This window comes from Homo sapiens, chromosome 20, assembly GCF_000001405.40.
Source record: "Homo sapiens chromosome 20, GRCh38.p14 Primary Assembly".
NCBI classification, from domain to species: domain Eukaryota; kingdom Metazoa; phylum Chordata; class Mammalia; order Primates; family Hominidae; genus Homo; species Homo sapiens.
The window spans coordinates 16,173,267-16,720,117 of record NC_000020.11 but is presented as its reverse complement, the minus strand read 5'-3'; the positions used below and the strand labels follow the sequence as shown (position 1 = coordinate 16,720,117).

Here is a 546,851-nt window from a genome sequence, read left to right as displayed (position 1 = left end):
CCTGGAAAGCCTGGATGAAATGAAAGACTTCATTAGTGTCTTCACCTTCCCTAGGCTGAAAAGCATCCTTTCCCTCTTCAGAAGATCTCAAATGCATTATATGTAAGTAATTTAACAATGGTATAAAAAGTTTCGAAAATCAGGCAGCAAATCACACTTTCAGTTAAATATTTCTATTGGGGATATTTCCTTGAAGCCTATTTCATAGGTTTATTTTACATAATTATAATTCTAGTGAATACATAATTTCACATCTTGCCTTTTCACCTTCTATTACATCTAGAAATCTGGAGATTTCTTTGCACAAAAAGCTTTTTGTTTCATACCATTTTCTCTCACTCTTAGCTCCTCAGGGGTGCTCACGAAGAGATTAATGACATAAAAAAGCATACTTAGTATTTAAAGAAGCAAAAACCCACAAGAAGCAAGAAAGATGTCTTTAAGTAGTTTCAAGATTGCTTGTGGAGGAGGAATCTGGCTTGCTCTGAATGGGCCCACACCTCTGAGCTAAGAACAAGAGGTGGATGCCAGAGGGAGACAGAATTTCAGCTTTTAGAGAAGATAAAAAATTATCCAGGCTTCCCAAGGATAGTGAATCTCTGTTACTGGAGGTGTTCAGGTGAACTGGGAAGGACCACCTACCAGAGACACCTCTGCAGGTATCTAAGCATAGATGTAGGGCAGGAAGAAATGGCATCTCAGAGACCTGGCATTCAGCTTGTTGGGCTGATCTAGTTTTACATTGCTGTGAACAAATCATCTTAAAAATCAGTGATTCAAAATTATAATAATCATTTTATATTATCTTTCATTGTTCTGGGAGTTTTGGTTTTTTTCTTCTTCTTCTTTTTTTTTTTTTGATACAGGGCCTCCCTCTGTCACCCAGGCTAGAGCGCAGTAGCGTAATCATGGCTCACTGCAGCCTTGACCTCCTGGGATCAAAGGAAACTCCAACCTTAGCTTCCTGAGTAGCTGGGACCACAGGCACACACCATCACACCTGGCTAATTTTCTTAATTTTTTGTAGAGACGGAGTCTCATCATGTTGCCCAGGCTGGTCTCAAACACCTGGGCTCAAGCATTCTCCCCATCGGCCTCCTACAGTGCTGGGATTACAGGCATAAGCCACCACACCTGACCATAGTTCTGAAGGTTGACTGGGCTCAGCTAGGTGGTTGGTGCTCAGGATCTCTCATGTCAGACAGTGGCTGGGGTTAGGATCATCTTGACTTCCTCACTCCTATGTTTGGTATCTGAGCCATCAATATTTAAACAGATTGGAGCAGTTGAATTTCATGGGCATCTTTACTTCTGTGTGGTCTTTCTAGTATGGTGACTTTATGGTAGCAGGCTTCTTACAGGGTTAGAAACATACCTGTTCCTAGACACAGAGCTAGGCAGAAGTTGTATTGTCTTTTATGACCCAGTCTTGAAAGTCATGTAGTATCTCCTCTGCTGTCTTCTATTAATTGAGATAGTCACAAAGACCTTCCTAGGTTGAAAGGGAGGGGACGTAGATTCTAGTCTTGATGAGGGAAGTAGAACATTTCTGGAAGTTTGCGTGGGACCAGAGATATTCTTATAGCCACTTTTAGAAAATATCATCTGTTTCATGGGCTTTCTAGAGGAATGGCTTTTTCACACTTCTTCATGGGTGGGGGTCACCATGACTTTCCTCAAGGTGCCTCGAGCCTTTTGTTCCATGGATGCCTCTGATATACAGGCCATAACAGAGTCTGCAGTTTTTATGTGAAGAGAGACATTAATACATCTTATTTTCCCCACAGTCTTGCGATCAACCCAGAACTGAAGGGAAGGGGAATAAACTGGACAAGCCTGATAGTTACAGTCACAAATAGTGGAGGAAGCCAAGCACAGAGGTAGACTGCACATCCCTCTCCACTGGGGATCCCGTGAAGAAGAAAACGCCATCAGAATCCATGGACTTCTTAATCTTTAGATCGAGAAAGTATGGATTCTACATTTCTATCCATCTACATCAGTGGGGAGCTGTGTTCAACTACTAGCAACAGAGACTCATTTGCAGTGGCTGAAACTCACAAAGGATTATTATGTAAAAGACACCTGAAGATCAGCAGTTCAAGGCTGTTCCACAAAGTCTTCATGGACTGAGAGAACTTCTACTTTTCCGTTTTATTTTCTTGGTCTATTTTTCTGCTTTCATTCAAAAGGTGACTTCACAGTCCCAAATGGCTGCTGAAGTTCCAGGCAGGAAGGAAGGAGAATGGCTTTGCCCACTGTCTTTTTTTTTTTTCTTTTTTTTAGAAACAGGGTCTTGCTCTGTCACCGAGGCTGCAATAATAGCTCACTGCAGCCTTGAACTCCTGGGCTCAGGTGTTCCTCCTCAGCCTCCCAAGTAGCTAGGACTACAGGCGTATGCCACCATGTCCAGCTAATTTTTGTATTTCTTTTTCTGTTTTGTAGAGACGAGGTCTCCTTCTGTTGCCCAGGCTAGTCTCAAACTCCTGGCCTGAAGCAATCCTCTTGCCTCAGCCTCCCAAAATGTTGGGATTACAGGTGTGAGCCACTGTGCCTAGCCCCCACTCTTTTAGGTAGGCTTCAAAACTATACTTCCATCTGTATTACTTTGGCTAGAACTCAGTTACATGGGCTCACCAAGTTTAAAAAACAAAAAGGCCAGGAAATGTAGTTTCTTGGCAGGAGATGTTGCCCAAGATTTTGCTATCTGAAGGCGAAGAGTAAAAATTAATATTTGGAAGCAAGAAGCCCTCTCTGTCAAATTTACTACTTAAGAGATTTTTAAAATATTTACCCACCAAGTTACATGGATCATAAAGACCTTTCTAGTGATATATAATTTCAACATTTGTCCTTTTTAATTGCCTACAAGAAATGTGAAATTTACTTCAATATTTTGAAATCAGAGGTGGGAAGCAGATTTTGTAGAATCCATTTCTCCACCCTAAACAGTTGACAGCACACAAACCATGTTTTCAACCTCCCCTAATTTCAAAGCACAATTCACTCTCTTGACATAATCACTAAAGTTACAGCTAATGTAAGAGGTAAGAGGATGATTAGAAACTTCAAGAGGTTCTGAAACATTCAATGTAACTTGTATTTCTGATGTTAAGTGACAAAGCCAGCAATTTAGGCCATTGTCAATATTAAGATATTTGCTCAGTGTCATATACATAGCAATGTGCATGACAAAAAAATGTTTTGAAATATTTCAGTTTTCTTCATCTTACACTCAAACAGCTCAGCAAAGTTCCATTTCTTTCTTGAGGCTTTTCCCAGTGCCAATGTTCTGCCATCTCTCATTTCTTTGTACTCGGGGACTGATTCCACTGTTTGCATTTTACCCTTAGTACCAACATTTCAGAAACATTAAGCAAACGTTTAACAGTACTCCCAAACACTTCAGTACTTCATTGTGGCCTGCTAGTGTCGTGTGTAGAGTTACTATCTTTCCAAGTTGAGTGTGAGCTCTTTGAGGTCAGAGTCCTTGCTTCATATTTTTTTATATCATTCCATTTTAGGCATTAATTATTTCCAGGCAGATAGAGTCCTACAGGTTGCCCTGGCAGCAAGCAGCAGAACAAGAGGCACATATATCAACCAGCTCATTGGATGTTTCCACTAAGGAAAAAAATTCCTCAGTTATTTGAATCTCAAAAGCAAACTGTATCACATCTTTCGGAATGGCTAAAATGAGGAAGACAATTGTTGATGGAAGTGCAAATTTTTACAACCACTGTGTAAAACTATTTACATTTATCTATGAAAGCTGAACATACGGCTGGGTGTGGTGGCTCACGCCTGTAATCCCAGCACTTTGGGAGACCAAGATGGGTGGATCATTTGCGGTCAGGAGTTTGAGACCAGCCTGGCCAAAATGGTGAAATGTTGTCTCTACTAAAAATACAAAAATTAGCTGGGCATGGTGGTGGTTGCCTGTAATCCCAGGTACTCGGGAAGCTGACGCAGGAGAATCACTTGAACCCAGGAGGCAGAGGTTGCAGTGAGCCGAGATCACGCCATTGCTCTCCACTGGGTGACAAGAGCAAAATTCCACCTCAAAAAAAAAAAAAAAAAGAAAGCTGAACATAGGTATATTTTATGTCTCAGAAACTCCACTTTAAGTTAAATACTCATCAGAAATGCACAGGCACATGGAAAAACAACAAAAATAAGCACTAGAATGTTCTGAGCAATATTCATAATAGCCCCAAACTGGAAATTACTCATAGGTCCATCAACAGTATAATGGATAAACATTAAATGTAGGTCGTTCATACAGTAGAGTATAAGACAATAACAAAAATGAACAGACTATTTCTACACACAAACAGCCTGGATGAATCTCACAAGCATAATGTTGAGTGAAAGAAGCCAAAATTGGCCTTACTGTATGGTTTCATTTATATACATTTCAAAAACTGGTGAAACTAATCTATCTTATTAGAAATCAGGGTAGTGGTTATCCTTGCTGGGAAAGAAAAGGAGCAGTATTCAATGAGGGCTTCTGGGCCGACGGGAATGTGGAGTTCTTAATCTGGGTTCTGGTTGCAGGGATATGATGTGTTCGCTCTGTGGAAAAGACGCTGATCTGTATATTTATCATTTGTGCATTTTATCTGAGTATGTTATACTTAATAAAAAGTTCGCTAGAAAACAAACACAAAAAATGGCAAGCTGTGGGACGAAGTAGGCAACCCTCATGCTCAGGTCTCTGCATGCTACTACTGCACGCTGTAAAATCCCCAAACACCCTTTCGCTCTAATATGGTTCTAAGCGTCTATTAAAATCCCACTGAAAAAAGACTAGAGAAAAATTCTTTCATTTTAGGCCACTGGAGGAAATTCCAGTCACTAGGGAGGGGGCTCTGGGGCGAACCACCCCGCTGTGCTGGAGCTGACCATCCCCCATGTGTGTGGCAGGGCAGAGCATCCTTTACAGAAGAATGAGAGACTGGAAGGCTGCTGCTATAACCACATTTTCTAGATTTCTTCCTCATCTTCTCTTGCATGAGGCCCTTTTCTCTCTTTCTTCCCTTGTCAGCGGCCTTCTGGGCTGGCACCATTTGCTTTCAGGGCTGACAGTTGGCTGGGAAAAGTGCCTGTATTTCTCTTCTCTCATTGGCATCTGTCTTAACCCTCCTTATCGCAGCTGCTGCTGTGAGCTCATGCATCCTCTGTGTGCTGTTTTCCACCCCCAAATTGCCGAACCTGCCCTGTTTGCTGTTTCTGGTGGTGCAGAGCATTTCAAAATTAAAAATTTAAGACATTCTCCCTCTCTGCCTGCTTTCTTGATGGCATACTTGTCAATCTCGAAGTGCTACACTACACAGCTCAGAAAAAACATAATCAAGGAGAGAAAATAAAAAAGAGACAATATGGATGCGCAGACTGATGGAAGGTGAAAATGGACGTGTGGCCAGCTGCTCCCATCCGATCAGCTCGTTATGGAGCATGCTCTGCTCATGCAGGAGTACAGGTTACAAGAAGCACAAAGGACACCAGGCGGACTGTCCACAGCTCCCCACCTACAGGGGTTCCAAGATGAGGGCAAATGCATAAGTAATCAACAATGAGAAGCCTCAAATTAATAATAACACAGTGATGAAATGGAATTTACGCAAGGGACACTGAAGGGCCGTGGGGCCCTCTGGGACAGTGTCAGTTTCATAAACAAAGCCTTATGGAATGCAGACAGGTTAAAATTGGAAACACTTTCCTTGCAGCCCAAGTCTGAGGCTGGTTTGAGAGATTAATGCAGCATGCAGAAGGCTGGCTCAATAATCACGAAGTACAGAGAGCACAAAAGTTAGCTCTATGCACTTTATTTGGGGGTTTTTACCGTGGAAGATTATTTCTGAGAAAAGGGGACTAACTGAAGGTAATTGAATAAAGCTAAGAAAATTTTCGACCAGAGAAGTAAAATCTAGTCCATAGTGGAAGAGTTATTAAGACACAAATTATGGAAGTCCTATCACTCATTATACCTGAGGAACATAGCCTTCCATGCTCCCTTCACCCTAAAGTGCAGTTTAGGCCCAAGCTCTGCCTGCTTTGAGTCCGATGTGTTTGCTGGGACTTCAGAAGTGGGAAACTGAGAAAAGGGAAGAACATCGGTTTGTTCCTTCCACCCTCCATTCCCACCCCTGATATAAAACACCAAAGAGTCATAAAACCACCTAATCCAACCATTAAAAGATAAGCCCAGTGTGATGGGGCCTGTCCCATCCGTTTCTAATTCCTATGATTTTCTGGTCCACAAACCAAATTCAGTACATTAGAGAAAAATAGCCCAAGTTCTGTTGAAACTGCAGGAAGTAAAATACTCATGGTGCTCATGAATGTGTCCCACTGCCTAGCTTAAGAATCACTGTCTATAACACCACTAAAAGCTAAAAATGAATATAAAGCTTAATAGTAAAAATCATTGGAACAAATACTGTTATGGTGTGACCGTGCACCAGTGGATGCGCTAAGCATTTTACAGGTACTTCCGACTACAACCCTGTGATGGAGATATTACAACTAGGCCTGTTTCCAAAAATAAGGAAAGTGTGAAAAGGAAGATCATCCATTCATTCACTCAACACGTATCACTGAACTGCCGTTGCATGTCTGGACATAGAAAGTCTACTCAATTCCAGATGAGCACTGAACAGCACTAGGTCCAAAGCTGATCTTCTAGCTCACCAGGGCTGCCTTAACAAAATACCACAGACTGGGTGGCTCAAGCAACAAAAATTTATTTTCTCACAGCTTTGAAGTCTGGATGGACAGGATCCAGCTGTTGGCAGGTTTGGTTTCTTCTGAAGCCTCCTCCTGGGCTTGCAGACAGCTGCCATCTCACTGTGTCCTCAAGGGGCCTTTCCTCCATGTGCACCCTTGGTCTCTCCAGGAGTGTCTTACTCTCCTGTTCTTATATGGACAGCAGCCTGGTTGCATCAGGGCCTATGCTAATGGCCTCATTTTAACTTAATTACATCTTTAAAGGCCCCATCTCCAAACACAGTCACATTCTAAAGCACTGGGGGTTAGGGCTTCCACATGTGAATTTGACACAATTTAGTCCATAACAGCTGGGAAGACAATTTGATTCCTCTACCAATATCATGGATTTGAACTTCATCCCTCTAAGTCGGGGCTGGAAGGCTTTTTTTCCCAAGCAATGTTCACAAAAAGGGGAAGCTCTCAAGGTCTAAACCCTGACTACCATTGCGTGCAGGGGAGGAACTCCACTGAGGCAATCTGCTCCTGTTGTTTGTCATCCAACAACCCACCAGCTATAATACAATGATGGCTTTTATGGACCAACGGAAGCAACTGTGTCCAGTCACCCAGAGTGCATGTTAAAAAAAATTAAAAAGGAAATATCTGCTTATATTCTGTTTTTCTTCCTTTTTTACCCCTCTTAATGGTTTCTTCTGAATGGTTCAAAAGTAAATAAACTGGATTTCGGCAACCCTGCCACACAAAGCTGAATTCATGCCTCCAGTGAGCCCTTCCGTGCTTGTCACGTTCATCCTTGCTCTGAGGCACTTCAAATGCTGTTGATTTATTCTTCCATGAATTTGAATGAGGACCACGTTGCAGAAGCCTGTTGTTCCTGCTCTTCAGATAGGATTTCACAGTCTATCTGCCCGCTTATTAAGAGCACCTACTCCTTCCAGTTTTCAGAATTTATTCTGATTATATTTTCTCTGAGTCTTCTTAATCTTGAAATAAAGTGCTTTAGGACCCAGAAGTGTTTTGTAGCCACTAAAACACTCATTTAGTTCAATCTCTCAAAACTGTTTGGAAGAACCATTTTTAAACGTTTAAAAAGGAATATTTGTGAGCAATCACAATGCCTTGCCTGTACTGTGCTTTGAAAATATGTTCCCAGTTTAAAATTTCTGGATCCTTTTGGAAGACAGAAAAATAAACAGTTCAGATGCAGCCAGTCTTAAGATGAAGATTATTGTATGTTTATATATAACCATGTTTTTCTCTTTTTCTGAAACTCTTTGTAATATTCAAGATTTGGAAATGCAGGTACTATATTGCGTCATAGCTTCTTGTCTTGAAAGCCTGCAGATAACTGGGTGCAGAGTTTAACTTCCTCCTGCTTTAAATTAAGGAGGCTGACTCTGATGGAGAATGAAAAGCAGTAGTCTGCTTATTTGTGAGAAACCCCTCTTTGCACAGAAGAGGAAGATTCCCAGCTTTCTGCATTCTCTCCTGAGTTCAGTGTCGGCTCCCTCTGTGACTCCAGAGATCATTTCACATCCCATTGCCTCGTGTTCCTTCTCATTAAGACGGCAGTAACTTCACCAGTTTCCTCCATCACAGGAGCATTATGTGGAATAATTAAGGGTTAATTAATTAATTGGAGAAAAACCACATTAGAGAGATCTTAGAGATTTTTCTACTGAATTTTCTAGGCTTCAGGCAAGGCCACCTCTAAATCAGTTTTAATCAGAAGCATAGGGCCTCAATTTTTCATTACCAGTCACACTTTGAGGTTTAAAATGAACATGAATCTCTAATATAATTTTTTCTAAATCAGATTTTTTCCCCTGCAAGACTGATTTCTAGTATCATATCACTGAGTTAATCAATATAATATCTTATAGTAAATGTAGTAGTTCTATTGTGAATCCATAAAATGACAAGGACTTTTTTCTTTGCTATTTAATATTCTTTATCATTGTTGTTATTATTGCTTATTTATGGTAAATGGAAGAAATTCCGTAGTCCAATATGGATTTGCTTCTTTTCATCTTTTTTCTTCAGAGATAATCTCAGCCAAAACCCAGGACCGTATAACGACAGACGCTCAATGGAAAGTCAATGATTAAAAACAGTCTGCGATCAGCTGCTGATGTGATTATCCAAGTGCTGGTTTTCAAGGGTGCTCATGATGGAGCTGTTTTCCTCTCTGTTTCCCTCCTGGAGCTCACTCTGTTCATGAAAGGTGGGCTAGAGCAGGATATGGAGCCCAATAGGGCTGCGTTAATGGTCTGGCCTCCCCGCTTCTGGGAAAGGTGGCACCAGGTCTAAGTTTGACCTTAGAGTGTCCCCCATTCAAGTGCCTTGAGCCCTCTAGATCACTGTTGCCCCAGAGGTGGCTGAACTTTCACTTCCTCACTGCCTTCTTCTATTCCAAGCAGCACAGGATCTCTGATTTGCCTTCTAGAGGAGGTGAGGCATCCACCACCTTACAGCGCCCCTGCATCCCCTCTTCACAGCCAAAGCAAATTAAATCACTTTGCTTAAAGTAGAAAACCACTAACTCTAGCTCTAAGTGCAGCCTCCACTGTTTTCCAGTGTTCCAAAAATATACTGTTACAGTCCTCAAAGAAACATAGTCCTCTGCTATTCATGAAAAATCAGCTCAATTGTAGTCCATTCATTCAGCTAGTGTCTAGTGATTATTGATATGTAACACTCTACTAACTACTAGGAACAAGAAGACTGCAGTCTGCCTCAGTGAGGTCAAACTTTTAGTGGGGGGAAGTCAGGAGAACAACATGGCAAGGCAAGGATGTGAAGCCCCAATCCCTCTGTGTCAGCGCTTCATAGTAAACCTGAACATTTGGTCAAAGACTGAGTGGACAGGTAGGAGAAGTTTTGGGAGAAGACAAAAGTTCTCTGGAGATTAAATACTCAAAGTCCAAATCTGGGAATACTTAGAGCTCATATTCTTGGGCTAGAAATTCCTGTATTTTTGTTGGATTTAAACAAATTTTGTTGGTAAATTCTTCAGGATAAAGCTGCTTTCTTTTATCCATCTCATATCAAATTTCTTTCTACTAATAATGGAGTGATAAGAGGAGGCTCAGAGATAATCCAACATCTTGGTAATCCAAGAGAAACCTCAGAGATAAACCAACTTCCTCACTCTAAAGGTAAAAAACACTAACTCCCAACCTAAATTATTTGCTCAAAGTCACATTGCTACAAAATGGACTGTGGTTAGAACTCAGTTTCTTATCTAATCTCATGTTGCTTCATAATAAGAAATTACTATGTAATTTATGTTATTTTCCCATTATGTATTTTCTTTAATACTTTCAACTCTGTGTAGAAATCTGTCCAGGTGGATAGATAAACCACATTGATAGAATTAACTAGGTAGGGCATGGTAGCTCACATCTATAATCCCAGCACTTTGTGAGGCTGAGGCAGGCAAATCACTTGAGGTCAGGAGTTTGAGACAAGCCTGGCCAACATGGTGAAACCCCGTCTGTACTAAAAATACAGCAATTAGCTGGGCATGGTGGTGCACACTTGTAATCCCGCTACTTGGGAGCCTGAGGTGGGAGGATCACTTAAATCCAGGAGGCGGAGGTTGCAGTAGGCCAAGATGGTGCCACTGCATTCCAGCCTGAGAGACAAAGTGAGATTCCATCTTAAAAAAAAAAAATTAACGAAAATGTGGCTTGGTAGTTGCAAAATGGCCACAAATTCTTTCCCTCCCTCACTGTTTGAACATATTCTTCACCTTCTGACTTGCTTTGACCAAGGGGACATTAATGAGATGAAGCTAGCTGAGGCCTCAGTGTGCTTAGGATCTGGGGCATACTTTCTGGCTGCCGTTGGAGCCCAGTCCCCACATGGAGTCCAGGCTAGCGACAGACAGGTGGGCCAGTTGGAGCAGTTGCCCCTGCCACTTCAGCCATTAGCCTTGGCCAACTCACCAACTGACTGCAGATGCATGAGTGGGCCCAGCTGAGATCAGCCAACCCCAGTCCAGACAGGGAACTGCCCAGCCCACTCTTAGGCTAAATCAATGGCCATTCTTTTAAGTCTTTGATAGTTGGAGTAGTTCATTGCAAAGCAAAAGTTAGCTAATCCAATGAACATAAGAATGAATGATGAGCATAGAACAAGTGAGTTCAAGAGAAGAGAGTGCTCTGTTGCTAGCCACAGGAAATGGCTTGTGGCTTCTTTGAAACCTAAACTTTACATACCACAGAGCAGAACTTTAATGCTGAATTTGCTGTTTTTTTTGAATAAAGGCAGAAATTATATTTTATCTGTTCATCCCTAGGAGAATCTTCCTCATGTGATGGACACAAGTTCTCATTTACACTTATTCATAATTTAATTCCAAATATTGGCCAATAGTTCTTCACTAATTAACAAAAAATTGCAAATAAAAGCCCACACACACATGCACATTATGCTACCAAATGCAGAATTGTGCCTCCTCTTACAGGACCATCTATCCAGGAGGATGCATATTGTGATCTCTTAGAGCCAGAGCTCTGTTTACCATGGATTCCTGCCAAGATAACCCTTGGCATCCTTCAAAGATTTCTCTTTTAACAAGAGCAACTCTATAATACAATAGGCTTTCAAGGAGCTGAAATATAACCTTGATAGAATATAAAGATAACTCCTAGTAATGAATAGATTCAGCACTATTTCCTGTACTTTGGGGCAAGAAAACTTGAAAGAAAACACTTTGCAAGTCTGTTCTGAAGAGATAGACTCCTGAGAATATTCTGTAACTTCTCCTTCTCACTGCAAAATCTCAGACATTGCAAGAGAGATATTTATTTGGAAACAAATATGTAATTAGATTAGAAAAGAAGAAAAGGTGTTTTTGGTAGCTGTTAGTCCATTTTGTGTTGCTAGAAAGGAAGATCTGAGGCGGGTAATTTATAAAGAAAAGAGGTTTATTTAGCTTAGCAGAAGCATGGTGCCAGCACCTGCTTCTGGTGAGGGCCACAGGCTGCTCCCACTCATGGCAGAAGGCAAAGGGGAGTGATGTGCGCTGGTTCCACTCAAAGCAATAGAGGAAACAAGTGAGAAAAAGGATTAACAACCTGCTCTTGTGGAAATTGATAGAGTGAGGAGTCACCCAGAGGGACAGAAGGCATAATCTATTCATAAGGGAGCCACCCCCATGACCCAAACACTTCCAACATTGGAGATCAAATTTTAATATGAGGTTTGGAGGGGACAAGCATCCAAACTGTAGGAGTACGCTTGCTACTACGGTGGGATTGTAGCATAGAAAGCAAAAGCCCATATAAGAGAGGACTGCTGTAAAATGTAGGGTGTCTTCGGGGGTGCTTCCAGCCCAGAACTAGCAAAACTGGGAGTACGGGAGGATCTGGGTATGTAAGCACCTGAATCACTGGTTGGGAAACTACCACCAAGACAAGCCAAAGAGGTGACTCCTCCTCCCCTTCCACCTCTGTGCAGGGCTAGAGGGAGCTCAACAGGACTGACTTAGTCCAAGCAGAGGAACTGAATCTGGCACCTGGAGGAGAGAGGCAGGAACATACTCAGGGGGTGGTAACCAAAATGGGTAGTGGAAATTACTCATGTCCAGAAGACAGCACACCCTGCCATCGCAGATCAAATGTTGCATACACTTGATAATTTTCTTTAATTCCCTTTAATCTGGAACAGCTCCTTAGCCTTTCTTTGTTCTTCATAATCTTGCCATTTTGAAGAGTACTGGCTGCTTGTCACTTGATTTGTGTTTTCCTTTGATGAGAGTCATTAAGTATTTATGGGAGGCCTGCCACAAAAGTGAGATTGTGTCCAAGTGAAATGGTTTTAATCACAATGTTTTAATATAATATTTATGCATGTATTAGTTAGTAGTCCGTTTTCTTTTTTTTGTTTGTTTTTTTTTTTTTTGTTTTTTTGAGACGGAGTCTTGCTCTGTTGCCCAGGCTGGAGTGCAGTGGTGTAATCTCGACTCACTGCAAGCTCCGCCTCCTGGGTTCACGACATTCTCCTGCCTCAGCCTCCTGAGTAGCTGGGACTACAGGTGCCTGCCACCACGCCTGGCTAATTTTTTTGTATTTTTTAGTAGAGATGGGATTTCACCGTGGTCTCGATCTCCTGACCTCGTGATCTGCCTGCCTTGGCTCCCAAAGTGCTGGGATTACAGGCGTGAGCCACCGCACCCAGCCAGTAGTCCATTTTCACACTGCTGATAAAGACATACCTGAGACTGGGCAATTTACAAAAGAAAGAGTTTAAACGGACTTACAGTTCCACATGACTGGGGAAACCTCACAATCATGGTGGAAGGCAAGGAGGAGCAAGTCCCATCTTACATGGATAGCAGCAGGTGAAGAGAGAATGAGCTTGTGTAGGGAAACTCCACCTTATAATGCCATCATATCTTGTGAGATTTATTCACTATCACAAGAACAGCATGGGAAAGACCTGCCCCCATGATTCAATTACCTCCCACTGAGTCCCTTCCACAACACACGGGAATTCAAGAAGAGATTTGAGTGGGGACACAGAGCCAAACCATATTATTCCATGCTGCCCCTCCCAAATCTCATGTCCTCACATTTTAAAACAAATCATGCCTTCCCAACAGTCCCGCAAAGTCTTAACTCATTTCAGCTTTAACTCAACAGTCCACAGTCAAAAGTCTGATCTGAGACAAGGCAAGTCCCTTCCACCTATGAGCCTGTATAATCAAAAGCAAGTTAGTTACTTCCTAGATACAAGGGAGGTACAGACATTGGAATGCCAAATGTGAGAAATTGGCCAAAACAAAGGGGCTACAGGCCCCATGCAAGTCTGAAATCCAGCAGGGCAGTCAAATCTTAAAGCTCCAAAATGATCTCTTTTGACTCTATGTCTCACATTCAGGTCACACTGATGCAAGAGGTGGGTTCCAATGGTCTCGGGCAGCTCCACCCCTGTGGCTTTGAAGGGTACAGCCTCCCTCCCGGCTGCTTTCATGGGCTGGCATTGAGTGTCTGTAGCTTTTCCAGGTGCATAGTGCAAGCTGTCAGTGGATCTACCATTCTAGGGTCTGGAGGACAGTGGCCCTCTTCTCATAGCTCCACTAGGTGGTTCCCCAGTAGGGACTCTGTGCGGGGAGCTCTGACCCCAAATTTGCCTTCCATGCTGCCCTAGCAGAGGTTCTCCATGAGAACCCCACCCCTGCAGCAAACTTCTGCCTGGACATCCAGGAGTTTTCAGACATCATCTGAAATCTAGGCAGAGGTTCCCAAACCCCACTCTTGACTTCTGTGCACCCACAGGCTCAACACCATGTGGAAGCTGCCAAGGTTTGGGGCTTGCATCCTCTGAAGCCATGGCCCACGCTCTATGTTGGCCCCTTTCAGCCATAGCTGGAGCAGCTGGGATGCAGGGCACCAAGTCCCTAGGCTGCACACTGCACAAGGACCCTGGGCCTGGTCCATGAAATCACTTTTTCCTCCTAAGCCTCCAGGCCTGTGATGTGAGGGGCTGCTGTGCATGTCTCTGACATGCCCTGGAGACATTTTCCCCATTGTCTTGGGGATTAACATTCAGTTCCTTGTTACTTATGCAAATTTCTATAGCCAGCGTGAATTTCTCCTCAGAAAATTGAATTTTCTTTTCTATGGCATTGTCAGGCTGAAAATTTTTCAAACTTTTATGCTCTGTTGCCCTTTTTAAACTGAATGCTTTTAAAAGCACCCAAATCACCTCTTCAATGCTTTGCAGCTTAGAAATTTCTTCTGCCAGATACCCTAAATCATCTCTCTCAAGTTCAAAGTTCCACAAATCTCTAGGGCAGGGGCAAAATCCCGCCAGTCTCCTTGCCAAAATATAACAAGAGTCACCTTTGCTCCAGTTCCCAACAAGTTCCTCATCTCCATCTGAGACCACCTCAGCCTGGATCTTATTGTCCATATCACTATCAGCATTTTGGGCAAAGCCATTCAACAAGTCTCTAGGAAGTTCCAAACTTTACCACATTTTTTCTATCTTCTTCGAAGCCCTTTCAGACTGTTCCAACCTCAGCCTGTTACCCAGTTCCAAAGTCACTCCCACATTTTCAGGTATCTTTTCAGCAACACCCCACTCTACTGGTACCAATTTACTGTATTAGTCCATCTTCATGCTGCTGATAAAGACGTACCTGAGACTGGGCAATTTACAAAAGAAAGAGATTTAATTGGACTTACAGTTACACATGGCTGAGGAAGCCTCCCAATCATGGCAGAAGGCAAGGAAGAGCAAGTCCCGTCTTAGGTGGATGGCAGCAGGCAAAAAGAGAATGAGCTTGTGCAGGGAAACTCCATCTTATAAAGCCACCAGATCTTGTGAGACTTATTCACTATCACAAGAACAGCATGGGAAAGACCTGCCCCCATGATTCAATTACCTCCCACTGGGTCCCTCCCACAACACATGGGAATTCAAGATGAGATTTGAGTGGGGACACAGAGCCAAACAATATCAATCCTGTTTTTTGAATTCAAGAAGTATAATAGCCAAATCATACGAAATTAGCCACAAAGCAGGCCTCAAGAGACAACACACACTTATATGAGGAGGTCAGTCTATTGACTGTGTGCTCAACTACTTGCATAGTCTGTATAGAAAGCAAGTCAATCTCAATCCAAGTCATATCACACTGACTTCCCTATTTATTTTTTGACCATAGCAACATCACTGAGCAGCATTAATTTCTCTAAAGAATGAAGGGGGAAAGTCTACTTGAAAAATTACTCTCCATTTTATTCTGCTCAGAAATAAAACTTTAAAGACCTTCATTGTCAAACATAATCATTTCTCTTTGTTTTGTTTTGTTTGTTTGTTTGAGACAGAGTCTCTCTCTGTCACCAGGCTGGAGTGCAGCGAGCTGAGATCGTGACACTGCAGAGCCTCCCAGGTTCAAGCGATTCTCCTGCCTCAGCCTCCTGAGTAGCTGGGATTACAGGCACCCGCCACCATGCCCAGCTAATTTTTGCATTTTTATTAGAGACAGGGTTTCACCAGTCTGGTCTCAAACTCCTGACCTCAAGTGATCCACCCACCTTGGCCTCCCAGAGTGCTGGGATTACAGGCATGAGCCACAGTGCCCAGCCTCACTTCTCTTTGAAAACATCATAGTCTTCATTCTGAGTTGAAATGATAAAACCAACTGCCCATTCCTCATCACTTAACATGTAAACAATGGTGCAGTAAACATGTCATCCTTATAAGTGTCTGTTTCTGACATCTATTTAGCCTGTTCCAGTGAGACTAACCTTTCTGTTCCTTGAGTGGGCCTCTTCTGTCATCTCAAGACATCTGAACTTGCTAATATTTCTGCTTCAAACCTATTTTTTTGGGGGGCTTGAAAGAACCATGATGGTTCTTTCTTGCCATTTGGGTCTCAGTTCAAATGTCACCACCTCCGAGAGCCTTTCTCTGACCATGCTGTCTAAAGTTACGTGCACCCCAACCCAGTCACAACCTCCTGCTTTGTTTTCTACCTGTTTTAATTTTCTTCTGAATTTCTTCTGTTGATATATCCATTTATAATTTCATCACATAGCTCCAAAACAACATAGGTCCATGGGAACAAGCATCGTGTCTACCTTGCTGCCTGCCAAATCTTGAGTGCCTAGAAGGATTTCTGGCATGGAGGGGATGCTCTATAAATATGTGTTATATGAGTGGAAGAAGGATTTCGGATTTCAACTAACCATCACTGAAAGAGGTAATTTATCCAGTATTGGAATGAATGTCATTGTTTTGACCAGCCACCCAGTTCACTTACCAGATTAACCTCTCAATGTTTTGGCTATTTTCAGAGATAATTATAGCAATTAAGGGAAGATAGATTGAAGTGGAGGTAGAAGTGGAGGCAGAAGTAAAAGAGAATAAAGTCATAAAACAAGAGGGCCTCATACAAACATACATTCCGTGACCTGAGAATGTGGTTAACTTAACCCACTCTAGCTAAGGACCAAAGTAAATAAACTATAAATGGTGAACTTTAAGGACTACACAATCTACTGTTCACAATGCCACCCTGTCCTGGTCCTCATAGCCTATTGTCCATTTCTTCTTAGTCTCTGACACTGTCTTCCTTCTTCTCGTGTCCCCAAATGCAGACATTCTCCAATATAGATGAAATAGTTTGACTTTTTTCTAAATATGCTTTGTCTCTCAGACATAGCATATGTCTTTCATAGCTTTACCCATCACTCCTCTGGTGGCCTTGAGCAACCTCAATGTCCTCGTCTGCATAATGGGACCAGTAATAGTCCTATTGCGTACAGCTTGTCAGGATGAGAGATAACATTTTAAAACTGAAGATTAGGCCGGGCACAGTGGCTCACACCTGTAATCCCAGCACATTAGGAGGCCGAGGCGGGTGGATCATAAGGTCAGGAGTTCGCAACCAGCCTGGCCAACATAGTGAAACCCCGTCCCTACTAAAAATACAAAAATTAGCTGGGCATGGTGACACCTGCCTGTAGTCCCAGTTACTTGGGAAGCTGAGGCAGGAGAATCACTTGAACCCGGGAGGCAGAGGTTGTGGTGAACTGAGATCGTGCCACTGCACTCCAGCCTGGGCAACAGAGTAAGACTCCATCTCAAAAAAAAAAAAACAAAAAACTGAAGATTAAAATTGAATTAAAAGGAATATCAGTTTTAAGGAAGAGTTGGGACCAAACAAAGTGCTTGGTTGCAGATGCAAAATTGGATGATAAAAGTATAAATAGTAAATCATAGTAGATATTTGGACATCCATGTTCACAGCAGCATTATTCATGACAGTCAAAAGGTAGAAGTAACCCAAGTGTCCGCTGACAGAGGAATGAACAAACAGAATGGGCCATGTGCATACAATAGAATGTTATCCAGTCTTATAAAGAAAGAAATTCTAACACATGCTACAACACAGATGGACCTTAAAGATACTATACTAAGTGAATAAGCCAGTCACAAAAAGGATAAACACTATATAATTCTGCTTAGATGAGGTACCTAGAGTAGTCAAATTCATAGACACAGTAGACAGAATGGTGGTTACTAAGTATGTGGGGGAGGGGAATGGAACGTTCTTGTGTAATGGGTAATGGGAGTTTCAATTTGAGATGATAAAAGCAGTTTTGGGGATGGGTGGTGTTGATGGTTGTACAATAGTGTGAATGTACTTAATGACACTGAATTGTACACTCGGTAATGGTTAAAATGGTAAATTTTGTTATGTGTTTTACCATAATTTTTAAAAAATCAAAATGATGAGTTTGTTTCTTGGGGGAAGGGAAATAGGGGACTCTGATTAGGATGGGATGCATCAGAAAGGTGCTAGGGTTCTTAGTGAGGTTCTGTCCCTTGATCTGGCTGTTTGCACAGGTATTGCCTTATAAAACTTCATGATTTTCTGGTATCTATGTTTTATTTTATAGTAAAAGGGCTTTTTAAAATAAAAGAATCAAGCCAGGTGCAGTGGCTCACACCTGTAATCCCAACACTTTGGGAGGCCAAGGTAGGCAGATCACCTGAGGTCAGGAGACCAGCCGGGCCAACATGGTGAAACCCCATCTCTACTAAAAATACAAAAAATTAGCTGGGTGTAGTGATGCATGCCTATAGTCCCAGCTAACTTGGGAGGCTGAGGCAGGAGAATTTCTTGAACCTGGGAGGCGGAGGTTGCAGTGAGCCGAGATTGTGCCACTGCACTCCAGCCTGGGTGACACAGCGAGACTCCGTCTCAGAAAAATAAATTAATTAATTAAATTAAAAATTAAAAAAATTAAAGAATCACATATGAAACACTCAGAATTGTGCTTGGCACGTAGAAACCCCTAAACTATTGCTATTATTACATATTCTTCCTGCCTCTCTTATCCATCTGCACTGCCACCATGTGGCATGATGGTCTACCCACAGGTAGCACCAGGACCCAACTGCTGGATGTGATGATAACACTTAATCCAGAGAGGCTACAAGACCAACCTGAAGGCCAAGAGTCCAATGGAAGAGGCAAAACCACTAGGCCTGCCCTAAGTGCAGAAAGATGTGGTCACAACCAGGGTGCCTTCTTGAAGAGGCCAGGCCTATCTTGAACAGGGAGTGCCTGGGTTCATCTCCACGCTACATTTCATTCTGTTTTAGCCCTTCATGCTCAGCTTGGTTCTATGTGCATGAAAATTGATGACCAATATGATGTGAAGCTAATAATTAATCGTTCAGATTATAATTACTGGAGGCATCAAAGCAAAAGAAAGCAGCCTGGGAGGATGAATGAGGTTTGGAGAGGCAAATGGAAGACTGAAAGCACATGGCTTTCCAGGAGCCAAGAGAGAGAAGTCTGGGCTGGCACCTTGTGTCTGGGTGAAAAGACAGGCTGAAGCCAGAGAGAACCATTAGGAAAGCAGTGGGAAATCAGGTTCGACAGGTCACCAGGAGCCAGGTGAGGGACGGCCTTGGAGTCAGACAGAGAGAGATGCACATTTGAGATGTGTAGGAAACCGGGGCCAGGAATGTCATTGAGCAGAGGAAATTAAAGGACTTATTCTATCAGTAACCTGCAAGGGAGATGGAAGGGGTTGGGGGCCTGGAGGCTGCTGCAGCAAATACCCTGACATTAGGGAATTCTGGACATTGTGAGACACAGGGAGATTTGATTTGAAAGGAAAATCAACAGAACTTGATACCTAACTAGATATGGGGAAGGAGAGGCAAAAACCACCTTTAAATGGAAATAAGGAAGACGGCGTGGTGTCTTTCATAAGGACAGCTTCTCAGATTATTTTCTAGGTTCTAGATGGTCTCAACCTTGGCTGCACCATTGAATCACCTGGGGATCTTGTTAAAACACAGATTGATTCCGTGAATCTGGGGTGAAATTCCGTATTTTTAACAAGTACTCAGGGATGCTGATGCTGCTGGCCTACAGATCGACCATACTTTGAGTATCAAGGTTTCAAAATTTCCAACTTGACTGTGCATGAGACTCTCCTGGAGAGTCTTTAAAAATCCAAATACCCAGGCCAGGCCACTGAAATCAGAATCTATAGGGTAGTGGATACAGGCATGAGGTTTTCTAAAACTCTCCAGGAGATTCACGTGCACAGCCTAGGTTCACATCAGCTTTAGACTCTCTCACTTTCAGAGGTTAAAGAACATATTTTAGTCTTCAAAGGTTTCTCGAATAGGGAAATGACTTTCCTAAGATTCTTTTTGGAGTAGTTCAATATTTAGCCTTTTTAAACCTGTGTGCACCCAATAATCAACTGCAAAAATCAAATTGTCCCTTAAGATGCAAGGTACTGAAGCAAAATAACTGGCAGTAGATCTTTAGTGCTACTGCAGTGAGAATGTTTTTTTAACTGCATATTGGGAGACATCTTGCAACGCCTGCAAATACTGGCGATTTATGAGCACGAGTGCGCAGTGCCGAAGTTGCTGAATTGCCTCAGCTCATCAAAGAAGCTTCTCTGAGAGTTATTTTGAAGACCTCCTGCTTTGTCTTCAGTTCCTGCTTCTGTAAATCCATCTCTGAATGGTCAGGGCTTCTGCTTCCCACAACCCAGCAGGGTGGACTCGGCACCCCTCTCCTTATTAATTTTCACCATGCTGGAAAAACACGCAGAAAAATCGTACACTGAGTAGCAATTAAAGTACTTTATAATAGACTGCAAATTGTGGTTATAAAAGAGTGTTCCTCCCATGGCTTTTTCCCAGTGCCCTGGAATTTATAGCAAGTGGCCTTCATCCTATTGGTTATTAGAATGACACAACGCCTGTGCTGGGCAGAGAAATTTAAGAGGCAGGGCAAGACCCTCACCAAATGCATAGGCCCCTTTTAATCTGATTCTTCTGGGCAGCCAGGCTGAGCTATAAATAGAGCAACAGCATTTCCTCATGTATGCATGGAGAGGCAGTGTGGTATCATGCAAAAGGCCCTAGTCCAGGAGCCAAGAGACCCCAGTTTGCGCCCGAGTCTTGAGTTTTAGGGCTGGAGTTTCCTCATTTGTAAATCTGGAATTACACCGTCTCTCTTGTGAGATTGTTAGGGTCAAGAACATGCTGTAAGTGTTTAACAATAGCTCTCTGGGGAAAAACAACACAAAACAAAACCTGATTTGTACTGTTTGTCCATTTCCATGGTGTAAATACTCCCACCATGGCCTGTTTCAAACCACTCACCCGATATTATTGAACACAGAGTTGAGAAGAGGTGCACAGTAGCACATCACTATGTAGTATTTCAGACACAATAGACATAAATAACTTCAAGCACATGCAGAATAAAAAATGTAAAATGTAGTAAAATATAAACATAGATAAAAATACAAATATGTAAAATACAAAATGTAGTAAAACAATTAGGAAGTGGTGAGTTTTGAGTATTTATCACTTTTTTTTTTTTTTCTGAGACAGAATCTCACTCTGTTCCCCAGACTGGAGTGCAGTGGTGCAATCTCAGCTCACTGCAACCTCTACCTCCTGGGTTTAAGCGATTCTTCTGCCTCAGCCTCCTGAGTAGCTAGGATTATAGGCATGCACCACCATGCCCAGCTAATTTTTTTATTTTTAGTAGAGGCAGGGTTTCACCATGTTGGCCAAGCTGGTCTCGAACTCCTGACCTCGTGATCCACCCACCTCAGCCTCCCAAAGTTCTGGGATTACAGACGTGAGCCACTGTGCCAGCCTTACTTTTGTTTTTAATATAACTTACTTGATTGTAAGTTTAGGTAGTTTTTTTCCTAATGGCTGCTTTAAAAACCAGCTCACAAGATTCCTAAAAAAGGCTGAGTGTGGTAGCTCATGCCTATAATCCTAGCATTTTGGGAAGCTGAGGAAGAAGAATCGCTTGAACCCAGGAGTTTAAGGACAGCCTGGGCAACACAGTGAGACCCTGTCTCTATTTTTAAAAATTTTTTTTAAATTTAAAAAGTGGCTCTCACAAGCCAGTAGAAACTGGTTTGACTATACTCTGGTTGCAGTGGTGTTACCAAAATGCCAGGGGTTCGGTCTAGGTCTGCTTGCTTGCCACACAGAAAGCCAGTCTCTGAGATCACGAGTATTGTCAGGGAGGAAGGCTTTTTATTCCTGTGCTGCAGCTGAGGAGATGGGAGATAACTCTCAAATCCATCTCCCTAACTGACTAAAACTGGGGATTTATGTAGCAGAGAAGGAATGCAGAAATGTCTGGGAAAACAGGAATTAAGGAAAAGGAGTTTCAGTTCCTTGATACCATCTGGGAGGCATGAGGGTTGGTTTCCAGAGGAAGAAGCTCAGACAAGACAAGTAATTGTAAGTTTCAGGTTTAAGACGAGGAGGATCAATTTCTATGCTTATCCAAAAACAACAACAACAACAGCAACAACAAAAACTGTCTATGAGAAAACGGGGTCAGTTTCAATAGTTCAAAGAAGTAACTTGTAAAATTATTAGCACTTTCATTAGTCATTTGTATTAGTTTGCTCGTGCTGCCATAACAAACTACCAGACTGGATGACTTAACGGAAATGTATTTTTGATAGTTCTGAGAAATGCTTGGATCTGGAAGTCCAAGATCAAGATGCTGGCAGATCGATTGCACCTAAGGTCTCTCTCCTTGGCTTGCAGATGGCCACCTTCTTGCTGTATCCTCACATGGCCTTTTCTCTATGTGTGCATCCTTGGTGTCTCTTCCTCCAAATACATATCAGGAGTTGGGGCTTCAACATATGAATTTGTTGCCAGGGGAGGGGTACACAATTTAGTCCATAATAGCACTTAGTAAATATTGGCTGAATATAAATCTAAATAGTGAAGCTTCAACAATGAGCTGAGAAGAAGCCGTCTTCTCTCTATGGGAATTATTACGTTAGATCCTGTAGGTAAAAGAATGACTTAGGCTATGCCCCAGAAAACCTGGATGGAGGGTCTGCCCTCACTATGCTGAGACTCATATACAGAGGGTTCAGTAATGTAGAAAGGACTATACAAATGGAAAATGTTATTGTTGTTATTGATATAGCTGCATTATTTCCTTTTCTACCATGACTGGTTTTTGTGGTTGTTATTTTGGTCCCAATTAAGATCTCTCCCCTAACTCAAGCATGCCTTTACGGATGTTGTGTATGGAATAGTTCATCACTGGTTGTGATTATTTATGTTTTGTGTATTTTTAAAGTTTTGTATGCCTAGAGGCTGGGGAGCACAGAGGATTAAGAGTTCAATCTCTAAAGCTGGAGTGCTTAGATTTTAATCTCGCCTCCACAATTATATTGTCCTTGGTAGAAATCAATCAGGTATTCTCACATCACATTATGGTTGTTGCAGAAATTAAAGCCCACCAGGAACACAACCATGGTCCAAATGTTTAGTTGTATTTAGATGGCTGCACTGAAGGGCAGACCAAGCCAGGGGAGCCGTGGGATGTCAGGACAAGCAGGAGTTAGAGAAGGATTCTTGTGGGACTGTGCTTCTTGTGAGTGCTTCTAGGAGGTCTTAAGGAGTGGGACAGGGACAGGTTTTGAACTGGGTACTGTAAAGAGAAATAATTCAGTGATTGGGTATCTAGGTAATTTTTATTAAAGCAAGGTGAGGGCTGTAACTGATCAAGAAGCAGCAGTCACTTGCGTCCATTGTAAGAGGAAGGTGTTTTGTGGCTCTAGAAAGTATCCTTGTCTTTATCTTCTGTAATTATGGTCACACAGTGAACTTATCTGATCATCATTTATATTTTGTGAGTCTTGTTTATTTCAACTGGATCATTACAGCCTAGCTGCTTTCAGGGCTGCTTTCTTATCGTCATCTTGAAATATCATTTATTCTCATCACTACAGAACATTATCATAGTTATTAAATAAGTGGCTATTTAATATATGAGTAAAGAAGTACATATATTACCATACCAAAAATATTTTATGCTAGGTGTTGTCTAGCTTGAAATAGAAAACATTTTATGATATACACTTACCTATATAATATCTTAACAAGTGTATTTCAGTGCATTTTAAAACATAATTGTGAAAAAAGATCCATAGGCTTCATTCAACTGTTCAAAGTGTCCATAGAATCATAGAATCCAAAAATTTCAGACTATCTGAGAGTCTAACCTTCTCATTTTATAGATGAGAAAACTGAGGTTTAGGGAAGAAAAATGACTTGCATAAGATTATATTACAAGTTAGTGGCAAAGCAGAAGTCAGGATCCAGTTCTCTTTCCTAGAAGGCAGCAAAGAAGGAAAATAATAAAAAGCAAAGAAGGAAAATAATAAAAAGGATATGCACTTTGGAAATTGACAGATGAGTATTTATTGGATAATAATACTGTCTTAGCTTGGGCCCTTTCAAAAATCAAACATGTGACAAATATTCCTTTTAACATTTTACTGTGGGTTCCAATCCCAGGGCCGTAAGAGTGAGGAGGAAAAAAAAGTGAGAGAGGCATAGAAGGAGAGCAAATACAAGGGGGTGAATTAATGAGCAGACCACAAAAGGACACAGCCAGTCATTCAATCACAGAGGATGCACAGCAGCAGCAAAGAGTTAAGGTCACAATCCCAAGTCCATGGTGTGGAACACACTATCTTCACACGCCCAGGGTAGGGCAACCTTGATGAGTTGGCAAGAACACATTCGTGGATTAACAAAAGATAAGTTAATGGTTATGGCAGCATGATTCTCCAGGGAGAGAAATTTGAAACTGAGGAAATGTGAAAAGGTACATAAATTGGACCTAATGTGAATATCTATCTCATGCCATTGTTGTGAGGAGTAGAAATAAAGCACCAAACCCAAAAGAAAATCCCATTACTGGCAGCTATCTCTACAGTCTTTCCAATAGTCTTTCCACTGTACCACAGAGTACGCTGGCCTTTTCTCCAGAAACTGAGACTATTTTACCATCTTTTACTCAGAAGTGATTCTCAGACTTGCCTGCACACCTGGGTAATTTTTTAAAATACTGATATCTGGGTCCCACCCCAGTGATTCTGGCTCATTTAGTTTGGGGTATACCCTGGACATCCACTGATCTCAAAGGAAGGTTGGCATGATGATTACAAATGCTTAAATGCCAAACTGAAAACCTGTGGTCTCTTTAATTGGTCTTGATTTTATTCTCGGTTCAACTCCTTGGACCCATTTTGCTTGCAAATTCCACTATGACTGTACCTTGTGCATGGCCTGGGCCAAAGGTGCCCTGATTTTCTTCTCATTCCCTTATCCAAATCTATATTTATGTTCATAGACAGTAAGAATGGGTCAAGAAGACTCAAGGAAGATGCTTCTGCTTCTACCAACTTCATGGCAGGCAATACACTCAAGGTATTTCCATCCGTATGTGTGAATGACACCCTTGCGAACTGTGGCCCTCTTCTAGGCATTGCCCTAGAAATAAATCTAAACCCTAGGAATAAATCTAAACTAAAAATAAAATTATAGGAACGATTGCTAATTGAAGATCACTCAGGAGTGAAAATGAAAAATATCTAAAATTATCAATAAAATATAGAATTAAATGAACCTAGAGTCACAGGATCTCAGCCGCTGGGGAGAGGGGTGAATCACTTGGATGGATCCCTCTCCACCTTGCATGAGTTCTCTTTTACAACATCCACGCAGATATATGACCAGAAGCATTTGATTTGCATAAATTAGTTTAACCCTCAGCTTTTCAAAAACATATCTATTGGGTAAAGTGTGGGCAACCTGAGGGCATCATGAAGTTTGCCAGGTGACAGTGATGTGAACTACAGCAAAGCTGCCTGTTGTAATGACAAACAGTCAAGGAGGCATGGCTATTCTACACACAGATACAGAAGGAGATTGTTATTCAGGAGGTGTGTAAAGAGCTACCTTATTGCTATTCCAAAGGCACTTTCTCATTTGAAGAAGTTGAGAAAATCAATATGCTGTAGTGACTGAAGCATTCAAAGGCTCAAGACACAATAGGGAGTGAGTCCTCCGCCCCAAAGCCACAGATCAAAATCAAAGCCCTGGCCCTGCTTGTAAGAGCGGAGGCTTGGAAAATCCACACAGCAAGAGCTTGGCCATGTTCCCCAGAGACACAGAAGGTTGTGGTTATTTCAAGGAATGAAAGAGAGCATCAGAAAGTTTAAAAATAGGCATTTGAACTTTAGAATAGCTATCTTAAGTCAGTGGAAGCTTTTGAGAAGTCCATAATTTGACAGTGTATTTGGATGTGCGTGCACAGCCATGCATCTGTGAACTCCTGCTATTAAGGCCTACTCTATCCAAGATCAGCAATACATAATTTTTCTTTACTCTTAACAGAAATATCATTCAAACTAGACATGGAAATATAAGAAAAGAGATGTGCTGACATCACACGGTTCCTTAAAAAAATTCACTTGCTTAGTTTGCTATTTGAACATAAGAAAGTATATCCAGAATTTGTTACCCTTCATTTTTGTCATAAAATTATTTATGGAGTACCTGCAATTCTCAAGTGACTATGTTAAGGGCTGTGATTGAAACACATCTTCGCAACTTTAATATTCCATTCAATTCAAACCAGGAATACAGCTTTGTGCTGGGCACCTGGGTGACCAACTGTCCCAGTTTGCCTGGAACTGTCCTGGCATTGGTATTGAACATCTGTATCCCATGAAATTCCTCAGTCTTAGGCAAACTGGGACAGTTGGTGACCCTACTGGACACTGAAGAAGTTACCAAAGAGGAAAATTTCCAGAATTTATGGAGCGCTGGGGAAATTTAATTGGAGAAAAGGAAATTCATATATTAAACTGTCAGATACTGACAGTTTATATTCAAGAAAGGGTATGATTCATGTAAGCCTAGTCCATGTTTAACATGGAGTAATATTAAAAATAAGTGCTATGCAAGTGCTTATGGAAATAAGTGCTTCAAAGGAAAGAAATGTAAGTTTGTGTTAATGTTTGTGGGATTTTTCAAGTGTTGAGTCAAATATTTATTGTGAGACAAGCATGGTGCTGAGCAGGGTGTATAATGTCAAACAGGGCGTAACTAGCCTAGACTTTTAGTTTCTAGCCCCACACCACTAATTGTCCCACAGTCATGAGCAAATCACTTAATGTCTTTGCATCTTTGCTTTTATATCTATAAAATGGGCATTACAGTATCAACTGCCTTGTATACCCTCTAGGGATGTTGGGAGAATCAAATGAGATGAGAAGTATATAGAAAAGCATTTTGAAAACTACAGAATGCAGTACAAATATAAGGGCATAGGTGACATTGTTATTATTGCTGATGGACAAAAAATAAATCCACAATGTGACTTCAGTGATCTAGAACTGTATTGGCCAATAATGACTATTTAAATCTAAATTAATTGAAGTTGAATAAAAATTTTAAAAGTTAGTTTCTCACTTACCCTAACCTAAATATAGTCATTCAAGAGCTCAATGACTATATGTGGCTAGTAGGTTCTGCGGTGGACAATGCAAAGAATATTTCCATTACCACAGAAAGTTTCACTGGGCAGTGCTGGTCTAGATATAAGTGATTGACATTTTATATCTTGAATATGGTGACAATATGTCTTTGAAGTGGGAGTATTTCTAGATAAAAGCAGAAAAGTCATTAGGACTCTAAGCTGTCTAACCTTAACTCAAATTGTGGTGGTCATTACTGGTGCTCACCACATATGCTAATTCTCTTTCTCTCCTGGGCACCTGTTAACATTGCACTTCTTAAAGCTCTTCTGGTTGATTGGGAACACATGGCCAATTCTGGACAATGAGCTCTGAGCACAAGTGATGTATATCACCTGCATGTTGAGCACTTAATCATTGCTGGGAATCCCTCCAAAGCTTCATTCTTCTGTCATTACTGGAAGCATCCCAGATACAGGCTGTTGGTCAGCCTGAGTTCTGCAGGGAGAACTACACAGAAGCACAGTTTAGTTCCCAACTGACCCTTGATGGACATGTAGAAGGAGCAAGAATTAACTTTTGTTGGTGGAAGCTATAGAAATTTAGGGGCTATCAGTTATTTTGGCATAGGCTAGCCAATCCTTACTCATACATTAATCTTGAGGTAAGAACAAAAAAAGACATAATTAGCTAGGTCTCTAATCCTAGTTATTCTCTAGCTGTGGCCATTCATCAGACACACACACCCATACAGACCCACATGTACATGTAATAAAAACAGAACAGAACAAAAAGGATATAGCACAGCCCCACCTCCCAACGAATGCAATCAAGCTGCTCTGCCTCACTTCCTTGCCAAAAGGAGATTCAAAGCCATGTGTAATTCATTTATCACCACCCAATTTTAGAATACAGTACAACATTCTCATTTTCTTCTGGGAGGCCCTGAATAGTACAATTTCATGAGGACTAGAGTTGTTGTAACCGGAACCTGGATATTCCAGAAAGAGGTTCATACACTTCTTTCCAAAATGTACCTCTGGTCGTGGTCTCTCCAACTGTGAAATGGAGGAAGCAAGGAGAGCGCGAGCCATCTCATACATTGATGGAAGGTTTTTCCTTCCTGAAAGGAAGCACAGGATGTGGTGAGTTAATGACAGAAGGTACTTCATTTTTGAAGAATGAAAGGAGATATGTTGGTACAAATTACCCATGTTCTGCTGCCTAATCACAAAGCAAAGATTCTATTTTAAAAACCCAGGCAGCAATTTCACTTTTGAAACACGTTGAATATTATACTAAAGGGGTGCCATTGGGAAAACTTTGGGAAGAAACTGCAGAAATCTTCTCTTTGTGTATGAATACATGGAAGAGTCCCCATGGATGAGTATACAATACTGTGCCTGATGCTTTTACTACTATTCATCCACAATGCTTCACCCAGTGTCCACCCACTGCTCCCTCCTCACTTCCTCCTGCCACCCAATCCTGTAAAACAGAGCCTGTTTGTATTATTATTTGCTATTATAACAATGAAGTATTCACATGGAAAAATGAAAGAAATAAATACATGTGAAGTGCCTACTTTGAGTGCTACATGCTAGGCCTCTTCCCTTCACATTAGCTTTTGAATCTTCCTAAAAACCCCAAGAAGTAGCTCCCGTTATCTCCATTTTTCACACAAGGAAACCAAGGTTTAGAGATGTGGCATAACATGTGTGTAACAGAGTCACCATTCACATGTTCCCATCTACCTCCAGGCCAGGGGCTTCCTATGACAAGCACCTGTTACCCTCTGATTGGGGCTTTTTCTGGTTTCAAAAACAAGCCCAGCCCACACACACAGCAGAATAGAAAAGCTGGAAAGTTAAAGCACCTGGGTGGGTGCTCAGCACCCCCATGGATGGGTGTCACTGAATGAATACCCCAGCTTTCTCTCCTACAATATGGGATAACACTGAGCCAGGGCCTCCCAGAGTTCCCCAACAGGAGTGAGCCCCAGTTGCCACAGGAGTGAATGGCTCATTAACACATCTCTATAGGCTTCCTTCCCTTCCTGTCTCACTTCCACACACCCCCATACCAGTGCTTCTTTTTTTTTTTTTTTTTTTTGGACAGAGTCTCACTCTGTCACCCAGGCTGGAGTGCAATGGTGCAATCTCGGCTCACTGCAACCTCCACCTCCCAGGTTCAAGCGATTCTCCTGCCTCAGCCTCCCAAGTAGCTGGGATTATAGGTGCGTGCAACCAGTCCCGGCTAATTTTTGTATTTTTAGTAGAGACGGGGTTTCACCATGTTGGTCAGGCTGGTCTCAAACTCCTGACCTTGTAATCCGCCCACCTCAGCCTCCCAAAGTGCTGGGATTGCAGGCATGAGCCACCACATCCAGCCACCAGTGTTTCTTAGAATCACTTCCCAAGTAAATGACTTGCCTTCAAAACTTTTTCTCCGAGTCTACTTTAGAAAGAGCCCAACATAAGACAATGTCCCAGTTTATGCAATTAACAAGTGCTAGAGCCAATATTCAAACTAGTCTGACTCTATACTTTCTATATCAATGATGAGAGAGAATGTTTCAAACAGTCTCTCATCTCCACTCAGGGCCATTGTGGTGGACACTGAACAGGTCACAGAAATAAAAGAAAATTAGGGTAGGAAGTCATTGTCTTCACTAAAGACCTCATGTGCTCCAACAGCTTTGAATTGATTCTTCTAATCTGCCTCAGAAAGACATCATGGCCTCTGATCATAGGAGAAAGTGGGTACCACGGCAGACAGATATACTTCCTGAAAATCCAAGAAGAGTTTGGAGAAAAGCTTTCTGGAACTCCAAAACGTGACTCATCTTGAGAGCTCAGAATGCAGCTCAGGTGGCCACATTTATAAAAAGCTAGGGTAGTTAAGGAGAAGAAATTCTACTCAGCTGTTACCACTTAAATCACAGTTATACCATGGCCAGCAATGCCATCAACAGTGGCATCTCCATTTGTCCACTCTGGTCATGGGCCATGAACCCAATTACCCATGCTTGGAAACTCCCAGCAAGAATGAAGTTCCGTTATAAATCAATCACAGCAAGCCATTTCAGGAAGAAAGCTTTACCCAAACTATTGAAGACTGATTACCTTTCCCATGGCTTTTACTGTTGATGCCTCACCCAATTTAATCTGATGTATCAGCTCTCATTTGGATGTTCCGATCTACATGTGGAGAATGTCACTGCTGTGACTGCCTGCACAAACAACACAACATCAGTAAATGAAAGTCGAAATCCCCAGAGAAGGGAGCATTGCCCAGCACAGCCTGGGAGCATGGTAGGCACTTAATAAATACACATAAAGAAAACTGAGTCATAGATTTCCTTTGAATTGATAAGATGTTTGAATGAAGTCCAAGTGATCTAATTTTGAAAGAAGAGAGTTGAAGGGAGATGCTGGTAAAAAATAGCCAGAATTTCAGTTTACAGAAAAATAAGACAACCAAAGTGTCTGCTGCCTCAATATCCTTGAGACTTCTGGGCTTTTACAGTTACCCTTTTTCTATGTATTATTAATAAAAGATGGCTTGTGAAACTTGAAGAGGCTCCTTTAGGCCATAGATAGGACAATCTGAGCACTATTAAAGATAACTAGCCAAGCATGGTGGCATGCACTTATAATCCCAGCTTCTCAGGAGGCTGAGGCAGGAGGATTGAGCCTGGGAGTTTAAGGCTGCCGAGAGCCCTGATTGTGCCACTGCACTACAGCCTGTGTGATAGAGACCTTGTCTCAAAAAAAAAAAAAAAGTAATAACTGCAAAAGGTTGAAATGTAACAAGTGGGCCAGGCACAGTGGCTCACATCTATAATGCCAACATTTTGGGAGGCCAAGGTGGACAGATCACCTGAGGCCAGCAGTTCAAGACCAGCCTAGCCAACATGGCAAAACCCCATCTCTACTAAAAATACAAAAATTAGCTGGGCGTGGTGGCACATGCCTGTAATCCCAGCTACTGGGGAGGCTGAGGCAAGAGAATCGGTTGAATCTGGGAGGCGGAGGTTGTAGTGACCCAAGATCGCACCACTGCACTCCAGCCTGGGAGACAGAGCGAGACTCTGTCTCAAAACATAAAAAGAAATGTAACAAGTGCATTTAAATATATGCATTCATAATAATTGAAAAAGAATTAACTAATACATGAGTTTATAATAATTCCTGGGACTCCATTGGAGGATGGAAGTGAACTAATGCATCATTTTGAAAACTGGTAAATGAAAGGGAATGAGTCAATTTAAAAAGATATGAAAAAATCCTGTGCCCCGTGCCCCATTCTATGCACTAACAGAGATCCAGATCCTGACCAGTTCCCTTTAAAAGGTGCTGGAGAGCCGTTCTTTTTACTGGAGTGCTCCCCTCTTCCGTGTGCTTTTTCTTCTCCACTCTTGCTACTCCACCCAGCTCCTCCTGGCGCCCACAGCAGCCATCTTCCTGCCACACAACTTCAGTCCAGGCTGGATACTTCAGTGCAAGCCTGCTTCTTCCTGTCCTCTAAGCACCACTGTCACAAGCCAGTTCCATTTGGAAGACTTTAACTGGACTCTTGGGGAAATGGTGGCAGAAGGAAGCACAGAAAACAAAATTAAGTAACAGACGTCTCCACGTGTAAGTTATTAGACATCTTCATATGGAAGTTATTTGACACCCTCACTCCTTGGGGAAGTCCTCTCACCTTCTGCAGATTCTTGCTGCCACCATCCACATAGCTTGGGTCTCCCTTTCTCTTACCTTCAAATACCCACCAAACACCTCTCCCAACCCCAGCACCCACTACCAAACTCTTCAAACTTTCTGAAGCTTTTGACTTTTTAAGGCAAACAGTTAACCCTTCCTGGATTAAATCTCTTCCTACCCATATTATCCCCTGGAGAACTTGGTTTATACAATAGAATATGACTGTTTAAGTTGCTTTTCTCAAGCAAAAGAGACGTTCCTCTCTAATTGGGATTCTGGTTTCTCGTTGGACCATCTGACTCAAACTCCAGTCAGATTTTTTTTCTAGTCTTTCCATTAAATTAAAAAATGTCTAAAAATTTTAAAGGTTTAAGTTCAAATGCTCATTGATGCTATTAATCAAAGATGTATTATGTATATATTTCGAACAAACTCTATTAATCAGCCTGCCAATTATTTTTGATATTGTGTGGTCTATTTCCCCACAGGCACTAGCCAGCCATCAGTTACTTTCCATCCAAAGTGCAGGTCTTTCAGCCTTGTTCACTATAGTATTAGTCTATGACCTTCGAAAACATACTGTTGCTTTGTTTGGGGAAAAAATCTAATTACAGTAGTTAAATGAACTGGAATTAATTAAGTTGTGGATACTTGACATTTATAGCTAATTGGTCATATCCATCATAAAAAGAGAAATTGGGCCTTTTATCTCTCTGTTTTATCAACCATGCTGAAAATCAATAGTGTTTCCAGGAGGTGGGGTGCCAAGGCTCCCAGCAGCCTGTTTGACCCAGAGGAAAACACAGGTCTTCATTACATTATGGCTAGAAATTTCTTAGCTGGGGAAAGTCCTCAGGAAAAGAATCATGGGTTTCTGCATTTCCAGATAGAGACTTTAGAGACAGCCTATTTGGGGGTCTCTGAACAGAAAACTCGCTAAACCAAGTAAAGGGGGCTTTCCACAGTGCTTACTGGTGGGTCTCCATTCATTCCTGAACAGCCCCTCACTTCCACTTCAGCATGCTGTGTCCAAGATAGGCAGCTTCAGCCACAGCCAGGAGACAAGGTTCTAAGAGTCCCCGAGATTTGCTGAAAGCATACAAGGCCCATAATTCTTCAGCCTTCCTGATCTCCTCCCTGTGCGTGGAGGGAATAATCTAAGAGGGAGTGAGTTCATAGTGTCATCATGTATGTATTAGTTTGACAGAAACGGAAAGAAATATGAAAAGAAGAGGAACTTCTGTTTTATTTTTGTGACCCTATAAATAAGCTCTAAACTGCCTTCCAGGAAGACTGGGCACTTCATATTTCCACCAGCCATGCATGAGACTATACTTTTCCCCAGAGTGATATTGATGTTATAGCTCTTCCTTACAATTTTCCATCTGATAGGTGTAATGTCTTGTTGTTAGCTGAATTTGCATCTCCCTGAGGATTTGGTGTATTTGGTATCTTTTCACATGTTTGTTGACCATTTGGCAGCATCCATTAGAGTTTAAATTATATATTTTTGGTGTAGCAGTTGCTTTCCTGGAAATGTTTCCTATGGAAATAACATCATGATATGTGCAGACATATTTATAGTAGCATTTTTCATAGCTACAACTTGGACACAAAGTCAATATTTATTAAGAGAAATGGCTGGCTAAATTATGGTACACCTATACTGTATTAGACAGGGTTCTCCAGAGAAACAGAACCAATAGGATAGAGAAAGAGAGAGAGAGAGAGAGATAGACTATAATGAATTGGCTCAAGTAATTATGGAGGCTAAGAAGTCCCATGATCTGCTGTCTGCAAGCTGAAGACCCAGGAAAGACAGTCCTGCAGCTCCAATCTGAGTCTGAAGGCCCGAGAACCAGGAGAAGCGAGAAGATAAGTTCCAGTCCAAATATAAAGGCCTAGGATCAGCAGAGCTGAGGGTGTAAGTCCCAGTCAAAGGGCAAGAGAAGATCCATGTCCCAGCTTGAAGACAGGCAGAGAGAGCAAATTCTCTCTTACTTCTCCTTCTTGTCCTATTCAGGCCTCCAACAGGTTGGATGAAGCCTACTCACACTGGAGAGAGCCATCTGCTTTACTGAGATTACTGATTCAAATGCTAATCTCATCCAGAAACACCCTCACAGACAAACCCAGAAAAATGTTAGACCATATATCTAGATCCTTGTGACCCGGTCAAGTTTACACATAAAATTAACTGTCATATATATATCGTGACAGGTTATACAGACATAAAAAAGAACAAAGATTTCATTGTGGTGTTATTGAATGAGTTAGGTAAACAGCAGAAAATAGGTACACATGATCTCATTTTTGGAATGCAGAACCATCCTCGAGCCCAGCAAAGAGGATCCCTTGCCCTGGACCTTGTGCTTTAGAAGGCTCTGTTCTGGCCCTTTTCCAGGGATATCCCTCCTCAGAAAGTGGAGGTGTGCAGAGCTCAGGAGACATGATCATCCAGAGACCCCGTGCCTTCATTCAGGCTTTGGGACCCTGTAATTTCTTCTCCAAACAGCTCTGAACCCATTTCCAACGTCTGCACAGACCTCTTTCCTTGAGCCTTCCTCTCAAGGGTAACCATGCTAAGTTACACACCCCTAGGCCCAAAGAGAGGCCACAGGGTGACTTTTTGCGCATAATATGGATGGGGCTTGAACTTGTAGGCTGAAGTGTCCATGTGTACATGCACAAAGATGGAGTCAGGGCTAAGAAGAGAAGGGGGTAGACCATAAGCTGATGGCCTCCATTTGTATTCTTGCCCCAGTCCTGCACCTATGAAGGGCAGGCCACCCGCAGACATGATGCATTAGGCCACGACAAAGACACTCTAAGCAAACATTGCTAGGAAGGTATTTAATGTAGCTGCCTGGGTGGTGTCAGGTTCTGTATGAATGTATGGTTCTTTTTCCATTCAGTTTTCAGGCAGAGGGGACTGTTCCGAGAAGGGGCTCTTTAGAACATTGCACATGGAGAAGATGCAGCCCATCAAGCAGAACAGTTGTCCCTCCAAAGAGACAGAGTAGCCAGCCTCTGCAGTTAGTCCTTCCTGGAGCTACAGGCACAACCCCAATATGGAAAATAAGCAACACAAATGGCTTCCAGGACACACAAACTGTGAGACCAGAGCATCATGGAAAAGGCTCAAGAAATCCAGCTCAGCCCCAGAGCACATCTCTGACCGCCCCCGGTTAAAGACTGTAGATGTGTGTCAAGACCCAATGTAGGACTTTCTGTTTATTGATACGAAAGTTTGCCTAATGCAAGGCACAGATTTCTCACCCCAGACAACAAATCCATGTGTTGAGGAACCATTGCATGTGTGTTTATACATAGATAGATGAATGAGGTGGTTCCTGAATGAATATAAGACTCAAGATTTTGGCCAAGACTGGGAAAATCCAAAGAACACCTCTTCCAGACTCAATTGTAATGAGATCTTTCTGCGTCTGGATTTATTCTGTGTCACATGAAAACCTGTTAAACTTCCATGGAAAAAGATGTCTTGAATATTTTATGCCTTATTCAAATGCTTCAGATATTTATTTCAGCTTACAGATGTTGAAACTATCTTAAATTGTCAAATGTTTTGTTGGAATGAATCTTTTACTTCAATAATTTTTTAAGGTTTTTTTTTTTTAAAGCCTGACTCAAAGCAAAAGTAAAACAGATAAAAGCTGAGTTGATTTATCTGAATTGGAGCTGGAGATTCCTATCTTCACTCACTGGCTCCCGCTCTCCCATCGCCCCTGGGAAGAAATATCTGGGAAAGGGGAAAAAGAGATATTGCCACTAAGTCTCTTTACTTCCTTGAGCCAAACTTAAACATCACTGACCAAATTCCCTCTTTTTATTTTAGATAGAGAAACTGAGTACTTAAGAGGTTAACCCTTAGAAGGAGTAAAGGTTTATTATTATTCAGAGTATATAAAACACTTCCCACCTGCCTTGTGTTGAAAGACAAGGGTCCCTTACGGCATTAACAAAAGGAAGGCAAGAATGGGACGTCTGATCCACAAGATGACCTGCGCCTTTGTCACCTTCATGCAGGTTAACTTAGAAGACAAAGGAGTTTTGGCTAAGCTGGTGGAAGCTACCAAGACCAATTACAACAACAAATATGATGAGATCCATCATCACGGGGGAAGCAATGTCCCAGGCCCAAAATCCATGGCTCACATTGCCAAGCTGGAAATGGCAAAGGGTACAGATTTGCCACTAAGCTGAATTAAATGTACACTGTTGAGTTTTCTGTACATAAAAGTAATTTAAAAATTCCCCTTCCAAAACAGTGTATATAAGGGTATAAATATAATAATAGCAATAATGATCAGCACTTTATGGGCACTTACTCTCTACTAGGTACTGTGCTAAGCATCTTACCTCCACCTCTATTACCTCACAAAGCCCTTTTAACAACCTTGTGAGATGGATACCAATATGTTCTTTGTTTTCAGATGAGGAAGCCGAGTCTTCAAGATCTAGCAGGGGAAGAACATGCACTTAGATCTATAAACCCTGATACCAAGATCTTAACCTCTATTGTCTAGAGCAGAGTTTCTCAACTGTGGCATCACTGACTTTTGGAACCAGATTATTATTGTTACGGGGGACTGTTCTGTGCATTGTAGGGGGTTTAGCAGCATGCCTGGCCTCTATCCATTAGATTTCAGTAACATCCTCTCAGTTATGATGATCAAAAATGTCTCCAGACCAGGCACAGTAGCTCACATCTGTAATCCCAGCAACTTGGGAGTTTGACACGGGAGGATTGCTTGAGCCCAGAAGTTTGAGATTAGCCTGGTCAGTATAGTGAGACCCCATCTCTATGAAAAAATTTGTAATTAGCCCAGTGATGGCATCATGGGTAGTCCCAACTCCTCTGGAGGCTGAGACTGGAGGATCGCTTAAGTCCCAGAGTTTGAGGCTGCAGTGAGTTATGATTGCACAACTGCACTCCAGCCTGGGCTACAGAGTGAGGTCCTGTCTCTTAAAAAAACATTATTTTAATTGAAAAAAAAGTCTTCAGACATTGCCAAATGTCAACTGGAGGACAAAATTGTCCCCATTTAGAAACACTGATCAACAGACAGATGAAGTACTCATAAAATTATTTTATGGTGTGCTATCTCCACGTAGCTGCCCAAATGGACGCGTATCATGGACCAGCTAATGGAGGGCCTCATACAAGAGTCACTTTGGGAAATCATTGATGAAAGACATTTGTCTTGTGCACTCAACCAACTGGGTGATTTACTGACTATTGTCCCTTTTCACATGATCACTGTGGAGCCCCACAGGCACGTATCTAAATGTCCCATCCATAATCATTTCTTCTGACAACATTATACCCAATATGAGGAAGTTGCAGGTTATGGGAGCCTGGAGATGATTCTATGTGGGGGTCCGTTGTAGAAACAAGGAATACAAAACTTCTATGGATAAAAAATTCGGTGCGGGGCCTTGGAAGTGCTTATGTAAGTGAGGGGCCCCTAAACTTACATTTCATCTGCTATTTCATCTGTGCACACAGGCAAGGTCTTAGATTTCCACCTGTTTTACTCACACGTAGGAAGCTTGACTCTGTTTGGTGTCATCACTTAGCATTCTTCCCCACTCGGGTAACATAACCATTTTCTCTTTTATCATGGCCTTGTGATAAAAGGGCAATTGAGGCTTCCTTGTCACACCAAGGTTTATGTGATATTGCCCAAAAATGTGGTATCCAAATCATGGAAGGGCATTTTCTTGCTTAGTAGCTGTTTAATACAGCTCATGGAAAGTAAAAAGGAGTAAATATTTGAGAAATTGAATTCCATTTCCCTGATAAAAGTCATACTACAGGTTTGAAGGAGCCAACTTCCTGACTATTAAGAATTATGTTTTACTTCCCTGCTCATCAAGTGTCCTACAGAAATTTCCTCATCAGTGATCTTTCTTTCACTTTATTAAGTACAGAAAATGATTGGGGTGAAAATCAACTTGATAAACCCCTGCAATAATTTCATTTGAGTTTTAAAAAATTTCTTGGCTGGGTGCAGTGGTTCAAGCATGTAATCCCAACACTTTGGGAGGCCAAGGCAGAAGGATGGCTTGAGCTCAGGAGTTGGAAACCTGCCTGGGCAACATAGAGAGATATTAGCTGGGCATGGTGTTGCATGCCTATAGTCCCAGCTACTCGAGAGGTTGAGTCCAGAGAATTGCTTGAGCCCAGGAGTTCAAGGTTGCAGTGAGCTATGAGATAATGACACCGCACTCCAGCCTGTGTGACAGAGTGAGACCTTGTCTCAAATAAATAAATATAAAAACTAAATAAAATTTCTAAAAGCAGGAAAGAGTAAAAATCTGGTAAAAAGTGTTGGTGAAGACTGGATTAGAGTAATGAGGAAATGCAGCCTGTCTCATAATGCAATCCATACTTCATTTGGTGATCTCAGAAGAGGTAGCACATTTTTATTGCACCCCTCTCTACCCAGCAGATCCTGCTATCCTTCCCAATTAAGAAAGACAAACCATAGTCTTCTTTTCCTCCCCTGCTTCATGTCAGACTCCATCTTCCTTTCATGTTTGCTTTGGAAAAAAATATAAAAAGTCAAGCTATAAAATCACAGCAATCCAATCTCTTCTTCTTCCCCTGTATCCTCTGAGAATGACCCATAGTTGGGTCATTCTAAATAAATGTTGCTTTCTAAAAGTTCTAATAGAGCACCTCTTAAGAGATCTCTGGGTATTCCTCCATGTCCTTAGAGAATAGATCCCTTCACAATTCAGGGCATCCTTCCCCTGCTTGCTGGGAGTCTTGGTAGATAACACAATGCACAGCTGCTTCTTTCTCCAGAGGATTTCCTTGGTCAAAGGTGCATGAGTCTGCTCCGTTGACATAAAGTACCGAGGGCTGTGGGGCTTAAACAACAGAAATTTATTTCCTCACAGTTCTGGAGTCTGAGAGTCCAAGATCAAGGTGTCAGCAGAGTTGGTTTCATTCAGAGGCCTCTCTCTGTGGCTTGCAGGTAACAGCCTTCTCTGCATCTTCACATGGTCTTCTTTCTGTGTGCCTATTTTTTGTTTTTGTTTGTTTGTTTGTTTTTTGTTTTGGAGACAGGGTCTCACTCTATCACCCAGGCCGGAGTGCAGTGGTGTGATCTCAGCTTACTGCAACCTCCACTTCCTGGGTTCAAGTGATTCTCGTGCCTCAGCCTCCAAGTAGCTGGGATTACAGGCACATGCCACCACACCCAGCTCATTTTTTTGTATTTTTACTAGAGACAAGGTTTCACCATGTTGGCCAGGCTGATCTTGAACTCGTGACCTCAAATGATCTGCCCATCTTGGCTTCCCAAATTGTTAGGATTACAGGCGTGAGCCACCATGCTGGGCCTCTGTGTGCCTATTCTAAATTTTCTTTTCATGTGAGAACACTCATCATATTGGACTAGGGCCCACCCTAATGTCATCATTTCCACTTAACTTTAATATAATAGTTAAGTTAAAATGAGGACAGGATTTTAAGATCCTGTCTCCATATACAGTCAAATTCTAAGGACTAGGGGTAAGGATTTCCACATAAGTAGTTTTGGGAGACTCAGTTCAGCACCTAACAAGGAGTAGTGTCTTGTTCATTTTTGTAAAAGAATGTCAGTTGTTCAGGGATTAAATGACCTTCTGAACAATCCACCAAACCATCCACCAGCACTTCTAATTTATAACCTGTACTGTTGATCTAAGTCATTCTTAGAAGAGTTGTTCTGGTGCAGACCTTCTTGTAGTTTCAGAGTTGGCATTAGAGAACAAACAATGCTTGTCTTTTTTTCTTTAAAGATATAAATTATAGACATACGCTAACCTTATATATATCTTCTGGGTATCCAGGTTAGTTACCTCTTTAAAGACCTCGTCTCTAAATACAGTTGCATTCTAAAGTACTGGGGGTTGGGACTTCAGCTCATGAAGAGGGGTGGGCACAGTTCAGCTCATAACAAAAGAGCTATGGCTGACAGGGGGTTCAGAAGGCTGGCCCTCTTGCCTGAGGATAAGGCCGCAGCTGGTCTACACCTGAAACCACACCCTTGGTTTGCTTTTATTCCCCTGCCCTCTCCTGACCCTTTCATTTCCTTTTTCCTGAGAGCTGTTCCCCCAACAAATCTCTTTCACAAGAATCTCCATCTCAGGCTCTGCTTCTAGGCGACCTTCGGAGCATTTTCTTTTAGCATGGATCAAAATCTTAGAATCCAGGAGACCCAGTTTCTAGCCATGGGTCCCGCTTGCTGTGTAAACTTGGATAACCTGAGCATCGTCACCCACAAAATGACAGTGGTGGATTCGGTGACCTCTGCAGTTCCTGCCAGCTCCTATGGGCACTTCATTTCTGAAACCAGCCAGTTCAGTGCTGCTATATTTCTGTCACAACTGATGCATCCACTGCAAAGCCTATTTTTACCGAATTGGAGCCCTTATTGACAACAACCCCCATTCCTGTATGTTTTTTCTCCTATTTTAAATGGTTAAACAAGACAGAAAATGATAAGCAGCTGCAGAAAAACTGCCCCCATGCTGCCAGCCGCAGCAGCTTTCCCACGCCTCCCTCTTCATCTTGACCAAACTTTAAGTCAGACCATTATACACACTCCAATCTGCAACTGGAAAAAGAATCCCTCAGAAACTATTAAATTACTAAGAATAACACAGGACCATTTGTTAATCCATCCAGTAAATCCAGTTTTTTTCCCTTATCCTGCATTTGAGTAAATCACTGAGGCTAACATGGCCACTAGAAGAAGTTTTGTATTTCATCAAAACTAAAAAGTTATCAATAATAAGACATTCTGCTGTTTATGTACAACTCAAGGAAAAAAAAAATTTGCATTCAGACATGATGCAAACATATCAGTTGGAATTTTTATCCCAATGAAAAATATTTTTTTATCCCTATTGATTAAATTTTGTCCCTATTAAATGAACTAGATTCATATCAACATTTTTACGTCATCTGTCACTCTCATACATTAGAAAAGCAAAATATACAGGAAAAATTATTTAAGGGGTTATAAAGACTTCCTCACATTTAGAGTTTAATCCTGAATCACGGTGAACTCCATGGTACCAGTGACTGTGAGATATTGTCTTTTCTGGCAAGAGCACACATAATATCATGCTTCTTAAAATGTGTGCACTGCTGCTGTCTATGGAATTTTCTTCCAAGCCACTGACACCATTATATAAGCCATTTCTTTTACTTTTTATTATGCAGAATGTTTAGCAAATACAAAAGCAACAGAATACGAATAATGAACCACACTCCGGATCATCAGCTACAGCCATTCCTACCCACATACACCATCATTCACTTTCTCCCCTCTTGTATAATTTTGAACCAAGCATCTGACATACCATTTGTCTGAAACGTCTGTCACATCATTCATCCATGTCTTTCAGTGCATATCTTTAAAAGATAGGATTATTTTAAATATAACCAGAATATCTTTCCAAACCTAAAAAAAGTGATTGATAATTCCTTAACGTAATAAAATATCCAAGCAATGTTCAAAGTCCCAGTTATCTTATAAATATTTTTTAAATTTTTTAAAATGAAAATTCAAACAAGGCCCACACATGATGGTTTATTGATATGTCTTTTACTTTTCTTTTAATCTGAAGTTTCCCCTTCATTCTCTCTCTTTCTTTCCTTACAATTTATTTGTTGAAGAAACAGGGTTGTTTGCCCATGTGGAATTTGTCACTGTCTGGATTTTGTTGATTTCAACCCTGTGGTGTAATTTACAATGTTCCTTTCTCCCTTATATTTTATGTAAATTATTTTTGTGTGTGTGTGTGTATGTGAATAATTTGAACTGAGAGGTTTGATCTTAGTTGGGTTTGAGTTTTTTGGCAGGAACACGTCATAGGTAATGTTGGATTCTTCTACCAGGAGGCATGTCATGTCTGGGTGTCTCTTCATGTGATGTTAGCAGCCATTGATGTTTAATGCCCAGATTCATTAGTTCATTAGTAGTTGTGAAAAGATGATATTCCAATCCTATAATTCTCCCTCACTTAATAACTGGAAACTTTCTATAAAGATAAACCTTCTCTCATCTACCAATTCTGCAAGTTTTAATACGTGCGTCAGAGAGCGATGCCTATTTCACCACTGCCACCTGGCCATAGGTGATTGACATACAGTCATTAGCATGCATTTAGGAGCTGTGTGGTAAGAAAATAATTGTGTCTTTAAGAGGTAGAATTACACTTGTCACTGAGAAGTCTCACATGGAGAGTGGAGTGGGAGTTAAGAAATGATGATGCACATCATCTAATTCATGTTCTCTTCAAGAGGGGTGTGTTTGTGGGGTTGGGGTATGTGCCAAATATGTATAGTTGAATTCACATAAGTTAAATGCAAATATGATGTGTAACATTATAATTTTTCTTATAGTGATTATTTCTATGTACTATATATTTCTCTCCTCTGAGATTATAAGTGCCTTTTCATAATCTTAATCAACCCTAAACTTCTCAAAGCCAAAATTCTGCAAAGCAAATTACCTTTAATTCTCCTCTTTCTCACCTTCCTTTCTGTCTAGCAGCCATTAGTATTCTCCCAACCAAAGCCACAATAAGATGCCTAATAAAAACGTGTCCTGGCTATAGTAGCTGAGAACTCTTGTCTGCTGTATTCTAAACTGTGTCTCTAGGGTCCTGTGTTCCTCATAAAAGCCAAGCAAAGCAATTATTATGAACCTTTTTTTTTTTACATACAAGAAAACTGAGTTTAAGAGATACAATATCTTACTATTGGAAAAAGAGCAAAAAGTGAGCTTAAGGGTTGGTTTTTCCCTTTATTTCCCAAACATCCTGTCTACTATCAGCATTTAGTGTAAAAATTTTAAATGAAGTTTAACATATAAACACACAGGTACATAAATCATATGTGCACAGCTCAATGAATTTTCACAAAATGAACACACCCATGTTCCCAGAGACAGGATCCAGAAAATGAACACTAGAAACCAAGAAGCTCCCTCATGTTCCTCCCCATGACCACCTCACCTAACAGTAACCACTACCTAAGCTTCTAATGGAATGCATTCATTTTATATACTTTTGAATATATAAAAGGAATCATACCAAATGTACTTATTTTGTGCTGGCTTCTTTCATATAGTATTATATCATGAGATTTATCCAGCCAGGAACAACATTTCCCACACCCCCTTGCAGTTAGGTGGAGCCATGTGACTAATTTTGGCCAATGGAATGTGAGGGCAGGTGACATGTGTCTCCACCCAGCCTAGGTGGTTAAGAATCTGGGGTGTCTTCTGCATGATATCTCCACCACTTCTGTGAAGACCCTTGGGGACATGTGTTGAGAGTGGCAGAGTTCAAGCTGGAAGAAACCTGAATCTCCAAGACACTGCTTAGACAAGGAGGGCAACCTAACTGGAAGCATCGACATTTCACTTGTGTGAGCCAAAAATAAACGTATGATGGGCTGAGCCATGAAAATGTGGGGATTATTTGTTACAGCAGCCTATCCTGATTGATACAGTTGATTTCTTGGGTCCCTTTACTTTTCAGGACTTTCCCTTTGTCTCTTTTTTCCTCCTTAAAGAAATGATTTCTTCAGCATAGGAGAAGTAAACTGAACCCGCTGAATTGAGGAAATGTCAGGAGAATAGGAGGGAAAGAACAAGAGCTACAAAATAGAGGAGTAAAAATGTGAATAGATGAAAGATCAGAAATGCAAGATTGGATTATGATGAAAAAATGTTCTCTTCTCACTTCCTCTGTAATTAAAGAATAAAAATCTTCTCTTCTAGGCCTCTATTTCTAGATTACTTGGAGATCATATCTTTGTCTATCTGTGATGCTATAGCAAAATACCACAGACTGGGTAATTTATAAATAATATAAATTTATTTCTCATAGTTCTGAAGACTGGGAAGTCCAAGATCAAGGTGCTGGCAGGTTTGGTGTCTGGCGAGGGATGCTCTCTCTGCTTCCAAGATGGGGCCTTGTTATCAAGTCCTCTGGATGGGATGAATGCTGTGTCCTCACATGGCAGAAGAGACAGAAGGGCAAAAGCTCCTACCTATGTTTCTTCAGGCCTTTTATAAGGGCACTAATCCTATTCATGAGGGATCCATGAGCCCTCCTGACTTAATCACCTTCTAAATGTCCCACCTTAACACTATCACACCGGCGATTAAGTTACAACATATAAATTTTGGAGGACACATTCAGACCATAGCAGATGATGTTGGTACAGGGATTATTCTGGATTCCCTGGAGGTAGACCTCCTATTTACTTCTGAAAAATATGTGTAGGGATCCATATTCTTTTAGTGGCAGGGAAGGCAATTAATAAAGGATATTTGGGCTTTTAATCTAGAGCAGAGATTAGAAAACTTTGCCTATAAAGGGCCAGGTAATAAATATTTTAGTTTGTATAAGCTATATACAGTTACTGTAAAATATTCATCTTTGGTTTTTGTTTTAATTTTTTATAAACCTTTAAAAATGGGGAGTGTCTGAGTCTACTCTGGCTTGGGAGGCTGCTAGAAAAAAATAAAATTTTTTTTAATGTAAAAATCAGTCTTAGCCATATAAAAGCGATACAAAAGGCCGGATTTGGCCTGTGGGCCATAGTGTGCCAAGACTGTTCTAGAACATTATTCACTTTAATCTGGATCTTTATTTCTCTGGAATTGGCAGGATTATGGAAAGAATTTGCCACCCAATCCATAACTTGGAGCAAAACTAAATGGAGGTCATTCATTGGATGCTGTTAGAAACTTAACGTGGCTCTCTTTCAGCTTCTCAGGACAACCACTCCTGAGTGAGATTTCTGGTGAAGAGCCTACACAGGCAGATAAACAGTTGCTGTGGCTCATAACAGCCCTTGCCTCATAATAGGTTGATATGGGCCACCAAACCCATGAAGTATAACTCCCCAAAGCCCTGTTGCAACAGAATGTGTCCGGGGTGATATCAACAGGAAGATGGCTCATTCAGATTACCAGGTGTTCCACCCTAGTACCACTTTAAGATGGTAATGTTTTCAATCAATTCTAAGCCCAGGAGCCGGAAGACAGCCTTCTCATTCACAGAATCCTCCGAGTATGCAACCACTGAGTTCCCACACCCCTCATTAGTGCACTTCATTCTACTTCTTGCATTAGGGCCAGTTTGAGGCCTTTGGGCAGATGTTATAAGCCACTGTGGATACTTTACCCAGACATCTCTGTTTAGCTCTTGCATAGTGCTTCAACTCCCAGCTGCTCCAAATGTGGTACTGGGACCAGCAGCATCCACATCCCATGGAAACTTGATAAAAATGCAGACCTGGGGCCCCACCTCAGATTTATAAATCAGAATTTGCATTGTTAACAATATCCGCTGGTGAGTAGGTATACATTAAAGCTTTAAAAGCACTGCTCTGACATTCACGTTATAGATAGTTTAGCTACAGTGTCCTTAACCCTGGCTATACATTTGAACCAATTGAGAATCTTAAAGCATGCAGATGCCTGGGTCCCCCAACTCCTCACAGTTTCTATACCAACTGTTCTTGGTGCAGGCAAATTAGAATTACCTGATTGTATTAATACATTAAAATCACCTGGGTCCCACCACAGACTAATTAAATCAGAATCTCTAGGGTGGGTGTTTGGTTTAGAAAATCTGCCTCAACCCCAGACCTGGCCACGTGGCCGGGTTCCATAAACCTGCTGTGTATTTTAGCATGTGCTCCTTTTAGGGAGGCTTTGTGATTAAGCCAATTTCCAGCTATATATTGCTGCATAACAAGCTATCCCTCCAGAGCTCAGTGGCTTAAAACAACAGCAAACATTTATTTAGCTCATGACTGCAATTTTGGCAGGGCTCAGCAAGGACAGTTCATCTCTGCTCCACTCAGCATCAGCTGGGACAGTCCACCTGGGGACTGCAGAATTCATTTCCAAGGAGGCACACTTACATGGCTGGCAAATTTTTTTTAATTATTACTATTTGGGAGCTCAGCCGGCGTGGTGGTCTGGAAGCCTTGGCTCCTCTCCATGTGGTCATCTCTATGGGCTACTTGAGCTTCCATGGCAGCTGCGCTCCTAGAGTGAGCGTTCCGCAAAAGAACCAGGTGAAGCTCTATCACCTTCTGTGACCTAACCTCAGAAGTCATATTGCATCACTTCTGCCATAATCACAAGATTCAAGGGGAGGAAACAAGTGGGAGGACTATAAAATCACATTATACAAAACAGCATGTGGGATGAAACACAGTGTTGTAGCTATCTTTGAAAAATATAACCTCCCATAGGCCACCTAGAGCATGTTTGAGTGATGATAAAATGATCAGTGGCAGAGCCGCCCCATCAGCATAATCACTAAGACACAAATTGTTCAATATCCAGAGAGAAGTGAAGTCTGACTCCAATATCTAGAGGTTTCCTCTAAAACATAGTGTATCAATGGAGAATCTGAGGTATAGTAAGGCCAACAAATCAGGCCTTTGAAATGCTAGTTTGCTTTTCACAGTTCCAAGAGGACAGAGCAGACACATCACAGGAGACCACTCAAGAAAACACCAAAGTTGGTTATAGGCAGAGAATTTTCCTGCGGGCAGGAGACTTTATTATAGTTTCTACAGAAAAGAACAACTGAGACAGGGTACGCAGGTTTAAGATCTGCTAGTTTTAAGATTTCAGCAGGCTCTGGGGCATACGGGCTGTCCTGATTGTGTGGTACCAGGCCCTGGGATTACTAGGGCAGGTAGATAGTGGCCTGGAGTGTGAGATCCTAATAAAGGAGGTGGCTGAGGTATAGGCTCTGGATTGTCAATTTGTATTTGAAAAACATGTTCATAAGCAAGTTATTTGCCCCCGGGAGGAGCAATCCCTCCAGGGGCCAGCAAGACCTCAGAGCATTGGTATCTAGAAAGTAACATACATGGCTAATATAAAGCTTCAGTAGGATCCATGTCCTCCTTGAAGTTTTTTTGTTTTTGTTTTTTGAATCTCATAGTAACAATTGTCATGCAGTCATCTGGTTAGTAACCCCTGCCATTTCATGGCCTAATAGGCTGACACTCTTCTTTATCTTAAACAATTAGGGAATCTATTGGCTGCTCACCGCAAAGCTACATTTTTTTATACCCAAACAGAAGATTTAGGTCTGGCAACGGAGAGGATTAAATGCTATAGCAAGGTCTCCAGAAGTACACCAAAAAAACCCATATATATATATATATATATATATATATATATATATATATATACACATACATTATTCCATTATAAAAACTTAACTGGGGGCCGAGCGCAGTGGCTCATGCCTGTAATCCTAGCACTTTGGGAGGCCGAGGTGGGTGGATCACCTGAGGTCAGGAGTTCGAGACCAGCCTGACCAATATGGTGAAACCCCATCTCTACTAAAAATACAAAAATTAGCCAGGCATGGAAGTGGGCACCTGTAATCCCAGCTACTCGGGAGGTTGAGGCAGGAGAATCGCTTGAACCCAGGAGGTGGAGGTTGCAGTGAGCTGAGATTGCACCGTTGTACTCCAGCCTGGGCAACAAGAGTGAAACTCCTCCATCTCAAAAAAAAAAAAAAAAAAAAAAAAAAGAGAATTAACGGGAAGGGGAGGCAATCTTCTGCTTATAGAATCTACTGGATACCTCTTTTAAGAAAGTTCACTGAGCATGACCAGAGACTGAAGTGTGATAGGATTATTAGAGTCTCTCTATTCTAGAATTTGCCCGGGATTTAGATTCTGACCACTAAACTTACTTGTGCTGTCAACAGGAAAGCCTCCTCCTGGCCTATCTGTGTGGCTTGGACTCCCTCACAGCATGGCAGCTGAGTTGGGAGTATGAGAAGCCAATGTGCAAGCATTCTAAGAAGCAGGAGGCAGAAGCCGCTAGCCCTCCACAGACTAGGCTTGGAACTGGCACAGCAACAGCTCCGTCACATTCTATTGGTTAAGCAATCCTCGGGCCACCCCAGATTCTAGGCAGGGGAAATAAATTCTACCTCTCTGTAGGGAGTGAAAAAGAATCTGCAGTCATCTTTAATCTACCACACAGAGTGAAGCCAAATAGGAGAGGAACAAAATCTCTCTTTTGGATCCTGAAAGTTCCAGAAACATGGGGAATATGGACTTGGCCTGTATCAGGAATGAAGCCACGGTTTGATGCTAACGTTATCTTTTTCTATTCTGCTTAGAAAAGTAACATTTTACTGTTTATCCTTAACTCATAATTTTACCAGGATGTGCTAAAGTGTGTCTTTTCTCGTTAATCACGTTTGGAGCTCTGAGCACTTTTATCTGCAAACCAAGTCTTTTGTCAAACAAGCACAGTTTTCAATTATGAGTGTGATTAACTCCCTTCCATCTGTTCCATTTCTCCATCTGGAATGCCCATTAGTCCCACTTAGGTCTCTGAGATCTGGCCTCCAAATCTTTTTTTCTCCTCATGATTTCTATTTCTGTGTTGTTCTTTCTGCTTTGAGAAAGAGCTTTTCATTTTGTACTTCATCTCTGCAACCACTAATTCAATTTGCAGTAGCGACCATTGCTTTCTGTCTATTTGTCTATTCATTCTAGGTGGGGACCACATCTAACTTTTTTTTAATTCCTAAGTTCAGACTGGCCTTTGCCTATAATGTGTTGGGTGTGTGTGTGTGTGTGTGTGTGTGTGTGTGTGTGTGTGTCTATGTGTGTATGGCTGGGCGGATATAGCATAGGTACACAGGTATTTCTACTTATCCATGGTATTTATGAAAGCTTAGATAAGTAAGCACCTTCCCCTTTTCCCAAGATTAGGATATACCCTTCAAAACTAATTACAGCCTCCCAACATACTTTTTAATATAATTAGCATCAATGATTAATGCTTTAAAATATAATATTTTAAAGATGTATACATCTGGTAAGGACAAAACAAGTATCTTCCCATATCAAGGATAGTCTATGTACTCCCCCCCAAAAGGAATAATTATAATATTTTAATAGAAATGCAAAGATGCAAAACGATAAAATTACTATATGCATGCTACTCAGAGATTAAGCCTGTATGGCTTTCCTTGCTTTTTTTTTTTTTTTTTTTTTTTTGAGACAGAGTCTCACTATGTTGCACAGGCTGGAGGGCAGTGGTGGCATCTCAGCTCACTGCAACCTCTGCCTCCCAGGTTCAAGTGATTCTCTCATGTCAGCCTCCTGAGTAGCTGGGATTACAGGCACATGCCACCATGCCCAGCTAATTTTTGTATTTGTAATAGAGACAGGGTTTCACCACATTAGCTAGGCTAGTCTTGAACTCCTGACCTCAAGTGATCCGTCTGCCTTGGCCTCCCAGAGTTCTGGGATTACAGGTGTGAGCCACCATGCCCAGCCAGGTTTCCTTACTTCTAAGTCTCTGCCTGTAATTACATGTCTGAACAATTGATCTGCTATATTGTCTGAACAATTGATCTGCTATATTTGTTGAGTTTCTGAGAGTAAAAAGAGAACATGGGGTCACATGTTCAAACTGTCTCTACAAAATGCAAAGTTCTTATTGCAGGATAGTAACCAACACTCTAAATTTTATTTAAAGTTACCTTTGTGGCCGGCTCGAGTGCAGTGGTGTTTACAACTAATTGATCACAACCAGTTACAGATTTCTTTGTTCCTTCTCCACTCCCACTGCTTCACTTGACTAGTCTTTAAAAAAGAAAAGAAAGACCGGGCGCGGTGTCTCACGCCTGTAATCCCAGCACTTTGGGAGGCCAAGGCGGGCGGATCATCTGAGGTCGGGAGTTCAAGACCAGCCTGACCAACATGGAGAAACCCCGTCGCTACTAAAAATACAAAATTAGCCAGGCATGGTAGCACATGCCTGTAATCCAAGCTACTTAGGAGGCTGAGGCAGGAGAATTGCTAGACCCGGGAGGCAGAGGTTGCAGTGAGCCGAGATCACACCACAGCACTCCAGCCTGGGCAACAAGAGCGAAACTCCGTCTCAAAAAAAAAAAAAGAAAGAAAAGAAAAGAAAAAAATAAAGTTTCCTCTCTGGTGGGGGAGTGAGAAGTAGTCAATACTTTCTCTCTGTCCTCCACCTTCTACTCTTCTACTTTTGTCCCCGCCTGCCCCACCTGCAGCCTGCTGGCCACTGAGAGGGGCATGAGGAGCAAGAATCTGGGGAGCTGACCACCTTGCATTCCTGCCCTAAGTCCACATCCTTGCTCTCTGGACTTGCAGGATTTTCAAAGCTGACTTGGTTTCTGGAGGGGCACTTCCTTAGGTTTCTTACTGATTCTTCCCTTGGAATATCAGGCTGCAGCTCCCTGTACTTGGACCATGCTCTTCTACCAGCAGCCTCCCTCATGAAACCCTCCTCAGCTTCTGCATCCTAAGATACACCTTGAAGCACGTCCAGGTCTAGTCACTGAGCTCCAGCCAGGAAATAATTTCAATGGGATCTATTATAACATGAACCCAGGCCAGACGCTCCTGTGGAATAACCTCTACCCACAGGAAGCATGCCCTCTACCGTCTTATGCTTCTCTGTTTCCTGATGCAGCCACTGGAGTCATCTTCCACCAAACAGGAAGCTCCACTTCCACTTTCAGCCTTGAATCTTCTCAGCATGGGACACATGGCCTCTTTGTCAAAGCTGTGGAGGTTAAGACCTTCAGTGAACCAGTAAATGGTACAGTCATTCTACCAGCTTTGACATAGTGAGAGGAAACTGACCAGAGGTAGCCTTTCCCAATGACTGACACTTGTAGTGTTATTCAACATATCAAAGAGCTATTCACTTTAATCTATCTAAACTAAATCTTCCATATTAATTAATATTCATAACTGTCTATTTGGGGTGGAGTAGAGGCCACAGTGCCTTAATCTCTGTGGGGCCTTAGTCACCTTAGTTGGTGACTGATGGACCGGCACAGTAGGTGAGCATCAGTAGGTATGGACATTCCCTCCCTCCCTAGTATCTGCCAAGGCCATCACTGTGGATTGGATCTTGTGCAAGGGCTTCGTATAAGGGAGGTCCAGGACTTCTGGCTGGCAACTTGGCCAACCAGCATTAGGCAAGCAGAGCTGTAACACACACTCCCTTGTGTTGAGAGAAAGTCCCATCAAGCTATACATACCCGTGGTTCTTATTCTCTGTATGAGGAGATTCTCTGTTATTGATACCCCCATGGGTCTTGTCATTCACATCCTGGCTAGAATTGGATATATTCAAATTAGCCAACCCTAATCTATATTGACCTTAGATATGATTAGTGCATATGCTGGCTCTGCTGCCCACCTTCCCTAATTCGCCACAGGTTTTGTGGATTTGTAAACCAGGAACCCCTAACAAGTTGGTGATGATAATATGTAAGGAGAGGGCAGCCTTTATGTATTGACAGAGACTTGTGACAAGAACTGGAACTTTAAAGTCACCATTCACATGTTTATTACCCTCAAACTCCACCAAACAAATGTATTGAGAAGATCCCACTCAGTACACTTCTCACTAGGCTGGAGATGAGGGTAAGCAACACTTTTCCTTTCTCCAAGGTGTTGATGAAATGTAGGGGAAAAGAATGTGTATCCCTTTCATACCTAAGAGGTGGGTGTTGGTTGGATCAGCAACCAGTTCTTTTTCATGGATGACCTACAACCTCAACATGAAATGTGGGAGAACTCAGCATTTGTAGTTTTGTTTTAAGCCTATGGAGGTATTGCTGGAAATGCAAGACAGAGATTCTCATTTTAATATCCTTTTGAATGTTGCTATTCTGTTTAAAGAGGAAGACATTAAAGTTTGCAAAAAAAGATCCATTCATGAAGCATTTGCAAAATCAATGAAATATAAATAAGCAATAGATATGATTTAAGAAGAACATACTTGCCTTGATGACTTGAAGACCCAAAAGATACTGTTGTTAATATTTTAATAAGCCAGCATCCCTGGGAGTAATTTTGAAAAGAAAGAAAAGAGAAAATTGGCTCTTTTCTCTGTCTTTGCTGCTGAGATTATTAAAATACTAGAAAATAAAGTTAATCATTAATAACTTGTTTTATTTTTCAGTGAAATAAAGTAATCTTCACAATTATCTTTTCACTTCAACCCTACATATATTATAGATTTGAATATCTAGCTGGTACTTGATAAACAGCTTTTAAGTATGATAGTTTCAAATTGACCTTGGATGTTGACTCACCCTTAATTATTGATTAGAGATATGCCATCTGTCTCTGTTGCATCTTTATCACCAAGAGTAGCAATGATCAGTAATCCTATCTCATGCTGTAATTGCATGCAAATTTGTTTTCTGTATTTCCTAATTTTGTAAATGGTATTTGATTTGGTGATCCTGGGCAGCTAATACATTGAAATCTCTGTACACAAGAAAGGTAGATTAACTTAACACCATAATGTGTTTTACTTATTTTGAGGCCTATTATTAGTTAGTATTTAGCAAAGTTAGCAGGAAAAATTTAGAATGGATTTTTAGTCTATCAACCAACTCTTAGATTGGCTTAAAAAAATAGGAAGATTAAAAGCCTACAGCTCTGGGAAGAGTATGGTGAAACAGGCAGCCTAATAAAATGTCTGATAAAATCATAAGTTGCCATGAACTTGGTAGACAGGCAAAACAATTTTAGAACATTTATTAAAATGTAAACTTCTTTTTTTTTTTGAGATGGAGTCTTGCTCTGTCCCCCAGACAGGAGTGCAGTGGCGCCATCTTGGCTCACTGCAACCTCCACCTCCTGGGTTCAAGTGATTCTCCCTAGTGGCTGGGATTACAAGCACCCACCACCATGCCCGGCTAATTTTTTGTGTTTTTAGTGGAGATGGGGTTTCGCAATGTTGTTCAGGCTGGTGTTGAACCCCATACCTCAAGTGATCTACCCACCTCAGCCTCCCAAAGTGCTGGAATTACAGGCATGAGCCACCGCGCCACCCCAAAATTTGAAATTCTTATACTCTTTGACTCAGTTTAATAGGAATAAAATCTCCACAACATGAATATGTTATCAGTCACTTAATTATCTCCTTCCTTTTTTGTATAAGTACATCAAAAAAAAGTTTCCTGCAGGCCGGGCGAGGTGGCTCAGGCCTGTAATCCCAGCACTTTGGGAGGCCGAGGCAGGCGGATCACGAGAGGTCAGGAGGTCGAGACCATCCTGGCTAACACGGTGAAACCCCATCTCTACTAAAAATACAAAAAACAATTAGCCGGGCGTGGTGGCGGGTGCCTGTAGTCCCAGCTACTCGGGAGGCTGAGGCAGGAGAATGGCGTGAACCCGGGAGGCGGAGCTTGCAGTGAGTCGAGATCGCGCCACTGCACTCCAGCCTGCGCTCAAAAATAAAAAAGTTAAAAAAAAGTTTCCTGCAAGAGAATTGGGCAAGGATGTGAGTGGTGGGGCTGAGAAAGTTCATGAAACATCCTTTGTGTTTCATACAATTCCAAAAGAAGTAGCTTTGATCCTAGAGATGTCGATTTTATGTTGTTCAACCTACGCATTTCCCTGGAATATTACGAGTGCATTTATTCAAAATATATAATAAGAAATAATAAAAAGCATTTATTCAAAAAATAGTTCTTATTTACCACCAGGGAAGTTTTCTTAGGTTAGCGCCTCTCCCCAGTCTACAACTGTATAATTTACATTTACCTTGATATCTCTTTACAAAGATTCTGAGAAAATTAGTAACATGGAATTTGAAGAAAGAAGTGAAAAACCCCCCAAAAAAACTGTTGGACAGATGATAACTTTTAAAAATATTTGTATCTCTATATGTAACATTCTGTCAAAACAAAATCCGTGGAGGTGCAAGTTCTTGATTTTCTTCCACTTTGCTTGCAATTCTGTCAAACTGCCACCAGCTGGCCAGCTCCAGCTACGTTAAATAGGAAATGTGTCTGATTTGTGGTGTTTTGTTTTGTTTTGTTTTCATCCACAAGAGCTAGTGCACTCCCCCCATGCCTACTAGTCTTTATTTTAAAAATAAAAAATTTCTAAAAATATACTTCTTTTTTAAGAACACTTATTCTGTAATACTCCGATAGGTATTTGTGTGGGAATAAAGTCCAAAAACTAACAACAACAACAACAATAAAATCAGTTTCTGCTTTTAAGAACAAGCCTCAGAAGACACGGACAGGTAGAATTCAGACAAGAGGGAATCTGACAACAAAGGCTGTGGGAAACGTATGCCTATACAGAAGGCAATGCAAAGCAGAATAAGAACGAGGTACCATTCCATTTGATATCTGCTGAATGGACATCACCAACAAAAAGACACAGCTGGCCGGGCACAGTGGTTCACACCTGTAATCCCAGCACTTTGGGAGGCTGAGGCGGGTGGATCACCTGAGGTCAGGAGTTTGAGACCAGCCTGGCCAACATGATGAAACCCTGTCTCTACTTAAGATACCAAAAATTAGCTGGGCGTGGTTTCAGGCGCCTGTAATACCAGCTACTTGGGAGGCTGAGGAAGGGGAACCACTTGAACCTGGGAAGCGGAGGTTGCAGTGAGCTGAGATTGCACCACTGCACTCCAGCCTGGGCAACAAGACTGAAACTCAGTCTCAAAAAAAAAAAAAAAAAAAGACGTTTCCTGTCAAATGTGTGGGAAAACAGATATAGTCACATAGTACATTAACATAAACTAGTAATCATTTGGGGAAAAATACGGCAGTCTATTTTACAAAAGGTGCTCAAATGTTTATAGCTTTGCTCCAATAATTCTACAAAATAGGAAGATAACTAGGAAAACACTGGGATATTAAAAATGATAGCCAAACATATATGGAAATTATCCAAATTAAAGGAGGCTAAGGAAACATAACAGCTAAAGGCAATATTTGACCTTAGACTGAATCCTGTACTGGAGGAAAAAAACTACTGCTATAAAGGAAATTACTGGGTCAACTGTTGGAATTCGGGTATTCACTGTAGATCAGATAAAGCAATATATTAATATGTTTGCAGGTTGATAACTATAGTGTGGTAACAGGAGTGAATATCCTTATTCTTACAAAATAAATAAAGTATTTAGGAGTAAAGGACCATGATATATATAATTCACCTCAAATTGTTCAGGCCGGGCGCAGTGGCTCACATCTGTAATCCCAGCACTTTGGGAGGCCAAGGTGAGCAGATTGCTGGAGCTCAGGAGTTTGAGACCATCCTGGGCTACATAGTGAAACCCTGTCTCTACTAAAATACAAAAATTAGCCAGGTGTGGTGGCGTGCACCTGTAATCCCAGCTACTTGGGGGGCTGAGGCACAAGAATCGCTTGAACCCAGGAGATGGAAGCTGCCGTGAGCCAAGATCGTGCCACTAAGACTCTGTCTCAAAAAATAAATGTCAATAAACAAGTAAGGTAAAATATTAATAGGAGGTCAATCTGGGAAAAGGGTTTATGGATACTCCTTTTAATATTTTTACTTCTTTAACATTTTTAAGTTTGATATTTTTCCAAAATTGTTTTAAAAGAATCCCTCTCAGGGAAAAAAATAGTCAAAGACGGTATGTAAATGAAAATAAGTATATTTATATTTACTTGTAATATTACGCAAAATATTAAAAAGTATTCCTAGCATCAGCCAGGCCAGTAAACGGGTTCCTGCTCTGACCTTCTTCCACAGCCCACGCCAGCTCCCAAGCCTCCAGGTTCTAGCTTCTCGGGGACTTCCCACACACACCTCCTGATGCCACCTCCTCTTCTTCTGGATCTGGCTCCCAAACCCACAGCCCAGAATCTCCCTGATCCAGGATCCCACTGTCCCAACAGCACACCCCAGGAGACCAAGGCAAGCTCAGAAATTGCCCCACCCTCCCAGGTGGCTTCTTGAGCTTTCTACTTCATGGGGTCATGGAGTGCACAGACCAAATGTTTTCTCCCCTCAGGCTTCCCATTCCTTCACTCCCCTCTTTATCCATGTTATATCCATGGCCCTTCATTGCAACAGTGTTCATTCCTATACATGAAACTCCCCCGCCCCTTGTCTTTGTCCACTTAGCAAAATCGCTTTATGATAAAGTCCAGTCCCTATGCCTGAAAGAAAGGCCCTTGGTGGTGTGGCCCCACCTTCCTCTCTCTGGGTGCACCAGCTGGTGTTGTTGCTTTCAGCTTCTTAAACAGCTGTGCCCATCCCTCCATGGGGAAGGCTGTTCCATCTGCTTCGTGCTCTTTCCCTCTGCAATCCCTATTAACCCGTTCTTCCTTTCCTTCAGATTTTAGCTCAATTTCCACTTTTGCAAGAAAGCACCTCTGGCTTCCCTAGGCAGATCAAATCCCTTCATTCTGAGCCCTCTTAGCACTACATAACTATAGTGTGGTAACAAGAGTGAATATCCTTATTCTTACAAAATAAATAAAGTATTTAGGAGTAAAGGGCCATGATGTGTATAATTTACCTCAAATTGTTCAGGCCAGGCGCAGTGGCTCACGCCTGTAATCCCAGCACTTTGGGAGGCCAAGGCCTCTCTCTCTCTTCCTAACCAGAAAACGTTTTAGATAGACTTTACATTCATGAGCTCTAAGAAGGCAGAAGCTTGTCTCCTCTACTCACTGTTGCATCATCCACATTCACTGAGTGGAGCCCACAATGGGAGGCATGTGGCACATGCTACGGGTGCAGGGCCACCTCCCCACGGGAGGAGAGGACTGGGATTCTTATTTGGTTTGTTGGCCAAGACAACAAATCCAACCACCTGCTCCTGGTAGTGAAAGAGTTCAGAACATACCACCCCAAAATATGCCACTTTGGCGTATTAATTATTCTGAGCTAAAGGAACTTGAGAAACAGCAGATGCAGAAAGGGCTTTCTGATCTCACTCCCTCTTTTGATGTAAAAGCAAGTCATAAAGTTTCCCATAAGAAAGGTGCCTTCTCTGTACCAGGAAGAAAAGAGCATTCTTATCACCAGAGATTGGGAGTCAATGGCAAATGGATCTGTACAAATGAACCTACTAAAATAACCCTTATTGTCCATTAACCCCATATATTTTGTAGACACTTTTCCACAATTTACTGCCTAAACCCATTTGTCCTGTCACTTGTCCACAAATTTATCCTTTGCTTTAAAAAAAAAAATCCTATAATATAAGCTCTGGGTCCTGACTGTTTCTTTCTTTTTTTTTTTAAATTATTATTATACTTTAAGTTTTAGGGTACATGTGCACAACGTGCAGGTTTGTTACATATGTAAACATGTGCCATGTTGGTGTGCTCTGACTGTTTCTTTGGGCATTTATTTTTCTTATGAGTATTCCCTTGTGCATGTAAAAATATTAAATAAAATTTGTATGCCTTTTTACTATTAATCTGTCTTATGTTAGTTTAATTCTCAGACCAAACACCAGAACCTAGGAAGGCAGAGGGAGTTTTCCTCCCCTATAGCAGGACAAGGCTGCTGACAGCCTATCTGCCCACCCTTGGTTGGAACTAACTCAGGAGCTGAGAGCGTGCTGTACCTGAAGACTCCAGACATCAGCTTCCAGCTAACTTATGGGGCAAACAAGGTGAAACTGAGGAGTGGAGGCTAGTCCTCAGGCATTCTCTCTGGTGAAGGGGAAGACACTCTGATTTAAGGGAACATGTGTGCTCAGAGCTTGGCTGAAATCTGAACCCCAGCTGCAGCTGGCTGTACATATTTAGTGGGCTCCGTATAGAGTGTCTTAGTCATTAGCAGGTAGGGTTGGAGGGTCAAGGCCCTATTATTAATATCAGTTGGCAGGGACCAACATGATGGGGGTGACCCTGAGGCAGTAACCTTTTCTAACATCATGTGTCATTGACACCTTTGTGTGTAAATCTTTATTAGGTCATCACTGAGTTTAGAAGGGATGTGGGGCAGATGGAGAAAGCCTACACGTTTGTGGGTAAAGTGAAGGGACAGTGATTTTGGACAGGAAAGCCAAAAGCAAAACTAACAAAATACATTATAAGTAAGAACATATAAACCAACTCTTGGCAACTGAGAAAAGAGGATGTGACATGTTCATCCATTGATTCAACCAGGTAGAAAGGAGAGTGTGAGAGAAGGCTTGCTACAGTTTGATTTGTTTTAGCTGTGTGTCTTATTCATTCTTTGGCCTCATTTTCTTCTGGCTTAGCAGGTCCAAAAAGAATTGTGTTTATTTTACACTGAGAAGTTTGATCCCTTGGGTTTCTCTTTCCTTTGAGCAGCAGAAGAACCAAAAAGGAATGAATTCTGAACACCCTGAGAAAACAGATTTGTGGAAATACATAGGAGATGTGTTCAAGAAGAGTTTATTCAAGTGAAAGCAGAGTCTTTATAGCTCTGCCAAGGCCATTGAATCCTGTGGTGTTTCCTCATGGCTCAGCATCCACTCTCCCAGCCAAGGGGGGGCCCATCCTCTCCTCCAGGCTGCTCAGGAAGCCTGGTGCGGTCAGGTCTTGCTATTCATAGGCTCATTATTCAGCACCCTGGCTTCTGCCTCCACTCTGCTCCCTCCTGTCTACCACTGTTTGGCCATTTCACTGCTTGCTCTCATTGCTGCCAGAAAGCAGGCAGCAGGGAAAATTAATGAAACAGTCATTGTTGCAACTGCCAAACGGAAGTCATGAATGATTGGGCTGAAAGGGAAGTGGACATTCGTGCCCCAAGTGAAGGTTCAGGATATGCTGAGAATTCTGAGGGCTCATCCTATCTTTATCTAGCATAGAAAATTGAAATTTGAATGTTGACTATGCCTAGATCAGAAGGAAGGTGGAACTCAGAAGAAGATAGGTAAAAAAATAAGTTTACACTAAGCGATTGCTTTGAGAATTTGACTTTCGGGACTGAAGGAAGAAGGGAAGATGGAGAAATAGTGGGTCTGTGTACTGAGCAGACCACCCTCTTCTAGAAAAAACTGCCCACAGACCCCTAATGCTAAAGTTGCCAAAAGATTTCTGTCATATGGCACTGACTCACCAGCACCACATTTGATGAGTCCAGGAGAAGCCACTCAATTCAACAGCCCTTTAGTCAGTGCATGGGCTTTTCATCAGCCTAGCAAAAACTGGGCCTGGGGATTCTTGGGAATTTGAATTAAGAAAACTGGAAGAGAGCTGGGCCACATGCCTGCAATCCCAGCACTTTGGGAGCCCTAGGTGGGTGGATCACTTGAGGTCAGGAGTTCAAGAGCAACCTGTCCAACATGGTGAAACCTCATCTCTATTAAAATTACAAAAATTAGCCAGGTGTGTTGGTGCATACCTGTAATCCCAGCTACTCAGTAGGCTGTGGTGGGAGGATTGCTTTAGCCCAAGAGTCAGAGATTGCAGTGAGCTGAGATCACACCACTGCCTGCCCAGCCTGGGCAACAGAGGGAGACTCTTCTCTCTTTTTAAAAATTTTTAAATAAAAATTTAAAAACTGGGCCACATTCCAGCAGAAAGTACAATGAGTAGACAATCTGATGAAAATAATGGATGAAAAAAGTCAGCTTCTTAGCATATAATGAAGTATTAATGGCAATGTAAAGATCTGAAATCCCTGTTGTTGGTATCTCTGTGGCCTGTCTTAAGAATCTGCAATTTTTTTTGTTGTTGTTTGTTTTTTTGTTTTTTTTTGAGACAGTCTCACTCTTGCCCAGGCTGGAATGCTGTGGTGTGATCTCAGCTCACTGCAGTCTCCGCCTCCTGGATTCAAGTGACTCTCCTGCCTCAGCCTCCCAGGCACCTGGGATTACAGGCGTGTGCCACCATGCCTAGATAATTTTTGTATTTTTTATAGAGATGGGGCTTCACCATGTTGGTCAGGCTGGTCTCAAACTCCTGACCTCAAGTGATCTGCCCATCTAGGGCTCCCAAAGTGCTGGGATTACAGGTGTAAGCCACCACACCCAACCAATAATCTGCATTTTTAACTGAGTGCATGGGCTCTTGCCTGTAGTCCTGGCTACTTGGGAGGCTGAGGTGGGAGTATTGCTTGGAGCCAGGAGTTCAAGATCAGCCTAAGCAAAAAAGCAAGATCCTATCTCAAAAAATAAATTAATTAATTTAATTAAAAAGGTTTTAAAATGTCTGTATTTGTGCTTGTGCAATTTTCCAGTGATTATCACAAAAACAGCAGAAGACCTAATGCATCCCTGGGATTGAGGTAGGAGATCAGCTGGACTTGTTTTCTGAGCCTCAGTCTCCCTGCTGCTGATCAAGACGGGATGTGGCAAAGAAAATGTGCTAGAACCAAGATGGCAATGAAAGCGATCTCCAGTTACCCTCACTGCTTATTTGCATTTGCCTAAGATGCTCCCATCAGAGCCTTGACAGTTTACAAATGCTGTGGCAATGATCCAGGAGTTACCTTGTGTGATTCCAGGAACCCTCCACCCCTTGTTCATGAATAACCTTAACCTGTCCCTTATTTAGCATGTAAATAAGAGTCGGTATAAGCAGAGCTAGCCAGCAATCCACAGATGCTCTTCTGTGCTACTCTGCCTATGGGATAGCCCTGTTTTGTCTACAGAGCAGCCATTTTATGTACACTGTTGCTCTAATAAACATGCTTTCTTTCACTGTTGTCTCATTCTTGAATTCTTTCCTGAGCAAAGCCACAAACCCTCACAGGCTGAGCCCCAATTTTGTAGGTTGCCTGGATCAGAATGACATCTGCAGGAATTGAATAGTAGGGATATCTGCTTTGGGAGGGAAGAGGAAGATAGAGCAAGCTATTGTCTCTTCACACTTTAAGTCAGTGAAGGCTGGGCATGGTGGCTCATGCCTGTAATCTCAGCACTTCGGGAGGCTGATGTGCACAGATAGCTTCAGCCCAGGAGTTTGAGACCAGCCTGGGCAACATCACAGTTAAACCCCTTCTCTACAAAAAATACAAAAAAATTAGCCAGGGATGGTAGTGCGCACCTGTAGTCCCAACTACTTGGGAGGCTGAGGTGAGAGGCTCACTTGAGCTCAGGAGATTGAGGTTGCAGCAAGCTGTGATTATGTCACTGCACTCCGGCCTGGGTGACAGAGTGAGACTCTGTCTCAAAAAAAAAAAAAAGTAAATGCAATTTGATTACCCAAATTCAGTCTCACATCCCCCTTTTGCACATTCTATAGAAAATAAAATGACATAGTCAAGGAGCACTCAGCAAAGTTAGGACACAGATGAATTTTGTCTTCTCTATTCAATAGTTTTTATTTTTTTCTACCTTCATTTAATGTTTTATTGAAGAATAGTATACATCATAATAAATATCAATGCAAATAAACTAGGAAATCTAGAAGAAATGGATAAATTCCCGGACACATATGCCCCCCCAAGACTGAACCAGGAAGAAGCTGAATCCCTGAATAGACCAAGAACAAGTTTTGAAATTGAGGCAGTGAGAAATAGCCTACCAACCAAAAAAAGCCCAGGGCCAGATGGATTTACAGCTGAATCCTACTACAGGTACAAAGAGGAGCTGACACCCTTTCTTCTGAAATTATTCCAAACAATTGAAAAGCAGGGACTCCTCCCTGACTCATTCTATGAGTCCAGCATCATCCTGATACAAAAAACTGGCAGAGATACAACAAAAAAAGAAAACTTCAGGCCAATATCCCTGATAAACATCAATGCAAAAATTCTCAATAAAATACTGGCAAACCAAATACAGCAGCACATCAAAAAACTTATCCACCATGATCAAGTCAGCTTCATCCAGGGGATGCAAGGTTGGTTCAACATACGCATATAAATAAACAAATGTAATTCATGACATAAACAGAACTGATGACAAAAACCACATGATTATCTCAATAGAGGCAGAAAAGACCTTCGATAAAATTCAGCATCCCTTCATGTTAAAAACTCTCAATAAACTAGGTATTGAAGGAACATATGTTAAAATAATAAGAACCATTTATGACAAACCGACAGCCAATATCATACTGAATGGGCAAAAGCTGGAAGCATTCCGCTTGAAAACCTGCACAAGACAGGGGTGCCCTCTCTCACTACTCCTATTCAACATAGTACTAGAATTTCTGGCCAGGGAAAGCAGGCAAGAGGAAGAAATAAAGTGTATTCAAATAGGAAGTGAGGAAGTCAAATTGTCTTTGTTTGCAGATGACATGATCCTATATCTAGAAAACCCCATCACTTCAGGCCCAAAACTCCTTAAGCTGATAAGCAACTTCAGCAAAGTCTCAGTATACAAAATCAATGTGCAAAAGTCACAAGCATTCCTATACACCAATAACAGACTGGCAGAGAGCCAAATCATGAATGAACTCCCATTCACAATTGTTACAAAGAGAATAAAATAATTAGGAATACAGCTAACGAGGGAAGTGAAGGACTTCTTCAAGGGAGAACTACAAACCACTGCTCAAGAAAATTAGAGAGGACACAAACAAATGGAAAAACATTCCATGCTCCTGGGTAGGAAGAATCAATATTGTGAAAATGGCCATACTGCCCAAAGTAATTTATAGATTCAATGCTTTTCCCATTAAATTATCATTGAGATTCTTCACAGAATTAGAAGAAACTATTTTAAAATTCATATGGAACAATAAAAGAACTTTTATAGCCAAGACAATCTTGAGCAAAAAGAACAAAGCTGGAGGTATCACACTACCTGACTTCAAACTATACGACAAGGCTACAGTAACCAAAACAGCAGGGTGCTGGTACAAAAACAGACACTTAGACTGATAGAACAGAATAGAAAACTCAGAAATAAGACCACACATCTCCAACCATCTTATCTTCAACAAACCTGACAAAAACAAGCAATGGGAAAAGGATTCCCTACTTAATAAATGGTGCTGGGAGAACTGGCTAGCCATATGCAGAAAACTGAAACTGGACCTCTTCCTTACACCTTATACAAAAATTAACTTAAGATGGATTAAAGACTTCAATGTAAAATGCAAAACTATAAAAACCCTAGAAGAAAATCTAGGCAATACCATTCAGAACATAGGAATACTATGCAGCCATAAAAAGGAATGAGATCATGTCTTTTGCAGAGACCTGGATGGAGCTGGAAGCTATTATTCTCAGCAAACTGATGCAGGAATAGAAAACCAACACTGCAAGTTTTCACTTATAAGTGGGAACTTAACAATGAGAACACATGAACACAAGGAGGGGACCAATACACACTGGGGCCTGTCGGAAGGTGGGGTAGGGGGAGGGAGAGCATTAGGAAAAATAGCTAATGCATGCTGGGCTTAATTCCCAGGTGATGGGTTGATAGATGCAACAAACCACCGTGACACGTTTATCTATGTAACAAACCTGTGCATCCTGTGCATGTACCTCAGAGCTTAAATAAAAATAAATAGACCAGGTGTGATGACTCACGCCTGTAATCCCAGCACTTTGGGAGGCCGAGGCAGGCAGATCACAATGTCAAGAGATCGAGACCATCCTGGCCAACATGGTGAAACCTCGTCTCTACTAAAAATACAAAAATTAGCTGGGCATGGTGGCGTGTGCCTGTAGTCCCAGCTACTCAGGAGATTGAGGCAGGAGGATCACTTGAACCCAGGAAGCAGAGGTTGCAGTGAACCGAGATTGCATTACTGCATGCCAGCCTGGCAACAGAGCGAGACTCCATCTCAAAAAAAAAAAAAAAAAAAGTAAATAAATAAAAAAAGAATAATATACATACAGAATAAATCTTAAGTGTATAGCTGGGGGGACTTTTCACAAACAGAACTCATGATTGTAACAACGTAAACAGCAACAAGATAAATAAATAGAACATCACCAGCTCACCAGCAGCCTGCAGGGCCCACTTCCAGCCACTAATCCCTCCCAAACCAAGATTACCACTCTTCTGACTTTTAGCAATGTAGGTTAGCTTTGCCTGCTCTTGTACTTCATTATCAACAGAATCCTGAAGTACAAACTTTTGGGTGCCTGGAGTCTTTCACATAATATTCTGCTTGTGAGATGCATCCATGCTTTTGCCTTTAATAATAGATTTCTGCTGTTGAGTAGTATTCTATGATGTGAACAGACCACAATTGTCCATTCTACTGTTGAAGAACATTTGGGTTATTTCAGTTTTGTGCTGTCCCAAATAATGCTGCTATGGTCTCCATGCACATAACTTTTGCTGAACACATGTACACATTTCTGTTAGGTATGTAGGAACCAGTGAAATTGCCAGAAAACAGGATACGCAAATGCGTAGTTTTCATGTATGTTTTCAAAGAGTTTTCCAAAGTGGTTGACCATTAGCTTTTTCTTAAATGCTCCCTTATTCCTGCTTCAGCTTCTATATTTTTATCCAGTCCTCACCGCTTCCCACTACCAACTCCATGCTCTGAACTTGAAGCTTGCCTACTGAATCTGTCTGCCCAGGGTTTGGCTGAATGTGCACACACGCCCCCATCCCAACCTTGCACAGCATCAAATATCCTAGACCTTTCCCTTTAAAAGGAAATCATTTTCTGGGCTCCTGCCTCTATTCCTCCAGTCACCAAGATGGTGGGCTAACTGCCTCTGGGACCAATTCTGTCTTTAAACAGGGGCACTTAAAGACCCAAAGGCACGTTGTGTCTGCTTTTGCCATGGTTCCCATGCTTGGAAATCTGGCCATTCTCTTTTATGACTGACGTGATCCAGTGCTGACTGAGTTCCATGAAAACCAGTTTATCCAGCATCCCGTTCCCTCTGAGACTCCCTCCACAAGAGCTGGGTGGCACTGCCCCTGCCCAAGATGAGCACGTCAACACTTGTGCTGCCATATCCCATCTGTTGCTCCTCCTCTTCTGGTGCCCATACCCTGGAGATTCAGTGCCCACCAAGCAGTGTCAGTCGGGTTAGGTGGCTTCTTTGGGAGAGGCAGCATCTTGAGCTCTAAGCAATGGAAACTTCGACAAGTGGGCTTTCTGGCCCTCACCAACAGTTCCGTGGTGCCACACATTTCCTTGACATAGTTAGCTGCCTACACAAAAAGGAGAGACCACCAGGGGAACTATTTCAGGAAAGCAGGTCTTTAATCATCCCTCAACTTCCAACTCTTAGCCGCTGCCATCTGTGCTTCAGTGACACTCAGCAGGACATTTTGAGTTCCTGTGTTTTGCTAATTCACTAAAACTTGGGACTAGTTCCAGGGTATTTCTGAGACATGATTGCAATGGTTTTTGTTCACTGAATTTTGGAAAAGAGTTACCCCCAAAACAACAACCAGAATCAAAAATAAAAACGGAATCCCCGCCAAACACACACACACAAAAGAGTGGAGTAACTTGAGTGCCTAGTTTATTACATGGCAGTAAGTACTAAACAAACATATGATTTGTATTAGTGTTTATCTTACAGATGTATCAGTTTTGTTTCTATGTACAATTCAATTCACCAAATATTTGTTGACCATTTATTATGTGTGAAGTATTGCAAATAAGTTGCAGTCCCAGCCCTCAGGGAATTCATGGAATTTAGTCTTTAGAGGAATGACTATCCTTGTGGAATTAGGTGCCATTAAGGACTTTACCAGCAGTTCAATGCTTTTAGCTTCAGCTTGCCCAGAAACAAACCTTGAGGGCAAGTTGTTTAGGAGGTGTTGTAGATGTTGCTGGTGCCTTCCTGTGTCCCCTCCATTTTACACCCCATCTGGGTAGACCACAGCCAGTGACTGACTGACTAATGTGAGGAGTTGGGGATGGGGCAAATGTCAGTCCCTTCAAACTTGAGGTATGACAACTCTGTGATGTCAGTCATGTTCCCCAGTGCCCCATGGGATCAGGCAGAAGCCAGACTTCTCCTAAAACCAGGTCCTTGCTCAGTTCCTTCCCCTGACCTTCTTTACAGGTTTCTCCTGAAGCACTTCCTCCATATCTCACTTGTGTGAGAATCCCCATTCCCAGATCAGCTTACAGGGAACCTGACCTCAGGTAGGAAGGAAGCCCAGGAAGCCTCCACAGGAGAGAAGTGAAATGGTGCAGCGAAGGATGCTAGAACAGGCTACAATATCAGCAGGTCACCATGTGGGCAACTGAGACTCAATCCCTTTGAGGTGAGGTTGCCACATTTTGCAAACAAAAATCCAGGATGCCCCATTAAACTTGAATTTTTTAATTAACAATGCATTTTTTTTTAGTATGAGAATGACCCATGCATATTTAGTATATATTTAACTAAAAAATTATTCGTTGTTTGTCTGAAATTCACATTTCACTGGACACCCTTTATCTAGCAACCTTTCTCTTCCAGGAGAGGAAACAGTCTAGAGCACACTTCAAAGTTGTCCCACTCAAGGGGGAGGAAGCTGAGGTATGTATCCTCCAGCTGTTATCCATCACTGACTGAGTGATGCTCCTGATGGCATTTACTCTTTGGTATTTCTGACTTGGTTCAGTCATAGGCTGAGAGAAAGCCATCAGGTGGAGTAGCGATGTTGTAGGAGGATACCCTCAGCTGGCATTGGAATGGTAAGTGTGACGGGATATAGGCAGGATATACCAATGGTGTCTGCTCCACACAGCCCCTGAAACAGGAGCTTTTCTGAAATCTTGTGGGCAAGGTTAGATGAAAAGTTAGCTTTGTCTCCACTCATTTCTCTGAATGAGTCCAGATTATGACCACAGGCTGTGAGGGAGAGAATTAAGTTGAAAGGAAACTAACTGTTCCATTAAATTGTGACAGACTGAAATATATGTGTTTGCATGCATAGGTGACAGAGAAAAAGGAAAGGCACTAGAAAATGAAGATTTCCTGATCTGTCATCCTCACTAAAAGTAATGGTGCAATTATAGGAAGTGTCTGGATAGTTCTGAAATTCTTTCTGAAACTGGGAACAAATTCTCTTTCCATTTTCAGTTAGACTAATGAAGCCAAAAAATAGTGTCTTCATCATCAAAGCCAATTAGATTTTTCCAAATTCTCTTTACACCAATAACTGTCAATACTATGGGTATGTATTTTTATCATCACTTCATTGAGTTTTCGTATGCCATCTGCTCAAACACATGGGGAATGTATATTTTCTCTTGTTTTTACCATTCTTTGGGAATTGTTTAATCTCCAATCAAAGCCAGAGAAAATGAACTCGACATAATTTCAGTGTTATTTCTTCATTCATTGGGTACATGTGTGTACTCTTCTGGTCTGAAGGGCTGTGGCCTCACTTGGGAACAGTGCAATCCATTTAGACAGTGTTAAGAAATCATTTTTTCCTTTCTGGGTTCTCTTGGCTCAAATTCCAGTTTTAAATTATGGGAAATAAATGTAATTTGGTCTCGTGACATGTGATATAGTCAATTGCTCTGGGGAAAGGACAGAAAATATTAATGAAATGGAATGTCTTTAGACTAGTGGCAGAGGTCAGAAGTTGAGTTTCACTGCTTCCAAATAACATTAAGGGCCAGGGGCAGTGGCTCACACCTGTAATCCCAACACTTTGGGAGGCCAAGGAGGGCAGGTCACCTGAGGTCAGGAGTTTGAGACCAGCTTGGCCAATATGGTGAAACCCTATCTCTACTAAAAATACAAAAAATTAGCTGGGCGTGGTGGTGGGTGCCTGCAATCCCAACTACTCAGGAGGCTGAGGCAGGAGAATCATTTGAACCCAAGGGTTAGAGGCTGCAGTGAGCTGAGATCAGCCACTGTATTCCAGCCTGGGAATAGAGCGAGACCCTGTCTCTAAATAAATAAATAAAATTAGGACATTTTGTGTTTTTCACTTTTCCTGTCTTCAAAAGCTGAGTATTTTACTTGTTTAATTTTTAAAGGCAAGGGAATGGACCATAGCCCAACCAATGAAACCTGGTCTATCCAAACTGGTTCATGAGCCAGCTAGATTTCTGCCCTATTCATTGTACTATTTCTGTCTCAAGAGGTAGTAGCTAGGGCCACCATGTACAGTTGTACAGATTGTCTACAAATACACCCAATCAAATAGTTCAGTTGAGGCTGAAATCCAGTCACATTCCACTTACTAATCCATGTATACTGGGGCAGGGCTATTTGTTTCAGAAGAAGGGACGCTTTTTCTTAATAAGCACAAAGTTAGCTGAATAGACGAATGTGAATCTTAGTCACGGCCTTCAAATTCATGGAGTCTACTGATTTTGAAACCAAGTTATTTACACATTCCTTGTAGGTTTTTCATTATTATCAATTTTACTACTATGCTTCACCAAGACATGGCGGTTTATATAAATGTCCAGGAACAGGAACACTGTGCATAGTTGCAGAGTTCTTCCCTTCAGTGCTTCCAGAAAAATGCAAAGCAGTTTCTTTGTCCCACAGAGCAGGAAAAATGTCTGCCACCTCTCTGAGGTGGATAGAAAGTCCTACTTCCTAAAGACAAATTAGGATGAGGAATTTTCCAGGTCACTTAAGGGCTGTCCACCATCACAGACTGCTTGACCGTCAGAGCTGGCATAACAATCTCTGCAGCATAGCTCTTTTGGGGATAATTTTGTGGAGACAGGCTAGGAGTGATTGGGGAAAAGCAATTCTTACCACCTCGATGGTGAGTAACATAAATACAGGATGCCTGAAAGGCTGGCACAAGTTTAAGCTTTTATTATTTCAGAAGTATAAATCTACAAACTTACAACAAAGAGCACCAGAAAGGTTAATTATGAAAATGTTGAAATAGTAATGTTTTTATTAAATTCAACATTACCATCATCTTATGCTATGTATCACTCTCATCAATTATCAAATGTCGTAAACTTTCAGCAGCTGCTGCTAGTGATCATCCAAAAATTGAGGCTTCCATACATACATCACAGTTTTGATGTCACTGTCCCCACCAAAAACAGTCTAAGAGCAACAGAACCTGCTACCAATCCACAGTCTGGAAAGCATCACCCAGAAACTGTTGCACATTTTAAAAATTAATTTGGCAGAGCACTGTGGCTCACACCTGTAATCCCAGCACTTTGGGAGACCGAGGCACGCAGATCACCGAGATCAGGAGTTCGAGACCAGCCTGGCCAATATGGTGAAACAACATCTCTACTAAAAATACAAAAATTAGCCAGGCATGGTGGCGGACGCCTGTAATCCCAGCTACTTTGGAGGCTGAGGCAGGAGAATCACTTGAACCTGGGAAGCAGAGGTTGCAGTGAGCCGAGATCATGCCATTGCACTCCAGCCTGGGTGACAGAGTAAGACTCTGTCTCAAAAAAAAATTTAATTTAAAATGTATTATTTAAAATTCATGACAGGGCACTGTGGCTCACACTTGTAATCCCAGGACTTTGAGAGGCTGAGGCAGAAGGATTGCTTGAGGCCAGGAGTTTGAGACCAGAATGGGCAACATAGTGAGACCCTGTCTCCACAAAATAAATAAATGAATAATAAAAGAAAATTTGTTACAGTAAATATGTGTCAAACAAATTTAAACAATCAAACTTTCAAAACCTGGTTTTTGTAAGTTTGCAACTTCTAAAGTTATTAAAGCTTGAAACTGCACAAAGACTTTTAAAACACCCTGTGTGGTTCTACAAGGATAACACAGAACTTTCACACATGATCTCATTTAATGAGCACAGCATGCTATGCAATTAGGATTATTGTCCCCACTATGCAATCCACCAAGCTGGGTCTCTGAATCTGTCTGTCCAGCACAGTAGCCACTGGCTCTGTGTGGCTGTTGAAAACCAGAAATGTGGGGAGTTCAAATTGAGATGTGCTGTAAGTGCAAACATCATACTAGATTTTAAGACTTGGTCCAAAAAGAATGTAAAATATGCCATTAATAATTATTTAATATTGATTATACATTGAAATAGAAAGAAGGCAGGGCATGGTGGCTCATATCTGTAATCCCAGAACTTTGGGAGGCTAAGGTGGCAGGATTGCTTGAGCCCAGGAGTTCAAGAACAGTGTGGGCAACGTAGGGAGCCCCCAGTCTGTACAAGTAATTTTAAAAATTAGCCAGGCACAACGGTGCATGCCTGTAGTCCTAGCTACTTTGGAGGCTGAGGTGGGAAGATTGCTTGAGCCTAGGAGGTCAAGGCTGCAGTGAGCCATGATCACACCACTGTACTCCTGCCTGAGCAACAGAGCCAGACCCTGTCTCCAAAAAAAAAAAATAATAAAAATAAATAACAAGCATTTGAAACAGGTTAAATAATTTTTTTAAATTAATTTCACCTGTTTATACTTTTTAATGCAGCTACTAGAAAATTTAAAATTACACCTGGGGCTCGCATTACAGTTCTGTTGGATAGCACTGCCCTAGAGCAATGCCTCCATGTTGGCCGCCCAACAATATAAATGTCCTGTCTCACAGTGAGGAGTTAACTGGATGAATGTGACATCCTTTGAGGATATCTGAATTTTCTAGGAGGCTTTTAGAGTCTACAAAGTTTAACCTAAACAAATGTGAGTGGAGTTTTTTTGTTTTTTATATTTTTTTGAGACAGAGTCTTGCTCTGTTGCTCAGCCTGGAGTACAATAGAGTGATCTCGGCTCACTGCAACCTCTGCTTCTTGGGTTCAAGTGATTCTTCTGCCTCTGACTCTCAAGTAGCTGGGATTACAGCCACACACCAACATGTCCAGCTAATTTTTGTATTTTTAGTAGAGACGAGGTTTTACCATGTTGGCCAGGCTGGTCTTGAACTCCTGACCTCAGGTGATCCACCTGCCTTGGTCTCCCAAAGTGCTGGGATTATAGGCGTGAGCCATCATGCCTGGCCAATAAATATATTTCTAATGATGGAAACTTGGGGACCATTTCGGGTGTGTGGTAACTTACTCCACTGGGAGACAAAGTCAGCCCTGAGGGAGTAAGAAGGCATCAACAAGATTGCCCTCTATCTAAGCTCTCAGGAACAGGAGATTCCAGAAGCTTTTATCCCTCTGATGACCTAGAACACCCACAAATCTCCATCTAAGGCAGGAAAGAAGAGCTGGATTGGTTCGTAAACTCATTTCCTCAGCTCAATGATTTCTTGAATGCACATTAGAAAAGCTAACAAGTATCAAGAGGCCAACATAGGGTTCCATCTGAGTAGAACACTGTTCCCCTAAGAACAGTGTATAAATATGCTTTGCACCATGCACATCTTCTTTAGCAACTATCTTAAGGATCTGATCAAGATGAGGTCAGGCGTGGTGGCTCACTCCTATAATCCTAGCACTTCGGGAAGCCGAAGTGGGTGGATCACCTGAGGTCAGGAGTTCGAGGCAGGGGAATCGCTTGAACCCGGGAGGTGGAGGCTACAGTTAGCCGAGATCGTGCCACTGCATTCCAACCTGGGCGACAGAGCGAGACTCTGTCTCAAAAAAAATTAAAAATTAAAAAAAAAATAAAGTCAAGGTGAGTCATGCCCCATACCAGGAAGACTGTTTCATCAAGGGCCATTGATAAAACAATCTACCACACCAGGCAACCATTTTTAAAGTCCTAACTATATACCAGACACTGGACTAAGCATTTCACATATGTTATATCACTTAATGTGTTGAAAAACCGGGTGCATTAGGTGCCTTTATTCGCACTTTACAGATATGAAACCGAGGTTCAGTGAGTTTGAGGAACAGGCTCAGGATCCCAGAGCCAGGATTCATGCATGCACCTGGCTCCCTCTAAAGTTTGTATTCTGAAACCACTAATTATACCTATCACAAAATACCAGAGGAAGGGAAGAAACAGAGGGAAAAGTGGGGATATTCTACTATCTGAAGTGCCTTAAATTACCCTCAGGAAGAACCTCTGGCCAATATCTCAGAGATCCAAAGAAACAAAGCAAAGGGCTAAAGGAGTTAGGCAGCCCGGGTGGAAGCAATTTGATATTCCTTGCCTTTCCAAGGGTAGGCCTTTGTGTGAGAAGCCAAGGAACTCGAGTTAGACAGAGTCTGGGGTGACCCATCGTTACATGCATGATGCCAGCCCTGCAGTTGGTGAAAGCTGATAAAGAGCATGAACCCCACTGAGAGTCTGGTCATATTTAATTTCCGCTTTTGCCCAATTCCATGTTTAGTTTTAAGCCCTGCATTTGAAGATGCAAAGATATTAGACAAATTACATATTCCATCCAGCAGATAAAGTCAATGAAAGTGATTCGTCACAAGCTCCAGCAGAATGGGGATGCCGTTATCTTTGTTAGCAAATATGGGTATGGCTTGGAAAGTGAGCATCTCCATCAAGAGGCAGAAACCCTCTCCTTAGATAAAAATCTCATTAATAATTCTTTTCTCAAACAGGAGGAGAAGAAGAGATTTGTTGAGATGGAAACAGCAGAAACAGATAGCAGCAGTCCCCGGCTGCAGCCTGGGTGATTTGAAGGAAGGCACTAAAGGTTACATGAATGAGGATCATTAATATTCACGGCGGCATCTGGTGCTATGTTGCCAGGAGACAGTAATGAGAAAAGAGCATCTTCCAGGTCTAATGGCACTGCGGCTGCCACATCAATCCTGTCGTCCCCAGAAATGAGATCTCTATCATTTGCAAACAGGGAAGCGTTGGTGGCTTGGCTGTCATTCCAGAAGGTCACTAAAAGATATGTAGATGAGCTGCCCATATTTCTCGGGCTGACACTCACCAGGTTCCCTGAATAGTTTTGCCTTTTCAGGGACATGGTCTGACAAGCCAACTTATAAAAGGGTTACTTCTGTAACAGGGTATTTGCTCTTGATCCTTAGAATGTTTTGCTAAGTTCTGGCTTCTTGGATTGGAGCTCCCTCCAAATAGCTGCTGCAAACACTTCTTTGGAGGAAGGTAGCCTTGTCAATCTTGTGCTCTCATAACTTGTGTGAAGGTTGTAGCTTCTTCAACTGTAAACTGAAGAGTAGCAACCAAGAAAAGTAATCATAACCCCATAGCCCTGTGCCTCAGTTTGGGTTCTCCTACCAGCAGACCCTGAGACAGATTCCACTTAAAGTGTTTGCTTCTTCCCACTGGCAAATAGGATTATTAAAATGGGAGAGGTGTCCCAAGATCTTCCTTGTCTCTGCTCCCTCCATCACAGAGCTAGACATTTTCCTTCCACATGTTTAGAGGCTGGATAGGTGTAAAGCTCTTTATACGTTTGTATCATAATTTCCCACTTTCTTTGTTATTCTCACAACTTGATGAATTAAATGAGCCCAGGAGTTCAAGTTCAGCCTGGGAAGTGTAGTTAGACTCCATTTCTAAGAAATAAAATATTCAAAAATTATGCCTTCCTTACTTGTTGTGTGTCAGGGATGAAGATGCAATGGTGAAGAAAATTAGACAAAACCCTCACCCTAGTGGAATTACCAGTGGGTTAATATGGGAGACTGACACCAAATACATAGACAAATTTATTCATTCATTCATTGAACCAAATAGTTACTGCCACCTAGGCACTGAGGTCACAATACAGCATGGAATTAGACAAAAAAAAAAAAATGTTGCTTTCTTGGAGTTTACTACTTAGTAGGGGAAGAAACCTACAGTAGGTAGAAATAAATGCAATGAACTAAAATAAAAAGAAATAGAAGGGTTGGCGGACAGTTGTGCTGTTTTATCAGATGGTCAGGGAAGCCTCTCAGGGGAGGTTGCATTGAGCAGAGACTTGAAAGTGTCACTCAAACAGTGGTGTGCTGAGCCAGCTCACACTGGACCTCAAGAACCAGTGGAAAACATCTCTTCCCAACTCCACATTCAGGGGCATCATATTGGTATCTCAAAATCAGGTAGGAGGAATTACACACTAGAAACCAGCAAATGCTGTGAAAGAGGCTTTTGTTTGTTTGTTTGTTTGTTTAGAGTCAGTCATTAACCATTTACCAATATCGAACTTTCTGCAACTATCTAGGGAAAGATTCTTCATGGCAGAAGGAACATCCAGACAAAGGCTCTGGGCTGAAAGAGTGCTTTGTTTGTTTTTGTTTGTTGAGAAAGAAGAAGAACATATCTACAACAGTGATTCTCAAAGTGTGAACCATAGGATAGCAGCATCAGCATCACTTGAGAAATTTTTGGAAGTGCAAATTCTTAGGCGCCACCCTAGACCTACTGAATCAGAAACTCTGGGTATAGGGTCCAGAAATCTGTTTTCAAAAGCCCTGCAGGTGAGCCTGAGGCACAGGAGAGTCTGAGAAGTACTGGTCTAGACCTAGCACAGTTATCAAGTAGGAGAGTGTGAAAGGAAGGTTGGAGAAGTTACTGGGACTGGATCACGAAGGGCCCTACAAGCTTTGGTAAGAACTGATGATAGTTACATTTATTTGTCAGCTTGGCTGAGCGACAGCACACAGATATTCCATCAAACATTATGCTCAATGTTTCTGTGAGGGTATTTCTGAGTGAGCTTGACATTTAAATGGTGGACTTGGAGAAAAGCAGATTAGCCTCCATATTGTGGATGGACTTCATTGAATCCATTGAAAGTCTGAAAAGAACAAAATATTGATCTCACCAGAGCAAGAGGAAATTCAGCCAGCAGACAACCTTTGACTTCAACTGCAACATCAGTTCTTCCCTGGGTTTCCAGCCTAATAGCCCACCTTACAGATTTTAGACTTGCCAGCCTCCATAATCAAGTGAGCCAATTCCTCAAAGTAGATCTCTCTCACTCTTTCTTTGTCTCTCTCTCTCTGTACACACAGACACACACACACACACACACGCACATGCTTTTCATTCCATGGTTCTGTTTCTGCAGAGAACTAATACAGGACTCAAGCTTTTACTAAATGAAGTAAAAAAACAAATGTGGGGGAAGAGGAGTTGAAGCAGAGGCATGCCCTTACAGCTTATGTTTTCCAAGGTTTCCTCTACAGCTGGGGTCCTTTGGCCTATGGGCCAAATCCAGCCTTCAGTCCACTTCTGTGTACCAGGAACTAAGAATACATTTTACACTTTTAAAACGTTATAAATGCACCGGGACAAACACAAAGAAAAATATGCCACAGAGATGGCATGTGTTGTCCCAACTCTGAAATAGTTACTATCTGGTCTTTTACAGAAAAATATGCTGACCCCTGCTCTGCAACACCATGTACCTCCTGATATAATGTGCCGAGAAGGACACAATGTCACCTCTGTGCCTTTCTTGCCAACAATATATGACCTGAACTTAATCTTGAAGAAACATCAGACAAACCTAAATTGAGGGAAATTTTGTAAAATAACTGACATAGCCTCTTCAAAACTCTCAGAGCCACAAAATCATGAAGACTGAGGAATGGTCCCAGATTAAGTTAGGCTCAAGGAGACAAGACAACTATATTAACTTGTGATCCTGGATTGGAACCTTGTCCAGGAACAGAATGTTAGTGCAACAGTTGGTGACGCTTGATTAAAGCCTGTAGGTTAATTAACAGTATTGTATCAGTATTAACTTCATGGAATTAACACATCATCTGCGATGGATTAGGAGGTTAATATTTGGAGAAGCTGGGTAAAGGGTAAGCAGGAAACCTTTGTACTGATTTTTCAAATTTTTTGTAAATTATACATTATTTTTAATTGAGAATTTTAAAAAGAAAAAAAATTAAAAAAATCTAGCAAAAAAAAAAGGCTACAAGCTACTCTTTGGAAACTACAACATGTGGACACATTATACTGGCTTGGATTTGGATGGAAACAGCAGAGCGGATGAGTAACGGATTTGATTGGGATAAAATCTGAAGCTAAAGCTGACATAACTTGTTGATGGCATTAGAATTCTTTCATGTATAAGTTCTCCAACTTAAATAGAGTTAAACAAAAAGGAATTTATTAACTCACATAATAGGCATGGCTAGATTCAGTTCAAACAACATCTTCATGGGTCCTCATCCTCTTTCCACATGGCCCATTACTGCTTTCCTTTATAGTGACATAATTATCGGATTGGCCACTGTATCTTCAGGCTTATACCCTTCCTATGGCTAGCAATACCCTAGGAAAGAGGACTTCTCTTTTCCAAGTGGTCAAAGAGGCATCACAGAATAAAGTCATTAGGTTTGCTTGGGTCCTGTCCCCATTGCTGGACCAATTTCTTTGGGGATCTATTGAATATGTGGATTTTCCAATACTGGATCATCTGACCACTGCTACATCCAGGGGTGGTTGGGGTCATCTTCACATGAAATTTGACCAAGAGTTGGGGGAGTGGTTTCCTAAAAAACAGAAGCTTCACCTGGAGGGAGATGGAGGATGGCCAGATAAAGTTAAACAAAGTTTATCAAAGTTTTATGTAGCAAACAACAAAAGAACAAAAAACAAAGTTTCATATAGTAATGTCAGTAGAAGTATTTCAGTATTTACCGACATGTTCAGTTGACTTGCTTAGAATCATAATAGTAAATAAATGTCTAAGCAGGTGCTCTAACCACTGTCTCAGAATTCTTTCTGGTTTCCTACTATCTAGGAGGTTTCTCGTTGGATGGGTCTATCTCCAGTTTTTGTTTTGTTTTGTTTGAGACAGAATCTCACTCCTCTGTCACCCACGCTGCAGTGCAGTGGCGTGATCCCGGCTCACTGCAGCCTCCACCTTTTGGGCTGAAGCCATCCTCTCACCTCAGCTTCCAGAGTAGCTGGGACTACAGGTGTGCACCACCACACCCAGCTTATTTTTGTATTTTTTCTAGAAACAGGGTTTTGCCATGTTGCCGAGGCTGGTATAAATTCCTAGGCTCAAGTGATGGGTTCACCTCAGCCTCCCAAAGTGCTTGGATGACAGGTGTGAGCCATGGCGCCTGGCCAATATCAAGTTATTTTATTTTATTTTATTTTTTATCTGTTTGAGATGGAGTCTTGCTCTGTCACCCAGGCTGGAGTGCAGTGGTGTGATCTCAGCTCACTGCAACCTCCACCTCACGGGTTCAAGCGATTCTCCTGCCTCAGTCTCCCGAGTAGCTGGGATTACAGGCAAGTGCCACCATGTCCCCCCTAATTTTCGTATTATTTAGGAGAGACGGGTTTTTGCCATGTTGGCCAGGCTGGTCCCGAACTCCTGACCTCAGGCGATCTGCCCGCCTCGGCCTCTCAAAGTGCTGGGATTACAAGCATGAGCCACCACGCCAGGTCCAATATCCAGTTTTATAAAGAAATTTTTTAGTCACCATATAGTTGAGAAATTAGGATGTACTTGCATTTTCTTGCCAAATTCTCTCCAAACTAATAACAACAACAAACACCAAACTTAACTGAAATTTAAGTCTTGAGGTCTTAACATTTTAACCCTTCCTTTCTCCACAAAGCCTTTCCCCCCACTTGTGGAAAGTGAGAATGTGGTTTATTCTCCCCACCCTTCATCTGTTATCCTGACATTCAATTACCACTAAAGGGAAAAGGGGGAGCCAAATTGATGTCCTCCAGGAGGCCAGAACTCTGTGCAGCTTCCTGTGGCCCAGTGCATTCATCAATCTCCAAGTCTGCACAGCCCAAGGGGAAGGCTGGGGAATTGAGAGTCTGAAGCTGGCTGAAGGACTACAGGGGAGCTGGCAGGAGGGAATCAGGAAACCTCCCCATGAGCAGCTCATCGGGTTTGATATGTGTCAGCTCACAGAGCCCTGACTTGAGATGCAGTGATAACTAGACAGTAGGTGAAGGGAGGGGAGATAGCTGGGTTCCTGGGTTGGCCAGCTGATAGCCCAGACAGGGCCTCCAAAGTCATCCCTTGGCATGGACAACATGCGCTTGTGGTCTGGGCCTCGTCGTCGCACATCCAGTATTAAAATTGTTCATTTTCCAGTTCTGATCAGAGGGACTAATACACAGACCCACCCCGTCGAAGACTAATCTGTACATTAGAATGATGCCAGGTTATAAATCTGCAGCAGAGGAAATGTCTTTTCAGTATTCAAAGTACTCAAATTCTTCATCCAAGACACCTCTTTCCTAGGACAAAGGTAGTTAGAAAGCCAAAGTAATCAGTAAAGTGTTGCTTTCAGTCATTGCAGAGAGGCAGAACACCAGTGCAAAGGAACACAGGAGGCCTTGTGTGATCATCTATTCTGCATGTGGCAGAATCTAGCAGAGTTACTCTGCCACAAAAAGGTCTCTTTCCATGAACAAAATTGTAGTGAGATAAAGTAAGCACCCCTCTCTCTTTCATACAGGGGAAGCCTGGAAGAATTTCTACTCTCATTTTTAATTTGCATTATTCTTGGCCACAAACAGCCCCTACTCATGGACTCCTTACAGTCTCCAAGAATGTGATTCATCTTCTATTATGAAGTCAACACTTTATTGATGAGAGTCTAGGTGACAGCCTTGATCTCTTACAGTAATTTAAGGAGCATCTCACCCTCATCATCCATACCATCATTCTTAATTTTCAACAACCTTTACTGGACATGTCTCCAAATTCTGCAGCAAACCTGGTTTGGGTCCCAAGAGTTCCTGGATGCTGGGTTCCAGACAGACCACATTGGTTCCTAATCTAATCCCTTCCTGTATTTACCCTCCTCTGTGTATTACCTTACTGTGCAATCACGCAGACAGGGCAGGCGACAGTCTCTCCAGCCCAAAAGGGTAGAAAGGAGGGGAATCTCCTAGTCAGTGGTTTTCTTAATGTTAGTCGATAAAATGTGTGATCTGTGTAATCTTGGTTAATAAAGTGGGAGAGAAGTCTGGGTGGAGTCTTTTGTCAGTGTCTTACTGACAAAAGGAAATAACCTCAGAGTAAATAGCTTTATTTCTTTCTGTTGGACAGATACCCAAGTGCAAACAACACATGGAACTAGGGAGCCATTTGAGAGCCATAAAGGAGTTAATCTTAAGATTTGTGGAGGTCTGAGCAGCTGAAAAAGGGTGGAATGTGATCCTTGATGACCTTGTGGAATCACTGAATTAATCACCCTGATGCTATTCTCCAGCAACTTCTAAGAAATAGCAATCTTCTTACTGTTTAAGCCACTCTGAGTTGAGATTTCTGTTCCTTCCAACTGGTATCTTGCCCTATAATCATTTATTCCATCTATCTATCTATCTATCTATCTATCTATCTATCTATCTATCTATCTAGCTACCTACCTACCTATCTATCTATCTATGTCATGGTGGACAAATCACTTAACTTTTCTACACCCGTATTTCTTTATCATTAAAGCTGACAAGTTGAAGGGGAAGGCTTTCTGCCTTCCCTTTTGACTTTAACATTCAGAGTTTCTGATTTCTCTTCCATGGCATACAATGTAGAAATCCCTGACACACCTCTGGTTTTTGTGTTCTGTACTCTCAGTTCAAGGTCATTAGTTTTCCCCTCTGCTTCTTAATTCTGAGGTTTGAATCAAATGTTCTATATGTCAGGATTACCCATTACATAACTCATTCCTTTTTGGATCCTCATGTGTTCTCTTAGAATGTAAAGGGGATCAGAATATGCCACCCCAAAATATGTAACTTTGGCATGAGTATTATTTTAAACTGAAGGCAATTGAGAAACAACAAATGCAGGAAAATTTCTCTGCCTTCCCTTATCTGCCCCAAAGCAGAGCATAAATTTTCCTTTGAGGAAGGTGCTCTTCTGTACCAAATTTTCCTTTGAGGAAGGTGCTCTTCTGTACCAGGAAAAGGACACTGACTTTTATTACCAGAAATGGAAAGTCACACAAAGATTAGTGTGCATAAACAGACCTTACTGAAATAATCCTTATTGTCCTGGGCACCGTGGCTCACACCTGTAGTCTCAACACTTTGAGAGGCTGAGATGGGCAGACTTCTTGAGCCCAGGAGTTCGAGACCAGCCTGGGCAACATAGTGAGACTCCATCTCTATTAAAATAAATAAATAGCCCTGATCTTCCATTAGTTTTCTCCATATGTTTCCTAGTCACCTTCCCACAATTTATCACCCGTAAAAACCCTCAATTCTCATTTTTTGTGTAGTTGTTTTTCCACAATTTATCACTCCTTGTTAAAATGTTATGTAAGCCCCCAAGTCTAACCTCTTGTTCGTGTTTTCATTTCTTTTCTGAGAAGCTCCCATGCACGTAAAATCTTAGCATCAATAAAAGTTGTACTTCTTCTCCTATTAATGTATCTTTGTCCATTCAATTTACAGTCCTCAGGCACCAAACCTAAGAGTATAGAGGAAAGCCTTTTTCCTCCCTAAAAAACTCAAAAGATACTCAGTTTTCTCATAAATTAAAACAGGGGCTAATAATGCTAAGATGCCTTCCAGTTCAAACATCTTAAAGATTTTTAAAAATCCGTAAGATTACTTCTCAGTAATGACTTCTATTCAACACTTTTATGATGCAATATAACTATTTATATTTATAAACATTCAAACGAAGGATGAAGTTTCAATATTTATTCCATGATCTCTCCCACTTCAGCCAGACTTGTAGCATTAAAGGATGGGTGAATTAATGAGCAGGTTACAGACATGGGCAAATGGGGCTTAAAACTACTGGCAAACTCTGGGAGATTTTGTGGGACACACATTAGAGACTTCTCCTTTCAGGGCCAAGGAAGCTGGGGTATCCACTGGCTGTGGGCTACTCCTGGGGCACCAACTCCTCCACACATTCCCCTCTGCCATGCAAGTAGGCCAGGCCTGTTCCTAACACCACAGAGAGGCCTCAGGAAGAGAGTCCAAGAGACTCGTCATAGAAAGTAGGAAGACATTGAGACAGAGCAGGGACCCCTGGTAGGGGCCTGCAAGATCCCCCTAAGCATAGAAATAAAGGAAAATCTCAAGTTCCTTCAAGGGAAAAGAACATAGGTAGCCCTGAGAAGTAAATGAGTAACCTGATAAGCAAGAAGGAAATAGTAGCTTAAAACAATAACCAGGGAGGTTAGAGTCATGAGATGTTTTGTTCCCTATAGAAGCTAAAGATAACATCTTAACGTATGTTCCCAAGGTGTTTTTCAGAAACCCAGACCCCCATCAGATGGATCTGCTGGCCTGCAGACCCTGAGGGGAACTGAGGACTGAACTGGAACCACTGCTCTTTGTTCTAGATTTCTTCCTGAGGGGCCTGGAGGAGGTCACGCCACAGGCCAGAGCTTACATTCTTTTCCGCTGACCTCGCATGTCTAGACAAAGCTTTGCCTCCTTAACCAATTGAAAATCAAAAAATCTTTGAATCTACCTATGACCTATAAGCTCCCACTTCAAGATACCCCACCTTTTTCGGTCAAACTGAAGTACAACCTCCATGTATTGATTTATGACTTTGCCTGTAACTTCTGCTTTCCTGAAATTTCCCTCTGCCTTTAAATACCCTTACTTCCAAGTCACAGGGGAGGTCAGATCTTAAATGGGAGCTGCCTAATTCTCCTTGCTTGGCGCCTTGCCAATAAATGCTCTCCTTTCTCCCATTGCAAACCTCAGTGTGGATGTTTGGATTTAACTGCGCTGGGTTAGCGAACCCCAGTTTTGTTCAATAACACTGCTTGCAGGCCCAGACTAGCGAGCACTGAGGGATGGAGGTGGAGCATCAGAAATGTCCCGACCAACCTGGGCATCCCTACATGAAAGAGAGAGAAAAAAAAGTGCAAATAGCACATAATCTGCCATCAGCATGTCACGACGACTGCGTATCCTGCAAGGCCTTTGTTCCTGCAGGGCCAGCACGGGACTCTGGGCAGTGCTGCTGGTCACTCTCCCCAGGTGCATGAAGCCGGCAGAGCCTGGAGCCATGACTCCAGTCACAGTGAGGAGACTGGCAGCCTCCAGGACTTCATAATGTCCACTGGGCAATAGGCACTGAGCAATGGGTCACTTAGAATAGAGTGCGGGGAGAAAAGCTTCCAAATGAATGCCTTTCTCAGGGTCACTCTGAGATGGCAGACACATACCTGGACATCACTAACAATCACAGCTCTCATTCAAGCCATGCCTATGATGCTGCAGTTGTTGCCAATGTCCCTACAGCTTCACTGAGCTCTGAGCTTAGTCTGAGAGATGACTTTGGCCTCCTCCAGGGAGATGCTCAGTGAGAAGAGTTGGGAAAGAGGATGTCACACGCTCCCAACGTAGCTTTGTGATTTCCCAGCAGCAGTATGAACTTCCAGGGCATGAAACATCTCTGTTAAATTAGAAGTTCTAACATGATATAAGCCAAATATAAATGTTTTAGGTCATCCTCGGTTGCTTATCGTTCATTTCAGCATTGATTAATGAGTCAGAATGATTCGTTTCCATTAATGTATGTGAATAATTCAGAGATGTTGTCCCGAAGTAGAACTTTCCAGTCGTTGCCTTCCTCTGTCCTGCTTCCTTTTTTCCTGATTCAGTAGCAGTTTAATCGCAGATGTCAGAGCCACCCTATGTTAAACAGAAAGGGATTTACTACAGGAAAGTAGGGTCTTGCAAAACCACTGGAGCACAGCAGCCGGGCTCTGGACAGAGTTCCCGGGGGTGACTCCCAGAACACCACCCCGCGTCTTGGCCACCATCAGGAAGCCACATACCCTTCTCCTGGCTCCCAGGCCACACAGCCTCTGTAACGATCTGGGGCCGGGAAGCCATGTCACAGCCTGAGCTGCAGGAACTCATCAGATAAATGGATTTCTCATACGCTGCCTTTGGAGAGCGGGAGACCTCTGCTCCACAGCTACAGACAAAGCACAATTGGCCACAACCAGGAGCAGAACAGTCTCTCATTCACTGCCACCTTCCACATCCCACAGCTGTCTGCTGGGAAGAAATGTGGCTCCTGAGCTGCACGGAGTCTGCTAAATGTGAGCTTTTGCTTCGCTACCTGCTGCAATAAGACTACCGGGAGGAAGAATGGAGTGGAGTGGGCCCAGCAGGAATGTCTGTTCCACCTTTCTTCATTTGGAAACTTCTTTCACACTAAAGTAGAAATGACTGATAGCAGGAAAAGTACTGCTCTTTCCAGGTAGAGCTCTATCCTGAACATTCTAAAAGGCAGAACTTTTTTCTTAAATGAAAATGTAGCAAACTTCAGAATGATATTTATTAAATTATACCACATTAGAAAAACTGTGTGTTTCTGTGTGTGCATGTGTGTGCATATGCTTGAATACGCGTGTGCAAAAACACTTATGCTGGCCGGGCGCAGTGGCTCACGCCTGTAATCCCAGCACTTTGGGAGGCTGAGGCGGGCGGATCATGAGGTCAGGAGATCGAGACCATCCTGGCTAACACGGTGAAACCCCGTCTCTACTAAAAATACAAAAAATTAGCCGGGCGCGGTGGCGGGAGCCTGTAGTCCCAGCTACTCAGGAGGCTGAGGCAGGAGAATGGCGTGAACCCGGGAGACGGAGCTTGCAGTGAGCCGAGATAGCGCCACTGCAGTCCCGCCTGGGTGAAAGAGCGAGACTCCGTCTCAAAACAAACAAACAAACAAAAAAACACATATGCTTATACAAGTTTTATGTGTGTATCCACAGACATGAATACAAACATAACATAGAAAAGGTCCGGAAGGACACACACTCTATGCATTAACAATGATTAACCCTTGGTGGAGGAATAAGGGATAATGTGAGGGAGAAATTTTCCATTGTCGTAGCTTTATAATGTTCGAAAGTCTTATAAAGAACCTATATTACGGCCAGGCACGGTGGCTCCTGCCTGTAATCCCAGCACTTTGGGAGGCATAGGCGGGCGGATCATCTGAGGTTGGGAGTTCGAGATCATCCTGGCTAACACGGTGAAACCCCATCTCTACTAAAAATACAGAAAACAATTAGCCGGGCATGGTGGCGGGTGCCTGTAGTCCCAGCTACTCGGGAGGCTGAGGCAGGAGAATGGTGTGAACCCGGGAGGCGGAGCTTGCAGTGAGCCGAGATCGCCCCACTGCACTCCAGCCTGGGCGACAGAGTGAGACTCCATCCCAAAAAAAAGAAAGAAAAGAACCTATATTAGTTTGTGTGATATTATAATATTAAAAAGCCTGGAAATCATACTCTCTAAGAAGAGTCGTGGCAGGTCTTCCAGGGGTGGTTACACGGATATCTACACGTGTAAAAATTTATCACATTGTACATTTAAGATTTGAGTAGTTTACTGTATCTTAAACTGTTAAGTAGTTTAAATTTATTCTTCAATAAAGCAAAATTTTAAACTAGCAAACACGTAAAGAAAACAGAGAAGACTGGGCGCAGTGGCTCATTCCTGTAATTCCAGCATTTTGGAAAACTGAGGTAGGTGGACAGCTTGAGCACAGGAGTTCAAGACCAGCCTGGGCAATATGGTGAAACCCCATCTCTACAAAAAATAAAAAAATTAGTCAGGTGCAGTGGCATGTGCCTGTTGTCCCAGCTACTTGGGAGGCTGAGGTGGGAAGATGAATTAAGCCTCAGAGGTGGAGGCTCAATTGAAAAGAAAACAGAAAATATATGACAATCTCAGGCACTTGGAAGGCATGAGAGAACATATGGCTGCCACACCTAAATAATATCAAATTATACACCCTTAGGCAAGTTACCCAACTTCTCTGAAACTCAGTTTTACTCATCTGTAAAGTGAGTATAATAATAGTAGCTATGTCAGTGTTATGGTGACAATTAAATGAGTTAATTTACACAAAATTTTTGAAATCATGGTCATTGTTGTTTTTATCCATTGGAGTAAGTATATTAGTTTCTTAGGGCTATTATAACAAATTACCACAAACTGGGTGGTTTAAAACAACAGAAATTTATTCTCACACAGTGCAACAGGCCAGAAGTCCAAAATCAAGGTGCTGCCAAAGTTGGTTCCTTCTGGAGACTCAGAGAGAGAGTCTAGTCATGCCCCTCTCCCAGGTTCTGTGGTTATGGGCAACACTTGGCATCCTTTGGCTTGTAGATATAGCACTACAGGGCAGGGCGCGGTGGCTCACAACTATAATTCCAGCACTTTGGGAGGCCAAGGCGTGAGGATCACTTGAGGTCAGGAGTTCGAGACCAGCCTGGCCAACATGGTGAAACCCCATCTACAAAAAACACAAACATGAGCCAGGCATGGTGGCATGTGCCTGTAGGCCCAGCTACTCAGGAGGTTGAGGCAGAAGAATCACTTGAACCCAGGAGGTGAAGGTTGCAGTGAGCCAAGATCATGCCACTGCACTTCAGGCTGAGCAACAGACCAAGACTCTGTCTCAAAAAAAAAAAAAAAAAAGATAAGTGACTCCAATCTCTGCTTCCATCTCCACATGGATTTTTTCCTTGTGTGTTTTTCATCTTGTATGTTCTCTCTTCTTATAAGGATACAAGTTATTTGATTTAGGGCCCACCTAATCCAGTATGACCTCAACTTAACTAATTGCTTCAGCAAAGACCCTATTTCCAAATAAGGTCACATTCTGAGGATCCAGGTAGACATAAATTTTGGCGCACTATTCAACCTCTGCAGTAAGGCATTATTGTTCAGCTCTAGAGCCCATAAACACATAAAGGGCAAGGGCGAGGAACTGGAAGTGGTGTCATTCTTCCAAGAGGTAACCAGGAATCGGAACAGCTGACTACCTAGTGCTTGTAGATTTCCCTTTATTGTTTTTGATGAAAAATAAAGCGCCAAGTGAGGATAAACCACAGAATTCCTATGGCTATGATCTAGCCTGTTATCTTGTCAGCAATATCATTTTACATAAACAAACTGCAAAATTTTTACTACAATCGACGATAAACAAATACTATGAATCTCCCAAGTGTAAACTATTTGTTTCTCTCGATTGTAATAGGCAAAACTGGCCTCTGTGATAGTTGAGGTTGCTTTTTAAATGTGCCACTAGAGGGAGAAAAGGTTGTATGTTTGTTTTTGAAGTGCATATTGCAGGATAATGAGGTTTTTCTTTGTGCAATTACTACAAGTATGAGTTCCATGTTTGTGATTGCAGGGTAATTTCATCTTAATGTTGATGATGCAGACCACACTGCAGAGCAGAGTGAAGTGGTATAAATCACAAGCTGTGTTCCTATTAAAAGCATATTGTTTGGATGGAGATGGGAATCTATAACAATTCAAAAGCTGTCTTTAATCACTGAAGTTCAAATGTTGTCTTTAAAATTGGACTTTTGCAAAGTAAGGATGGGCATTGCATTATATATGAAATGGCTTTAAGACAAATCTATGGTGCAGTGATTTGAAAAGATAGAAGATGTGACCAGGCGTGGTGGCTCACGCCTGTAATCCCAGCACTTTGAGAGGCCGAGGTGGGCGGGTCACCTGAGGTCAGGAGTTCGAGACCAGCCTTACCAACATAGAGAAACCCCACCTCTACTAAAAATACAAAATTAGCCAGGCATGGTGGCACATGCCTGTAATCCCAGCTACTCGGGAGGCTGACAGGAGAATTGCTTGAACCTGGGAGGCGGAGGTTGTGGTGAGCTGAGATCACACCATTACACTCCAGCGTGGGCTCAAAACTCCATCTCAAAAAAAAAAAAAAAAAAGATAGAAGATGCAAACTAAAAGACTTTAAGATTTATTGTTTGGAATCCAAGAAGTGTCCTCTCAACTTTGTCTTTCTGCAAATTTTGGCATCATGTAGCTAAGCAGGATGGGCCAGAGCTGAGAAAAATAACAGCAATAATAATTAGCAGTTAGGTGCTACTTATTCTCTATCAGTGCTTTACATATATTAACTAATTTAATCTTCATAACAACCTTTTAAGATAGATGTCCTATTATTATCCTCATTTTACAGATGAGAAAACTGAGGTCCATGTTCATAAAGGTAGTGAGCACCAAAGCTGGCTGCAGTGTCTGAATTCCTTAACAACAACATTATACAGTCTTTCAAGATGAACTTATGTGACCGAAAGTCTCTTCCAGATGTTTTAACAATATTCCACATCATGATACACCTGTTGAAATGACTATAAACAAAAACTGAAAGTGCCAAGTGCTGACAAGGTTGTGGAGCAACTAGAACTCTCATATACTGTTGGTAGGAATGCACGATGATGCAGCCCCTTGGAACAATTTTGTCACTTCTTATAAAGTTAAATATACAGTTACTGTATGATGCAGAATTCCCACTTCTATGTACTTGCCCAAGAAAACAAAAGCTTATATTCACACAAAAACCATATGTGAATTTCTGTAGCTGCTTTATTCATAATCACCAAAAACTGGAAACAACCCAAATTTCTCCCAGTTGGTGAATGGGAAAACTATGGTGCATCCATGTAAAGGAATATCATTCAGCAACAAAGAATGGACTTTTCATGCAAAAACATGGATGAATTTCATATAAATTGTGCTAAATGAAAGAAGATAGACTCAAAAAGTTATATTTATACGACATTCTGGAAAAGACAAAATTTTAAGAACAGAAAATGATCAGTGGTTGTCAAGATCTGGGGGTAGGGGAAGAATTGACTGTAATGGAACAGCATGATTTTTCTAAACTGTTGGAACCATTCCATATCTTGATTGTGGTGGAGATTATGCCACTTTATGTGTTTGTCTAAACTCATAGAACCATACAATAGAATGGGTGAATTTTGCTGCATGTAAATTAAAAACTATAGAACGATATAAATAATGAGGGCAGGATTCCAATGCAGTCTCTTGGACTAAAGCATATCACCTTTTCTAAGATGTCCTAGATGTGTAAATTTGAGGACACTCCTCAACAATTCTTTGCACTACTTTCCCCATCTGCAAAATGGAGATAGCAATGTCTACATCACAGTTTTGCTAAAAGATAATGGAAAAGAGTCAGCGGCCAGTCAAAAAACCAAAGGCACCTAAGGTATTTGAACAAAGAGAATATAATTGCATAGATACTGGAGAAAAGCAAAAAGGAAATGCTAAGGTAGTAACTGCAGGAAGTAGCTTCCACCCTAATGGCTAGGCGAACAAAGGGAAGAAATTTGAGTTCTGATAGAATCTAAAACCTAGGACAAGCCCCATGGAGATAGAACGATGAAGAGGATGTATCACCTAGCTGCTGCTGGTCCTTCTATGGGGATATGGGGGTGGTCCTGGGAGACAGAAGCTGAAAAGGAGAGCCAGATGGTGCCACCAGGGAAAGTGCTACTGCTGGAGCCATGCTGATCAGGACAGCAGCAAAACAAGAGTGATAAAGTCTCTCCCCATCCCTCTGCCCCACTTCCAGTCTTCCAATCTCCCTTGGAATCTCCTAGTGGTATAATGTACCAGGAAGGCACCTGACAAGGGAACCATGAAGGGTGTGGGGCTCAGCGTCAGAAGTCACAGTGTAGATGGGTTTGAGCAGAGAACTTATATAGCCATCAGAGGCATATACTCAGCTCTCATTCATTTGCTAAATAAACATTTGTTGAGGGTCAGGTACTCAGCTAGGCAAGGCTCTTGTCCTTAAAGAGCTGAAGCTAAATAAGAAAAGTATAAAGCAAGCTACGTAGAGGTCTTGGTGAGTGTATTAAGTTGGATATTGGGATCAGATTCAGGACTGTTTTAAGAAGTCGTCTCCTCCAGGTATCAGATAGAGCAATGAAGCTAGCACAGCATTGCTTGCTATGACACTGAGATGCTGGCTGTCTTCTCAGGTATGGAAAATATTCCGTGTGCTCTCCTGACATCCCTGGATCACTCTATGAGATGGGCAGGATTAGCTCATTTGAGTTGCCTGGAAGGCGTCCTACACAGAGTTGTTAGCCCAACAAATCTTGTTAGCCAAATTTATTTGAAAAAGTCAGTGACTCGTGTGGTCACGTCACTCCTGGGTCCTCCCTAGTTCCTGAAAAAATGTCCAAAAAGCGCAGGTCTCACTTCAGAGCAAAGATGAAAGTCTAGTTACCTCTTGCCTATTACTTGTACAGATAGTCACATAGCAATCTTTATACATGTATTGATTTGACTTCATTATGCAGCTCCAGTGATTGCTCTTGCAGGTTTTTTACTAACTTTATAGCCAATATGTCTTCTGGCTTAGTAATCTTTCTTCTTTTTTTGGAATGGAGTCTCACTCTGTCGCCCAGGCTGAAGTGTAGTGGCATGATCTCTGCTCACTGCAACCTCTGCCCACTGCAACCTCTGCCACCCGAGTTCAAGCAATTCTCCTACCTCAGCCTCCAGAGTAGCTGGGATTACAGGCGCCCGCCACTGCACCTGGCTAATTTTTGTATTTTTAGTACAGACAGAGTTTCACCATCTTGGCCAGGCTGGTCTTGAACTCCTGACCTCATGATCCACCCGCCTTGGCCTCCCAAAATGTTGGGATTACAGGCTTGAGCCACTGCGCCCAGCCAGTAGTCTTTCTTACATTCACACAGGACCTTGCTCCCCATCCTCACTGGAAATGAATTGTCATCCAATTGAAGTAGATGCTCTTAGTGCCCTACCCAAATGGCCTTTACTGGCCAGTGCACCCCCAAGCTTGCTGTCCTCCAGTGGCCCCTCCAAGAAATTACCTTTGATCAAATAGGAGTCCTTCACACACAAAGTTCCCACCCACCATGGGGCAGACCTTGGTCAGAAACCAATTAGCATGGATGTAAAAATGGTCAGCCCCATTGCCTCAAACTGGCCCTCATTCAAGTGCAATTCATGCTCTGGAGCTTCCTGTGTGATAAAGCTGAAGCTAGTCTCCAGCTGAGACCTCATCCTCGCCTAGCTTTTTCCCCTGCATGTCCTCCTTCCCTCACTCCATTACAGGAGTCTTCTGGGCACTTTCTCCCACTGAGTAACTTACACAAGAATTTCTTATCAGGCTCTGCTTTCAGGGAACCTACCCTAAAAGATCAGTTATTCCTAAGAGTATAGGTGCCCCCCTAAACAGTTAGTTGCAGTCATCACCTACTGCTGGTGAGGTTGCTTCCATAATGAGAATAGCAAGGATGTTCGCCACACCAAGAATGAGATCATCAGCTGTCCTCGGGGTTTGCAGTCCTCGGGGAGCTGGGCTCTGTACAGGAAACTGAGGTGTAGGCCACAGTGTATGGCATCCTGGAAGGCAAAACAAGCCTGATTCTGTGCAAAGTGCTTCCATCCTTGGTGGCCCGGGAATTGATACCAACTGAACCCACCTTGCCAAATCACACTGGTCACGTCCTTGTGTCAAAGCCAGAAATATAATGTCGAGGATACTCAGCCAATGTCTGCCCTTACTCCAAGTTCAGTTTTGGTTTTTCTTCTTGATGATTCTGAGTTGTGTAACATTCTGTAGGGGGAAAAACATGGATTTTGGAGCTGATTCTGATACTCACAAGTGGCAGCTTACAAATCACTTAACTTCTCTACACCTCCATGTGCTCATCTGCAAAATAGGGCAATGATACCTAAGTTGCATGGCCCTTATGAAAATTACAGTTACTTAATCTTTGTGAAACAACCTACATGGGGCCCAGTTCTTTTTAAATGGCAGCAACTACTTCTATTGCAAGCATTGTCTTCACTCCATTGTGTCTCCACCTATTTGCATTATCTTGTGAATAAGCACAAATGTAGACAATGCCATTGACCTCCAGTACAAAGACACTTTGCTATCAGCCTGGCCAACTTAGTGAAACCCCATCTCTACTAAAACTGCAAAAAAAAAATTAGCCAGCATGGTGGTAGGCGCCAGCTATTCTGGAGGCTGAGGCGGGAGAATCGCTTGAAGCCGGTAGGCGGAAGTCGCTGTGAGCCAAGCCAACATCACACCACTGCACTCCACCCCTCCAGCCTGGGTGACAGAGTAAGACTGTCTCAAAAAAACAAAAAACCCAGACACTTTGCTGATACGGTCTGCCACTTGCAGCTTTCTCTACCTTATGCTGTCTCTTTTTCCTTCTCCCACATTTCTTTACCCCTTTTCTATCTCTCTTTTGCCTCCTGTTTTTAACCCCCTTATTTTTAACCCCCTTTCTCCAAGCTCTATTCCAATATTAACAGGAAGACAGGCTAGTCCAACTTTTGCGCCCAGGTGAAAGCATCACATCTTTATGTATTTGACCTAGGAAAGATGCTGCCCACGCCCTGTCCAGACCTCCTTAACACTCCCCTTTTCTAGGCACGCATTACAAGCACCTAGGGGCCTCTAAGGGCTTTCTCTGGAGTGCTCAGCCAACCCACAGGACTGTCAGTCAGTGCTAGGGATGCTCCAGGAGCAGCCTTAAGCCAAAGAGAAATGAGAGTTGGAGGATAAATGCCTCAGTTTCCCCTCTTGGACATATCAACTCTGAGGACACAGTCTCCCAGATGACCCCAGCAGGACTGAGTGCCAGTTGCCTCTGGGGAAGCAACATTAACACACCTTGGATTGATTTTCTTCCTTCTTATCTTACTTGCCCACTCCCCTGATGGTACTTTCAAATCCTTGTCTCAGGTTTTGTTTCCTTGGGGTCCAATTCAACATAAGACACCACCCCAACCCACCTAAACCTTCAGCCTCACTGTCATGACGGGAGACAGGAACCAGACACCTCATAGCAGAAAGACAAGTAAGCGAGTAAAAGTCTGTGACAGAACCTGCCACCAGTTTTCTTTGTTTCAAATAGAAAACATTATTATAGTCATAACTCACTGGATAGCATGAAATCTTTCTAGCTCTTTGTTCCACATACATCTGTTACCCAGCATTATCTCTTTATTACTTAACTGTAACAGTTTTCCCATTTCTTGAAAGACAGCAACAATTCTATGAACAATGGACACAAAATTGGCTGATAGGGGAAAGATATTGGAGGTACCAGGAGCTTGCCAACAAAGAATTATTAAAATATCTCCCTGGTACAGTTAAGAGAGAAAACCAACAACTTGTCCCATTTCGGCTGATGTGAGGTAGGAAGGTGGAGGAAGAAGAAAGCAATTCCTCATAGACATTCTCATTTTTCTACTCCCCAACTCTGTAGCAATTAGATGTCAACCATGAGCACCTATTCTTCATTTATTCCCTTACGTATTTATCTCCAGCGAACATTCTTGCCCAAAATTGGAAAGCTGAGAGAGGTAGATATTTTTTCTCTCAGGAAACTAACGCTAATGGTCAAATTTAAGTGACAGACAAACATTCCTCATGATAAAAATAAGGCCCAAAGCTCCAACACTGGGTTCATATATTTTTTTCAATTCGCCTAAATCCTTTATATTAGCAGAAGCTTAAAGGTACAGTGAGCAAGGACTTCTACTAGACATGTTCCTTGAGATTTGTAAGATTTCTACTTTTAAAAAATACAGGAAGCCCTCAAAAAGTTAAGTAAAATCATAATTCCGCTAGTTTAAAATTTCTATAAAATAAATTATCTCCTTTCTCCCACCACTCAATTCACCCCTTCGATATGGTTTGGATCTGTGTCCCTGCCCAAATCTCATGTCCAGGTTTAATCCCCAGTGTTGGAGGTGGGGCCTGGTGGGAGGTGATTGGATCACGGGGATGGAGTTCTCATGAATGATGTAGCACCATCCCTCCTTGGTCCTGTATAGTGAGGTGAGTGAGTTCTCATGAGATCTGGTTGTTTAAAAGTGTGTGGCAGCCAGGCGCGGTGGCTCACACCTGTAATCCCAGGATTTGGGGAGGCCGAGGCGGGCAGATCATGAGGTCAGGAGTTTGAGACCACCCTGGCTAACACGGTAAAACCCTGTCTCTACTAAAAATACAAAAAATTAGCCTGGCATGGTGGCACGTGTCTGTAGTCCCAGCTACTTGGGAGGCTAAGGCAGGAGACTCGCTTGAACTCAGGCGGCGGAGGCTTCAGTGAGCCAAGATCGTGCCACTGCACTCCAGCATGGGCAACAGAGCGAGACTCTGTCTCAAAAAAATAAAAAAAAAGAAAAGTGTGTGGCTCCTCCCCCTCTCTCTTGCTCCTTCTCCAGCCATGTGAAGTGTTCGCCTCCCCTTTGCCTTCCATCACGTTTGTAAGCTTCCTGAGGTCTCCCCAGAAGACGAGCAGATGCCAGCATCATGCTTCCTGTACAGCCTGAGGAACATTGAGCCAATTAAACCTCTTTTCTTTATAAATTACCTAGTCTCAGGTTTTTTTTAATAGCAAAGTGAGAATAAACTAATACACCCTCCCACTGCAAGGGGAGTCATAATTCCACTGTAATACTGTAATAGACAGAACTCCAGCTTCTTTCTATGCCTATGAGGCATAATTACATTCATGTATTTACATTTGCCCACCTGCTATTTTTCTAATGAAAATAACATACATATTTTTTAGCAATTTGTATTTCTACCTAATATAGCATAAACAGTCTTCTAAGAAATCAGGTATAAGCCCATTGCATATTTTTTAACAGTTTTGGCGTATTCCATTGTTTAGAACTTCATCTCCCAAGTAGTGTTCAATGAAAACTGTCCTCTGATGTGTGCTATCTCTCATTTTACATGTGTGTGTATGAATTATTATAAATTATAGTTTAATCTTTGGCAGATTTACAGTGCATATTGTCAACTGAAGAATGATGAGGTTCATAAATTTGGAAAGGTGAGATTTATCTCTCATAAAGGGTTGCAGCCTGCAGGGTGGCCATTCTGATAGGCCGGGAAGTGTGGTCTCCACCCAGAAGCCAGAAACAGACACTTCCATGGTGGGAAAAATGAGATAGTGATTTATGCTCAGCAGGGTGGCCAACACACTGAAATTCAATAAGCTGGAGGAGGAGTCATTAATATTTATGAAGGGAGAAATATGCATATGTGCAATTGAGCTTCATGCCTCTCAGTGGATCCCATGCCCAGGCTGAGCATGGTGGCTCACACCTGTAATCCTAGCACTTTGGGAGGCCAAGGTGGGCAGATCATTTGAGCCCACAAGTTCAAGACCAGTCTGGGCCTACAAAAAATACAAAAAGTAGCCAGATGTGGTGACCTGCGCCTGTAGTCCCAGCTACTCAAGAGGCTGATGTGGTAGGATGGCTTGAACCTGAAAGGTGGAGGCTACAGTAAGCTGAGATTGCACCACTGTACTCGATCCTGGGCAATAGAGTGAGACCCCCATCTCAAAAAAAGGGGGGAGGGGCAGGCAGCATTAGCACAATCTGAAACATGAAGTTTTTGATACTCTCACCACAAAAGGTGAAGTAGAGGACATGAAAATCCTCCCTGCACATACTCAGCAGAATGGCCAAAACCACTCCATGATTGGTGGTCTCTTTTCTGGAAGGAATGCAGGTCAGTCCCTACATGGAAACCACAAAAGGAAAAGGCAGCAGTCAGGCAGTTGGTTGAAATCAGCAATGGAGTCTTTTGGAAGGGCTGGTTTCTGGTTAGCCCTTAGGAAGAATGCCTAATGACAGGGAGCGGAGGGGTATAATGAGTCGTCGCCTGACCTTCCATCCCATCAGGGCTGGGAATTCAACTTCCAAGGTTTCTCCGGAGTCTTCTTGGCCAAGATGGCATTCATTCAGTCAGTTGGGGGCCTTTAGAATTTTATTTCTCAATATTAATTTATTAAAGATTTTGCATGTTTTACAATCCAAAAAAAAAGTTTATTCTAAACAGCAATTCCAAATATCTTTGACTGCAGAATACTATGTTAAGGGAAAGTCCACTACTGTATTAGAAAACACTCCCTTGAAATCGCCTAGATTTTTCTTTTTTTCTTTTTTTCTTTTTCTTTTTTTTTTTTTTTTTTTGAGATGGAATCTCATTCTGTCGCCCAGGCTGGAATGCAGTGGTGCAATCTCGGCTCACTGCAACCTCCGCCTCCCGGGTTCAAGTGATTCTCCTGCCTCAGTCTCCTGAGGAGCTGGGATTACAGGTGCGCACCACCATGCCCGGCTAATTTTTGTATTTTTAGTAGAGACAGAGTTTCACTATGTTGGTCAGGTCGAACTCCTGACCTCATGTTCTGCCCACCTCGGCCTCTGAAAGTGCTGGGATTACAGATGTGAGCCATTTTATATAAAATGACTGAGAAGTCTCCTTCAAGCCATCTAGAGTCGGGGAAAGAAGACAGTGACAAAAGCTGAAGGCTGAACCATCCCAGGGCTGAATACAAAAGATTAAAATATGGCTAAGTATCCAGAAAGAGCAACTCACAAACAAGGAGCTATTTGTGGCCTAAGGGATGTTGTGAGGAGTCTTAACAAGCATGCTGGTGTGCCCTTAGAGTCAGGGCAGAGCAGTGGGCATGAAAATGGGCTATTGGCCCTTTCTGTTAGGGCTTCCTCTTTCAAAGACGGGAATAATCATCAGAAGCCAAAATACAACAAACAGAAAAAAGAAAGACAGGGAGGGAGGGAAGGAAGAAAAGAAGGGAGGAGCAAGGAAGGAGATAGCTGCCAAAGCCAGCATATCCCTCAGATCATGCTGCATGGAAGAGAGACTGAGAATGCACACCAGTTGATATCCTAGTTCCTTCTGGCACTAAGTCCAGCCCTGAGCATCAGAGCTTGAAGTAGGGGCCTCACACTCTGATGAGGTTCAAAAATCACTGACATGAGCATAATTCATAGGGAATTAATTCCCTATTAAGAGAATTATTAATTGTATTAAGGGAACACAAATGTATTTAACATGTATACAGGTGAGCCTTTTTTATTTAACATGTATACAGGGGACCCAATCATCCAGTGAGATTCGGAGGCATATATATCATCTTGGAAAAACAGATTATGGAAGGGAGGAGAAGAGGAACTCTGTTGAAGATTTACTAGTGAGAAGGCATGGACCCCAAGGAAGATTTGTAAATAGTTTTCTTTGACAGAGAATGGGTCTGCTCAGGTGTGGTTACATTCTTGGTCTTGCAGGGAGGGTGAGAAAAAGCAATTGTTCTTCCTGGTGGGTCTGGATCTTAGGTAGGGGAGGACCTTGAGGCTTCTTCTGCTTTTTCTTCAGCTCAGCATGTCCATGCATTTTATTTTGGGGTATCAGTTTCTGAGCCCCAACAGTGACTTTAAAATCCTTTATAAGAAAGAGGGCATGTTCCCTCTAATAGGACTCTGGAAAGGAAGATTTGATTACCCTAAAAGTCCACACAAAGATGATTATTTGTTCATGTTTTTAGAAGACTGACACTGCTTCAGGGCATAGCCTAACAATGATGCTTTAGGTATATATATAAAAAATAAAATAAAATAAAATAAAATAAAAAACTTTGGGGATTTATGGCCACTAGAGAAAGGCTTAATAGCACGAGTTAATAAGGGCCTGTAACTATGTTTCTGCCTGATTTTTTGTAATTAATAATAGCTAATTTCATTTATGATGATATCATAATACTACTACTTGTACTACCACTAATAATAGACATGTATTTAGCACTTGTTGTGACTAAGCTCTGAGGAAAGAATTCTCCAACAAATCTAATCCCTAAAATAGGTGTGTCCTGAGATTAACAGATAAGAAAACAGACAAAGGATGTTTACTGACTTGCCTGAGGTCACACAAATGAGATAGCCAGGCCTTGAACTCAGGCATTCAGATTCTGGGCTCTTGACAACTCTCATCCCTCCCACTTCCAGCCCCACCTCATCTACACTGCCTGCAAGAATGTTCGTCCCTAGCAGCTGAGGGTGACACTGAGTGGGTTTTCCTTGGCCCAGAACTGCTTTCTCTACCTTTGTTCCTGTCTAGATTTTCTTGTTTTCCTATTGGTCATTGTTGCTTCACTCGTGTTCCTATACATGTGACATTTGAAAAATTCTAATGAAACCACCATTGCAGGATTATAACTGAGACAGTGAAAGAGACTTGACCTAACCTACACCATCTTGCTTCTAACCTCCAAGCTGTCCTTGTTAATTCCTGGGTGTAGGCCAAACTAACTTTGGACAGAACTTAGTTTATAGTCTTTAGTTTGAAACAAGGATGATAACAGCCCTTTCCCAAAACAAACCCCCTTCTTGCCTTGGGACTAGACTGCCTTTATAGGACTAACAATTAGCCAAAAGTTAAGAAATTATGATTTAGGAGTCATGCAGCTAGCGGCTAAAAGATTCTGACCCTCCCCAAATTGCTCCTAGGGATAAAATCACTATTATAGGCCCGGCACGGTCCTGTAATCCCAGCACTTTGGGAGGCCGAGGCGGGCGGATCACGAGGTCAGGAGATCGAGACCATCCTGGCTAACACGGTGAAACCCCGTCTCTACTAAAAAAAAGTACAAAAACTTAGCCGGGCGTGGTGGCAGGCGCCTGTAGTCCCAGCTACGCAGGAGGCCGAGGCAGGAGAATGGGTGAACTCGGGAGGCGGAGCTTGCAGTCAGCCGAGATCGTGCCACTGCACTCCAGCCTGGGAGACAGAGCAAGACTCCATCTCAAAAAAAAAAAAAAAAAAACACTGTTATAAAACCTAAGATCAGTGCTTGAGATATTTTGCATACCCTGCACTTGATGGCACCACTCAGATGGATAAAGTGGCTCATCCGATCTTGTGGCCCCCACCCAGGAACTGACTCAGCGCGAGAAGACAACTTCTACTCCCTGTGATTTCATCTCTGACCCAACCAATCATCACTCCTCACTCACTGCCCCTCCCCCAGCACCCGCCAAATTATTCTTAAAAACTCTGATCCCTGAATGCTTAGGGAGACCGATTTGAGTAATGACAAAATTCTGGTCTTCCGCACAGCCGGCTGTGCAGGAATTACTCTTTCTCTATTGCAATTCCCTTTTCTTGATAAGTCAGCTCTTCCTACGCAGGAAGCAAAGTGAACTCACTGGGCAGTTATAAGGATGCTTTGGGAAAGTGGAAGTGTGTGTGGTCACCAAAAGGTTGTGTGGAATAAAGGTTTCTCTCACCTCTTAGGCTGGTCTTTCTGAGTCTATGAGAAGATGACAAAGAGCCTGTTCTATGTATTAGTTATGTTTTCCTCCTAGCCTGATTCTGCCCCTAATTTTTGTAGTTGATAGGGTGGAAGGGGGAGGATGGGAGGAGGGGAGAATGAGAAAGGCATACTTCCATGCTAGCAGTAGGAATCTTCTAGGGGCTGGACAGAATGGAGCAACATGCTCCAGCCTGCCTTAAGTCTCTTTAGGCTGCCCACACATGTGTTCACCTAGGTTCTCTTTAACATCAGGCACTCACAGAAAAAAAAAGTCCCCCATTTGTGAATCATGTGGACAAAGAGAACAAAATGGCACCATCTTGTTCTCCTGAGGCCCCTGCAGGAAGTGGCTCAGCTGTGTCCATCTCAGGATGGAGGAGGAAATCCCAGACTTCTTCTGTTCAAGGCTGGGCCCACAGGCCTCCACCCTCCCTAGACCAGGGAGAGCTGTAATTTCAGCTCAGTGATCCCAGGACACAGCCAACTTTCCATCCCTGCCCTTGCTTTCAGACCTAGCCTCTTCCAGCGTTGAGTAAATAAAGGGGGGCTTCTTTCTCACTGGTGTGTCTCCCTTTCAGACCCAGAGAGAAGGACTTGGACTATGATTACTCAGCTCCTTCATCTTCCTCAGGGAACAAGGTTGATAAGACAGAAATTTATTTTGGTTGGATCATAATGACCAATAAAAGATACCTTTTCATTCATGTTGCATTTTGAGTCAATATATACTCAAGATCAGAAAACTGACCATCAGTCAGTGCAGCCTTTAATTTTTTGTTGGTTTGTTTCTAAAATGTGTAATCACCTGATGAGTTCTTCCTGCCCAGTGCACAGACAAAACTGATTCACTGAGACCGTGGCATTGCACTCACATCAAGATCCCTGAGGGCTCAGACGTTAGGGGTTTTATGGACAAGCTGGTGAGCAGGGGTCTAGAGATTGGTTGGGGATGAAATCACAGGAGTGTGAAAAACAGTCCTCATGCACTAAGTCCACCTCTGGGTGGGGCCACAGGACCAGTTGAGTCATGAGTCACGAGTCTTGGTGTGGGGGGTCAGTCTGAAAACCATCTCAAAAAGAAAACAATCTTAGATTTTACATTAGTGATTTTTATTTGTTTGTTTTTTATAGAGACAGGGTCTCACTCTGTCACCCAGGCTGGAGTGCAGTGGCTCACTGTAGCCTCGAGCTCCTGGGCTCCAGCAGTCCTCCCGCCTCAGCCTCTTGAGTAGCTGGGACCGCAGGTACACACCACTGTGCCCAGGTTTCAAAAAACGTTTTGGAGAGATGGGTTTCTACTATGTTGCCCAGTCTGGTCTCAAACCCCTGGGCTCAAGCCATCCTCCCACCTCACCCTCCCAATGTGTTGGTATGATAGGTGTTAGCCACTGTTCCTAGCCAAATAGTGATGTTATCTAAGGAAGAAATTGGGAAAGTCACAAATCTTGAGACCTTTGGCCACATGACTCTCTAGTAGCAAGGGATTATAGAAACAACACCCAGGCCAAAACCTGCTAAACCTTTCTTCATCTGCTTTGCCTAACTCACCACAAGATTAGGGAATAACATACTCAATTTTAAGAAATAACCTCTGGGAGAGGCAGTTTTTGTTTGGAAAAAATACCTTGAGGCTTCTGAGAATGAGAGGCCTCATGATAGAATTGGTTAACGTAGATAAACAGAGAGCTGGATAATAGTTCTGAACATAAAGGGAGAGGAATTTGGAGAATCTTAATAGCCTGAGGAGGCGAAAGATAAGTAGGGTCTTCAAGATGGAACAGGTAGCCTGAGGGAGGATGGCAGAGGAGTTTACAAAGAAAGTCAGCTGGTGAGAAAGTCCCTGTCCAGCGTCATTTCTGAACTGGGGTTGTCTAACGTTTACCTTAAAGTTATCCGACAAGTTTGATTCATTTATGTAACAAATGTGTGTTGTGTGCCTTTTATGGGCCAAGGAGTTCAAGGATAAATGAGACCAAGTCCTCACTTCAATAAGCTTACTTTGCTAAGGCTGTTAGTAAATAGTCATCCCATGGTGCCAATCTACCTTTAGTAAAAGTCACACAATTGTTTTGTGTAGTTCCCCTAGAAGTCAACCCAGAGGCAGAATTCTAGTGCAAGAAATATATTTAGAAGTTGATTCCAAAAAATACCCTTAAAGAGAAAAGAGAATAAGAGAAGGGATGGAGACCAATAAAAGGTAAGTTGCCAACCAAGTTACTATTTGAGTTACTATTTGGGCAACTGGGGCTCAGGGCCAAGGAGCCACCAACTCTTTTTAATCATTGGTTCAAGGCTATTCCTGGGGGAAGAGGGAAGTGATAATTTTTCAGTTATTTCTAGCCTGTCAAGCATATGGACAGAGCAAGCTCCCAAACGTACAGAAGCCCTCAAAAAATAGATGCTTTAACTCGGTGTGGAAATGCATGCTTGTAGTCTTAGATGCTTGGGAGGCTGAGGTGGGAGGATCACTCAAGCCCAGGAGGTTAAGGCTGTAGTGAGCTATGATTGCACCACACTCCTGGCTGGGTTTCAGAACAAAACCCTATCTGTAAATAAATAAATAAATATAAGGTGCTTGTGCTGGAAGTTGGCAACTCACAGCCTTATGATAATTTTAAGATCTTCCAGAATCCGCCCCTGCCTGTATCCTCAACTTCAGCTGCCCCCAGTCTCCTTCCTCTACCTCCCAGCCCCTGTTGCACCATAGATTCTCACTTGCCAGAGTCTTGCCATTTCTGAAATGGGTCATGCTGTGTACAACCCCAAGCCATTGTTCCTGCTATGCTCTCTGCCTGAAATGCCCTTCCCACATATCTAATTTAGCCTTTGTCAATATGCAGTTCAAAAGTCACTTCCTTGATGAATATTTTCTAGTTCCCCCAAGTAAAATCCACCATTCCAGCCTTTGTCCCTTCTGCAGAAATATTTCTTAGCACCTATAAGAATGTATTGTTCTCACTCATTTCATAGTATTGTTCACCCCTATCAAATAGAAACTCTTTGAGTACAATGGCCCTGATCTACCCCTGACTATCTAATGGATAGTATAAGGTATAGCACAAAATAGATACTAGTAAATATTTAATGAGCAAGTGAAGGTGAATGTGTGAGAAAGTTAATGAATGAGCAATTTATGAAGATGAGTAAAAGGGAATAAATAAGAAAAGTAGGTTGGGCCGAAAGTGTAAAGCATTTCTCAGCCTTCCTTCCACTTGGATGTGGCTATGTAGTTACCTCCTAACCAACAGGATGTAAGTGAAAATGCTTATATTTTCACTTATATATTCTGCAACTTCCAGGAAACATCCTTCAAAGGCCGGTGCTTGCCCTTCTTTGCCCTTTCTCCTTCCTGCTGGCTGGAGTGTGAATGGATGTGATTGTAGCAGTAATAGGTCCATTGCTTGATGTGCACAGCCAGGTCAATATGCTGAGACACCGGGTTGCAGCAGAGAAAGAGGTATAATCACAAAACTGCTGAACGAGGAGACAAGAGGAAGCCTCACATCTGTCTCCCCAAGATGTATGGGGACAGAGGTTTTCAGGGGTTTGGAGTGGGCTGAAATGTGGAGATCATTGATTGGTCAAAGAGTGCAGGGTGAAGTCATAGGACAGGGAGATGAAGAAACTGTATTCTCATACTGATTTCTTTCTTTTTTTTTTTTTTTGAGACGGAGTCGCGCTCTGTCGCCCAGGCTGGAGGGCAGTGGCGCCATCTCGGCGTTCATTGCAAGCTCCGCCTCCAGGGTTCACGCCATTCTCCTGCCTCAGCCTCCCGAGTAGCTGGGACTACAGGCGCCCACCACCACGCCCGGCGAATTTTTTGTATTTTTAGTATGGACAGGGTTTCACCGTGTTAGCCAGGATGGTCTCGATCTCCTGACCTCGTGATCCGCCCGCCTCGGCCTCCCCAAGTGCTGGGATTACAGGCGTGAGCCACTACGCCCGGCCTCTCATGCTGATTTCTTTCCTCTGTGTGAGTTTTCAGACTAGTTGGTGTCAGCCGTTTCACTGGAATTCTGGATCTCAAAAACACCTTAAGCAATTCTTAAACAAAAGACTTATGATTCTAACATCAAAAATCCTATCTATGGGAACAATGGAGATGCAAATGGCCAGTATCTAGTGCTGTGAGACTGTCAGTTACAATGAAGTGGGTTAAAGTCCAGCCTGATTAATGCTTAATTATAACTATTTTATTAATATATATACTGACGATTTGCACCCCTCCCCCCCAGTTTTTTTTTTGAGACGGAGTTTTACTCTGTCTCCTAGGCTGCAGTGCAATGGTGTGATCTTGGCTGACTGCAACCTTCACCTCCTGCAACTGTTCAAGCAATTCTCCCGTCTCAGCCTCCCAAGTAGCTGGGATTACAGGCACCCACCATGACACCCAGCTAATTTTTGTATTTTTAGTAGAGATGGGGTTTCACCATGTTGGTCAGGCTGGTCTCGAACTCCTGACCTCAGGTGATCCACCCACCTCGGCCTCCCAAAGTGCTGGGATTACAGGCGTGAGCCACCGCACCCAGCTGCATCCCCATTTTTCCTATAGGTAGGACTTCTGATGTTGGAATCATAAGACTTTCTTTTGTTTTGCTTTTTTTTTTTTTTTTTTTTTGAGATGGAGTCGCAGTCTGTTGCCCAAGCTGGAGTGCAGCGGTACAATCTCGGCTCAATGCAACCTCTACCTCCCAGGTTCAAGTAATTCTTCTGTCTCAGCCTCCTGAGTAGCTGGAACTACAGGTGCCCACCACCATGCCTGGCTAACTTTTGTATTTTTTTGGTAGAGATGGGGTTTCACCATGTTGGCCAGGCTGGTCTTGAACTCCTGACCTCAAGTGATCCATGCACCTTGGCCTCCCAAAGTGTTGGGATTACAGGCATGAGCCAACACACCTGGCCTAAGGCTTTTGTTTAAGATACACAGTTCCCAGCTGCCCCCTTTTCAGTCAAATAGGAGCTGCCTCCCCAGAAGATTTTGTGCTCTTTCCCATAAGGAGCAGCCTTGCCAATGACTGACCAATATAGATGTACAAAAAACAGGTCTCCTTGTCTCCAGGTGGGACTAACTTTGTGGTACAACTCAGGCACCAGAGCTCCCTGTGGAATCAGTCTGAAGCAGGACTACAGCTGAGGCTATATCCTAGCTCAGCTTCTTCCCCAACTCCACCCTGCTTCCCTCACACCCTATTCAGAGAGTACATCTGCAGCAAGTCAAATGCACCAAAATTCCTGTACCAGGCTCAGCTTCTAGGGGGCAGCCTCTCATATAAATTTGAGTTTTCATTCCCTGGATTAGAGGGAGAAACAAAGTGTGCTGAAACAGTTAAAAAGGGCCACCAGTCAGTGCTAGCCAAAAGAGGCATGCTTCAAAAGTAGTCACAGTCAATCTTTAGAGATCAATACAGACTGTCAGATTGATGCATATTATGAGGGACACAGAATGCATTCCTGCCTTGGCCTGAGAGAGTTATTGTTCTTAGCAAGCACATGAGTCTTTGTACCATGCACCATGGACTTACTTCTCTCCTAATTATTGCTTATACTGACTTGGTTGTCCTTCTTTTGTTGTCAGCTAAGCGAACAGCTCATCCGCAGTCAATACTGTGAAAGCATTAAGTCCCCTGACTACTGCCAGAAAGGGCCAGTGTATGGGAGTGGCTTCCTAAACATTTTCCCTAATAAAAGAGCTTAGTCTCTGGGCACAGGATAGTTGGCCCATTATTCTAGACTAATTAGGTTCTGCTCCATTTACATACTCTGCTGGAAATTACAGAATCTCTGTGAGAATTCACATGACATCCATGAACTTCTAAGAGGACCTACTGAGAGGAATGTCCTTGGCTAAGAGCCTCCAGCTGCTGCAACTTCAGATCCACTGTAATGTTCACACTCAGGTGGCTGCCAGCAAATGATTAAACTCCATGAGGGTCCAAGAACCAGGCCATTTCTATCAGGACTTTCCTAATGGACAATTCTTGCTGTGAGGCTCCTCACTGTCCTGGCTGTGACTTTCTCAGAGCTGTACTGCAGTCTATAGACTCATCCTACCCAAACCTCTTTCCTTCTCTTTTTCCTTTCACAGGAGTCAGGCCTGCATCTACTCTGAAGCGTCTCCCTGCCTACTCACATTTCCTTCCCCTTTACCCTGTACAGAATTTCCTCCATTAAATCTTTTGCATTTCTCCTTCTATCTTGGCATTTGCTTCTCATAGGACCCTAGCTGACATAGTGGATCTGAATCCTGAGGTCTGATTTGTGGAGCTGTGGGAACTTGTGAGATCAATTGCAAATGAAACATTACAATGGAATCCAAGGTAGCAACACTTAGAATTATAGCACACATTTGTTACTTGGCATGGAAAAATGTTTATGATAGAGTAAATTGAGGAATTACAAAACAGTATAGTATGTATTCCAAACTTGTAAACAAGAAAGTATATATAGAAAGAGAAAAATTTTAGAAGGCTATGCATCAAAATATTGAGATTGGTTTGCTCTAGATTATAGCAGTCTTGCTTATCTTTTTTGCATGTTTACATTTTCAAAATTTTTCGTAATAAAAAATTGTTTCACTTTAAACACAGCTGAAAAGAGAATCTTTTGGCGTAAAGGAGGAGTATTTTAGGGGCTAGAGCACTTTGGGAAGATAAGGCTGCTGTAAGTTTTTCTAGAGCCTCAGGACTGCTCCATTAAGGGTCACCATATAGGTACCAGGGGCCAACGGAGGAAAAGAACTTGCAGAGGTAAGAACATAAAGACCTCAGGGAAGGCCTAAGAGAAAGTGAGTGATGAGGGGGTAGAAGGGTCCCCTCCTTTTTCAGTGCATGGATCAGTTCAATTACTATCCCCACTACCATTCTCTATCTGACTCTGATGTCATTTTGTGACCCCTTAGACCTGATTGTGTGCATGTAATATAGCTCACTCATTCATCCAACCAACATTTATTGAGCCTTACTCTTGGCTAGGCATTCTGCTAAGTTCTAAGGATTCTGGCATGTGGCAGATACTGACAGTTGCCTCCCAATACCCATTCTCCCCTTTTTCTTGTTAAAAAAAATCCTGATTTTATTTAGGCAAGCAGCACGTCTGGTTAGAAATCATGTCTTAGCGCTCACTGCAGATAGAAGAGGCCATGTGTTGCAAGCAGGAAACACTGAAGGGGGTTGGCTCAATCAGCAGACACCTTTGCCTTTCACCCTTCCCCATCTTTGGAAAGTAGATGGAACCATGAAATGAACATAAGAAACGAAGACCATACACTAAATATATGGGAGCAAAAATCAAGAAAGAATCAGTCACTAGTGGCATTATTAAACCACTAAAATGGACCTCCATATTTCTTGTTATGTGAGAAAAACAAATCTAATTTGCCGAAGCCACGGTTTTGGTGATATCTGTAACTTGAAGCTCAACAGAGTCCTAAATGGAACAAATAGAGAATGAGTCACAAGCTCTACCCTGGCCTATGTATGGGCAGACAGCCAACAAGTAAAACGTAATTACACTCTACACCCCTCTTTTTCCTACTGTTCAACTTAGAAAGAAGGCAGCCTACTGCAGTTCTGCTCCAAATTCCTCAGGCCTGCGTTTCCGCAGACTCAGGCATTTGGAAATCGCAAGCAAGATGAGTGCAATTGTTCTCAGAAGATGACTGGGACCAGCTGTTCTCAAACGGTTTGGGCTCTGGGCCCCTTTACATCCTTCAGAACTATCAAGAACTATAAAGAGCTTTTGTTTATGTGAGCTGTACAGTCCATATTTATCACAGTAGATATTAAAACTGAGGGGCTTCAACAATTTAATTTAATAATAGTAACAGATTCATTGTTATATTTTATAAAAATAACTATTTTCTGAAACCAAAAAAATCAGAAATAATCAAGAGTGACACTGTTTTACCTTATTTATTTTTAGAGAGAGGGTCTTGCTCTGTGTCCCCTAGGTTGAAGTATAGTGGCACGATCATAGCTCACTGAAGCCTCAGATGATCCTCCCACCTCAGCCTCCCAAGTAGCTGGGGCTACAGGTGCATGCTACCACGACTGGCTAATTTTAATATTTTTATTTTTGTGGAGATGGAGGTCTCGCTGTGTTGCCCAGGCTGGTCTCAAACTCATGGTCTCAGGTAAGCCTCCCTCCTCAGCCTCCCAAAGTGCTGAGATTATAGGTGTGAGCCCCCACACTCAGCCTGTTTTATATTTTTTGCAAACCTCCTTAATGTCGGGCTTGAAAGAAGACAACTGATGGTATTCTGTCATCTGCTTCTGCATTTAAAGCAGTCCAATCCTTTGCATTACATGTAGCCTCTGGAAAACTCTACCATACATAATAATACTAACATGTTAGCATCATTACGAACATTATTTCAACCTTGTGGACCCCCAAAGGGGTCTTGGAGTTCCCCAGGGGTATCCCTACTGTACTTTAGAGTTGCTGCTGTGACCAGTGCTACTCAAAGCAAGATCTCCAAACTCTTTGTCACGGGTCTGTGTTAGATAAGTTCAGAAATTGAGTAAATGTTTAGAAACTCTTACAGCAATTTGACAGTAATTTTATGTCTGTTGAATCTAACAATAACGTTAATCAATCAGGGCTTTGTTTCATGTCTTTTCTATTTTTTTATAATTTATGTTTATTATATTTTACAAAAGAATCAGTCTGCAATGGATTGAAAATGAAGGAAGAAAGAGCTTTCATCACGGTTTCTGAAGTGATGATCTATCTTGGGGATGTTCAACGTGTGGTTCTCAGCAAGTAATGTCTACGTCATCTCGGAACTGGTTAGAAATGCAAATTCTCGGGCCTCCCTCCAGATCAAAAGAATCAGAAACCCTGGAGTGAGGCCCAGCTATCCGGGTTTTAACAAGCCCCCCAGGGACTTGAATGCTCAGGAAAGTTTGAGAACCACTGGTCTAGATCTGTGTTTTTCTAACTTAAAGGTACATCACTTGGGGAGCTTCTTAAACTGAAGATTCTGATTCAGAAGATCTGGGATGGGGGTGGAGACTTTACATTTCTAATAAGCTGCCAGGGGATGTGGGCATTGACCCCATTTTAAGTAGCAATCACATGGGTAAAAGAAATCTGTTGTTGAGACAGTTGTCAGCTAAAAAGAAACAAAACCAACACTGCAGTAAAACAAACAAACAAAAGGTGTTTTCATCAGGGTCTTAAGAATTGCAATTCAGGACACACAGATCTAGCAAGCGGCTCCATCAGGCAAGGTTGGGCAGGGGCTTATAAAGGTTTACTGTAAGTTTACATACCTGGAAGGTTTTCATATAGTGCATGATTGATGATGGCTGGTTAACAGCTTAGGATGTCTTTCAGTCTTGTTTGGCCTAGCTGTCTTTCCAGGAAGCTGGTGATCAGGCCCAGTATAAACAGTACAAGTCAAATGCAGTTGGTGTTACAATTTGGCCCAGTTCAACAAGTCAGATTTCATCTGGGTGTGCACATGACTGGGATCCAACTCCTTATGCCCCGCAGATCCCATTTAGATACCTCTTACATAACCATCTCCATCTTGGATTTTATTTTCTCCACACAGTGGAGAAACAATTTCTATAGAGACAGACCAGCAAATTGGCTGCTGTATCCCGTAGAAGGCCAAGAGGCTGTTAGTGGCATTCTTTAAAGGATGTTGTCGTAATTTCTTTTTTAATTGAGGTCAAGGCAATAGAGCTTTGAGGCAGGTGCAATTTAGGGAAGGCTGCTTTCCTTCTGGCCATGGAAATGAAGTCCTAAGAAGAGAGTTCCACTCCAGGTTTCTGCCAGCCTGGGATTTCCAGCATGGCTTCCCTCTCTGCAGCACCTTGCTAGCAACTTAATTATCTGGTGCTTGAAGACTGAAGGTGACATGCTCTGGGGAAAGCAGGACAACGGTGAGTGTTGAGTGACTTTACTGAAAATATAGACAAGTAATGAAATTTTGAAGAACTGCTGCTGTGGCAGGAGCTGAAGGAAACCAGAGGCAACAGCTGCAGCTTCTCCCAGTTCCTCAGGGAAACATGCTGGGGTGGGGAGTGGGAGGGAGAGGGCTGGAGTGCATGGCACAAATGCAACCAGTCCCACTGGACTGTCAGTTGAACTTGATAAAGGCAAAACGGAAGCTGAACATCTGCAAATCTGTTTAGATTGTGATACTTTGGACCAGAGGAACAGTTATCCCCAGGAACCACCATGCAGCATCAGGCCAGTGAAGGATAAATTTGGGTAAGGACAAACCCATTCCAGCTCCTGCCTTCACCCCAGGTCTTTGTGGGCCATTGGGCAAAGCCTTTTCAAATAAAAACTTGAGAAAAATGCCTATGAATACATCTTTCACAGTTGAAAGAGAGATAATATGAGCAGCAGTCAAATTTGCCAGGCTCTGGAATCAGACTGTCTGGGTTTGAACTCAAACCCCATGATAATGAGCCGTGTGTCTTTGGCCAAGTTGCTTTTCCTCTCTGTGCTTCATCAATCAGTTGTATTTGTTCTATCCCTCTCACCAGGCTTTGAGCTAAGGATGGTGACTGCATTTCATTCATTTTTCCTTTCTGGTGGCATCTGATTGAGAAGGGCAAGGTACTTAACTCTGTCCATTTTAAGATTTGAGTTGAGAGCCACAGGCAATATGTGACATTGGGATTCTAAAGAGGGAAAGAGGAGTAGTTTGTGGTGCTTGTGGTGGTTGTGCAAGGAAGATTTTGGACAAGAGAGTCTACTGAGGCTGGGACTGCATCACCAGGAACTTTGTAAGAGGTGCTGCAGGCACAGACAGATTCAGGGGCTCAAATGATGCCTCAGTCTCCTCCCTCCATCACTAAGCCCGGCTTGTCCAGCATCAGCTCTATCTCCAGGCCAGCTCTCCTCACCGTGGTAGATGGAGCCTCCGCATGTGGAGTGGCCCGGCTGTGATCCGGCTTAACTTGAGCTTTTATGGCCACCCTTTATTACTTTGCTTCCATGAGAACACACATACCGAGTTCCACACAACTGCTTTATAAATGAGCTTTTGGAAGATAAGTATGCAGAAGCCAGATATGCCCTGTTTCCATCTGGACCAATACCCATGTATTAATCTTCCCACTTCTGGTAACATAAAAACAGCTGGCCAAAGTGTCCTCCAAGCAAAATCCATAAGAGACTCAACCTTGGCCCCAAATGGTAGTTGAGATGTTTTTATACTTTGACTACTTTGTCCTTCCTTGTGACTCCTCTGCCCTCCTCTCACTTCATCCATTCTGTAGTTCCAACCCCAACACCACCATCTTCCCTTCCTGCTCACTCCCACCAAGTCAGACAACACCCATGCTAGAAAGAAGTAGTAACGATTGCACCTGTCACTAAATGATCAGCACCTCTGCTGCCCTAACAGCTTCCCTATGACAGTCATAGCCAGGTAGACAATGGAAGCCTGAATTCACAGAAGTCAGCCGCAGGCAAGTCACTGGGGCTGACTGAGACAGAACCACACCTGAAGGATGACTTCTGGGAAGGCAGCAGCTGGGGCGGGACTGGGAGCAGAAATCAAGATTGTGATGACTTTCACAGTTTTATCTGTAAAGGTCCTTTAAGTGCAAGCCAGAGAAATACATCCCAGACCACGGAAGGGAGAAATATAATTTATTAGAGGGATTTAAGTGTCCACAAAATAGAAAAAAAATCTGACCTGTTTCAGAAAGGACAGGAATTCACATAGTCTTGAGATTCCATACAGAAGAAACCATTTTTGGTCCTTGCTTACAAGGACCAAAACTTCATTGAAGTTTCCAGAGGTTTGGTTGACCCACTCCTGAGAGCCTAGCAATACTCCATGCAAGGGTGCGAGGCTGGTTTCCCAAAGGAAAAATAAGAGGCCATTACCAAGCAGCAGGGAAAAAAATGGTTCTCCATTGCATAGGTCATATTGCAGTATTTGTGGGTTTTCTCCTTCAGACTTTGGGTTTGCCATTCTGTTCTGTTTCCCTTTTCCTCCATGAGAACTAAAGTTACTGGGTAATTCATTCAATAACAACATTTCACAGGCATTTGACTGGGTGCCCCTCTGCTGGTCACTATACACACAAAGGCACAAATAAGACATTATCATGGCCACCAAGGATCAGAAGGGGAAGATGAAACTCCTCCCTGTGCTGCGGGAGAGGCGTGTACAGAGACACTGGAGTTCAGAGGAGGCATGGCCAGGTCCACCCAGGAATAGGGGCTTGAGAAAAGCATCCAGGAAGAGGTGAGCCTGAGTTGTCTCTAGAAAGATAAGGTAGGCAGGGGTTAGGCAGGGAACCCAGGCCTGGGGCGAGTGGCTTGCAGGGTGACATTCTAGGCAGGTGGAATACTTGGAGGAAGGGCAAAGGCACAGCGGCACCAAACATCCTGGATTTTTTTGTTTTGTTTTGTTTTGTTTTTTGAGATGGAGTCTCACTCTGTCTCCCAGGCTGGAGTGCAGTGGCGTGATCTTGGCACTCTGCAACCTCCGCCTCTCGGTTCAAGTGATTCTCCTGTCTCAGCCTCCCAAGTAGCTGGGACTACAGGCGCACGCCACCATGTCCAGCTAATTTTTGTATTTTTAGTAGAGACAAAGTTTCACCTTATTGGTCAGGCTGGTCTCGAACTCCTGACCTCAGGTGATCCACCCACCTCAGCCTCCCAAAGTATTGGGATTACAGGTGTGAGCCACTGTGCCCAGCACATCCTGGATTTTTAAAAGAAGAAGAATATGTTCTTGAATGCTGAGGGCAAAGTGGGTGGTGGTGGGAGAGAAAGCTAGAGAGGAAATCACAGACCAGGCCAGATCATGTAAGGCCTTTGTGGTCAGTGTTAGGACTTTGCAACTAATCTGTAGGCAAGAATTTGAGGCAGAGAAGTGACATGATCTGATTTGCATTTTAGGAAGATCCTGCTGACCCAGAATAAAACATGGCTAGAAAAGTGGAACACTAGAAATGGGGAAAGACTAGAAGATTACTGCAAAACTTGGAGTTACAGATGTCAGGAGCCAGCATCAAGGCAATTGGAATGAGAGTGAGGAAGAGGCAACCTGCAGGTGAGATGTCAAGCAGGAAGCATCTACAGGACTTGGAGCTGATTTGTTAGGATGGTGAGGGCTGGGGAAGCATCTAGGATGGCTCCAGGTTTACGGCTTGGGTGAAGAGGTGGATGGTGACACTGTTTCCCAAAACTAGTGTCTTCAGAAAAGAAAAGGAGTAGGTTAGGAAGAGAAAAAAGAGAAGTACAGGGTCAGATATTGTGTCTTGGGACATCTGTGGGGCAACCACAAGGAGCTCCTCAGTAAGACATTGGATCTCAGCATCCCAGAGCTGGGAGACTTCAGCATATGGGAGGTGGGTGTAGGAGAGTGAGAAGAGAGAAGAGACGATGGCCTCCGGCCTGAGTGCATGGGAGCAGAGAACAAGGAGCCAGTAGACAAGTCTGGGGAGAAACTTTCAGGGAGGAGGAATAAGAGAGTATTGTCTGAGAAGCCAGCAAAGGACAAAGTTTTAAGAAAATGAGTGCTCAACAATATCAGATGTCTCAAAGAACTCACGCATAATAACGCTCAAGAAAAGTCTGCTGGATTTGACATTTAGAAAGTCGTTATAGACCTAAGCTAAAGATCTTTTAGTGGAGTGGTGGGGTCAGAGGTCAGACTGAGTCCAGGGGTGAGTGGTGGGTCAAGCTGTGGGAGCTGTGAACACAGGAAGCTGCCTCCTAACACACTTCCCTTTCCAAAAGCACCATGAGTCCTGGAATGCCCGTGACCCATGCTGCTAGCGCCAAGATGATCTGGGGCTCTAACAAGAACGGACTATGGAGTTGCGCATCATTCATTCAATTATCTATTATTTATCAAGCATCTATAGGGTGTCTTCTATACGCCACGTACTGTACCAGGTACCTGGGCCCAAAAGATGAGTAAGACCCAGGCACTGCCCTACAGATATTCATGTTTTAATGAGGAAATACACGGATCAAACATTGCCAGGTAATCAGCCTGTGTTATAACTAAGTAGGGAAAGATGAAGGAGGTCAAGGAAGGTTTCATGGAGGAGTGACATTTGTCATTACAGACAATGGCCAGCCAAGGAACTCCTTGAAGCAGGGGAGAGGCATGATCAAATTTTTGTTGTAGTTTTATGCAGAAAAGGGATGCATTTTCACAAATTTAATACTTTCACATAACTGGCACCCAGATCAAGAACCAGGACACGACCAGCCCACAGAAGGCCCTCATGACTTTTTCTAGCCACTCATGAATTTTGCACCCTCCCTTTTTTTTTTTAACATAAATAAGTGTATATAGTACTCATTTGTGTCTGCTGTCTTTTGCTCAATGTGACATTTGTGGGATTCTTTCCACAATGCTGCGTAGAGTGGCAGATGGCCACTTTCAGATTTGTTTTTTAAGGAAATGTGGTAAAGATTTGAGTCTTGTGTGTAGATTATGAAAATCAGTCCTTTGCTTTGCTTTGCTGTCCTGGTACATGTGATTAACCAACAACCTTGGCTCCTTGCCCTTCCCCAAATAGAAGTGAGTGGGGCTGGCTCTCCCCATTTCCTCACCTCCCTTTTCAGGATTCACTATTCATTTCTCAAATTGCTCACAGTGTTCTTTGAAATGCAAGTTCTCTTGTATGTCTGCGTGTACAAGATGTGTGTATGCACATGTGCTGCCAGGGTAAAAGGAGAAAGGAATCCTGTAGGGTTTGCCCCACAGTCTCTAGTGCCCCATTTGGGGCAGTAGCAGGTGTGGCTGACAGGCTGTCCCAGAAAGAGACAGGCTAGCTGCAGGGTGTACAGCTGTGACTAACAGAGGGGGAAGGGGAGCAGTGGAGGGGCCCAGTAATGAAGGAACCACCCTCAGAGGAGACCTAAGTCATTACTGTCATTCTAACTGCCACCCTCCCGAATGCACAGGAAGCTTGCAAATCTCAGAGCAATCCATTCCCACTTCTGCTGGAAGAAAAATGAGAAATCCTATACCAGGAGGAATACATAATTCCTGCCTGCCTTCTTAAAAATACATCAAGACCCTACAGAAAATATGCTTTCAAACCTAGCCCCTCCGATACCCAGCAGTCAGGCGGCTTCTGCTGCCTGACAGCGCCTCATAAAATTCCCGCAGGAAGAGGTTATATGACCAATAAAACCTGCCCCCAACGTCTCTCTTGGCTGAACTTTGTCCTCAGAGCCCTTTCTACTTTCCCCGGCCTCTTTCGAGGTTAATAAACTCACATTTTCAAGGGCAGCTCTAGATGTAAAAGAGAGCAGGTTCTTTCCCTCTCTATCTGGTATGAATATTTGTTCTTTCTCAAATTGACACTGGAAATGTTTTGAGACCTAGCCTGCCATTTGGAAAGACCCCAATGTAAATCCCGTAGGACTGAGAGCCTTGTAGGGAGTGGTGAGCTGGGGAGACTCAGAAGACAACGTCTCGTTGCCTTTAAAACATTGACTTTCTCTCTACTTGCATTCATGCTAGCGCTTTGTTATATTCTTTCTCTCCTCTTCCTGTCTCTCTTTCTCTGTCTGTCCATGTGTGAGTTTCCTTGTCTGTGAGAGTGTGATTATTTAATATGTTGGTGAAGTGACCTCTGGCTTAGTAATAATATCCTCCAGTAGCCTCAGAACGTTACTAGGAGCCAAGGCCCTGAGAAGTTGAAGGTTGTGTCCAAGAACTTCTAGCTGCTTAGGGACAGAATTAGGACTAGACAGTGTGAAAAGCCATTGTCTCTCCCCTCCTAAATTGATCTTTCTGTTTTCTGGAGCTGAGTCGCTTACTGTCTCTTCTGGTCTCCACGGATATCTTTTCTGATCACATCAAGACTTTTCTCAAGAAAAACAGGGTATAATAACCACATGAGGTTATTAATGGCAGTTGATGCATAATGTGGACTCCTTGTTCCAAGAATATTTGCATTTCATCAGGGGCAGAGGCATGCACACACCTTGAACAGCCATTCATTCACTTGCCATGTTCCAACTTCTTCTAGCCACATGGTAGGCTGAATTTCTCCATCCCAGTGAAATCAGGGTGACCATGTGACCCACTTTGGCCAATATAATGGAAATGGAAATGACATGAGTCACTTCTGGTGGAAGCTTTGAGAACCAGTATATGGAACCTCCCTCAGTCTGGATCTCTGAGTAGCCAAAAAGAGCACAATCCCTATACTGATCTATGCTAGGCCTGTAGGGAAGTAAGAAATAAATTTTGTTGAATTAAGCCTCTGATATTTGGGGGATGTTTGTTATTGCAGCATAAACTAGCATACTCTTTCTGATAAACATGTCATGGATTTCAGGCATTGAAAATTGTATGCCCAGCAGCACTGGACCTGGACCATTGAGAGGCCATGCGCCACGTTGTTGTGCTCCAGCATTCTTCTATAACCACAGACACCAAGCCACAGTCTTGAGTACGTGATGTGTACCCAGCATCTCTTGGTTGTACTTACTGGAGAACTTGTTGACTTGAAGGCCAAAGGAAAGTGAGCCCAGGCCACCAAACACATCTTTCCCTCTTCTCCAGGGCCAGACACCTCCAAGAGTAAGTGTGCCCAGGCAGGGCCTATTGGTCAGGTCCAGAAGATGATATGGTCTGGGCTATAAGGCCAGGTTGTGTAGGTTACTGAATTGTGATTGGCATGCCTTTGTCCCAATTTGCTTTTCCCCATGGGTTTAAATTACTTGAACAACCTATTTGCTTTCCTCTAAAATTAAAATGTAACTTTTTTGCAGTCAGCGTTACAGTGAGTTGCTAAATCCATCCTTGTCATCCATTGTAAATTCAGCTCAACTTCTCGATTTTATTGAGAGCCCACTATGTGCCATTAGAGATAGTTCCTGCCTTTGCATTTGCAGTCTAGCAGAGACTGCAAGATGGGCATGTTAACAAGTAAGCAGAACAAAATGTGAGTCCTGTATGTAGCCCATTCATTGAAGAAACATTTATCAAGAGCCATCATTTCCTAGGTAATAGACATTGCAGAAAGTGTAGAGGCTGACCTAGAGTGGGATGGAAACATTTGGAAGCAATTGCCTCTTTTCTGGAGGATGGATGTGTTCCAGTTACAATCACTTCATAACAAATCTTTGTTGCTTAAAACAGCCATTGTGTTAAACTCACAGATTCTGTGGGTTGGGGATTCAGGCAGTGTGCAGTGAGAATGGCTTATCTCTGGTTCTCAACATCACAAAAGTCACTAAGGCTGAGGCTGATGTCATGGCTGGGGACTGGAGTCATCTGGAGGCTCCTTCACTGACATGTCAAGCACCTGGGCTGGGATGACTCAAAAACTGAGTTCACCTGGGACTGACAACCTACACATAGCCTTTCAATGTGGCCTGAGCTTCTCATAACATAGAAGCTGAGTCTCAAAAGAGAACATCCCAGAAAGGACATCAAGACAGTTAGTGTTCCAGTAGAAGCACGTGCACGTTGCATGGCCTTTTGTGACCTAACCTCGGAAGTCTGGCAGTGTCATCCCTCTGTATTCCATTTGTTGTAATAGTCACTAAGGCCAGGCCAGATTTCAAGGGTGGCACACAGATGCCACCTCTTAATGGGGATGTGTCCAAGAATTTGTAGACATATTTGAAACCACCACAGTTTGGGAGAAAGCAGAGCTTGCTAGTTGTCTAACTACGTTCCATTTTTACCTTCCTAGTAACAGAATCCCTATGTTATCAGTTAACTCAGATTTTTTAAAATCTACTTTTCCTGGCCTCCATAAAAGATGTGTGTCCAATGAGAAGAAAGGAGAAGTCATTGGATGAGCCTTTGGGAAAGTTATTTTATAAACTTTAAAGAATCTTCATAGGATAGTATACTCTTCTAGAAAGTGTCTCTTTCCCCTTCTCCTCTTCTTTATTCTCCCTGCCTGGAATGCAGATGATAGAGTTGGAGCTCCAGTAGCCATCTTGAGACCATGAGGCAATCCTGAGAAGGAAAGCTACACATTAAGGATGAGGGAGCAGAAAAATTAAAGAATACCAGGTCCTGGGAGACATTGTGGAGCCAACATGCCTACCCTGCCTTTTGAATGTCAAGTTATAAGACAGTAAAATACATGTCTATTATATTTGGTGGTGTCTGTCACCAAAATCAATCCCTAACTGACACAAGCGATCAGAAAGAGTTAGATCAGAAAGGAGGAAATGTAATTTTTTTTGGTAAAGTAATAATTGCACAAGCATTTGCTAAAATGAGAAGGAGGTTGCCAGATAAAGTAAGGAAAGACCTTTCATGCAGAGGGAACAGTATGGTTAAAATATCAAGGAAACCACTTGATCACTTTCTCCTGAAAAAATAACATATATTAGAGTGGCTTGGTGAGGTTACTTCAAATTATATTTGATGATTCCAGAGGAAGAAATAGTAGAACTTCAGGTATGCTGAGAAAGGTAAGATGGCACACCGATATTTCACAATAAGTTGCAAATAAATGCCTTTTATTTTGTATCCTAGCTAATAAACAGTTACACGGAAACTCCAAATAACTGTGTAAATGGTCAAGAACTCTTTGTAGACTTCCAAGCTGATTTTGGAGACGTCTATACCTCAGTCAATAATGAGACATTTAATTCTTTGGCTATGTCAATTATGTTATTCTTTAGTTTTAGAATGACTCATTGGGATATGGTCACCCTCAGTGCCAGAAAATGAAACCCATATACGTTGTAAGGGATCAGTTTGCAGCTGATTATTATTGATATAATGAGAAACAATTTTTAAAATATTCTTGGGCCAATGTTCCGTTGTATGTTCAAATTCCCTGAAATGACTAACTTTCAGAGCCTCCAAGAAGGCTGGCCAATTTCTTTAAAAAAAAAAAAAAGTAGATCATTTTAATTTCTACTAAAAAAAAAAAAACTACAAAAAAGGTGAGCTGAATTCTTTATGCTTTTTTTGTTTTGTTTTGTAGAGAGAGTCTCATTGTGTTGCCCAGGCTGGTCTAGAACTTCTGGCCTCAAGTGATCCTCCAGTCTCAGCATCCCTAGGAGCTGTGACTACAGGCATTGCCACTACAGTCTGCTAATTTTTTTTTTTTTGTATAAAGGAAGTCTCTCTATTTTCCCCAATCTATTCTCAAACTCCTGGCCTCAAGCGATCCTCCTGCCCTGGCCTCCCAATGTGCTGGGATTACAGGCATAAGCTACCATGCCCAGCTTGTATACTTAATTTTTGAACAAGCCTCCAGCTCCCACCTTCAGCTGCTCTTCTGAGAGAGAATGAAGAGTGGTGGTAAACAGCATAGGCTCCTGAGAGCTGGCCCTCTGACTAGCTGTGTGATCTTGGGCTAGAAACTTAGTGTCTCTGTGCCTTAATTTCTTCAATATAAAACGGTAATAATTTATGCCTACTTCAGAGAGTTGTGAGGTTTAATAGAGCTCAGCTTTGAAAAGTACTTAAAACAGTGTTTGAAATATGGAATTCAATAAATGTCAGTTATTGCAAATGCTAATTTTCAAAATATGTCTGTACCTCTTAGAACATTATAGCTCCTTTGGGGTCACATGTCTTGCCAGTTTCACTCAGTGCTAGTGTAATGTCATACGCATAATTGACACTCAGTAAATACTTACAGGCTGAGTTGGTTGATTTTAACACCCCCTCTCAAAGAATTAGCTCACATTAAATTAGAAAGAAACAGGGCTGAGGGAAATTATTGTGTTTTTTGTTTTTGTTTATAGATTTTACAGCACATAGTTATAATTTAGAAGTCCATTCTGATTTATTCATCACTCATTTTAATAGTCAGGGAATCAGGTAAATAAACAAACCCACTTTTCCCTCAAATTATTTGATGATGAAATAATATTTGTCTAGATAAGGCTTTATTTGCAGCTAATGTTCCGATGCCATTCTCTACTCATTACCACCCTCTCTCTCCATCCATCAAGCTGTCATTGCACTCCTACTGTGTGCTATGCAGCAGCTATGGTGCTGCATAACTACACACATTTCCCATGCCATGGTAGTGCTGACAATCTAGTGAAAGACAAATCATCACAAATAATCACACACAAAGAGGCAAAATTGTCATTATAGCAAGTGCCCTAAAGAAAAACAGTGAGAGTGATGTTTTTCTGAAGAACTGAGGCATATATATGTATATATAATACATATGTGTATATGCATGTGTCTGTTCACACACTTGTGTGACTACATACATATATGGATATATGCAAATGCCGTACTTGTGCTTTTGTATTTGTGGCATCATGAATTTTACTGGTCAACAGTTAACAATCTAGACCAAACTGCTACTTTTATGTAACATTGGAATAAAAGTAGCCAATCACTTTTTCTTTTTTGAGACAGGGTCTGGCTGCTCAGGCTGGAGTGCAGTGGTGCAATCTGGGTTTACCATAACCTCTACCTCCGGGGCTCAAGCTGTCCTCCCGCGTCAGCCTCCTAAGTAGCTAGGACTACAGGTGGATACCACCATGCCAGGCTAATTTTTGTATCTTTATTATTATTATTATTATTTTGTAGGGTTTTGTCATTTTGCCCAAGCTGGTCTCGAACTCCTGAGCTCAAGCAATCCACCTGCCTTAGTCTCCCAAGGTGCTGGAATCACTGGCATGAGCCACCATGCCTGGCCAATCACTTTTTCATTATGCATATTCCATCTCTCCTCCTTTCCAACTATTAATAATAGTAACATTTGTTGAGCACTAACTAATACCGTGTTAAAGACTTGGAGGCAGCCAACAGCATTGTGAGGCAGGAGCTGCTATTATCCCCATTTCCAGATGAGAAACTGAGGCTAGGGGAGTTCAATACCTTATTAAAAGTCAGCCATGGCAGGTTGTATCTCTGTCTCTGCATCAAACAGAGTATGGAAATAGATGTTATGGAAGCCAGCAATGTACAGGAACTGGATGGAGATGCAGGGAGCAAGGATGTGGCAATGGATCAATCTGCAACACAAGAGCTGGGCTTGGGAGAAACAGTAGAGCTGGAAACTTACTGCACCAACTAGCTTGACTGCTCCTATCACTTCAATGGCCTCTTTTGTTCACATGGCATCTCATCTCAACCCTGTCTCAAGGTTCCAGGCATGATTTGCCAACTGTATTCTGGACACTGATGGTGTCCAGCACTTCAAGCTCAGTAGTACCAAATTTATCATCCTCCACCTGCACTCCATCTTCTATTTCACTCCTGTTCTCTCATCGCCATTTTTGGCCTTATTTTAAGTTCATCTTCAGCTTCTCCCACCCCCAACATGAAGTTGCACACAAGGTGAGTTGTTTGCATCTCCAAAACATCCTACTGAACCCCAAGGTTCTTCACTCTTATGGCTCTTGTCTAATGACTTGGCTCCAAGGGTTCTCTGTCAGATGTGTCTTTCTCCACTGACGTTCCCACCCCCCATTCCTCAAAATCTGGGTCCCTGCATGACAATCCAGATGTCTACCTCATGCCTCTGAGCATAGGTGTTGAGAACCATTACTGTGCTTAAAATGTGAGAGGCTCTGGCCAAGCTGAAGACCCCAAGGGATTTCTGGGACAGAAAAGTAGGTCAAGTTTCTCCTTTAGGAATAGACGCTGGTGTCAGTAGATGCACTGCTCTTTGAAAATTGAACTTGGCAATTCCTCAAAAGCATTTGGATCATCCCCAATGCCATGCTAGCAGGCCCTCCAAAGAATCAGGCTTCCTGACTGTCCTGAAATAATCTGTGAGGGAAGCCAGCTGCTCAGAGAATCTGGGGCCAACTTTTCAGGAGCCTGCGCCAAGTTATACTTCTGTGTAATGCATGTTTCAGGGTGTGTGGATGTGGAGACTGCATGTGCCTGGGTGTGTGGGCAGGTGGCATCTGGTTTTCCCAGGGCAGAAGGTAGGAGAATGATGTCCAGCCAGAGAGAGGGATGAGACTAGTAAAAACTGCTAGTAATTGGGACCCTTTTGGAAAGACTGAATTTAAAAGAAAACAAACTTCCATGTTTGCGCCAAATATTAATGACCACCAATATTTGTAAAGAACTTAATGGTTTAAAAGCATTTCACATAGGGTATCTATCTCATTTAGTTCTTATAAAAATGCCAGAGGAAACTCTGATTGTTCCACCACACAACTCTCTTTCAAAGTATTCGTCACAATGACAATTATGCATTTCGAGATTTAAAAAAATAGCTGTCTTCCCTATTAAACTATAAGAATCATGAGGACAAAATCCGTGCCCAGCACCTACAGTAATGCTCTGACATGTAATAGGTGCTCAATTAATATTCAGTAAATGAGCTGGGCACAGTAGTGCTCACCTGTAGTCCAAGCTATTTGAGAGGATGAAGCAGGAGGATAGAATGAGCACAGGAGTCCGAATTCAGCCTGAGTAACAGAGCAAGACCTGTCTCTGAAAGAAACATTTTTTAAAAATTCAGTGAATGAAGAAATTCAGTAAGCAAATACATAATTGTATAAATGAGCAGAAGATGTTATATAATAGAGTTGTATCAAAACATTATCTAAGGTAACACACACCCCAGACAAATACGCATCTGGCTCTTTTAAATAAAGGGAGATTGTTTTATTATTTATTTATTTATTTACTTTATACCTAATGTACCAACAGATATTTTTCAAGTTTTTGCTTTGAACTAATTATAGATTCAGAGGAAGTTGCAAAGAAATGTGCAGGGAAGCTCTATGTATCCTTCACTCCTCCTCTGCCAATGTTAAAATCTTGCATAACTATAGTACAATTCCAACAGATTTTTTAAAATACTGTGTTTTTCTAAAAACAAACAAAACCAACCACCTAGGCCGGGTGCAGTGCCTCATGCCTGCAATCCCATAACTTTGGGAGGCCAATGTGGGCGGATCACTCAAGGTCAGGAGTTCGAGACCAGCCTGGTCAACATGGTGAAACCCCGTCTCTACAAAAAATACAAAAATTAGCCGGGCATGGTGGCGCATGCCTTGAACCCTGGAAGTGGAGGCTGCAGTCAGCCAAGATCGCACCACTGCTCTCCAGCCTGGGTGACAGAGTGAGACCCTGTCTCAAAAATACAAAACAAATAAACCCTAAAGAATAGAATGAATCATACTTGATACAGTAGACCATCTCTCTTCACTGTGAGGCTGAGGGGCTTATCCTGGGAAAGCCCTGCCATGATATGGAAACTCCCTCTTCATTAAAGTGAATATGGAGGGCAATCAATAGGGGGCCCCTGCACCCCCCTCCAGGTGCACATACACCTGGGTACCAGACACACAGGTACCTGCTCTCCATCTCTGCATTTTTGGAGCCCTCCAGAGTTTCCTTGCCCTTCCTTAAGACTTGAGAGCAGAGCCTCAGAGTTTGGTTTACCATTTTTCTGCAATTACTGAGTCTGAGACATTTGACGTTCACTGTCAGTGGTCATTAGCAATATTACTTAGGGAATAAACCTAAAACTTCTTTCACCTTTGTAAGTGGTGCTTACTGGAATGGAAATTGAATCCTGGAGGCTGTGTGTCACGCAGGGGATCCCCCTACCCTGACAATGTATATTCTTGCCACATCAAACAAACCCTGGAACATGTTTGACAAATCAGAAGCCCAGTGTGTGTTTTTCTTCTGCAGTGTACTTGAGATGTTTTCAGCAAGATAGGCCGACCATCCATCCCATCTGCCACTCCTTAATGTGGTAGGAACAAAGCACTCTGCTTACCTACTTACCTGCAGCCAAACTGGGAGTCCTTTTTTTTTTTTTTTTTTTTGAGACAGAGTCTCACTCTATCACCCAGGCTGGAATGCAGTGGTGTGATCTCGGCTCACTGCAACCTCCGCCTTCCGGGTTCAAGCAATTCCCCTGCCTCAGCCTCCCAAGTAGCTGGGACTACAGGCGTGCACCACCGTGCCCAGCTAATTTTTTGTATTTTAGTAGAGATGGGGTTTCACCATGTTGGCCAGGCTGGTCTCGATTTCCTGACCTTGTGATCTGCCTGCCTCGGCCTCCCAAAGTGCTAGGATTACAGGCGTGAGCCGCTGTGCCCGGCCTGGGGACTCCTTTAGTAGACAGGCGTGAAGTTGAAGATTGAGTTGAAAGCATCTTCATTCTTTGAACCCCCAATGTAGTATCCTATTACTTTAGCACCTGTGCCAGATGTTGACATCGTTCATTCCTACATCCATCCCCATCTCCACAAACAAACTGGAAGATGAAAACAAGGACTACACCTGGAATAGTTCTCTCAGTAAGTGTGGATTCAGTGCAGAATAAATGAAATCAATATTGAATGGCAATTCTTGATTTGTTTTGAATAAAATTTGAAATGATGAACTGCCCATCTTCACCAGCCAGGTAATCTGGCCCAAATAAATCTTAGGCTCAAATTTCTCTCACATGTCGTTCTCTCCTGGTGTTATCTTGGCACTGTTTTGGGAGCAGAACAGACATGATTTGATTTCTAATATGCTTTCTCCTCATATCTGCTTGTGGGTCAGGGTGCAGGGTCAGGAGCAGATGGCAGAGGCATGAGAGAGCTTTGCGCATTGCAGTGCGGAAGCATGTGGGCCTTTCTGAGTAACTGAAAACCCTAGGAAACTATACATATAGGGTAGTGGCTAGGCCATATATCCAGGGTCCATTCAAGCTTGGTTGCTTCCCAGAAAGGACTTTTAACATTTTCTGTTTTGCTTTGCCTTAAAGTATTTGACTTGGTTGTCTGCATGATGATCAAACAAATTAGACAATATACACAGTGAGGCCAATCTCACATTTTAAAAGGAAATGGGAAGTTTTTCTGATTGACAGTTTTTAAATGATAAAAAATATACTTTTTTTTTTGAGACAGAGTCTCACTGTTTCACCCAGGCAACGTCTGCCTCCTAGGTTCAAGCAATTCTCCTGCCTCAGCCTCCCGAGTAACTGGGATTACAGGTGCCTGCCGGCACGTCCAGCTAATTTGACATTTTTCATTTAGTTTATTTTATTTGTATCTATTGGGATATTCTGGGATACTTCTGGATCTTTACCCCCGAGAGCCTTCTAGGATCACAAAACCACAAAAGAAGACAGATTGAAGAATTCAGCTCTGTCTAAATTTGTGATTAGCCCAAAGACTTCTCAGGCAGATGTAACAAGATGCCAACAAATTTAAATTAGAAATTCTTCAGGCTGAAGAAAACAAATTTGACAAGTGATGTTATAAAGCAATACTAAATTATACCATTTGGAAGTTTTTTGTTCCACAAATAATGTCACTCACCTACCATGTTGAACTTTATAAACAAATGCTTGTCTTCTAAGCAAAGAGCCTCAGGCTGCCAGGGACCACAGTATCTCAATAAGCATGGTGATATGTCCCTTGGGTGTGTCTTCTATTAATATCATTTCATTTCTATGTTTTTGGAAGTCTATTGTCCTGATCCTTCCTGTACCATTTCTTTCCAACTTTTTAAGTAAATATAGATTGACCTTATTCTAGGTTCTATGGGGTTAGGAGAACATAAATATATTAAAAAATAAAATACACAGTTCCATCTTCCGAAGTGCTTATTTATTTAATTTGGAATATGTGGTACAAACATTCACCACTAGAAAGTTAATTTTTCTGTAAAGGTCAGTTTGTTAATTATGAAATGTATAAGTACTTTCAATATTTATCAAGTCTGATAAATATGGCACTCCACATAGATTTTTGTTGGACATTAACCGTGGAAATGCCTCATGTAAATGAAAGACACTGGTAATTATTTGGACTTGAGAAATTTCATATGCAACAAGAGACACAACAGATCGCTTTCTTTGAGCCAAGATTAGAACAAAGGTTTCCTTTATTATCTTGTTGAAGATGACCAAGGTCGGCCATGGATAATGGATCCAGTCTTTTTTTTTTTTTTTTGAGGGAAAGCCTTGCTGTGTCGCCTAGGCTGGAGTGCAATGGAACAATCTCTGCTCACCAAAACCTCCACCTCCCAGGTCCTAGCAATTCTTCCACCTCAGCATCCCGAGTAGCTGGGACTACAGGCGTGCGCCACCATGCCTGGCTAATTTTTTTTTTGAACTGGTGAAGTTTTATTAAATCCACAGAAGTAAAAACCATGTTATGAGGAACTGGGAGATGGGGCCACCAGGAGGTGGGAGTCAGGCCACCAAGGGAGTGGGGGTGGGGTGAGAAGACAGGGAACAGAGCCAGGCTGGGCTGCCCATGGGGACTCCAGCCTCAGGGGCCATCACCAGGGCCACCAGACAGCTCCTGGGAACTCAGGAAACCTGGCTAATTTTTGTAGTTTTAGTAGAGACAGGGTTTCACCATGTTGGCCAGGCTGTTCTCAAACTCCTGACCTCAGGTGATCCGCCCATCTTGGCTTCCCAAAGCGCCGAGATTACAGACATGAGTCACCACACCCAGCCTGGATCCAGTCTTTCTAGGTACACTGCAGCTAAGTTGATCTGCAGTAGCCTGATGATGGTTTTCTGCTGCTGGGTATCCCCAACCAGGGGATAATCCTTCCCAAAGTCACATATGAAACAGCCCCTTTTCTTATTTCCCTTCTGGCTTATTATGTCCTCACTTTCTTTGAGGTGACTAGTACAAGTATCAAATCTCAAAAGGTAATTCGAAGGGCTTTTCAGTATGTGCCCAAATCCAATGCTCTGAAATTTTTCTTGGTGCTGTTAAATATCACTGTACATTTTAGCCAAACATGGCTGGACTTCTCTTTTTCTTTTCCATAGTAGTCAATGTGTTCATGCTGTGTGCAACAGAAGGAGAAAAACGCTTATTTCCATATTTATTTTGTGTGTTACTTCGCCCCCAAGTGATTGATCATTTAAAGTGAGGTATTTAACATGCTTCTTTAAAAGCATTGAATTAGTTTGCTTTCTTCCTCTCCAATGCTGACTTTCAGCATAAGAAGGCATACAGTGATGTTAAAAACAACATCAAACAAACAGAATTTGTATTTTTTGAGCAGGTTTATTGAAATATAATCAATATACTGTACGATTTAGCAATTCATCACACACAATTCAATAGTTTTTATAAATTCACAGAATTGTACCACCTTCACTTACTGTGTAATTTTAGAACCTTTTTATCATCCCCTAAAAATCTCTCTTGCCATTAGCAGTCACTCATGTTTCCTCTTCTCTCAAGCCCCTGGCAACATCTGATCTACATTCTATCTGTATAGGTTTGACTATTCAGCACATACAAATAAAATCATATAATATGTGATCCTTTGTGACTGGCTACTTTCCCTTAGCAAAATGTTTTCAAGGTTCAATCATCATATTAGTCCTTCATTTTTTTTTTATTTTTTTTTATTTACTTTTTTTAAAGAGACAGAGTCTCACTCTGTCATCAAGGCTGGAGTGTAGTGGTGCAATCACAGCTCACTGCAGCCTTGAACTCCTGGACTCCAGCAATCCTCCCATCTCAACCTCCCAAAGCACTGGGATTACAGACCTGAGCCACCGCACCTGGCTTCATTTCTTTTTATTGCTGAGTATTATTCCTTTGCAAGGTTATATTATATTTTGTTTATCCTTTCATCAGTTACAGACATTTGGGTTGTTTCTACTTTTTGGCTATTATTCAATAATACTGCTATGGATGTGAGTTTGAGTAGACATATACTTTCATATCTCTTGAATTTAAACCTAGCAGTAGAATTGCCAGGTCATACGTTAATTCTCTGTTTAACATTTCAGGGAGGTGCCAAACTGTTTTCCAAAATAGCTGGACAGTTTTACATTCTCACCAGCAATTAATGTGGGTTTCAATTTTTCCACATACTTGTTAATACTTGTTATTGTGAATTTTTTTGATTGTAGCCATCCTAGTAGGTGTATACTGGTATCTCATTGTGGTTTTAATTTGCATTTCCCTAATGACCAGTAAGGTTGAGTATATTTTCATGTACATGTCGGATGTTTGTATATCTTCTTAGAGAAATGACTATTTCGACCCTTTTCCTATATTTAAATTGGGTTATGTCTTTTTATTTCTGAACTTGTTGTCTGATTCCCTTAACAAGCATACAATTTGCAAATATTTGAAAATATTTTCTCCCATTTTGTGGGTTGTCTTTTCACTTTCATGATGGTATCTTTTAAAGCAGAGAAGTTTTAAATTTTGTTAAAATACAATTTTTGTTTTCTTTTGTCACTTGCGCTTTTGGTGTCATAACTTAAAAACCAAAAAACAAACAACAACAACAAAATACTATTACCTAACCTAAGGCAACAATGATTTACTTGTTTGTTTTCTTCTAACAAATTTCTAATTTTGAGCTCTAACATGTACATACATGATTCATTCTGAGTTGATGTTTGCATGTGGTATAAGGAGGGAGTCCAGCTTCATTCTTTTGCACGTGGACAATCCGCTTTCCTGAAACCATTTGTTGAAAAGACTCTTCTTTTTCCCATTAAGCTGTCTTGGCACCCTTGTTAAAAACCAATTAACCATAAATATACGGGTTTATTTTCTGGACTCTCAATTCTATGCCATGGATTGATATGGCTATCCTTATGCTGGTACCACACTGAATTATTGTAGCTTTGTAGTAAGTTTTGAAATTGTGAAGTGTGAATCCCCTATTTTTTGTTCTTTTTCAAGATTTTTTGGCTATTCTGGGTCCTTTGAATTTTCATATGAATCCTAGGATCAGTGTGGCCATTTCTACAAATAAACCAGCTAGAATTTTGATCAGGATTGTGTTGAATCTGTAGATCAGTTTGGGGAATATTGCCATCTTATCTTTCTACTGTATCAGCTATATTTCCATTAATTATTTTTGTTTCTATCCATGAGTGAGATGTCTTTCCATTTATTTGTGCCTTCTTCAATTTCTCTCAACAATATTTTGTATCTGAGTATAACTTTTATACTATGTTACGTTATTCCTAAGTATTTCATTATTTTTGATGCTGGTGTAAATGGGATTGTTTCCTCTTTCTTCCTCTCCTCTCCTCTCCTCTTCTCTTTTTTCTTTTCCTTTTCTTTTTCTTTTGTTTTTTCTTTCAAGAGACAGGGTTTCACTCTGTTGCCCAGGCTGGAGTTCAGTAGCAAGATCTAAGCTCACTGCAACTTCTGCTTCTCGGGCTCAAGCACTTCTCCAGCCTCAGCCTCCCAAGTAGCTGAGACTACAGTTGTGAACCATCAATGCCTGGCCAATTCTTTTATTTTTAGTAGAGATAGGGTTTCACCATGTTGCCCAGCCTGGTCTCAAACTCCTGAGCTCAAAGTGGTCAGCCCCCCTTGGCCTTCCAAAGTGCTGGGATTGCAGGTGTGAGCCACTGCACCCTGCCTAGAGTTGTTTTCTTAAATTCATTTTTGGATTGTTCCTTGCTGGTGCATAGAAATACAATTGATTTTTTTTTCATTAATCTTGTATCCTGCAATCTTGCTGAATTCTTTTATTAGTACTATTTTTTTTAGTGGATTCTTTAGGATTTTCTATATATAAGATTATGCCTTCTTCAAATAGTGATAGCTTAATTCTTCTTTTCCATCTGGCTGCACTGTATTTCTTTGTCTTGCCATATCGCTCTGTCTAGAACCTCCAGTACAATATTGAATAAAAGTGGTGAGAACAGATTTGTCTTATTTCTGATCTTAAGAGGAGAACATTCAGTCTCTCACTATTAAGTGTAATGAAAGCATTTATTGTTATTATGTAGAATTGCTTGCTATCTATGCTGGAATGTTCTGGGTTGAGGGATATAGATATAAATGTATATATTATGATATAAGACAGATAGATAAATGATCAGCTAAGATATTGATTGTTGATCCCTGGAACTTTCTTTGCTTTGTTTTGCTTTGTTTTATTTTTTGTTTGGACCTCGGGTAAGGAAACATGAGTTAACCATGTTCATCAGTTCTATTATCATTATCACCATCATGCTGATATCAGCAGTCCACTGCAAGGCCCCTCATTTGCTTTATTTTTGTTTTTCCCTTTGTATTCCTAATTCTCATATCTATTCTCCTCTCCCTGTCCTAGACACCCATTCTAATGTGCTGATGTACATCCCTAATATGCATGTACCTTTAAAAACACTTGGTGCTGTTCTATATCTTTGTGAACTGTTAATGCACATAAATGATATTAAAGGTGATATGCTATATATATTAGTCTGTTTCCTGATTTTTTAAATCATTTTGCTTTATCATATCTCTCATGCTGCTGAATATACATTTAAATGGTTGCTTTTAATGCTTCATCGTATTCTATTGTGCATGCACCAATTTTCTTTATCTTGCTGCATTGTGATAGACAGTAAGTTGTCCTTCTTCACACCTTGGGGGCACAAACAATGCTGTGATGAAGATTCTCATTCATATTTTCTTGCAGACCTATCCAAGAATTTCTCTAGGATATTCAAGAGAGGAATTTCTGCCTCTTTTGGCTTAAACATATTTAATTTCATAAAACAACATCAGTTCGTTTTTCAGAATGTCTAAGTTTACATTCCAACAGTAGTGCATGGAAGTTCTTTGTCTATCCACATCTTTTTCAACTTGTTTTTATTTTTTAATGTTTTAAACTTTGCTGTTATTAGGGGTGCAATGTGTGTTTTGTTTTAATTTTTATTTATCTAATTTCTAATGAAGTTGAGGACTTTTTTCATAAATTTCTGTCTTTGCTATCTGTGAAATGCTTATCCATATTCTTCACCTATTTTTCCATTGGAGTTCTTATGTTCCTTGTTGATTTGCAGGAGTTATTGGTATATTTAAAATATTAACCCTTGTCAGTTTTAGATATTTCAAATATTTTCTGCTAGATGAGAATCAGTCTGTTTTTATGATATTATTATTAATAAATATGTTTTTGTTCTGTGGAGCTAATAGAATAAAAGTATGACAATGGTCTCAGCTCGTTGCAGCTTGACAATATATAGGAAAAATTTTAGAAGTACCAAAGACTGGAGTATGTATCCTCTCAGATCCAAAAGAGATTCTGATGTTGGTGGCTGACATCTCACAAAATTCTTGGTTCTGTATTCAGTGACCACTCCTCATTGATTTTCTTTCCATACTCCTTCTCTTCCTTTATTTTGAAGCAACTTCATAAATGGAGAGTGATCATATTTAAAAACACTAATGGGACACTCATTAGAATAACCTTTAAAAAATGTTGGATGGGATGTGAAGAAATTGGAACCCTTGTGCGTTGTTGAAAGGGATGTAAAATGGTGTAGGCACTATGGAAAACAGTATGTAGTTCCTCCAAAAATTAAACATAGAAATACCATATGATCCAGCAGTCCCACTTCTAGGTATATACCCAAAAAAGCCCTAGCGTTGGTGGTATAGTGGTGAACGTAGTTGCCTTCCAAAAGAATTGAAAATAGGGACTTGAACAGATGTTTGTATGCCCATGTTCATAGCAACATTATTCACAACAGTCAAACAATAGAAACAATATAAATATCCACCAACCAATAAATGAATAAACAGAATGTGGTATATATACAAATGGAATATTATTCAGACTTAAAAAAGAATAAAGTTCTGATACACTACAGCATGGATGAACTTTTTAGACATTATGCTAAGTGAAATAAGCAAAAAGACAAATACTGTATGATTCCTCTTGTGTAAGGTATAGAGAGTAGTCAAATTCATAGAGGTAGAAAGCGGAATGGTCATTGGCAAGGACGACATAGCCAGGGAGGTGAAAATGGGGAGTCGTTGTTTAATGGGTACTGATTTTCAGCTTGGGAAGATAAAAAATGTTCTGGAGTGGATGGTGGTGATGCTGTACAATAATGTGAATGTAGTTAATGCCATTGCACTTACACTTCAAAATGGCAAAGATTTGTAAATTTTATATTTTTTATTTTTTTAAAAAGCATCAACAGGTAAATTGATGTCTATATACATTTGCTGCATTCACCTATGAAAATGATTTATTTTCATTCTGGGCCATGGGATCTTCTTCTATCCCTTGTGTGGAGGCTGAGTTAAAGCCTGATGCTTAGAAAGTCCCTGGGATGGAAATCCCTTTGCATTGTAGAGCTAGCAATCTAACACCTGAAAATCAGGTAATAGGTCTGGTGACAGGCTGTTGTTGAGTGAAGTGGGATTGCGAGCCAGAACATTAATGAGATAGCTTCCTGCATTAGCAGGGAGTAAAAGTGTGTGAGAGAGGATACTGACAGCCCTCCTGAACACTCACTGTGGCCTGGCCACGTGAGTTCACTGATTCAGGCATAGTTTAGTAACAGATAAGAAAGGCACTAGGGAACCCCTAATCCCTTCAACATCAAGTCTATCTATAACCCATTCAAGCAAGCTGCTGCCCCCACTGCATCCACATGTCCAAGTGTCTGCTTTCCCTTGACACATGAGCTAATGGAGGTCTTGGTTGCTCATAGGCATCTACCAGCAAATTCGCCAATGTGCCTGGGTCTGTGCTGTCAGACAGCTCTCCACAGTTAAATGAATGATTGCAGCAACATCTTTTTCAAAAGTCGACATACCCGGGGATAATACAGACCCAGAAAAGTCATTTCCTCTGGAAAGAGTTCAAGGAGATTGGAGGCTGACTGTGGTGATGAACTGATCTATAATTGTGACAGGCTAATATTGTCCCTGGGTGCTGCAACAGGCTTCAAGCATGAAAGAGCTCAGGAAACAATCTCTTTAAAAAAGATGAAGCACAGATAATGGTTTTATTTTGTCTGAACCAAATAGGAAATCACATGCTAAACCCTTTCAATCACTTTGCAATGTCATTACCCCACTCCATCAACACTGCTCATAACCTCTGACAGCTACAAGAAGACCTCCATGATGGCATTTATTTCAGGGAAATGGATGTATCAGCTATTTGTGTGACCTCGGAGAGGAAACATTTGCAAGCTGGGAAGTGTCCACAGAAGCCGTTCTTCTTGGTGGCTGTGGAGGAGTGAAGTCGACACTTTGTTGCTGGAATCGGATCCTTTTTGAAAATAGATGTATGGAAGAAAATGCCACCCCACTCTCTCCTTACCACCTCTTCTCTATTCAAGTTTTCCCTAGCATCATGATAAACATCTCTCTCGAAAATAAGCAAACAAAGAAATGGGGCTGCGTACTCCATTCTGGAACTTTCACTGGCCTCTGACATTTTTGGGGTAGCCTTCGACATCCTCAGCCCGGACTATCCCCTGCCTCGCGCCACCTGCTGTTGAGAAACCATGAGACGGTTCTGCCTGCACACCTCCCAGCAGGCAGATGACATACAGGGCACACTCTCCTTTTGGTTTTTTCATTCCACTCTTGACTATTTTTATTTTTATTTATTTTATTTATTTTTCTAAATGTAAAATCATATACACCCCCACATCCAAAATGAGGAATATAGGCCGGGCGCAGTGGCTCATGCCTGTAATCCCAGCACTTGGGAGGCCGAGGCAGGCGGATTGCCTGAGGTCAGGAGTTCGAGACTTGGACATCTCTAAAATACAAAAATTAGCTGAGCGTGGTGGCACATGCCTGTAATCCCAGACACTCAGGAGGCTGAGGCACGGATAATCACTTGAACCTGGGAGGCAGAGGTTGCAGTGAGCCAAGATCGTGCCACTGCACTCCAGCCTGGGTGGCAGAATGAGACTCTGTCTCATAATAATAATAATAATAATGAAGAATATAAAATTGTGAAACTTTTCACTTTCCCAGTTCTCTCTATGAAGCGAAACGGTGTTTCTAAGATATTCCAGAACTAGAGTTTGGGAATTCACACTTTTTTTTTTTGAGACAAAGTCTTGCTGTGTCACCCTGGAGTGCAGTGACAGGATCATAGCTCACTGAAGTGTGTATCTTCTGGGCTTAAGCTATCCTCCTGCCTTAGTGTCCCAAGTAGCTGGGACTACAGGTGTGTGCCACCATGCCTGGATAATTTTTAAATTTTGTTTAGAGGTAGTTCTCTCTATGTTACCCAGGCTGGTCTCAAACTCCTGGCCTTAAGTGATCCTCCCATATCAGCCCCTTAAATTGCAGGGATTACAGGCATGAGCCAACACACCCAGCCAATTAGCACACTCAAAAAGACACATTAAATGCTTCTCCTGTTCTCAAGAAGGGATGGGAATGGAAAATGCATATGGATAACATTATAGAAAAAATTTAATGAAGTCCTAGGAGCCATAGACATAAATCAAATAAGTGGAAGCTCTCAATTTATAGGGATCATATACATCTACATATTATGTGCATGAATATATGTGAATATATGCATAATTTGTTTATGTGTACATATACACATATATATGTACACACTTACATATAGGTAGATATTGATATATTATTTAAGCCTGAAAAATCCTCTGAGGTTGGTAGTACTATTTATATTTTACATATGAAGCACCTGAAGTTTTATGAGCTCAAACTATTTGCCCAAAGTCACCTAAAACTGAGATTCCAACGCAGCTGGCCTGCCCAATGGACATGAGTTGTTTTCGCCTGCCCAGTGTCCATCCCCTTTCATCTAGTGATGACATCTCAATTGGTCTTTTGGGAACCACCCTTCCCCCACATTGTGCAGCCTTCTGGGGACTGTCAGTCAAAGTGCCAGGCCCCGTTCTGTCCAAAGGGCAAGTAGGTGACCAAAGTCAGGCTAGGTAGACTCTCTCTCTTTCCTGGAATCTGAATGTTGAAGGGAACGGGATAATGATGATTGGAGTTGATCTATTTCAGTGGTTTTTGGCTAGAGAAACTGTCCATTCTGTTCCTGCCTTCCCACTCCCCATGTTGCATTGGGCCATGTCCGTCCTGAGGCCCACTCCTTCAAGATGTCCCTCCATGCTGCAAGTTTCCCACATACCCATCCCATCCCACATATCTATCCCTCTTCTTAGGTGGGAGTGGTGGTTGCAGGCGTGCTCTACCCAGATCCCACTCCAGGACAAAGATACTCATTCTCCAGCTGCCAACAGCATTGGCTGCTGATGGCTCACTGCTGAGTCTCTCTCAGCACTTGCCCTCAGCCACACAGAGCTTCCTCGCCCAAGTTTGGACCCTCTTCTAGGGAAAGTCTGCTGGGGGACAACGGTCCAGCCTTGCCTCAATCTGGACAACCCTGAAGGGCCATCCCAGCTCCAGAGCTCCTCCTAGGATCAGTTGAGACCTCTGCTGCAATTACATCACATTCAACTTCTCCCTTTCCCAGCCTCCTTTACTCCCCTACAGGTATTGCTGCGGTGAGCACTCCCAATGCACCTGCTGCATGCAGATCTCCATAGCAGACTCAGCAAACAGGACTAAGACACTGGACCTGACTAGATGTCTAATGCTTGCAGCCAGAGACCTTTAATTGATTCGGCCAGGTCTGTGTACCTCTGTATTAATTTACTAGGCTGCCATAACAAAGTACCACAGACTGGGTGGTTTAAACAACAGAAATTTATTTGCCCACAATACTGGAGGTGAGATTCCTGAAGATTAGGCATTAGGTGGCAGCAGGATCTACAAACCTCTCTCCTTGGCTTGTAGATAGCTGTCTTCTGCCTGTGTCTTCACATGGTCTTCCCTTTTTACACACCTGTGTCCTAATTTCTTCTTCCTGTGACACCAGTATACTGGGTGAAGACCCACTGTTGTAACCTCATTTTAACTTCATTACATCTTTAAAGATTATCTCTAAATACAGTCACATTCTGAGGTTAGGACTTCAACATATGAATGAGGGTTCGGGGGTGGAGAGCACAATCTGGCCCATAACAATGTCCAAAGGTTGAATTCCTTTCCCAACAACTCCCTGAGGTTTAGCATTACATGGTTCAGTATCTAGGCTGCGACCAGGTGAGTCTGAATGCTTGAATCTCTCAGTGCTTAGCTATCTTCATTGGCAAACTGGATACACTGCAATATGTAACTCTAAAGTGTAATGAATAATATAAGTGACACACAAGATATATCAAATAGAAAGTGGAATTAAGATGTACTCATTTTAAGTGGAAAGGAACTGCTGCCTTCTTTTTAAGATGCAGCCAAGATATCAAGTCACTGAGGGAAGATGGATGATTCAGTGGGGCCAGGATAACCAGAAGTCATGTTAAAATAAATCAGGTTGGAGCCTCTTCATAATTATTATTACCACAAAAAGAAAACCACATGAGAATTTATTTTATAATGTTGAGATGGGAAGTGCCTTCCTAAAAATGTCACAAAACCCACAAGCAATTTTTTAAAAGGGATAAATTCAACTACACAAAGAAATCACCATGGAAATCCTGAGTGACGTGCAGCTGATTAAGACTGGAGACAAAGTGGCCGCCAGTGAAGCCATGCTGCTGAAGGTGCTGACATACTTCCCTTCACCTTCTCCTTTGGCTGATCACCCAGCAGGCGCTTGCCAACGGCAACACCTACCACCCAAAGTGCTTGATATTACAGAGGAAACTGCACTCTCGCTTCCTGGAGGGTGTCTGCCATGTTGCCACCATGTGCATGCCGACTGGGTATCCACCTGTGATGTCAGTTCCTTGTCTATCATCAGTGGGTACAAGAAGGTCCTGGCTTTGTCTATGGAGACTGAGTTCACCTTCCCCCGCCATGAGAAGGTCAAGGTCTTCTTTGTTGATCCGGCTGCATTGGTGGTTGCTTCCCCAGCCGAGGTTGAAGCAAAGGAAGGGCTGGAGGAGTTGAATAAGGATGTGGGATTTGGTCTTTTTGACTGATCACTAAAGACCAACCAACTCAGTCAGCTTTATTTATGAAACAAGAAAATAAAGGTTTATTTATTTATTTATTTATTTATCTATTTTTGAGATAGACTCTTGCTCTGTCTCACAGGCTGGGGTGCAGTGGCGCCATCTTAGCTTATTGGAGTCTCTGCCTCCTGGGTTCAAGCGATTTTTGTGCCTCAGCCTCCAGAGTAGCTGGGATTAAAGGCTTGTGTCACCATGCGAGGCTAATTTTTATATTTTAGTAGAGATGGGGTTTCATCATGTTGGCCAGGCTGGTTTCAAACTTCTGATCTCAAGTGATCTGCTTGCCTCAGCCTCCCAAAGTGGTAGGATTGCAGGCGTGAGCCACTGTGCCCAGCAGTTTACTTCTTTGAACAACAGAAATCTGGAAACAAGAACACAAAAAACAGCCAAAACTGTGGGAAAAATTATAACAAATGCCACAGAAAATGCTACTTTTCCAGATTTATAAATTATTTCTACAGAGTTACAAGAAAGTAATCCAGTGAACAAATGGGCAAGTGATGAAAACAGTTCAGAGATAAGGAAATACAAATGGTTCCTAGACATTTGACAACTTCACTAAAAAGTAAGAGGGAGTCCTATTAAGTCAGTCCCATTAACACCATTTGGGATACCACATTTTAACCCTCATATTGGTAAAGATAAAAAAAGTGTGACTACAATTCAGGACTACTGAGGGCGTGGGGAAACAGGCACTTTCTTATAACGTTGGTAAGGATGTGAACTGGTACCTTGTCAATAAATGGCACTTGGTAATAACATCCATGAAAATTAAAAGGCACATACCCTGTAACCCAGAAATTCTATGGACTCCCCACACAGTGTGAAATGTTGCACTCAAGGCCAGGTGCATTGGCTCACACCTGTAATCCTAGCACTTTGGGAGGCCAAGGCAGGCAGATCACTTACATCAGGAGTTCGAGACCAGCCTGGCCAACATGGTGAAACCCCGTTGCTACCAAAAATACAAAAAATTAGCTGGGCATGGTGGCCCACATCTGTGGCCTGCACCTGTGGTCTCAGCTCCTCAGGAGGCCAAGGCAGGAGAATTGCTTGAACCTAGGAGGCGGAGGTTGCAGTCAGCTGAGATCACGCCACTGCACTCCAGCCTGGATGACAGAGCGAGACTCCGTCTCAAAAAAACAAAAAAGAAAGAAAAGAAAAAGAAAAAAAGAAATGTTGCACTCAAAGAAAACCTACTTCAGCACTTTAGGTAAGAACAAAAGATAGGCAACAATTCTGGGCAGAAACTAACTGTTATACCCCAATATTCATTCTCCCTTTCTTCCTTCTTAATAGAGTCCCAAATTTGTAATAGGTTCCCTGAATTATGACTACATTTTCTATCCTCCCTTGTGTGTTTTGTAAAATGAGATATAACTGAAAGTTGGGAGGTGTCTTTCTCATGAGGGAACATGTTGGTTTTCCCCTGGCTGAAATGTAGAAGTGAAGCCCGGAGCTTAAGCAGCCATTTTCCAATGCGAGAAGACAGCCATACACCAAGAACAGAACAACAATGAGACAGAAAGAGCTTCAGTTTTGGAGACTATAGCTGCCTACAGCAGTCCTGAGTTACCCCAACTCTGCTCATTTTGTACACAAAATAAACTTCTATCTTCTTTTTTTTTCCTTTTTTTTTTTTTCTTGAGATGGAGTCTCACACTGTCGCCCAGGCTGGAGTGCAGTGGCGGCGCGATCCTGGCTCTCTGCAACCTCCACCTCTCGGGTTCAAGCATTGCCCTGCCTCAGCTTCCTGAGTAGCTGGGATTACAAGTCCGCGCCACCATCCCTGGCTAATTTTTGTATTTTTAATAGAGATAGGGTTTCATCATGTTGGCCAGGCTGGTCTCAAACTCCTAACATCAAGTGATCTTGCCTCCCAAAGTGCTGGGATTATAGGCATGAGCCACTGTGCCCAGTCTGAACTTCTATCTTCTTTAAGCCACTAAATCTTTACTTTAGATACTTGAAAGTTTTTGATAAATCATGTTATGTACACAACATTGAATATTACACAACTCTTAAAAAGAATGAGTCAAATCTATTGAGGTATACATGTAGAATACCCAGATATAGTGAAATGAAATGCTTTACAAAATACTGATTTTATGTGAAACAAGTTTCTAAAAGGTTGTTATTGCTTGTTACCATCTGTGCAAAGAATAAAAATATCAAGATGATATGTCTGTAAGTAGATAAAATCTCTCTTTCTGGAATGGCACAAGACACTGGTAACAGGAGTTGCCTCTGAGCAAGAGAACTGAAGAGCTAGGGAAGGGAATGGGAGAGAGACTGCTAGCTCTAGGACTTTTTTGTACCTTTTTGTCCTTTTGCATGTATTATTTAAAGTAAATAATAAAGTTTAAAAAATTAAAATATGCAGCTGAGATGTCCAGTATGTTCACCTGTTTGGGAATGATACAGACAGAAATAGCTGGTGGGGTGGGTGCAGGGAAGGAGGGACATAAGTAATTTTAGGAAGTAGCACATGTATTACAGTCTAATTGGAGATAGCATCCTATTGGCACCAGCAGATGAGAGAGGCTGATGCAAATGAATAAGGCATTAGCAATGAAATCCAGAAAGTAGCAACAGGCCAAGAGGAATTTGTATGACAAATCTGAGAAGACCAGGTTCTGACTATGTATGCTTCTGACTATGTATGCTTCTGACTGAGACAGAAAAATCGGCAGTGGTTACTTCTAGAGAATTGCAGTGTGTGGTCATGTGCATAGTGAGGACTGAGTAGGAAAGTGGTCGAATTTTCTAGCAAGTCACTGAGTGGTAATTTGTTTACTGAAATGAAGCATTTTTTTTCTTCTCCAGCCTAGCAGTGTTTTATATGTGTGTGTGTGTGTGTGTGTGTGTGTGTGTGTGTGTGTGTGTGTGTACATACACGTATTTTTATGGGGACACCCCAATGGATTTCCATGATAGATGTATTTTTGAACGTAGAAGCTGGAGGGATGTTTCATTTTCTTGGTACAGAAAACACACCTAAACAAGGGTGATTAGGGGAAGGTTGTTGAGGGTTTTAGAGGTGCCAAAAAGAAGTGAGGAGCCATAACTTTCAGGCATACCTTGTAGGACAGCAGCAGGTGTGAATCAGAAGTTTTGCCTTTAAGTGTGTTAGGGAAATTGGCATAGATACTGCTTAAGATATAAACAACTAATCAATTTGACTGAATAAGTAAAAGTAACTCTAGTTAGGAATGTTAATATGAACTGCCTAATTAGTATGAGCCAAGTTGCTCTTATATAAATAGATGTTTAAGACTGATCTTAAGTCTTCTCTGAAGATGGCAATAAAATCTATGAACATGTTATGCAGCTTCAAAAATCTGTGCACACCTGGTAAAATGACTTTAAAAAATTGGCAATCCCAACTGCTGGTGAGAATATGGAGAAGGAAGATTCTTGTACATTGCTGGTGTAAATGCAAAATGGTATACCCACTCCAGGGAATGTTTTTGCTTTTTTTTTTTTTTCTGAGTTAAACATGTACTTGGAATAGACCAAGAAATTTGATTTCCTTGGTTTTTGCCCAGAAGAAATGAAAACTTAGGTTCAAACAAAACCCTATATGTGAATGTTTGTAGTGGCTTTTTTCATAATTGTCAAAAGTTGGAAACACCCAAATGTCCTTTAACTTGTGAATGGACATACAGACCGCGGTAAATTAAATACTACTCAGTAATAAAAGGAACTATTGAAACATGGATGAATCTCAAATGTATTATACTAAGTGAAAGAAGTCAGACACAAAATATATGATTCCATTTATATGACATCCTATAAAAGACAAACTGTAGGAACAGAAAGCAGATTAGTGGTTGGCAGGGGCTAGGAGAGATTTACTACAAAGGGGTGCAGGGACATTTCTGGGGTGATGATACTGTTCTATATTTTGACTATATTGGTAGCTACACAAATGTATGTATTTGTTAAAACTCATAAAACTGTACACTAAGAACTCTGAATATAACTATATGAAACTGATATCCCAATACACCTGACTTTAAAATAAAAAGCCTGTACTTCCAGGGAGCTTTCTAGGAAGGTAGAAACATTCTGAATCTGTGGTGGTTACATGGGTATATACATATGAAATAATTCATCCAGTTGAACATTTAATATTTGTACACTTTATATGCACCATTGAATGTATTTCACATCTTATTTTAAAAAATAAATGATAAAAAAAGTCTGGTTGTACCTTATACTAGCAACAACAGAGAGAGAGAGAGAGAGAGAGAGAGAGAGAGAGAGAGTGTGTGTGTGTGTGTGTGTGTGTGTGTGTGTATGAGGGAGAGAAAATAGGATGCTGAGGAAAAGGATCAAATGACTGTCTACAACCCTGTTGGGATGGATATGAGACCTTGGGTATGGTGCTTGATAATGGCAGAAAGAAAGGCTATGGCCACCAAAGACAAATGTCACCAAAGTTGAGGTAGAAGGCAGGACTCAACTCCAGTGTGGGGCTGGGACACTGGACCAAATTGAGGACCAGCTTTCCATAAGGCACACCCATCAGTGTGCCATGGCAACATCCAGAAGTTATCACCCCTTTCCATGGCAACAACCCAACAACCCAGAAGTTACCACACTTTCCTAGACATTTCTGCATAAACCACCCCTTAATTTGCATATAATTAAAAGTGGATATAAATATGAGTGCAGAACTGCCTCTGAGCTGCTACTCTGGGCACAGTGCCTCTGGGGTATCCCTGCTCCGCAAGCAGTGCCTCTGCTACTGCCGTACACTGCCACTTCAGTAATAGTTGCATTCTAACACCACCAGCTCACCCTTGAATTCTTTCCTGGGTGAAGCCAAGAACCCTCCTGGGCTAAGTCCCAATTTTGAGGCTTCCCTGTGCTGCATCAATGTCACAGTCTTGCTTAAGGCTGACCATTTGTATCAACATGTATGTTTTTCCCCTATCACTTCATTCAATTCTGCTTCTGACAGCTGCTCTTCCATTTCTAGTGATTTCTCCAACACATCTCTGCTGAGAAGGAGGGGCTGAAGGAAAAGGCCTGAGCTATAAGGACACAGATATCAGGGTTCAGACCTCGGCTCTAATACTTACAAGTTATATGACATTCGGCAAACTTCTCCATATATTTTCATCTGGTGTATTTCTTCTCTATGAGTCATTCATGTACAGAGAAGTCTTAGTGCCTTGGGGATCTTCAGGAACATTACACACCTCTCAGCAACAACTTTGGAACACCCAGTTTCGTACTAATGCTCCTTTTTGAGCATTTGAATGATTTCTGCAGCATAATTTTTGTAGCAATAATAGTGAACCATAAAAACTCAATGGCCTCATTATCAAGTCATCTGCACAGGGCCAATTGATTTGGATGATATCAATTCTCTTAATCCTTCCCTGGAGTGCAGTGGGGCAGAGTCCTGCTTGCTTATTTTACACAGAAGAAAAACTGCTGCAGCTCCTAGGCACCCCAGCTTTGTTCCTGGAAATACGAGGAAATGCAAAGGTGTGGCATCCCTACTGGCAATCTACTGTATTCCCATGTGGGCATGGTGAAATCTCCTTCACATAGATTGCAGGAGCACCTCCCTGACTGCTGAGGTCCTGTGGAAAGGGAACTTGAACACCATCCGGAATATAGGAATTTTTTTATGGGGGGAATGGTGAATAGACAGACAGAGTTCATTTCCAGATTTTTATTCACTCTAAGCTTTTTCAGATTCAGTGTCTCTGGGGTGCGCATTGTTGAGCATCTTTACACTTCAGCCTGCTGCCATCAAACCCTGGACTTTATCCCAGAGCTACAAATGAGATCTCAGCCCTGGAGTTGTCTGTCATGAGCCTCGGGGCCTGCTTTGCTGTGACTGGACACTCTACCATCTGTCTGTCAGCTTTGAAGCGCTTCCCTCTTTTGTCCCAGGAATGCAATTAAGCAAGTTACTTGGAGCTGTGCCTTCAATAATCTTACTGGAGGTTTACACAGTCATAGGGTGAGTTAACAGGGTAAGGGTTTAATCAGTGAGTTGGATGAGGAAAGTATTTTGTTTCTTGGCTTAGTTTTGCATGGTAGCATTTGTCTCCTTATGTAAACAGAGTGCAAGTTACTATCCTGCCATCTTCTATACCGTATTGAATTACCAATGTAATTGTAATCAGCACTTCTGGAAAGTGCTGATGGCCTATTTTGTACTTGTTTGTGTTAATCAATGTTAATTACAAAGCAAGCACAGGGGTTAACGAATTATAATGGGCTTAATTAAGCTTGACAGTAACAAATGGCATAACCTTTATGTTATGGCCTGGTTAAAGTAACAAAAAAAAAAAAGGGACAAAATAGACCAGAAAATCATCACATAGGAATCCATATTCATATACTGATTACCTACAGGAACAGAATAGTGTAAGGAATTTATTGGTTTTGCTAATTGTCAAGTTAAATTTTTACCACACTGGCACTACTAGGAGTACAGAGAACTATTAGGCCTGACTTTTACCCTCAAAGAATTTGTAATTTTGTTGGAAAAGAGACACAGAAAACCAAGTTTTAAAATGGTCCAATGAGTCACAAGTGAGTGATGCCTACCATGTTACAAAGCATTTGGAAGAGACAGGGATCACCGTGGGTTGGTGCAGTGGAGGAAGACTAGGGAAGGTAGAACTCAAAGAAAGAACTCGATGGAGGAGAGGAGGGAAGTAGGCATTCTTACTGGATGCATGGGTGGAGCAAAGGTTTGGAGGTAGGAATGCAAATACTGTGTTCAGTGAGCATGCATGCTTCTGTGAATCTGCTTCATTGATTTAAGTGTCACAGAGGGGTAAGGAAAGTGTTGTCCACAGTCACACTACCTGGTCTGAGCCTTGATCTCCCCGTGTATGGAGTAAGAAATGACCACAAAGACACTTCCGGCGCCCAACTACAGCTGCAAAAGCCCTTGAGCAGGGCCTTTTCTCATTAGATGAGATAGGATGTATTTGGATGCAAGCAATAACACACACACCCTAAACAGAATGGCTTCCATAACAATCATCTGTTTACTGCTCCTAAGTCTACTGGTCAGCTTGGTTGTTCCGCTGGTCTGGACGGGCTCAGTTGTTCTGGGCTGTTCTCACTCATACATCTGATGACTTGGTGGAGGTTGGCTGGTGTGAGGTGGCCCCACTCACATGTCTGGTGGCTGCCTGGCTATTGGTTGCAGTGCTGGATTTGACTGGGACACACCAACATTCAGTAGGTTAGCCTGGGCTTGCTTACATGACAGCAGCAAGTTTCCTAGAGCCAGGGTTAGGAAGCATGCAAGGCCTCTGAGGCCAAGGCTTAGAAACAACATGAAGCCAATTCTGCTGCATTCTGTGTGCCAAGGGAAGTTCCAGGGCCAGCCATATTGAAGAGGTGGAGAAAGAGATTCTACTTCCCATTGAGGGGAGCTGCAAAATGACATCGCAAGGTATGAGTCCAGGGAAGAGAAGCATTTACAACTATTTTTAAACTTTACACTGTGCTTCAGGTAAAGAGGCTTTCTCACTATTCCAGAAGCAGGACTCGCTTTTCCAACACTAAACATTTGTTCAAGGAATTTCCTCTGCTTTAGAAGTCACCTCCTCACCATTTTCTGGGTTCAAATCTGTCCCTCCTGCAAGACCGATCTCCAAAACTAATTCATCCATGAAACTTTTCCCAATCACTTTAAATAAACATGGTTTCTCACTCTTTCGAAGTTAAAATGAGGCCACAGACTCTACAGTCTATCAGTTCTGAACTATTTATGACCACATAGTTTTATATATATGGTTGCATACAGTTATATGCAATTGAAAACAATCATTTTTATCTTAGTATATAAAATGACTATGATTTAGGGTGATAGCGTCTATTAAATTGAATCTAATGTGATTTCTTTATTCACTTTTGCTATAAAAGAAAGCAGGCATTCATGGTTACCTGCCTAAAGCTTTACTAAAATTACTTAGTACGATTTTTGCAATTATCTTTACTGTGATTTTGGAGCTCAGATTTTCTCTCTAGCCCCAAAGTATACTTTTTCAAATTATTCCTGCTTTTAATGTTTAGTATTTTAGAAGATTCTAAATATACTTTAAATTTTGTGACTTAGAAAATGAAAATCGTAGGCCAGACGCAGTGGCTCACACCTGTAACCCCAGCACTTTGGGAGGCCAAAGCAGGTGAATCACTTCAGGCCAGGAGTTTGAGACCAGCCTGGCCAACATGGTGAAATCCTGTCTCTATTAAAAATACAAAAATTAGCCAGGTGTGGTGGCAGGCACCTGTAATCTCAGCAGCTTGGGAGGCTGAGGCAGGAGAATCACTTGAACCCGGGAGGTGGAGGTTGCAGTGAGCCAAAATAGCGCCACTGGACTCCAGCGTGGGGGACAGAACAAGACTCTGTATCAAAAAAAAAAAAAAAAAAAAAAAAATTGGTGCTGGGTTTGGACTTGGTATCTGTGATTCCTGTCTCTGGTACTACTATTTATTATACATTTATTTGAAAACCAGGAAAACACTTGTTTTTCTCATTGGCTCACCACATAGCTCTTAAATTCAACTTAAGTCCCTTGGTGTAAGGCACTCCTGTAGGAGACACTAAGTGTATCATGTGATATAATGCTTCTGGTGAGTGCTTCTAGCACATAGGGAAATCGATGGGTTTATGAGGTGTCAGTTATATCCTTCGTCCCAATTTAAGCGTGCCAGTCTGATGTTCATCAAGATTTTTTAAAAGTCATGTTTGTAAGAAAGTAAATCAATTTTATTCCTCAGAGGCTAGGATGAAGAAAAAGCACAGCTCATGAGAAATACAGTATTTTTCTTCTGATAACAGTATTCCCTGATGATTCAAATATTTTGCGGTGGAGTGAACATTCTATTACAGTGCTATTTTGCGTGGAAATGAAGAAGCTAAGACTCAGAGAGCTTAAGTCACTCAAAAGTTTTCGTCCATTAAAAAAGTTTTCAAAATAGAGATTAAAAAAAGATTTGAAAAAACGTTTTAAAAAAGAGATTGCTAAACATCAGAAAAAAATTTCAATAATAAATGAAGACCAAAATAAACTACATCAAAACAAACTAAACAACCACATCCCCCACCCCACAGTCCCGCCATGCACATATGCATCTTGAGACCATTTGGGTTTTAACCCAGATTTCAGAATTTTCTCTTCTCCTTCCCATCACAATTCAACCTTCTTAGAAAATAAAAATGTCGGCCGGGCTTGGTGGCTCACGCCTGTAATCCCAGCACCTTGGGAGGCAGAGGTGGGTGGATCACGAGGTCAGGAGTTCGAGATCAGCCTGTCCAACATGGTGAAACCCCCCATCTCTACTAAAAATACAAAAATTAGCCGGGCTTGGTGGTGGGCACCTGTAATCCCAGCTACTCAGGAGGCTGAGGCAGGAGAATCGCTTGAAACCGGAAGGTGGAGGTTGCAGTGAGCCGAGATCGCGCCACTGCACTCCAGCCTGGGCAACAAGAGCAAAACTCTGTCTCAAAAAAAAAAAAAAAAAAAAAAAAAAAAAAAAATATATATATATATATATATATATATATATATACACACATATATATGTATATATACACAATAAAAATAAAAATGTCTTTTATCCATCCAATTGAATTTTAAAATCATAGATTCTTAAACCTTTTTTATGCCGTGGACCCTTTTGGTTGTTTGGTGAGAGTAACATTTTCAGAATAACATTTTAAAATGCATAAAATAAAATAAATGGGATTACCAGGAAAATCAATTATACTGAACTATAACTATTAAAATGTTAGAAATAAATGTGATCTTAAGGTAGGTTTGTTATTTAGTGGCTCTCTTGAGTACCCACCCCTCCTTTGCGGGGCCCTCCCACATTGCCTGGGCGTGACCATGTGACTGCCTTTGGTCAATGGAAGTCCAGCAAAGGCTTGTGCATAGTGCGGTGCTCTCCTGGCGAGGTGTCTCGCCGCCGCAAGAAATCTGGAACCTGGTCTAAACTTTTTGAGGATGAAAAAGCAAAATGCACCAACTTTTCCTCACCCCAGGTGAGCCTAGAGCCCAGCCACAAAGCCCGGGTGACACCAGCAACCCAAAGAATTGAGAGAAATAATAACCGGTTTTTGTTTTAAGCCTCCACATTTTTGGCCATTATTTTTATGCATCAGTACATAACTGATTTGGATCCCTGAATTCTTACTGACCTTTTGGGCCCTGGATTTACTGCTTTTTTTTTTTTTTGAGATTGGGTCTCACTCTGTCACTCAGGTTGGAGTACAGTGGTGCGATCTTGGCTCACTGCAACCTCCTCCTTCCATGCTCAAGCGATTGTCCCACCTGAGCCTCCTGAGTAGCTGGGACTACAAGCACACGCCACCATGCGTGGCTTTTATTTTTGTTTGTTTTATTTTGTCGTAGAGACAGGGTTTTACCGTGTTGCCCAGGCTGGTCTCAAACTCCTGAGTTCTGGCAATCCATCCTCCTCGGCCTCCCAAAGTGCTGGGATTACAGGCATTAGCCACCGTGCCCGGCCTAGAGCTTCTGTAACTGTTTTTCACTATCAGTTATTTTAAGCTCTCACAGTTTGCGTAGAGGTCATCTATCCCCTGGCTCCTTGCAGGGAGGGTGGCAGCCGACAGCATCTTCACTCCCCGAACGTGCTGGAAATGCCATGTCTCAGGCTTCCCCTCTGACTTGCCCATTAGAAGCTGCAGTTTCACAAGACCGCCAGGTGATTCCTTTAAACATTCAAGTTTGCAAAACACTTTAAAGCAGGCACACTAAAGTCTGAGATGAGCAAACCCCTTATCTTATAATAATCTTCCCTTTCAGAAACTTCCTTCACGCCCCAATAGAAATATTTTCTGCTAAGAAAGTGCCCGTTCCGTATCGTCTGTGATGATCAAGCCTTACTGCTTCCTATTGAAAAGCTCCAGGCATGCTGTTTGTTGTCTAAAGCGTCTGCCGGGCTGCGATGGTCCGTTTTGTGTCAGACAGCAAAGTCGTGGATGGAAAGGGGGCTTATAAACACGTGTAGGTTGTTGGAATTACATTAACGAATGAATGAGCAAAACCTTCTAAACCACCGACCAATGAAACCCCGATACAGAAAATCGCTGTCATGAGTAAGTTAGCACTCCTGAAGAGTTTGAATACTGAACTGGCCAGAGTCTGCGCGCCGACGCCCCCCAGGTGGCCGGAGTGACCCGGAGCAGGCGTGGCTGTCTCTCAGACCCGCGCGTTGGGCCCGAACAGTTTGTCCCCACGCAGCTCCCATATAAGGCGGGCCCCTCCCCTGCCCCAGCCAGCTAGGTCGCCGCGCTGGCTCCCTGGCGGCTTCTCAAACCAACCCGCCGCTACTGCGCATGCTTGGCAAGCTCGCCCGCTCCTTAATATCCTGCTCCGGCTGTTCCTGCCACCCGTTGGTCAAATTCGCACCCAGCTCTGCTCCAGACAGAGGGAAAACCCAGTGATTTCCGGGCTCTAGAAACAAAGGGAGGCTATGATTCCCTGCTGGCCCTAGGGGTCCAGGGAAGGTTATGGAAAGATAATTCTTTGTGTAAGCGGGTTGCGTACTTGCAGACATCATCCCACTTGATGCATTCACCACTCTATGCCGTTGTTCCTGATTTGCAGATGAGACAAGAAGCCTCAGAGGCGCCCAGTAATTCAGAATTACAGGCTGACAAGGCTAGTGTTGGAGCTAGGACTTAAAAACAGGAGTTCCGCCTCCATTCCTTGCGTCTCCCATTATAGCTTGGCTTCCTGGAATGGCTGCTCCTGTGGCTCGCAGGTGGGCTTCTGGGTGTGCGCAAACGATTTCATGCATGCTCGATTCACTGAATGAATGAATGCATTTACCTTCTACACAGGAAGGGAGGTGGAGCTCACTTCTACCAGAGGCCCTAAGCCTTAAGATACCAGTTGTCGGCCTGGCGCGGTGGCTCACGCCTGTAATCCCAGCATTCTGGGAGGCCAAGGCGGGCGGATCATTTGAGGTCAGGAGTTCGAGACCAACCTGGCCAACATGGTGAAACCCCGTCTCTACTAAAAATACAAAAATCAGCCGGGCGTGGTGGCACGCCCAGCTATTCGGGAGGCTGAGGCAGGAGAATCTCTTGAACCCGGGAGGCGGACGTTGCAGTGAGCCGAGATCGCAGCATTACACTCCAGCCTGGGTGACCGAGCGAGACCCTGTCTCAAAAAAAAAAAAAAAAAAAAAAAAATACCAGTTGTGTTCGCCTTTAACTCCCTTATGATTAAAACTAAAAATTACTAAAGTGTACAAAAGTGCAAAACAAGTCTAAATAAGGTTTGATTCTAGCCAATATAATGACATTCCCGCACACATTTAAAACATCCAACACCCTATTAATTTTCGTTTATCGGTATCCCGAGTTAAGGGGTCCAAAACATACGGTCGGACCTCCTTAGGGTAGCAGAGAAGGCCCTAGCGGAGTTTGCCACCAACAAGCTGTGATCATCTCTGCGCCTCAGTTTGTTCGTGTGTAAAATGGATACGTTAACTCATGTTTGGCTGGGTGAAGCCAGGTTCTTGTTAAGGGCTGAAAAACTGGCTTTGGTCACCTGACCCCAGGACTGTGATCCTTGCCGCTGGCTTTAAATTGCTGCGATCCTCTTCTCTCCAGTTGTTCAGGCCATGAGGGTGGGTTCTAGTTTTCCTGAAACCATCCGCTCCGGGTCGCCCCCATAACCTCTGCGCCAAGGTCCACAACGTGGCCTTTCCAGACTTGCAGATCCCGGAGGCTGCTTCCAGGCCCCGCGGCCCCGCCCCTCTGCACCGCCCGGCCGCCGCCAAACCGTGGCGCATGGATCACGCGGGCCGGAGCCGTTCTGGGCATGCTCAGTGGCCTGGCAGGTGGGGCTGCCGCGGAACTCCAGGTCCGGCCGGGAGCAGAGGGGCGGGGGCGAGAGGGAAGTGGGCGGGAGCCGCGATCTGAGTAGCCAGCGTCGCCGGCGACCGCGGAGTTCTGGGCTAGTGGGACCCCGCGCGGGCTGGTTCGGGATGAGCGATGGCATCGGTCAAGGTGGCCGTGAGGGTCCGGCCCATGAATCGCAGGTGAGTGGGGCCGCCCGCGCCCCGCCCCCTCGTCGCGCCCCCACCCAGAGGAAGCCTGTTTCCAGCTCCCCCAAAGCCAGCCTGGACTTAAAAGTGTCACCGGCTGGTCCCTGGCCCACCGGGCCCAGGCTGTGGCCTCTGGGGGCCTGGAGGACTTCGTGCACTGCTGTCCCGTTCACATTGCCCTGGAGAGGACCCTGGTGGTAAAGGAGAAGATTCTATTAACTCTCTCCATCGTATTAACTTGAGATGTTCTTGTTCCCCCTTTAAAAAAGCATCAAGGGAACGTTACCATGAAGATGTAAAATAGTTGGGGGGAAGGTGAGAGTGCTGAGGGGGGGCACCACGAACTGTCAGGTGAACCCCTCATTTCTACCAACTCAGAAGTTCTCTTAACAATTAACCATGCTACTTTTTAATCTTTCAGTTAGAGATGATTTTGATTCCCTGAATGTCTAATCGATAACTTAGCAGTTCCTAACTTCATGTTAGAGAGTGGATGGGAAAACTTTGACAAAGTCCTGACTCCTAGAAAAAAGTCAGGGACGCTTTACACGTGTTTGAAATACTCTGATATTAAGAGAGAGGAAGAGTGTTACACACAAAATTTAATCTTGTTATATATTTCTACGAAGTAATGCTTTTTCAGAATCCTTCTCTTCATTCACTGAAAAATAGCCTGTGCTCCCTTTTCAATGACCTCTTTTTAATCCGTTTAGAAAGTTTCTTTGGAAAAGTTACTTTTTAAATTGGTTTGACTTCAAAGAATGAGGTAGAAATGGGATGTGTCCTCCAAGGTGACAGGCAAGGTTCACACAGAGCCATTTGATTTTATTGACTTCTCTACCAAGTTGGTGGATATTTGACTTACCATAGGGCCTTTTTGCTTTTGTCATATCAACTTGTGGAGGTTAATGTTTGGTAGTTCTGATGCCTGATTGGGGCAGCCGAAGGCCATAAAATCAAAAGATTTCCAGAACCTTATTTGACTCATCTAAATCTGTTTCTTCTCTTGGCAAGTAGGGAATCATTATTTTGGTTTGTAATCATTAAAACCCAGTGTTTTCAGAATCTGCTTTTTGTGACTTTTGAGTTATTTCTAAAGCTGTTTAGAGTAAGAGTTTGACTTTTTTGCTCTAAGGGAATATTTTTGTTTCTGTGTACATTCCATCATAGAAGATAAACTTTAGAACGATTTTTCTTTATTATGGATTTTCATGTGTATAGAAGTTCTTTTTCTTTTTTGGAAAAAGGTGAACACATGCTAGAAAATTGTATTGTGTAACTTTAGAAAGTATTTGTTAGGCTGGGCGCGGTGGCTCATGCCTGGGAGCCACTTTGGGAGGCCGAGGCGGGCGGATCACAAGGTCAAGAGATGGAGACCATCCTGGCTAACACGGTGAAACCCCTTCTCTACTAAAACTACAAAAAATTAGCCGGGCGTGGTGGTGGACGCCTGTAGTCCCAGCTACTCGTGAGGTTGAGGCAGGAGAATGGTGTGAACCCAGGAGGCAGAGCTGGCAGTGAGCCGACACCGTGCCTCTGCACTCCAGCATCAGTGACAGAGCGAGACTCCCTCTCAAAAAAAAAAAAAAAAGTATTTGTTAAGCACCTACCAAACACATAGCATTCCTCAGGGTGCTGTCTGGGATACAAGGGGAATGAGACCTGGTGAGCCATGGTGAGAGAGGGATTATGTACTGGCATGAATCTTGTGAAGTATTGGGCCTGCTGGGACAGGAACTGTGAGTTCAGTGCCTTGCCAGTGTAGGCCTGGAGCCCAGGTACATGGAGGGATGGCAGGAAATAAGTCCAGAGGCCATGGGCTTTGGGGAGGCAGATTCGCGTGATGTTATTTATATTCTCAGTAGAGAACTCTGGTGGTGTCAAGATTGAGGTAAGAGGCAGGTGATTAGCAGTTTGAGCCAGAGATGAAATTGGAAGGCAGGATAGTTACAGGAAGACCACTCACTGGCAGAATTGGCAGGATTTGGCAGCTCACTGGATGGGAAGAAGGGGGAAGAATGCGAGTGTAGAGTCATTAACTGAGGTTTGATGCTGAAGGAGGTGAACAGGTTTGAGGAAGGTGGACAATGAAGTTGGTATGTTCTCTCTTGGATGTGGAGAGTTACATGAGATGTATTAAGTGTCAAGTACAAGCACAGAGCAAGTGTTTCACGCATGTTGACCTTGTTCATTATCTGAAGTGTGGGAAGGACATCCATCCCTCTGCTAGAGATGTTCAGCAGAAAGCTGAAAATGTGGGTTTAGGTCTCAGGTGATTTGAGGATCGACATTTGGAAATCTTTTGCACATAAACCACAATTTAAGGATGTTACGTGAGAAGAAAAGGGAGCCAGGGATTGGACATTGGGATATGCCCCTCTTTAGGATTTCAGGGAGAAGATTGGCTTGCAGTCCGTAAAGGAGAACCAGCACAGCAAATGGTCATGGCAGGAAAGGGAGAAGAGCATCCTGAAGGAGGTGGTGGGGGTTAGTGTCAAATATTGCCAGGATGATGAGAATAAGATGGTGTCCTTGGTCTTGAAGACAAGGCTAGTTGATAACCTTCCCAACAGTACTTTTAAGGAGAGTCAATGATTCAGAAGTTGGCAGTGAGTAGAAAGAGATATATAAATTGGCAACTGAATATACTTGACCTAATTTATAAGGAAAGACATGCATACTATAATAGTGATAAAATGCCATTTTTTTACCAGTGAGATTGATAAATATTAACTGAGCACCAATTGCTGGTACAGGAGTGATGAAACAGACGCCTCTGCATTGATCACGGAAGCATAAGGGATCAAAACATCTGAAACTTTCATATTGGGAAATTTGACAGTAGCTGTCAAGATTAGAAATCTGTATACTTAAGCAGAAAATGCTTCCCTTAAAAAATTGGAAATCTATAAACTTTTTGATTTGACCATTTCATTTCTACTTTTTCTAATTTCTAATTTTTATTATATGGATTATATTGCTGCCTACAAAGATATATGTGTAAAGATGATGATTTTTGCATCATCATTGATAACAAAAAATCATAAGTGACCTTAATATACAAAATTGGGAAATTTGTTAAGTTATAGCGTAAATCATTTGGTGGATTATTATGCAAGTCTTAAAAAGAGGGTGTTGATCTTAAAAGAGTTCCAAGGTAGAGGATTGAGAAAAGCAAGATATCCACAGTGGAGTAAAGTTGTGTGTTTGTGTGTGCTAACAAATGTACACACACACACACACACACACACAGATTCATCTATATGTAATGGTTTGTAAGAAACCTAACACTGATACCTCTAAAGAGGAGGACTGATGATGAATCCATTAGGCAAAGATGAAAGGCTTTTTTTTTACTGTTTGTTTTTACTTTCCTCATGCGTAGTTTTATAATTAATACTTAGAATTAATTATTAACCCAGCAGTGCTTATTTAGGTAATTTTAAAAAGTCACCTACAAAATTCATTGGCACTGGAGAAGTTTCAGTTGGTTGTGAGGAGGATTGAAGGAAGTTGTTAATGTTTTTAATGTTTATTTTTAGAGTAGTGGAGCCTCAGGCAAAGGGAAAGCAACCTACAGAAAAACAAGTCCCAGAGTTATTGGAAAGTAAGGACTGCTGGTGGTGGAGTATTGAGTTTGACTGAGTTTCTAAACTAGGGGCCTTTGCAGTAATCAGTCAGCCTTGTAAGGAATATGAGTGCTTGATTCAGGCCAAGATGTGATGAGTTTATTTTTATTGCCTTATGGCTTTCAATTATGTGGCAGTAATACTCATTTCAAATGCGGAAGTGATTCTGTTACGTAGGCAAAATGGTAGCCACCTTTATTGAGACTTGACTCTGTGCCAGACTCTCTGGTCCTAGCTCCAGGTACAAAATCCAGTTTAATCTTTGCAGCCATCTTGGCAGGTAGAGACATTATTGTTATGCCATTTTACAGATTGGGAGACAGAGTTTCTTAGTGTGTTTGGACTGCTCTAACAAAATACTGTAAACTGGGTGGCTTATAAACAACAAGCATTTACTTCTCGTAGTTCTGAAGCTTGGGATATCCAAGATCAAGGTGCCAGCAGATAGGCTGTCTGGCTGTCTTCTGAGAGCCAGGTCCTCATACATGGTAGGTTCTTGCTGTGTACTCACGTGGCAGGAGCAAACAGACTCCCTTGGGCCTGTTTTATAAGGGTACTAATCCCATTCACAAGGACCTCATGACCTAATCACCTCCCAAAGGCCCTACCTCTTAATACTATCTCAGTGAGGGGTTAGGTTTCAATATTTGAATTTTAGGGGGAGACAAACATTCAGATCATAGCACATAGTTAACTTGCTCAAAGTCAAAGTCAGTTTCTTAAGACAGTCACAGCTATGCCTTTTTTTTTTTTTTTTTTTTTTTTTTTTTTTTTGAGACAGGGTCTTACCCTGTTGTCTAGGCTAGAGTGCAGTGGCGCAGAGTCGTGGCTCACTGAAGCCTCAACCTCCTGGTGGGCTCAGGTGATCTCCCTGCCTCAGGCTCCTGAGTAGCTGGGACTATTGGTGCACACCACCACACTTGGCTAATTTTTAAAATTATTTGTAGAGACGGGGTCTCCCTGTGTCGCCCAGGCTGGTCTCAAACTCCTGGGCTCAAGTGATCCTCCCACCTTGGCCTCCCAGAATGCTGGGATTACAGGTGTGATCCACGAAAGAGCTGCAGTTGGGTGTGAAAAACACTGTTGTGGGTTCAAGTGAGATAACGCATGTGGATAAAGCTCTCCACACAGAGCCTGGCATTCAGCAGGGGCTCCCTGAAGAGTGCTTGTTGTCATTACTATTATTTTTACAGTTTAATAATTGTAACTTTATTCAAAAACAAGTATTTAAAAAATGCCAAAAAATATTTACTGAGTGCTGGTGATGTGCCAGCTTTATAGCTATGTTGTATAATGTGCTTGCTTATCTGATAGGGCAAATCCACCCCATTCTTTCTCTTTTCTGACTGTTCCTAGCCTTTCTTCCTGATTAGCCTCTCAGGTAGAATCTAGTATCAAGTCTATCAAGTTCAGGAGAGAAAAAGAAGAAAAAAAACCACCAGTGGCATTTTGCCTGGATTTGATATCTTTAGGGTGTACTGACGTCTTCCTCTTTTAAAAAGAAGATAGGTCAAAGGGAAAGTAGTTCATGGTTAGCCTCTTAGGTCTGTGATGATGAGGACAGACATGTCTTGTATTAAGGACGGGAAGTATCTGTCAAGGCACTGCCAGGTACCAGGTACTACACTTATTTCTTTTTTTTGAGACGAAGTCTCGCTCTGTTGCCCAGGCTGGAGTGCAGTGGCGCGATCTCGGTTCACTGCAAGCTCCGCCTCCCGGGTTCATGCCATTCTCCTGCCTCAGCCTCCCGAGTAGCTGGGACTACAGGCGCCCGCCACCACGCCCGGCTAATTTTGTTTGTATTTTTAGTAGAGACAGGGTTTCACTGTGTTAGCCAGGATGGTCTTGATCTCCCGACCTCATGATCCGCCCGCCTCAGCCTCCCCAAGTGCTGGTATTACAGGCGTGAGCTGCCAGCCCTATGCTTATTTCTTTACCTTGGCAATTGCATTTCCTCCTCTCACCAATTGACTGACCTATAAAAGCCAGGGGAGACTGAGACCCCTCAGATAATAATGCTGGGTTGAGCCAGCTGCTTCGGTTCCCTTCAGAGCCCTTTATGTAGTGACGTTGCCTCTGGGCTTACAGATGACAGAAGCCCATGGCCTCAGGGAAATGCCGATCAGAGAATACACAACACACAAAAATAACAATAGAATCTGTGTACGGTTGAGATGGAACCTCTAGGGGATTCTAGAGGCTAGAGGAAGAGATCTCCAGTGCTTCTGCCATCTCTTTAGATAAGAGGGTGGAACTTGAGTTGAGCCCTGAAGGGATATTGCCAGCGACCATATAGATAATTTCTGTTAGGTGCTTGGCTGATACTCTTTGGAAGTTGGCATTGTCAGCCCATTCTACAGATGAGGAACAAGGGCTCAGAGACTGTAATAAGGAGGTCTCTTATTCAGAAATAAGAAATAAGACCGCCCAAGGTCACATAGCTAGATACTATGATGCTGGATTTGAATCCAAGTCTCCCCTACTCTAACTTCCTAAAGTCCTTTCATTATACAGAAGACTTAGTTGAGAGGTGGGCAGGGGGTGGTTGGAAGGTAGGAACATGTTTATTTCACTAATGATTTTAGACAAATTGAAGATTTTGTAAGAATTAGTTGCAAGGCAGGTAGACAGGGTGTTGTGAGGACTTTTCTTTGTGAAGCCTGGGCATTTGGGTTTTTGATCTCTAGATCCCTATGCTGGCCAGTATAACTGTCGGCCACCTATGTGACTATTTAAGTTAACATAAAATAAAATAAAAAAAGGATTTTAGTTAATTGCATTAGGCACATTTCAAATGCTCAACAGACACATATTCAATAATGTAGATATAAATATATCCACCATCCTGGAAAATTCTCTTGTGCAGCAAGTCTGAATAAAGGCTTGAATTCCAGCTCTTTTACTTTCTACCTCCATACCTTGGCACTTTATTGAACATGTCTGTGCCTCAGTTTCTTCATCTGTAAAATGGAGATCTCCATAGGACCCACCTCGTGGGGCTGGAATGGTAATTTAATGAGGTAGCATTTCGTACAGTGCTGGGCCCAAAAGTAAGCGTTCTGTAAATATCAGGTATATTATTAGGCATTGTGAGCTACTGATGGTTCTAAAACAGGGCTGTCTTTCGCCAATTAGTGTTTTCTGAAGTTTCATCTAATAGTAGTGTAGGGAAATAATAATACTAGCACCAGTAATGGTGAACTTTTATTTACCATTTGCCAAGGGCTGTGCAAAGTGCCTTTTATGCATTATTATCTCCCTGACTTTCCTGCCACCACTCCGTGACGCAAGACTGAGGTTCAAGATGTCTGTCTGAGTGCTGACAACCAGTGCAGGAAGACAGTAAAGAGAACTGAAATATGACCCATGGCGATTGGATTCTGGGCATGGTTATAATTGGAAAAGGCAGAGGCAAGGGACAAAACTTATAAACAAAGCCCTGAAGAAGCAATCACTGTATTTTCTGATTATGAAAATAATGTATGCTTATGAAACGTATGTGTTATGCAGAAAAATATACCGAAGAAATCAAATCGCAAATTGCTCATAATCCCACGATCTGGAGCTAACTACTCATAAACTTTTGGTGCGTTTGCACCTAGTCTTTTTCCTGTTTGTGTAGGAACGTCGTCATGTACACACTTCTATATCCTGCTTTTTGCAGTTGCAAGAGACATTCTAAAGACCAGTCAGCAGGACATAGAGAAGTGGGGAGTCAAAGATGACTCTGAGTGGCTTGGGGCCTTATTAAGTGGAAGAATGACCTTTCCCAAAGGCAGTGATGCTGGCCCTACGCGGGTTGGGGTGGGTAGAAGGGCGTGTTGGTCTGTTGATTTGTTTCGGGGTGCTGGTGGGAACTCCGGGCAGTAGAAACTCAGGTGAGTTATCAGCTCTGCGGATGCGCATTTGCAGATGGGTCACTGGAAGGTGATAGTTGCTGTGGTGGAAGTGAATTCTGTCTCTCAGGAAGGGTAAAGCAGAAAGAGAAAGGGTAACAGCAGTGCTGCATGAGCCGGGTTCAGGCTGGAGCTCTTCAGTGGGCTAGCCGAGTGACTGGGCAAGTTGATTTTCCTCTTTAAGGCTCAGGTTCTGTTTTGTAAAACAGTGATTCTCCAAGTGTGGTCCAGGGACAACTGGGTATCAGTGAGACTCTTTTATAGGGGGTTCACAACGTCAGAACTGTTTTCACAGTACTACTAAGATGTTATATTCCATTTTTTCATTCTCTCATGAAGGTACAGTCAAATTTTCCAGAAACTACATGGTGTGTGATGATGTCACGGCTCTATGGGCTGTGCATTTTGTTTAAAATTTTCACAGTTTTAATTTCTAACATGGTAACTATCAGTAGATATAATTGATGTTAATAAAAGCTCTTGAGCCTCCTCAGTAATTTTTTAAGCCTATAAAAGCGTCCTGAGGCCACAACATTTGAGAACCACTTCCATAAAATAATGCTGTATAAGTAGTTGAGATCAGATGAAATAAATAAATATATAATAACTGTCCACTAAATCATAGTTACTATTATCTTTTATACTCACTATGGTTACTGACAGCCAGATTTCAGGAGGTAGGAGTGGAGGATCAAGTTGGAGAGAGAAGGGGCATGGAGAGAGGAAGGGAGGAAGGCAGGAGAGTAGAATGTCACGCCTGACCAGGGGGCTCAAGGCTTGGGAGGAGGGAAGGTCGCCAGTGTGAGAGGCTGCACAGTCAGGTGGTCGGGCTCAAGTCTGTGGAGGGGTGGGAGGCAGTGCCATGGTTGTGGGAGGCTTGTGCAGTGTGATTGGGCTGTGAGGGCATTGGAGGTAGCCTGTTGCTGCCCTTCCAGTTAATGGAGAGATGAAAGGAAGGAGGGAGCCTCATTTCCGTTCATCTAAGCAGAGGTTGACTCCTGTAATCTTTTTTTTCTTTCAGTTTTTTTTTTTTTATTATACTTTAAGTTTTAGGGTACATGTGCACAACGTGCAGGTTAGTTACATATGGTATACATGTGCCATGTTGGTGTGCTGCACCCATTAACTCGTCATTTAACATTAGGTATATCTCCTAATGCTATCCCTCCCCTCTCCCCCCACCTCACAACAGGCCCCGGTGTGTGATGTTCCCCTTCCTGTGTCCAAGTGTTCTCATTGTTCAATTCCCACCTATGAGTGAGAACATGCGGTGTTTGGTTTTTTGTCCTTGCGATGCACACGTATGTTTATTGCGGCACTATTCACAATAGCAAAGACTTGGAACCAAGCCAAATGTCCAACAGTGATAGACTGGATTAAGAAAATGTGGCACATATACACCATGGAATACTATGCAGCCATAAAAAAGGTTGAGTTCCTGTCCTTTGTAGGGACATGGGTGAAGCTGGAAACCATCATTCTCAGCAAATTACCGCAAGGACTCCTGTAATCTTTTGAAACTTTTTTACTCCATGTTTGAGGCATGGCCTGGTCTGCATCCCTGGATCCCAGCCCTTACCTGGACATGACAAACCCAGGCTCAGCAGAAGACAGATTTTTTTGTTTGTCTCTTTTTGTTTTGAAGAAGAGAAAAAGAAAACAGGGAGTTTGGGGTTGGTGAAAGAAGGCTGGAGGAGCAAGGGAGGGAAGGGGCTGCTGGCTGGAAAGAGAAAGGAGGGGAGAGTTGCTGCTGTTGCTGACACCTTGAGTTGGGAGCGCATGGAAGTTTTTTCTTTCTTTTAGGTGAACTTTATAAGTAATATGATGCAAATGTCTGGTATTTTTCCTTATACAATATTTTAAAATATCTTTGTGTGCAAAATACACTTATACAAGGTGTATTAGTAGTTTAAAAGGTGCTCTTGAGTGACTTGGGTCACATAATTTGGTTTTAAACTTCTGTTGCTTTATTTTAAACATGGAAACTGTGTGAGCATGAGAGTGGAGTGGGAGAGAGTGGAGTGGCAGAGATCGAGTGTGTATGTGTTTCTTTTTGCCTGTCAGAGAGAGAGAAGTTATTTAGAAATGTCCAGTTGTGTGATATATAGCAGTTTGGTCTAAAGTTGATTGATGTGATACTTCCTTGTTTCTTGACTGTTTTTCTAAGTTATTTTGATAGCTTTGGCTGTTTTTGCAGATTCTGGAATTGGGATGCCATCTTACTGAAGCTTGTTTTGTGAAAGAGAATATGTTAATTATACTTAGACCTGTAGCCTGGGAAAAGAAGTAATAGTGTTTTAGCTCCTTCCTGAGGACTGAGAGATTTATTTTGGTGGCTTTGACTGCCTTTCCTCACGTTCAGGTTATAAAAAGACAGGGGAAAAAATCCTTCCAGGGAGGTTGGTCAGCACTGGCTTGGACTTAGCCCGCACATTCATCCAAGCACAAAGGAGGTAACCACCAGTGGGGCCAGGAAGCTTGCCTTCGGTCACTCCTATTATCCCTGGGCGGAGCATTTGTGTTTTTTGCTCTGTCCATTTCCAAATGTATTCATTTTTCATTGTTGCTGTCCATGAGATAGGAAATAGCTGTTTCTGTGATCAGTCATTTATTTATAGACACTTTAAGTACATTTCAGTGGGATATGTAGAATTTAAAGTAAATTGAGAAAGTTAATGCTTTCAATGTAATTGTTGATCAGTAATTTGGTCACTCATTACTATTTCTGGCCACTCATTCACTTGCTAGGAATTCTGCTAAATCCTGCGCTGTACTATCTAATTCACTTCTTCACAACAGTTCTACAGGGGTGAACATCATTAGATCCGTCTTATAGATGGGAAACTGAGTCTCAAAGAAGGATCAGGTTCTGTCTCATATGCCCGTCTTCAGAGAAGGCTTTATTACCTCACTCTGGTTTTCTGGCTTGCTAACATTCCCCATTTTATGAATGTATACGTGTGTGTATGTGTGAATATATTTTTGTTTGCTTATTATCTCTTAAACTCTCTGAGAGCCAGTCACCGTGTAGATCTTGTTCATGGCTGTTTCCCCGGGGCCTGGAACTGTGCCGGGAAGACCTGAGCACTCAGAAAGTATTTGTTACATTTATAAGTATCTCCACTCACCCTCCACACATGCCTCTTACTTTCTGTGGTTGCTCGTGAGGGATTGGGATCCGTAGTCACGGCGTTTGTTGCATGTCTCACATTGTTCTCCGTGAGGAGGAAAAGAGCATCTTGACAATCCTCCTATTGGGTATTAGGAAGACGTGAGGGGTGACGGAGGGCTGAGCAAGAGCCTGGGTAAACAAGGACAGCTTCAGCTCTTTCCCGTGTATTAAGTTTACTTAATATTACACTCCCAATGAAGATTAAGATTACTTCATATTACACACCAATGCACATTATGTTTATCCCTTAAGGTTAGAGAGTTGGAGGTACAGCACTATGGTACAACACTTTACTGTGTTTAAATGATACACAGTTTATAGGGCAGAATACTCTTGTTTCTTTCTTCAGAAAAGATATTTTAAAAAATTTTTATTTTGAAATAATTGTAGATTTATAGTAAAGTTGCAAAATAGTAGAGAGTTCCCATATATAAACTCTTCACCGAACTTCCCGTAATATTATGCCTTATGTAACCACAGCACAATGATCAAAACGAAGAAATTAACTAAATTTTATCTAGATTTCACCAGTTTTCCCACTAATGTCTTCCTTCTGGTTCAGCATCCAATCCGGGATCCCACATTGCATCTAAATGTAGCATGTCTCCTGAGTCTTCTCTGGTACGTGACAGTTTGTAAGTCTTTCCTTGTTTTTCATAACCTTAATTTTTGAAGAGTACTGGTCAGTTATTTTTTAGAATGGTTCTCAGTGTGGCTTTCTCTGATGTTTTATCACAAATACGTTGAAGTTAAGCAATTTTTGACAATAATACCACAAAAGTGATTTTGTGTCCTTCATATGTTACTGGGGTATGTGATGTCAATATGTCTTACTACTGGTGATGTTGACCTTGATTACGTGGTTAAGGTGGTATCTGCAGGGTTTCTCCACTGTAATGTTTTATTTTTTTTTTCCTGTTTGTAATTAATAAATATCTTGGGGGAGATACTTAAAATTTTTGACTTCAGTTTGCAAAAGAATTTTCCCCTCATGGCAACACACCTCAGATTTTCTAATAAAAGTTATTGTGAATATAAGAACTATTTAAAACTTTTTTTTTCCCACTGACTTAGTGAGAAAGGATTTGTCATATTATTTGAAATGAAGGGCGCTTATGTTTTGGAAGGCTGATGATGATTGTATAGAACTATGTGCTTCAAACAAGATCCACAGTAAGACATTCATCTGCTCAATGCATGCTGATATTTTCTACTCTCTACTACTTTTTTTTGAGACAGAGTCTTGCTCTGTGGCCCAGGCTGGAGTGCAGCAGCTCCATCTCTGCCCACTGTAACCTCCACCTCCCGGGTTCAAGCAATTCTTATGCCTCAGCCTCTTGAGTAGCTGGCATTACAGATACCCGCCACCACGCCCAGCTAATTTTTTTTTGCAGTTTTAGTAGAGACGGGGTTTCACCATGTTGGCTAGGCTGGTCTTGAACTCCTGACCTCAGGTGACCCACCCACCTCAGCCTCCCAAAGCGCAGGGATTACAGGCATGAGCCACTGCGCCCGGCCTCTCTATTATATTTTTTTAAAAAAAGATGATTGTTACTCACTAAAATGATTTTATGATTCATAGTTTGAAAAAAACACTGATGAAGTGAATTTATTATCCAGAGAAGAAGTTGGTAAAATCTGATTTTGTTACTCGAGACAACACTGAGACATCATGCCGTCAGAGTGACTGCCAATTCCGTTTCCTCTTGTTAGCTGGTTAGAGCTTTTTTTCTTTTTTTTTGAGATAATATCTCACTTTGTCACCCAGGCTTGAGTGCAGTGGCACGAAAATGGCTCACTGCAGCGTTGACCTCCCAGGCCCAAGCGATCCTCCCACCTCAGCCTCAGCCCCCCAAGTAGCTGAGTGATTTTTGTATTTCTTTTAGACAAGGGGTTTCACCATGTTGCCTAGGTTGGTCTTGAACTCCTGAGCTCAGGTGATCCGCCTGCCTTGGCCTCCCAAAGTGTTGGAATTACAGGCTTGAGCCATTGCTCAGATCAAGATTTTAAACTTTTAAGAGTGTAGGATTCTGAACCCTCCATGGGATGCCTGCTCTCAGGAACTTGGTGTCCTTTGCCCCAGGGGCCTGTGGTCTCACCTCACTGCACCTGCTGATTCTTATTGACAAAGTCTAAGCCATCACAGGGATTCTGCCTGGGACACAGTTAAGTCACTGTGTGAACTTCCTCAGAGCAGGACTTAAAAGTTCCCCAGGGAACTGTCAAGAAAAAATGATTCTAGGTGATGGAGACTAGCTCAAATTCAATCAATTTGCCAGATAAGGCTTTACGAAAATATCTGGTCTGTTCTCATCCTTTTCCCTAAAGTTGGTGTTTTCATTTGACGAGGTAGATGGGCCCTTGTGAGAAGGTATCAGTGGTCCTTGGCTGGTGCTCACATGTGATGATTCAATTAAGGTGCTTTTCTTTCTTTTTTTAAAAATATTTTTAACTTTTTATTTTGAAGTATTTATAAGAATTTGCAAAAATAATACAGAGTTCCCATGTACCTTTTACCCAACTTCTTTGAATGTTCTTTTCTTCTATAACTATCTTATAATTATCAAAACCGGAAAGTAATATTGATACAACATTATTTGAATGTTGTATCATTATTTGAATACAAATCTGAATAGACTTTATTCAGATTTCTCAGATTGCCCCAGCAATGTCTTTTATCTGGTCCAGGATCCAGTCCAAGATAACAAAATTCATTTTATTATCATGTAAAGCATTTTTTTTTTGAGACAAGGTCTTTTTTGCTCTGTCACCCAGGCTGGAGTATAGTGGCATGATCACAGCTCACTGTAGCCTCAGCCTGCTGGGCTCAAGTGAACCTCCTGCCTCAGCCTCCTGAGGAGCCGGGACTACAATCATGCACCACCACACCCAGCTATTAGTAATTTAAATTTTTTTTTTTGTAGAGATGGGGTCTCCTTATGTTGCCCAGGCTGGTCTTGAATCCTTGGGCTCAAGTGATCCTTCTGTGTTGGCCTTCCCAGCATGTGGGGATTACAGGCATAAACAGTCTTTGTTGTTGTTGTTGCTGTTTTGTTTTTGTTAAACCCAGCTGTGTGAAACATTCTTAGTTAAGACTTTTTTTGGTATTAGGGGCAACTTTGCCTATGCTGATAACCATATTTAGGGTAAGAGTAGACGGCATTTCCTCCAGAATACCTCTGTCCATTCAAAAGATTGAGGAATTATGCCTCCTGGCATCCTTTGATGGACTATGGATAGGCAATTTGGGCTGTTAACACCTTGATTGGATTAATTGTTTACTTTCACTTATCAAATGAGACGTGGGGCATTTTGATTCTTGGTGGGATGGAAAGGGTTGGAGTTTAGAGTGAGTTGGAGGAAGACAGGTCTCAGTGGTGTGGCAAGTATTGGTTTTAGGCAGAATTAGTTAAATATATAGTACAAGGGTTGCAAACTCAATGCCTATAGGGACCAGGCAGACCTGGAATAATTCCACATTAGAAACCGTGAGCAGAGAGGAGAAAATAAATAAAAATAAATATATTTTCATCTTCACAATCAGGGAGATAATAGGCTGTGGAGGGCACTTGCTAGCTTCCATAACAAATTTACCCCCACTTGGTTTTTTTTTTTTTTTTTTTTTTTTGAGTCTTGCTCTGTTGCCTAGGTTGGAGTGCAGTGACATGATCTGGGCTCACTGCAGCCTCTGCCTCTCAGGTTCAGGCGATTCTTGTGCTTCAGACTCCAGAGTAGCTGGGATTACAGGCGCCTACCACCGCACCCAGCTAAATTTTGTATTTTTAATGGAAACAGGGTTTTGCCATGTTGGCCAGGCTGGTCTGGAACTCCTGGCCTCAAGTGAATCCTCCCGCCTTGGCCTCCCAAAGTGTTGGGATTACAGGCGTGAGCCATCGCACCCACCCTACCCCCACATTTTCGTGGCTCTCACTAAAGATACCAAAGAAGTTTATCTTTTGCCATGTAAACAGATGATGATCTGCAGTTCCTGGTCAGCAGGTGGTTTTTCTTCTATATCCTGGAGCCTCTTTTATACCTCTGGGGCCTCACAGTCTTCTCTGCTTAGCCAGCGGAAGAGGGGAGAGGGTGGAGGAGGCACACCTTCTTCTTGGCTGCTTTGGTGTGGGAGAGACACATCAATAATGCTCACCCTTCATTGGTGAGAATAGTCACATGGCCACGCCGGATGCAGGGAAGGCTGGGAACCTGTTGTTACTGGCTAGGAGCCACGTTCCAGTAACAATTCTATACCCAACAGGGGAAGTTGTCTCTTTCTGCCACACTCTGTGTCTAGAGAGATGATGTTTCTCCATTCTGATCAGTGATGCCATTCAGGACCTCGGCACCTGCCACTCGTCTGCTGGAGGTGTTCTTTCTCCAGATGTCCGCATCTCCCACTCCTTCTCTCTTGAGTTTTTGTTCAAATGTCGCTTCTTCAATGTGGGCTTTCTCAGTTATTCCATTGAAAATAGTGCCCCCTATTGCTGGTGTTTCCTGTCCCCCCTCTATTTTTCCTCGTTTACAGCACTTATCAAAATTTGGCCTCTTAGGTATTTTCCTTACTTACTGGTTTATAGTCTGAGTCCCTCTGTGAGCACTGGGACCATTTCTGTCTTGTTCTTGGATTATGCTCCTTGTGCTTGGCGTGTACCAAGTGTTCAGGTGTTGAATGAAAAATGGGAACCCGTACTGTTAAAATCCCTAAATTTTCAAATATTGGCAAGGATTTTAGCGGAAACAAACAACCAAACAAGGAAACCATGCAGGCCAAACAGATACTCTCTCTGGGTATGATGCTGTCTGCTGGCTGCCAGCCTGGGCTTCGAGTGGAGGACCAGGTGCCAGGGGCTGAGGCTGGAAGACATGGGTTTGCATTCTGAGTCTGCCACTTGCTCATTTTGTGAGCTTGGATGTATTATTGTACTTCTCTGAGCCTCAGATTCTTCTTCTGAAACATGACTTTAATAGTCCTCCCTTCTTGCCCTCTTCCTCTGGTGTTACTGTGATGACTATATGGGGTAGATTATACATAAAAAATGCACAGTGGGCTAGGTGCAGTGACTCATGCCTGTAATCCCAGCACTTTGGGAGGCTGAGGCAGGTGGATCACTTGAGATTAGGAGTTTGAGACCAGCCTGGCCAACATGGTGAAACCCCATCTCTACTAAAATTACAAAAATTAGCCGGGCGTAGTAGCAGGCGCCTGTAATCTCAGCTAGTTGGAGACTGAGGCAGGAGAGTCGCATGAACCTGGGAGGCGGAGGTTGCAGTGAGCCGAGATTGCGCCACTGCACTCCAGCCTGGGTGACAGAGAGAGACTCCATCTCAAAAAACATATATATAGTATTAGTATGTGTGTGTGTGTGTATATATATATAGTATTAATATATATAGTATTAATGATTAATATTAATGATTAATATTAATACTATATATAGTATTAATGAGATATTTTACATTTTTCATGGTAAATACATCTTTAAAATCTGGCATGATTTTGTACTTACAGCACAGCTCAATTTGGATTAGTCACATATCAGGTGTTCAGTAGCCACATGTGGCTAGTAGCTGCCATATTGGACAGCACAGGTCTAGTGAGTGAACAAAAGATCATAAGGTAGTGGTAAGTGGGAACATTCTATAAAGAAAATAAAGCACAGTAAAGGGGTAGCTAACCACAGATAACAGTGGTCAGGGAAGGACTGGCTGTGTAGGTGATTGGTGAAGGAAGTAAGGTAATGAACCGTGGGAATATCTGGGAAGAATATTCTAGGCAGAAGTAACAGCCAGTGCAGAGGCTGTGTGTCAGGAGCATGCCTGGAACATGCAATGGGTGCAGGGAGGTCTGTGGGCCCAGAATAGGGAAGTGTGGCTCATATAGGGCCTATTAAGCCACCTAAAGTCTTAGGTTTTAAGTGTGGTAGGGCCATTGGAGGAGTGAGAACATGTGTTGGCCTGACATATGTTGTCAAAAGGTCACTTGTGCTGCTAATGGAGAACAGAATCCCAGGGGGCAAGAATAGACACACAGTGATTTGCGCAAGAGGCATGGATGTATACAGTCATGATTATTCACTCAGCAAGCATTTACTGACCACATATAGAGTGCAAAGCATCGTGTTTTGCATCGAGGCCACAGTGGGCATAGTCCTTGCTCTCTGGAGTCTCCGGGTAGCCAGTTAGTGACCAGTTGGTTCATGGCAGAGCGGTGTGAGAATGTGGAGAGCCATTCTGTTGAGGAGACAGGTGTGATACCACCTGGTTGTGCTGTTTCTTTGTTTTTGTTTTTGGTGAGGCTGATCACCAGCTAGAGTGTCATGTAAAGAAGTTGCACCCAAGTGACCTGTAAGTTTCTTCTAGTGCTGAGATGAACAGCCTTTATTCTGTTGGTACTGGACCACCTCTGAAGATGAGCTGGGGAGGTGGGGGCTGATGTTATCAGTGTCTAATGAGTGGCCCAGTGTTGGAAGGGGGAGGATGGTAAAGGAGGGAATTTAGGAATACTCCAAGGCAAGCTTTTCCCCAAGGGAACCTTGTTTCCAGGGTAACATAGCCTATGTTTTCTACCAACAAATAGTTTTCAGATTTTCTGCCCTTTCTAATGACTAATAAATGAATTAATGAGTCAGTAGAAATAATCCATTCCTCCTTCTCTAGAGCCTAAGTGCTCATGAAACTGATTTGATTGTCTTTGATTTGATCTTGGCTTGAATTCCTTTCTGTTTTGATTTTGAAGAATGAGAAAATTTTGTGGTTGTTTTTGTTTTTGCCATCTTCCCCCTTTTCCCTTTTCCCTTCTCTGACTTTTGAGAGGTAGCTATCACTAATCAGTACTGAATAAAGGTGATGTATTTTTCTATACCATCTTCTTAAGCCCTTGAAGCATATTTGTATTTATTGATTTGCTTTGTTTTTATTTGTTTATTCATCTGGTCAGCAGACATTAAGTGCTTTCTGCATGTGAGAAACTGCTTTTTCCTTTTATGAGCTTTTCCTTGGAGGATGGCCTTTGGTCTATGGCTTGATTAAGTCAGTAAGGTTTCTTTGGGGATGTCATTAGCCTCATAATCCCGAACTTTTGCATCATGCCCAGTACAGTGCAGAGTGTGGCAGAGGCATGCATGTGGAAGGGTAGGTTCTCAGGTTACATCTTGCCATTGCCACTAACCACCTGCATTGTTTTATACGTGGCACTCTGTCTTCTGATTTCGTCTCATATCCTCTTCTGTACAGTGAGGAGGATCATATGTTCCTTATTCATAGGGTTATTTTGAGGACTTAAGGAATTAATGGCTGTGAAGTGCTTGCACAGAGTAAGCACAATGAATGCAACATTACAATTTTGTCTTGTACCTAGGGTTTTACATGAATATTGTGGTGATGTTGGTATGGGATCCTTGGGGTGTCATTTTGCCAGCTGGAAACCTTTGTGGCCAGTGGCACCTTTGCCCAAGTTTTGCTCAGGCTCATTCTGTCCACTCAGCCTGGCAGGCTGTGCTCAGCTTGTGCTACCAGCCTGGATCCCATGCCTGCCAAGGGCAAGCCAGGCATGGAGCGGCAAAGGGTGTGTGAGCGAGTGTGGGGTCCAGCTACTGCTCACAGCCAGGCGTGCTGACTGCAGTGGGGTGGGCAACTCCAGGTGCTGGCATGGGCGCCAGCTCCCTGCAAGGCTGCAGCTGGACCAGATGTACTGCAAACAGCTTCCGTGGCTGGCACTGGGGAATGTGGTAGCACCTGGAAGTTCGGAGACACCAGAAACCACAGAGCCCCAAAGAGGGTGTGACAGCCCTGGCTCAGGGAGCTCCTAGGCCTGGGCTCCCTAGAGGGCCACAGCTCTTCTCTCCCCTCTTCTCTCCTTTTTGTTGCCTGCAACGTGGTGAGCAAGGGACATGTTTTGGCCCTGTTCATGCTACAGCTGTTTTAGCCCCACCATTTGATGGGTCCCAAGTTCCTGTCCTGTGTCCAGAAAGAATAAGGTACATGGGAAAGTGGAGGGTGAGCAAGGCAAAGAGGAGCTTTATTGAGCGACAGACAGCTCAAAGGAGACCCGCACTGGGTAGCAGGCAGGGTGTCCCGATGAGCGTTCAGCGCTCAGCAGAGAGGAGACCCTGGAGTGGGTAGCTCCACTCTGCAGGCAGGTCATCTGTTGAATGTTCAGCTCTCAGCAGAGAGGAGACCCTGGAGTGGGTAAATCCTCTCGGCAGCTGGCAGGTCATTGTCTTTTCGAGTCTGGCTGAATCCTGGGCTTTTATGGGCCTCATAGGGGAGGAAATATGTGCAGATTGGTCCATAGGTGGCTATGGGTGGGCCCGGCAAAAAACCACAAGTTCCCACTCCACTCTGCAGGATTGGCAGCCTGGTCCGCAGGCTTCATGTCCTCCTCAGTTTGAAGCTGGGGCTTCACCCAGGACCCACCTCCTTCTTTCTACCCAGGAGCCTGCCTGTCTCCTGCTGCTGTTCATGGTGCCCAGGCTGTTCATGCCAAGGGGTGCCTGCAGGCCGGCGCTGAGCTGCCCTCAGCCCCACCTCAGCCTCCCTCCCATGCTCATCAGTGCTAAAAGTCTGGAGGGGGCTGAAGTGGCTGTGGACTGGCATGTCAGTGCTTCCCTAAGTGTGCGCACACCTGGCTGGGCTGCGACAGTGCAGGACTCCTTCCTGCTTTGGGCTCCTGTCTGCTCCTGTCTGCTCCTGTCTGCTCCTGGCTCCTGCTGGCTCTGTGGAGCATGCAGCCCAGCTGCACCTCCCCCGCTGTAGCCAGCGTCTTGGTAGCGGTTGCTGCAGGTGGACCACTGTTGCTATGAATGTGGAGAAGAATCTTACATAACTAAATAATGAATAGACAAAGTCTACTAGTCACTGAGTTCTAAGTTCTGCTGTGTAGATAGTAAAGTACAGTAGGTGTCTGGAGAAAGGAACATCAATGTGAGCTTATGTTTACAAGCAAGGTGTTTTGGGGGAAGTTGAGCTATTGAGGTCCAAATAGGCTTAGCTGGTGAACAGTAGATACTCTCTTAGGCTCAATGTCTGTCTCTCCATTGGGCTCAATAAAAGCCACAGAGCTTTTCTTGGCTAGAGATGAGTAAGGGTACGATCCCCACCCTCAAGTAGCTCATGATCTTGTGGGAACAACAGAAACAAAGAAAGCCTCACAAGTTCTCTAGTTAATAATGTTGCATTCAAGGCGTGACAGCGTGGGGGTCAGGAGGCATTGAGTAGAGCTCCTTGGGAGGGCTGGAGAAACACCCTAGAGGACATCAGCACTGAGGGCAGGGCTCCCTGGCAGGATGAGTCAGCCAACAGACAAGGCTGGCAGTAGCATTTTAAGCAGAAAGCGTACAGAGACCCCAGGCTCTGGAGTATGACTGTGAGCTACAAAGTCTCACGAAATGGCTGAAACTTCAGATGGGTGGTGAGAGTGGAGACTGGAGAGGTGGGAGGCCACATTAGAAATTAAAATAGAGGCCGGGTACGGTGGCTCATGCCTGTAATCCCAGCACTTTGGGAGGCCGAGGTGGGTGGATCACTTGAGGTCAGGAGTTCGAGACCAGCCTGACCAACACGATGAAACCCTGTCTCTACTGAAAATACAAAAATTAGCTGGGTGTAGTGGCAGGCACCTGTAATCCCAGCTACTCAGGAGGCTGAGGCAGGAGAATTGCTTGAACCCAGAAGGTTGCAGGGAGCCAAGATCACACCACTGCACTCTGTCTTAAAAAAAAATAATAAATTAAAATAGAAAGTTAAAACATAGGAATATATAAGCACATATTTCCTTAGCTATCAGAAATGTGAGTGTGAAAAAGACAAATAATATGCTGGTGTCATAATGAAAATAATTTTAACCTTGCAGAGCCCCCCAAGACCTTTAAAAACCTCTGGGCTGCGTGTCAGGATACAGTGGTCTCCAAGCTAGGCACAGTTCTTGCCTTTGTTGTACTGGATGCTGTGGTGCTGTGGAAGCCCATGGTGGGGGGTTGGGTCTAACAGACTTGTGGCATCAGGAAGGGTACTTGGAGAGACAGACCTGAAGTGGAGACTAGCCTGGGACAACAGGTGTAGTGGTGGATGGAGCAGCATGTGGGAGGCCCAGAGGCCTCACCTGAAAACCTCAACGAAGCTCATAATGGCTGCGTGTTAATATTGCATATGCTGGGATGATACCAGCAGTTTGAGTTCTCTGGCTTCAGCGTGATATGATTTTATCCACTTGTTTATTTTCAGAGGCACATGTAGCTGTTCTCAATTCCCTTCTCTGTATGACTTATAGGAAGCTAAAGGCTTCCTTGTGTTAGGGAGCTTCCTATTTCAAGTGCTGAGCTGGGTTTGTCAAGCTTTGAAAATGCAGACAGAGCCATGAAACCTAAGGGGGACTCAGAGGAAGTGTCCATGTGCAGGAGAGACAAGGCTGAATTAAAAGGCATGATTAATCACAAAAGAGTGGAAGAGTGATGCTTGAGAGTTGAGGACGTGAGTAAAACAGAAGTAGAACTGCTCATTTGATGTCATCACGTTATCTCAAGATGAGCCCTCTTGGCCTCAGACAGTGGGTAGCATTACATTATATGTTAGCTCCGCGCCCCCACGCCCACCCTCCTTCTTTGAAATGATGTCTAAATTAGAGGTGTAACTGTCCCACCAGGTGCAACTTGAGCCTTCCTTTGCCCTCCTGTAGCTGTCGTGGGAGGGGGGCCTGCTTTCTTGGGCACAGACTGTTTGGTCAGCTGAGCCACAGAAATGAGGCCAGGCCTGTGTTGCTCTCTGTCTATGCTTGATTGCAAGGAACACTGATGATATCAGAGGGCTTTCTTACCTCAAGCCCTTCTGGCTTAAGGACAAGGTTATTTCTTTCATTTCTGTCTGCAAACTGTGGTAGTGTATTCGATTTCAAGGATTCTGGGATGAATTCTTCAATGATAAGAACCTGCTATTATTGTCCCTGCTTTACAGCTCCAGGGATTGGCAGCCTCATTCTTCAAAAGTTGCACACCTTTAGGGCCTTGGGAGGTACAGGCACCAGCAAGGAGTCAGAAGGAATGAAAGCTGGAGAGATGCGGCCCACACTGGAAAGACAGGAGGAAAGGAGAGAGAAAGCGCCTCGGCCAGGCACAGTGGCTCATGCCTGTAATCCCAGCACTTTGGGAGGCTGAGGCGGGAGATCACCTGAGGTCAGGAGACTGAGACCAGCTTGACCAACATGGTGAAACCCCATCTCTACTAAAAATACAAAACTAGCCGGGCATGGTGGCGAGTGCCTGTAATCTCCGCTACTTAGGAGGCTGAGGCAGGAGAATTGCTTGAACCAGGAGGCGGAGGTTGCAGTGAGCTGAGATCGTGCCATTGCACTCCAGCCTAGGCAACAAGAGCAAAACTGCATCTCAAAAAAAAAAAAAAAAGAAGAGAAAGCCCCTCACTGGTGGTTTCTTCACTAAATCCTAAATAAGAAATTAGAAAACCTGGACAGTCAAACCTAATGTGCTCCTAGCTGGGTTAAATCATGTTTTGTTCAAAGTAAGCTTGATTATTTTCATCACATCAGCCAGCATTTTCATTCCTGTGTTTTGAGAGAAGTGGGAAATCCAGGCTCTCATGTAAAATATTATTTTAAATATGTTGGCAACTAATTAAAAATGTTTTAGAACACCCGTTCTAGCCCTGGGATGCTATTTTAAAACTTCTAGTTTAGAATGCATGTTTCGGCCAGGCGTGGTGGCTCATGCCTGTAATCCCAGGACTTTGGGAGGTCATGGTGGATCACTTGAACCCAGGAGTTTGAGTCCAGCCTGAGCAATGTGGTGAAAACCCGTCTCTACAAAAAATAGAAAAAATTAGCTGGACATGGTGGCATGTACCTGTAGTCTTAGCTACTTGGGAGGCTGAGGTGGGAGGATCATCTGAGCTTAGGGAGGTTGAGGCTACAGTGAGCTCTGATCGCACCACTGCACTCCAGCCTGGGTGACTGAGTGAACCCTGTGTCAAAAAAAAAAAAAAAAAAAAAAAGAATGTTTCATGTGTTTTAACAAGCTCTCTAGGGGGAAAAAAAACGAAAATGATATTTCTAGTTCTAGATCTAGATCCCTGAGGAATCGCCACACTGACTTCCACAATGGTTGAACTAGTTTACAGTCCCACCAACAGTGTAATAGTGTTCCTATTTCTCCACATCCTCTCCAGCACCTGTTGTTTCCTGACTTTTTAATGACTGCCATTCTAACTGGTGTGAGATGGTATCTCATAGTGGTTTTGATTTGCATTTCTCTGATGGCCAGTGATGATGAGCATTTTTTCATGTGTTTTTTGGCTGCATAAATGTCTTCTTTTGAGAAGTGTCTGTTCATGTCCTTCGCCCACTTTTTGATGGGGTTGTTTGTTTTTTTCTTGTAAATTTGTTTGAGTTCATTGTAGATTCTGGATATTAGCCCTTTGTCAGATGAGTAGGTTGCGAAAATTTTCTCCCATTTTGTAGGTTGCCTGTTTACTCTGATGGTAGTTTCTTTTGCTGTGCAGAAGCTCTTTAGTTTAATTAGATCCCATTTGTCAATTTTGTCTTTTGTTGCCATTGCTTTTGGTGTTTTGGACATGAAGTCCTTGCCCATGCCTATGTCCTGAATGGTAATGCCTAGGTTTTCTTCTAGGGTTTTTATGGTTTTAGGTCTAACGTTTAAATCTTTAATCCATCTTGAATTGATTTTTGTATAAGGTGTAAGGAAGGGATCCAGTTTCAGCTTCCTACATATGGCTAGCCAGTTTTCCCAGCACCATTTATTAAATAGGGAATCCTTTCCCCATTGCTTGTTTTTCTCAGGTTTGTCAAAGATCAGATAGTTGTAGGTATGCGGCGTTATTTCTGAGGGCTCTGTTCTGTTCCATTGATCTATATCTCTGTTTTGGTACCAGTACCATGCTGTTTTGGTTACTGTAGCCTTGTAGTATAGTTTGAAGTCATACCATTTGACCCAGCCATCCCATTACTGGGTATATACCCAAAGGACTATAAATCATGCTGCTATAAAGACACATGCACACGTATGTTTATTGCGGCATTATTCACAATAGCAAAGACTTGGAACCAACCCAAATGTCCAACAATGATAGACTGGATTAAGAAAATGTGGCACATATACACCATGGGATACTATGCAGCCATAAAAAATGATGAGTTCATGTCCTTTGTAGGGACATGGATGAAATTGGAAATCATCATTCTCAGTAAACTATCGCAAGATCGAAAAACCAAACACCGCATATTCTCACTCATAGGTGGGAATTGAACAATGAGATCACATGGACACAGGAGGGGGAATATCACACTCTGGGGACTGTGGTGGGGTAGGGGGAGGGGGGAGGGATGGCATTGGGAGATATACCTAATGCTAGATGACGAGTTAGTGGGTGCAGTGCACCAGCATGGCACATGTATACATATGTAACTAACCTGCACAATGTGCACATGTACCCTAAAACTTAAAGTATAATTAAAAAAAAAACTAACGAAAAAAAAACATAAAAAAAAAAAACCGAAAATGAGTATTTTAAAATTCTTTTCCTTTATTTACTTTATTTAAAACTCCTTATTTACTTTAGACCATTTCCCTTTGCTGCTTTTCTACAGCATTAGTGTTTTCAGTATTTTGGGGAGGCATCTTCCAGTGGTCTTCGTCTCGTTGTGCCACAAGCAGCCTTGCATCTCACTTACTGCATAAACAAGCTGGTCCTGTTCTGGTCACTAAGATCAGGAAAGTGGGTCTGTCTCCTGGGGTATGGAAATAGCCAGGAATCTGGATCTTCTACAGCAGTGGTCCTGAGACTTCTTGGCACCAGGGACCGGTTTTGTGAAGACAGTTTTTCCATGGACAGGGCACAGTGGTGAGGATGGTTTTGCAATGTGCCCACTCTCAGGCTGTCAGGAGTTAGGCATTAGGCATTAGTTAGATTCTAATAAGGAGGTTGCAACCTAGATCCCTTGCACGCGCCATTTACGATAGGGTTTGCTCTCCTATGAGAATGTAATGCTGCTGATATGACAGGAGGCGGAGCTCAGGCAGTAATGCTCGCTTGCCTGCCGCTGACCTCCTCCTGTGTGGCCCGGTTCCTTACTGCCCATAGACCAGTACTGCTTCATGACCTGGGGCTTTGGGATGCCTGTTCTACAAGATACAGCTCTGAAAGGAGCTTCTGCAGCCTGGGCTGGTAGTGCTGAATGGTGACGTGTGTCTGTGTCAGCTTTATCGTTCTATGTGCACTCTGAATCCATCCTCCGAACCTTGTAGCTCCCTCTGACGTGGTAGAGCAGGCAAGACTCATCCTCATTTTATGGATGAGTAGACAGAGGCTGAGCGGTTGTCAAAGCCTTGGTCAGTTCTTTAATAGAAGACCTGAAACTGGCTGTTGGGATCAGATCTGTGTCATAGTTTGTTTTCTCCTTTAGGCTTTGGTAGTGACATCTCATTATGGGATAAGCCACTAATTGTGCCTCTGAAACATTTAATGGGGGAGCTAGAGAAACAAGAATTAGGACGCTGATTCTCACCCTTCTCAGCTGACACTCGCTTCCCTCTGCCAGAGAGTCAGATTTAATTGGTTTGGGGTGCAGCCTGGGCATCAGGGTTTTTAAAGCCCCAGGAGATTCCTGTGAGCAGCAGAGCTGGAGAACTCCAGGGTTGGGGGTCCCTGCTGGGATTTGGTTTACCGGACATGCACCAGATGCAGCATGCCGTGGACCATGGTCAGCGTGCTTGCCTTCAGTTGATGCCCTGATGTTTCCTGGATGACAGCAAAATGAAAATAATGCATGTGTTTAGAGTGTTGCTATTTCTTCCTGTTTTGTTTCTTTGTGTTGCGTGAGTTGCAGCGCTCCTCAGAAAGTGCAGGTGGGGAATAGCATTCTCTGTGTCTGAGCAGCATGCTCAGAGTGAGACCAGAGGCAGGTGGGGAGCAGTTCTTTATCAAGCTGAGGTCGTGGAGGCACTGGAGAAGGTGATATGACACAGTTTCAAAGAATATTCTGGAAAGGAACTTTCTGGTGACATACTCCTTTTCCCCCAGAATAAAAAATGTGATTGCGCTTCTTTTTTGGACTAACTTTGTTTCACTTACCAAAGTCAGGTCTCTCCTTGGTGTGGGCACCCATGCCTGATTGACAGCACTAGCCATTTGCTGTCACCCATGTGGGGTGATTGTGGGCCATCTAAGGGCATGAGCCATGATATTAATGTTTCTGTATCCCTCACAGCCTTGTAAAGGGGAGGCATGTGTTTGTCCTGCCTCTGGCCATGGTGGCTCTGTCATTTATCGTGAGTGGGCATGGCCAGCTTGCCTTAGGAGAGGTGATGGATGCGGACGCTGAGCATGGGACAGGAAGGACACAGCATGCTTATGTGTCTTTAGGTGGGACAGTCTGTATGTCGTCAGAATAACTGGACATAATTCACAAGAATTTAAAAATAAGTGAAAGCTGGGTGCGGTGGCTCACACCTGTAATCCCAGGACTTTGGGAGACCGAGGCCGGCAGATCCCCTGAGGTCAGGAGTTCGAGACCAGCCTGGGCAAAATGGCAAAACCCTGTCTCTACTAAAAATACAAAAATTAGCCAGGCCTGGTGGTGGGCATCTGTAATCCCAGCTACTCAGGAGGCTGAGTCAGGAGAATCGCTTGAACCTGGCAGGCAGAAGTTGCAGTGAGTCAAGATTGCACCACTGCACTCCAGCCTGGGCAACAGAGTGAGACTCCATCTGAAGTAAATAAATAAATAAATAATTAAATAAAAATAAGTGAAAGAATTTTTGTGTTTCTGTTAGCCTTATCTTTATGAATTGTGCCTCTGCATTGAGTTGATGTAGATAAAGCATTTCATGAACAAAGCTTTTGAAGATTTTTACAAAGTCAGCTGTGTGGTGCTTCTGTATTTTCATGATATCTGGGCAGAAGACTTGGCAACATTTATTTTCTAGATTCCACTTGCACCTATTTTGGGAAAGGGTCAGAAAGGTTATGTTAAAGTGAATCTCCACACCAGAATGTAAGCTCCCAGAGATCATTTTGTTGGTTTTGTCCACTGGTTTATCTCCAGGTGCTGCAAATAGTAGCTGGCACATAGTAGAGACACGGTAAACATTAACTGAATAAATGGAGGGATCTTGATTTCATGATGAAGATGAACACATAGATTGAGTATCGACTCCATAGCTGGCCTTATATTGTCTGTTTTCTTCTATCACATCTTTCAGCAAAAAATTGTACATCAGTGCAGCTCAATAACCACAGTGTTGCTGTGTAATTAGTACACCATGGCTTAGCAAAGTTATGTAATGTACCCAAAGTCGCAAAGCTACTAAGACTCAGGATTTCAATCCAGGTCCCCCAAACCTAGTGCCCCCTCTCCCAATTATTAAACCACTGTGCTTGGCAATATACATGTTAGGCACTATGCTTGGTGAAAAAGTGACAAGAAACCAAAATTCCATCTTGTTCCACTATGATTTGAAGTCTTTTTGAAGAAAAAGTCTTGCAATTTAGTTTGAATTATACCAGTATCCCTTCCCTAGCTGGTATATGGCATTTAGCTGGTGGTGTTACAAAAGGAATCAACTCCATTTTATAGGCCAAAATTGTATTTTTTTTTTTTGTAAGCTGCCACTGAGAACATTTTTCTAGAATAGAGATAAAACTGGGAAGAGGGTTATAGTGATGTGGATGAAGAGCAGAGAAAACACACTTCTTTGTGTTTCATAGTGCTGCAGCACTAAACTAGGATGTCTTTGGGCATTGAATAGTCGATTTAATGTCTGAATCCAGGAAAACAAAAATAAGTATGAATGTTCTTATGTTCTGCAATACCTCTTTTACATTTCCACGTTTTTCTTTTGAGACAGAGTCTCACTCTGTCACCCAGGCTGGAGTGCAGTGGTGCGATCTCGGCTCACTACAACCTCTGCCTCCCGGGTTTAAGCAATTCTCCTGCCTCAGCCTCCTGAGTAGTTGAGATTATAGGCGCTTGCCACCACACCTGGCTAATTTTTGTATTTTCAGTAGAGTTGGGGTTTCACTATGTTGGCCAGGCTGGTCTCAAGCTCCTGACCTCAAGTGATCCACCCACCTCAGCCTCCCAAAGTGCTGGGATTACAGGCGGGAGCCACCTCTCCTGGCCTTTTTTTTTTTTTAAATAGAGATGAGGTGTCGCCATGTTGGCCAGGCTGGTCTTAAACTCCTGGACTCAAGTGATCTGCCTGTCTCAGCTTCCCAAAGTACTGGGATTACAGGTGTGTGCCACTGCACCCGGCCTAAATTTCCATTTTTAAAAATGAGTATGTTGTTTGTGTCTTTTGAGGAAGCATATCAAAGAAGTTTGGCCACGTGCACAGCCGTATCTTTTTTCCATGACTCAAAAGAAGATACTCAGAAGGAGATGGAAGGCCCCCAACGCTTTGCTCCTGGAGTCAGAGTCAGCAGCTGTGACTGCAGGGAGAAACAAGCTTCATTTCTGTCTTTGGAGTTAACATTTGCCAAGTTAATTGATATTTTTGGGGAAAATCTATCTGCATTTAAAAATTAAAAGTTTAAGCTTTGAAGTATGAGTTTAACTTTAGTGCTCGAGTTTAAGAATAGTATCTTGTTTTAGCTGTTTCATTTGATCTTTCATGTGCTTATACATTCATTCATTCATTCATTCATTCATCAAGTGTTTGCTGTATATGAGGACAGTGCTAGGTGTTGTGAAATATATGAAGAGCAGGACATCATCTTTGGCCTCAGGAAGCATGTACACTGGTGGGGAAGACAAATGTATAGTAGCCCATCAGTAAGCAGGTCAAATGTGGTAACTGCTGTGGTGTGTTATGGAATGTCACCCAGAAGATACTGGCTAGGAGAGGTCTGAGAAGGCTTCCTGGAAGAGGAAGTTTTTTTTTTTTTTTTTTTTTTTTGAGATGGCTTTTCACTCTTGTCACCCAGGCTGGAGTGCAATGGTGTGATCTTGGCTCACTGCAACCTCTGCCTTCCAGGTTCAAGCGACTCTCCTGTCTCAGCCTCCCAAGGAGCTGGGATTATAGACACCTGCCACACCTGGCTAATTTTTGTATTTTTAGTAGAGACGGGGTTTCACCGTGGTGGCCAGGCTGGTCTCGAATTCTTGACCTCCAATCATTCACCTGCCTTGGCCTCCCAAAGTGCTGGGATTACAGGCGTGAGCCACAGTGCCCGGCTGAGGAAGCATTTTTATGGGCTTTGAAGGATAAGTCACTTGGATTAGATAGGTACATTCCAGGCAGAAGGACCAGCATGAGCAAGGCCCAGGACTCACAGAGGCGGGTCTTTGTGAGACCTGCAAGAAGGAACAGTTTGGAATGGGACAGGGGAGCCTGGGTGCCTCTGGGTCGTGTGGTGGGAAATGAGGCTAAGTGCGCGTCTCGATTCTCCTGTCCAGTGCCTGATGCATTTGATGACTTCCACCCTGTTTGGAGAGCAATCGTGTGGATTCTCTAAATATACTGGCTGGCTCATTGTGTTCCCCTGGGATCCCAAGCTTACATACCCTCTCCAGGAAGATGTAGCTGAAATCAGATTAGGAGTGCCAGCTTTGCTCTCAGCAGTTCTTTGTGGCTTTGAAGTATTGATCGCTTACTGAGTTCCTGAGTTCCTTTTACAATGCTGACTCTGTAGTGGGAGCTTTGAGTAAGTCACTTAACCTTTCTGGACCTGCATTTCTTTACATGTGAGGTGATGTCATGGGCTAAGTCTCCTTCTTCCAAGTCCATCTCTTGTCAAGTGCTGCATTCCTTGAGCCTCAGCTTGACTCTCAGGCCGCTTACCATCTTGCTTGACCCTAAATCTCCTTTCTGCGGAGTATCCAAAATTCCCCATGAAAGTGTCATTATTATCTTTGGTCTTGAGCAAAATTTAGTCCTTTATGGTTTGGGACATGAATTTTGTAATGTATGAAATTTTTCAGTTGTCCACCAGATTTTCTCAACTAGAACCAGGGTTCCAAGATAGAATTAAGTCCTAATACCTTGAGTAAGGCATCTGTTATGTGTAATGAGTTGACTTCTGTCCTATGCTTCTGGAATAATTCTAGTTATATACTTTCTTTAGGAAAAGTGGGAAAATAGTCACTCAAATAACTTTGGTGTTCTAGGACTCAGAAGAGGAGCACCTCGGTTGGAAGTCAGTGGTGATAACCCTAAAGGCATAGTCTGTTCTGGATTTTTGTTCTGGAATTGGGGATAGGTGGGTTGGGCTCCATTCAGAAGAAGGGATGAAACCACCTTCTAGTGAAACAGCATCTCACAGGGACCTGAAACAGCATCTCACAATGTGAAAACTGTGAAAGCTTTCACATTCTTATAGAATCCCAGTTCCTCAGAGGACAACACAGATAAACTAGCGCAGTGGTCCCAAACCCAGTTGACCATCAGAACCTCCTAGGTGGTTAAAATACAGTGTCCTGGAGATTCTTACTTGGTAGGTCCGGGTTTGGGCTCCTCAGAGAGTAGTGTTTGTCAGCAGGCCTGGGGAACTTTCTGATCCACCCCAGTCATCTGGATGCATCTCCATTCCTGTACCCTGGCCCAGCATCCTTTGTGTAGCCTTCTGAGTGGTCTCCTTGCTAGACTGCCATCCCTCTAGAGTCTATGCACACCAACCAGAGGGGCCTTTTAAAAATATAAATACGACTTTGCCACTCCCCTGTACACAAAACCTGGTGGCTGTGGCTTCCTATTACATTTAAGTTTCGAAGTCTTAGCCATTTAGCCAAAGCCTGCAAGAACTGGCATGATTTGGCCTCCACCTCAAGGCTTTTCTGACCTCTTCTTCTACTTTGTTTCCGTTTCTCTCTTCTGCAGTCACAGTGACCTTCTTGCCCTTCCCCCAAAGTCTCTGGCTGGTTCTTGCCTCAGGGCCTTTACACCTGCTGTTTTTTTATCTGGGCCATTTGCCTGGCCCCGTTCAGGTGTTTGTTCATATCTCACCCCCTTAGAGAGGTCTTTTCTGGCTGCTTGCCTTCCTTTGCCTCTGCCTGTTAGTCCTTTTCCATGACATACCTTTATTTCTTTATAGCATTTACCACAATCTAAAATGATAGAGTATTATTTTGTTTTTCTTCTAAGCCTCTCTGTGAAATGCAGGCTGGGACTGTATTGTTTACCATTTTATTCCTGCACTGAGGCTATTATCTGGTATGTGAAAGCATTAATTCTCACTAAATATTTATGGAATGAATGAATGAATATATAAATCTCCCCATACAACATCCCAGATAAGGATTTCTCTAGCTTCTAACTAAACCTCTTCAGTAATGGTTCTGCACATCTTAAGGTAACTCATTTTGTACTGAGGCACTTCTGATTGTTAGGCTATTCTCCTTTCAGCTGAAAAAAATAAAGTATCTGCCTTCTGTCTAGCTCGGTAGCCCCAGCTCAGGCCTCTCTGCCTCTGCTGGGGAGTTGGTGTAGTGGTGAATGCTGCCACTTGGGTGTGGTGCATCCTATAAAGCATCATTTTAAAGGGGAGGTTGGTACAGTAGGCACCGTGCTTGCCACCCAGATCCTCTGTCTTTGAGGGCTTGTTGCTGCAGCATGGTTGGCCCAGCCTTCAGCTGCCAGCTCTTTCCACCGCAGCCCACAGTCCCTGATTGCTCAAAGCAGGGGTATAAAAGCCTGGCCATCTGTGCCCAACCTGTGGCAACTCTGAAGGGCCACGCTAGCCCCAGGACTGCCTGTGGAGTTGGCCAAGGCTGTCCATGGGTCGGTGCTGCAGCTCCACTTCTCCCTCTGCCTGGGCCTGCCTCAGTCTCCTTCTTTTCCCAGGAGTTGATCCCAAAGACATAACTTAATGAACACCCTGCTTGCTATACTCCCACAGATGTCTGCTTCTCTGGGATCCCAACCTGTAAACCGTAAGAGTTGGTGCTTTGCCTAATTTTTTAGGTTTATTACTGTTTCCCTAGGCCAGGGAAGACAATGAAAGGCTCAGCTTAATGGCCTCCTGTTGTGGCAGACAGAGGTCAAGTGAGGATTTCACTTAGCATGGGAGACTCATAAGGCTGTGATAGCATCGTTGTCCTTGGCTCATCCGTACTTCCGTACTGGCAGCCCATGGGGGACGGAGTGGAGGCTGTGCCAGTTTCTCACAAGCTGCCGCTCGAGGTTGGCATTTGGATGTAGGTCATGGTGCCACTGACCTCTAGCTGACTGCTGTGTGGTGAGCTGTGTTCTCAGAAGCCAAAATGAAGTCAGGGTGATTGCCTGAAAAACCCATTCCAGAATTTTTTACTATCTGTGTTCCCTGGGTGTTTCTCAAAAACTTGAGATGGAGGCTTTCATGATTTCATGGAGAACAGCGAGGAGTGGTTGGAGTCACAGGCTGTGCACAGATTTCTTTTTCTAATAGGAAAGGATAAGGAACAGCAGGAAGACATGGTTTCGGGGAGGAGACTAGCCCTCCCTGAGTTTGTCTTCAGGCCCTGAGACAGGTGAGGTGACACAAACTTATGGAGCTTCTGCCACTTTGCTGGGTACTGAGGGTGCAGGTGTTACTGAAGACTTGGGTTGCTTGCTTTCTGGGCTTGGGGTAGGGAGGCGAATACATCTGCATCTAACTGTGGAAGCCCTTGATGAGTGCAAACCATTGGGTAAGAAACAGTGTGTCAGACTTAGCAAGCAAAAATATTGCAATATTTGGGACACAGTCATAATATAAAATTAACTATTATGGGAAATTCAGTTTAATCGGGCTTCCTATATTTTATTTGGAACCTAATACAAGAGGAAAAGAGAAGTGCTCTTGGGTGGAACAGAGAAACTAATTCATGGAGCCAGGGTATTAGAATGCTTTGTGAGAAAGGGGTACTGGGACTAGTTTTGAATGTGGGTATCATTTTGCCTGGTGGAAATGCAGAGGGATGGCGACGGGGAGAGGCAGATCTAGGCAGTGCATGAGGATACTCAGTACCATGGGAAGGTGTGAAAGTGCAAGGGCACGAGGAGCTGTCTGTTTCATGGCCATGTCATCAGGAGAAGAGGGTCAGTAGCTTTTGCTTTCATGCCACGTAAGGATGTAGACTTGTTCTAGAGCATGAAGAGCCACCCAGAATTTCAAAGCAGGGACTTTTTGTCTTTTAATTAACTAAATTTATTTTAACTGTAGAAGGAATATCAAATCTTGCTAAAATGAATTCCAACAGTGAAATGTTTATTTTCTCATCCCCTGAAGCCCTGCTCCCACTCACTCTCCAGAGGTCACCACTGTGAATGGCTTGCTATTTATCCTTTCAGAAATGTTCAGAAATGTTTTGTGCATCTAGAATCATAGACGCGCATATTATTTTGGCTTTATTAATCTATTTATTGAGCTGCAAACTTGATTGTCATCTGCACACTGTTTTGCTGCTTGCTCTTCCACTTACAGGCTTCCTTGGACTTCTTTCCATATTAGTATACATGGAGCTCATGTATTATTTTTAAAAGTATAGTTTTTATTTTCATTTTTGCTATCAAGTGTCTTGCCACTAAAATGAAGGCAGTTAAATATTGGTTCATAGTATGTAACTTTTAAGGTGCACTTGGGATGCCGGTTTATTTCAGAACTCATGGTAAATAAGTCACTCTTTAGAATCTTCCAGGCTAATGTCTCAGTTTGGAGATCCCAACATCACCCAGTCTAGCTGTTTATTATGGATTGACCAGATGTCATCAGCTGAGGGAATGGAATCAATTTGAATTGCTGAATAACTTAAAAACATCTTCAAGATATTTGAATTAACATAGGTATGTTAGGCTGTTCTTCCATTGCAATAAAGAAATACCTGAGACTGGGTAATTTATAAGAAAAGAGGTTTAATTGGCTCATGGTTCTGCAGGCTGTACAGGAAGCATAGCAGCATCTGCTTCTGGGGAGGCCTCAGGAAGCTTTTACTCATGGTGGAAGGCAAAGCCGGAGCAGGCACATCACATGGAAAGAATGAGAGCAAGGGTCGGGGGAGGTGTCATACACTTTTGAACAGCCAGATCTCACGAGAAGTTACTCACTGCTTAGAAATTTTCTCTGCCAGATCCCTAGGTCATCACGCTCAAGTTTAAACTCCCACAGATCTCTAGGGCATGGACACAATGCAGCCAAGTTCTTTGCTAAGGCATAACAAGGATGACCTTTGCTTCAGTTCCTAGTAACTTCCTGATTTCCACCTGAGACCTCAGCAGCCTGGCTCTCACTGTTTGTATCACTATCAGCATTTTGGTCACAACTATTTAACCAGTCTCTAGGAAATTCCGAACTTTTCCTCATCTTCTGTCTTCTGAGCTCTCCAGACTCTTCCAACCTCTGCTTGTTACCCAGTTGCAAAGCTGTGTGCATCTTTTCAGGTATCTCTATAGCAATGCCCTACTGCTTGGTACCAATTTTTCGTGTTGGGCCATTCTTGGATTACTCTAAAGAAATACCTAAGATTGGGTAATTTATAAGACAAGAGGTTAAATTGGCTCATCATTTGCACTGATGGCTATACAGGAAGCATAGTGGCATCTGCTTCTCAGGAGGCCTCAGGAAGCTATTACTCATGGCTGAAGGTAAAGTGGGAGCAGGCACATCACATAGTGAGAATGGAGCAAGAGTGCGGCGAGCGGAGGTGTCATGTACTTTTAAACAGCCAGATCTCACAAGAACTCATTCAGGGCAAGGACAACACCAACAGGATGGTGCTGAACCATTCATGAGAAATCCACTCCTGTGATCCAATCACCTCCCACCAGGCCACACCACCAGCATTGGAGATTACAATTCATCATGAGATTTGTGTGGGGACAAATGTAGAAACTATGTCAATAGGATTTTTTTAAAAATAAATGTTCTTCTAACTCATGTATCTGAATGCTGACATAATTTATCTCTTTTCCTGGTAGAGTATTTTAAATCTTTTCCTTTCCTTTCGTCCTCCTCCCCCCATATTGATCTATAACTAAGTATATGTACTCCAGCTGGTTCATTTGTAGCATCTTATCATCTAGTTTCCAGACCTTTCAAATAAATTACTTATCTATATGAAGGACCCATAATTGGCTTTTCGGTTGAGAAATCCAATTCACCAAAGTGGCCAGGGAGAGGCATAGTTCATTTTTCCCTATTATCAAATTAATGTCAAATAATATCTTAGGATTATTTATTTTCTACAATATAAGAAGAATGTCAGGATTTATTTGCTGTGTTTCTTAAATGTCAGAGGAAATTGACCTGAGAGGCTGGGTAATCTCAGTGCCTGGCGTTGTAGTTTTCAGCTGAAGAATTACAAGACAAAGCACTCAGTGCTGATTGTGGGTGGTGCCCTTGTGCTTGGTGGACTCAGTGTGGATGTGAAGGAAGCTGGGCTTCTCTGAGGTTCTCTGGACTAATTGGAGAGATGACATCAGCAGGAATAAAGCTATGCAGGTGAGATGAACTAGGTAGGTGTATGAGGGGGTGTTGTTTCTAATGGTTTATCAGGAGGAGGTGAGTCAAACTGGACCCAAGACAAGCCTTACTTGAAAATGTGGGTAGGGCTGGGCATGGTGGCTCATGCCTGTAACCCTAACACTTTGGGAGGCCAAGGTGTGTGGATTACTTGAGGCCAGGAGTTCGAGACCAGCCTGGCCAACATGGAGAAACCCCGTCTCTACTAAAAATACAAAAATTAGCTAGGCATCGTGGTGCACATCTGTAATCCCAGCTACTCAGGAAGCTGAGGCACGAGAATTGCTTGAGCCCAGGAGACAGAGGTTGCAGTGAGCCAAGATTGTGTCACTGCACTTTAGCCCAGTGACGGAGCCAGACCCTGTCTCAAAAAAAAAAAAAAAAAACGAAAAAAAGAAAAAAAGAAAAAGAACATGTGGGTGGGAAGTGGGAAGATACTTTAGTATGTGGGAAGGCAAGAACCAGGAATGTAGGGGGCACATAGGGAGACCCACGTGGGAAGAGGATGAGTGTGGTAAAGAGTACACTGGGGTAAGAGCCATTTGTTTAATATTTCAGGAAGTTCATCACATTTAACAGCCATTTTAGGAGCACCACAAAGTTGCAGGCAATGTGCCAGAGGCTGGGGAGGGCTATAAACCCAGACAGGCAGAGTCCTTGCTCTTAAAAAGTTAAGAGTCTGGTGGATGAGACAAGCAGGAGTGCCATCTAACTAGGGGATAGGATAGAGGGCTTGGTGAAGGCCCTACAGAGGATGTGAAGTCTGAGCTGAATTTAGAGGAATGGTTGGGAGTTGACCGTGGGAAGAGGATGGGGCAGGATATAGTGCTGGAATAGAAATGTCAACTAGGGTCAGATCATGAAGGACTTTGTATAGTAGCACTGAGAGTTGGACTTTATCCTGTAGCCTTTGGGAAGTCACTGAAGGAGTTTAAAGCAGGGGAGCCTCGTGGTGAGATGTGTTTTATGGAAGGCTCTCTCTGGCAGCAGACGATGGAGTGTGTGTGAGAGAGGATGAGGCTGGAGGCAAAGAGACTAGAGGTGGGGGTAGCCTGACCTGGGACAGGGCCTACAAAGTGGGGAGATCTGGTCTAGTTCAACAGGTGGTAGATTGGAAGGGACTAGGTAACTGAATGTTGGGTAGGGGGGTTGGGGGTAAGGTTGTTTGATGGAGTGTCACATGGACTCTGAAGTCACCTATGACAGTTAAAGCCCCTAGGGGTGAAGAGAAGGCCAAGAGCAGAAGCCAGAGTCTGCAGTGGATGAAGGAGGCTGAGTAGGGTTGGTCCACAGGGTGTGGATGGGAAGGAAGTACTGGAGTCTGCCTTCCTCCTTTCTTTCATCTTTGAAATATTTGGAAGTTTGACAGTTCTCCAGGAATCTGCAAAGGAAGACATGTAACAAAGAATTAGTTGCAACACTTAATAGCTCCAACCATCATAGATATCACGCTGGTTTTGGTTTTACTTCTCCTAAACATTTTTTTGACAAACTTTATATTTGTGTACATATTTATGGGGTATGTGTATTAGAATATGTAATAAAGTATTTGGGATATCCATCACTGGAGTATCATTTCTATGTGTTGGGTACATTTCAAGTCCTCTTTTCTAGCTATTCTGAAAACCACAATACATTGTTGTTAACTGTAGTCAGCTTGCTTTGCTTACAAGCATTAGAACTTATTTCTATCTAACTTTATGTTTGTACCCATTAACCTACTTCTCTTCACTCCCCCCACCCCCGTACACCCATTCCAGCCTCTGATATCTATCATTCTACTCTCTATCTCCATATGATCCATTTTTTAATCTCCCACATATGAGTGAGAGCTTGTGATACTTACCTTTCTGTGCCTGGCTTATTTTACTAAACATAATGACCCCTAGTTCTGTCCACGTTGCTGCAAATGACATAACTTCATTGTTTTTTATGGCTCAGTAGTATTCCATAGTGTGTGTATATACTACATTTTCTTGATCCGTTCATTCATTGTTGGACACTTACGTTGATAATATCTTTGCTATTGTGAATAGTGCTTCAATAAACATGGGAGTGCAGGTTTCCCTTTGATATATTGATTTCTTTTCCTTTGGATAAATACCCAGTAGTCAGATTTCTGGATTGTATGGTGGTTCTATTTTTAATTTTTAAAGAAATCTCCATTCTGTTTTCCATAGCACTAATTTAGATTCCCACCAACAGTGTATAAGAGTTCTCTTTTCTTAGCATGCTTGCCAGCATCTGTTATTTCTTGTCTTTTTAATAACAGCCATTCTAACTGGGGTAAAATGATATCTCTTTGTGGTTTTGATTTGCATTTCCCTGATAATTAGTGATACTGAGCATTTTTTTCATATATCTGTTGGTCATTTCTGTGTCTGCTTTTGAGAAATGTCTCTTCATGTCCTTTGCCCATTTTTAATAGGATTAGTTATTGAAATAATAAAGACTATATATGACAAACCCACTGCTAACATTGTAGCGAATGGGGAAAAGGTGAATTTTTTTTCTCTTAGAACTGGAAGAAGACAAGGATACCCACTTTTACCACTCATATTGAAGATAATACTGTAAGCCCTAGTCAGAGCAATGAGGCAAGAGAAAGAAATACAAGGCGTCCAGATTGGAAAAGAGGAAGTCAAATTGTCCTTCTTTGCAGATGACATGATCTTATATTTAGAAAAACCAAAGACTTCACCTAAAAACTCTTAGAACTGATGAATGAATTTAATAAAGTTGCAGGATAAATCAACATACAAAAGTCAATAGCATTTGTATATACCAATAATGAAATAGCTGAGAAAGAAATGAAGAAGGCAATCCTATTTACTGTAGCTATCAAAGAAAAATACTTGGGAATAAATTTAACCAAGAAGGTGAAAGATCTCTTCAAGGAAAACTGCAAAATACTGATGAAAGAAATTGAGGAGGACACAAACAGGTGGAAAGACATCTCATGCTCATGGATCAGAAGAATTAATATTGTTAAAATGACCATACTGCTCAAAGCAATCTACAATTTCAGTGCAATCCCTATCAAAATACCAACATTGTTTTTCAGAGAAATAAAAAAAAAATTCTAAAATTTGTATGGAACCAAAAAAGAGCCTAAATAGCCACAGCAACCCTAAGCAAAAACAAAGCTGAAGGCATCATACTACCTGACTTCAAAATACATTAAAAGTCTGTAGTAACCAAAACAGCATGGTATTGGTATTATATAAAAATAGACACATGGACCAATGGAGCAGAACAGAGAACCCAGAAATAAATCCACATATTTTCAACTGATCTTTGACAAAGCCACCAAGAACGTACATTGGGGCTCTCTTCATGATGCTGGGAAAACTGGATAAGAATATGCAGAGGAAAGAAACATGACCTCCATCTCTCACTGTATACAAAAGTCAACTCCAGATGGATTGAACACTTTAATGTAAGACCTGAAATTACAAAACTACTAGAAGAGAACATAGGGAAAGCTCTTCAGGACATTGTTCTGGACAAAGACTTTATGGATGAGACTTCAGAAGCACAGACAACAAAACCAAAAACAGACAGAAGGGGCTATGTTAAACTGAAAAACATTTACACAGCAAAAGAAACAGTGAAGAGACAACCTGTTGAATAGGAGAACATTTTTGTAAGCTACTCATTTGATAGGGGACTCATATCCAGAATATACAAGGAACTCAACAGTAAAAAATATATTGGCTTTTCTATAAGTGTTTTCAGGAACTAGGAAGAGATTTGCTCTTTATGGCTGAAATTCTAGCCAGTATCTGTGTTATAAATACTAAGAGTAATTTTAGATTAATTTTTTTTTTTTATTTGAGACAGAGCTTTGCTCTTTCACCTAGGCTGGAGTGAAGTGGCGCGATCTCAGCTCACTGCAACCTCTGTCCCCCGGGCTCAAGTGATTCTCCTGCCTCAGCCTCCCGAGTAGGAATTATAGGAGCCTGCCACCATGCTCGGCTAATTTTTGTATTTTTAGTAGAGATGGGGTTTCGCCATGTTGGCCAGGTTGGTCTTGAACTCCTGACCTGTGATCCACCCACCTCAGCCTCCCAAAGTGCTGGGATTACAGGCGGGAGCCATTGTGCCCAGCCACATCTTTATTTTTTATTTTTTATTTTTTTTTAAACTGTTTCAGTTTGTATGCTTAAAGAAGGAAGCAAGTTAGGAAATTATTTGTGAAATTTCTTTTCTGAAATAGATGGCCTCGATCTTAATGTTGATGACCTGTAATTATCTTTTGATATGATTTTAAATTATTGGCTGTAGCCTTAGATTGACATTGAGAAACACAGTCTGGGAAGAGAAAGGGCTGGAAACTCACTCATGGTTTGGCAGGGTGAGAATGAGGGAACCTGAGTGTCATGACATTCACATGACATCTCTCATCAGATTATGTCAGCAGTTATTGCTCTTGGTCAGAAGCCACTTACAACTTAAGAGCATAGAATGGAGACAGTATTAGCTGACTTATGGTATATCCATTCATATTCTGTCATGTGATTTTAAAAATAAAATTTAAAAGTCAAAGAACAAAGGTTAGTGAGTTTTCCAGTGTAAGAAGTAGTTTATTTCATAAGGGTAAACCTAAGACCCATCTATTACTATGTCATATTAAGTACAGCATCAGAGCAGTGCTTTTTAAATTTTAACGTTCATCAGAATCATTTACAGTTGTTAAAATGCAGGTTCCTATTCTGTAGGTTTTAGGTGGGGACTGAGAACCTTCATTTCTGTCAAGCTTCCCTGGAGCCACTGATGTTGCTGGTCTCTGGAGCATATTTTGAGTATTAAGAGTCAGAGCAGGGATTCCTATCTTTTGGGGTGATGGAACTCTTTGAGAAACTGAGGAATGTGGTAGACCCTCAGAATAGTGAAACTGCCTCCTGCTCCTGATCCCCCTTCCCAGCCAGTCATCCCAGTACATAGGATTTCAGGGAGGTGGTGAAACCTTCAAAACCTACCTGCATCTTCAGTTTTCATTTTAGAAGTAGCTAATAAAAAGACAGTCATATTGCATAACAGCCTTTCAGTCAGTATCTCACTTAGTGCTTTTATAGAATGGATGTTAATTTAGAACTAGGAACGCACTGCCCTGGTTACCTGCAGGTTAGAATACATGATCATGTGGAGGGCCCTTTAAATTTAGCTGCTCCAAAGGTGTAAGGTTCTGAGATGGGGAGTTATGGAGTCTCTGGCTTCCAGCAGGAGTGGTGGGCATTGTATGAGCCACATTACTTTGTTTTCTAGGCAAGAATTGACAAGTCAATGTGAGCATTACCACGATCACTTCTAATATTTCTATGTAGCTGGATAATTTTGTGTTCCTGAGAGGTATTTGTTGATAATAGTGGTTTTAAGATGAAAGCTCTAGATGCATTAGGTTAGTGATTGATTGAGAAAAAAGGACCCACTGTGGGAATGGGAGGAATCTGGGTTTGGTGTTCTGTGATATAAATAAACCCAGGTGGTTTGTTCTCTTGTTGAGCAGGACATGCTTTGGTAATTGAATGCTGTAGGAAAGGTTTAATTTTATGAAGTATTTGTTTTGTAGCCACATGAACATGGGGTGTCCCTGAAGCAGTTCTTACTTTTGGGTCCACAATGGAATTGCCCAACTCCTGGTGGGTTGGAGTGGAAGCATTTTTCAGGCTTGGAAATGTTAAACTTGGCCCTGGGAATCTGCTGTAGTTCCCAAATGGTGTTTACTGCAAATGCTTTTTGGGTTTGTTCACAACTGATATTTATTTTGTCTCTGTTCGTCTGAGCTGGCCAAGATGTTACCCCTTAGCTGGTTTCCCCATACCTGGATTATTTTAAAGTAAATCCCAGGTAACATATCATTTGATTTGTAAATATTTCAATATGTATCTCTAAAAGGTTTTTTAAGTCATAATACTATTATCATACCTACAATATTAGCAATAATTCCTTAATATCATCAAATATCTAGTCAGTGTTAACATTTCCCTACGTAAGTTATAATTTTTTTTTTTTTTTTTTTGAGACGGAGTTTTGCTCTTGTCGTCCAGTCTGGAGTGCAATGGCACAATCTCGGCTTACTGTAACCTCCGCCTCCTGGATTCAACCGATTCTCTTGCCTCAGCCTCCCAAGTAACTGGGATTACAGGTGCCCGCCACCACACCCGGCTATTTTTTGTCTTTTTAGTAGAGGCGGGGTTTTGCCATGTTGGCCAGGCTGGTCTCGAACCCTGACTTCAGATGATCCACTTGCCTCGGCCTCCCAAATGGTTATAATTTTCAAAGTGCTTTTTCTGTTTGAATTGGGATCCAGTTGGTTGATATGTCTTTAATGTCTTTTCTAGCTTTAGATTTCCCTTTCATCGTTATATTCTTTGCAATTTGTCATAATTTGGAATATGCTGAGTCATTTACCCTGCTGCCTTTCCCACAGGCTGGATTTTACCGATTCCCCCACCTGAGAACATTGGCGTGTTCCCACTTACACTTGTCATTCCTGCTGGTTCCCTATAGGGCAGCTCTAGGTCAGAGTCAGGCCATCCCTGGGAGGGAAGGACAGGAACCCTGGGGCAGTCGCGTTGGTACTTCAGGTAGAATACACCTCGTACCTGGTTTTCTCACAGTGGCTGGCCTGGTAACCATCGGTGGTCCCTCCCTAGAGCCATTAATTCACCAGGGGTGACGAAATGATATTTTGTTATTACTTCTTTATTTTTTTAGCTGGAATATCTCTAAAGGAGAAACTTTCTTTCACAGTTGTTTGGTTACTTGAAGTATAGATAGTTTTGGAAATGCAAGATAAATGCTTGATTCTTTCTTTTAACAGTTTTCAAAATAATGAGACAGATCCTTTGATCTTTCAGAGGGGACCACTGAGTTTTTATTTTTAAGTTATGAGTTTATGTGCTTAAATATATTCTATCTATTTCAGTTGGTTTTTAGTTTCTTTGCTGTCCAGATTTCTCAACTTTGGGCAGCAGGAACTTATGCAGGTTGGTTCCTGAGTCCTTTTGACAGGGTCCTTGTATTAGTTTTCTTTTAGTGTATAACAAATTACCCCAAAACTTAGGGGCTTAAAACAATATGTATTGACCAGGCATGGTGGCTCGTGTGTGTAATCCCAGCAATTTGGGAGGTCGAGGCGGGTGGATTGCTTGAGCTCAGGAGTTTGAGACCAGCCTGAGCAACACAGCAAAACTCCATCTCTACAAAAAATACAAAAATAGGCAGGTGCAGTGGTGCGTGCCTGTAGTCAAAGCTACTTGGGAGGCTATGGCAGGATAATCGCTTGAGCCTAGGAGGTGGAGGTTGCAGTGAGCTGAGATCATGCCATTGCACTCCAGCCTGGGTGGCAGGAGCGAAACCCTGTCTCAAAAAAAACCAAACAACAACAACAAAACACAGCATGTATTATCTCAGAGTTTCTGTGGGTCAGGAATCTGGGTGGGGTTGAGCAGGGTCCTCTGACTCCGGCTCTCCCCTAGCGCTGCAGTCAGGGTGCCAGACGGCTTCCCAGTCATCTCTCATCATCATGTCCCGGTGCGGGCTTGGGGAGCGTGCCCTGCCAGGCTGTCTGGCGTGCTGCTAGCGGGCCCCTGTTTCCTGCTGGCTGGGTCTGTCCACAGGGGTCCTCACTCTGTCGTCCCTGACTTTTCACACTGCCAGGGCTCAAACAGAGAGGGCAGAAGAGAGAGCCAGCAAGACAGAAGTCACAGTCTTGAAAGCCCGCCTGGGAAGTGACAGACCATCACTTGGGTGTGTTTGTGTTGTAGTCATTAGAAGTGACTCACCAGGTCCAGCCCATAGTCAAGGGCAAGGATCGCACACGACAGGGTGTGAGTGCCGGGCAATCACTGGGAGCCGTGTTAGAAGGTGCCCGCCACAGCCCTAGTGACCTGTGTTAGTGTTCCTGCTTTATAGTGTGAAGAGATGGTTCAGTATTTGGATTGAATCACTTCTCCAAGGAACCCTGACTTATTTTAGTGGAAAATGTTATTTATAGGCTATAATTTGAGTGTAAGATTCTAGGCCTTTTCAATGGACAAAGCAAGGGAGTTGTTTGTTTTTTAAATTTTGGATGAAAGATGAAGTTTCTGCTACTCCTTCCAATTAGATTCAGGACTACAGTTTTTTCTGGGACAGAATTTCACTCTTGTTGCCCAGGTTGGAGTGAGTGCAGTGGCGTGATCTTGGCTCACTGCAACCTCTGCCTCTTGGATTCAAGTGATTCTCCTGCCTCAGCCTCCCGAGTAGCTGGGATTACAGGCATGCGCCACCATGGCCGGCTAATTTTCTATTTTTAGTAGAGATGGGGTTTCTCCGTGTTGATCAGGCTGGTCTTGAACTCCCGACCTCAGGTGATCTGCCCGCCTCTGCCTCCTGAAGTGCAGGGATTACAGGCGTGAGCCACCGTGCTCGGCCAGGACTACAGTTTTTACTTAACCTCATCAAACTTATGTTTGTATCTCATTCAGCCACTTCAAAAACCTTGGTTCTCTAGGGCACCAACATCATTACTCTTGTAATGTCCCACAGTACACAGACAGAAATCTCAGAATAATGGCACTTACATTACCACCAAAAATATGATTACTAAAAATGCTTTAAGATTTCTTTGTAGTTCTTTTTCTTTTTAGGATATATCTCATTATAGTATACAGTCAAATTCCTCTATAGAGTCGTAATTGAAATAGTTTCTCACTTTGTGGTACACAGCTAGATTCATTCGCTTCAACTTACTTCTAAATTATAGCTTGTTTTTTGAAACTCTTGTTTTATTTTTGCATAAATCATTTTTATCGTTCTAAAGATGACCTCCAGATCAAAGTATATTTGCAGAAATCTAGCTTCTATCCTTGTCCACTTCCCTTGTCTGCCCCAAATCCTTATCCTCAATTTCCCTTTTTTTCCTAGGTAGCCTTTTGAAAAATACATAGGTTTTAAAAAAGTGTTTAAATATAATTTGTATTTTTCTACATAGATTTTCTCCATCTTTTGTCTCCACTGAACAGTATATCCCAGTATATCCCAGTGGCCACGCCATAACAGATATAGGGATCTTCCTCATTCCTTGTTCAGTGGCGTCACACTCCATTGGGTAAATGTATGGTCATTTATTCTAGGGAACTGTACTCTTTAGGAGTCCTCCTGTTCTGCTGTTTTCTGAGAAATGCAGTTTCTGAACAGATGTAGAAAGAAGGTAGGAGGAGGGAACAGTGCCCTGGCTGCTTCTGGAAGCAGCACCTGCTTGTAACCACTCCAGTTTTCTCTTTGGTTTTCATCTTGGGTAGGGGGCTAAGGTCTCTTTCTCTTTGTAACAAGGTGAGGGGGGCTACTTTTTTTTGGTGAGTCTTAGCTCTTTGTGGTGTCTGTTATTTCATTTACTCTTCTTTTGGCTTACAATTGGAAATTCTTTCAGGGTTTAACAACACACTGTGTATCAGCCATAATTGTTGATGGTGGCATCATTTTGCGTATCTTCATGTTATATTAGTAAGGATTTGGGAGGAGCCGTGTCTGGGATTGCTCCTCAGATGCCATTTGAAAATAAACTCCTAACGTAAAAAGTAAATAAAACAAATGGGTTTAGTTTTGTTTTGTTTTTAATAATCTTTTCTCTTCTAACCACTACTGAATTATTTGTATTGCAGGGAAAAGGACTTGGAGGCCAAGTTCATTATTCAGATGGAGAAAAGCAAAACGACAATCACAAACTTAAAGGCAAGTCATGACCTGGCCTTGCTTAAGTTCCAAGAGCCCCATGATTGCTTTACTGTGGGGATGACTAATGAGTAAATAAAGCCTGTCTGCTGTTTCCACACCCTCCTTTCCAGTGCAGTTAGCCACGTCAGCTTGCACCTGGCTTGGGCTCAGTCTTGAAGCAGAAGAGTTGATCCCGTTTCCTTTCCCATTCCTGGCTTTATTTGATCTGGAAGCCAAATCCAAGCTGTTGCTCTGGTCCAGGAGCTCCTGAGTCTATCCCAGATTCGGGCATTTTCATCCTGTGTCCTCGTAGTAGGGACTTAGCCTGGCAATTGACTGTGTTCTGTGAACATTAAATAAGCTTTGCCCCTATATTTTTTTCCATTTTTAATGAAGAGGATCATGTTTGGTAATCCTTGAAGAAGAACTGATACTATTATTCAAAACTCAGGGAGGAAAGATTAAAAAAAACCACCAAATTTCTTTTCTGGAAAAAAAGTTAAAAAAAATTTTCAAGATGGCAAGTTTCTCCTTTGGCACTGAAAAATATCCTGTTTGTTTATTTGGTTAGGAAATTTTTAAAGGGCACTGAATGCTTTTCGCTGAGGAGGGTAACGGGGGTATAAAATTAATATTGAAGAAATCAGAGCTGGGCTTGGTGGTGCACACCTGTGGTCCTAGCTACTCGAGAGGCTGAGATGGGAGGATCACTTGAGCCCAGGAGATCAAGGCTACAGTGAGCCCTGTTTGTGCCACTGCACTCCAGCCTGGGCAACAGAGCAAGACCCCATCTCAAACAAACAAACAAAAAAACAACAACAAAAAAGAAAGAAATGAAGTACTTTATGGGTTCAATGCCTTTCTCCTTTGATATTTGTCATTAACTTTTAGGTCTGGGTTTCTGAGACATGATGCTCCATGGCCAAGTCAGATCTATCTCCTGTTCACATCTGTGGAGATTTCTATTAATTTATGGCTCAAAGGATTGGGTACTTTGAGATCCAATTTCAAAGTAGTGCGAGTTGATCTCCAATGGTAGAAGCTGGGAAATGCTCCCATCTTCCAACTGGGCAGCCTCTGGATCATTTCATTTCCTCCATTAAGGCGCTGGTGTCCTTTGCCTGAGGCATTCTCCACTGGATGCCTTTCTTCCTCTGCTTAGCACAACCCTTGTGCCTTCCAGCTCTATCTGGCCTGCACTGTGCTTCTTTCCCTTCCTTTGGCCTCTCGCATATTCTCATGTTTCTACCCAGTTGTCACTTGTCCATTCCCTGCTGGTAATTACCTTGTCTTTCCTTCATGTGTCTTTCTACGCTCACAGTGCTTTGGTAAAAGACCGCTGACTCTGGATGAGTCTCCTTTCTTTGTGCGTTATGGAATCTATTTTCCTCGATTACTCTGTTGCTTTTTGAGTTTTTTAAACATTTTATCATCTGATGTTTGAGTAACCAGAACAGATGCCTAGACTTTTAGTGTTTTCATAAGAATCATAACAATTTTTTTATAATATGTGAATCATGTGGAAAACGTGGTGCTCATTGAAGTTATTCAGCATATGTCCAATAAGCAGGCTTTGGGAGCATATGAAGATGTTAAAACATGGTTCTGAGGTGCACTTTAAGCATATAGCAAGGGGGACAAGATATATGCAAACATCCGCAATAAACTCACAATATGATGTGTCCTGGAAGAGTCTAGGCTGTCAGAGGTAGGAGAAATTACTTCTCCATGGAGTGTCCAAGGGAAGTGTCATGAAAGAGGAGACATCTGACCTAGAATTTTCAGTGAGGCCACCAAATCATACAGCTTTAGAAGGTGCCAATCTTATCATGATCTATGTGAATACCACCCTTGTAGTTGTGCAAAGCCCAACTCTGGTGGATTTAGGTGGAGGGAACAGTAAAAAATCACTGAAGGTGGAAATACAGAGTCTGGCTGGAGTGTTGGGTTCTTAGGAGTTAATAGTGATAAAAAGAAAAGGTCAGAATAGTATTCTTGGGTCATATCACAGAGAACTTGGATTGCTGCAAGGAGTTTAGTTTATATTTAAATTTTATTTATTTATTTTTTTAGAGAAGCCAGCAGGAATGAAATGGTTTTTAGTCAGGGTATAAACATGGAAATTTGGGTCAAATGGCAGTGCTCTTTACATTATCATTATTATTCTAATCATTTCTTTCTAGATACCAGAAGGAGGCACTGGGGACTCAGGAAGAGAACGGACCAAGACCTTCACCTATGACTTTTCTTTTTATTCTGCTGATACAAAAAGCCCAGATTACGTTTCACAAGAAATGGTATATGATATTTTCAAAATATTTATGTTGATTTATTTTCACATTGAGAAAAACATGCCTACCCTAAAATACTTTAAAATATCTTGCCAATTTCTTTCTGAATGTAATTTTTGTATAAAATTAGCCTTTGCTAACTTACCTTTCTGAGTGTTATGTAGGAGTATCTATTTAAGCCTGAGAAGAATTCAGTTCTCAAAAGATTGATTTTTTTTTCACCTTTGAGCATAATGATGATAATTTTTAATTTGTTTCAAAACTTGGATATGGTTCCTGTTTAGAAGGAGCTCTACATAGAAAGCATTTCTGGGGAGACATGTGTATGCTGCGAAGCACAGTAAAGAAGCCACTTAACCTTGAGTCCTATTCAGTGCGGAGATTTAGGAGGAAACTTCAAACCCAAGTCATGTGTTCCCAGGTTGTGTGGATCATTACAGGTTTTAGAGTGGATTCTAGAAAGAAAGAACGTTCATTCAGAATCTTTCTAGAGTCTAGAATGATGCTGGAATTTGTCCAAGAAATCTTGCCTGTAGGCTTTTAAGGGCTAAAATGTAGATGTGAAGTGGACAGATAATAACAGACACAAAGGTGCCCCCAAAAGCCTATCAAGACACTGATGTTGACATTTCAGGTGAGCAGAGGGACAAGTATATTTCTCGGGGTGGGGAAAAGCTGCTTATTTGAGCAGAGTGAGGTTAGAAATGGGGAGCACCAGTATAGAAGGAAAAACGCAGGCTTCATTGCTGGGCCTCTTCCTGGCTCGTTGACAGCTTCTTTAGATAACATTGCTTTAAGTCTCCATATGTTAAAACGGGGATAAGAATTCCTGTCCTGCCTGGCCTGGGTTGTAATCCATGCAATGGCATCTCGAAAAGTAGGGTATGAAAAAGTGCTTGTTTCTTTCTTTCTTTCTTTTTTAAATTATGCTTTAATTCTGGGATACATGTGCAGAATGTGCAGATTTGTTACATAGGTATACACGTGCCATGGCGGTTTGCTGCACCCATCAACCCGACATCTACATTAGGTATTTCTCCTAATGCTATCCCTCCCGTAGCTCCCTACCCCCTGACAGGCTTTGGTATGTGATGTTCCCCTCCCTGTGTCCATTTGTTCTCATTGTTCAGCTCCCATTTATGAGTGAGAACATCTGGTGTTTGGTTTTCTGTTCCTGTGTTGGTTTGCTGAGAATGATGGTTTCCAGCTTCATCCGAGTCCCTGCAAAGGACATCAACTCATCCTTTTTTATGGCTGCATAGTATTCCATGGTTTATATGTGCCACATTTTCTTTATCCAGTCTATCATTGATGGGCATTCGGGTTGGTTCCAAGTCTTTGCTATTGTGAATAGTGCTGCAATAAACATACGTGTGCATGTGTCTTTATAGTAGAATGATTTATAATCCTTTGGGTATATAACCAGTAATGGGATTGCTGGGTCAAATGGCATTTCTGGTTCTAGATCCTTGAGGAATCGCCACACTGTCTTCCACAATGGTTGAAATAATTTACACTCCCACTAACAGTGTAAAAGCGTTCCTATTTCTCCACATCCTCTCTATCATCTGTTGTTTCCTGACTTTTTAATGATCGCCATTCTAACTGGCGTGAGATGGTATCTCATTGTGGTTTTGATTTGCATTTCTCTAATGACCAGTGATGATGAGCTTTTTTTTCGTATGTTTGTTGGCTGCATAAATGTCTTCTTTTGAGAAGTGTCTGTTCATATCCTTTGCCCACTTTTTGATGGGGTTGTTTGTTTTTTTCTTGTAAATTTGTTTAAGTTCCTTGTAGATTCTGGATATTAGCCCTTTGTCAGATGGATAGATTGCAAAAATTTTCTCCTATTCTGTAAGTTGCCTGTTCACTCTGATGATAGTTTATATTGCTGGGCAGAAGCTCTTTAGTTTAATTAGATCCCATTTGTCACCTTTTGCTTTTGTTGCCATTGCTTTTGGTGTTTTAGTCGTGAAATCTTTGCCCATGCCTATGTCCTGAATGGCATTGCCTAGGTTTTCTTCTATGGTTTTTATGGTCCTAGGTCTTAGGTTTAAGTCTTTAATCCATCTTGAATTAATTTTGTATAAGGTGTAAGGAAGGGGTCCAGTTTCAGTTTTCTGCATATGGCTAGCCAGTTTTCCCAACACCATTTATTAAATAGGGAATCCTTTCCCCATTGCTTGTTTTTGTCAGGTTGTCAAAGATCAGATGGGTGATGTCATTTCTGCGGCCTCTGTTCTGTTCCATTTGTCTATATATCTGTTTTGATATCAGTACCATGCTGTTTTGGTTACTGTAGCCTTGTAGTATAGTTTGAAGTCAGGTAGTGTGATGCCTCCAGCTTTGTTCTTTTTGCTTAGGATTGTCTTGGCTATACAGTCTGTTTTTTTGGTTCCATATGAAATTTAAAGTAGTTTTTTTCTAATTCTATGAAGAAAGTCAATGGTAGCTTGATGGGGATAGCATTGAATCTATAAGTAACTTTGGGCAGTATGGCCATTTTCACGATATTGATTCTTCTATCCATGAGCATGGAATGTTTTTCCATTTGTTTGTGTCCTCTCTTATTTCTTTGAGCAGTGGTTTGTACTTCTCCTTGAAGGGGTCCTTCACATCCCTTGTAAGTTGTATTCCTAGGTATTTTATTCTCTTTGTAGCAATTGTGAATGGGAGTTCACTCATGATTTGGCTCTCTGTTTGTCTGTTATTGGTGTATAGGAATGCTTGAGATTCTTGCACATTGATTTTGTATCCTGAGACTTTGCTGAAGTTGCTTATCAGCTTAAGGAGATTTTGGGCTGAGATGATGGGGTTTTCTAAATATACAATCATGTCATGTGAAACAGAGACAATTTGACTTTCTCTCTTCTTATTCGAATACCCATTGTTTCTTTCTCTTGCCTTGATTGCCCTGGCCAGAATTTCCAACACTGTGTTGAATAGGAGTTGTGAGAGAGGGCATCCTTGTCTTGTGCTGGTTTTCAAAGGGAATGCTTCCGACTTTTGCCCATTCAGTATGATATTGGCTGTGGGTTTGTCATAAATAGCTGTTATTATTTTGAGATACCTTCCATCAATACCTAGTTTATTGAGAGTTTTTAGCATGAAGGGTGTTGAGTTTTTTCGAAGGCCTTTTCTGCGTCTGTTGAGATAATCATGTGGTTTTTGTCATTCGTTCTGTTTATGTGATGGATTGTTCAGTTTCCATGTGATTGTGCGGTTTTGAGTGAATTTCTCAATCCTGACTTCTAATTTGATTGCAGTGTGGTTTGAGAGACTGTTTGTTAGGATATCCATTCTTTTGCATTTGCTGAGGAGTGTTTTACTTCCAATTATGTGGTCAATTTTAGAGTAAGTGTGATGTAGTGCAGAGAAGAATGTGTGTTCTGTTATTTGGGGTGGAGAGTTCTATAGCTATCTATTAGGTCCGTTTGGTCCAGAGCTGAGTTCAAGTCCTGAATATCCTTGTTAATTTTCTGTCACGTTGATCTGTCTAATATTGACAGTGGGGTGTTAAAGTCTCCCACTATTATTGTGTGGGAGTCTAAGTCTCTTTGTAGGTCTCTGAGAACTTGCTTTATGAATCTGGGTGCTCCTGTATTGGGTGCATATATATTTAGGATAGTTAGCTCTTCTTGTTGCATTAATCCCTTTAACATTATGTAATGCCCTTCTTTGTAATTTTTGATCTTTGTTGGCTTAAAGTCTGTTTTATCAGAGACTAGGATTGCAACCCCTGCTATTTTTTGCTTTCCATTTGCTTGGTGAATATTCTTCTCTCCCTTTATTTTGAGCCTTTGTTGTCTTTGCATGTGAGATGGGTCTCCTGAATACAGCACACCAATGGGTCTTGACTCTATCTAATTTGCCAGTCTGTGTCTTTTAATTGGGGCATTTAGCCCGTTTATACTTAAGGTTAATATTGTTATGTCTGTATTCGATCCTGTCATCATGATGCTAAGCTGGTTATTTTGCCCATTAGTTGATGCAGTTTCTTCATGGTGTCGATGGTCTTTACAATTTGGTATGTTTTTGCAGTGGCTGGTACCAGTTGTTCCTTTCCATATTTTGTGCTTCCTTCAGGAGCTCGTGTAAGGCAGGCCTGGTGGTGGCAAAATCTCTCAGCATTTGCTTGTCTGTAAAGGATTTTATTTCTTCTTTGCTTATGAAGCTTAGTTTGGCTGGATATGAAATTCTGGGTTGAAAATTCTTTTCTTTAAGAATGTTTAATATTGGCCCCCAATCTCTTCTGGCACGTAGGGTTTCTGCTGAGAGATTCACTGTTAGTCTGATGGGCTTCCCTTTGTGGGTGACCTGACATTTCTCTCTGGCTGCCCTTAACATTTTTTCCTTCATTTCCACCTTGGTGAATCTGACGATTATGTGTCTTGGGTTTTGCTCTACTCGAGGAGTATTTTTGTGGTGTTCTCTGTATTTCCTGAATTTGAATGTTGGCCTGTCTTGCTAGGTTGGGGAAGTTCTCCTGGATAATAGCCTGAAGAGTGTTTTCCAACTTGGTTCCATTCTCCCCGTCAGTTTGAGGTACACCAATCAAACATAGGTTTGGTCTTTTCACATAGTCCCATATTTCTTGGAGGCTCTGTTCATTCCTTTTCATTCTTTTTTCTCCAATCTTGTCTTCATGCTTTATTTCATTAAGTTGTTCTTCAATCTCTGATATCCTTTCTTCTGCTTGGTCTACTCAGCTATTAATACCTGTGTGTGCTTCACGAAGTTCTTGTGCTGTGTCTTTCAGCTCGATCAGGTCATTTATGTTTTTCTCAAAACTGGTTATTCTAGTTAGCAATTCGTCTAACCCTTTTTCAAGGTTCTTAGCTTCCTTGCATTGGGTTAGAACATACTCCTTTAGCTCAGAGGAGTTTGTTTTTACCCACCTTCTGAAGCCTACTTCTGCCAATTCATCAAACTCATTCTCTGTCCAGTTTTGTTCCCTTGCTGGTGAGGAGTTGTAATTCTTTGGAGGAGAGGAGTCGTTCTGGTTTTTGGAATTTTCAGCCTTTTTGCACTGGTTTTTCCTCATCTTCGTGGATTTATCTATCTTTGGTCTTTGATGTTGGTGACCTTTGTGTGGATGTCGTTTTTGTTGATGTTGATGCTGTTTCTTTCTGTTTGTTTGTTTTCCTTCTAACAGTCAGGCCCCTCTGCTGCAGGTCTGCTGGAGTTTGCTGGAGGCCCACTCCAGACCCTGTTTGCCTGGGTATCACCAGCGGAGGCTGCAGAACAGGAAATATGCTGCCTGTTCCTTCCTCTGGAAGCTTTGTCACAGAGGGGCACCCACCAGATGCCACCCGGAGCTCTCCCGTATGAGGTGTCTGTCAACCCCTGCTGGGAGGTGTCTCTCAGTCAGGAGGCACAGGGGTCAGGGACCCACTTGAGGAGGCAGCCTGTCCCTTAGCAGAGCGTGAGTGCTGTGCTGGGAGATCTGCTGCTCTCTTCAGACCTGGGAGGCAGGAACGTTTAAGTCTGCCGAAGCTGTGCCCACAGCCACCCCTTCTCCCAGGTGCTCTGTCCCAGGAAAATGGGAATTTTATCAATAAGCCCCTGACTGGGGCTACTGCCTTTCTTTCAGAGATGCCAGGCCCAGAGGGGAGGAATTTAGAGAGGCAGTCTGGCTACAGCGGCTTTGCCAAGCTGTGGTGGGCTCTGCTCAGCTTGAAATTCCTGGCGGCTTTGTTTACACTGTGAGGGTAAAACCACCCACTCGAGTCTCAGTAATGGTGGATGCCCCTCCCCCCACTAAGCTCAAGCATCCCAGGTCCACTTCAGACTGCTTTGCTGGCAGCGAGAATTTCAAGCCAGTGGATCTTAGCTTTCTGTGCTCTGTGGGGGTGGGATTTGCTGAGCTAGACCACTTGGCTCCCTGGCTTCAGCTTCCTTTCCAGGGGAATGAACGGTTCTGTCTCATTGGTGTTCCAGGTGCCACCAGGGTATGAAAAAAAAAAAAAAACTCCTGCAGCTAGCTCGATGTCTGCCTGAACAGCCACCCAGTTTTGTGCTTGAAACCCAGGACCCTGGTGGTGTAGGTACCCGAAGGAATCTCCTGGTCTGCGAGTTGCGAAGACTGTGGGAAAAGCGTAATATTTGGGCCTGAATGCACCATCCCTCACGGCACAGTCCCTCATGGCTTCCCTTGGCTAGGGGAGGGAGTTCCCTGACCCCTTGCACTTCCCGGGGTGAGGCGGTGCTCAACCCTGCATCTGCTCACCCTCTGTGGGCTACACCCACTGTCTAACCAGTCCCAGTGAGATGAGCCAGCCGGGTACTTCAATTGAAAATCCAGAAATCACTTGCCTTCTGCATTGATCTTGCTGGGAGCTGCAGACCAGAGCTGTTCCTATTTGGCCATCTTGCCAGCCACCAAAAGTACTTGTTTCTTGCAGTTTGAAATGTGTCCATGCACCAGAATCATCAGTACCGCCTGGGAACTTGTTAGAAATGTGAAATCTCAGGTCTTATTCCAAGACCTACTGAATTAGATCTGAATTTTTTTTTAGCAAGATCCCCAGTTCTCTGTGTGCACCTTAACATTTGAGAAATGTAGTCCATTTGTAAATGGTTTGTGGAGGAAGTTGGCTTTCTGAGACAATGTAAATGTTAAAGTTGGAGGACTGGAGCGACTATATCCAGAAGATACTGAATCAAACATCTGGGAAAAATAGGAGCTGGGTGCAGTGTTGCGCACTTGTAGTCCCAGCTACTTGGGGAGCTGAGGTGGGAGGATTACTTGAGGCCAGGACAAGTCCAGCCTGGGCAATATAGCGAGTCCCTGTCTCTTAAAAAATTAGGGAAAGATAGGAAGGAATGGCAGTGATGGGAATGGGAGCCTCACAGAGAGAGGTGGTGCCTGGTCTGAAAGAAGGCCTGGGAGAGGAAAGATAAACTGATGTTGGTTGAACTTCCATTGTTGTCAGAAACTCTGCTTGGTGTTCATATGTGCTATGTTGTTTAATCCTCACAGGAATCAAATGTGTTAAATTTTAACTCTATTTTTCTTTGTTGAAGAGATTCAGTAAGCTTAAGGAACTTGCTCAGGTTTGTAGACCTAATTGACTTTTAATAGTAGCAGAATTGGACCATGGGGCTGTACGGGTGCTGGAGATGCCACTGGAAGGTCTTAAGGATGTGGACGAGAAGGAGTGGTGTGTTCACGATGACAGATGGATCAGGCACAGGAAGTGGCTGGCAGGTCGCATCCCTGCTATAAATAGGGGAAGATGCTAGTGTAGCATGGTGTGTGTGTGTGTGATTTGAATGTAAAGGCATATTGAGAAAATATATCATGTCTACTACTATAGTTCAATTTTCCCTTAACCTTGAACAAATACCAAGTAAGATGACCGTTAATATTTTTTCTCCCAAATTAATTTTAGAATTAGAAAAAAAATCAATGAGCAACTTAAATCTACAGTCATGTAAATTAAAGATCATTAAACAAGGTCTGATTTTCTTAATGGTTCTTCAGAACTCCAAAGGGAGGCTTTGATCTCACACAACCTGTTCCTTAATTCAACCCAGGAGAAACTTGAAACCTAACATCTCCCAGTTGACATGCCCGATGAGCGAGTTTTTATTTTAACAGTGCCCTCTTGTGGGCAGTTCCCCTCAAGTGAGGCCCCAGTGATGCCTTGGATTACCCAGGAAATCAGCTTTCAAATCTGTGCTCTGACAGGCAGCAAGGTGGATTTCAGGTAACCAGGCCAGCCAGGTTCTGATGCCAGCGGGGAAGAGCAGTTGTCAGTCTCATAAAGCAGGCCCCGCTTCCCACCTTGGTTGTGGGGGCGATGCTCGGTGCATCCTCTGTGGGAGCTGTGATGGGGGTATCTCGATTTCCTTGCCAAGACCTCTGGAGAGATGCAGGCAGTGCCGGCTGCTTTTCCAGGTCATAGCGCCAAGTTTGGGTGGGTTATTTGAGACTCACTGAGAATGAGTCTGAGTCTGAGCCAGCCCTGGGTCTCTGCGCCTCCAGACCTGGATTTTCTAGACCCGTTTGCAGTCATGTCTCCTGGCCCCAAACCCCCTGAGCCCCTGAACCGGAAAACCGCCTGGGTTAACTTTCTGGGCAATGAAGTAATAGCAAAGTGGTAGGCATAGATTTTAACCCTAGGGAATAATTTTATTCTGAAAACCTTTGGGTTTGGTTTAAATGTGATATTTTCCATGACTTTGGTTTAGCCCCAGGCCAAACTATGAGAAACAGTCCTTCTTTATTCTTTGAAAAGTTTTTAGAAGACTTTTTTCCTTACTAGTGAATTCATAAAAAATGGTATTTGCCTTTTGTGTTTTGTTTAATCTGAGAGAATTGGGGAAATATTTAATTTTTACTCATATTCCATATACAGTGGTGAAAATGAGCCTCCAACTGGTGGTCTGGAGTCCTGAGTGCCCCTGGGGTTCCTGACTTTTGCTTCTTAAGAGAAGTTCAGGGAGGGGCCCTTCCAGGTAGGATTGGGGCCTGGTTGTTGCTTTCGAGGGTGTGGGAAGAGGACACATCACAGTGATAACTAAGTCCTGCATGCAGTCCCAGCTCTGGCACTCCCTGGTGTGTTCCCAGTTACCTGACTTCTCCCCATTCAGCTTCCTCATCAATGGGTCTTGTAACACTACTCTCCCTGTAGCGTTTTGATGAGAATTATACATGAACACACGAAAGTGCTTAGAAAGACCGGAGTAAGTGTGAGTTGCCATTATGGTTGAGACTTGAGTAAGTCATCAGAATTTGAGAGCAAGATTGAAAACTGTCAGCTCTTAAAGCTAAAATGGTTAAGAATTAACTCAGAATGAGTGAGACTGGCAATTTGTGGAAATGACCCAATGGAAATAACAGTTTGTTGAAATCTTTTACTGATGAGGCTGAGGAAACAAAGTCTGTAGAAGTCAGTGGGAAGATGGATCTGAAGACAGCTGAGTTCCAGTTGGCTGTATTTTCATCTTGTCCTTGGATGACAGGCTGTGTTATCAGCAGGGATGGTTGAGGTGCAGCTGAGATGGAGATGGCCAGGTTTACTGGCCCTGTCTAGGGTGTGGGTGTTGTGGCCAGAGGGGAGTTGTCTCCATATGTCTGCACTGATGTGGGCCATGTGCACATCCTAATGGGAATCTGGCTTCCATGCAGGGTCCCTGTACTGCCTGTGCTGACTGGCAGATGTGAGTGCTCTAGGTTACTCCTCAAATGTTGCCACGCTTTGAAATCACATAGGGAGTTTAGAAGAATATGGATTCCTAGGTTCACACCCCCTTAGATTCATATTTCACTGGGCTGGGTTACTGGCCTGGCCATTGGACTTTTCAAAGCCTCCCAAGTGATTGTAATGGGCTGCAAAGTTTGAGACCTGCTGCTCTTGATTTGGCAGTAGCTGGAGATGACTATTTGGTTGATCCGTCTGGGTCCCATGAGTTGGCTGATGTGGTGTCACTCATAGACCGAATGCTCCTGTAGGGATGCTGAGGCCCCACCTTGGACGTTGGTGACACCACAGAGGAGCCCTTCATCTGGAGCTGACAGAGCTTCCTTGTTTGGCATCTCCTCAGCTGCTGTTGTGCCTACTTTTTGAAGCAGGGAGATGCTTTATGTGCCCTTAGTGTGCTGGGCTGAGAGGACAGGAGACTACATGAAAGCTTTTGTTGTCTGTTTCCAGCTGGCTATAACTAAGACTTTGAACCTTGATTTCCTTCATTTACCATCAGTTGTCTGGGTGAAGCATTTGTACTTCACCTCCTTTCACTACCCAAACTGTAATTATATGGAACATCGGACGTGGATTCAGGCCATGTGTGTGACCCCCACCCCAGCCCCACACAGCTTGTCTCCCTGCCCTCTCCATCCTGGGCAAATGTCCAAATAGGAAAAAGCATCTGGACACTGACATGGGGGAGCCCAGCACCCCATCCTCATCTACAGCCACCCGTCACTCAGCTGCATGAGCACCTGCAGAGGTTGATTTTGATGACTAGCTGGACCCTTAAAATGATGGCATTGATTTGGCTTGGCTTGGGCAGTAATTTCTGTGACCTTCAGGTTTTGAGTATTTTGTTTCTGGAAACTCTGATAGAATGAATAGCTTTATATATTTATATAATTCTGAATGGCTAATCATCATGCTTTAAAATAGTCTTTGCTTCTAAACATGATTTTCACTTTGCCTTGTTTACATTTTTATACTTCATGATATTTTTTGGTAAACTTAAGTAGGAAAGAGGATGGGGCTGCTTTTTGTTTGCTTAAAAAGTTTATTTTTGATTAAAAACTGTGGTGTCTACATATGTTGTTGTGAATGGTTCTGCAGTGATTTATTTATATGGTCTAATCCTTAAGAGCTGAAAGTATCATTCAAGAACATTGTCAACACTGAAGGGGCTATTATTAAAATCTATGATAATTGTATCTTTTGTGTGTTCTTTTTGGCTTTCAGGTTTTCAAAACCCTCGGCACAGATGTCGTGAAGTCTGCATTTGAAGGTTATAATGCTTGTGTCTTTGCATATGGGCAAACTGGATCTGGAAAGTCATACACTATGATGGGAAATTCTGTACGTTGTTTATACTGTGTGGGAAGGAAATTTCTCATTATCTTTCTCTGGACTGGTAGAATGATCTCTTTTATCTATTTGGTCTGTACTAACTTTTCATGTTCTGATTATTCTTTAGTAATAAGATAAAACTCAGTAATAAGTTGGACTAAATTTCCTTTGAGAGATTTTAAATTAGAAATAGTTTTAAGTATATAAGCATGAATAATGGATGCAAGTCCCTGCTCATTTTCTGTTTTTAAAGGCCTTATAATCTTATCAAAAAAGTGTGTTGGGCCCGTAAGTAATTTATTCTTCTTTTCTGCCAACACAACAGTTTGAATAAAATTACTGAAGTCTGTTCTTTTTAAAATTATTCAAAACATTTTTCCCCAAGAAAAATGTAAAAAAAATTCTAACTCTTTGATAGAAAGGTACTACATAAATCCTGAAAATACATTAAAAAGTTAGAATTATATAGTTTATATAATTTACATATTTATAAACACACCGTATGCAGTTTTATAAGCTATGTAAGTTAACTGATATTAATGTTATACTTGCCCCAAAATACAGAGGAGTAAAAACTAGGAATTATTGCAAGAACTTTCTTGTTCTGTGTTTTCTCCAGATTTAGATCATTCTTCTGTTTTCTTTTTTTTTTTTTTTTTTTTTTTTTTTTTGAGATGGAATCTCACTCCGTCGCCCAGGCTAGAGGGCAGTGGTGCGATCTCAGCTCGCTGCAAGCTCTGCCTCCTGGTTTCAAGTGATTCTCCTGCCTCAGCCTCCCAAGTAGATTACAGGTGTGCACCACCACGCCCTGCTAATTTTTGTATTTTTAGTAGAGACGGGGTTTCACCATGTTGGCGAGGCTGGTCTCGAACTTCTGACCTTAGATGACCCGCCTGCCTCGGCCTCCCAAAGTGCTGGGATTACAGGCGTGAGCCACTGTGCCTGGCCTGTTTTTTTTTTTTTTTTTTTTTTTTCTTATTTCTTAGTGAGAGCTCTGTTCATTGCCTGCCAAACCTGTGGCATTTTTGAGATGTAGAGACACTAGTGGAAGATGATTGAGGGCTTCCTGCTGGCACACATGTGGTGTCTGTAATGCTGAAGGTTTGGAGGTTCATGGAAGTCGTGTGTTAGAAGACAGATCTTTCCAGAATAAATTATTTCAGGACATGTAACCTCACTGCTTACATCCAGGCTCTTCCTTTACACAAGAAGTCAGTAAGTGCTGTTCGGGAAGTCTTCTCCGAAAAGGGAAGAACAAATGAGAGGAACAAACAGCTAATTTCGAGAGTTTCACATTTCCTTTTATCATTACTTCTCACTTCCTCCTTTCCTACTGTGCCTTTGGAAAAAAAAAACAAAACTTCCAAAAGTGAAATTTGTATGTTGATTCCCTAGTAACTATTTTATGTAAGTCAAACATTTATAAAGCACTCACAAATTACAAGTGTTTTTCTCCAATCTTATAGTTGAGTGCTGCTTGGGTATCCTTTCTTCATTTTAAAGTAAGAACCAAAAATACGACGTAAGACTCATTTTTCCTTGTTAAGAATTAGTACTGATTTAATGGTACAAAGAAAAAACAATCTCTGAACACAGTCATGCTTTCTTTTATTTTTTTGGGTGTGGGGGTTGAGTGAAGGTAGGGAGGGAACATGTGAATAAAGCATTGATGCTCTGCCTTGGTTTCCTAGCAAGATCATTTTGCCTGATTTTTACTATATTCTGAGGTTCATCAGCTTTTTAAGGTTGACTGAAACATGAACATTATTGAACGTTATACCCACATTGTATAAATAATATGGTGTATTAAAATTTTCCATCGAGGAAGGCCAGGGTAGGGGTTACTCTGTCAAAGGAGGGACATAGCATGTGGTTTTTTTTTTTTTTTTTTTTTTTTAAACGTAGTTTTGCTCTTGTTGCCTAGGCTGGAATGCAATGGCGCAATCTTGGCTCACTGCAACCTCTGCCTCCCAGGTTCAAGCGATTCTCCTGCCTCAGCCTACCCAGTAGCTGGGATTACAGGCATGTGCCACCACACTCAGCTAACTTTTTGGGTTTTTAGTAGAGACACAGTTTCACCATGTTGGCCAGGCTGGTCTCAAACTCCTGACCTCAGGTGATCCACCCGCCTCGGCCTCCCAAAGTGCTGGGATTACAAGTGTGAACCACCGCACCCGGCCAGCATGGATTTTAATGTGGTCTTGTTACCTAAGTTTTTAAGGCAATTATTAACTACCGTGGGGATTGCTAAGTTTTTCTTGGTGTTTTTTTGCCTGGTGTGTATTTCACCTACCTTGTTCATTTGAGCATGTATTTTTAACATTTATTGTACAGTTATAAACTGTCTTATTTAAATGTTAGAAATTAAGTTTCCTTGTTTGTAAGCCATGATTTAACTAACAACTGATAACCGTATATTATCAGAGTCCCAGCCTGTATAAATCAGAAGGCTCAATCATCTCATTTCAGAGAGTAGAAAGCAGCCCTGGAGGGGGTATATGGCGTGGGCTGTGGTAGGCCAGGGGTTGGCATACAGGTCACTTGAGTCTAACTTCATGCCAGCAAATTGCAAATTCAGTCATCAGTTGCTTTTATTTTGAGTGACAGCTGTGACATTGGTCTTTCCCATGCAGGGAGATTCTGGCTTAATACCTCGGATCTGTGAAGGACTCTTCAGTCGGATAAATGAAACCACCAGATGGGATGAAGCTTCTTTTCGAACTGAAGTCAGGTAGGGCCTGTGGCCTGGGTAACTGTGTGTGAGCTTGATTAGAGTCAATGCTGGTTGGCCTGCATTTAGGTGCTGGAAATGGATAAGGTCTTTAGATTCCTAAAGAAAAAGTCTTCCCTTTTCCCCTCCTGTGATTATGGTTTGGGGATAAAGCTTAAAACACATAAGTTTTTAGTGATTTTCTTGGGTACAGTTTGGATAAAGATTTGGGAGCTGGCAGAAATAACAGCTTGGGCAGAAACTAATGTGGGATGTTCATCTCAAATGGAGTGAGCTTCTGACTTTTAAGTGTATACCAATTACTTGCTTCATTCTTTTAGCTTAGTAAGGTTTATATTATTCTTTGTGTTGGTTGGATCATTATAAATCTAATCTACAAGTAAATCTGAGTGGTTGAGGTGCTTTTTCCTCCTTGAAATTAAACCTGTGAGGGGAGCCAGTCTCTTCGGTAGTTTCAAGGGCAGACATGGCAATATAGGATTTTTACACCTACTTGACTGCTTTGTGGTCTTGGACAAGTTATTTGAATCACACTAAACCTCCCTTGCCTAACCTATAAAATGAGGATAGTAGTGGTACCTATCTCTGGGTATTGTGGAGATTCAATGAAATAATCCATGTCTAGTACTTAGCATGGTACAGGAAGTCCTCACTTAATGTACCTTCCTTTTTTTTTTTGGAGATGGAGTCTTACTCTGTCACCCAGGCTGGGGTGCAGTGGCACACTCTTGGCTCATTGCAACCTCCACCTCCCAGGTTCAAGTGATTCTCCTGCATCAGCCTCCTGAGTAGCTGGGATTACAGGTGTCCGCTACCACACCCAGCTAATTTTTATATTTTTAGTAGATGTGGGGTTTCACCGTGTTGGTCAGGCTGGTCTTGAACTCCTGACCTCAAGTGATCCATCTGCCTCGGCCTCCCAAAGTGTATTACAGACGTGAGCCACCACCCCTGGCCTAATGTCGCTTCTTGATACAGTCTTGGAAATCGTGACTTTAAGTGAAACAACATATAATGAAACCAGTTCTTTTTCTCGTCAACATTATAGCAATATGATGTTGAAGGAAGCATTGTTATTTGAGGACCCACTGTATGTCCTTTCCCTTAAAGTTGCACTTTCCAAGAACCTGTCAATGACCTTAAGTGAGGACTCATTGTACCTGATACACAGTCACCACTCATAAATGGTAACTGCTGCTGTGGCCATTTATGTCAGCAGGTTGCTGCTGTTATGTGTTGTTACTGATATTAATGTCTGAAATCATTTTTCTGAATTCAATTTTATTTTAAATTTTTAGCTACTTAGAAATTTATAACGAACGTGTGAGAGATCTACTTCGGCGGAAGTCATCTAAAACCTTCAATTTGAGAGTCCGTGAGCATCCCAAAGAAGGCCCTTATGTTGAGGGTAAGAGTAGATATTTCACAGCCATATTCTTTTTGTGATCTATGTAAAAATAACACTTTCAATGAAAAAATATAGCATAATGGTGAGCTTTTAAAAATTTATTTAATTTTGGAATTTTATTATAGTAAGAATGTCATGAGCTGTCACTACATGATGTTCCGTTAGTGAATTTATACTTCACTGGCCATCCGTTGATTTTATGAGGCTTACCAATAGATTTCCTCTGTCTTTAAGAAATCTCTGGAATTTTCTTTTCCAAATGTAAGGCAAGGTAAGCAAACCTGCAATCTGTCTCTCTAAATGGCATTGCATTTTTGCAGTGTATCTTTACTGACCCTAATGGTGATATATGACAATAAAGATATTCTGAACCTCTTGCGTCTTCGGAAGTGTGTTTGGAGGATTTCCTCTGTGGGTTTCAGCATCTGTGTTGTGATACGCTCGTTGTGGCACAGTCAGTTGTGAGGAATGCCACAAGCAATGATGAGTACAGGATTGGCCTTTGCTAATTATTTAAGAATCGGCTGGATTTAAAACTGTCCTCATAATGAAGCTGATCTTACCACCTCTGTATAAGGCAACTTAGAATGGCTGGACTGCAGGAATCGCACATAGAGATGTGCTTTCATGTTCTTCATTTGTGTCTTTGTGGATGCAGGACAGAACTGGTCACAGGTTTAAAGTTCTTCCTGGTTTTGGTTGTCTTCTTTTCCTGGGAGATACCAGATATAACAACAGGACCCCATCTGTATTCCTTTTTTTATCTTTTGGGACGGAGTCTTGCTCTGTCGCCCAGGCTGGAGTGCAGTGGTGTGATCTCAGCTCATGGCAACCTCTGTCTCCTGGGTTCAAGCAATTCTCTGCCTCAGCCTCCCCAGTAGCAGGGATTACAGGCGCCTGCCACCACACCTGGCTAATTTTTATATTTTTAGTAGAGACAGGGTTTCACCATCTTGGCCAGGCTGGTCTTGAACTCCTGACCTCATGATCCACCTGCCTCGGCTTCCCAATGTGCTGGGATTACAGGTGTGAGCCACCACGCCCGGCCCATCTGTATTTTAATAAATTTCCACTTAAGCTTTTGCCTTGTATGCCCAAAGCAAAGCAGGGTGTGCCAGTATGTAGTTGTTCTGTGGTGTGTGGTATAGCTATTACTGTTAAGAGTTTTTAGCCTAACTCATGCCTTCATGTTTTCTGACAAGTGTCTTATCACATGTTAAAACATATAAAACTGGTGTATGAAGAGATAGAATAGCAAAACAGAGCAAACATCCAGAATCTGACCTAGATACTTAGGGGAATTTAGTTTATAATCAATGTGCTATTCAAACCTTAGGGAAATTATTAGAGGGATTATTAAGCTGTGTAGGAGGAAAAAAAAGTAAATTGGCACCACAACTCAGTTTTACACCAGGATAAATGGTAACTAGATTGAAGATTTAAGTGCAAAAATATTAAATAATAAAATGACTATAAAAATCCGTGGGTTAATTTTTTTCCCGGAAACCTGGAGGAAAGAAGGCTTTTAAAAACCTGACTTAAAACTCAGAAACTATAAAATAAACAATGTTAAATTTGAAATGGTTAAACAAAGAATAGCAAAATAAAACATCATACTTGACAGAAACACTGTAAGCAAAGTAAAAAGCTTAATTACAAAATAGGAAAAATATTTTGAATTCAAGTTTTAGACAAAGGACTAATTTTCCTACTATATAAAGAGCTCCTATAAATCAGTAAGGACAGATTCAACAACCAGTAGAAAAATGAACAAAGAATATGTATGACTAGGCTGTTTGTAGAAACGGAAATACAGATGATTTTTAAATGCAGGAAGGAATGCTTAGCATTTCACTCATAGTAAAAGAAAAACAAAATAAGAATACTTGGAGGTAACATTTGTCACCCATCTTTGGCAGATGTAAATAATCCTGATAAGACTGTATTGTGGAGGGTTTTGGGAGACAAGCACTCTTATACCTTGCTACTGCTGGGTGTAAATTGCCCTCTATGGAGAACAATTTTGCAATAGTTATCAAAATTTCAACTGTCTAGAAATTCCACCTCTAAGAATTTATTCTGTATAAACATTCACAGGCATTTGAAAAGACTTATGTGCAAGGTGATTTGTAGCAGCATTACTCATAATTGGAAACAAAATATGAACAACTGCTGTAGTCTCCATGGTTAAATTGGTCGTGGTACATGCATATGATCCAATCCCCTGCAGCCTTAAAAATGAATGAGGAAACACCTTAACTGATACAGAATGTTCTTTAATGTATTAATCCATTTAAAAGCAGGGTACAAACTAATGCTTATTGTATGCTACCATTTGTATGTAAGGGGAAAAAGATAATTATATATAAATATGATTGCTTGTGTATGTATAGGTTATTTCTAGAAGGGTATGTAACATTTGGTTCCCTGACAGAAGGGGAAGTGGGGAGCTATAGCATAGGGACGGGGGACCTTTTACACAGTGTAACTGTGTAGCCTTTGACTTTAGAACCATATGAATGTTCCAAAAAAGTTAATAAAATAATTTGTTAAAATGATTTAAAAAACACTTTTGGGTTTTGCATGAAGGCAGTGCTTTTGCATTTTTCTTGTATGTGCTATGACTAATGTGAATGAGGTTGATGATAATATAATAGCTAACCTTTTTTTAAATACCGTATGTCAGAGGCCTCTAACCCCCGGGCTGCAGACTGGTACTGGTCCATGGCCTGTTAGGAAGTGGGTCGCACAGTAGGAGGTGAACAGCCAGGGAGCAAGCGTTACTATCTGAGCTCTGCCTCCTGTCAGATCAGTGGTGGCATTAGATTCTCATAGGAGCATGAGCCCTATTCTGAACTGCACGTGTGAGGGATCTAGGTTGTGTGCTCCTAATGAGAATATAACCAATGCCTTATCATCTGAGGTGTGGAACAATTTCATCCCGAATCTGTTCCCCCTACCCCTATCTGTGGAAAAATGGCCTTCCATGAAACCGATCTCTGGTGCTGAAAAAGTTGGGGACCGTGGCCCTATGTGGTAGGTACACATGATCACGTGAGGTAACTGAGGCACAGTGAGGTGAAGCAGTTTGTCCATAACTATGTAAGTCCACGGCTAGTAAGCAGCAGAGCTGGGATTCGGCCCCAGCCACCCAGCTCCCAGGTCTGCATTACATACCACCACCCTAGAGAGACAAGTGAGGTCTTCAGACAGGTCAGCAGATTTTGGAGTTGTGTATTATTTCATAGAGGGTAATTTTGTATTCCATTTCCTATATATTAGGGGGATTTCTTCACCCCTTCCATTTTCTTTTTCAGATTTATCCAAACATTTAGTACAGAATTATGGTGACGTAGAAGAACTTATGGATGCGGGCAATATCAACCGGACCACCGCAGCGACTGGGATGAACGACGTCAGTAGCAGGTCTCATGCCATCTTCACCATCAAGTTCACTCAGGTAAGGGCTGCTGCGGGACCAGCTGGCTCCATCCCTGAGGTCTTTACTTGCTGATTAGCACCAGCTGAGGACTGATCATTGTTGAACCAGGAGCAGCAGCAGGTAAAGGTGACTGACTGTCATTTTCTTGTTAATTAGAGTTGAACATGTGCTGTGCGCTGAGTTTCTCTGTGGTTACAATCACAGTAATTTGAAATATCCTGATGTGTACCCTTAAGAAATACTTAGAAGGCTTCCACCCTGTTCTAGACATAAAACAACTTGCTCTGTGCTTAATTAAGCAAAAGTTTTCATTGTTGCAAACTCTGTGGGATATAATGGATTGCGAGTCAGACCAGCTGGAAGCCAAGGTGAGTAACTCAGTGCAGTTCATTACCGCTCCATGGCACTCATCTTGCCGTGTTGATGATGATTATTAGAATGATATTAAAGGGCAGCGAATATTTATAAGTACTAATGTAAGAATTCATTATGATCAAGAGGTGGAGAGCATCTTGAACATCTGTGGAAATTATTGAGGGTAAATATTTGAACACTGAGGCCAGTAGAATAGATGAATGCAAAAATGTAGGGTCCTGTCAGGGTCTAAGTATATGCTAGGAGCTTGGGGATGTCCTTATCTGGGTTAACAGTTGGACACATCAGATACAAAGAGGCAGCATTTTATTAATGAGGGAGATCAAAGAGCACAAAAATGAGTTTTCTAAGGCCAGTCAGAACAACTTGCATTAAATTCTCCACATCTTAATCTTCTGTTAGACCTTTCCTTTAGATTTACTCAAGTTGATTGGTTTTTCTCCTGCTTTCTGGTTAGTGCTTGATTAGCATATTACCATCTCTAATTTTTTTTTTTTTTTTGAGACATGATTTCACTCTGTTGCCCAGGCTGGAGTGCAGTGGTGTGATCACGGCTCACTGCAGTCTCAACCTCTGGGCTCAAGTGATCTCCCACCTCAGCCTTCCAGGGAGCTGGGACTGCAGTGCACAACACCACGCCCAGCTAATTTTTTTTTTTTTAAGTTTTTTCTAGAGATGGTGTCTCACTATGATGCCCAGGCTGGTCTTGAACTCCTGGGCTCAAGCGATCCTCCCACCTTGGCCTCCCAAAGTGCTGGGATCACAGGCATAAGCTGCTGGGTCTGGCCACCATCTCTCATTTCTAAGAGGTTTAAATTTCTATAAAAATATAGTAATCTGGCGGGGGGCGCATTTTGGTTCAAAATGTAACACATAGATCAGAAGTATTTGTGAATATAAAATTTTGGTAGAATTCAGAAGCGAGGAATATAGTATTTAAGATTTTACATTAAAAGAAATAATTTGTGCAACAAGATGTTTTAACATCCGATAATGGTTGAATGCTCTTTTCCGTACTTGTCTATATTGATCATATTTTGGAAAGCTTTTGTTCTTGGAAGGCTGGGATTCTAGATGAGAATAAAAATTATTATTTGCTTACTTACATTTCTCTGCTGAGTGCCACTCAGTGCCTAGTTTTCTGTTCTGCCACAGCCTGATTCAGCAGGGCTTGGTTGAGAATGAAATGCTTCTTTAGAAAGTTTAAGAATCATATACAGTAACTTCTTTTGCATTGGATTAAATTTGAGAAGTTTCTGTAATCAGTAGGAAGGCCAGTAAAACAATAAAATTGAAAAATATCTACCCTGAGAGATCTCAGTGAGGAGCAGAAAATAGTTAGAATTCATATCATCAACAACATCAGGGCCCTTTGCACCTCTTCAATTTTACTTTTTTATTTTACCACAGGCTAAATTTGATTCTGAAATGCCATGTGAAACCGTCAGTAAGATCCACTTGGTTGATCTTGCCGGAAGTGAGCGTGCAGATGCCACCGGAGCCACCGGGGTTAGGCTAAAGGAAGGGGGAAATATTAACAAGTCCCTCGTGACTCTGGGGAACGTCATTTCTGCCTTAGGTATGCTTACGCCTGGCTCCTGCCTCCTCTGTTTCCTCCTCTTTTTCCTCATGTGTAATATTTGGGTTGCAAACTGAGGTAATTTCTTCAAGGTTTTATGAAGCAAAAGTAGAGGAAAAAAAATTTTACTAATTGTCCTTTCTCCCCTTTGTTTCTTCCTTTTCATAGCTGATTTATCTCAGGATGCTGCAAATACTCTTGCAAAGAAGAAGCAAGTTTTCGTGCCTTACAGGGATTCTGTGTTGACTTGGTTGTTAAAAGATAGCCTTGGAGGAAACTCTAAAACTATCATGATTGCCAGTAAGAGTTTTAAGTTACTTTTCTGAGCATACAATATTTTCTGTGAATTAACTGTAAATATTTAAGTTTAAAGTGTCTTATTAGGAAATAGCACCTTTTACATCTTAAAAAAGTAATGGTTTTTCTATCTTGAGGAAAATCACCTCCTATGATCCTGCTATGATCCAGTCTATAGTATCATCATTAACTGTTATACCACCTTGCCATATTTTGGAAGCTGTGATAACATGCACGAAGACTTTTCAGCTTTTCTTTGCTTAAAGTGCAAGGTAGAAATTTACCTCATAGGAGAAAAATCATAGGAACACAAGGTCAAAATAACCCAACTTTGTTTTTTTATTTAAGGCAGTAAATGCGGAATTTAAAAGTAAGAATTGGGAGGGGAAAAAAAAACCCAATGCATAAAACAAATAATGGTAACAGCAGTATACTTTATGTCAGTATTTCAGCCAATAATTGAAAGAAGCAGAATAGAGAAAAAAACGTAGAAAGGGGAGATAATTGTTTGGGAGAAGTCAGGACTTGTTTCCCTTCTGACTCTACTTTCCCCTCCCTCTTCCTCTCTTTCCTCTTCCCTTCCCCTCTCTTCATGCCCTTCCCATGCTTCATGCCATGTGCTAACTATGGAGCCACGGGATTTACCCTGGTTTGTACACCCACATGCATTTGTATAGTCACCTAATCCTTAAAGTTGAGTGGTAGTGGTGGAGGTGGGTAAGATTAACCAAGCTTTAAGAAGAGAATGGATAGATTTGTGACCCTTTTCAAAACTTATCATATTCTGTTTTTTTTTCCAGACAGTAGACTTTGCCAGAACTTTTAAAAGTATTTGAATTCCTACTTAATGTTGAGATGACAAATAGTCTTTAAACCTTCTTCTTACGTTTTCAGCAGGGAAAACTACCTAACTATAGGGGAATGTCTCATATCTCATTTTAGACTTGGTTAGGTGGTTGATTCTAGATTTGAGAAGAGCAAAATGACACTTAATTTTGTATTGTGAACACTCTTTCCTAGAAATGTTAGATAATTTTTCATATTCATTACTGTGGCAATGAATATTTAGTCTCTCCAATGACCTGGGGTTAATCTGACTTTTAAATTACAAACCAACTTTGTGTTAAATGGAACATGGAGTGCTGGATAAATTATTTTTTGAATACATTCTTCACAGCCATTTCACCTGCTGATGTCAATTATGGAGAAACCCTAAGTACTCTTCGCTATGCAAATAGAGCCAAAAACATCATCAACAAGCCTACCATTAATGAGGATGCCAACGTCAAACTTATCCGTGAGCTGCGAGCTGAAATAGCCAGACTGAAAACGCTGCTTGCTCAAGGGAATCAGGTTGGGTTTTTCTGAGATTTATGGATAATTTTCTTTGAGTAATGGCATCTATTTCTAGATCTTAATGAGACAATTTTCTCACTCATGCTATTGATTTGAGTAAATAAGTGCTAAGTAAAGCTTTGAATGAGTTAGCCAGTCCCTCGTTTACATCAACCTCTTGTCAGCCTTTGCATTCATTACGGGCTGCATGTGTAAGATTTTATCCACTAAACCTGAAATGATTAACTCTCTAATAGTTATCAATTATGAATGGAAATGTACTATGCAATAGGATTAATGGCATAATCTCTTTAAGTGGAAAGAAATTGATATGCTTAGAATAGTATTTAAAATTTCACCCATGCATTTTATGACTTTAAAATGTGTTTTAACAGAATAAAAGACTTGTTTGAACACCTTTCTGAATGCCTGTGTCATATCACCTATTAGAGAGGTGGTTCTGGTGGCCCCGCGACACATGTATATTACACCTGTGATCTGGCTGAAATGCTGTCCCTGGGCCCTCGCTTGATTGTTGAAATAGTCTCATTTTAGGATCTGTTGGGATTCTAGTGAAGATTCCTTGTCTTTGTGATTTTCTCAGTAAGCTTCCTGATAGTCTGCATGGTGTATGTACAGAGTTACATTCCGTGATGATTGGTGGAAGTAAAGTTCTGGTAGGCTTTGATATTGCTGTGAAGAAAGGCAACCCTTGAAAGAAAATGAAGGATAGCTTTTTTAAATGTTGAAGTTAGACTGGAGTTACCCTCCTTTCTTAACTCATGAATGGATGTCTTAAGTATATCGTGAAAAGAAATGCTTTTCTTTATGTGCAGAGTGGTCCCGTTGGAGCAGTGCTTTCCACGTGGGATTATGTGGCACTTGAAGCTCTTGGCATCCCATAAATGTTTTGAAAATACTGATGGGATGAAAACCTCACTGAATTTCCTGTGTCCTGAAATGTACCTGGCAGTTCTTTCCCACAAGATGGTGGACAGCAGTTGAATAGGAATTGTTCATTGTGCTTAAAAATATCTCCACATGCATTTTGCTCTATGGTGGAAGTTGTCAGAATGAAGAGTCCAGCTCCACGTGATGAGGCCCTTATAACATGAACCACAATAGTCATTTTTATTTATACACCTTGTTATTGGAATCTTTTTCTTTTCTTTTCTTTTTGAGATAGAGTCTCACTGTGTTGCCCAGGCTGGAGTGCAGTGATGCAATCTGGGCTCACTGCAACCTCCACCTCCAGGGTTCAAGTAATTCTCATGCCTCAGCCTCCTGAGTAGCTGGGAGGTGCCTGCCACCATGCCTGGCTAATTTTTTTGTATTTTTGGTAGAGACGGGGTTTCACGACGTGACCAGTCTGGTCTGGAACTCCTGACCTCAAGTGATCTGCCCGCCTTGGCCTCCCAAAGTGTTGGGATTACAGGTGTGAGCCACCGCGCCCAGCCTGGCATCTTTCTCAGTGTTTTTAAAACATTGTTTATATAAAGTAAGCCTTTAATGATGATTTGATTGGATCACTCAAATTACTATATGTGAAGGAAGTATTTGGAAAATTCTATGTGCAGTTTCTTGTGCTTAACCTTTTATTAGGTTAAAAGAATGAAGGGTAAAAATATTATCTTTTTAAAATTAACTGAGGACATCATTGGAAGGAATCTTATATAGATTAAAAACCTTTAATTTATTGAAACTTTACATTTTCTCTCTGAAAAATGCCTTCAGAGGTATTGTTATGCCATATAGTTGCCTTATATTTTGTAGTCTTTTTTCCTTTTCCTTTTATGACTTATTACCACTGCTGTGTTTAAGGGAGTATTTTTGTTGCTGTAATTTTGGGGGTGAGGATATAAAAGACAGTTAAGTCTATTTCAGAACGCATTGCAGATAAAATTTTTGATATACAATATATTACAATAAAAATGTGAATCCAATTTAAAATAATTTATCGTGCTATGAAGCTGTAAATTGTTTTGAGACAATATAGGCTTATCCTAAATTAATTAAATTTATGAAGCTTAATAAAAACAGCAGGTGTTCTTAAATGTCCATTAAACATCTCTGTATACATTTTTCTGGGAGTATTGCTCTATTCCTAGAATATTCTATACCAGGTACTGCTGTGGTTCATTGAGAATGTTATTCAAATCTGAGTTCCATTTCTAGGGTTATTTTTTTTAAGCACAGCTAAATAAAAATCAACTTCTACTTTTAATAATTTTCTGTCTTTCCCATTGCAAAAAGTCATGTGCATCAGAGTTTTTAAAGCACCTTTTTAGTAAAGCAAAAGGTTTTGACATGTATTTGATTCTTCTACTATGTAGATCTAGATATGTAGATATATGTAGTAGTTTATATATTTGAATTTTTTATTGACGTATTATCCCCCAAAATTGCAAGTTATATGTGTATAGTTCAGTGAGTTTTCATAAGCTAAATTCACCCATCTAACCTGCTTCTTAAGAGACAGTACAGTACCAGTATCCTTGAAGCCCCCCTTAATCCTTCTTTTCAGGAACTACTCCCCTTTCTCTCCAGGGTAGCCACTCTCCTGACCTCTACAGGCTTTGTTAGTTTTTATTTTTGCCTGTTTTTGTTCTTTATATAAATGAAATAATGAAAAATATTCACTCTTTTGATCTCACTTCTTTCAGTCAACATTATGTTTGTGAGAGTCACCCATGCTGTTGCATGTAGTAGTGGATCCATTTATCCTCACTGCAAAGTTGTCTTCCATCATGCAAAGATATTCCAGCTCATTTGTCCATTGTACTTTAGATGGGCATTTGAGGGGTTTCCTATTTCGGGCTGTTACTGCTTTGTAGACTTTCCTCTAGATGTTTTTAGTGAACATATGGATACATTTCTGTTAGATTTATGTCTACAAGTGGAATTGGTGAGTCAGAGGAGTACATATGTTCAGTTTTAGTAGATATTGCCAAGCAATTTTCTAAAAGTAGTTGTGCCAGTTAATAGACCACCATCAGTGTATAGAAGTGCCGGTTAAATTCTTGGTATTGAACCAAGAATTCAATTCTTGGTATTGAACCAAGAATTCAATTCTTGGTATTGAACCAAGAATTCAATTCTTGGTATTGAACCAAGAATTCAATTCTTGGTGTATAAAAGTAGTTGTGCCAGTTAATAGACCACCATCAGTGTATAAAAGTGCTGGTTCAATTCTTGGTATTGCAACACTTGATAATGTACAGTTTTCATTGTAACCATCCTAATGGATATATACCAGAATCATAGAATAATTTTACTTTGTGCTTCTCAGGCGATTGATGAAGCTGAGTATTTGAATATCTTCTTTTTTAAAGGTTTTATTCTCTTTTATTATATTTAAATGTATTTTCAGCTATTTCTGCATTTAATTTGGCAGAGAGAAAATGTCTCTTGACTTCCTCATCTCTCTTGAATGTATCTGGAGACAACAAGTAAATCAAACAGTATAGAAATGAAAAACACAACCAAAGGTGGGAAGCAAAGAAGATGATGGGAAAGGGAAGATGAAAGTAGAATGAATTACTCACTCTTGTAGCTGAGGTTAAAGATAAATTTTAAATAATAAAAGTATCATGTGTAAACTTTTAAAGAAGACACATCTCAGATAGGGTCACAAAGTAAAACTCAATTATATGGTGTTTGTAAGAATGGACAAACCAGTGAATTCAAGAGGAAAGAAAGCGGTGCAGAAACAGCATTGTGTGAGCTTTAAAAAAGAGCACTTTATCACGACAAAGGGTGCAACTAACAATTAAAATCAGACATGATATCAACTTTCGTAATTGAAAAAAACAACAAAACTGTTCGAAATAGCAGGAGACAAAGCCACACACATTTGTCACAGAAAATTTTAACTCTTCTTTCTCATTCTGTGAAAGCTCACATAGACAAAAGTAAGAACATAGCATATTTATATAACATAATGAAAATTTGCTCTAACCAATACAGACCAGGGAAAAGATTGCTGATCATGCAACAAAAGACTACCTTTTATGTTAGGAAAGGAGGTTCATTGAAAACATAAGACAACATCATAACACAGCAGGAAAGGGGGCAAAGGACGTGAACACAATCCATAGAAATAGAGTTTCAAATGCTTTCTGTACATGTGAAAGTATATTCAATGTCATTGAAATACAATAAATGCAGATTTTAAGAATAGTGAAATGGGTATACGTATACATGTTCGTGGGTACATCAAGCAGTGGACCTTAGATTTATGTATTTGGCTGCATGTAGATGATACCTCAAAGTTCTTTAAAAACAGGATGTCCTTTTCACCTGTTGGGCAAAGAACAAAATTGATTATACAGTATATTGATGAGGGTGTGAGGCAAGGGGTGCTTGTATAAGTTGTTAGTAGAACTGCTATTACTACCCTTTTGTAATAGTGTTTTTGAGGTAGTGTTACTTTTGATTTAACAACGTATGAACTTAATCTGATTATTATTTGATTTGAAACACTTTTCTTCTAAAGATACACCTTGCAAATAGTAATTTAATTGAAAATGGTACTTTTACCAATGATTTCTTTTAAAAGGATTTAGGAAGGTCGTTCTTTACACGTGCTTAAAAATAATGTTCCAGAAGGGGTGCTGGTCATGAGTCTTTGTGCTTCTATTCAGTCCGTGATTGTCTCCTGACTTGATGATGTGGCAGAACTGTTTCAGCTTTGATTATCAATAAAAGTCTCAACAATGGATTCTGTAAAATTACCCACGTTATAAAGGGCTTTCTATTTGTTTTGAAAATTGTCAACCACATATAAACAATGCAGTAATACTAACATCTGCCACTTTCATGTCTTCAATGAAAAATATTTATTAAGTACCATCTCTGTGCAAGACAACATGTTAGATGCAATGATGCATTGTAGTAACATGCTAACAAAGCTCCCTTTTCTTTACTGAGGATGGATTTGACCTTGGGTTAACTTTCTGGCTTCATTCTATGCAAACCAGATAAAAGTGGGATGACACCTGTCTAACTAGGCAACATCCCTAATGACGAAAATGACCCCTAACTGGTGAATTACATCTGGATTAGGATGAACTACATATGTACTATTAATATCAGCTGAGAAACCATAGCTCTGGGTTTCCTGGAGGACAGTGACTCTTGTAACAGGGTGTGTCCCTTGTGGGGCCCCTGGAGGATGTGCCTTTGGCATTTTTGAAAGAGATGCTGGGTTCTGTGGGTGTGGGCTTCTAACCAGGGTGGGTCCCACAGACGCCTATGTGAATCTCGACCCCTCACGTATGAATGGTTACTCAGGAAGGCCAAAGACAATAGCTCGGGGACATCTCTGAGGACTACTGCATAGACTGTCACGAGGACCTTGCCTACCAAGACGAACGCTTATGCTCCTTTCTGGCCAGCTCTGCTTTCGTTCAGTATACAGATACCAGGTGTGGCCCATGGTAGTCTTCATAGTTTGAATGTTTAACAGTGCCGAAGAAGATCACCTTGTGGGTGTTTTTGTTTGATGAGAAATTGAAAAGTAAATAGTCATTAAAAAAATGCTACAGTCTCTGGGGAAGACAACTTGGCAATTATAAAAAATAAAAACCATACGTATAGATGACTCACAAATTCTTCTTCTAGGAATTTATTCTATTCATAGAGCCATGCATACTGTAGGCAGTGGGCATAAGGATAGTCCTCCTGAAAGATTAAGAATACCACATTTATGTTAATAGGAGAGCACTAACATGAATCATAGAAATCTATACAATGGAATATTGTATAATTAAATTGGAATTGTTAAAAAGAGTGAAGCAGTTTTTTATTTTTACTGAATTTTCTCTAAGATATATTGGTGTGTTAAAAAGGCAATGTCCAGAATAGTGTTTTTATGCCACTTATATTTAAAAACACGACAAAAAACACGCTTGCATATGACCAGAGTAACTGTAAGTTTACACAACCAAATTGGGAAAAAGTGATTGCCTGCGGGTAGGATAGGAGGGATATTCTCTTTCTTTTTTCTTCCAAGGGATATCTTAGGCCATGAGAAAAGGAGGCAGAATAGGAAGCACAGTGTCCCTGCCACTCAGGTCAGGGACTCACATGTTAAGAGTGCAGTTTAAGCCCCAGCCTGATTCCGTTTCCCTCTCTTGTCTCTGTCTGCTTGTCCTGCTCAGTTTTAAACTGATTTTGGTATTTATCATTCTCACATCAATCTTTACACTTCTTCGACAGGGATAAGGAAATGTAATCAGAGATTGTCGTGTAGCCATGCCATATGGGGTATACCATCAGCAGTGAAAATAAATGCGTTTCATTTTCATGTATCAGTAAGAGCAAATCTCAGAAGCCTGCGGTTAAGCAAGACTTAGGCATGGTCCCTTTTGAATGTTGGACTCTGTACATATTAAAAGAGGCGAATCCTTAAGATCTAGGGATTTAGACTGTGTTTGATTTTGGTAAAATGTCAATATGTTACATCTTTTGCTTTGCTGATTTGTATTGCAAATGTAGGTTTACTGGGATGCCATGGTTTTGAATATTATGAGAGATGTATCCCGTGGAGTAAAGACTTGGTGATATTCAACACTTTTTGGCAGGGTGTAGGACATTGCTTTTTACCTTTAATAGTTTCTGTGAAATTTTGGATAATTTACTATATTCAGGGAAAAACCTAGATTATTGCTGTTTATTAATTGCTGATTTCTTTTATGGTTTATATTGTAGATTGCCCTCTTAGACTCCCCCACAGCTTTAAGTATGGAGGAAAAACTTCAGCAGAATGAAGCAAGAGTAAGTGATACTTTGACTTATATTTTTAAATCATAACTTTTACTATTATTTTAAGTGCATGCTTTTTTAGGACTTGCCGTTTGAGATGCCTTCTTTTTCTTTATTGCACTTAGCCTCCTCCCTCGTTGGTGATCATTTTTGAAGAAGCACGATAGCTGACATTTTATGTATTGCAGCACATTCTCTGTGGTTTAATAAACGGGATTTGTCTGGCACATGATGGTTAGTTAAATGGATATGCAGATCCTGCAAAGCAGTGAGGCTGCTCAGGTCATCAGAGCTGACTGGAGTCCCTGTTTGAGGGAGTCTGTGTTCAACATTCATGAAACAGTAGTGGTCCCCATGGCCTCAACAATGACCACCCTTTAGCTTTTTGTTGTTCCCAGTGGGAAGAGTGGCACTTGAGGAATCTCTGATTACTCTAGTTAGGTGCTTAGTTTCTGTGAAGCTAGATGAGATTTGAGATGGGAGAGACTGGCAGTGAGTAACCAAAGAGAGAAGAGATCTGGAGCTGTTATGGGCTAAAGCCAATGTGTGTGCCCATGCCTTTGAAAAACCAGTTTTATGGCTGACCTGGTTCTATACTTTTTTTTTTTTAAACTTCTGTGAAAAGAGAAACAGACATTAGAACAACTTTTGGAGTCAATTTTGTTCATGGTGCTGAATGGCTAAGACAGATTGAAAAAGAATTGGATTCTGTTTGTAAAAGCTTTTTCAAGAATACACATTATGGAAGATAAAAATTGGGGTGTAGTTAGGAACTTGTTGACACATCTAGGATAATTATGCTGATGAATATCCTGATAATAGCCTCAGTAAAACATTAATTTCTTAATCCCTATTTTTTAAATGAAATTTTATTTATTAGTGCTTCAAATTCTAATTTTGAGTGCTATAATTTAAACTATATCTGGATATAGTCTTAAATTGTTTCTTAACAATAGTTTTCATGAATACCAAATAAGTTATTGGAAACTAATAAACGTATTAATTTGGATGTATTATACATGCTGTGACAGAAATGACTGCCTATCTTGTTCTTAACATTTTCTAAATTATCATCTAGTTTTTTGCTGACCCATTTTAATTGTTTGCAATTTGCTTGGATATAAATCTCATCACCTGATCCCACTGTTAGAAGTAGTAGCACATGTTTGCATTCTTAAATTAATGTTTTAAATGGATATTATTTCGTTTAAATGCAACAGTAAAATAAATCCAAGGCATGCTTACTTTTTCTAAGCTAGAATTGCTTGAATTCAAACAGGATTGATTTGCTCACATTTCTTCGATGAGAAACTATCTGTTGGTGAAATGCAGAATCATTTATTGTTGGATGCTTTGTGTTCTCACATAAATTGCCAATGACAATCTGTTAACTGATGAGTATAAATTAGTAATTCAGTACACCAGTCTTTTCCCCATCTGTAGGGAGAGAAGGCATAAGAATATTCCTTCTCTGAAAGCTTTTTCAAAACAAAAAGCCAGGAGAGTCACATGACTTTTGTTGCTATCAGGAGTCTGTAGGGTTGGTATCACTCAAGTGATGAAATGAAGGACTGGAGTGTAGAACTGGTTTAAGATAAATCAGGACAGTCTTACCACACCAGTGAAAACGAGCAGGCCAGGTGCAGTGGCTCACACCTGTAATCTCAGCATCTTGGGAGGTTGAGGCAGGAGGATCGCCTGAGCCCAGGAGCTCAAGACCAGCCTGGGTGACATGATGAGACCTCCTCTTTACAAAAAATACAAAAATTAGCTGGGCGTGGTGGTGTGCACCTGTAGTCCCAGCTACCCAGGAGTCTAAGGTGGAAGGATCACTCAAACTCTGGGAGGTAGAGGCTATGGTGAGCCGTGATTACGCCACCGCACTCCAACCCAGGCAACAGTGTGAGACCCCATCTCTAAAAAACAAAACCAAAGACAACAACAACAAGAAAACAAGCAAAGCACAGAGTTAGGGAGCCTCTTCCTCCTATTTCATTTGTTTTTCATCAAGAAGGTGATAGATTTTGGCACTAATAAGTAGTAAAAGAAGCAACATTATTATTTTCTTTAAGTTAACCTAGAATTCCCACAGTCTTATTTGAGGTAAATTGAGGACCCCTGAATGATTGACTATAGGTGAATGAGATATATTTTGGTTTTCCTCTTGGATAAACCATCACTGCAGATATTTGTCAATAACTGATGCTTTCTTTCATTAAGTTTGCTGCCTTGAATACCCTTTCCAGTTACTATGCTTAATGGCATATAGAAAATCAGTTTATCTTAGCAGTGAGAGTACAGGCAGATGTATTCTGTGCATTTATTTTGGCCTGATTAAATAGGGAAACTTACTGGGGAGACCAGGTAACTTTAATGGGAGGGTGTCTGCTGCTGGGAGTGAGGAGGTGGCAGGAATGATAAAGGTGCTGAAAGGAAAAGGCTTGGAAAGGATGAGTTCTCCCCTTTCTGAAGCTACTCTCCTATAGACCTTGGCTCTTCCTTTCCACAGAACGCATTTTTCATTCATATTTTTTCTACCTCTCAAATATCACTTTTTGTTTCCTGTTGAATCCTAGGATCATTTAAAAAGTTTTAGGGAACTAACAAAACATTACCATTAACTTTGAGAAGCAATTTCCAACTGTGCTGTGTTCAGCGGTTGAGCGTGTTTACTCCCCTAAGTTAGAGCCAACTGGAAAGAAGTGATTTTTGTCAAAAGATTTTTGCTTTTACTAAGAGTCGTTTAAAGAACCACCTTTTTTTCTTTTTTTATCAACAACAAAAAAAGATAGAATGAGGTTTATAAGCCCTGTTAATTAGCTACAAAAGCAAATTATCTCCTAAAGTAAAACTACAGCATCCAAGGTGATTTAATCACATCTAATTAGAAATAAAAATAAATCACTATTTTTTAGGACCTGATGTATAATAATGAAAAATTAATCCATTTAATGGGACGTTGTCATCTTCAAACTTGTAATTTTGGTTAATAATCCAAGGGAGCTGCTTTAAGTACACCATGAAAAAGGCAGTTGTGAAATTCTAGGCAAATTGACAAATTTCTGTCTGTTCTTTCCTTTGCCCTAATGTAGGTTGTAGGAATAAATCAGCTTGTTTGATTTATCTTTGGTGATGGTTCTTTCAGGGGTAAAAGTCGCGATCTCATTTAAAAAATTATAGTACATCTTTCCATGAGATATTAGAGTTCGGAAACTAGAAGAAAATTATAAACTTTCTTTATGAAGCAGTCACGTATGTATATTTTTCTTTTCAGGTTCAAGAATTGACCAAGGAATGGACAAATAAGTGGAATGAAACCCAAAATATTTTGAAAGTAAGGACTAGAAAAATGTGTTTAGTCTTACTATGGTGGATTAAACTGGTAAAACTTTTTTTTTTTTTTTTAATCTCCAAACATGGCAGTTGTATACTTTGTTAAGGTAAGATCACTGGAACCAATTAGTGACTTTCATGGGATGGGAGTTCTGGTTTGATTTTGAAGAGTGAGAAAGAAGGCTATTAGATATTATAGCTGTGTGTTTTAATATGTACAGGTTATATTGATATTTAAGATGTTTGCCTTTACTTTTAGGGGTTTTTCCATTTTTGACTCAGCACATATTAGAACTCTATTTAATATTCAAGGATATTCACTTTGTTTTTCTGCTTTTGTTAAAGCCAATATCAAAGCAACATATTAAATGAAAAAAATATTTCCCGTGGCAATATTATAGAATATGCTTGCAAAGCACGGCTAGATTTCAGAAATTTCAAAGCTAGTAATTTCCTATCAAAATATTTTTCTGCATGTCTCAAGGACTAGACTGGGATGGCCTGTGTTTCTGGCAAGACTTGCTGTGAAAAGATGTCAGCAGTAGCCTCCATTTATCATAATGCTTCAAAATACAAGTTTCTTTTTGTTCTCATTTTTTGCTGAGTTGGCAGACAACCTCTGTCATCTGTTGAGAGTCAGCCATACCAGGTTTGAGACACAAATTTGAGTTTTGTGCTTTGATGGTATCTGGCTGACTTTGTGCACAAGAGAAAAGAATTCAGAGGCTATTCAATGTGAGGTTTGTTTTTGACATCTGTTGAGGTAAAACTTTCCCAAAGAACAAAAATCTCCATCTGATATTGATGAGACCAGATAGATGAGTCTTGGCAGAATGTCTTGGCAGAATCCTAAGGTGGATCACCTTCATGTGAGAATGGCACACCTAATTACTGTTTCACAGGGTAAACTTCTGCAGCCTTGGATTTGCAGGTGAGTTCTGCATCTGACAACTGTTTCAGAATGCAGGCTCAGCATTATATTATGTAATGTTCTCCTTGCACCATTTAGGCAACTTGGCTTGACCAGGTGTTAGAAAGATTGTATCTCATGAGATCAGAGGTTGTGCTTAAGTTTAGATGGTGGTAGGTTGTGATGGTCCTAGAGATGGCCTTTCCAGCTTCTTATGTACTGCAACAAGTGAGGGTTTCTGCATTCAGACTTTTCTCTTCTCCTGATTACAATGATAATGTCATATTATTTTGAGGTACTTCTGCAGTATTTTCTTTGTTGAGAGATTTTTGTGCAGGAAACTGAGCAAATACTTCGTTCATATTTCAGAATAGTCAGATGTGGAATAAGTTCACCAAATATGTGACTTTGTTGTTGTTTAAGTTGCATTCCCTGTAAGAGGTGTTGGTGCCTCAGCCCCTGAAGCCCAAGTCATTTGACTTTTCATGCACCATGTAATGTTGCTCTGGAAATTTGTCAAAGAGGGAGGACTAAAATCTACTTTACTTAAGGAAAAAAAAAGAAATCAAACCGTTAGCTATTTGAAAAGTCCTTAGTATACATAGTGCCCATTAGCACAGGAGGCAATGCTGCAAGAGGTGAAAAGATGGAAGCTCCGTCTCTTCTGCTGCTGCGGCAGCGTCCCTCCATGTCAATGTAGTAGGGCTTTTATAATGTTTCTGTAAAGGGTATCCACACCGAGAACTATGACAGCCTGAACTTTTTCTTATGCTTTTTCTCAGAAGGTGATTTTGGGTCCTGAAGTTAAATTCTCCTCCAATTCCAATGCTTTTTTAAAAAATAAGTCTAACTATTTTCTTTTTTATGACTTTTCATAGGAGAAGGGAAAAATGTGATGCATGCTAGGTGTTAAACTTTATGAGAAAGGAGAATGCTATTTCAATGTTTTTCCCTTTCTCGATCTTATAAGCCTGTTTTAGACTTTTCTGCTAGTATTTGTGCTTTAAACCTGTAGTCATTTTCTGCTCGTGTTTGATATTTTAAGGGCTGCCTTAAACTCTTATTGGAAGACAGTGCCTGAAGACTAAGGTGAAGAGGAGAGCTACTCAAATGTTTTTATGAAGACATTCTTTAGAAATTGATTGTTAGTTGATGGGTTTGTATCTGTATCCTTTCCCGTATTTCTGCTGTTAGCGTTTTACATCAGTCAGTCATTGTTCCAGTAATGCGCATAAAACCCACCCCAACTCAGTGGCAGTTTCCTGAGCTGTGTGCTCATATTCCCTGTTTGAGTTATGAGCCATGAGGTTGGTTTATTGGCATATATCCTGAGGAGTGGCTGTACAAACCCCCTCTCATGGTGGGCAGGAGGCTGAAGTCAGTGGGTGGGGAGAAGGTCCATTGAAGTCAGAATTGCTCTTGAAAGTTCCTTAAATTTCCCTGGAAATCACCAGATCCTAAGCTCTTGGATACTCAAAAGCAGGGAGTGACTTTGTTCCCTTCTTTCTCTACCTAGTCGGTGGCTTCCCTTGCCCTGCGTGAGTGGAATCCACGGTCCTGTTGAATGAAGGTGGAGGGGAAGTGAAAGACTGTGGGGTGGGTGTGAGCTCTGACAGCAGGCACTGACTGCAGCAGAGCTGGTGGCAACATGGTCATCGTGGCTGGAGCCTTGGGCTTTGATCTGCAGAACTCAGAACTTGGATGTTAGTCTTCAGTTCTCTTTCTGACTCACTGGGTCATGGCACTCATCCATAACTGCCACGTACCCTACTTCCCAGCTTGGAAATCACAGCGGATGGCAACCTCTTCCTTATATCCAAGTTAACAGAGGAAGACATCATTAAGTTCTGAGTTATTTTGAAAGTAGTTGACAGTAGAACATGTGTTTATCTTAATGAGGCAGGTCTTAGACAGTTAGGTAATGAGAGAGAGTTTTATTATCCTCTGTACTGTACTCTATGTCTCCACTCTCTTGCCCCTTAGTCTGCCTTCCTCATTTTTATTACTTTTCATTTTCTAAAGTCCAGACTTCTTTGCCTGGCCCCTACAGGCACTAATCTCCTTGTCGGTATCATCTGTCCTAGCACAGTTCTTTCTGTGCCCACCACCCCTGGAGTCCCCGCCCTGCCAGAGGCCCTGCTGCTGGTTGGTGTGTGCACCGGGGCTTTGGGTTTCCTGGTGTCTTGTGGTCTTTGCCTGTGTTACTCCTTCATTCAGGATGTGTCCCCTTTCCGTTCCTCTAGCAAAATCCATCTTGAAGCCCGCCTCCCCCGATCACTCCTCTTCTCCCCTACTTCCCAGTTAGGATGAATTTTCTTTTCCTTTGTGCTTCTGCAGTATTTGGTTTTGCTTCTGCCACAGGATTCTTTGTCCTCTGAGTTAGGTGGTATTGGTTTCTTCCTCTTTCTGCCAACTCTTACACACAGAAAAACAGGAGCAGGATCTGGCCAAGGACTGTCTCATTATCATTCCGCGAGCCAGCTCCTAGCACTCTGCTTCTCACAGAGCAGGCATGCGGTGAGAATGTATGGGATTAGGTTAGTATCAAGAAACAAAAATAAAAACCTTTGTATTAATCTGCTAGGGCTGCCAAAACAAAATACCACAGACTGGATGGCTTAAAAAACAGACTTTTATTTGCTCACAATTCTGGAGGCTGGAAGTCCAAGATCAAGGTGCTGGCAGATTAACTTCTCCTGAGGCCCCCATCCTTGGCTTGCAGATGGTCCTCTCTTGTCTGTGTCTTCATATGGCCTTGTTTTTTGTGCCTGCAACTTGGTCTCCCTGTGTGTATCCTAGGTTCCTCTTCTTTTTTGTGTGTTTTTCTAAATTTTATTTTTGAGATGGAGTTGTGCTTTTGTTGCCCAGGCTGGAGTGCAATGGTGTGATTTCGGCTCACTGCAACCTCTACCTCCCAGTTTCAAGCGATTCTCATACCTCAGCCTCCTGAGTAGCTGGGATTACAGGTGTCCACCACCATGCCTGGCTATTTTTTGTCTTTTTAGTAGAGATGGGGTTTCACCATGTTGTCCAGGCTGTTCTCGAACTCCTGATCTCAGGTGATCCACCTGCCTCAGCCTCCAAAGTGTTGCAGGCGTGAGCCACCATGCCCTCTTCTTATAAGGACACCAGTCAGATTGGATTAGGACCCATCCTAATAACCTCATTTTAATCCCCTTAATTAATTAATTTTAACTTAATGAAAGGCTCTGTCTCCAAATACGGTCACATTCTGAGGTACTAGGGGTTAAGGCTTCAACATGAATTTTAGGGTGTCGTAATCCAGCCTATAACAACAGCCCTGAGCCATACAAATCTGATGACCTAGTGGGCAGAGTGACAGGGAGTGTTGTGCAGGCGGCGGTCCTGTCCCAGTGATGCTCTTCGCTATGTTTTTCTTCTTACTTTCTCATTCCCACTAGAAAGGCTCTTGTATGATTGTGCATTTTTATTCTCGGAGGGAATATGGCTGAAGTACAGCTCAGTCCTTCATTTGGATCCGTTAGATCCTTGCTGTTTAGAGCATAGCATGGATAGCAGCATCAACATCACCGGGGAGCTGGTTAGAAACGCAGGCCCTCAAGCCCAGCTCCAGACCTCCTGGATCAGAATCCGTATTTTATAAGATCCCCAGGGGACGGGTCTGTACCTTCAAGTTTGAGTGCTGAATTTTTTTTTTTTTTTTGAGACAGGATTTTACTCTGTCACCCAGGCTGGAGTGCAGTGGTGCGATCTTGGCTCACTGCAGTCTCAACTTCCTGGGCTAAAGTGATCCTCCCACCTCAGCCTCCCAGGTAGCTGGGATTACAGGCATGTGCCACCATGCCTGACTAAGTTTTGTATTTTTTATAAAGATGGGGTTTTACCACATTGGCCAGGCTGGTCTTGAATTCCTGGGCTCAAGCAATTCTCCTGCCTTGGCCTCCCAAAGTGCTGGGGTGACAGTGTTGATTTAGACACACTGAGGAAATGCAGAGTAGTCTTAGGCTTCCTTGTCCTCATATCTGTTCTTCTCCTTCTCCTGTTCTGCCCTGTCTCGTGGGCTGACCCCTGTGGGCCGCCCTTTTCTGGGCTCCTGGATCCCTGTGGAGATTGGAGAGAGAAACCAGGCCCTCCCCCTTCAGCCTCGCCTAGCATCCCCAGCAGCAGGTACCTCTTCTCCAAGGCCCCAGCTCCTGCAGCAAGGACCAGCCCATTGTGGTAGCAGTTCTGCCAGGTGACATAGCCTTGCCCTCGGGAAATACTCCCTCATGCCTTTGCCCCTCCTGCCTAGGGTGATGCTGGTCTCTGCTGTTGCCAGTTTGTGGGTGGCCTTACTGTTCCTAATGGCTTTCCAGCTGTTCCTTCAGCTAAGTAACCAATTCTTTGTATTAAAGTCCCTTGGATTTAAATACTGAAACAGTTTCTGTTTCGTGGTTAGGCTTTGTCTGATACATTTGATACCCAAGTGTGTTCCACATGCAGGCTCTGGACTGCACTGCCAGCACTTCAGAATCTGCTCCATTCACATAGGAAGCTCTCTTCTTGGGTTTTTCTGGTCTCTTTGTTAGAATGCTGCCTCAGTGTGATTTTCATCCTGGCTAAATTTATCTCAAACTGCAGTGATTCTCTTGGAACTGGGAAGTTAGTGTTGTGATAAATCCAGCCTTGACATCAATGGATTCTTGAGACCCTTCATATCGGTTTCCCTTTTGCGTGGCTACAATATTGTGCTGACTGCCTGGTGTTTGAAGTGGTTTACAAAGTGACTACTCAATCCCCCTGCCCTGTGTACCTGTAGGCTTGGCTTTTACAAGTCCCCTATGTTTTATTGCTAATGATTTTTTTGAAGTGATCCTTTAAGAGGAGGAATCCCCAGTTTTTTCTCCATTCCTGTGTTCTCCTTCCCCACCCCAGTCTTTATGCCCTTTTGGGTTTATCTGTCCTGCATACGTTTTGGTTTCTCTGTTCCAGCGTTTTATGAACAATTAAAGAAAAATGCTCAAGGTATGTCATCTGGCTTCCAAATAACTCCTTGAGCTCTGTGCTTCAAAATAACGCACAGACAGTTTGGACTGCAGCGCCAAGCTGGCAGCCCTTTGACAGATGGTGCGGCAGAAGGGAGAGCTGCCTCTGTGAGTGTCTGTCCAGAGCAGAGCTGCAAAGTGGTCCTCGCAGCCCTGAGGGTGCTGTTTGAATCCTTCCAGCATTGGTTATTCTTCTCATTTTTTAATCAATAAGGTCCCTTTTGTTTTTGCTGAAAACGTATCCTTTGATGGCTCCAATGTCCGGCTGGCTTTGGTGTTTTCATTGCCTGCACAGGGCTTTTGACTGTGGTGTGGCAGCGGGTGGGAGAGGAGAAGCAGGCGCTCACATGCAGATGCCTAGCTGGAGAGGCTTTTCCTTGGAAAGTGAGCAATTTGTATAAGTTGGATTGAAGTTGTTTTATTTAGACTTTAATTATGTGGAATTATTTGGTGTCTTACACACTTAACAATTAATGTTTGTCGAAAACTGAATTTGGAGGATGGAGCATATTTGAATCCATGTGATGATGGGATCCTAATGTAAATGACTGAAGTTTAAATTGAGCTGGCGTCTTGATATTCCTTCTCTGGGGGAGTAGGAGAGGCAGGATACTACAGGGCCATGGCAGGGGTGGATAGCACAATGATGAAAGATAACTTGTAACCCTTTCAAAATGTTTTGACTAACAAGAAATATAGTAAAATGAAATTGGGATTCTTTTCCGGCTTAAGATGTTCTGAGTTTAAATTTCATGGGGAGGCATGCTTTCAACCAGCTTATATCTGTTTTATAATAGAATCAATCCACTGAACTTTTTGTCTCCAGAACATTATGGCAACCTATAAAAGATTTTTTTCTCTGGCTGCCTGCAGTTTTCCATTTTGTGGAGAAGATGTGTATTGGGAGTGTAATGGATTCGGAAGCAGCTCTCGTAACTGGGGCTGTTGCTCAGCAGGCTTGTAGGCGGGTCAGGTTTGTGGAACAAGTTTCCTGCGGTCCTCTGGATTCCTGTTGTCCAGGGCACTGAATCCTCTGGTTTCTGGAAAACCTACAGACAAAGCATGGGAGAGACAACATTTTTTGTGGCCTCTCTCGTTTAAATGCAGTTAATCTTTTTTTTTTTGAGATGGAGTCTCGATCTGTCACCCAGGCTGGAGTGCAGTGGCGCGATCTTGGCTCACTGCAAGCTCCGCCTCCGGATTCATGCCATTCTCCTGCCTCAGCCTCCCAAGTAGCTGGGAATACAGGCACCCACCACCACGCCCAGCTAATTTTTTGTATTTTTAGTAGAGATGGGGTTTCACCGTGTTAGCCAAGATGATCTCAATCTCCTGACCCTGTGATCCACCCACCTCAGCCTCCCAAACTGCTGAGATTATAGGTGTGAGCCATGGTGCCTGGCCTAAATGCAGTTAATCTTGACCTCTTCTTGGTACAAACGTTGAACCTAGGAGTAGATCTGGGGGATAATTTTATTTATGGTCATCGATTTCTCCTAGATTTTAGATGAAGGAGGAGACATTTCTTTCAGCCATGGGTTACCAGCTTCCTTACCAGCAACTCTTTGGGCATTTGATGCTTCTGACCTCAGATAATCACACATATTGTTTATAGTTAGTTATCGCCATTCTAAAGATAGAAAGTACTGACTCGAGAGCTCATTTGGCTATGTGACGATAATATATTGAGTTTCCAAGTGTTCATCCAGGCAGAAATTGGCTGCAGTGGTAATTTGAGAAGTCAGTGCTCTTTCCCCTTTGGTTTTCATTGTAAAAATCGAGTCCGTATAGTTCAGCTCCTGTGGATTAGTGCAGTCCATGTGTAGGTCATGCCTGTAGGATCTCAGTAAATTTCCTGTAAGATTTATTTTTGTAATTTTAAAAAACTATTTTCAAACTTTTGAAAACTTTTGGGCGAAGAAGAGATGAGAGGTGGTGGGCATCCTTTGACATGCTAACGTTCCAATTAACTAGGATTGCTACCTATGTTCAGAAGGAAATTCCTAGCATTACTATGAGTTTGAAAATATTCTCCCCATAATAGAATTTCTTTCCCAGCTTCCCTCCCTTTATCCCTCCCTTCCTTTCTCCCTCCTTCATTAAGCACATGTTTATTGAGAGCATCTTATGTGGTAGACCTAGTTCTGGACACAAGGTATACCCAGTGAGCAAAACAAAGAATCCCTGCTCTCATGGAGATTACATTCTAGAAGTGCTAGAAGACTTTTCCCCACAATTGGGTATTCTTCTGTAAAGCTCCCATAGTCTCATCTAGTCTCGTCCTCTGATTTCTAACAAAACGGGCCTAAAATACTTTTGTTGATAAAGCAATATCAGAGTTCTGCTCCCAGAATCTCTGATATTTGAAGCTTGAGATTATATAAAATAAATAAGATTTTTTTCAGTTCTATTATTAGTTAAATTTACTTACAAAGATAACTTATGCTAAGTGAATTTATATACACATATATATGTATATATATGTGTGTATATATATGTGTATATATATGTGTGTATGTGTGGAGACATGCTTATATACACGTGCATGTCTGCACACATACACTTAAAGCACTTTGAAAAGCCCTTGCAATATAGAAAGTATTTTGTAAATTGACATCCATTAGGATATAAAGTCCATGAGGACACAGTTTCTGTCTCTTTTGTTTATTGCTCAGTAGGTCTGAACACTGAATGGTTGGTTTTAAAGGCCCAGTGTGGCTGTACATTACTGCAGAAGTTGTTTGGAGGAATGAGTTCATACATGGAATGACAGCTGTTCCTGGAGATGGGAGGGGATGATATTTGATCCTTCATGTGTTGTAACTATCCATATGTTTGTCATTCTCTCAGTTAAATTATAAATTCCTTTAGGTCAGGGAAAACATTTTGCTCATCTTCGAATCTCTTAAAAATTCTAGTGTCTTGTGCAGTAGCTCTTTATAAATAGGAAGTGTTCCATGAATAATTATTGAACTCAGCTTGTTCTCCCATTTTTGAGAAGTTTCAGGTCAAGTTTGAGGTTTTTTTCTATAGAACAAACTGCCTTAAAACCTAGTGGCTTAAACAGACTGTGATTATTTCTCTTAATTTTGTGGACCAGCCTGGTTTGGTGGATTTCTCCTGCCTTCACTCATGCCCTGGAGTTGAATGGTCCAAGATGGACTCACATGGCTGGTGGTTGGCTTGATGTCAGCTGGGGATGATTTGGTCTTGTGTCCCTCATCCCCATCAGTTTAGGCCTTTACATGGTGGTCTCTGGATCCTAAGAATGGCAAGAAAGGATAACCCCAGTGTCCAAGCATTTTTCAGGCTTTCAGTTGCATCTCATTTGCTAATGCCTCATTGGCTAAAGGTAGTCATGGGTACAACCACAGTGTAGGAGTGGGGAATACCCAAAGGAATGAGTACAGGCAGATCAATAATTCTTGTCATTTTTTGCAAAAAAATCTGCCACGAGCATCCTTTTTTCTCTATTTTACTTGCCCCTTTGCCTTCTGCTAGCCCCAGTGGTTTGCAACTGTGTATGTATGAGTGTATGTTCCTGTCTTCCTATAGAAGAGAGTATTGAAAGGAAGAAGGATTTGGGATCAGGGGTTGCAATGAAGATGACTTGAGAGAGGATTTTGAGATATCATTTGTCTCTCTGCTTTAATTTGCAGACTAGCGTGGATGATTTTGAGTCGGTTTGAACAAAAGCCACCACCAGTACCATCACACGCAAAGCCTTTTATCTTTTTCTAATGCATTTACATATACTATCTCATTGGCTCTTCCTTGTTCTTAAAACAAGAGAAAAAATACGTTACTGTACTTTATATAGTATGCAGTTGTTAATTTGTCAACCTCTCATTAAAGTTAGACTCTGGCTGCTAATTTCTGTCAAACTGTGTTCTTCCTTTTCTAAAGTTCTGCTCTTGCAACTGTATTTTAAGATGAAAGGCAAAGTAATAAAGAAAGTTCATTGTTCTCTGCAACTGGGACTTGATAATTAACAGGGGGAGATGACTGTCAGTGCTATTGCACTTGGCAGGGTCAGAGGCTGAGCTGAGCTATTCCCATAACCAGCTCTGATGTTGTTACTGATGCCAAACCTACCATATTTTCCATTGCAGTTCTCATCTTGAAGGGGCTGCTCATAAATAAAGGTATTCCAAGTATATGCTGGTTCTTACTTTTGAATAACATTTCTGGAGCAAAAAGGCTCAGAAATAATTCATGTGCACCATGTTAAATGTTGGTGCCATGCCATAAATTATCTTGAATGCATAAGGGATTTTCCTTCTGATCTTTTGCGGCGAGGCATGTGCGCTGATGGGCTCTGACTGCGTATTTATTGCTACGGTCAGAGAGGAAAAGATTGGTCATATGGAAGTGTGCTTTATGTACACTTGTACTCAGCGGATGCTGCATTGTAGGAACTTGGTTTAGTTGGCTAAGAAGCTTAAAAAAACACAATTTCATGACATAGATAAGTTGATTGTTTATGTCACCCAGGAACACATTTAACTCACCTTGGAGGATTTCTACGTCTTGTGAGCTTGGAGAGGAGGGGGTGGTTGGTGGAGCAATAGTGAGCCAGGGAGCAAGGAGATGGTTTTCTCCTTGCCTAGACTAGTGACTTTTGCCTGTGTGTTACTCTGGATCAATAATTTATGATTTTTCTGACGTTGGTCACCACTCACTTTCTGTTTCTCAGAACCTCACTGCAAGATGCCAACAATAGTAGTTCCTGTTATATAAGGGGAGAAAGGAAACACACAGAGGCTGAGGGCAGTGTCCAGCACATGGTCAGCACTGTGAGCATTACAGCATGTGTTCCATTTTCTCTTATTAATTTTGTTTACTCTGAATCTATCCTTTTTGATGTAAAACTGGGTTACCAGTAATACCTATCTTCTCAGCTGGGCAGAAAAGAAATGAAATTATGTATATGGAAACTTTTTAAGGTATGTAGTTTTATACAGATACAAGCTGGTGTTACTTAGACGTATTTTATCAGGTAGCTACAATTTTCTGTTTGTTTATTTACATTGAATAACAGAAAACCCAATTCCAAACTGGATTATATGGTACAGGGGTTTATTAGCTCACAGAAGAGTGATGGTGGGATGGAGTTTAGGCATGGTTTGATCAGGGCTCTGGCTCACCAGGATTCTCCTTGGTTCTACTTTTTGGTGTACTGACTTACTCCTCAGGCTGTCTACCCTCAGAATGCAAAGGGAGAGCAGCAATTACAGATTCATATCTCCCTAACGCATTACCCAAATTCAAGGAGTGTGCATTCCTGAGTTCCCAACAACTTTTTGAGCTCTCCATTGAATGGTGCATTTCTGAACCAGTCTCTGGGGCCAAGGAGACACTGTATGCTGACTGGCTTAGGTCTAGGTTATCTAAACCAATCAGTGTGATAAGGGATAGGTTACCCTGATTGATTGAGATGAATCAAGGGCCACCTCTGGAGCCCTTTGGAGTGAGGTCAAGCTCATTCACCACAGCTTCTGTGAGCTGGGGTTGGGGGAGCAGGTGAATCAGGGTGACACCATTCACATTTCCTACCATAAATATAGAACTTGGACACTTACTATAGTGTCATATATATTCAAGGCAAACAGGAGATGCACATGAGTTGAGGCATTCTTTTACTTCTTAAGAGAAAATATTTATGACTCAGGAATCCTGTATTGAGGTGAAAAATTACATAAAAGCAGCTGAATATCTGTACTGTGGTGTGAACATTCCATTACAGGAGAGCCCTCTGTTTTCTGGTGTTAGAACTGAAGAATGGCACACAACAAATTCTGTGTATTTAAAGTCATTTTCCTTTTCTCCTTTAGATTGATTACATGATTTAAAATGAGCTCCAAATGCGGGTGTGTTCTCTTCAGTCTTTCATAGGTAGTTTTGAATTTGGCTCAATTTCTCATTGACCTCTTTAGCTTGCTGTTTTCCATCCCAGCCTACCTAGCAACAGTTACTAGGAGCGGCAGGTTGGACTTGCCCTCCGTTTGTATCACAACAGCCAGTTTTCAGAGATTACTTTTTCCTTAGCATCCTGGTTGATTTTGCCTTTGCATTATTTAAGGATGACAGCAGTTTCTCTTAACTCCAGGCAGCAGAGCTCCAAGCAGAAGTGGTGGTATTAAGAAGTTTGTATCTGTAAGGATCAGATTATGCTAATCAGCATAATTAGCAAATGGGCATCTACTGACAAAAGAATAAGGGCCTAAGTTGCATGTGGATGTCTATTACCAGGATATTCTGATATTTCCAAGGAGGAAGATGACTATACACTTCTCACATCTTATCTCGTACTTTACATGTCACCTTTGTTATTCTGGATCCAGCATTGTCATCTTTCTGACCATGGTCACAGGTCACTTTCTGTTCCCCAGAACCTCACTGTAAGATGCAGACAGTAATCGTACCTATCATACAAAGTGAGAAACGAGGACAGGCAAAGTGCTGACAGTGGTGTCTAGCACACAGTCAGCATTACAGTAATGTCATCCATTTTTTCCTTATTAATTTTGTTTACTCTGAACCTGTCCTCTTTGATGTGAAACTTTTCCAGCTAAAACCAGCCTTCCTAAGTTGTCTTTGTCAAATGGATGAGAGGAGTTGGTTCCAAATAGCTCTGAATTCTCCCTGAAAGAATTTAGCCACACAGACATCACAAAAGATGGTCATTTTCCTCTAGGTCCAGTACATTATACATTTAAGCCTTTTTTGTTCTCGTAATTAGAGTGAAAGTGTGCTGGCATTCCCAGCAGATTTGATGGAAGTCAAGCAACAGAATTTGACGTGACACTTCTTTAGGTTGCTAAGTCCTATTTCTCATCCAAAACCACATATAGCAGTTATTCTCCACCTCAGAAGTTGACTTTTGGACAGGTGTGGTAGCTCACGCCTTTAATCCCAGCACTTTGGGAGGCTGAGGTAGGAGGATTGCTTGAGGCCAGGAGTTTGAGACCAGCCTGGGCAACATAGAGAGACCCTGTCTCTACAGAAAAAAAATTAACCAGACAGGTGGCATACGCCTGTAGTCCCAGCTACTTGGGAGGCTGAGGCAGGAGGACTGCTTGAGCCTGGAAGGTTGAGACTGCAGCGAGCTGTGATTGCTCACTGTACTCCAGCCAGGGCGACAGAGTGAGAACCTGTCTTGAAACCACTTCCATACAGAAGTGGTTTCCACTCAGAATCACTGGGGATCTTTTTAAAAAGACAGTTTTCTCAGCCTACCGCAGACACGTGAAAGGAGAATGAATAGGAGTGATACCCCCAAATCTCTATTTTTGACGAAAGTGTCCTGAGCCTCAGAAGAGTTGGAAAGCACAGCCCTAAAGCATGTGGAAGATCATCCCTTCAAACACATCTCTCCATGTTTATTGCATGGTTGTAGGTTCATAGAATCAAATGGTTCATATAACTTGGAATGTTTTGCAGCCCCCAAGTTGTACACTCATACAAGCATTTGGAGACACTGGGTGATGCCATTTGAAAAGAAATTTTAACTGAATAGATTCATTTTGTTAAATGCAGTTATTTGTTCACAGAATTAAAAAAAAACTATTTGAATTGGTTTTTGATTGAGATTTAACATACACAAAGTGTGAAGAGATGGTATATGCAGCTCATGAATTTTTACTTCTGTGTACCCCCATCTAACCCACACCCAGATTAAGATGTGTAGACATTGCCAGCTTCCTAGCTCTTTCCTCCTCTCTGCGGTTGTTCTGTGCATTGTGTCACCTCTTCACTGCTTATCTCATTTGAATGAAATACACAAAAGCCTTGTCCTTTTTTGAGTTCCTACTCATTCTGAGTTTTCACTTAATTTATTCTTTTGACATATCTTGAGTATTTTATCATTATTTAAGTCTTGTTTACTGAGGTGACCTGGATTTTGCCCTTGGACCTATCACTTACTAGTTGTGTGACTTTGACTAAGTTATATTCTCTCTCTTGGTCTCAGTTTTTTCAATCACAAGTGGGTAGGCTGATCTAGGTGAACTCTTGAGGATTTCTTCTGTCTAAGAAAGACTCGGATTCTTCCTTAGGAGGCTGTATAGAGGGCCCATGTCTTGGGTGCGAGGACCCTGCTGTGTTTCTCTGTTATGAAAGGTCTTCAATGAGGGCTTTCTTTTTGTCCCTTGTTTCTGGGTTTTTGTTTTGGAATACTCTTCCTTTTTGAATATGCCCTTGGAGCCCAGCCTCTATCTGGGCATTATATATTACATCTATACAGAATATTATGCAAATCATGAGTACTGCTTGGCAGATTTTCAGGAACTAAGCACACCCATACCTCCAGCAACCAGGTGAAGAAAAACACATTATTAGCCCCGAAGGAGTCCCTGCCATGTCCCCTTCTGGCAGTACTCCTCCTCCCTCCAAGGGAGACGTCTAGCCTGAGGTCTGAAAGCTTAGTGTTGTTTAGTCTGCTTTGAACTTTATCCACATGGAATGTACAGAGCACAGTCACATGTGGCTTGGTGTCAATGATGTGTTCTAAGAAACGTGTCATTAGGCAACTTTCTCATTGTGCAAACATCATAGAGTGACTTACACAGACCTAGATGGTATGGCCTGCTATACACCTAGGCTATATGGTATGGCCTATTGCTCCTAGGCTACAAACCTGTAGAGCATGTTACTCTATTGAACACTGTAGGCAGTTGGCACACAATGGTAAGTATTTATGTATCTAAACATAGGAAAGGTACAGTAAAAATACGGGGTTACTATAATCTTATGGTACCACCATTGCATGTGTGGTCCATTGCTGACTGAAACGTTATGTAGTGCACAACTGTATATTTTTTTGTTTGGCCTTATTTATTCAATATTAATTTTTTTTTAAAGTTCTGAGGTACATGTGCAGGACATGCAGGTTTGTTACATAGGTAAACATCTGCTGTGGTGATTGGCTGCACCTATCAACCCATCACCTAGGTATTAAGCCCCGCATTCGGTAGCTATTTTTCCTGATGCTCTCCCTCCCCCTGCCCCATCCGCCGCCTCCAGTCCCCAGCGTGTGTTGTTCCACTCCCTGTGTCTTCTTTATATTCACATTGTTCAACTCCCACTTGTAAGTGAGAACATGCAGTATTTGGTTTTCTGTTCCTGCATTAGTTTGTTGAGAATAATGGCTTCCAGCTCCATCCATGTCCCTGCAAAGGACCTGATGTTGCTCCTTTTTATGGCTGCATAGTATTCCATGGTGTATGTGTACCATATTTGTTCCATATTATGTTTATGAGATCTACTTATGTCTTTGTACATAGTTGTATAACACAATGTGGCTATACCATAGTTTATTCATTGTACTCGTTTTCTGTTTTGGGCTGTTAGAAATCGTGCTGCCATGAATCTTCTTAGACATGTCTTTGGTGAATGTATGCACATGTTTCTGTTAGGTGTATACTTGGAAGTAGAATTGCTGGGTTATTGAGTAGGTGTACAATAGTCCCCCCTTATCCACAGGGGATACATTTCAAGACCCCTAGTGAATGCCTGAATCCTTGGATAGTACTGAGCCCTATGTATACTATGCATAAACATATGATAATGCTTCATTTATAAATTAGGCACAGTAAGAGATTAACAACAATAGCTGATAGTTAAACAATTATAACAATATACCTGCATCATTACTCTTGTGCTTTGGGGCCATGAACAATTAAAATAAGGGTGACTTGAATACAAATGGTACACCTGTTGATCTGGTAACTGTCTACTAATAGTCTGGGGGGAAATACAGCATGGATATGCTGGAAGAAGGGTGATTTGTGTCCTGGGCGAGAAGGTGAGAGAGTTCATCATGCGACTGAGAACAGTATGAATTTTAAACTTTTGAATTGTTTCTGCCTAGAATTTTCCATTTAATATTTTTGGACCACAGTTAATGGTGGGTAACTGAAACCTTGGAAAGTAAAGCCGTGGATAAAGGGGGACTATTACATGTTTAGCTTTAGTAGATACTGAAAATAGTTTTCCAACGTGGTCATACCATTTGCATTCCCACCTGCCCTGCAGCCCGGTTGGTCTACATCCTCATGACATTCACTGTTTTTTGTCCTTTTCATGTTATGCACTCTAGTGGGTATCTAGTTGTATCACGTTATGGTTCTATTTTGAATTTCCTGAAGGTATGGAAAAAATTTTCTGTTAGTTTTAATTTGCATCATTTTCAAATGATTTGCCCTCTGACCCTTGTCATCAGGTGAATTGTCCCAGTATTTAATATCCTCAGCCTCTGGGCACTCCTCCAGCTCTCTCCTGTTCACTCCACTTCAGTTTTGCATAAACTTGCCATCCCAGTCATCTTGGAGAGCTGTCACTCACACAGTCACCACTTGTCGCAGATGCCCATCGGTACCTTCTGAGGTCCTCGGGGTATTCCATTGCCGTGGTCTGGAGCCATCCCAGCTGTGGTGAGTCTTTTGGGTTCTGCTTGCTTCATTTCCTTTCTCTCTTCCTTGTTGAGTTTGACTACTCATTCTGCTGCTCTGCTTCCTCCCCCTTTTATCTCTTTGTAGCTGTTACCTCTAAGCCATAGCTGTTTCTCTTCAGCCAGGTCAAAGTTCTTCCTGCCAAGTAAGAGAGTAATAACCATAATTATAGTAGAAAACGCCAGGCATATTTTGAATTATTTAGAGTTCTTTCTTCATCTTAGAAAACTTTTCAGCAAACATTCCCTGTAACCTAAACAAAGACCTAAAACTTACTCTGTTGGCAAATCCTCACTTACCCAGAATGTTTATGACTATCTTGGTTTAGCAATAAACCCCCTTAAATAACATGATTTCTGAACGTCTTTATTAAGAGACTTTAGATGATACTTGCTGGTTTAGGAAGTGCAGAGTCATAGTGGATGTGATTTAGTACATCTTTGATTCAGGTCAGGAGTCATCATCTAAACATCTTAAAGAGGTCTTTTACTCTATGCCGATTTCAATGCAAACCTTGTTTGTTGTTTGAGTCTTAAGGTGTCTTAACACTGTTCTCCTCAGAGTACTGTGGCACTGTGTGGCTTAAATAACTAAAGCAAGGTTTAGAGAGATCTTAGAGATCATCATCTTCATAGAACATAGAATGTTAGAACAAGGAGCCCAGGAAGGAATCCAGGCTAAACTCCTCACTGTCTTCCCCACCTTTTTTTTTTTTTAAGGAGAGAAAAAAAAAAAACCCACAAGGAAATTGAAGGCAAGAGAAATTAAATAACTTGGTCTCAGAATTTTTTAGGTAGACCCAGGGCTAGATTCTGTTTTCTCATTTCTAATCCAGTGCTCTTTAATTATGCCTTATTTACCTTTAAAAACGGTATCCAGGCCCGGCGCAGTGGCTCACGCCTGTAATCCCAGCACTTTGGGAGGCTGAGGCGGGCGGATTATGAGGTCAGGAGATCGAGACCATCCTAGCCAACATGGTGAAACCCCATCTCTACTAAAAATACATGGTGTGGTGGCACGCGCCTGTAGTCCCAGCTACTCGGGAGGCTGAGGCAGGAGGATCACTTGAACCTGGGAGGCGGAGGTTGCAGTCAGCCGAGATTGAGCCACTGCATTCCAGCCTGGCGACAGAGCGAGACTCTGTCTCAAAAAAAGTAAATAAATAAAAAAGATATTCAAACACCTTTGTTGTCATAACCGGAATGATACTTCACTTTGGTGAGGGGAATATGGCTATCCTGCATCTTTTAGAATCTAATTTTAAGATGTAAAATTTGGAGACAAGATTTAGCCCATGATATACCTAAATCAGAAACCATTCTATAATGGGCTCATTTGCATTTAAATTGTTCTCCTTTAGAGATTTTGCGAGTTGATTTTGAATAAAGGGCTTGTATTTATTATTATATTAAGCCAGATTGCTTTTTGTTAAATTTAACAAGATGTCTTTTAATGTCTGCAAAATCCTCTGACATTCCAGTCTGCTGTTAGTAAGTAAAGATATGTTTGCATTTAAAACAAAACTATTGGAGAACAAAATGATTTCTTCACTTTAACAAAACAAATGTGTCTTTTCAATGGGTTAATCTTATGAGATATTTTAAATATTGGAGTATAATACAATTGACAATTGGCAATCCCAATTATGGGAAAAGCTGTTTACCTTAAGAGCTATATATATATTCCTGTTTTATAATATGCATTTAAATACAATAGTAATGGGAATAAATGTTGTTCTACAGACTGCGTTTTAGTTTCTTAACACTAGATGTCACTGTAGATAGGAAAACACGCTCTGCCTGTTTGTATTTGTTGCAGGGCCCTTGGTAGTGGAGTTGTCTGAAGACGTGACAGATACCACTGTCAATACCATGGAATTGGGCCTGGTTGCTGATAATTACTGGATGCAGAATCTGTGTGAGAGATAAATTGTGCAGAATTTAGTATAAGTAATCATTCAGCTGGAATGTCTTCTTGTAGCTAGTTTGAGAATTGCTGCAGAAAGATGAAAATGCATCTTCACATTTCTGGAGTTCTTTTAAATAATTTTTCTAATCTTGCTTCAAGAGCAGAGTACCAGGGTAATATCTTACAGCTAAAAGGTTTTTGAAAATTGGGTCTTAGGTAGTCATTTTGATTAGCTTGCTATTAGAAAGCTTTTTGTGTCATTTACTTGTATTTGCCACTTAAAAGACTTTTCTTGTAATATCATTTCTTCTTTTACCTCTCATTTTCCTCATCTTCAACTGTGGAAGTTCTTAAGAGAATTAAAATGTACAATTCCTTGTACAATTATTTCTGTCATCCTTCGTTGTACATTTGGTAACGTCCACTCTAGCCAAGTAACCTCTGCGTTGGTTCCCGGCTGATCTGTGGAGCCAAGAATCTTCATAGATATTCAGATCGAATTTCTCCCAGCTCCTTCCTTGTTTACACAGAAACAGAAAGAATGTACTGTCACAGTTAGTGGTTGAGAAGTGGTGGAGAATATCAGTTAAGGACATGAACTCTGGAACCAAATTCTATGTAATCCAGTGCTGGCTCTGCTGGTTGCTGGCTGTATGACCTTGGGTGACTTAACCTCCCTGCACTTCAGCTTCCTGATGGGTAAAATGGGGATAATAGTACCTAACTCATCGGGTTGTTATGAGAATAAAATGAGTTCTTTGTGAAAGCTTTGAAAGCAGTGCCTGGCACACTAAATACTCTTATGTCAGTGCTTGTTAAATAACTTTAGGTTCAGGCACTCTATGGGAACTTTTACAAATGCTAAATTCTTTGAAGAATATTCAGTTCGAGATGAAGAAAAATATTTCTGAAACTTAAGAGTAATGTTTTTCTCTTGTGAAAGAACTGGAGACAAACTATGATGGTCATTATTGTCACTTCATTCATTCATTTAACTTTTATCGAACACTTGCTTGGTGAGAGGTGTTGTGTGAAAATGAATAAGACTCTTTTTGTCTGGTAGAGAAACCAAACATAAACAGATAATGAAATAAATTGTTGCAGGTGCTAATTAATAAGAGTTAACTGGATCAGGGAGTGCATTTGGCTGCAAGAGCAACCTGAGAAAACATATCCTAAGGCAGTTAGAAGTTGTCTCTGTTTTTCCCTCACCAAAAACTACAGAACTAGGCTGACTGCTGGTGGCCTGGGTTTAGTGGTACATAGTTGCCAGAGCTGAGGTCTATGTAATTCTCTTGGTCTCTCCCTTATGGTTTTGAGACATTTTTGTGACCACATCATCACATCTAAAATTTGTCAGGAAAAATGGGGAAGGGCAAAGGAGTATATGTTAGTTGAGTTTACTCCTCTTTTAAGCCCCGCTCAGCAACTTCTATTTATATTTCATAGCAGACCTATGCCACATGATGCTTCTTGCTTGCAAGGAAGGCTAGGAAGTTGTTTCTTCAGCTGAGTATATTGCTGTCCTCAATAAAACTAACTTTCTGTTCATAAGGAAGGAAGGGAAAGCAGGAGGCTATCCTGAGCATAAGCGCTTGCTATGTGCCAAGCACTGCCCTAAGCACTTCACATGTTTATGTACATTGGAATTGCATAAAAATCCTGCAATGTACAAATTCGTTATTCTATGTTAGGAAACAGAGGCTGGAGCGGGTAAGAAACTTGACACAGCTAGTAAGTGCCAAGGCCTGCTGAAGGCCAGTGTTAGGATTGGTGGGGTCACAAAGGGGGGCGTGGTCAACAGGTTAGATATTTTGGAAGGTGACAGCAAGGATGTCAGGAGGGGTTCAGAGAGAGTTGACCCGGAGGGTAGCCATGGAAACACATAGATGTTAAGAGTCCTGCATTGGGCAAGAAGGACTTTCTGATGGCCTGAGTTCAGAAAACTCTATTACCTGAGGAGGTGGAGCTTTTGGGAACACTGAGTGAGCTTGGAGCAGCAGGGAGGGAGGAAGGAGATGCCAAGGCTGGAAAAAGAGCGTGGATTAGATCATGTCAGAGCTTAATTTCCCCATTAAAGTTCTTACTGCTTCATTATTGCTTCGGGAAAAATACTCAGAGCTCATTTACATTCTGGACATTTATTCTGAAGACATTTTTCCAGTTTAGTTTCATTATCTGAGCCATCAGTATTTCTTTTGAAGTGTCTAAGTACTGTATTGAAATTTCTTATTCGTTTCTCTCATTTCACATTGAATTAATGACACAGAATGAATTCAAAATGGATGGAGTCTTAGAGCTGATCTTATCCTACCTTGTCATATCATAGTTGGGAGAATCCGAGGTCTGCACACACTGCATTCCTTACTTAGTGATCTTTGGGATTACATAGGGAGTTAGGGTCCAAGTTGAGGTGGGAATATAGTTTTCTGGCTCCTGGTCCAGCGTCCTTCCTATACTAGCATTTCTCAAAGTGTCTACTCTAGTCCCTGCGATCTCTTCCATGGGGTACTAACATTCATTTAATAACTTGCAATTTTATGTTTAATATGTATCCTCCCCAGATTCTAGTTCCAGTCCCTTAGTTCAGTGCCTGTCACACAGCAGACCCTTGGGAAATGTTTGTTGAGGGACTGTTTTAGTATTAATATGGTTCTGTAAAGGGAGAGAAAAAGAAATCCTTTCTCAAATAAGTCTGGGAAACATCACATTAAGCAAAATTTAGCAGGCCTGTTTATAAAAAGTTGGGAGAGCCTTTAAGATGCTCTTGTGCTCTGTGGCTCTAAGTTTGATGAGTAGAGGGGCCTGCTTGCTCCAAAGTTCCTTGTGTTCTGAGGACTTCCGTTGGGTTTTAAGCTAAATGCTCTTTTGCGGTTTTGGTGTCCAGGACTTAAGAAGACTTGTAGCCTGAATGGATTCCTTATAACAGAATTGCTTTTTATTCTTTGTAGGTTACCATTTGGTCTTTTCCTATTAAAATGGTGAACAATTTTTCTGCTAAAAAAACCTGTCTTAGAAGATAGTGGCATTCTGAAAAATGATTGATGTGCTTAGTTTCTCAGAACCTAGATATGGTTTTTATCCTCTGAGTATTGATATTCCTCATGGCTAGTTTCTAAGGTTGGTCTATCAAAGTCTGTTTAACTCAAAACAAACGGTATGCTCTTAGGTAATGACTTTCTCAATACTTAGAGAAGGGATTGGCATGGTAGTGGCACATAGAATAGGTTGACAAGGGCAGAATGCAAAGTCAGTAGGCAGGCGGTCAGTCAGCCGAGAGGTTTGTTCTCTGAACACAGTGTAGTGAGAGCGCGTGGCATGACGTTATCATGGGAAAGTTGGTAATGCTGTGATATCAATGATAATGACACCATTCAGGAAGTGTTTCCACAGGGTGTGTGGGAGTCTCTCTGTTCCTGAAATGGGCTTGGTCCTTTTACTTTTTTTTTTTTTTTTTTTTTTTAATTTCAGATGCTTTGGAAGGCTTTACCTTTATACCAGTACAGTTACATGACGTTAGGGTTATGTTGTCCTCCCTGCTCCTACCCAGTGTAGCTTGGCAGTTTAGAGGGTTTGGGAGTCGAAGCCTGGCTTGGCTGCTTGTGACTCAATCTTGATAAACCTGTTTCCTCCTCCTTAAAATGGGGATAATAATCATTTCCACCTCACTGGAATAATCTATGTAAAGAGATAATCTATATAAAGTACTTAGCACTGTGCCTACAAGAGGGATTGGCAGACTTTCTGTGAAGAACCAGATAGTAAATATTTTAGGCCCTGCGGGCTGTATGATCCTTCACAATGACTCATCTCTGTGGAGGTGGAACGAAAGCATATGCAGATAAGACCTCAAATGGGACATGGCTGTGTCCAAGAAACCTTTATTTACAAAAGCAGCAGAGTGCTACCCTCGGACCATTAGTTTGCTAACCCCTGGCTTAGCAGATCAAATGTGCTCAATAGACGACAGTAGCTATGGTTGTAATTTTTGTTGTTCATACCTAGTTTCATGTTAACATTAGGCCAGCCATGGAGTTCTTGAATTTTGGACTCATATTTGTTTAAATGTTTGCAGCTATATGTAAGAAACAAGGTAAGTCATGTCATTATCTTTGGTGTTTGTGTAATCACAGAATTTCAGAAGATATGATTAACAAAAAACCTTAATGGAAAAAAGAATAAATATGGAAAGTTCTGAAGAACCATAGGTAGTAAATTAGCCATACTTTCTGTCTCACAGTGAATTCAGTACGTGTAGTAATCACTTTAGGTAGTTTGGCCTCAGTGTGTGGGTCAAAAGAACCCTCAGCTTGCTTTTGCATCATTCTGTGATGGATTTTTAAAATCATATTTTTATTAAGGCTTTTATGACTAAATATACTTGTTAAGGCATATCCTTATTTTAAAATGAGCCCTCTCTGTAAGAGAAATGTCTATGCTGTTTGCGGTTAAATATGTGAAGTGAGTTTCTGTTTGAGGTCTGCAAGGAAGATTCAAGATTATATCATTGTGAGGCAGATTCAAATTGTGATGATACAAAATTATACCATTTACCACGTATTACCATCATGTCATTGGGGCATACCTGTGTCAGCACTTATAATATGCTGGTCAAGGGGCAGAACCCCTTATATTGCTAGAAGGGACCACTTTCCATCAGAGAGAAAGCTATTGGTCCTGGAGGCTTAGTCTTCACAGAGTGACAGTGTATTTTAGGACTCATATTTTATGCTTCCCAAATCAAGGAATTTTTTCAGTGTTGCCCTTTCATGTCAATTATTAGTAGTGCTTTTCAATGAAAAATTGGCTTTTGTTGGGTCAATTTTTTAAATTTTGTAAACTCATGGAGACGGAAAGTTTCCAGAGGGCATCATAGTGGAGTTTGAGAGGCACCAAGATTTCATGATGGTTAGCTCTCTCTGTTCAAAACCTCGTTCAGTAGAGATAACTTGAGAATGTGTTTTTGCCCAATGTCTCTTCCCTGTCTTTTTTCCACTTCCCATTTGATTCTTCTTTTCCTGTCTCCTATGTTTTCTGTCTCACTGGTGGATCTGAGAATTGAGGGAGGAACAAGGGAAGACGAGGTGAGAACGGAGTGAAGGTGCTATGTTCACATACCCTGGGGTAGAAATGGAAACCATCTCAGTGTTTAACTTTTGCTTAAAAAAAAAATCAATCTTATTTTTAGAACAGTTTTAGGTTCAAACAAAAGTGAGCTGAGGCCATGTGCATTGGTTCATGCCTGTAATCCCAACACTTTGAGAGGCTGAGTTGGGCCGATTGCTCGAGCCCAGGAGTTCAAGACCAGCCTGGGCAACATGGTGAAACCCTGTCTCTACCAAAAAAAAAAAAAAAGAAAAAAAGAATTTGCTGGGCATGGTGGTGCATGCCTGTAGTTCCAGCTGCTCAGGAGGCTGAGGTAGGAGGATTGCTTGAGCCTGGGGGGTTGGAGGCTGCAGTGAGCTGTGATCAACCACTGCACTCCAACCTGGGTGATGGAGTGAGACCCTGTCTCAAAACAAAACAAAACAAAAAGAACAAAATGGAACTTTAAGTGTGGAGAGTTCCCATATACTTCCTGGCCCATATGTACACAACCTCCCCCATTGTTGCCATCCCTCACCACAGTGACACATTTATTACAATCAGTGAACCCACACTGACACATCATTGTCACTCAAAATTTAGAATTTACCTTAGGGTTCACTCTTGGTGTTGTACAGTCTATGAATTTTGACAAATGTATAAAGATGTAGTCCATCATTATAACATCATAAAGAATAGTTTCACTGCCCTAAAAACACCTTGCGCTCTGACTGTTCAACCCTCTCTACCTGCTAATTCCTGGCAATCACTGATCCTTTTACTTTTTCCATAGTTTTGCCTTTTCTAAAATGTCATATAGGTGGAATCATACCATATGAGCCTTTTTAGATTGGCTTCTTTTACTTATTTAATATACATTAAATATTCCTCCATATCTTTTCATGGCTTAATAACTCATTTCTTTTTAGAGCTGATTAATATTCCATTGTTTGGATGTGCCACCCTTTTTTGTTTGTTTGTTTTGTTTTTAATCCGTTCACCTGCTTTTGGGTTGCTTCCACGATTTGGCAATTATGAGTAAAGCTCCTGTACGCATCCGTGTTTAGGTTTCTGTGTAGACATACGTTTTCAGCTCATTTGCATAAATACCAAGCAGTATGATTACTGGTTTGTATGGAAAGGGTATATTTAATTTTATAAGAAATTGCCGAACTGTCTTGCAAAGTGACTGTGCCACTTTGCATTCCCACCAGCAGTGAGCAAGAGTTCCTGTTGCTCCACATTTTTGTCAGCATTTGTGTTGTCATGTTTTGAATTTTGACCTTTCTAATACTAGTATAGTGCTCTAATTTTTAGTATTTATTTTTTTCTGCTTACTTTGCATTTAATTTACTCTTTTTTTTTTTTTTAGTTAAGGTGGAAGTTTAGGTGATTGATTTTTGATCTATTCTAACACGCATTGAATGCTATACATTTCCTTGATGTGTTTACTGCATTATGCAAATTTTGATAAGTGTTGTTTTCATTTTCATTTAGTTTAAAATATTTCTTCAATTCTCTTGAGATTTCTTCTTTGATCCACATGTTATGTAGAAGTGTGTTGTTTAATCTACAAACATTTTAGGATTTTCCATTTATCTTTCTGTTGTTGATTTCTAGTTTAATTCTATCGTGGTCTGAAAGGAGACCATTTTTTTTTTTTTTTTTTTTTTTTTTAAGACACAGGGTCCTGCTCTGTCACCCAGGCTGGAGTGCAGTGGCACCATCATAAGCTCACGGCAGCCTCCAACTCCTGGGCTCAAGCAGTCCTCCTGCCTCAGCTTCCCAAGTAGCTGGTACTACATACATGCACCACCACACCCAGTTAATTTTTTATTTTTTGTGGAGATAGGGTCACACTATGTTGCCCAGGCTGCTCTCAAGTTTCTAGCCTCAGGCGATTCTCACACCTCAGCCTCCCAGAGTGCTGGGATTATAGGTATGAACCACTGTGCCCATGTTCCTTTACATTTGTTAAGATGTTTTATGGCCCAGAATATGGTCTGTCTTGGTGAATGTTCCATGTGACAGTGAAAAGAATGTGTAATTTGCTGTTGTTGGATGAAGTAGTCTATAGGTGTTAATCAGATTCCCTTAATTGACAGTACTGTTGAATTTAAGTATGTCTTTACTGGTTTTCTGCCTACTGGATGTGTGCATTTCTCATAGAGGAGTGTTGGAAATCTTCAACTCTCTAATAGTAGATTTGTTTATTTGTTCTTTCAGCTCTGTCAGTTTTTACCTCACGTATATTTACTCTCTATTGTTATGCCATACACATTAATGTTTGTAGTTTTGGAGTATTGATCCCTTTATTGTTATATAATTTTCCTTTTTTTTTTTTTTTTTTTTTTTTGAGACGGAGTCTTGCTCTGTCACCCAAGCTGGAGTGCAGTGGCTTGATCTCAGCTCACTGCAATCTCCTCCCCCAGGGTTCCAGCAATTCTCCTACCTCAGCCTCCCAAGTAGCTGGGATTACAGGCACCCACCACCATGCCCGGCTAATTTTTTTGTGTATTTGTGATAGAGACGGAGTTTCGCCATGTTGGCCAGGCTGGTCTCGAACTCTTGACCTCAGGTGATCCATCTGCATCAGCCTCCCAAAGTGCTGGGATTACAGACAAGAGCCACTGCGCCCGGCCTATAATTTTCCCTTTTATCTGTGACAACTTTCTAAGTTCTGACATTTACTCTGTCTGAAATCAGTACAGCTACTCCTACTTTCTTTTGATTAGAGTAGCATGGTATTTCTTTTTCCAGGTCTTTACTTTCAGTCATAATTTGTTTTTACATTTAAACTGGGCTTTTTTTATATAGACAGTTGGGTCTTATTTTTTGATCCACTCTGAAAATGTATGTCTTTTCATTGGTTTATTTAGACCATTGATGTGTAAAGTGATTACTAATATAGTTGGATTAATATTTATCGTATTTGTTACTGTTTTCTACTTGTTATCTTGTTCTTTGTTTCTGTTTTTGTCTTCCACACTTTTTCTGCCTTTTATGGTTTTAATTGAGCATTTTATATGATTCCATTTTCTCTCCTTTCCTAGCATATCAACTGTTAACTATTAGATCAATTAAGAATAAAGAAAATAAACTTTAAAATTTTATCTTCACTTATTCCTTTTCCAGTGTTGTCTCTTTATTTTCATTTTCTGAAGGACAGTTCCACAGGGTACAGGATTTTAGGTTGGCCGGGTTTTTTTTTTCCCCCCTATTAAAACTTTAAATGTTTCACTCTATGCTCTTCTTGATTGCATGGTTTCTAAGGAATAGTTGTTGTAATTCTTGTCTTTGTCCCTTTATAGATAAGGTGTCTTCCCCTTTGACTTATTTCAAGATTTTTTCATCTTTCTGCTTACATGATCTGTATGTTCTTGCATGTTGTCTACTTTTTCCATTAATGCCCTTAGTGTATTAATCATAGTTTAAAAAATTTCCCTGGTTGATAATTCCAACCTTCCTGACATAATTATGGAACCCTGGTTCTGATGTTTTTCAGTCTCTTCAAAACTGTGTTTTGCTTTTTAGTTTGCCTTGTAAGTGTTTGGGCAAAGGTGGTCATGATGTACTGGGTAAGAGGAGCTGTGGTAAACAGGCCTTTAGTGAGGTGGTGGTGAGGCGTGGGGGGACAGGAAGTGTTCTATAGTCCTATGATTAGGTCTCAGTCTTTTGGTGAGCTTGTGCCCCTGTTGAACTTCACAGTGCTTCTCAGTGTCCTCTCCCTGCCCTGGCCATCACCCTAGTGTGGGACAGGATGGCTGCAGGGAGCTGAAGTTGGGTTATTTTCTTTACCCCAGGTAGGTTGGGCTCTGATGTAATCCAAGCAGGTTAGGCTCTGGTAAAATCTTTTGTCCCAAGGGCAAACCTTGTTAGCAAGAACAGAATGCCCTGCCATATTTCACAGTGATTTCTTTTCCTCTCTGCCTCCCAAAAGCATGAGAACGTGGACTTCTGGTGGTAAAACTCACAAAAGCATGCCCCCTCCTCCCCTTGTGACTGTGTCCTCCTGTAGTGTTTGTTTAACTTACTGAGTTAGAAAAGCCACTCCTGGAGTTTTTAGCTCTCAGACTTGTCCACATGGAGCTTCTGGCAATTTGTCAATTACTGTTTAGGTTTTCCTACCCTGGTACTGGTTCTTGCAGAACTTTCTGCTGGTGGGTTTCTGCTCCAGTAAGTTTTGATTCTCTGTGTCCACCTGTATTAGAGTGTTTTCATGTGCTAATAAAGATATACTCAAGACTGGGTAATTTATAAAGTAAAGATGTTTAATGGACTCACAGTTCCACGTGGCTGGGGAGGCCTCACAATCGTGGCAGAAGGCAAAGGAGGAGCAAAGTCACGTCTTACATGGCAGCAGGCAAGAGAGCATGTGTAGGGGAACTCCCCTTTATAAAACCATCAGATCTCGTGAGACTTATTCACCGTCAAGAGAACAGCATGGGAAAAACCCACCCTTGTGATTCAGTTACCTCCCACTGGGTCCCTCCCACGACACGTGGGGATTATGGGAGCTACAATTCAGGATGAGATTTGGGTGGGGACACAGCCAAACCATATCACCACTTGTCCATCTCTCCATTTTTGGGGTAGCCATTTGCCTTGTAACCTCACTTCTCTGATGAATCTGAGTAAAGTTGATGCTTTTTCAGTTTGTTCGGCTTTTACTTGTTAGGATGGAGTGGTGACTTCTAAGCTGTGGAACATGCTGAACTGGAAACTAGAATTCAGATCTCAGTTCTCTTTTTCTTTGAAATGAATCCCAGCCATGGGTTCTCATTCAAGTCCTCATCTGTGGTTAGTAATATTTTGCCCATTATAATAATTTATATTTCAATACAAATGAGCTAAACAAACTTCTTTTAAAACAGCTCATTGTGAACTTATTTTCCTGTCCTGCACTTCTAAAATCTGTGGTGGTTAGACATCACCCTTTGTATTTGGATCACTATTGCATTATTTGTTTAACAAGTAACTTTTTTGTGCCTACCACATGCCAGGCAGGGTCTGAGACACGGGATATGGAACAAGACAGGCAAGGGCTTGGTTCTGTCTTCTCTTAGAAATTTCTTGTGTTCAGGAAGAAAAGAGAAGAAAGAGAAATAAAGAAGGAATTATTTGTCTATTCACTAAGAATTCCACATATAATTTTTTTTTTTTTAAGTGAGAGGAGAGATAGAACTACTTTCTTCAGCCTTGGCTATTTAGAACTTAATATGTGATGTGACTGAATGCATGATTAAATGAATGTTAAGCATATATGTAAACATGTGTTTTGGATTCCTGTTGGAAGACCTACAAGTGATTTTTTCTTTTACATTTAGTTGGTGAATTATATAAGATAATTCATGTAGAGATTTTGCAAATATGTGTGTATTTATGTAGGAATGTGCGTGGATATAGCCACATGCTTTAAAATAACATGCTAAAATGAATTGAAATAAGGATTAGCACAGGGGGCCATTGAAATCGCTGCACATGGTACTTCAGAGGTGTGTGAGATGCTTCATTGTCGGAGGACAGAGGCTGCATGATGGACTGGTATTGACCATCTCCAAGGACTTGAGAGGGTATGTACCTAAACTGCATTAGCAAAGAGTCTTTTTTATTAAAAAGCTCTTGACTTTCCATTTATTATGATTAAATACCAGTGCAGCCCCCTGTACTCACTGTGGAATTGGTTTGTTTTTATCTTGAGGCAGAGAATACACCAGAATAAATGACTACTAGAAATCCTTTCTGTCCCAATGTTAAGCCTCTCTTTCTTCTAGGATCTGGAAATGCTTTTTCAGGTATATATTAATCCACTTGAGGCCTCCTTTGCAAGAGAGTAAGAGTCCTTATCTCTTTGGTATTTATATTTAAATAGATGAGAACCTGCATGAAGCATCTGACAGTTAGTTTTAACAGTTAGATTTATCAAAGGTCATTCTAAGAATTCATGGTAGTTAGAAACTTACCCCTGGCTTCTCTATATGTGGTCCAAAGTTCACCCCATCTGATCTCCTGTATCTGATAAATATTCAGCTTGGACAGGTTCTCAGAGAGCAAGGAATTAATCTCTAACCCTTGGCCAATGACATTTTAGTTTGAAAACCAACACTTTTAGGCGGTTGGGATGCAAGTATGAAAGAGTAAACAAAGAAATTCAGAGTTCAAGACATTTGAAGAAGAACTTAACAATGGGCGCTTGGGTACCCCAGAAAAATGACTGAGTCTGGAACTTGGAGTATATGCCTGTTATAAGCTGCAGCCGTGCTTAGGAACTAGAGGGCAGGGGCCTTCACACTTCATATTTGCTATAGGAATTTTGCAAAACTGTGTACCGCCTTGACTGTTTATAAGTTGGTATCTGTGTTTTGTCACAAGTTTGATGTTTGTTTTCATGAGATGGAATTTTTGGTGGATTGTAAATATTGATATTTTAAAATAAAATTTATGTCACTTTTTAAAATGCATCTGGTGGAATCTAAAACCCTAGAGATTTGATACCCACCATCACCAATGTTAAAAATACATTAAGGGTCTGTTTTTTAAACTGTCAGAAATTTTATATCATTCTGTTTTCTCCTTGAATTTTTATATCCAATTTGTCATATAAAATTTTTGCTTGTTTAATGTGTTTGGAAGTTTTTCTTTGATCATTCTATTATATTCCCTTGCAATTAAATCATGCAAATAAATTTAAATGTAATTAAATATTTCCTGTAACGGTGAGGCTCTAATTATTTTTAAAAATGCCTCCAGTGTGGGTTATCATTATAATTATTAGTGGCACACATTTTTTCAGAGCAACATAAGTATTGTACCTTTTGATAACTAATTATTAGACGTTAAAAATGTTATTAGAAATGTCATTTAACAAAATGTACTGGGCTTTCCCTTCATTTCAATCACGTACCTCTGGATGACTATCCAAAGGGCATTGATGGGGCCACAGATTTACCCCTGGTAAACTTTTTCAGGCAGAAGAGTTGAGGAGATTGAAAGGAGAATTGCTTTAGCAGTGGTTCTCAAATCTTTGAAATGTTTTTATGCAATAAGCTAATGTGATCTGTCATTAAAAAATATTTTTAATACTCTATATGCTGGCAACTTGAGATTTGGTCCTCCTTTAATTTTGTTGAGAGCCAAGAATTGGAAACCACCTGACTTCTGAAAAGGCCCTGTTATCCAGTCATTAGAATAATTTACTTTCTCAATTTCTGGGAAGTTTACCAAAAAGGCTTTACCTGGACCTATCAGAAGACTATCACTCATACTTGTTGCTTTTACACTTTAGGGCACCTTGTTAAATTCCATATACTCTGGAAAGGTTGGGAAGGCATTTTTATATTATGGACTTTAAGTGCATTTTTATCGTGTGTGTGTGTTTGTGTGTAGAAAACTGTGGCGCTCTGGAATTAATTATTGCCTTTCCAGTTAGAAAAATCAGGCTTTTTGTTAAAAAACATCGGACTTCACTCTTCGGTTCAAACAAATATGCTAATATTTATTTTTATGCCATTTCTGTTTTCTAATGCTAGGATACTTTGAGAGGGACCACTAGGTATAGTGCCTTACTGTGACTTTGCCATCTTGAAATAAGGAAACTGCCTTCAACATGTTTTGTGGTTCTGAAGCAGCATCATTGTCCAGGGAAATACCTGAGGTTCATTGTCTCACATCAAGGAAATCAAGGACGTGGACACACAAGGAGTGAGGTTAAGAGTGGAGGTTAAATAGGCAAAAGAAAGAGAAAAGCTCTCTTTCCTGCAGACAGAGAGGGGCTCCTGAGCAGGTCTTTTAGGTTCACAGCGAGATGCGGTTGGTTTTATAGATGAGCTTGAGGAGGTGGTGTCTGATTTACATAGGGAGCACAAGATTGGTTGGACCAGGTGTGCCATTTGCATAGTGCACGAAGATCTGGTTAGGACTAGATGTGCCATTTGCATAGCGTGGGAAGAAACTGGCCACTCCAGCCTAATCTTTTGTTATGCAGATGGGTTCTCTGCCTGGCCAGCACCATGTTGCTTGTTCCTTTACTGAACATGTGGTTGACAAAGAAAATGGAAGGTGGAGCCTCCATGTCGAATGTGCTTGGCTCCCAGGTAGCCTTTTGCTATTGGCACAGCTGCTGGCATTTGCCCATGCAAGCTTCCAGCTTGTTTATCTATGTTTGCAGCTCGATTTTTTTAGGCTCGTTTTTGTTAGAAGAGCAATGATTTTGGGGCTGCTTTTTAATAAAAAGGGAAACCTTGCCAAGGACTCTCTTACCCTCTCTAACTGTCTAAATAATTTTTTTTTGAGCTCCTGTATCAGTTCCTCCTGTTCGCTTTGCTCTCAAAGGACTCTGATGTATCTAAATTTAGAGCATCCCAACACAGGCTGAAACACCCAGATTCTATCACTAGATTTATTCTTAACAGAAATATGTATAAGACAGGGAAAGGGAAGAAGTCCTATCATAGGTCTTGATTAAGAAGGCTTAACTTCCAGTATATTTGAATTTTCTCTGTTTGGCACATCAAGTGTACTGTAGAAAATTTAGCATGGGTAGCAGTTAAGTCTTTCTGTTGTGAAATGAAAGAAGAATGGTGAAAAAGGAGTTGTGAGAGAACCGGGTGAGGATTGCAGGGGCCCTCTCAGGTAGACACATTTTAGAAAAGTGTACATATGGAAGTTGAAGATCTGAACTTTTTTTTTTTGAGATGGAGTTTTGCTCTTGCCGCCCAGGCTGGAGTGCAATGGCACAATCTTGGCTCACTGCAACCTCCGCCCACTGGGTTCAAGCAATTCTTCTGCCTCAGCCTCCTGAGTAGCTGGGACTACAGGCGTGTGCCACCATGCCCAGCTAATTTTTAGTAGAGACAGGGTTTCACCATGTTGGCCAGGCTGGTCTCGAACTCCTGACCTCATGTGATCCACCTGCCTCAGCCTTCCAAAGTGCTGGGATTACAGATGTGAGCTACCATGCCCGGCTGTAGATCTGGAAATTTATACCCTTAAAACTAGCCATGCTGAATATTCACTGTTCTAGCCCTTAGAAAACTACCGCTTTGAAGACTGCTGCTTTTGGCCACTGATTCTCAAATAACTGCCTTCGTTAGTTACTTGAGAATCACTAGAAACATTAACAATTCATGTCTCTTCTCTAATTCTTTTGGGCATATAATGCACATTTTTGTGAGTTTTCTTTCTTTTATCTAACAGTTACTTGTTAATAACCTAGGTCACTAAAATTTGGTATTTCCAAGTGTTAAATTGGGAATTACTGGAAAATATTGGCTGCCAGTCAGTATTCCATTAAGAAATCTGTCTGTGATTTTTAGAAAGAGCTCTTCTATCTGGTTGTATATCCTCAGTGTGGTCTTGAGTTGTTTGTGTTTTTCAATCACTGATACTGTTTTTTAATGTATAAATTATAAATTACTTTTAATTTGGCTCCATTATGATCAGCGTTGTTTGTTATGTGTACTTAATTTTTTTCATGTATAGTGATAGACAAAATGGGCCTGTTTATTTTAAGTAGAGTTGACATTTTGCTTTTTTCTACATGTTGATTTATTTTTCCAGGGGAAAGTGGAATCAATTGGTTTCATGAGCTTCTGGGTTCTTTATTCTAACTGGGTTAAAGAAGAAACAAGGTTGAAATATTACTACTCAAAGGATATGGAAAAGATATATTATCGTGAAAGTATATTCTATATCTTTCTTACTACTCATTTTATATATTTATATTTTTCTTTCTTACATTAGATGTATCAAAGGTTTTGCCTTTTTTTATTCCTGTGTTTGTGCCTTCAAATCTTATATTTATCTTGTTTCAAAATATTAACGTCTGCATGTCTTATTTCCTTATTCTTTTTTATATTTTAAAAAGTTTATTTTAGGCTTTTTATATAACAATGAAATTTCTTAAGGCTATACATTTTCCTTTGAATATGAATTTGGCAGCATCTTACACATTTTATTTCTATTTAGATTCTCTAGAAGTTTATAATTATTGCTTTTTTAAATTTTTTTTAACTGTCCCAATAGGTATGTAGGAGGATATTTGTTTTCAGAATTTCCTTGAGTTTTTGATGTGTGGGGATTTTCATCCGAGGTTATTGATTTATTATTACACTCTTCTTTCATGGTCTGTTTTTTTCAGTGTTTCTATTTGTATCTAGACTATATTTGTATTAATAAACATAATACTTTTTTTTTCTGGTTTTCGTTGCTTCCTATCAGTGCCTTTGACCATTGGTTCCTCCATTCTTCATCTTCATTTTGATTTATCTATTGGATGAATGGAGGTGTCATCCCTGAAATGACCTTGGTTTTTGTTTTCAAATGACAGCTTTATTGCCTGTAAGGCTCATTGCGAATATTTTTTTTTTTTGGAGACGGAGTCTCCTGCTGTCATCCAGGCTTGAGTGCAGTGGTGCGATCTCCGCTCACTGCAACCCGGGTTCAAGCAATTCTCCTACCTCAGCCTCTTGAGTAGCTGGGATTACAGGCACCTGCTACTACACCTGGCTAATTTTGTATTTTTAGTAGAGATGGGGTTTCACCAGACTGATCTCAAACTCCTAACCTCAAGTGATCCACCTGCCTTGGCCTCCCAAAGTGCTGGGATTACAGGCCTGAGCCACTGTGCCCAGCCAGGGTGCTCATGGTGTTTTTGTTAAAGCTTAGATATGCTCTATTTTTCATCCAAATTCTCAAGCCGAGGAGAAACTTTAGGCCAACCTGATTTTTGTTACTTTGAAGCCAACCTGCATTTAAATTTTATTTAAAGTTCTTTGCAGCATTTTCTATTTATCTTAAAAGCATGTTACTATAATATGTGCAGGTATTGGTCACTTGAGTCAAGACTCTGTCTGGGTTCCTGGTGAAAACAATTTGAAATTTCTGTTGTTGAAAAAAGATACTACCTTTTTACCCACAGTAATACTCCTTATTTTCTCTATTTTTGTGTCCTCTTATTCTCTTAAACTAGGTATTTGTGAGTAGAGACATGAGACATACATGCATTTGACAGTTTCATGTATCTAGAAACTAGATGAGTACTAAAACAGAGCAAGTCCTTTGAGCACAGGTCAGAAGTAAAGGAAAGGCTGGGAAGTATTGGAATGTTTTAGGGACTTTCACTCATATGAGATTCTTTGGTGCATAACAACTTTTAAGATTCGATTTAAGTTTCCTAACCCACAGGAGATTAGCAAAAATCCAATTAGAAGAGATAGGAGCTCTGAGGAGCAGGCCCAAGATAGCTTACATTAGTGACAACCTGCTGATTTTTAAAGTAGAATAATTTAAACAAATCCAAGCACTTTGATAACTCCTTGGTGGAGGATGAAAGCAGCCTCCACATGGCCTTCAGAGGCCCCACCAAAGACCTGGACTGAGTTCTGTTACACTTGAGTCATCTGAGGTCCAAATGATGACTCAGAGACCCAGGGAGAGGAGACAGTGTGCTGTACTCCACAGCCCGGGGAAGTGTGCTGCTACTTTTGGAAAATTGCCCTTGAATATAATTACATTTGAGAAAACAGTTTGGGACTCTGTAAAGGAAGGCCTAGGCTTTTGGGAAAATTCTTTTGTGGAGAACAACTGGCAGCCATCCCCAGCCACAGTGTTGATTAAGTATATTAATGTATAGTTTCTGTATTTTATGCAAGTATTATCTCCCTATAATTGCAAACTTCTTGAGGTCAGGGACTACATTTCATGCCTCTCTATATTAGTCAATGAATATTTCTGGTTGGTTGTCTTGATGATGAGAGTGTAATTCTCAAAAGTCAGAATGTAAGTATACCTGTAATTAAATTTGAAATTAAATTAGTTTGGCAAGAAATTGTGACTCCATGCAGTTGTTAAAAAAAATTATAACATAAGCATTAAAGCTGGGAAATGGAGAACTGGTGTTTGTTCAATGCAAGTTCTAAAAGACTTGGGATTTGATTAATTTTCATTTTTAAAAGTGAGCAGACTGGATATTAGTTGTATTATGTTTCATCCTGATGTGAATGAAAATGCCTTTTAGAATAAGAAAACGGATACCTTCCATTTATATAGTCCCTTTCTTCCAAAGAGTCCAAAGCACTTTCCAGTAATCATCTCATTAATTTCTTTGGCTTTCTTGCAGAGTGGCTAATGGGGAGTGGTGTGTGTGCGTGTATGTGTGTGTGTGTGTGTTTATATGTGTGTGTGTATATACCTGTACATGGATTCCCTCTTTCCATCCCTTCCTTTCTCTTTCCCTCTGTTCCCACTCTCTCCCTCCTTTCTTCCCTTTGCTTTTCATGTGATAGTAGTCCTATGTTGACTAGAAATTGGCATTTTGTTAAGCCTCATGTTTCAAAGAATTGCATGCCATTTTTGGAATATTAAACCACATTTATTCATAAAGACAGAGTTTTCCGAAAAAAAATGCAGCTTATACTACCCATACACATGAGATCATTAATCAAAAATTGATATCAGAAATGCTGTCAGAACATGAATTTCAGCAACAGCTTCCTGTTTGGACTTTTATAATAGAATTTGATTTCTTAATGCTTGCTTTTATTTTCATGCCCACCGTTGGGCTGAGCAATTGCCTAGGTGACAAAGGCAAGTAATCAAGAGGAAAAGTGAGAACTGTGAGAAGGTGAAATTATTTCTAATTTAACATTTTCTCTTTATATAGAGCAAGCATATTAATTTTGTATTACTTTCATTTCTTTGCTAGAACTTGCTCATTTGGGCAGTTGTTTATGTGGCATCTGTCATTTTCTTTCATTGATATTCATCTTCAGCAGCCATCAGTGCCTTTGTGGGTTGCTCTTACAGCAGCTGCATTTTGGCAGTAAAGTGGCTCACAGCAAAACTATACCGTTTTGATCTGGGTTGTGGCAGAATCTTTAATGGATTTCTTGATTGATTAAAGTAAAAGGGCTTCATGAGGCCAAAAGAAAATTATCTCTCTCTGTCACCTCCTAAAACACGGATTCTGAATTTTCCTCTCACTCATGCTTTACTTATGTAATGCAAGTTGTAGTTTTGTTAGATTTTTTTTTTTTTCTTCTCAAAAAGGAAAAAGGGATTTTGCCTCCATCTTTCTGTGATCTTGGACCAGTGTGCCGGCGTGGCTAAATTGTGAAGCTGTGCTTGATTTTTTTTGCCCTGTTTCAAGTCCTTGTGGATGTCAAGGGGGAGCTCCTTATCTAGGGCAGGCCTTACTATGATTTTTTATAAACACACTGAGCTGGAAACTGTAAGATTCCATGAGGCAAAGGCCTTTCAACGGATTGTTTAGTATCCTCTTCATTCTCCGCACAAGACAAGGCTAGGCAGCATATTACATACTCAGCTGTTGATGATGGCTTACAAGCCACTGCCAGGCTTTTCATGGGTAAGGCAGGTGAAGACCTGAAACAGCTGGATGTATTCAGGACCCGCCTCACACCCCTGGTCCCCACCTTGTAATATCTCCTGGGGCAGAAATGAAAGGCTGAGTTGACATCAAAACATAAGTTTAAATTTTATTTGAGCAAAGTCAAGCATTGAACGTTCGTTATTAAACAGCAATGAGTATGGTTTTCGGGGAGAGATATTGCTAATAGAAGTTTTGCAACTTTACATGTTTTTTGTCCTTTTCAGAATATGTATAATTTGTCATTTGGCAGTGGACCACACAGATCTTATTTGGAAATAATAGGTTACTGACACAGTTTGCTATTTTGTTGTTGTTGTTGTTCTTAAAAAAAAATGAAACACTTGCATTACCTGTCTCTAAAGTAAACTATGACCAAAGGTCTCCCAGAACATGTACCAAAATGAAGTGTTGTTTGTTTATCAAAATAAAGCAAGAGTAAGAAGAGTTGCTGAGATTCTAACCCAGAACTCATTTTGTCTTACCAGAGCTAGCTTGTAAGTAAAAGCCATTGGAGAAAAGGAGGAGGGAAAGGTTATCATCATTGTTTTTGTCTTGATTTGATATGTGATTGGGATCTTCAGGCATCATAGATCTGTTTCCATCCTGAGGCTTTAGAAATAGTCAGTTCTATGCCCTGAAGCCTATAAGCTGTGTGGGGAGGTCCTACCACACTGGATGAGCCTTGACTGCTGTGCAGCATTCATAGGTCACTAAACATGGCAAGCGAGTTCAGCTTCCATTTTCATGTTCTTCTCCAAGCCAGATGTGGCAAAAACACAGGCACAGAATCCATGGTTCGGGGGAGGGAGAGTGGGGGAGTACCACTGAGTAGTAGAGCATAGCGTTGTAATGTCATGGTCTCTGAGGTCAGACTACTTAAGGTCCAATCTGGGTACACTATTTACCACTTATGTAATTTGGGTAAATTACTTATATTTTAGCCTTTATGATGTTAGCGATCTCTTTTAGTGCCTATTTGTTTCCCTCTTTGGGGCTCAGAGGGTCCCACCTTCCATCAGGTATCTTGTTGGTTAAGAGAGCACACAAGGTATGTATGTTTTGGAATAAAGGGTTTGTGTGCACGTGTGTGTGTGTGTGTATCTTAATTGGAATAAGAAAAACAGCAGGACTATTTTTAGCAAGGATATGGAGGGCCTTTTCTGGTGGTATTTTTCTTTCAAAGAAAAAAGCAATCTATTGCAAAGACATTAATGTCATGTGAATTTCAGAATTTAAGTATTTGAGAACTATGTATTCCAAACTGAGTCTCCTTTAGGAAATGGGAATCTGCCAAGGGTTTATGTGAGTAAAATATGGTGATTTGGATTCAGGATACTGAGAAATCTTTTCCCAGATTAGGCCAGATCATCAGAATTATATGTCTGTATTGTATTGTATTGTATTGTATTGTATTGTATTGTATTGTATTGTATTGTATTGTATTGGCTCCAGTAGAAGAATTCCTTTTATTGAACTAATTTTTGGAAAAATACCGTATTGAAGGACATTGTAAGAAACGCCCTAGAAAGCAAGTTGCCATGTATAATCTCAGGTGTTGTCAAGGACAGGTTGGTGTGGCTCTGTGAGAACCCGTGAAGGACGGTCCTCTCAGGGTCTTTGAGTGTCTTTGATTACTGTATGGAGGAAAGGGCTGGAAAGGGTTTGTTTTAAACTTAATAGACCTTGAGTCAGGTAGCCAGGCACATTCTCTCTGCATTGGCTGGTACATTTAGGGTCAGTGGTTTGTTCCACCCCAAATAAATACATATGTAGGATTTCCTGGCAGGCAGTTTGTAGCCTGTTCTCACTCCTTAATGTAACCTACTGTCCTTTTGTCTCTTTCTTTCTCTCCTTATTCTAAATTTTTCTGGTTTTTGTCTTTATTATATGCAAAATCGTGTTGGACCTAGAATGGAAGTAATAAAGAGTATACATTGTCACTTTAGTGCCCATGAACTATTTATTGGTCTTGACAACAGTTGATAATTCTTGCCTGAGTCAATGATTTCATAGGAAGTTGCAGGATAAGGATATTCTAAGTTTGTCATCCCTTCCTCCTTTATTTGTCAGTATTTGTTTGAAAGGTCAACCTTCACCTGATTACCAGAGTCCATGTCAGTCCTCTGAAAGGGCAGGATAATGTTTAATTTTTTTCTTTTTATAACTTTTTTTTTTTTTAAGATAAGCAGAGGGTTTGGCCAGGTGCAGTGGCTCATACCTGTCATCCTAGCACTTTGGGAGGCTGAGGCAAGAGGATCACTTGAGCCTAGAAGTTTAAGACCAGCCTGAGCAACATAGCAAGACCCTGTCTCTCTTGTTTTTGTTATAAATATATTTTAAAAAAACAAGTTGGTTTTATAGTCATTTCAAATGAAGACAAATGATTTATGTCCCTCATCTTTGGCTTTTTCTCCTTTGATTATCGTTGTAGAATCATGAATTTCCTGGATTCGGTGTGTTTCAGTTAACGACAGACATTCTGCTTTTTGGATGCACAAACTCACAACTTTGTTGAGGGGCTGTTTTCAGCCCGTGTCCCTATACAAACTTGTAAATCTCTGAAAGCTTTCTTGCTTTCTGCCAGAATAAGATGTCCCATGCACATATTGAGTCTTTTCTCTCTGAGAGTTGAGACCAGCTATTTCTTGAGAGAGTTCTGATTCCTACTTCTGAGAACTAGGGTGCTCATTGCTGCTGGGGTACTATTGCTTCTAAGATATTTATTTCATAAATACAGTGTTTGTATTTATTCGATTTCATAATTTTATGTGTTTTCCTTTACGCTGAAAGCCTTGATTCCTAAGTCCATTAACAAAAGAGTTTATTCTGTTTACTTACTTGATTTGAAAGGACTCTGATGACAAATCTTCCTTAATAACAGCATTTGAGTAAAAAGATCTACAAAGATATTTTAAACTTTATTAAGTAATTTTATTATTAGTTACAATGTTACTGATGCTGTTTCAAAACAGCTTTCAAATAAATCAAATAAGTAATAAATGTAATTAAGACTACCATGGTTATCTACGGGGACAACAATAAAAGTAAGGTTTATCTGTATATACCTTTCCATGTTGACTTAGACTGTAGAATTGCATAAAAGTAATATATATTATATACGCACCTTAACATATATCCATATATACATTTTTATTTATATATAAAACTTAATATATAAATATATATAATTTAAAATTTTAAATCCTAAAATTTAAAACTGGTATGCTATAGTAGGAGCCATTTTAATTATTACTGATATTTGTTTTTTCTTATGGAAAATATGAATAATATGAATATGCTTTTTGTAAGCAAATATGAATATATATTTTAATCCTCCACACTTGCTACAAAAAAGAAACTATACATTGTTCTACATCATGACTGTATTCACGTAGCAGTATGTCCCCAATCTTCTTAGAGATTTTCCTTTTTTTCACAAGTGCACGGTACATTATTATGTAGATACATTGTAGATCGCCCCAAGATTTCTCTGTTTTAGGCATTTTTGTTTTCAATTATTTGAAAGATAAGCAGTGTCGTAAGGGATGAGAATAATGCGTGTGTGCATGTGTGTGTGCACGTCATCTGTACTTCTTCCTGCAAGTTCACAGGCTAGAATTCTGGATGTGAGATTGCCAAATCAAGGATAAAGTAATCTTAGTTTAGAAAGATATTGCCAAATTCCATTTCATAAGAGTTGTACCATTTTGCTTTTCCACAGCCTTTCAACGGTGTTATCAAACTAAAAATTTTGCTGGTCTGATAGATCAGAAATGGATCATGGTGGTTTTGATTTGTATTCCTCTTCTGGAATGTTAATGAATGAAAATAAGACAGCTTTTTATTTAAGGGCCGATTAATTACATTTCCTTTTCCGTGAAATATGTTCCTATAAATCTCCCATTTTTCCATTTGTGTTTTTGATCATTGCGTTTTCCCATAATTTTCATGGCTCTTCATGTAGTGATCTTTTGTCAGTAATATATATTGTAAATATTTTTTTCCAGTGTTTTATTTGTCTATCCATTTTATCTTCTTTGGTGTTTGTATGTGTGTGGATGTGAATCATGTAGAAGTTTGTATTTATAGATGTATGTGTATGTATATTTATTAAAACATATAGTATGTTCAGATTAGTTTTTATAGTGAAATTTATAGTATTTTATTTTATGGCTTCTGGAGTTTGAATTATAATTAGAAATTTTTTCTCTAGTACAATTAATTTTTTCATTCATTTTATATAGTTTATATTTTATCTTATTGATTGATTGATTGAGACAGGATCTCACTGCTGCTCAGGCTGGAGCGCAGTGGTATGATCATAGCTCACTGCAGCCTTGAGCTCCTAGGCTCAAGTTATCCTCCCACCTTAGCCTCCCAAGTAGCTGGGGCTACAGGTGCATACCACTAAACCTGAGTAATTTTTTTTTTTTTTTGGTAAAGATAGGGTCTCACTATGTTGCCCAGGCTAGTTTCATATTTTATATTGGAACTTGGTCTATTTAGAGTTAATCCCATGTGAAATATGTAAAGTATGGCATCAGTTTTATCTTTTTCTAAATGGCTATCTGGTTGCCACACATGTGTATTTACAGATTGATCTTTACTTACTGTTTTGAAATTCTTCACTTCTTCTATTTTTTTTTCTTCGTTTTTCATCCTTCCTGAGTTCTGTGCATTTTCTTTTTTTCTTTCTTTTTTTTTTTTGAGACGGAGTCTCACTCTGTTGCCCAGGCTGGAGTGCAGTGGCGCGATCTCGGCTCACTGCAAGCTTCGCCTCCCAGGTTCATGCCATTCTCCTGCCTCAGCCTCCTGAGTAGCTGGGACTACAGGCACCCACCACCACGCCCAGCTAATTTTTTGTATTTTTAGTAGAGACGGGGTTCCACTGTGTTAGCCAGGATGGTCTCGATCTCCTGACCTCGTGATCCACCCACCTCTGCGTCCTAAAGTGCTGGGATTACAGGCGTGAGCCACTGCTCCCGGCCTCCTGAGTTCTATGCATTTTCTTCTGCATCCCTGTTTCCGGTCATGTCTTTGAAGTTTTAGGATGTTTCACTGCAGCTTTCTAGCTTTGTGGATATACTTTTCTGGTGCATTTTCTTCTGCTTCTGAGAAACAATAGTTTTTTTTTTTTTTCTTATAGGGGTTATGGCAGTTTTACTTACTTTTTTGCTCATATTCAAATTATTTGTATTTTTCTGAATTTTCTGTTAGCATGAGGGTCCTGTGAGGTTGGAAGACTTAGGGCAGCCTTCTCAGTTTCTCAATATCCTGTAGCTTCTTTTGCTGCTGAATTTGCAATTTCTCTGGACTCTTTGTTCACTTTCCATGACGTTTCTGTCTGCTTTTCTCACTGCTCCCTTCTCCACCCTGTTCATTCTCAGATCCTCTCAGAGCAGTTCCTACTGAGCCTGAGCCCCTCTCCTCCTGTTGGTGAATATTTGCTGGTGGTTTCTGGGTCTGCTACTTACAGACCCACCCATTCTTACCTGGTGCCCCCCTCCCATGCCATCAGTTCTGATGTTGTGGGTGTCCCTTCACTTACTCATGTTATTTGAGTAAACATAAAGAGGTTCTAGTTACTCTTCCAGCTGCTTTTCATGCTTTTTAGGACAAGAAGGAAGAGTCAGGTGTGAGCAGTGCCCATACCTTTTCTAGAGTCTGGATAGATTCTACATATTCCTTTTAAAATAGGTAAACATGAGCTTAGCTTTAAAATACTGAATATTAAAGTAAATAAAACCAAGGCCTGAATAAAAAAAAAGTTTGGTCCCCAGTATTTCTACAAATACCAGGAATCTTTAGCGTGTATTGGATATATAATCTTCGACAGCACTGGATAGGGTGACATGAATACGAAGTTGGTTTAATGTTGCTTTAGTGTTGCTTTCTCTCCTGACTTCTGTTTTCCAAGTCTACAAGGTAGAGCTTAAATGAACTTGACTACATTCTTCTGCAGAGTAATTTTGTTGTTGTTGTTGTGGTGGTGGTGGTTTTTTTTTTTTTAACATGGTAGTAATTATTTCAACTTAATGCAAATGGCATAGTGATCCAAAGAAAGAAGTCTTCAAATTACTTAGGAGTGCTGTTTTGGGCCATTTATGATTTATCAGGAATCACCATTAGTGAAAATTTAAATACTAAGAGAAGTGTAGTTCTGTATGCTTCGTAAACTTTCCAAGTGGCTAGAGGAGCTCCATTTTTTTTTCTGTCTCTCATTATTCTATGAAATGTGTTTTTATGTCTCCCAAGTCTAGCAGCATCGTACATTTGCTGCTATAAATGTCTCCCATCAGAAGGCCAAATAAGGAAGTTACAATTATAGAAATGTTTTCCCTAAAGACATTAGCCACATGCGACGCTGAACGACTTGCTCTATTTCAGTCTTTCTCATTTGTATTTTCCAGACGTACATTCTATATGAGCTTGGAAGGCAGCTTGCAGAGTCTGTGCTGACAAGCTTATTTTTCCATATAATGTGGAAGAAACACTGATACTGAGATTTTGACTGACCCAGACCTGTCTGTAAACGCGCAGGTATGACAGAAGATGCGCGGCACTCTCTTCATACACTCACATCACCTGTCACTTAAAACAAATTGTGACAGTCTTGGGTGAAAAATAGTAAACTATAACCTGCTCACATCATTTTACTGTTTATCTGTGTTCAAAGAGTGGCACATTCAAGTCTCTTTGGTTTTGAACTCCTGTCATCAAAATCCAGATCTCAAATATGACTCTGTTTGTTTCCTCTTGCTGTTGAGCATCTCTTCTTGCTTAAAGCTCAGCTCATCCTGACACTGCATGTTGAGTGTACCATACACCAGGTACTGTGAGGTGCTGTGGTTCCAAACCCCAGTGAGATGCTGCCCCTTTTCTCATGAAACTCACAGCCCAGAGAGGGAGACAGCACGTCGTGACAATACAGTCAGACAGGGAGAATAGTAACAAGGCACGTGGGACGTGGAGGACTGGAGCGGAGGAACAGCCTGTGGGGCAGGTGGGGAGGTGTGTGCATGTCTGTCTGTGAATGTGCTCAGGGTTCTCAGGTCCTTGGCTCTTCTGTACTCCTTTGTCTGCTTCATGCTGGGAAAGCTTTTGCGGTAGAACTTTGCCAACCCTCAGGCTGACCTGGCATTTTGGTACTTTAAGCTGAAGGCAACTGATAGCTCTTTGAGCTCTGAGTGAAGATGTTACATGGTAGAGTTGGGGCTTATTTGTAAAGTTCATTTCTTTTGAGATGAGTCCAGCCCCAAGTTGCATAAACACCAATACTGAGGCGTGTGTATAGGTATTTGTGTCTTTTCTAGCTTGCTATATATTTTCTTTGTGATCTAAATTAGCAAAGATCTATAAAATAGATCTATAAAATTGGATTTTTGACCAAATGCTCATAAACTTTACCAATCTATGGAAATATTGAAATAGGCTGGATCACATTTATAATTTTTGAAAAGCGTATGTTTGCCATTCTTGTACCATGGCCCAGCCTGTCCATAGTATATTAATTTATATAATATGCTTTCTGAAAGCAAGCATTTTTATGATCTGTCTTTTCTTTTTCCTCTTAATTCTTTCGATTTTCTTCTAGTATTTCTGCTGTTCATTCTTATAGTTATCCTCATTAAAAACTATATTTCTGGTTCACTTTCATGTGCCCTGGTGCACCCATGTGTCATGAGGTGCTCAGTGAATGTTTGTTGAAGCAAGTCATGTCAAGGTGGCTCTGTCTTAGCAACTATTTTTCCAGTAATTTTCTCACCCACCTTCCATCCATTTAACTGTTGTTTATTTGATAAGGGGTTCTATATCCTGTTATTCATAATTGTATTTAATTTACCTATTTTGACATTGCATTCAGTTTTATAACCTTATTTCCAACAACTATTGAGATCAGCCTTTATTTTGAACTGGTTTTAATGCTTGCTTCCACTCGGTTTAGACCATCTCCCACCTCTATTCTTTGGTTCTTTGTTTAGGTTGTCTGTTATTTATCATCTCAGAGTCATTGTTTTCAGAGCAAGTTTGTGGACCTTCTTTTGGTGATTTTGCTACTTTTGCACATGAAGAACTATGTGAGTGAAGAACTATTTTGCTCTTGATCTTTTCCCCTCAAACTGCTGTGAAAGTCACTTTCTTATGTTCTGGAGCTCAGTATTGCCAAGGGACATTCTTTCATTGGCGTAACATTTTTTTTCTTTTGTAAACATTCTCTGTTTTTGTGTTGATACTATAGGATTTACAATTTTATTTTTAAAATTTAAAATTTTCAGCAGGTCTTTCCGTCCTTTTGCCTTCCTATTCAGAGACCCCCTTTTTTGGTCAGGTGCTGGCCTCTTTTCAGCTCATTTCCATTGACTCTTTCAGTGTAGCTTGTCCCTCATTTATTCTTTCGCTTTCCTCTGCAGTTCCCATTACGTTTCATTGACAATTTCCATTTTTTCTTTCTCTGTGTCTGTTATCTTCTCCTACATTATTTTCATCTATTTATTCTTGACACTTTCATTCTATGACTGCATTTCATGTTTGCTTTCTGATTTTACCCATTTGATTATTTGAAGTGTAGATTGTATTCTTTCTCCTTCTAATATAGAATCTAATTCTGAGTTTCCACTCACATGTCAATTGTTTCCTCCCTCTCTCTCTCTCTCTCTCTCTCTCTGTCATATTTCTATCTGTTTTTCTTAAGGTCATGTTTTCTTGGACTAGCTTCTTATTGTAAGCAGAATAGAGCAAAACACTTCATTTCTGCTATCTTGAATATGCTGTTCCCTTTATTTTGCTTTCGAAAATCTTTTTGCTAGGAGAGCTCTGTTGTTGTTGGCTCTTGTCGTGGGCTATTGTTGCTTACTTAAATTGTTTGCCAGTGGTTGTTGCTTGCTGTTTATGGTCATTGATGTTGGTTGATGTTTGTTGGTATTATTATTGTTGCTTGTTGTTTGTTTTGCTTTTGATGGTTGTTTGCTTTTGCTTTTGCCTGGCTGAGGAGTGGCCTGTCCAGGCCCAGGAGGATTTTCTTTGTTCTCTGACACTGCCTACCTTCTTACTGTTAGAAATCTGTGTGAGGTCATGAGCTGAAGGACTGGGCTAGGTGGTCTACACTTTGCCAGATTCTTCATTTGTCTAGTTTGGCTTGTCTTTCTCATAAGGAAAGGCTTATTCCCATAATATCTTATGGGATTATTTAAAGGAGGATTTATCCATAATACGTGGAAGCATCTGCATTTTTTATCTTAGCATAAACACAGCATGAAAAACTCTCTTCTTTGTAGGACACTGTGCACAGCTTTCTTTCCGCCCCTTCCCGTTACCTCCACCATGTGCCAAGACACAGTGTGCAATGGCCTGTTCCTCCACCCTGTGGAGATGGCTGTGATGATGACTGAGTGAGAACTGGTGGAGAAAGAGCAATATCAATGGGGATGGTTGGGTTGGGATGATGACCTAGCCCAGGATACTTCAGAAAAGAATTTCTGCCAACAATTGGCAGTGGAGGTAGGAAGAAGCACAGATAGAAATCTTCCTGTCTTAAGCTTGCTGGTTTTGTGTTTTACTTCACACACCTGTCCATGTTTTGTTTTGTTATTAAAGAGACAGAGTCTTGTTATGTTTGCTGTGTTGCCCAGGCTAGACTCAAGCTTCTGGGCCCAAGTGATCCTCTCACCTCAGCCTCCTGAGTAGCTGTGACAACAGGTGCCTACCACCATGCCTGGCTTGTCAATGGTTTTATCGATAAAACTCCTCAGGGTATGGCCCATATAACCAATATTTCTAGTTTGTTAGAAATATTGAATTTAGTTTACATTTCATCTAAAACAGAAATAGATGAGGATGAAACAGCTGCTTATGGCTTTAGCAGTTGCCATCTTAAGCCAGAGTTTTTATTAGAGCTTGGGGTAGACATTTTTTTTCAATTAATTTTTTTTTAATAGAGACAGGATCTTACTTTGTTGCTCAGGCTGCTCTCAAATTCCTGGCCTCAAATTATCCTCCTGCCTCAGGCCTCCAAAATGTTGGGATTACAGGTGTGAGCCACTGCACCCAGCCGCAATAGGCATTTTTATTGGACTTTTCCAGTATAAGTTTCTGTCACACCTTTTCTTTTCCTAGTGACGTTGCAGGTCATCCTCTAGGACCCCTTTACCCCACGCCCCACGATCTGCAGAGTTGAAGGCAGGTGGCAGATCTGTGATCTTAGTTCAAGAAAGTGATTAAAAAAAAGGAACTTTTTTTTTTTTAACATCAGAATGAGTCTGATTTATTACTTAGCTGCAATTGTCTAGTTCCTTGGCTAACTTAAGAGTAGAGTTTTTAGGCCATAGTAGATCTTTTTAGAACAAGAGGAACTTAAAGTGCAGATGTTCTACGTGGCCCACATCTAAGGTGAATCAGATAAGCCCCTGAAGAGATGTATTAAACTCTTTTCTCATTTCCTATTTGCAAGTGTGGCCTGTCATTTAAACAATTTACAAAATGCTCACTTAGTTTCCAAGGGAGCAGTCATTTTATATTTGAGTGCCTGCCCTGTGCTCAGCACTGGGAAGAAAAAGTTAGAAAAGACAGGGTCCTTGTTCTGAAAATGTGGGAGTAGAGTTGGTGAATATGGGTGAATTTATTCTAGTGCAGGATAGATTATTGTGAGTCCAAGTATTTTTTCAAATTTGCCTGCAAGTTTTGTGTAGGAGCATTTATTGTTTACTCTGCAAAGTCTTCAGAAATTCACAATTCGACCTAGCGTGCCTACTGATGTTTAAGCCTAAATTAACACAATACCTAGGATTTAAATAGTATATTCTCTTATGATTAGATCAGCATTTTCCCTGTTTAGAATTTAACATTAGAATCCAGGGACTTTTTAGGTTACCAAAGTCTGGAAGCTGTAGTTTCATATATATATTTTTGAATTAAAGATCTAGTCTGTTTTAAGGAATTGTTTTAATTTTGTTGATTTCCGTTACCTAACATTTCTGTATTTTAATTGGGTTAATAAAGCACAAATTTACTACATTATCAAGGCATGTAAGGATGCAGACTTAAAATGTCACTGTAGGCAAGAGTTAATGGAATCAAGATGGTGCAGGGGAACATGCCACCAGTTCAGCTGCAGCCTCAAGGTACGCAGTGACATTTAAAAAATGTCTACTGAAGCCAGACAGCCGGTTCATTAGATTAATTAAAGTAAAAACTAACCCCGATCTGGTGTTTTGATAATGACCACAGGTCTGCCAAAGTTGGAATAAGCTAATGCTTGGCATTGTTCTCATTAAGACCACAGTGGAACTGCCTTTATAGTTTATTCTAAACTTTTGAATTCACCTTTTAGCAATGAAGTGAACTTTTAGCTTTCTTGATTGTTTTCTCATGGTTTAAGTGGTACACAAGGGTAAATTTTGTTTTTATTAAAGGTGACAACTTCCTTTTTTCTGGCTCTTACACTTTTTATGGGACATTGAAGAAATAAAGGCAGCAACAGCAGGCTTCTGCACTCTCATAGGCTGTCCATTCTGGAGGAATTCAACAGGAAGAGGAGGTTGTCTACACTGTCTATGACCAAATACAGGGTTTTATTTTTTCATATTTTAATCCATCACACACTAACTTTTCTGTAAAGCACAATAAAAAGGAACTACTAACATAATAAAGTAGAAAAAAAGAGAGACACAAAAAATGGAAGCCCCAGTATTTTATTAGATGCAATGTTTATAAAATTACTCTGTCAAATTGCACTGAAGTTTCTCAATGGTTGCCTTTAATTTTGGCACTTACTCTGGAATGGCAGCAAGCACTTTGCACACTGTCCTGAGTCACACTGCTCTGGACTTAGTGTCACCGTGTAAGCACCTCGTTGGTTCTGTAAAAATGGCCCTGACATGCCTTTCCCTGCTAAAAGTGCTGACCTGGACAAAAACCTGATTCGGACATTTAAGTCCACATTTTCAGAAAAAGGTCATCAAGGCTGCTCCTGATTATGCCATTTGAGAGCACTTAGAATTCTAGGCCATTTGTGATTTTTTTTTTTTTGTTACTCAAATTGCTCACTTAAAAATAAAATTAGTTTCATAAAGTCCCTGCTTAGAATGACTTTAGATTAAAACACACACACACACACACACACACACGTATATACATGTCTGAATACAAATGAATAAATAAGAATGAATAAATATAGATGTATATATATTTCTGAGGCCAAAGATTTCCTGCTCCCAGGGTCCAGGAGTACAGAATGTTAGTTATCATGTGTGCATTTATTATAGATTTCTTTGGGGAAAAATGGCAATAAAAACAAATAAATATATGTGCTCATGTATTCTTTTTTTTTCTTTTCCTTCTTTCCTTTAGAGACAGAGTCTCGCTGTCACCCAGGCTGGTGTGCAGTGGTGCAATCATAGCTCACTGCAGCCTGGAACTCTTAGGCTGATGATCTTCCTGCCACAGCCTGCTGAGTAGCTAGGACTATAGGTGCATGCCACCATGCCTGGCCTGCTAATATATTCGTATTTCCCTTTTTCCGTTCACAATCTATAGTAAATGCATGTGTGATAACTAACACTATGCTGAGACGCTGGAAACAGAGGAGGCTTTTGCCCTCAGTTGAGTTCAGTAAAGAACTTAGTTTATTTAGAATAGAAGCTTCAAGGAAGGTTTTTTTGTTGTTTCTGACATGTAAATGAGAATCAATCATGAATGTCTGTGCTTTCTCTCAGCTAGCACTGAAAGGTTCAAGGTATGTGCAGCGTTTTTCATCTCAGCATTGTTGGCAATAACTAATGAATGCAAAGGTTCTGAGAGCAATTTAAATGCCCACGAACAGTGGACAGGTTACATACATTAAAGTAGATACAAAAAAATGGAATTTTATGTAACTGTGTAAAACTATGAACATTTTTTAGCATGTCTTTCAGTGAACATGTATGCATAATGCAGAGGTCAGCAAACTGCTGCTCCGAAAGGCTAGGTAGTAATCAGTTCCTTCTTCTTGGCCCGCGCCACCTGTGTCGCAAGTACTCCACGGTACTACACCATGATAGCAAAAAGCAGCAGGCAATTTGTAAATGAATGAACATGGAACATGTATTCCAATAAAGCTTTATGGGCATTGAAATTGGAATTTTATACACTTTACACATCATGAAGTAATATTCTTCTTTTGATTTTTTTTTTTGGACCATCTGAAAATATAAAAATCACTCTTAGCATTCCAGCCATACAAAAACAGGCAGACAGCCTTATTTGGCCTTCAGCCATAGTTGGCTGACTTCTACCATAGGGCCTAGGGGTGGAACTGCTGGGTCATGTGATGTGGATATTATTTCACTGTAGAAGACACTGCCAAATAGTTTTCCAAAGTGATTGTATCCAGTTTACAACATGTAAATAGTTTTTTAACTAATGAAAGATGTGAGATTTTATAGTTGAAGTTTGTAATGGCTTAGGAAAGAGTTTGTTTCCTTTTGACTCCTGACTGTAGTTGTGAGAAGTTAGATGTTTAGATAGCTGGCTTGCACTGCACATATTAGCAAACCTAATTGATGTGTGTGATTGGAAAGTGTTGCATGTGTACGTTACATTGTATTTGGTTTACTGCTTTTCTATTAATGGACCAGATCAGCAAACACAATTTATTTTGTATCTTGAACTTCACATTTCCTTGACAAGTTCTATAACCTTAGCCACATATGCTTTACTTATAAAAGTCTTTCTAATGTAATTTCTCTTTATAAAATGGATTATATTCCTTATTTTAATAAACTATTGGGGCCATATGCAGTCAACATTCAAAATTATATTTGGGCTTTGGAGCAGTCCTCTCCTGCATAATCTGAGTGAATGAGCCCTTTTGATTTACTGGGTAATTTATCTAGCTAAAGATATGTTAATAATGTCAAAGTGCAGTGTATCAATTACAGGAATACTTGTGTAAAGTATTGTTGCCCATAGTAGTATTTATACAACCAAGATACACATTTATATCCAGGCCAAATTGATTAGAGGTTTGGGGACCCCTTTGGAGCTGGCGTTCATGTAAAGTGTTCTGTTACGATATAAATGGTGTGAACTCTCAAAGGGACGGGATGAGACAGGACTTGAGTGGCAGATGGTTTTACAAAATATTAACTCTTTGGGTTCATAGAGGACAATTTATTCAGTCACCTGTCCTGTGTCTGGGTTGTGGTTTCCCTCCTTTTCACCAAGTTTACTGCACAGCCAGGGAAGAAACTCCCTTCTGTACCAGTGTTTTCTTTGACATATTGTCATTACTCATGGCATAAGCAGTAGTTTGAACAGTTTGATTTATTAGACAAATTTGGGTTTAGTGATTGGAGTGAATATTTGATTAATACAAGGTGGAAGGGGGTTATATTCTCTCTTCTCCATAAAAAGCAGGTTTTATTTCTGGTTGAGCATCTCTAATCTGGAAATCTGAAATCCAACATGCTCTAGTGAACATTTCCATTGATCATCACATTGGCACTCAAAACATTTGGGATGTTGTAGCATTTTGGATTTTGGATTTTCAGATTGGGGTTACTTAACCCATATCCTAGGAGAAGCAAGGAGCCTACTCATTAGGGGATGGTCTTTACCTACTCACCAGCGTGCCTTGCCATGGGCAGTGTACGTCTTTCAGAAGGGAATTGTGAGAAGCTGGAAGTTTGTTCCTTTTCCTTCTTTTCTTCCTCCCTCTCATTCTTCATCACCTTCTTGCTTTTTCCTAAATTCCCTTCTGATAATGATACTGGCTCCTCAACTGGCTAAGAAATAAACAAAGGCTGTGCACCAAGCTTAGGGATTAACCTCTAACATCTCACCTGTTAGAGAAGACCTCATTTTGCCGCTGCTGGTGGTTCTCCTCCCACCCTACTCCAATTTTATGTGAAAGAATGGTGCAGAGTAGCTTGCAAAAGAGATAAACCAGAGGATTTTGGCTTTAATATTTTATTTTCTGTGTAATTAAAAAAGCTAGGAATCCAGATATATTTATCATCACAGAATCATGCCAAGACACCATTACAAGTTCCGTCATAGAATTTTTTTTCAAGGTGTGATTTATCAAATTTATTTATTTTTAAAATTGATGTGGAAAATTGTATATATTCATCATGTATATATATATAATATGTATGTATATATATACACTGAGCATCGCATTAGATAGGCACCTATTTTATATATATATATATATATACACACACACACACATTGTGAAATGGTTAAATCTAGCCAATTAACAAATGCATTATCTCACATGGTTATCATTTTGTGGTGAGAACACCTAGCATCCACTCTCTCAGCATTTTTCAAGAATACAATATATCATCATTAAGTATAGTCACCATGCTGTACAGTAGATCCCTTGAACTTGTTCCTTCTGTATCACTGTAAATATGCATTCTTTCACCAACATTTCCCCAACCCTCTCCTACAACCACTCCAGCTTCTGGTAACCACATGTCAATTTGTCTGAGTTCACTTTAGATGTTGGCACAGTGATGAAATTACCCAGTGATGTATTTCTCAGAATGCATCCCCGTTGTTAAGTGATGCAGGACTGTATATCTGTAGATTTTTTAATGTAATATAGATAGATCTTTCCATATAATACAGATATAGACTTAGATCTAAAGACAGAGACAGATATAGATAAAATATAAGAGGGTGCCTGCTTTACTCACTGATATATCCCTAATGTAGACTAGCACCTGACAAGTAGCAGATGGTCGTTAGGTGTTGGTTGAATGAATCACAGAAGAAGGTAGCTGGCAAATGAAGGAGTTAGGTCACAGTACTTGCCCTTTTGAGCATTCTCAAAGTGCACCCAGCAGGATAGAGGTGTCATTTGGAGGATACAGAAAATCATAGCCCAACCCTGGATGTAAAATTCCTGAGAGCTTAAAAAAATGCCTGGATCCTGCTCCTGAGATGCTCATTCAGAGGATCTGGTGTGGGCACAAGCCTGATATTTTTTTGATATTTTGACATTTCAAAAAATACCAATTTTTTGAAAGCTTCTTGGTCTAGCGGGAGAAACAAGCAGTGCATGAATGTAAAGTCACTGATCTGTGTTTGACGGAGATCCATGCGATTAGGCCTGATAACTGGTCAGTGCAGAGGAAGGGGCCACAGTAGTCCTGAGTAGGCTCTAACTGACTCCTGGGGAAGGGGAAACATTTGTAACTGGGAATCAGAGGGTTGTCCTAGTAGGACATTATTACTAGAGCACAGGCCGGAGGGTGAAGATGAGCATGACGTATTTCCGTGGGTGAGAAACAAGAACGGGCCAGCTTTACAAGACCAAAGTGTAAGGCCAATGTCAGACTGATGCTTTCTGGGCCACAACATCCCACTTAAAGTAATCCTTTCCGTTAGCTGTTTTACCTCGTGTTAATGTTTGTATTATACAGAAAATGCCCTTTTAGAATCTTCTGATGAACCATCCTGAATATTTTGGTCTTCCATGTAGGTGAAATATACTAAAGTACTTGTGATCAGAAGATGCTGCTCTACTTAAAAAGTCTAGTTAAATATTAATGTGAGGAAATTTGCTCTTGCATATTTTCACACGTAATTTCTTTAATTGGTATTATGCATTTTGCATAATTTAAATCCTGACATCTCGATGATTTGCTCAGCCAGCGGAGAGGACTGTTTCATCCAAAAGATCCACACAGCATCTTCTCTGAACTGTGTGCCAACACTTAGCTGTTTGGCATTTAAATAAAGATCGATGTTTCTGCAATGGGAAGTGTAGTGGAAATTGAACTGCCCCAAGAGTTTCTGTTCATTAAAAGGGCAGTATTAATTGTATTTACTGTTTAGGGGCTGACTGCCAGTAATGTCAGGACATTTAGGTTTGTTGGTGCCATGGTGTGGTGGTAGCCAGACCCTTCTTCTCCTAATTCTGCCCTGGTGAGTCCTGTGGCTCTTCCTCATTGGTTCTAAATGTGTACCTGTGTGTGTGTGTGTGTGTGTGTGTGTGTGTGTGTGTGTGTGTGTGTGTGTGCGCGCGCTTGTGTGTTTTAACCATAGGTATTGTAATATGGATTGTTTTAAAGTCATGGAAAAAGCAAGGCTTTTATATTTTTAGTTCATTTTCAGTGACATCATAGGTGCCTGTCTGATGTGATGCTAGATACAGATTTTGGGGACAGTTATTAAATTATTTATGATGATAGTTTATTAGAACTAAATATTAAAATTCCTGTATTCACTTCTGGCTTATTCTGGCCATATTAACTATTGTTTTGAGTTTTAAGGGCTGCTTTTGACTGGCAAGGAGCATTAAAAACGGGACTGATAAGAGACGGTCTTGGCCTTGGGTATTGTTTTTAATAGTTTGGCTCTCACTGACCCCATCCTGACCTCTCCTTCTCTGGGATTGACATCTTGGCTTGGACCTATTCTTTGCTTTCTGCAGGGACAGACAGCAAATAAACTAATGTATGAGAAATTTTGATCACTTTAAGTGCTGTAAAGACAGTAAGCCAGGTGGAGTGATAGAGTGTGTCTGGGAGTAGGGGTGGAGTTACTTGCATAGGAAATAAGCTTTGTCTGAGCAGGGACCTTGTTCATCTCTGATGTGGTTTGACTGTGTCTCCACCCAAATCTCATCTTGAATTCCCACATGTTGTGGGAGGGACTTGGTGGGAGGTAATTGAATCACGGGGGCAGGTCTTTCCTGTGCTGTTCTCATGATAGCGAATAAGTCTCAAGAGATCTGATGGTATTGTGAGGTGGAGTTTCCCTGCACAAGCTCTCCCTTTGTCTGCTGCCATCCATGTAAGATGTGACTTGCTCCTCCTTGCCTTCCTCCATGATTGTGACGGCTCCCCAGCCACGTGGAACCATAAGTCCATTCAAACCTCTTTCTTCCCAGTCTTGGGCATGTCTTTGTCAGCAGTGCAAAAATGGACTAATACAATCTCACTCATTGGTGTCTTTGGTCCCGAATAGAACAGACTGACAAGAAAGGGCAAGCTATGGAGATTTAGGGGAGAATTTTCCAGGCAGACTAAACAGCACACGGAGAAGCCCTGCAGTGGGAATGAGGAGGCCGCTGTGATTGTCAGGTAGAAAGTGAAGGGGAGATGAGGTTGGAGAGGTGGGCAGGGGCAAGATTAAGTGAGATATGGTGACCATTTTATTCCAAACGTGTGGGAAACCATTGTAGTGTTTTATGCATGGTCTCTTGATATTTTGAAAAGGTGGCTCTGGCTGCCATATGGAGAGTAGATGGTAGGGTGGCAAGAGAAGCAAAAAGACCGATTGGGGGATATCAGAGATTCAGGCAGGCTGTGAAGGTTACTGGGACCAGGGCAGTAGCAGTGGAGATGGAAAGTTGTGGATGATTCTGACCATATCATGCGGGTAGAGCTCTGTGAAGTCTGAAGCACAGAGAGGATTCAAAGGTGATTTCTAGGCTGACCCACTTGATTCTTTTTCCCAAGCTGTGGATTGTGAACTCTGCCTTCCCACCTGAACCTCCTCCTTCCTGGAGCTTAGTTCTGACAGAGGCTGATCCCCAGTGGATTTCCATTTGTTAACGTTCACAGACCGCTCCTTCCCTTCTCTTTTTTGTTTTTGTTTTGTTTTATTTTTGTTTGTTTTTAAATCTGATTGTGATTCATAGAACATAATTAATAGAGCCCTTACCTGAAGGATTACATATTACTAATCAACTTTGCAGGGATGTAGAACATGTTACTGGCCTACCAGTATTGTTTTTATTCACGTCGTCACTCTCTGGGAACAGAGCAAAAATAAAAAAGTCATTTCCTGGAGGAGAATGAAGGAGATTCTTAACATCTTTTCATCATAGCTTGCTTGGGTTTTATGGACCAAAGGAGGAGAAAGGCAGGATGGTGGTTGAGGCAGTTGACAGAGCTTCACTGACTTCCTAGTAATCTTGGTGACTGTTTCTCCTTTGTTAGATGGACATGATTCTTCCTATGTGGAAAATAGAATACAATAGGCCCCCGCTTGTCTGCAGAGGAGATACTCTAAGCCCTCCAGTGGTTGCCTGAAATTGCAAACAATATGAACCCTATATACACTGTTTTTCCCTATATGTATATACCTATGCTAAATTTTAATTTATAAATTAGACACAGTAAGAGATGAACAATAACTAATAATAGAGCAATGATAACATTATACTGTAATAAAAGTTGTATTAATAGTCTCTCTCAAAATAGCTTACTGCACTGTAGTCACCTATTTTTGGACCACAGTTGACATTGGGTAACTGAAACCGGGGAAAGCAAAACTTCAGATACAGGGGGGCCTACTGTATGAGAAACAGTAGCTTCTGGATGAACGCCAGCTTGTTGCTTACTTTCAGGGTTTCAGAGCTAATTGGTTTTTGTTGATAATGACTTTTTCTTTTTTTTTGAGACGGAGTCTTGCTTTGTCACCCAGGCTGGAATGCAGTGGCACAATCTTGGCTCACTGCAACGTCCTCCTCCCAGGTTCAAGCGATTCTCCTGCCTCAGCCTCTCAAGTAGCTAGGACTACAGGTGCACGCCACCACACCTGTTTTTTTTTTTTTATTATTTTTTTTTATTTTTAGTAGAGATGGGGTTTCACCCTGTTTTCCAGGCTAGCCTTGAACTCCTGACCTCAAGTGATCCGCCCATCTCAGCCTCCCAAAGTACTGGGATTACAGGCATGAGCCACCACGCCCAGCTGATAACGACTTTTAGCATTTGTACATTATTAAAAACATGTAAGTTACTAGACACCACTTGCTCGTCAAATTCATGAGTGATTCTTCACACATGAATAATACCTCCTTACTGAGTTCCCTGGAAAGTATTACAAGGAAACATAAGTATATTTTTTGCCTAGCAATAAAAATCTTTTGGCATCTATCAGATTTTCTTGCAGTTCTCCAATTTCCGTATTTCTCATTAAGAGGAGTAAAACACTTGAGGAGAATGTCTTTACTTAATGTCCATCAACCGAAACTGTTAGTCACATAGAATCCACATACCTGTCCCGTGACTCTCAAGGGGTGTCACTTCCATTCTAATCCCATCCCCCTTTTTACTCTGTTCTTATTCACCCTATACATCCTGCCAGATTCATCTGATGAAGTAGCAACCAATTTCTGTTTTCAAAATTGTCAATGCCTTCCCAGTCTCTGAATCAAATAGTGACCCATCTGCTTCGCTTGCCAGACCATTTTTCCAGGTTTACCAGCTAAACTGGATGTCCAGTGGTTCCTTGTGTATGCAGTTGGTCCTCCATATGTGCAGGTTCTGCATCCATGGATTTTACCAACCATAGATTGAAAATATTAGAAAAAAATTGAGAAAATGCTGTACTATTGCTGATATGTATGATATGTTAGACCTATGATGGTTCTGCCTGTACTGAACATGTGCAGACTTTTTTCTTGTCATTATTCCCTGAACAATACAGTATAATAACTATTTACATCACACTTACATTGTATTTGGTATGATAAGTAATCTAAAGATGATTTAAAGTATGCAGAAGCATATGCATAGGTTATATGCAAGTACTACGCCATTTTACGTGAGAGACTTGAGCATTCTTGGATTTGGTATCCTCAGGAGTCCGGGAACCAGTCCTCCATGGATATCAAGGGATGACTGTTTGCCCATGTTTTTAGCCTTTGTATCTTTGCTCAAGAAATCCCCTAAAACCTGGAGTACCGCTGTTTTCATCCTTCCTTTTTGTAGCCTTTTAATGCTATTCTTGTCTTCAATGTTAAAAAACCAGTTGGTGATTCCATCACAGATTTCAAATAAATGAAGAAATAATAGAAAGCATAGCAAACATACAAGCCTGCAGCAGCAATACTGCTGTAAGTCACTAAGAGAAGCATGTGAGAAAAGATCATGAGTGGCTGCTGGGGAAAAGGAAAGATTGTGAAGGGGATATTCCTAAACCTGCACCTGAGAAGCTGAATCAGTGATGATTCCAGAATACCCCCCACTGTACCTTCAAATTGGAGGAACAGAATTGATTTTCCTATTGTTACTGAAGAGTAGTAGTGATGGCCAGTGGTGGTAACTGGAATGAAGTGAGAGCTGAGCTGACTCTCTCTTGTAAGTGAAGGCCTGGGGAAACATTAAGAAGCTCGAGGGCATCCTGCCCCTTCCCTCCCCCTGGGAAGAGGACCCCTTCCCAATCATTAGGGAGCCCAGGAAGAGAGGGCTGGGCCTCAAACAAAGCCTGTGGTGCCTCAGGTGAGACCTCCTAGCCCTCTGTCATTCCATCTGGCTAGAGAAAAGTGGGTGGACTGCAGACTACTCAGTCAACTAGAAACGTCACAGATATGGCCAGGCAAGCATCAAGGAGTTTCCCATCCTATGTTAGGGCACATGGAATATTTGCACAGATACGCCTAAGCATATACGAGATGAAAAAAATGTAGAACAATTATATAAACATAACTATAGCTATGGGTGGCTGCATAGATGGGCAGATGGGCTGGTAGAGAACAAGAAAGAAGAGGAATATAGCACGCAAAAGATAAAAGATCCCAATATAGATGAAATCACACTTCATGGGAGAGAAGGGAATTCCTTACAATTGTTTCATTCGGTAGAACAAATGAATGAGAAACATGAATTCAATAAACAAAGCAAGATGGTAATAAAAAGCAAAGTGAGATGAAAAAAGAAAGATTGTAGAATAAAGAAAGCCTTTGAGGCCCAAAACAACATCATTGCAGGACTAATACATAATTTTAGAAAATATCAAGGAAAAGAATAGACCCCACTGAAAATCAAATTACTAAGAGAATAAAGGCTTGTTAGGCCCATTGAACACAAATGGAATGATCAAGATAGTAAAGCAATCAGAAACTGAAAGAAATAGAAGACAAAGACCAGTGTAATATAAGGACAATTGGTGTTCTTGAAGTAGACGGTCAACAAATGAAATAGAAAATGGAAAATAAAACAAGACAAGCTTTGTGAAATGAAAAATAAGTAGATGAAAGAACTGAGTCTGCAGATCAGAAGAATGTATTGTGTTCCAGGAAAATATAGAGTAGAGGATGTTCAACACTGAGATCTATCCTAATTAAGCCATTGAATTTCAAGATAAAGAAGAAACTCTTTAAACATCCAGACATAAAACCAAATTATCTGCTGTGGACTAAAAGTCAGACTAGCTTAATTTTCTTAGAGTAGCATTCAGCTTTGAAAAGAGTGGAGCCATGTCTTTAACCTTCTGAGGAAAGTAAGTACCATACTGCCCAACATGCACCATGTGGCCCAAAATCGACACAGCTATGATGTCATTCAGATGCCAAGGCAAGAAGCAACGTTCTCAAACCGGTACAGATTCAGGTAATGGTGCTTAAAACTGAAACACTTATGAAAAATGTATATGCACTGTGATTATGTTTCATAACCTCTTGACTTACAAGGATATTTTAGGAAATACCTCTTATATTAATAATAAAGAAACATGGTTGAAATAGTTTCATTCTGTTAAATTTAAATAAAATCACATACAACTTTTTTAAGTTAAAAAGTAGTTTTACTAGAGGATAATTTTATTTTTTTTCAACGTCTTTCTGGCTATCTGACTTCCTCCCCCATCCTCACAGCCACACTGGGCATGTGCTCTAAGCCCTGATTGTCCCCAACCCCCAGCCCCCAGACATCTGCTGTGTTTGTAGTCAGGGTTGCAGAAATTATGTGCACTTTATGATGTGAGTCAACTCTACAAAATTCTACTCGCTAGTGAAATATATAATTCTCTGTAACATAAATTTTCACAAAAAGATCCTGACATTTCATTCTTGTCTGTTCAGAAAAAAAAAGTGCCACTTAGAAATCACTCCCTATAGAACCAAATAATCAGCACTTACTGAGTGACTACTGTGTGCCTGGTGCAGCTATATTCACCTAACATACTCTGTGAAGACACGCAATTCTTATTCCTAAAGAGATCTTAATTTACGTGGGGCAGACACACTGTCAAACTTTTCCCAGTTTTTTCCAAGTACAATCTAGATCCCAGGTAGACTTTCTAAGAGGGGGAAAAAATAGATTTTTGTTGTTGGTAAGTTTTTGTATCATTTTCGGTTATCTATTCAAGAAAGTTGTTGACTTTTGTAAGGCAGAGTGCTGGGCACTAAGGATGTGGTTGTGATTAAAAGAGCTAGACTCCCTGCTTACTCTCATAAACCATTACGGTGGTTACACGGGCCTTGCGCATTGAGCCGAGTCCTCCTGTGGTCTTCTTCCCACGAGATCTGGGCAGCCCTGCCTGCAATCACCAGAGCCACCGGAAGGGGCAGAAGTGAGTCTGTGAGAGTCCCAGCAAAGGGCATGTGTTTTAAATTCAGATGGATTTCACCTGAATAGATGCCTGGAGGTTGAAGAAAAACATATGGAGCATATCATTTGTAAATGTTGTGAACAGGATGCTTAAAATAAACTGATGCTACGTTTTGACAATTTTAGTCAGTTTGTGGGGTTTTTTTTTAATCCAAATAAGCATGGTTGCCAAAATCTTTGTTTCAATGTAAAATATATGCAAGTATACATATTTTACATTGATTTCTTTGGGACCCTGTGTCTGGAGTTGGGGGAGGGTGGCCCACTCTACTATGTTAAGTATTCCATCTTATCCAAGAGGTATTTCATAAATTATGTATAACAGTAGATGCCACTCAATAAATATTTTATACGTGATAGATATTTTTGTCTGAAATTACTTTTTCGCTTGAGCAATGATTTAAACCCTCGTTTCCAGTTTTATGAGGTGACACTTTTATAATATCATGTAGTTGAATGCAGCTTGAATGTCATAGAGCTTTAGGGCAGCATTAATCATAAATTCATCCTTCCCCACTTGCAATCCTGGAAAACTTTCTCTTAATTCAGATTTTACCCATTATATATATGGAAGTGTATGTGAGTGTGTGTGTGTGTGAGTGTGTGTGTCTCTGTGTGTGTGTGTGTGTGTCTACATGCTGGGGATGGGTGGGAACAAGTAAGACTTTTGACCTAATGGCTTTGAAACTATGAATTTCCAATGCCTTTCAAAATCTTATTTCAAGGAAAAACAAAAGTGTTTCTCAATGGTTAAAAAAAGAAAGAATAGTAAACGAAACTGGGATGTAGTCCAAAGCACTTTCTGTAGTTTGAGTGGGAGCTATTAAAGTTTAAAATATTGCATTTTTGGGGGTGGGGGGTTATTGTCTACTTCTGTACAGAAAGAAAATACACATGCCTGTGGACTTACGAGAATGGTCACTTTCCTTTTCATGTGGACCTAGAGGCCTGTAATAATTCATTGCCATGGGGCTACTGACTGTGTGTGCAGTTTGGTCACAGTTCAGAGCTACCAAACCTTCCCATGAGGACATCATTTTATGAAATAGAGCTGTGTGATTAAATTCTCCCCTGTAATATATGTCTTTAAAAAAATCACATCCCATTTCTGCTTTAATTTCATGGTCAGGAGGAAAAAACATGAATTCTGCTAATATCCGAGAGGTAGGAGTAGGGGTTAGCTTATGGAGAGTGCTCAGTTTAGCTGAGATTTGCATATTCCTTGCTATAGTAAATCAATGTTACTGAAGTCTCCGACCTCAAAGCCTGAGGTTCTGAGCCATGGAATGGGAGGTTGGCTGATAAGAGTGGTAATTGAAGAACAATGACACGCTTCATTTCCTTTTCTTGAAACTAAGTTATGCATTGGTCATTTTCTCTGCGTATCTATTTAATGGTTGTTAAATTAAATTGCTTTCTTTCACATTGTGATTTTTATTTTTATTTTTTTAAGCCATCCTTTTTTTGTTGTTGTTGTTACTTCATTTCACCGCCCTCTCGCATGACTTCAGGTCTTCAGTGTGCATTTGAAATGTAAATATCTGCAGAGGCCTGAGGGACTTCTCTCTCTCCACCTCCCTGCCCCAGAAACCTCCCAGGAGTTCCCTTGTCTACAGGGTTTGAGTTTTGCTTTAATGGTCTTACACTAGCTTGAGAAGTTCTGAATCCATCACCTAGCGAATGGTAGACTTCGTAGGTTGTTTTAATACTTAAATGACACAGAGTACATTTATTGGTTCCAGGATTGTAAGGAATCGTATTTATGTTTAGGGCTGTGTTGGGTGTTGGAGTTACAGAGGTGTGTCTTGGTCACTGCGTCTTGACTATAGGAGTCAGGGAGGGAAGGAGATTCTCCAGGAGCATCTCTGACCAGGATCCCCAGTTAGTGGTTGGAACTGGGTTTTCTGTTGCTCGTACAGTCATGGAGCACAATGTCATGCTCTTGTACATGATTTAGTCTGAACCTGGTTCAGCCCAACCTCAAGACTGCAATTTTTACCTTCAACCTTCTGGAATTTGTCTGCTTTCTACTTCAGACTTCCCCAGAAGCTTGACTTTAGAGGTCTTTTGTCTGGGGTCAGATGGGCCTGATGTCAAGATAAGGCCTACCATTCTCTTCCGGAGGGTTGTCTCTGACCTTCCCTCTGCATTCCACTGAACTCTGTGTGTCTACTCACTCATTCATTCCTCTGGCAAATATTAATTGATGAGTGGGACATGAAATTAGGTGCTGGGTTACATTCTAGCCAGAGGACAGGTAATAAACTTGTGCGTGTGTGTGTGTGTGTGTGTGTGTGTATACGTATACATATAAATGGATAGTATATATATATATGTATATATATATATACACACTAATAGCCATTCCCAAGGAGAGAAATCACCATGAGGAACATTGGTGGTTGCTATTTTGTATGGGGTGATGGGGAGAGTGGCTTTTGAGCAGAGACCTGAAGGAAGGAAGGGGCCATGTTATATATGTGTCTAGGGCAATGTTTCTCAAATGTCTGGAGACATTTTTGGTTGTCAGAACCTCAGATGTGTTGCTAGCATCTATTGGGTAGAGGCAAGGGGTGCTACAAAATATCCTACTGTGCATAAGAATAAAGAATTACCTGGTCTGAAGTGACAACTGTGCCGCAGTCCAGAAACCCTACTGTAGGGGAAGAGAAGGATAGCAGTGACAGAGGAAACAGCAACCACAAAAGCAGTAGGAACCGCAGTGAGTGCATCCCTGAGATGGGGCAGGCTGGCAAGTTTGAAGAGCAGCAAGTTGCCTCTATCCCTGGAGAGGAGTGAGCAAAGGGGAGAGCGGCAGAAGATGAGAGTGAGTGAGCATGGGATGAGATCAGGTAGAATTTGGTAGAACATCACAAAGACTTTGGCTTTTGTCTCACTGAAATGGGAGGCTATTTAAAGGACCTGAGCAGAAGAGTGACCTGCCCTGATGGCCTTCTGGCTGCTGAATTGAGTGTATATCACGGGAGACATGAGTGGTGGCCCAGATTATCACAGTAACCCAGGTGAAAGACAATGATGGTTTGGGCCAGAGGCACGTGCTGCGGGTGGCTTGATGTTACCAGATTCTGGGCATATTTTGAAGGTAGAGTTAATACTACATATGTAGAGTTTAGAGAAAGAAAGGGGCAAAGTGTAAGCATGGTATTTAGACCAAACAGGAAAGGTTGGTATTTACTGAGATGGGATAGTCTGCAGGTTTGGGAGGCAGAGAGAATCAAGGTTTTTTTTGTTTGTTTTGTTTTTTGTTTTTTGTTTTTTTTAATGTGTTAAATTTGTGCTGCCTGTTTGACATCTCCATAGCTAAACTGAGTTGGGTTGGTGTACATATATATATATATATACATACACACACACAGTATACTCATATATGCGGTATACATTTGAGTATGGGACTTAAGGGAGACATCTGCCCTGGAGATGCAATTTGAGAGTCATCAGCATCTAGATGGCAGGTCAAGTCAAGAGACAGAAGGAGACCATCAGGAGAGTCAGTGTCGGTAAAGAAGAGTCCCAAAGACAATAACCTTCATAGAGGGAGTTCAAGAGAGAGTAAGAGGGAAGGAATTGAAGAACTGAAAGTATAGGGAACTTTTTGGAGGTAGTTTTCTCTAAAAGGCACAGAGAAATTGGTGGTAGCTATAAGGAGAGGCAAGGCCAAAAGACGTGGTGGGGTTTGGGGATGGGAGGTGAATAGCAGATTCATATTAATGTATAGCAGGGAATGATCCAGTGGATAGGAGAAGTTGATGGCACAGGAGGCAGAGGACCAGGTTCCTCTGGTGCAAGGTAAGTAATGCACAGGAAGGCTTCTTCTCAGGACCATGCACAGTTCAACCATGGTAAGTAGAGAGAAAAGCCATCAACTAAGGCAACATCTTGATATTAAATGGCATAAAGGCTCTGAAGAGTGAGAAAGTTTACTTTGTAGTTTGGATGTTCCTAGAACCTTTCTGAAGGAAGATTTGCTTTGAAGAGGTTATGTATCAGGCAATGAGTTTAATTCGTTTTATATTTCGCTTTTTATAAGTTCCAAGTTCACTTTGCTTATTACCTGCCAGGATTTCAACACGAAGTTTAAGGTCCATTTTTCTTGCAGTTTTTTAGATGAGAAATAAAATATTGCCCATTCTGACAATCTGAAGAACACCTAATTTGAAGTTCTCTTTTCCCAAAGTAACCTTTTCTTTTTCTTTTCCTCTTAATTTCAGGAACAAACTCTAGCCCTCAGGAAAGAAGGGATTGGAGTTGTTTTGGATTCTGAACTGCCTCATTTGATTGGCATCGATGATGACCTTTTGAGTACTGGAATCATCTTATATCATTTAAAGGTAGAAACTGATTAAGTGGAACATTCTAATTTTGTTTCCAGTTTCTCCATTAGACACTAACTAGGTTTATTATAATATTCTATGGTCATGAACACAACTAAATTAAATTAAAGAATATACAACAAATCCTTGAGCCCTTTGGGAATTTTCAGAAGCTCATTGGGATTCTTTGGTATTTAAAGTTCCCTTGTTATCTAAAGTTAAATGATGAGCCATTGATTTGCCCTCTATTCTGTAGGATTAGTAAGAGGGAGGTAAGGAACAAAAAGGCACACAGACTGAAGGAGAAAAGTTGTAAACAGCTGGGGGGATTTTGTTGTATGTACAGTTTCCTGGTCCCTGGTGGCAATTATAAAATTGTGCTTCTCACCTGCATTATTGGGCTTGGTTCCAAGCAGACAGTTCATCTTGGGAGTACAGAATTCCACATCAGTATTAATGGATGCCCCTGTAACCTTGACTTTAGTGCCCTCTCTCTGACCCATAACTTAACAATGAGAATGCTACTGCATTTGTGTTTTGCAGACTTACATAAACTATATCTTTAGACACAAAGAATCTCTTGGCCACTGGAGAACCTCCCCAGAAAGGATCAGGAACATCAGTGATATTCCTGTCATGAGCAAAGTATTTAACGCTGTCAAAGCAGGGCCTCACCATTGCTGTACATTAAACCTTTCCAGACAACTGGGGCTTTTTTACAGAGCCTTGGGGAGCTCTCGATGCATTGAAGCTGTGGCCTGCCAGGATGTTGTTCATCCCATTGGCCACTATGTTGTTTGGGCTTCAATGAAAAATGAAGAAACAAGCTATTCCTTCTCTTCTTACTAATACATTTTGCTTGGGTTTTCTTCCCAGGAAGGTCAGACATACGTTGGTAGAGACGATGCTTCCACGGAGCAAGATATTGGTGAGCATATTTATCAGTGATCTGTTCCCAATGATTTTTTAAGGTTGTATTCAAGGAAGAACTTTTTCGAATGACTGACATTGAAGTAATTATAGAAAATTAAATTATTTTTCAAGTACAGTGTTGGTCAGTATGTACGTATATATATGTGTGTATATATATTTTTGTAATTTAGAATACAACTCAAATGAATAATGCAGAACAACTAATTTGGTGAATAAAGTGGGCCAATAAACCCTTTCTCCCACCCTACATTCCATTCCTTGTCAGGTCTTTGAGGAACACAGTTACTTAAATCACTCTACATTGTCTCACAATGGAACAATGATTGATGGAAATATACCAACAGACACAGATAAAAGATGTAGGTCTTTTGAAGGAGAGGGTTGTAGGCACTGTCTTCACAAAGATGACAACAGAAAGTAGGAGAAAACACAGCATACACACATGTGGAAGCATGGCTTTTTAGGTTTCCTGAAAGTCTTCACAAGACACGCAAATAATCAGTGACTTAGCCTACACAGATGAGGTCCTTACAGGCTTTAAGAGCATAACTTAGGCAACTGGTGGTGGTGGTGGTGGGTGTGTATATGTGTGTGGCAAGATAGGGATTGGCAGGGGAAGAATTATATTGTCTCAGCTGCTTTTAGAATTGCTGGCAATGAACCTGCTTGCCAAGTGTAAGCTATTAATGGAGCCAATCCTAGTATGTTCCTACATGTATTAGGTTGGTGCAACAGTAATGGCAAAAACCACAGTTACTTTTGCACCAACCTAATATTTACTATTTATTGTGAGACTGAGAGAGATAAAAACCATTTTCTAGAAGTCCCCAGATTCACCTATGTTTGGGTAGAAGTAGGCATCAGGCCTCTTCTTCTAATTGTTAAATTATGTGTTTGATCTTTGGGGTAGCTATAAATGATGGTAAGAACACACGTTTTCTGTGATCAGAGATCAGTAGTGCAATTTTGTAGAGACAGTGGAAACTAGTTGGCTTGTACTCCCAAGACGCTAGCCAAGAACTGTGCCTAAAATCATGTAGGCTTATTTGACAGGTGTTCATATCTGTGTTTGACCATTCTTCAAACAAGAATCTAGGAGAGTTATACATGAATAGATAAACTTTAGCAGCTGCATGCCCTGAGAGGTCTCAGAATTGACACAGGCTCAGGCAACAGGCATCTCAGTATGGCTTCTGAAGGCCTCTTGGGCTTTTCAAGATTCATGTCATGCCAAGTTCACCTTGGGTTTCTGCTCCTGGAGTGCAGTGTCTGTCAGTGCAGAGGTCTCAGTAAGTCCTCGACCCATGGAGCACTTTTGCTTTTATTCTCTGTGGCCTCTGGGTGGCTGATGGAGGAAATTTATTCAGTATCAAACAGGGCAACTCCATGGTATTCAGTTAAAACAAGTTACTCGACTGTTTTCTCCCCAAAGATGAAATGAGTTAACATCCCAGAACTGATTTTCTTACACAGGTAATGTCCAGATCCCTTGAAGAACATTCTAAGGATCTTCCAGTCCTATCATTGAACGTCATGAGCTCCTGAAGTTCGGTTTTCTCACTAAACATAAATGTTCACTTCATGATACTTATGTGGAAAAGGAAGAGTATTCAAAAGGAAAATAAATAAATTTATAGATAAATAGCTGGGAATCATTGCAGTAGAAAAGGGGGAAAAATTCTTTCTACTTTGTTTTTCCACTTTAGTTCTTCATGGCCTTGACTTGGAGAGTGAGCATTGCATCTTTGAAAATATCGGGGGGACAGTGACTCTGATACCCCTGAGTGGGTCCCAGTGCTCTGTGAATGGTGTTCAGATCGTGGAGGCCACACATCTAAATCAAGGTATCTGGTTTTAATTTTCACAGGTCTTTGTATATATTGTTTGAGAAAACAAGTTGGCTAGGCAATGGGGGAACATGTGCATCTTAGAATTAATTATTGATTAGGTATAAAAAGGGTGAGACTGTTTGCTTCAATAGGCTGTTTCTCTTCTGTTTGGCTGGAGGGCTTATTTTATAATACCCATTGTCTTGTTTAATTAAATATGAACATATATAGAATTATCTTAAAAGTTGTTGTTATGGAGATGAGATGTTAAAGGAATTTTTTAATTTAAAAAGTACCCCTCAAATGCAAAACCTTAACACAATGGTTTCTTTTAATAATTTTATTTCTATTATTTATATTCATCTTAATAGATATAATTGTAACATACATAGAGGATTTGGTATCATGTCTATTTTTTGTTTTGAAATAACTTCAATATCATAGACAAGTTGCAAGAATAGTACCAAGAACTTTTAAATTTCAAAATTATTGGAAAGTAAATAGTGCCCTGCCGTCCTTGAATACTTCATTGTGTATTTCCTTTAAACACTGACATCTACATTAGGACACTAACACTGATACATTTCTACCATCGGATCCTCAGACCTCGTTCAAGTCTTGCCATTTGTCCCAGCAGTGTTCTTTGTGGGTCCCATATTTAGTTCTATTTCCTGTATGGCATTTGGTTGTTACCTCTCTCTCTTCTTTTTCAGACTGGAACTTTTCCTTGGCCTTTCCTAGACTTTTATGACTTTGGCAGTTTTGAAAACAGTAGGTCAGATATGTTGTAGAATGTCCCTCTACATAAGTGTAGGATTCACCTGTTGATATGGTTTGGCTCTGTGTCCCCACCCAAAGAGAGACTTTTCTGACTTTGGCAGTTTTGAAAATAGTAGGTCAGATATGTTGTAGAATGTCCCTCTACATAAATGTAGGATTCATCTGTTGATATGTTTTGGCTCTGTGTCCCCACCCAAATCTCATGTTGAATTGTAATTCCCAATATTGGAGGAGGGACCTGGTGGGAGGTGATTGGATCATGTGGGTGGATTTCCCCCTTGCTGTTCTCGTGATAGTGAGTGAGTTCTTGTGAGAGCTGATGATTTAAAAGTGTGTGGCATTTCCCTCCTGCCCCCTCTCCTGTCTCCATGAGAAGACATGCCTTGCTTCCTCTTTGCCTTCTGCCGTGACTGTAAGTTTCCTGAGGCCTCTCAGTCATGCTGCCTGGTAAGCCTGTGGAAGTGGGAGTCAATTAAACCTCTTTTCTCCATAAATTACATAGTCTCAGGTATTCTTTATAGAAGTGTGAGAGTTGACTATGTTCCCTTATGATTAGACTAATATGCATTTTTGGCAAGAATATCAGAGAAATGATGCTGTTTTTCTCATATCTCATTACACGATTTCCATTTGTCCCGTGACTGATGATGTTCACTTTGATCATCCAACTAAGGTGCAGCTGCCAGGCCTCCCCACTGGGGAGTTACTCTTTTCTTCTTTGTTATTAGTAAGTATGTGGGAAAGTACTATGAGATTGAAGGTACTTTGATATTGTAAATTTTCCATTCCATTATGGAATATTACCACTTTCACCCACTGGTTTTAGGAATCCATTCTTTTTTCTTTTTGGCTGAATTAATTATTATTATGATGGTTGCCAAATGGTGATTAAAAAAGAATGCATCATTATTTCTACACTTATTAATTGGATTTTCATTGTAAGAACTTTCTCTTCTTGTCATTTATCTATTTAAAGGGTCACACAGCTTGCGATTTTATTTACTAGGTTTTGGTCTGTTTTTTATCATTATTTATTTCAATATCAAATTGTCCTATATTTTGGCCACTGTGAGTTTCTTCAAGCTGGCTTTCGTGTCCTGTCCTCACTGTTCTGTAAACACTTCGTTACTTTCTGACACAAGATATTCCAGACTCATCTTGTGCTTTCCTCAAACTAACCAATTCTCCAAGGAGCCATGGTTCCTTTTAGTACAGAATGGTATTTAGCAACCAGGTGTGTTCATTGCTACTGGAGTGTCACTGCTTCCATATGCTTTCTGTGAACAGAGCTAGGAAAACGTGTGTGTGTTTGTGTACAACCTTTACAACTGTACTTCTATATCTGTTTATATTGGTATTGTGAAATATCTGTATTTCAGTACCTATATTGCTAACAAGGAGTTTATACCAATACACTAATACTTCTAATCCCAACCCAATACCATAGGGTTAATTGTAGTTTTCTCACTTATTCCTAGCTCCTTTTTCTGACAGTGATGAACCTGGCTTCCATTATGTAACCCATATACTGTTATTCCTGCCCCCTCCTCACACTGGGACCCTCCTCTTCTTGCTCAGACCACAAGCATGGCTATGCTTGGCTGTCATGGCCCTCACCCTTCCACAGTGCAGAAACTTTTCTCAGCCCATGCCATTTGCCTCCACTCTCATGCTGATGCCTACTTTGCTTTTGCCTGCGTAATAGTTTTTGGGCTGAACTATGTAAGAATGAGGGAAAGAAAGACATTGGCATGTTTAAGCCCCTTTTTGTATGTTATACGTAGTCTTTATAATTACAGTTTTTAATGGTTGCACACTGTATAATTGAGTCTGTTGTGACATAGGAATTGGAGAGATGGGGGCTGGAAAGCATGTAGTTTATTCAGGGTTAGCCAAGTTTGTAAGCAGAAGTCAATTGCAGGAAGGTACCTCAGAAATGAAGGAAACATAGCATGGACCAGGGACATTATGCTTTTGGAGGAGGTGCATAATGTCCGTCAAAGACGCTCTAACATCAGCTGCGATGGAGCGCCAACCTGGGTACCCATCCACATCCATCCACCCACCCATTCATCTCTCCATCTGTTTTTTCAATTTTATAAAGGTAAGTTGAGCAGGGGAAATATCTGAGTACCCTGGAGCTGGCCAGGAAGATCAAAGGTCAGCAATTGTAGATGACCAACCCAAAGCAGTGAGCACTCAGTGATCCCTCAGTGATTATTACAAATGCAGCATTTCCTGCTTTTTTGCAGTGGGACAAGGGCTCTAGCAATGTAGAATGGAGGGGCAGGTTATTTCCAGGCAGCAGTATTAGTCATGGTGGGAGGCTGTCTCTGCCTTTAGCCCAGGAAGTGACCATAATTGGTTGGCAGATGAGAGGTCACCATGTAGGGCTCTTCAGTGGCAGTCCCTGCTTGGGAACTCACAGGCTCTAGTGCTGACAGCAGGAGTAATGGGAAGATACACAGTTAAAACACGATTCACTGACAACCCCTTCAGTGAATCCTGTATGGAGTCTAGACTGTAGTCACATCAACTGTCTGTTCTCTGTGGGAACCTCAGATAGAGGTCCTGCTGCTATTCCTCCAGGCAGCAGAGGCTGGTACAGGCTGGTACAGAGTTATGATGACGGACTGTCCTCTTTTCCCAGGGAGAGAGGAACGTACACAGTAGAGATCCATGTACTGGCTGCATCTCCTTCAGTTAGGTCAGAAGGAAGTAACCTTGTTATAATCACTTTGTTTATTGTTACAGGATTTTTACAAGAGGCTTGTACTGGTTTTCAAAATCATTATTAATACATGAGTAGAACAAGGTCACTATTGCCTCCCAGAATCGTGGGAAGTAAAACATGTGTTTTCCCCTGATTGAGTGTACACACCATATAACATAACTCCTTGTAAGTGCTTTCTCATATTTGATTTAGTTATTGTGTCACTCTTGTAGTATTTTCTATTTAAATGTAATTTTGTTACTTTTAAAATGAACTTTTCATGTGCTTTAATCTGTTGTTCTTTGTGTTTTCTTTGGTAATTTTAAACTCTGCCACAGAACTAGTCAACATTTGTTTTTATTTTCCTTGTGATTAATTATTTTATTTTTCAGGATTTTTTTGAAATATTTGTTTAATACACCTGGGTTCATTGGTTTATAAAGTGTAGCTCCAACTTTTTTCTTCCTCATATTGGTATGCCATTTATTATAACCTTTCCCTGCTTATACCCACCTCCCTTTTGAAGAAACTTGCTTTACCTAAAATGAAAACACATACAGCATTATATCTATTTCTTGGCCCTCCTGTTGTTCCAGTACTCCATGTTTTCACTTTTGAAGCAGTATCACACAGTTTTGATGTTTATTATTTTATAATATGTTTTAATCTCTATTTTCATTGGAGTGTCTTTTTACTATGTGTGCTTATTAACTTTTTAAAGAAATTTTTTCTTTAAATATTAGGATAGTTTTGTTGTGCTAAAATGTAATTTGAGGAGTTAGATTCTAATTTTGTTTGATTTGTTTGCATTTGGAAAAATATGTTTCCATCTTGGAACTTCTTATGCAATATCCCTCTTGTGTTTGAATTATCATCTATTTCTTTCAGTAAAACTTTGAAAGTTTTTAATGTATACATTTGTTGAACTGTGTTCATTTATGTATACAAATTCCAAACACATTATAGTTGTATAGAACTGAGATTACTTTGGGGGAATTATTTAGTATAAGTAGTTCTTAAATCACAAATAGCCCCCAAACATCCATACTGGCTGCTGGATCCACCTGGCTTTGTTGCCCCCCACCTTTGAACTATTTTGGAATAGTTCTCTGCCACAGTCACTCTTCTCTGGAGCTCCTGGAGCTCCCACCACCCATAGCCCTGGCCACTTGATGCTGAGTAGATTACATTGACCAGCAATGTTCCTGCCGTGTTATAGGTAAAATAGTCTCTTGTGGATTTGCTGAGAAGCTAGCATGTAATGCTTTTTCTGTGAGAAAATCAGTACTGAATTCCAAACACCAAAAAGACAAAAGGAACTTTTAGAGCACACACACGGACACTGTCTAGAACTTAAAATTTAATTTTGGGGTTATCCTTCTACCTTCCCCACCGCCTTAAGGAAAGCTTATTTGCTTATTTAGTTAGTTAGAAGAAATTGTTTATATAGCGATGATTACCTCTCTAATTGTCTTGTGAATTGAGGCATGGTATATAAATAATGTATCTCCCACGCAGTATTTTTATTAAGTGGTTTTTGATCTTAAACTTTTACCTAAACTGAGAGTTCATTTAAATAATATGCCTATTCTGGTTAATGATTCAGGTTAGGAACCAAATTTTTTATCTTCATATTGAAGATACGACTTTTCCTCGGACAGTACTGGTACTAATTGGCATTGAAGGTTAATTGTCGGAATTGTCTTTCCCTGCGGGATGCTCTTAATTGTTTTATTAGCATGGTGCCATGATCTTCAGATCTGATGGGCTTGAGTTCCTCTGGCATTCTGCTGTGCTACTGAACAGCTTTCTCAGTATCACTGTTAATGAAATTAACATAAAAATACTATGTTTGAAGGTGTTAAAACGCTGTGCAGTGAATGTAAATGTCATTAGCATGTCTTAGGGCAGTAAAATGCGAGATGACTTTGTTTCAATGCATTGTACAAAAAAGCAAGGTGATAACTTTTCTTTTAATTACACATACTTTAAGACCAAAAGATCTCATTAAAGAAAAAAAGTCTATAGTCCTTCAGAAATTAAGGATTAGAATTCTTTACTTAACTTTTCGTGATGTTTGTGGATTATTAAAATGGGAAATGGAACATGTTTTTAAAACACAAAATGATGTGATGTAGTGTTTCTGGTTATGAAAATATGTAGTAAAAATAAAAGAGTCATGAATGAGACAGATACATTCTTATATCAGAATAGTGTTTACCCACTGGAGAAGAAGGAGGGGGTTATATCAGGTGGAGCTACAAAAGGATTTTCAACTGTATCTGTAAGAAAACAAAAAGCTAAAGGAAAAAAACAGCATATGAACGTCATTAAAATATAATAAATGGGGAACAGCATTAAATATAGTAGCATTTTTATTCTTTGAAATCTGTCTTGGCTTTTACCCATAAAACAGTTTTTAAGTAAATTTTTTAGCACACTTCTGCATAGTTCTGCCTTCACTTAGTTAATTTCTACAAAGTCAAATTTGAATTAACAGATGACAGCCAAGTCTCTTGGAAATGGGTCTTAGGTAGCTATATGCTTACCATATTGGATCAGCCCTTCATCCCCTAGCCCTCACCCATGACCCCTGTCCAAAAATAATTACAGCAGACCATTCATTATCATTCGTGCTCGAATTCATGCATTATTTCTCTGAAACTTAAATAATTATAACTTAATGTGTGTGCTATTTCATCTCGTTAGCTCTCTAAGCCAGGTTAGGTCATACCTGCAGCCCTAGGATCCTAAAGTCCAGGTAATCCTGGTTTCCCACATTTACTGTCCTCATCCCAGTTTCTGGTTAATTGGAGTGGTTATTGGCCTAGGACCCTTCCTGACTCATTGTGTCTTGGTCCTCAGAATGGACCTCACTGTATTTGGCCCATTGATTAGATCAAAAAACAAACAAACAAACAAACAAACCTTTTGAGGCAGACCCAAGCAGCATTTTCCTTTTATAGAAGTAAAAGATGTCAAGAAGAGAGACTGCGGCTGCGTGGTAACTCAAGTCACAATGATTCCTAGCCATATTAACTCCACAATTGACTGGATTCCTGGTCCACCTTACACTACCAGCAGCTTCCTACCTTTCCACCACCCCTTTCCAGTTTATTGCTGATATTTGGTATTCAGATGTCTCTTTTCATTAGTAAATTTCTGTTCATTTGTAAATGTGTTATTTAGGCTGTCCCATTAAAAAACACTGGTAGTAATTACCACTTCCTTATCTAAATTACTTACCATATATGTGAATGCCAACTAATCGGAGATTTATCTAAATTTAGCAGATTGTCAACATTGAGGGCAAATTCTATTTCTGTATCAGTTAACTGCCTCACTTATGTCAGATTGCATAAACTGTTTCCCCACCTTAAACCATAGGAAATATTTTCATCTGTTAGTGTCTTCACTCAAAAGAAAAGGCTTTGCTGCTACTGTGAGCATTAATTGTGATGACATATATAAAGTTTGTTGCCTGAAGTTTTTCTCCTCTTTTTTTAGTTCTTCCAGAAATAGTGATGGGATATGTAACATTATATCTAACATGCTCTTCAATTGGTGTATTCTCCAAAGCTTAGTTCTCCTCATTCCACACTGTGATTCTATAGGATGATTCCAAAGAAAGAAGAGCCAGTTCTTCAAGAAAGTGTGAATTTTACCAAGAAGAAAATGTGAATTTGATCATAATACTAGTCCATAAAACTTGAGCTCCTCTTGGTAGTGGCTTAGACCTTAGATTTTTTTCTTTTTTCTGTTTTATATACTTAATATGAAATGATACAACAGTCAGATGCATTGTAATTGAAACAGTATTTCAGCATTTGTCCTATAACTTCTAGGAGCTATTCTCTCTTATTTTAATTATTATTTTTTCTTTTGACTGTAATATGTTATTTTAAAGCTGATAGTTGTTAAATGCAATTAATTTTTCCATTCACATAAGTGGACTCCTTTGGTCTTACTTGTTTGTCAGATCCATTGACTATTCATCTCTTCTTTTAGAAGTGCTACAGAATTGGCATCTGGGAAATTTATACTTGGGCACATTTGAATGTGTTATGCTTGAGTGCCAAAATATATTTTCATCTATTCAAGTACTCAGAGGGAACAGATGATTGTCTGCAGAGTGGAGCTGAGGAGACTTTGATAAAATTTTCATCTGCTGGAGGGCTGCTGTGAGTTGTTCGCTGACAAATTAAAAAAGAATTTTAGTGGAACTAGAAAGGGAAATAGATCTCCCAGTGGTTTAGCCAAGGTATCCCGTTAACAGAGGAGGCCTTTTATGTGTCAGCAGGTATCAGTGTCTGTTCCTTCACTGACTCACCTGCACTTGACCCTAAGCATTCATCATATGTCTTCCTCAGATTAGAGACCTGCAAATATGACATCTGTCACTTGTATATGGGCTGATTCAACAACTATTTTTCAATGTCAAAGCCCTAACTCTTCTTAACAGACTATACCTAAAGCTAGTGGTCCTCAAAGTATGTCATCAACATCAGCATTACCTGAGAACTTGTTAGATATGCAAATTCCCAGGCTCCACCTAGACCTACTGAACCAGCAAATCTAGGGATCAGGCCCTGCAGTCGGGTTTTTTATGTCTGTGATTCTGATGCACATGTCAACTGAAGAATGACAAGGTTTGTAAATTTGGAAAGGAGAGCTTTATTTTTTATAAGGCCTGCAGGGTGGCCATTCTGACAGGCTGGGAAGTGTAGCCTCCAGCTGGAAGCCAGAAGCAGACACATTGAGGGAGGGGGAAAGGGAACAGGAATTTATGCTGAGCTGGGTGGCTGAATGTGCATGTTTAATAAGCTATAGGAGAAGTCATGAATATTTATGAGTGGAGAAACATGAGCATGCACAGTTGAGCTTATGCCTCTACATGAGTTGCGTGAACAAAAACTGGCAGGGTTAGCATGATGCAAGGATAGAGTTTTTGGTCCTCTGATGTCAAGAGTTGAAGCAGAGGACATGGAAACATTCACTGTGCACCCTGTAGATTGGCCAGAACCACTCCATGGTCGATGGTTTCTTATCAGGAGGCAATGCTGGTCCATTGTGTGGAAACCACAGAAGGTAGGGGCAGTGACAGTTGGTTGAAGTCAGCAGTGAAACAAGTCTTTCCAATGGGCTGGTTTCTGTTGAACCTTGAGGAATGAAAGCCGTGGCAGTTAGCAAAGGAGGGAGTATAAGAAAGCATGTCCTACCTCCTATCGTGTCATGTCCAGGAACTCGATTTCCAAGGTTTCTGTGGGGTCCCCATGGCCAAGAGGGGGTCTGTTCAGTCAGTTTGATGGCTTAGAATTTGACTTCTCATGTGTTTGAATATGAGAACAAGTGGCCAAAGCTAATTATACTGGAGTTAGTTTCTTGGTGCACCAGACTTCTGGACATGAGACATATATTTGTCATTCTGTTTAACCCCTTTTTTTCTCTTTTTTTCACTCATCACATCTATTTTTCTTGATCTCTCTTCTCCTTTTAAAACTTCATTTTCAGCTTTACATTCAGTACATTGGCTTTACAATATGCCTTGGCATGGATTTCTCGGGGTTAACCTGTTTGGGTTTTGCCGAGCTTCTCAAATTCATAGGCTGTTGTCTTCCTCTGGATTTGGGAAGTTTTCAACCATTATTTGTTAATTTTTTTTTCCCCCGCACTATACTCTTTCCCCTCTCCTTCTGCGACTACAATTACACAAAAGTTAGATATTTTACTATTGTCTCACAGTTCCTTGAGGCTCTGTTTACCTATTTTTATTTTTTGATAAATTCTTTTTTCTTTGCTTTTCAGATTGGATCATTTCAGTTGACCTGTGTTTAAGTTCACTGACTTTTTTTGTCATCTCCATTCTGCCTTTGAGCCTACCAATGAGTTTTTTATTTTGAATATTTTGTTTTTCACTTGTAATATTGGATTCTTCTTTATATCTTATCTTTGTTGAAATTTTTATTTTTCCACTTATTTCAAGAGTATTGAAACATTTATTGGAGCTTTTTGTTATCTCAGTATAAACATTTGTTGATTGTTTTTTGCAATGCATGTTGGGATTTTCCTGGTTCTTTCTGTGCTGAGGAATAATATTGGATTGTGTCATAGACATTTTGGATATTATGAGATCCTGGGTCTTGTTTAAATCCTATGGGAAATGTTTATACCCTTTGTTTCAGCAGACAGTTTACCTAGCTGGATGTAGGCCATAAGTTACCATCAGCTTTTGCAGATCGTGTCTGCCGTTCCACTGCTGCTTCAGTGTTCAGATCCTTTGCAGTGCTCCTCCAGTAGCAGTGGGTGTACTACCCGTTGGCCAGGCTGGGACCTGTGCAGTGGTCTGTCGCTTAGTTCAGTTCTCAAAGTCTTAGCATTCTTCTGAGGATCAGATCCACGTGTACACACATAGGGGTGAGCCCAGGAGTTAATAAACAACTCTGTGAGGTTGCTTTCCTGCATATTTCCCTCTTCATCTCTCCTGCACTTTCTGCCTCCCTCGGGTCTTCCCTTCCCTGGAAATCTTGAGCTTTATTTATTCTACTCTTTCATATGCCTGTCTCCGTGTCTACGGCCAAGAAATGAGAGGACAGGGAAGGAATAAAGCAACAGGGATCTGCCCCACCTTCTTGGGGGACTACAGCTCCTCTGATGGGAAAGAAAGATTCCCTTTCCTCATGGGCCCACTGTTGCTGCTAAGGGACTCTCTGCTCCTCCTCCAACCTGAACTAGGGGGCTTCTCCTGGAGTTCTCTCTTTTGCACTTGTCCACTTTTGGCTTTCTTCCTAGACCAAGCTGGGAAGCACTGCAGGCAAAAAATGGTAAATTCACTGTTAGTTCAGTGGTGCTTCCAATCTTGGTTTTCTTCAATCCACCTGCTACTCTGTTTTTTTTTTTTTTAAAGTTCTGGGGTACATATGCAGGATGTGCAGGTTTGTTACATATGTAAACGTGTGCCATGGTGGTTTGCTGCACCTATCAACCCATCACCTAGGTATTAATGGCATGCATTAGCTATTTTTCCTGATGGTCTCCGCACCCCACCCTCCCACAACAGGCCCCAGTGTGTGGTGTTCCCCTCCCTGTGTCCATGTGTTCTCATTGTTCAGCTCCCACTTACAAGTGAGAACATGTGGTGTTTGGTTTTCTGTTCCTGTGTTAGTTTGCTGAGAATAATGGCTCAGAGAACTGGCTAGCCATATGCAGAAAATTGAAACTGGACCCCTTCCTTACACCTTATACAAAAATTAACTCAAGATGGATTAAAGACTTAAATGTAAAACCCAAACTATAAAACCCTTAGAAGAAAGTGTAGGCAATACCATTCAGGACATAGGCATGGGCAAAGATTTTTATGAAGAAATTGCCAAAAGCAGTTGCAACAAAAGCAAAAATTGACAAGTGAGATCTAATTAAACTAAAGAGCTTCTGCACAGCAAAAGAAAATATAATCAGAGCAAACAGACAACCTACAGAATGGGAGAAAATTTTGGTAATCTATTCATCTGACAAAGGTCTAATGTCCAGAATCTACAAGGAACTTAAGCAAATTTACAAGAAAAAATAAACATTAAAAAGTGAGCAAAGGACATGAATAAACACTTCTCAAAAGAAGACATACATGTAGTCAAGAAACATATGAATAAAAGCCTAATATCACTGGTTATTAGAGAACTGCAACAGCTACTCTTTACTTCCCAAGGCCCTCAAATAACTACTACATGCATTTTGTTCAGGCTATAGCTACATTCCTTAGGAGAAACAGGGTGGAGTGTGCTTGTTTCAGCTTATGCAGAACCAAAACTCCTCCCAGAGGGTGGTTTAGACTGCTGAAAAGGGGGAATGTACCCAAAGTTGAATTCTGAAGTGAATGTATTTGTCTTAATGGCATATAGTGAAAAAGTGACTTAGATGCTCTTCAGCCAAAGTGTGTAGTGAAGAAATGTCTAAGACTGGAAAGGGGATGGAGGGAGGAGAAGGAGTAGTGAGATCAACGCTGTTGAGTCTGAGTCATGGGCAGGTCTGTAGGGCTCTTAAGTTCTAGATCAGTTGCATGAATTTTCTGTGGAAAGCAGAAGGAAGTCTGTGCTGACCACTCAGTAGATGGGTAATGTGGGCTGAGAGGTGAAGATGATGCAGCTTTTGTTTAGCTCAAAGGGAGGCTGATAGAAGAGCCGTGAGGAAAAGGGGTTGAAGGTAAAAGACTTTGGGAGCTGAAGGAAGGGAGGCATTGTGCAAGAACTATTTCGGAAGGAACAATAGGATATTGACACTGTGGAGTGCGTATGAGCCTAGAAATAAATAATTGAGATGATTACTAATAGTGAATAAGAAGTTGGTAGCAAAGAATGTGGACTACTGGGCAAGAATGGAAAGAAAGTTACTAATAGCTTGACCAATTGTGTAATGCTTTCCCTTCAGTACTTTGGAATTTATCATGTGACTATACACTGTCTTGAATTGCCCTCTAATCATTTCCTGTGCTTTCTACATTTTCCTGCAGAAGGACAGACCTATTCCATATACAGATATTCCTTGAATTACAATGAGGCTGTGTCCTGATAAATCCATTGTAAACTGAAAATATCCTAAGTTGAAGATGCATTTAATACACCTAACCTATTGAGCATCACAGCTTAGTCTATCCTACCTTAAATATGCTCAGAACACTGGGCAAAATCATCTAACGCAAAGCCTAGTTTATAATCAAGTGTTGAATATTTCATGTAATTTGTTGAATACTGTACTGAATGTGTATCACTCTTGCACCATCATAAAGTTGAAGAATTGTAAGTAGAACCGTCTTAAGTTGGGGATGTCTGTGCTCTTTTTGTTTCTCGCATGAGGTGTTAAGAAAAATATCAGCTCCCACTTACCACCCCCTCTCCCTGCTCCGACACACACATCTAAAAATGTCTTTGGGTATGGGACTGGAGCATCTCGAAATTTTACAAAGCTTCAAACTCAGTTTGTGCACACAGTTGGGCAAATCATTCTTGATGGATAATTTGGCTGGAAACTTCAGTAGCCAAGATTGAAAATCAATTTTCTTTCTTCTACAGAGTCCCAGAATCTAAGTTTCCAATTTTTACTTTACTAAGGGTAAACAGAGGTTGAAGTGATTTATCTAAAGCAGGAAATTGTAAATCCATATTTGAATTGTAAACATTGAAAAAGAAGGGACAAGGTCAACGTAGCTTTTTGATAAGGTATCATTTCATGTTTATTCTTCAGAATTACTAACTGATGATCTGATGGCATGATGTGATACTGATGCCTGCTGCCTTTGTTGCAGAGTGCCTGTCATTCATTCGCAAGCCAGCCATTAACACCAAGCCATATGTCCTGCTTGAATTTGTTTAGTATTTATGTGAAATTTTCTTACCCACCACAGACACCATGTTCCATCTTCATCTTTTCCTATCTAGCTTCCTAAAGCCATTTTTGATATAGAGAAAAAGTACTATAATTCTCGTGTTTGAAATAATAAAATCTGTGTCACCAAGTCTAAGGCCCTAGAACATATTACTTAATCTGTTCTTAAGTATTGGCATGTATTAGTGGAAATTAGATGTTTTCTTATCAGTTTCCCTAAATGGTATCATCATCATAACTTATTTTAATATAAATAAATATCTTTAAGATATTTTAAATCAGAAGGAAAATGTCACACACAAGCAAGTTTCTTTTTGCTTCAATCAGGCAATGAAATAAGAACTTTACCTGCCCTACCTCAGTTCAGCCTCTCACTCAATACCATTTCAGAAAATTGTATGTTCCTGACAGAGTTTGGTTTCTCCACCTGTCACATCTAAAATGATAACCTTTCTTCCACTGAGCTTGCTTTCACAGTGCATTGCATCCTATGTGTGTGTGTTGGTTGGTGGAGGGCGGGGGGTATGTTTTGGTTGGTGGGGGGCAGGGGGTGTTTCTAAAGTAAAATGTAGAACTAGGAGTCTCGAAACAGAATTACAAAGGGCCTCTCATTTTTATTGACACCACAGCCTCTAAAGTGTGAACCACACACTTGTGGGAACACAGTTGTCTCATATGTTTGTAGTATTTGTAACCCAAAATGAAATAATTGGTACATTATTACCTCAGAAATATTCATATGAAAACAGTAGGAGAAAAAATGAGTTGTTTTATTTGTGCAGTAGCAGAATTAGAAAATCTCATAAAACTTGAAGAGGGTAATTATTGGTGATATTAATGATTATTGTCCCTGCATTCCTTAGGAATCACTAGAAACGTTTGCAGATTTACTTCTGTCAGCTTACTTGAAATATTAGAATAGAGAGTCTCATGTGAAACCAGCAATGTCTTTGTCTATGCTTTCACAATGTCATGTCCCCTCCATCCCCTCTGAAGACTCTCTGGAATTTGTCTGTCTTTGGGTATTTAGCAAACTCTGAATTAATCTCAAAGAAGTCATTATTTCAAGGAGGTTTAGAAATGCTTGCAAAATTACAAATTAAGTGCATCACATAAAGTCCATCTGCTGCTGTTAATCACACTGACCTCAGACCAAATGGTTCATGGTTGACAAGAATTTAAGATCTGGAAGGAATCTTAGAAATTGTCCAGTTTGATAACTAGATGAGGAAACTGAATTCTGGAGAGATTAAGCACTGACTTGTCCTTAACCACACCGAGATTTCTGGGAAGCACACACTCTTCAGGTTTCATCAAGAAACTACATTATCAGCCATTCTCATTCATTAGTTCTTTTATTCATTTATTCCTCTTTATGCCCTTCAGTTTGCTTATTGCATTTTAAGTATACATATAAGTTTTAACAAAAAATAAAATATCCTGCAGGATCTATCTGATATGGTTTGGCCGTGTCCCCACCCAAATTTCATCTGGAATTGTAGTTCCCATAATCCCCACATGTCATGGGAGGGAACTGGTGGGAGATAGTTGAATCATGGGGGTGGTTACCCCCATTCTGCTGTTCTTGTGATGGTGAGTTCTCACGAGATCTGATGGTATTATAAGGGGCTTTCCCCATTTTTATGCGGCACTTCTTGCTGCCATGTAAAGAGGACATGTTTGCTTCCCCTTCCACCTTGATTATTAAGTTTTCTGAGGTCTCTTCAGCTATGCTGAACTGTGAGTCAGTTACATCTCTTTACTTTATAAATTACCCAGTCTTGGGTATATCTTTATTGGCAGTATGAGAATGGACTAATACACTATCATCCCCTCTGGCTACTACCAACTCTTTCTCTTCATTCATAGACTTCTTGAAAGAGTTGCCTGTGCCCAGTACATCTGCATTTCCTTACCTCTTCTGCATTCCTCAGTCTCTTCCTTCTGGCCTCGGTCTACTACCAAATCAGCTCCCACTAACACCACTTGTGACCTCTATGCCACCACACCCAATGGTGTTTTCTAGTCTTTTTGTCTCAGTTGACCTCTGAGAAGCATTCTGCATTGTTGGCCCCTCTTTTCCTTGGCTTTGGAGGGTTTCTTTCTCCCTCTCTCATGGTCTCTTCTCTGTTTCCTCTGTAAGTTTATTTTCTTCTACTTGGCCATTAGAAGTCAGCATTCCTTCAGGTGCCCAATGTTAGGTCCTCTTGTCTTCTACCTCTGTATTTTGTCTCAGGTTTCTTTCCTACTCCTATAGTTTCATTTATTAGCAATGAGTCACACACACACACACACACACACACACACACACACACACACACGTTGAACATTCCTCATCAGAAATCCGAAATGTCCAAAAGTTTTTGAGGGCCAGCATAACACCACAAGTGGAAAACTCCACACCTAACCTCATGTGATGGGGTCGCAATCAAAACTTAGGTCCACCACACACACAGTTTGTTCAATATCCACAAAGGAAAAGAGGCCCCCCTAGTCCCCTTCAGCTTCAGTGTATCTTTTCGGCACATGTCCAGATTCCCCATACGAGTATGCCCACAAAGGACAAAAAAATGGCAGATGTTCAGGCCACACATGACAATAGTATGTTCCCCATGATACCCTGCGCAGGTCCAAGACCTGCATGCATTACTCACTGTGGGTTTTTTTTTCTTACTTATTCTCTGCTCTGTGCTGTAAAGATAATGTTTGAACATGTCAGAAAGGTCTGCAGCTACTCCTGTGGACAACAGTGATAAGAAACACAGGAACCATTTATGTTGATCTGTGGCACAGAAGGTAAAGCTGTTAGAGAAACAGGATGGTGGTGTTAAGTGTGAAATGTCTTACAGAAGAGTATAGTGTTGAAGTGGCCATCATATATGACCTGAAGAAACAGAAGGCTAAGTTCTATGCTCAAAGTAATAAATACACATAAATGAAAAATAGAAAAACACAGCATAAAGCTAAAAGTGAAGATCTCAATTGTGTATTAAAAGAGTGGATCCCATCAGTGTCACAGTGAATACTTGCCACTTAATGGGAAGCTGATCATGAAAACAAGCAAAAATCTATCACAATGAACCAAAAATTGAAGGAAACTGTGAATATTCAGCAGGCTGGTTGCAGACATTTAGGAACAGACACAGCATTACATTTTAAAGATTTGTGGTGATAAAGTATCTGCTTACTATGAAGCAGCAGAGAAATTTATTGACGAGTATGTCAAGGTCATCGGTGATGAAAATCTGACACCAGAACCAAGTCTGTAATGCTGATGAAACATCACCGTTTTGGCATTATTGCTCTAGAAAGACACTGACTGCAGACAATGAGGCAGCCCCTACAGGAACTAAGGGTGCCAAGGACAGAATAACTGTGCTGAGATGTGCTAATGCAGCAGGCATGCGTAAATGTAAAATTGCTGTGATAAGCAAAAGCTTGCATCCTCCCTGTTTTCAGTTCAAGGAGTGAATTTCCTACTTGTTCATTATGCTAACAAAAAGACATGGATCACCAGGTGATTGCTTATCAGCAGCATATAATTCAGAATCAGGAATGATGGTGATGCTAAGCAACTGCAGATTGTCCACATGGGTGGCTCAGATAGTGGCACCTTTGCTTTCTGATTGTTCCCTGTACACTAACTTTGTTTCATTCACAAAATTATTTAAAATATTGTATAAAGTTACTTTCAGGACTCTCTATAAGTGTATATGAAGCATAAATAAATTTCATGTTTAGACTTGGGTCCCATTTCCAAGATATCTCATTATATATATTCCAGTATTCTGAAATCCAAAAAATAATCAGAACTCCAAAACCCTTTTTGTCCCAAGCATTTTGGCTAAGGGATAGTCAACCTGTATATGTGTGTGTATGTATATGTCTCTCTCTCTATATATATATACACACACATACACACACACATATACACACACACACACACACACATATATATGTAGGTACGTACCTACATATATATATATGTACACCGACATATATATATGTACCTACATATATGTATATGTACCTACATGTATATGTACCTACATATATGTATATGTACCTACATATATATATGTACCTACATATATGTATATGTACCTACATATATATATGTACCTACATATATATATGTACCTACATATATATATATGTACCTACATATATATATATGTACCTACATATATATATATGTACCAACATATATATATGTACCTACATATATATATGTACCTACATATATATATGTACCTACATATATATATATATATATATATGTATATATATATATATATATATGTAGGTAAGTGGGTAGGAAGGTAGATCGACATCCCAGACTTTTATTCAAGAGCTTCAAACCCATATTTTCATTTGCCAAATGCATCTCTAATTCATTATGTCCAAAACCAAACTCATGATTTTTCCCCACCCCATCTTGGTCCTTTTCCAGTGTTCTCAGTCTGTGCAGAAGACTCCCCATTCAACTAGTGATGCATTCCAGAACCCAGAAGCCATCTTCCTCACCCCCGTCTCCTCTTTGTGTCTAGCCCATCATCAAATCATATTGATTTTATCTCCTACATATCTTCCAGTTTTGTTTTACTTCTCTGCTTTGGTAACCCTTTCCCCCAGTCCAGAGCCATCATCACTTACCTGGACCACTGTAGTAGCCACCTGGCTTGCTTAGCCATATTCACTCTTGCCCTGTTTGGCCTTTCTTCAGTCACCATTGCAAGAATGATCTTTGGTGAAACTGAAATCTAATCATGTTATGCTGCTGCACAGAGCCCTTCAGTGTCTTCCTCTTACAACTAGATAAAACACAAGATCCTTTACATCCTGAAACATTTGAGTTGATTCACTTTCTCCCTCCTTCTCAAGCCTTATGTTGGTGCAGTGCTCACTCTTGTTCCCTTTGCCATAGCCACATGGTTGTCTTCCAGTCACTCATTCTTGGTGGCATCTTCCTCCTCATTATTATCATCAATCATCATCATGATCATTATTGCTTTTATGCAAGACACTCTCCCAACTTGTTCTCAGAGCTTGTTTTAGACACCACCTCCCTTGAAGATATCCTTCTCTAGTTTCCCCTATAATAAACCCTTATCATTGTTGCTCTTTGAGCCCAGGACACAGTTCTTCTCCTTCAGCTGCAGCTTTGCATTTATTTGTGGAATCATTTCATTATTTGATTATTTATCTCTCTCTCTGACATTTTTTAAAGCTCCATAAAGGCAAAGCGTATGTCTGAATTGCTCAACTCTGTATCCCCCATGTTTATCACAGTGACTGGCATACAGTAAGTGTTCATTAAATATTTGCTGAATGAACAGTGGCATCATGTAAAAATGAAGCAAATTTTTAAATTCACGAGATTTGTTGAGTACAGGTGCTTAGAAGAAGAAAGGGAAGGAAACCAGCCTTAATGGACCCCTTTTAACATGCCAGACAGTTGACTCAAACATTATCTAGATGGAAGCACTGAATTGTCATGATAGTTTTGCTTTCTTTTATAACTCCTTACAGGGCTTTTTGTGTGTATTTCATGCAGATAACATGGGTGGCAAGATTATTTTCAATGATTTAATACAATTTGAAATATGTCTCTGAAATACCATTCTATTTTTCCATTAACATATTTTAGCAATTTTCAACTTGCATGACTGGGCATTTGATTAACAGAAAAAAAGAAGAATTGGAGATGTAATTAACACCTGGAATGTGATTGCTTTATTAATCTCTAATGTAACTTTAACAGCATTAAATATACATACATCCTAGACGTGGCTGCTTAGCTTTTGGCTTACTATGTAGTCCTAGTCGTAAAAGGCATGGGAAACACCTTTTTTATCATGGTAATGGTCTTGCCATAATTGGAAAAAATACAAATGCAATTCTGCATGACAGGGATAAGCAAATTGTAGAGTGGATAATATCTGCTGCTGCCCCACTAGGGCTCCTAAACTGTCTTATCCTCCTTTTCATAGTGACTTTGTTTCTGCTAAATAATGACAACCACTAAAACCAACCCATATCAGTTGCTCCCTGTCGTTGTTATTTAAACCTGTTAGGTTTTAATCATATTGAATTTGAAACTCCCTTGAGTTGTCCAAAACAATACATCAAATAGGCAGGTGGATATGCTGGCCTGAGCTCCAGAATAGATATCTGGTATTATGATATTTCCTGCAGGGCCCAGGTGAAGATATTACCCAAGCAAGAGGCTAGTGACTGTGGTCAACCAGAGGTCACCTGTGCAAAGGAGGCAACTCTCAGCAGCCCAGGGATTTTTGCTAAGTGCAAACAAAGATCTACTGATAGCATATCTTAGGAATTTTGAAGGAATGCTAGAAAAGTACCCAGACTTTTATGTGAACTCTCCAGACTTTGAACTCTTGCCAACTAAAGATTTTGTTTTTGAAACATGACAGGGAACACAAAAAAATACATCTATAGACTGGAGTTTTTCCTCTGGCCACCAGTTTGTGACCTCTGGTCTAAACTCTCATACTTGTTCTCCGGTCTTCACAGGCTATTTCATCTATCCAGTATTGATTCTTGATGCTGTTTCAAACATCCTGAACTTTGGATGGACATGATTCTCTCCTCTGTCCTGAGCATAGCAGGCCATTCTCCTTTCTATAGCTTAGACTCTCTCTGCAATTACCCAACATGGAACACTTCCTCTTGCCCTCTGGTTATCCGGTGAGACCCAACTTAGGTCCTTGGTGCAGAAGCCTGTCCCCAGCTACTCCAGGCTCCACTCGTCACTTAATCACACACTCAGCTAAGTGTGCTAGACACTTAAGCACTCACCTGTCATTCTTCATGGTTGACTGTCAGTGCATGTGTCTTATCTTCATTGATGCCCTGAGGCATTGTAGACTCTCATACGTGGATGGGACCATACACGTGGCCTCTCATACATGGATGGGACTTCAGAAGACACAGTGAACCTCTTCTGCAACATCTTTTCTCTTACATGCCTCTGGTGACAAGGAGCTCACAGCCCTGCAGGCACCTGTGCCCGCTTTAGACAGCTGTGACCCTAAAATGGGTTTGTTTGCTTCATCAAGCTGAAATTTGCCTCTTCCCATGCTTTTGTTTTCCTTGGGCATTTCCCTTGAATTATTTTGCCCCTTGTGCAGTTGTTTTCTGAATAAGGAAGACTGTCATCAGTCAAAAGGACCCTTTCTTATGGGTCTAATGTGGAATTTTAATAGGGTTTTGAGAAGAAGCAGTGTTTTTATTTGGAAATAGACCATAAATGTACACAAGTTCTCTCCCGTCAAATTCTGAGGGAGATTTTAGTAATAGTTACCTATATTATGCCAATTCCATACGTTTTCTTTTGAAAGCACTTTTCTTTTGAGATTTCTACTTTTACCAGTATCAATAAACATTCCTAAAGTTGTGACCATATGCTTTGCTTGATATTATATCTCTTTGGAGAACTGGTTTCCTTTTTTCTTCCAGACAATCAAAAGTCTAATTATATGTCTGTTAAGTTTTAAATCTCATAATATGTTGTAATGCTTAGATTCATCACTTCTGCTGGATATTATGGATATGAGGATATAATGTGTGTTGTGACACTCAGCTGTAAAAATAAAGGTATTTCCAGATTTGAAATTGTCTTAAGTAAGCAGACTTTTGAGACTAAAGCTTTCCCTTATTATTTTATAATACACTGGAAATTACATTTCAACAGTAGAATTCCATGTTATGGTATTGGCAACTGACCAGACTGCTTACTGTAAATTCATTACTGTTTTTGTGTGTTTTCAGGTGCTGTGATTCTCTTGGGAAGAACCAATATGTTTCGCTTTAACCATCCAAAGGAAGCCGCCAAGCTCAGGGAGAAGAGGAAGGTGAGGGACACGGCGTCTCTAGGAGGGAACCACTGATCGTATGTGAGGATGAGTGGGTGGTGGTCACTCTGGTTCCAATCTTTTGACTTTCTGGGGTGCAGAACCGTGGAAAAGTAGTTCTGTGATCTGGATTGATTCTAGGGAGATTGTTTCCCAGCAGATGATTGGCTGATGAAGTAAGAGAGCAAGCAAGTAAATTCTAGAGCAGACAGGGAGAAACTGCTCCTCCTAGATCCTTCTCTTCAGCCTTCCACCCTTCCCACCAAGGAACTGGGCATCATTTTGCATTAGGTGGAGAGTGACTTCCTCTAATCAGCATCTGTTAGGAATTAACCCAACATTGGAATCACATTAATCCAAAATCAGCCACAGTAAACAGATTTTTCATTGAGGTGGGAAGCGAGAGCAGGGGTGGGTTTAGGACAACTGGGAAAGACTTTGGTTTGGTTGGAAGGGGACGTCTAAAGGGCAGGACGTTTAAGTGCTGATGGGGAAGGAGCTAAGGACCAGAGAAAGAAAGAAAGAAATCTGTTCAGGGACATCGTGGCTGGTCCTTAGACTGAAGAAAATAATAAAGGCTACAGCTAACATTTCTACGAGCCAGGAATGGTGCTAAACTTGTACATATATTCTATCTCTTTATCTGTGCAGCAGCCGTTAATACCCCCATGCTATCACCCCCAGGTCAAGATGAGAAACAGACCAAGAGCAACTCTCCCTAACTTGTTCTGTAGCCGGCAAATGGGGAGCTTTGGCTGCAGTACTGACTTGAATACCAGAAGTGTTTGCCCTTGACCACTGGTTACCCAGACTCTCATTTCTGTCTCCTTTATAAGGGATGCCCGAGGTTGCCAGTGCCCTAATTGGAAAATAGCAAGAAAGCTGCAAACCTCAGCCTTCTCCTGGGTGGCTTTTTCCGGCCAGTGGAGCCTCTTATCTGCTCTAGCCCAGGGTCTCCCTAGAGGGTCGTTTTTGGTACACAGTTTCAGAGGAACAGAGGGAAAAAACATGTTTGCCAATAGCTTCCCTTGGAAGCAAAATAGGTCAAGCTCTTACTTTTGGTCTCCCTTCACCCCTCCTGCCTTCTTCTTTATCGTTCTAAGTGTGAGGGAATATCGCTGATTATAGGAGATTGCTGCCTGCCAGGTAATGGAGGATGGCAAAGATATTGTGACCCCTTTCCTTGACTTTAACCGGCAGGGGAGACCAACTGGGTTGTGGAATTCCTGATGAATTTCCCCAGCCCTAGAAGGCCAAGGTCCTGCTGTACTTAGGAGAAGGCTCGGGTTTGAAATGTATCAGGGCCTTACTGCCCATGATCTGCTTTCCTCAGATAGACCAGTTAATTGTGGTGCGTGTTAATTAGGAGCATGTGCACCTCATTGTCTCTCACATGTTGGAAGCAATGAGTCCAGAGCAGTGGCCTTTTCTTCTCTGCTAAGGTAACCACTCTGCCCTGTGTCTGCCCTTAGAGTGGCCTTCTGTCCTCCTTCAGCTTGTCCATGACCGACCTCTCGAAGTCCCGTGAGAACCTGTCTGCAGTCATGTTGTATAACCCCGGGTGAGTGAACAGCAGCATCTCCTTCCCTGTGATGATCACTTTTGCATTTATTGTGCCAACTCCATTATAGTCACAAGGTAAAAATAAAACTTCTGCAACGGCGCCTCCTTATCAAATCAGCCACCGTCATTTTCCGAGTTCCTTTCCAGCCCTTACTATATATGTGCATAATTTTACTTAGTTATAATCACAACATAAACAGTTTTGCATTTTCTGATTTTTTGCTTAACAGCATAATAAGCATTCGTGAGTGTTGTTACAAGCTTCATTATCATTTTCATAACTGTCTAATATTTTAGAGTTGGCACTTTGATTACTTAGTGCATGATCCCTTTGGCTTACGCACTTTTATCTCGTTTTATAAATTATAACAGAGGCAGCCTGATTCTTAGGCCATCCAATGGAGCAGGAAATTATCTTCACTACTTCGAACACTAGGGGACTGCTGAGAGCACAAATGAGAGTGTTTTAAATTGACTTAGTGGCTGGGTGACCTTGGACAGTCAGCTTAACTCATGTCCTTAGTGCTTCATCAATAAAATGACAGTGATAATGAAAATGCCTAAAAACAGGGAACTTTGAGGGCCCTTTTCGGTTGTGAGAGGTTCCATAATTTTATCTTTCCTACCAGGATAATCTCATGTAAAATAATGGAGGTAAATCAAATGGCTGAACAAGTGAAGTAACAAGAACAACATTTTCTAGAACTGTCATTTATTTAGTAGTTACTATATGCCAGGCACTATGTTAAGCACCTTGAATCCGTGATCTTTTAATTCTCACAAACCTATTCCCATTTTACATGTGGGGAAATATTTATACATTTGCTCTCCGTCAGTTTCATAGTCAGAGCTGAAGCATGCATCCAGGTCTATCTGATTCCATCACTCATGCTTTGACTCTGTCACCTCCTGCAGTTGGGGGACTGGTTCCATTTTCCATTGCTCCCTCACCCCCAACCCTGGGATTTCTCACAAACATCAAGCTGTGTGCTGAAAGCCATTCACTCCTTCAGCCCAAGCCAGTGTTCTGGTTTGTGGAAAGCAGATACCTACAAGGAATTTCTTCAGTGTCATAGGAGGGATCTTTGATCACATTTCTGGATTCCTCATTTTATGGGCCAGCAAGCTGAAGCCCAAATCCAACACCTGCCTGAACTTAAGAAAAAAAGCCATGTAGTACAGCACTGTGGCTGTGGACTCCTGGGCGCCCCCACCCCCGCTTTCCAGGATTTCTGGAAGCACCAGCAGTTGACTCCCTTGTGTCAGCCTTTGTCTTTCCTATTTGGTCTTTCCATTTTGTTACATGGTCATTGAGGAAAGTTGTGCTCATTAAATAATTCTGTCCTGAAATAAGCCATATCAATCAGACCTCTGAAATGGGAGAACATTCTCAGAGCAACTAAATGGTAAGTACTTCAGAGGCACGTTTTGTTGTAGGTCTTTAATTCCTTACAGTAGTTTTAGCAGTTGCCTTTTATTGTGACCAAGATGGAATCACTAATGTTTAAGTTTAATATAATACACAGATCTTTAGTGTAATTTCAGCTAAAATAGTGTGATCCCATCCGTTAAATATTGTTTGTCTAGTTAAATTGTCTGTGATATGAAGAGTGCTGGCTTGGTTTTGTCTCCTGGCCCAGGACCCAGTTAGTTAATCCTGGAATCCAGGTACTATCGTTATTATCCTCCACAGTGGTGGTACCTTTTAATGTGAAGCCATTTGCTAATGTAATATGGCTATTCAATGGCTTTGAAAACCAAAACGCTATCTTCACTCAGCCTTTCCTTTGAGCACAGGGTCACTAGCCATGGGCCCCTCTTTGCCTTACATATATACGTGAGATGGAAGTCTTTCTTTTTTCTCCCTAAAACAGGAGAAAGTGTAGTTCTCTTAAAAGTAATGCCATTTTTTGTTTTTAGTTTTTAAGTTCAAATAGTTTTCCTCAGTGTTTACAAAATGCAGGTCAAAGTTACTAGTTTTCATCCTCAGAACTTTTCAGTGACTTTCCATGGTCTAAAAAATAAAGTCCCAGCCTGCACCATGTCACTCGGGCTGTCCACTGTCTGTGCTCATCTCTGGACCTCTCTCCAGGTGTTCTGAGCTCCAGTTTTCTGCTGTTGTTTTATTGCTCAGTCACATGTGGACTAGCCTGTGCCTCTGGGGCTTTCCTTTGCTAGTTCCAGAGCCTGGGATGCATTTTTGCCTGGCTACCTACTCGTCCTCCAGGGCATAGTACAGACAAACTCTGCTGTGGATGCTATTCCTGACTTTCTTCCCCACAACCAAAAATCAATGTCCCTTCTTCACTGTACATTGCTCCATTTCTTTCCTCCTTATTTTGTCTTCTTTGTAACATATATTCATCTGTCAACAAATCCTCTCTGAATGCCTCCTATGAACCAGTCAGGATTCTAGGACGGGGGCACCATTGCCAGTAATCCTGAGAAGGTCAGCTTGCATGCTTGTTGGAGGAGAGACACAGTCAACAGATAATTTAAAAATAAATCCAGGAAGTGAAAATGAAATGAAATCAAATGTCTTAGGACAGTGTTTGATGGAGTGATCAGGAATGGCTTCCTGAAGAAGGGATGTTTGGTCTAAGACTTGTATGGAGAGAAAATGACACTCATAAAACAGAAAGGGGGAGAATGGAAAGCATTGAGACTGAAGGGGAAAGCAAGTGTGATGGCATCAAAATGAGAAGTGAAGAGAGGGCCAGAGTAGATGGGATATAGTAAGCAAGAAGAAGAGTGGTACAAGTGAGGGAGGGGAGGTCAAGGGCCAGCTAATGTAGGGCCGTGCTGGCAATTGGAAGGGGTTTGACTGTTTTTTAAGAGAGCTGGCAAACCACTAGAATGATTTAAGCAAGAGAGTAACCTGAAGATGTACTTAATACAAATATCAGGATGTATGCCATTTGGAGAATGTGGCATAGAAGCAGAAGACCATTTAGAAAGCTATTTCCTTAATCCAAGTGAAAGGTAATAGTGGCTTGGATCTGCACTTTAGCCATAGAAGTGGAGCAAAGTAGAATCAAGGAATTAAGAGTAACTCCCAGGATTCAGGTTTAAACAGCTGCTGCAGGTGGTACACTCTTCCCTGAGATGGGGGAGACAGGGAGGACAGGCCTGGGCTAGCAGTCGAGTAAGAACTCTGCTTATGTATACTTCCTATTAGAATGGAAGCTTTTTAAGGTCAGGGGCCTTGTGTTATTCTTTTCTGTATAAGGTGTCATTCACATAACATGCTTAATAAAAATTCTGTAAACAGATTAAGAATAAAATTTTAGTAAGACACCTGAGTCCCTTTGGGAAAGGCTTTTAAAATTTCTTTGGGCGTGGATGTTCCAAATACTGGAATGAGACATATTATGCAGAGGAATGTGGTTTTGTGGCCTAATCTGTCTGCCTAATCCCAGGGGATACTGCAAGTCCCAGGGGATGCTGCAGTTACTTGAATAATCTCAAAATCATGTTCAGGATCTTTAAGCCATAGGTGGGAAGAGGGCCTCATCTTGAAATGAAGAACTAGGCCAAGGCAATCAGAGAATTCGGGAGAAGCAATCTGTTTTAGACTGAATTACAGTGGTTCTGGATGCATCTGACGCTACCATTATGCAGCCTGTTGACCTGACTTCAAGTACACATTTTCTCTCTGCTACCCCTTGCATTATTCATTGACACAAATTCAAATAAAAATTATTTAATACTTCATCATACTTTCTCTCTGGTTCCCAGGCCCCTGCAACTTGCCACCTGCTGTAGAAAGTAATTGCCCATCAATTTTAGTTGCCTGAGGGGTGGGTTTCCAGGGCCAAATCTTCAGTTAACATTCTTCCCCATGGTAATGACTTTTAAGTGTACAGTTCAGTAGTGTGAAGTGCATTGACATTACTGTGCAACCAGTTTCGTCTTGCCAAACTAAAACTCTGTACTCATTAAATATAACTTCCATTCCCTCCTTCCCCCAAACTCCTGACAATCAGCACACAACTTTTGTCTCCATGAGTTTAACCACTTAAGTAGAATCACTGGTGTGTCCTCTTCTCACTGGCTTATTTCACTTAGCATAATGTCTTTGGTTCATGTTCATCCACCATATAGCATGTGTCAGAACTTCCTTTCTTTTTGTGGCCAAATAATATTCCATTTTACGGATATACCACATTTTGTTTATCCATTCATCTGTTGATGGACTCTTTGATTGTTTTCACCTTTTGGCTATTGTGAATAATGCTGCTATGAACATGGGTGTCCAACTTGTTTGTTTGAGTCCTTGTTTTCAACTCTTGTGAGTATGTACCCAGAAGTAGAATTGCTGGATCATATGGCAGCCCTATTTTTAATTTTCAAGGAACTGCTATGCTATTTTCCACAACAGCTGCACCATTTTGCATTCCCACCAACAGGGCACAAGGGTTCCAGTTTCTCCATATCCTCATCAGCACTTGTGATTTTCTGTTTTTATAGTACACATCAAAATGTGTGTGAGGCAGTATCTTATTGTATTCTTTTCATCTTTATTTTCTTCTTCTATTTTCTCAAGAGTGTCCATTGTTGAAAATGGTGTTTAAAAATATAGAAAGAAAATCTCAAAATGTAGTTCCCCTGGTAAGTATAGCAAATAAATGATGAATGTAAATCTAACCTGGATGGATTTCCTGATGATTACATGACCTCTCTCATGTTCTGCCAAGTTCAGTTCAACTAGCTCATTTGCATGTTTCTCAAAACCCAGTCAGTCCAAGGAGTGCCTGTAGCCAAGGAGCAGCATGGTCATTCATCCTTGCATTGAAAGGCATTGCTCTGACCTCTCAGAAATTGGCTGGGCAGCACAAGCCCTGGAGAAGCTCACAAGGATCCTAGAGGTGAGGGCCTGAACTGAGGCAGCAGTGGGAGGAACCTAGAAGGGTGAGCTACAGAGACAGTCAGGGCAGGAAGTCATGAGGTTTGGATAATGAATTGGATATGGGATGTAATGAAGGAAAAGATGTTGACTTCCAGTTTCTGGCTTCAGTAACTGGTTGGGTGCTGCTTGCCACCCAGCTGAAACAGAAATATGGGAGGAAGAGGAGCAGGTTGTCAAGAGGAAGGGAGGATAATGAGTACAACCTTGAAAAACTAGGCCCTGGGCCTTGAACTTTCTCCTGTAAGTGACTATGACTCCGTCAACGATCAGACACCCCATGGGAAAAGCTCGGGTTTGTGTGGCCTGTCACAGGTGATATTTCTCCACTTGGAAGATGAAGGCAAATCCCCCTGTTGAATAAAATAGATGTTCACAGCCCTGCCGTTTTACATCATTCATTCAGTGGTGCTTGAGGGCCCATCATTTGTCCAGCCCTGTGCTGGGGCTTGAGTGATTGAGACAGACCGAGGCTCAGTCATCTCAGAGCATGATTTAGTGAACAGGGAAGACACTTGTAAAGCCTGTTAGAAATCAGGACGGTGGTAGTATTATCTTTTCACATGCCAGACTTGGATGAGTTTGAAGATCTTTAAATTAGGGAAAGCCACACATGTCACCCCAGACCTGTGCTCCCAATGCATTGCATCTCATTGTAAGTCACCTCCTAGGGTACCTACATAGTCACCAAGCCCTGTGAGCAGTCTTGTAGCTTCAGCAGGTGACCAAGCCCTGCTGAGAAGTGCGGAGTCTGGAGACCCTTAACCCCATATTTGCCTCATCACCTCTCCAGAACCAGTTTTAACAGGAATCAAAAGCATTGATGGCACCTCCTACTCAAACAAACTTGTTTCAGAGCTTTCTTCTGCTCTTTATTACTTTCCCCCTCTTAGGCCAAACTAGGGGCTGACCCTCTTAATTGTTGTGTAATACAAAGCAGGTGTCTATTAAATGTTTGCTTCCCTGCCCGCCCCAGTATACACAAACACAAACACGCCTCCTGGCCTCCTCCTCTGTGCTAAGCCCTCATGCTGGCTTCTGCCTAGCAATGCTGGGACTCCCCTCCCTTGCCCAGGTCCCTGTGAAGCCGCCTGCTTTCCTGTCGGTTGATAACAGTCATCACCCACTCTATCCCTTGGGAATTTTTTTCCTTCCGCAATTGGCTCTACATGAGTACTTTGTCCTCCTAGCACTCTTCCTCTTGTTGCCCCCACCTTCAGCAAGTATATAGGGATCTTTCACTCTGGGAAATCTTGTCGTCCATCACTACCAAAGAACATGTAGGACAGATTTTTTTTCCTTAAATGGACAATGTGGTCAGTACATGAGGAGCAGCAAATGTTGCAGAGCTCCGATTGGCATGGTTACCACTGTGATTCCTGACTTTCTCTATCTGATGGCACAGGGAAGACTTGTGGGCCTGTCCCTGGAGTCCTGTCCCTGCCATGAACCTGAGGAAGGAGCTCACCACACCTCCTTAGCCCTTCCTGGTCACCCCCTCCTCCTCTTCTCAGCTTCTGGCCTGGCCCCTCAGTACCTACCAGGTGGTGACTTCCAAGCATCAACTCAACCTGATCATCTCTGACTTTGTTCTCCAATGTTATTTTCAGTCACTCTCCACTCGGAACTTTATCCTGTGATTTACATGGGTCACACCTTTCTCCAGGCCTCTGCATCTGTAATACTGTCTGTGACGCCTTCCCCCTCTTCTTCCCTTGGCCAGTCCTCTTCCTCTTTTGAGCTGAGCATAGAGTCGTATCCTCAGGAAGCTTTCTGTGCATTTCCAGTTGGAGCTAAGTGCTTCCCGTGTATCCTCTCGCAGGCATTTTGTGCATTCCTGTATCTTAGCTCTTTCCAAATTTGTTCATTTGATGTTTGTGTATTTAATTGATGTAGGCTTCTTGAGGGCAGGCACTATGCTTCATTTATCTCTGAATCTCCAGAAGACCCCACAGAGTGGGCACCTCACAAATATTCATTGAGCTGTAGGTTTTGGCCAGCACATGTGCTCTCAGCACAAAGGATGCGTCTGCCCTCTCACAGGTCTGCCCAGGTCTTTTGTCAGTGGTCCCTGTGTGCTGTTTTCTATCTCCACATTACTTGGCCCCTATCTTTGTGAGTCTCTCACCCACACAGATGTGTTTCTACAAGTTTGGTGGCATTACAATTACCATACCTCTTGGTTTCTTTGGTATTGTGTAGACATGAGTATGTTTTTGCAATTGACTGAAAAATTGCTGCATAGTACTCAGTTTTTCCCAGAACAAAGCTCTCCAAAAGAATGACTGGTTTGCAAATTATTGTATCCAGTAAGCTCCAAGTTATCCTCAGAGCAATGTGATTTTTGTCTGTTCAGCAGGCCATCTACTAATTTTCTAAACAGCCCATGTCTAAAAAATACCCTGTGGTCTGAATTATAGTAAGATTTGCAGTTTTAAAAGCAAAGTTCTTGTTCCCCAAGAACATTGTATCAGCCTAACTGGGCACATAGAGTTGGAACATAGTTTGGGAAATTACTGCTGGCCCACACCTCAAACTCTCTGGAAGCCATGATTTGTACGCACACATGCGTGATACTTGGTGCCAGAGAATTTTTGGATTAGGCAGAGAAGCCTGGTGACTTCCTTTGGGAGTTAGTTCCACATTGGAGAGGTGCCCAGCCAGGGTCTTTGCCAGGAGATAATTTTCCTGCAGGGGAAACATTCCTCCTCAGCTGGTGCAGCGTCTTTAAGAAGAAACCAAGCCGACTGCTCAAGCCTCCTCTGCCTTGCTTTGAGACTGCAAACAGGCAGCTAATTTGGCAAGATGCAGAGGCTTTCACAGCTTCTTGAAAGTGCTCAAAGCAAAATTAGATAACTTCCAAGCTCATTTCAGTCTTGAAAATAAAAGAATTTTTCACTGGCACATTAGCCTCCTCTGAGCACTAACCAGTAGTGAGCCCATTTAGATGGATGTATTTGAATAATTAAATTCTAGCTTTCAAACCCAGTTAGAATATCAAAAATCAGGATTAAACCTGTTTCTGGTGAGCCATTGAAGGAGCATCATCCCAAGGAGTGCAGCAGCCTGAGGGGGTTTGGTTAGCATCAGGGCTAGTGCAGACCCAGCAGCCACGGAAGGCCCCTAACTCAGAGGTTGGTCTGAAGTCACCGACAATCGGGGAAGAAGACGAATGAGTGATACTTAAATGTATTTTTTACTTTAATGTGTTCATTATGGGAAATTTAGAAATCATAAGCAAAAAAAAAAAAAAAAAGCGACTACAGTTAACATGTTACCATACCTTCTAGCCCATACCTCTGTTTCTTCCACTGTCCATCTCTCTGTCTCTGCCTCTCCCTCTCTGTGTGTAGATGTACACACACATTTATATATGTACACACATTTATATATATATATTTATATTTTATATCTTTTACCAAGATGGATTAATATTGGACTTTAGAGTTCTTTGCACTTATTATTTTTTCTTTCATAAATTTTTTTACATTATTTTAATGTCCATATGATATTCCATTGTATGACTATTCCATACCTCAGTGCTCCCCAGCCTTTTTGGCACCATGGACCAAGTTTCGTGGAAGACAGTTTTTTCAGAGACAGGGACAGAGGAGGGGGATGGATGGTTTCGGGATCAAACTCTTCCACCTCAGATAATTAGGTGAGTCTCATAAGGAGCGCGCAACCTAGATCCCTTGTGTGTGGAGTTCATGATAGGGTTTGCGCTCCTATGCAAATCGAATGCTGGTACCAGTCCGCAGCCTGGGGACTGGGTACCCCTGCCGTACCTTATTTAACGTCTAGTGGTAGGCATTTTGTTGTCTGTTTTTTAACTATCACAAGTTATTGGGCTGAAGAGCTTTGTAGCTGAATCTTTGCATTTTCTCATGATTAATTCCTCAGCGGGGAGGAAGTAGCTGTAGAATTGCCAGGCCAGAGTACATATAGTTTTAAGGCTCTCGATGCATGTTCACAAATTATTTTACAGATTGTTTATACATATATCACCATCATTCCCACTGATAGATGAGACTATCCTTTTTATTTATTTATTTTTTCAAGCTGAAAATGGGCCTCCTTAGAGTGTTGAATGTGTCGATATAATTACACCCTCCTAGACACAGTTCTAGGCTGTATTCACAGGCCCTAGAGTCTAGGGAATCTGGCTAACAGTGGCTGTCTCTAAAAGCAAGTCCTGGCCATCCTGGTCATCACCAAAGACTCACCAAGCTCCTAATTAGTTCTGTGCTGAGCTACTTGCTGTACTAGAATGCTCTATGAGATTAGCATCCGCCTTCCTGGTGCTTTCAGATTAAGAATGGAAATGGATTTCTGGAATGTAAAGCTTGAAAGAACTAGATTCCAAATGTAGAGTTCTGGGATTTGAATACCAAAAGCCAAAGGCACCAAGGAGATAGTGAGGGCTTCTCCCCAGATGACAACATTTATATGAAAGGAAATAGTTTTGTTTTCCTCCCTGTGTCCCACTCCTTCCCTATTTCTTTCATATCTTCTCCCTTGGCCTCCCCTCTCCTCCCCTCCCCTCCCTTGGCCTCCCCTCTCCTCCCCTCCCCTCCCCTCCCTTGGCCTCCCCTCTCCTCCCCTCCCCTCCCTTGGCCTCCCCTCTCCTCCCCTCCCCTCCCCTCCCTTGGCCTCCCCTCTCCTCCCCTCTCCTCCTCTCCCCTCCCCTCCCCTCCTCTTCCCTCCTCTCCCCTCCTCTCCCCTTCCTCATCTCCTTTCTGCCTTGACTAAACTGGGAGGATGAATACATCACATTAGGGAGAGAGTAAGAAGACACCGATGACAGGGGTATGCCCTTTGTTGTACTGAGCCTTAGCTTTGCTGTCCACGACTGTACACTTCCAGAAAACAGACATAGAATCTAGTTTGTTGTTTACTCAGTGCACAGCAGCATACCTGGAACTTAGACGTCTAATAAACATGAACTAAGGGGAATGCACTTTTCCCCTTTGCTTTCTAACAATGTAGAAAGGGCTTCAGAAACAGAATCTGCTGGTAGCTGGAGATATTCTCAACAAGGTTTGCACCTTCATGTGAGGTCATGGTCCCCACTGCGTGTCCTGGGAGGGAAGAAGACCACATTCCCTTGCAAGCACACTTTTCTCTTCTCACTCACTCGCTGCTACTTTATAATTTGTCTTATCCTTTTTTTTTTCTTGCTCACCTTGAGCATGGACTTTTTATACATGGAGTTGGCAGTATTTATGTTGCTGGTAACTTGGTAGTTAGCCTGTGTTTTAGTTGATGGTTATTTACTGTGTTTATCTCTACTGGTTTATTTTATTGGGCCTTACCATTTTTCAAAAGTTTAGTTTGCTGCAAGGCTGGTTTCTTCTCCAGTTTTTGGTCTCAGTTGTCTTGCGTTTTTATGGACCATTTACTAACTTTACAGTTGGCTATAGATTGCCTTAAATAGCTTGTTAAGATACACAATCTTGGGGAACATGTGATGAAAGCAACTGAAAGAAGTGGGCTTCTTCCTCCATTAACTGAGATTAGTGTTAATTGGAGACTTGCTTTTTTCCTTTTTGTCCGTGAATATTATTCCACTGTGAGCCACTTTAACTGATGAGCTTCGGGTGTTTTCTGTTTTCAAAGTAGGTGGGGAGATGAGCTCTTAAATTCAAAGAACAATCTGTCTTTATTCAGTTACTTCAGATTGTATTGTCTGAGTGGTGGGATGCATTTTGCTTCAGCCATTTTATAACCACACAATCTAAAACTGAATTGTCAAGGTCAGCTGAGCAAATGAGACTGTTCTGGTGAAATGATGAATGGCAGTTACAGGCAATGGTGGGAGAAAGTAGGTTTCCTCCTAGTCCTACATGGTAGCATGATTTTCCTTGGCAGTAACATATTAACTTGATTACGTGTCACCGGCTCTGTAATTTGTTAACTCATTTGATTAGAACATGTTGCTAATTCAGTCAAGGTTTCCAGTTGTACACATTCATTTTTGCTTCTGGATCTTTGCATATGCTATTCTCTCCTTCTAGAACACTTGTCCATTTGTCCACCGGCTCTTCACATGACCAAATCCTACATTGTCTCCAAAATCTCCATGTAAATGTCACTTCCTCAAAGAGGATTTACCAAACTCAGTCCAAATTTTACCTCCTGGGCTACTTATTCATAGCATCCTCTATCTTTTCTTGTTAGCACTTTAAGTAGTTGGTGATTATATCTGTTTGTACAACTGTCTACTCTTGGTCTCTGTATTTAGTGGTAAGTGGAAGAGTCTGGTTTTTTCAGTACTGTATTCCAACTTCTAAGTAGGTGTTTAAGGGAATAATTCTTGACTGAATGTGTGTATGTGTGAACTGTTTCCAGATAAGGAACTTCCATACCCTCCTTTTATCACAGACCATGACTCTTAACCTGCAATGGCTGGCTTCCAAGTCAGTGACACCGTATGTTTAACCATCACCAGCAACTCCCGTATCTCATGACCTAAGGTTAATTGTCATCATTGTTGGAAATAAATTGAAATGAACCACAGATTGATAGAAGCAAAGCAGAAGTAAAACAATTGCTATAACCAGTGTAGATTGAAAAAATTATTTTAAATAGGTAGTTACTCCCATTATAAAGTGAAATGCTTATTATAAAAAGTAACACATTCAGAAATGAATAAAGTAATCACAAGTATTCATAATCTTTTCACCAAGAAAACATGATTGGTTTATATTTGTAATATTTGCTTATATTTTAAGTACATATATTTAAGTGTACATCAGATATTGTAATTATGCATTATATAGAGTATTTAAAAAACAGAATTGAGATTGCACTAGATATACAGTTTCTACTTTTTTTAAACATTTAATTGTGTGCTTTTTCTCACGCCGTTGAATATGATTCTTCATTTTATGTTTATATCATTATTGATTTAACTTTTGACTAATCATTAAAGACACTCAGAACTATTTCCTTTTTTTTCCATGTAAATTGTTGATAACATTTCAATTAATCTTTATATAAATCTTGGTCTGCTTTGTTATTTTGTCAGCTAAATCCACGCCCAGAATTCTTTCTTTGATGGCAACTGCTGCTTAAATTAAAGCAACTTGGGGAGGAATAAGGAGGGAAATGTCAGGGAGAGAAATAAGGGAAGGAAGGACTATACCACTGGGTTGGAGACCTAGAAAAGAAAATGCACTGCAACAGAGAGCTGAGCATGGCAGACAGGCTGGTGCTCTGAGACCTCTGGCAGCCCTGGTCTGGGATACAGAGGCGCACATTTTCAGCATTGCCTGGTTAGGCGTATCGGCATGTTGTCTTTCACATGTGCGATCTCAGAGGCGTACACATGTGTCAGGTGGACTTGCAAAGCTCTTCACTTCAACAGTGTATCGTCATGGCAGAGGAACTGCGGTGCCTTTTATGAATCTCTTTTGCATCTTCAAGTTTCCCTTCTCTGTTCTCTGTTCCCTCTACCCACAAATGTGCACAGTGTTTCTTTCCTTAAACCAGCCCCTTCTTGGGCCACCCACTATAGACGTCACCAAAATGGTTTTTCAGGATAATTTCCCATGTACATTTCCAACAATATAAAATTGTGTACATAAATCATGGTGCATCTATGTTATAGAATCCCATGATATTAAACTATGTTGTAGAATAATAGTTAATGATTTGCTGATTTGTCCAAGGTGTATATTATGAGGAAATGATTAAATAATAGACTCTCTGGTAGGCTCTTCTCTGTGAGTGCATCTGTATGGCCGGAAAGGCTGAGGGCTGGGAACAAAATAAAGGAGTCATGGTGTAGGACACTTACCTGTGCTTTCTAAATTTTTTGCAGTGAATTATTGTAAACATGAGAGCATGCAGGGTATTAAAAGTTATTTCTTACGGCAAAGAGATGGACATCGGTTGACACCATCTCCTCACTCAGGTGGTCTGTAACTCCTTGTCATTGTGTTTCTGGCTGTGAAGCTCATGCCACTGTCTTCAAAACACTACCCATAGAAATCACCGGTTGAAACCTACTCTGTGCCTTACAGAAAGCCCTCAGGATACATGGTCAGCCAGGTGGGGATCTCTGTCCTCTGAAAACCCCAGTGGAGGGGGAGACAACCTCTGCCCTCTGTGACCTGAAAGGCCCTGAGTGGTGTCCACCCTAGCTCCCTCTTGGGCCATGATTCTTCTCTTGTGGCCACCCTCCCTTGGTTTCTTCTCCTGCTGGCACCATGTGGTCCTTCTGTACTTCCATTGTCCTGCACACATCCCCTCCTGGCCTGTGGCCTGGCTCATCCCTCATGTTGGCACCAGATGCATCTTCATGGCCACTCCCTTCCTTCATGCAGCTCTGTCCTGAATGTCCTCTTCTCAGTCCTTCCTCTTCCCCAGCTTTATGCTTTTTCATAGTACTTATCTCACGGCATACGCATTATGTATTAGTTAGCTCAACCCCACACTGGTATAGAGGTTTATGAGGGAAGAGACTTGATTTCTTTTGCTGAGACCACAGTGCCTAGGATAGTGCCTGGCATGTTGACCAGGTGAATTATGGGCGAGTGAACCACCAGTTCCTGAATGTCCTGCCCCGTGCTGTGATAGAGGACTCATGGGCAGGGGAGGCAGAAGAGAAGCTTGCCCAGGAAGGTGCCCTCGAGAGTGTGTCATCTGGACCTTTAATATTCTGCTCACAGTCTAACTTCCCTGTTATTTCTCATCACTTCCCTTTATTTAATCAGAGCAGTAGCCAGCTGAGGCTCTGTATAGCTTCCTCTGTGTACCTCTCATTTGTCTTCCTTCTGTTTTTCTTCCACTGGATCTTCCCCCACCCACACTATGCTCATCACAATTCTATCCGTTTTTCAAGGCCAAGCTCAGACAACACCTCCTCTGCAAGGCTTCCTCTCATCCCTATAAATGCTGTCCCTCCACCCCGTCTCCTGTTGAAAACATGCCCTTTCCCACTGGGCTCCTTACATTCTGTGTGATCGATATATGAGCATGTTTTCTTTCACTCTGTTTCACTCACTTAAGAGTATCCAAAGGCACGCTGTCCATTCTTTATTCTACTCAGAGTCCTGCCTGTTCACAGCAGGTGCCAGGACAAGTTTTGTTGTATATGTAGAATGCATGGCTGAAGGAAGTGGGAGGAAAATTATGTGGTGCATTCTTCTGGTTTGTCCAATGGGAAGAGGTATATTTTGTAATGATGGATCATTTTTAACTTTTGAGAGGCTCCTTCTGGTATAAAAAGTACCATGGTTTGGTTGAGAAGGTGAGATAGAATTCCAGCCTGGGTAGAAGAATGGATGAGGAGTTGGAAGAGGTGGGCTTGAGTCCAGACTCTTAAAAGGAGTTCACCTGGGCCCTCTCTCTCACACTCTATGGGCCTCATTCTTCTGGCCTGTAAAATAGGATGGAGGGGCAGGGGAGGTGGGGTGTGTACGAGTTCATTGTATGATCTATTTCAAGTGTCTATCCAGTCAGACTGCCTGTGATCCTCTGGCTTGATTAGGAAAGCCTCTGGGTTTCACATCTATGGTCCTAGCTGTCATTTTCAGAGCAAGTTATACCATTGCTATGAGAAATAGGCCGGGGAGAAACTTAGTGAAAATGCTTATGATATCAAATTTTATTATTTTTTAAAAAACCAATCCTTTTTTCTTAGGGCACTTTCCATTTGCAATGCAAAAGGCTTAAGACTGGCTCCTTGGAAAGTCTTTAGTGAGTACCTTCTAGACCAGCAATTTGGAAATTTATTAGAAAACCATTCCCAGAGTGTTTTGAATTTTTAAGTTATAAACTCTGACGTTTACTTAAGAGGGTTTAATTTCACAACCTTCTAGAATAAATTGCATTGTGAGACTTCTTGTATCCCACCCCCATCTTGATACACACCCCTCGAATTGTAATTTTATGTAAGTCCGCCTACTGTGGGATACCCTGACAATGATTTGAAAAAAGGGTGAGTGGGAGTGAGTAGTGTAGAAATTCTAATTGTCTCTACAAAACAGCTATTCCTACCTTTCTAATGAAAGTTTACCTGAGAGCTAATTCACACAGGAAAGACTTCAAGGCCTTTCCATGAAGAGCTGGAAACCTGATGGATGGCTGGGTTCTTCTTTTCATCAGTCTCCCAGAGCCTACCCTGGGTGAAATAACTGCTTTCTGCTTAGCCTTCAAGGAACATCTAGAATGTTAGGTTCACAAGGCTAGGAAGAAGATTGGATAGGACAAGCACAAACCCCTTCACCCAAATTCAAACATTCTCTTTAGTCTTTAAGATCCCCTAGTCTCCATGGGATTTGCTCAGTTGTGAGGTGCTTGAGAAGGCTGAAGTTTCCTAGGGGATGGTAGTGTGGTGAAAAGGTCAATCATTTTTTGTCTAAACCATTGAAGAACCCTCTGTAGTCGGAACTAAACCCTAGTGAAGCATCAGGGAAAGGTGAAACACCGTCCATTGAGTTCTAGTCCTTTTCTGGTTCTCTGGACTGAGGAATACTACCGAGCATTCCAGGCAAAAGGCCAGGAGTTCTTTCAAAGATGACATATGCTTGATCAGAACTAGCTGCATAATTTGCAGAGTTCAGTACATATTGAAAGTTGGGCCTCTTGTTCTAATATCATTAAGAATTTCAAGATGGCCACAGCAGAGAATCAAATATGGGACCTGTCTGAGCACAGGGCCCTGTGCAGCTGCATGGGTCACATGCCCATGAAGTAATCCCTATATTTGACAGTAGCCTAAAAGTCACCTAGGAAAAAGCCAGGCCTACGCATTGACCAAGAAGTTTTTCCTTGTCTGATCATGTGCCCACTGAGATAATAGAGTAATATCCATGCCAGGAACTTTACCAATATGACTGTCCCATAGGGAGACCGCCTCTGTTGCCAGGGGGTCTCCCTTCCGTGCATGTTGTGGGCTGGACTCAGCTTCCGTTACCCTCCCTATCTACCCGCACTGCAGCTGCCTGCTCAAGCATTGACTGGACCTGGGCAGTCATACTCTGTTTAGAAACTGAAACGACATCATAGGTACAACACGAATCACCATGAAGACACACAAGGATGCAGGTATTTATGCTTTCAGTTCATTTAAATCTTCCTCACTTCTCTCTCCTCCCTTCTTTCTCCCTCCCTCCTTCTTTATGGTATAAGCTGAGAAATTCCCACCCCCTCATTTTTTTATTGCCGATGATAACAGGAAGATTAATTGAAGTATGTGCAGTTATACCTAAAAATGGTAGATCTCTTTTAATGTAAAAGAAAAGGCTATCTCTGATTTAAAAAAAAAAATAGGTTGTATGCTATGCTTTTTTTGTTGGACTTAACACAGTAAGTATACTTCCAAGTGTCATTTAAAAATGTTAAAAACACCTGCAAAAATTACATTCTTTGTGGTTTCCTTTTAATTATAACATTTGGGAAATTAGAATGGGGGGCCATGATAATTCCAGTAAAGTAAGATAATGAATTACACATATTTAAAATAAAGCCACCTTCAAATACAATTATTCTTGATGTTCTCTCCTTGATAATGACACACTCACATTTATATTTTACATTCTACTGAGTTTTACTATCCCAAATAATTATCATTGATTATGGAAATAGGTGCATTTTGGAGTATGATTAGTAAATATGTAATATTTAACAGAAATGATCCAGTGTGAGCAGCAACTCATATCACTGCATATCTAAAAATCTCTCTAACTTTGGAATGACTCTCCCCTCATACTGTTTGTGATTTAAGACCAAACATCTTTACGGCATTTTTTGTTTGTCTTTTAAATGTTACTCTTATTTTTGAGGAAACAGGTATCATTATTTACTAAAGGCATTTTGCTTTCAGTAGAAAACAACCAAAGTTTCTACCTATTTAGAGACTGGTCACAGAAAGAAAATCACAAGTCTTCATTAAGAATTAAAATGAGAATCTCTCTCTGATTTCTGACTCAGTACTTTACAGTACTACCTTCAGAGGCCAGAGCAACAGCCTCAAGCGCCTGATCTTGACAACTTCCCTTAATACACGTACTTCCCCTTCTCCATCCCAATCAGACACTCTAAAGTGAAGGCTTCGCCTGAGGAGGACCTATGATTTCACCAATCCAGAGACTCTTAGATCCTCCTCCAAGCTGCTCCAGACCACCCTTCCTCTGCCTGCTGGAGCACTTATGAGCCTCACTTGGGACCGCTGCCTGTCCCACTTTTTGCCTTTCGCACTCTTTGACTGTCCGTACAGTTGCCTTCTCCTCCCCTTCCAGACATTTCCTTCTAAGCCTTTCATCATTCTAAGTCGTGATGTTATCTTCAGTGATTCTTTGAAACTAACTCATCTTGCAATCTAGTTACTTAAATAGCACTCCCTTCTTCAGCATGGAGACTTTCTTTGATTTCTTTTCCTGTAAGCCTTGTCTTGTCGCCACTTACTTCCCTATCCAATTAAGTCCCTCATCTCCAGCACTTGAGCCATCCACTTCCCAGATCATCAGATGATCCTTCTGTTCTTCCACTTATGTGAGTCTCATTGATTCTAGAACCATTGAGCTATCTCCCCACCCTAAGCCTATACCTAGACATCTAAGCTCAGTGCAACCGAGAAAACCACATCAACACAGAGATCAGTGCCCCTGTAAATTAATAGTCTCTAAGCTTGAATGATGCCCAGCCAGCCCTTTCTGCTCATTTCCTCCATCAGTTCTCTTGCCCACCGGCCCCTTCATTATTACAAATAATGTTCCTGACTCTTTTACTTCTAACCCTGCTATTATTTCTCCTCACTCTTATGAAGAGGAGTCATTAGGCAGAGGAGCTTGTTCCTGACTCCATATAGAACACAGGAGTCCTAAGAGAGCAACACCTTTGAATCCCATGTCTGCTTTGCATTCATCCTTTTCTTCTTCTTCCTGTCCCAATGAAAAAACTCCCCTTTTGCCTTTCTCAGACTAACTGCCCCTACCTGTACTATGGATGCTATAGGATTAATAGCTAGTATTTATTAACTAAGTTAACAGTGGTTGTGAGTACCCTCATTGGATCCTCTCACCCACTGAGGACTAGGATTATTTTTGAGCCTGTGTTCAGATGAGGTAATTGAGGTGTAGGAAGGTTGAGAGATTGTCCCTTGGTCATATAGGAGCCAGAATTTGGTCTGGGCTGCACCCATGCCTGAACCCTTGCTCTCAGCTATGGCGCTACCCTTTCCTTTCCTGCCCGCTCAGAGACCTCTCTGTCTATCAGATATTCCCAGCCTCTTCCCATTTTTTCACTCAATCTCTCTGTCTCCTGCTTGTTGATACAAGGATTTAAATAGGCACAAGTCTATTTCATCTGTTAAAATGAGCACCCATTCTCCCAAAACCACCACCTCCCCTTTACAACTAAACCTACCAAGAAAGCGCTCTACTGTATTTACATTCACCATCTCCAGGTTCCTCTCACTCACTCATCAGACCTCTGCAGTCCAGCCCCAGCCCCAGCCCAGCAAAGGTCTCTCCAAGATGAACCTCCACGTCATGAAGGTCATTGGGTGCTCCTTGGGCTCTGCATTTTACTTGGCATTCCTGGGTTATTCCATGCTACTGATCTCTTTCTCTTTCTTTAGATACCCTCTTCCCTCTGCCCTTTCCAGATTTTTCTCTGAGTCTCTAACTGCTCACTCCCAGCCTCATTAGAGGGCCATTTATCTCTGCCCGTCACTGTGAAGTCTGTAATCTTTCTGACTTTGCAGCAAGCTCCTTTATTCTCCTTCTACACGTGTGTCCTGGGTAACCTCACCCACTCTTGGGGCTTCAGTTCTTGTCAACATGCCAGTGAAGGCCAAGTCCATACCTTCAGCCTTGATAAGGGCCTGCATACCAGCTCGTTGAATGTTTCGTGCTGCCTGCTGGACGTCTCAGTTGGATGACCCTTTGTAAACATTGGATTCTATAAGTGTAAAACTGAGCTTAGCTTGAAAGCAGGACAGAGAAGAGATTAAAATTGTGGGCTCTAGAATCAAACCTGATTCTGCCAGTTACTAGTAACATTGCCATTTCTCATGTGTGAAATGGGAACAGTGACCTCACAGGGTCATTGTGAGAATTAAATTCACAGTACCTAGAACAGTGCCAGGTATGGAGTGAGTCCCCCGTGGTTGTTAGCTTTGGTGAGTGTCAACCACTGCCCTGGCCTCTCCCACCTTGAGCACCAGCACTGCTACAGCTGCCACTCCCCAGGCCCCTCCTTCCCCACTGCTCTTCTCATCTCAGTGAACCACAGCAATGCGAGGCAACACTCAGCCCTCGATGTGTCCAGGTGCCAGGCAGGCATCTTACTTGTCGTGTCTCACTTGATCCTGGCTACAGCCCTTTGAGGTGGGGCCTGTTACATTCTTCAGCCTTTACAGCAATGAAGCATCCAAGGTTAAATAACTTGTTCATGGTCTCAGAACACTAGAATTTGTATTCAGACCTGCTGATCTCTGGGCTCAGTCTCTTTGTAGTTATGTTCTGCCTTCCTGCCCCCCTATAGGACTTGGACAGAAACCCGAGGGTCATCTTTGACTTTTTCTTTCTCTTTACCACCCCTACCAAAATGCCACCAGTTGCCAAGTTTTGTCAGTTCAACCTGCTGAGTGTCAGGAGAGAGCTTCACTTCTTTATCCTCTCACCAGGATAATACATTTCTGAGTTTTAATATCTAATGTGACATTTTAACTGAGTACCTACTTTTTTTTTTTTTTGAGACAGAGTTACGCTCTTGTCCCCCAGTCTGGAGTAGAGTGGCAAGATTTCAGCTCACTGCAACCTCCACCTCCTGGGTTCAAGCCATTCTCCTGCCTCAGCCTCCCGAGTAGCTGGGATTACAGGTGCCCACCACCACGCCTGGCTAATTTTTGTATTTTTAGTAGAGACGGGGTTTCACCGTGTTGGCCAGGTTGGTCTCAAACTTCTGACTTCAGGTGATCCGCCTGCCTCAGCCTCCCAAAGTGTTGGGATTACAGGTGTGAGCCACCGTGCCTGGCCAACTGAGCACCTACTTTTTAAAAATTGAGCACAGTGTCAGGTACTGTGCTAGGCAAGAGGCTGCAACAGTCTGTAAGAGAAATGTGGTCCCTGTCCCCACCAAGCTCCTGATCAGTAAGTGACAGTCAGTGTGTCACACATGAGCATGGGGTTCTGAGCCCAGAATTTGGTAGTACCTAGGATCAAGGCAAACAGTTGTCATGGGTCCTGCTCTGCCATCTCCTGCTTAAGTTGCTACCACTAACTTGTCTCTGCCTTCTCATATTGCTCCCCCACCCATCTATTTTCTACAAAACACCAAGAGTATGTGTTCTTCAACAGCCCTGGCCCAAGACATTTTTCTGCCACCTCCTTTAAGATCAAGTTCAGAGTCATTAACATAACATCCAAGGCTCTTCACTGTCCAGCTTCTGTTGTCCTCTTGAGCTTCATGTCTTGCCACCTCTCCTATAGCAAGCCCAAAGCTGATTTTATTAGCTTTCCTTGAGTTTCTATATCATGCAAGAGAAAGAATGACTCAGATTAGATATATGCTTCTTCAGGAAGCTTGCCTTGATCCTAGGTACTACCAAATTCTGGGGTCAGTACCCCATGCTCATGTGTGACACACTGACTGTCACTTACAGACCGGGAGCCTGGTGGGGACAGGGACCACATCTCTCTTACAGACTGTTGTAGCCTCTTGCCTAGCACAGTTCGTGACACTGTGTTCAATTTTTAAAAAGTAGGTGCTCAGTTAAAATGTCACTTTAGATATTAAAACTCAGAACTGATTACCTCCTTGAGACCTTGCAGCTCACTAGTAGCAACAGTTGTAGTGGTTGGCAGCAGAGATTTCATTACCAAACTTGAATTCAAGTCCTGCCTCTGCTGCTTATGTACTCTAAGCCTCAGTTTCCTGCTTTGTCAAAAGGGATAAGAAATATGCTTTCTAAGGCTGGAAGAACAAGTGACGGAGGGCATGCCGACTGTCAAACACAAAACCTGTTTCTAGAAACAATCCTCAGATGGTAGGTTTCCATCCGAATGCCCAGTGCTCAGTGTAGCATTTGTGGCTGTGCACACGTGACACTGTCAAAGCCAGCTCTACTGATGGGCACACTGAGCTCTTGTTCACAGAAAATAAAAATGAAGAGTACAGATCATTCCATTAGGGAAATTCTCAGATTTTAAAAAGTATTTTATCCAATGATTCTTTTTGACTATGTAAATATCTCTAGAAAGACTAAACTCTACTGAAGTATGAAGATACCAACTTGGAATCCTTCCTAAGGTTCTGTTTATTCTTAAATAAAAAGAAATGATCATATTTTAATTTTAATGAAGTCCTAGGACTACTTAATGCAATTGCATATGGGCTGGCCTTCATGACTGGCAAATGCTTTTCATTTAGATTTATATGGCTGATTTCTCATGCATAAGGTACAGATTATTTCCATTTGTCAGTAGAATAAATATATTGCTATCTAACAGGTTTCAATGAAATATTTAATACTTTAATATCACAAATTTGAACATTGCTCATAAACTGAGTTAATAGACGGTATTTTGGAAGCAGACTGCCATGAGTTCACATCCTGGCTCCACCACCTATTACCACTGTGACCTTGGAGAAGGTGTTCAACATATCCAAACTTTTGGATTCCTTGTGTGTAAAATGGAGATACTGTTTGCCACCTTTAGAATTTGCTGGGTGGACAGAGGGAGGTTATGTGTAAATCATGCCACACAGCACCTGCCATGTAAGAGATACTCAGTTCTGCCTAAAAAAGCCACCATACTGTGGTCCCAGCTGCTCAGGAAACAGAGAGGAGGATTGCTTGAGCCTAGGAGGTCAAGGCTGCAACGAGCCATGATCACACCACTGCACTCCAACCTGGAAGTCAAAGCAAGACCCTGACTCAAAAAACAATACCAAAACGAAATCCACCAGACATCTTATTCTCAATATTACTCCACATTATTAAATTGGAAAGAGAACTATTTGAAGTTTGTTCACTCATGACTAAGTAATTGTTTCCAATCAGGATTTTGCACATTATTCGAGGAAGAAGATTTATGGTGACTTTTCTGTAGCCAAGCTTTTTAGCTGTATCTGCCCTCTACCGCAACAGAAAAATGTATAAGCTTAAGAATTATATAGTTCAAGGGTGGTGGGGTGGGGGGAGGTAGCTGGCAGTGTCTGACCCAACTCCGATCCCAACCCTGAAAAAAAATTAAAAAGAAATACAGTTTCTGCTGCTTAATAAGAATAGTGAAACTTTGCGATAATTAAATATAGTATTTGATAAGAAATCAGCTTGTGTTATTATTTTAGTGAGTTGTTTTAAAATTCCCAATGACCTAAATCACTTTATTGTACCACCACTATGAATCTGTTCACAATCTCACAACCCCCATAACTCCTATACTGTATAACCATTAATTACAGCAGGAACTTGATGAACCTACATGCAGTATAACTATCTATAAAGTAGTAAAGGTGCTAGTTTGACTACTGTTTATATTTATTATTGGTACTCAGTTATTTTCTATGATTATGATGAGAAGTGTAGAGAAGTGTGAGAAGTGTAAAACATAACAGAGCTAACTTTTTGGAGTGTTTGTTTCATGAAATTATTGGGAAATGTGATATTTATAAAAAGATGTTTCAATTCATGCATGGCTATTGCCTTTTAAGTACCTTACTGCTTTTCTCCTGATATTCCTTCCTATTAAATGCTTTCCTTAATTGATGTCTGTGCTCTCTCTCTCTTTCTCTCTCTCTCTCCACCTCCCTGGCAGTCTTTTCCCTATAAAAGGACCCATCTGTCTAAGGTAGAGATTCTCCATTTTTATATACTCATCAGTGCTAAGCTGCATGGAGTAGACGTGCTTATCATTTAGAAGTCTTGTTTAACTCTGCTTTTTCAATACAGTTTTTGTTTTGTTTTCCTTCAAGTAAAATCTGTTCTTTTCAGCCTGAGTTCAAGTACCCAAAAGTATGTCTAATTCCTAATCATAGTCCTAAAGCAAAGAATGCATTTTAAACTTGCTAACCCGTGGTAATTAAAAGTAATACTTGAAAAACTGATGCCCTTTTTAATATGTGACTCTGTATACAGAGAGTGAGAGAGAGATAGAAAAGCTCTTTAGAAAAGTGACTCATTTTCATTTGATTTTATTAGACTTGAATTTGAGAGGCAACAGCGTGAAGAACTTGAAAAATTAGAAAGTAAAAGGTAAGTCACATGGGGTTCAAGTTTCAACACTCCTGTAGTCTGGATTCCTGTGTTAATATCCTGGACTGATTCCATCTGTGTCTGCTTCAATACTTCCCCCTTGCTCTGTGTCTGTTATCTGTTATTTACATGTCTAATGACTGCAGGTCTTTTTTTTTTTTTTTTGGAGTAGATGGTTTTTCTTCAAGTTTAAATTTTTTTAAACGTTCATCTTCAAATATTTATGAGAAATGGGAAATAGAGTCAGTAGGCAAATTTAACACACCAATTAAATTTAATACACCAAAATGTATTCATTTAAATTTAATCAAAAGTAGATCTTCTCTTAATAATATCCCCTGAGTTTTTAAAAAGCCTGAAGAATGACAATTTGCCTTCCTTCTACCTGCCTGCTTTTAAAACATCTTTCCTGATATTGTTTGGCCATTTGTATTTCCCCATGTATAATTTGCTTTTCTTATTCTTTGCTCACTTTTCTTTTGTGTATGGGGGGGCAGGGTGGAGGGAGAAATGGCTGTTTAATTGATTTGGGCAGTTCTTTATATGTTCTGAAATAATTCTTTACCTGATAAAACTGTATTTTCTCCTTTTCTGTTTTTCCTGTCCTATTTAACCAGCCAAGACGTAGACCAAAGATGAGAGTTAGAGTAAAAACTAAGGCTATAGAAAATCTGCAAAGTAAATGTTTATTTAGTAGGACCTGGAGTTTAAATGTCACAAATAAACTGGCTTAGTTTCCAGCATCATCCAAGATAGACGTTTGGTGGGTCAGGAGGTGGAAGCCCAGTATTCCTGCTCTAACTCTGTGTTCTTCCTCTGGAGGCCATCCCAACCCTAAACTTCAGTACAGTACCCAGTGGAGATCATTTGTTCTCCAACAGAAAACACAACATGTCACCTCCCCACCAGCCTGCAAAATTATGCATTTTGTATATTCCAATGGAGGCTCCAGTTGTTTTCAGTGTTATGCACTAATAAACTAACATTTTGGACCATTTGGTGATCACCATTTGTCCCAAACTAGTGATTAAATGCTAAATAGTATGTATTTTTTAGCTGGAACAATGAACTGTCGATTATCATGACTTTGATATTTGACCCCAATGAGATGAGGACAGCATAAGCATTTTTATTTAATGTTGTCTTGTAACAACTTCTGTTGAGTTTTAGTCATTGGGCTGAATAAAGTTATTCACATTTAATTTAAATTGGGCATGGTTCTTTCTCTTTGAGCTCAGGGGCCTTTTAAAATTATATCATGCATAACACATTATGATTATATGCTCTACAAAGAAATGATATCAGAAGCCACTTCAGGAGAATAGGCAGGTGATATGTTGGACAGTTAAAAAATAAAAAAAATTAAACAGGATGCTGCTGGAAATTTAAAGGAAAGCAGTTACTCTTCTTTTTTTTATTTTAATGGAGGCTTTGACCTGGTTGTATGTGCATTTTCAGAACATTTCAGTAAAGTTAGAGCAACATTTGAACAATGACCAGATAACAACCAGTCAGTGCTTTGCATTTCAGGAAACTCATAGAAGAAATGGAGGAAAAGCAGAAATCAGACAAGGCTGAACTGGAGCGGATGCAGCAGGAGGTGGAGACCCAGCGCAAGGAGACAGAAATCGTGCAGCTCCAGATTCGCAAGCAGGAGGAGAGCCTCAAACGCCGCAGCTTCCACATCGAGAACAAGCTAAAGGATTTACTTGCGGAGAAGGAAAAATTTGAAGAGGAGAGGCTGAGGGAACAGCAGGAAATCGAGCTGCAGAAGAAGAGACAAGAAGAAGAGACCTTTCTCCGCGTCCAAGAAGAACTCCAACGACTCAAAGAACTCAACAACAACGAGAAGGCTGAGAAGTTTCAGATATTTCAAGAACTGGACCAGCTCCAAAAGGAAAAAGATGAACAGTATGCCAAGCTTGAACTGGAAAAAAAGAGACTAGAGGAGCAGGAGAAGGAGCAGGTCATGCTCGTGGCCCATCTGGAAGAGCAGCTCCGAGAGAAGCAGGAGATGATCCAGCTCCTGCGGCGTGGGGAGGTACAGTGGGTGGAAGAGGAGAAGAGGGACCTGGAAGGCATTCGGGAATCCCTCCTGCGGGTGAAGGAGGCTCGTGCCGGAGGGGATGAAGATGGCGAGGAGTTAGAAAAGGCTCAACTGCGTTTCTTCGAATTCAAGAGAAGGCAGCTTGTCAAGCTAGTGAACTTGGAGAAGGACCTGGTTCAGCAGAAAGACATCCTGAAAAAAGAAGTCCAAGAAGAACAGGAGATCCTAGAGTGTTTAAAATGTGAACATGACAAAGAATCTAGATTGTTGGAAAAACATGATGAGAGTGTCACAGATGTCACGGAAGTGCCTCAAGATTTCGAGAAAATAAAGCCAGTGGAGTACAGGCTGCAATATAAAGAACGCCAGCTACAGTACCTCCTGCAGAATCACTTGCCAACTCTGTTGGAAGAAAAGCAGAGAGCATTTGAAATTCTTGACAGAGGCCCTCTCAGCTTAGACAACACTCTTTATCAAGTAGAAAAGGAAATGGAAGAAAAAGAAGAACAGCTTGCACAGTACCAGGCCAATGCAAACCAGCTGCAAAAGCTCCAAGCCACCTTTGAATTCACTGCCAACATTGCACGTCAGGAGGAAAAAGTGAGGAAAAAGGAAAAGGAGATTTTGGAGTCCAGAGAGAAGCAGCAGAGAGAGGCGCTGGAGCGGGCCCTGGCCAGGCTGGAGAGGAGACATTCTGCGCTGCAGAGGCACTCCACCCTGGGCATGGAGATTGAAGAGCAGAGGCAGAAACTTGCCAGTCTGAACAGTGGCAGCAGAGAGCAGTCAGGGCTCCAGGCTAGCCTGGAGGCTGAGCAGGAAGCCCTGGAGAAGGACCAGGAGAGGTGAGATTGGGAAGGAAGGGTGTGGCATACAGTGGGTGCCAAATGAGTGCTCATTTTTCACTCCTCATGTTGTGTTTATCCTTTTTTTTTTTTAACTTATTCTTTTAGCCTTCATATTCTTTAATACATAGGCAAATGCTTATATTTGCCAGAACTGAGAAAAGTACTCCTAAACTTCTTGTATTTCTCCTTAGTGTCCTTCTTTTAGAATTGTTAGCCTAGAGTTGAAAAACACACAAACAAAAGCAAAGCCCATGTACATTATCCCACTGTCCTATGGAATGTGCGTGTTTTAATATTTTGATAAATGCAAGACTAGAAAGTTTCCACTTTGATTTCTCCTTCTTTCTTATCTCCCTTGCCTGTCTCCCTCTCTTTCCCCTTTCTTCTTCCCCTTCAGTTCCCTCCTCTCCCTTCCATTGCATCTATTTCCTCCTCCTTTCTCTTCCTTTGCCCTCTCTCTTTCCTCTCCCTCCCCTTTCTTCCTTCCCTCCTTGCCCCTCTCTGACTTGCTCCCTGTCTCTTTCCTTCTCTCCCTATTTTCTTCCCTCCTCCCTCACCTCTTTCCATCTCTACTTCCCTGCCCTTTCTTACTAATGATTTCACATCTTCTCCATGACCAGCACTTGTTGAAATAAGTATCATCCCTGGGTTCATGGTTTGCATACAGGCTACTGATTTCTGCAACATGTTGGGAATGAAAAAATCAATACTTCTCCCACCCCTATTGAGTCACAGTATTTAAGAGAAGGCCTCAGGACTCTGCATTATAAAACAGTCAACCGAACCAACAAACAAAACTCCAGATAATTCTGAACACAGTGGGATATTAGAACATGTTTGGTGATTTACTGATAGTATTTTTGTTGTTGTGAAAAATAAAACTAGGAAATTAGCACTCTTGTCTTGTAAGGTAAGAATATTTATCTTCCTTCACCTATTTTCTGTCACCATACTTACCAGACCATAAGTTCTCAAAATGCATATTATGTGAATTTGAGGACACCTTTTCTGGAGCCTTGAAGACTTGATGGCAAGACTCACAGAAAGGCCAACAGCCACCTGGGTGATGCAAACATCACCCAATTTGGAGACTTGCAAGAGGAATTTATGGCCTGGTTCAGCCCCTTCCTATCAAGATGGTAGCATGTTCCTACCTTGGGCAGGATCTTTCATCACTGGGCCTCAGTGTCACCACTTGTACAAGAAGAGGATGGATGAGATCACAGGGTCTTGCTCTGGGTCCAGGCTGGAGTGCAGTAGTGTGATCATAGCTCACTGCAGCCTCAAACTCCTGGGCTCAAGCAATCCTCCTGCCCCAGCCACCCAAGTGGCTGGGACCCCAGGTGCATACTACCATGCCTGGCTATTTATTTATTTATTTATTTATTTTATGTATTTTATTTTTTTAGAGATGGGGTTTCCCTGTGTTGCCCAGTCTGGTCTCAAACTCCTAGGTTCAAGCAGTTCTCCCACCTGAGCCTCCTAAAGTGCCGGGATTATAGTCATGAGCCACCACTCCCTGCTCAGTTGAGATCTTAACTGAAGCTCAGATTGGAGAGATGAAACCTTGCCCTCTCCGCAGTACTCCCCCCACCCACAGCACCTCCTAAGGGGGCTTCAACAGAAGTCCAGTGTACTGGCCAGGAGACCCCACCTTGGCATTTAGCTGATGCATGGGGCTGGTTGCTGATAACAAGGAAGACCTACTCAGAAGTGTTACTGTAGCTTCACCCATCACATTGCCTGAAAAGTTCAGGACAACCTCCATTCAAATGATTGGCTTATGCTATGGATTACATTTACCATCGCTGTCTGGTAGTTCCCTCAGGCAAAACAGCAACAAAATAACAATCAAAAACCCTAATGCTGTTATTTCAGAGAAATAGGTTGGAGGTTTAAAAAAATGATTGCAGGTATGTTATGTAAATGAAATTGCTAGACAAAGATCCAGCCCCAGGAACTTTAAAGTAGTGGAGGGCACACTCTCAATTTGTAGCCTGTAGTGTGCAATAAGAATGCAGCATGAGCTTTTAGCTTGATGTCCTTGGCTTTTGTCACCTGGCCATTTAGTATTAATACTGTATAATAGCAGACACAGTATTGCAGTTTCCACGGAAGTGATTACACAATGGGAGTGTTCCTTCAGAAGCCAAGTAAAGGGGGCTGTTAGCTTCATGAGTTTTGATGAAATAGACTTAGCTAAGTCCTAATTCAGGCCGACGGATTCCGGGCTCTCTGCTCTGACTGCGATACCCCCGCAGCTTTCTATGGGAATTTCTGTTGTGCTTCATTTTCTCCCAGGGTTCTCACGGCTAAGCCAGGATTCACCGTGCAGCCTGACTTGGCCCCTCGTAAAATTCCACAAGTGTGAAATATTAAATTCATGTGGGACCAGACTGGACAACAGTGTCCTGAACTTGGCTCTCCCATTGCCTTCTCAGTGCTTTATGAACCAGGTTTAATCCATTTTCCTGCCTTTTTTCCTACCACCTGCTCATTCCAGCTGCCCCATTGACATGGATCAGGTAACCCAACTAGAAATACCTCCCATCACCATAGCAGGGATAACAGAGGCAAGTTGTTAATACTCACACTTAATCCTGTTTTCTTGTCAGAGTCCTTTAACAATGACGATGATAATAGTCATGATGAAAACCATGAAGAATAACTCTGTGTACCTCAGATCCTGCTTTAAATGCTGTGTGTGCATTGTCATTTACTCTTCCAATAAAGGGTGCCATCGTCTACAGTTTACACATGAGGAAGCTGAAGCCTGCAGTGGTTGTATAACCACTGGGGATGAGTGTCACACAGTTAGAAAGTGGCAGAGTTGCAAGTCAGATCTCAATCTCATCACCCATCTCTGATCCACTTAGCCCTCTAGTCTTCTGACCATGTATCTGCCACACGGGAAGGCCAGCTTGTCCCTTGCCATCCATATAAATCTCACTCAGACTTCAGGATACCTCTCAAACCCTTCTTTGCTCTGTGGAGTCTTTTCCACTGGCCATTGGCCCTGTGCTGAAGGACAATTCTTAACAACCCCAGCAGGAGTTTTCTTAACTGTAAACATTGCTAATTGCCTGCCTACATCCAGCTCATTTTTTTTTTTTTTTGGCCATTGATGATACCCTATTAATATTGCTCCCCAATTATTTGGCCACCACCAGGCCTCTGACATCATTTTTTTTTTTTTGCTTATGTCTTGTCTTTTGAAAATACTGTGTGTTCCACAAATTGATGCTCTAGAAGTACTTGCTAATCAATAAACCCAGAAAGGGCTGAGTTAAACTGGGCACAGCCTCGTGTGGGTCCCATGAGTGCTTACCCTCATGACCCTGTGATCCATTTCTGAAAATTCAGAACTTGGCTTTCATGTTCAAGATAGAGCAGTCAAATTGCTGCTGGTGACACCAGAGGGTTGACAGCATCATGGTGTGTTGGCATCTGAAGCCAGAATCTCTGATTTTTAGAGCTGAAGGAATTGAGGGAGATTAGTTGACGCTCTCATTTGATCCATGAAGAAATTGAGACCCGTGTTTAAATAACTTCCCCAAGCTCACACAGTGAGTGGACTGCAGTCTCCTGCTTCCTGGGGCCAAATTCACTGGCAAGGTTGGCCCTCTGGCCTGATGGGGCTGGATTCAAGTATGCCTGGGCCGGTGGGAGAATGACCTTACACACATTTGACCTCATATAGATGTATCACTTATCACTGGAGGTTAATTTTATGGTTTATTTTAGTTTCTCATGGAACTCAACCTACTTTCCTAGGCCTGTCTTTTCTGCTTCCCCTTCCCATGCCCTCTGCCTTAGCCCAAAGTGGATGCCTGGTTTTCATGCCCTTGCCCCATTGCTCGTATTGCTTTCTGCACTTAGATAATCTTCTGCCGTCATCTCCAAATGACAACATTCCCACTGGCCTCTGGAGACTCAACTTAGAACTGCCATGGCTATGAAATTTCTCCTAGATTGGTGGTTTTTAAAACTCTTTAAAACATAGATCTTTTTCATCAAACGTAAGTATTTACCAGAACCCTGATGTGTAGTCCACAACCAACTCTTTTTGAAGCAGCAGTTAGAGGCCTCAGAATCCTATACACCTACCTCTAGGACTTGCTTGGAGCACAGTGGAGAGATCTTTGCTCTTGGTAGTCAAAATTACTCTACCTTCTGGATGCCTGCAGTGCTCGTCCTGGACCCTTCTTGTGGCCCATGGCACTTTATGTCTTGTCTTATGGGTATGTGGCACCTTTTCTACTAGAAGGTAAAGTTCTTTGCACACAGAGGACAGATCTTGTTCCCCCATGCTATCTAAAGCAATGTCTCACACAGTAAGGATGCTCGGGAAATACTATTAATGAATGAATTATGTGGCTCCTATCTGTGTAGGTTAGAATATGAAATCCAGCAGCTGAAACAGAAGATTTATGAGGTCGATGGTGTTCAAAAAGATCATCATGGGACCCTGGAAGGGAAGGTGGCTTCTTCCAGCTTGCCAGTCAGTGCTGAAAAATCACACCTGGTTCCCCTCATGGATGCCAGGTACTGGACATGAAAGTGATTCCAGGCTTCTCATTTGATGTGACTCAAGGACTCATTGTTTCTCTGTTGAACTACTTTGTATCTGGAGGGCTCTATTAAGGGCAACAAGTAATACACGTGCTTGAGATGTGCTCTGCCTTCATCTGCCATTGGCCTGCCAGTGGTAGGGTAAGGGGTCATTTCAAGAAAATCAAGGACTTGAGACCTGGCTAGCCAGATCCAAGGAATCTTGTTGCAGGTACAGTTGTCCCTTGATATCTGCAGAGGATTGGTTTCAGGATGGCTCTTTGATACAAAATCCACACATCCTCAAGTCCACCTGTTAGCCCTCTGGAACCTGCGGTTAGAAAAAGTTGCCCTCCATGTATTTTCAATCTTTGTATAGTTGTGGATGTGGAACCACTAATAGGGAGGTCCAGCTGTATTTATTGGAAAAAACTGACATGTAAGTGGACATGTGCTGTTCAAACCTGTGTTGTTCAAGGGTCAAGTGTGGTTTGAGTGAGAGGGCGGAATGAAAAGTTGCAGGGAAAGCAGCTCATCCAGCACAAAGTGAGGCAAGGCCAGGTTGACAAAAACGAAGACCTAGAATTAACTGTACCAAGAAGAAGGACCTTGTGTTGACAGTTAATTTATGTGTCATGGATTACAAATAGATGAAGTTTGTTATAAAAACTACTAGTATATTCAGAATGATTGTGAGTATAATAAATCTGTATCTGATGTTACTTTAGTTAAGTGATTTTCAACTTAGGTGGCATTGTGTATTGCTCTGTGGCTTAGAGCCCTTAGAAAAATCAGCTTAATTATTCTTTGCCTGTAAGAAAACAATGATTACCCTTCTTCACTCCATTTAAACATGGGAGCATTTGAAATCGGACAGTCTTGAACCCTAGATATTAGGAGATATATATTTGGATATCAAAATGTACTCAGAATGGCATGAGCCTCATATCTCACAGGGTTACTTTCAAATTTAAGTGACTATCAGGGGTGATAAATTGTAAATGGCCTTCACTCATGTTCAGTAGCACACAATTTTGTTTTCAATATTGAAACAGAAACATTGTGCTTTATTTGGGCTCTTTTACCTAAAATTTTAATCTCTTTGCCTAGCATTTTAGAAAATCTTTTCTCTGTGGTCAGTAGTATAGAAATGATTGCAGGATTATGCATGTGTTTATGCAGATTTACTTATTTATTTAGTGAATGTGATAAGATATAAACATGGAAACCATTTAATTTAAAATAATCCATCCGGCCGGGCATGGTGGCTGACGCCTATAATCCCAGCACTTCGAGAGGCCGAGCCAGGCAGATCACCTGAGGTCAGGAGTTCAAGACCAGCCTGACCAACATAGTGAAACCCTGTCTCTACTAAAAATATGAAAATTAGCCGGGTGTGGTGGCGGGTGCCTGTAATCCCAGCTACCTGGGAGGCTGAGGCAGGAGACTCACTTGAACCCAGGAGGCGGAGGTTGCAGTGAGCCAAGATCATACCACAGCCCTCCAGGCTGAGAGACAAGAGCGAGACTCTGTCTCAAAAATAATAATAATGCATCTAATCAGTACCTGTAGAATTGGAGGAGGGGAGTCTAGAACAGAATGACTTCCATTTGGGCAGTCTCTGCCATTACAAAGATTTTCGATGAAGATAAAATTCTCTAGTCTCTCTGTTTCCTCCAGGTGGAATGACCTAAAAACATTGAGGTGGAATGACCAGAGATTAGACCAAAATCCACTGAGGTGGTCAAGGCTGATAGTTTTGCTTCATACAACTTCACCTACATTTTATGAGATATCAGATAATAAGTTGACACTGCTTCAAAAGTCAGTGGTGTTTGGCTTCATCTCTGTTTTGGGCCTGTCCTAGGCATTTTGGAAGGTAGAGACCTTTACGATGTGGTCTTGCTGGCCAGGTACAGAGAACCCATTTGGAGAGACGAGACAGACCGGGAATACAAGTGTGCTAGACGCTGTTCAATCTGAATGAGGAAGATTTGTAGAGAGCATGTCCATTTCTTGCTTATTATTTTTTTCTTTTTTGGTAATCCTCATACATGACCTTGAGATGTGAGAAATAACTATCATCTGTATTATCCTTTTCTGTATGAGGAACCCAAGGCTCTGAATGAAATATTCTGTCTTGGCATCAGATTAGAGACCGCAGAGCCTTCTGAAGCCAGTGACTGATTTTCTTCCATCCTGCAGCGGGCATTCCACTAAGGACGTGGATGGGATCACTTAGTCTCCTTTCCATTCCCAATATTCTATTACTTGTTCAGTTCTACCTCATTTGGGCAAAACCCAGATAGTGAACATGTAGCACCAGATTTCTTGAAAAAAATAAAAATGTTGAAGTTCTCAAGTTGTTGTTAGGTTTGGTATTTAGAAGGAGATTGCTCCCTGTTGTGAAGGGCGTAGTAAAGAGAGGATCTCAGAATGTCCTGTGTGGTTAGAAGTGTCAGATCTACTCCATCTCCATTGTGTTACAGGATCAATGCTTACATTGAAGAAGAAGTCCAAAGACGCCTTCAGGATTTGCATCGTGTGATTAGTGAAGGCTGCAGTACATCTGCAGACACGATGAAGGTAAGCTGAAGGAGCCAAGTAACACGAAGTAACAAGTTCGTTCATCTTTCTTTTTTCCTTTTTTTTTTTTTTTTTGAGACTGAGTCTTGTTCTGTCACCTAAGCTGGAGTGCAGTGGCACCATCTTGGCTCACTGCAACCTCCACCTCCCAGTTCAAACAACTCTCATGCCTCAGCCTCCCAAGTAGCTGGGACTATAGGCGCCTGCCACCACACCTGGCTAATTTTTGTATTTTTAGTAGAAACAGGGTTTCTACCACCATGTTAGCCAGGCTTGTCTCAAACTCCTGACCTCAAGTGATCTGCCCATCTCGGCTTCCCAAAGTGCTGGGATTACAGGTGTGAGCCACCACACTCAGCCCATTTGTCTTTCAAGATGACCTTGAAGATAAGTTTTTGGTGGTAGTGGTGGGGTCTTTTGTTTTCCAGTGAGAAAATTCAGATGTGGAATGTTCTAGAAAAAAATATTAAATATTGCTTGGGCAGAGTGTAACAGTTTATAAATAGTATTAATTCAGGAATTCAGGAGTAACTTTATTTTATAATTTTGTAATTATGACAACTTTTAAGTGATTATAAAGTCTAAAATACTTTTTAATTCTACATGCAACATTCTTCTGTTTTCTTCCAAAATACTTCCAATTTCCGTAGTTATTTATTTTGTAAATTATCCAAAATATAAATAGAATTTTGACTTTTAGAAGATACATATTTGTGACAAGTCTATACTGAAATAAAGACAATGCATTTCTATCCTGCAAATTAAGAAATGCCCTAAGGAGATCTTGTTTTTAATATTATTCTTAGAATTTTAAGATTAGGAGTAAGTGTTTCAGTTCTCTGATGGCAGATGGATCAATAGAGTCATGTTTATCTTGGGGATGTAAATTATATAGAAGGGTTGTCATTGTTGAATGACAAGTATGTTTATTTAGATTTCCATTCCCATAAATACTTGTAATCGAATCAGTCCCCCGCCCCGTGAACTTGCTATAATTTAATATAGAGGGCTTTTTCTTTTCTTTTCAGGATAATGAGAAACTTCACAATGGCACCATTCAACGTAAACTAAAATATGAGGTAGGTAATGATTTTTCAGATTGATAGGGTCGCCTTAAATTATGGCATGCTCATGTGATTACATTTTCTTAATGTCTAGTTGCATAATTAGAATTTTGAGGTCCCGGCAAGATTAATGGCTAATAGGGAAGGCAAGCTATTATATGGACTTAAAATTAAACGGAATCCTGTAGTTTGAAACTGCTTTGACTTTATTTGAATGGCATGTAGCTGTGGTGGAGCTTTGCCCAGTTTTTCATTTGTAATAGTATATTTTCCCTTGGTCTGCATTTAAAAGGCAGAATTATATAATCAGAATCAGATATGGGGTTTGGAAATGAAACTCAGTACTCCTCCTGTCCATTTTATAGACTGTGAGTTGGTAGTAGTATAAAGGAAATACTCTTGATTGATTAACTTGTTTCTCTGGTGGATTGTCAAACCAAGGTTTATTTGGGCATGCAATTTGTAAGGTTTCACTGGTATTCTCCTCCACTGAGAGGCATGTCTCTCCCATATATTCCTAAATTTTAAAAAATCAACCCCCAAAAAATAGTAGGTGATGGAAATTTTCCAGATGGTGTCCATACATTACTGAACAGACAGCAAGAGGTGGATGTTCACAGAGGCTGAGCTGACTTTGGCCGCAGCCACACCCTCCTGCCAGTCATCCAGTAATGATGTGATCTTTCCCTGGATAGCCATTTCCCTCCTCTACAGAGCAAGACACTGGCTTTCATTTCTTTGTGTCCATAGTACCTGGCACATAGCAGGTGCACAGTAGTCCTTCCATGGTGATGACTTGTAGATAAGAGTAATGATAATTACTGTTAATGTTCATGGGAACATTTGATCCCCATGAAACAAACCAAAAGGAGAGAGAAATGTAACCTGGGTTAGAACACTTGGGCATTTCTTTTGGCCTTGCCATCTGATTTTCATTAAGTTTGCCTTGATTGCATTTTGGACATATGATCATGGACTTATTTTCATAACTAAATTTGACCTTCTAAACATTGAATCAGAGGGCTTGGAATTTATTGTAGGGAAAATGAAATATTAGATCAAGACGTGGGTACTGTGGATCAACCCCATACAAAGTATTTCTATCAAAATTCTCAGTGATTTATAATATATATATAATATGGAAAATTGATGTTCTATGTATGAATCAGATAATCGATTCTTTAATCATGTATCAATACAAATGGCTTAGACTTTTTATTTAACCTCTGAATTAATCTACCCAATGAAACCAATGACAAGAATCATCATGTGCAAAAGAATCACAGAAAGAGATACCACATCCCCATTTCAACTTTTTTTGACACCTTGAACAGAAAAGGCAGTTTTGCCCAGCATGGTATCTTGACCCGCTTCTGCCCAGAGATGCCACTGACACTTCCAGCCTCATTAAAGAGGAGAGGAGGGAGGTGGATCAGAACGACCACTGGGATCATCCCATGCTGTGGAGCGTCTCAGGCCCTAAAACAACTTCCTCAGCATCACAAGAGAGAACTCACCAGCAGAGGGATCAGTCCTCAGTACCCGAGGTATTCCAGGACAGTGAAAACAAATATGGTCATCCTGAGCATGCTGGCCATTTTGAACCAAAATGTTTTAATCTACCTAAAATCTCTTTTCTTAACGAAAGTAACACCGATGATGCAGAAGATTTTCAGAGTCAGTCAGAAAATTTCAGTGAGCTGATGACTCATAAAGATAAACATGGCTTGAGAGTCAAGTCCAGTTGGACTTTGCTGCAACATACGTCCCAAGAAGTGTCTATAAATAGCGGAGGCAAGCAGGCCAGGCAAGGCAAGGTGCTCTGCTTGGTTCTGTCTGAAGGCATTTCCCATGAGGAGAGAGCATCCTGCAGTGCCCCGCAGAGCGTACTGGCGTCTGAGTTTTATAGTGAGCAGCAAGGTGAGGAAGAGTTGGATGCTAAAAAAATGAGCTCATCGGAGTCACTGGTAAATATCAGAACAGAAGGAAACAATGGACTGGGATATTTTTACCACAAGTTCTCAGACCTTTATAAAGATACCAGCAGTCACCTGCTTCAGGCTGGCACAAAGGTGATCAGCCAAGCCAGGCTTGTGGGGAATCTGTGTGCCCCGAGGGGGCTCCCCTCCCAGGTAACAACATTCGTCAGAAGCCTGCCATTTCTGAAGCACTTAGCCCCACACATGCCCTTGAAGACTGACATGCAGTCAACAGAATCTCATTCTCCGGAAGCTCGGGTTGGCAGCAGCGAGAGCGAAGCTGCAGGGAGCCTGAGGCCAGCAGAGGGTGCGGCGCCTTACCGGGCCTCTGTCTTTGCAGCTACAGGTTTACCAGGTTCCTCGCCAAGCTCAGTTTTTCGCCTTGAATATGAAGATGCTAGAAAGAGCTCTGCATTTAAGCAGAGCCTTGTGCAATTCCCGGACCAAATGCTGAAACTGCAAGAGTGCCCTTTAAAAGACCTTCTTAGGCATGTGACTTGTTCTCTACCAGAACCTTTGGGCAACATGAAGGAAGTCAAAGGCATTTACTGGCTTGCTGTTGCTGCCTGCACAGCACCTGACCCTCAACCAGCGTGTTTGCTCCTGCTTCAGTCAACTTTATATGCTTTGGTCCTGTCAGATAATCTCGGCTCAATGAGCATTTTTCATGCTCTACCTCTCTCTGGTCTACAGGAGATTCAGATTGGCTTTGGTGGACAGAGTGTTCGATTCCTGAGCTCTGCAGAGGGTCTTCTGCTCACTGTATTCAGTTACAACAAATACCTCTCTCAACAGCTGTGTCGTGACCTCCTGTGTGTCCTGATGCCAGAGCCTGATGCCGCTGCCTGCGCTAATCATCCCTTGCTCCAGCAAGATCTGGTTCAGCTTTCTCTTGATTGGAAAACAGAAATCCCTGATTTAGTTTTGCCAAATGGAGTTCAGGTGTCATCCAAATTCCAGACTACCTTGGTTGACATGATTTACTTTCTTCATGGAAATATGGAAGTCAATGTCCCTTCCCTGGCAGAAGTTCAGTTACTGCTCTACACAACAGTGAAAGTCATGGGTGACTCTGGCCATGACCAGTGCCAGTCGCTAGTCCTTCTGAACACCCACATTGCACTGGTGAAGGAAGACTGTGTTTTTTATCCACGCATTCGATCTCGAAACATACCTCCTCCGGGTGCACAATTTGATGTGATCAAATGCCATGCTTTAAGTGAATTCAGGTGTGTTGTTGTTCCAGAAAAGAAAAATGTGTCAACAGTAGAACTAGTCTTCTTACAGAAACTCAAACCTTCAGTGGGTTCCAGAAATAGTCCACCTGAGCACCTTCAGGAAGCCCCAAATGTCCAGTTGTTCACCACCCCATTGTATCTTCAAGGCAGTCAGAATGTCGCACCTGAGGTCTGGAAACTTACTTTCAATTCTCAAGATGAGGCTCTTTGGCTAATCTCACATTTGACAAGACTCTAAGGAGGAGACTTTTAAAGATGCACTACATGTTTTTTGAGATCATTAATAAAATAAGCATTGTGAAAACAGTCAAGGCAATATGAATATCTCCGTGTAGCTAATTGAATTGGAACTGGAAAAATGCAGACCTCTAAAATTGAAAATGTAAATATTTTAAATATCTACAATAAAATAAAAACAGCTAATAGCAGAGCCCCAATAAAATATCTTTATCATCACCTTGCTTCATTTTCTTGAAACTCAGGCTTGTAAATTTGTGCCTGCTTCATTATTTGTGAGGTGATTAAAGCATTTCTGATTGTTTGTTTTCGTGTCGATTTATAGTGTGGTGGCTTGGAATCTGTCTGTGCCTACTGGATTCCAGCAGGCTAATCTGTGCTGCCTGAAAAAGTGCCCAGTCTAGCAGTGACCTTCATTGACATCCTTGGTTTCAGCTGTGATTAGGATAATTATGTAGCAGAGCACATTAGTGATGCATCAAGCTTCCTATGAGGACCCGGGGATTGAAAGTGTCCTCCCATCACCATGGTATGCGGAATCGAGACAGTGATGCATGCCCTGCAGTGTCTTCTTCCTCACTTAATTGCCTTTACCTTCCTCCTTTCATACTTCTTGATGATTCCCTTTTAACTCTTGCGATTTCAGCTCCTCACTTGGTGTATTTGTGGCTATTCCACCTAACCCGTATCCCTCACCACCACCATATTCCAGTTCTTTCTCAGAACTTTTGTCTCTCTATCCTGTAAGTCTCTTTATCTCAGAGTCTCACTTTCTCTCGTGGCTTCTTTCTGCTGTCTTGTCAAATATATAGTCCCCTTAGAGGTACCTTCCTCTGGCATCTCACCCAGCCACCACTTATAACCTTTGATTGAGGTCTCCTACTGGCCCCAGCTGGTCAGTTTGCTGGCCTCCCTTCTCAGGCGAGTTCCCTGCTGCATCTGCCCAGGGTGGAGCTTCTCTCTCCATGAAGCTCCACCCAGTAGTCAGCTGCCTCCTCCTAGGTAAGAGGCTGCAAACTGTGCTCTTCAGGGTCTCTAGCTCCTCTGATCAACCCTTTCCTCTCTGTCCCCCTCTGTCCAAAAATCCTATCAGGTTACATATTTTGTATTTGTTTTTAATTTCACCTGACCCTAGGTGCTCTGCCACTGTTCTCCCCTCTCAGGTGTGTGTTCTCCTAAATCTAGAGTTCTCAGAAGGAAGGAGACGTGCTTCTGTCTTGCTCAGCCCACCCTCCATCCACTCTCAGCCAAACCATCTTTAGCCCACAGTAGCTCTCAGTGGACGTTGGATGCAGCTGAGTGAGTCAGTGATTCTCGTGGCATGGAAGGGGCATTTTCTATTCTGGTCAAATATTTGGATAAGTGCAACATAAATGTTGTAGTGCCTTCTTCATTTCTGTTCCTAACCAATGACGGAGATGGTGTCAAAGCTTAACACACACAGAAACTTACCATCTTCCTTTGGCCAGGAACTGCTCATCTTCCCTCTTTCCCCTGACGGAGGAAATGACAAGCTACCCACACTGGGTCTACATTCCCACCTATTTTCCTCTACCTAGTGTTGCAGACATGAACAGGAAAAGACAGGGAATTGGAGAATGTGTTACGATCCACAGACTGGTGGCTGCAGCCATGTGTGCTTCTGACCAGTGGAGGCATTTGGTTTTTTGAGGCAATTGGATTCTCATGTTTTTCATTTCCAAAGCACCCCCTACCCCCACACATAAATACCTTATTACCTTATACCTAAAGGCTTTTAACTCTTTGATGAGGACATCATTAAAAATAGTCACTAATTTGTCATTATCTTGGTTGGTAGGTCATCTTCCCTCATGAACAAACACTCCTAAAATGTACCATGATAGTTTTCTAATATCTTAATAATATTTCTCCTAATTTATTTTTATTTTTTTAACTTTTTAAAACTAATATATTTTGCATTCCTTTTTTCAAGTTGTTCCATCCAGTATTTTCTCATATTTTCTTGATAAGAAAAAGAGTTATACTGCAGTAGTCTTGTCCAAGTTAAAAAAGAAAGAAAGAAAAACAATTAATGATTATGAAGGGCAGAGGGAATAAATTTTAAGATGCCAGCAGAGGGATGCCATGGTCAGGAAGAAGGGAGTGATAAATAAACTGTACATAATTTTAACAAAGAGTGTTAAATATTAGACAGATGTGCTTATTCGCACAGGTACAGAAGCATAATTCCACCATGTTGTAAATCATGGCCTTTAGGATTTCTCAGAGATGGAACATGCAGCAGATACGAGCATCGTATAAAAATCATATCACTCATTATAACTTCTGCAGTCTGCTTTATGATCTAAGAAGGCCACAATGAGGATCATGTTCAGATTGTACCACATAATAGAAGCAGCTTGCAGCATTCAGATTCAGCATGTCACTTCTCTCACCTAAGCATACTTTGTACCTCGAGATAAAATATAGTTCCTCTGTGTGAGAGTTTGATTTACTCTCTGTGAAGTAAGTATTAAGGTTGTCGTGATGCCTGTGGAAGCCAGTGGAGTATTGTTGGTGCCATTATCCACTGTGATTTCAATCCTAGTAGCTCCCTCTGCTGTGGCTTCAATCCTAGGAGCTCCCTCTGCTCGTTTCTTCAGGAGTTCTAAGCCTACAGCACCCCTAGAGTGGAGCAACTATGAGAGTCTGAGTATTCAGCCTGCTATAACGACATCTCGGCTGTAATGAGTTTCTGAATCAGAAAAAAATAGACGCATACATCTTGGTTATGTGGCATTCTGCATTGTTATAATATAGGCATAAACATTTATATTGTGGGACTTCTTAATACATTCTAGACAATAGCTCTTTGAATACTTTTGAAATAGTGATTTCATCTGAATTTGATTAAAATCCATTTTGTGCACAGCTGCCTGTTTTACAGACTTGTGGTTGGCAGGATGAATTTATTTAGTCTTTGTTGAAAAACATTTCAAAACAGTGTGTCTCCCTGTTCTCATTACTTTAAAAATGTGCATGCATCCCTTTGGAAGAGAGTACTTAAGCCTTCCAGCAGTAGTAATTACAGTAATTTTTGCTTACATTCTCTTTCCCAGATGATTTAAAGCTTTGTATGATAAATAGATTAGAGCCACTTTTATTAATGCTCCTTTGATGATCAACCCGGCTTATTGGATAGACCAGTTTCTAATGAGGTCATTTTGTTAATTTAGTTACACAATTTCCAGTATGTAGCTTAGACAACTCTGCCTCATTCCTTAGAATATCTATTGTGACAGATGTTATATCAGTCTGCAATTGCCAAATAACAAACAACCCCCCCAAATTTCAGTGGCACATTAAAAAAAGTTTTTATTTTATTCTGCTGCTTTGCAAGTAGATTGGAGTGGCTGTGCTGTACGCTGCAGGTCATCTGTTGCTCAACCAGGGTCGGTCTGCTCCACACATATCATTTTGGGACCTATTCAGAAGGGGCAGTAGCCATCGTGGTGATGACAGAAACACAGAAGGGCAGTCCTGCAAGCCTTTGCCTGTGTCTGCTAACATCTCATTGGCCAACACAAGTCACATGACCAAGCCCCAAATCAAGGGGCAAGGAAGTACCCTCCGTCCATCAAGAGGCCATGGTGAGACTCAGGATATGTACTACTACTATAGGGAGAGAAGAATTAGGACCGGCAATTAATTTTCCATGGATGTATTATGTCAAGGTTCCCAAAGCTCTATTACAGATAAGACTCAGATAAAACTTGTAGGACTTCTCCCTAATGGAAACATTAAGGTACCGGGAAGAGTATGCCCTAGGACCTTTTAAGTTACATATTCAATTTGAGTACCTCCATGGATGGGCTGATTGCCTTCTACCTCTGAAGCAGTTTTTTCATTGGGAGCTGCTCTTACTGTTACACTATTCTTTCCGTAATCTCCCTTATTGTGATCTCCATCTGCAGAGTCTGTTCATCCGTGGCACCCTCTGTTGCAGAATAAAACAAGTGTATTTTGTAATCTGCATTATACACAACCCTTCAGAGAAGACACTTCTCATATATCTGCCTCCTCTGATTTTTCTCCTTTACCTCCAACACCCTTCCGTCTCTCCACTGTTTCTTAAACAGTACATTTTTCAAACCATCACCATCAAATCTCTTGTTAAGGATGCAGTGTTGTAGTATGCTAATGCCTTCTTTATGAGGGATGGAATTGAATAAACTAGTTGATGAGAAGGAAAGAGATTCTATTATAAGTCACTCCTCCTGCCTTTTACTATCTGGTTAAAATCTTTTGTTGCTGAAGGTGTAGTGGGTTATAGGGGTGACAGCAATCCCAGTCACTGTTTATATTGTGGTTTACAATGTAGGACTTCTTGCTCATATTTTGTTCCTTTTGATATTTATGGTGATCCTACTGGAATGTAGGAATTCACGTGGAACTCCATTTCAGATTTGGAAATTTAGACTCAAAAAGGATTACTAGGTTGAGAATTGGGACTTAAATCTAGACTTTTCTACTCTAGAATATATATATTTGTCCACAGTGCCAAAGCCATTTCATAGTCACTGTTATTCTTGACATTGGTAAAATTTTTTATTGATTTTTTTATAGGAATGACTATGCTAGAAATATATATTTCCAAGTATTGCTAAGTTGATTCTTAACTGACCTGTAAATTTGTTTTCTTGGAATTCTAGACATTAATAATTCTGTCTGTATGAGTTGTTGTTTTCAAGGATTGCCTTACAAGTTTCTTTTCAATTCCTTTTATTTCCTTGCATGGATCTTACTTCTCTTTGCGCTCTGCTTTTTTAGCTCTGTAAAAGAAAGCTTAGACACAGTCATAGCGTGAATTTGATGCACATAAGTTTGTATGTTTACTTTTGCTTCTTTGGCTGGAAGTGCATCCCTGCCTTTTATTTTCTCCTGGGCCTTAGCATTCAGCATGGTTTGACCCAAAGCCAGGGCTCAGCAAAAAATCAGTGAGTGAACATCAGTGGTACTTTTCATGATTAATCAATGACATTGTACAATTATAATAGAAGGGAGAATATCCACTTTTCCCTGAGGGTCCTAACCTGTCTGCATTCATGCTTAATAGTGAGAGCCACTTAGCAGTTGTTGCGACATTATCAGTCAGGTATAATAGACCCCATATTTAATCTTTTTAAAATCAGCCGTTAATTGATACATTGTTCAAAGATGATGACCACTTAATACAATGATCTTTGGTGATCTAGAGAAAAATAGTGACACTTTTAATAGTTTCAAGTTGAAACATTCATCCAATATTCAATATTTCCAAACCTTGAAACAATGTTGGTCGGCTCAGATCTATGTAGAAGAAATAATTGATTCTGGTGAGAATCATGGATTGGAAATGTCAACTAAACCTTTTGGAGTTATCCAAAGGCCGCTAAACTTAAGATATTCTACAAGTACCAATGTCCAACAGTTTGCCATCTTCTGGGTAACTTATCCCTCAGGATATATATCAAAACTTGTATTTGTTTCCTGATGTGAGTCTTCCAGACTCACTTTAGAAATGAGATAAGGTTAGCACTGTTTCTCCACACCAGGCTATTGTTAAGTCCCATCCTTCACAGGGATGGACAGGATGTATCTGTAGCATATATGGCCACGTCTTGGCAAAATCCAAATCAGATGTATTTGCCAAGCCTTCGAAGACAGTGTAGTGTTAATTAAGACAAGATCCCCTCATAGCAAAGGCAGGCTTCTCTACTGGAAATGGATAGGAACCTGTCTGGTTATTTACCATATACATCATTTGTGCTTGTTCCTGCATGTTATCTTTGTTCCCTGTTTCTTACAACCTGGCTGATGTTTGAGGCTATAACAAATCTTCATTGTCTCTTTCCCCAAATCTTCGTCGTCTCTTTCCCCAAATCTCCATTTTCAAATTGTTGGGGCATAATAGGTACTTGAGACATAATAGCTCTAATTAGAACTATCAGTATAGTATGTGTAGTTGAAAAAAGGAAGGATTAGAAATATGTGCTATGGTTGGAACAGGGACAGGAGAATTTGTAATTTTGTTAAATCTAATAAAAAGCCAGGTTTGCCTGTATTTCAGAAGCAAAGCTTGGCTATGGGCTTCTGGAGATTAGATGGCAGTCCTTAGGCCAGACCTTGTCATGATGTGTATACTGAATTTGACCGTCTGGTACATAATTAGAATGTTTAGGGACAACTGTTAATGACTCCCTGAGGACCTGGACCGTTTCATGTTCTCTGAGAGCCCGCAGAGATCTGAGTGGATGTAAGTGCCGCTTCCTGTTCATTTCCTCAATTTGTTCCTTTTGAAGGAAATAGCCTGAGTAGTAAAAGAAGACTTTGAACTGAATATTTACAATGTACCTTATGTTCTGCCTATTTCTTTCAGCTAAGGACTGGACTACAGTGTTTCACCAAGAATGGAAAAATAGCGTATTTGTTGACACAGAGCATTATTTCATTAAAAGCTATCAGAAAAAATATTTTTTGTATTTAACTTTTAAAGATACTTCTTATGTACAGATATGTAATTCAAGTTACCAATTATCTACTTTTTCTTGACTTTTTATTTCTAAATAGGATCACTCCATGGCACATTTAAAATTGCTTATACTATTTCTGTACTCATCCACACCAGTTCTGCTTGCAGAGAGGTGTTCCTCACACCTCCTACTACAATGCCATCAACTTTCCCTTCAGAGTCTAAGAATCTTTTTTGCCACATATAGGGAAACTGTGATGGATTCCAAAATAAATAATGCCATCGAAATATAAAAGCTCCCATAAATAATGGGATATAATGGGATACAGCAAACATTTGCATGTCTAGTATAAACCTCAACATACTCAAAATATAGCCACTTTCAAATCAAAAATAAATTTAAGAGACATTTATGTTAACTTTACTTCCTGTCCAGTATAAACATAGTTTAGGAGAGTGTCAAGAATTTTTTACACTGTACCCTGAGAATTCCACATTTCTCATGAAATTGACTTCATAAAATAATGTTTACAAATCACACCACAGTGATGATTTGATGGGAACACATTTTGATTTTTAAATTTATTTATGCATTTGCTCAGATCCCTACCTTATATTTTAGTTGTTCATTTCTGTAGCTGTTCATTTCTGTACACTCATTAATATTTAGTTCATATGAAATCAGTAAGATTGAAGTAAACTGTAGCCAAGGATGATAGTGGGGACTCTGGCAGTATTTCTCATCCCCAGTATGATATGTAATGAAGAGAGAAATATCTTTCTTCTCTGCAAAGGATCCTGTTATGCTTCACTGTCTGGTCCCGTTTGGGACAGTAGCTCTTATATCCAGCCAAGGGCCATATATTAGTCCAGGCAGTTGCTAGTGTGTCAAAGGCTGCCCTAGATTGAGGTAGGCTACGTAATATTATAAGATCTACTCATTCTCAAATACCTGGTCCTTACTCAAATCACTTGCCCAGTGAAATTGTCAAAGGCAGGGTTTTTTTTTTTTTTTTTTTTGTAAAGAATCTATGATCCTGAGCCTCAAGCAGCTTTCCTTTTATTAGGGATTGGTTTTACCCTGGTACATTCTTAGAAATGGAGAACTCTGCAGTTGTATTAGTCTGTTCTTGCCTTGCTATAAATACCCAAGACTGGGTAATTTACAAGAAAAGAGGTTTAATTGGCTCATGGTTCTGCAGGCTGTGTAGAAAGTATAGCACTGGCTTCTTATTCTGGGGAAGCCTCAGGAAGATTACAATCATGGTGGAAGGTGAAGGGGAAGCAGGTATCTCACACAGTGGGAGCAGGAGCAAGAGAAAGAGTGTGAGGGAGGTGCCACATGCTTTCAAATGACCAGATCTGGTGAGAACTCACTCATTATCACAAAGACTGCACCAAGCCATAAGGGATCCACCCGTGTGACCCAAACACCTCCCACGGGGCCTACCTCCAACACCAAGATTATTACAACTCCTCATGAGATTTGGATGGGGACAAATATCCAAACCGTATCACCAGTCATAAAATACCCAGACCGTCAGTTACAGTCTTACCTCATTTTAAAAACTGACTTATGAAAAGAGAAAGTTAAGGTCCCAAATCTACCTTTAGAATATAATCCATCTAGAGTAGAAACATCAAAAGTTTGTTCCAAACATGTGCAGTTGAGAAAAACTAAAGGTCTTAGAAATTACAAATACTTTGTAAAAGTTATATTGTATTCCCAAGGCCTGACCCTCTGTGTGGCACATAGGTGGTACCCAGTAAAATAGCAATGTTTCATTATATATCTTAGGGGTGCCTAAAAGAAAAGGCATTTAGAAAGTCAAAGGTAAGTCTCCATTGCTTAGCTGACAGAACATGCCTAGGCAATTTTGACCATAGTTCTTCCTCAGTAAAATTCCTGACATTTGGATGACAAGATACATATTCATAGTTGTTCTCACTCCATTCCCCCATCACAACTTTCTAATCCTGCTGTGATTACCAGTTCACTTGTAAGAGTCTGCCTCAGACCTTAAGTCCCACAGGGTGGGGTACCATTGCGTTCATAGTTGGGTCCCTCCCATGTAGTTGGAATCTAATAAATACCATGCCCATTTCCATAGGGGAACTGAGGTGAAGAGCGGGCAAGAGACTTACTCCAAGACCAAGTCCCAGAACTAGGATTGGATTCCACATCTTATCCTTCCTTCTGAGTCTTGAAGTGAACATCACCTGGAATCCCATGTCCATTTTCTGTGACTAGGTCAGGGAAGCAGATAAAGTTAGAGTATGTTATGCTTGTGGATACTGTCGTCCACACTTTTTTGAGAACCCGATCATTCACGTGATCCTAAAAGGTTCAAGTATGTAAATGGAGGTATCCCTAGGCAAAACTGAAAAACATGAAGTTTGCCTTTCAGATCATCTCCCTCACAGGTGTATGTGTGACTGCCATGTGCCTCAAGTGACAGAAGCCCATATAATTTTTTTTTTCCTTTGAGATGGAGTCTCGCTCTGTCGCCCAGGCTGGAGTGCAGTGGCGTGATCTCAGCTCACTGCAACCTCTGCCTCCCGGGTTCGAGTGATTCTCCTGCCTCAGCCTCCCAAGTAGCTGGGACTACAGGCGCATGCCACCACTCCCGACTACTTTTTTGTATTTTTAGTTCAGACAGGCCTGCACCATGTTAGCCAGGATGGTCTCGATCTCCTGACCTCTTGATCAACCTGCCTTGGCCTCCCAGGGTGCTGGGATTACAGGTGTGAGCCACTGTGCCCAGCCTCTTGATGGTTTTTGATATCAGGGATAGCTAAATCGGTGTACCATTATGATAAACAATTAATTCTTCTTGCTTTGGGTGACTAGCCATGCAGAGAAAAATTAAGATCCTATAACAGGCTTCGGAAACTTCATGCCAAAATGCACACATAGTCAGCTAGATTAAAAGCAGCAATCTGAAACAAATTATATGTCCTTGTGTCCTCTGGAAGTCCAAGCTTTCATGCACACAGCTAAGTTGACACTCTCAAGTTACACCTGGCTGAGAACCCTTTCTGTCTGGGAGAAAGGGAGCTTATTGCCCCCTGTTTTCTTTATAGTCACATAAGTGGGTTCCATTGCATAACCATGGAATTCTCAGCATCTTAAAACCTACATATGTGTGAAGTGTTCATTAGCTCAATGTATCTCAGATGGATGTAATTATTGTACAATTTCATGATTGCAATCTAGAGTAGTGTGATGAAAGTGGGCTCTAGATTGGCCTGAGTTTAAATCTTGACTCTACCCCATACCTCCATCAAGTGAGCTCAACCCTCAGTCTTGGGCCTCTCATCTGATAAATAGGGTGAATAATGGTTAATACCTCGTAGGGGGGATTGTGAAGATTAATTGAGCCAATTCATGTAAACTGGTTAATGTAGTCCTTGGCATATAATGAGTATCCAATAAATGCTAACTATAATTATGATTCTAATTATTTTGTTATTGCTATTACTTCAAAAACATATGTTTTCTAAAGCCCCCAGCTTAATGCAAACAATAAGGATTGTTCAGAGATTTCTTCCGATTCACACTTAAGACAACTTCATTTGGAAGATTTATTTTTTTCATAATGCCTCTTCCTCAGACCCCACTAGTCCCCCACTGCCCAGGCCATAAATATTTGTCAGAGCCAAGTTGAGTAATCAAATGGGGCCTAAAGAAAATACTTGAGATTTGTTTTAATTGTGGTTTAAAGAGCTTTCCACACTACACTGGCTTATAAAAATGCCTAAAAGTTAAAAATGAAGTAAATTTGAATAAAATCTCTAGCTTTTGCAGCTTTATAAGTATAGCTGTCTGATAGTGTGTGAAGAAAAAAGTTTGTCAGATGGTCAAGACTTTTCAGAAGGCAATCTGGTTTACACTGATTTTTTTTAAGAAGTCAGGATAATATAATTTGTCCCTGTTTTTACTTGTTCTTATAAATTGGAAGGAACTTCAAAGCCAAACACTTCATAGTGCTTTTGCCCTAACTCCTTGGAACGGTATACCTAAAATAATGGTCTTTTTGTTATGAGAGAGGCTTAGCTTTTCTCTTTCAAAGGAAACCATCATTTTTCTAAATAAACCCTACTGGTTTGATGCTCTTTTCTCTACTTGAAACACATTTTCTCCCTCCTACCCGAGCAGGATATTTGCAGTGGAGTGATTCTGGTTTCTCTTTGTTCTCCCTGTCTGACATGCCTTTGATAGCGGATGGTTTCTCGCTCTTTGGGCGCAAATCCAGATGACCTGAAGGACCCAATTAAAATTAGTATCCCACGCTACGTCCTCTGCGGGCAAGGAAAGGATGCACACTTCGAGTTTGAGGTCAAGGTGAGTGTCTTCTTGACTCTTCTGGAGAATGGAGGTTGGAGACTATGCAGTGCTTTATCTGTCTTTATTTTTTCAAAAGGGGGATGAAGCTGCATGTGAATATCCTGTTTGTAAAATATTTGGTCTTGCCCTTCTTTAAACCAGTCTGTAAAACTCTTGACTGTAACACATGGAAGGAAGGTACCTCATAGAAGGTGTTAGTAAGGCAGACAGAAATGGAATTCCTATCACCCACACCCTACGGGTAGGGTGACCAACCATCCAGGTTGCCCAAGACTTTCCTAATGTCTGCCCTTAAAGTTTCACACCTTGGGAAACCCCACAGTCCTGAGCAAACCAGGACAGTTGGTCACCCTCCCCATGGGCTTAGTCTTAATTTTTCTCATCTATAAAAATGAGACTAATAATATTTATGTCACAGGAATATCAGTGCGTATAAAGTGTGCATCTTGTGGCTGGTATAAACAGTAAATTGTAGCTATTGCTGCTATTACTACTGCTATTTTCATTGTTGTTTCTATTATGAATTAGGAAGCCCTCCTCATTTGTTTCAAGTGTTTCTTGATTTATACAACTTTTCAGGAAGAGATGTGCCTGTTTCCTTACGTCATGGTTTTCTAAATAATGACTTCATCTTTTTGCTAATTTGCTTTCATTGACTCATAACACTTTATTAAATAATGTTGCTGGCCACCATCCTCTTCTCAAGAAAGTAATGATAAATCACACTTCTTTTTCTTCAAGGATCAGCAAGGGTATTGATGTAATGAAGTCCACTAGGATCACCAGTGTGTGCATGCATAAGGGTGTTCTTGGAGGCTGTAGGTGGTTTTGTTCAGATCAACACCAGACCATGAATCTGGACACTGAGTTCTGTAGACTGTGACCCCGCTGCAATTTGCTGAGCAGCCATAAGTCATCTGATCCTCAGTTTCCCCACTGATACAATGAGGAAATTGGAAAGTACCAGTGGTCTCCAGATTTTATTTTATCTGTGAAACTCCTTTGTTCAAAGAATATCTTATGTGGAAGGACACCGTAAAAGGCAGGGAAGCCTAGAGCTGCTGGGCACACACAGAGTGGGGAGGGAGGAAGGAGCCTAGAGCCAGCCGTCTCCCCTGCCTGTCCCCACCCCTGATGCATCTCAGGGCAGCCCTGGGCTCTGAGGAATCCCTCTTTTCAGATGTCACATTCTTTCAACCTTCCTGAGGAAATGATGTAAATAACTTCTTTTCTAGCTAACCAGACTTTTAGGATTTTATTTCTATATACTAAGTTTTCCGTTAGAAAAGAAAAAAAAAAACAGGGCATCAGTTTATATATTTGAGGTTTTCATTGAGAAAGCATGATGCCTGTGTGTTGTTGCTGTTACTCTTTTTTTTTTGAGATGGAGTCTCACTCTGTTGCCCAGGCTGGAGTGCAGTGGCGCGATCTCAGCTCACTGCAACCTCCGCCTCCCGGGTTCAAGAGATTCTCCTACCTCAGCTTCCCGAGTAGCTGGGATTACAGGCATGTGCCACCACGTCCGGCTGACTTTTTGTGTTTTTAGTAGAGACAGGGTTTGCACTGTGTTAGCCAGGATGGTCTCCACCTCCTGAGCTCGTGATCCACCTGCCTTGGCCTCCCAAAGTGCTAGGATTACAGGCATGAGCCACCGCGCCCAGCCTTTGCTGTTATTCTTAACTTTGCTTATCCAATTATGTGGGTTCTTATTTAAATGTTACGCTATGTCCTTGATCCACTACTTCCCACTGCCCCTGACCTAATATCTATCTCCTGGTCAATTTCTTTTTCATTTGTTCTCAACCATTCTAAATTGTGTGTGTGTGTGTGTGTGTGTGTGTGTGTGTGTAGAATTCCATTTGTACATATATGTGATTATACATGAATATAAAAACAATTTCGGAAGTTGTGTTTGCATCATGACTGTGTTTTTTAATTAGAGAGTGAAGACTGGCTTCCATTAGTTCAGAATTAGAATTCCCCAGCACATAGAACTCAACAGCAGTGAGGTACATGCAATGATTTTAGTTGGTACACGGATTTATTTTACTTTAACAGATAAATGTGTTAATAAAATATAACTGTTAAATCAATTTCATGTATAGAACTCAGATAAAAAGATATTTAATATTTTAAAAACTGCATTGATTTAAATAAAAATTACAAGCAAATAATAATCAGGTGGTGTGCAGATTTGGCCAAAATTGTGAAGATGCTACTGCCCATGCAAGTTAGAGAAACCAAATACAGAAAATTCTATGAGGCCTTATGGAATCTAGGTGATCACTTCAGGATACATAAAATCCAAATCCACAGAGCTCTGCTTTCTTTGCATTTCTCAAAGCAAGTTCTGAAGCGTGTCATTGTTCCGCTTCCTTTTTCTGTTCGTCCCTAGGTGCTATAATTATGAGCACCAGGAATGTGTTAGCACCAACTTGGAGAATGTCTAGTTCTCCGTTTAGGCAGGGCCTCCTGATACCTTGACAGGTAGGTGTGTGGAAGCCTTCCACCCCATATGGATACCTTGTCATGGGGTAGTATGAGAAACAGACATGATGTGAATATACAGGCCTTCCCCAGAACAAAACAACAAAAACAGCCTCGATCCAGGCAAAGAGGTAGCTGCTAAATAGCATACCCTCCCCCTGCCCCCACAATCCTCATATCCTGCCATCTCCAGGCAACCTCAGCAGGTCACACAGCCTCACTGTGCCTCACCTGTCAAATGGGAATCATAAACCCCCCCCTCATTGGGTTGGTATGAGGAGTGGATGAGTTTGTATGTGTAAAGTGCTTGAAACAGTGCCTGCCACATACTAAGTGTTGGATAAGTGTTTGTTATTAAAAAGAAATAAAAATAAAAATGGGATGAGTGAGAGTTTACTGTGAGGTCCCCTTAATGACTTTTGATGTACAATTATGTTTTTATGAGAGTTTTGGATTTTGTTGGGATTTTTTTTCTTTTTGGTTGTTTGCTTGCCCTCAGCATTTGGAATTTAAAATTTAGATTGCTGACCTTTTCTCTCAGTCATTTGGACATTTCATGCGTAGGCCCTGTTTTCTAGAACAAATAGTCATGCTTATGGTAATATATGGTAATATTTTGGCTACTACTAAATTCTTCTCTTGGTGAACCAGTGGCTATTTAAGGAGGCTAAGGTAAAAAGTATTATTTTTAAAAGAGACTATTCTCTTCAGTTTTAAGCTTTTTTGAAGGGAGATTTAACATCAATGTACATACATAGATATATTATTACACTTTATAATTTAGAAAAATCTTTGCTGCTTCTCTTTTAAAAAATCAGTTTTTGTTTTTCGTTATCCCGCATGATGGTCCTGAGTACACACAGTGAGACGCTGTGCCCTCTGTGACCAGCAGGGCAGGGTCTGACACCCCCTGGTATAAGACCCCTGTTTGCTGTATAGCTTGCTGGTGTCACTGCCAGCTTATTTAGGGTCCCAGCTGATTTGTGTGACCACACCAGGGCCCACTTGGTGTTGAGGCCTGAGGGGCCCCAGGAGGGAGACAACACGCCAGGGGTGTAGCTGCCCAGGTTCTCCTTTGTCATCTTCCCCTCGCCCTCCTCACCCGCTCTGCTTCCTGCGCTCTTCTGCCAACCTTTTTTTAGGTAGGACTCATTAGTCATTGAAATCATTGCTTCTTCCTGGCCATTTTCATTTTAATCCCCAGTGTGGGAGCTCCAATTTGGTCTGCCCATTGCCACGTGAAGTAGTCAGGAGCCTGTTAAGGGAATGTTCCAGGGACGACACAGGGCGTGTGATTTCAAGGGAGGGCAGAAAGTCAACGGGGGTTCCCAGATGCTCATCTTCTGACCCCTGCTGGGCCATGAGGAGGTTTCCACCACTGGTCTTTAAAATGAGAATAATAGAGTTTTTCATTAAACCAAAATCTATTTAATTCAAAAGGACTGTCTTCTATACCTGCTTTATTTGGGGGCATTAAAAACAACTCTTTTATGAAATAACTGAGGATATATAAGTAGACAGGTTTTTGTTGTTTGATCTCATTTAGTTTTTTAAGATTAACTCTGTTGAGGCGTAATTTATATACAGTGAAAGCACACATTTTAAGTGTAGTTGGATGAGTGTTGACATATGTATACACCCGTGTAACTAGCCCTCTGGTCAGGACTTGGAACTTTGCAGGCCCTCCAGAAGTTTCTGGTGGCCGTTTGCAGTCAGTGCCCATGTTCTGGCACCAAGGCAAGCACTGATCTGCCCTCTGCACCTACAGATTAGTCGTGTCTGCTCTAGCAAACCATGGAGAGGGGATCCAACGGCATTTATCTTCTGTACCTGGCTGCATTCCTTTAATGTAATGTTTTGGAGATTTACCCATGTAGCTGAGTATAACAGTAATTTGTTTCTTTATATTAATAGCATCCCACTGTATGGATATGTCACAATTTGTGTATTCATTTCTTTCCTGTTGGTGTTTGTTTTAATATTCTTACCTGATGATACAAAAGGTTATCATTTTGGTGTCGCCCCTCTCCCCACTTTGTTTTACTCCTCCCAGGAGACCCTGGGTCAGAGTATCAATTCCTGTTACCCTTGAAGCTGTACCTTCCTGCGGGTCCTAGTAGCACATCCGTCTGGGACTGTGTCTGCAGATGCATGTCCTGCTGACTGGTGGCAGAGATAGAGATGGGGTGGGGAAAGCTGAAGCAGTGCCAGTCTGGCTTCTCTCTGAGAACAGCACGTTCTAGGCTGAAAATTGCTGTGTGTCACCTGCTGGTCAGCAGAATGAAGCTGCAAAATTTGTGCCTGCGCTCAGCTGCACCTGCCACAAGTAATGCCATTAACCGGATGACAGCAGTCATCTTACAACCCCGCTTCGCATGCCTCTCAGTCACTGACACGTGGCATCAGTTACGCTGCATTATGCTTGCCATTTTCAGTTAGTTAGGACCAGAGTGGGTAAAATTTAATTTTGAAATCACATTTCAGCATAGCACAAAACACGGGCCTGGGAAATTGATGGTTAAGACGAGCAGAGACTATCACACTCATGTCATAGAAATAAGCTGGTGTTTCCAGCATTGTTTGAAATCCCTTGCATTTTAACTTACATGTCAACACGGTAACATAAAGAAATAAGCCAACACTGGTGTGTTTATTTTTTAATATTTTGTTTCCCGAGAGTTTCTATTCTTGTAAAATCTGGAAGTAATCGGCAGAAGAGTTTGTTGTCTCATCTTTTTTCTGAGTGGTCATCTGCAGTAGTGCCCCCTGCCCTGTTCTCCATCCTGTCACCAGGGGTACTCCCCTTCTTTCACAACCAAGGTCACAGCTCACAGTCGTGTTGCTTTCAGTCTGGTTATTTTCAGTCATTGTCTTGTTTGCTGATCTTCCCCTGTGGGTACAAGCTCCCAGGGCCCTTGTCAGTCTTGTATGACACAGACCCCCCCCCAGTGCCCACCCCGTGCCTGACTGGTACCAGTCACCCAGTGGATCACCCAGCAGTGTGATGCATGCTAGCCTGGCCACAGGTGCTCTCATTAGGCACAGCCTGTCTGGCGCTTCGGTGATGACTGAGTGACCGTGTGCCCTTTGTAAACTTCCCCCCCGCCCCCACCCAGCTCCTCATGCTCCATCCGCACTGATGGAGTCAGTCACTGATGAGCCATTCTGCCCCTTGCTCATCCTCGTGATGTGGCTGGTGGCTCTTAGTCATGCAGGGAGAGTGTGGGCAAGTCGAGCTTCTTGATTGTGTCCGAGTCCAAGCATGCCAAAGCCTCCCATCTTCCCTCCTCCCCACCTTCCCTCCCGCCTTCTCAGCACCACCCTCCAGCGCTCCAGTATACCCATGTCCTGGCTCTGGGCTGAGTTCAGCACCCGCAGGGTACATCTGTTTTGTCTTGGCTTTCCTTAACAGAGAGGTAGACCTCTATGCCCCCTGCCCACCCTCTGGACATTGTCCTGGCTGCCGGGCACCCTCCAGCCCCTTGCTCTTAGAAGCACGTGTCCCATTGTCATCTCCTCTAAGGAGCCTTCTGCATTCCGGCTACGCTCCGAGGTGCCCGCCTTTTCTCACATGGCTGCAGGGCATCAGCCCCATTGACCAGTATCACTTTTGTCCACTTAGAGACCCAAGAAATGCAGAACTACACACAGACAACTTAGGTCACACACATGATGTCCAGGACAAAAGCTTTCCTGATTTTAATCATCTGGGTTTTGTTTAGGTGCCATAGTAACAGTCTCCTCTTGTCTCATTCTGCTCTGACTCCTGATCAGTGGCCTGAGAAGGAGGGAGAAGCAGAGAAAACATGAGTAATGAATGATAACGAGGATGTATAACCTCACGGAAGTGTTCCAGGGAAAACTTGTCGACCATCTGCTAATAATTATCAAGTACCCCAGTCAGTGGCAGCCATTCTCCTTTCCATTGTGTGAACTTAGGTCTGTGAGCTCCCCCTTCTAATTTCAGTCAGTCTGGCCCTAGACACTTAGGGCCAAGAGATCTCATCTGCTGAGTCCTCCCTGAACTTAAAAGACCCTGAAGTGAGACATGCTAAATTGCAGAACTGCAGGGCAGCAGTTCAAATTGGATCTTGTTTTTACAACTGAAGAACCACATGGCAGGCACCGTGGGGCCAGGGACTGACAAAGTCGTGGAACAATATTAACCCGAGGCAGCAGGTGCAAACTGGTGGTGGAGGATATGGGGTTTTGTTGGCCTGAACAGATTTTTTAAATTTTGCATGAATTGTCAGTATTTAAAACTTGGGAGACCTGACATAGAAACCCAGATTTGCCAAGATCCTGTGAAAAGTCAGTAAAAGCAGGAACTAGGGCCAACATTCCTGCAAGGCAGCACTCGTAGGGCAAAACAGCAGCTCCTCTTAGGGCAGGTGTGTGCCCTCCACTTGGCCATAGACCTTGGGATTTCCTGTCATGGAGAAAATCACCTTGATGACATGGTGGCCTCCAGGGATGCTCAGAGTCCAACTGCACCGTACAGAAAGGCTCACAGAGCATTCAAAAGCACACAGAGATGTAGAGGAAGGAGGGGTAGGTGGCACCCTGATGGTGGGCTAGCAGGTGGGCCGGGTGTTCTATCTGACCCCTGGTCACAACTAGTTCATCTGTCCCCTCTCTGTCATCTCAGCCTTTCGTACTTACTATGTGCTTAAAAGGACCAGAGTGAAGTTTTAGACGAGGGGCCATGGCAGACAAAGGGTGCCCAGAGCCAGTGCACCTTCTCCATGAAAGGAAGCAGGCACAGGCACACCCAGCCAGCCACCTGCTGTGAGCAGTCCTGGGTTTCACCTGTACTTCTCCAGTAGAGCACATATGGTACCAGGATGGGACCAGGCTGGTTGTCATCAAGGCTGGTCAGTTCAGGGGAGACTTAGCTGTCATCCCAGAGGGTGCATATCATGAGGCAGCATTTCCCTCCCTTTCCGTCCCTAAGTAACATTCTCATCTGTTCCATCATGTTTGGTTTTTTAAAATTATTCTATCTTTGGCATGTCTTACAGTTTATCAACCTGTGGCCTGTATTTAACACAGCTTGCACACCTTAGGAATTTTGTTGTACCTCACAGGCTACTTGCTTACTATCCTAGATCTGTTTTGACAGATCCTATGAGATTTGCCTATACCTCATAAGCTTCTTGCTTATTTACTGGCTGTATTTAACACTAATTAGCTGCATCCATCCTCTATAGCACAATTGGATGTTCTCAGATAGTATGGTAGACTCCTGCTCTCGCTGAACATCCATGCACTGGACCGCACTGCCCTTCGTTCTTGACTGATCTCTGTAGGCAATTGCAGCTCTTCAAGGAAAGAAGCTAACATCTATCAAGCACCTTCTTTACCCAAGGCATTTTGCTAGACATTTCCACAAATTTGGAGAATGTACCAAAATGGGGGTAGTATTTGTATTTCACCAATTAGGAAATTATGAATGACTTGCCCAAGGCCACACAGCTAGTTAGTAGATCAAGATACCTAATGTTCATGTCAGGTCTAAGTGCACTGAGCCATACTTGTTCCCTTACTTACTCATTTTAATGTACCTTCCAAATATCACTACTTTCTACACATTTATAAGTTGAGGCTATATTTTAGTATTGCCCTAGAGATAATGGTCGTTTTCAAATCCTTGCCTGTTTTCAAAATCTACTGTTATTTTTGTGTATGTTTTAACTTTTTGCCTTGAATGCTGACCAAGTCATGGGTACTTTGTAAATTGGGGCTGTTGTTAAGGCTTTGGTAAACCTGAAGAATTTGATGGTAGATTGGCCTGCCAGGAAGCATGAAGAAGAAATGCCTAGAAAAATTGCAGTTTGGGAGTTCAAGCAATCACATTTGCAGTCCAAGAAATTTCTCTTTATTTGGCAGAACAGAAATAAGAGCCATTCCAGTCTATTAGATAAACTCTGTACAGATACATCTTTTGGAAATACTCCCTACTTGATAGAATATAGATGTTCAGAAAGTGTAGAGTGTTGGCGTCTGAATCTGTGCTTATTAGCAACTGATGGATTATCTCCCTGCACGTGTATTAGCACGGCCGAGACAAATGGAGTGTTGCTTATGCCATGTCCACCTAGATTTAAATCTTCAGGTTCTGTACTATTTTAAAACATAAATAGCAAGTGAAAGTAACTACACTAAGACTTGAAGAATCACATTTTATCCTAGGATTTTTAAAAAATTTATCACCCATCCCATCTCTTTGCAAACTTTCAGTCTTCTACTGAAAAGTGAAAAAAAATTTTTTTTTCTTTCCCGGTTTTCACACAAACCAACTGATCTTTTATATTGCCCTTCCTTGGACAGCCATATTTATCTTCACAAAGTAAATGCTTCCTGTGTAAGAAGTGACTAAGAAGAAATGAGATTGAGTTACAAGCACAGAAGAAAAGCAGTTATTATTTTATGGTCATGCCTTCAATTTCCATTTCACTCAAATTCCTATTTTTTTATTATAAGATTATATTAGTATTCCTCCTTCCTTGGTTTCAGAATTTTGGGAGTTTTGCATCTCTTCCTAGAATAAAATTTGTTTTAAAATCACAAAATCGTTTGAACTTTCCCTTTTGCAGTTGCTACCCATGGATACGCTTACCTTTCAGTAATGAATAATATAACGCCTTTTTAAGAACGGAGTCACAGTGCCAGGAGTCACCATCTGTTGAGTGTCCAAGCACTGTGTCTAGTCTCTTCGCATTTTTTTTAGTTCATCTGCAGGTTAGGAATCATGAATGCATTTTACAGATGAAGAAATCGGGACCTGAAAGAATTGAGTAATTTATCCAAAATCACACGACTAATAAGTTGCTGGGCTAAAGTCAGGATCCAAGTCAGAGTTAATTCAGAGCTTTTCATTATTTTATTATCTCATGATGACTGGTGGAGACTTTACATTCCTTGGTTTGCCTCTGAATATCTGGGTAATTTAAAGGAAAATTGCTTAGACTGTCATTCTCGCAATTTCCCACCGTGTTAAAGTAGAATAAGTCCCCGTATACCTCACCTGCTTCACAGAGGTGTTGGCAGAGGGGGAAGCACTTTATCAGTGACAATCTTGTACTTAAAGGCCCCCATCTCCCAGATTCTCAGGGCCTTCACACATTTTATTAAATTTACCTTCAAACTACCCTGTGAGGTAAGTATACTGAAATAAGCGGTATTACAGCCTGTTTTGAAGATGCTGAAGTTAAAGCATCGGGAAGTCATTATTTCTGGTTATTGCAAAAGGCAGGATTTGGGCCAGCCTGAAAGCCCTGTTGGACTTAGTAGCACTTCATAGCTGCCTCGAGTGTGAGTGTAATTTGGGAGTCAATCACTAGGCTCATTGCTTCCTAGCACACCAGGTTTGGACCAGGTTCACAAGCCTGAGGCTCTGAGGCACCTTCTGTACTTGTCGGTGATGCATTTGCATAGAAATGTGTCTGAGATTTTCCTGAATCGAATGGCTGTAGAATCTCCTATTTGAGCGGCTCCCCTGCTTTCAGGAATCTTCACTCTCCAAGCTCCATACACCTCCCATTTGTGTTACCCACAGACGGGCAGATCGAGGACTGGCATTGGACTGCCCTTTCCTTGTGCAATGTGCTGTCTTTAGAACCAGGCTCTTCCTGCAGAGGCCCAGCTTCTTCCCTCAAGTACCTTTGAACAGAATTTCTGCAGTTGGTCAAGCTTCAGGTTCACAGGGCCCACTGCACTGGAGGGGGAAGCCTGCTTGGATTAGGAACTGTTACACAGTTGCGGACATGGTCCAGATGGCAACTGTTCCCTTGCCTTGTGTCCCTGGATGGCTGCTGACCAAGTCTCTCTTTCTTTACTCCCACCTGGCTGCAGAGCTCTGCCCTCCTTTGGGCTCCCCAGAAGGAGAAGCCGGTGAACGTTCCCAAAGTGTCCCTAATGGAGCCAGAGGAGGGGATACATTGCAGATACATCTCAGAGCAAATAACTTAAAATACCCCATTAGACTATTGTGTTCTCCCAAGAGCACCAGCCTTTCCGTTCCTCCTGCCTAGCTATTCCTGGGAGCTCCAAGTGCTGCCACCTTACTAAGCCTAGGAGTTCAGCTCCAGCCTACTGGCTCAGCCTTTATCCCTAAACTGTGTAGGTTAACAGGACCCACCCTCCTAAAGGCAGTTTAGAGACTATCTGTTGTTTCTTAACGTGTCTTTTAGGAGCCTCATACCTACCTACCCTAAAATTGTTTTATCACAGTATGTTTTCTAAATCAATGTTCTCTCTAAAGGGAATTTGGTAAATGAGATTTTCTCTTTCTTTGTTTTACAATTTGCCCTCTTACGTCCCGTAATGCCTACTTTCTAAAACCTTTAAACAGTTACAGGTAAGTCAGAAAAGGACTATAATGCAGGTCACACTGTTGCCCACACTTCAGGATGAAAAAGTAATTAGAAAATGTTTCAGAAAAGTGTATATTGAAAAGAGGCTGTGAGTGCCACTGTCTCCATTATTTCTTTTATTGCTTAACAAATATTTGGTACCTGTAATATAATTTTTTTAAAGACCATAGTAGAAGCATCAGGATACCAAGGAACAGAAAAGATGAATAACTAGTTCATCCATTCAGGAGACAATTAAGTGTGGGAAGAGAAACACGTGAGAAAAATTGAGCAGCATGGAGCCAATGGGCTCATGGAGGCATAATCGGAGGACGTCAAGGCAGATGTACATTTTTGCTTGCTTGAGACCGATGGGTGGATTTCAGTGAGTGCAGACGAGAGAGGAGGTGTTCTGGGCAATGGGAACAACAAAGACAGAGGCCCAAGGGTAGAAAAGGACAAGTGATGACTTGGTAATAGGAAGCAGTGCAGAAGGAGGCTAACCTTGGAGAGGGGCTCTCCTCTCAGGTAGAAGTGAATCAGGAAAATTAAGTGAGGATGAAGAGGTTTTGAAGGAAGGGAAATGAATGTAGCAACAGCATCATTTTGAAATGTGCTAAAAGGATACTCAGGGAGTTGATCTTAGGTGACTCTAATCATCTCAGTAAACCGAGTTCATTATAAGGATGGAAAAATCTAGAACATTTTGAAATACTCATCGCAGAGAATGGAATTTGGAAGGATTTCCAAGTAGGAGTGACTGCTGAGCTAAAATGGCATACCTGTAGTGTAAATTCATTCTACCCTCCTAGGGGGCTGTCTTCAGCGTGCAGGACAGCACCCAGGAGAGCAGGCTGACACCATAGGCACTCAGTTTGGGGGACTGTTCTGATGGGACCCACAAGAAGGCTTAGAGAGTCAGGGATTTGGAGGTGCTGGTCTCCCAGTGTCAGGAGGACTAACCTGGAGTCCGGCCTCTGTAATTGATCCAAGAGAAAGGAGATAAGCTAGGAGACCACGAAGAGGTCACAGTGAAGATAGCCAGGCAGAGTCAGCACCTATGGGGTGTGCATGCCCACAGAAATCAGAAAGCACCGGCACTGTCTGTCCTCAGAAAGATTTGGGGATGGCAGAGGCAGATCACATCGAGGAGCAATCAGATGGCAGCCTGTGATCTCTCTGGGATATTGATGTGATTAATGGGGTGTTGGCTTCTTTTACTACTTCTGGCTTAGTACCATTTGCAACAGTTGTCTAAGAGATTTTAATTAAATCTAATATACTAATGCTTGTTACTATACAGATTCATACATTTGGAATATATTTCATGTTTTCTCAGACACACTCATAGTTATGTTGCTGCATAAGACTTTCAGTAGAATTAGTTAATGAATTAGACCCTGCTCTCTTGGAAACATTGAGGTCTTCCTGCATGCATCTCTTACCAGCCACAGCTTAGAGTCACAGAGCCTAAACTTTTCAAATCACACATAGTTATCGCTGGAAAAGTTATTGAGCAGGCACACCCACTATATTGATTTTTATCTGTATAGATAGTGTAACATTTACTAACTGTACATAGTATTTATTAGGATACACTTTCAGAAGTAGAGATCTAGAAAGAATAAGATTAAAAAAAAAATAGAAGTACCAATAGTTTATTTCCATACTCCATGGAGCATCTTGTCTCTTCCTCTGTGAGGCCCACCAGCTGGGAGAGTATAAATTAGTTTTCATTTTCTATAGTATGTAAGGAGATTTTAATTAAACCTTATCCATTAATGCTTGTTACTATTATATACAGGCATGTTCTTTAGGAATATATTTCTTGTTTGCTCAAACATGTTCATAGTTATGTCACTGCCTAAGCTTTATTTTGCAAAAATCAGACAGAACTTTTTTTAGTATATATTAGGTTGCTATTAGACTATTTCTTCTAAACAGTTACTAATTACAAAGATTTTTTTAAAAATATGCTTGAGGTAGCTCCCGCATATGTTGCTTTAAAAAATATTGCTGAAGAGGACTCTTCAAGTAACTGTAAAGGCAGCTGGTTGGAGTATGATTCCTTGAATGAAAAACTGTTGATTCTCCTCTTTACACTGCTAGATATACATAACCAAATATCTACTGATGACAGATCTTAACACTGGCAATCCTTAAACCAGCAAAATAAGTATATAACATAAATTTGTGGGAAGCACTCAATTGAGAATTGTTTATAAGTAAATGCAGTCCATCTTGAGGACATGTTTATGGCGTTTAAGTTGCGCTTGATCATTTTATGGCCCAGGAAAGAAGGATTTGTATCAGTGAAACCACTCAGAGGGAGAGAAGTAATGAATTTGCTCCTCAAATATATGCAGTAATGATATCTTGCATTCTCAACATTAAATAAAATAATTCAGTGTTTTGGTCTGACTTATTTGTTGTACTGATCTTCTGTTCCTCCCCTCTGCATCAGCACCCCATTTCATGCCCAATTTTAATTTGGGACAGAAAAGGGCTTTAATTTTGTCTCTTAATTTTGCCTTTCTGTCTATTTTTTCTCAAGCTTCCCATGAGCAGATCCTCAGCTCTGGGCATGGAGTCTTTCCATTCAAGGGAAAGGATTTAACGCTTTTTCTGTGCCGTGATCATACATGCAGTTGCCTTGTCTACCATTTCTGATGTGATTGCTGGTGATACTCATCATCTTCATCTTGTTTGCGTGTTGATAAACAAGGGGATATTCAAATGTGTTATATAAAGTGGGAAGCTTGAGCCTTGCTCATCCCCATATTTAGCCTGAATTCAGGTGAAAATCTCAAGAGTGAAGAATTTTTAAATCTCTCATGCCTTACTATGAACTCGTGTTACAAATATATTGAGAGTGCACCATATTCTCTGCAGTTTTTTTTTACAGTCATACTATTGTAACTAATTCAATAATCTTTGATTCATGTGAACCTTAATGAAACCACCAGAACAGAATAACAGCAACCAAGACTCCAGTAGGCCATGCTTTCTGTTTTACCAATTGAGGTCAAGCCTGAACTCTTACCTAATTTGAAAAGTAAAATAATGGCAAGTATGTCTCTCAGAAAACTACTGGCATCTAATATGGTACCAGGCACGTGGTAGGAGCTCAGTAAATGTGTATCTCTGCAATGAGAGTCCACCCACCCCACCCCACCCCAGTTACTACCAAAGACAAATAGCTTATACCCTTAGAAGGCTTAAAATCTCCTAAGTAGAGAGATATATAATTAGTATTAGTTACATAAATGAATTAGTGCAACATTAATTATGTAATTAATATCCTGTGCTGTGTGTTCTAATCATGGTGTGAACCAAATGCTAAGGGATCATGGAGGGGATGGAATAAATGATTCTTCCAGGGAGAAAGGAGTGGGAATGGGGCTGCTGCCCAAGGAAAAATCATGGTTTGGACACTACCCTGGGGGCTGAGCAGGAGCTCTCCAGGTACAGAAAGGGGTGTGTGGTTGAGGAGGCCGTTCAGAAGACCCTTCAGAAGACCTACGAATATACTATATTTCTTTATTCACACGTTGTCTGGGGTGTGAGATTTTTAGTTCACTGAGAGCTGGGATTGCCTAGGAAAGTCCCTAAATGCCGCACTAAGGGCTTTGGCCTGGGAGGGTAGTGAGACATCTGATTTTGAAGTGACAACATGACCAGTGGTTTATAGTCAGGCTGCTCGGACCTTAACCTGCATCACAGTTCCCTGGAGGGTTGGTCAGAACAGACTGCTGGGCCCCAGCCCAGAGTTTCTGATGAAGGAGCTGTGGGTGAGACCTCAGAACATGCATTTCTAACAAGTGCCCCAGTGCAGCTGATGCTGCTAACCACTGGTTTAGACAGTAAACTGAAATATCGAGGGCAGAAGTCATTGAGGTCTGTATGTGAGTTTATTAAAATATCAAGTAAGGTAAGAGGCAAAAATCACTACCCAGAATATGCCAGTAATGATTTTCATTGTTCATCATTTTTGAGACCGTATTATATACACAGGGTTAATGGTTCCAGAGAGTCCCCTCTCTGTCATTAATGGTAGGATTCCTGGAGTCACCAGAAGAGTCACAAAAAGACTCCTCTGATACCTTCACTGACCTCACTAAGCTCAATTCAGAGGAATACAGTAAGTTTATAACATCATTGTTAGGTTCTTGGAAACTGCAACTTTAAGCAAACCAACTATAGCAGGTCCTCAAATGACATCATTTCATTCAACATCATTTTTTTACAGCGTTGATGAGAAAATGTGGTTTGGCTGTATGTTGTTTTGCCTAAAGTTAGTTTCCAGGAACTATTGCCGATGTTAAGTGTGGATTTAACTGTACATAGAAAAGGTAGCTTTGGGCAGGCTAAGTTCTTTCCACATTGGGCCATCTTTCTTTCTCCTCCCAGCTCCACACACACACAATGGTAGCATCCCACCTTCTATTATAAGCACTCAAGGGTGGAGGGTGGTATTAAGGCAGAAGGGGGTGTATTGGATGCTTTTGGGGGAACATTCTTAGACGGGGATTTTATCTTCTTCTTGCTGTCTTGTCATCTTGTGCCCAAATGCCTTTTATATCTATTGCCTAGGAAATCACTTAGCTATATCATCATGTTCTCCCCAGCATTTGGTGTATGCAGTTCATTAGAGAAGTTGATATCACTTATAAGGACCACTGGGGCCACTGTGGGAAAGAAGAATGATACCCAAAATTGTGAGGCAGGTTCGAAGTACCATTTCACTATTCAGAGATTTCAAAAAATGGTGCAACATTAATTAGCTGTGAAAGCAACAAAGAGGAAAACACCATAGGCTAAAGCCCCACAAGCTGAGTGTCCAGTTCCTTTATCCTGATTTTGTTTGAGGCCTGCACAGAGAGATTTAAAAAAGCCATTGCTGATTCATTGTCACTAAGAGGCAGAGTATATTGAAGACAAGTCCATCTGGGGGCTCCCCTTTCCAACTCTTCAGAATGCCTGTGATGTGTCAAGTTCTGTTCTAAGGTGCAGTGACCAACAGGTAAAAATCTTAGCTCTCCTTAGAGCTTACATTCTAGTGGGGAAGAGAGGCAAGAAACAAGATATATTAGTAAATCCAGACCATGTTAGGTAATCAGAAGTGCTAAGGAGAAAAATAATTTAGGGAAGAAGAGTAAGCAGTGTTGAATGGGAAAGAGGATGCAATTTTAGATAGGATATCCAACAGGGAAATCACTAAGAAAGTGACTTTTGAGCAAAGACTTGAAGGAAATGAGGGAGCTAGTCATGTGAAAATGTGGGAAATGAACATTCCAGAAAGAGGAAAAGCATATGCAAAGTCTCTAAGGCCATACTTGCTGTGTAGCATCTTGGGTATACCCTAGATGAGCAAGGAAGAAAGTGGTTGTGGAAGAGCCAGGGAGGAGACAGATTGTAGAAATCCTTGTAGATCACTGGAAGAACTCGAACTCATACCCTGAGTGAGATGGGACATGTTATGAGGATGCTTCATATGAGCAAAGAAATGGCCCCATCACACTTAATGTTTAACAAGATCACTTAGGCTCCTGTGTTGAGAAAAAAATGAAGGAAGGAGGCAAGACTATAAGCAAGGAGACCAACTAGGAGGCTGTTAAAAATAATCCAGGCAAGAGAAGATGGTGACCAACATATGAACAGTGGAGATAGTGAGAAATGGCCATTTTCTCATTCTATTTTGGAAGCTTGGCAAGAAGGGATTCACCGACTGACTGGATGTGAGATGTGAACAGGAAAGACAAACATCAAGGATGATGCCAGAGTTTTTGCATGGAACAGGGAGAAGAATAGCATTGTCATTTACTGAGATGGGGAAAGGGAGCAGGTTTGAATGAGATTAATTTTGGTAAGTGCAGCCATGATAAGTGTGAGATGCGTATTAGACATCTGAGTAGGCCAGCTTGTCAAGTAGCCAGTCGGATATACGAGTCTGGGTTCAGGAGAGAGGTACAGGCATCCAGGGAGTCATCCACATGTAAATTTATGCCGTGAGATGGGATGAGGTCACCAAAGCAGTGAGTGCAGGTAGAAAATAAAACATGTTCAAGATTGAGCCCTGGAGGACTCGATGTTTAGAAGTCAGGGAGATGAGAAATCCCAGATGAAAAGAAAACTAAGATAAAAGTGTAGCAGTGGAAGCTGAAATAAATGAAAAAGATGTTTGAAGGAGGAGAACGCTATCAGACAGCTACGTCAGATCCTTCCCATAGACTGAGTACGATCAAAACCAAAAATTGACCAGTGGATTTAGCAATACAGAAGCCATTGCTAACCTTGGTAAGAGTAGTCTGGGTGGAATGGTGAGTAGATTTCTGAAAGACACCGCAATTAACAATTTTCTCCTCTCCTGCACCAACACAGCCTCCTTTCTGTCATATTACTCCATGAGCATTTAAACGCACCATTATTTCTCTCATCTTAAACTCCCATTTCGACTTGCCTTTCCCTTCCGTCTGCCACTCCACTTCTGTCCTTTCCATTAAAACAAAATTCCTGAAAAATTTTTGATGTCATCAATTTCTTCCCATTATTCCCTGGAATTTTGTTTTAAGGACTTAAGGTTGTCAGCTGAGAGGATGGAGAGAGGTGTTAAAGACTTGAGGACAAAGAGGAGTAATCATTTTGTAAGAGAATGGAAGAGTGCACAGAATTGGAAAACGTGGCATGATTGGTGGGTGTCATCAATTGCCACTTGATGGTGGCAATTGTGACTTTAAAATGAGATCAGTCTGTTTGGTGGCGTGTTATTCCTCAGCCCCATTCTGCTGGGCAGGTGCAGGCAGGGAGTGAGCAGACAGTTGGTTTTAACAAGAGTAGTGAGTTATTTTTGTCCAGAGAATTTCAAGAGTGGGACAGATTTGAGGTTTTGTGCTTATGAGGATTTCTCATGGTTTTCAAGTTGAGTGAGGAAGAAACCAGGGCAGAGGTAAAAGGACATTAGAGGTCAGGGTGTTGGAGGGATCATCTGGGTGATTAATGAAATTACCAAGAATCATGCAGGAGATCAATAGGGCTGAAGCAGATGACAGTGAGTAGACTCTAAACCTTCAAGGAATTGGGGAAGCAACCAGGGTGAATGGCTGCCTGCAAGGAGGAGGGTAGAGCAGCAGGGTCTGAAAGCACTATGCTCACAGAGTAGAGAGTTCAGAGAGGATACAGGAGCAGTTATTTGGAAGTTGGAGTGAAGAACAAGAGTATCGACCGCCATCCCAGCACGGTAGGATGAAGAGTGTGGGGGGAGAAGACAGTCCCGGCTGGAGAGCATTGCCACGGAAGTGCTTCCTCACGGGAGAGCCGGGTTTCAGTTACAGCAAAGATGAAAGGGATGTTCCAGAAGAGGCTGAGGTCCTGGGGGATTTTGCTGATGATTGCCCATGAGCCCAAGAAGTGCAGTGGAAGCATTTCAGGAGAAGGAAGGAGAGCCAGGAACATCAGTCTGAGGAATGTGAGAAACCTAGGCTTTTGGAGGTGGCTTTCTGAGGAATCTTGAGTCCCAGTATAGTATAGTCTCACCTGTGAAACATCCTGCATCTTACTACTCACAGGTCATGAAGTGGTTCCATTAACTTCCTGGGCTTTTCTGTGCAAACAGGCTGCAGCATGCCCTGTTGGAAGGCAGCAGGGCCCACTTGTGCTCCAGTTTTGTCTTTGCCACCTGGTTTGTGTCCAGCCAAGACTGTGGATTGTTGGGCTGTGGGCCGGAGGAAGCCCCCACATCCTCACTGATTGTGCTGGCCTTGCTCTCAGTGCCTCAGTGGGGTCTGCTGAGGAGGAGCAAGCCAGAGAGGAAGGCCAACCAGCTCACAGCCAGGAGCAGGGTTTCCCAAGCTCAAGTGACGTGCTTGCCAGCTTTAAATGCTTACTACTGCAGAGCACCTCCACTCTTGTTTGTAATGATTTTCTGTAAATACATTCACTTTTGTTTTCTTATGGAAATGTCTTTTTCAAGGAAACTCATAAGAAACCTGCCACAATTGAAAAGTTATTGTAAAAAATGAGTACAGAACCAGAATGATGAAAAATTTAAAAATGTACATCCTCATACACCCTAGATCATCTCATTTGCCACTTTTGGGAAGTGAGCGAATGAAAGAATGGCTGGGACTCAGACTCACTCCTCCTTACAAAGCTGCCCACCTGTGTCTTCTCTCTTTCTTGTTTCTACTTTCTACTGATGGCCCTATGATTTACCTGCGGGAGAATCAGGCTGAATTATTGTGCTTGAGAAGAGCATTTCCCTTATGTGCAAGTTAAGTTCCCATAAAGGAGCATGGCCCGTGCAAAGGCCCTGAGGTGGCAGAGAATATGCGCATTCAGGGATGCAGCAGGAGTGAAGACACCTAGCAGGAGAGGCCTGCAGACAGGCTGCTGTGGGCAGGTTAAAAATGTAGGTCTTTTTCTATGAGCAGCATGAAGCTCGCCTTAAGGAGGGTCACCTCCCAAATCAAATGGTTAGATTTGAGTTCTAAAAGATCTGTTTTCAGTCATGCAGAAAAGAGATTGGAGAGGGCAGATGTGGGGTGGACAGTTGGGAGATGCTCTTGCAGAGTCCACAGGAGACCCAAAGGCCTAAAGTCAAATGGTGCTGATGGCAAAGGATGGAAGGATAAAGTTCTAAGAAATGTTTAGAAGGCAAAAGGAGCAAGACTTAGCACTTGCTTGAATGCAGGGATAGGAAGAGAAGGGAGGTCAGGGATGACTTCAGCATCTCTGGCTGGCATTGCTGGGTAGGTGGTGGTAGAATGCTTTGAAATGGAGAATACCAGAGCTGGGACTGGAGGGAATATGTTGAGTATGGTTTTGGACAAATTGAATTGGAGGTTCCTGGGTGACATGGGAAGAAAGATGTGCCAAGTTGGGTATGTGGGTCTAGAGCGCAGAAGAAAGGTGGGAAGTGGAGAAAGGAATTGGAGATTCATTGGCCTGTGCTTTAGGTGTGATTGTAAAGGCTGATGTGGTCTACCTGCCTCTTCTTGTCACTGTGACCTTTCATATGTGAGCTGATGTGCAACAGAGTTTCCACTCCAGCTAGCCTATTAAAGGCTGAATTGATTATTCTCCCTCTGAAAAAAAGCAAAATATACTGTTGTGTTATTATACTAACAATGACTGAGAGGCAGTGAGATTTTTTTCCTCTTCCACCTCCTCTTCTTTAAAAGTGTTTCTATAAAAAGGGACACTTTTTATAACCAATTAAGAGATGACCATCTGCCCTTCACTTTACATAGACAAGCTGCCTGTAACAAGATCTGAGAGCCAAAGCTGCATGTTTAAGTAAAGTACATTTATTATTTCTAAGTTGTATTTATGCAGCTAGATTAATGTTTTCAGTTCTAGAGAAATTTTACATGCTAATCACTTTTTTTAAATTTAATTTTTAAATTCTTTTGAAAAATTTTAGTGACTTTTGCTTCTTAATGCTTATTCATTTTGGTTTTCCTGGTTAATAGATTACTGTCCTAGATGAGACATGGACTGTATTCAGGCGTTACAGTCGTTTTCGAGAAATGCATAAAACATTGAAGTTAAAGTATGCAGAGGTAAGTTATGAAATTATTATCTCCGATTAAGAGCATTCATTTTATAAAGTAAATGAGCTGATTGCATTAGCAATGTTATCTCTCTCTCTGTCTCTCTCTTTCAGATACTAGCTTATTAGTGTCACTAAGTCTTACTTCAATAACCCATTTATCAAAGATAACTTTAAATTTTTTCTTCTTTGTTCCATTTCTGTTCTACACAATTTAAACATTTTCTTAACAGAAGATTTTGAAAGTGATATTACAATGACAGTAAGTGAACTCCATCCTTCTCATAAATTTTATGGTAAATTTTAAATACATATTTTAATCAATTTATAACTTCTCAATTATGAGACCTATTAAAATTAAAATAACTTCTTCATATAGATTTACACTTTTTTCTTTAAAAAAGAAAGACTACATTCATGCTTAGTCTTATACTTAATGAGAAGTCAAGTCATAACAGTTATTTTGCCATTGAACGTAGAGGGAAAGGTAGATAGAAAATGCAGAATTATCTAGAGACCAGAAAGCATTTCATGCATCAGATCAAATATCCAGAGGGTATTAATACATTAGTCGTCTTTTCCTTTTTGAACAAACACAGGTTTCTCAAGTAATTTTAAGCAAAGTATTCCTAGAAGGAATGTGTGTTTTCCAAGTAATGATGATGATGAAGATGATTTTACTTCAACTAAAGGAAGCATTATCTAGGTCCAGCTTTCTGGGAATTTTGTGTTGAACTGACTGCAGATCAATCAACAGTCATTGTCTAACTAGCCTGCTTTCACCAATTATTGGTTTTGAGCACTATTTTTATGGTTTTTTATGACATTTTAAAATATAGTTAGAAATTTGGTTCACTAATTTGGTTCACATTAAATAATGTTTCCTTAACATTCTCATGGCTTCCACCCTTTTTAAAATCTGATATAAAATACAAAGAGAAATAGCTTTTTGTAAATAAAATAGTTCCCTGGTGTATAGAAGAATCTTGAGCTCAGGTAGAATTAAGCTGTGTTAGTTTGTTTGCATTGCTATAAAGGATTACCAGAGACTGGGTAATTTATGAAGAAAAGAGGTTTATTTGACTTACAGTTCTACAGGCTGTACATGAAGCACTTCTGGTGAGGGCCTCAGGAAGCTTCCAATCATGGTGGAATATGAAGGGGACCCAGTGTGTCACATGGGGAGACAGGGAGCAAGAGAGAAAGGAGGGGGTCCTAGACTCTTTTTCACAATCAGATCTCAAGGTACTCATTACCATGGGATACCATCAAGCTGTTTGTGAGGAATCTGCCCTCAAGATCCAACACCTCCTACTAGGCCCCACCTCCAACATTGGGGATCATATTTCAACATGAGATTTGGAAGGAACACACATCCAAACCATATCTTAAGCTATCTCTGAAATTCTGTTACTAAGCTGTCACACTCTCTAGTCTTTTATTAAAAATTTAGGAAACTTCAAGTGGGAATTTGTTCCCAAGAGGCTTCTTGTAACAGTAATAACATCAAAATCAAGTTATTAAGTTTGTTTCTGCAGTTTAATTTTCGTGGCTGAAATCAATATTGACAATTAAAAGAAGTATTGTGTACATATGAAATGTACAGAGCAGCTTGTTTTTAAAGTGAGCTTTGCAGCTCATTAACCACTTGGTTTTAAGTTACTACATCAGTATTTTAATAACGGACGGATTTTGCGTATTTAATTAAACTCACTGAATTCCCAAAGCAATACCTAGCAAAAGCAATTTCCATGAAATAAAAGCACTCAGACTTTATATACACACACACACATTCATTCCAGGATGTATTTATTTTATATTGATTATTTGATTACTTCAACCCATTCTGTGTAGGCACATTTTTCTGGATTCCAGTAAGACTGTGACAGACAAGAACAAAAATTTCTTCTTCTATATATCTTAAATATGGGGCAGACAGTAAACAAGGAGAAAATAATAGCTAGCACTTTAAGAGTAAGCATGCAGTGTTGCAGTTACCATTTAAAGTGAGTTACATGCCTTATATGAAAATTAGCAATAAAGAATGGTGGGGCAGAAGGTGTTGGGCACACTTTAGTACAAGGTTGTTTCAGGGTTGGGCTCCTGACAAGGTGGCATTCTAGTTGATACATTAGCTGAGAGATATTTAAAAGAGTTTTCAGAGCACCAATATACAACTCTAATCTGTGTTTTTAAAGAAAACTCCAGAATGAACATAACAGAAACAATCTTTAAAGATATAATAGAAGAAAACATACCCAAGGTTAAGAATGACATGAACCAGTGAGTCGAAGAAGTTACTTGGTACCAGGCAAAATGAATGAACACAGATTATCACATACATGAGAGTATTTTCCAGAGGAAAAAGGGTGTATTACAAACATGTTTTAAAAAACCTTCAAATGAAGAAAATCAAGTTGGTGTCATTCATTAATTCACTCATCTGTATTGAGCAACTCTGCATGGTGAACACATTGTGAACAAGACAGCTGCATTCCCTCTTCTCATGAAGTAGAGAGAATAAACAGTGAACAAATAAATAAGGCAATTTCAGCTTGTGTAAAGTGAATAAAACCAGGCCTTGTGATAGTGTGGCATGAGAGCTGGGTAGTGGACTACTTTAGGTGGGGCAGACCAGGCACACCTTTCTGAAAGAGTGGAATTTGTGCTGAGATCTGAATGCTGAGAAAGAGCCAGCCGTGAAAATCTGGAGGTGGGTACATTGTAACTCACGGGAAGAGCAAGTGCAAAGGCCCTGCAGTAGAACCAAGTTTGGTTTGTTCCAAGAACAAAAAGGCCTGGAAAAGTGGTGAGGATGGTAGAGGAATGTGGGCAAAGAGGTAGGAAGGGACTCTATCATGTGGAGCCTTGAACTGTATTCCTAGTGCATGGGAAGCCACTGGACAGTATTAAGCCTGGTAACAAAGTGGTTTTATTTATACACTTAAAAGGTCATTTTAATGGCCATACCGAGTATGGATGGTTGGGGTGCTAGAGAGCTCAAATCCAGAATTCTTTTTAGACATTAATTTGAGGATACTTTTAAACACCCAATTAGAACTATCAAGAGAGATGAAGGATATAAGCCTAAAGTTTAAAGGAGAAAGATATTATGAACCTTCTCTTAAAAATACAAGTTATTGTTTGGATCAGGAATAATTAAGAAAAATTTTTTTATTTCTTTTACACTAAGTAAAGTGCTTTTATTTCTGCTTCAATTTCTAGCTAAGTTTCAGTCTTCAGACCATTTCTATTCATAGGCGACTTCTGCTCGCAGAAGCCTCTTTTCCTGAAGACAGGCTCAGGATCTCAATGTTAGCTAAGAATGGAAATTGGTTCTCCATGTTGTGTTTAATTTTGTGGCTTATAATTACTCTCACATAAGGACAAAAGAATGTTATATATAAAGGAGAACCCACAAACACGTGTGTTCATGTATTTGAAGGAAAACAGACTATGAGAGTGGTGATTTGAAACCTTGTAGTAAGCTCCTAAAACAAACACCACATGTTGAAAGGTACAGACCCCGAGGTGTGCCATGCTGTTGTTTGTGTCCATAGCCATAACTCCAACACTTACAAGGTGCTGACCGTGGGCCAGGTGCTGTGCTGTGCATCTCATGTGGTTCTCGGACATCACTGGGAAGTGTGGGGGCTGTTACCCTCCTTGTTTTACAGAGACAGATACTGAAGAGTGGGAGATGTAAATAACTTGCCTTGTATCAAACAATTGATGAGCAGAAGCCAGTCCCAGGCCATTGCACTCTACTTTCTGTTTCTAAACCAACAATAATATAAAAATGGGAAAAAAGAATTATTTCTAAAAACACAGTAGCCTGTCATTCTAGATCTAAATCTTATTTCACTCACAACAGCATTGTCCATTTAACATTTTTAAGATAAAGCTTAAAATTAAGTTGAATATCAGCTGTCTCTTTTCCTGTAAAGTTCTTTTTACTCTTATGCAGCTCAGCTTCACATAGTCAATACTTGCTAAGTATTTGTTGAGACTTGAGATCAATGTTTATTACGTATTTGTCAATTATTATTGCCCTCATTAGTGCTTATATTATTACCATCTCTGTAAATAATGCTAATCTGCTCCTCCAAGTGGACTATTTGGCCTGACAACATCCTAGAAATCACTTGATTTGCTAAAGACCTAACTCTTTCAGGAAAGCCAAAGGGTTGATACAAAAGGATCCTGAAAATTTCCTCTCATGGGTGACTATTTTATAGCCAAGTGGGAACATATTTTATTTACTTCGCTCCTTCACCAGATTGGGCTCATTATTTCTGTGGAAGTAGAAGACTATTCTGGCTCTCTTAATTGCAAGGGTAACAAAATGTTTGATGATAGTATATTTTTAAATGACACATATTAAATTTACCTAGCCATACAAGGCTCCAAAATTTTAATCAAGCTAAGAAGTATCGAAAAGCACACTGGAATTCAAAATATACAGAATTAGGAATATGCTTGCCAAGATAGACTCTTCTGTCACCTTAACACTTTAGTTTTAGTTAGCCTATAGTCTTTTGGAACTTTGTCTAAAATGATATCCTGCCCATTCACATTTCATCTGGAGTTTAGCCGTGGTCTCCTGGGGGATATACTTTTAACAGTTTGGTGTGACAGGTCTCTTGATGGAGATTTGTTTTCTTTTGGTAATCTTTTTTCCCCAATAATAAATTACATGTTCATTATAAAAGATTGACATTATTCAACAATATATACATGGAATGTGAAAGTTCTTCTTAATCTAACCCTCAGTAGGAATGATTTGCAACACTCACCAGGAAGTCCTCCTGGGTCCAGCTATGCATTCAGACTCACAACTCCCATAGCCCATGCTCAGCGTCAGTTTCCCTGGGAAGGACACAGGACAAGAATCACTGCTTGCCAGCAGGGCACAAGGGCTTGGAGAAGCCCCCCAAGCAGTCTCTGGAGCAGTCCACTCGGCTGTCTGAGAGCTGTTCTTGCCTCACTTCTCCAGGTGATAGCTAACGTACAGAGTTGAGCCCCACATGGGCATGTGTGAGAACCACTCTGGCCTAGAATCCCGTGCCAGAAGGGAGCCAGTGTCTCTTATAACAACTCCATAGGCAGAATTTCTAGAGTCCCAACAGCCTGCTGAGTTACCAGTCATCTCACTCAGAGAATCCTAAAGCTATGGCTTCCCACCAGACAGCTGTCATTTCTGCCTGTCCAGATGCAACTTATTGAGGCAGGGAGTCAGGGGTGTCATTTTTACCATAAGCATGAGCAACATTGTCTCATAACAAACTTGGCATGTCACCTTATCAGGTTTCCAGAATCCTGTTGATGAATATTTGGGTAGTTTCCCAATTATTGCTGTTGTGACTACTTCTCTGTAAACATTCTTGAACATACCTATATGTCTTCTGGTTCATGTGTTAGACTTTCTTTGTGAAGAAATCTGATAATTGCTTAAATGTTCTTAAAGACTTTCTGAAAAACCAAGATCAGTAAAGAATGCACTAAGTTAGGTAGACTGAGAGTCCTGAAAGCCATCACCCTAGTGAGAAAGTTTAAGAATTCCTTAACCATCATTCAGCTAAGCCTTCTAATCCCCCTGTTCACTCACATTCATTTGGTTAATTATTTACCTTAATGTCTCCTTAAGGAGAATGATGTGCTTGTCAACTGAAGACCCCTCAGGAATACTTTATATACATTTGGGTGGTGAGCCAATTAAAGCGGTAAGGAGTTGTTGATTATTAGATATAAGATAAGTCTGTGAATAAAATAGAAGTAACCTAAGGTTAATACAAACAGAACTTAGGAATTGAGCAGACAAGAAGACACTGGGTTCCATAAAATTCTGGGAAGTTGGGGTTGAGAGCAGGGGAAAAGCAAAAACCAAAGGAAAATTTAGTCCTTGTTTTAATTGTATGATGACAGATTATATGAATAAAAAACCTAAATTTTTTGTACTTTGTAATACTGAAGAAGGACAGATTTGCTGCATGTGATCTTCAATCATATACGAACATTATTGCCATTCTGTTTTCAGATTCACTGTATGAGTAGGCTGAGTTCTTCACTGGAGGTGCTGCATTACTCAGGGTTTTTTAAATTGTTGTTGTATTTTTATTTATTCATTTTCTTTAATCTTAGCAGTTTCTTCTGGATTTCAAATGGGTTTCCTCTTTTGTTTTGAATTAAGTTGTCCTCTTCATCTATTGACATGTATTATGCAAGATAATAGCTCCTTCTGGCATTCATTTTCTGTTCCCCTTCATTGACCTTGTATGGAATCTTAATCAAATTAAACCTGTGTTTTCCAGTTCACGTCTGTAAAGTGATAATGCCACAGCTAGTTTGTAGAAGATTGTGAGAGCCTCAGATACAATGTGTTATTGAAAGCAACTATGAAGTATTATGCAGCATCTTCCAGAGAGCAGATCTTTGAAATTTTATCATGCGAATAATTTCTGTAGTGCTTTTTCTGTATGAAAACTATGTATTTTTGACTCTATTAAAATCAGTGTAAGGCTTTTAAATATCAATCAAGTTACATTCTCAGAAACAAAGCCCCCATGAAGTGTTCTCTTTTTGTTTCTATGAGAAGGAGATAGAGTTACTGTTTCTGTCTGGTGTTCATGAAGCTTACCTATTATAGATCCAGGTCACAATCCAAGAGTCCAGCAAAACAGAAACATAGCTCATCAAGCTGAAGAGAAAAAAACTTTTAAAACCACATCTCTTTTTCATCCATTAGCATGAGTAGTGAAGAGCTAGTATCCCCCTAGCTTTTTGGATGACTGGTCTGGTATTTTAATAAAGTTGGATGACATGAGGCTGGAAGGTCAGAGGTCATCAGGAGAGTTACTGCTTCCAAGAGATTCACAGATGCCAACTCCTGTCTGATTTTTTTAAAAAGACTTTATTTTCATGCATTTAACAGGGTGTCTTTCTTTTCAAATGCTAGAGCCTAATGAGCACTGCTATGGACTGAATGTTTGTGTTCCTCCTAAATTGTGTTGAAATTTAACCTACAATTTGTTGGTATTAAGAGATGGGGCCTTTGGGAGGTGACTAGGTCATGAGACCCTCATAAATGGGATTAGTACCTGAGGGAGCTTGCCCCCACCTCCTGCCATGTGAGAACACAGAAGGGGCCATCTGTGGAGAACAAGACCTCAGCAGGTACTGAATCTGCTTACACCCTGATCTTGGACTTCACAGCCTCCAGAACTGTGAGCAGTAAATTTCTGTTGTTTATAAATTACCCAGTCTAAGGTATTTTGTTATAGCAGCCCGAACGGACTAAGTCAGGAACCTTACTTTTCAAGGACGTAAATCTCACTGTGAAACAGATGAAGTACTGGAATCAATCATTGAGGGTCTTTTGATGATATTCTTGGCTAAATGATTCTGAAGCCAGTTTGTGCTGCTGCGCTTAGAGGCAAGAGAATGAATTTTGAAAATGAGACATTTCATGTATTAAAATGTACAATCAAAACAAGTGCTAGGGGATGCCTGTGCATCATGAGAGTATAAGCTACATGGAACAGTTCATGTTGCTTGTCTTCATCATAACTAAGTTATCGCAGTGAGTCATTAGAGTCCCCAAGTTTCAAACACAATCAGCCTCAATCAGCCACATCCCTAGGGAGTTCCCTTCTCCCCACAAAGCTGAGAGAAAAATATTTTGAGAGCCTTCCATAAAAATGGAAAATTGCTGTGTTAGAGCAATTGTTCACTCACATCTGGCATTCTCTGGGTACCCAGTAAATACTAGTGGGAGGGAAGAAAACGACTAGGCAAGAGGTTATTTAATTTGTAGATGGACTTTCAGTTAGTGCTGATGAACCATTTCTCACCTTCTTTATTTTCTGAGCAGCACCAAAGAAAGAAATGAAAAGAATTTGGCTGTTGGCCTTGTATTTGTCTTGGACAACTATTGACCATCTATTATTCAAATGCATTATAACAGTTTTATTACTAGCATTTCAAGTTTAATATAAAAATTGCAAATCTGCTCACCACCCAAATTATAATGCTACCAACTGCAGCCACAGAGAGCACCCAGTAAGCCTTAGATAAATTCAGTTGCACCAAGCCCTCAGCCTCCTTGAATTTCTAAATAGCAAACAGCTATGCAGACAAAAATAGAATACAGCCAGCTTCCTGACCTTGTACATTATCAGAGGCCCAGGTAGTTCACTGTGTGGTTTCTATCACACCATTCTCTTCAACTGGTAGATAACTAGCATTTAAATCACTGCTTTCAAGGATGAGTGGAGGCGCAATGAGCATCCAAATTACCTGGGAAGCTTTTCCAAAATATGCAGACTCAGGCCCCAAACTAGGAATTTCTTATTCAGTAAATCTGACTTGGGGCTCAGGAGTGTGTAATTGGGAGCAAATCCTCCATAGGATGTTCTCTGGACCACTGATTAAGACATTGGCTGTCCTCTTTTGCATCTATCTTGGGAGCATTAGTTGATTTTTTTTTTATTTCAATAAATGTTTGGGAAACAGGTGTGTTTGGTTACATGGATAAGTTCATTAGTGGTTAGTGGCGATTTCTGAGATTTTGGTATACCCATCACTTGAGCAGTGTAAACTGTACCCAATGTGTAGTCTATTATCCCTAATCCCCCCTCCCACCCTTTCCCCTGAGTCCCCGAAGTCCATTGTATCATGTTTCCTCATAGTTTAGCTCCCACTTATGAGTGAGAACATACGATGTTTGGTTTTTCATTCCTGAGGTACTTCACTTAGGATAATGGTCTCCAATTCCATCCAGGTTGCTGCAAATGCCATTATCTTGTTTCTTTTTATGGCTGAGTAGTATTCCATGGTGTGTGTGTGTGTGTGTGTGTGTGTGTGTGTGTACATGTATACATATACATACATATATATGTGTGTGTGTATATATATACACACACATATATGCATACACATACACATACACACATATATATGTTATATATATATATATAACATTTTCTTTATCCACTTGGTTGATGGGCATTTGGGCTGATTCCATGTTTTTGCAATTTTGAAGTGTTGTGCTGCTATAAACATGTGTGTGCAAGTGTCTTTTTCATATAATGACTTCTTTTCCTCTGGGTCGATACCCAGTAGTAGGCTTGCTGGATCAAATGGCAGATCTACTTTTAGTTCTTTAAGGAATCTCCATACTGTTTTCTATAGTGGTTGTACTAGTTTACATTCCCACCAGCAAGTGTAAAAGTGTTCCCTTTTTACCACATCCATGCCAACATCTTTTATTTTTTTGATTTTTTAAATTATGGCCATCCTTGCAGGAGTAAGGTGGTATCGCATTGTGGGTTTGATTTGCATTTAACTGATAATTAGTGATGTTGAGCATTTTTTCATAAGTTTGTTGGCCATTTGTGTATCTTCTTTTGAGAATTGTCTATTCATGTCCTTAGCCCACTTTTTGATGGGATTATTTGGGTTTTTTTTTCTTTTTCTTTTTTTTTTGCTGATTTCTTTGAGCTCCTTATAGATTCTGGATATTATTCCTTTGTCGAATACATAGTTTGCAAAGATTTTCTCCCACTCTATGGGCTGTCTGTTTATTCTGCTGATTATTTCTTTTGCTGTGCAGAAGCTTTTTAGTTTAATTAAGTCCCATCTATTTATCTTTTTTTTTTTGTTGCATTTGCTTTTGGGTTCTTGGTCATGAAGGCTTTGCCTAAACCAATGTCCAGAAGAGTTCTTCCAATGTTATCTTCTAGAATTTTTATGGTTTCAGGTCTTCTATTTAAGTCTTTGATTCATCCTGAGTTGATTTGCATATAGGATGAGAGCTGATGATCCAGTTTCATTCTTCTACCTGTGGCTTGCCAATTATCCCAGCCCCATTTGTTGAATAAGGTGTCCTGTCCCCACTTTATGTTTTTATTTGCTTTGTCAAAGATCAGTTGGCTGTAAGTATTTGGGTTTATTTCTGGGTTCTCTATTCTGTTGTGTTGGTCTATGTGCCTATTTTTATACCAGTAACATGCTGTTTTGGTGACTGTAGCCTTATAGTATAGTTTGAAGTTGGGTAAAGTGACACCTCTAGATTTGTTCTTTTTGCTAGTCTTGCTTTGGCTATGTGGGCTCTTTTTTGGTTCCATAGGAATTTTAGGGTTTTTTTTCTTTTCTAGTTCTGTGAAAAATGATGATGGTATTTTGATGGGAATTGCATTGAATTTGTAGATTGCTTTTGTCAGTATGGTCATTTTCACAATATTGATTCTACCCATTTATGAGCATGGGATGTGTTTCCATTTGTTTGTGTCATCTATAATTTCTTTCAGCAGTGTTTTGTAGTTTTCCTTGTAGAGGTCTTTCACTTCCTATTCACATTTCTAAGTTTTTTTTTTTTTTCAGCTATTGTAAAAGGGGTTGATTTCTTGATTTGATTCTCCGCTTGGTTGCTGTTGGTATATAGCAGCACTAGTGATTTGTATACATTCATTTTGTATCCTGAAACTTTACTGAATTCATTTATCAGATCTAGGAGCTTTTTGGATGAGTCTTCAGGGTTTTCTAGGCATACAATTATATCTCGTGAACAGTGACAGTTTGACTTCCTGTTTCTGATTTGGATGCCCTTTCTTTCTTTCTCTTGTCTGATTGCTCTGGCTAGGACTTCTAGTACTATGCTGAATAGAATTGGTGAAAGTGTGCATCCCCCTTGTCTTGCTCCAGTTCTCAGTGGGAATGCTTTCACCTTTTCTCTGTTCAGTATATTGTTGGATGTGGGTTTGTCATAGATGGCTTTTACTAACTTAAGGTGTGTCCCTTCTATGCCGATTTTCCTGAGGGTTTTAATCATAAAGCGATGCTGGATTTTGTCAAATCCCTTTTCTGCATCTCTTGAGATGATCATGGGATTTTTGTTTTCAATCCTGTTTATGTGGTGTGTCACATTTATTGACTTGGGTATGTTAAACCTTCTCTGCATCCCTGGTATGAAACCCACTTGATCGTGGTGGATTATCTTTTTGATACGCTGTTGGATTTGGTTAGCTAGTATTTTGTTGAGGATTTTTGCATCTATGTTCATCAGGGATATTGGCCTGTAGTTTTCTTTTTTAGTTGTTATGTTCTTTCCTGGTTTTGGTATTAGGGTGATACTGGTTTTAAAGAATGCTTTAGGGTGGATTCCCTCTTTCTCTATCTTTTGGAATAGTTTCAATAGGATGGATACCATTTCTTCTTTGAATGTCTGATAGAATTCAGCTGCGGGTTGATTTTTCATTAGTGTAAAGCACCAGATCTAAAAGATGATTTCCAGTGACAAATATTCTTGTCAAAATTAATGACAGACTCATTCAAACCTAGACAGTGGAGAAGAAATGTTAATTGTCTCTTTGATCACCAAAGATGTGGACTTTATTACTCTTTCCTCTGCAATAAACAAGGAAACTTCCACAGCAATGAGCTTGGAACTGTTTGCACATTGTGAAATGCCAGCACCCTGAGGGATCTTAATGACTGAATAGTCCAGTTTTCATTTTAGATATGAGGAATCAAATACCTATGGAGAGTTTTGTTAAGGTCACACCAAGATTTAGGACATGGGGCAAGGTTCATGTCTCCTAATTCCTGGTCCCATGCTCTTTGTCTGAACCTCCCTCTCCATGGCCATGTTCACTTTAAAAGGGAAAATTCACAGAATTCTCTAGATGAGACCAAAGAAAAGAAAGCCTGCTCCCTGTAAAAATCTGTTACATAGCAAGTCTCCATGGATGATAACAATGACAGGTTCCTGTCATGTCTGTCTCTGCAACAATTCAAATCGTAGTAAGAAATGGAAAATACACTTTAGTTACTTCATCTGCATATTTGTTCTTAAAAATGAAATATTTAATATTCACAGATCTGAAGTATCTTTCACTTTAAAAAATGTTTGTGGCACATATGAATGTCCTCAAGTTTACGTTCACTGGGTCATGCCTGAATGAAACTGACACCGGGCTTTGGGGAAAATGAGACTTCATGTGGAAAAGTTACAATATTTATACCAAATATAACTGAAAGATGGTGTAGTGCTAACTATGTTTCCAAATTTGATTTTATATCTAGGATGACTCTAAGTTTTAGCTTTTTGGTGACAACAGGACAGCAGCTTCTGTTAGGGATATATTCTGACTTTAATCACTGGCTGCTTCATATTGACCACCAACAATGAATTCTGTCTGTTCCTTCAGTCAGCTGATACTTCAGGAGGGTCTAGTATGTTGCAGACTCTGGTCTAGGGTCAGAAGAGATGTTCATAAATATTGTGTGGTATGGGCTTAAGTTACCCTATCAGGAGTCTAAAGGTAGCTCATCACTCCCTTCATAATCCAGCTAGGTTGTCCTGAAGAGTTGCTGCTTTATGCCTTTAACAAATCAAACTTGGAAGAGAATTGCTTATTTGTTTGTGAGTATATTTCTCAGTGACAGCTCTTCTTATAAGGCCTTGGGAGCTGCTATTAATTTGGAGTAGTCAGAAATGCTTCCATCTAGTCAGATGTGAGAATTATGGAGCCTTTTGATGAGCTTTTATTATTTGCATTTCTCAAAAGCTAGAATGGCTTAAATTTACAGCCACAAACCTTTAGGGTGCAGATGTTTCAAAAGCTGCTAGTTACCATGTAGGTGGGTTTACTTGCAAAAGACAGGTTATAGCAGATTTGACCAATTCGAGTGCTATGTTGTATTTTTTCTTCTAATCTTTAAAAATTGGGTAAAAGTTAGATAGCCAAATATCACAGGAGTAAAGAAAATGACTAGTAAATGAGGAATGACAACAGAGTACACTTTTATCAGGTGTTAACAGAAGTCAAATGTTTTCCTTTTATTAGTAAAGACTCCACAACTTTATTAGTTCTCAATTTCCTTTCAGTGATTTATAACCCAGTTTTAGCTGCTCAGTTGTTAAAAATCATAAAAGATAGGCAAGGCTTTTTATTACCCATTTTAATTTCTTTTCTATATTTTAGGGCTGCCATTATTTATATCCAAAGTAATAGCGATGCCATTTATCAAAATGGCTTATACTGTCTGTTGCCTCCAAGACCACCTGCACTTAATACAGGGTCTGGCTCAACTAAAATGTGAACTTTGCCAAGAGAAAAGGCTTTCAAAAACAGGAAACTTTTCCATTACATTTTTCCATTACATGTCTTCTTGATGGCAGCAGACTGGCTGACCTATCTTATTATAATGTAATAAACATTGAAGTCAGGATTTGAGCCTGATAACTCTTAGAAGAAAATTGGGCTGTGTCAGTTCACCGGGAATCAGAAAGAGAAAAATCAACTTATAGATGAAAATTTCACTCTGAGATCATTAAGAAATATTACAGTATCAGCAGAGAGAATGCTGACTATATTTCTAATATGCATACATATACATATAGCTAGCTAACTTGCTAGATGGATGATACTCAACGCTTTCATAATTCCCAACCCTGGGATTCACGAATAATTATAAAATAATTTATATTATAAAATAGCTTATAAGATTTAAGTAAATACTAATTGTCTTAGCTTACTCTTTTGAAAATTCTTCATATAGATCTATTTTTCAACCAAAAATGTAGAGGCTTGGTGGTTGAACATCCAAAATAAAGCTAATTACTTGGGTTTTTAGACTTCACAAGCACTGAAGAAGGGAAAGACAAATTTCATTGGAAATCGGTAGGCCTCAAATTATTGATTTCATTTTTTAGTGACTTAGTCTTGCTTTGGCTGTGTGGGCTCTTTTTTGGTTCCATAGGAATTTTGTCTTTTGTCTTTTGAATATATTTTATTCACCGAATTGCAAAACAAGCTTGCCATTATGCTTTTCTTAGGCCTAAGAAATATGCTATTGTAATCCTCATTTGTTTGTTTCCTGTGTTTTACTCTACATAACCAAATTTCATAATGAGACAAAGTAGGCCATAGGGCTGTTGTTAAGCTCTCCTTCAGCATTCTCTAGGCCTATCATATCTGTCACAAATATCCAATTTATTTGACCTCAGTCATCATTTTTAACTTTAATACACAGTTTTCCCATAAGAGCTCAAATATCTTTGCATCATTTCCCACTCCTGCTGTAAGGATAATAGCTATAACAGGAAAAGATGCCATTTTAAGGGTTTTCTCATGAATACTGCATTTCTGTTTGTGTCTGTCCTTTTTCTGTTCTACAACCTCTTGAAAAAATAATATGTTTCATTATTATATCAGGCCCCATTTTCCTTCTGCACATCTGAGCCTTACTTCAAATGAGAATACTGTGAAGATTTCATAGGAAGTAAGATACCTTCCTCAAAAGCAGTATAGCCAAGATAATAGGTAAAATATCTCCATGGTATCTAAAGTGTTACTTCTAACGCTGTGTAGGGAGATTTTAATCATCAGCATCTGAGTTATAGAATTTCAGAACTGAAATGAAACTTAAACATCTTGGTTCAATTTCTTCATTTTCACGATGATGAAACTAGGAACTAGAGAAGTTTTTATACATTGCTCCAGATTATACAACCAGCTATTTGCTAAGCTGAGACTTGAAATCCAGTTGCCCCAAATCTTAGGTTATTAAAAGAAAAAGACATATGGTGTTAATTTAACTCTTCCATTAAATTTGTAAAAAGAATAATCACTTTTTACTGTTTCTATAAAAATGATGCATGTTCATTTATAAAAATTTTACATAATACAAGGAAATATAAGAAAAAAAGGAACAGATTATCCCAAAATGATTCTATAAATATGATTAATGTTACCATTTAATGAACATTATTTTAAGTATCTAAATGAATAGGCACAGATAAGAGGATGGAGATGTAGATTGACAAAAAAGAAATTAAAATCGAAGAATAGGGAAAAGAGTGAAATAACTTTACGACATTGTGTTTATTCTAGATATGGTATTTTTAAGTATAAACATTACATTTAATTTTACTTGAACAGAAGTGAAAGAAAATGAAAACTGAAGAAATTGCTGAACTTCAAATTAAATTTTCTTCACCACATGATATATTGTCTCTAAAATATATGTGACTCTAAGATTATTTTTTAAATTGAAATGTTAAGGTCACTAGTTTTCAAATGATGTGTTTCCATTTTATAAATTACTAAGTGACTCTTCTAACAGAGATAAAATTAACTTTATTTTCTCCCACCTCCCAAATTTTTTAAGTTATATTCTGAGATCTTTACATTGTGCTATCTTGTGGTTGGATATTTTTGGTCATTCAGTATGTTTTTGAAAGATGCACCTTGATGTGTTTTATCTGAGTTCTTATCTGCTTCAGAATGTGTATTTGTGGCACTTGAAAGACCCTTTGGTTAGATATAAACTTTTTGGGTCACATTTCTTTTATCACATTTTATTTTGTGTTGTTATTTTCTCCGCTCTGTGTGCTGCGTGCTAATCTGTTTTTATTGTGCTTGTTCTGCACTTGTTCCTTCTACTGGGGCTTTCATTCCCATCGTGTTTTTGTTTCTTCCACCTCTTTCTTAAGTCCTGCTGGCTCACATTTTTTTGTGGAAGGAAGGAGGGTGCAGAGGCACTGATTTTTTTAAAGTTTTTTTTTTCATTTTAGAATAGCTTTAGACTGTGTTTTTGCCTTTTAATTTGCCTTGTAATATTTTGTTGAAAGCTAGACACTATATATTGGGTAAAAGGAATTGAGGTAGATTGATTTTTAGTGCGAGGTTTTATGTTTATCTGGCTAAGATATAGGCTAGGTTTATTGGTTGATGTCGATGTGGTGTCAGAGGCTAAAATTTCCTGTAGTGCCCTTGTTTTTGTCTTCCATTGTTGTCTTTGGGCTTTCCTGGAGTCTTTTAAAATAGGGTCTGAGGCTTACAGTTATTTCAGCTGTAATCCCTGTTACACAGCAGCCCCATGATGTGATGGTAAGGTATGGTGAGAGGAAGCCTTCTATAGTCCTAGGGTAGTTTGCAGTCTTTTCATGAGCCTGCGTTGAGTGTTTCATTTAGCCCTGGTCGGTTAGGCTCTGGCAAAACCTAAGGTAGTTAGGTTCTGGTAAAACACTTTCTCTTAAGAGCGAGCCTTGTGAAGGAGAACAGAGAGCTCTGGGAATATTTAAAAATGGTTACTTTTTCCTTCCCCTGCTCAATCCCCTAATGTCACAGTGAGAACACATCATTTGAAAACTAGAATCCAACTTCACAGTGAGAACCTGGTGGGGCTCCTGGAAGTAAAACGCTCAAAAGCGTGGAGACCTTCCTCAAGACTGGCCCCCCTCAGAGATTTTAACAATCACACTAGTCTATATTTGAGCCTCCAGAGATTCTGGAATTACTGTTCATAGTGTTTCTACCAATACTGGCTCTAGCAGCAGGCCTCAGTGCCAGGCTGAGTTATGATTCTCTGTGTCCACCTGTCTGTCTCTGCAGTCTGAGGGCAGTAGTTTGCCCTGTGATCTCACTTCTCCACTGGATCTAAAAAGAGTTGTTGATCTTCATTTATTTTTCAGCTTTTTTCTTGTCATGAGGACAGGAGTAACTTTTCAGCTCCTCGTGTGTAGGATCAGAAACCAGAAGTCCTATTTTAGAATACTTTTAGATTAATAGAAAAAAATCTGAAGATAGTACAGAGTTCTTATATACCATACTCAGTTTCCCCTAGTATTAACATCTGCCATTAGTATAGTACATTTGTCATAACTAGTGAGCCAATACTGGTACATTATTATTAACTAATGTCTATACTTTATTGATATTTTCTTAGTTTTTACCTAATGGCCTTTTTCTGTTCCAGGATCCCACCCAGGACACCCCATTATATTTAGTCATTACGTCTCCATAGGCCCCTCTTCACTGTGACAGTTTCTTATACTTGCCTTGTTTTCAGTGACCTTGACACTCTTGAGGAAGACTTGTTATGCATTTTTGGGAGGGAGACCGCAGAGGTAAAAATGCCATTTTTATCATATCATCTCAAGGATATATACTATCAGTATGTCTTACCACTGTTGATACTTGATCACGTGGCTGAAGTTTCTCTACTGTAGAGTTGCTTGTTTTTCTTCCTTTCCACACTGTATTATTTGGAAGGAAGTCACTATGCATAGCACACATTTCAGGAGTGGGGAAATAATGGGCTACTTTCTTGAGGGTGAAACATCTACATAAATTATTTGGAATTATTCTGAATTGATAGTTGAGTTACCCATTTATTTATTTAATTCTGTCATTGTATTTTGGGTTACCCACCAATACTTTATTTTATTTTTCAAAGTGAATCTGAATCCCCCATTTATTTATTTATTCAGTTATTCTATTTTGGGTTATCCACCAATACTTTTTAATTTTCTTTTTCAAATTGTCTCAGCTTTGGCCACTGGGAGCTCTTTCACTTGATGTCTGTGTTCCTTTGAGACACCGCGTCTTGTGTTTTTGTTTTCAAGCACTTTGTGCTTTCTGGCGCCATAGGTTGCTTCAGGCTTGTCGTGTGTATTCCCTGCCCCATCCTGGAATCAGCCGTTTCTCCAAGAACTGGCTCGCTTTGCTTCCTCTTTATTACCCTTATTTTCTCTTCTTTCAATGTGTGTATTATTTACTTCTTTGGGCTCTATTTAGAGATGGATTTTATGGTTCCTACGTGACTATTTATTCTCTGAATTCCTCCTGGGTAGCTTTGGCTGATCCCACTTACGGTGTATCCTCTTGAGCTGCCTTTTGCTTATGTTTCATTCAATGTCACCTCACCTCACCCTTTTTACACATAGTTTCAGTTTTGGTTCCTTCTAATTATTTCTCATCTTTAAGGGAAGTGGACTAATTGTTGTGGGAAAACACCAGTACTTTGTGGGAGCAAGGAGGGGCAGAAGCTGGGGAGGAGGAGGGCAGCTATGGCATGCGCAGACCACTTAGAATTGTCCTGAAACTGTTTTCACCAATTTTTTCCTTCACTTTGAGACACATCTTCTCTTGTTTTCTGGTTCATGGGGGCTGTGGAGTTGCTGGCTGTGGGCGATAAAGCCAAACGCTTGCTCTCTGGCGTCTCCTGCCTCTGTCTCTGGAGACAGGGACTTCCCCAGGCTCCTCCTCTCACAGCCCCTGCTCGCCTTCCTCCTTGAGTGGAATTGCATCCTGATCTTTTTCTCATCCCCATATTTAGCATAGGCAGAATGCAGGTGAGGGTGAGGGTGGCAGGCCACCCTTGTCTCCCGTCATCTCTTCTCTCTGTGATGGTCTTCTGGATGCTGCTGCCTGGCCGACAGTTTGAGCTGTGGCGGTTTCCCAGTTCAGAGACAGTGTTTGCGGTGGTAGCAGTGCTTTTGAAGAAGGTGAGAGGAACAAATCGAGTCATTGCTCCACCATCTTTAACCAGAATGGTTTCACCAATTTTTATGGTTTTGCAGAAAGATTATTTTTGGTGCAGTCACGCTTTTCAACATGAGACTCTCTCCAAAAAAGTTGTAAGGGGAAATGATGATGCTTGTTCTTTACGAAAATGAAATCTTACAGAAAGAAAGAAATTCTTTTTCTTCCATTACTGAATCCCAAGTATCTTGAACATTTTTATGTAATTCAGAAATACTTACCTGAGACGCTGTAGAATGTAGTTGTTGAGAGGAATATATAGAACTTCAGGAACTTTAATTTCTTTAAATATAGGACACTGTATCTCCTTTGTCAGAGGCTACAGAGGAAATCCAAGAGGAGTCTCTCCACCTACAGATTGTCATTCACTGTTCCTGACAGTACTTCTCATGAAAATCAAAACTAGAATATCTGTTCTGTTAGAAAAATGAGGCAATAAAAATGAAAATGTGTAAATATAAAGTACTTGAGAGGGAATGAAAATGTTCAGATAATATTTCTGATTTAATTTTAAACTTTTTATTTAACGTGAGAAATCAAATAAAAGATGTTGGTGTGTGGGGGACATGAGTAGAGAGGTCAGAGACAATTCAGAATCACATCTTCTCTGAACCTTTCTTATATTCTTAATTTGTTGGAAGTGTTACATTTCAGAAAACAGCACTTTCAGCAAAATGGAAGAGATTTTTTGGTGTTCGGTTGTTTTCTTTGGTCTTCCAGGCACAGTTATTTGTCCTGACCAGTGTTTCTTTTGATCTTGGTAAATTGTCCATTTTTTAAAACTATTTAGGCAGTTCAAATCATTTACACTTCAGAAATGAAACCTACAGAGAATTGCTTTTGTTGATCTATTTTGAAATAAATGAGGCAATAGCTTTGCACTTGTGGAGAGAAAAAAAAGTCCAGCCCTCTTCTGTACTCTGGCCATCTAACCCGTGGTAAGAGGTTTAGCTATATTATTATTTTACGAATGGAGTGGTAATTCCTGCCCCTGCTCCCCACCTTCTTCATTCCAGTCATTCAGCAGGTCAGCATCAGGGCCCTCATTTTTCAGAGACTCCTTTATTTGAGCTGAGGAAGCCCATCCAAGTAAAGATGATGCTCTTTTTTTCTTTTTGGAAGATGGACTTAGGAATGTGACTCTAATATCTTCTATGTTAGCTATTATTGTTCTCCAAATGGCCTCCTGTGCCACCTGCCCTGCTATCCCAATGCTTTCACTACTTTAATGTAGTATATTTTAAAATATAAGATACTTCTAGTTTTTGTTTTACTTTTGAGTGCCTTAAGAAAAATATTCTTTTGAAATGGATTGGCTTAGGTATCGCTGATCAGCAACTATCAAATGAGATATTTTACTTGGCAGATAACGCAGCTGATGGAAAATGAAGCGACCCTAGCAGTCACTTAAGTGTCGAAGTTTTATGCAGGATTTAGATAGATGAAATTGCTGATACTCAACAGTTTTTAACTTACAGAACTGGCAATTTCATCTTGTCCAACCTGAGCTTATAGATAGCAAGGCCTAAGTGGCACTGTTAGGATTCTCTAAAGAGGAGACATGGAGGTGGTTTCTACTATATCAGAGGGAAGGGATTCACTCACGTTGCAGTTGAAGCTGTTTCCGATGGAAATATCATTATATTAATGGGGGCATGTTTTTCCTATACTTTACATTATGGCCTTGGCTTTCTTCTTTGGCTTGTTCATGCCCCAGCCCCACCTGTAGGACCTGGGCCCATTAGCTCACATTTCTATCATGAGCCACATTGGAACTTTTGCAGCTGTTCCTTTTCTCCATCCTACCTGTACTTTATTGTAAGGATAGCTACCATTATTCTTAGTTTTTACTTGGAGAGGGGTAAGATGATAGTTGCTAACTAACTTTGTATGTCCTGGAATGGACTTCTGGGGAGCTCCAGCCCCATCCTGCTTCCTGCTGTTCTCCACTGCTCTGCTGACCCTGGGCAAGGGTGCAGGTCCTCAGCAGGGTCCCGTTGACAACTCTTGTTGGAACTGTTGATGACTGCCTTGGAGTGGTATGTTCATGTTTCTGGTTACATACACTTAGGAGGAATCACTCTTTTTCATCTTTACCCTAGATCCCCAAAGACTTTGCAACAGTATCTTTCATGCACTGCAGACGCTCCTTACAGCTTTATCCCGAGAGGCCTGGAGTCAGTCCTGACTTTGCCCCCATGACTCTGAGCCTTTCCAAGTCACTTAGCTCTGGGCTTGGGTGTCTTCAACTCTAAAGTCAGACAGTTAGTTGAGTATCATGGTCCTGTGATTATAGGCCTGAAAGTCACTTAGAATTGGCCTTTTCCTCCTAAAATCTGAACAACAGTGTTGCACATAATTTACACATAGTTATTTCACAGGCTGAATATTAATAGCACAGAATGCTTCCTCCATCTGGGTCTGGAGAGGGAACGCCACTGTTGACTAGCAGGAGATGTGAATGCTTGCTCCCTCCCCGCTTCCACTGCCTAAAGTCCTTTTATTGCACGACTTCTGATTGAGCATGTGAGTGTGACTATAAATTTCCCCTGACAGAAACCACATCACCTCATCAGCCACATAAGAAAATGACAAAACAACCAACTGTGAAAGCATGCTTGCCAAGCTTTCAGCACCACAGCATCGGGGGAAGCGGGAGGCACGTTTGTACTGGAGGAGATGGAAGCTGGAGGGAGCCAGAAGATGAGCTCTTCTTGTACCTGTCTTCTCTGAGCTGCAACATGGGGGGAGTGTGTTTGTGCCACTGAGTCCAGGTTCCGGAAAACCCTTTGCTCCTTGAAGCCATGTCACTACGGCTTCCCAGTGGATGCAGAGAGGCCACAAGGGAATGTGGGCGTGCCACTTGCTCAGTAATTAGCAGATCTCTAACAGCTATTAATATAGCTAAAATCCAGTCACTAAATCTTCACGGAATCCTTTTAAAGTTTGGTTTCATTTTCTGTGGTTTTATTTCAGCAGAGAATACTCGGGCTCAGAGAAACGTAGCTAGTAAGCTGGTTAGTGGTCAAGCCAGGATTCAGACTGGGTCTGTCTTGCCTCAGTGCCCATGGTCTTTCACTTTACCTTGAACTGATTTTAAAGTTGGATGTCAGCCAACTAAACATTGGTGAGAAACAGAGATGGGGAAACCCATCCCTTGGTGTTACCTTCAACCCACTCCAAGGTTTCTCTGCTTTGGTAGAAAGAACACTAGGGGGAATGAGACAAACATCTGCCCAACTTCAATCAACTTTTAAGACAGGCTATAAAGTCATCAAAGACACCTTTAAGAGAGTGAAAAGGGAGAATTATTCTTACTTGAGGAAAAGGCAGACAACGAATTTAAAAATGGACAAAAGAGTTGAACAGACACTGCCTAAAAATGACTAACCAGATGTCAATGAGCAGGTGAAGAGTTGTTTGACAACATCAGTCATCAGAGAAATGCAAATATGAACCACAGTAGACATGACCCACCAGCATTGCTAAGAAGGACGACCACTGTACCAAGTGCTGGTGAAGATCTGGAGCAACCACATCTCTCAGTCACTTCTGATAGGAGTGTCAGTTACTAAAACTGTTTTGGAAACCATTTGATAGTTTCAAATACAGCTGAACACACACACACTCTATAACCCAGCATTTGCAACACGTAAGAGTATGACTATCAGAAATACGTACATATGTTTATCAGAAGATCTATAGGAAAGTGATCATAGCAGCACAATTCTAGTAACCACAAACTGGAAACTAACAAAAAGCCCAACAGCAAGATAATGAACAAATACATTATGGAATGTTCACATGGTGGAATACTGTACTGCAGTGAAAATGAGCAAACTATTGCTACGCATAACAACATGGTTGGATCTCACAAACATGATGCTGAACAAAAGGAGGTAGACACAAAAGAGTTCATACTGTATGACATCTTTTGCATGAAGTTCAAAAGTAGGAAAAACCAAGCGATGCTATTGTCATAGTGTCAGGCCTGCGTTAACTTTTGTAGGGGTGAGAGGGAGTGCCTGGAAGGGAGCAAGTGCAGCTCTGGGGGTGCTGGCAGTGTTCTGCTTCTTGATGCGAGTGCTGGTTACACAGTGTGTGCAGATTTTGAAAATACATCCAGTTCTTCCCTTGTGATATGTGCACTTTTCTGTATGTATATTATACTTTAATACTATGTTTTAAAAGTATTATATATACAGATGCTAGTCTTTAATTCTTGACTCCCACTGTGGCAATATAAATTTAAATCAACTTAGTGATTTGCATAGGCATAAAATTGGAATTTTGTGACATATTGTGCCCTACATTGTGGGAGAAATGCTCATTTTTTCTTGGTAATGCTTCATTGGCTTCAATTTGTCTGGTCCTGACAAATTGAGAAAGGAAGGAAATAGTGAATTCTGCAACTGCAGCAATTATTGCTACTTAGCATTTATTCAGCCAAGGCAACACTGGCTAGTTGGATTCTCATCAGATTATAGAATCCTATCTTGCCTGGGAATCTGTAGTAAAACTTATTGTTTATAATTTTTGTACATTCAAGAGGAAAAGCATAAGAGAAATACTATGAAATGCTAAGATCAGGCTAAACAAAATCTGAACCTTCATTTTTAGGAAACAAGGTGAAAAGATGGAAAGAGAAGTCCTCTTTTCACATGGGCAGTCTTCATTCACGGTGGTAACTGAAAAGGCAATACTGAATATTTAGAGAACCTTAGCAATAGTCTGAAAACGATTTTATAAAATGTTCAGGTAGTGTGTAGGTTGAATTTTCAAATTCTTATCTCAACACAAAACTAATTGGATTCTAGTAAAAAAAAAAAAAGGGTGGGAGGACTGAAAGAAGAACAAACATGTGTTTTAAAAAACAAAAAGTATAAAATACCACCTGGCACAGAGTCTGATATGTCATCTGAGACAGAATGTTGAGAATCAGATTCATTCTTCCATGGAGTTCCCATTGTCCTGTCTTCTCATTTGACCACTGGGGAATGTGACCCAAGGTTGCTTTATCTGTTGAAGGTCACACAGTTGGTGATAAAGCAAGGCAGGACCCACCATCTTTAAACTTTCAGCCTCTTTCTTTTCACCCCATGGAAGAGATTTCAAATAATAGATTAATAATAGCCCAACAATTAACAGGTATGCTATTAATGCATGTCTTTTAAAATGTCTATTTCAGCTTGCTGCCCTTGAATTTCCTCCAAAGAAACTATTTGGAAATAAGGATGAACGTGTGATTGCTGAGAGACGAAGTCACTTAGAGGTAACAGAATTAAGCTGTTTTTCCTCTGTGTATGTAGAAAATGTACCATCTGACCGGTAAGAATTGTTTCTGTTAAATACTATTAAATTTCTTCACAAGTGTGAAGATGCTGCCTCATTAACACAGGAGATGGCAGCAGTAGATTATGAAGATATGATATCAGCTTGTTTAAAATACAAGTCCTTATCTTCCTCTGGTCTAGCGGAACATTTTTCTTATTTTTAAGAAGATGCATTTATTCTAAGGGTTAGGAAGCAGGATGTGAGTGAGAACTAAATATTCACCATAGACAGATGGTATGTGATACAGGATGAGAGTACAAAGCTTGCTGCAAAAACTTGGAATTAATTAACTGAAAATTTATAGTATTACATCATTGTTGCTTTTTCAGGAGAGTTGGAAGCAAAAAGACACATACCTATTTTAGTCATGGGTAGGTTTCATTTGACTTATTTTAACTTAATCTTCCAAGCCAACTACATGTAGAACTCTGGTTTAACACAAGTGTTGTTTTTCTGACTGCCTCACTGCCAATGCACATTGTTGACTGCTTTATCTAGTTTGTATTTCTTTTTTGGGATATAGTTGCTTATTTGGTTGGAGATGCTAATGAGGCTGAGTCTTTTCACTAAGGCAGGGACCAGTTGTTTTCTTTAAGAATGGTGAAAACATGATCATGGCTAGTCCTTGCTTCTTGGCCACTCTCTTGCCATTGTGAACCATTGAGGCAGACAAGGGACAGAAGTGCAAATAGCTGATGACGACCTAGTGTTAGCAAGCTTTCAGGGAGACTCTCAGAGTTCCCCTTACTACTTCATTTGTTTTTGTTTTTGTTTTTGTTTTGTTTGAGACGGAGTCTCGCTCTGTTGCCCAGGCTGGAGTTCAGTGGCACAGTCTCAGCTCACTGCAACCTCCACCCCTCAGATTCAAGCGATTCTGCTGCCTCAGCCTTTGAGTAGCTGAGATTACAGGCGTGCACCACCATGCCCAGCTAATTTTTATATTTTTAGTAGAGACGGGGTTTCACCATGTTGGCCAAGCTGGTCTCGAGCTCTTGACCTCAAGCCATCCTCCCGCCTCCATCTCTCAATGTGCTAGCATCACAGGCGTGAGCCACTGCGCCCAGCCCTTTGCTACTTCTTTTAAGAGTAATAATAGTAAGACCTACTGGAAATAAAGTCAAATAAGGAAAGTCCTGAGAGAGCCCTTTCTGGATTGTGAAGTGCTGTATAAAAAGTAGGTATTCTCATTGCTGGTGACAGCCAGTTAAAATTGGCTGCCCATGGCATGCACTTAATGCCACTGAACAAGGATTAGGGAAATATCTAGAGGCTGGAGGTTCCCGTGAGAGCAGAAGGAGAGAAGTGGGAGCAAAGGAGAAATTGAAGACTGGGAGGTTGTTGTCTATGAGGAGCATTTTAGAGTTTTGAGATATTGAATATAGAACCACTCTGAGAAAAGAGGAGTTTCGGGATACAGCCATGCTTAGAGGCATTTGAGTTAGACTACAGAGTTACACATCTGAAGAAGTAATTCAACCTAGAATGGCATGATCCTGATACCCAACTGAAGAATTTGTGTTCAAGGAAAAGATTATTGCGGTGAGTCTGCTTGACCAAGTTTTCTCAAAGGTTTGATTGTATCATACAAAAAAAATTAAAAAATTACAGTAGAACTAGGGATGATTTTCTTTACCTAACTCTTCCCTGCCTTCATTAACTAGACCTGCCTTTAATGGAAACATGGAGAATGATGGTTTATAAACTTGTTTTTATATGCCAACAGAAAATAGATTGTTGTCATCCCTGGCTACTCAGGGCTCTTGTTAAACTCACATGGTGCACAGCTGTGCCATGACAGATTGGGCATTTTGTGTGCCATGCATTTGTGAGCACAGCACTGGGTACCCTTGGTTTTCCATTCCAACTTCCTGACTTAGAGCAAAGTTCAGGGCACTCTTTCATTGTTAATGCTTTCAGGTGGAACCTGTGTTTGTCCTTTTGGCATCTGCTGCTTCATCACTGAACCCTTCTAAACCATCAGCTGTTGATGAGCAGAGTTTTATGTTAATGTCTCTGCCTAGGCAAGGAACCCTTCCTTCCCTTGGCTGTGACTGTTATTTATCTGTGGCATTATCCTCTAGAGAACAGCTTCCACACCTTATGGAAATAAGCACTTACTTTTGAAATTTAATGCATTTCACCTAATGTTGACTGTTAAATCTTAGAATATTATCTTCTTTTCAAGGAGCAAGTATAAGTAACCTTCACTTTAATAGAAAGTTAATCTGAGCTTCTCGAGTTAATTCCCTGCGACTATTTTCATATGAAAATCAACTTAGTTATTTTCCCTGAACTTCCCATTTAACTCAACAAACATTCATTTAATTCCTTACTACATGCTGGAGACAGTGGTAGGTGTTACATAGAATACAAAGACAAATGAGATATTTCCTTTCCTCTAAGTGTGTATGTTTAAATTCCTATATGAAACTTTACCTAGTCATATATATAAATACATAAACACATATGGATTCAAGTAGGACACATCTGCACTAGCTGATAAATGTGATGTCTGCTTAAAAGAAGTTATCCAACTGATTATTAATATCCAGAAATGCAACTTTCTGAACCTCACCATGATATAGCTGTATAAAATAGTGTTTTAAGTAGGGATTCAGTTGTGTTTTGATCTTCCATTAAGATATTTCTAAGATTTGGACCTTGTGTTTGAGTTTATTAGCAAAAAGTGTAAAATGTTTTCATGTTAAAGACATAAACACCATTTTGGCACTCTCAAGTTATAAAAGTTAAGTCTGTTAAAATATTTATTTTTAGAAATGATGGATAGGAACAGAAATTTCTCACTGTCGTCAGATGTTTTGGAGATTAATTTTTTTACCTTGGAGCAAGGAGCATTGGTTATGTGTCTGGTGGTGGGTGGTGATAGTGTAGGGGCTGGAAATTGTAACATTTAACATACTGCACCACATAAAGGCAAGAGTAAGAATGTGATGATGGTAAGATAGTAAGTAGAGGAGTATAAATTGGGTCATAAGGGCTCATCTCATTGCCAAACTTCTATCTGCTCCACTGATACCTAGCCAACTTTAGTTTGTAGCTGGAGCCAGTTTTTTCAGAATCTGGCTAATAATTGCTTTACATCTCATGCTCAAATGCTCCCAGCATTTTTGTTCAAAAAGAACTATAGAATCTTTGAAGATTTCTAATGTGGGTAGATCTCCCTACACTGCCATCCTGGCCCAGCTCAACCAGTTCAGTGTAACTGTGCATGTTGTGGGCAGACTCTGCCCTCAGTCAGTCAGAGGCTTCTGCTAACAACACTCCTCATATGTGACATGCTTCCCAGGCTCCAGACATTCCTTCCGGTAGCCCTGACAGCTGCCTGGGAGACATGTGTTGGCAGATAGAGCAGTGGAGGTAACAGGAAAAGAATGTACCCAGTCTCTGATGTGTTAGTTTGAGCAAAAGTTGCTTCTTAATGTATTTTCAGTGAGATAGCGTAACTTAGGTCAAGCCATTAGAAACTGCCATTGTGTTGTAGACCAGAAATGGTGGAGTATCAGCAATTTCATATGCTTCACATAGTGCCTGCTTTCCCACATTTGCTTGCTGTTTATTAAGGCCAAGCATGAGTGGAAAATGCTTATGATATCCTGTCATACATTCCTCACAACCAACTTGGTGAGTTCTGCCATTATCTTCATCTTACAGGTGAAGGCCTATGTCTTGGGGAGGAGAAAGAGGGTCACAAAGGTAGTAAGTGGCAAAGCCACAGTTCATACTCAGTTGTCTTTTAGAACAAACCCCTTCTTTTAATCAGCATACTCTAAGTTTGGAATGGAGTTGGTTCTTCCTGTAAAGAAAGGCCATTGCTGTTGAAAAAAGTCACCTCCCAGTGTTATCACTACAGTGTTAACTAAGATCCACTGTCTAATTATTTATTCTTAAATGCCATTCCAGTTATTCAGCAATTATTGAGCACCTACTCTGTGCCAAGCAGTGTTCTAGAACTGAAGAAACTAGTTAATAACACAAGCCCCTTTCCTCATCTCTTAACTAACCATGGCAGTAACGATGGCTTTTATTTATAATCTTGTTTTCGTTGTTTAAGGAAAGATGTTTATTGTGATTGTTGACTTCAAATATTCACTTTGTGAGTAATAAAAGTTTCTGAATCTCTGTAGCTTACAGCTTTGTTTATTTATGAGATGTCACATTGTTCTTGTGCAGATTTAAGAGTATGTCAAATTCATTAAAGTATAAAAAAGGATATTTTATGTGAATTACTGAAAAATATAAGCTTAGAATATCTTTAAAGACATTTTTATGGCTTTAAATATTGTACGTATTATATAAAATATACATGTATAATATACACACATACATAGTATATAAATATGTATATCCAAATGGATATCAAATTGAGTTCTAATAAATGTGGTATATAGTATTTCTTAACCACGGGCCTGAAACATCTGAAGCTGAACCATATGGTTCTAGAATATTCTATTTCTCGAACTGCCAGTGGTAAAGGACCAGGTACTTAATTCCATCACTTACCAGTACTTTGGCACAATGAATGACAATTAATTACAAGAAAAAAATAAATAAAAAGGACATACAAAATAGAAGCACAATTCTTTTCTTTATTATATGTAGATTCAACAGACATAAAATTAGTTAAATTGCAGTAAAAGTGTCTGAAACATGGACCACACTTTGAGTAGCACTGCTTTGGAACATTCATGAAACCTCACCTCTACTTCTCTAAGACTCCTGTCACTTTTTACATGTATCAAAAGCTATGTTTATGTCTCACATCTTCCCTGCTGTGCTCTTCAATACTTGAAGTTGGCAGAATTGATGTCTAATTCAATTCCTAATCTCCCATTATACTTCACACATGCTTCACCTTCACTGAATTATCAGAAAATCTGCCCAAATTAGCCCCAAGTTAATGAGTTTTCTGTTTTATTTTTGTTCATTGATGAAAGGTGCATTTTGGGTTATTAATTTCAGAGAACATTATTATCTACTTGGAAATATTTCTACTAATCATTTTAATAATCTGTCATTTCAAGGAGTAACTATAATTAATGAAAAAAATGAAATCCTCTAAAACCACAAAAGTTTCCAGAATAATACAATCACTTTTGGAAGTAAGAAGCTGAGCCATCCTAGGAAATTTTCTTCAAAACTGCCTAGAAAACTGGAGCAGCCAGCAGCTGAAATCTACCTCTTCTGTCCCCATTTTCATCTCTTTAGCTTGAGCATTAAGATAGATCGAAAGAAATGTGATAGCTAAGAGTGTGGACCTTGGAGCAGATCATCCTAGTTTTGAGTACTGATTCTGCTCCTTTGGAATTATTTAATGTCACTGTTTCAGTTTCCTTCTCTGAACAATGAGGATAATAATACCATTTTCCTAGAGTTGTACTGAGAATTAAATGTGATTGCATATACAACACGGAATCTGGTACAAAGAAAAACACTCGAAAATGTTCGTTGGTCCTGTGATGATAGAGATGATAGAGATGATTGTGGTGGTGGTGATGGTGATAATGATGACAAGGAAAATGATGGAGCCTTATGGTGCATTTCAGAGCTGTTTTAAGAGCCAGGGGAAGGCAAAAGAGCACCACTCCCCAGCAATCGTGAAATGTAACAATAGCAGTATCTCAGTTTGTTACATTTACTTGCAAAGTCAATGACAGCAGAGACACTAAAATCGTGTCACTATTCTTATTCTTGATGATTCCTGGAAGATACCGGAACTCTTGCTGTAATACCAGTCTGTCTTTCAACCTGTAAGATTGTAATCTGAAAAATAAAAATGACTTTCTGAAAGATTTAATCATGGTGGAGCTGTTGTCCAAAACGATAAAGATTAGAGGCATAGGATCATTATCTTCCAGATTGACACAGTGTTATTTACAGCTACTTAGTTCTCTTGGCATGTCTACCAGGTCATTGACTGCAAGACTGCCCACTGTGAAGTCCCCGGCTGACTTGGTGTATGCCCTGGACTTCTGCCTGTCAAAGAAATAGATAAGTATCAATGAGTTTCAGCCAAAAAATCCCAGGAATACATCTGGGATGTATTTTAAAGCGATGTTAGATTTATTGATTTACCACAACAAGGAAGAACCATGTGAACCACAGGAACCATGCAAGCTTCTCAGTAAGAAGGTATTAAAAGGAAGTTATTAAGAATTTGGACTTGTATTAGGTAATTTGGGGAAGAATGCAGGAAAGCAGGGCTTTGTTCTGGATTGGATGCTGGGGGCAATTCTCTGATTGAGTGTATTAATAATTCTTATCCAGAAAGCAGGAAGAACAGAGTGAGGTTTAAAACATGATTGATAAGCCAAGATATGGAATCAACCTAAGCATCCATTAATGGGTGAATGGATAAAGAAAATATGGTATATATACACAATGGAATATTATTCAGCCTTAAAAAGGATTTGCAGCAATATGAATGGAACTGGAGGTCATTATGTTAAGTGCAATAAGCCAGGAACAGAAAGACAAATATTGCATGTTCTCACTCATATGTGGGAGCAAAAAACGTGTATCTCATGGGGATAGAGAGTAGAATGGTGGTTACCAGAGACTGAGAAGGGGATGAAGGTGGGTGAAGAGAAGTTGGTTAATGGGTACAAAAATACAATTAGAAGGAATAAGTTCTAGCATTTGATAATACAGTGTGGCTATTATAGTTAATTATCACTTATTGTATATTTCAAAATAGCTAGAAGATATGAATTGCAATGTTTCTAACACAAAGTAAAGAAAAATGAGTTGATGGATATTCCAGTTACCCTGAAATTACACATTTTGTACAGGTATCAACATCACATATAGCCCCAAAATATGTACAACTATAGCATATCAATAAAAAGTATGGTTGATAAAAAGCACTATATTAGCCCAGAAGAGGAAATATTTGATTATATTTGATCACAGTGTTCATGTTTTTGTCTTTGATCTGACACTATTATGGAGTGGTCTTTTTTTTTATTTTTAGTTTTTGGGCTTGATCCTTCATGGTCACAGAGTAACCTTGTCTGGCGTTGATATTCTTTGAAATTGTTTGTGGTCCACGGGAGAACAATACAGCTTAGCTGTGAGAATGCCAGGCCGGTTCCTAACTGCTTTTCTTTTATTTTTCTCGCAGTAAAGGGATGCCCAGAGTTTATAGGCATTGTCCTGTCTAATGGGAGATGTTAACTAAGTGAAGAACTGTTTCCAAAATAAAGTCTCGGTAGTTCAAATGACTTATCTGCCAAATACAGGTATTAGTAATGGCTGTCAGTATTGATATATCACCACCACCACCACTCCACGGCCAGCAGTCACCTTTCTGGCTTATGGTGCCTGCAACACACAGCCTAGTTTTTCCTGACTAAAAACACTTTCTCATTCTACTTTAGTTTTATTTTACTCTCAAACCTCAAATTTTCAATAATAGAATTATTTGGTTTAGACATTTTTATAGATTGAGCCTTTTTGGTTTCAAAGTAAATATCAAGAAGTAAAAATCCTAGGATTTCTGAGTTTTCTCAGTCATTTACCTATTGGAAAGATATTAGGCAGTTCTACATTTAATGTTCTTTTCATCTATTCTCTGCTGATCTTACAAAACATATAATAATAGAACCATTATCAAACATAGAGATTAAATAAATACCTCATAGGAAAAACTGTTTTCTTCCTCATTTAGGTTTTTATTTTTTTTCTTCTGGTTATCTGGTTATTTACATTAGCAGGAGCTGTTTTCTGTTATTAGTCCATTACCACTATCATCAGCAGCAAAGCATTTTTGAAAGGTGTTATGTTTAGTGGCTGTTGGAGTATTCAAGGAAACTGAACTGGAGTGTGGGGGCTTTTCCATGTTGGTGGCTCTTGGAGTCAGAGAAGCTGAAGATGCTGCAATCCTGAGGCTAATTGCCTGTCAAATCATTTTATACAACAGAAATCCTATGTATATGTGTTAGTGCTTTATGAATGCACCAATGAGCGAGAGTCTCCAATTGGAGGGTATGTGGGAAAAATCTCACTTTGGTTTTCATGAGCAGTAATTGGTGTAAGAGGAAAGCAAAATTAAGACAACTATTCTCAAGAATAATAACAACTTCTAAACTCAGATGGAAGTCTAGGGGAGAAAAGGGAGGACTCCCTGCATGTCATCAAACAGTTGTACTCTGCCATTTTTCTCCTTCTTATTCCCCAAATGACATTCAGTATTGAGATGATGGCTAACCACTCAGGGAATCAAAACACCCTATGAGCCGAAGTTGTTCTCCATCTTTGGGCTCCCAGGTTAAACTCTAAGCTGGAAATCAGGATCTTCATTTCTTTACTGATCGTGTTTTTAGTCGGCCAAAACATCTCAGGGCTTGGAATACTTCCCTCAGCTCAAATGTATTCTCCTCAGAGAGGCATGCCCTGCCCACCGAGTAGAAGCAGTCCTGGCCCTAATGCCATCCACCAGATTTCCCCTGTTATTTCTTGGTCACAGCATTTTAGCAGTTGTTGGAAAGTTTTTTGCTTGTTGATTGGTTGGTTTTGTTACAAAGTATTTTATGTTTTATGAGAGGCTGAGTTTGTGAAGACAGGATTCCAGATGCTTCATTCACCTAGAACAGTATCTGCCCGTTAATATGTCCTCAGTAAATATTTGTTCAGTGTCCAGTTAAAACCGTGTTGAACAGCAAATAGCAGATATTTGTTCTGACAAAAAAATACAAAAAAATTCAAAATGAGAGCACATTTGTAAACATGGGTTTGAGTGCTTGCTCTACCACATTGCAAAATGCCACTGGGCAAGTTATTTAACCCCTCTGAGCATCATTATTCTCAGTGCAAAACAAGGATAAGAACAACTAGTTTTCAGGATTGTTGAGGGGATCAAATGAGAATGGTATGTAAAAAGTACCTAATAGAAAATATAGTCTGTAATATGTCCTCAGTTGATATACAATAAAGTTAAAAGCATACACTATAGAACCATTAGATCTGGTTGTGAATTACTGCTCTGCTACGTAATGACTGAGTAATCTTGGACAAGTTACTTCTCTGTGAATCAGTTTTATTACGCATAAAATGGAAATAATATTACCCATCTTATATAGTTGTAATGGTTAATGAAATAATTCATATAAAATATTTGGATAGGTTCCTGATACATAGCAAACACTAGAAATGATTATTGTTTTTTTAAGCTGTTGCTACTTTGCAGCTGTGTTGTAGTGACTTACAGTATAATTTTACAAGTAAACATTTGAAATCCTAGCTTATGCAATAAGACAAGAAAAAATATATACTGATTGGAAAGTAAGACATAAAGCTGTGTTATTCACAGATGATGTGATTGTTTATGTAGATAATTTGAAAGAATTAACAAAGAAAAAAACTCCTGGAATTGATACATGATTGTAGCAAGCTTGTAGAATACAAGGTTAATATATAAACATCAATAGCTATTCTATATACCAGCAACAAACAAATGGAATTGGAAATTAATAACGTAATACCATTTACTTTAGCATCCCCCAAAACTAAATACTTGTTTATAAATCTAACAAAATATGTACAAGCTCTATATGAGTAAAACTACAAAATTCTGATGAAGGAAATCAAAGACAAACTAATGAAGAGGTATTCCATGTTCATGGGTAGGAAGACTCAACACTGTTAGGATGTCAGTTCTTTGCAAGTTGGTCTATAGATTCAACTCACTCCAAATCAAATTAGGAAGACTGACACTACCAAACTCCAATACTTAATACAAAGCTGCAGTAATCAAGACAGCGTTGTACTGGTGAAAGAATAGACAGATAATGGAACAGAACAGAGAGCCCAGAAATAGATATAATTAATTATCTTTTGCAAAGGAGCAAAGGCAATAAAATGAAGTAAAGATAGTCTTTTCAACAAATAGTCTTTTCAATAAATGGAACAATTGGATATCCACATGCAAAAAAACCAATCTAGACACAGACCTTATGCCATTCACAAAAACTAAACTGGATTATAGGCCTAGAAGTAAAACACAAAGCTATAAAATTCCTAGGAGATGACATAGGAGAAAACCTAGATGACTTTGGATGTGGAAATAACTTTTTAGATACAACACCAGTGACATGATTCATAAAATAAATAAGATAGACTTCACTAAAGTTTAAAACTTCTGCTCTGCAAAAGACACCGTCAGGAGGATGAGAAGGGAATCTACAGACTGAGAAAAAATATTTGCAAAAGGCATGTCTGATAAAGGGGTGTAATTCCAAGTATACAAAGAACTCTTAAAACTCAACAATAAGAACACAAACAACCTCATTAAAAATAGGCAAAAGAGGCCAAGCATGGTGGCTCACGCCTGTAATCCCAACACTTTGAGAGGCCGAGGCAGGCAGATCACATGAGGTCAGGAGTTCGAGACCAGCCTGGCCAACATGGTGAAACCCCATCTCTACTAAAAATACAAAAATTAGCCGGGTGTAGTGGTGCATGCCTGTAATCCCAGCTACTTGGGAGGCTGAGGCAGGAGAGTTGCTTGAACCCAGGAGGTTGCAGTGAGCCACGATAGCATCACTGCACTCCAGCCTGGGCAACAGAGTGAGACTCTGTCTCAAAAAAAAGAAAAAAATGGGCAAAAGACTTGGACAGACATCTCACCAAAGAAGATATACAGAAGGCAAATAAGCATATGAAAAGAGGCTCAATAACATATGTCATTAGGAAATTGGAAATGAAAACAAGATACCACCATACGCCTGATAGAATGGCCAAAAGCTGGAACATAAACAGCACCAAATGCTGGTGAGGTTGTACAATAAGAACTGTCATTCATTGCTGGTGAGAATGAAAAATAGTATAGCCACTTTGCACAGTTTTGGCGATTTCTTACAAAATTAAACATACTCTTAACCGTATGATCCAGCCCTCTCACTCCTTGGCATTGACCCAAAGAAGTTGAAACGTGCCCTCTCAAAGATCTGCACATAAATGTTTATAGTAGTGTTAATCATAATTGCCAAAGTGTGGATATAACTTAGATATCCTTTGGTAGGTAAATGGATAAATAAACTGTGGTACATCCAAACAATAGAATGTTATGTAGCACTAAAAAGAAACGAGCTTTCAAGCCATGAAGAGATTTTGGCAGAACATTGAATGCATATTACTAAGTAGAAGAAGACAATTTGAAAAGATTATATGGTGTATGATTCTAACTATATGGCATTTTGGAAAAGGCACAACTAATAAGACAATAAAAGGATCAGTGGTTGCCAGGGATTTGAGGGAGGGGAGAGATGAATAGGCAGAGAATAAAGGATTTTTAAGGCAGTAAAGCTACTCTGTATGATATATAATGGTAGATACATGCCATTATACATTTTTCAAACCCCATAGAAAGTACAACAAGAGTGAACCCTAATGTAAGTTATAGACTTTGGGTGATAATGATACCCCAATGTAGATTCATCAGTCCTAACAAATATGCCACTCTGGTGTGGGATTTTGATAGCGGGGGAGGCTCTGCATATTTGGGGGGTAAAGTGTTCTATGGGAAATTTGTATACTACACTCAGTTTTTCTAACAACCTCTAAAACTAAGAAGTAAAATCTATTTTTTAAAAGGTACATGTTCAAAAATAAATCATCATGTGGTAGTTATGTATTTATAATAGTCCTTTCCTCCTTTTCTCTCTTAATTGCTCTTTCACTTCTATCCTTCCTCCAACCTCTTATTTTTCCACTGTGCCCTTAGTGCTTTGCTTAAAAAAATAAAAATAAAAAAGAAAGAAAAAGAAGAAGAGGGAAGAGAAGAACAGTGGCTGGGTGGATGGACAGATGGGTAGATTTGACACTATTAATCATTTTTTCTTGAGAGTATAATTTAAATTGTTATTAAAAGGAACACATCTTCCAAACAAGTTATGTTTTTCATATGTATTTTCCACTGCTTAGCATATGATAATTTATATTTTATTAGAAGTGGCTCACTCATTACTCTAAAATTTGAGAGTCACTGTTGTATCTTTTATCAAGCACCATATTTATTCACTTGTTCTTCCCAAACTCAAGTTCAACGTCTGTCTATATGAATCAATCATTGCCTTCCCAAGTCTGAAAATTAGACCTAGTGGGATTCCCTTTCCGTGTTAAAATGTTTGAACACAGAAGCCAAGAAGGAAATATGTCGTAATCACATGTAACCATTAAGTAGGTGAGAGGCCGCATGGAACACTGATGTAATTGGACAAACAGTTGTAAAGATCCTTTTCCCCTATAATTTTCATATACTACAGCAAAGACTTTTTCACACCGGTGTTTGGTTGAGGGTCTTCATGTTCTTCTATCTTGTAGTATTATTTGCGATATTCTAAGTGACCTATTATTAGATTTAACTGTTAGTATAAATTGTAAAAGTTTTTTATTCAAGGGTCACTTAAGAAATCTAATAAAGGTTGTTCCTGCCTCCCCCTCTTAACTTTCTACAGTACTGAAACTAAATTCTCCTTAGTTCTGTCAGACAGAAAAGTTGACAGAATCTTCTATTTAGTTTGTGTGCAGAGCCAGAAGTACTTGAGGACATTAATTTAATACCAAAATGTGATTAGAATTTTTCATGGAAATGTGAATGTCTTCATTTAAGGACATAGCCAAAGTTCTCTTTGGTACAGAGTGACCTTCTGTGGCAATTCTTTGCAACCCTTTCTGGTTCAAAAGAGCAAATTGCCTTTACCTAAGAGTGTTGGATGTGTTAATATCAGATGTTAAATGAGTTCTTAAAATCAAATAATCCAACTCTGTTATACTAGCCAATTTCTACCATGCAAAGGGTAATACAACCATCTCAAACTTTCCAAGCCTCATTGGATTAAAGGGAATCTCAGATACTGTGATGTAGAAACTAATGGCCTGTGTTTTCTCTTTTTTCATTTTATGACAATATGTAGAAAACCAGAATGAATAATGTAATGAACCCCAATGTACCCTCTCCATCACCCCACTTCAACATACAGTCATCATGGGGCCAATCTTATTTATATGCACACACACATACACACACACACGCACACATGGGATTATTTTAAAGCAAATATCAGGCATCATATTATTTCATCTATAAATATTTTAAGCTATATCTCTTAAGAAAGCAAGACTTTAATTTTTAAATGTAACCACAATACTATCATCAAATACAGACACACACGCTCCAAATTCATCTCTCAACATAAACAAATATTCAGTCAGTGTTGAAGCCATACCAGTTTTCTGTCTTACAACATGTATGTTTCAATCATGACCAACATATTTACACATAGCATTGGTTGATACGTCTTTCTGGTTTCTTACAATCTGTAGGTTTTTCTCTCTTTTTTTTTTTTTATTACTCACCATTTATTTGATGAGGACAGCATGTCATTTACCTGTTGAATTCCTCATGTTCTGGGTTTCGCTGAGTGCAACTCCGTGGCATTGTTCACCGTGCTCCTCTAACCCTGCATCTTCTGAAAACCAGAGGCTTGATTAAGTTCAGGTTTGATTTTTTTTTGCAAGAACACTTTATAGGTGGGACTATACTTCTAATTGCATTGTACAGGAAGCACTTGATGTCTGATGGTCTTTCTTTTAGGGTCTTTGCTGTCTTTATTAAAGCCATTCAGTGACTGTGACAGTCACCGTTCATGCTCAGGACTGCTTCCCATGACTGCACTGAACCTGATATAGGGGATATCACCACTGATCCCACATAAATACAAACTACCATCAGAGAATACTATAAACACCTCTACACAAATAAACTAGAAAACCTAGAAGAAATAGATAAATTCCTGGACACATACATCCTTCCAAGTCTAAGCCAGGAAGAATTTGAATCCCTGAATAAACCAATAACAAGTTTTGCATGCAGTCAGTCGTATAGCTTGCGTCTTCAAGGAGCTCACAATTCTAATGGAGCAGAGACACATCATTACAGGAGACTGTCATAACTGCAGGGATAGTCATGGACTTCTTTTGTTAAGGTCAGAGGATGTGAGTCCCAAAGCTGTGGTTCTCAAACCTATCTGGCCTAATCTTTGAAATTATCTTGAGCAGCTTTTTGAAAAATACAGATTCTGCAGCCTTGTTCCAGTATATTCTGATTCACCAGGACTAGGGTGGGACTCAGGAATCTGGATCTACTGTGGAAAGGTGAGATTGGTGGTTGAGGGTAGACAAGGAAGGAAAAGCCAGATTCCACAAGCCATCTCCATGACTTTGGACCTGATCCAGAGGACCAGGAGCCAATGGAATGTTGTCAGCAGTGAAGTGGAGGAATGAGGCTTTATCACTGTGGAGAGAATGGTGGGAGCAGGGGAGCCTGGGGGCAGGAAGAGCAGTGACTAGGGTATTCCCATCTTCCAGGGAGACATGATTGTGGCCTAAACTAGGTGCACTGGCAGCTGGGATGAGAAAAACTGGTAGGTTAGAGACATACACATGAGATAGAATCAGTATGGCTTGTCGTTCAACTGAATGAGACCTGGGGACCAGTGATGAAATTGGTATGGACACCCAAAACCCAGGACATTAATCTTTTTTTTTTTTTTTTTTTCTGAGATGGAGTCTCACTCTGTCGCCCAGGCTGGAGTGCAACAGTGCGATCTAGGCTCACTGCAAGCTCCGCCTCCTGGGTTCACGCCATTCTCCTGCCTCAGCCTCCCAAGAAGCTGGGACTACAGGTGCCCGCCACCACGCCCAGCTAATTTTTTGCATTTTTAGTAGAGATAGGGTTTCACCGTGTTAGCCAGCCAGAATGGTCTTGATCTCCTGACCTCGTGATGTGCCCGCCTCAGCCTCCCCAAGTGCTGGGATTACAGGCGTGAGCCACCATGCCTGGCCTGGACATTAATCTTAACTTAGACAGTGAAATATAGTGTTAAATATATTTGTGAGTTTTACACTTCCACACATAACCCATGGTATTGAAGTAGTGCTTTTTTTACCACTTCACAAATTGTGGTTTGGAAGCTCTGTTAGAGTTCTCCTGAGAAACAGAACCAGCAAGCAATAAGCAATGATGGGGAGAGACCTGATTCATGTGATCATGTGATTTTGGAGGCTGAGAAGTCTCAAGATCTGCATTTGGCAAGCTGGAGACCCAGGAAAGCCGATGGTGTAGTTTCAATCTGAGTGGGAAGGCCCCAGAACCAGGAGAGATGACCGTGTAAGTTCCAGGCTGAAAGCCAGCAGGCTCAAGTCCCAAGAAGAACTGATGGTTCAGTTTGAGTCCAAAGGCAGGAAAAGACTGAAGTTCCAGCTTCAGGCGGTAAGACAGGATTTAATTCCCTCTTACTCTCTGGAGTTTGTTCTGTTCAGGCCTTCACCTGATTGGATGAGGCCCCCACTCACAGTAGGAAAGCAATCTGCTTTACTCGTTCTACTGATTCAAACATTAATCTCATCCAAAAACACCCTCATAAACACATCCCAAATAATGTTGACCAAATATCTAGTGACACCATGGCCCAGCCAATCTAACACATAAAATTGACCATCACGGAAGCCATTTTTATTCACCCCAGATACGGCTGTGTTGGTAATTTTTCCATTTGTTGAGCTTTAGATATTCTAATATCAATCCCAATTACAATCCCACCTCATGTGCAGCCCCATTAGACTGGTAACATCTGTCATCTCCCCAGCTCCCACGCTCATTTACAAGGTGTTTGAGGCTTGGCAAATACATAACAGGGATTCTCCAACTCTTTCCTGTCTATGGAAATAGCATCAGAAGAAAGTAGCACAGAACGACTCAAGATGGCAGACTTAGAGCTGTGTATGCTGTTTATTTGGAGTTCAGTGTAGAACGTTTTTCATTTTCCTGGGTTAATTTTAAAAGCAAAATGAAGCCTGAACATCACAGTGCTAAACAGCTGGAGGGTTGTTTCTCCTCTCCACCTAGATAAAGCAAGGCATCACTATTTGTTTTCTTTTATTAAATGTCTCATCGCCTCTGAAGCAGAAGTAGATATCACAAGTGGCGTAGACAAAAGGAGCATCCTGCATAAACTCACTCCTCTGTTGCCTGTACCTGAAGGTGGCTTGCCTGCCTTGTTCGAAGACAGATGTTAGCTTCCAGTTGCTATTGACCTCACTGTTTACTTTGCTTAATTAAATACCCTTTTAATATTTTCTCATTTTGCTGCCCTTTACAGTTCACATAGATGCTGTGGCACAACAGGGGTGAGAAGGAAAGGTCTTTGAAACTGAAGCTCTTAATTAGCTCTTGGGCCCCTGGGAGAAGCGTCAGATAGAAATACAGCTAAAAATGGGGGAAAAGAATAGCCGTACTCAAGATGCTCTGACTGGTGGTAGAAAAAACATTGACTACCTTCCAGTGATGCCTGAGTTATGAAAATAGTTTTGAAATTCGTGACCATTTTGAATCATATGTACCATAGTATCATTACTTTTCACCGATGGTGTATTGATTATTCAGCTGTAGCTGCTCATTTCTGCCAGAACCTGCTTTTTCTCCTCTTCTTCAGTACACTCCTCGTCCTGTGTGTAAATAAATGGATGGCCCATGAGTAAGGTTCATAGTCCCTTCCTGCCACCATCAGGTGACCGGATTGTCATTTAGAGCCGCTTAATTGAATTATTTTAAATACAGCCAATATCTGCCTAATGTTTCTTGGGAGAAGAGATGTATAATGATATATTATTAATTATGAAATAATATAAAACATAGTATAATAAGATATAATTATATAAATATATAGATTTAAGTGTCAGTAGATTATATATAATTATAAGTATAACTTTAAATAGTCATATAGTTATACTAATATGGATTATAGCTATATAGATTATAGATGTGTATAGATATCAATTATAGATATAATTCAATATTGTATATAGTATATAGATTTATCTAGATAGAATTGTTATGCAGTAGAATACAATATTAATTCACTGTTGTAAAAACATAAAAGAAGTTCCTGGAAGGATTGCAGCATAGCCCAGAGCTCCACAGACCTCAGGCCAGCAGCCACCGTGGCCTGCTCCCCATGGAGACACCATGGTCTGGCCCGGGGGATATGCACTATGACCCTGGGCAAGCTGGGAGCTTATGGGCTGCTCTTTATCTTCTCTAGATGCTTTGGAATCTTTTTGATAATGGATTTGCTTAGGTTTGGTGTATTAGTCATGTTTACCTGGGTTCTTACCTCCCAAGGCTGCAGTTAAACTTGCATTTTAATTTCCTAAAACTGCTTGTTTATCCTTTGGAAAATAATGAGCAAGCTTGCTGTGAATCAAAAAGTCCTCATCAGAAAATTGGACGCTAAGGACAAAGTGGTAACAACCAGGTGGAAACAAAGCAGCTGAGGCCAGGAGCAAAAGATGGCTCCCTGCGTTGTCCTAGCTCATGAGGGTGGCTAACAGAGGCACCCTCATGATAAATGGGCGTGAAGGGTGCCCATTTATGGCTAAAGCTGGAGTCCCCCTTACTCACCAACAGCCCCAGTTCCATCCCACAGGCTGACATACGCTGTGCTGTTGCCCTACCTGTGATATTAGCCATAGCCATGGTGGGCTTTTCCGGTGTGGGTGTCTGCACCCCACCAGGTCTGTTAGCTTTTCTCCCTCACCCTTTTCTGAAGCCAAGGCAGCCCCCATGGACCCTGACCCAGGCAGTCCCAAAGGCTGGGAGCAGGCAAGGCCCTGGAGATCATTCTCAAACAAGAGAGGATGAAAGTCTGTGGATAAGTGGGCCTGCCTCCCGTCCTGCATGGGAACGATTCAGAAGCACGTGCTCTGTGTCTCTCAAAGGGTCCCCAGCAGGACTGAGTCACCCACAGTGGGGACCTGCTCAGCAACACCCCTTTGTTGGCTTTTCTCTTTTTCTCTCACTCACTTTCCTACCCCCATGCTTCTGCTTCCAGCATCACCATTACTCCTCAATACTGCCTCAGGCTCTGCTTTCAGAGGATCTCAAACCAAGCTGAGTGCTAGGAGGTAACTGCTCTCATGGGGTGGTTGGGCATGTATCTTCTCTGACTGTTTTTCTGTGCATGTGTTTGTGTGTGTATGTGTTTACACTTATTGCTGTTTTGTGTGTATATGCAATTTTAGTGACATTTTTAAAATCAATGCTCATACAGTTTGATTAGGCTTTTCTGGAGAGCAGTATCCTGTCCCCTATTCATGCCCTCCATTTCCCCTTCCCCAGCAGCAACTCTTTCATTTTGGTATTTTCTTCCATTTTTGTATTTGCTTCCAAACTAAAATTGCATTCCTATATTCCTTCTTCTTGACTTTTTAAAAAATTTTAGGTGCTGTTAACGTCCCACTATGGATGATGGCTCCCCAGCATGCACCCCCCGCAGCCCCTCTCCTCATATATTCAGGGACACTCGCCCTCCCTGCCTGGTCCTCCCATGCACTGAGTCAGGACTGTGGTGAGCTCAGCTTGTTTGCTTAGTTTACAGTACTCATCTCTAATTCAACTTCACATTATTGCTCAATTGTATGATTCTCTTCTCAAACATTCAGAGCACCAGGTGTTTCATAAATACAGCCTCCTTGCAGAAACCTCCCCTGGAACCCTCTTGCCTGTTCTAGTCAGACTGAGCCACACCGCAGCTCCCTTCCACCCCACAATTGTCCTTCTCCATCATCCTTGGCTCTCCCTTGAATTGTTTCGCCTGCTTCCTGTACCCATGTCTTCCCTTTCTTGATTTACTCCCTCACTTTAATGAAACACCTCTCTAGTAGCTTCCTGAGAAAGGATGTATGAGAGGTAAGTTTCTAGAAACATGTCTGAAAATGCCTTCATGTACCCACTCACTGGCTAGATATAAAATGTTAGTTGGAAACCATTTTCATTCAGAATTTCAAAGGGGTTTCTCCATTGTCTTCTAACTCCAGTGCTGCTGCTAAGCAGTTCAAAACCATTTTGATTCTTGATCTTTTGTATGTGACCTATCCCTTCCTCCTCCCCTACCAAAAACCCATAGAGCAGCCTTTATAGGGCCTTCTCTCTGTTCTCAATGTTCTGAACCTATAGAACTCTACTCTGGTAAACAGTTCGTCGATTCTTCTGACCCATGGGTTCTATCGATTTCTGCCATATCCTTCATTTCTGGGAAATTGCCTTAATGATTTCCTTTCTTAAGGTTTTGTTGTTGTTGTTTTTCCTGTTGTTTCTGGAATTCCATTTGTTCAGTGTTGAACCTCGTGGTCTGGTCCTTTCATTTTTCTGTCTCCTGTATTTTCTATCTCTGTCGTTGTCTTGCTTTGTCTTTCTGTCTCGTCTATCTCTGTCAATCAAACAACTGATTCCCTTCTGCATATTATTTGAGAAGCACTGCACTATGTGGTCCACCTGATTCTTTCTTTGCTTGTTTTAACATTGCATTTGCTACTTTTGCATCTTTTAGTACTGTTATCAACCTGAAGGCCTAACTTCTTGCTTCCTGAAATAGTCAATTTTATTTATTTCCATTGATGTCAGTTTAGTTGCTCTCCATTCAGTCCCTTTGTTGCAACAGCCTAAAAGACGTGTTTAAAATTCTTCTTGCACATCCATGTATTTTAAGAACCACTGTCTGTCTCATGCCCACTAAGTTCTCTGCTCATTGTTTGTATCAACATTCAGGAATCATCCTTCCTCTTTCATGAAGCCTTGCCCACTTTGCAGTAGGCTTTCTTGCAAATGCATCAATTCCCCTAACTCCCTCTTTTTCAGACTTGTTTTCCAAATACCTTGTGCTTTTTTTCAGATAAAAGGTGCTCACTGTGGTCTTTGCGAGTGAACCTCATGCTGTCTTTTGTTGCCCGTGTAAACTGCATCTTTATTTTAGAATTCAGCTAGCTATTTTTTCCCCTGACAACACTTTTTTCTTCTATATGTGTCAGTTATGTTTCATAATGTTAATGAATCACAGCATATGGTGCAATCCTTTGAGACAGTATTTAGAGGGGGAATGGATGAGAACATCAGTTTGTTCCAATTCCACACAACTTTTTACCTTTATCGTTTGCCCATGTAAAGCTACCATCCATTTTTAGATATACTTATTTTTGTTACCAGCAATCCCCTGCAATGCATTTACATTTACATATATACTTTTCATTCCAGGCAACCAAAAACATTTTTTTAAAAAAAGGTAAGACTTTGCCTAATCTGCTTTCTAATTGAGATCACCTGCTTCATATTATTTATAAGTAAAATTAAACTCATGTTGGAATCAAGAAATCATTTGGTAATCAAAGTTGAAAAAGGTAGAAAATGAAGCCATTGCCTTTTTCTCAGTGGATTTTTCTTTAGCTAGCTGGAAACACAGCCCCAGTAGACCCCGGGGCTTGTATTTCAGAGCTCTCTGAATAAATGCTGTGAGCAACAGGAAGTCTGCTTCTGCCCTTAATATCTCCAGGGTGTGCGGTATTTATGCTACTTAGTATATGTTCACCTTTCCTCATCCTTATAGTGCTTATCTTCCAGTTCACAAAATTGTATTTATATGCAGTTTACTTATTTGGAGGAATCTGGGCATATTTAAGTAATAGCTTAGTCAATACATACTGACATTTCTTACTTTGAAAGGCAATGTCCTTGTGGCAGAAACTGGGTGTCAACTTATTCTCAATTAGCCCAGTATTTTTTAGACTATATGGCCACATAGCTTCCTTCAGGATCCCCTAGATGACGAGATTTCCCTTTGATCAGGGGCATCTTTCTATCCAGGTTTTGCCAGTACTTTGTTTTAACTCCTGTGTCCTATTGCAGCATTGCAGCTAAAAAAAGTCACTCGTCCTAAAAGTTTTGATGACTGAAAGACTGATGCTTACATAGTTTTCAGGCTCATTTGGTGTTTAACACAGCCAGACACATGTGTCCAAGGAAGCGCATGTTTAATCAGCTGCCTAATCAACACCATTCTTCATTTTTTGTCTACAGCAACTTCTCAGACCTTAAGTAACGAGATGACCAGGATACTTTTAAGAGTTTCTAGAGTGTGGCTTTGAAGCACAAATTAAGATTTGATAGACTTTCTTCTCTAGAGTAATTTAACAAACTTCCCTTACACAGAAGAAAGAAGATATTGTAAACCTATGAAATTTTTCGAATTAAGGTCCTAGGGAAAGAAAACCCATGCTTCTCATTGTTTATCGAGGCCTATCAGCATTGCCTATAGCTATTCATTGCATCATTTGTTCAACGACTATTTTACAAGCAAAGTACTGTGCTGGATGTACATGTATTCAATGTATATACTTTTGGTTTCTTTTTCTTTTTCTTTTTTAGCTCCTAGCCCAATTTCTAAAACTTAGTTTCTTAATTTGGTAGGTAATATCTGTTTGAAAAAGGAACTTTTTAATTTGCATTTCCCTGTATGAAATAGACACCTACCCCATTCTTTTTTGGAGTTAGAGATGTTGGCATTTGAGAAGTTTTGATCTGGCTTTTCTCCCTACCTCCCTCTTCCCTGACATATTCAGGCCTCAGTCATTGTCTCCAGTGAAGGGGATCATTGGTGCAAATAATTCAAATCCCTAGCTAATCTTCTTCATGGGGTGGGGTCAGGGCCCACCACTCGGGGCCACAGTCCTCATCACACCTAGGGCTTGACCCTGACTCCCCCAAGGGACACAGGGCAGTTTCTGGACACTCAGGAAGAGCTCCCAAGGCAGGAGGGTAATCTCCAAGGCAAACAGTCTCACAGGAGCATCAGGCACCCCTCGTCCAGAGAACAAAACACAGGCAGCAGGTTATCTCTCCTGGTATCTCAAAAGCTTACCCTCTTGCCCTGAATTCAGAGACTCAGTATTATTCAGACAGCCCGCCAAGGCCAGCTGAATTTTAACCGAAGGAGATTTGCCCTCAGTACACAAACTACCTTAGGTGACATATTAGAGGCATAGCTCATTCTGTTCAGCCACAGCTGCAGAGGCACACGATAGAGTCATTGAGTGTTCTCGATGCATCCAGTTGTGGAGTTCCCCTGAAGGGGAGACTTTGTGATGCCATCAAATAATGTACAACTACTCCTCGATGGCCGAGTCTTTTAGGTCCTGATTCTTTGAATTTGAATTCAAGTACATTATAGCCAAGAGGTACCACACAGCAAGATTCTCATTTGAAAGCCTTTGTCAGACAAATTGGTCGTTTGGAGCAGTCATTATATCTCCAAATGCCAGGAATCTCTGAAGGTTTATACAGTGAAGGAAGGAACCATGAGCTTAAAAACAAAGAAAATAATACATCTTTTTTGTTTTCCAAATGGCACTTTTGAGAATCAGAGCATCTAAAATGTATCTTAAAACAAGATATGGGGGAGAATCAATTAGAATCAATTTACCTGACATGGGTTAGATTTTCAGTTTATTTTTAAATGTGATTTTCCATTTTGAAACATGTTTACTCTTCTTTGTTTTAACACAACTCTTTTCTTTGTTTGTTTTTGAGACGGAGTCTGGCTCTGTCACCCAGGTTGGAGTGCAGTGGCTCAATCTCGGCTCACTGCAGCCTCCGCCTCCTGGGTTCACTCCATTCTCCTGCCTCAGCCTCCCGAGTAGCTGGGAGTACAGGCGCCCGCCACTGCGCCCGGCTAATTTTTTGTATTTTTAGTAGAGACGGGGTTTCACCGTGGTCTTGATCTCCTGACCTCGTGATCCGTCCGCCTCGGCCTACCAAAGTGCTGGGATTACAGGCGTGAGCCACCGCGCCCGGCCTTAACACAACTCTTTAAATAAAGGGTCTGCCAGTATCTATCTAATATGAGGTGATTTTAAAGGGTCTGCCAGTATCTGATATGAGGTGATTTGGAAAAAAGCCATTTCAAATTCTTGCTTTTACTTTCCTTTGAAGGAGAAAACATTAAACACTTCCACATTTTAAGCCCATGTGTTTCCAAACATTTAAAAGAGGGGAAAATTAACATATTTGCATATCAATTCCCTGAGGACAAAGTTATATAGACAGTATCAACTCTGGGTGGTCCCCAACTTGATGATGGTTCTACTTAAGATTTTTCAACTTTACGATGGTGTAAAAGCGATACACATTCAGTAGAAACCGTACTTTGACTGCTCATACAGCCATTCTGTTTTTCACTTTTAGCACAGTATTCAATAAACTACATAAGATGTTCAACACTAACTAGACTTTTTGTTAGATGATTTTGCCCACCTGTAGGCTAATGTAAGTGTTCTGAGCACATTTAAGGTGGACTAGGCTAAGCCATGATGTTTGGTAGGTTAGGTGTATTAAATGCACTTTCGACTTAGAGTATTTTCAACTGGCCGTGGGTTTATTGGGATCCCATCATAAGTGGAGGAGCATCTCTGCAGTATGTACTTACTAAGAACAGATACTCCTCCACTTATGATGGGATCCCAATAAACCCATCGCCAGTACGTACTGTGTTTACTAAGGTACATACCATACAGATGCTCTTCCACTTATGATGGGATCCCAATAACCTTATCACCAGTACATACTGTGTTTACTAAGGTACATACTATACAGATGCTGTTCCACTTATGATGGGATCCCAATAACCTTATCATCAGTACATACTGTGTTTACTAAGGTACATACCATACAGATGCTCTTCCACTTATGATGGGATCCCAATAACCTTATCATCAGTACATACTGTGTTTACTAAGGTACATACCATACAGATGCTCTTCCACTTATGATGGGATCCCAGTAACCTTATCACCAGTACATACTGTGTTTACTAAGGTACATACCATACAGATGCTCTTCCACTTATGATGGGATCCCAGTAACCTTATCACCAGTACATACTGTGTTTACTAAGGTACATACCATACAGATGCTCTTCCACTTATGATGGGATCCCAATAACCTTATCACCAGTACATACTGTACTTACTGAGGTACATACCATACATCTGTACTTACTAAGGTTCTCTAAATTGGACCCTGTCCTAAGCATTTTGTAGACAATAGCTCCTTTAATCTTCTAATCCTAAAAAGAAAATACTATAATCAGACAAGGAGGAAACTGAGGTACAGAGGAGTTAAGGGGCTTACTTCAAACCACAGTGCTTTGATGTCTTTGTGCCCAGCATGGTAGCTGCATAAGACTGAGTGCCTAGGATCCCTGCTCATGGTGCTGCATTAGAGCTCAAACAGCCATAGTGTGCCTCCAGGGCTCTCCTAGGCTTCTTCCAGTGCTGAAGAAGTTGAGTCCTAATGGCATCTATATTGAGCTTGTTGCCAAACATTTATGTAGATTCAAACGTATCAGTAGGTCAAAGATCCATAGTGAGTACTGGGAACTGGGCTCCTTGCCCAGCATCCTCCCACTTTCTGCTTCAACCAAGTGAGGTTGAGTGGCACCTGTCAGATTATGTGGAAGCTGTTTGCCTCCTTCCTTACATGTCCTCACTTCTGGTCCACAGGTGCAAGATAAACTCAATTCTTCTCTTTCCACCCGCCTCCACCCCATGGTTTTGACTTGTGCTCTGGAGAAAAGCAGGTTTTGGTTTTTCTGATATGGATTGTCTATTTGTGAGGTTTCCCCAGAAGCTTGCTGCCAGGCTGGGTCATCGTCATCACTGAAACTACTTAATACCCTGAGCAAGGACGTCACCCTGTAAAAACTGAATATCACATGGATTTTAAATGCACATTTCCTATAAAAGTTTTAAAGCTTGCTGGATTTTATTAGAATATGTGAACCAGACTGAGTATATTAAATTTATGAATCCAGTTGATGCAGTACCATAATAATTCAGTATAATATGCTTATGTCATTAAACTCATAAAGAAGATTCTCTGAATAGCCGTAATGAATAGTTCTGATTCTGTAATCACAGACTAACATTTTCACCCTGATGAATTTTAACTTGGAGCTCTCAGACTTCTCTATAACATCAAGAAATAAATGCCATATTTCAAGTATTTACTTTAAAACTTAGTATAGCAAAAGTAGCTCATAGCAAAGAAATACCTGCTAAGAATTATTCATTAGAAATATTAAAAGAATTGGAAGAGAGATTGGCATGAAGTAGAATTGGACTTTAATTTATGTTTAGTCATAAATTATAAATAGAAACCAAAGAAACTTTTTTCATTCTGCTTTGACTAATTTCATTTATTCCCTCATATTTTACCTTATTCCCAAACCCATATATTTTGGTTATCTATCATTGTATAATGAACTGCCCTAAAACTTGGCACCTTAAAAACAACCACCATTTTATTGCTTATCATTATTTGGTTCTGGAAAATTTGGGCAGGGCCCAGCTGGATGGTTTATATACTCCAGGTGGTATCAAGACACGCCACTTATGGGCCTGCATTTTGATCATGACTCCACTAAGGACTAGGCTCAGCTGGGGCTCTCAAGTCACCCATGGCATTAGTGCCAGTGCATTCTATTGGCTAAAACAAGTCACAAACCCCACCTAGGTTTAACGAAGAGAGCCACACAGGGTGTGAATCCCACGAAGCATGATGTGGTTCATTGGGGCCACCAGTACAGCAAATATCACACGTACCACTGTCCCAGCCAGCTGCCTGTTTATGACCATCTTCACCTCTGCTTGACCTTGTACTGGTTAGTTGGAAGTTTGTATTGGGCAGAAATGGATTCCACTCTTAGACTAAGGTTATTTTTAAATGATTCTGGGAATTCTGGACATTAGGAATCTCAATTGTGATATGATTCTGCCCAGAGAGATGAATAAGTATAGGAGAAAGATGACGATGTTTAAGGATACTAGAATTCTAATCCAACCTCTCTCAGCTGTAGTTCAAAGGATCTAGCTAAGATTCCTCAGCTACAACAACATTGTGATTTTATGAGGATAAGAGAAAGGACTAGGTTACCTTTCAAAGATTTTTTCAGACTCTGGAGTACTCAGACGGAAATGTTGGATGTCTACTCTCCAACACTGCTGGAGAGAGTATAAATTGTACAGTGCCCACGGAAAACAATTTGGCAATATCTATCAAAATTTAAAAGGCACATACCCTTCGACCCAGCAATTCCATTTTAGGAATTTACCCTATGGGTAAAGTGATACACTTGCTTGTATATAAGATTGTTTATTACAGTGCTATTTGTAATAATCTTCATTCTTCATTATTTCATTCAACAAATATTGACTGAGTACCTACTGTGTACGAGACACTGTGTTAAGTTCTGGGGATACATCATTCGACTAAAGTAGTGAAAAATTATCGACCATGTATAGTTTACCTACTTGCAGGACTGCAAAGGATTAGAACAGCCTACGTGTTCATTAATAATGAGCTAGTACAACCAATTTCAGAATGAGAAACTATGTACTTCTGGAGAGGTCTTTAGTGTAAGTTGTTAAGTGAACAAAGTGAGGTGCAGAAGAGTATGTTGCTTATGTACCTGCTTGTGTAAGTTGAAATGGAGGCATCTGTGTTTGTGGGGTTTGGGGGTTTGGTGCTTTTTGTTTGTTTTGTTTTGTTTTTTTGAGACAGGGTCTCACTCTCACCCAGACTGGAGTGCAGTGGCATGATCATGGCTCAACTGCAGCCTCAACCTACTGGACTCAGGTGATCCTCCCACCTCAGCCTTCCAAGTAGCTGGAACTACAGGTGCACCACCACATCTGGTTAATATTTTTGTATTTTTTGTAGAGACAAGATTTCAGCATGTTGCCCAGGCTGGTCTGAAACTCCTGGTCTCAAGTGATCCACCTACCTCAGCCTCCCAAAGTGCTGGGATTAGAGATGTGAGCCACTGCACCTGGCTGGGTGTCTATATTTGTACTTGTTTATGTAGGCATTAAAATGCCATAGAAAGATACGCAAAAAAACTAATAACAATAAATTTTTTTGGATGCACTGGAGATTTGGGAAAACACAGGTGAATTGGAAGGAATCCTTTTCATTGTAGCGAAGACATGTACACATGCATGTACAAACAATGAAAAGTTCCCTTTCAACTCATAAATATCTGTGTGTATGGCATTTTCAGTCAGTAAAGTATTACACATTTTAAAAATAAATTTTAAAAACAGGAATATTAATGCATACTCTATGCTCAGAACTCACACATTTGAAGGCATGGTTACTCCAGAATCTTAGTGTAGAACTGTGCTATCCAGTACAGTAGCCACCAGTCACATGTTGCTATTTAATTTTAAAGTAAGATGAAGATTAAGGTAAAATCAAGGTAAAATTTTAAAAATTTAGTTTCTCAGTCTCACCAGCCACATTTTAAGTGCTCAGTAGCCACATGGCTAGCATAATGGACAGCACAGATAACAGACACTTCCGTCCTCTCAGAAAGCTCCAGAAGATGGTGCTGCTCTGGGATGCTTCGTACTGGGCACAGCACAAGCCTGTGGGTGTGAGTGCGGGAGGTGGGAGGGCGCGTGCTCACCCTGAGTCTCAGGCCTGGACCGTGGGTGTTCCCAGCCAGTGTGCATGCGTGGTCCCTCTTGAGTTGGTGTGTTCTCTGCCAGGTGGCATCTACTGTGCTGTGGCCTGTTTTTCTGCCATATGTTTTATTATATTCTGGGTTACAGTTTAGACCAGGGATTGGCAAACTACAGTTCTGTAGTAGGGAGAATTCTAAGAATGACCCCCCGGTGCCGTTGTAATCCTCCCCTCTTTGAGCTCGTGAGGAACTGTGATTGTGCTACACGACATGGCGAAAGGGAGAGTGTCCCTGTGTGCTTAATCTAATCATGTGAGCCCCATAAAAGCAGAGTTTTTCTGCCTGGTAACAGAAGAGGAAGCGGAGATTTGAAGTGTCAGTGTGAAAAAAGAGAGAGTGAAAGTAAAAATTGTTTCATTTGGGATAATATGCAAGAGAGAGGATTGCAATCCGGGACATACATGCAGACCAGGGTGGCCTCTGGCAACGTCCAGGAAAAAAAGTAAAAGGTTGAGGCTTACTGGGGAAGGAGAAGGGTTTGCAAGTTGTTTTGAAAGAAAGCTTATGGTGCTGGTGGCAGCTTGCAAGGGCTGGCAAGTTCTGAGTGGCAAGTATCAGTAGTTGCCAGGTAGGACCTGTAATCTTGGAGGTACAATTAGGTCCTTACAGTTTTAGATTGGCTTGCAAAACAGTGTGCCAGGCAGGTGTTCCTGTGTAATTAGCTAGCTGTTCTTGTCCCAGTGGCTGTCCTGGTGTGACTCATGTCTTGTGATAGTTCCCGTGATCAGGCAGATCAAGCATGCGAGCCCTCTCTTCATGGCCTTCCCCAGCTCCGCTTGCCAGGGTTTGACACAAGTTACTGTCTTTGGAATCTTACAACTTTCGCAGAAGCGTGAAGGGAATCTGATGGCTGGCTTCAAATGTGGTGGAGGCTGGGTGCCACTGAATGTAGGTGGTCTTTAGGAACTGAGAGCAGCCCCTTGCTGAGAGTCAGCAAGGGAACCTCAGGCAGGACCCCAGTCCTGTGATTACAGAATGCCGTATTTGGCCAACAACCTGAAGGAGTTTGGAAGTGGTTCTTCCCCAGGGCTTCCAGATAGGAGCCCAGCCTTTTTAACACCTTCGTTTCAACCCATGAGACCATAAGCAGAGGCTACCTGCACTGTGGCAGGACTTCTGACCCACAGAACCATGAGCTAATGAATAGGTGTTGCTTCCAGCCACAACGTTTGTGGTAATTTGTTGTGCAGCTGTAGAAAACTGATATAGGCCCTCAGGTCACACCCACCTTGCCACCTGTTTTCATACTGTCTGTGAGCATGGCCTGAATTTGCTAGACCTGTGATCCATGGAGACCTGGCGGGCTCACTGCCTGTTTTCCTGGCACTCAGCTGGCAGCCACGGCTCGCTGCTCCCCAGGGCCTGTGCTGGTCACCGCCTACACACTGGGGACTTGTTGGCAACTGCCAGTCACCAAGCAGTAGAGTCTCAGTCTGGGAAGTTGTCTTGCCTCTGGTCAGCTGCCCCAGTTGAGATTGCCAGGCTCTGTGCAAAGAGGGAGGCACACTAGGATTGGCACCACCAGGCAGAGCGTGAAACTGACCATGACAGTGGCCTGCCCAGCACTGGGTGCAAAATGCGCCTTCCACCCTGGGTAGCCCACCCCAGGAAAACAGGATGGGGTGGAGCCGGAATTTTCTCTCTTATTACATAAACACCTACATAATATCCTTAATTTCGCCTCTTTGCCTACAAAGCCCAAAGTATACCATCCATCCTTTTATAGAAAAAGCTTGCCCTGCCCTGAGTTAGACTGACAGAGGCTGGGAAAAGGTATGCAAGTGTCGGCACACCAAACTTGCTGCAATGAACACAATGAAAGTCTCACACTGGAGGTTCCAATGACGTTTTATGGTGGTTTCAAGTACCTTCGGGCAAGTGGTAGACTTCAGTAGAAGTTGGGGATTAACATTTGGAGACTCGTGAAAGTCCTCTGGCATCATAAGCATCATTTGACCAACGATTGTGTATGGCAGCTGGAAGAGACTTCCTGAAGGCCTGGCAGGACTTCACCATAGAGAAGAGATACCACCACCAGCGCACAGTGCCACCACCCAACTGTGTAGGGCCCCCAGCATGGGGACTGGCAGAGCCCAGGTCCAGGAGCAGTCCTGTTCCCAGGAGTCTGTCCTATCTGCTGAATGCTCTGTGCCTGTGGGCCTGGTCTAGTCACGCTAGACAATTGGTGATGCCCCAAAGCCCTGCCTCCCAGCTGCTAGGCTTGGTACCTGCTTCCTGCTCTGCCCAGAACAGGCTTCCTCCAGTATCTTTCTCCAATGTCTTCACCTGCTTGATTCTCATCACCCTATGGGTCTTGGCATAAAAGTAACCAATTCCCAGGACTAGGCATACAGCCTTTCCTTTCCCCTGGGGTCCCAAGTCACCTCATTGCAGTTCTCTCATAGTCATATTTTAATTGTAATTACTCCTTTACCTATTTGTCTCCCAGGCAGGCAGGACTGTGTTACTTGGCACAAGAACTGAGTAGTATTAGCTGTTGAATGCCCAGCACCGTCAGGCGCGATGGCTCATGCCTGTAATCCCAGCACTTTGGGAGGCTGAGGCGGGCATATCAGCTGAGGTCAGGGGTTCGAGGCCAGCCTGACCAGCATGGTGAAACCCCATCTCTACTAAAAAATACAAAAATTAGCCAGGCATGGTGGCACATGCCTTTAGTCCCAGCTACTCAGGAGGCCGAGGCAGGAGGATTGCTTGAACCTGGGAGGCGGAGGTTGCAGTGAGCTGAGATCATGCCACTGCACTCCAGCCTGAGTGACAGAGTGAGACTCTGTCTCAAAAAAAAAAAAAAAAAGAAACAGAAAAAGAAAAAAAAGAATGCCCAGCACCTAGCCCAACACTGGTGTGTAGAAAGCTTTCAGTAAGTACTTATTGGGTGCATGAATGAAGTCTGAAGAGAAGGGAGTCAGTACACAGCACACCTTGAACCAGTCCTTGGAAGATGAGAAGGATCTAGATGATGGGAGCAAAGCACCCATGGGAACAAGGAGAGACTCTGAGCAGTGGAGGATGGTGCCAGCCAGCATGCACCTGTGAGGGGAGGAGGGGAGGCACCGTGTCTGTTTCATTCAGCTCAATACCCAGGCCTGGCTTACTGCTTCTTGGAGAACACGTGTGCAGTGACTGCGCTGGATGGATGAGTTACCCAAACCAAGCTGTCCTGATTTCCTTGGAGTGTGGAGCACATTTGGGAGCATGTTGGAAAGGGAACCCAGCCTATTTGACCCAGTGTAGCCAAACTTTAGGATTCCTAAAAAGCCAACAAGAGGTATTTAGACTTGAATTTATGGGAGTTTAGAATTGGGAAGACTTGACTGGATGGATCATATTGACCACACTGGGTCGATGCGTGATACATAGCCAGGGGTGACCTGAACTCTTTCAGGTCTAGAAACATCCCTGAGTAGCTCCATTCAGGCCTGATCCATCTTCAGGGCCCATCAGTGGATGATGCATTTTCCAAGTACTGCGAGTTAAATGAGACCTCTAAGTCTTACTAGACTGATACTTGTCTTTAAGCCGCCACCGTGGTTAATGACTTCTGAGAATGAGGAATGCCACTGAACTCCTTTCTCTGTTAATATGTCACTATGGAAAGGTGGATAAAGTTCCATTATATTTTTAAAGAACATTTCAATTTTAGTAATTTCAGTAACTTTAAATTAAATTATAGATTTATGTTAAAATTTTGTAAAATAAAGAGGACCTCACAACAATGAGATGGCCGGAAAAATCATTAGAATGATATGGATGAGGTGATATATTGCACATGAAATAAGCAGTAGGCTGCAGTTATAGTCATGAGCCCTATTAAAACAGAAACTTTTTAATAACATAAAATGGTCACAATTTTATCTCCCTGATAATTAAAATAGAAGGCAGAGAGCCAGCAGATAAGGAGGCTTAGGTCTTTCAAAGGCATCTGAAGGCCCAAATTCTCATGCTTGCATTTTCTGCGCACACACACACACACACACACACACACGTGCGCGCGCAGCAGTTGACTGAAATTCAGGGAAAATTCTGGGAGGCTGCATGTGCATAGTATGGACAGCCCCAAAGAAAGGCCATGTTACATTTCAGGCTTACGGGCTTGAACCTTCGGGATTAAATTAGGCAATAATGGCTTTCTCCTACATTTGAAGAGCTGGTCACTTTGTCAGCCTCTTATGACCTGTTGACCTTAGCCAAGTCACTGCCCCTTGGAATCTCAGTTACTTCCTCTGTAAACAAAGGACATCCATTCTTGTCCCTCTCCTAAGGGTGTCTTAGGGGCTCACATAAGCTCATGAACCGGAAACTTTGTACGAAGTACCTGCAGGCTGAATCCATATTCAAGGCCCTCTGCATTCTGCTTCACATCCTGCTGTTTCCCACCCAGATCCTTGCACAGGCTGGCCTTGGCCTTGCTCTCTTGCTCAGACTGTTAGCTGAACTTGGACACCACCCCTCCTTCCCTCCATCCCCTGGTCTAAAATTGTCCTTTCTTTCAAGGTCACAGACCTAAAAGGGAATGGGTGTAAGAGAGGGGGGAAGCCACACCATGCAGCTCCTTGTTGACTTCACAGGTTTTTGCCAGGATGGACTATGAAATCCATGGTTAGTTCCTGTGAGCAAACCAGCATTTCACCCAAAAGATTTACAGTTCAAAAGAAAAACCCAAAAGAAGCTGCCTAAAGGCCAGATTTTGCCCACATTTTTCCAGTAACTCCAAAGCATGTTTCCTTTCAGGCAGAGCTCAGACTGAAATTGTATTGTAGGTCACACATGAATCATAGTAATATAATGACCTTCAAGAATGTCTAAATGGAATAGCATGTAGCAGCAAATTATATTTTCAATTTTTTTTCCTGATGCATAAACTAATTGAGGTGCCATGCTAAAGCTCTAATATAATGGACTAAATTCTTGCTGAATTACTCTGTATTGCTGTAGGGAGTTCATTTTGCCTTTCACAACTTATTAACACAGCCAGTAGACCATATTAGCCTGTGTTTTGGTTCAAAAGATTGATAGTGTTTAGTAGTTGTCTTTTGAAATGGCATTGGAAATTTAAAGATTGGGCTATGTGTAGATCAGGGTCTGGGGCAGGAGCCTTCCAGCTTCAGGCCTAGCTGTGGATGGACCACCGGGATACTCTGACCTATCTGAAATGTGATTCTCCAGAGCCTCCTAGGATCGACCTTTTCCTAAGAGAAGAGCGTGATAGGCAGATACCTCCATCTTAGCATAGACTAGCCCTGGAGGAGCTTGATTGTGTTCTACAAGGAAGGTTTCTTCTGATTCCTGACCCTTGTCTGCCCCCTGCCAGCGCTGTGAGATTATTGTTAGTTAACTTGATGGTAAACAGTAGAAAATGACTGTCACCACAGTAAACAGATGGAATCATTCGCTCCTAGCCTTGGGAATGGACAGAGACCAAAGGCTCTCCTGAAACTGCCCAGCTTTCCTGAATTTCTCAAACTCTTGAAAATGCTCCATAACAGCAGCTACACAATCTGGAAGAGGTGTCCCCCAAAGGACCCTTGGTTCCAGGAGACTCCAAGCGCTAGTAGCTTGATTAGCTCTTTGGCTGTAAGGTGTCCACCCAGAATATCATGGGAAAAGCTTATCTGTCCTATGCCTTAAGTCAACCAGTTAACCAATTCCCAGAGAGGGGAAAGGTGTTTCTTCAGAAGGGGATTGGGCTGCTGTTTGGGAAGGGAAATGGGTACAGGGCAGTCAGAGAATGGCCAGTGCCCACCAAGGCACTGTAAGGGAGATACCGAAGCATTCCCTGAGCTGCCTTGGCTCCCTGTAGAAGAGCGTGAGCCTTGCAGAGAAACAGGACCTTCCCCGTGTTTGTAAAGAACTTTTAACTCTGAAGAACCAGTGCCTGCTGGTCCCCACGAAAGCACCATCAGGCCTAGGAAAGGCAGTGCATCTGACCCAAGCAGCTAAGATGCCCGGTGTAGACAGACTTGCCCGGTGAGAGACCGTGTGGCTCAGCAGAGGGGACCTGACTGAGAAGCAGGGGATGGCGGGTGCTGTGGGTAGCAGGCAGGAGCCTGAGTCTAGGGTGTCTCTCATATCACCACATCCCCCCTTCTTCTGCTCGTGTCTTCTGGCCTCCACTTTAAAAGCTCATAGTCCTGTACAGGATTTTGTGTTTGTTTGTTTTGGGGAGATTTTAAACATCATGTGCCAGGGTCACACTTTCTTTGGAACAGACCCATGGGGGTCCATGTCTCCCAGTTACCTGTAACCCCTGCTCACTGCCCCTGAGCAACAAAATATGCCCAAAACCTATAGAAGAAAGGCAATTCATGAAATCGAGGTACTCTATGTCAGCACTGAAATATACCGTAAAGATTAGCCATCTAAATTTGATTTTCTGAAAGTATTGATAAGAAAACACCTACATCAGTATTGGTCCAAGTCACAAAAAGTAAATAACCTAGATAGATATCTGATATATTTCTTATTATTCTTAAATTCTTTTTGCCAGCTTGGTAAACAAATAAATCATGGGTACCCGTCTCCAACGTTGTTGTGCTGGTTTGGTTTCCTTTTCATTTCCACCTCTTTTGTCTTCCCCTCCATCCCAGCCCTGTTTCTCTTGTCCTCCCCTAGACAGCCCCCTCTGTCTCTCTGTGGCCCCCTGTCTCTCTCGGCCTCTTCTCTTTCCCATGATCACTCACTGTCAGACAGACCCTCTCCTAGGCCCCCTTTGGCTCCGCCATCCCATCTTATTTCTGGTTTGCAATCGTATTGAAAGAAGATTTGGTTTAATCTGACTTTCCTCCTCCAACTATCCAAGTCAGGGCCATAATGTTGTGCAACCCTAGGAGGTGCTTTTGCTGTTCTCAGTGGCCCTGACACAGGACATTTGACAAAGCAAAGACTCAGGTGTGTCACTGTCCACCAGGTGAACAAGAGCTGCAGGCCTTCTGTGGTCCCTGACGTGCTAGAGATTTAAATACGCCTGCTTTTATTTCTTTTTATAATGGAGAAAATGTCCTGTGAAAGTCAGAAACAGATTGGATATTGGATTTCACAAATCTTTTTCCCACTTTGCCCTTCTGACCTGGATAAGTCACTTAAACTCCTAATATCCTTCAGTTTTCGCAATGCTCTTTTATAAAGCGTGCTGACCTGGGGAGATGCAGCTTGACACCTGGACTGATTTTTCACATCCTGGGAGGGCTACGGTGACTTTGGGGTCAACAACAAGGGATAGCTTTGACAGGGGGATTTTAATTTTCTCCCTTCAGCCACAGATGCTGTGGAAAACATTGTGAGCACAGGCAATAAAAATTACTAATATGAATGTGTGTTGTTAGGTAAGTATGTATATTTTAAATATTTTATATATATATATATATATAATATGTACATAAAATAGCAGAGTTCAAGTACATTGGCTAAGCTTAGATTTGAGTGTAAATCTCTACAGGAAACTTCTTTATTGGAAGGATAGTGATAAACTTGACTCATCAGACACCAGTAATATTGGGAAGTAGATTTCATTAGTGAAGAAGAGTTCAGACTAAAGGACCAAAGCGGTGACCAACGCTTATCCCTGTGTTAAAGCCAATCGGTGGTTTTGTTCAGATGTGAAGTACTGCACAGTGCTGGTACTCAACAGACCACAGCTATGCGCACAGCATGGCCGCATCTCACAGACACGGCATTAAGCCATGGAAGCCAGACACAAAAGAGTATATCCCAAATGATTCCGCTCATATGAAGTTCAAAAACTGGCAATTCGAATCTCTGGTGCTAGAAATCAGAATAGCGATTGCCCTTGAGGGAAGGTTTGTACCGGAGGAGGGAGTACGAGGAGGGCTGCCTGGGGGCTGGAAGTGTTGTATAATTCATATCTAGATGCTGATGGCATAGATATATTAACTTTGTGAAACTGTATTCAACTGTACACTTGTGTGTGGTTTTCTGTGCATATACTTTAATTCAAAAAAAGATAACTAATTAAAATCAGCAAGGTTTCCTCTCAGCACGTTTCCTAAGCTTGGCAGTGTTCCAGGGATGATAGGGGGCTTCAGAGAAGAATGAGACACTGTCTGTGACCTTAAGAACTTTCTAGAATTCTAGTTCTGTCTTGTGTCCCCAGCTGTAGCCCCAGTCCCTTGTTTTTTTTTCATTTGCCAGAATTTGTTCAGCCCATTTGAAGCATGTGGCTCTGGACATGGCCAACAAAGGTCATGCCTCATCTTAACAGACTTTAGAGCACTTTGAGGTCGCTGCAAAGAACGCTTCCTAATCAAATCATTTCTTTGCGCCAAGGAAGCAGGCTATGTAAAGGAGGCGAAAGCTGCCTAATTCTCCTTAAGCAGAAATTTGTTTTGCGAAGAGAAAACTCTTCTGTAATGTTTAGAATTAGTCAAATCAGATCATTCTATCTGGAGTTTTTGTCAAACAACACTAATGAGTTTATTTAAAGAAAAAGACATTACCTGACAGTTGTATTGTTCTCTTCTTATGGTGGTGCTCTTGAAGGGAGGTGTCTCAAATACTTCCTCTTTTCCTTTCATTTATATTTTTAACTTTTACTTCTCTTCTTATTATACCCTTTAGGCTTTATTGGCCCTTTATAGGGACCCTACTTTGTGTACTAATTATGACAAATGCTGATATAACATCTGCTCCCAGATTTAAATTGCCTTCCAGTCTGTCAGAGTTCATCTTGAAGTCAGCTTTGCTGTAAACATCAGCCTGCCTGTTAATGCAGCCTGTGGGAGACCTGAAGCCGGAGCCCACAGGAGCTACCTGAGATGAGGCCTGTGCAGCGAGCCTTGCTCTATCATGCATTAAACTGTGAAAGAGCAGTGGCTCCATGCACAAGTCAGCAAGCTCTGCATCTCCCGTTTTCCAAATCATCTCACCCTTGATCTTCCCAGAACAATCAGTTGTGCACATGCATTGCACCGCGAGCATTGGCTGGTTGAGTGTAGTCTACGATATATACTGGTGACCCTGTTTGATGCAATTCAAGTCCCTTTAAAGTTGATATTCTCAGGGTCCCTTCCCGCAGAAAAGTGGAAGTCAGGTCTCTCTTTGCCCCTCTGATAAAAATAATTACTAAGATTAAGATCTTCACTTTTCAGCAGTTGATTTTCATAACTTCTTACCAATACCTAATTTCAATTTCAGGATCGTTTCTTGAGAGGGTACCATGAGACCAGTAAGTTAGGGATATGGAACAAGAAAAAACATCTTGAGTTGAGAATACTTGCTTTCAAGTCTTCTCTCTAGATTACTAGCCTTGCTCACCTCTCCTGGCAATAGCTTCCTTACCAGGAAATGGGTAATACCAGAAGAAGATGTGATTCCAGGCCAAGTGTAAGGATAACATAAAGTTAGGTGCCTTAGGAAACTTTTGAAGGGGATGCAAATATTTATCTTGATTTAATGGTGGTTTCACATGGGTCAGCACTCATGAAGTTATACATTTAAAGAATGTACAGTTTATCTGGCCGGGCGCAGTGGCTCACACCTGTAATCCCAATACTTTGGGAGGCCAAGGGGGGTGGATCATTTGAGGTCAGGCATTTGAGACCAGCCTGGCCAACATGGTGAAACCCCGTCTCTACTAAAAATACAAAAAAATTAGCTGGGCATGGTGGCACATGCCTGTAGTCCCAGCTACTCAGGAGGCTGAGGCAGGAGAATTGCTTGAACCCAGGAGACAGAGGTTGTGGTGAGCTGAGATCGCGCCACTGCACTGCAGCCTGGGAGACAGAGCAAGACTCCGTCTCAAAAAAAAAAAAAAAAGTACAATTTATCATGCACCAGTTTTACTTCCATTAAGTGTAAAACATTGGATGTTAGAAGATTTTTAGAAACTAAGTTATTTTACAAGTGTTGTTGTTAGTAGTCCTCATTAATATTTTGAAGGAGAATTAACAAATTCTCGTTGAGTAGAATGTCTTCTTTCAGAAGGAAATTTCAGGTTGGCAATTCATAGAGGTAGCTAAATTCTACTTTCTCTTCTCAACTGTGGCATCGTCGACATTTGGGCCAGATAATTCTTTGTCCTGTGCTTTGGCATCCCTGGCCAGCATCCACCAGGTGCACTGCCTGTGCACCCCTATGTGACACTCAAAACTGCCACCAAACACTGCTGAACACTCTATGGGGCAGAACTGCCTCTTGTTGGGAACTACTGCTCCAGGCTTAGGCCATGTTGCTTTCACAAATTTTTTGTTGTTACTCAGAGTCCAGAATTATTATGTGTAATTCCTAAGACTGTGCCAGGGTTGTTTGGGTTTTTTAAGCACACTGAGACAATAATAAAGGTTTGGGTCTAACCCCTTCCCTCCAGCCCATTTTCTGTTACAGATGAGATTTGCCTGGCCTAAAATATATTAACTATTCTTGTGTGCCCTCTTTTCCTTGAACACATCCCTCCAGCTCCCACATCTGATTTTATCCCCAGTTCCCAGAGCCTAGTCTCACATATGCTTTGCTTTCTCAGTGCCAAAAACGGCAGATAATGTTGCAACAAACATGCAGCAGGGGTCTGGAGCAAGTAATTGTAGTAAGGATTCCTTTTTGTTGATGATTATAGGACATGCAAAAAGATCTGTAAATATCAGTACTTGGAACTGACCCTCTTGTCCTCAGTATTGCTTTCCCTTTATTTTATAAGAAGGATTCAAAACAGATACTGACTGTGCAATTTTAAAATACCAGTAAGCAGCACATTTAACCTTGTACAGATGGCCGGCCTTTTTTTTTTGTTTTTTTTTTTTAATCATCTTTCTATTTAATGAGTAACTGGGAGCGGGGAGGAAATGACTTTTTTAAATAAGAGATTAACTAGTGACACTGTGGCTGAGAGGCAGATCCCCTGTGCCTGGCACCCTTGACATTTTCCTAGGCATTGTCTGCTGTAGATCTGAGACAGTGCTGCCCAGAATCAGTGCTGAGCCAAAGATATTTCTTCTGTGCATATGTATTTTGTGACTCCGTCTTCTCTGGTTGGTCTGATGATAGGTGGGACAGTGGAGGGCATTCCTCACGTGCTGGTTTTAATGACAATGATAGCACTTTCCAGGTGGGTGGGAAGTTGTTTCTGGAAATTTTTTCTCTTCTTGACACCATCCAACAGTACCTTGACCGTATTCTGATTGATTGATTGATTGATTGATTGATTGATTGATTGAGACAGGGTCTTGCTTTATCACCCAGGCAGGAGTGCAGTGGCACCATCACAGCTCACTGCAGCCTCTACCTCCTGGGCTCAAGTGATCCTCCTGCCTCAGTGCACCACCCTGTCCAGCTAATTTCTTTATTTTTTGTAGAGATGAGGTTTCTCCATGTTGCCTGGACTGGTCTCAAACTCCTGAGCTCAAGCGATCCCACCCGCCTTGACCTCCCAATTGACCATGTTCTTAACTCTTGTCTCTTCCACAGAAATACCTCAGGGACTTTTTCAGCGTGATGCTCCAGTCCGCAACATCTCCCCTCCACATCAACAAAGTGGGACTGACTCTCTCGAAACATACCATTTGTGAGTTTTCACCATTCTTCAAGAAAGGAGTCTTTGACTACAGCAGCCACGGGACGGGGTAGAGCCAGGGGTGATGGAGGAACCACCACAGCAGTGCCTTCTCGTCGAAGCGGGCTCCGATGCAGGGCAGCTCCCCCATGCGAGGATCCGGGTCTGCCTCCTCCTGCTGAAGACAGACATGCAGCAGCGGGCCCGGGCCACCTCACGTTTCCATACCTAGTGCCTGAGTTTGGGGATGGGATGCTCTGCCTGCTGATGTGGCCCTGACAGGCAGCCGTTACCGTTCCATTGCGGTTGAACGTGGCCTTTTCCCACAGTGCTTCCTTCTCACTGCGCAGCAAAGTTCGTCCCCTGTGGCAAGATAGATGTGGTTGGGCCATCGTGGGTTCCCTGAGCCCAGCCAGCCTGGGACCTCCCAAAGTGGGTGGCTTACCAGACCACCCTTAAATGACTTTCATCTGGTTTCCTCTTTCACCAAAATATACTCGTATTTTTTATATTTCTTCCATGTGGCTGGCTATATTCCAAGAAAAGCATTTTAAATTATTTCATTGTATTTTTTTCTTTTTTTCCCTCATTTGAATCAGAACTTTTATATAAAACCCAAACACTGATGTTTACACAGAATTTCATATTCTGCAAAAGGGATTTTTTGATCCAATCATGACTGTAGTCTTCCATGCTTGACAAATTGGATGTAGACAACATTACTTAAAACTTCTATAAATCCCTACAATTAGGATATTTATTTAACCTTGAATATTCAAGAACATTCTCCCAAATCTAAATGGCTACTGTGCATTCTTGAGCTTTTTCTGCTAAGCACAAAATGAACGCAAAGCTAAATGCATATTTTTAAGTATTATTCACATTTTTTGTTACAGAATCTATTGGATCTTTGGCTGGAAAACTAGAATTTATAGCAGTTTATTAATGATACCTTAAATTACTCAGGACTTAATGTAGCATTGCACTTCTGTGTACAGTAAAACTGCTTTGTTTTACTAAAGAGAAAAATGTGAGTGGAAAAAATATGTATGTGGTATATACTCAAATGTATATAATTCTATCTATAGATTTATATATGTATACATTCTGTACAGTAGTTCCATCAAAATATGTAATAATTCACACCAATTTTATTAAATGTATTTGCTTTTTCAAAATTTAAATTGAGCTGCTATCAATATTAAATGAAGTTATGGCATCTACCCTGTAGCTCAGCTTATTTTAAGTCTGTAACATGATCATTCATACTAGTCTGTTTAAACATTGATCTAATGTTCTTGGAAATATGCATAATGTATAACTCAGCATTTGTGTTGCAGAAGATGCAGTGATAGTAATGATTGAAGTCGTAAATGAATGGTTAACAGAACATGTTTGCATTCCATCTTCTAGAGAATGCCTTCACAACAAAGTTCTCCAACCTGAAAAATATGCATAAACGTGCAATTATCCCTATAAGGAGGAAAACTAGTATTGCACTAATTAAATATCATAGTATAGTGTGAAAAAAAATGAGGACATTTTTGCTGCAGAAGGACCTGCTTTTGTCTGCAGTTGTGATTACAGGAATAGGTTTAGGAGCAATTACTACCAGAGAATTTCAAACTAGAGATTAAGGGATAAGAGCTGGGTAGATAATAATTAACCATAGGTCATTTATTTAAGAGGAGTCTTAAGCCCTAAAGATGGTCCCTCATTTGCTGAGTAAACTAAGTGGTTTCTCTTCAAACTGACCAGATAATCTATCTCTTGGCCTTTGAGGCCGGTATTGGAGACTAGGCTCCTGGTAAGCATTTTGTTAAAATCACACAGAAGGTTTGGCAAGAATAAATAGACATGTGTTTGTAAGAAGTGCTGAAATCAGAAGATCCTTCTATTCTAATCCTCACCTTAAGTAATTATAGTTGAGTTTGGAGTTTGAGTACTACTAGCAAGCTCTGGCCAAGGCCGGTCATAACATGGGAGTCGTTTTGCCTCTCTAGGCCTCAGTCTGTCCATCTGAAAATGAAGCTGTGGTACTGGATGGTCTCTTGAGTTTCATTCCAGCTCATGGTTACAGCAGAGGAATAAACCATGTCATTCGGACTCATTACAGTCCCTCATATGTGTACGTGAAGTACATACTTCCAATCTGATTTAAAGGCAGCTGATTCTGAATAAAACATGAGGGAAAGTTGAAAAGCAAATGAAAAGTCACATCTAAACAACAGAATTCCTTTCTGGAGTGAAGATAAGACAGATGACAGAATTAGGATAACAAATGGAAACTCCATTGATTTGGACTAATTTAAAAGAGTGAAAGAAAATTAGCAAATGGATATTTTATTACTTCCAAGTCATCAAATAACAAAGTAACGCCAAGCTGACCACTTTAGGCAATTCAAATTGAAGTGTCATGAACATAAATACTTTTGCAGTCGGTTGGACAAATCTAAGGAACTTAAACAATTTTTTATTTAAGTAGTTTTGACATTCACTCCTAGGTCTTGCTTGCATGATAAATATGTGCACCAAATTTGTTGATATCACTGGTATTGTAACCTTCCGCCCAGTTCCCACTCAGACCTTGCTATTGCTGAATTAGAAAGATTCACATTTAACCTCGTGATTAATTTTGGCATATGAATAGGGAGTAACCAAGTCATGCTGGCTTCCCCAATGACTGACATCTAGAAGATTCTGTGGCTCATAATGGGGGATGATTTGAAGATACACAAACAGGGTATCCCACCCCAGGGCCGATTCTATTTACAATTCTATGCAGAAAGAGCTAGTTCTGCCCAATTTGGTCCCTGATCTACTCAGAGCTGTAGACAGCATATGTGTCCAAGTCTGAGCAGAAGCAGCCAAAAGCTTTCACGGCTAGAACATGCCATAGACTCAGAGGTGGAGGCACCCTTGGGGAGCAGCTGTGGTGCAGGGTCACGTTGGTGTTCTGTATTCAACTTTTAAAGACAAGATTTTTTTTTTTCTGGACACATCTCCTGCAGCACAAAACCACAAGACCCCATTTCCTCAGGTGCGCAGTCAGGGATGCAGAGCCACGTGCTAAGGGGATGTGGCTCCTTACTGATACTCTGAGCCTGCCACAGGCTTGCCTTGTCCCCTCAAAGAGAATGTGCATAGCGCTTCAGGCCTGACATGCTTCAAACAGTAGCATTAGGTTTTCAAGTACACTGACGTTTATAAATGCCTAAAATGTTGCCTTGATTAAAATGTTGCCTTGAGGTGTCATCAGTTGACAGTTGAACGTCTCTGCCGCAGGAGACCCTTCTCCTTCCATAATCTGACACACACCTATAGGAGTGATTCAGATCCGACTTTATCAGAAAGGTCTTTCTTTTTTCATGTTAAATAAAAGAAGGGGAGTAGAAAAGTTAGGCAAAATAAATCCATGGCAAAATTAACTAGGGGCTGGAAGGGACAAGGACAGTGAGATGGCAAAATTAACTGCTTTAGTTTTACTTAGCTTATCATGACAGGTGATTTAGGTTTTGGGAAAACTAATTAAAGACCATTAATCTACAGAGACTCATTCTCGCAAATTAAACCTTGTGTATTCCTCCTTTTTCACATGCAAGAAGACCTGGCTATTGACTTTCTTGGTTTTTTTTTTGTTTGTTTGTTTTTTGGTTTTTGGTTTTTTTTCTGTTGAGACTGCTTTTACTGATGACAGTTCATTAGATAGGAAATGATTCTGTGGTACACAATTTTGAACTTTGCACATAGGGAATTATTTCCAAATTGACAAAAGTTGCCCATTATTACAAATTTCTGAAGCATCCTGTTTCAAATTGATCCCGTAGTGGTACCTTTGAGTTAGAGGGGTGATGTTAATGTTGACCAGGGTGTTACCTTGAGAATGATAATTTGGGATCCAGTAGAACCCTGTTAAACTTTAAAATGGTAGAAGGAGCAAAAAGGCAGTTGACTGAACTGAAGGGGTTGAAGGATGTGAGTTCATCCTTGTTACCTGCAAATAGCACATGCGTGCACTTACCATCCGGGAACTCTGGGCACTAGGCTGTGGCACATCTCCCAAGGTTACCCCATGCCTTTCTAGAAAGCTGTCTCCTGTGTGACTCTTGCAAAATTGACTAAATGCAAAACATCCTTTCTTTGACTGTCCTCATTTGAAATATACTCTTGTATTTGAAAATGAAATAATGAGGTTTTTTCCTAAGGATTACCTCTCCAAACACTGCGAATTTGAAGTTCATTGACTTGGTTTTCCCCTTCTCCATTGCCGAAAAGGCAGATTCTTCCCCATTCAGAGAGAGACAAATGGATATGTTTGCAAAAAGATGCACAAGCTATCTTTCGCTAAGCATCAAAGATGGGGAAGTGCACTGGGTACAAAATGGGAAATGCATAAATGAAAATGCAGAAAGCCCCACAAGATTAAATATAGGAAATGGTTTGGTAACATCAAGACATATCACCAGAAAGAGGGAAGCCTTCCTCCAGAAATTAAATCCTGTGGGGAAAATGTGAAAAATATAATTAAACATCACTGCTTGAAAGCAGAATTCTTTTCCTCAAAGTGTCCAGTATTCTTATGCACAATTAACATTTGCAGAAGTGTTTGTGTCTTTCCAGTAGCACTTACAGTTGTGCCTGAGAGCATCTCACTGGAGAACAGCCTCGGGGTTTGCTATTCCTGTGACTCCAGCGTTCCTTCCCACTCTTGCAGAAGGAAGGAAGGAGGGTGGGCTGCAACTGCTCTGTCAAAGCTGCCGGGACAATCTCCAGAGAAAAGAATCACAGAAAACAATAAGAAATACCAGTTTGTGGTAATTAAGGGTTTAAAAAAAATTGCACTTTGGTTGATTTCTAAACTCTGTTAGCTTTTCTCCTAAAAACAAGCTAGAAGCCATGAGAAAGGAGTGGGGTGGCCTGCCATCACAAATGACTTTTTGGTGTGGTGTTTGAAGTTTGATTTCAATGACTGTAATACGAAGAGTTGACCCACAGTGGGTGCAAGCCTTCAGCTGCAGAGTGATTAAAATACTGGCTACTTATCCCTTACAAGTGAATGGGAAAGGCCGTGTTTACATTTATGAAGGGTTTTCAGTGCCTTCTAGAGCAACAGTCTCTCAGCGCACCTATGTGTAGTTTGTTTTTAGTAAAGGATTTCTGGTCAAGGAGTGCAGCATTCCCTTCAGGGTTTGGGAACTGGAGTATTCTTTCAGACTTCTTATCCGAAGAACTTGGACGAGTTGGGCATCGGAAGACTTGCCCGTGTGTACAGCTCTGCCCAGAAGACACCGGTGCCAGCCAGGATCTTCTACCGCACACCTCAAGCCTGCTCCCCAGCTTGGGTCCTCATCTCGTGAGCATACGCCGTGTGCCATTCTTCCCTGCCTGCCATCCCCATGGCCCCTCTCTCACTCTGTAACCCTTGGGGGCTGGGGGCTGGGAGTTGGGAGGGACAAAGACAGTGAGATGACAAGGGTATTTGAAGGTGGCCTGAGAAAGTTCATAAGGAATGGAGGACACTTGCCCTACTTGAAGCCACCTGTGTTGATTCATGTCATGGCCGCCTCCCCAGCTCTTCCTCCTGCAGTGGGAGAGGGGAAGGAACTCTGGCCATTCTTGTGGCTCCACTGGCCACCTAGTTGAGAAGGAGCATGGCACAGAGAGTGCAGAGCAAGCTGGCTGTGTCCTTCTTACTCCTTGTTAGAGAAGAGTTGGCTCCTCATCAGGGACCCGCAATCCACCATTCAGTCAATGAACACACATTCACGAATGTCTTCTATATCGTGGCCCAGGGCCCAGTGCCGGACACGCAGCGGTAGGCAGCGTGGGCATCATGGCCACAGGTCTTCCCTCTGGGAGCTCCCATTCCACTCAAGACATGGACCAATAATTGCACAACTGTATGACTGCAAATTGTGATACATGTCATGATGGAAAAGTCAAGGATGCTGGGGAGCATGTGCTAGGGAAATGCTCTAGTCTGGGAGGCTCAGAGTCTCCCTGGCAAGCAAAGTTTGGGCTGAGACCTAAGAGATGAGAATTGAGTGCCAGAGAGATCACCCCAGATTGAGAAAAGACCTTGAATGGCAGAAATCACCCATCCTGGCTATGATATGAAGAGAACAACAGGGCAGCGTGGGATTGGAGAGGCAGGTACAGGCCAGATTAAAGGCGCCTGAAAGGTTGCTGACCAGAATTTTGTAAAGGGAATCATGTTTTCCCATTAGCTACCACTGTTTCAGGATATCTCTGGGGGAGGAGAGATAAGGGCATATGACAGCTGAGACTCAGCCTTCAAAGTCCCACATAATAGGGAGAAAGAAACAAGCTTCTGAATTAAATATTAACAACGGAAGGACAAGATCGCAGCGGAGAGTGCTGTCCTGCGCCATGCAGGGGCTGGCTGTTCTGCTCTTTTTCTTTGACCTTTGGTGCGTTTGGAGCTCTGAGATTTCAGAGGCTCTTGCCATGGAGAAGGACCATCTCCTCAGACCCTCAGATGCCCAGCTGCGGTGTGTCCAACTTACGTACTGCAGCACCAGCAGGCCCAAGTAAAGTTCCCGCCCTGTCTTTGGGCTCCTACCTAATCCTTGCTTTGTGAATAGAAGACAAAAGCCCCATGCAGACACAGCTGTCACAAAGCTACGTGCTAGCTGTGGGGCTCAGTTTATGACTTAGACCAGCAACTGCACAGAAGCATTGTGTCCTCAAGCCCAGGATGCCTGGGCATCAGATAATCTGTGTACCTTCCGGGCCTCAACATAATCATCTCGGTACCGTCCATAAATGAAAAGATTGTTTTTAGATTCAACAGGACGGCCTATAAATTAATGTTAATATGATGTGTCTGTGTGGGGCCATCAGAAATGGGTTGCTCAATCCATGCCTTGCGTTTACAGAGAACCCCTTTGCTGGAATAGAACACAAAGCTCAGCCACACTAAGTGTGTGTGGTTCAGTGAAGCAGGTCAGTTTCTATGGAGCACATGGCTCATAGGCTGATACTGAAACCAGCCCAGTGGTCCCATAGAACTGATGTCTATGATTTCTTTGAATAAACAGAAAATGATCCTCCCAGAGTTAAAACTTGAGAAAGTTACATTTGTCTTATCTGAGTTCCTTTCTCAGGAAACCAACCATCAGACCTCCCAGATGGCATCAAGAAGCTGGACTTCACCAGAGCACCACATCTGGACCATGAGACGTAGACCCCTCACCCAGCATGACTACCCAAGTGATCACCTGCTTCCTGTTGAACAACCCCTCTTCCTTGCCTCTCCCTAATTTCTGTTTCATGGCTACATTTCTTCCCTGCTATATAAATCCCTAATTTTAGTCAATCAGGAAAATGGATTTGAGACTGATCTCCCATTTCCTCTGCTGAAGCATTCAATTAAAGCCTTCTTCCCTGGCAGTACTCATCTCAGTGATTGGCTTTCTGTGCAGTAAGCAACAGGACCTAGACCAAAACCCTGGCATTTCAGTAACAATACTCCTAACCTAGGGCCTCCAAAAAATTTCAGCATGGTCCAGTTTGTATGAACTCAGTGCTGTTAGTCAAAAGGACAATTGTGCTTCATGTGTTAATTCACTAGAACATTTAGTGAACTAACTTCTCAGTTTGGTGCAAGCAGAAAAGGTCCTCCTAGTCCCTCCCAATGGCATCTTCACCAATGGGGCACAGATTGCCACTGGCCGTGGTTGCAGCCAGTGACAGCTTCCCACACAAGCAAGAGGCCCTGAGGGGCGAGGACGTATCTCAGGTGAGGAGAAGTTGCAGCAGGATGCGGGTGGCAGGTCGTGCTCAGGCAGGGAGAGGGGTACCTAGCTTCACTGCAGCCTCTGTGTTTCCCAAACAGCCAGGCCCACACACCTTCTCCTTTATGCTGACAATGCTCACAGCTGTTCCACCTCAAAGGCCTTCTTTCTCAGAGTGTATACTAAAGCAAGGGTTTATTTTGGTGGAAGTGAAGATCCTTCAAAGGCAGTCTCTCTGAGTAGCTCTTGCCCAGGGACAAATCTATTGAAGTTAAAAGCAAGAGGAAGGAGGAGCTGGACTCTGTAGGGCTTTCCAGCTGCACGTGATGCTACTTTTTGACATCAAGTAGGATGCCACATCATCTCCACATGCCACTTCCTTACACACGGGGTGCAATCTTGATGAGCTAGGCAGGGATCCTGATGATGGTTAGAGGTGGCAGGAGCCCTATTAGTTTCCCAGAAAACTACAACCGTTCTTCCACCAGTGGCCAAGCCTCTTGTTGCACGCTCGAGTCAAGGGAAAAGTCTCCATTTGTTCCAGCAAATCTGCTGGTAAGGCAATAACCACTGCAGATGAGGAATGGGCTACAGCCCCTAAGGACCCCAAAGAGCACAACTTTAGCATGTTGTTTTATACCTCCCGGGAGTCTGCACTTCTCAGAGTGACCAAGACAGGGGACGGGGGACCAGTTATTTCTTGCATTTATCTGTGACTGGGAGCAATTACATCACTTATACTGCCTTGTGAGACATTCTCCAAGCTCCCAGCAAAAGCACAGGTCATGAGCAGGACAGCATTGCACCTGGCTGGAAACAAAAGAATGTCAGAGCTAGAAGGAGCCTTGAAAACAATCTGGATCCAGGGGCCATTCGGGGGCTAGACAGACATTATAGATGCAAATGGGGAAGACGCGCTCCACCGAAAGAAATTCAGGTTGCATAATAAGAGTGTCCACCTAGGCTCTGGACACAGGCTGTCACATACACAGGCTGCACTCTGCCCATGGCCACCATTCAAAATCTAATGTAAAATGATCTCTAAAGGTAAAACCATCTGAAGGAGGTTCTGACTTACCCAAGTGACAGAGCTAATTGGGACCTGAGTCTCAACATTCTGTTAACTCCAGGCTCCCTGCCACTGCCTGGATTAGAGAAAAACACTGAGTACATCAGTCATGGGTGAGGCAGGAGGTAGAAGTCACACCAGTTGTTTTCTTAAAGAGAATTTAAAATAATTACAGTTAACTGAAAAGGGGAAAAAATACAAGAACTCCAAATTGTCATGGAGGTTATAACTGGGAAGCAGCTGCCTCCCTTAGGGCTGGGGGAGCATGGAATTATTAATATGCAGAAACATGGAGGAAAAGCCCCCACAGCACTGAAACTAGGCCACCCTGGAGGAGGGGACATCAGCCGCTGGTGCTGGTGTCTCTGAGCTGAAGGAGGGGTCTTGTGGGGCTGGGACCACGGCCCCTGAAGGGGTGTGCTGGCATCTCTGAGGGTCAGGGCACAATGAAGCTTGTTGGCAAATGTTGAGAGAGCTGCAAGTTGGACCCAGCTACTGCTCCTGGCAGGCACTTGCACTGCCTGGGGGACGAAGTGTGGGTGAGGTGATGCTGACAAGAACAGGAAGTGATCTCCTGAGGAAAAGGAAGCAAGCAGGAAGTGCTGCTGGAGGCTGCTCACAGGAACAGACAACAAATACAAAGGAGCAGGTCCTTTCTCCCTCCTCCAGCCCTGCGCTCTCCCTTGAGTGCCTGTCTTGGCAGAGCCTACTAGGGAGCATCTGGCAAAGCAAGAATCAGGCTTGCAGTTCCCAGCCCCAGCATCCCATAGCAGAGGAGAGAAGGATGGGTTTAAAGCTGGGAGATAGGAGCTTACTAATTGGCACCCTGAGCTTTTGCTTCAGTTGAAACTGGGACTAATCCTCATCAGCTCTCAGTTGATTCCAGGAGACCCATCTGGAAGCTGTAACACTCCAAGCCACACCACAGTTCATCACTGGGCATTCTCGAGCTACTGCCTATGCTGGTTGCTGGGCCAGGGACGCCCAAGCCTGGGAGTTCATCTGCATGGCCTCTGCCCTCTGGGAGCTTACCCAGCAAGGGCAAAATTTGTCCCAAACCTTTATTAGGTGGCCCAAGAGACTGGACACTTTTCTCTTGAAGCAGCAGCCATGGCCATGGGTGCCTGCACGGTGCAGTGTCCCTCCTCCCACTTGCGTCTTCTGCCTCACCCAGACTGTACCATGGGTTTAGTTTCCTGAGATAAGAATTGTTCAAAAGCTGCTTTAGAAAAGGAGCCCAAGCATCCTAGGGCACCCATTCCTGGACTATGATGATAGTTTCGTCTCTATTCTTCCCTCCATGACCAGGAAAGCTGCTTTGGTAACTAAAAAAATGGATCTGGGAGGACTTGCTCTAGTTCCATGGCCATGTGAGGCAGAGCCAGGTTGTGGATAGGCCCTGTGGGCAAAAGATGAGGATGTTTCTAGAGCATCCACTGGGGAGTAAGCTCTATGGGTCAGGGCTTTGGGACACGCAGTTATATGCTGCTGATGAAACACAGTGGTTTCTTTGCTCTTCTTGCAGCTGTCAACAGTCCTTTACTAATCCGTATTAGAATCGTCTCTGTTCCCCATGGCCTCAACGTTCAAGGTGGGCAGGTTCATCTCTTCTACCCAAGTAACTGAAGTGCTACTCACCTGAGAAGTAAGTTAGTTCTCTGTGTTTATCCTGAAAGGCAAGATAAGCTATAACATTCCTGGCACTGGGCCGTGACTTTGACCTTCAGAGACCTGAAGCAGCTGTTTTCCTGACTGTTTTGAGCTTCAGAACTTGTAAATAACTATTTCCTGAAGATAACTAATATCCCGTAAGCAGACATGGGAGGCATAGTTTGGTCTTGTTTTTCCCATCCTCTGACTGGTTTTTCTGCATGACTACTGTTCTGATGTGAGGCCAGCTTGCCAAGCCATGAATCTAAGAGCTGACTTCCCATTTGAGCTTTTCTGCTCACCTATGCCAAAAGTTAGATAAGAGGGGTGGGAGAGGAGGTGGAGGTGGAGGAATTATTTAGGAAACGTTCGGGAAGAGAACTGGCCACATCACAAGAAATAATTCTGATGGCATAGAAAAGGCTTCTAGCTCCAGGGCTCGAATGTATCTAAATATTGTAATAAAATCCTCAGGAAGTGAAATGAACATTGAGCATTTGCTTGTTTTAAGGTCTCACCCCTCCATCCAGCCCACAATGGCTGGGCTGGTGTTTGTCTTCCTCTTGAAATGGATGCTGTCCAGGAAGCTCAAAGAACTTCATTTGTTTTCATTAAATGTCCTAGTATCAATGACAGACGATCAACTCATGGTTGTGAGGGATGACCAGTAGTTGTGAGTACATCTGATCAAAAAGAAAGCTTTATCTTGTTTGCAGTGAAGGTGCCAGGAGCTGTAATGGTCTCTGCCTGCCATCTGAGAAGTGCACTGTCACAGGGCTTATCAGTGGAGACAAGGCAAAACCACACCTATGAATTCAGGGGAACTCAGCTAACAGTGGGATTTCTTCAGCAGGGGCAGTCTGAATAGAGTAAAACATATTTTCAGCAATCTCTATAACCACCACCTACTTGGTAAAGAGGGAATAGCAAAACACTGATAATCCAGAAAATCTGTGCAAGCATTTAGATTCATCTTCCTTTTCCACCACCCTATTAGCAAAAGTCTCTCCTTCCAAATCTAGGTGTTTGAGTTGTGCCCCCTTTTTCCTCCTCTGTGAGCAGGAAGGACTGAGAATGGCTGATACGCCATCATTGCACTGCAGTGTTGAAGCATTGTGAACACTGCAAAGCATCTGTGGAAGCTTGGTGGCATTGCTGCTTCCTGAGCCCCTCTGTGATATCCTAAGGGCAAGGCAAAGGCAGAAGTAGGTTTAACATGAAGACATTTAAGCTTAAGCCTCTCACATGCATAGACTCCTTCCAAGGTCCCAGAGAGCTCCCGTGAAGACAGGAAAGAAAGCAGCAGTCGGGCCGTTCACAGAAGGGTGGGGTTGGGGAGTTCTGCCCCAGCTTGAGGATTCCCCCCACCCCTGGTGGTGATGCCACTGAGGCCCCCAGGAAGCTTCCATCCCCACATCAGCTGCAGAGTGGTGGGGGCAGGGGGAGATCAAAGACCTGCCCCAGGACCTGCCCTTAGGCTGGAAGCACCATCCACACGCTGTGGCATTTCCAGTAAGAATTTGTGATGTCAAGGAAATCCTAACATCTATTTTCTCTAAAGAAGATGATGTTATGTCATTGTCTGATGCAGAGATGATCAAAGAAAATGCAACAAAAGAAAGTGGACAGAAAGCATTAGAGAACTGGGTCAAGCAATAAATTCCTGATGATTATTTCCTATAATTGCTATAAGATTCCATTCGTATGACAAACTCGAAAAGGCAAAACCACAGGATAGAAGACAGGTCGGTGGTTGCCAGCGGAGCAGTGTGGGGTGCAGCGGGGGGTGGGGGGTTGACTAGGAGGCACAGCAGGAGGGGATGTTTTGGGGTGAGGATACCGTTTTGTATGTGTTTGCCAAAACTCACAGAACCATATGTTGGAAAGGGTGAGTTGTACTGTCTGTGAGTTACTCAGTAATTTTACTCGGTAAAATTTGTCTACTTACTGAGTATTCCACACCGTGCCTATTTCTTTTTTCTTCTTTTAAAGACAGCTAACATAGTCCTGTGGGGGAAAAAAAAAACTTTAGCCACCAAAATCCATGTTGTGAGCTTAGAACCCAGGGCCTGACTAGCATAGGGACACGAATTTGTTCAAGAAGCTGTCTCCTCCCACAGCCGGTTAGCACACAGATGGTGGCGACTGTTCCAACGTCAGGAGGTGCCCAGTAAATGTTGTAGATAGGGGTGGTGACTTACCCAACACCACACTCTCTTCCCTCTCTCCTGCTTCCTCCTTCTCTCCTCCTTTCCTCTCCCTGCTTCCTTCCCCTGCCTCTTCCCCATGAGTGTCCAGAATGTTTCCACCATTTCAGGGCTAAAAGAGCATTGGTCCAGATTAGGTCAGCATGATTCTTATAGGAAGAGGGATTCAAAGGCTTTTGTCTCAGTCCTGCAAGCCTCTAGGAAGACTTCCTATAGGCGAAAACATGAAATTCACCTGAGAATGCAAGGAGGAATTCGCCAGAAAGTAACAGAGGAGGGGCTCTCCAGGCAGGAGTGGAAGGTGAAGGCCACCTGGGTGCGAGAGGGCCAGCAGGGGCCACGTGGCGAGGCTGCGGGAGGGGTGAGGGGTGACCTGATATGCTGGGGCCAGCAGGGACCACGTGGCGAGGCTGCGGGAGGGGTGAGGGGTGACCTGGTGCATTGGGGCCAGCAGGGACCACGTGGCGAGGCTGCGGGAGGGGTGAGGGGTGACCTGGTGCATTGGGGCCAGCAGGGACCACGTGGCGAGGCTGCGGGAGGGGTGAGGGGTGACCTGGTGCATTGGGGCCAGCAGGGACCACGTGGCGAGGCTGCGGGAGGGGTGAGGGGTGACCTGGTGCATTGGGGCCAGCAGGGACCACGTGGCGAGGCTGCGGGAGAGGTGAGGGGTGACCTGGTGCATTGGGGCCAGCAGGGACCACGTGGCGAGGCTGCGGGAGGGGTGAGGGGTGACCTGGTGCATTGGGGCCAGCAGGGACCACGTGGCGAGGCTGCGGGAGAGGTGAGGGGTGACCTGATATGCTGGGGCCATCAGGGACCACGTGGTGAGGCTGCAGGAGAGTGAAGGTGACCTGGTGCATTAGGGCCAGCAGGGGCCACATGGTGAGGCTGAGGGAGAGGTGAGGGGTGACCTGGTGCGCTGGGGCCAGCAGGGGACACGTGGTAAGGCTGAGGGAGGGGTGAGGGTGACTTGGGTGTGTTAGGACCAGCAGGGGCCCCGTGATGAGACTGCAGGAGGAGTGAAGGTGACCTGGTGCATTAGGGCCAGCAGGGGCCACATGGTGAGGCTGAGGGAGGGCTGGGATGAAGCTGAGGCTGCTGGGTCCAAGTTAGGCAAGCCTGGGCCTAGGGAGTTAGATTCACTCCAGACTCAGTGGGATATCTCATGGCGTTTAGCAACTATCTGGTAGCCTTCTGCTTCCCTGGCTGACTCCCGTGCAGGGGGTAAGTTCTGGGAGGACAACACCGTATTCCTCCTGCTACTTTGGTTCTCTTAGTTCAGTGCCTGGCATGTTCAAATAAACTGAGTTGGTGCATAGGTTCTGGGATGGGGAAATGGGTGAGGGTGTGTAGGGATGGATGTGTGTATTTTGGGATAGGGGAAGGGGTGTACATGTTTGAGATGGAGTAAGGGTGGGTGTGTTTGGGATGGGGAAGGTGTGTGTGTGTTTGGGATGGGGAAGGGGTGTGTGTGTTTGGGATGGGGAAGGGGTGGTTGTGTTTGGGATGGGGAATGGGTGTGTGTGTTTGGGATGGGGAATGGGTGTGTGTGTTTGGGATGGGGAAGGGGTGTGTGTGTTTGGGATGGGGAAGGGGTGGGTGTTCAGAGTTGTGGAAGGGGTGGATGTGTCTGGGATGGGAAATGGGTGTGTGTGTTTGGGATGGGAAGGGGTGTGTGTTTGGAATTGGGGAAGGGTTGTGTGTGTCTGGGATGGGGAACGGGTGGGTGTGTCTGGGATGGGGAATGGGTGTGTGTTTGGGATGGAAAGGGGTGTGTGTGTTTGGGATGGGGAAGGGGTGTGTGTGTTGGCGATGGGGAAGGGGTGTATGTGTTTGGGATGGGGAAGGGGTATATGTGTTTGGGATGCGGAGGTAGTGTGTGTGTTTGGGATGGGAAGGGGTGTGTGTGTTTGGGATGCAGAATGAGTGTGTGTCTTTGGGATGGGAAGGGGTATGTGTGTTTGGGATGGGGAAGGGGTGTGTGTGTGTGGAATTAGGGAAGGGGTTTGTGTATTTGGGATGGGAAAGGGGTGTGTGTTTGGGGATGGGAAGGGGTGGGGGTGTTTGGGATGGGGAAGGGGTGTGTGTTTTTGGAATTGGGGAAGGGATGTGTGTGTTTGAGATGGGAAGGGGTGTGTGTATTTGGGATGTGGAAGGTGTGTGTGTGTTTGTGATGGGAAGGGGTGTGTGTGTTTGGAATTGGAGAAGGGGTGTGTGTGTTTACAATTGGGGAAGGGGTGTGTGTGTTTGGGATGGGGAAGGGGTGCGTGTGTTTGTGATGGGGAATGGGTGTGTTTGTGTTTGGGATGAGAAGGGGTGTGTGTGTTTCTCATGTGGAAGGGGTGTGTGTGTTTGGGATGGGGAAGGGGTGTGTGTGTTTGGAATTGGGGATGGGGTGTGTGTTTGGGATGGGGAAGGGGTGTGGGTGTTTGGCATGCAGGAAAGGGTGGGTGTGTTTGGGATGGGGAAGGGGTGTTTGTGTTTGGGATGGGGAAGAGGTGTGTGTGTTTAGAATTGGGGAAGGGTTGTGTGTGTTTGGCATGGGGAAGGGGTGTGTGTGTTTGGGAAGTGGAAGGTGTGTGTGCATGGGATAGGGAAAGGGTGTGTGTGTTTGTGATGGGGAAGGGGTGTGTGTGTTTGCGAAGGCAAGGTGTGTGTGTGTTTAGGATGGGCAATGGGTGTGTGTGTTTGGGATGGGAAAGGGGTGTGTGTGTTTGGGATGGGGAAGGGGTGTGTGTGTTTGGGATGGGGAAGGGGTGTGTGTGTTTGGGATGGGGAAGGGGTGTGTCTCTTTGGGATGGGGAAGGGGTGTGTCTCTTTGGGATGGGGAAGGGGTGTGTCTCTTTGGGATGGGGAAGGAGTGTGTGTGTTTTGGGGTGTGGGTATGATATCTGATTTCAGATTATAAAAATGGATCCCTCAGGCTGCTGCTTAGAAACAGACTTGAGGGCCCTCAGTGAACGGGGTGAGAAAAGTAAGGGGCAAAGGTGGCAGGAATCTCAGCTCGGCAGCTTCTTGGGGATGGAAAGAAAGGGTGGGTGTCTGCAGAGGCAGAATCAACAGGATTTCATGGGACGGGCATCAAATGTGATTTCATAGCTCACCACATTCTAAAACTGTAAGCTAGCCTAAATTTATGGCCAATCTATATGTAAAAGAAAAGGGAAAGTCAAGATGTTGGTGACTTGCTTCAGCTTGAACAGACTAGAAGAGTTACCCCCAGCCCCAAAGGTGGAGAGTTGCTTCCCGGCTCCTAAATGCATTGTTATTTCTTGCTCTAGTGAAAGGCCCAAACAAATGGTAAAGTGGAGATTTATAACTGGAGGCTCCCAGACACTCCAGATGTGCTGGATGCATGTGCACGTCTGTGGGACATGGAAGAAGAGAGACAGCGGGTTTCTAGGAAGTCTGGAAACTGCACACTGCAGCCAGATGGTCCCAACCTGGGGGACCGTCATGGCACACTGGGGCATGAAATCGGATTTTGGAGGGAGACGAGGATGTGGTTTGGCAGAGGCCCAGAGAGGGGATTCTGAGCCAGAGGTGTAGGGGACGAGAGATGGCCTAGGTTTGCAAACAACCAAACAGATGTGGGAGAGGGAAGATAAGCACTGGAGTGCCTTAGAGCCAGTTCTTCCCACTGCTCAAGTTCAACTCCTGACACTTGGTGATGCCTCCTATATGATCCACCATCAAATAAAGACTGAGGTGAGTCAGCCTGTCCCTTTCCTCCTTCCTTCAGTCTATCAGAAGGCTTGCAGGCTTAGGTTGGGCCCAGACCCTCTCTCCTTTCTATTCTTTCCCTCCACTGCCCCACCCAGGGACAGATTTCAAAATCCAGGCCCACAGAGTCCCCAAGAACACCACTGACAAAGGCATCCTGGCCAATTGAGGTTTCAGAGACCTAAGACCTTCTCCCACAGAGGATAAATATATATATATATAAAATTTATTATTTACAAGGAATTGGCTTGTGCAATTGTGGGCTGGCTAAGCAAGTTTGATATCCATATAAGATCCAGTATCCATCAGGCAGCATTAAGGAAGGCAAGAGTGTGGGGCATGAATAGAACTCCACATGCATAGACCCCAAAGCTGTCATCCATAGGTAGAATTCTCTCTCTCTCTCTCTCTCTCACACACACACACACACACACACACACACACACACACACACACACACACCAGTCTTCCTTTTAAGGCCTTCCAATGGCTTTAACCAGGCCCACCTAAATTTCCAGGACGATTTCCCGTAGCATCAACTGATGACTCAAGTAAGTTTTAATTACATCAGAAAGATGCCTTCACAGCAACACTGAGTGTAATGCTTAAATTGAAGTGTCAACTTGACTGGGTTAAAGAACACCTAGAGAACGGGTAAAGCACTGTGTCTGTGAGGGTTTCCAGAGCAGTTGCATGGGTGTCAGTGGACTGAGTTGGGGAGATGGGCCTTCGGTGTGGGTGGGCACCATCCAATCATCTGGGGACCCAAAAAGAACAAAAAAAAGGAGAGAAAAGGAGTTTCTCCCTCTCCTGCAACTGGGACACTCTCCTCTCCTGCCCTTGGACATCAGAACTCCAGGCTCTCTGGTCTTGGCACCTCAGGATTTGCACCAGTGGCCCCCAGGTTCTCAGGCCTTTGGCCTCCAACTGAGGGTTCCACCATTGGCTTCCCTGGTTCTGAGGCTTTTGGACTTGGACTGAGCCATTTTACCCGCATCCCAGGGTCTTCAGCTTGCAGATGGCCCTGTTGTGGGATTGCTTGGTTTCCATAATTGTGGGAGCCAACTCACCTAATGAATCTCCCCCTCACATATCTTTATCTGTCTATCCACCTGTCTGTCTGTCTCTTATTGGTTCTGTCAATCTGGAGAACACTAATCCACAAAGGTTAGCATTTGATACTAACTGAGTACTGTAGCCTCACCATCAAAAACGCATCACAGAGGCCTAATTTGTAATTCAGAGCTTCCAGACTCCTCAAGCCACTGCTCGATCCACTCCAAGCCTAAAAAGGTTCTAAGAGGTATGACTTCTCTGTAGGCCAGTGAACAAGGCTCCTCTGAGGTGCTAGGCAGGCTCTGAGCCTGGGAGGGGGAAGCCGATGGTCTCCAGGTACAGCTCAAGCATGAATGAAAACAGGAACAGCATCATCCCAGGGCCTTGACAACCAGCTCAACTCGGTTCCCCACTGGATCATGAAGAATCCAGATTGCTGTGTTAATCCTGCTGAGACACCCTAAGCCTGCCTGCTACTCCTTCTCCCAGATCCAGTCTAAGCTATAAAAGTATCCAACATGATTGGTGAGAACACTGAATTCCAGCAACGCAGCCCATGGTGAGCCAAGTCCCCCAGTCCAATCCCCTGAGTGAGCTTCCTGAACTAGCATTTTATTTTATTTTGTTGAGGTAAAATATACAGACCAGTGTATATATAATTTACCATGTTTACCAATTTAAAGTGCGCAGTTCAGGGGTAATAAATGCATGTATATTCTTTTTCCCCCTTCATTCCCTTTCCCACCTCACCCATTCCCTTCCCAACCTCTGGTAACCACCAAACTATTCTCTGCCTTTGTGAGATCCACTTTTTTAGCTCCCACACGTGAGTGAGAACGTGCAATATTTGTCTTTCTGGGCTTGGCTTATTTCACTTAACATAATGGCCTCCAATTCCATCCAGGTTGTTGCAAATGACAGGATTTCATTCATTTTATGGCTGGAAAATATTCCGCTACGTTTATACCATATTTTCTTTATCCGTTCATTCGTTGATGGACTCAGGTTGATTCCACATTTTGGCTATTGTGAATAGTCCTGCAGTAAAGATGGGAGTGCAGATAACTGTTTGATACACCGATTTCCTTTCTTTTGAATATGTACTCCACAGAAGGATTGGTGGATTATACAGGATAAGCGAGCATTTTAGATACACCACAGAGTGACTGATCCATCCAGGAACCTGCACTAAGGATGTGCCTGCGGGACTGAGTGCATAGGAAAATCTAGATTAGCTGGGCCTGAATGAGGTAGGGATGTTGACAGGAAAGGATGCAGATGGTGTTTACTTCAGAAACAATGTAAAGTGCAAGCTGGAAAAAGTTTGCAACATATGTGATAAAGAATTACCTTATGTGTAAAGAGCTCTTTCAAATTAATGAAGAGGACACACAATCCGTTTCTAAATTACTTTTTTAAATTCCTTAATTTTTACAAAGACAAAGGATATGAACATACAGTTAACAAGAAAAGAAATTTCAGTGGCCAATGGACAGGCCAATATATGTTCAACTTTACCAGGAAGTAAAAATTAAAATGAAGTTACTTCTGGGCTATCAGTTGCAATGCCTTGAACTGATGAAAGTTTAAAGATATTTCTGGTACACCACTAGAGAATGCATGGAACAGATAGACTCACTCCTGTAGGAATGTCACTGGTGCCCTTTCTCTAAGGGACTATATTTGTCAAAAGCCTTTATAATTTTCATAAGCTCGACTTATCAGTAGATTGTTTGCAAATATGTCCAGAACAATTCCTCTCCTCCTACATGCCCTGAAGCCGTGTGATTTTCCATTCTCCCATCAGACATTTCAGCTTCCTTGGAGACTTTCTTTGACTGATAAAATGCAGCAGAAGTGAAGTGTGCAAGTTCTGAAGGGAGGCCTTAAGAGATCTGACGGTTTCCACTTTTGCCATCTGGGAATCCTGAGCCACCATTTAGGTCATGGTGAAAATTATATTTTTGGAATTTCTTTCTATGGAGGGTTCAATATTTATTTCTATAGCCATTTTTGTATTTAAAAAGGAAGCCAAGAACACATTGTTTTTCACACTTCTTGATGATTTACTTATGTTCATGAAAAGTTTTCCTAGACTGTGTGTGTGTGTGTCTGTGTTTATGTTTCTCACATGTAATGCTGCCATCCCAAAAATGAGGACCTTACAATTGACAGAAAGCCTCAGTATTGTTGATTTAAACATATTATTTCAAAGCCCTGGATGAATCTGTATTTTCTGTATTTCCGACTGAGATCCTTATTAGAACATCTTGTCTCCCCAAAATCTGGTGATAAATCTCTTTTGGAAATGCCACATACCATTTTTGTAAATGACTGAGTCATTTGCAATGCATAAAATGTAAAAAAAAAAAAAAGTGGAAAAATTCAGTTTTTACCTTAATGAAGAACTCCTACTTTATCACACATTTTAAAGAAATTTATAATGTTAGCAGTAAAAGTTTCCTAAAATATGGGATCTTTCTGGACAAACCTAAGTATCAGTTTTCAGCAATGCAAAAGGAATCCTAAGAGGTCTCAGCTAAATTCTCCAAAACTAATACATGCAATTAAGCCTGGAGTTCTGAACATGGAAAAGGGATTATCCCTAGTACACAGGGAAACTTACTCCATGGGTCATTGAAGAAAGGGGCACCATCTTCAAAAGTCCACCATGGCTGTCCCTGGTCAAAAATATATCGTCCCTCTCTTTTTTTTTTTGAAATTAACAAAATATTTCATAATACTGAAGTTTTGTATACTTATTGCAGTAGAGATATACTTTTATCCCCTAATTTTTTCAAATCATTTGGTCATGGAATCTTTTTTTGTTTTCGATTTCTTTGTTTGAGATGGGGAAGGATGGGGAAGTGATTGTTGGTAGACATAAAATCTATTATAATCTCACAGAATATACTCTAGTAATTAAAAGGGGAAAGATTGCAGGATGGAGGGGAGGAAGAGAGGGAGAAAGTAATGAAATAAGGAAGGCTGGTAGGAGATGACATAGGAAGAGGAAAAAATAAGGTCTATAATTTTAATTCATAATTCCAAGCCCAAGAATGCTTGGAAATCAGAATTTTTTCCCCAAGTTTGATACAATCTCATTAGGAAGAAAAACCTGACCAGGAGTGATGTAAGGTTTTTAAATAATCTCCATGTATCCCTCTCATTGAGCATATTCCTATGTTTTGCTGCAGAAATAGTCCTTTTAGATGACAGTGGAGTTTCACTCAGGCCCTGATGAGGTATCACATAATCTAGGGTCACTGGATCACATTACATTTTCCAAATCTGAAACTCAATTTAAAGTCCTATGGCTTGAAGGGATGTTAAGAAAGGATTGTGGACCTGTTTTGCATCCATATTTTGTAGAGCTGCCTCTCCTGTGAAATGCAGAGAGGCCTCCCAGGTTTGTATTGGTGGTCAAATACAGTAATAACACACCAGAAACCCAACACTCTTCTGGACACAGGGCATGCTTTGAAATGTCTGCTGCTCTCTTCCACTTTCCGGTGGCCTTTCCCCACTGCATTCACCTGGTCAGCACTGATGCTTAGTGGTCCCTGAGCTTTATGTGCCCCAAATCCAGATGACAGTGAGCTAAGGCAGAAGCCAAGAGTATGTCTCTGTTCATTCCTACTCCTGCAGAAACCTTGGCATCATTATCCCTATGTTGATTCTGCTATAACGAGCTATGTCTTGGCTTGGTTTGCGTTGCTCCATACAGCCTTGATGACTTCCTCTGTGTAAAACCATATCATTTTAAATTAAAAAATTAAAAATTCAGAGGTAAATCTGATGAGACAGAGGCACCCTCCATTGGTGTCCTTGGCATTGGTATACACTGTCATGTCCAGGACTGTGACAACACCTAGGGGAGTTGTTACACATATTATGAATCTGAGTTTACAATTGTAGGTCATGAAGCTGAAGTAGTTATGAATGGACTGGATTTAGCCTGATTGCTGCTGATAAACTCACCCTAGTTTATGATGCTATTGAATGGGACCAAAGTATTTGGGGGAAGGGATAGGAATGACAATTCTCCAATTTCATGTCTGTTTGAGCCTTACATTTTTCTTTAAGGATTAGGGGTAGGATAACAAACAGGAAATTGGGAGGAGTCACTGGAGGAATGGAAAGTAATAAACAAAATCAAAATTATTATTTACTCATACTAAAATCCAAGACTTTTAGAGAGATGTCTTTAGGAGTTTGAGGACTGATAACAAACAATTTGAACTTCTGTGGAAATATGGAGACTGAGCTCAAATGCTGAGAAAGTCTCCAAGTCAAACAAGAAAATCCCAGGCCAAGACTAAAGAGGGACTTGGAATAGCAAGGTGGGGCCTGAGTCCATGAGTAGCCTTGTGACCCTCAATGCCAGGGCAAGTCTTGGGCAGGGCAGTGCACTTTGCCATCCTCAGCCTCAGCTTTGGTTCCTCTTGGTGTAAAACTTTATTCAACAGGTAATTTATTGAGTACCTGCTATGGTCCAGTGTTCTAGACACTGAGGAGAAAATAGGGAACACAGCAGACAGCTCTGCTGGTGCTCCCAGTAGCAGGGTGGGCCACAAGCATCTGACCATTCAGATATTGGGCTGTGAAGCCAGGTAAGGGCTTCTGCTTACTATATATGTCTCATTTCTCTGAGTCTTCAGTACCTAATCTATTTCTCTATGTCTCTTGCCAGTTGTGTTGGAGATGGCTAGCTGTCCATGAAAATTGTTCCCCACTTCCACAGAAAGAGTAGTCACTTGCAAGTGGCTGCCCAGCCAGGCTCTTTCTATCCCAGCTCCCCACACAGTGAAGTGTAGAATAGTGACTACTTCTTTCCAATGGAATAGAAGTGTAGGTGAAGCAAAACATTTGAAGGCCAATGCTTTTAAGAAGTGGGCGTACCTGCTCCATACTTTCTTTTCTTTCCGCAAGTGGATACAAAACACAACAAAGACCCTAGGGGATGGATGTGTGTCCTTAAATCTCCACATTGAGAGAGTCACCTGCCCCAGACAGTTACTGGGCAAGATATAAATTGCTACTATATTTGCTTTGTTGCATTTTTGGATATATTTGTTACAGCTGTTTAGCCTATCTTAACTTATATATACTCTTGTTTCCTATTCTGTAGGATATCATTATATCTCTCTTCCAGGTTTCAATGTTTAACTCTCAGGAATACTTTGTCTTTCTTCCTTTTTAGCCCACTTATCCTAATCCCTTCTAATTCTTTCTGCCTTTTTTTTTTTTTTTTTTTTTTTGCACATTTCTATTCCTTTTAGAACATATTTATAGTTGGGCTTCTTTTTCTTTCTATACATTTTGAAAGCTATTTAACGCCCATTCTGATGACCATCTCAAATAAAAAAAGATTAACTTAATATATAAAAGTCCCCTACAAATAAATAGAAAAATGGAAACAGTATGCAAAGATGTGGCTCACAGAAAAGTAAATACGGGTAATACTTATATAAAAAGATGCTATTTTCTAAAAATGAAAGAAATATGAGTAAAACTTTATTGAGATACTTTTATCACTTGTTATCCTAGAGATAAAAAGTTTATTAATACACTGTTGACAAAAGTATGAGGTAATAGGCACCCTTATATATTGCTGTAGGGAATTTAAATTAGTACAAGCTCGATGAAGAGTCATTTGGCAATACCTATCAAAATTACAAATGTATTTACCATTTTACCCAGAGATTCTGTTTAAAGGAATTTATCTTACAGATATTTTTACACAAATTTATGCATGATCAAGCTTATTTATTGCAGTGAAATATTTTTATATAACCAAGATGTTTATCATTGAGGAACTGGTTCAATAAATTATGGTATATCCATCAATAGAATACTAAGAGCCTTTTTAAATAATAAGGAAGATCTTTAAGTTGCAGGGAAAGCAAAATTTTACCTCTTCTCTTGTAGAGTTTTAAGCTGGGTCTGAGAATTAAATTGACATAAGACACTGACAGAAGGAAAGTATACAATTGCATATAAATTTTACGTGACACGGGAGCCTTCATAAGAAAATGAAGACCCAAGGAAGTGGCAAAACCTAAATGCTTTTATATTAGGTTGAACAAAGAGAGATAATTGTGGAAAAGTAAAGTACGTGGGGAAGCTCAAGGAAGATAAGAAGTCTTTTAACAAGGCCTGTTTGTACAGAATTCTCTTGGCTATGACTTACTACTGTAGAATGTTTCCTTTCTAATGGTACAGGGAGGGCATCTTTCACATGGGAGTTTTTATCTCGTGTTTCCAGAAAGAAAAGGGGAGATCAGAATGCCCTTCTTGCATTTGCTCTTTTTCAAGTGTCATTAGCTCGAAAATAATCCTTTGCCAAAGTGACATATTTTGGGGTGGTGTATTCTGCCACCTGTCCATCAATGCCCAGGTAGGGATATATTAAGTAAAAGAAAGAAAGCAGAGATAGTGTTCTATGGTACACTGCTCTTTGGGTAAAAACATATAGGCCAGGCTCAGTGGCTCATGCCTGTAATCCCAGCATTTTGGGAGGCCAAGGCAGGTGGATCACCTGAGGTCTGGAATTTGAGACCAGCCTGACCAACATGGTGAAACCCCGTCTCTGCTAACAATACAAAAATTGGCTGGGCATAGTGGCACGTGCCTGCAATCCCAGCTACTAGGGAGGCTGAGGCATGAGAATAACTTCAACTTGGGAGGCAGAGGTTGCAATGAGCCGAGATCACGCCACCACACTCCAGCCTGGGCAACAGAGTGAGACTCTGTCTCAAAACAAAACAAAACAAAACAAAACTATATATATATACACACACACATACACATGCATGCATACATAAATGTAACATCATATGCACATCATATATGGGCAAATATATGGATGTATGTATATATTTGTATGTATATATTTGCCCATATATGTGTGTGCATATATATAACATGCTTGCCCATATATGTATGTGTATATATAACATGCAAATATGTAGAGAATGCATTATGGAAGCTACACAAAAACTGATAATATTATTTGCTATGTGGAGGAAAACCAGGGAGAAGTGGGCAGGGAAGGGAGAGAAACTATTCACTGGACACGCTATGTATTTTAAATTTTGAAACATGAAAATGAGAAATCTACTCAAAAAGGAAATAAAAGTATTTTTAACTCTTTTCTCCTTCTCATTAAAATTGTTTGTCCTCTACAGTCAGTATTTGGACTGGAATTTGGTTCTTAAACATTCATGGAATCATAGTTGCTTTTAAGGATCAGCTGAAATTTACAGATGCTCCCTTCAGAAGAATGTATTTGTGCAAATACAATTTGTATTCCATTTCAGGCATCTGTGGACAGCTTGAGCACAGTTACAAGCGTTAGGTTCATAACTCCTGCAAGAAAAGATCAGCAGTGGAAGAAAAGTGAGAAGACTTTGTTCCTCACATCTCTCCCTCTGAAAAGCTGTTTGTGCAGAACTGGTCATGTCCTACTATATTTATCTCATTGTTCTTTGTTTCAGAATCCCCCACCTTCTTTGTACCAAATTTTCTGGATTTCTGTGTGATTCTCCTTTAAAAAGAAGACTTCTTTAATAAGAAGCCTTAGACTAATTCTCTGATTACAGTTTTTTAAAAGACTTTCTCTTAATTTCCTACCACTTTTTGGGAATTGATTTTCCCCTGACACACTTTAAGAAACACACTCTTGTTGGCCCCTGAGTGTTCCCATTTAAACAACTGCTTTTTTTCCTGTCCTTGAACTGATTTAGTGTGAGGTCCATGTCCCTCTTTTCTTGGCTATTAATGTAGTTTCTGTAACCCAAATCTGAATAGAATTTTCTTGAACCGAAACCCCAACAACCAGCATTTAAGTTCCCCAGGCTTTTAAAAAACAACAGAGTATTAATTCCAGAGACTCTTTATTCTCACCCTCCGATACTCTTAGAATCCCATGTGAGAGATTCAGGAGCTGGCATGGAACTAGCTCATAGTTCCTCTCCCGAGGTCAGAGTGTTCAGGCTGCACTGGCTGCTGGTACCAGGTAAATAGAGTTTGAAGCCTCACATTTGGGAATGTTACTTTGACTCCCTCACTACACTGCCCCCTACTAGGACCCTCTTCATTCAGGAGCTCCTCCCAGATCTCCCCTTCAGGACGAGGCACTCCTTTCCCTAAGTGCTAGGAATGCTGTCTAGTGATGGTCCTCAGTTGAGTCCCTCTCCCAAGAATTGCCCTCGGCTGAAGAGAGCCTCCTAACTAAAGGTTAGGACGCTTACCAATGGGCAGACCGCATCCAATGACTGATCACTGCAGAAGGTACCAAGGGCTGGCCCCTTGGTTCAGTTCAGGGTAACCCGCAAGAGCTGTCTGAGCTCTAGAGCTCCTTGTGGGGTGAGTTGAGTCTGCTGTTGTAACTGCATGGCAGCCCTACTCCTTCCTCTGCCCAATCCAGCTTCCCTGCCTCTCCCTGATGCTGTCCCAAGAGCCATCTGCAACAATCCACCTGCACCTAATTCGTCTCAGAGTCTGTTTGCTAGGGAACTAGAGCACTAAAACTCTCAGGCATTGAAGCATTCTAGAAAATTGTGTGCTCTTCTTATGAGAGTTTATGTTGCAATGTACGTCAGTTGTTTTTCCCAGCCCAGCATCCTTTGCCCTTTCTTCTTGTAACAAGCAGCTTCCAGATTTTCCTTTGAGTAGGTGCACCACCCTACCTCTCCGCTCATGATGCAGTAGGGCTGAGACCACGCCTTGCCAGCCTCCTACCTGACCCAGGCTTGCCACATCACCCCAGCCACAGTAATTGGTTCAGGGATGGCACGTGACCTCAGCTGGGCCAGTAACAGCCTGTTCCGGGACTTGTGCTGAAACCATGGAGAGAAATGAGCCCATTTTGTCTCAGAGTTGCTGAACTGACCTGAATGAAAGAAAACTTCAGGCTGAGCATGGTGGCTCACACCTATAATCCCAGCACTTTGGGAAGCCGAGTCAGGAGGATCACTTGAGGCCAGGTGTTTGAAGCACATTGGCGGGGGAAGGGGAAATTTGCTTCCCTGTTCCCCTTTCTCTGCAGAGCAAAAACAGATGTAGAAGGATGGAAAATGTTTCTGAGAAAGGAGGAGGTCTGACAGCTCCAGATAGTAAAACCTCCTCAATTAGTATGAAAATAGCACTCATTATTTTTGCACAAAGAGAAATCCTTTTGCCAATCACTGCAGCTCCTCTTTATCACTTTTGAGTGTGTTTATTTTGACGGCTTTTTATTTATACTCTTTTTTTTTTCATTTGTACATCAGAAATATGGGCCCATCTGGAGACGGTGCACAACTTGATGCTTTTCAAGGCCCTTCCAATCAGGAGTAACTACAGCTGTCGGGGGAGCACTGAAAAAATGTCAATTAGCTATAAAAGTTCCACAAACAAGCATTATGTCTTCCTCTTATGAGTCCCCGGGTGCAGCTCAAAATTGAGCAATAATGTCCACAGTTAAAAATGGCTATTGGGGGCCCCAGCACTCTCTTTTCCCATTAATAATTGCTTTGCACCAGAGCTGGAGTCACCGCGTGTGGATGGTGGAGCCCAGGTCGCTGAGGGTATTTGCGTTAAAAATAGTGACAGCACACATCATATTTCTGAGTGAAGAAATGGCACTGCATCCCTCCATGTTCATACCAATGGCTGAACTCATCTCTCTGGGATCGGGACTTGAGCCACCTTGCGCTGTCCTCCTACCTCTGGGTTCCTCTTCTCCGGTTATCTGCACCCTGGCTGCCTGTCTCCTGTTCACGTCTAAAAATCGCCTCAGGGTTACTCTAGCCCTGGGGAGGAATTGGAGAGCAGTCTGCCTCCTCGTGTCACTCTTTGTGATTGTCCAGGACCTTTATTTGCACGTGGCCTTTATTTACAGACAAGCGCCCTGCCCTCCAAGTGAAAACGGCACAGAAAGCCTTTATTCTGCAAGTGAAACCAAGTACCTGGGGCCAGTGGAGGTGACTTGCCTTGGCATGTGAAATGTAATAAAGCCTTATTTACAAACACAGGCAGCTGGGCCAAGGGCTGTAGTTTTCCAATTTTTAAAATTTTATTTCTAGCTTTATTGAGGTATAATTGACAAATTAAAATGATATATATTCAAGGTGTATAATGTGATATTTTGATATACATATATACAGTGAAATGATTACCATTCTCAAGGACATTTAACATATCCTCCACCTCACAGTTACTGTTTTTTTATTTTTGTGGTGAGAATATTTAAGATCTACTCTCTTAGCAAGTTTTAAGTACACAATCTATTATCACTAATTATAGTCACCTTGCTGTATATTAGGCCTCCAGAACTTATTCATCTTATAACTGCAAGTTTGTTGGGGTTGTGGGAAATGGGGAGCTGTTGGTCAAAGGTTACAAATTTGCAATTCATTATTTTTAAAAATGTTGCTTTAAAATATTAATTATCATTATTATCGAGGTTTTTGTGCCCCTTAAATCTTGCCCCTGAGACTAGTGCCTCACCCCCCTCACCCTAGTCCTAATTCTACCTTCAGCCAGAAAGCACATGGGTGTGGGTCCTTCCCCGAGGTCTCAGCTGTGTGTTCCAAGAACTCTCACATTTAGCAGAGTTGGGTAAGAGAGTTTCGGCAGTGCCTTGTGTGGAGATGGCATCTGGAAAAAGCACACATACAGACCTTGGTTCCTATTCTTGTGCTGCAACCTTGTGACCTTCAGCAAGTCATCTAACTTCTTTGAGCCTTGGGCTTCCATCTACCAAGCTGACATCATAATATCGACCTCAGAGTGTGGCCGTGAGGATTAAATACAATAAATGATGTCAAGTGGCCTGCACTCGATTAATGACGCTGGACAAATGTTTATGGAGTGAATAATCAATGCACAAAATGTTGGTGTGAAGGTCAGGAGGACTTTTATCATCAGATGGCTTTCTGATCAGCTGGACCTCCTTTTTTTTTTTTTTTGTCTTCTTACTTTCTACATCAAGTCATGGTGATGTCTCTGTTTTGTGCTGGACCTGAGGGCATCTACACATAGGGAGCGTCTGGTATTTGTTGCATGAATGGAACGAGAGGTTTTTTCATTTTCTTTCTCTCTTTTTTTTTTTTTTTTTTTTTTTTTTTGAGATGAAATCTCCCTCTATTGCTGAGGCTGGAGTGCAGTGGTGTGATCTCGACTCACTGCAACCTCCGCCTCCCAAGTTCAAGCGATTCTCCTGCCTCAGCCTCCTGAGTAGCTGGGATTACAGGTGCCTACCATCACGCCTGGCTAATTTTTGTATTTTTAGTAGAGATGGGGCTCACCATGTTGGCCAAGCTGGTCTCGAACTCCTGACCTCAGGTGATCCACCTGCTTCTGCTTCCCAAAGTGCTGGGATTACAGGCATGAGCCACCATGCCCAGCCAAAGAGAGCTTATTAATAAGCAATGATATGAATGAATGTAGAACCAGGCAGTGTGGTCAAATCCCTGCTGTGTAGGTGACCCGAGCCATTTTACACTATTGGCTACAAGGTTCTTGTGAGGCTTAGATGCAGAAAAGGTAAGTTCAGGAGCCAAGAAAGCGACAGTGGCCCCAATGATTCTTAAGTAGAGTCACATGCAGAAATCATTGTCTGGGTCCTTCAATGGATCCTCGCTCCATTGAAGCAAAGCCTGGGTCCCTCGCTTTTCAGTGGGTTGGGAATTGGAAGCAGCAAGAAGAAAATTTGGAGCTTTTGCTATGTTTCCAGGGTTGGCCCATGGACATTGAGTCAATTCATAACTGATCAAAAGTCAGAAAGTTCTGGGTCGTGAGGGAAAGACCACGCTAGGGCTTTTCTGGGAAAAAGATGTGAAGAGGCAAGCTTATAAGATGAGCGATCATGTAATTTATCATTCGAACTGGGATAATTTTGAAAGTGAAAGAAGCTGCTGTTAACAATTACACTGGAATAAATGATGCCAATTCAGACTGTCCTGGGCAAAGCAAGGCATATATTTATCCTGCTTCTAAAGTAATCCTGCAAAGAGCCTCCTGCTCAGTGTTGGAAAGAACAATGCCATTTGTGGCACTGCCTGGTGGACAGCACTGGCTTCTTTTGCAAAGAGGGCAGCCTCATGCCTGCCCTCTGCAGCCGTTGCTATCTCTGGGTCTGCCGTTTCGTGATAAAGCAGTTGTATCTTCCTTTGCCTGCTTTGCCCTCTTTACAGCCAGTAGCCCAGTGTATCTAAGAGCTGTGTCACCATCCATTGCCACCAGCTGGCTCTGCTGTCACATCTGGGCTCTCATTTGAGTGATGTCTCACAGAAGCCTGAAAAATGGAATTACAAGCGGAGAGGCCAGCAAAGGCAGAATGCCAGAGGTGAGCAATGTGGGATGCTGAATTGTCTTTCAGATAAATGCCTGATGTTAGCACAGGAAAGAATTGCAGATAATCATTTATTCGAATATCTTGCCTAATATCCTCTCCCGCCACCTCAATTTACTGTTGAGGAGATAAAATCAAGAGAGTAATGTGCTCAAGTTTATTAGTTCCTTCAAATTTATGCCTCTAGCCCACACATTCTCCATGGATTTCAGACTCAAATATCCCACCATCTCCTCAATGTCTTGCTAGTAGAAATATCAAACTCAGCGTTTCCAAACATGGCCTTGTGATCTCTTCCAAAACCAGATCCACCTCTGTTCTTTTCACCTTGACCAATAGTAAGTCCTCTCTCTGTTCCTCAGGCCAAAAATCTTGGAGTTACCCTTGACTCTTCACAACTTCTCCTTCTTTCTCACAACACACCTAATCTGTTAGAAAAGACTATTCAGAATATATCCAGAGCCTGACTACTTTTCACCACCCCCATTGCTTCCCCTGGTGCAAGCCACCATCTTCTCTCACCTGGGTTGTCATTGTTGCCTCCTAACTGCTTCCACTCAAACCTTCCTACGAGTTCTTTTTATTTTTACTGAATTGAATAGTCTAATGGGTCCTTTTAAAGCCTATATTAGGTTGTGTCACTCCTCTGCTAAAATTCTTACTCTGTCCTACAAATTCCTACACAAACAGCACCCGACACCATTACCAGTTCTATTTTTATCTTGTAACAGGTGCTCCCTGTTCACATGGCTACAGCCACTGTGGCCTCTTTGCTGTTCTTCAAATAAATCAGGCATACCCCTACCCCAGGACCTTTGCACTGACTGTGTCTTGAGCCTAGGACACTTTTTCCCCAGATCCACTTGGCTAAATTCCTCTATGCCTACAAGTCTTTGCTCAAATGCAAGCTTCTATTAAAACTGCTGTTCCTCTTTCTCTTTTCCTGCTTTATTATTCTGTATAATATTTGTTATCTTCTCATATAACCTATAATATACCCTACAATTTATTTATTATTTTCTGTGTATCCTTTGACTCCTTTGAGTGGAAATTAGGATCTCTGAAGGCAAGAATTTGTGTGTTTTGTTTCCTGCGGTGACACCAGAGCAAGTACCTGGCACAAAGTAGGAATTTGATAAATAGTTGCTGAATGAATTAATTCAGCAGCTATTTACCCAATGTCTTCCATGTGTCAGGTGCACACTGGATGTATCAAGACAGTTACAGCAAAATCCTTCCTCTTAAAGTGAGCCTGAGTCAGTGGGATGGAGGCACAGACAACCCTAAGGCAGTGTACTCATGATGTACAACAGTGTTAAAGATAGCAGTCCCTGGCATTATTGTTCTACCACATGGGGGAGTGGAATGAAAGCAAGTGATGTTTGCCCAGAGGAAGCAATGCTGTTGCTGGATCTTGACAAGCTAGTGGAATTTTACCAGGCAGTACAGCAGGGTGACAGAGCTGTCCCTCATGTCCCAGTGGGTTTTCACTCTGCATACTGATTAAGAGAGCAGGCTTAATCCCAGGGAAAAAATGGATAAGGATTTCTTTTTGTGATAACTGTGCTGTCCAGGCAGCACTTCTTAACAGCAGAAGGATGGCCTGATAGCATCCCAAGACATTCAAGTCACCAAAGTGATCCAGTCTGCTCACCTGCTGGTGAAATCAAAAGCAGTTTTCCTCCAAAGCAACCTGGGCAGGTGACCTTATGGCGCTACAGCCACTGTACTGAGCGTCATACAGTGGAATCACACAATTCCAATTCCCCTGGACTCTCAGGAAGCCCTGATTTTAAAAAGGGCTTTTGGTTTGTGATTTCTTAGAATAATCTTGTTTAAGTCAAAGAGTTGTTTGCAGTGGAATTCAGCTGTTTTTGCTGAGTCCAATTGCCTCTGGGGAATAAAAGGATCACCAGACATTTGTAAACTACTTCTGTAACATAACTAAAAGAGAAAGAGCAGGCGTCGGGCAGGTGCTGCTTTCTGGCTTGGGGGCCTCTAGGACCACAGGATTGTTCTAAATTCCATTGTTGCCTGCCCAGGTAAGTCTGACCGTTCTAGTGGTAGTGAGAGTAAACTACTTAACTATTTATGTGTAACAAATTACCTCTATACTTAGCAGCCTAAAACAACAACAGTTTATCATATCCCATAATTCCTGGAGTTGTCTAGGTTGATCCTCTGACAGTTTTGTTTGGGCCCCACTCATGGGACTGCATCCAGCTGGAGAGTCAGCAAGGCTGCAAGGTCCAAGATGGCCTTCCTCAACCTATCTGCCAGTTGCCACTGGAATCACACAATTCCAATTCCCCTGGACTCTCAGGAAGCCCTGATTTTAAAAAGGGCTTTTGTTTTGTGATTTCTCAGAATAATCTTGTTTAAGTCAAAGAGTTGTTTGCAGTGGAATTCAGCTGTTTTTGCTGAGTCCAGTTGGTGCTTTTAGGGAGGACACCCTGATGCTCCTTCATGTGGATTCTAGTCTCCAAATAGACCAGCTTTCTTACAGTGAGGTTATAACAGGCTCAAAGGGGATGATGGAGGAAGCTGCAAGGCCCCTTTGAGGACTAGACCTTGGACACAGATAGTTTTGCTTCTTCTACATTCCACTGGGCAAATTGAGTCACAAACCCAGCCCAAACCCAAAGGTCGGAATAGATTCAACCTTCTGAGGGGAGGAGCTAGCTGCAAAGCTCTGTGGCCATATTTAACCTACCACAGTTTTCCATTTGACTACAATTACTAGTAGTCTTCCCAGATACAAAATAAATTTACCCCTCCCAAGATCTTCAAAGATCTCACTCAGTTATAGCATAAGGCTCAGAATCCTGGAGCTTGTGATCTTCATCTGGTCTGGATACAGAAAAAGTCTCTTGAGTGCAGCAGATCCTCTTGATCCAGAAACTTGTGAATTTAAAGCACCAAGGGACAGGCACTAGATGATGCAATAGTCACTCTTATTCAAAAGGAGAAGAGCAAGAGGCACTAACAGTCACTGGTACATAGCAATTCTGAAATCTAGCCAGGCACAGGCACAGTCACATGTCATCAGAGCTCTCTACCCAAGGCAGGGAATATTCCTTTACTAGGCCCTGCTCTCTGGGAGTAGTTTCCTAATCAGCTGTTTTCCTTGGCCCTTAAATTCAGAAAATCAGCTGTTTTCCTTAGCCCTTAAATTCACCTTCTAGTCTCTTGGCTCTACTCTTTGAATTTCTTTTTCCTTCCATAAGAGAGGGTTCATGTTTGTAGCTTTCTTAGCCTGCTTTCTAACTGTAAACTTTGGGGACCACAGTCCTCTTTGTGTTTTAAACTGTGTTTGTTTTCTTCAATCCAAGCTGCTACAACTCCTTTAAAAATGTTTTGGGTTTTCTGTGCATCACATTATACTCCATTAAACAAAAACCATATTCACAACTATGTTTGAAATAGATTCTTCTGTACTTGGATGGGGAATTTCAGGGTGCTGCTGTAGGACAAGGCCCTTAAGATTTTTGTCTAGCTGAGAAGGTCTATTAGACAACATCTTAATTTTTCAGAAAGTCTTATATCTACATTCTTGATTTGATTGTGATCCTGAAGGCATTTTCATTTTTCCCTTGAGAATCTTTTGCCTGTTGAAAAGACTAGAAATATTACAAACAAAACCAACTTCATTTAGAAACTCAGTATATATCAGGTCCTCTGTACTTTCTTTAAATTCTGCTTACAAATAGAGATGACTTTAGTACATCTCTCTTTCTCCTCTCATTCCTTATCATACTCAGCTAGAAAAAGCCAATAACCATTGTCAGCATTCTGCCTCGTCATCTCCTTAGGGAGACCCACACATTCATTAGTACATTTCCTGTCTTTCAAATTACTTCAGACAAGAGTTTTGCCAATTGTTCCTCAATTGTAACTTGGCTTGCCCTTTTTCCAGCCTCTACTAGCAGTTTTCTCAATGCATTTCTAGATTCTACTAATAGCTTCCTTAATTCTCTATAAGCCTCTGTCCATTGCCCAGTCCCAAAGCCAATGCCACATTAATAAAGATGGTTTTTTGAATTTTATTTTGAATAGCAGCATCCACCTCCAGGTATCAATTTCTGTATCACCAACTATGCAGTATTAGCAAACCATTTCACGACTTAATGTCTTAATATAATAGTGACTTACTATTTTAACATTCTGTACGGTGATTCTTCCACTGGTCTCACCTGGGATTTCTCATGTAGCTGCATTCAGCTGGAAGGTTGACTGGGCTCAGCTACGTCGGCTGGATCTTCCTCTCCATGTTGTCTTTCATTCCAGTTTCTTCACATCCTGGAGTCTTCTTGGCATGATGGTCTCGGGGGAGCATTCCCAGAGGGTATGCCCAAATTCATAAGCACAAATCAAGCCTCTGCTTACACCTAGTTAACTTGGCAATACTCATAGACAAGCCCAGAGTCAGTGTGTGAGGGGAATACAGAAAAGTATGGATACTGAGAGGTGTGTTTCATTGGGCTATGACTGTAATCATCTTGCACAGAAGGATAAAAGAGATCACCAACCAGACCTTTCTAACCCAGGTCTTCTGTCCTCTTCTCTACCTGTTGATGTCTCTGCAGTCCTAACCTGCAGTTCCTGTGTGTGCTTCTGACTGTGGGTGCTAGAAAGGGTACCCAGGCAGCACCTAGGCCAACATGCACATCCTTAGCCCACTGCCCTTAGTGAAGTTTTTGGGAAAGCAGGCCCTGCTTCCAGGTCTAATTCTGATCTTGAATATCCAGATCAATTTTGTGCAGATGCCCTTTCCTTCTCTATGTAACATTCTTTGCACCACAAAAAGGAAACTGCCTTTGGAGCTTGCCTCAGACATGTAAGAACTCTGCTGCATCTAACAGGACAAAACTTCTCATTGTTTATGTGCAGATGATATCTACAAGAGGGAAAGTCTCCTGTTTGTCACAGTCATCACTAAAATGGTCTCTAATAACTCACTCTCCTTGGTATTCACATCCTTGTGTCATCCTCTTCTCTGAGTGTGGGCAGGACTAGCTGATACTTCTAACCAATAGAATAATGCAGGTGTGGTGTGATGTCACTTCTGATATTGGGTAATAAAAAAGCTGTGGCTTTGGTCTGGGCATGCTCTTACACTCTCTCTTGGGTTGCTTACTCTGGGAGAATCCAGCCATCATGCTGTGACGCAGCCCTGTGGAAAGGCCCACATCTGTGAGCTTGGAAGCTGATCTTCTGAGGCCTGCCCACAGCCATGGGAGAGTGGATAAGCTCAGAAGCTGGCTTTCCCCAAGCCAAGCCTTGAGACGACTGCAGCCCTGGCTGACATTCTGATTGCAGTCTTGTGAGAGACTCTGATCCAGCACCACACAGCCAAGATGCTCCTTCATTCCTGACCCTGAGGAACAGTGAGAGTATACATTTGTTGTTTCCAGCTTCTAAGTTTTGGGGTATGCATTTGTTACAAAGCAATGGATAACTAACACATATTTTGGGTCCAGCCTGATATGGTTTGGATCTGTGTCCCCACCCAAATCTCATATCTAGTTGTAGTCCCCAGTGTTAGAGTTGGGACCTGGTGGGAGGTGATTAGATCATGGGGGGTGGTTTCTAATGGTTTAACACCGTCCCCCTTGGAGCAGTCATCATGATGGTGAGTTCTCATGAGATCTGGTTGTTTAAAATGTGTAATACCCCACACCTCTCTCTTTCTCCTGCTCCAGCCATGTAAGACATGCCTGCTTCCTCTTGGCCTTCTGTCTTGATTGTAACTTTCCTGAGGTCTCCCAAGTCATGCTTCCTGTACAGCCTGCAGAACTGTGAGCCAATTAAATCTGTTTTCTTTATAAATTACGCACTTTCAGGTATTTATAGCAATTCACGAACAGACTAATACACAGGCTTTGCAAAAATGTGCATAGCCCAGGAGCACCCCACCCCAAAACAGCCAGTATAAGACTAACAGGAGCAAGAAAGAGAGGGGTGAGGACAAGGACGGGTGTGAGGAATCTGGAGGATTTCTTTGGCCCCTCGGCCATTCCCTCCTGCTTTCCTTCCCAGGAGGTTGTGGTCTTTCAGAACAATCAGCCAAGCAGAAAACAGTCTTCTCTGGGTTAAGATGGCAGCAACAAGTAATTTAATACTTAATCTTGATTGGATTAGTAGCAAAGGCATTGGCTAGTCTCTCTAGCTGAGACGAGGACAGTTTAGCCTGTCTAAATTAAATCTCTTCGGCATCATTGGTTTGAACAGCCTACTCATTTTTGCTGCAGATGCTCTATACATTTTTGTTGTTGTTGTTGTTTTGGGGTGGAGAAGCAAAAATGCATTTTCTTTGCTTAGGTGGGAGGACTGATCGCCTCTACCTATCCAGCGTGATTATTGCAGCACATATGGTTTAGAGCTGCTGAGAAAAGTAATGGATCTGCCCGAATTAGCACCTGACTTGGGTAAGCACCGGAGCAGAAATTCCCCCCCTTTTTAACACTTTGGCTCAGTAAGGCAGGCCAAACCCTATAATCATCATTGATTATCTCATTCGGCATGACTCCTGGGAAATCTTGGGTGAAAGCAAATTGAATCGGATATTTGCTGCCACTCTTGTAAAAGGGGCCTCTCTTAGATTAATTTCAGGGATGATGGCAGCCCAGAAAATGAGGGCCTGGAGTAGTGTGGCCAAGGGGGCTGTCGGGCATTGTGAGAAGATGCAGCTCTTGTGAACTGATGTGTATAAAGGGTGGCTTTGGAGAAAGGCGCAATCTTTTAACGTGGAGGATTAGTCCCAGAGGGGAGGCTCCCTCACAGATGAGTTTGCCTGGCCTGCAGCTGGGAAAGGCTGGTTGTTAGGGAAGATTCATCAAATAAAGAGCAGTCCCCATTGTTCCTATGGGTATCTTAAGCTCCCTAGGGAGGAAGGGGGTGCACAAGTTCTCTAGGGATAGAACCTCAGGCACAAAGGGAAAAGAAGCACTTTTGTGGATTCCAAGAAATCCCTTGCTCTTAGGGGAGGAAGATGAATAGGCAAAACTTTAAAAGGTCAAGGGTTTATTTAATAAGAGGAGGATTTGGGACTGTCAAGTCCTGCTGGAGGCCAGTGGTATCACCGAGAGAGAAGGCAGCACTCACACCTGGCACTTCTGCCACGTCCCTCTCTCAAGAACATCCCTCTTGGCAAGAAGTGGGGCCTTTTGATTCAGTAGAGGAGATCCCAAAAGGACAGTGGTCATGAGACTGGGCAACAAACACAGAGCCAATTAGAGAGAGCTGATGATGTGAAATCAGCATTCAGGCACCATCCTCACTGGCAAACCCAGCACATGGGCATCACCAAGTCCAGTTAGTGGGACTGTCAGCTGTGAGTGTGGAGAGACCTGCTTTAGAAGGTTTTATGGGCAAGGTTAGTAAAACAACAGCAACAACAACAGTAATGCATATTTATCGAGTGTGTCCTATAAATGCTCATAATAACCCAGCAAGAGAGGTATGGTTACTTGTGGTGGACAATGTCGGTGCTTTACTCAGACAACCTGGGGTCCCATTTTGCCCATTTTGCGCACCTCTGGTTTGAATGTGCTCTTGCTTTTAACAGCAAGCATCTCTAGCTATTATTTCCTAAGATTTTCCTTGGACCAGTGGGGTTTGCTTTGCAGAGCTGGAAGTGCCTCAGAATTTACATCTACCCTCCTTTCCCACCACCCTTAACCAATGACTAATGTATACAGAAATGTGAAGGCCCCAGCTCCTTTGGATAAGGCCAACTCTGAGGTGTAATTTACAATGCAGAGGTCTCCGCAGCATTAGGCTGAAGCTATCCTCTGTCTGCTGGATCTTTGCCTGAGACTACATACCTGCTTAGCTTCCTCCGTTTTCCCCTCCTGCATCCCCCGCTCAAGTTCCAATTTCCCCTGGGAGCACTTTCTTAGTAATACAAATTCTCATCTTAGGATCTGTTTCTGGGAAACCTAACTTGCGATATTATCCCTGATGTGTAAATCAGAAAACTAAAGAATATAGTGAGACGAAGTCACTTTCCTGCCCAAGGTCACACGAGTAAATGTCTGAGCTGGTATTTACAACCTGTCCTCTCTGACTTCAGAGTTTTGTTCCTTATATCACCCACGGAGCCCATTTCCAAATAGGAGAAGTTTGTGTATGGAAAACGTGGAGGAAAGCTCATCCTTATTGTCATACTTTTGTTCCCCTTTGGGAGTTTCTTGCCCATGTGACCAAGAATTGGCCAAAGTCACAGACATTTTTAGCAGCAACTCTTGGGAAGAATGTGATTGACTTGTCAGGATTTCTCAGTAGGTGCATTTCATTTGGTTTTTGCTAAGAATTGGTTCCAATGGTCAATGGATTTACCACATTGAAATGACCCTGAATAACACCTTCCTTGTAGGCATATTTGCAATTTCTTCTAAGCCCAAACTATCTTCCACATCAACACAGCTCTGGCAGTATCACAGTGAAGGGTCACTCCTTTGTGTTTATTTTCTTTGAATGCTAGAGGTCAGGTAACCACTGTCAGAATCCTGACACTATTATCTGCCTGCAGAAAAACTGATTGTGCCTTGGGGGAGATATATTTTGGGAGCTGTGATATGGCTAAAGCACTGGCCTGAGGTGCCTGAAAAGTTGTGGCTAAAATTGGAGAAGGGAGAAAAGTGATTAAAAAATAAATAAATAAAGCTGAGCAGTGCTAGAGATAGACATTGTTTTGGAATCAGAAAGACCTGGATGGAAATCCCAGCTCATAAACTTTAGACGTGTAGCTTCAGACAAATTACTTAACCCCTCTAAAGCTGATTTCTTCATCATCTGCATAGTTGGAATTCTAATTGCCCCTAGGTTATAGAATTGCTGTTTTGTTTTGTTTTGTTTGAGACAGAGTCTCACTCTTCTGTCACCCAGACTGGAGTGCAGTGGCATGATCTCGGCTTGCTGCAGCCTCTGCCTCCTGGGTTCGAGCCATTTTCATGCCTCAGCCTCCCAAGTAGCTAAGATTACAGTCGTGCATGACCACGCCACCTAATTTTTATATTTTTAGTAGGGATAGGGTTTTGCCATGTTGGCCAGACTGGTCTCCAACTTTTGGCTTCAAATGATCTGCCCGGCTTGGCCTCAAAATGCTGGGATTACAAGCGCGAGCCACTGCACCTGGCCTGCTGTGATGTTTTAGTGAAACGATGGATACAAAGGAATTGATGTAAGTTTTGGCACATAGTACGCATTCACTGATGATGTTTGTTTTAATGAATAGCTTAATTACAAATAATTTTTGCTTACGTTAGGCAGGCGGGAAGGCTCAGGAGATCGTATAAAACACATCTAGCATGTCAACGTAAATCAGTGTATAATGAACTCTAATAAACTGTCTGCTCACTAATATCTTGTTTTGTGCCTATAATCAGGAGGAGAAGAAGACAAGACCTGCATCATAAAAGCTACATTTTCTCATAGGAAATGTGCCTTTCACACCTTTTCTTTCTTTTTTTTTTTTTTTTTTTTTTTGAGATGTAGTCTCGCTCTGTCGCCCAGGCTGGAGTGCAGTGGTGTGATCTTGGCTCACTGCAACCTCCGCCTCCTGGGTTCAAGCAATTCTTCTGCCTCTGCCTCCTGAGTAGCTGGGACTACAGGTGTGCACCACCACACCCAGCTAATTTTTGTATTTTTAGTAGAGACGGGGTTTCACCATATTGGCTAGGCTGGTCTCAAACTCCTGACCTCATGATCCATCCACCTCAGCCTCCCAAAGTGCTGAGATTACAGGTGTGAGCCACCGTGCCTGGCCTCACAACCTTTTCAATGATGACAGCACAAAATATGGAGCCCATGACTGTGAATTTTTGTATTTTGTCTGGGCTCTGGAACCTTTAGACTTACAGACAAATAGTTAATGTTTAGGTAGGAATTGCTTGGCCAAGTTGGGCTCTGCTGGTTTCAGGGCCACTCAAATTCATTTTCTTCAATTGGCCTTATCTTCTAGGTGTAAAACTGATGCTGTGAGTATGAGCTGTGCAGCTGGAATGAAGAACACTGAAATTATACACCTCCCTCAAAACATCCAAGGTCTCTTTCTTCTACACTAACTTGCTGATGATTATAAGTAAAGAGATAAAAATAAATGCACTCATGTATCTACCGTGAGTTAATGATTTATAAATAATGCCTCTAGGTAGACAGATTGTTACTTCTGTGGCTAAATTTGGAGGGAGGACCTCTAAGACTCTTGGTTGGCTAGAAATTTAGGATAAAAATCACAATTTATTGAGCCCTGTAGAATTTTTTATGTAGGCTCTTGTTTGTTTTTATCACTTGAATTACCTGAAAGTCAATGTTGTTTGGCTTTGAACTAAAAGATGCCTTCCTGTAAATCCATGTTGCTCAGTTGCATGCATTTGAAAACTTAAACCCATAGAGGACATGTTACTGGGTTCCAGTGTTTTGGCCAATAAGGACATGCACCTGAGAGGAGCTGTGCGTTAACTGTGGTGTTTCTGGGCTAGGACCGTGTCATCTTCTTTCCTGTCCAAGAGTATAGAGTTGTGACAGCTATGAAGGACAATCATGACTTTAAGCAAAGGCATTCCTGGGAGAGCCACCCACCTCTAAAAATTGAAATAAGTGGGCAGGGCAAGAATCTCTAAAAGGCTTCTGATTTTCTTATCCCAGCCATGCTTAATCCGGTAGCTAAAGGTCTTAGAAAAATTACACCTTGCGCTTCCATCTTTTTTCTCACTTACCAAGTGTCTGACGATGTTCATGATTGAGTATTTGCAGAATTTGGAAATGCTAAGTCGGCTGAGCTGCTAGGAATGGGAAGAGAAATAAAATAAACTTTGACAAAATTGATCCTGGCCTCTGCTGATGAAAAATGCAGCCCAGTGTGGCCAAAGCACAAGTTTGAAGGGTGGTTCTTCTATGAACCAGCTGTCATTTACCAGAGGTAAAAAAACTGTCGGTCCACAGCTGAATCTGGCCAACAAAGATCTCCAGTTTAGCTGGTAAGAGTGTGGAATTGTATTTTTTATTGCAGAGAGCCCTCTTTAGTTCACCACCAGTTCCTGTCTTCTCTGTGGCCTCAACGTTCCCTTCCCGCTTAATCTGTGTCTGTCACCTGACCCTCCTTGGAACAATGTGAGTCTGTAACCACCTCAGCCTCATTTTCCTCAACTGTCAAATGCAAACCAAGTCTGTTTCGCAGGGTCATTGTGAGAATCTAGTGTGACAACATGGATGACAAGCCCAGCACAGGCTAATACTTCAAGAGCTCAATGGACTTCTTTCTTTCTTCGCTTCCTTTTTTTCTTGTTTTCCCTTTTCTCTTGCCCCATTTCTCATTCTTGCCATTTTGTTTGCCTCTTCTTTGTGATGTTTGGATATTTATTTGATCTCATTGCTAAACTTTAAGCAGGGTTTTGTTTTGTTTTGTTTTGTTTTGTTTTAGTTCATGGAAGCTCTGTGTTGTTCTGGTTTATCCTGTAGTGAAAGTTGTACTAAATATGTCCTCTGCTTCTCCACAATTTAAGGATTGAAAGAGACATATCTAAATGGCACAAAAGTGATTAAACACTGAGTTAGTCATGCCCTGAGTTAAGATGAGGTTTGACCCTACTCTAGATTAATCCAGAAGGTGGTTGAAGATGATGACCTTGCATGCATTTACTTGGGGGATATTACGGTTAGTGAAATTTAACTGCCCCACTGTGATGGTTACTACTGAGTGTCAACTTGATTGGATTGAAGGTTGTAAAGTATTGATCCTGGGTGTGTCTGTGAGGGTGTTGCCAAAGGAGATTAACATTTGAGTCAGTGGGCTGGGAAAGGCAGACCCACCCTTTAATTTGGGTGGGCACCATCTAATCAGCTGCCAGTGCGGCTAGAATACAAAACAGGCAGAAAAATGTGAAAAAAAAAAAAAAAAAAGACTGGCCTAGTGCCCCAGCCTACATCTTTCTCCCATGCTGGATGCTTCCTGCCCTTGAACATCGAACTCCACGTTCTTCAGTTTTGGGACTCGAACTGGCTCTCCCTTATACCTCAGCTTATAGATGGCCTATTGTGGGATCTTGTGATCATTTGAGTCAATACTTAATAAACTCATATATATATATAAAATTAGTTCTGTCCCTCTAGAGAACCCTGACTAATACACTCACCATGAAGACAGAAAATATAATTCCAGTGTATTGAGACCCACCTAAATAAGTGGATCTCATTTTTCCTTTCTTTTATAGTTGAGGAAAAGGAGGCTTATTAGGTTAAGGGTCTTGTTCAAAGCACTGGGGTATTTAGTGGCAGGGAACTTTGCACTTAGTGCGCAGTTTTTACTCCTCATCATGAAACTTTATTGACCATAAGGGTCTAGAACATTTTCAGTTTCTGCCTTTTGAATGACAACAGTTGAGCTGGGGATTATTAGAGGCAGAGGTTACCTAAGCATTGAAGACATTATTGAGTAGCAATGCTGACCTTGGCCTTGTAAAAATAAGCAAGAAGGCATGGCTGTAGTATTCACATGCCCTAGAAGGAGGGAAGGAGAACCTTCTTAGAGATCTGGTTATGAGACCTGATTTGGATACCTACTAGCTGTGAACTTGGAAATGCTATTTAATTTTCTTAAGCATTACTTCCTTCATTTGCATGGTGAAGATAATTATTTCTGAACTGCCCACTTCAAAAGTTTATTTTGAATTTCCAAATATAGATGATTTAGTCCAACAAAAGTGTTTAATATGCACCTTCTATGTGCAGGGTATATTATGGCTGGCACCAAAGACTCAAAGATGAATACAGGAAGAACATGCTACATATGCTAAATGATGAACTATCAAGTTTGCATAAAATAATAGATCATTATTATTGCAACCCAAAGGGCTGTCCCCTTCTCCCTGGAAATAGTGGCTGGAAAGACATCTGTTAGCTCCTCTGTCACCCATGAAGCTCAGAGCTGTAGGATTTATTGCTCTCACTAGTTACAACAGCACATAGTACATTACACAGGGATGATTATTTAAAACAGTGCTTCTGAAATGGTTTATTCATATGTATACATATATGAGTTTCAAGGGTGACTTACATCTTGTTCTTGGGAAAGAATCATGACCCATAAGGAAAAGTATAACACAGAATATTATGAAGCAAGGGCTGAATTTCTCAAGCTGCTTTATCCCCAACTTGCTTTAAGATCCTAGAGTACTCATTTAATTTTTCTGAGTTTTGAATTTCCCATACTCAGAGAAGAAGAATCTTGCCCTGACCGCTAGAGTTGTTTCTCGTGAAGTAAAGACGTCAATGGGTATGGGTGTGTTTTTAAAAATTTGTCAGATGACAGAAGGGTAAAGGTTAGCAGCAGGCCTGACACCTAATTTTGGCCTTTACTTGGGACACCTGGGAAAGAAAGAAATGAACCAGGAAAATTCCCTTGCAAACTCATGAGTAAGCAGACTTCCTGCAAACCACAAATGGTGTTTACTAGCAGAAAGATAAAGAAGAGTTCTCAACTATGAACTACTTTTAGCAGGATATATACCCAGTCTGTGTCAGTTGTTTATTGTAAATAAACCTGAAATCTATGGATATATGAGACACAGCTCACTGGAAAATGTCACATGGCTATGTAATTGCTGTGTCTTGCTATTGCTCATCAAGTTTGAATCAAAAGTAAACTTGGTCCTAGGTATGACCAGTGATTCATGTTGAATCTCATTTGCATTGTCTTTGTGTTATATCGGGTGCCATCCTAGGTAAGGTAGAAAAAGGCATAGGTAGAAAAAGGAGATGCTCCATAGCTGAGTTGGCTCCTCTGTTCAAGTCATGTACAACATGCAGTTCTTAAAGCTCACATGGGAAATCTGAACCAGAACAATCCTGGTGCAGGAGAAAACCAACATTTGGAGGCAGTGTTGATCGTCTTGACCTCTCTGAGGGAACACCCCTTGGCAGCGTTTTGCTATTTCTGGTAAACCTTGAATCAGAACTAAATTTGTTGCTCAGCATCACCAATGCCTCGAGATGAGTCTCATTTGCATTATCTTTGTGCTTTCTCAGGTGTGCCTCACAGAGAAGCCATTGTTAGTACATCATTTTTGAAACCACTGAGGGAGTTTCTGTAAAACCCAATCCAATCTTTTTTTTTTTGAGACGGAGTCTCGCTCTGTCTCCCAGGCTGGAGTGCAGTGGCGCGATCTCGGCTCACTGCAAGCTCCGCCTCTCGGGTTCACGCCATTCTCCTGCCTCAGCCTCCCGTGTAGCTGGGACTACAGGCGCCCGCCATGATGCCTGGCTAATTTTTTGTATTTTTAGTAGAGACGCGGTTTCACTGTGTTAGCCAGGATGATCTCGATCTCCTGACCTCGTGATCCACCCGCCTCGGCCTCCCAAAGTGCTGGGATTACAGGCGTGAGCTACCGCGCCCGGCCAATCCAATCTTTAAGGTAAAGATTTTGTGTATGTGTGAGATAAAAGCACATGATAGACTTATGCAAAGTGTCCTGTTAGGGCACAAGCCTAGGAAGCTGGGGGCTTTGCTAACTCTGTTACAATTAAAGAAGCAGAAGTTAGAAACAAGTCATTAACAGCTCTGGGGGTGGGGTTGGGGAGGGGAAATGGGTCACGTGGTCCACCCAGTGGGCGTGGTCACCAATGTCTGCAGGCTGTCTTTAACCCTGCAGCCATTTTCCACTTGGTCATTCTTTATTGTTGGATTCTCCCCTCCCAGCTAACCCCCCCGCCCCAAAACCAGTCTCCTCTGATGCCTATTAGAACAGTAGCATCCCGCCTTATTCTCTCCCTTCTCCTGTCATTGATCTTGACTTACCTGCAGCAGGAATGAGGAAATCCTGGACTCTCCTCCCAAGTGCTCTGCCCCTCGGCTCCCTTTTTGCCTACCTTGCCCATTGCCATTTGGAAAGCCAAGGGATAAAGGCAAAGTTAGATGCAACAGGTAGATGTTTTCCTTAGTCTAGGTAAAAATGTTCTTTAGGGTAATTAACCCAAAAAGTCAAGAAAGAAAGATTTTATCTTATTGAAACGTGCAAAGTCTCACTTTTGCAAACCCCAGAGAGAAAAAGAATTGGAGAGCACCGCCCGGGAGGCAGCGGCTGGAGGAGCGGACGGGCCCCGCGGGGCCCGAGGGCAAGGAGCAGCCGCCTGCCTTGGCCTCCCAAAGTGCCGAGATTGCAGCCTCTGCCCGGCTGCCACCCCGTCTGGGAAGTGAAGAGTGTCTCTGCCTGGCCGCCCATCGTCTGGGATGTGAGGAGCCCCTCTGCCTGGCTGCCCAGTCTGGAAAGTGAGGAGCGTCTCCGCCCGGCCGCCATCCCATCTAGGAAGTGAGGAGCGCCTCTTCCCAGCCGCCATCACATCTAGGAAGTGAGGAGCGTCTCTGCCCGGCCGCCCATCGTCTGAGATGTGGGGAGCGCCTCTGCCCCGCCGCCCCATCTGGGATGTGAGGAGCGCCTCTGCCCGGCCGAGACCCCGTCTGGGAGGTGAGGAGCGTCTCTGCCCGGCCGCCCCGTCTGAGAAGTGAGGAGACCCTCTGCCTGGCAACCACCCCGTCTGAGAAGTGAGGAGCCCCTCCGCCCGGCAGCTGCCCCGTCTGAGAAGTGAGGAGCCTCTCCGCCCGGCAGCCACCCCATCTGGGAAGTGAGGAGCGTCTCCGCCCGGCAGCCACCCCGTCGGGGAGGGAGGTGGGGGGGGTCAGCCCCCCGCCCGGCCAGCCGCCCCATCCGGGAGGGAGGTGGGGGGTAAGCCCCCCCGCCCGGCCAGCCGTGCCATCCGGGAGGGAGGTGGGGGGGTCAGCCCCCCGCCTGGCCAGCCGTGCCATCCGGGAGGGAGGTGGGGGGGTCAGCCCCCCGCCCGGCCAGCCGCCCCGTTCGGGAGGTGAGGGGCGCCTCTGCCCGGCCGCCCCTACTGGGAAGTGAGGAGCCCCTCAGCCCGGCCAGCCACCCCGTCCGGGAGGGAGATGGGGGGGTCAGCCCCCCCACCCGGCCAGCCACCCCGTCCGGTAGGGAGGTAGGGGGGTCAGCCCCCCGCCTGGCCAGCCGCCCCGTCCGGGAGGGAGGTGGGGTGTCAGCCCTCCGCCCGGCCAGACGCCCCGTCTGGGAGGTGAGGGGCTCCTCTGCCCAGCCGCCCCTACTGGGAAGTGAGGAGCCCCTCTGCCCGGCCAGCCGCCCCGTCCGGGAGGGAGGTGGGGGGGTCAGCCCTCCGCCCGGCCAGCCGCCCCGTCTGGGAGGTGAGGGGCACCTCTGCCCGGCCGCCCCTACTGGGAAGTGAGGAGCCCCTCTGCCCGGCCAGCCGCCCCGTCCGGGAGGGAGGTGGGGGGGTCGGCCCCCCGCCCGGTCAGCCGCCCCGTCCGGGAGGGAGGTGGGGGGGGGGTCGGCCCCCCTGCCCGGCCAGCCGCCCCGTCCGGGAGGTGAGGGGCGCCTCTGCCCGGCCGCCCCTACTGGGAAGTGAGGAGCCCCTCTGCCCGGCCACCACCCCTTCTGGGAGGTGTGCCCAACAGCTCATTGAGAATGGGCCAGGATGACAATGGTGGCTTTGTGGAATAGAAAGGCGGGAAAGGTGGGGAAAAGATTGAGAAATCGGATGGTTGCCGTGTCTGTGTAGAAAGAAGTAGACATGGGAGACTTTTCATTTTGTTCTGCACTAAGAAAAATTCCTCTGCCTTGGGATCCTGTTGATCTGTGACCTTACCCCCAACCCTGTGCTCTCTGAAACATGTGCTGTGTCCACTCAGGGTTAAATGGATTAAGGGCGGTGCAAGATGTGCTTTGTTAAACAGATGCTTGAAGGCAGCATGCTCGTTAAGAGTCATCACCAATCCCTAATCTCAAGTAATCAGGGACACAAACACTGCGGAAGGCCGCAGGGTCCTCTGCCTAGGAAAACCAGAGACCTTTGTTCACTTGTTTATCTGCTGACCTTCCCTCCACTATTGTCCCATGACCCTGCCAAATCCCCCTCTGTGAGAAACACCCAAGAATTATCAATAAAAAAATAAATTAAAAAAAAAAAAAAAAAAAAAAGAATTGGAGAGAACAGTGGCGCTCTACCTTAGCTCTCTACCTTGACTGTAGAATTATCAATGGTGCTTTGAAAAAAAAAAAAAATTTACTATTCCTGGGCCCCATTCCAGACTAGTCAAATTAGAATTTCTGAGTGAGGCCCAGGCATGCGATTTTTACATTGTTTTCCAGGTGATTCTAATGGGTAGCCACAGTTGCAGACCACTGGGGTAGCAATTTTATGGTCATTTGCTATTGTCTTTACGAACAAAGTCAGGCAGTAAGTGCATTTCAGGGCATAAAATGGCTCAGGGCTAAAATGTTTTCTATTGTAAGATCAGCTACGTAGAACGGAAACCCAGCTGGCAACCAGAGCATTAAGTTAGCCCATGTATAAAATAATTTCTTTTGAAGTTTTTGGCACTAACAAGTCCTGAGATGGTATTTTCTGATGATAATGGGCTTAATGACCTGAGTATATCTATAAGGCAGAGAAATATCCTGATCGACTTCTCCCTTTTCAAGTTTATCAACTTGAAAAGGATATTAATTTTTTTTTCCATTTAACAATATGACTTACAAGTGGAACATTATGAGAAAGTGTGAGATCCATATTATTTCAGGGACATGACCCTGCACACCTCTTCCCACTCATGGAGGAGCTGAAACCACTATTCTCAGGAGAAAAAGCACAGAATTTGTATGGTATTCCAGAAATTTTGATCTCTGCAGCCAACTAGATCACATTAAGGACCCAAGGGGGAGACATATTTGTAGTCAATGTCTGCACATACGCAATTTCTCTCTACATAATTTTGCTCTTAAGGATGATAGAATGAGGTCCACTTTAATTAAATGTATAAGGAACAGTAATCCACTTTGAAAGGCACCGCTAATCCACTTACTGGTCACCAAGTTATGCAGATACTAACGAGACTTTCAAGAAGAAAACAGGTATAAGAAGAAATGAGACTTTCAAGAAGAAAACAGGCAATTTACAGGAAATATGCTTGGAACAGGCACTCTATTGTATATATTCCTCACGGTCAATGGCTACCAAGCAACACCAAAGTTAGTTCATTATACCCTGCCTCACTTATGGCTGTGTCTTCTTTAGGGGGTTATTTACATAATATAAGCAGAATCTGGTAAGTAAAGTAAGAAATTGTGGATCTGTTTACAATTTGGTTCCCATGCTCAATTGTACATTAGTTTGGTCTCCTTTTAATAAACTTCTGTGTATGTACTCCAAACTCCAAGTTATTTCTGTACATACTCTTACAGCTTTGCATTCAGTCCTGCTAGGAAACTTCAACAATAAATTATATGCTATTGAATTTATTGTTGTTATTATAAATAGTTTTATGATACTGTTTTTTATTTATTGTTTCCTTAAATAGACACTGGAACTGCTACAGCAAATTAGTCAGAATATAACCATTGTTCAGAAAATGCTTGAATATTTTCAGCAGAAGCAAAGGAAAGTATATCATCAATTTGACTGGAAAAATAGCTGAGCTGTCTGAGAAATATTCCATGGGGAAGATCATTAAATATCTCAGCTCCATCCCTGCCCAACTACGGAATCTCCTCTGAGAATCTTGCAATGCTCCATTAAAAACCAAAAACAAACAAACAAAAACTCCTCATGTGATTCTGACAGACTTAATCGTCTATATCTGACAATTAGCCACGTGCTCATTTAGGGCTGAAGTGGGGAGAGTAAACTTGCATTGATTGTATGACTACTACATTCACTCTCTTATTTATTACTCGTAATGATTTTATAAGATAGGAATTACTCTATTCATTTTATACTTCAGAAAACTGTCCCAGAGTCACACAACTAAGACAACTATCAAATTGAAGATTTGAACTGTGGAGCTGCCTTGAAGCTGATTCTAAGCAATAGTGACATGAATACACACATACATATATATCATATGTATACTGAAGGCACTGGAGAACAGGCAGAAACTGCAGTCCACTCTGCCCCTGCTCCTAGCCATGGTCAATCCCCTTGTATAATGCAACACATCCCCATTGTTGGAGAACCCACACTGTATCTCTTTCAAGCTGTTTCAGTCCAGGTTCCAAAGGATAGCAGAAAATGTCAGTGCTTTTTGCAATGGAAGAAAAGGGTTTGGTTATGAGATTTTTTTTTTTTTTTTTTTTTTTGAGATAGCGTCTCACTCTTGTCACCAGGGTGGAGTGTAGTGGCGCAGTCTTGGCTCACTGCAACCTCCACCTCCTGGGTTCAAGCGATTCTCCTGCCTCAGCCTCCCCAGTAGCTGGGACTACAGGCATGCGCCAACAAGCCCAACTAACTTTTGTATTTTTAGTAGAGACAAGGTTTCACCATGTTGGCCAGGCTGGTCTCAATCTCTTGACCTCGTGATTCACCCGCCTCAGCCTCCCAAAGTGCTGAGATTACAGGTGTAGGCCACTGCGCCTAGCCAGTTATAAGATTTATGCTTTCACAGAATTATTGTACAGTTTATATGCCAGGGTGGGGAATTCACCTGCCATCATGGCTCTGGTGGCAAGTTCATCCATGGGAAGAAATTTCCTGATGAGAACTTCATGCTGAATCATATGAGTTTTGGGATCTTATTCATGACAAATGATGGGCCCAACACAAATGGTTCCTGGTTTTTAGTCCACACTATTCATACTGATTGGCTGGACCATAGGCTGGATGGCAAGCCTATGGTCATTGGTATGAATAATGTGGAATCTATGGAATGTTTTTGCTCTAGGATTGGCAAGACAGCAGGAAGATTACCACTGCTGCACCAGTAACTCTCATAATTTGATTTTATGTTATTTTTATCACCAAACAATGTCTTCTTCAGCTAAGGAGAGCAGCCCCACTCCCAGTCTGTTCTCATATCCCATAATCTTTGAGGTCTCATTTGCTATAGTTCTTCAGGCTTCATACCTGCCTTACCTCCTTCCAAGTCTAGCCAGACTTCACATTTAATTTCATGATTATTAAATAAAAGCTAAACAAGAGGCCGGGCATGGCGGCTCACGCCTGTAATCCCAGCACTTTGGGAGGCTGAGGCGGGTGGATCACGAGGTCAGGAGATCGAGACCATCCTGGCTAACATGGTGAAATCCCATCTCTACTAAAAATACAAAAAAATTAGCCGGGTGTGGCAGCATGCGCCTGTAGTCCCAGCTGCTGGGGAGGCTCAGGCAGGAGAATTGCGTGAACCCAGGAGGTGGAGCTTGCAGTGAGCAGAGATCGCACCACTGCACTCCAGCCTGGGAGACAGAGCGAGACTCCATTTCAAAAAATAAATAAATAAATAAATAAATAAATAAATAAATAAAGCTAAACAAGAAACAATATGCTTAGGGGGAAGAGTTATCCTTCTCAACCCCAAGGAGCACCAGGAGCCACCAGGATCCCACCAGGATCATCACAACCAGGTGACCACAGGGCATGAGAGGGATGACTCATCCCCTCTAACACAATCAAAAGAGCAGCAGCACAAACCACAACAGCAGCGTGGCCAAAAGCGTCCTGATCATTGTCATGACAGGCTAACTTCCACTTGCACCTCGAGGAGATTAAAGTTCTGCTACCAATGGCTATGCCCTTAGGGTCTCAGTTCCCCAACTTGCTTTCTCTCTTTCCAGAATGTCTTTTCCAGGAAATACACCCAGCCAGGTGGAGGGTAAACTTCCCACATGTGACAGCATGTATGTTCTCAGGGGCCACACTCTCTGTAGATGAGTAGAGTACAGAACCATGGTCTGGCTACTTAAGTACCTTGACACACTTGAGGTATCCATAAGATTTTTCGTATGTAGCTCACTTTATGTGTTATGAAAATTCAAATGGAAACATAAAAACTACCTTCAAATATTTGAAAAAGTAGTGGCAGATGGGACAGGCTTTTTCTGCCTCACCTTAGGGACACAGACAAGAATAAATGGTAGAAAAATTTTGGTGAGGCAAATTTCAGCTTCATTTAAAGAAAAACCTGCTAATTTTCAGAGCTCGAGTTGCTGTGAGCTACCCAATCTCTGGACCTGCAGTAAAGTGAACATCAAGCAGATTGTCAAGAGAAGGTCCTACAGTGGAATGATGTTTGGAGAAGAAAACTTCCAAGATGCCGTAATTGACTAATTTACCTCCTGTTCCTCTACAACTTATAGGAGAATCACAACCAGGTGAGCCATAAGTGTCTTAATTAAAAACATGGCTGATTTCTTATGGGCTATTTTTCAGCCACAGTCCTCAATGTTCAATCTCATTGTCAAAACACAATTAAAATATCCTCAGTCAAGCCTATTCAGGCTTCATCACAGAGGCGTCATTTCTTCTCATGGATTTGCTTTATTATTTTTTGTTTTTCCTTATGTTTCTCTGTGATTCTTGGAGACAAGTTTTTTATTCCAACAGAATAGGTCTTATGAGAAAAGCATGCATGGTGACTTATTCCATTTTTGATTGTTAATCAAGCTCAGAAGGGAAATTAATTATGCCAGAGTTTATGGTCAAGGTATTTTGTGCTGCAATTAATTTCCCATCTCTTTTATTTCCTCTGTGGAATATTAAGAGCACATGATTATTGGAGAACTCTATTTGGGGTGAATCAGGCTCTCTTAGGCCTCTTTAATATTTCCCAACCCTTGTACTTAACTTCAAATGTCATGCCTAAACATATGTTTAGGCTTTACCCTGAGGCTTTGCTTGAAGGATAAGCTCACAGAGAAAGTAACAGGCAGCTGCTTATCTGTTGAGATTGTCCATGTTGACAGAAGAGCATGGGGGTTGCTGAGTAGTGATTTGATTTTACTCCCATTGGATGTAAGTGGCAATTAGCCCCTTACAAAAAGAATAAAGAAGTAATTAATGATTGTAAACATAAAATGCTTCTCATGCAAACCTTTCCTTTATTGTCGTGATTTTAAAATTTAGCCTTTGCAGAGTTCCTATTTCAAAGACTGCTATACTGCTAACTACCTGTGTGATCTTAGGCAAGTCACATAAACTGCTTGAATTTCGTCGATAAAGTAAGATGTGAATATATGTTTTTGTTCCCCAAATATCTTACTTCTAAACATCATATAATTCAAATTCTCAACATGTGTCTAGGGTCACAATATTTTATTTTTCTCTTTGCTTTTGTCTTCGTGTGGAATATTTAGATGATGAGCTTAGGATTTAAAACTGAAGACATCTTTATTTCTGTTCTGTTAAATTTTACACTTGTTCATAATGTAATACTTAACTTTCTATTTCCAGTTCTCTGTTGAATTTAGACCAACTGTGTGACTTGTGGGCTAATACAATGTGAGCAAAATAACATTTGTAGCTTCCGGGATTAAGAGTGAATGATGATTCCTCATTTTCCCTCTCCCTCCTCCTGCTGTAACTAGCCTGGGTCTCTGCGTAAACGACATTGAGTAAACTCCTTCATCTGCCACCAATGAACATGAATCTTAAATTTGCTACTCAAACCATTGAGATCTGGGGACTGTTTGTCACTGCAGCATAACCTAGCCTATTCTGACTTGTATAAGTTTCTTCATCCATTTCAAGTAGATTATTGACAATAGCATTTCAGAGAACTTACAAATTGTCACTTACATCAGAATTGACAGATAAACCATGCCTCTGACACTCTTATCACATGGAGAACCCCCAAATTGGAGCTCAGCTCAGGAGGCCACGTGGGTTTTTGGCTTCAGGCAAGAAGGAATTCAAGAGTGAGCCAACAAAGTAAAGTGAAAGCAATTTTTTTTAAGAAAGTAAAGGAATAGGCTGGGCGTGGTGGCTCATGCCAGTAATCCCAGCACTTTGGGAGGCTGAGGCAGGCGGATCACAAGGTCAGGAGTTCGAGACCAGCCTGGCCAATATGGTGAAACCTCGTCTCTAGTAAAAATACAAAAATTAGCCCAGCATGGTGGTGTGCACCTGTAGTCCCAGCTACTTGGGAGGCTGAGGCAGCAGAATCACTTGAACCTGGGAGGTAAAAGTTGCAGTGAGCCGAGATCACGCCACTGCACTCTAGCCTGGGCGACAGAGTAAGACTCCATCTCAAAAAAAAAAAAAAGAAATTAAAGGAATAAAAGGGTGACTACTCTATAGGCAAAGCAGCCCTGAGGGCTGCTGGTTGGCTATTTTTATGGTTATTTCTTGATCATATGCTAAACAAGGGGTGGATTATTCATGAGTTTTCTGGGAAAAGGATGGAGAATTCCTGGAAGGGAGGATTTCTCCCTTTTTTAGACCATATAGGATAACTTCTGGAAGTTGCTATGGCGTTTGTACACTGTCATGGCACTGGTGGGAAATTCCGTTAGTATGCTAATGTATTATAATTAGCATATGAGCAGTGAGGACCACCAGAGGTCACTTTCATTGCCATCTTGGTTTTGGTGGGTTTTGGCCGGCTTCTTTACTACAAGCTGTTTTATCAGTGGGGTCTTTGTGACCTTTATCTTGTGAAATAAGTCCTGCCAAATTCCTAACTCACTTTCATACCACCTACCTAGGAAATTTAGCAAGTATGGTCGTTTAGTTTACTCATCACTCAGCAAAAACTTGCAAGTGATCCAAATTAAACAAACTGTTGGCCCTACCTCATCTAATTTCTCATCTTCATGTAAAATATCTAGTAAACAACAAATTTTGGTCAGTAGTGAATTATAAAGGACCACCTACATTCTTAAAATAGAAGACATTATTTGTACACACATTTGTTACAAAGAAACCACTGTGCAGGTTGCAGATATTTTTGTTCTTTCTGATGTTCTGTTGTTACATTTGACTTTTGAATGGAATAACATTTGCTATAATGAATTGAATCATTTCGAGGGTAAGAGATCTGGCCCTAATACAAATTTACCAAATGACATAAATTCTTTAAATTTGCTATTTAAGATAATTCCCTTGAAAACAAAACTCAGAAAAGCACACAATAGAAGAAAGTGGAGAGTCTTTCAAGTGTGCTAATGGTTGCCTTATTGTTCATATTCTACTGAGATCCTTTCCTCTTCTTGCTCTACATGCCCTCCCTGTGTGGTCTCCCCCTCCCTCAAGTTTCTAATAAAGAGACTCAGCAAAGAGAGAATAAAGGATTTTCTGAGATGGTCTTGGAAGTGTACAAAAAAAGAGGATGTGTGGGGAACTGAGCAGCAGAGCCAGTTATAGAGTGTTTGCCTTGGATGTTCTAAGCCTTCCCAGTGGATTCAGGAGGGAAAGTGTTGAAAGAGGGAAGACTTGAGGAGCAGAGGGAGAGAGCCAAGTTTTGGGGTACAAAAGCAGATCTGAAGGCCAAAGGGGAAATCAAGTCAGGGAACCAGAAGTGCCATCAGGAAAGGCAGTCAACAACAAGATTCAGCAACAAGGACTCTATAGAATCTTGCAAAACAGATGGCTGATTTTCTGCCACCTTGGTTCTTCCACCAAGAGTTCTGCTGTGAATTTGCTTCAGAAATGTCTCAGAGGCAGAGCACACTCCCTCCGGGATTCAGCTGCCATTTTATGACTTTAAGGCTGACCTCTAGCCTACAATCTAGGCCAGAATTTCTAACGACTCTTCGTCCTTCCTCCTACCTCCTAATCCAGAGCTCTTCTTTCATTACTCTGCCTCAGTGAATGGTCTCTGTCCATTAGTCCTGTATTCCAAGCCAGACCCTTGGAGTCAGCCAGAGTTGCTTTTTTCCCCCTCACTCCCCACGTCTACTCGATCATAAATCCTGATATTCTTACTTGAGAAAGATCTGTCCAATCCAGATTTCCTCTCAGTCCCCACCCTCTCTGGTGGGTTTTCCTGCCATGAGACTTTTCCTGCTCAATTTTTTTTTCTGACACAGAATAGAGTTGACCTCCTGTAGAGGAAATGGGTGTGTCAGGATCTCACACATGACAGAATGAGGGAAATGGGGACTGTATTTTTCTGAAGAACCAATGATCCCTGAGAAGTTAATACAGAGTGTTTGGGGATTAATAGGATGGAAGAAATCTGCCCAGGTAGGTGTCCCGTCTGCCAGGCTTCTTGTCTCTCTCCAAGTGCCAGATACCATCTCACCTCCACATCTGGGAGCCATCACAAATATACTACATCCTAAACAATCCTAGCCCAATAAGGTGAGACCCAGAAAGACACTGAGAAGTTCCTCTCCAAGATCTGGTTGCTGTCTGAAAACCTTCTGCATCTTGGAGTGGTTGATACCAGAAGTGACCACTCGTTTCCAGAAAGACTCTGGCTGCGTCCCATGGGGGTATGGTCTTATGGTGTCTACTAGATAGATACCCTTGAAAAAGTACCATGCACCTAATATCTACCGAAATGATACCCAGAGAAGGCTGCAGTAGGAAGTTGGATAAAGGGGCAGGCCTGGAGCTGAGGGCATGGCCTTATGGAGAGGGGGCAATGGGTATTTTCATGCAGGCATGATACTCCCATAAAGGGTAAAGTTGAATGCTCAGATCAACCTGAAACAATGGCTGCATTTGAGCAGAGAAGGATGAATTTTGGTATATTGTCTCAATGCCATGAACTTCATCTAATGTAATCTTCACCACAGCCTGTCAACAGATTGGGAAGCAGATCTAATTGTCTAAAAACATTAGATCAACGGTTTTCAAACACTCTTAAAGCTTACCGAAGATCCCAAGGAGATTTTGCTTATGCAGGTGATTTCTGTAAATATTTATCTTGTAAAAATTAAAACAGAGAATTTTGAAAGACAAGAATACACAAGCACACACTCCATGGCCATCAGAGTGATGATAACATTATGCGTCTTAAAGCCTCTGGAAAACTCCACTGTATGCTCGTGAGAGAATGAGCTTGAAAAAGACAAATAACATTGTAGCATTATTTAAAAGATAGTTTTTACTTAGTGTGGCCCCAAGAGGATCTGGGGGACCCTTCAGGAACCCTGCGCCATACTTTGAGGCCTATCTGACATGAGATCAAATGTTCCTTTTACTCCTCTCGAAAACTTGATGCTACACAGGAAATAATCCAGGAAAGTACCCTTACCTAAATGCTTAGGAAAAAGCAAACAATAGAAATCCACACAGTAGGCAGGAGTCATCTCTATTGGAATACAGATTTCTTCTGATTAATTTGGCATTTGGTTAAGGGGATTAACAAACTCACTTGCTTGGGCTTTCAATGTGGTCCCTTCCCTGGGACTGGAGCCCACTGTGCCCTCACACACAGCCAAGGCCGAGGCTCTCAACACATATTTAGTTGTGGGGCATGAGGGCTGGCCACTGTGCAAAGGCACAGGGGGCCACGTGAGACAGACCCGCTGCTGAATTACTCCACTGCTTTTCTTGCTAGGAAAAAAGGTGGGCTCATGGCTCAACTGATGTCCTGAAATCAGAAATTGCCATCGGTCCCTGGCACTGACTGAAGTATCTCAAATGAAAAGCATTTAAATTAAATTTGACCGCGTTTTCTAAGAGCTTTCTGAATTCACAGTGAAAAGCAACATCCATCAACCTTGTGCCTCTGCCCCACACAGACTAAGTCTAATTCACTTTTCCGTTATGGAACTGCAGTCCCTTGGGGGCATGGAGGGAGGAGCTCATTTCTTAAGGCAGTCGTGGTGTCTGTGCAGGCAAATGTCCGTCCCCAAGCTGTGGCCCAGGTCAGCTGGGCTTTAAGGATGTTGCAGCCTTCACCTCAGGAAAGCACGGCTCCATTTCATGTCTGCTGGTGACATACGCCTACAGATTTATTTTCTTTATAATGACTCAGTCCACATTGTTCAAAGAAGATATTTACCAACCGCATCCCATTGGCTCAGCTGCTCTTCAATCCATGAAAGCCCCTTTCAGGAGTTGTCATGTACATTTGTAAGTGCCTGGAAATCAATGCTATTTAGCCACTGTTTGTGACCTTTCAGACACAGAGATGATTTCAAAATGGCATGAGAAAGATAACATTAGGCGATTCCGATACAACACTCAGAATTTCCAATACCACTTCAATTGCCCTCTCTGGCAAAAAAAAAAAAAAAAAAAAAAAAAAAAAAAGGAGAAAAAGCCCAAGCTTTACTGGCTTCCAAGTCAGCTCTTAAAGCTAAAGTAAGTAGAGAGGCTGACCTGACTCACAAGAAGAGAACTGAATGCCCAGTTCTTACCCTTTTGTCAAAGGTCACGACCAGGTGACTCCACGTTTCCTAGAAGACGACCACTTGTGGGTTAGTGAAAGAGAACCAAGACATTGAGGTGAATGTCCTGGCTCCTATCTTGATTCGGCCTTGTGATTCCGTATGAAAATATCCTCTCTATACCTCAACTTCCCCATCTATGGAATGGGATAGTAACACTACAGTACTTGTTAGATTTACCTCAGAGACTCAAGATGCAGTTTTGAAACCTCTAAAGTTCTTTTCACTTTTTATCACTTTTTCAAAAGCAACATAGATCTATTTTTAAAAACTTAGATCACAGAGATTAGCTAAAATAAGAAAGAAATAACTTGAAATCCCATCACCAGTTTTTCTTCTAGGCACACACGCTTTCTTATTTTATTCAGTTATTTATTTAGTTCTAAAATAGGATTATTTTGAACACACTATCTGTTAACTTACTTTGTTACTTAACACTGTATTGAGTATAGCTTTTGAAGTCATTGCTTTTTTTTTTTTGAGATGGAGTCTCACTCTGTTGCCCAGGCTAGAGTGCAATGGTGCCATCTCGGCTCACTGCAACCTCTGCTTCCCAGGTTCAAGTGATTCTCCTGCCTCAGGCTCCTGAGTAGCTGGGATTACAGGTGCGCACCACCACACCTGGCTAATTTTTGTAGTTTTAGTAGAGATGGGGTTTCACCATGTTGGTCAGGCTGGTCTCGAACTCCTAACCTCGTGATCTGCCTGCCTCGGCCTCCCAAAGTACTGGGATTACAGGTGTGAGCCACTGCACCTGGCCTACATGTTTTTTTAGTAACATAATTTCTAATGATTGAATGGCATTCCATTGTGTATTTTTAGCATAATTTATCCCTCTAATTATCAAGTATTGGATATTTATGTGGTTTTATCTATTTTCTTTCTTTCTCCCCTTCTCTCTTTTTCTCTTTCTTCTTTTTCTTCCTCACTGTCTCTCCCACTCTCTCTCTCCTCCCTCCTTTCTGTCTCTTTGTCTCTATCTCTTTCTTGGCATTTGTAAATGACACAGCTGGAAACTCACCATCCCCCATTGTGGGAACATCAAGATCAGATGCCCTCAAAACAGGCAGCAGCCACGTAACTTAGGCTTGGCTGGCCATACCCTTTCACGAGATTTTAAATCTAGACTGAAAGGCTGAGGATAGAAGTGAAAGGGTTAGAATGCCTTCATTTCAGAAAAGGTGCTGTCCAGCAGTTTCTGCTGCCAAGACAATTTGGATCTGCTTTCCATCCAATTCAACCTCAGTTCCTCCTCATCCTCTCCGGCTTTCCAATGATCCCGTGTGATCCTGAAAATCCCTGTGGTAAATTTCCATCTGGCCTAAGGTAGCCATTTCCCATTTCTGTTGTTTATTATAAAAAAATCTCTAGCAAATGCAAACAGGAAACATCTGTACATTGTACGGTACTAATCTGACTTTTTAACATTTTAAATTAATCAAAGGAATGACTTACAGACATTAAAATTAAGGGTAAGTCTATAATTTTGGTTATGCTGGGACTTAGTTTATTTTTCTCCTTTACGAATGCCTGTTTGCCTCTGGAAATAGTAAACGTTTGTGCTTTTTTAGCTTGCCAAGTAAATTGATATTTGCTTAATTTGCTAATGAACTCTATTAGTGTCATGGCTGGAAACTGTTGGGAATAAGTTTCAACCGAGACCTAGTTTTTATAGGCTATTTATGAACCCCAGAAAAGAAAGATTTACTGTCATTTTTATGGAAATGCTCACAGGACCATAACTATGGTAACACAGACGGCATAGTTGTAAAATGCACATGTATGTATGCAGAAAAAGAAGAATGGTTAGGTAAATGGATGTTAGAATCACCTGTGAGTGAGAGGAACCTTGCTGTGGCATGGTTTTTGTTCAACCATATGGCCTAGCAGAGCAAGCGACAGGATGACTTTTCTTTTCAGTCTTTTGTCTGATTTTCTTTAGGAATCCATAATCGGGCTGGGTGCGGTGGCTCATGCCTGTAATCACAGCACTTTGAGAGGCCAAGGTGGGTGGATCACTTGAGGTCAGTAGTTTGAGACCAGCCTGGCCAACATGGCGAAACCCTGTCTGTACTAAAATAAATAAATTTTAAAAAATTAGCCAGGCGTGGTGGCAAATGCCTACAATCCCATCTACTTGGGAGGCTGAGGCAGGACAACAGCTTCAACCTGGGAGGGGAAGGCTACAGTAAGCCAAGATCATGCCACTGCACTCCAGCCTGGGTGACAGAGTGAGACTCTGTTTAAAAAAAAAGAATCCATAGTTGAATTCTTCATGGTCAGTCTGCATAGCGGTACTATTATTATTCTCTCAGACCAAGGGTTCACTGGGAGGCAAACCCTCTTGAGAACTGGCCTTTGGGGATCCACCAGGGATCAGCCAGGGGCTTCCAACTTGGAACTAAGCGCAGAACTGTGACACTCAGGACAGCTTAGGGCCCTCCTCCTAGCTCCATGTCTTCCTCTGTCTTCCTTCCACTTCCTCTGATAGTACCTAGTGCTGCAGAATAGAGCCCAGCCACTATAACACATGCTTAAGAATCAGACTGGTTTGAGATATAGAATCTGATACAGCTAGTTTTGAATCCAGTTCAGCTGCACTGACCTGACTTACAATAATTTATCCAACCAATTCCCTAGTATTGGACACTCTTTCTAAATACTCAGGTTCTTCACTCTTTCAAATTGTCATAAGGATTTATGAGATAGTGAATGCCTGGTATGTAATAATAATGGTATGTGATAACATATGTAATAATAGTATATAATAGTAATGGTGGCCATTATCATTTTGTAATAATTATGTTTGCCAGTAAGATATTTTGGGGTTTAAGGAACCCCAAAAGCCTCACATACTGGGTTTATTGAAAGAATATTTACAGGAATTAGAAAAATAATAATCCTAGCCACGTGAGTAGTAATGAATATGGGGAAATTCAACAAGTGGGACTAGGAGACCCACAGTATATCTGGGCCTCAGGACATACATACGGCTGGATCATCAATCAGCCCCCAAGAAAGTTTTGGGGAGGTGAGTGGCTGGAGCCCATAGCTTCCTACTCTAAGGCTTCCCTACTCACTTCACTGTCCTCTCTGTGCTTCTCACTTTTTTGAATAGGAACGAAAATTTTATGCTAAATGTTATTCATTCTTTCACATATAGAGCAGTTTTATTTTTATTTTTATTTATTTATTTTTTTGAGACAAAGTCTTGCCTGTCACCCAGGCCGAAGTGGAGTGGCGTGATCTCAGCTCACTGCAGCCTTCCTCTCCTTGGTTGAAGCAATTCTTCTGCCTCAGCCTCCTAAGTAGGTGGGACTACAGGTTTGCACCACCACGCCTGGCTAATTTTTGTATTTTTAATAGAGACGGGGTTTCCCCATGAGTTCAGGAGACTGAAACTCCTGACCTCACGTGATCCACCCTCCTCAGCCTCCCAAAGCCACTGTGCCCCGCCCAGAGCAGCTTTATTTTTGATGGCTTCATAGCATCTCATAATATGGGTATACTGTAACATATTTAACCAATCTTCACCTACCAATGGACTATTAGATAATTTGGCTACTACAAAAAATATTACATGAAAATTTTCTTTTTTTTTTTGGCAATTTATCTTTTCTGAGACAGGGTCTCACTCTGTCGCTCAGGATGGAGTGCAGTGGCATGATGTCAGTTCACTGTAGCCTCTACCTCCCTAGATTCAGGTAACTCGCCTAACTCAGCCTTCCGAGTAGCTGGGATTACAGGTGCACACCACTATGCCCAGCTAATTTTTGGGTTTTTGTAGAGACGGGGTTTCACCATGTTGCCCAGGCTGGTCTTGAACTCGTGGGCTCAAGTCATCCACCAGCCTTTACCTCCCAAAGTTCTGGGATTACAGGCTTGAGCCACCATGCCTGGCTGAAATGTTCTTGATTATCCTTGAACACATGCTTTAAAAAATGTATTTAGTTGATAAATAAAAATTGTGTATATTTGAAGTATACAATGTGATGATTTGACACATGCATATGTTGTGTACTGATTACCACAGTCTAAGTAATGAACACATCCATGGCCACCCATAGTTACCATTTGAGTGTGCATGTAGTGAGGACACTTTAGATCTGCTCTTACCAAATTTCAAGTAAACAATACTCGACTATATTGTGGTTAACTATAGTTACAATATTGTAATTTAGATTCCCAGAATTTACTCATTTATAACTGAAAGTTTGTACCCTATATGCTTATTAAAAAGAAAAGGATGTTTCTTGTTCTTCCCCTTCTAATGGCTGGCTCCCTCACCCTCTCCCCTGCATTCTCTCTCTGTGTCTCATAGCTTTTTTTCCTGTGTGTATTTTCTTCTTTCAAATGCTTCAGCTTCTTCCTGACTTCACCTCATGCAATGCCTCTTGGCCGCTCTTAGGACATCTTTTGAGTTCCTGCTGATTTTCCTGCCATTAGCAGTGCAGAGTTCATGTATATCAGAGTCTAGCTTGCCCCTTTTTGAAGAGAAATGTTCTTTCCAGACTCTACAACAAGCCTGTCTACTGTGGGTGAGATACCTTTCCTGGTCAAAGTGGACACAGTGAGATAGCATCATATCCACGTTTAATGTAGTTGGGCTCAACTGCATGAGCTGTGTGGAAAGAGAAATAGAGGAGCACACAGGGAGACAGAGGGAGGGGAAAGAGGAGCAGCAGAGTTCAAATGAGTTGTGCAATTTTGCCAGCATTTCTACTTGTGAGCAAGTGCCTTGGGATGAGAGTAAAATGGAAGATTTCAATCTATGGACTATTTAGATTTTCTCAGTTTCTACATTTTTCTTGTGGTGCGAGAAAACCCTAAACTGCATGTGATTCCAGTGTTTTAAAGTGTATTTTTGGACCATACTGTCCGAAGTTAGGTCTCCTGGTCACAGACTCTGATATGGAGATTTGGGGGCAGGAGATTTATTGGGGAATGATCTTGGGACCAACATCCTTAGAGTGAGGGAGCAGAATTGGGTAACGAGAAGTTAAACTGTGTTGCAATTGCAACCAAGGCTTTAGAATTGTCCCCAAATGAGTCAAGAGGGCCAGGCTTATGCACCTCCAACTCAACCAGTCAATAGATACAAGCTGACCCTAGGAAGGGGGCACAAATTTGGGCAAGGAAGCTCCTTTAGCTCACGGCAATTACTGAAGAGGCCATGGCTGGAAGCCAATAGCAACCAGTTCTCCTGGTAGCTAGAGAAATGGGTATCTCAGTCCTAAAAATGTTAGATCTGGGTGGCACATTACAGCTTCCACCACCCAGAGGTGGTATCTATTTATCAATGCATAAATGTATATCCATTTTTCTGCTCACCCATCCAACTAACCCATCCACACATCCTGTCGTTCACTCAACACACATTCATTGAACACCATGTGCTGGCCACTATCCTAGGAGTTGGGAATACATTAAAGTACAAAGCTAATGAAAGCCCTGCCCTCATAGAGGCTACATTTCAGTGAGGGAGGCAGATGCCCAATTTCAGGTAGTGACAAATGCTGTGAAGATACATAAGATGAGATAAGGAGGACAGAAAATGAGAGAGGAGGTTATTTTATATAGTGTGCTCAGGGACGAGCTTTCTGCCCAGCCTCCTTTTAAATAGTAAACTGAATGAGGTGAATCAGTGAATGGGCTAATTGGGGAAAGGATGTTCTAGGCAGAAAGAGCAGGGAATCCAAAAGTCCAGAGGCCTAACTGGGTTTGGCATGAAGGAGGAAGTGTTCGTGTGTCTGGAGTACAGGGAGTGAAGGGGAACATGATTAGAGGTGATGTTGGAAGGTTAGACAGGAGTCACATCATGTGAAGCCTTAATGGCTACAGAAAGGACTTTTGATGTGTTTCTGAGTAACATGGGCATTGGCTGCTATTGAGCTGAGGAGTGAAGTGATCGAACTTCAGCGTAAGCAGGATTACTCTGGCTGTAGGTGGGCAAGGGAGGGAGCAGGGAGACCAACCAGGAGGCCAGTTCAGTCCAGAGGACGAGTGCTGAGAGCAGAGAAGTGGCTCCTATATGCCAAGTGGCTGTTTTATTTAGTGCTTGATAAAATAAAACAAGAATCAGTTTCCAACAATGGATGAAAAACATCTGTGTTGGGCTTGTTGTGAGACAGTATACAAAGTGGTGACTTCCTAAGGGATTTTAAAGAGTAATTTTGAAAATATGCAATTTTAAGCTTATTTGCTGAATTTTAACTCCAACTCCCCAGGCGTCTGTAAGATGAGATGTGAATAAACTTCTCTTATGGCTGCCAAACCCTTGAGCGTAAGAGACTGTGCCTTTTATCTACGCATCCCAAATATTTACCATGGTGCCTGAGACTAAGATATTTAAGGAATAAATGAATGAATCATGAGAAGATGGTATGGCAAGCATTTGTCTTATGTGGACTCTCTACAGACTTGGTGCGCCCACACTGGACATTACTTTCAAGAAGAATGTGGTGATTAGAGTCTTAGAAAAAATATTATTTTCTCTGACCAATCAACATGTATTTGAAATGAAGACATTCTGGAAGTTATGTGGGATTGAAAGTTCACAATTCATATGCTCGATTTGCAACTAACAACTCAGAAAGATTTAAAGAGGCAAGAAATAATTCTTCACAGTCAAGAAGGTAGATACTTACAGCATATTATATTTTCTAAAGATTTATCCCACATGTTATTCTGCAGTGTAACTTTTCCAAACTCCCTTCCAGAGGAATAATCTACTTTGTACTCCTTTGAGTCTGGGTGTGCCCCATGACTGCTTTGACCAGTAGCACATGGCAGAGGTGATGCTGAGCCCATTCCAGGCTCAGCTTAACATGCCTGATAGTGTCCTGCACTCTTGGGTATCCCCTTCTCAGAACACAGATGCTACACTGAAACTCCCCAGCCACATTGAGGTATTTCAGTTGAAAGCTCCAGCCGAGCTGCAACATTGTCTGGCAATCGTGTGACTGGGTCATCTTGAACACTCCAGCCCAATTAAGCCTTCAGATGACTGCCACTCCAGACAAACCTGACTGCATTGCATGAGACACACCAAGTGGAAACCAGCCAGTTGAGTTCAGTCAAGCCACAGATCCATGAGCGATGATAAGACGTTATTTTAAGCTACTAAGTTTTGGGGTGGCTTGTTGCACGGCAGGAAAAATGGAATGATACCAATCATGGACACCTAATCACTTAGTGGATGTCCATGCCGAATGGAGTGAATGTCAAATCTCATTGTCTTGGGGTGGCCTGGGCCCTCCCACTTTCCACCAACTTCACAGGCCTGGCAAGGCCTGGATCTGTAGTGAGCAGCATCACAGACTCATGAAGTCATGAGTGAGCCCTAAGTGATTCTCTGCCATCATCTCCATCCCACGACACTCTCTCCTTTCCCTTTCCCTTCTTCCTGTCTGGCTCCTCACTCCTCATACAGAAGCTAGTTTTCTTCTTCCTTTATTAGCTTCTCTCCCCTGGATAATTTTCTTATACTCTTATATTTTCTCTCTTTGTTCATCCTTTCCCCTTCCTATCCCCAAGTTTTTCCCACATTTGTGGCTCATCCTCTTCTAACTTCCGTTGAGTGCCACTGTCTTCCTCTCTTTTGGGTTCACTTTGGGTGGTGGACAGCTGATGCTTTTGCCTGCCTGGCTCCTCTTGCTCTTTGTTTTGTTACCATCATAGAGGCATCCTTCCCTCATTCCACGTGATCTATGTGGGACTGTCAATCAAGCCTCCCTCCCCCTTCCCAAGCAACCTTCAATCAAAGGCACATCACGTGACCAAAATAGGCCACACTCTTCCTCCTGGGAATTTGAGTCTTCAGTGTTGTGTTGATAGAACATGGTTGGTGTTGAGTGCAGACACCGGGAGAGATCACCCATTTGTTCCTGCTGCCTAGATTTGGGGAGCTGAACTGTCTCATTCCTGTTCCCCCATTCTCCTGAGGCCTGCTTATTCATTTTTTTATTTTCTATTTTTTGCATTATAAGCTATTCTTCCAATGGGTAATTTTAAACTTGAATCAATCAGACTTATTTTCTGTTGTTTAGAACTAAAAAGTCTCAACAGAAAAATTGTCTCCTTCCTTTTCCTCATACACCTTTTATTTTCTTCTCTCATTTTCTCTCCCTCCCCATTTAGTCCTCTTACTTTATTTTTTTATTTTTATTTTTTGAGATGGAGTCTTGCTCTGTCACCCAGGCTGGAGTGCAGTGGCACGATCTTGGCTCACTGCAGACTCTGCCTCCCTGGTTGAAGTGATTCTCCTGTCTCAGTCTCCCGAGTAGCTGGGATTACAGGCATGTGCCACCACACCTGGCTAATTTTGTATTTTTAGTAGAAAGAGGGTTTCACCATGTTGTCCAGGCTGGTCTCGAACTCCTGACCTCAGGTGACCCATCTGCCTTGGCCTCCCAAAGTGCTGGGATTACAGGCATGAGCCACCGCGCCCGACCAGTTCTCTGTCTTTCTATTTATTTCTGTGCTTTTCTCTTTCTCATTATCTCTTTTCACTGATGAACATACACAAGAATTTTCTCTCACATGCACCCTTAACCATTTTGTTTTCCTCCAGGTTCTTCTTATACTTTTTAAATAATCAAATTGTTTTAAAATTAAAATCTTCTGGACCTTGCTTATGTTCAGTCAATTCCAGATGGCTCTCCTTCCCTTGCTGGTGGTCTGTGGGACTGTAATGAAACCGTGCATCTCTGTCATTATTTTTAGCTACCTGTCCCTTACAGCTCCCTCCCAGAATGTTTACCGGCTCTTCCAGAAAACAACAGTATTTTCTTGCTGCATGGCTTGGCCCCTGAGCACCAGGCCTCTCCTTCTGGGTCTGTAGTGGTGGCTTGTAGAGGGTCTCGTATGAACATGGCATATCTTTGGTGCTACTTTTTTAGGGGGTATCTTTAAACAGCCTGGCTGATAGAATTGACTCATGGAGAATATCAAGGTCCAGAGTTAAAATAACTTTGGAGTGAAAAATAGGAGATCTGGGCTCCATTCTGAGGTATGGAGCACCTGTGTCCAGGCTCTGAACCACTACATGTGCTGCCTGTCACTGGGTGCCCGTCTGCTTCTCCCCCTCTTTTATTTTCCTGCACTGGTCCTGGTCAGGGCTGTGCACAAGGGCAGGTTGCAGGCAGGGTCCTCCAGAGAAAACTGCCAGGGCCCATCTCTGAGTGACCTGTTAGGAAGGAGATGGCAAGTGGTAGTAGGGCCACTTGAGAGAGTCTGGAACTGAGGAGGTTTATAAGTAGCATGACACACACATCGTCAGTGCCCTGCCTGTATTTGCCTGCCACTCACCATTCCTGTGCATGTTAATGACGTCCCATTGCCAGCACCTGAGAAAGCCTGAGGGCTTTTGCTGGCTGCAGGTGTGTCCTTGGTCGATGTGTGGGGCAGGTCAGAGTATAGAGGAGTTCACCTGGGGGCAGCCTTTAACCAATGATGAAAGTAAGTTATTAGCTAAACACCTCAGCTCTTTAACTCCTTAAAGAGGGACCTACTCCAAGGCATGTTCTATACAGTCTCCCAGAGGTCCCCAGTGGGACTGAGCCTCATCACAGTAACTCGCACATCAAAATACCTTATATTGGCCACCTTCCCTTTCCTGTTTTACTCCCCACTCCCTACTAGTGCTTCCTGAGGTCACCCATTCCCCCGCAATAAACCATCTACACTCAAATCCTTGTCTCAGGATCTATGATCTGGGACAGGTCAATCTGATAAGGTCCTCAAACTGCACAGCCAGTGGATGACAAGTCAGAGAGAGCTCCCAGTGATGATATGGAAATACAAGTTGGCCCCTTGAGGAGTTCCTCTTTTTAAATTGGTGCCTGCATGTGTGTGTGTGTGTGTGTGTGTGTGTGTGTGTGTGTGTGTGTGTGATGATGGGCTGGGGACAGACATATGAAATTACTCTGGACTAGGGGATGGGCAACAGAAGCCCATTCAGGTTTTATTACCCATTAGCTAAACAAATCGCCGAGCTTTCTCTATCACATTGTCTTCTTAAAAATATGGCCCAGCCAGGAGCAGTGGCTCATGCCTGTAATCCTAGCACTTTGAGAGGCCGAGGTGGGTGGATCGATTGAGGTCAAGAGTTCAAAACCAGCCTGGCCAATATGGTGAAACCCCCATCTCTACTAAAAATACAAAAAAAATTAGCCGGGCTTGGTGGTGGGTGCCTGTAATCCGTGCCTGTAATCCCAGCTATTTGGGAGGCTGAGGCAGGAGAATTGCTTGAACCCAGGAGGTGGAGGTTGCAGTGAGCCGAGATTGCAGCACTGCACTCCAGCCTGGGTGATACGGTGAGACTCTGTCAAAAAAAAAAAAAAAAGGCCCAACTGGTACCATAACCTGAAAGCATTAACTGACAACTATGAACCTTTTTTTAGCCCATTGAGAAATAATTGTGGTGCTGGGGCCTTTAGGTTCCTTTACTTATTAAAGGTTCTTTTAGTTTTTATAGTAAAATAGTTTTGATAACAATTTCTAAAATGGCAGCATTATGTACTAAGCTATGGCTGTGAATAGTGCTGATTTTCAACAACTATGTTCATTATAAATTCACTGACATAAAAAGTGCCATAGTGATGAACTCGTGTGTCCTGAGCTCTGAAATCATGAAAATTTAATGGCTGCACTTCCATTGCCATGAGTCATGGTTCCATTGTTGCCATTAGTTCCTGTTTAACATGCTTGAAGCATCCTACAACAGAGCAAGCTGATCCTTTCAAGACAGCTTGTCTTTCACTGTGTTCAGGACTGGGACTTGGGGCTTTGATGTTTCCTGCATCTACCCTGCAGACCACGCTATGAGTTTTCCTACAAGGCTAAGAGGCTGTCATGAGATGCTGGGAACACCAGCTCTATTTTATTCTGGGCCTGGAGAGGGTGATGAGTTTGTTCTAAGACTCAAGATTTAGAAGCACAGATTCAGAAAATCAATGCTTTTGACTTCTTCCAAGATGATTCTGCAGAATGGGTCCAAAGAGAAGAGAGGCAAGAACAGTTGACCACAAGAAAATGTATAGAAAAGTTATATGTCATGCATGCTGCTGTGTGTTTTCCCATGATGGCCTTGTTCAATTTCCACAGAATTCCTATGTGTATATTTATTATATTCATTTTTGCAGATGAGGAAATTCAAGTTTAGAGACATAAAGTAACTTGCCTGAGATCACACCACTCATGAGCATAGAATTGGATCTCCAATTTCATCTTTTTCATCACTTTGTCTTATAGCAGTGTTTGAACATTTGAAGTTGTTGGTTTCTTCCACAGTCGCATATTCTCTTCGAACCCAAGTTTCCCCACCAGTGTAGGAGGTTGGGACAGATGCTGACTAAAGTTCCTTCCAACACTTGGATTTTATGAGGGGCTGTTAAAGGGTGAGCCTGGGCCAAAATATTCTGGGTCTTCTATTTTTCTGTTCTTATTATTGGATGAATTGACTCTGCAAAAATGAATGTAATGAATATACACATAGGAATTCTATGAAAATTGAACAAGACCATCACGAGGAAACTGCATGAGACACTTCTAAGATCATGAATTGTCTTTACAATGACTCCATTTGAAACCTCCTTTGGGAATCCACAGAGACCTCCAGCAGGGTGTTCCCAGCAAGGCCCACCTTAAGCTGGGTGACTTCTGGGGGGAAGTTTCCTACACACCACTTATTCCAGCCATGGTATGTGGGTTCTTGGCTTACTTCCCCACACAGATTCCAAAGCAGACCTGTAGAAAGCTTTCCAAAGGAGCCAATGAGGGCTTGCCTTGGAGACATTCCAAACCTGTATGCTAGAGCTTAGTGAAGGGCCACAGTAATTGTGTAGCCCTACACTTTTACAGGAGCCTGGCATGTCCACACCACTCACCTGCTGACCTCCAAGGTGTCCACTGCGCCACGGCTCTACCTAGAAACAACACAAGGCTTTCTTTGCTTTCGGTCTCTGTTTTTGCTTCCTGGCTTTAGCCCTGTCTGTAATCAGGGCTCTAAGTTTTGTTCTCCTGCTTTTGACTTTTCTCTCTTGGATATTTGTTCTGAGTCATATTTCTGGCCACTTCCATTTAGGATCATGTTGTATAGAACATTCTGCCTTTAGTCTGGTCACTTTTGACCCAGCCCACCCCCTCCTAGGAGCCCATGGGACAAGAGTCTGGTCTGGACCTTCCCCATCCTGAGTGAGATGAGTAAGTTTCAAAGCCTGTTCCAAATTGAGTCAGGAAAATGGGAAATATAGTCTGCTCTCCAATTAGAAGTGAGGTTCACAACACTATGTTGTATATATCAAAGTAGCTAAAAGAGAGGACTTCAAATAGTACCTGCTGGGCGAGGTGGCTCATGCCTGTAATCCCAGCAGTTTGGGAGGCTGAGGCAGGAGGATTGCTTGAGCCTAGGAGTTTGAGACCAGCCTGGGCAACATGGCAAAACCCCATCTCTATGAAAAATACAAAGATTAGCCGGGTGTGGTGGTGAGCACCTCTAGTCCCAGCTGCTTGAAAAGCTGAGGTGAAAGGATCACTTAAGCCTGGGAGATCGAGGCTGCTGTGAGCCGTAATTGCACCACTGCACTCCAGCCCGAGACTCTGTCTCAAAATAAATAAATAAATGAATAAATAAATAAATGGTACCAACACATAGAAATGATCAATACTCAAGGTGATGAATACAATAACACCCTGACTTGATTAGGACACACTCTATGTGTGTTAAAAACTCTCACATGTGCCCCATAAGTATGTAAAATATTACGTATCTATAAAAAAAACTAAACAAAACGAAGACATGGGAGGATAAATGTGGAGAACATAAAATGAAAAATTCACTCCTGCTAAAGTAGCAGTATACTTGGCCTGTGGCCTACTTCTGCCATATATATATTTGACCACTTTTTTCCACTGATACTGCCCAGAGGTAATGGTTTCCATTGCAATTTAACAAATTACCACAAACTTAGTGACTTCAAACAACATAAATTCATTTTCTCAGTTTCCATGGTTCAAGAGTCTGGGTATGTGTTGGCTGATTTCTCTGCTCCAAGTTTTATTGGGCTGAAGTCCAGGTGTTGGCCAGGGCCATGATTCTTGTCTCAGGCTCAGGGTTCTCTTCCAAGCTCACTGGTTGTTGACAGAATTCATTTCTTTTTGGTTGCATGACTGACTATATCCTGTATGACTGTATAGCCTCCTTGCTAGATATCAACTGGGGACCACTTTCAGTACCTAGAGGCCTCCTGCAGATCCTTGCCACATGGCCCCCACCTATAATTCACAACAGGCCTCTCTACTTTCTCTCGGTTCAGCAGGAGAATGTCTCTTTGGTGTTTCATCTTCTTATAAAGTTCCCTCTGGCTGAGTCAGGTTTACCAAGGTAATCTCTGATTAACTCAAAGTCACCATGAGAAGAGGGATGACCTAAGATTCCATTAGTGTCCTGCCTGGTGTGCATCTACAGCAGGGGCAGCTCTGGTTTTCACTGTTTGTGAGTCTTGTGTTTACTTTGGGAGTTGACACCCGAAAAATATGGAAGAAAACAGTTTTAATACGATTACTTATGGCTACTCGACACTTGATCTTGTCAGACTCATCAGCCCTTGGTTCTGCAATCAAGACTGTTATTCAACATATACAAACCCTAATTCTCACTTACCTGCTACCATTCTTCACTTGCAGTGAGGGAGGGCCACTGGCTTTGCTGTATCACATATAAAAGAGTTAGAGTTAGACCTGGGTTCTAATAGCCTCTTAAGCAGACTTTCAACGAATTCTCCTTTTCTATGTTCCACTAATAGCTCCCATTCCAAAGGCACTTGATGCAAACAATTCTTGAAACTTTGGGGAGTACTGTGATATATTTCAGGTTCTCTTTGGCTAAGGATTCAGATTTGTAGATTTAATTAACATCAACTCATCTGCTTTCAAGATTCCTACATTTTGTTTCTGTTGAATTATCTTATTTCCTTTCTGTTTCAGTTTGGGGAGGAAAGGGATCTAAAGGAGTACACTCCATGTACCATCCTTTTTTTCCATAAAAATTCTATATATTTAAGATTTACAGCTTGATGGTTTGACATACATATACATAGTAAATGCTTACTATGGTCAAGCAAATGAACATAGTATGTGTGTCATCTTTAATCAGAAGCCTGCTAATTTCATTCTTTGACTATTAGTGATCCATGAGTGACAGAGATGCAGCACAGCACAGAGGAGAATGGAGTCACTGGGAGTTTGGCGATCCAGCTTTGATAAGAACGAGGTGCATAACCTTGAGCAAGTCATTACCTCTTGTTGACTTTTACTTTCTGTTTCTGTGAAATAAGGCATTGAATTAGATAACCATGAAAGCACCATCAATGATTCTACGTGGTCCCTCCATTTTGCAGGATTCTGAGTTGATCAAGTCAACTTCTTTTCTTTAGTGAGTCAAATAAAAGTTTTGAGTGTAAATATAGCATTTTAGTTAGTTTTCTATCACGGTGCACACAGTAGGACAGGGGTCAAAGTAGGTTTCTGGCCAAGATGCCCATATCTGGAGGATCATCCCCAGACTGAATGTCCCAGCATTTATGCCACATGGAAACCTATGCCATTTTTGAGATGATAATGTTTGTTAGGAAAACGAAAGTTAGGCACACCCATAGGTGCTTTGTCATTTCCATAGCTTTTTCCTGGTTCCACGTTTGAAAGACAATTAGGAATGGAGGCATCTCAGCCAGTGTCTAAATCTTGCTGTTGATACAACTCTGATGAACAGACGAACACCAGGGTCCTTGGTCTCATGTCGATTTATACAAAACAACAGACACACGTGGAGTGGTTTAAGGAGCACAGAGTTTAATAGGCAAGAAAGAAGGAAGAAGCTCCCCTGCACAGAGACAGAGGGAGAGGGGCTCCAAGCCCAGAGAGGAAACCCTGAGTGCCACAGAAAACAGCCAGTTATATGAGGAAGCTAGAGGAGGTGGTGTCTGATTTGCATAGGACTCAGGGGATTGGTTTGACCAGGCATGTCATTCACGTAGCCTGTGAAAAAACTGGCCCTCCCATCCTAGCCTTTCAATATGCAAAATCAGGTTGCCATTTTGTTCTATACACTGGGTATTTGTGGGGGCAGCCATGTTACCAGGCACATGTGGGGGCAAGAAGAAGATGCAGGAACCGCCATATTTGGCTGGACCCAGTTTCTAATGGCCTGCATTTGCACATTAAAGCTTGCTGGCCCTGGCTGGGGGTGGTGGCTCACGCCTGTAATCCCAGCACTTTGGGAGGCGGAGGCAGGCAGATCATGAGGTCAGGAGATCCGACCATCCTGGCTAACACGGTGAAACCACGTCTCTACTAAAAATACAAAAAAAAAAAAAAAAAAAAAAAAAAAAAAATTAGCTAGGCGTGGTGGCAGGCGCCTGTAGTCCCAGCTACTCGGAAGGCTGAGGCAGAAGAATGGCGTGAACTTGGGAGGTGGAGCTTGCAGTGAGCCTGGATCGCGCCACTGCAACTCCAGCCTGGGCGACAGAGCCAGACTCCATCTCAAAAAAAAAAAAAAAAAAAAAGCTTGCAGCCCAGCTCTTAGTGCTGGGGCTTTCCTGAAGCCAAGGAAACGTTGTCCTGAAGACAAGAAACGTTTCTGGAGCTGCTTTAAAAGAAACCAAAACTTCCCAAGGATCCCTTTTCCTCTCTATCTGCCTAAAATAATGTCTTAGTAACTCTAATGCTGTGGTATAGGTTAGAGCATGATGATGGCCTATTTCTGGCCAGGACTGCCATGTACCAGGGTTGATGGCTATAGCTGTCCTGATGAACTTGAGAAAAATACCTTTATTCTTAGGTCTAAATGTTGCAGTCTGGCAAATGAGACTATTTGTTGTTTTATATGGGCTCCTACAAGACCAATTTATAATAAATAATATAATAAATATAGTATTTGAACTCCTTGGGAGAAAAGCAGATTATTTGTTTCACTGTGTGTGTATCTGCCTATCACATATGTGTGTGCACATAGGTATACACATATACAGAGACACACATTTACACACATATACATATGTGTGCAGTATGTGTGTACATACTTATAAGAATCAGACCCCTCTGGACATGTCTGATGAGCTGTGTCCTGCCCAGTGTCAGTTTCACTGAGCATCCCACCCCCCTCCCAAAGGAGCAAGGAGATGGGTGAAGGGACCCCTATATATCACTCATCTCCTCCCAAGACTCACAAGAAGCATGAGACCTGGGGAGACCCAGCAGTGGTGGCAGGGCTGCTGGGGTACCCAGGCAGTAAAGTGTGCCACAGATTGAGGTGTGGGCTATGTCCCCTGCTTTCTCTCAAGAGAAAGCTGGGCATGACTGCAGCACATTGGAAGACCACTGTGAAGTCACAATGATGTCCGGTGCCTCGCAGTTAGGGAAGGGAGCCTAAAGAAAGAGAAAAGGAAAGAGATGGCAGCCTCCATGTGGTAGCTGACTGAATCAGGATGAGGGGCTTCCAAAATTACCTTAAGAGCTTTGAGGAGGGTCAGAATTAATTTTCTTTTTTATTAATATTTTCCTTTTTAAAAATTCAATCATTAGAGGCAAAAGCCAATAAAACACAAAGTATATCATTCCTTGGGGCTTCCGTGAACATTCCATCACCTTAAAGGGTGATGATCAATCTGTCACCCCAAAGGTACCCCAATCCCTAGAACATTTGGATATGTTATGTTTCATGGCAAAAGGGAATAAGGTTGCTAAGAAGCTGACCTTAAAATAGAAAGACTAGCATGGATTACCCAGGTGGGCCCAATGTAATCACAATCACTCTTAAAAGAGGAAAAGGGGGAAGAGTGGATTGGAGAGATGTGATGTGGGAAGAACCCAACCCATATTGCTGGTTTGAAGATGTGGGAAGGGGGCCTGAGCCAAGGGATGCAGTAGTCTCTAGAAGGTGGGGATGGCCCTCAGCTTACAGTCAACAAGCAAATGGAGACCACAGTCCTACAACCACAAGAAACTAAATTCTGCCAACAACCCCAATGAGCAGGAAACCAATGCTCCCTGAGAGACTCCAGAAAGAAATACAGCCTGCTGACATCCTAATTTCAGCCTGGTGAGACCCCTGCGGGACTTCTGACCTACCAAACTGTAAGACAATTGGTCTGTGCTTCTCTAAGCCACCAAATCTGTGGTTATCTGTTAAGGTAGCAATAAAAACTTATATGATAATCAAAATGTCTAGGCCCAAATGGTTCAATTCTCTCATCTTTAAACACTCTTCAGAGTTGCTCTCAACTCTAAAAAATCTCTCTCTACTTTTTTATTCTTTTATTCAAATAGGAACTTGAAAATATATTTCTCTCATGTCTTGCTTTCATTCAGCAGTTGCTGGAAAATTGACTTTTTATTTATTAGTTAAAATTTTTTTACCAACATATTTTGGCACTTTTTCATCTTGGATTTTTTTTTGTTACAACCTTAAAAATGGAAGTACAAATAATGAGTTGTTTTGACCTATCATGTGGCAAAGGTAAAAGATGTATAATACGAAGTATGGTATGAAGTGTTGAGTGTGAAGGGAAAAGGCACTTCTATACATTGTTAGAGGGACTATAAACCTACAAAGTCTTTTGGGTGATATGACAGTATTTTTATTAATAAAAAGATGACTTTCTTATGACCTCAGGATATGCACAAAGGTAAGCATGTCTATTCTGACATTGTTTGAGATTGTGTTAAACTGGAAACCTAAATAAACTGCCAAAAAAGCAGACTGGAAGAATGACACCGGGAGGAGGGGAGGAGTAGGGAAATGAAGAGGGACACTCAGTCCTTGCTTTTAATCACCCCTACATTGTTTGACTCTTTTACAGTAAGGGTGTGATCATGTATCTGTAAAATAATGTTTAAGAGGAAAGGACTACAATGGTTCACGCCTGTAATCCCAGCACTTTGGGAGCCAAGGCACGAGGATTACTTGAGGCCAGGAGTTCGAGGCCAGCCTGGGCAACATAGCAAGAACCATCTCTACAAAAAAATTAAATAAATACATAAGAAGGGAACACCATTCTTAGGTTCTTTTCCAAGAGAAATTCAGATCCACTTTTACTTTTCAAAATAGAAATGAAACCAGCACATTATCAATCCCAAAAAGTTCAAGGCAGCAGGTGGATAATTTAGTCATGGAGCTGGCTGGTTAGTTATTTGGATAATTGAATTTACGCCATCATGGATAATGTAATCCAGTTTAATTTGCAAAAATGTCAGGCCTGGAGACAGATCAGAAGGAAAACATTTGGTGATGGCAGAAACATCAATGGAGAGACTTGCTTAGTGTTATGAGCTCTCCATAAGAATCGACCCTTTCACAATATAAGGACCCAGATTGAAAAGATTTGATGAAGAATCTTGGCAATCTGGTGTGTGTCATTAATGTGAGTGTTACATAATGCATTTTGCTGATTTATTTATGAAATGGTTGATTTAGTAGTCCATTTGCCCCTTGTCAAAAGCGTCTGGGAATGCCTTCATTTTCAGTTTGTTTACTTGAATAATAATTTGATTTGGGCTTTCCCATTTGGCAAGTTGATTCTGATCCCAACAACATCTATGACACCACCACATGGTAGATTCCTATTGTTGTAGAAATGTTATGTTTGTTGGTTTTGAAAAAGGGGACTTAAGTAAAAAATGGCATTTTCTCCATTTGTCTCCTTGGATCTATGGCAGAACACCTTTCTTTTACTGATCTTTGCCTCAGTCTCAGTTGTGCCCACTGCTTGTGTCCAGAAGGCTTGAGCATGGCTGGTGGACTGGTGCGAGAGTTCAACTGACATTTATTTGTTTGGCAGCGTCTCCTGGAAGAAAACTCATTATGTAAAAGGGCTTCAGGAGTCGTAGATGATGTGGGAGGGAACTAGACATTGTGAATATATGTGGGAGCTGGGACTCAAATTTGGTTTGTATGAGACAGAAGACCCCTGAGTGCCTGGGCTCTCTATAAAGAGATTGAAGTACTGAATGACACTGGGTCTCAAGCAACCCTGCCTAGGGATCTCTCTAATATACAATTAACCTGGTGCCTATCAGCAACATTGCAAATCTACAGTACTTAGTGGCTTAATGTTAGAGGAGAGTGAGATCTGGCAGGGCCGCAGAAGTGCCCTTTGGGACAATTGAACATATATCAGAATCCCCTTGGAAGTCTCAGAAATATGCAAAATAGATTTGCTGAGGTCTAAATGCAAGCTGCAGTTACCCTGACATTGTGATCCCCGTCTGTATTTGCATGCTAGTGATGACTGGTTTAAACTTGGCCTTTGCAATGAGCCCTGGATTTGAACTCTTCATTGAAGCAATCCTTTTGCAATGGCATGTTTTACTAAAAACATATCAATGTGTCAGAATAGGATGTATGCAGTGGGAAACGTGCCATGAGAGTAAGCCCTGGAGTCCTTCTTACCCAGAGGAATCTGGCCCTTAGAGTTCTCCTTTGTTGTTGCTGCAGTCTGAATATGTTCCCCAGAATTCATATATTGAAACCTAATCACCAAGTGATAGTATTAAGAGGCGAGGCCTTTAGGAGGTGACTAGATCATGAGGATGGAGCCCTCATGGATGGAATCATGGCCCTTATCAAAGCGCTTGAGGGAGTGGATTTGTTCTCTTCCACCAAGTGAGGACACAGTGTTCATCTGCCTTTCCCCCTTCTATTCCTGCTGCCATGTGAGGACACCCAGATGAAGCCATCTGTGGGGAAGCAACCTTCACCAGACACTGGACCTGTTGGTGCCTTGAACTTGAACTTCTCAGCCTCTAGAACTATGAGGAAATAAATTTCTGTTTTTTTTTAATTACCTAGTCTCAGGTATTTTTTAATAGCAGCATAAATGGACAGACAGTTGTCTTCAAGTTCATCTCATTATTCAATAGTACTTATGGAGTCTTCCCTAGAGGTCACAGAGAGGAGAGAAAAATAAGTGGAGGAAACGGATGATGTTTTATACAGAAGTTCAACTATATTCTAAAAATTTACCACAATCTAGGCTCCAGTTGCCAATAGATAGTAACATGATGAGTTATAATTATAGACCTATAGGTTTCTAAAAGTGAATTAGTGAAGGAGTATCACTATTACCAGTTTCAAACCAGGGAAATAGAAACCTGGAGGGTTTTGAAAATTTGTCCAAGGAGTGATCTGACTTTAGCATCTCTTTCTTCAATCATTTTTCACAATGCATTTCTTTTATTGTATTTGTCTTCCTTTCAACATATTTTGGAACCTTGATAGTCACACAGTACCTGTGGTTATGGGTGGGTCTCTGCAGATCTGAGGGCACCTTGGTGGGTCATTAAGTCAGGGAGAGATATAATCTTGATGACCCATCTTTGATATCACCTGGGTTGTAGCTTGGGACTCTTTGACAACCACATGCTGCCCATAAAATCCTCAGGAATGTAAGTTCTTATCTTAAGACTTTGCCAAAGTATTTAGTGTGCTTATGCTGTTCTATAAAATGGAGATAGAATACTGCTTTCCTCTGGGAAACACAGCCCTAGATGAGCCCTTAATCACCTAAATATTTACTCTATCTTGGCCTTAGCCTTCTATATGGAGAATACAGATTATATCTTCTTCTTAGTTTTTGAGTGTGACCCTTAAAGGAGATCAATGATACAAGGCTATAAAAACTCTCATATTGGACCACTCAGATTGTGTCAGAGGGAGCCACTGACTCAGATTGTGTCAGCAGGAGCCACTGACTCAAATGTGCTGGTCCCAATGTAAGTGGTAAAGGGATCCTGATAATTTACCTCATAGGGGTTGTGTTTAATTTTAAGCACGTGGATAACATTGCTAACAGTGCTGTGATTCCTTAATAGTCTCTGTATAAAGCCTTCCAGGAGAAAGAGATGTCAGAACTACAAACCCTGCCTTGCAGAAGCTCACAGTCAAGGATGTGAAACATCTGTCAGTTGGACCTTGCCTTAGACCATTGATTTGTCACCTGAGCTGCACTTTGGGATAACCTGGGTGCTTTTTTGTTTTTTTTTAAAGAGATAGGATCTTGCTCTGTTGCCCAGAGATGCAATCATAGCTCACTGCAGCCTTGAACTCCTGGGCTCAAGTGATCCTCCTGCTACAGCCTCCTGAGTAGCTGGAACTACAGGTGCACACCACCACGCCCAGCTAATTTTAAAGATTTTTCTGTAGAGATAGGATCTCACCATGTTGCCCAATCTGGGCTTAAACTCCTGGACTCAGGCAATCCTCCCTCCTTGGCCCCAAAGTGCTGGCATTACAGGCATGAGCCACTGTCTCCAGTCCCCTGAGGGTGCTTTTACATACTTCTAATAGGCAGGCCACCCTCTAGACCAGATATTGGAATCTCTGTGGTGGGACCTGGGCAACTGTGCTTTTCCAGCTCCTTGGAAGAGTTACCTGTGAAGCCAAGGCTGAGAACCACTGCTTTGGTCTCTTTGCTTCTCCAAATGTGGTCCTTGAACCAGTAGCATTGGTCTCTCCTGGGAGTTTGTTAGAAATGCAGAATCTTTGCTCTACCCTAGAACTACTGAATCAGACTCTGCATTTTAATGAGATCCCCACCTAGTTTCTATGCACAGAAAGGCTCAGGAAGTGTCCCTCTGGAAAATTCAGTCACAAGACTTCTCAGAGGGGGAAAAAGGCCATCTACATTTTTTGTCTTAATGTGACAGAGAGATTAACATGAAAATGATTTCCGTATTATACACTGTTTACATGTGTTAAAAATACTACTTACATATAGTTGGATTTTAGAGAAAGCTGCCTAATAATTTTGCAGGCAAAATATAATTCAAAACTGTAGCCAAGGCAATATTCAAGATAAATTGCAAGAATTGGACCTTGGCTTAGTGATGCTCTTGAAAACATCTCACTTACAGAACACAAGGTACAAACAAAGTTATTTTTTGATTTTTTTTTTTCTGTAAATGCCGGTATCTGTTGGGGGAGACATTACTTTTCCAAAGAGGAATTTAGAATGAGAAAGCTTGAATATAAAATGGTGATTGAAAACAAGTGAAGACCTTGCTGCTTGTAGAAACACAAATACAGACATAGGCAAACTGTATTTTTTTTTTTTTTTTTTTTTTGAGACAGAGTCTCACTCTGTCGCCCACGCTGGAATGCAGTGGCGCGATCTCCGCTCACTGCAAGCTCCGCCTCCCAGGTTTTTTCACGCCATTCTCCTGCCTCAGTCTCTGGAGTAGCTGGGACTACTGGTGCCCGCCACCACGCCCGGCTAAATTTTTGTATTTTTAGTAGAGACGGGGTTTCACCATGTTAGCCAGGATGATCTCGATCTCCTGACCTCGTGATCAGCCCGCCTCGGCCTCCCAAAGTGCTGGGATTATAGGAGTGAGCCACCGCGCCCGGCCGGCAAACTGTATTTTCAAAGCAAAGGAAAATTCACTCTGTTGGTGGGTGGAATTTACATAGATCTTAATCAAATATGCCCTCCCATCTTAAGTTTAAGACTGTAGCACAGCACACAGCCTCTTTGTATGGAGTGTTGGTTCTTTGAAGCAACAGAAAAGGGTGGTTAGTAACTGCTGAGAATGGGCACAAAAACGTCCTAAGAACAAAAAAACAAAAAACAAAAAAACACAAAACAAAAAAACACCCATATGTAGGCAGGTCTAGGCTGAAAAGAGAAATCACCTTTGTTGAGCTCTTATTTTTGGCCCCTAGGCTCAGTTTTCTACATACAGAGAGCAGCAAGGAGACCGTCCACAAAGGCCTGAAAACACAGACCTCCTGGTTTCTGCTGTTATGCCAGGTTGTCTGGAAATTCTTGAGGACTTCAGTGAACAATGTCACTTTTTTACTTGTGATTTAGAATCCACCTTGCTGCTTTTTAGTGGCTTTCAAAACATCCGATGGTATTTTCTCTATTCTCTTCCCTTTACCCCCTTCTTTCTTCTTACTTTGCTTGCCACTTGCTTGTTCTCTCACTTCTTAGACTGTAGGGAGTCTTCCTTCAGAAATCAGCATCATGAAAGGTATTTCCTTGTTACATTGTTCCAGAATATCTCTTCATCCTTGGTGAATATTTAGGGATAATTTCCCCTTGTTTAATTTTTGTTAAACAAAATTAATCTCCTGCCTGGCAGCAGAAGAAACTATGTTTCTGAGATTTTTTTCCAACAGCTCTGATGTCCAGCATGCCAGTGTTTTATTTAATTAGTATGTTTACTGTCCTAGTGCTGTGAATGAAGATTCAGTTTGCTTTTATAGAAACTCTTTGACCAGAATGTCTTTGGCATAAAGATCAAGAGCAGTTTGCTCATAGAATATCAGGGTCTTGGTAACCTCCTCAAGCTGATTGGGATACACCAAACTAACTTCCACCTCTGTGCACCTCTGTCCCTCCTGTCAGAGGAAAAGCAGCTACCCTTAATGTCCGTGGCTCAGCCCATTCCACGGGGACCTGGAGCCACATCCCTCCTGGCCTGTGATGATCTCCCGCCACTGTTTACCTCTGTCTTTTCTTAGAGTTTGACCTCTTTCTTGCTGTCCTCTGCACCATAAAGCCAAGGTCACCGATTGGCTGCTCATGCCTACAGACCCACCTGTTTGTTTCAGTTGAGTTAGTTTCCAACATTTAACCATCAAGATTTCACAGAAAAAAGCCATATTTCTGTTTTCTCATTAAAACCAACAAAACAAAACAGAAGATCTAGCAAACTGAGCCAACCTGGAGGCAACGGCTCGAGTGGGTCCTGGCTTTATCATTCACTGGCCCAGAGAACCTCCCTCCTCTATTTGGTTCATCTCTTTGTACCTTTGGGCTAAATAATGAACAATTTCATTCTATCTCTTCACTTGTTCTCTTTTTTTCGATGTGTTAGAGCTTTTGTTTAATTCATTTTAAAACATTTCAAATATAGTCATGTGCAGCATAATGACATTTCAGTTTCAGTCAGTGATGAAACACATATTCAGCGATGGTCCCGTAAAATTATGATACTGCATTTTTGTTGTACGTTTTCTCTGTTTAGATACACAAGTACTTACCCTTGTGTTATAATTGCCTACAGTATTCAGTACAGTAACCTGCTGCACAGGTTTGTAGCCTAGGAGCAGTAGGCTGTACTACAGAGTCTAGGTGTGTAGTAGGCTACCCCGTCTAGATTTGTGTAAGTGTACACTATGATGTTTGCACAATGTGAAAATCACCTAACAATGTGTTTCTCAGAATGTATCCCCTTTGCTAAATGACACATTGACTATATTATAGTTTTCATTTTGAGAAGTTTTATTTGTTTTTTAAAATCATTTTGACCATTCCTTACAGTATCTGATTCCTTTTTTGTATGTTCAAATTTCTCTTATTTCTTTAAACATGAACAATAGTTATTTTACACTGTGAGGCTGATAACTGCAATATCTGAAGATTTTATGGTTCTGGTCCTGCTCTCTGCTGTCTCTGCTTGTGGCAGCTTGTCTGTGAGCTGTCCATTTTCCCTAGAACTTTATCTGTGTGAGTCCTTTGAGGCCCTGGTTGAAGTTGAGTTTGTCCATAAAGGATTTGTTTGTTTCTGCCTGTTATCTCTGGGCACTACCGATTTGGGACCACATTAAGTCAAATTAGCTCTTGAGGTCTCTTGGACCACAGAGGTATTCCTGACATCCAGGATCCCCAGTTTGATGTGGCGAGTAGCAGGGGTTCACCCACTGGGCTGTACAGACACATGCTTATCTCCTGAGCTTCAGATCCTTGGCCAAGGTTTTGGAGTGAGTTCACTAAAGATAAACAGTGCTCTGTAATTATAGATCAGGGAGTTGTTTCAGAGCAGAAGGTAGCAGTCTGCCAGCATTGTTTAGCAATAATATTTGTGTTTCTGATTTGTTCCTGGTTTTGGTGGAGGCTGGAGATGGGGCATGGATTTTAATGGTTAAGGCTGGTCACATAGCTAGAAGGTGTCTATGAGAGACCCGCACCATGAACAGGCTTCCTGGTACCAAGGTGCTTTACACACATAAACATATACACACAAGGCCCATGGACACACACACACACACACACACAGACACACACCAGTGCTTGCTAGAAACCTGGAGACCAAGCTCTCCTATAAGACCCAGCTGTGGTAAGACAAAGAAGCTGTGGCCTGTGGTCCCCTGGCCCCTTCAATTCACGTCCTTCTGCTTCTGCTGCTGTGCTGGTTCTTTCTGATAAAGCTGTTCTTTGAGTATAAACTGAGTCTTGTGTGTCCTTTCAGCAGTGGAGCACCTAAGGTTATTGGCATGTAATTAACACAGTGGGGGCCTCCTCTTCGGTTTCCTACCTTGCTTGGGCTGGGGCTTTACCTCTCTTTCCCTGGGTACCATGCAGCTGACAAAGAGAGATCTCATTGTTTTCCGTGGTTGATGTAAATACTCATGGCGCCTCCTTTCACTCTTGTTTCCATGTTCTTCTGAAGATTTCTTCCTCCCTATGCAGGTCAGAGATGCATTATTTCATCCAGAATTGCTTTTTCAATAGGAAAAAGCAAGAAACAGAAATTCAATAGACACAATCTTTTTAACTACAAGAAATGGAAATCCTGAAGTGCATATGTATGATATATACATAAAAACACACGGAAAGAAATATATGTGTGTGCATATGTGCACATACATATCTATACATATATGTATATATACACACATATCTATACATATATGTATGTATACACACATATTTTATGTGTGTATGTATGTACCTATACATATGCATATACATATATTCATGACTCTTTAGCCCACTATAATCAGGCTTTCACCGTTCTGTACTCCTGATGCTTTAAATTTTGCTGTTCCTGAAGGCTTTGTCCTCTTTTTTACCCCACTCTGTCTCTCTGTAGTACATCAAGCTGTTGCTTGGCCAACTACTGCTTGCAAGCCACACATGGCCTACCACCAGTTTTTGTAAATAAACATTTACAGGATCACAGCTACACCCTATTTATATATTGTCTATGGTGTTTTTATGCTATAATGGCAGAGTGGAGTAGTTTCAACAGAGACCTTCTGGCTCACAAAGCTTAAAATATTTCATCCCTGCCCCTTTATAGAAAAAATTTGCTGACCCCTGAACTATTTTATCTTCATCTGTGACTGTGTCACCACATTGTAGAGGGATAAAATGAAGCGATGTGTTTCATTGCTGTATTCTTTATATCATCTTTTGGTATCTGCTATTATTTGAAATTACATTTTTTTTTTTAACTTCCAAATGGGAGCATGTCCTGGTTACTGTAAAAGAAAATAATGAAGAACCTCAGGGGTTGGGAGATTCCTTGGGGGGCCTTACATTAGGTGAATGTGTGTGAAAGGAAAATAATGCCACCCCATACATCCCTTTGGGAATCTGTGAAGAATATAAGGGGGTTTATGATTATGAAGAATAGAAGTGCCGATCTTCTGGGGACTGTCCCCCACCTCTGACATCAAGAAGCAAGGGATGAAAATCAGTGTTACTGAGCCCAGCCAAGAGGGTGAGGTGAATATAGTTGCTTCTTGACCATCCTTGGAAACCCCAGTAGAGCCTGACCCAGCTCTGATATCCCTTTGCAGTATAAACAGCTGGGAGGTTCAGCAGAGGCCAGACTGCCAGCGCCAACTGGGGACAAACTCAGTCTTATGCAGCTACTGTGTCTGCTCCAAGGAGATCACAAAGCAGGGAGCCCTGGCTATAAACTGCATCACCTTGAGGACTGAGGATTGCAAGTTGGAGAACTTCTAAGCCACACCGTGCTTCTGTTATCCACTGTGCCCTTAAAACCAGGCTTCTGTTTTGAGAGGCTGAGTGTGAAGAAGGCTTAATCCAATCACTTGTAGGGTGGATTAGCAGGGATGTGGATAAACTGCCCCTGCTGAGATAGGGCCTCCCTCAAGCTCTCTACGAGCTTGGGTGAAGCAATTGTTAGACATCCAGAGAAAGGCAGAGCTAGGAGTTTTGATTCATACTGGAGACGAGGGATTTGAGGACCAAGTTTCTAACAGGTTCTGATTATTAGATAAGGCTCTCCCCCAGTACTGAGCTAGCCTCAGCTAAGCAGCAAGCAGTGAGTAACTAGGGATTTCATTAATTTGTCCACAGTCTACAGAAGAAGATGTTTCTGTTCCTCTCCAGGATTCAGGGCAGACTCCCTGGCATGGGCTGCAGAATTCTTCATGTCCTGTTCTTGTCTAAATGCAAAGTCTCTGCCCGAGCCTCCTAGGAATAACTGTTAGCCCAGCCAAACCCTTTACTCACACAGCAGTCTCTCCCAAGTGAAAACCCTGCCCCCCTCAAAGTGATGCAATTACCTGACTGTACCCACTGTACCCACACTGCACTATACCCATGCTGCACAGAACACACACTGCACAGCACACAGAGTGCACAGTACCCACACTTCACTATACTCATACTGCACAGCACACACAGTGCACAGTACACACAAGGCACTATACCATACTGCACAGCACACACACTGCACAGTACCCATACTGCACTATACCCATTCTGCACAGCACACACACTGTACAGCATACACACTGCACTTCACACACACTGTACTGTAAACACTGTACTTACACACACCGCACTGCACACACACCGTTCTGTACACACACTGCACTGCACACACACTGTACTATAGACACACTGCACTACACACACTGCACTGGACACATGCTGCATTGTATGCACACACTGCACTGCCCACACACTGTACTGTACACACACACTGTACAGTACACACACTGCACAGTACACACACTGCACTATACCCATCCTGCACAGCACACACAGCACTATACCCATACTGCACAACACACATGCTGTATAGTACACACACTGCACTGCACACACACTGCACTGCACACACACTGCACAGTACACACACTGCACAGTACACACACTGCATAGTACATACACTGCACTGCACACACACTGTTCTGTACACACACTGCACTGCACACACGCTGCACTGCACAGACACTGTACTCTACACACACTGCACTGCACACACACTGCACTTCACACACACTGTGCTGTAAACACACTGTACTTACACACACTGCACTGTACATACACTGCACAGCACACACACTGCACTGCACACACACTGTACTATAGACACACTGCACTACACACAGTGCACTGGACACATGCTGCATTGTACGCACACACTGCACTGCCCACACACTGTACTGTACACACACACTGTACAGTACACACACTGCACAGCACACACACTACACTGTACACACATTGCACTGCACACACACACTGCACTGTACACATACTGCACTGTAAACACACTGTGCTGTGCCTAAACTTTACTGCACTCACACTGTGATGTATCCACACTGCCCTGTCCACACACTGCACAGTACACACTCTGCACTGTCCACACATTACACTGTATCCATACTGCTCTGTACCCACGCTGCACTGTACCCATACTGTGCTGTATTCAGTGCATCCACACTGCAATGTACATACGCTGTGCTGTACTCATACTGTACTATACCCACACAGTGATGTATCCACACTGCACTGTCCACACACTGCACTGTACCCGCACTGCACTGTGATGCACCCTCCCTGTGCTGTGCTGTACCCACTGTCCCACACAGCACTGTTCCTACGCATCATTGCACCCACCCTGCACTGTGCTCACTGCTCCCACACTGGGATGTACCTACTCCACTGTCCCTACACCGTGCTAATCCACTGTGCCCCCACTATATTTTACCCATGTGGCTCAGGCAGCTCAGTAATCAAGCCTCATTGGTTGGTCTCCCTTAGTCCCCATGATGGACTGTAAGCTCCAGTTAGGCAGGAATCTTTGTTTTATTCATCAGTAAATTCATGCAGCACTGAACAGCACTCAGCACACAGTGGGTGCTTAGTAAGTATTTGCTGAGGAATGAATTTGAAGGCAGTTTTTCCGTAATCCATTTCAGTCCCTAACAACCCCTCAGTTGTTAAATCAGTAAAATTTCCTCTGTCCAAATTAAACTCTCTTGATAAAAAGCAAGCATGTTTCTTTTTCTGAGCTTCAGATAGAGCTGGCAAACCACTTAGGCTCCATTTTCTATATGGATCAACCACCTGGGTTCAGAGGAGTCCGTGAGTCCTTGCTGACATTTTTTCTCATCTACTCTGAGTAATTCTGATTTCTTAACTATTTCTTCTGAAATGTCCTATTATTTTCACAGACCAGTCTAGGAGGGGCCTGCATTAGGTAAGCAGTTTCGGATGCTTACAAAATAGTATAAGGTTTGGGCTTTTCTTTTCCAAAACCTATCCAGTGCTCTTGAAAGCACCTTGAAAACAGTGCCTGGCACTTAAGTGGGTTCATGGTGTGCTCTGGCTGGGAAAGTCTGTGAACCTGACTGCCTGCGGTTTTTGGATCCATCTCTAATGGTAATCATCAGGGAAGGATGTGGCCTTTTTCCATTAGGTGTAAAGCAAGTTTTCGGCAAATGCAACCATTTAAGATTTGTCCTCCCAACATTGGCTGAAGATGGGAGGGACTCCTTGAACTCCAAGGAAGGATTATCCTAAGAAATGTTTTGAAGCTAATAGAGAGATGGTGACACTTCATCCCTTTTGTCCACCCTGAGCAATCACTCAGCTGTGCCCACTAATAGGAGGATAGGAGGGGAGTGGGAGTAGAGCATGCCACTGTATTCTGAAACAATGTGCTCTCTCTAAACACGGCATTCAGGACTTGAGATGTCTCAAGATCCTAAGTGGTTTTGTTTGACCTTGTTGAGATCAAGTGGCCACGGGATGGAAATGGTGCTGAGGTCAGCCTGTGCTGTGCACCTGCAGGAGCAGTCGTGAGGTGTCAGGACAGACAAGCCCACTGGCCTCCTAAGTTTTCTCCTTCGCTCTAGCTGTACCTCCCATGTTTCCATCTCCATCCCAAAACCGAATAATCTTTATAAATCAGCAAACTGATTGAGACCCTTCTCTGCTTAAAACCCCGCAGGACTCCCCTGTGGTCCTCCATGACCTGGCTAGTGCCTCTCTACCCAGCTTCATTTTTACCCTCAACTAACCCAAGAATATCAGAGCACGCAACTCCCAGCTTCTCCTGTCCGTGCCTCCTTCCTGGCTGGTTTCTGCCTGGGGTGTCCTTTCATTTCCCCTTTCTGGACTAAATTCTACCCATCCTTTCAGACTCAATTTATGGATCTCCTGCTCTAGGAAAACTTCCTACACTTTCATTGCCTCTGTGTCAGCAAGAAGTGTTTGTTCATTCGTAAGCATTAACTGAATGCCTACTGAATGCCAGACATTGGAGACAGGGCAATGATGAAGACCTGGCTTCACCCTTGAGGGACACGCAGGCTGGGTATCAGAGTATCTTGGCCCTATTTAACAGACTCCAAAAACCGAGAAAATCAGGAGACCATCCTTTGCATGCAGTAGGCATTTAATTATTATGTGAGGAATTTTGTTTAAACATTAAAAATGAAACATGCGCTTTAAAGTTACCGGAATATGCCACCACTTGGTATGATATACCTTTTTACAGCAAACATGGATGCTGGTATCATTACATATATTCATCAGCATAATGTGCTATTTTACCAGCATTCCAGGGTCTACTTGGAACAAAAACAGATGTTTCCTCCAGTGTGAACATTTCACCATGCCCTGCAGAAACCCTCCTATTCTGGACTAGGAATAAACATTGCAAGTTTAGAACTGATGTTTAATATTACTCTGATGGCTTGCCGTGGTTGCTGTGGAAATTATGGTATTGTTTATTATTAAATGAAGAGCAACAATGCTCCCAATAAAATAAACCTATAATATTGATACAAGGCAATTTTGGAAGGCAGTTACTTTGTTTTTGTCTTTTGCATTTGTTGGAAGCTGATTGAAAAAGCCTTCCACTTAGTGGAAGGGCATGCTACATTTGTGTATTTGCTGGCCCCATGAGGTAATTCATTTCTGATAATAAAAAGGAGCATTACCTAATTCAAACTTTTATTACGCTGTTGTGTATTGGGCAACCATAAAATGCACCTAGGCAAATGATTTATTGATCACTTGATAATGAGAGGACATGCCTAAGCTGCTGGAAAGTTCTCCTCAGTCCATAGAGACCAATGGGCAGAACTGATCACTTTCAGAGTGTAGGTGTTGATATGGATATGGGAAATGATTAGGATGCTGAGTTCAGCGGCCTGAATGTTCCCATTGATATCCAATAGAAACTTTGTTGCAGAGGTATACCCAGTGAGAGACTGAATCTCATATTTTAAACATTTTCTGTCAACAGCCATTTGTCAAACTCTGTAAGAAGATCAATAAAGGTCGAAGAGACTCAGGGTTGCTAAAACGGCACCCAGTGGCTCTCAGGAAACTGGGGCTGCTCACCGACCCCCAAAGGGCCACTGGAACAGTTTTCAGCACGAAATAAACCAGTTGTGAATTTGAAGAGCGTGGCCCAGCCCTACAGAAAAGCAACTCAACTCATTTAGTTTTGGTTTTAGTCTGCTGAGAGAAATGCTCTGAAGCTAGTGAAAACGACACAAAGCATGTTCCGATCCTTGTGACGGTCCCAGATTTGGGCAGAACTTCCCAATTTGTGGGACTAATTCTTCCAAGTGGGAAGAGAGGGTGGATGAGTTTTCTGTTAACATGCAGCCACTCCACAACTCAGCTGGTTTAAACATCATCAATTTTATTGTGCACAATTCTGTGGGTCAGAGATTTGGGTGGGGCTCGTAAGCAAGGGGAGATGGATCCTCTCTGCTCCATGCTTTGTTGGCTCGGATCTCCACTGGGGCTGGAGAAGCCAAGATGGCCCCACTCACATGTCTAGTGCTTTGGTGTGGCTTTTGGCTGGGGTCCTCAGTTCTCTTCTGCATGGCCTCTCTTCTCCCCCAGAGCTTCTTTTCCCCCATGGCCTCCCTCTCCAGCAAGATGGCTTGGATTTCTTTACATGTCCAGAGGACAAAAAGGGAAGCTGCCGGGTTTCTTAAGGCCTGTACACAGAAGTTCCACAACCTCCCTTCTGTCACATTCTTTGAATCAGTGGCAGTCCCAGGGCCTGCTGAGGCTCAAGGAAAGGAAGATAGGCCCCACTTCTTCGTAAAGAGATGGCAATGTCACACTGCAAAGGGTATAATGGATGGAAGGAATTGATGTGTCCATCTTCTTAGGAAAGAATCTACCACAGATGATGACATGTCAATCACTTTTGAATATTCAGCCACGTTTGGAAGTCAGTCCTCCCTGAACACCACAGTTAGAGAAGCTGAGCTGAGGCATGTTGTTTCTTCCCTAACATCACTGTCCAAAGTTCAGTTATCACTGTACTGCGGACACTGGGATAAGCCGACATGCTGGAGAGGGGGACGCTATGGAGTGGTCAAGGTGCTCACTAGTGATCCAGCTCCTACACTTGTCTGTATTCCTGTCAGCTGGTTTCAAGATAGCTCTCAAAAGATGTGGCTGATTGTCTTGGTCTGTTTGCACTGCTATGACTAAACACATACACTGGGTGGCTTACAAATATCAGAAGTTTATTGATCATAGGTCTGGAGGCTGGGAAGTCTAAGACCAAGGCATAGCAGATTCATTGTCTGGTGAGAGCCACTCCCTGGTTCATAGACAGCTCTCTCCTCATTGTGTTCTCACATGGTGAAAGGAGCAAGGGGTCTCTCTTTTACAGGGGCACTAGTCCTATTAATGAGGGCTCTGCCCTCATGACCCAATGACCTCCCAAAGACCCTGCCTCTTAACACTGTCAGTCACTTTGGAGGTTAGGACTTTAATAAATGAACCTGAGAGATGGGCACAAACATTTAGACCATGGTACTGATTAAAACCGAATTTATATGATTGAGCCAAACAATACTGAGCTGAAGTCAGTCTCCTCCTGTCTTCCAGAAGGACTCTTAGTTATTGAGACATTGCTTCGTCACCCAGGGTTGGACAGACATGTGTGACTTTGTTAAAACCTTGAAAAATTACTTTCAGGTTTCATTAGGTTGCAACAAGGGTTATTTTAGCCCTGCCATCATTTCCCAGTGTCACCTCTCTCATTGCCAGCTAATGACCATGGAAATTTTTCCATGGTTGTCCAGCAGCAAGCTATAATAGCTGGGATTAGGGGTTACCTTTGCCCCTAGAAGCAGGGGCTACAGTTACACCCAAAACCAACCTCTCAAAGGACAAGGGATCCTCCAATATTCCAGGTACTGGAATTAGAACTTGTGAACCATTTAATTTGCTTGCCTGTGAATTCCAGCCAGCACTAAGCGCTATCTGTAGGTGTTTTCCAACCCTGCCAGACAGAAATACTAGCCTGCTCTTATAATTAAAATAGCTGCATTTCCCAACCAACATTCCTGCGGAAAACAGGAGTATGTGAAAACTCTTAGGAACGTTTTTATTTTTTTTAGGACTTTGGGATACTGTTTATTTTTACGACTAAGCTTTTGAATACACACATATCTTTAAAGTTTTAAAAATGTATTCAGTAGATGCAATACATCATGAGCCCTTTGTCAAGCAGTGAGCATATGATGCCCTGGTTAAGTATGGAGCATTATCCTCAGTAATAAGTCCAAAGGTTGGTCATATGACCCAAGACAGCCAATCAGAGTCCTTCTCTGGAACTAATATGTTGACACCAGAAGAAAGAAGCTCTGTCTTACTGTGTTGGTCATTTTTCCAGTCTCATAGAGAAGGTCTCATGTCTTCAGTAGGAGACAACAAGACTAACTTATAAGGAGAGAGACAAGCAGAGATGAGAGATGGCAGGGAAAGAGAAAGCCGGCAGGGCTGAGACTCCAATTATTATCCTGGAGATCTCGAGTCTTGTAGGTCTTTCTTTCAGTTCTGTGAGCCATTCAGCATCTTTCCTGGCTACAGGACCCAATAGTTTCTTTTTCTTTTTTCTCACTAATCAGAGAATTTTACGAATGTACAGAGTTTTGTTAACCTTTCACCGTATAGAATTGTTATGCTCCAAAGAATATGATTAACTCATTGGTTCTTATTCCCATTCTATAACAAAACACATAACGGCAGCATAATGTTGAGATTGTCTTTTGTAATATTGCCATAGAGAAAGACAAAGATTCTGTAGGCAAAGTAGGTCGTTTGCTTATTTAGATAAAGTTTTTTATGGACTCAATGTTGGTGTCTCCTCCAAATTCATATGTTGAAACCCTCCCCTGCTTATATTTGGAGAAGAGGCCTCTAAAGCAGTAGTTAAGGTTAAATAAATGAGTTTGTGGGAGTGGGGCCCAGATCCAAGAGGATTAATATCCTTATAAGAATAGACACCAGATCTCTCTCTCTCTCTCTCTCCCTCTATGTGTGTGTGTGAGCACGCACGTGTACAGAAAGGCCATTTGAGCACACAGCAAGAAGGCAACTGTCTACAAGCCAGGAAGAGAGCCTTCACTAGATACTGACCATGCTGACATCTTGATCTTGGACTTCCCAGACTCCAGAACTGTGAGAAACGAAGTTCTGTTTTTCAATTCATCCAGGAACCTGTGAATTTTGTTATGGCAGCCCAAGCAGACTTAAAAAGATTTTGGTACTGCGAAGTGGGATGCTGTAACAAACAACTAAAAGTGTGGAAGCCGCTTTGGACCTGAGTAATGGATAAAGGCTGGAGGAGTTTTGAGGTGCATGCTGGGAAAAGTCTAGATTGTCATGAAGGTAGAAATATTGACATTAAAGGTGATTTTCATGAAGGCACAGAAAGGAAAAAAGGAAAGCTGGAGAGAATACCTCCATTTTCTTAGTGAATACATAAATAATCATGAGCATAATGTTGGCAAGAAGAAACCAGAATTTAAGGCTTGGAAAATTCTCAGCCTGTTCATACTGCAAAAAATGAGAAAGTATGTTCAGAAGAGAACACCAGGAGGGTAGCTGGACAATACTCAATAAAGGCATTGTGGGATTATATGAGCAGAAACACTGCAGTTGGAGCAGAAGAGAAGGGAGATGGGATGAAAGGAAAGAAGGCTGTTGGACTTAGACTCTACAGGACAGGCCAGTAGAGCTATGTTTGTGATGTGCACTGTCCTTCAAGAACAGGGAAGAGGAACCCTGAAGGTGACACAGACGCAATCAGGGCTGCCTCCTTGGTTTCCAAGGGTTGAGCCACTACTGAGGTTTCCACAGGCCAGGCTGCCACCACATGGGGTCTGGGGGGTGGGGGAGTTGGGGTCAGAGTCCCACTCAGCAGAGCCCAAAGGGTGTAACCTCTACCCCATGAGTCTAGACAGTGAGACCACCACCCTAGTGGATCTGGAAGACTATCAAGCCAAAGAGGATTATTCTTGAGCCCTAAGATCTAATTGAATTTGTCTTGCCAGGTTTTGGACATGCTTGGGACCCATCACCTCTTTCTTTCTTCTGATTTATCTCTTTTGAAATGGGAATATCTATCCTTTGCCTGTCCACCATTGTTTTTCAGAAGCACATAACTTGTCTGGTTTCACAGATTCACAGCTGGAAAGAAATTTTACTTCAGGATTTGTACCTTGAGTCTTACCCATATCTGATTTAGATGATAGTTAAGTGAGAGTTTGGACTATAGACTTCATAGTAGTTGCTGGAATGAGTTAAGACTTTGGGGGCTGTTGGAATGAATGAATGCATTTTACATGCAAGAAGGACATAAATTTCAGGGGAGCAGGGGAAGAATGTGATAGACTGAATGTTTATGTCCCCTGATAATTTGAAGCCCTAACCCCCTAGTGTGGCTGCATTTGGAGATAGGGCCTCTGAGGAAGTAGTTAAGGTTAAATAAGGCCATAAGATAGGGCCCTTATCTAATAGAATTAGTGTCCTTGTAACAGGAGACACCAGAGAGCTCACAGTCTTTCTCCCTTCCTTCCCTCCCACAGGCACACATCAAGGAAAGGCTGTGTGAGGACACAGGGAGAAAGCATCATCTACAAACCAGGAAGAGAGCCCTTACTAGAAACCTAACCCTACCAGCACCTTGACCTTGGACTTCTACCCTACAGAACTGTGAGAAATAAATTTCTGTTGTTTAAGCCATCAAGTCTGTGATATTTTATGATGGCAGCCTGAGAAGACTGATAAAAAGCTAAAACACATTTAAATGAAAAAAAAAATATTTATTTATATAATGTAAATATCTTCCAGCTTGATAGCCTCTGTGGGTGACTGCATTTTGGCTGCCACAATATCTCCCCTCCCACATGTACATCTACCACGTGACATTGAGTATCTCCCATCCCACACGTTTATCTACCACGTGACATTGAATTGTCACCAATCAAGATGTACAATCTGTGACTTTCCCTTTGGAATTGCACAAACTTATGTCTCATTAGTAACCAGTGTGGTAGAAGTGATGCTGTGTGCCTTCTGAGGCTGGGTCATGAAGACAATGCAGTTTCCAACTTGAGAGTTGGAGCACTTGCTTTAGGAGTGCTGTCACCAAGAAGGTTTGGATACCCTAAGGCTGCCATGTTGTGAGGAAGCCCAGGCCAGTGGAGAAGCCACTTTTGGATGCTCAGCTTACTGTCAAGCACACAGGAAGTATGAAAGAGAAGGTCCCAGATAAAAGTCAACACCAATATCCCAACATGTGAATGAAGACACCTCTTGATGATTTCAAAGCCCAACAATCATCAAGTCACCCCTAGGATAGTATTTCTGGGAGGTCCACAATTGATCTCTCACATGTACTCACATATTGGTTTCTGCTGTCATCACATGATCAATCATCACCACTGTTGTTCCTCTGCTGCCTGGAGGTTCTCCATCCCTGCCTTTGCCCTTCCCTCACACTCTCATTTCAAGGTCCCTGTCAAAGAGGAATGATTTAACAGCTTTCAGGATTTGGCAACTCCAATGCCGCTGAAGACTGAGTGTGGAAGAGGCCCCATTGCCAATTTTCAGCCATACTTTGTCACTTGGGCTCCAAAGCAACCTAGAAAGTCACAAAAGCTACTCCTGGGCAATTTTCTGCCAACTCTAGTAGCCGTGCTTATTCAATAACAATTATATAATACTCAATGTGAGACAGTTACTATTTCCATCACTTAAAAAGATTAACCTACCTTTACAATAACCTTATGAGTTTTGTTATTATTTTGTTTTACAGAAGAGGATACTGAGATTTAGCAAGGCTAAATAACCAGCTTAGGGTCACCCAGCTAGGAAGTAGTAGAGCTAGTGTGTGTGCATACACTGGCACATGCATGCTCATATGTGCATGTGTACTTGTATCTTTCTCTGCTGTGTATACTTGGAAGCAGGTTTTGGCTTGCCTGAGTCTATGGATGGAGGTAAGAGCAGCCAATATTTATTGCAAGAGATAAACAAACCCTAACCCAGCCAAGCTTTAAAGTGTCTGGGGTTTTAAGAGCTTTCCAGGCCCTTTGACGAAACCCATCAGGCCAGAGTAATGATGCTGCGGTTTGCCATTCATTCTTATTGGGTTTAATGAAGATAAAGGAGCTCTCTTTATGTGTCCAGTTGGGCTTAACAAATTAACCAGGCTGCCGGAGGGGTACATGTGAACAGAATATTTGTCCTCATAATGTTCATTAGGAGGGAGAAAGTTAACTAACCTTTTGTTCTGTATTTCTTTTCCTAAAGCCCAGTGAAAACTGCAGAGCTGAAACATCATCGCTAATCTTATTTCTGACGGGCCTTTTTCTAACTTCTCCTTTTATGATCATTTCACAGCTGTTATATTGAATCAGTATCATTATGTGTTTAAAAAAAAAATTATGCTCTGTGTCTCAGAGCTAACTGTCCAGAACTAAACATCCTGGCCCCCTTTGGACAATGACAGGCTGTCAGAGAACTGGAAAGGGGATTGGGTTGGTTTGTTTGCTTCTTGTGTCCTCTTGACAGCTCCTGGTGAATGAAGGAAAGCTGCGATGATCAGATTTTTGCTATGGGTTTACAACATGACTATAAGCAAATCCCTGTAGCAAATTGCAAAAATGGCCCCCAAGTCCTGAATGCACACCCCTTTCCAGTGGGATTTTGCCACATCTCTCATTAACAGGTGGAGTCCCTATTTCACACTTTGAATCTGGAATTAGTAATGGGATTTGCTTTGTCCAATGGGATGTCAGCTGAGGCTTGAAAGGCACTTGTTGGAGTTTGCTTTACCATGCTGCATCTATAATCTTGAGACCCTCACGTTACCCGGCCTGAGCTAGCCTGCAAGAAAATGAGAGAAGATAAGGAGAAGAAACAAAGTACAATGGTTGATGGTCACCCTTGTTAATTCAACTGATAGACTTCCAACTGCTAGACAAGTGAGGGTGGCCACCCTAGATCACTCAGCCATCAGCCCGCATGCCAACTGATCACAGATGCATGAGAGCCCAGCAGAGATAAGCCATGCTAACCCAGGCAGAAGTATCACCCAACTGACACACAGAATCATGGACTAAATAAAATGGTTATTTTTTAAAGCCACTAAATTTCAGGGTGGTTTGTTACACAACCAAAGCTAACTGATACATGCTCCTCTTCTTGAAGCACATGACAGCTTACCTAAATGGGGTGCAATTTATACCAAGAAGTCTTCAAGAAGGTGAACATCCATGTGCTACAGGAGTTGGCTTTTAAGAAGTTAGCTCCCCTATATTCAAGGGCTATATTTTTATCAGTGATGTCACTAAGGCTTCTTTCAACATTAAATCTATGTTAAATACACATTAGCTCTTCTCTTTCATTTTGCATAATACAGATTGAGGTGAGTCAAGTACATGTGACTAAGTAAACTGGGTCTCTATAGAGTTACCCTTTTGAAACTTCAGACTCTTAAAGCCTAGAGAGTTTCTTTTTGAAAATCAATTGTATAACATGTTACCATGTTCATAAGTGTCTGGGAGACTGAATAAAAATAATTTCTTCCCTACACACCAAGATCAAACTGATTGTTTAGTTAGGTCTACCTAGTTTAGATTGATTAGGTTTATATTTCCAAATTGGCCTTGTGACCCAAGCATTTGGAAACAAATAAGTTAGTTGAGGAGAACTAAAATCACATAGTTGATAAACCTCATTCATATGAAAATATATTACACTATCACTGAAAAGGTACACTCTTGATCCTTGAACAATGTGGGGGTTAGGGGGACTGACTCCCTGTGCAGTCAAAAATCTATGTGTAACTTTTGACTCCTCCAAAACTTAATTACTAATAGCCTACTGTTGACCAGAAGCCTTACTGAGGACATAAACATTCAATTAACACATATTTTGTACATGTATTTTGTGCTGTATTCTTAGAATAAAGTAAGCCAAGAAAAGAAAATGTTATTAAAATATTTAAAGGAAGAGAAAATATATTTATTATTAATTAAGTGGAAGAGATTATCATAAAGATTTTCATCCTCATCACCTTCATGTTGAGTAGCCTGAGGAGGAGGAGGAGGAGGAAGAAGAGGAGGGATTGGTCTTGCTATCCTAGGGGTGGCAGAGACAGAAGAAAATCTATGAATATGTGGACCTGCACAGTCCAAACTCATGTTGTTCAAGGGTCAACTGAATCTATATAGATAGATGGGTGTCTCATTTATTACTATTTCTTCCTCAATTTGTGATTGTAAATCTTTTAAGGATATAAGTGGTATTCTGAATATCATCTATTGCTGTATAACAAATCTTTCCAAAACTTAGTGACTTAAAACAACAACAATCATTTCATCATCTTTCTTGGATTCTGAGGGGCAAGAATTTGGACAGGGCCTGGCTGGGTGGTTCTATCTCAGGTTTCTCGTGTGCTTGCAGTTAGAAGGTGGCTGGAGCAGTAACAGCAGGGCCTTAAGCAGCTGGTGGCTATCAGATCTCCCTCTCTCCCTTTGTGTAGTCTCAGAGCCTCTCATGAAATCTCCCTGCATGGGCTATTTTGGGCTTCCTCCCAGCATGGCTGCCTCAGGACAGGTCAGTCAGATTGATGACCTGGCAGCTTAGGGCTCTAAGCCAGTGTCCCATGAAAACGCCAGCCTTTTATAACCCCAGAGGTCACATAACATCATTTTGCCATAGTCACAAGCCCTAACTCAAGAGGAGGGAATATAGAGAACACATCTGAATGCGAGGAGTGTCCCGGTACATCATTAGAGAGTTATGGGTGGGAGATGTTGTTGTGACTCTCTGGAAATACAGTCTGCCACAGATGGCCATAGGCAAAATCTCTGACTTGATCCTGGATCTATTTTTTGGTCCATGCTTCCCTGGCATTAATGAAATTGACATAGGTGTTATCATTTGGGTTCTTTCCCCCAACTACCTGCTTCCATCAGTGTTCAGCTACAAGTCAGTTATAAAACAAAGCAAAATACACAAAAAATATGACATCCAGGAACAAAGGTGAAAAAAAATGTCTAAGACCAAAGGGGTTTTAGCTCATCATTCAGTTGCTCTGTTATGTTTAATGGACAAGGAAGTTCAAAAGTCTGGGAGAACACTGGGGTTAAAACAAAATCAAACAAAACAACGACAATAAAACATTCATTTGAATAACTTTGAATCCAGTTGCAATGAGGAGGAAGAAACCCAAGAGGGACCGCCTACATTGAAACTTCCTTGCACACATTATCTCAGATGTTTTTCGGATCTTTTGTGTGGAACTGATTTAATGTCTATAGAGCCTCCAGAAACCCTGGGATTTATAGACACTAGGGAAATGTTTTTCAACTAGTCTAAAAGCTAAATATAAAAGAAAAAATAAAAGAAAGGGGACGTTGCTTACAGCTCGAATGCTCTTATTTTTAGTTTCCCAGTGGATGGGTCGTGAAGAAAAAGAAACCAAAGTGGGCTGTCAGGGCCAGTCACATCTTCTGAACCACTTCCTCCCCACCACAGAGCAAAGCGCTCCAACTCTAGGGTGAGAAAGCACCTCTTCCCAAGGCCTTTACAATTGCACCTCTGGGCTTTGTAGCTGACACCACAATTTCCCAGTTATACCAAACTTTTTCAACTTTTTAAGAGGTGTAGCTCCTTTTGCAAATTTTGTAAGTTTGAAATTATTTCCAGATAAACAAATTTTAAAATGTAGCCCCATGGACAACACCTTAAAATATTTACTCTTATTAACAGTTTATTGAGAACCTATTAGGTACTCACTACCAGGCTGGGCACCATTACAGCTGAAAAATAATAATACTTCTTGGTACTTAGGTATGGTCTGTCACCTTAAGGAGCTGACAATAAGTCTAACTAGGCAGGTATTCCTTGTACTGTGCATTTCTTTAGATTCATAGTCATACATCTTTTAAAAATAAAAACTTGGTCTTAGCTTTGGTAGCTTTAGATTTTTACCATGCCATAAACCAAATGGTAGTTCAAGGACTCTGCTTTTTCCCAAGGAGCAGTTCTAAAAGGGTATCTCTAAATTACCCTTCCTTGCCACGTCTTCATGCTTTTAGTGTCTTCTCTAGAAAGTGTATCCAAATGAGCTTTGCTTGGAGCTAGATTTTTGTTTTTGTTTTGTTTCTGGCCCTCTCTGGCATTTCAAAACGTCTATGCAAGCAGTTTTGCATCTCTTGCATCCCATCATCTCACTTATTACCTGAAATTACATGGCATAGAAACAGTAGAAAATCTCTTCACCGTGATAGACTAATTTTAATAATTAACTGAGGAACTGTTAAAATTTTACGTCAATGCTCCACTGTCATCATAAAATTAGTAATAACAGCCATGGTGGGAGAATTCTGATGAGACCAAGGGGGTCGAGTGAGAGCTGGGCTGGAGAGTCTTTGCTTCTAAAGCAGCTGAGGCTTAGATCTTCTAAGCACTGATCTTAAAATTTGGCATCTGAATGACTTTTCCAGAGAGGGAGTTTTCAGAATGAATCTTGCATTTTTTCCAGCCTCTAATTGATGCTGGGATGGAAACCAAAGACAGGGAGCCAACACTTGTACAATATTTCACTGTTGAAAACTATAGCATCTCATGTTGTAAGTCACATATGAACATGGACCAAGCAGGCCATGTGCCTTCTTAGAGCAGGGGCTTGAACACGGGAGGTGGAGGTTGCAGTGAGCTGAGATTGTGCCACTGCACTCAAGCCTGGGAGAGAGAGCCAGACTCCGTCTATAAAAACAAACAAACAAACAAACAAACAAACAAAAAGTATGGGGCTCCGGACAGATGGAAAGAGAGCTATGGGACATGTGAGGTTCGGTTGCTGTCTTCCTCAATGCTTTTCAGGTAGGCTTCTTTGGCTTTGGGGGTGTTCATTGAATGAGCAGCGTGGAGAAGGGATTTAAACATCCAAGAGCGGCCAGGGAGGAGGGTCTTCAAGTTGCCTCCTCCTGAGATTTTCACAATTTTTACTTTCAGCTCTTCAAGCCCATTTTTATCTCTCCAGTCCTTGGTTATGGCCCATATCCATCATTGGAGGAAAATAAAATTATGTTTCCAATAAGAATATTTTATGGACATCTTCAGCAGATACTTTTGGTGTATCTCTCCCTCTTCCCCTCAGCACACCCCTGCTCCCTAAACAATTCCAAAATATATGGACACTCCAAATGAACCAGGAGGGAGTCTTCAGGGAGTAGCCTTTAGCTAAGCACAAATGCAAACTAAGGATCAATACTGGAGCTTCCTCACACCTTGGATGGGACCATCCTGAGGTGTGTTTTTACTATGTGCTCCCCAGTGGGACATCATTAGATAACGACTTCAAGAAAATATGACATATAATTTAAATATCCTATCTGTGGCCGCATTAGTGCTTATTAAATAATCAGCGGTAAAAACTGTGTTTGGATCCTCTCGATCACTGACCCTCTGCTAGCTATTGCTTATGGTGTTGAGTTTCTTAAAGTTGAATTTTAGAATTCCTTTTTCTTCCTTCCTTTCCTCCTTCTGTGTGTAAAGTCCTTCATTTAATTATTTCTGTCTTCTTTTTAATTGATTCTGTTTCATGAACATTCTAATTGCAAAATATCTACCTAGTAGAAATCTGTTCATTCATTCACCCCGTGCTGGCTTCTTCATCCTCACCCACTACAGGTAACTCCTGGGGGTGTTTCCCAAATAAACTCGTGCATTCCTTGTGTCAGGGTTTTCTGCTAGAGGAATACACCTGGACACACCCTTAAA

General features: G+C 41.7%; 1 protein-coding gene, 4 long non-coding RNA genes and 3 pseudogenes across 22 annotated transcripts, besides 18 other annotated features; 5 read left to right on the top strand and 3 right to left on the bottom strand.

Moving 5' to 3' along the window:
• Window positions 11,906-12,075: an enhancer, noted in NCBI's record as "experimental_59901 CRE fragment used in MPRA reporter constructs". NCBI's record gives its function as "activates a minimal promoter by MPRAs in K562 erythroleukemia cells, with activity observed for both the introgressed and non-introgressed 20:16688773 variant alleles {active_cell/tissue: K562}" and the evidence as "EXISTENCE:reporter gene assay evidence [ECO:0000049][PMID:34662402]".
• On the bottom strand, window positions 35,713-36,061 carry RPL7AP13 (ribosomal protein L7a pseudogene 13; annotated as a pseudogene).
• Window positions 80,528-109,592, bottom strand: LOC105372542 (uncharacterized). Its single transcript, XR_937286.3, has 4 exons — window positions 106,450-109,592; window positions 89,510-89,643; window positions 89,280-89,429; window positions 80,528-81,866 (listed from the first exon to the last, which is right to left on the bottom strand). It is a non-coding gene; the product is annotated as an uncharacterized LOC105372542 (long non-coding RNA).
• Window positions 94,773-95,345: an enhancer, noted in NCBI's record as "H3K27ac hESC enhancer chr20:16605418-16605990 (GRCh37/hg19 assembly coordinates)". NCBI's record gives its function as "activates a minimal SCP1, AML or CMV promoter by ChIP-STARR-seq in naive H9 embryonic stem cells {active_cell/tissue: H9 hESC(naive)}" and the evidence as "EXISTENCE:reporter gene assay evidence [ECO:0000049][PMID:30033119]".
• Window positions 109,593-114,607: 5,015 nt separating the features above from the next.
• Window positions 114,608-130,221, top strand: LOC105372541 (uncharacterized). Its single transcript, XR_937285.3, has 2 exons — window positions 114,608-115,570; window positions 129,502-130,221. It is a non-coding gene; the product is annotated as an uncharacterized LOC105372541 (long non-coding RNA).
• On the top strand, window positions 133,330-133,785 carry RPLP0P1 (ribosomal protein lateral stalk subunit P0 pseudogene 1; annotated as a pseudogene).
• Window positions 138,573-138,742: an enhancer, noted in NCBI's record as "experimental_59894 CRE fragment used in MPRA reporter constructs". NCBI's record gives its function as "activates a minimal promoter by MPRAs in K562 erythroleukemia cells, with activity observed for the non-introgressed 20:16562106 variant allele {active_cell/tissue: K562}" and the evidence as "EXISTENCE:reporter gene assay evidence [ECO:0000049][PMID:34662402]".
• On the bottom strand, window positions 140,759-144,815 carry LOC124904875 (uncharacterized). 2 transcript variants are annotated; one of them, XR_007067538.1, is made up of 2 exons: window positions 144,014-144,815; window positions 140,759-141,239 (listed from the first exon to the last, which is right to left on the bottom strand). It is a non-coding gene; the product is annotated as an uncharacterized LOC124904875 (long non-coding RNA). The 2 variants fall into 2 exon arrangements; XR_007067539.1 differs by having other exon boundaries at window positions 144,391-144,815.
• Window positions 146,392-146,913: an enhancer, noted in NCBI's record as "H3K27ac hESC enhancer chr20:16553850-16554371 (GRCh37/hg19 assembly coordinates)". NCBI's record gives its function as "activates a minimal SCP1, AML or CMV promoter by ChIP-STARR-seq in primed H9 embryonic stem cells {active_cell/tissue: H9 hESC(primed)}" and the evidence as "EXISTENCE:reporter gene assay evidence [ECO:0000049][PMID:30033119]".
• Window positions 146,550-146,779: a silencer, noted in NCBI's record as "fragment chr20:16553984-16554213 (GRCh37/hg19 assembly coordinates)". NCBI's record gives its function as "represses an EF-1alpha promoter that drives an FKBP-Casp9 reporter gene in an ReSE screen in K562 erythroleukemia cells {active_cell/tissue: K562}" and the evidence as "EXISTENCE:reporter gene assay evidence [ECO:0000049][PMID:32094911]".
• Window positions 146,634-146,763: a silencer, noted in NCBI's record as "silent region_12683". NCBI's record gives its function as "represses an Ori minimal core promoter by ATAC-STARR-seq in GM12878 lymphoblastoid cells {active_cell/tissue: GM12878}" and the evidence as "EXISTENCE:reporter gene assay evidence [ECO:0000049][PMID:35858748]".
• Window positions 146,670-448,014, top strand: KIF16B (kinesin family member 16B). Of its 17 annotated transcripts, XM_005260753.4 has the most exons (27): window positions 146,670-146,889; window positions 191,678-191,747; window positions 193,913-194,026; window positions 204,454-204,570; window positions 207,195-207,292; window positions 208,591-208,700; window positions 212,018-212,160; window positions 213,928-214,096; window positions 214,265-214,396; window positions 215,571-215,746; window positions 222,440-222,505; window positions 225,768-225,827; window positions 290,136-290,255; window positions 291,114-291,165; window positions 292,877-293,014; window positions 313,662-313,744; window positions 315,217-315,305; window positions 337,988-338,020; window positions 338,371-338,424; window positions 339,955-341,313; window positions 345,709-345,861; window positions 348,357-348,453; window positions 349,482-349,532; window positions 363,666-363,788; window positions 384,103-384,192; window positions 407,700-407,783; window positions 446,707-448,014. In XM_005260753.4, exons 1-27 carry the CDS (start codon window positions 146,843-146,845, stop codon window positions 446,863-446,865), a joined length of 3,987 nt encoding a protein of 1,328 aa, XP_005260810.1. In that variant the 5' UTR covers window positions 146,670-146,842; the 3' UTR covers window positions 446,866-448,014. The 17 variants fall into 17 exon arrangements, with proteins under 17 accessions (XP_005260810.1, NP_078980.3, XP_005260812.1 ...); NM_024704.5 differs by lacking the exon at window positions 337,988-338,020; XM_005260755.4 differs by lacking the exon at window positions 345,709-345,861.
• Window positions 172,142-172,311: an enhancer, noted in NCBI's record as "experimental_59877 CRE fragment used in MPRA reporter constructs". NCBI's record gives its function as "activates a minimal promoter by MPRAs in K562 erythroleukemia cells, with activity observed for the non-introgressed 20:16528537 variant allele {active_cell/tissue: K562}" and the evidence as "EXISTENCE:reporter gene assay evidence [ECO:0000049][PMID:34662402]".
• Window positions 240,100-240,394: a silencer, noted in NCBI's record as "tiled region #3089; K562 Repressive non-DNase unmatched - State 24:Quies". NCBI's record gives its function as "represses a minimal TATA promoter and a strong SV40 promoter by Sharpr-MPRA in K562 cells {active_cell/tissue: K562}" and the evidence as "EXISTENCE:reporter gene assay evidence [ECO:0000049][PMID:27701403]".
• Window positions 243,929-244,164: a silencer, noted in NCBI's record as "fragment chr20:16456599-16456834 (GRCh37/hg19 assembly coordinates)". NCBI's record gives its function as "represses an EF-1alpha promoter that drives an FKBP-Casp9 reporter gene in an ReSE screen in HepG2 liver carcinoma cells and K562 erythroleukemia cells {active_cell/tissue: HepG2 | K562}" and the evidence as "EXISTENCE:reporter gene assay evidence [ECO:0000049][PMID:32094911]".
• Window positions 282,266-283,465: an enhancer, noted in NCBI's record as "P300/CBP strongly-dependent group 1 enhancer chr20:16417298-16418497 (GRCh37/hg19 assembly coordinates)". NCBI's record gives its function as "activates an origin of replication core promoter dependent on BRD2, BRD4, P300/CBP, MED14 and CDK7 cofactors, with strong dependence on P300/CBP, by STARR-seq in HCT116 cells {active_cell/tissue: HCT116}" and the evidence as "EXISTENCE:reporter gene assay evidence [ECO:0000049][PMID:35650434]".
• Window positions 327,411-327,470: a silencer, noted in NCBI's record as "silent region_12682". NCBI's record gives its function as "represses an Ori minimal core promoter by ATAC-STARR-seq in GM12878 lymphoblastoid cells {active_cell/tissue: GM12878}" and the evidence as "EXISTENCE:reporter gene assay evidence [ECO:0000049][PMID:35858748]".
• Window positions 397,260-397,554: a silencer, noted in NCBI's record as "tiled region #7814; HepG2 Repressive non-DNase unmatched - State 23:Low". NCBI's record gives its function as "represses a minimal TATA promoter and a strong SV40 promoter by Sharpr-MPRA in HepG2 cells {active_cell/tissue: HepG2}" and the evidence as "EXISTENCE:reporter gene assay evidence [ECO:0000049][PMID:27701403]".
• Window positions 401,928-402,447: an enhancer, noted in NCBI's record as "active region_17561". NCBI's record gives its function as "activates an Ori minimal core promoter by ATAC-STARR-seq in GM12878 lymphoblastoid cells {active_cell/tissue: GM12878}" and the evidence as "EXISTENCE:reporter gene assay evidence [ECO:0000049][PMID:35858748]".
• Window positions 460,071-460,584: an enhancer, noted in NCBI's record as "H3K27ac-H3K4me1 hESC enhancer chr20:16240179-16240692 (GRCh37/hg19 assembly coordinates)". NCBI's record gives its function as "activates a minimal SCP1, AML or CMV promoter by ChIP-STARR-seq in primed H9 embryonic stem cells {active_cell/tissue: H9 hESC(primed)}" and the evidence as "EXISTENCE:reporter gene assay evidence [ECO:0000049][PMID:30033119]".
• Window positions 477,900-478,194: an enhancer, noted in NCBI's record as "tiled region #11342; HepG2 Activating DNase matched - State 12:CtcfO". NCBI's record gives its function as "activates a minimal TATA promoter and a strong SV40 promoter by Sharpr-MPRA in HepG2 cells {active_cell/tissue: HepG2}" and the evidence as "EXISTENCE:reporter gene assay evidence [ECO:0000049][PMID:27701403]".
• Window positions 491,866-492,743: an enhancer, noted in NCBI's record as "H3K27ac hESC enhancer chr20:16208020-16208897 (GRCh37/hg19 assembly coordinates)". NCBI's record gives its function as "activates a minimal SCP1, AML or CMV promoter by ChIP-STARR-seq in naive H9 embryonic stem cells {active_cell/tissue: H9 hESC(naive)}" and the evidence as "EXISTENCE:reporter gene assay evidence [ECO:0000049][PMID:30033119]".
• On the top strand, window positions 495,583-496,368 carry PPIAP17 (peptidylprolyl isomerase A pseudogene 17; annotated as a pseudogene).
• On the top strand, window positions 497,585-542,204 carry LOC124904874 (uncharacterized). Its single transcript, XR_007067537.1, has 2 exons — window positions 497,585-497,760; window positions 539,639-542,204. It is a non-coding gene; the product is annotated as an uncharacterized LOC124904874 (long non-coding RNA).
• Window positions 512,483-512,982: an enhancer, noted in NCBI's record as "H3K27ac hESC enhancer chr20:16187781-16188280 (GRCh37/hg19 assembly coordinates)". NCBI's record gives its function as "activates a minimal SCP1, AML or CMV promoter by ChIP-STARR-seq in primed H9 embryonic stem cells {active_cell/tissue: H9 hESC(primed)}" and the evidence as "EXISTENCE:reporter gene assay evidence [ECO:0000049][PMID:30033119]".
• Window positions 512,983-513,484: an enhancer, noted in NCBI's record as "H3K27ac hESC enhancer chr20:16187279-16187780 (GRCh37/hg19 assembly coordinates)". NCBI's record gives its function as "activates a minimal SCP1, AML or CMV promoter by ChIP-STARR-seq in primed H9 embryonic stem cells {active_cell/tissue: H9 hESC(primed)}" and the evidence as "EXISTENCE:reporter gene assay evidence [ECO:0000049][PMID:30033119]".
• Window positions 542,205-546,851: the final 4,647 nt, after the last annotated feature.

Bases quoted from the DNA above. Each gene is read 5' to 3' on its own strand.
- KIF16B (XM_005260750.4), top strand. From the start codon at position 146,843: ATGGCATCGGTCAAGGTGGCCGTGAGGGTCCGGCCCATGAATCGCAG. The intron at 194,027-204,453 runs GTATATGATATT...TTTGGCTTTCAG, and splicing joins ATTACGTTTCACAAGAAATG to GTTTTCAAAACCCTCGGCAC. The intron at 214,397-215,570 runs GTAAGAGTTTTA...CATTCTTCACAG, and splicing joins TAAAACTATCATGATTGCCA to CCATTTCACCTGCTGATGTC.